The 480,707-nt window shown below is 40.1% G+C and overlaps 5 protein-coding genes and 1 long non-coding RNA gene across 21 annotated transcripts; 3 read left to right on the top strand and 3 right to left on the bottom strand.

The window, feature by feature from the left end:
• Positions 1-9,711: 9,711 nt before the first annotated feature.
• Positions 9,712-11,151, bottom strand: LOC119648497 (piggyBac transposable element-derived protein 4-like). Its single transcript, XM_038050263.1, has one exon. The coding sequence runs from the start codon at positions 11,149-11,151 to the stop codon at positions 9,712-9,714; it is 1,440 nt and encodes a 479-aa protein (XP_037906191.1).
• Positions 11,152-28,123: 16,972 nt separating this feature from the next.
• Positions 28,124-178,432, bottom strand: LOC119649629 (proton-coupled amino acid transporter-like protein pathetic). 4 transcript variants are annotated; one of them, XM_038051868.1, is made up of 6 exons: positions 178,218-178,432; positions 45,765-45,844; positions 45,421-45,555; positions 39,849-40,661; positions 39,628-39,787; positions 28,124-29,675 (listed from the first exon to the last, which is right to left on the bottom strand). In XM_038051868.1, the coding sequence occupies exons 3-6, from the start codon at positions 45,540-45,542 to the stop codon at positions 29,421-29,423; spliced, it is 1,350 nt and encodes a 449-aa protein (XP_037907796.1). In that variant the 5' UTR covers positions 45,543-45,555; positions 45,765-45,844; positions 178,218-178,432; the 3' UTR covers positions 28,124-29,420. The 4 variants fall into 4 exon arrangements, with proteins under 4 accessions (XP_037907796.1, XP_037907792.1, XP_037907794.1 ...); XM_038051864.1 differs by lacking the exon at positions 178,218-178,432 and adding an exon at positions 96,432-96,866; XM_038051866.1 differs by lacking the exon at positions 178,218-178,432 and adding an exon at positions 46,360-46,554.
• On the top strand, positions 136,158-382,199 carry LOC119649630 (proton-coupled amino acid transporter-like protein CG1139). Of its 6 annotated transcripts, none has more exons than XM_038051871.1 (11): positions 136,158-136,590; positions 316,869-316,890; positions 358,358-358,453; positions 358,561-358,674; positions 369,756-369,942; positions 370,150-370,235; positions 375,792-375,960; positions 376,183-376,374; positions 380,799-380,977; positions 381,042-381,217; positions 381,323-382,199. In XM_038051871.1, the coding sequence occupies exons 3-11, from the start codon at positions 358,392-358,394 to the stop codon at positions 381,568-381,570; spliced, it is 1,413 nt and encodes a 470-aa protein (XP_037907799.1). In that variant the 5' UTR covers positions 136,158-136,590; positions 316,869-316,890; positions 358,358-358,391; the 3' UTR covers positions 381,571-382,199. The 6 variants fall into 6 exon arrangements, with proteins under 6 accessions (XP_037907799.1, XP_037907797.1, XP_037907801.1 ...); XM_038051869.1 differs by lacking the exon at positions 136,158-136,590 and adding an exon at positions 242,135-242,655; XM_038051872.1 differs by lacking the exon at positions 136,158-136,590 and adding an exon at positions 267,513-267,528.
• Positions 178,552-194,532, top strand: LOC119649631. 3 transcript variants are annotated; one of them, XM_038051878.1, is made up of 3 exons: positions 178,552-178,700; positions 194,035-194,194; positions 194,255-194,532. In XM_038051878.1, the coding sequence occupies exons 1-3, from the start codon at positions 178,696-178,698 to the stop codon at positions 194,351-194,353; spliced, it is 264 nt and encodes an 87-aa protein (XP_037907806.1). In that variant the 5' UTR covers positions 178,552-178,695; the 3' UTR covers positions 194,354-194,532. The 3 variants fall into 3 exon arrangements, with proteins under 3 accessions (XP_037907806.1, XP_037907805.1, XP_037907804.1); XM_038051877.1 differs by lacking the exon at positions 178,552-178,700 and having other exon boundaries at positions 193,270-194,194; positions 194,255-194,317; positions 194,376-194,532; XM_038051876.1 differs by lacking the exon at positions 178,552-178,700 and having other exon boundaries at positions 193,270-194,194.
• Positions 328,935-329,558, bottom strand: LOC119649632. The gene is made up of 2 exons (XR_005249164.1): positions 329,268-329,558; positions 328,935-329,203 (listed from the first exon to the last, which is right to left on the bottom strand). It is a non-coding gene; the product is annotated as an uncharacterized LOC119649632 (long non-coding RNA).
• Positions 382,200-397,036: 14,837 nt separating the features above from the next.
• On the top strand, positions 397,037-462,137 carry LOC119648770 (proton-coupled amino acid transporter-like protein CG1139). 6 transcript variants are annotated; one of them, XM_038050602.1, is made up of 10 exons: positions 397,037-397,247; positions 441,153-441,216; positions 441,285-441,362; positions 441,426-441,576; positions 441,755-441,876; positions 441,965-442,191; positions 449,177-449,307; positions 449,380-449,558; positions 449,636-449,811; positions 461,421-461,662. In XM_038050602.1, exons 2-10 carry the CDS (start codon positions 441,170-441,172, stop codon positions 461,660-461,662), a joined length of 1,353 nt encoding a protein of 450 aa, XP_037906530.1. In that variant the 5' UTR covers positions 397,037-397,247; positions 441,153-441,169. The 6 variants fall into 6 exon arrangements, with proteins under 6 accessions (XP_037906530.1, XP_037906528.1, XP_037906529.1 ...); XM_038050600.1 differs by lacking the exon at positions 397,037-397,247 and adding an exon at positions 419,926-420,056; XM_038050601.1 differs by lacking the exon at positions 397,037-397,247 and adding an exon at positions 434,201-434,608.
• The last annotated feature ends 18,570 nt before the right edge of the window (positions 462,138-480,707 follow it).

The raw sequence follows: 480,707 nt of genomic DNA, 5'->3' as shown, positions 1-480,707 counted from the left end.
TTGTCAGTTCTTTGCGAATTCAAGACTTTGAATATCAATATCACTTGGAAGTAGATATTCTCACATAATATATGCATGCATTTCGTGCTACGTACTAATGGGAAAAATGCACCCTCAAATGTATTTATAAAAGAAATACACAAAACATTTCATTCATGAAGCGTCCAGCTTCCGGTTTCCTGACTTGTTTTAGGAATGACTTGCCATAGACGCGATCACTGTGCATGCGAAATGATAATTACAAAGACTTTTCGTTCCTATATCTTACTGTCTAGTCGCTGAATGAAGAATTTGTGAATATGCAAGCTTTTCAACAAGTCGGGAAACGAGAGTCCGGTCGCTTCAATTGAGTGGAAATTTATATATATTATGTCAGAATATTCACTTTCGCACGCTACTAAAATTCAAAGTTTTAGAATTTGCACTGAAGTAACAAATTTGGCCAATTATAACTTTGTTAGTAATAGTACGATTTCCACCAAGATAGGTAGGATCATACATTATTAATATAATTCATACGCTATGCTAGCACTACGCTATACGCTATAATTAGCGTATGTTACTTTCATGATTGCAGGTTGAACTTAAGGAGGGGTTTTCAGTCAATTGCTAACAATTATAGTAATGGAATTTTGCTAACTAAATGTGAATAGATAGCGGTATAAGGTCGGAGCCTTACCGCCACATAGTCCCATCTTCATGATTTTTTTGTAATATTAGAATATTTCTTTTTCGATCTAAGCATGTAGTCCTCAAAGGGCTGTTAGACAAAGGGAACTATCACAACGACGGTAAGTATATTTATAACTGTTTCCACTTTGACCGATGCTATCTCCTAACTTAATTAGATCACTTCTTTTCGAAAGTATTATTTATTCCAGTTGTGTTTCTGCTGCATTTCACGCCCGCCATCGATTGCAGCGATCAATAGAGCCTTTAATCCCTTCTCTCCATCGATTGGCTTCCACGATTCCCCGGTCAGCCAGATCTTATGACGATACTTCTGGACGTAGCCTCAGTGTATCTGCTATCCAGTCAGCAAGCTAGCTGAACCTGGGGGGTCGCAGCTCTCCAACCCTGCAAGAAGTAGCAGATGCGACACGCAAGCGAACGTAAGGGACCATCAGATGTTGATCCCTTTCGAGGCGGACGTCAACGCCTCTCCTATTACGCACATCCAGGAAACAACTTTTAAATCACCAGCTGATCGCAAAGTAGTCAACCAGGGAATTACGAATACTACTTTTTCGGTGCAGATTTTTATATAATTGATTGGGTATTGGATAGTATTATAAATATCTTTCTTTGCTGTTAATTTAATCTTTACACAGAAAGTGTTTTAGCATTTTCTTTGGAAATCATTCGATTGTCATTTTCGTCGCTACTTCAACAATAGTATTATTACAATTTAGATAAATAATTATACTCGAAGATCTCCACTTATTTCAGATTTCGTTAACTTTAATGTATTCTCTTCATGACTGCAAAATCGGCTGAGAGAGAGAGAGAGAGAGAGAGAGAGAGAGATTTTGCGAGGTCCGTTGACAAACAGTTTGATTTGCGCCCAAATAAACAACAATTGTTGTTAAGAATAGTGGTTAGTAGTTGTCCCCCTATTGGCGAGGTTAAACGTGGGCCCTAGAGGGTGCAGAGACCCAGAAATTTCGGGAAATTTTCAAATTATTTTTATTTTATGTTTGGATAACCTTGGTTTTGCTTATAATCTTTATATTTATTTTTGTATAGTAAAAATATGAAGTTTGCTGGCAAACAATAGAATAGTAAAAAGCGAAAACGGCTTCACAGTTTCGTGCCAAGCCAGAGGCAACTCATCAGACGCTGCCTCACCTCCGTCTTGGGAGCAACGTGATCGAGCGGGTCACAACTACCCCCATTTGGTCTAGTCTGACATCAAGTGGATGAGGACTTAGGATCCCTCAATCCTCAAACAAAATGTTTTCAGCTCTTGCCAAGTTTTGGCCCGAATATTGACGGATTTACACGCATTTCATGTCATGTTCCGCGAATTCTATAGAATGAGCTTGTTACGGTTACGCTGCTCGCAGGGCGGAGCATCTGACGAGTTGCCTGGTACGAAACTATGAAGCCGTCTTCGCTATTTATTTTTGAAGCTTGGACTGCTAAACAAAAGCGAAAGGGGTCCGTCGACCGAAAAAAGAGAAAGTAAATTGCTTCCCATTTGATCCGATCCGACATTAAGTGGATGCAAACTTAGGATCTCTCATTCCTCAAACAAAATACGATAGTGTTACTGTACTATTTGCGATGAGTATAGGAGAATCAGCAAAGGGCTTGCTTTCCAGTGAATTTCTTCATAATAAATAGGCGTCTTAGATATGAGGTGTATTCCACATACTGCTTGAATATTAATTCATTCATTCATTAAAAAAAGCAGGAAAAAACGACCTGCACAGGTAATGATCCCCTTAAGTTAGTCAACGAAAGGGCTCAATTAATAGTTTTCGGAATTGATTCAGAGCCAACTGGTGCCGAATTTGGAGAGGAGGTAAGAAAAATTAAACTAAGACTCGCAATCTAGCTGCTCATCACTCCCTTCCCATTTGCGATAACGTTATTTTCATGTGATCCCAGTCGATGGCTTTCGTCTTTGATGATTCCCCTCACCAACTGTTCTTTCAAGTCCCTATTTAGATCCTGATTACGAATAAAACAGGAAACTTTATTCGAAGCACTTTATTTTAGAACGTTTGTATGATCCTCAGGTTTGACTTTTTGGCACAGCTCCAGAGCTGGATGCCGTACGTCCATATGGGCCTTAAGATCTGCTTATAAATTAGCAACTTATTATCGACGGTCAGCTGGAAATTCCTCCCTCATAGCCAGTACATCTGTGTATATCTGGCATTAAGCTCGTCCTTCTCTCTTGGGGAGTGTCTTCTCAGCTGAGCTTAACTAAATATTTGGCCTCACTCGCCTGTGGTACATTTTGTTCCTTTATGATGACTTTAGCTTTTTTGGTTGTGAAGTAAATGTACGTTGATTTGCCTTCATTTAATTTTATTTTCCAATGTACAATATACAATGTTGGCAATAGCTGTTTGTAGCTTTAGTTTTGCTTCTTCCGTATTTTTCCCATGGTAAGAATAGCAGTGTCGGCCCCAAATGTCGCTATTCTGGCTTCTTCACAGCAAGGTACATCATTGGTATACAAAAGAAACAATGTTGGGTCTAAGATACTGCCCTGTGGTACCCCAACTGCATTTTTTTCAGTTCAGAGTAAGTTCCTTCGAATTTCACTCAGAATAGGCGCTCTGATATATGTGATTCTAATAATTTTTCTGGGAGGTCCCTATACAAATTACACAACAGACCTTATCAAATACCTGGGCGACATGGAGAAAAGTGGCTGAGCACACCTGCTTTTTTCCATTGCATTTTTTATCGGATTCGTGATCCTGTGCATCTGTTGGATGATGGAATGCTTTTCGCAAGAACTCAATTGGTGAGGTGGTATTAGGATTCGATCCGTAATGATTTACTGCAATCTCTTAAGGAGAAGACTTTCAAATAGCTTGGCTGTAGTAGGGGTTTGGGGTTTGGGTTTGGTTTGGGGACCACTATAACTTCGACCACTTTTTATTTTCAAGGGATGTATATTAATCTGAACACTCCATTAATTATTGGTAATAATTTGATTAGACCCTTTTCTGGCAATTCTTTCAGTATTCTCCCTGTAATAAGTTAATAGCCAGGAGCTTTATTAGGAGGCACATTTGTGGTAAATTCTGTCCTCAGCTCATTTAGTTGTACTCGCCGCATTGGATAATGGTCCACTTTTCTCACTGGGGTTGAGCATGTATACGCTTATGGTGGAAGGTATCTTCTAGATGCTTTGCCAAGAGATCTGCCTTATCCTGTGCAGAGTGAACCCATTGCTCGTTTTCCATACCGGTTAAAAGACTTTATATTTGCTAATTAAGACAGTTAGCTTGTTTGTCAGAAATTGTAGGGGTTTTTTCCTTTCCGCTATTCGGTTTCTTTACCTACGTTGTTTCTCTGCATTAGTTTGTTAACCGCAACACGACTATCAGTAAATTTTATATTCAGTCCATGATGAGCAGGAATGCATTTCCAAGCCGCCTCTGCATCTTCATCGTTAGCAGATCGATCTCCTCCTCGAGTTGATTAAAAGTGTTCATGATTATTTATGCAAATGTTTTCAGGGATGCTTTTTTCGAATACTACCCATTTTGCTTTTCTATTAGTCAACCTATGAGGATAGTCTTTTCTCCCGACTTTTTTGCTAGCCAGCATCATAACAAACGAATGGTCGGATGATACTATCAAGATATATATCAAGATATAGAATAAAATTCGGACTATTATTGACAAAGTTATAATAAGCTAAGTTTGTAATTTTTTGTAAATTTCTTGCATTTTAAGATTTTGAATGTCAGTGTCATACTGAAGTGAATGGTCTGATATACTAAATTCATAAACATTACAAGCGAATTACAAATGGGACTAATGACAAATCAAATGTGCTTATATAAGCAATACACAAAACCTTTCATACATAAAGCATTCAGCTTCCGGTTTCCCGGCTTGTTCTTGCTGTGCCAATACTTTTGTTAGATTCGATTGTGTTCATTTTTAAGGTTTTGTGTAAAACAAAACCTTATTAAAATCGATTCAATGTCTGTCTGTCTGTCTGTCACACGCATTTTTCTCCAAAACGGCTAAACCGCTCCGAACGAAATTTGGTGGACAGATGGGAACTATGAAATCCCACGCAAACAGTGGGTGGCATAAATTTAGGTGGAGTTTAAAGAGGGGCTCCCCATACATGCAAAGGGGGGATTCAAAAATTTTTTTCACCGGATATAGTTGTGTAGGGTATCAAATAAAAGGTCTCGATTTGTACTTTCCGAAACTGACATTAGTTTTGGCATAAATTGCAAAGTGCGTGATTAATGAGTCAAAATGTACGCACTTGAAGTGAGACAGGACTCATTTTCGGAAACTACCCAACCTAAAAATCCGGAAAAAATCGGAGTGGTGCGCCTAGATGAAATCTAGGCCTCAAAATATATCCCATTCCGATATCTGCTCAAATAAACTTACTAACAGTATTTTACTACCTTTTAGAAATTTACTGAAAAACCCCCCTTAAATTCATCCTAGGACTTCCGAACCGTACCAGCATAGGGGATAATATTTCGTATATATGTGCTAAATTTCATGGAAGTCAGGCAATTAACACCAAAGTTATAGCAGTTCAAACTCAGCAATTTCGCACGAGTTTACTGCTTCCAAAGACATGCAAATCAGATGCTGACGTCATAATTACCCGGAATAATTGACATTCGCGTGGAATATTAAAGTCACATTTATGAAGAATCTGCAGCCCTTTTTAAGATTTTGTGTAAAACACTTATGTGAAATCTAATCTTCGAGACATGTCCTATTCCGGTATCTGCTCAAAAAATTTACTAATAGTATATTATCAACTTTTAGAAATAGACTAAAAAACTCCCCTCAAGTTCATCCTAAGTGTACTAAGTGTACTATTTTGCACCGACATAGAGGACAGCCTCGTGCATACACATGCCAAGTTTCATGAAAATCCAACTATTAGTGTTAAAGTTATAACAATTCAAACTTATCAATTTCGTGCTAATTAACAGCATTCTAAGCCATACAAATAAGATGCTGACGTCATAATTAACGATAATAAGAAGAATCTAATATTTTTTATATTGGATGTTGGTTAAATTGTTTTCATTCGCTAATAATATTAACCTGAGGGCGTGAAGCGTATAAGGTTGACCATTATCAACACAGGGCTTTCCATCAAGTGATTTATTTAAATCGCTTTCTAGAAAATAGAGGGCAATGGAGTTTTTACATATATTACACGGAGCTGTCGTGCACTCGTCGCTCCTCACATCTTTTTCTTTTTCTTCAGCCTTCAGTTCACAAGCGGGGTCGGCTCGTGGTGATCGGTTTCGTCATTTTATTTTATCAAATGCCTGATCAGGATGTAATCGCGAGACCTTTAAATCCCCATCCAGCGTATCAAGTCACCATTGTTTTGGCCGACTATTTGGTTGCTTACCATTGCCGTCGATGTTCTGATCAATACTGGTTGTTGAATTCTCGTTCGCGTGAATTACGTGACCACACCATCGAAAACGCCTCTCTTGCAGTACTCATTTCAGACGTGATCAAAACGTGTCACGCCACCAGTGCAATGCAACATCTTCGTCCCCATCGTCACCATCGACTTCGATGTTCAGACCAATCTTGGAAAGTGAATTCTCGTTAGCGCGAATTACGTGACTACACCATCGAAAACGTGTCTCTCGCAATTTTTCCACGATCATGTCGATCATGGATATCCTCATTTCGAATGTGATCAAAACGTGTCACGCCACTAGTCCAACGCAACATCTTCGTCTCCGTTACCGCAAGACGCCGTTCATTGTCTTTTATAGTCGGATAACACTCAAGTTCAAGTTCATTGTCTTTTATAGTCGGCTAACACTCAGAACTATAGAGAGCGGCAGACGGACGACATTGCAGTAAATTTTACATTTGGGACGTGCGCTGATACGTCGATCACAAAGAACACCAGTTGGGGAATGCCACTTCATCCAGGTTGCATTAATGCGTGAAACAATTTCATTACGCAGTTCTCCATTGGCTGATAGCGTTGACTCGAGATTTTTAAATCGCTGAGTTCTGACAATGGCAGTAACCTGCCCAGAACTGAGCGATTTCAATATCTCGGGTCAAGGCTATAAACCAATGGAGAACTACATTATGCTCCTCACATAGGGAAACACAAAACCTTTTATACCTGAAGCGTCAAGCTTCCAGTTTCCCGACCTGTTTTTGCTTTCCCTATATCTGTATTACATGGGAATAAATGTTCTAGTCTTTCTATTGTATCGGCTTAGGTGTTTAGATGTGCTTTTTTTAACTTTTTTTTCTTTCCTAGAATAATTTTCCGCATCTTAACAAAAATATTGGTAGTCACATTGCACGGTATACATAAGTATGATACAAAGTTCTAAGTGTGCTCATATAAAGGTACCATTATTACTTTTCTGTGACATTTTCGGATAACATAATTTTTCGCTTCCCACAACACTATCAATAATTTATGCGGATCGACCCACCTTGCCAACTAATAGAATTTCAAGCTGAAGGTGTAACATTCAGCGATCAGTTAAAAAATGTCGGTGTCAATACATGCAATTGACAGAACTATTGGATGTTACCTACTGTCCATACTAGTAAATGTATAGAAGTGTCCCATACCGTTTCCATTAGTAGTTCACCTTGTTAAAAAGAGTGGATACTACCCCCACCGATTAATCACCTGATTTACACCGTACGCCAGCGGGCAGTCCATACTGGGAAACTTTTTATGCTACAAATTTTGCACGCGTTCCGCATTCTCGTCTTAATCGGTTCCACCATTTTGATCTATCAAACGCCTGATCTGCATGCAGTGGCGAGGCTCCCAAATCCCAATCCAGTGTATCTAGTCACCGTTGTTTCGGCTGGTTTTGGTCGTTTCCCAACGACAACCAATAATCTTGGCACTGGGCATGCAGGTTGACAGCCCGAACTGTACTACAATACGCAAATGACTGTAGTTATAGTATCGACATATCAGCACACAGCCGAGACACAAATTCTCAGAGTTGCTAGAGACGCATAGAACCTGCGAATACCTGGTCGCTGGAAACGCTCTAAGAATCTGGGGTGCAAGAAGATGTTAGACCCACACCCATAATACAGATAATCCCACTTCATCCGCTGCTTCCTATAATGATCGCTACAGATTGTGCGAAACAGCTACAGCAGGCGGAGCCTTGCTTGTAATCATCGTGACGCTTAGACGTAGAACCGCTCCACGATTAGCAGGTTCGCCATCCTGCTGTCCATTACGGTACCTGACGCAAATTCAGCAATTCAGATGACTTCCACCGGTTACCGGGCTTCCTTACATTTCTTTTTCTCCTCAGATAATCGATTTGCTGGACTCCTACGAAAGCTTATTCATTAGTAAACATCCGGTGGACACTATATTGAATTCAGATCTAGGCAATTGCTATTCATTATTTAAAAAACTTATGAAAAACTAATTAAAAACCTCTTCTTCTTTCAGGATATACAAATAAGTCCTTAAAATGTCTTCGCTTAGACCTAGAATTTTCGCTTCATTTGGAGAAAGTAAGTATTCTGAGGACATCGATGTCAACCATTATCCGCGCTAAAGGTCGCACCCGTAAAGCCAGACCCTATTCGAGGCGATCTTGACATTTCAGTAGCAGTAAAATTTCGAAATTTGCAAGATGCTACCTCGTACATTTATATCTGTCTATCTTTTATGCCACAGGTAGGGAGTACTTTGAATGTACTCTTAAACCCCAACATCAACCAAAGCTCATCCACAAAAAACGGCTGTGGTTTGCTTACCAAAACCCGAAATACCATCTCACTAGTGCTCTTGTGCTCCTTCTAGGACTTAAGAGTACTGAACCTATTCCTATCAACAGATTTCTTGGCATATCATGTCGCTGAAAGTCTACCGAATAAAGTTATGTATAATAAAATACTAAAACCCATTCAATTGTAAACAAAATTATTTAAATAAGGACTGAAAATGTAAGTCTTTCGCAAAGTTTAATGAATGCATGTTATCGTTCCCAATGGTGTTCACGTTTCCGTTGCCAATTTTGCTTTCATGGTGAATTTCCTACAGCAGCTCCATGATCTTAAAAGCTTGCAAAACGAAACAAAGATGTTTCATCTTCATAATCATCATAGCTAATCGAGTATTTGAACAATGTGTAGTTAAATGCATAATTCCCATAATTTTTTCTTATGTTGCCGTTTTTTTTGCAATTTCAAACAAAAGTTTTCATCCTCGAAATTTCGCAAGCACTTGCGAAAGGTATTCATTCTACGCATCAGTGATAACGATATTAATTTAATTTTTTCCGTATTTTCATAAAAATTCAGGGCGGTAAATGGACCACTAATTTCCCATATTATAAGTGTGGAGTGTGGAGTGTACTTTAATTTAAAGTTCCTGAGTTATTGAAATAAAAACCACAAACGAATTAATCTACATAAAAACATAATAGCCAATTGAAAACGAGCGCATTGAATGAATGAATCGAATGGAAAATATTACATAAGTTAGGATCTAACATGAAGTCCTGAAAATGTGACAACAAAGCCCTCAAATTATGAGAAGCAGCTTTCAGCGCTTGGAAACCTCGTAAGCTGATCCCGGCCTAAAGGATCTGAGCGGAAGTGTGAGCAGAAAGTTGATCTCATGTTCGAGTTGAAAATATCCAGCACAGCATTGGAGAAGGGATCAACTGGCTCCCGAAATATCGATATATACAATTAAATATACTAGGATTGTACCTACTTAAAAAAACAATTTGCTCTTCTTATTCATATTTCGCAAACTCACATAGGGAGAATGCCGCAGTGCGTGCGCAACAACAATGTAAAGATCTCGATAAAGTAACATCGAAAGGGGAAATTTGTGCTTCCTTTAACCTTCATACGACCCTCTTTTCAACTAGCGTTGAAGGTCCTATGGTCATTTTTGACCACATGAAGAAAATGTAAAGAAATCATGAAAAAAATTCAAGAAACGACAATAATTTTTATTAGTATTCAAAACATTATATTGTTTTAACAGTCTTTGCACTTTACAATAAAGTGTCGCTTGCACACATACCTTTTACAATTGTTACAAGTAAATGAGGTTTTTATGTCTTTAGGGCAAAATTTGCATCGTCCTCTTTTGGCAGATTCCTCTTTTGTTGTTGTAGTGTTATTGGTGTCATCAGTTAAATTTCTGCTTTTCAATACAATGTCTGCAGACGCTAAGGCTCTAGGAAGAGACTTCCTCATCTGCATATATGGATTCACCAGCGCGCGACCGAGCTGCTCCAAAAAAAGTCGCCGCCTGTAGAGTTTACTTTTGTTCCAATCCGGTTCTACCTTAGTAAACAATATAAATGCATTATAACACGATATATCAATAATGTTGCAAAAAACTGCTACTGGCCATCTTTTAGTTTTTCTTTTCGTTGAGTAGCAAGCGACAAGTTTATCCAAAGTATCTACCGCACCTTTCGACGCATTATAATCTTCGATGATAAGCGGTTTTTTATTCTCCTTATTATTTATAGAATTAGTAGTATGTAGTGTGCTCTGTAAAATAACGCTTCGATTTTTCTTTGGTACATACGTAACCAACGTCGTATCTTTGGTAAATGCGAATTTCGAACTTTGTGCAGGCCACTTCTTTGATTCCAAAAGAACTCTCGGAATCGAAGGTTTATTTTTTCGAATTGTTCCAACTGATGTAATCCCTCGTTTCAAGAGCTTTTGTGCAAGTTCATAGGATGTAAAAAAATTATCTACCGTAATGTTGTAACCTTTCAATCCAGCAGTCAGGTCTTGAACGACTCGCATTCCTTGATTTCTTTCTGGTGTATTGTTTATTCTTCCGGTGTAAGGTTGTATATTCCAGACGTAGCTTGTACCGCTGTCGCAAGCTACCCAATTCTTCATTCCATATTTAGCAGGTTTCATTGGCATATATTGCCTGAAAGGACATCTGCCCCTAAAGGGAACCAGCTGCTCGTCAATGGTAATATTCTTTTGCGGATTGTAGAGTTTTGGTAAAATATCTACCCACGAGTCCCACAGCTCGCGGATGGGTGCAAACTTGTCTGTTTCCCGGCGGCTACTCCTCGTGGACCGATCATCAAAACGAATGAATCGTGAGATCTTCTTGAACGTTTTGTTCGACATGACGGCTCGAAAAATTGGACGTCCTATTTCAGCATCCCACAAACTTTCAGTTGCTTCATTGTTAGATCGGTACACTCCTGCAAGAATCAAAAGTCCGATGTAAGCTCGCAAAGTTGGCGTATCGATATCTTCAAAAGTGGCTCCTAAGACTCTACGTCCTTCCCGATTCGTATTTCGCAAAATTATCGTTTCCAACTGCGGTGGTAGAAATAGATCGAATGATGACTGAATATCAGAGATCCTTGAAGCGGCGTAGCGTGTTATTCCGGGTTGTAGTGATGGGTTTGTACTTCTTCGTGAATGTACCATTGTATAGTTTTGTCTCTAGATAAATATTCGGGTAGGTCTTCCAGAATAATTTCTTCAAGGTCGTCGTCCGAAACTTCAATTTCTTCATCGCCCGATTCATAATCTTCAATTTCGGATACTTCCTCGTCCTCGTCACTAAAACTCTCCGCTACTTCGATAAAGTCCATGCTTTTATGCAACTAAACTATACGGCAACGATTTACCAAATGATACACTTGTTCAATGACCTCGCGCTTTTATAGCCCTTCGAGGATGATGCAATACATTGCACGCTATGTGCAATAAGATGATGAAATACATTGCAACACATATAGGATGCTATGCAATACAAGAAAACAATTTTCCTATTGGAATTTATCCCCAGAATTCGCAAAATTCATTCGATTGGTCGTTTTTGACCCAAGGAACTTAAACGTAACATTTTTTACTGTGCAAGAACGGAGCATTTTTTAAAAATACTCTGGTGTCTAACATGTTTAGGAAGAAAATAAATTATCAGTTACCATATTTAAAGTTCATTGAATAACAAACAGCTAATACAGAGTCAACGAAAAATCAATTTTGGTCAGAAATGACCAGAAGAACGTATGAAGGTTAAAGAACAATTCAAGTTAGAAGAACTTGCCGAGGAGTCACAACGGTCAAACGGCCACAATACTATTACCAGTTTAAGAGAACAGACTTCCCTAAAGAAATATTGTAAATGCCTCATGCCTGGACACTGCGCAAACCGTGGCAATGATCAATGCATAAAGTACAAGCGAATGCACTTCACCTCAGATACCTGTTCTCGACGCAAGGGGATGAAGTCTAACGATGATTCAATACTTATGTGGGGTAACAGAGAAGCAAATACAAGGGGCCGCAGTCTATTAGAGGCTTTTATGCAGTTGGATATAGTTGTGCCCAACGCAGCCAATCCCAGCCTTTCGGAAATAGAGGTTGGCCTAAATCGTAGACCTTTGTCAGTCCTGTAGTGGCGCGTGGGATGACTTGGTGCATCAGTAAGAGCTGCACCCAGAACGATCACCAGGCAATTTACTTTGAACTGTGGAGGAACCGCAGTGCAGAGAACCATCATGCCCGAAACTGAGAAATATGTCAGGCTAGTCCTCAAAAGCTTTAGATGAGCAGACCTTAATAGAGTTGTGGTTAGACCAACCTAATGAAGAAGGCGCCTCCACAGAAAAACCCCTCTAGCTCGCACAATGCATCGCCAAAGCATATGCCGTGTCCATACGCAGGAGATGCACATTCACCAGTAAAAAACCAAATTACAAATTAAAGCTAGTGCCTGCCACCGAGCCAGACGAAAGGCTCAGAAGGCGATGGGTTGGAGTGATCAGAGGTGAATAGAGTGCGGAGGCGCTGCAATGACATGTGAAACCGTTTAACGAAGATACACCCGAACTCCGCACTAAAATAAGGCAGCAAAACCCACCCCGACTGAGCTACTCGAAACTAACCCGCTTTAGCAGCTCGCCTACCTGCCGGTAGCAAGGTGATAGCCATGGGACCGGCGCAGGAACCGGGTCAATTCAGTCCAAAAATAAACCAACTACCGATTGCATCCAATAAAAGAATATAATAAAAAATTAAGAGTTGATAATTTTTTTAGTATTTGAAACGAAAAGTTGAATCGTTATAATAACTTAAATTATTATAATATCTTAATATCAAGTTGGTTTTTTAAATAAATGTTTTAATATAATAATAAACTATAAGAGCTTGCTTATAAAGAAGTCCGCAAAATCTTGAAACTGGCCATCCAACTGAGCAAGACCGAATGTTTTAAGGTGCTCTGCTCGGAGACAGGGGAAAACCCATGGGTTAAGCCCGTGCCCTATAGAATTATTATAGGACGATTCAAAGGCCGTTCATCTTCGCAAATAACCTGTACTACCCTCTTGTTGAACATTATTTAAGAGTTACTCTGCCACGAAGCTAGAAGCTCCGAAAGCTTCCGCTGACTTCTGAATGTGATGACGATATTAGCAATCAGCTGCTGGAGATCTGCAATATCTGCAACATGGAAGCGATAGAAATTGGTACTGCTGTCTAACGCTGGTAAACTTCTAAACTTCCACGTGGGCCATTTTCTTACAGAGCTATTGTCTTCTGAATATTGTGGCGAAAATACAATAGATTGCTACCGGCTGTAGAGAATCAATGAGGCATTTCAAGTCGAAAGTGTGGGTTCTGTAGAGCCAGATCAACTCTTGATGCCATCAAATAGTGGCTTAGCCGAAGATGCAATTTGTGGAAAGGGTAGTAGCAGCAAACATTGTGTGATGGTGACCCTGGATGTTTTCGGACAATTAGAACTAATACGGAAATTCCTAGCAAAGATTGGTATCCCGCCAATCTTACTGTTATGGTCGCTAGCCATTTACAAGAACAGATGCTCTGGTATGACACCGATGACAGGCCTAGGAGTACATTGTCTCCGCAGTTGTTCCACAGGGCTCCCTACTGAGTCCACTTCTGTGGAACATCATGTATAATGATGTGCTTGACCTTCCAGAAAGCCACGGTGGTGGGTTCAAGCCGCAACGCATCTCGAAGATGTTGCGTTATACTCATGCGAAGCTGGTCTAACACTTACCGGGGAAAAAAGAGAAGCAATCCTCATCATTGAGCGCCTTAAAAACATTATGCCCCCATCTAAATTGAGGATTTTCCCATCACCTCCAAACCGACTATTAAAAGCTTTGGAGTGGTGGCAGATGCAAAGCTCAATTATAAGCAAAACGTGCAGTATATTTGCGACAAAGAATTCACTGTAAATATGACCCTGGCAAGGTTGATGCCTAACGTGGGAGGGCCATGACATTATTCTAGGTTGCTTTTAGCTAGGGTGGCGAGCAAGATCTTGCTCTATCGTCATCATCATCAAAGGCGCAAAAACCCATATCCGGCAAGCCTAGCAGTATCATGATATCGCTCATAGATTTCGTAGTTATGCAGACTACGGAATCGCCTATCCTCATGTAAGGGGCCAAAAATTCTTCGGATGATTCTTCTCTCGAACGCGGCCAAGAGTACGCAATTTTTCTTGCTAAGAACCCAGGTCTCCGAGGAATACATGAGAACTGGCAAGATCATAGTCTTGTACAGTAAGAGCTGTGATCCTATGGTGAGACGTTTCGGGGGGAACAGTTTTTGTAAGCTGAAATAGGCTATGTTGACTGCCAACAACAGCGCGGATTTCGTGATCGTAGCTCTTATCGGTTGTGATTTTCGATACTGGATAGGAGAAATTTTCAACGGTCATAAACTAGTAGTCTCCTATCTTTATCCCTCCCTCCCGACTAGTGCGATTTGATGTTGTTGGTTAGTTGGTGTTTGGTGCTGAAGTTGCCACCATATATTTTGTCTTGCCTTCATTGACGTGCAGCCCAAAATCTCGCGCCGCCTGCTCGATCTGGATGAAGGCAGTTTGTCCGTCTCGAGTGGTTCTTCCCATGATGTCAATATCGTCAGCATAGGCCAGTAGTTGGGTGGACTTAAAGAGGATCGTACCCCTTGTATTTACGTCAACATCACGGATCAATTTTTCAGGGCCAGGTGAAAGAGGGCGCATGATAGGGCATCCCCTTCTCACAGACCGTTATTGATGTTGAAAGGTCTTGATAGAAATCCTACTGCTTTTACCTGGTCTCGCATATTGGTCAGGGTCTGCTTAGTCAGTCTTATTAATTTCGTTAGGATACAGAATTTTCTCATGACTGTGTACAGTTTTACCCTGGCTATGCTATCATAGCCAGCTTTAAAGTCGATGAAAAGATGATGCAACTGATGTCCATATTCCAACAGTTTTTCCATCACTTGCCGCACAGCGAAAATCTGAACTGTTGCTGATTTGCCTGGAGTGATACCTGTTTGGTATGGACCAATGATGCTCTGAGCGTACGGAGCTAACCAACCTAGCAAGATAGCGGAGATTGTCTTATAGATGGTAATCAGCAACGTGATACCTCTATAATCGTTGCACGACGTGATATCTTCCTTTTTATCTATGGGACAGATAATACTTCGTTGCAAGTTGTCAGGCATTAATTCGCTCTCCCACATCTTGAGCATAAGTTGACGAACCGCTTGGTGTAATTGATCGCCTCTATATTTAACCAATTCGGTTGTAATTTCCTCGGCTCCTTTCGACTTATGATTTTTAAGCCGATGAATTGTGAGATTTCCACATTGTCGCGAACGAGGATAGTTCTGAGCGCATTCCTCATAAGAAGTGCGTTAGATACCTGGGTGTGCGTCTTGATGAGCGTCTCCAATTTAACGAGCACGTTAAAGTCGCGCCAGAAAGCGCTCGCAGGGCATTCATGTCTCTTCGAAGACTTTTTTATGCTCCACATCTTAGCCGAAAGGTTAAGATTATTTGCTATCTTACTTTGGTTAGACCGGTGCTCACCTACGGGTGTGCTATCTGGTTTAATTTGAGTGCTAGCCAAATGGAGAAAATAAGGATCTTTGAAAGGAAATGTCTGCGTGCTTGCACGGGGCTTAATAGGACTGCTTCGTCAAACTATGAGCACTAAATAACTAATGAAGTGATGTATGCAGCTGCTGCTGTGCCAAGTATCGACACAGTTATCGTCAGATTGATTCGGAATCATATAGTGCGATCTTCTTCGCATGGTGAGAACCCTTGGGTTTCGCAGCCGTTCTACCCAAACGATGGGTAATTTGAGAAAACTCTCACGACAGGCTTCATTCCTCCCGAAGCGTTGGTGTATCTTGACAGAAATGGTCTAATTCTTGATTCTGCTGGTAATCCGGTTATGTATCATATACATAGACGGCCCACGGACAAAAGAATAGAATACCCCCGAATTTGACACTGGGAGCTCCGGGATTCGACTGGAGATACTCCAGAGCGAGAGCAACTGATATTAAGCGGGATGAAAAAGAGAAATTCTGGTACTGATGGCTGCGGGATGCCGGTTAGCGGTGGCCGTACTCAGTTCTGCCATTTGTTTCTTGGTGGGGCTTTGTAAATATGTACATATTGAACGGGTGCTGATTTTGCCTCTAGTTGGAACTTATACATACATACGTTGTTACTCTTTGTTTCTTTGTAAATATTATAACTGTTATTATTACCTTTTCTCCTTTGGATGTTATTGTAAAAAAAAAAAAAATATATAATATAAAATATATAATTATGATAGTTTTAAGAACAATAATTTAATTTAAAAGTATCTTTTGAAGCGATCAAACATTTATTATTACTTTTATATTTCTTTATTTGCCACTAAGGCCAAGTGAATTCTGTCGGGTTTTTGACCATTTTCCGACAACTTATTGTAAAATTAGATTTTTGTTTCTTAATGTTTCTCTTCTCTGTCTGTAAATCGTTATTCGAAAACTTTAAGAGCCCACAGTGGCCATTAGATTTAAGTTATTTTTGTTATTTTAAAAGATTGTTTTTTATTGTTCATTTTTCCAATCTATATATTATTGTTACCTATTTCTTAAAAATAAAAATGATTTTATATACTAAAAAAAAAAAACTAGTCCAATGGAACATCTCCGTCTCCATTACCACAAGACCTCTTTCATTCCAACTCTTTACTTTTCGGATCGTGGTAAAGCAATTGAACCCAGCGCACAAGTTCTTCTGGCACTAAGTGTTGTCGAAAAGCATACCAGATGAATTCGTGTGGTACACGGTTAAACGCTTTCTCTAGATCCAAAAAGGCAATGTAAAGAGGGCGATTCTTCTCTTACCCCATGGGTAACCGCGCAGCGTGTATTGCGTCAGTAGTTCCGCAGTTTTTGACAAATTCGGCTTGATTCACGGTTATTTCAACGATTTCGCGAATGCGGTTGTCAAGAATGCGTTCAAAACGAAAATAACCGAAGCGAACGGTAATTTGAACATTCTCTTGGACTACCTCTCTTTTTCCATATTGGAACAGTGGTACTTTCTTGGCACTCAGATGACGTTCTTCCTTCCTGAATAACCCGATTAAAGAATTCACTGAGCCACAGTGTTGGATCCCAGCTCTTCACTTTCCAGAGCTCAGATGTTATGTCGTCAGGTCCTGTGACTTTCCCCGATTTCATTCGACTTCAGTTGCGCTGACAGTGAGTCCTTGAGTGTTTTACGTAGGTACCTGTCGTGGAGAATTAATCCTACGGTCTTCTTAAAACACGGATTGATTTTGTGACCACAATCAAAGCCCCGCTGTGGCAAGCAACAACGGTACCAGTCTACACCAATTGCATGGCTTAGCATTCATGCTGCTGGATGCAAGACATACCTAAATCTCTACCGAACTAAGGGGTACGGCACCTGTGTTGAAACGCAACACCACGCCGAGGGCCGAAGGTCTCTTCTCGCTTGAGCATAACAAACAACCCCCATGAAGCTCCCACTAGAGGCCAACCGCAAACAACCGAGCTGTACTCACATACAACGGTAGTTCACCCGAAGTATGATAGTCCAGGGGCTATCCCGGTTCCCATGGTACCAGTATACCCCTGGTGAGGTTTCGTGACCAATTTGCCACTTCAGATGAGTTCCCGTTAAGACTCGGGTCTGATCGCCCTGAATAGGCCTGTGGAGCAACCCCCTACTGCATCTCGGCCGGCAAGCCAAAGGGAGTACAGCCTCTCCCGGTGCCACCACTATGGAGGTTTTCCTCGGCCACTTGGTTTTGGTTTGGCCGATAGGGTTGCCGCCCCATCTTCCTCGCCACCACCTCTGAGCACCCGGTTGCGTTGACAGGTGGAACTGGTCCAAATGTCGGCAATGCTTGTGGAAGCCTAGGATGAGCAAATTCTTCAGTTGAAATATGCTTGAAGTATTCTCGCCATCAATCTGTTGCGGCTCGACGGTGGGTAAGCAATGTACCGTTCTTGTCATTAACGCAACAGAAGTTTTCCATATATTGCGTACTTTTGTTACGGCTTTTAGCAAGTCGATATAGATCTCTCTCCCCATCCCGAGTGTCCAGTTTATCGTAAGAATGGTTCGCTGTGGTGACACCGACCGCTTTCTTTGCTTCTCGGTTGGCGTTCTTATAAATTTGCCAATTAGCAGGGGTTTTATCGACGAGAAATTTGTGGTAGAGGTGTTTTTTTTCACGGACCTTTATTTCAACATCATCATTCCAAAGCCAAGTATCTCGGTTGACGTACCACTTACCCGGCTTGGTGACCCCGAGAGTTGCAGAGGTCGCTTTGTGGATCGTGTCTTTCATTTGGTTCCATGATTCTTCCAATTCATAATAGTCGGCAATCGTATGAGTGAGATCGTTTCTTCTTTCTTCTCACCAAATCGCCGCCATTTGATACGCCGCGAGCCAGTGCGTTCCTCACGCTGTTTTAGCGGTGGCTTAATTCGCAGGACGGCAATCAACGACCGATGTTAAGTCTCATAGGGAACGACTTTGCAATGAGTGACGGTGGTAAAATATTGGCGTCTTATGAGAATATAGTCAATTTGCGTTTTACTGTTCCCACTATAAAATGTAGGAAGATGAGACAATTGTTGGATGAACCATGTATTCATAAGTACAAGATCATGGGTGTCCGCAAAATCGATTATACGCTCGCCACCCTCATTGCGCTCTCCGAACCCCTTTCCCCCATGGCACCTGTTACCGTCTGCCTTTTCACCCACATGACCATTAAGGTCGCCGGCAATAACAATATTGTCGTCAGCAGGCACGTGACAAGGCTTTTCATCGAGAAATAGCCAGAAGACATTTTTCTCGGCATCAGGTCGACCTGTCTGTGGTGCGTACGCGGTGAAGAAGTGAATATTGCGATCAGCTGATATAATGGTGAGCTTCATCAGCCGATCATCAAATCGTTCGACTTCTTTAATGGCATCGCGGAAACCCTCTGAGATGGTAATGCCAACACCATATTGAGTGAGTTACTAAAATAGAGAAGTTTCTAGCCATTTTTACTGCGTTCGCGTTCAATGTCGCAGCTATTGGCACCAGACTATCGGGTTTCTTGCAGAGCGCAGATATCAATGCGCTGTTTCCGAAGGGCTCTTGCGAGTTCCTCAGTCTTTCCAGTTAGTGTGCCAACATTTAGCGTGCAGACACGTATTTGTTTTGTTCGTTTTGTTCGGACTAACTTGCTTACGTCCTGATGCCGTCCATGCGTCAAGAACCCTTGCCCATTTCTCGACAGGACCGGGACCCGTCCTGCCGCGTCGACTGAGGTGGACGCCCTGGCATTTCTCCGAGGCTTGTGACTCAATCCGATCATCATGTTCGTAACGACATTGTATGCATATGCTTAGTCGGCCTGTCGCGGAACCTGTTACCGAGAGAGGTCAGGTAGGATATAGCATAGGGGAATAACTCCAACTACCTCCTTTCCCGGATCTCAGAATTTTATTTTTGTTTTACTGAGGATGGTAAAATTATTAGATTATCATTTATAGGATCCCACAAAGACTATCTGAGCGAATAATTCCCTGCAAAATCCACAAAATCTCAATCACTGGAATTTGTTCGTTTCATCCGAATTATGAGTAAATAAATTTTGTGTCAGACTATTATATTCCATGTCAAATATTCATTCTATTCAGGTGGCGCCTGTAAATAGGCAATTACAGGATGAAATGTAGGTTTGTTCACACACCATGATAAATTAAATACCGGAATAATATGCACGTGATTATCAATTGGGCCGCCAGTTCTAACTGATCAGTTCAAACTGAAACGATAAACGGATGGTGTGTGGCAAAATTATCGTTCAGTTTAGACTGACCAGTCCGACTGAAGAACTAGCACAATTTTTATCGATTTGTCTGTCCAGTGAACTGAACGGAAGTGTGTGTTAAATTGGAGGTAAATCGGAGCGTTTTAGTTAAGTTTATTCTTTTGGAATTTATTGAACTGGTTTGCGCACAAGAAACTATATGGAAAGTAAAGTGTAAGGACTATTATAATAAATGGAAAATAACTGAATGCTATGACATTCTTGTTGTAAAAGTAAAGGAAATTGACGCTTCAGCAAACCTGTAATATTATATCAAGCACGCTTGGAAAGGAACAAAAAAGATCGTGGAGTCGAAGTCAAGTGGAGCTCGCACTGAAGACTTGTATGTACAAACTTTATGGTACTATGACTATTTGTTGTTTTTGGTTGATCCGGAAACCCCGGTCCAGTCTCTTTCAAATATAATGAAAGGTGACCCAGAGGTTAATAAAAATGATTATATATTTTTATAGTTATAAAAATTTATTTTGCCACGCTATTTTACCACTTGTATTAAAATATTGTAAGTAAAGTTCACGGGTCTTTATAACTGCATCTACCTGAATTAGATGCTACCCGCAAACTTCATTAGCACGTATATACTATATACCTACATACAAATATGTCTGTTTGGAATAATTGGTGTTCATATACAAATGACTAAAAAATTAGAACAAAATAATTCTTCCCGACCCCATTCATACGAACTCCGTTGTGGTATTGACGAATTGCTATGTGATGATGACATCATACACGTTGTAGAATGCACGAAATTCACAAAAAAATGGCAGTTTCACCCCCTATAAATTTATTAAAAATAGCTGGATTTTCTTCAAGCTTAACCAAATTGTGCCTTATGTTATCGCTTATCCATGCCAAATTTTGTACTTCAGCAATGGACATAAGAGGGTTACGGGATCAATTTCTAAAATTTTGAAATACACTATTATTAACTTTATTTGTGTAGATATCGAAACCGGATGTATTTTGGCACCTAGATTTCGTAGATGCATTACTGTGTTTTTTTTTCAGATTCTTCGGTTAGATAGGTTCTGAGAACGAGACCTGTTACAGTTTTTGGGGGTCATATTTTGAGCCATCACTTCCCTATGCTTCACCCGATATCAATATGGAACCAGTTTCGAAAAGTACTAATTGAACCCTTTAATTTGATACCGCATATTACCACATTTTATGAAAAAAAAATGTTGCATCCTCCATTCACATGTATGGGGAGCCCTCTTAAAGTCAACAACAGACCACACGCTCTCACCAATTTTCATGACAATCGGTCTAGCCGATTCCGAATAAATCGTGTGTGACAGACAGATATCGAATCGATTCTACCTTAAAAAAGACAAATTTTATTTTTTAAATGCGGAGTAGTGAGTTTTTTATTCCTCATATACCGGTATTTCAAGGACCAATTGTTCTCTTCCTCAAGACAAAAACTCACTTAGGAAGAGGACAATTATATTAATAATAATCGTTGGCGCAAAAATTAATCGCATTAATTGTCAAAGCATTGAGAGTGTCCATTAGTTTGCCTTGGCAGCGTTGCTTTTGTCGATAGTTGTGTCGAACTTGACGTTACTCAATGAATTAATAGCGTCTTCGTGGTTTTAGCTAGCATCAGAAAATGGGCCAATTCAAAGATGAAGTGGATCCATGATAACGTTTTTCTGTGCTGCCGTTTGGGGGCAGCTCAAATAATGTACCAACCACTTCATTGACACTTGCCTTCATTACGTCTTCGACTCGCATTGATCCGATAGAACCTCGGTCGAAGAACTACTTCAGCGTAAGAGCCAGGTATCAGTAGATGTGTTAATTAGAAGAAAATGACAGTGGATAAGTCACAATTTAAGAAAAGACTTCAACTTCAGTACTGGCTATGTCATGAGGCAATCCACTATCTTAAAATGTCCGATGAGGTAAAAGAGGTTTGTCTTAATGCGCTGAAGGACATTTATGCAAATCGGCAGAGATCGGTGTCATTGACGCACTATACTTTATTTCTGAAATGTATTGGCTAAGCCATGCAGACCGCAGTAATTTTGTCAGAAGCGAGCTCCCATAAAATCTGCATAAAATTTCTGACGAAAATCATCCCATTTTCCACAAGAAAAAATGGTGTGTTCGGCGTCGTCCGCCACTCCATTGCGGAGCAAACAGCCAGGAGATCGTTTTTCTAATCTTTTGCAGGTAAGACTGAACACTTCCATGCCCACTTAGAAGTATTAGAGTTGGTGTTCTTCACGGGCAACCACCTCTCTTAAATACTACGTAGAGTTTAAAAATGGACAATGATCCGCACATGCAAAAAGGAAGGAAAGGAAGTAAATCTACCTTATGTCCGCCCTTGGAACGTATAATTTTTAAGTAAATAAGCCATAATGTGGAATACAAAAAAAGTAAAAATTCTACTAATAAAGTTATAGTAAGTCAAAGTTTTCTCTTTTGTATAAAATTACTGCAATTGAAGGAAGAATGTTAATATCACAGAAAGTGCAACAAGCTTCCAGATGCATGTAGGATTGACTCTAAACCTCAAGGTTTTCTTTCGTCTAATCATCGCCCGCGAAATTGTCACAGAGCATTATTTTGCGAGTAGTGGTTAACCTCAAGTGAACAAGTCTAACATTTTTGCATCTTCCTTTTGCACTTAGCCTTTCGAAATTTCGCTTGAATCGTCCTTATGCAAAGTTTATTGAACACCAGTTTTCCTTTTTTCTCTGTGGAACCACCAATTGGAATGCCACTTCATCTAGGTTGTGCTAATGCATGAAAGAATTTCATAGAGCAGTTCTTCATTGGCTGAGAGCATTGACCCAAGATATTTAATTCTGGGCACTGTCACTGAAAGTGATAGTGCCATTCTTTTAGTGACATTCTTTTTAATTTGCTAATTGGCCCGCATTTTATCGTCGAGTAACTCGGTAAAAGGGTTTCTTTTCACTAACCTTCATTTAAACATCGCCCTTCCAAAGCCTTTCAATCCCGGGAGCTTAATTCGCAACCTGTCCGGATAGCTGAGATGTTAGAGCACAAAGCTATCGTGCAGAAAATCGCGGTTCAAATCTCACTGGTGGCAGTGGGATTTGTATCGTAATTTGACGTCGGATACCAGTCAAATCAGGGTAATAATCTCGAGCTAGCGCAATGCTGACCACATTGCCTCCTATAGGTTACTATAATCCTGTAATGTACCGTTATGGTCTTAAATGAAGTGCTCTAACACACTTCAAGGCCCTGATTTAATTGGATTGCTGCGCTAACGATTATTATTATTATTATTGACGCGCAATGAGCTTTCAGCATTCCCAAATCAATGTATTGTAGAAGCAGTGAAGAACTGAAATGTATTTAGGGCCCCTCCAGAATTTTTAAAGATTAAAAGAGTGGGAAAGATAAGAGTACCAATGGTAGTAAGAATTTCTTATCTAGGTAGTAGGAAGGATAATCGAATAATTTTCCTGAACAAAATCAATGCATATCGAGTTGTTGTTGTTGTGATTTATGAGAAAGAACTTTTACTTGTGGCACATCAACATGAACCGACGGAACAATTAATTCAAAACAATATTTTCACAAAGTTCGTCAACTTTTTTTTCTGTTTCTTCCCCGCCCTCCAGGTCGGCTCCGACCAAATATGACAACCCCAAGCTCGCGTTTATATGGACTGTGTTCACTTTCAGAAGGGAAATCTTCTTTTCTTCTCTATCGACGATCTCGGTTCACACGCATTCCCTCTCCTTTCAGAACTTTGTAGGTTATTAGGGCAGCCCTTGCAATTGTTTTTAGCCCTTTCCCGATATAGGAGATACTCGCTCTCACTTTTTGTAATTTAATGTATTAGAGAAGATCATGTTAGATAAACAGATAAGGAAACCATAGTTCTAATTCGTCAGGCCTCATTACCTGAATATAAAACAACTGCCAATAAGTGAATTGAGCCAAATCAATAACAAAGGAAGACGTTAGAACACCGATTCGGACCACCATATTTCCCTTTTTAATGGACAACAAAAATATTGCCAAGGCAGCCTTCGGTTCCTTCTCGAGAATTTTCACTTGCCCGCAGTAACTCAAATTCCGAGATCACTAATAGTGAAACTTTTAGAATCTCGTCCTTCGGGAAAGTCGGTGATGATATTGCCATTATGGAAGCAGAACCTATGCGAACCCGTATTCTTTCCATATAAGCTGATTTTACATGGTGTTAGCCAAACGCAACTTGTCCACACACATACAATCTGGTTGCAACCGCAACTTGCCGAAAAACGTACAATCTCCCTGCAACCAACTACCTACTTGACAATTTGCTTGCACGTATGAGGCTAGTATTAAGCCTGCTCAACAGTTTCGACGCTTGTCACAACCTAGCGGAAACCAAAGGCAGCTTCCTTTAGTTAGGATTAATGACAATTGATCGTAATGGAATCTCTCAGTGAATGATATTTCAAAACTCCTCTTTAAGAAGCCTGGTGGAAGTACATTTTTAAGGTTTTGTGTAAAAAACAAAACCTTATTAAAATCGTATATTACGTGCTAGGTTCTAAAGGGGCAAATGTCCACTCAAATATTTTTGTATAAGAAATACACAAAACGTTTCATAGCTGAAGCGCCCAAATTTCGGTTTTATGACTTGTTATTCTTTTGTTTCTGAGTTCGAATTGAACTTTTTGGAAAATTATTAATTGATCTAAGCGTCACCCTTTGATTTTTTCCAAAAAAAACCGACATTCCATCGGATCAGAGGCAAGTGCTACCGAACGAACACATACCACGCAAAACACCCTGCCCACAAGTTTGATTTACGACTGTTTTTTGATAGTTGGAGAGCGGGGACGGGTCAGATCGCCAAAAAGCGCTAGCAACCACACCAAATACCCTGTCCGCGCGCTTGGGCTTGATTTTTCATAAGGCTTGGCAAAACATGTAGACGGCACTTTATAGTAGGCAAATTGAATTGCCGACAGGGACAAACTCTTTGTTTGAACAAGAGATCCACAATGCGGGGTACTATTACCGCTAAAGTGAAGTATGGTAATTGACGAACTCCTAGGAGAGCTAACAAACACTGGAATACCGGTCCAGGATTTTCTGATGACATTATTTTAATCTGTAGGAGCAAGTATGCAGATACTCCATGTGGCAGGATCCAAACTAGACTAGAAATCACTAGTACCTGAAATTAGAAAACCAATAAAGTATTATTCACTAGGAGGCTTCATCACCTGAGAGCCATTAGATTACAGAACATGGGATGAAACGAAAAACAGAACTGAAATGATCGCATCACATTACACTCTCATGACTAATTTAGAACCCCTTTCCGATATAACGCAGGAAGTAATTAAAAAAAGCCGAATTTCAAGTGATAAGACACTATGGAAAAAACATTCTCTAGTTATTCGGATTTAAATGAAGACAATTATTTTTCAATTTTCCAGACCGATTTCCAATTAATTTTGTGTATCGAATTCATGATAATGGGGAGAGCAAAGCAGTGGACTGCCAAAGAATTGAACATTAAAAAAAATTAACATGGCATAAAAAACGCATAACCGGAATTGCTGTGATTGTATTGTGGAGCAGCTGTGACCAGGGCTTCCAAATTACCGCAACAAAAGGTCTAAACGACGGAAAAGATTAAAATGACGGCTGTTAGTCATCGGTCCACTATTAATCATAGGACAAATTGCGAATATGGCCGGCACTAAATGAACTAAACATTACCGCACGAGCAAAAAAATCGTAAATCCCATAAACTGCAGCGAACATCGTCTCTTACACAAAAAACCTAAAATAGCCAGAATGACCTTTCCTGAAAGTCCCTTGCATTGGAGGAAAAAACGGTTTCGTATCGGTTTCAGTTACCCTTTCCATGGTTTAAAGAAAGAACCAATAAATGCCAGCGAGAGACAGCATGGTGGCTTATGTCTAAAGGCTTGGACTGCTACAACGGACAATCAAACATGAACAGCTTCCGATATGTGGCAATGCTTCATGAAGAGTTTAAAGATCATTTGGCAACCGACCCGTCTTTTCAGCAAGCCAATGCTGGAATTCACATCACAAAAATTGTTAAGCAATACTTTCTACAGAAACAAATTGAAGTTCTCGATTTCCTAGCAAGCTCTATAAAACCAAATATTATTGAAAATTGACTGAATTCTTCTAGCAGAAATCATTTATGCTAAATCCAAATAATATTAAGAAGCAAAGAAACAGGTACTATCTCTGCACTGGACCAGATTCCGAGAAAATATATTAGAAAATTGTGTGAAGGTTTGCAAGAAGAAACGAAATTATAAACAAGTCGAAACACTGGAAGCTCGTCGCTTCAGGTAAAATATTTTGTGTTAATCTTGTGTGAGCACGATTTTCCATTCGTATTATACATAACTAAGAATACTAAATATACACATATCTACATACATATCAACGACATGAATACTGTGTTCATCCTAAATAAACATTGTTTATTACCGCATTAATAAATTGATTTAACGAATCTTCACGTTTTTCCACTTTACTCCGTGCACAAAAGCACGTACATAAATTAAAAACGCTGGTAACCAGGTACACACATGTCTATTATATTGGTTACTACTCGCAAGCTTTATTACACATACATATACATTCACATGTCTACCTCGAGTAATTGACACTGATAAGCAAATAACTAAAAGCAGCGATAAAAGGAAAACCAAAACGTCCCCATGGACCACCCAAATTTTGACTCCGTATAACTTTGTTAATAATAGTTGGATTGCCTTCAAACTTTTCAGAATTATGTCCTATATTATGGCCTGTAATGCTGCCAAATTTTGTATTTCTGGGATAAACTTAATGGGGGTTTTCCGGTAAATTTCTAAAACATAGTAATCTACTATTATTAACTTTATTTGTGCAGATGTCGGGACGGGATGTATTTTGAGGGCTAGATTTCGTATACACACATCACTGTGATTTTTTTTTCAGATTTTTCAGTTGGATAGGTTCTGAGAACGAGACCTTTTTAGAGTCGACATTCTGAGCCCTATCTCCCCTACGTATTATCCAATATCAAACCGGTTTTGGAAAGTACTATTCGAGCCCATTCATCTGATATCCCACATGAATATATTTTGTGGAAAAAAAATGTACACCATTCTTTCGTATCTATGGGGAGCCTTCAAACTTAAAACTTAAACATAAAATGGAGCCACTCGGTGCACACGGACCACATATTCTCACCAAATTCCGTGACAACCCGTTTAGCGATTTTCGAATAAATCGGGTGTGACTGACTGACAGACAGACAGACGGACAAACGCCTCCAGTTATTTGTTTCACACAAAACATTAAAAGTAAATACTGAAATACCATAAGTATTTGGGTTTGATTGCTTAAATTCCATTCTACAATGGAAAAATTAAGGGGTTAACCCCGCTTATAGCACATATAGATAGATAGAAAACTACGAAACCTTTTCAAACGATCATTGTATTTTCTGAAAAAAACGTGTTTAAAGTCTCAAGTTTGTGTTTTTCATTTAAAAAATTAATTTATTTATTTACCATACATGGAGTCGTCGATTCCAGGGCGGTACACTATTCTTCTTGCAGACTCCAAAACATCGATTTGATAAAATAGAAAGAAAAATGACTAACGGTTTCGTCCAAGGTAAAGGCAACTCATAAGTTCACCAATTTTTATCATTTTTTTGTGAGAATATTCCTGAGCCAACGTACTGAAAGAATGTGCAATAAATTTTCTTCCGATTTTCCTGACCATTACAACTATATTACCCCTTAAACCTCACCAAGAGCGGCCTCCGGATCATAGTAGGAATACTAACTGCAGGCAAAATTATCGCCTGGGGAAATAGAGCCAGGACAGGAATAGGCAGAGTCAGGACACAATAATCAACGGCCCAATTTAGACCGATGCCTTTAAAGTGCAATAGAAGGCAATATGGTCAGCATTTGTCTCACAGCGGAGTCGACTGACGTCCAATATTCATTTTCGATAAAAATCGCTCTGCCACTAGTAAGATTTGAACCGCTACCTTCCGTTGGAAAACTTATTGTTCTAGCTACTAAGCCACCAATGGAAATCCTGTAAAGTGTATGCTGAGATAAACTGTGATATTTGGAGTAGTAGGGCAGATAAATAAGCTACTTAATGAATCTTGAAAAAAAATTAACCGCAGCATCTTTAATTGTTAATAAAACAACAATTTCTTTCTAAAGTTTTTAATCATAATACTCGAGTACTGAAATTAATGCTGGGGGAATCACAAACACAGAGCCTGCTGAATCTGAGAGGTCGCTTTAATAATACCGACATACGGTAGATCTAAGTCAACTTAGGTTTTTCACGTTTGCAACTCCCCCGATTCGATTCGATTACCTTAATGAAACTAAAACAGATTCAAATGAATACAGTTAAAATGTTATTGAGAAAGGCGTTACCCAGATACAAGCTTAGTTCGGTTTAAATATAGATACTGGAAATGGAGATATCTAAGCTCATATTTTAGCTATGAGTTCTAGTAAAGTATTGTCAACATAATCATAACGTAAGCATTTTTAATACCCTTTCAGCTACAGCAAAAAATAAAAACAAATAGATGCGTCTAAAAATATTGTGCGACTTGTATCTAGCAACATCCACACTGATACTCTATCAAAATTAAAAGCGAAATATCCAGAATATTATAAAAACAAATTATTGCTTTACTAGGAACATACTGAGTAAATTTGAATTCCAAAAACAACATAAATTCCCTCAAATAAAATAAAGCAGTCATTGACTTTCCCTAGACTAAGAACTAACTAGTTTGTTTCATGTTCCGCACAAGCCTTGTTCTGTATTGTTTTTTTTTTGTTTCCATCAGTGAGAAAACTTCTCATTCCCAATACTGTTCATACAATGAACGTCACATATTAAGAATATTGAATTTTTTCACTAAAAATTCTCTAATCTAGATATACTTTTCTGTTTCAAATGTACATTTGAAAATATTTGTTTTTTTCGTAACAACTAAGTCCTGAACGTATACAGCCAATGGTAATCTTTAATTTGTTAATTTGGTCACAGATTTTTCATAAGATTTTCCTGATCGTCCTTGTATTTCATTCTTTTTAATGCCGTGAACTTAAAAAATAACAACAAAACAAGTTTACATAAATATAAGTTAACTCGCGAAACAAAAATAGGATTATAACAAAAATATATTTTTTATGTTTTCTCATTTAAAATATAATATTTATTACAATAATTATTAAAGCTTTTGTTGTTCACCTGCTGGGGTAAACCAGAATAGGAATCTAATCTGTTCATTACATTAAAAAATTCGAAACAAAAAAGATAAAAAATAAAGAGAAGCCGATACTATAATTCTACTTATAATCTAAAGTTCCCACTTAAGCCTAACTTAATTCTAACTTTCGTCTAAAATTCTAGGTTTAGAATATGTAATAAAATTATTAATATTGTATATATGAGGGCTTATGAGGTCACTAATTATGTCTTTATGGAACTTCTCCTAGAATCTCTTTGACACTGACGTAGGTGCCAGTGAAGAATCCAATAACGCCAAATACCATTAGGAAGATATTCTTCCACAGCCTCCAGTTATACCGTCCGAGACCGGGCCTTTCCCAATATACAACAAGTTCAATGAGGGCTGGGAAAATGAGGCCTAATGTGCTCAGACAAACAGCACCAATCAACGAGATGAATGGTCCCAAATTTGGTATTGCTGCAGCAATAGCAACGGTGGCAATCTGAAATGAAAAGAAAATGATATTAATTCAATTGATAAACCAAATGCTCAAAGTGGACATTTGAAACTGAAAGTCTATGGATAACAAATATAATTGTTACTAAACTGATCACAGAATCTAGATTTGTTTTCGAACTTTTCAGGCTGGTAATTGAGCCCTAAATTGATCCGAAGTTCTCAGCCTTTCAATTTCATAGCTGGGACTTTTTCAACCAGAATGGAGAGGAATTATGCAAATACTGAGCTACTGAGTTGAAACACATTACTCTACTCCTACTAAAAACTTGGCATAACCATCAATTATTCAGCTAAATAAACAATAGCAGACCACCAATATTGAGATCAGAAACATAATAATGATGATGGAAACGAAATATAACTAATATGTATATATATACAACCAACAGAAAAATCCGACCGTTCGAACCAGAAATTACAGCATCTTCAATTTAAAAATTTAATCCTGACTAAATTCCAGGACTAAAAGAGGCTTCTACTCCTCGTACCTCTAAGGGAAAAGTGATTCTAGCATCACATACAGAAGAGTGTCTAAAGAACTTTGAATGGACTTTTTAGGTAGCTATATCAACAGCGCGCCGAAAACCAAGTAACCCAAGAGGTATTCTCTATGCAACCCAATTGGATCAGAGTCTTGAAGTGTGTTAGAGCACTTCATTCAAGACCGTAACGACACATTACAGGATTGTAGTACTCTATAGGAGGCAATGTGGTCAGCATTGCGCACGCCCGAGATGATTACCCTGATTTGATTCAGGTACTCATTCACAGCTGAGTCGACTGGTATCCGACGTCAAATCACGATACAAATTCCACTGCCACCAGTGAGATTTGAACCATGACCTTCCGTGCGATAGCCTTGTGCTCTAACCACTCAGCTATACGACTATTTTATGGTGAAATAGAGTTGACATTATCCTTCGTGTGTTTGGAGACAGTGTTAAACTGAGGATAGGGTCAAAGTCGAGTTTTCTTCGTAAGATTTTAGACCTAAAGAAGAACAAATTTCTTACGCAGAAAAATACTTGTTACATTCAATGGTGTGTTACTTATTCCTTAATAATTCCTTTCGGGCTCCTAGCAAGGAACACCATCCTCAAATACTCACTTCGGTAAACCAACAGCGCTGTGAACTCTTCTCAGTGGTTAATGCCGGGATACCAGGTTGCCTTCATGCAGATTACATCCATCGGTTGTGGTTATCACGTACTTAAATATCATACAGACAGGTACAGCGATGAAACTAGTCAAACTAAGTCTAGTACCCAAACTCTTGTTACAAATAGTAAATGGATTAGGTTCCTCTGTTTAGTTAATGAACGGCGCCTAGCCGTCATGGAGAGAAAAATGTTTCGTTGGATCAGTGGTGCAACATGCTACGATCAGATTCAAAATTAGGACAACCGCGATCGATGTGGCGCTGCATCCATCAGCGAAAAATTCGATGGCATGGTCATGTTATTAGTACAAACTTATTAGCTAACACCTACCGAAATTACGCTGTCTTCATACGGTATGTAATGATTTAACAGCCTTTTGACTCCACAAGGACTATACCCAGAGCAGCCTATGACCAAGAGAAATAGACTAACTGTTTGTGGAAATGTTTTCAACAATATCTGGATGTTTAGCCTCAAAATTACACTTCTTTCTTCTTTTTCTTCAGCCTTTGTCCCGTTCACAAGCGGGGTCGGCTCGTCGTGATCGGCTTCGCCATTTGGCTCTATCGAATGCCTGATCTGGGTGCAATCTCGAGGCTTTCAAATCCCCATCCAGCGTATCAAGCCACCGTTGCTTAGGTCTGCCTTTTGGTCGTTTACCATCGACTTCGATGTTCAGATCAATCTTTGCAAGTGAATTCTCGTTTGCACGAATTGCGTGACCATACCATCGAAGACGCCTCTCTCGCAACTTTTCCACGATCGGTGCAACCCCATAACGATTGCGGATATCCTCATTTCGGACGTGATCTAAACGTGTGAAGCCACTAGCCCAACGTAGCATCTTCGTCTCCATTACCGCAAGACGTCGTTCATTGTCTTTTATGGTCGGCCAACACTCAGAACCATAGAGAGCGACTGGACGGACGACATTGCGGTAAATTTTAGATTTGAGACGTTCGTTGATACGTCGATCACAAAATTAGACTTGCGTCTACCGAATGTACTAACTAAACAAAATATTCGAAAACAGAACCTGCGGGTTCAGATATGAAAGGTTTTGCATTTTCCTTATGTACAGGCATACCGTGAGCCTGTACAAATTCAACAAGATAAATACAAATCACATTAAAGAAAGCCAATATTTTCAGATAATGTTGCATACACAAATATACATCAATATTGGCAGGTGAACGACTACAAACCAAACATACAGTGATATGAATTTTTATTCGTCCTATAGTTAATAGCCATAAATTGCATTATTAAATGGATATACCGGCTTTTTGTGCATTCATAAACCAAGGAGTTATGTTTCATCAAACGTAAATTCGTAATGTGGTTTTCTCAAAGTAAGTCGAATCCTTTAAGAATCTACTGTATTTAACCCCTTGCAATAAATTCTGAAAATCTGGGTGGATATAGAGTGCATAGTTTCAGAGAAAAGTGTGAGATACCCCAAAGAAAATGTTATTTTTAAACGAAAAAAAACATATTCTTATATTATATTATTAATTTAATTTGAGAAAAGGGTGTGTGACAGACAGACAATGAACCGATTTTAATAAGGTTTTGCTTTACGGATGGAAAAAATATTACTCTAATATTGATGCAATGGTTTTAGGCAATCGAAGGGAATAGTTGACCCCCTCTTAATATACTGAACTTTTGGTCAAGTACAAATAGATGACCTCTTTTGAGGGTTATCTGTTGTTTTCTTTTACTAAACGCTGGAATAAGCCATATTTTTAAGTCGACAGCTGGACGTTACAAAGGGAACTGTGGGGAGCTTGACAATTCCGCCCTTGTTCCCCCCAATGTGCCCGCTGTACGATACCGGGAAATACCAGAAACAACTTAGGCAAAACTACTCCTACCTCGTCTTTTCCTGCTGCCGCTTAACTTTCTCCCAAATCACATATCAGTTCAATTTCAGTCAACTTTATGTCGAAACTAGCTTCTGTTTTTAAGTCATAAATTGAAGTCATTTTAGTTCATTTTGGTTTTATATGGTTGATGAGAAATACAAAGGAGAAGTGGTTTTATCTATTCAAAAGAAAATCGAATTTATAAAAAAAATGAAAATTGCACATAGAAATAGAAAATAAACTTGCAGTATTGATTAGGTGCATTCAATATTTTAGGAATTTTTAACTAAATTAATGCGACTTTAATCCAAAAGAACTCATCGACTCGTAAAAAAGTAAAACTATAGAAGTATTCCTTATGAAGAATCCGGGAGTCAATTGAGAAATGAGGGAAATTTTAAATGCGAAAATAAGATAGCTATTTGAAATGCTAGATTTGAAAGGACTACTTCTACAGGGTGATTGATAGAGTTCAACAACAACGCTTATTTCAGAAATTTTCTTAAACAAGTCGGGAAACCAGAAGCTTGACGCTTCAGGTGTAAAAGGTTTTGTGTTTCCCTATGTGAGGAGCATAACGTAGTTCTCCATTGGCTTATAGCAGTTCTGGGCAGGTTACTGCCATTGCCAGAACTGAGCGATTTAAGCATCTCGAAGGGCAGGTTACTGTTACTGTAATTCACGCTAACGAGAATTCAACAACCAGTATTGGTCAGAACATCGAAAGCAATGGTAAGCAACCAAAAAGCCGGCCAAAACAATGGTCGCTTGATACGCTGGATGGGGATTTAAAGGTCTCGAGATTACATCCTAATGAGGCATTTGATAAAGTAAAATGACGAAACCGATCACCACGAGCCGACCCCGCTTGTGAACTGAAGGCTGAAGAAGAAGAAAAAAAATGTAAGGAGCGACGAGTGCACGACAGCTCCGTGTAATATAGCTAAAAATTCCATTCCATTCCACTATTTGCTACAAAGCGATTTAAATAAATCATCTGATGGAAAGCCCTGTGTTGATAATGGTCAACGCCATACGCTTCACACTCTGAGTTTAATATTATTAGCAAATGCTAACAATTTAACCAACATGAAATATAAACAAGTCGGGAAACCGGAAGCTGGACGCTTCAGGTAAGAAAGGTTTTGTGTATTTCTTAGTACGTAGCACGTAATATATCCATACATTATGTGAGAGTATCCACTCAGCTATCTGGACACACTATTATTAACTTTATTTAAACAGATATCGGCATGGAAGGTATTTCGGAGCCCAGGCACCATATAGTGGCAGCCTGCTGATTTTTTTCAGATTTTTCGGTTTGGTAGTTTCTGAGAATGGCCCCCTTAAAGAAGTGATCACTTTCAACCCCCCGCACTCCCCACCCTTCCAACAAATGTCAAAACTAAGATCGGTTTTGAAAAGTACTAATCGATACCTTTAATTTGATACCCCACATGACTATATTTGATGAAAAAAAATGTTACACCCCCCCTTTTGCATGTATGGGGACCCCCCCTTAAATTTGACGTACAAGGATGTAATTCACTGTATGCGTGAGCGTTCACAGTTCCCACCTTTCTACCAAATTTGGTGTCAATCGCAACCGTCTCCGAGAAAAATGCGTGTGACGGACAGACAGACAGTAAACCGATTTTAATAAGGTTTTGTGTTTACACAAAACCTTAAAAAGGGCTAGGGAGAATTAGATTCTTCTTGAATGGAATTTTCATATGTCAGTTGAATTTCAATTATTCTCGTTAATTATGACGTCAGTATCTTATAGGCTTAGGATGCTGTTAATTAGCACGAAATTGATAAGTTTGAGCTTCTATAATTTTGACACTAATAGTTGGATTTTCATGGAGCTTGGCATGTGTATGCACGAGACTGTCCTCTATACCGGTGCAGGATGAAGTTAAGGGGAGTTTTTTAGTCAATTTCTAAAAGTTGATAATATACTATTAGTAAATTTATTTGAGCAGATACCGGAATGAGACATCTCTCGAAGATTAGATTTCACATAAGTGTTTTACACAAAACCTTAAAAAAGGCTCCAGATAAATAGATTCTTCGTAAATGCGACGTAAATATTTCAGGCGAATGTCAATTATTCCGGGTAATTATGACGTCAGCATCTGAATTGCATGGCTTTGGAAGCAGTAAATTCACGCGAAATTGTTAAGTTTGAACTGCTATAACTTTGGCGTTAATTGCCAGATTAGTCCTAGAATGAATTTAAGGGGTTTTTTTAGTAAATTTCTAAAAAGTAGTAATATACTATAAGCTTATTTGAGCAGATATCGGAATGGGACATGTTTTGAGGCCTAGATTTCGTGTAGGCGCACCACCCTGATTTTTTTCGGATTTTTAGGTTGGATAGTTTCCGAAAATGAGTCCTGTCTCACTTCAAGTGCGTACATTTTGACTCCTTGCTCACGCACTTTGCAATTTATGCCAAAACTGATGTCAGTTTCGGAAAGTACAAATCGAGACTTTCCATTTGATACCCTACACAACTATATCCGGTGAAAAAAATTTTTGAATCCCCCCTTTGCATGTATGGAGAGCCCCGCTTTATACTCCACCTAAATATATGCCACTCGCTGTATGCATGGGATTTCATAGCTCCCATCTGTCCACCAAATTTCGTTCGGATCGGTTTAGCCATTTTGGAGAAAAATGCGTGTGACAGACAGACAGACAGACATTGAATCGATTTTAATAAAGTTTTGTTTTACGCAAAATCTTAAACAGGATACATGGCAATTTCATATATCAGAAGTTGCCTCGCCTCTGTCGTAGATCTAAAGAGAGTACAAGTGTTGGCCGCTTGTTTATATACATATATTCACAAACGTGACGCGGATATAGGAATATAAATATCGCGAAAACCGCCCTGTTCAGATGTTAGCTTGGCCAAAGTAAATGTTTGGTCTCAGGGCTCTGGGTAAACCGGTCAGTCGTGGTTTTTTAGAAAACTTGCGTAGCTCAAAAAGAGGAGTTTATGAACCAAAAAAGTGGAAGAAAGCTTCTCTCTAGTTGATCCAGTCCATCACCAAGTAGATCCACACTCAGGATTCCCCAATCGTTAATGAAAAATTCGACAAATAGGAAGTTGATTGCAAGACCATTTTCCAGCGGCTAATTCAGTTACGATAGCTATCGAAAGGGTCGTTAATAGGGCAAGCTCCAGGAAATAAGTCCAATAAAGGGCGCTCTATTATGATGTACGGTAAGGAACCGAGATCTAAACTGAACGTAATGGCTGGAAAATGAAAAAAAAAACTGAAGCATTTTAAAGTAACAGTAACAAAACCTCCTAGTATTGTAATACACCCAAATACCAAACCCCAAATAATTCCACCAAAAAAACGCCGTTTGCTAATATTTTGGGGGTATTTTTGGGGTCAATTCTTTTAAATATTATTGAATTAGTCCTTTGTCAGACGTGAAATACTTTTTAGCGATTTCGACCAACAGTAACTCTTTTATTCCGCAAGTTACAGAGAATGTAAATGTAAAAGTATTTTGAATCCTTTTAATATTTTATAAAATTGAAAGTGTAACTCAAAAGACCCAACCACCGCTGTGTTTTTCGACTGCGGCGCAGATATTAAAAAGCATTCTAAGGGAATTTTATTTATTTTATCAACACGCTCATGCAGGTGGAAACGGAAAACATTTTTGACCCTGGATGTCGCTGTTCCTATTCAGCCTATTTACCAATACGGAGGATGAAGTTTCTGCTCCTGCTTTAGCTAGTTTAGCGGAATTGATTACTGAAAGAAGGTACTTCGATGATAGAAACTGAACATTTTGCTGATCACCAATTTAAAGCAAAGTATCAGATCTGATTTTGGAGGAGAGTGTGGAAAAAGAGAAGGACACGTTGAAAAATCAACCAATGCCTGACGGAACTCAACCCTACATTAAAGGGCAAATTCAATATATCGAATATTATCTGGAAAGCATATTATCTGCTCCCATTAGAGCCGAGATCTCTCCTTTCCACATATTGCTGCTCTTCGACATCCTTAGCACTTTTTTACAAAAAAATGGAGGCAAATAGCGAGAATATGTTTTCGTTTTTATCACGGCAAAATGAATGACGTGATCTACTTTGAAAAATGATGTGTCCTGATGAAAGAATTTTCTGTTTGAATCTCGTCAGATCGTCAAATCTATTTAAAATTAAATTATGCCGAAAAAATAGAAAAAATAGAAATACACAAATTTGAAAGAAAAATATTCAAATAACTGAGATTTTCGTGACATGAAAAGCTTTTGCTAAGAGTGTAATAAAAAAAAAATAATCGCTTTTAACCCAAAATAGTGTCCAATAGGTCCAATCAGATTTGGATGACACAAATAATAATTTGCTCAGAAAGATAGAAATATTTCTTAGAAAATATAAAAACACCAACTCATTCTCCTAAGATCGATCAAACATTTTGAGCATGTTCCCAAGTTACATATAAAATTTCGCCTAATTTTCGCTTGAATTTTGAAATATATATACGTAGCGAAAAAAATGTATATCTGTGGTCCCTTCTATAAAAAGATTCCCGTCACCTGACTTAGATATACACCCCCACATCATAATAGAGAATCCGCCGTAGTTCACAGTAGTTTGATTATTTATGTTTTTGTTTTCTGCCCTAGGATTTTCCATATTTTTCGCAAATAATTAGGAAATTAATTAATGTCGGGCGGTCACATGTATGAATTTTCGGAAGTGTCATTGTCTACTTCCTTTTATGCCCATTTATTGTGAAACAGTTGTACCTATTGACGTGTAAGTAAATGGGGCTAGTGGAACTATGATTGCGAACGAATACGATAAATGCATATTTGGCATTAAATTTAAAGGGGTTCCCCATACAAGTAAAACGTGGAAACATTTACATAACTTCTTCTGGTTACTCTATTGAATATAACAGTAAATTTTCCATTTTTCGAACTCTGCTAATTACTCGATTCTCCTGAACTGGATTTCGCCCTTAGATGTTTTTCTACAACAATTTCTTACCATATTTAATCACTTGAAATAAGTTAAACCCTCGAAGCTACCTACCTACGCAGAAGAAATACTGAGACTATCAAACACTACTCTTGATTAGAAACACTACTCTTGCAGGAAATGCAGTTTTTTGAATTCTGAATCTTGAAAAATATCACGAAATACTACAAAATTATTTTTCTATAAGATATTCCAATAAATTCAATATTGTGTTTCATTCATAATGTTAAGCGAGGTACTTTAAGGGGTTATTCTAGTATTAAAGATTCGTTCATTCATTCTTTAATACGTCCAAAAAAAACTGTGTGAAATATTATGTTATGTTTCGGTTTGATTATATAAGCATTTTTCGCAACGCTTGTCGGACGTTGCCATACAGTTAAAATGTTAAAACCACTGATAAAAGCCTTTTCTCGAGAAAGTTCTTTTGGTGCTCGGGATTGCAGAAAAAAAATCCACTGAAACGATTTAATTCAAACTTTTTTTAAAAAACATTTTGGAAATTTAGGAACACTTTTTCCAATAAGAAAACGAACAAAATCGAGTACGTTATTGTTAAGTTTGTCAATTATAAAAATTAAAAATATATACCTAAATCTGGGTGCGTGCGGTATATTTTTATTGTTAATTTGGTTACCGGTCACTTGAAAAACCTGAGTACTACCCCATGCGATTCACGAGCATGTCATCCATATGTTATTAAATATTCGCAATGATATAAGCAAACTCAAATGATGGTTTAAGATCAAAAACCATAATTAATTGCATAATATGTTTGTATGCAGAATTCCGTATGCAAGCCTTTAGCTAATATTTGTAGAAGACCCCCCCCTCCAGCCACTAAAATTGGTAACAATTGGGAAATAATTTACAACATTTGGATTTCATTGAGGCATGACATATTACATATGAATTACTGTTAGATATTGCTCACAAATACAAACATAATTTGTACCTCCCAAGAAAATATATTTCCGTATTTATTTTTAATTTATTGCCGTAGTCGTTTGCGCACATCAAACGTCTTCACCCGCTTGTACGTATACAACACAAATGTATTCTTGCAAGCACCTTTGCCAACAGGGAGACCTTGTATCGCTAAATGTAATTCTTTTCGCATGAATGGTTGCCGTTTAGAAATATCCAATGCTCACAATTTTTGGCATTTTCTCCGCTTGGTTAGCAATTTTCTTTCTGATTTTTCCGAATAGAAATAGTAGATGACGAATAAAGCGCACATGTCTAGACAAAACGTTAAATGGATTGTTTGGAATATTTACAAAATTTTTCCCCAAATAGAGTAGTTTATGTGTATGGAGATGTTTTGAAATGATTTTTCCTTTGTTATGTACATTCTAGCACTGGTAAACAAGGATTCGATTAATAATACAATTTATGTATGTATAACATTGGTGGGAAAACCTATTCGACGCTGCCAAATTCGATCGACCGTTTACAGAAAAGTTTCCAGTATTAACCATCTTTGGAAGGAATAAAGTTGCCTCCCTTTTATATTTTCTTAATGAGGACCTCTCCTACTTCACAATGATCATATTCCTTGAAAGTTTTTTTGAAAACAAGTAACTGTGACTAGATGAAGTATTGATGTGACTAGAAACTTGGCCTTTCAACCGAAATGAACAACCGTATATCAAATGAAAACAGTAAAAGAGGTCAGCTCGGTCCCCTACAACGAACAAAATTAGTCCTTTCTCATAGCATAGCTTTCCAGATTCCTTTCTTTTGAAATTCCTAATCTCTACATTCTATATCCACATCTCGTTTGATTGATATTTCCAATATTTTCTTTTTTAAAAGAACAATATTGACTCTGTGATTTCATTGCTGATTTGTTATTATTTAAATTAAAAATATAAAACTTACCACCAGGAAAATTCGAAGTGAATACTCAATAATATTTTTGTACTGATCTTGGAAGTTGCCTTTGATGTTTTTCCAGATAATTTCCATTGGCACATAAAACTGGAGGGCATATGTGAAGAAAATGGCAATAGCGATCATAAGTTTGACCGACTGAGCGAGCCTTTAGGAAAAGGGAAATATTAGACCCGATTTTAAATGTGAATCTTCTAATTTTTACTTACATCTCATGAACAGGGAGATTCAGTGTAATGCTTCCCTTTGTGTCCTCGCCGAACTTAAGATATCCCAGGAATCCAACGGAAGTGTACAATGCGATAACCACGGTCATTCCGAAATTCAACACGCCTGGGCATCCGATGAAATGTGTTGGGTGCTTCATATTGTTTTCCAAAGACATAACAACTCCAATACCCTCCAATGCAAAGATCACAGTCCCAAAGAACATTGGCATTTGTGTAATACTGGCTATGGCAGGACGTTCCGATACCGCTGGAAGATCCATCAGGATATAATACAGCGTGATTACCAGACTGGCTGCGATCAAAATATTTGCAATCATGGAGAATGGTGTTAGAAACTTGAGATTTCGGATCAAGTTAATGATGATTAGCGGCAGTAACAGTGAAGCCATGTACAGCCGTACATCCATGTCAATTTCCAGGTAGAAATCCACTACCTGTTTTAGATTTGTGCCAACGAACACAATATAGACGCAGCAGCATCCAATCAGATCCACTACTAGGAACGTATTGATAATGAAGCGTATCATACGAGAATATTTGTGCAAAGCTTCTGGCCCATCCAAGAAGGCTGTTTCAGCAACATCCGCGAATCCCAGTGCAGGTATTTGTCTTCGCCTACACAAGATATGAGCACATTTAACCAAGATGTGAACACAATATGTACAAATCGCACCGACTGCAAATGTCGCTATCAACCCGAACCATAATCCCGCGTTGAGGAAAGCCAATGGCATTGCCAAAATACCGGAGCCAAGAGATCCTTTCAATAGATGTACTAATGTTTCTACATCGCTGTGGAAGATAAAAATTGAGAATAAATGTTATAAAAATACTGTTTAATGTACGATGAAAACATTTACTTTAATATTTACTTAATAAAGTGATGCAAACAAGGAGTTAAGAGACACGCAGAACTCTACAGTTAGTACTAAATCTCAGACAGGTCCTAATTGATAAGTGACGATTTTCAAGCAAAACTGGTTAGATTTGCTTGACGTGACTCCCCTGCTTGATCGAGACGATATTCTTCCAAATATTGGTTCTCCTTGCCTTTATAAATCTAAAAGATCTTTTTTCTTCATATGCAAAATTTAATTTAGTCTGTATTCAACCAAATAAGAGATTTCAAGAATTACTTAAAAAAGTTTTCTGGTGAGAATAGCTCATGGAATCCCAAGAACTAATGAATATGCCAGCATGACATTTTCTGTGACATTAAAAACTCTGCACCATTTGCGGAATTATAACTAGAAAATTTTAAATAAGTTGGAATACCGGAAGCTGTACGTTTTGTGTTCGTCTAGTGTGAGAAAATTTCTATATATGCTTTTCCACATGCCTACATTCAGTGAAAAAAATCTACATCCCCCCCTCCCCCCTTTGGTGTATGAAAGTTCCAAATTGTCTAGCAAATCTCGTGATAATAGATGTGACCGTTTCTGAAAAAAATACGTATGATAGACAGACTGTGAATCGAATTGAAGTACGATATTAATAACGATAATCGTTGGCGCAACAATCCATATCGGAATAGGGCCTTGAAGTGTGTTAGAGCACTTCATTCAAGACCGTAGCGGTACACTAAAGTACACTATAGGAGGGAATGTGGTTAGCATTGCGCTGGCCTGAGAATATTACCCTGATTTGACTCAGGTACTCATTCACAGTTGAGTCGACTAGTATCCAATATCCAGTCACGATAACAAATCCGCCTGCCACCATTGAGCCATTCGGACACGTACGATATTAGTTTGCGAATACAGTCCTGCTCAAAAGACAATGCTCGTCGACAATGTATTTCTCTCCATGTAAAGGACAGACTGTTTAGATAATTCCAGGAGCACCGAATTTGTATAGTTTATGTGTAGATATACCAGTTATTATAAGTGCAGCGACAATGTAATTGGAATTCTAAGAAACTCACAGCGTTTGAGATTGATTTTCTTGAATATTTTATAAATTAGTACGCAACGGATTATCTTAATATATATAATTTTTATAGAATAATATAGATATGGTTTTGTGTGAAACAAAACCTTATTAAAATCAACTGTCTGTCTGTCCGTCCATCTGTCTGCCTGTCTGCCGATTTGTAACACCTCTTATCTCATAAAATATTATTCCTATTGATACGGAATTTGATAGAAAGGTAGGACCCGTGAATCTCAATCATAGTGCATGCAGTAACTTAGTTCCACGTTGAGCCTAAGCGGGGGTCCTCATATATGCAAAAGGGGTCTTGAGGGTATCAAACTAAAGGTCTCAATTGGTACTTTCCGAAACCGATATTAATTTTAACATTGGTTGCAAAGAGAAGTGGCGTGAGGATCCAAAATGGGTCTGTTACTTCAAGGATCACATGGTCTCTAAATACTCTCCATGCCAATACCTGTTAAATGAAATTAATAATAGTATATATAAGTATAAACCCCCCACCCCCTTTAAGTTTATATTAGAATCATCAACTTTTACCGTAATATAGTCTACATCATAGAACATATTACCAGGTTGATGGAAAGAGCACTATTGCTAACAGAGTTGCAATAGGTCAAAGTTGTCACTTTTGTGGAAATTTCTGGCATTCTAAAAGTTTGAGTATCAGAATCATACTAAAGTGAATGGTTTAACAAACTAAATGCATAAACATTATGAGCTAGGTACAAATTAGACAAATGTCGACTTAAATATGCTTACATTAGCATTAACCATATAAGCAATGCCTTTGAAAACGTTTAGCTTCCGGTTTCCCGACTTGTTATTGTCTTCAATGCGGCACTGCCTCTTTCTATAAAAACTGAACATTCATAAAAAATACACCACAGATCAGAAAGCTACGCCTTGAAAATAAAAATTAAATAAAAAATCTCACCTGGAGAAAACAAGGATAAAATTAATTTAATTTTGAAAGTTTGGCTCACTACCCCTTATTCTCACAGCATCATCTGCACAGCGAAATGGAAGACTTTCTAGAAGATAACTTTCAAGCAATTGCGTTCAAGCCTAATTAGAAATTACCGCTGATTCACACACATAGGAGAAATCCAAAATATGTTACAAGTCAGCTGAACCAGTAAGATCCAATGATCTGATAAACTGGTGCACCCTCAGCCTCCCTCAATTTGAACATGAAGGTTTTCCGATTTCTGATGTATATTTATAGATTTTTCAATTTATAGAAAAACCTCCCTATGTTGTACATAGGTCTATGTCAAACATATTCATTTTTTCAAAGCGCTCTGACAATTTTCTAATTCGCTCGAAATGTGATTGCTTTGAGGGATTAGATATTCTGATTGATATTCCCCGTGATATCGACTTCCATTAGCCATGGCCTTTATTATCAGGCGAACTTACTCATGGTTTACGTTATAACAATTAAGCTATACTTTAATTTTCTGGCGGTATCCTTCTGATACCAATTCCATTTGATGGCTTCCCTGCCCTGTGTGGATATTATATCCAAATACTCGGAAATTGGATTAAATTTTTAATATCGATTCCGATTTATTGGGATATATTCTGAACTCGTGAACTTACTTGCCTATCCACTTTCACCGTTGGTAGAATGAGGGATAAATCATCGACACATTTGGCTAGTGCTTCTGCACCACTGCGTACTTGGACGTACAAGGACTATTCTAGTCGATTTTCCATCACAATTAATTACAGTGGATTTTCCATTGAAAATTTCAACACCTGTTTCTAAATATTATTGTCGAAGTAAAAATTTTATTATCCACTAACAAAAAGGTTGAGATTTCTATGGATTTTAATGGAACCTGCCTATACTCAATATAATTGGCCATGTCTGACAGTTTGGTTTGCGGATTTTTTCGAAGGTCTACAAATTCAAAACATCGTATCTGTATGAGACGTTAGATTTCCCGTACGATTCTCGTTGATATTTCATGTAAAAGTTCGTTTTGATTTATTGAAAAAAAGATACGTAGATGAAATAAAAATGTTTGAATGTCGGACCTTGGTTTGAAATAATTTGTTAAAATTGAGTGTGATATTCAGGAAGAAGTCAAGTCTTTCAATTGACATAAACGGCAATGCATATTAAGATGGAAACCTGGAATGCTCTATATGTTTATTATTAATGTTTATTAATGCACTATAAATTTGTTTGTGACGTTTAGCTTAAAAGCAAGGATTTTTTTTCTTTTTCTTTTGTTTTTTTTATATGTTAATGCTGAATTGTAATGTAGGTTACCCCCTAAGCTAAAAGCACCTGTTCCTATTGTTAATTGTAGAAGAGTCTTCATCTTGTTATCCGAGGTGGAATTGCTTTAAGAAGGAAGTCTTCGAATTTGAATGATTGTTGCGATTGTATAGGTAGCTAGTTAACTTGAGTTTGTCAGGCCACTAGAGTCTAGCTATTGGGCTTCTAACTAGTCTAAGATGCGAAAATACAAGAAAAATATCAACATATATGAGAACAATTTTTATAGAAACAGGCACATTGTGCGTCCCTTCAACTGGCCGCCTATATATAATAGCTACCGCACAAATGTCTTGACTTCCAACAATTCCAATTTCTTAAATGATTTAAAATCAGGGGATGCACTCATAAGATGCCAAGAATTTGTTTTGTTGATATTATTTGCATATCACATATTGCATATAGATGAGCTAAATTTCATTTTATTTTCAAGTGATTCCTGAAATTTGAAGGTGGATCGCCGTCGGTTGAATATTCTTTCAATTTGATTAGATTATTATTACTTGCGGGGTCCACTTCAATGCCATTTTATAGTTTCGCGTTTGATTCGTATTAAAATCATATATTTAGTACTTTACTTTAGTAGTCAATAGAATCAAGTTTTTCTACCTATTTAATTTTTATTTAAAAAAATAATCAAAATTCTAATGTTTTTACAAAGCCAGAGTTCAACAGATTGAAATGTACCTATTGGTCGTGTATGTTCTATATTTGTCTGCTAATATACTTTTGCTTAAAAATTCAAACTTATAAACGCAGAATGTTCACTTCCGGTTTCGTTGCGATTTGACCTTGTAAACACTGAAAATGTTATCCCCTCACTATTCATTACAGTAACTTAACGTCCCAAAAGCTCTTGAAAATCCATTTTTTTTTACAATCTAAAATTATTCACCTTGCTAACTTCCCTCCTATTCTGTGTACATTCAGTCAAAACAGGTTCACTGAAATAAGGTCGCTAGGAGTAATTTAGGTTAAACGTTTGTCAAAAAGGAAAAAGAAAATCTTTAGTTTTGGGGAGCTCTCAACAAGGTGAAGCAAAATCTATCGAAAAATATTGAGGGGAATTTACCAAACAGATCAGTTTATCTAAGAATTGATCATCGTGGAAAGTTCTCAGTATTGGGAATTTTATTTCCAAAAAAGCATTTGTTTGTTCAGTTAATCGAAAATATTTACATTTTCAACCCCGTTTGCATCACATATATCTATATCAATAGCGGGGAGGAAAATATTCTACGTGTGTCCAATTTTAATTTTAATTAATAAAGAACTAATTTCCGGATTATTGATTGACCATAAAAGGAAGGCAAAACAGGTACTTACGATGTTGGATGTGTCAGCTTCCGATGCTCAAAGGGGTTATAGTCGTTCGCCTCCTCATCCCGTGGAATTTCCACCAAGGGCAGTGTGGATCCTGCCACCTGTTGTGCCGGAACATCGTTCATTTCGGCCTTGTATCTGGTCGAAGGGTACATTTCAAACATTATTAACCACTTTGTCTTTTCCAACGATTCTCTAATAGTTCCAACAATTTTTTTTAACTTTAACTGATTTCAAACAATTTCAATAACTTCGAACTTTAACTGTTATTTACTCGAACTTATTTTGATTTTATTTACTAGCGATAAATGATATACGATAGAAGTAATAAAATAAAATTCACATACTTTGCGTAGATAGAATTCGCGCTATCCTGAGATGCGTACTGCTTCTTCGGATCATAGTTTGTGATCACTGGCGGAATTTTCTGTAAAAAAAAATTTTGAGGAAGAAAAGAGAAAATTTCGGTTAGTGAGCGTTAAATTTTTCCTTCGGCATCAAAACGATTCTACACATGCAAAGTTCGTGCTGAAAATCGGTTCATATTCGCAGTATCGAAATTTGTTTAAATTTCAGCAAATTCGTCAATGAACGGCCGCTTTTTCAAAGTGGATGTGATTTAATTTTAGATTTTTTGAATATAGATGAGTTCTCATCTCTCGAGCAGTGGGAGATTGCCAACGGGCGCACCAATTTTCGTGGTCGTGACATCACAGAAAACAATTCAGGCTGGCGTCAGTTATAGACCGAGTTCGTGCGATTTAATGAAAATTAAAGGAAAAACACGACGCCGTTAAAGATCACGTTCACGATTTTCTGATTCATGTGCGTCAATAAAGCGCCACGAATGCGCGGGAGTTGATATCAAAATAAAAATATACGAAACAAGAACTTTTAGCGTCCTTGCCACTGACATTGTAAGCGTTTTCCGATAATATTCACCTTTTCATTGAAATTAGGAACGGAAGAGGACATGGTTCACTTCCTTATTGCGTCTGATTGTGATATTCAGTTTTAGGATACCGTGGCGATGATACTTAACTGGGTTTTCCACCGAATCCCAAGAGGTTTGGAGTCTTTCCTATTCGCGACCAATGTGGTCAGCATTGAGTGTTTGACCTGAACTAAACTGAAATGAATTCTATAAACGGTACAGGTTGCCCCGGCGTGGATCACTTTGCATGATGGCCATGTGCCGTCATATCCTCCCCCGTGAGTTCACATGCAAGCTTGTATTCAATTTTCGCTTGTGAAGAAGAACATCCTAAAGCAAAATGATCGTGAACCACGCATTTTATGCCACTAATATGTATGTATGAAGGAAATTCCAACGAATTGGAGCTTTGTTTTGAGTTGAATTGATTCAGCTGGAACGTCCATTGAAGAGTAAATTGATCATAGAAACTATTTCAGTCAATGTTTATATAGTTCATATTTAGGCTTTTTAATCAGATTGTCGGACGGAAAGTAACCGAAGAAGTTTGTGCTATAAAATCCGACAAATTTTATTTATGTACAGTAGAATTCGTTTACAGAGAATTCAAGCAAAATGGAGGTGAATGTAAAAATGAAATTCTAACAAATTTTTCATAGTGTTCTTGTATACTTCAAAAGAAACAATAATAAGAGTAAATTCAAAGAGAAGAAATGTAAAAGTGACCAGTAGAATTATATACACTTGATTACTTTCTTTGTTGTTCCCTCGATTTGTTTTGCCAAATAGCCAAGCAAATAAAGGAGTTTATCGATTTAAAGTTTTTAGAATCTCCTCATTTCCTCAAAAGACATTGACAACGCAAGACTCCTTCCAATCCATATATTTCTTGCATCTGTTTACAGGGACTTAAATTCTTTATTATGTTTTAATCTACGCTACGATTAATAAAGTATTTGTAGCTAGTTCACAATAAATGACAAAAATCTCTTAACAAAGCCCCCCGCCCCGTACGAATTTCTGAACCTCTTTAAGGAAGTGGAATTTCCTATGTGGTTTCCACCAAATTTCTCGAAAATAGTTCAAATGCTATGAGTGCAAATAACGTATGATAAACATTTCGGTAGAAAGCTTCCTGAAGCGGAAAAAATAGTATTCACACTCTTGATTTGATTTTACTGGAAAGTCTTAGCAGAAACTGGTATGGTGTAATATAAAGGCGACACAAAGCACGGCTAATAGGGAACGCTGATAAAGTTTCCTTAGCATTATCAAGTAACCAAAAATATTGTTTGTCAAATGGCACCAATCCTTCTGCTTGCTGATGGCGAAAAACAAAATAACTTCAAATCCGGACAGTGCCAAAAAATAACATTAAAAACTCAAAAAATGACTAGTTAAAACTCCGTATGGAGAATCATATATATACATCCTCCACTGGGCAGTAGCACAGAATTGACCGAACGCTGCATATACGGCTGAATTTTTTCTCCATTATTCGAAAAGACGATTCAATATTTTTTGCCCGAAATGGGGCTTTCGCGAAGCGTACCGTCGACATAATCCTGCAAGTTCTTAATAATATTGCACTTCGAGAATTGTGAAGAGGTTTTGAGTAGCTTTGGGCAATTGAACATTACCAAATGTGTGTTTTTCACGCCTAATGTTAATGTCAACACCCCGTAGAGTATTAACTAGTCACTTTTTGAGATTTTCATGTCATTATAATGATTTTTTAGCACTGTCCGGATTTCAATTTTGATTATTTAAATAGGGTTTCTTTTATTTCTCGCTCTCAGCAAGGGTTTCATTTTATCCTTTTTTATTTATTTACTCCCTTTCTGAACACTTTTGTTTTTCGTACAACGGTGTCAGGAATTCCGTCAGTGGAATTGAATGGTGTTGAATGAAACCCCAGCAAAAGACGTACGCCAACGTAGTCTTTCATATTTTTTTCGGGCCAAATATATTTATACTTATCTTCAGTACCGGAAGTATAAGTTGAACTTACCTTTTCTCAATCAGTAATAACGAATTTTATTGCCACAATACCAATATTCTGATTAGTATGACTTTCTTGGAATATTGCGTGATTCTAGTATTTTTTACGATGTAATTTCGCAATTATTGCAAATTTTTTTTGGACCTGAAAAACCTTTTTTCCGATCTAAATCAAACTAGAATCTGAAATTCATTGTAGTAGGAATGTATTCTAACGCTGAGTGTATGATGCGAATCAGTGCCAAATTACTTAAGTGCCAATGCCGTGGCTCTCTGGGTTGATGTCAACGTCGATGGTAGGGTATCATTCTATTTAGATGTGATTAGGATTAACTATAGGTACATTTTGTTAATTCGTCGCAATTGTCAACTTTATTGCATTTCATCTTGGTGTATCCCACCAACGGTTCATGCGCGGCTTACTGGCACTATACATATATATGCGGATTCGTGTGGATTTATTAACTTCAAATTGTTTCTTGAGGAAGATACACTATAATTTGGATGGTGGCGATTTTGGTCGCCTGTTGTAGATAAGTATAAACGTGCGGATGATGCAAACATAGATGTATATGAAGATAGTCTAGCAAATGTGGCGTAAAATGGTAATAACTCACAATTTAATCATGTGACACTTATTTTATTGGTTATTTTATAAGTGGTTTGTTCAAATTACTGGCATACCATTGTTATATTAATTTTTTTGCTGAATTTTTCTGTTTCTCAACAACAATATTCATGTGTGAAGGACAAATAGGTTTAATAAACTTAAAATAATATTATCATATTCCAGTTTTGACTATTCTTCCTTAAGAACCCCTTTTAGGCAAAACTGGAATTCATGTGAAATGCTTGAATTATACTGTATGCAACAGCATCAAACGTATTGTTCTGCCCGCGAAAACCCATAAAAAAAAGTACAGGGTTTGTAGGAGGAGCTCACAAAATTCATTATGATCTTAAGATGGCCATAACTGATGGCAAACTTATTATTATTATTATTTTGATCTGCGGACCACCCTGTTTTGAACTCGCACCCAATTTTAAAAAAAAATTGACCACTTATGATTTTGTCCAGGACAGAGGAAATCCTTCAAATGCTACCTAGCCTCTACCCTAGGAGCAATATGACCGAAATTGTTACAAGACGTTATTTGCCACCTTATATACCATACATAAGCAGCACAAATATAGCCAACTAAATTCAAGCCCATGTCGACGAAGTAGACCTACATATTGTTGTTTGAAGATTGAGGGAGTCCTAAGTCTGCCATTCCCAATTGATTCGGTCCACCATCAAGTTGATGACGGTTTCGGGATTCCCTCATTCCAAAACAGTAGATTTGTTCCTGTCATGTCTACCATGCTCTTAGAAATTGTTCGGTTCCACTGCGACCCAAACGAAATTCATCATTTTACAAGAAGGGTTTCCACTAGGGAATGTGCATCAGCTTAACACAGAATCACATTTTTTTCTGTAGAGAATACACATTTCTGCGGAAGTTTGCTAGGCTACTGCTTTCACTAATCAGCTTGGTTCTCCTCTTTCTCCCATTTTATACTTTATAGTTTTACAGGTACCCATCCCTGCTGATGGTCGCGTCACCCATTATCTTGATTGGAAGTGGTGTCGCACTTATTGAAAATGTTCCCTTTATCTCGACAACTTTTGGATTGAACGGCCGAATTAATACCCGTTTGAATGATTCTGCGGAATACTCATACATGAGCATGTTCATAGATAGAAAACCCGTTCCTTTCTATATTACCAAAATATATATTTAATTCTATTTGTCTCTATCCCAAGCTACCGAAAAAACTACGGACCCAATTTTTGTCTATAGTATATGATCGGGGAATTTTAACCCAAGAAGCCACGAGTTCATTATCCGCACTATGTTTCCCCGTCACTAAACATGATTATTGACGGGTTCAACTTCGAAAATTTTAATTTTCAAATCAGCAGACAAGTGACTTTTTGGTTATCCCTCTGATTCTCAATTCTCAGTCGCAAAATTCTGCCTTGTAACAAGCTCGCACGGATATATATATAATATATGCATGGTACATATGATTGCATGATGCAAAATTTATAGTGTTATCCGCTTTAACACTTCAAGTTGTATTTTCGTTCGCCGATATTGAATCAGTACACCATTGAGACCTTCTCTATGAAATGTCATTAATTACCTTTAAATAATGTTCAAAATTATGTTTTGTTTTTGCCGTTAAACAAAACAGAATGTCTGAACTTTGGATTCTAATTTATGACGCTAGCACTTGAAATTTTGATTAACTTGTATTGAGTGGCTAAATGGTAGGTTCCAGTACTAAAAATAGTCATAGTTAACCAAAATAGCAATCATTTTCCTAAGAAATTCTCTCATTTTTGCGTTTCATTAATCTATACTAGAGAGTTGAGGTAATATGCCAAATGCTTTAAATGTTTCGTGACGGAATGCTATCCACTATTCATGTTTACTAAATGTCAAAGATTGAAATTAGAAATTTAATTTGAAAGTAAAATGCTTAGCAAATTTGTATTCCCTGGCGCCTCCTATTTTGAGAAAATTATTAAAACTCGGACGGGAATAGTTTCTTTCTGATTTGAATATTTGATAATAAGGCTAACACCTCTGAATTGTTTGCTTTATAACCGCAATAATATTGCTTTCTACTAAATATGGACATTTTCTTTACATAACCCGGACTTAAATATAATCAAAAGTCGGGAAGCTCTCTCTTCCCTAAAAGTGAAAAATTTGATATCCTAGACCATGTAAAGTTTCCACATGAGAGACCTCACTTATATCGTATGTTGATAACTACACTTGTGATCAATACCCTCGACCTTAGGATCTTTTTCTCTAGTAAATGTCTTTAGCCATGTCAAAATCAAAAGATCGTTGCCTCATCCCCTATGAATAGAAGTGCTCACGAAATGCCCTCGACTTTCGACACATTCATTATGTTTGAATGCATGCATTTATGTAAGTGATGACTTTATCTTGTCTAGAGGCATACATGCATTTACACTCATACATATGTATACAGCATGTAAATAGATGCTAGATGAATTAGAAATTCTGCAATCGAGCAACTTGACCATGCCTTTGAAAAAATTTAAGTTTCCTAATTTCAGGCAAAATGCCAATTGTCAGAGAACAAGTGAAGCACCAAACTACACGTACATATATATGTATGTAGGTATAGATTTTGAATTTTGTCCCCTCTATACTTTGTACGTTGATAGCTTTTAATTTAAGATAAAAAAGAATTGAGGTGTCATGCGGTTAAATAATGTGTGGTGTCAGGGAATTTGTAGCCTGTGTGAACTTTCTCTGCATGACTAATATCTTGAGGCGGGGGATGCTTTTTGATACTATATATGGATATGACGGTATTTGAAATGAACTACAATTTAAACGCTCAATGACTTTTTTTTTTACAATTTTTAACAATCAAAACATTTCGTCTGGTTGACTTGATAGATTTGCTTACATATTTGTCATATCAACAACCCAATAAACCTCTAGTTACCAAATATGGTCATAGTCTGATCACTTTTTGGATCTTCTAGCCAGATTTTTAACACTGCTGGTCTACAGTGACTTTCGACAACCACTTAATCGGAACTTTCGGTCCTACAGACTAAAATGGATGTCAACTAACAAAGACAAATTCATTGACCCTAAAATGAGATTACTGATGATGCAATTTCCATAATCAGTGGCTGATCAAAGCGCTAAATGTGCCGAAACCGAAACCATTTACAGGGAACACTGCAGATGAACTGCCACCTCACATTATGCACACATATGGTAGTTACACTTGTAGTCAACATGGATTGTATAACGACTGGCTGAAAAGTTTGGGTTTTAGAATTTATATCATAGACTGGATACTGGAGAATATTGCTTTTATAGTACGGCCTGGAAATTAAGTGCTCTAACACACTTCAGAACCGAGGTTATTATTGGAGTATAGTACCACCATGTTATTCTAGAAGATGTTGCTTACAAACCAAGTACATATATTCTTCTTCTCTCTTACTCACTCCTTTTTTAACACCAATACTTTTCTGAATTGCTTGCCTTTGCGATTTTCATTCACTATTTGAGTCCTACCCAAATTTAAAATATTGAAGGATAAAAAAGGATCATAATTTGACTTTGATCTTCACATATCGATGAAATTACACACATTACTAGCCTAAGGTGTAAGTGCATTTTCAGCAGTCAAGGAAAATTAGAGAACTAGCATATTCCCATGGAATGGACGAATGGTCCAAAAATTAACATTTTCGCAAAGATATCAACTGATTAGTGAACCACTGAACAGAATCGATCAAAAAATCTCTTCCTATTTCAATTTCAAAGTACGATTTCTTCAGGGAAATGTATCACTTCAACCATGTATAGTATCAGCAAAAAGACAAATATGTTAGCCCAGTCAATTAAGCTATCAAGCTCCAAATTCGTTCAGTCAAGACGATTTACATGGAATTTGGGATGGGAGTACAAGATGACATAAGAAACAAAGGATCTACGGCGCGATGCGCGCTTGCTCCCGGCGGGTTATGGCACCCCCTCTTGGGAATGCAATTTTTTATTCAAAATAACCACAAAAATCGATTTGATGATCATTTCCAAACAATTTTCAATAAAAAAATAAAACTAGGTAGCTTGCTCCTACTACAATATATTTTAATAGTTAGTAAATCCGTATTTCGAAAGCTACTTACTCTCTTCCTCAGTACTTAAGCTACTTAAGCTAGCGTACGTATTTACTAACTATTAAAATATATTGTAGTAGGAGCAAGCTACCTAGTTTTATTTTTTTTAGAAGAACTACAAGCATCGGAACGATAACTATTTCAATTTTCAATGTTGCGCAGTACATATAACGTAAATAAGAGGGAATCTTTTTAACAAATAATAATAAATCGGAAGATAGTGTAGAGCGAAATGTAGTATTAATAATAGTTAGGTATCTAAAACCAACCACATTACAATAAACTTGCTTGCTAGTTCAAAACCTCGACAACTCGACAACAGACCTAAAGAAACTCATTATTCCATATGACAATATGGACTCACTTTAAGCCATCTGAATACCTGAACTTCCATCTGCACCTCCGCTAATCCTCAGCTTACCGCTGATTTTCCTAAACCGAGCCCTAATCAAAATTTCATTAACTTTCTGCAATACGTGAATGTCCTGCTCACCAAAACATTTCCCTTAACGAAGCTCATCTGAATTTCTATTTGAGCGAGCTTTACCGATACTTTGCTCGTTGGGTACTATCCCTTAATTCCCAAAAATGTGAAACAAGTCGGTGCAACAAAAAACGAAAAAATTAAATGCAAACTTAGTACGCCTTGATCGTACCATCGTGGTAGAATTTCGTCTGTTAGAGCGGCATTTTGTTTCTGATATATTTTCTTCTAGTTATTGTTGAAGGAGTTAAAAGGACCGTGCCATCTTGCTTCTCGACTTCACTGATAATATCGGCTTGTTTGTCCAACATGTGATAGCCCTTGGCCAAGTGGATTTGAAGGAGGAAGCAAGCGCAGTCGGAGAAAAGATAAATACTAACAAAACTGACACCTTCGCGGTCCTACCTTAAATTTGAAAATTCATCTCTGTCAAAAGCAGCATCAAGTAGAGACTGTTCCATGCCAGTATCAGTGTATAAGAATTTTGATTTATGGAATGTGCCCCCCAAACTCACATCCAATTAAGCAAATTATCGTACATCATGTAACCATGAAAGTATCTCCATATATTGAGGAGCTCTGCAAGAATCGAACCTATCCCAAAATTCATTGCTATACAATTTCATCAATAGAAATGAACTTTGAAATCAGAAGCTTCGTCACTGCTGAGTCGCACGTTCAAAAGTCCGTCGTAGCATTACTGACATCATGTGGAGTCCCTCAATTCAATTATGATCCTCAATTTTAACCACATCACTATAATTTAGAGCAATGCTCACTAAAAACCATCCATCATCATACGTATTTGTGATTGGGTCAGATCTTATTTTAGTAGTTGTCTATTTTTATCAATTTGGACTTTTATAGTGACTACGAGTTTAAGGCACAGAAGACTGGGCATTCCAGTCACACGTGATATTCCCCATTCTGGCGCATCAATAAAACTTTACAATTAATCGAATATCTGCACGCAAAAAGAGAATTTGATCAATTAAATATTGGACGATGTTTTATTTCTTATGTCGCAGTTTTATTCCAAAGTTAATTTTTTCAGTTCAGACAGGTCTCGATGGACAATTATTCAATTAAATTGTTACAATTTGTGATGAAAAGGTGCCAATATGGTCAAATGGAAATTGATCTGAATCATGAGATAGTGTCCCATTCAAAGATATTAAATTATTGGAAATTAAACATAATTTTAGGAAAAAAGATGCGCAGTAGAAATCCTAAGCGTGACGCTTTTAAGCGTTAATTCATTTTTTTAACTGCGACGCTGACAGTGAAATTGAAAATCGCCTGACAATGTGACGAAAATGGCATCTACGTACATTTCTGTTTACTTATTTCAAATGAGTCTAATGTTTTTGAAACGTGTGCACGAGTTTGATTACGCACTTGGCTAGAACACCCAGCCTCCAAGGCAGTTTATTTTTCAATAGAGTAATGACAAAAATTTCAAATCTGTTCAAGGCCAAAAATATTTTCACTTTTTTAAGAAAAAGAAATTGTTTCAAAACTAGCAGAGTGCTTTTCCAAAAATAAGGCGAACATACCCTCAAGATGCATACACACCCTCTATTGTATTGACAACTGTAGTATAAATAACTACCAAACTACCAAACCAAAGCTTATTCAAGCCCGTCTGTCACATATTTTCTTCACAAACGGTTATACCTATTGGCAAGGAAATTGACAGATTTTTATGTCGAGTTTAAGGGAAGATTATAATATGTACATGCGAATGGAAAGTGTAATATTTTTTCACTGAATATTGCTTCACATGGCAATATCAAATGCAAGGTCTCGATTAGTACTTTTCGGAAGTTTGGATGTGAGGAGAAAAGTGCAGCGGTTAGAAATCAATCAGTTTTTTCAAGGATTAATTTTCAAAAAATATACGGAAAAAATAAAAATTCGGGAAAATAATCTTCATCCCGATATTTACTGAAATAAAGTTAATAAAAGCATTTTCCCCCATTTTGTAAATTCCCTGACTGAACTATGCCACCCTAATATAGGTCGTAATGTGGAGCTTTATAATGGAAAGTTTGGTTGAAATCGTATTCTTGTTAACAAATTTATAACACATCGGAGTTTCTTCCACGTGAAATAGGTGCTGCACTGTGCCTTTTCTCTAAGTGGAGTATCAAATGAACTGTCTTTGAGTGCTCAGTTAAAACAAGTGAAGTCACTTATGGAAATATTTTATTGAGTGAATTGGCCATTGTGGCCTCGACATTATCAAACAGAAATGGATTGCTGTAGGAATATCGAGTAAGCCGGTGGTTATTCCCAGTTTTTCTCTCTTCAAATGAGCAAATAAATTGAGTCTAGTAGTAGCTAGTTCCCTCATCCGTCCCTGGAATAATATCATATTTATATGGATATATATCCCTTCATCATTTCTTCTACTCCACCCAGGAGGTTAACATAATATCACCATCGATAACTGAAGGACAAACTTCTATTCAGGCCTCAACAAATAAAACCGTAGGAAGGTTGGCGAGAAGCTACTGAAATACGCTTTTGAATATACTAGCCACAAAAACCTTCCTGTCGTCCTGGCCTACGCCATCGCCCCATCTCACATAGTGTCTCAGGGACTTTTCGGGCTAGACCATCCTCACCTATACACTAAATAATTTTTGATAACCGCGAAGTGAAATTGAACGAGACAGCTGAGGTTTTAAATATATCAAAGGAACGTGTTGGACATATAGTGCATGAAGTTTGGATATGCAAAAACTCTATTCAAATTGGGTACCGCACGGGCTGATAATCGACAAAAACGAGTTGACGATTTTAAGCTGTGTTCAAACCTCTTTCTCCATAAAAAATGACAATGGACGAAACATGGCTTCATTATTTTACAATCAAAACGATCGTCATCTGAGTGGACTGCATGTGCTGAAACAACTCTAAAGCGCGCAAAGATCATCAACTAGGGATCAACAAGGGAAAAACCATCAACAGGGACTATTACATAGCGTTATTTGGAGCATTTGAAAGATTAAATCGCGGAAAAACAGGCCGATTTGAAGGGGACAATGCACCGCGTCACAAATAAATGAAAACGATAGCATCAATTGGATTTCGAATTTGTCTGTTCTAAGATCTCAAGAGAATGCTCACTGAAAAGAAATTTAACGCCGATGAAGAAGTAATCGCCGAGCCTGGGGCCTTTCTGAGGCTAAAGACAAATCGTACTATAAAAATGGTATCGAAAAATTGCATAACGATTATAATCGTTGTATTGTCATCGAAGGCAACTATATTGAATAATAAAGTCAAATTTGATCAAAAAAATGTTTTTTCTATGTTAGCCTACGAACTTTTCAGCCCATGCTACATATGTAGGCATTAATATATAGTGATTGAATTTCAGTTCGAAATTTAACCAATAGGTTTCCTTGGAAAGAGAAATGCTTATGTAATTCCTCCGCAGAACTCACCTGCTACCTGAAGCAATTGAATTATAACATTTGCAATAACTTTGAAAGCAACCAAAAACCTGGAAGTCATGTGGAATAATTTTTTGAATAATTCTGAGAATTTCTTTTCTTATTTCATTTAATGCTCATTTAAACCCAAAGGTCCATTTGCAAATAATTTAAAAGGAATTAAGCGTATGGAGTGCCCACGTAGCTGAGCCCAAGAGTTGCACGTCGTAAGCTTATCTTTAGGGGTCGATTTCGCAAGACAAGTACATTAAGAAAAATAGCCAACTTCGCATTTTTCATAATAAGATGGAAGTCGATATGAATTTGTCTTGTCATAAGTATCTTCCAGTTCGCACTCCTCAAACTCACTTTATAATATTTTTTCGGTTGAGAGAATTTCACTTTCTTAGAATATATCTGCTTTTTAAGAATCTACACCTAAATGGGTATCCAATATAACGTGAACAGCTTTAAATTCCAACAAAATTCTGTGATTTTCCACAATCTCTTCACAGCTGCCACGCTATTTCAAAATTCCCAGAGTGTGATGTATTTGGCGTCTTTCTAGGATCACAATAATGACGAAAATCGGATGGAATTTTCTGATAATTTATAGAATGAGTTGGTGATCACAGTTCAAAGGAAAAAACAAAAATTTTCGGGCAATAGGCCAGGGACCAAAAGTGAAATGATTTTAAAAATACACTACAAGGACATTCATGTTTTTGCAAATAATAAACAAGGAATGGAGAATAATGTGCAAAAACTATTTTCAATATGGTGAACATAGAATAAATGATTTGTAAACAAAAATATATGATCGCCCCGGGCAAATTAATACAGAACATTTTTACGAAATAATTTATGCTTCCATAAACGTTAATAAACGGGGAGTGTTTTAGCAATTTAATAAATCATGCATATCAAATTAACTTTTTTGTAGAAAACTGCAGTTAAATGCATTCCTGAATGGCAATTACATCACCCTTGTTAATCCATATGTTAAATTCCGGGGCTGGAGTTATTCACTAAACAAGTAATTGCATGTAAGACGAGATCCTCTCTAAATTGAAGTGATCAGTTGCACCATCGGTTTCACTTTCTATATCCATCCTTTTCAAGTGTTTCGATGTATTTAATTACAGTGAAATCAGTCGCGTGATCTGCCAGTCTAATTCTAAGACCGATTTTAATTCAAATACTTCGTTTTTGAAAGGGGAGGGAGGCTGGGATGGATAATTTTAATTTAGGGTTCTTCAAACTTGAATGAAACATAACACTAACAACTCACCTTTTGCTGAAATAACCCTTTCCGAAAGTTGTTATTCGAAAGTTTTTTTTTATTTTCAAAATATTATGTTTTGGTAGAAAAAGTTCGAACACTCTTTCTAGGAAGTTAGTGGCTCTGAACTTACACTAAATCATAGGAATTAATATTTTCCGAATGAAGGAACTGCAACTTTCAACTAATTGAACCAGAAAATTCAGAACCCAATTTCATTTTAGCACAATTTCACGCATGAATAGATAATTTTTGTAGAGACCCAAAGACCTAAAACTGATGATGTAATCGTATACCGGTTTTTAGGGACATCCCTGACATGCATAAAACAAGTATATCTGCATACATACATATATGCATGTAATAAGTGCACTTTAGAACTAAGTCGTAATAACGAATACTGAACTGTGTTCAAATTTGTGCATCCTTCAATGACCATGAAAACTCCATTCAGATAGTTAAGTGCTGGTGGTCGACTCGCCATGAATGGAATCAAGGGCACGCTCGTTCTGGAATATTTATGATGCAACGAAGCGTATGTTATGTTATTGGATGTTTGTCCTTGCGAAAACAATGCAGGAAACAGGTTCCTAATTGAAAAATTTAAGCAGAAACCATTCAGGCGGAACTAAACCATGTCAACTTCTTACTTTTATTTTCAACCACAATCATTTTGGAAGGCGCCATTTGCGGTAAGTGAGAAAACCGACACTTCCTTTCACTACACTTTACATTTCCAAATAATTTTAAATTCTGTATTAACAAAAATTGTTTACTCGTAAAACACACCGACCAATAATCGCCGATACTTTAAAAGTCTGGAAATTTTCAGGCTTGCATAAGACTATTTTATATGCACTTCGATCTTAGTCCAATCTCCGCAGAGAATAAAGTGTAATTTTCCAAATAATAATATTATTAACGTGTCATCTGCATAAACATTTAACAAGGCGTGTTTGATGTGATCGAGATTGTTGCAAATATTTTCACCAATTAATTGCATAAGATCAGGTTTGGAAGATATAAAATTGCGCCTTTCATATATTTACTCAATCCCCAATTTTTTTTGTAAATTATTACTTTTATATGATTATGTTACTACGCGTGTTGTGTTATATCTTATAATTGTGCCTTGAAACACTTGATATTAATCAATTACATAACTATATGTAATTAGGTTCGAATAACGTCTATCGCCCTGGATTAAATCGTATAGAAACTATCAATGGAAAATAATGAATCAATGGTGTTGGGAACGTGAAAAAATGAGACGCCTTTTCCATCGCTTTCCAGCAGCATTTGTAGGGAATATATATGCATATATTATATAAAGTAAATTTTCCAATTTGAGTTTCTTAGGGGTATCCTCCCTTGCTTGTATGTACATATATAAGTTTTTTTTAGATTACATTTGTGGGCTGTTGTAATGGAACAAAATATTCCCCAGTGTATAGAAATGTTGCTGGAAGTATGATTTAAGCGCTTGTAATTGATATTAAGCGTTCTTCCTTTACTTTGTGAAGAATGACCTTTTTCAAGAAATGTTATGCATATTTTCGGCCTTTTGCCATCAGTCTTTGTACAATCCACAAAACTGGGAATACTATAACCTATTATATAACAAATCAGAAACCGGAAGCTTGGCGCTTCAGGTATGAAAGGTTTTGTTGATTTTTTATGTAGTAATATTTGGCTATGGTTCCATTTATATATGGATCATAGTATATATACGTTGACTATAAACGGTATTCTATTTGATGTAGCACTAAAATTTAACATGAAAAGAGCAATGAATGTTGTTGGCATATATTTCTGTTTGTGATTGATTCCGAAACCACCGATCGCCGGTATATCTGTTGTTTTTTTAATGGAACATATTTTGATGCACTCCACGTTGTTGTAACTTTCGCCTAGATGGTGCTCCAATGAGTCAGCTTATACAACTTTCAATCAGTCGTCATGATAAATAATGACTGTGATTGGTGGGGCATTAAATTCTGAAAAATTATTGAAAATGCCATCAAAAAACCTTACAGGGCAATCAAACATGTACGGCAAATGTCAGCCAGAAGAGCTGCTGAAAAACGAAAACGAAAAACGAATCAGAGGGTCTATTTCAACAGCCACTGAAATATGAGAGAAATAAGACCCGCGTCGAAAATATAACCGAATCAGATCTTCTACTTCAAAAGCTGCTGAAACATCAGAAAAGCGAGATGCACAATTTGACAACCTACTAGTTTGAGCTTCCACTTCAAGATCTGCCGAAATATCTAAACAACATGGTGTACGAAATTTAAACTTTCGATCAAAAACGTCTACTTTTAGAGCTGCTGCTGCTTTCAAAGAGTAAGACACACGACGTGAAGTTGAACGCTTACAACAGGCTCAATCAAGATTGAGAGTCGATCCCAATAAAGCAGTGTTGTGCTTCCATAGTCGCACTTTGAAGTTCCACCGGCAAGGTTAATTAGCCAACACCAAAATCACTTCTAGCTCATGTTGCTGGAGCTGAAGCCATCTAGATTCGGAGTAAGGCAAGGAGATGTCTTCTCACCGTTCATCCTTATCATTCAGGGACATATAATTTTCATTCAGGGCCCTGATTTTCTCTCTACGGCCGTGATTACCAAATATAAGCGAAATTTTTATTAATAAGATTTAAATAAAATAAAATTGATGAAAACTTTTAGCAAATACCAAAATATAGCGGGCGGAGATTACTAATTTGGCACATTCGAAAATTTCAAATGTATGTATAGGAGCGATGGAAGTATTTGTAATCAAGCAATCAAGCTACTATCACAAAACTAATGGAAATATGTTATGTATAACGGGCCTATTTAAAACACAAAATATATTATATCTACCGATAATAAGGCCCTCACTAACTTTTGAATGGCAAAAAATTCGAACCTATAAAAATGAGTAGATAAAATGCTATGAAGGCACAACGAAACCACAGCAATGAAAGAGGAAGAATTCAAAAAGTCCTCTAGTGTATCTAAACTACACATCTATAGACTTTAAAAGTGATCCCCGGTATAAACTACTACATATGGAATATTATTTAATCTGGTACGTATTGTACAAATATAAAGTTATTCACTGTTCCGCTTCGTTACATTCTAGGGGACGTTTACAATATGAGCGGTCCGTCCGCATACTTTACAAGTCCCAGAGCGTCATTTCCAGAGGCCAAAACTTATAGATTCTGCGGTCTTTCTAATCGAATCAATTCATTATATGTCAAATAATTTTTTAAAATTATTTTCACCAATGGAATATCTCGATATTAATGATGAGGGTTTATGAAATAGGAAATCAAAGCTACCAGCTCTTTCACGTAAATCGCCAATTTACAGTTCCACCTTCGCAAAGTCTGTTCAAGTTCAAATTGTTAACCTTCGCTTAACAGCAATTATGGTCTTCTATCTAGACTTCTATGTAGACTGACAAGTCTGCGCCATGTTGTGTGACGTCGCTGCTCATAAAAATATAAAACCGTCAATATTAATTTCCCGCGGGAAATGCTGAGGACGATGAAATATCTTTTCGTGCTTTGCTGTACAAATAACTCAATAAAAACCCCGCAGAAAGCTTTTTCAGCTGTTACAAAAGGAGATTTTCGGAAGAAATAGATCGCCATCGTCCGACGAAATCTAGTTTGTTTGGAGTCAGATTTAAATTTTGAGGATCATTTCCAATCTTAATTGACAATATGCGATTGCGTTAGAATTATTCAAATTCAAATCAAAGGACAAGAGAAGAGGTACCCCAGAATATTCAACGTGCCAAAAGTTCGAATCCCGCTCAGTGCAAATCCATTTTTTGCAGCCTATGAATCTTTCAAAAACGTCCTTTTTATTGCCATTCACGTCAAAATTTCAGAATTTGCTACATAGCTTGTTACCGTTACTGCCGAAACGTAAAGTAACTTGAAGAACTGTCCATTCATGCATCAATCTCCCACTTTTCTGTTAAATACTGATTAATTACTGGAAAAGTAACAAACACTAAACCGGATGCCTTCACGTAGATAAAATTCAAATTGCTCGCTCGATGACTTCATCCACCGCGTTTCCTTTTTCGCTTTGTGAGAATTCAATCTTTAATTCACAAACGAGCGTTCCGAATTAATTTTTTTAACGGATATGGCAATTTGGCAGAGTGAAACTACTATTTCGGTGTAAAAAAACATCTAGTCATTTTCTAACATGGGGAGTCTATTAACGAAAAAGGATCAAACTCTCAAATGGTTGGTGGATGGGAATTTTTGTTTGTTTTGAAAGTAATTAATACATTGAAACTTCCTAAAAATCCATACTTCCAAAACTCGGTGTTTGCGTATAATATTTTAAAAACAAAAGACACCTTGAAGCCAGAGTAGTTTGCGATAGATACTTTAACTTTCGAGTGGTTTGCACCCGCAACCAATATCCCATTTCCAGATCGTCAATTGGAGATATGGTAAGCTATGAAAATTGCTAAATCTTTAACTCAAGTCAATTTAAAAGCATCTTCTAGTTAGCTAGACAAGTCTAAACTGATCCATTCCATAAAATACAAAACTGTAAGTGGAGAAGAAGCATCTGACTGCAGACAACGATGATTGGATGTTCTAAAACAAACATTCGTGTGCTGGTTTTTTCCTTGTTTAATCAAACTAAGTTATTGGGAAAAGAAACATGTAAAGATAGAAATTTCTAAATAACCGAGTTCCTTTTTATTGCGTGTCAAAAATTGTTAAGACACTAGGTATATTCCCAATGTATTAGTCTAATTTAGCATTGTAGTTTTATATTAGTGGGACCGCCAACCTCAGTCTTATTCGACCCACGCTACAAAACAGTCGTGATTTATAATTGTGGTAAGAAAACTATGGTGAATTTTGATAAAGTATTAGAGACAAAAAATGTCGGTCGATTAATTTATTTACCCATTAAAGTCACTAAATAACATGGAAGGCGAGTTTATGATTCATTCAATTATCAGTAGAGCCCAAACCACTGGATCGGTTTTATTCCACGTAGAATGGTACTCTAACAAAAGAGCGTGGATGACTCGTACAATAATGTAACCTTGGTTAATTATTTATATATATAACAAAAAACAAAGGTCAAGCTCAAAGGGTGGTTTTATTTATAGGTAAGCTAAACTCGTCCCCCCCCCCCCCCCCCTTTACTCCAACATTGCAATCGGAACGTCAGCCAGCAATTTGGCAAAACAGATATCAGTCTTAGGCGCCATTCACAGATAATATCAACGATCAAGCTATGGCTGCAAAAAGCTTACCTTCCTGTTGAAAACAATTTGATTACGAAGATAGAGATATCACTACGGAGTTCACCTGCATCAAGACAACAGATGAAGCAAACAAATCCACTACCAAATCAACCGTCTTTTGAAAAATATATTTTTCTACCCAGGGAAGTCCTTCTCGTCTGAAGACTGCCTTTTTCTTCCCTGCTAGAATTTGCTAGTCGACTGCTGAGGGCATCTGGGATAAAACCCTTCTTTAAAAAAAAGGTCCAAAGGCAAAAACTTTGAGGTTAATCTTCTAGTTCACATGACAGAGATTTCCGCTTGGCTTATCTTATTAAGTCACAAATAAGCGCTAGCTAGATTAAGGTAGCAGCAAGCATCTGCTCCTGTTTCGAATGGTTTCATTTTCCGCTGCTGGCTTCACAACAATGTGAACTGTGTTGCCACCAGTTGCTAGTACCTGCGAGCAACAGTACGAACAAATATCATCGTCAACTGCAAACTACGACATATAGATTTAAGATGGATTAGAAGTTTCCATTAAAAATAATAAAAGTTAATTCGAAATACTCAAGTAGCACAAGATTTTTCTTATTTTTTTTTAAAGAACATTTATAGAAATGCTAATTAATTTTGCATTACAGAGGAGATAAAATTGTCGTAGTTATAGGAAAGATATCAACCCAAATTACTGGAACGAATTTAGAAAACAAATTGCGACGCCTCTTCTCTGGAAGACAATCCCTATACCGTTCGAATTAACTGTGAATAGCATTAGACTAACAACAAAGAACAAATCATCTATGCCTCATCCTCTAGAGGACATTTCAAACCATTGCTAATTCTTATTCTCATTCTCATCCTCCGTCAGGCATTTTATAAGTGGCTTCACTTATAAAATACGCCGTCCACTGCTATGTATATTAGCAATAAATTGAGAACTTTCCAAGGAGCATGAACAATCATCATATTTGCGAGAAAGAAGCTGCTCTCACTCGAGCTAAATTGCAAAATAACTTTCAATCAAAACGTGATGGAGTCTTCCTTCATATCGAAGGAAGAAGACATGCGTAAATAATAAAGTTATAAACCAACTAATCAGAATAAGCTTATTCGCGGAGCAGATTAAATAATTTCTGTGACATTGTGTGTACCATACATTGTGTACCTTCTGTACATATGCATAACAAACCCTAATTCAATGGCGTTGCATGTCTCCATTTCAATTGCGTTCTGCTCGCTTCAATTAAATATGTTGTTGGCCTTCCCTGATACATTAGTTGATGGATATTGCAAATCAGGAAGGAAGGTGAAGCTTATCATTTGAATTAGCCATCGCCTAAAACAGATAAAGTTAATGCTAAGTACGAGTAAAGTGATAAGAACGTGCGCAAACATTAAAGCCATAGTGGTCATTGCGGTTTAACCACACAATTGTAATGAAATGACAAAACTTTCCAAGCAATAAGTGACAAAGTGGCTTATAATTTAATTTATTACCAAGATGAATTCTACATCAGACTTATTGACTTACTGAATGAATCAGAACATTCTCGAGAAATAACCTCAAAGAATTTCAAGTTATGCATGTCAAAAGTATGGTTACCCTTATCTTTGACTTCTCTGATCAAGTGATTTCACGAATCCATCTATTATGTAGAAATGTGTAAACTGACCATAATCTTACATTACCTGTGATATGAATTGACAGTCTTGCAATTAGAAGCGGAATAGATAATTCAATCATATGGTTACTGAAAACTTCCGGGTGGGGCATTGACGTAGTACTGCGATGGGCTCATAAATGGAATTAGCGACAAATGAAAGAAAGATTAAAACTGAGTGACGAAAGCCAACATAAAAGAGTAATACACCACCAAAGGGCGTAGTTAATATAATTTGTCACAAAGTGCAGATTTGCAAGAACATATGTAATTGAGCGTCCTGCTTATATCCTCACAATGAAAATTTGAATTGGAGCCCCTGCGAAATGTTTTCTTCAGCGTACTATATACAAATATCACAATTTAGTGAAGACCTTATTATTTGATTACATTAAATTATGGTAGGAACTTTAATACCCTCAAAAAGGGGGGCGGGGATGATCCATTTATAGGTTTCGACCGTTGAACAACAATAGAAGCTTGTCCTTTTCTTGTCAGTGATGAAGAGATTGATAATAAATTCAAGTAGCCTTTTCATTCTGTTTAAAGATAAGAATCCTCTTTCTGCATCTCTTAATCACCTTATTCGAAAAGTATTCCTGTTTTGATTACCCACCTATAATCGCAAATCATATAATATCAACGTTAATTTTGATCAAATACAATTGAGAAGGTATTCTTTAAAAGTACTGGCGGTAAATGAAACCGCCTGAGGTAAGGACATTTGTCCGCTATGAGCATACTTTCTAACATTTAACTTGCTTAGTAGGATAATATAAACTAGAACGTTATCCACTGAGAATTTCTGTCGAGAGTTGGAAAAAATATCCCTTGAATAGGGATCAGTGGAAAATACATACCAAATGAATAATGATGTTCGCTAAAGTAAAGGCGACTAACATTTGAGGTCATCATTTATGAAAACGACAGGAATTTAAACCAGATAAATTAGACATGTGCCTCATTATCTGACGCTAAATGCTCTGGTTGCGAACAATAACTTGCGCGTGTCACCATCGGTTCATCAACTTGTGCTCAAGGAATGGGACAGCGAATCAATGCCTGACGATTGGCAACGAGGCATAATCTGTCTCATACATAAAAAGGGAAATATCACACAGTGCAGCAATTATAGAGGTATCACGTTGCTGAGTACCATCTATAAGATATTCTCCACTATCTTGCTGGGCCGGATAGCCCCATACGCCCAGAACATCATTGGCCCATACCAAAGAGGCTTCACTCCAGGCAAATTGGCAACAGATCAGATTTTCTCTCTGCGGCAGGCGATGGAAAAACTGTTGGAATATGGACAACAGTTGCACCATCTGTTCATCGACTTTAAAGCCGCCTATGATAGCATAGCCAGAGTAAAACTGTACACGGTCATGAGAGAATTCAGTATCCCGACGAAATTAATAAGACTGACTAGGCTGACCAATGTGCGAGGCCAGATAAAAGCAGCAGGATCACTCTCAAGACCATTCGACATCAACAACGGTCTACGACAAGGGGATGCGCTATCATGCGTCCTCTTTAACCTGGCCCTCGAGAAAGTGATCCGTGATGCTGAGGTGAATGCAAGAGGTACGATCCTCTTCAAGTCCACCCAACTACTGGCCTATGCTGACGATATCGACATCATGGGAAGAACCACCCGAGACGTACAAACTGCCTTCATCCAGATCGAGCAGGCGGCGCGAGATCTTGGGCTGCACATCAATGAAGGCAAGACAAAATATATGGTGGCAACGTCAGCACCGAAGATGAATCAACCAACAACATCAAACCGCACTGGTCAAACACAAGCACGAACAAGAATAAGGATAGGAGAATACAACTTTGAGACCGTTGACAATTTCTCCTATCTAGGGTCGAAAATCACAACCGATAACAACTACGATGATCAAATCCGCGCACGGTTGTTGTCAGCCAACAGAGCCTATTTCAGCTTACAAAGACTGTTCCGCTCGAAACGTCTCACCATAGGGTCAAAGCTCTTACTGTACAAGACTATGATCTTGCCAGTCCTCATGTATTCCTCGGAAACTTGGGTTCTTAGCAAGAAAAATTGCGAACTCTTGGCCGCGTTCGAGAGAAGAATCCTCCGAAGAATTTTTGGCCCCCTACATGAGGATGGACGATTCCGTAGCTTACACAATGACGAAATCTATGAGCGATACCATGACCGTCCGGTTGTGGATAAAATCCGGTTCAATAGGTTACGGTGGGCGGGTCACTTAATCCGTATGGATGAAGATGATCCCACCCGGAAAGTCTATAAGGGCAATATCTATGGTAGGAAAAAAAGACGAGGCAGACCCTGCCTAAGATGGAGCGATGGCGTGGACCAGGACGCCAGACAGCTTTTAGGGATATCGAATTGGTGGACCTCGGCGCAAAACCGGGATGTCTGGAGTTCCTTATTAAGGCAGGCCTAGACCGGATACTGATTGTTGCGCCGTTGATGATGAAATGCTCTGGTTGCGAACAATAACTTGCGCGTGTCATCATTAAGTAAGACTAAAATTATTTAGTTGCGAATATACGGAGTTCAAATAAATTGAATTTGAGATCAGCGCCTCAAGGCAGATTTGACATAACCTGAGAAGGGATGTCAGGAAGAAATTTTACTGGTAGTATTTGCTCATATAAATGTTATTAGTAATGGAAACAATTGGTTACCTACAAAAAGAGATAAAATGATCTAGATGCAGACATGTTGATGGTTATTCCTTTAATGCTCTTAAAGAGTAACAGATAAGGTACACTTAACAGTATATTTTTTAATATTAATTTCAATTATTAATTATTATTAAACCTAGTAATGTAATTCATAGCAAATAAGAACGAGTTAACGGCAACTTGTATAAAGCTCCACTTGCGCGCAAGTAGACTTCAATAAAACACAACTTTTCGCCAGCTTTCCCATTTTAGGTAAGTGGGAGACCAATCCAAACCGTTCCTGGATCATGACTTTTTTTTTACTTTTCCTTGAAATTCTCCCCGTGCAAGGCACGTCTCACAGTGATAAAAAATCTGATACTAGTGAAATACAACAAAATTTACATCCTTTTTATTTTTTTCGTTAACGCATTTTTAAAGAATTTCTTCATCTTTACTGCACGTTTAGTGGAACAAACCAAGAAGTTGGTTTTGGTATTGTACTGCATTTTGAAATGTGCAGTGGTGGCAACCTCTTATCATCTGGTGTAGGCAGAGAGGATCTAAGGCAAATGATTACCCGATAGCTTTCAATTTGAAAATTACGATAGGCAATTTCGTTTGTAGAATAACGTCAAACCTAATAATGATAATAATAGAAGAAACGATGATGCAACAAGTGTCTGGTCTATCCCTGCCTTAGTAACGAACTCCAGACATCCGGGTTTTGTGCCCAGGTACCCCCAAACTTTGATCAACTAAGAAGAAAACAAAGAAACCCGAGCAACGAGAAAGAAAAATAGAACAATCTTCTGATGATTGTCAAAAGCGAAAATATATATATATATTGGTATAACGTAAACGCGGCTTCATTCTTAAAGAAAGTTCATATTCGTCGAAATCCGTGAAGGATCACGGAAAGATCTCTTATTATTAAGGAGAATTCACAACCCGGCACAGTGAGCACCATGACCACATTTCGTGGTCCCCCTTCTTCTTTCAAGACGGTTACAAATTCCGGAACCAGCAGATAAGTATTTTCTAGAAGACAATACTTCTTTTGCAGATTAAACTCACAAAGAACAAAAACTACATTGAAAGCTACTAGCAAAGGGTCAATTTACAAAAAACGTTGTGAGCCCGTTCAAATAATGGAAAATGTGGTAGCAAAAGTGAAAATTTGACAACCATACACCCCACACCAACAAATCAACTAGTAAAATCAGTAATATCACGTCCTTTGAGGTGATCGCCCGTATGGTGATCATAGTATTGTTTACAAGGCTGCGAGGGTGATTCTACATTTAGAACTAAACCAAATCTGTTACACCATAGTCAGATCCTTTTATTTACTGCTGAAGGGGCCCTTGGCTATAAGTCATATGCGTAACTACGCATCCGTTATGCTATTGCATGATATGTTGGTCTCAAATCCTCCCTTACGCTTCTCTTAGCCATCCAATCTGAAAATCCTCTTAAGTACTGACCAATGCCCTCAATCTTTCCAAGGCACCATTTTCCCTCAATCGATAAATCCTGCAGTGATAAGAAAGCTGGCGCAAGATTTTCAATAACCGGAAATACAAGGGCTTTCATTTCCAGCATAATTGTTCCCTCTTATCTAACTTATCCAATTTGAAGAAGGACGTTCACAGTCTAACTGGTCATCAAACTGTTCATATTTGGATTGATGAACAGAAACTTGATTAATGTATTGACAGCGCTAAATCCGCTCAAATCTGGAAATGTAACCATCTCAATTCTAACATCAAATTAAAACTGATCTGAACAATGTTTTCTCTCTGTTGCTATCTGGGAGAATTACATGGAAAATCAATCGCATTCGAATGCTCTAAGCTTTTATCCATTCATGTCTCCATCTTATGATCGAGGCCACAACAAATGAAAAACTTCGTAGGCGTAGGAGCCAGATGAGTGAGTTTCCCTAAAGATTTGTGCCGTACAACAACTGAAAGGCAATTCAAACTTCTTGGAAAATCATGGTGGGAGTTGACGCACATTGTCAAGAATAGAGTTAAGGGTACATATCTGTGGAATGTACCGTGCAACGAATGATGTTCATTACGAAGCGTAGGGCAACTACAATGTAAAATAACTGTAACAAGGGGCGCTAAGCAAGAGCTAAAACAGATGATGTCAAGGATGGGGTCACAAGTAAAGACGTGCGGTGTGAACCTTACCACAAAAAAAACAAGTCGGAATACCGGAAGCTCGCGCTTCGGGTATAAAGGTTTTGTGTTCATCTTATGTGAGAAACTTCAACGCACATTTTTCTGCCCGTATATAGCTACAAATCCAACATAATCCTTCATATTTTTCCAAACTACGAGACATACGTACATATTACAGCCATAGATATCACGCTCACCCTAAACAAACAAACTGCCTATTACCGAATACTGTACACATATATGCACGTATATAAATTGATCCTACCGATATTTCCGATTTACTTCTTATATCTATTTGAATTAGGCTCTACCCGCAAAGTTCATTAGCACGCATCTATTATATACCTACATACACACATGTCTGGCTGACAAATAACTAAAAAACTAAAACAAAATAATTCTCTGCGACCCAATTCATAAGAACTCATTTCGTTGTGGTATTGACGAATTGATATGTGATGATGACGTCATGCAGGTTGCAGAATGCACGAAATTCACAAAAAATTGTAAAGTTTCACCCCCCATAACTTTGTTAATAATAGTTGGATTTTCTTCAAACTTGACCAAACTGTGCATTATGTTCTTCATTACACGCATGCCAAATTTTGTACTTCTGGGATGATCATAAGGGGGGTGCCGGGTAAATTTCTAAAATGTGGAAATATACTATTATTAACTTTATTTGTACAGATATCGGAACCGGATATATTTTGAGGCCTAGATTTCGTAGAGATGCACCACTGTGAGTTTCTTCAGATTTTTCGGTTGGATAGGTTCTGAGAACGAGACATGTTACACTTTTTGTGAGTCATATTTTGAACCCTCACTCCCTTATGTTTCATCTAATATCAAATATTGAACCAGATTCGAAAAGTACTAATTGAGACCTTTCATTTGATACCCGACATGGCTACATTCTGTGAAAAAAAAATTTGCACCCTCCATTCACATGTATGGGGAGCCCCCCCTTAAACTTAACACAAGATGGCGCCACTTACTGCATGTAAAGGGATCACCAGATTACATATTCTCACCAATTTTCGTGACAATCGGTCTAGTCGTTTCCGAATAAATCGGGTGTGACAGACAGACAGACAGACAGACAGACAGACAGACAGACAGACAGACAGACAGACAGACAGACAGACAGACAGACAGACGGACAGACGGACAGACAGACACCGTCTCGATTCTAATAAGGTTTTGTTTCACACAAAACCTTAACAAGGAACTTATACTTCCAAGGAAACAGCCCATACCGTTCGAGCTGGTATACACGTTTTGCGCAACATATTATTGACAAAAAAGAAGCTTAAATATATATCTAGGCGTAACTCCAGGATAAATTTTTTCCGCTTAAGTGAAATATGCAGCAATCAAATGAAACAAAATGCTGAGGAAATTGTAGGTAAATGTCGTTCAACATATTGTACAGTATCCGACCTGACAGTTTGATTTCAGCGGCATTATCGCGAGTGATCTACTCGCCAAACCGCAATATTTGGGACAACTGACAGGGAATATCGCAGACAGATAACAAAAACAGATGGGAAATAGATACTACCTAGCGCAATTCACGAACATGGATATTTTTTCCAATTATATTCAATGAATGGGCGAAGCAAAAGACCTAGGCTGCTTTTTTGGTTATACAGAAATAGATGATGTTAAGCATGCTTTCTTTACATAGTTCAAAATTCGCCCAAAACAAAGAGCACTGGAACATGATAGCAAAATTTATTGAAGACGATCTTCGGAAAAAGAATCTCGATGAAGTATCTTGAAGACTAAGTCAGTAAAGTCAGAAAAGTCTCGAATCAGAGTTCAATGAAGCCCAGAATATCATAGTACCGAAAGGAGACCGCGACATGGGTTAGTTGAGGAAGTAAAGGGAAAACCTGCTTAAAAGAATCAATTGCCCCAAAACAAAAGTAAAGAGTTCAATCGGAGAAAGATGTGCTTAGTTGGTAGTCTTATGAAAGCAAGCACAAATTGTCCACAAGAAGTGGATCATCTCAAAATCTTTACTTTACCAAGAGAAAATATATTTTGAAAACAACGGTGAGTTGCAAAGCAGAACTAGATATCTCGTTCCTACTGAAATGAATAATCTGCGAGATTGCAGATATTTTTTATCCTAATTAATCTCTGAAATTTTTCGTAGGGTAGACACATCAATGAAATGGGTTCACCTATGTAAAGAGATAAAGAAGTTACTAAAGAACATTGAAGTTTACATTAATAAAAATTAATATCTGATAAGGCTGGGCCTAAACTTCAAAACGGTGGTTCTCAGGAATAATTGCATGGAAGCGACTCATGTAGGTGCCGTAGGCTGAATGTTAGGCAATAGTACAAAAAAGGCAATATTTCCAGTGAGAAGGTCACATCAGGTCTTGTGTCAACCTCGTTAATTTCAATATAAAATTTCCACAGAGAAGCGCCACATTTTCACAGAGAAGTGCTTGTAAATATACAGATATTGAAAGGATATCATCTTATGTAAGTAAAAAAATAAAGTTAGGTTCAACATATGCATATTCGTTTCCCCAGCTTAATTATTACTCTAATTGCAGATGCCGTTAATATTGATAGTAACCAGACTCGCGAACTTGTAATTACAACTGACTTCTCCCAACATACAAACATACATACTTCGCATTTAATAATTTCCGTGCCGTAATGCAAGTACGGCGCATTACTCTAAAAAATGGAAGTGGAAAAAGATCCAATTCTGGAAATGTGAATGTATTAAGTGATATGGGAACATAAAAATGTAATATGCATACGGCACTGCAATTTATGCATTGAATAACAAAAACTCCTCGCTCGCCGTCGGTTCGATCTGGTTATACAAATTTTCTGCAAGAAAAGCACATTCTACCGAATATCTTTGAGGTGCAAACGTAGTATGTCGATGGGTGAAGCGGGAATTATTTACATTACAGTAAACAGCTGTCATACCTGGCGTTCGCTCCATGCGCCAGTAAATTTGCAATCAAATGCTGTTTACACAGTGCTATGCAAAATTTGTGGAATGACATTGTATATGGCTAGGTGCGAGGACGTGGTTGCGTTTACATATATGCATACATATGGATGTATATGTGTTTTTACAGGTGAGATTTTGAATACAGACTGTGTTCAAAATTTTTGTTAAAACGATATTTCAAGTGTACAAAACCACTTCAGAGCATGTTTACAGATATTAATAATTATTTAGGTCGGAGAAAAAAATAGGTGAAAATTATACGAGCGTAGCAAATTTTATTGTGTGTCTTTATTGTGGGCCCCCGAGAAATTTCCAGGGACCTCTCATCAAACACGCTAATTATCAGAAGTTACCAGCAAGTACCCAATAGGAAATTCTATGACTCAGGACTTCATTAAAGCTAGAGTTTCTCCCTGCTTAGGATAAAAGTGATATTTGCCGGATCAGCGGTCAAGCAAACATTAAAAAATCTTCTTAAGCGGCTTAAACTATTGTACTTGCAGAAATGGTTCTAAAGTTTCAGTTTTTAAAATTCGCAAGGAATATTTTCTATTGGACGCAAACTGTACCGTTTGTGTTCACCAACGTGTGCAATATGAACTGCAATTCTTAATGCTTGTTGTTTTTTGTATTGGCGTGTAAATATAGAAATGCTCGCGTTTGAATGGAATTTTCCATCATAAACCGAAAAGGGTTCAGGTAAAGTTTCCGCTTTGAAGTAATCAATGCACATACGTTTTGTAAACGAATTTGCACATACACATCCCCAAATGTTCGCCTATTCAGTAATAGAAGTTTACTATTCCGTAAGATTGAACAGAACTTAAACAGATTAGAATTCAGCTCCTCAACTAAATTCCCTCTACATAAGGACGAATATGTAACAAGCAGATCAAACGGCAAGAGCACGTGCTTAATTCCACAAGTAATGTAAGTACTGAAGGTGAAATTTACATACATATGTTATGTATCTATAACAGTCAATTTTTTCCCATATAGAACTATTGAAATCCACTTCTGTGTATACGTAAGTATGCACCAAGTCAAGTTATATTATCACTAAGATTATTAGTTATATTATTTTCATTTTGGGCATTTTCTTGATAAAACTCGTGCTCTTGGAAAGAATAACTAGTTCCCGAAATGCATAAAACATTTCTAAATTAGAAGAACTACTTTTTAAAATTGAGTATAAAGCAAAGCCTTTTGAAAATCCGATCAATGTCTGTCTGGCTGTTTGTCAGTTTATTTAGCTGTCTGTCATATGCACTTTTCTCAGAAACGGCTCTATTGATTGGCACAAAATTTAGTGGCAATGTTTTAAAGGGGAGGAATGCAGGAGGTCGAAAATGATCATGTCTTTCACACACATAACCTTCAAACTTCAAAAGCAATTATTAACCGATATTTCAAGGGTCAGAGGATGGAAGAAAAGAATAAACTGTAGCTCATTCCAACCAGTACGTTCTAGAAAATTTAAGCTTAAGATAATTGAAATATATACATACGTGCAGATAGAGCATATAGGTAAGTATATGGCCAGAATTTGTAAAAGGGAAAGAAATACATATTTCATCTTATTCTAACTGTAAGGATGAACAATTTTTAATCCATAAATTTACCGCATTAGAATTGTATTCACCCTGATGATGGTGGCTCAATTAATAACGTCAACATTCAATCAGTCGACATGTTCACTAGAATCGTTTATGCTAAAGAGACAACGTAATACAATACATACTAAGTTAGTTCTGTACTATTTCAAAAAATCCCGTTCGAGTCGGAAAAGGGCAAAAATTGTGTGTTATAGCGATTCTATAGAGTATAGTGTCTCGCTTGGTGCATGAGAATACAGTTAGTTCATAATAAAAATAGGGCAGCTTCAATTGAACGAACGAGCGATACCAGTCCAACAAACTATCGGAAACGAAACTGGCCAATGAAATTAAAGATGAATTGCACATTTTTTTCTAGTGCAGAAATTATTCTCCGAGTCCTTCGGAAGCATCACTTTAATGGTAGAATAGCAAGAAAAAAGAAACTTTATAGTTAAAAAGAACCAGTTAAGTCGTCCTTTATTTGCCATTGATACCATCTTTTGGGCCAAATCATATTCGCTCAGGACCAGTTTTATATTTGCAGCAATCCAAATATTTAGCTGCAAAATAAGGATCTAAAACTGACAGTTGATAACGGCGTTATTGTTTAAGCCTGCATGTGTAGCCGACATTGGAAATTTGGTGTTTGTAGAAAGTACTACTATTGAAAACAAATTTGGAATAGCCCTAATATTCGATTTTATATAGAGCCTAACCCTAACAAGCCTATGCGAAACGACCTTTGCAAAATAAAGTTGTCACTTTAGGGAAAAAAATTCCAGAGAACTGAAAAAATTGTAAAAAAAATTCAAGATAATTAACAGGTTTTTATACACTGCAAACTAAAGATAAGTCCACTACCTTATTCGACATATTACAGATAAGTTTTCAGGAACCACGTTTATTTTTTATTCTATAATTTGAGATAGTTTAATAAAGTACTCGCTTATAAGTCTTATAGGGAAAAGCAGGACTTCTATCATCGGAAGATGAGGTTTCTAATAAAAAAGGAGTTTTGCAAACATGATACCAATCGAAAATCTGCAAGCATATTCTCCTTCGTTTTCATTCATTACATATCACCCCCTTATTTTAAGGCAAATGCGAGATATTGAGCTAGTCAGTTATGATAGGCAATTTCGGTATTTACGTTTTAGCCAACAATGTTGGGACCCAGGGTATTTACACTGAGGGAACTGCTAAACGCTTAAACCTTATTTTAACATTTTACCAAAACGGAGTCATTTAGAGGCAATTTGAACTTTATTAATAATTATATACAACATATTTGGAAGCGCTGGAATCTATTGCTGATAAGAGTTTTCAAAGCAATCAGTCGTTTTGGAGCATGAACGTAGTGAGAGAATTTATTTTAATTTTGGCTGAATTAAACTATTTCAGAAATCCCAAAATTCAGTTTATCGAGGAAAACTATTCAAATAACGTAAAGTACTTGATATCTGCTCTAATAAATTCAATAAAAATGCATTACGACATTCCAGAGATTTACTAGAAAAGCTTCAATTAAGTTCATATTAAAACTACAATTTTGAAACAACAAACAATTTCGTTTTTTAGTGTAAATTTCTATAGCCCCAGACATATCGAATATTAGTATCATAAATAGCAAGAATATCCTTCCCACCTGTAAACTATTGGACAATTTCTTTCTATTTAAGTAGAGGCCATTTATTAAATAGTGTCAAAATTGAAAATTATATACACACATTTGGTATGATTAAAAGGTTTTAACAATTATTAAGAATATTCTAATTAGCTGACCTTGAAGAGTGACTAGAACAAAAAACTGGTTTTCGTTTAATCATAGAAGAACTTTTGTTGACGGCAAACAGGACTTAGATAGGGGACCAAAAAGGAGCAGTTGATTATAAAAATGATCTACGCATGTATGTACTATATAGTTACTCTAGAATAAATAACGCTGGTCACATCAGTGGGGTTATTAAGATAGGTTCCCTTTCTTTGGCTATTTTACTTGTGAACTCTATACTTTATAAATAATTATCAACTCACGTCGTGAATGCATATATGGTAACAAAACAGGAGGATTATTTCCGTTACGATACTCCCAAGGTGGAACTCGTCGTTTAACTGGGGTTTGCACACAATTAGTTTTTTAGCTGTACACATACAAATAGAACAGTTGGGAGAGAGGACTTAATCATAACTTTTATTTCCGACCTTTTTATTGAGATTTTGTTATTTTCCTGAATGATTTTCCAAATTTGGATAAATACCTTACAATGGTTTGATATACATAGCTTTCCCTATAACTACATAATTCATCGCTATCTCTTTATCACAAATTTCAGTGCATGTAAAAGTAATATGATAATAGTACTAATTTCCAAGCTGCATAAAATGAAACATTCAAGGGAAAACACATTAATATGTACATAAGCAAGAGAACTGATATATTCAAAAATGCAAGGGAAAAACTGTTTCCTTATGCCCCATACCGCATCATAAAGTAAAGCTTTTCATTTGCGGTTTTACGCCCGTTTTATTTGCAGCCACAATTTCAGAACGTGGCAGCACATCAATGGGAAGCGTACTATTCTCACGTAATATTTCCAACTATCATATATTGACTTTTCGTGCTTGCATGTATTCTGTAGGTTTGTCTACGTGTACGTATTACTTTACAAAAAGTGCTCGTGATTCACTTAGGGCGAAGTAAGCTCCCGTTATAACTGAACAACTACATTGGCGCCAACAGCTACACATACATACGTCCCGTGCGGCTTCGAAAAGACCTATTGCCAGCTGATTGCATGTGACCCGTTGCGTGACTAAGGGTAATCAATGTGGGGGTGGCATGGTTCGATTGTAAACTTTTTGTTGTGTGGATGCATTCAAACTTTTAAATATATATTATATATATTTCTATTGGATATTATCAGCAAAAGTAAATGGCTGGCGCAATACCCTTATCGGGCATAAGTTTTTTTTTAAAAATACGACCCCAGAAATGTTAGAAATTCATATTTAGTGGCGTCTGCTGTTCGGCGATGCTAATTTGCAATTTCAGACTTAAGTATCATAAACAAATTCAATGGTAAACTTTAGCAAAAGTTTACCTTCGAGGCTGTTCTACTATTTTAATAATAACAAAATAATTGTTAAAAATGCAGACTCCATTTTAAGCTAGCTTAGAACAAATCTACCTCACTGTGACCACTTCTCCTAATAATGTTTCATTAAAATTGTGATAAATAAATACCGCTTTTTCTTGATTATAACACGAGCTAACTTTCTTCTTGTTCAAAGGATTTTAATAATATTTCAAGTCATTCCTAAATTTTATTATGATGATGATTTAGTAGCCATCCTAATGACTGTAGTCACTCGTGAGGGCAAAGCTATGGCAAATATTGGCAAAATACCACCATGCAGGCCGGCCAGCAACTAAATGAAACTTAGATCTTGTCTATCCTGACATCCTGTCCTCATGCGCTGGCATAGCTGATATCTGGGAATGTGTAATATATCTATATGCTACAGTGTGTTAAGTGAGTACTATCAAAACGCGCACGGTTGTTGTCTGCCAACAGAGTCTATTTCAACTTATAAAAACTGTTCCGCACGAAACGTCTCACCATAGGGTCAAAGCTCTTACTGTACAAGACTATCATCTTGCCGGTCCTCATGTATTCCTCGGAAACTTCCTCCATGAGGATGGAGGATTCCGTAGCCTACACAATGACGAAATCTATGAGCGATACCATGACCGTCCGGTTGTGGATAAAATCCGGCTCAATAGATTACAGTGGACGGGTCACTTAATTCCTATGGATGAGGATGATCCCACCCGGAAAGTCTATAAGGGCAATATCTATGGTAGAAAAAGCAGACGAGGTAGACCCTGCCTAAGATAGAGCGATGGCGTTGGCCAGGACGCCAGACAACTTTTGGGGATATGGGTGGACCTCGGCGCAAAACCGGGATGTCTGGAGTTCCTTATTAAAGCAGGCCTAGACCGGATACCGGTTGTTGCGCCGTTGATGATGATGATCAAAATAGATAATATGTAACAGTCGGAAATCAAAACTGGCAAAAATAACGACTTGACTGCGCTGTATATCATCATCGTGTTTATACAAGCTTTTAATGCGTTTTGCTTTAAATTTAAATTGTTAAGGTTCTGCAAATGGTATCGATTATGGAAATGCATGAATGGATGAAATTGGAATGACAGTTACAAATACAAGTATGTGCAGGATCAGTGCGGTGCTCTGTCGAAGAGCTAGTGTATCCAATTACAAATGTAGAAATATGCAAAATTTGTTTGTGCCCGACTGTGTCTTTATAATGTAATGATATTTTAAGATACAGTAAATTGGCATGACACTATGGCGTTTTTAATTAGCAGAAATAACAAAATTAATGGTATTTCTATTAAACCAGAGCCAAGAAATCTGTTACTGACTACATTTTTATTTGCATTACTTGAGAATATACCGGTATGAGAAGTATTTTTACGCATAGATTTTACATAGGGGCAGCCTACCTAGAAATATTAAAAAGAATGTGTACAAGTTCGCAATAGGAATTCCCCCATTTCTCACACGCAGACGATATTATATTGAAAGCGTTATTAAAATAACAGAAACTTTAACAGGAAAAATGTCATGTAAAGTTAAATTGATGAAGATAATAGATGTAGTCAAGATTGAAATTGAAAGTGTTCTTTTTGGGTAATATATATATATATTGGTCGTGAGGCTGGTGATCTATATAGAAAACTACTTTCCTGATTGAAAGAAAGAAACTGATGCACATTTCGGCGAATCGATAGCGTTGGCGTTGAGCTGCTATTCTCTACAACACACACGCTCCATAACTTTGAGTCTTTTGACAAACATTAAAGGGTTTTTGCCGTTTTCTATATGAATCCTTTTACAATACGAACTAAGAAGCAAGTCTGCCTACATTCAGTAACTCAGTGGTGCACGACCTCAACAGGAATAGCACGTAAATATTTGTAGGAACATATTTTTCAATCTGCGTCGGAATTATTTGAGGCGAGAGTATTGGACGTAAATTTTTATTGATATAAATGCGGCCTTAGATGCACGACCGATAAGAGGTTGATATTTACCAATTTCTCCCACTGCCAAAACAGTACAACAGAATTGGGAATTTACAAACGGCACAATATAATTAACCAAGAAAGCTGGTGAAAGTACTGATACCAAAATCAATTAGCGTGACTCTAACGTTAGATTCTTCTTTTTATCTAGTCTTTGCCCAGCCCAGCTACCGCTGTTTTTGTCGGCCTTTGGTAAAGGTAATATCCCGTATGAAACATAATTTGGTTTTCCTCTGTGTTCCTGTTTTCTATTATAAAAGTAACCCCAAAACGTTCATTGCTGATAAACACGTACAAATCGATACCCTCCAATTATTTTATAATATTATTTTAAAAGTTCAAGACTAATCGAACAAGCTTAAATCCATGTGGTACCTACAAGTGATATGAGTTAAGAAAGTAGAATCTGTTGTTGAATTTTTCTCGGCTCTTCAAGAAAAGCAGACAACAAACAGTACCCAGCCAATTGCGCTCACAACATGGACTTGAACTACTTGCAACAGATTATATTTTTCCCACTGGAATACGTTTTATATTCTGAACGCAAGATCCAATCATATGAATCAGAAATTTATTCTCTCAACTGAAAATATTATGCAATTTTCCATATAAACAACATTCATTCTGTCTATACATGCACATATATAATCGATAAATAATAACCCCTTTTTTCTTGTGTAATTCAACCGAATCCGAATTGAACTTTTCCGTTCTAGTATGTCCATATCAAGCCCAAATGACGTAGAGCACATGATGCTAGATATAAGACATGACATTAGAAGAGTCCGTATGTATCGCGTGAGTAATAAAGCATTTAATTGTATCTTATAGGAATGGCATATATCATTATCGCAGAAGCAGAAAAGATGTGCAACATTTTTTATCTTCAAGTTCACGGTTGGAAAAAACATTTGATCTCAAGATAATTTCAGAAGTTCAAAGCTCAATGTTAATTAGATAAACCGTAGCTTCCACTTGAATAATATTCTGTATAGTCGGTTTTATTCATTTGCTTCAGGAAATATAATATTTGAAATTACTTTATCCGTTCCAGAAACTGATGGTACTTATTGTAAAAGTCTGAAAATTCGTAAGCTACAAGAGCATTAATTAATTATTTTTTGTTCTTTTCAGAGTAGTTTCCAGATTAAGCCAAAAGATTTAGCCGCAAATTGGGTCTAAGGACACAGTAATCCGTTGCATTAGGTTAAAGTGAACAAAATTAAAGGTTCTAAACGTAATAATGAAATTAATATCATGCAGATTAAAACAGGAACTTTGAAACAAAAATTAAAAATAAAAAGCAAATAAAAATAAATCTCTAGGAACTAAATTTGAAGAAGTTAAATGCTATATAGTTATATAAGAAGTAGAAACTAAACATTGTTAATCAAAATTCACCATCTTTCAGCACTTTTTCCTCTGGGCGGATTTCTACAGATATTTACTCCAGAAGAAGACAATTGCAGTTTTTTACTGACAATAGCCAATATTTATTTATCAAAGGGTCGGATACTAAACAGCCAATAACTACAGATAAAAATTTAAATAGTTTCTCGGCATTTGAACGGAAGAGCGCTATAATAAATTGTTCACAAAATTATCATTGACTAACATAACATGGATTAATATTTAATTAAAGTAAACGTTTGAATCGGTCTTCAATGCTTTCTTTTTCATACTCTATTTTAAATTCTAATCCTACTGGCCAAGTGTCATTTCAATCGACGCGTTTAGTTTTTATCTAAGTTTGCAATAAAGATATGCCGCGTGATATATTTTCAATTGAAACGTTGAGTGGCGCTCTATATCATCTTTATTGAGTTGGATAGGTTTAGGATGTAGACTAGTTTTTATACCGCGAGAATTTTGTAAACCTTTACGTTTGCTATAATTTTTAATAAATTGAAACTTTTTTTAATATTGCACAATATTTTTTGGTTCAGCTTTTACTATCGACCGGCAGTAACGGGTTGACAATTGCCGTGAATTAAAGCGAAGAATAATGTCACTCCCATGAGTTCATTTGTTAACTATTAAATGTCAGTCTCTTTTGACACCATGATATAAAACAGCTTTAATTTGATTGAAATAATTCTAAATGCCTTCTAAGGTCTACTGATTTGTCAAAAAAGATTATGTTCTTCTGTTCTTGATAACAATGAATGGAAAAAGGAATATTGAAGAAATTAAATTTCTTAACTATATATTCTTAAAGTTTATTATTCCGAAAGGTGTGAAATACTTTTGGATATTCCAAAACTACATAGGATTCCCTCTTAGATAGTTACAAAAGTAGCATTCTACAAAAGATACTCAGATTATTTTTAAACATGCAAGAAAGAACGTTAATATTGCATCTTCATGAGTACTATTGGCGTGAATTCAACGCCAAATACAAACAAGTCGGAATACCGGAAGCTCGCGCTTCGGGTATAAAGGTTTTGTATTCATCTTATGTAAACTTCAACCCACATTTTTCTATCCGTATATATTTTTCCAACATATTCGTTCATCATTCATTCATTCATTCATTCTTTTCCAAACTACAAAACATAGGTACATATTACAGCTATAGATTTTATTCTCACCCTAAACAAAAATGGAGGCTGTACATATATATGCACATATATAAATTGACCGTACCCATTTTTCCATTTTACTTCGTGCACAAGAGCATACATATGTAGATATATAGTACACATATTAAATACGACTGGTTTAATGTACAAATATATCTATTTGAATTAGACACTACCTGCAAACTTCATTAGCACGCATATACTATATACCTACATACACACATCTTTTTTTGGAGTAATTGATATTCATATACAAATGACTAAAAAACTAAAACAAGATAATTCTTTACGACCCCATTCATATGAACTTACTTCGTTGTGGTATTGACGAATTGATATGGGATGATGACGTCATGCACGTTGTAGAATGCACGAAATTCAAAAAAATGGCAAAGTTTCACCCTCTATAACTTTGTTAATAATAATTGGGTTTTCTTCAAACTTGGTCAAATTGTGCATTATGTTGTCCCTTACACCCATGCCAAAATAGAATGGACATAAAAGGGTTGCCGGGTAAATTTCTAAAATGTGGGAATATATTCTTATTATTACAGATATCGGAACCGGATGTATTTTGAGGCCTAAATTTCGTAGAAATGCATCACTGTGATTTTTCCGGATTTTTCGATGGGATAGGTTCTGAGAGCGAGACCTGTTACATTTTTTTATCGTCATATGTAAGCCCTCACTCAAAATGTTTCACCCGATATCAAATATGGAACTAGTTTCAAAAAGTGCTAATTGAGCCCTTTGATTTGATACCCCGCATGACCACATTTTATGAAAAAAAATTTTGGACACTCCATTCACAGATATGGGTAGCCCCCCCCCCCCCCCCGGCCCTTAAACTTAAAAAAAATGGCGACAATGTAAAGGTAATAATAGATCACACACTCTTACCAATTTTCGTAATAATCGGTCTAGCCGTTTCCGAATAAATCGGGTGACAGAGAGACAGACAGACGGACATACATCGACTCCATTCTAATAAGGTTATGTTTCACACAAAACCTTAAAAAAGATAAAATTTGGTAAAGGTGTCTGTGATGGTCGCTAGCCATATTCCAAGTTTAACTAATTAGGCCATTGCAGGTTACCAACATAAAAATTTCAAAAATGTGTTGTAATATCTAAATTAACCATTTCCTGCATTATTTTCACGATAGAACTGCCCATATTATGACAGTAATTACCAACTAATCTGCTTTCATTAGTAATAAAACGCATCCAAACAATTACCTATATTCACTTCTTACCCAGTTATTATTATGCCGACTCGCATCTTTAAAGAAGATATTCTCATTGACGAGATAACTTATTCGAAGATGTAAATATTTATTAGTGAATTTGCCCCGAACTAAAACGAAGATAAGGAAATGAAGAGCTAAGTCAATTTGCCGACATCCAGGCAGACTCGAATCTGCATTAGTCGCTCACATTTCTTAAAAGGATGGATGGAGATGATTTATAGACATTTAGATATTTCTAGGTCATTCAGGGACACATTTCAATTCAAGGTCGACACACTTAGAATAGAGAAAACATACAGAGAAGCATTTATTTTGCGTGGGTTTCGTCTTGATGGCTCCTGAATGAAAACGTGACGTTGTAGCAGTCAATACGCCATGTCGACTTTTATTCAAAAGTACCATAGAATTCCCCAACCGTTCAAAGTTGACCTAATGTCTGGCTACGTATGAGCGAAGCAGAGACAGACAAGATAGAATTTAGAGAAAAGAGAAAAAAGAAATTAAATGCCGACATTGAAAGTCATGAAAAGAAATTGTAGGTTACCTATAATATATATTTCGTCCTTTCATTTCAAATTCATCTGGTAACGGTGGCACGTTCTGCATGAAAGACAGTTATTTATTAATATTATTATACTTGAAGAAGAAATTCCGCTTTGAGAATATAATCGAAAAAGTGCAGAAAAAGACAGATCAACATTTGTGGCTTCATTGAAAAGAAACATTTAATTTGGTTTGTAGTTTTTCCCTCAACTTCTTTGCTCAATTTATGAAATAGAATATATTTTTATCAAGCGGCAAACACAATTATATTTTATTCTGCAAATATATTATTTTTTATTTAGGGGCCCTGATGCTTCCTCCTTTGGTGGATACTTCTCCCTTACAATTGGATCGTAAAATGAAGAGGATTTGCGCCTGAACTACCCATATGTGTAAAATATAAAATAATGCTGTCTGGCATTTAATATAAAACTAGCTTGGAAACCGAAAAATGGGAATTTCCAAGGAAGATTAAAGTCAAAGAGTCTCAAATTTTAAAATGCCTATCTTCATACAACGGTGGCTTTACTCGCTGGATGGCGATTTGGAAGCTTCGCGACTGTATCCAGATCAGACCTTTTGCAGATCAAAATGGCGCAAGCAATCAAGACGAGCTGACCTCGCTACTGAACAGGAAGAAAGCTAAACAACAAGAAGAACTGAACATAATGCAACCACTTTAATTGCTAGTGAATATTCAAAAATATAGCCGCAAAAGAGTGCATTATACTGGTTTCGAAGGCGACAACTTCTACAAGAAGATCAAGGTCGCGGTGGAAGTGGAATATCCAAGATGCACGTAGGGGAAAATAACTTGAGTCTGGCAGATAGACAGACAGACAGAAAACACATAAAAAATAGCTATATAGCAAATATACAAGTAACGAATACATGTTCGTACTATGCCTTCAGCTAACGACTCCGGTCAAGCATTATTGTTAGTATCTAAAGGAACTAGTAGAATAGAGTAGTAGTACAGTGACAGTATCTACTAAAAGAACCGAATGCTAGAACTATAGCTATAAGTAAATAAACAACTGTTAACCTTTATCTAAATATGCCGCAAGAACTCCTGTAACTAAAATATTATAATTTATTCTTTATTGCTTAACTCACACTTAGAATATTGAGGAGATGCTAGCTGTGAATTCAAATAGAATAAATACATTTCAATTCCTTTTTGAATACCATGCATAGGCAATTGCAGATATTCACGTGTTTGGTCTTAATTTCTCCATTTGAGAGCTATACAACTTACGGCCTTTTGAAGGACCCTACGGTGGATATTATGTTTATCTCATCAATGACGTGAAAACCGTTTCGATTAGTCTTTTTACTTTTTTTCTAAAAAGATTTTACATACGTGCATGCATATATTTTTAAATATCCCAGCCGTCGCAATACATAGTATACTATATTTAATGGAATTCAGGATTCATATTCAGTAGTCTTTGAATATGGATACTTTTCAACTTTTTCCTTCAGTGGACAAAGTGGTAGCGTGACTGGTTGCCCCTGTTCAAATTATGAGGGTTTGTTCATAACAAGTACCCACGAGTGTTATTACATTATATGTCTAGTCGCCGGTCTGCTGGTCACTAACCGCCCTGTGAACGAGACTTGGAAATTTCGCAATATTCTCGTTTTTACATATGTAAATGTATTGAGTTGTACGAGTATATTAACTTTGATAAATTGAGCCACTTGGAAGCCAAAATTTGATTACGAAAAATAACTATTCTTACTTTCAAAAACGGTGTCTCAAGAGTTAATGATAATTTCTGCACTGGGTCATCTCATCGAGACAGACCAATTAACTTCCACGTGGACAAAGTATCTACATATATAAGAAACATCCTCCTGGCAGTTCATTCAAGAATATTCTAACATCGCGAACAGGCATTCTATAGACCTTTAAAAATTGCAATCACTTCTTCCAGTTGACTGAAATATGCAAAGTGAAACATTACATTATTCAAATCGTTCCAAGATAATACAGTGAATAGAAGGATATTGCGTAAAATAGGCTTTGCCAGTTGTCCTGCACAGCTAAGCTTTTTTCTATGGTAAGAAGGAAATATATTTAAATACGCATTGCAAACAAGATTAACTCGCAGTTGTTTGTTCGGAATGTACGTAATGAATGTATGAATGGGATTTCTCAGATACATATGTGCGAATAGATGTGGTATCGTATTTATTCCCACAAATGAGGTCCATGAAGCCGAAAAGTTTGTTTTCGATACTTCTCGCCTGGGCATCTTGACATTATTAGCGTTAGATTCTGTGAGACGAAAATCGAATTAGTTGAGCGCCAGGCTCTCAATCTGTTACCCCGCGTTCGAGTCCCGGTGTATAATCTGAATTGCAACTATCTCAATCAGAGTTTAGCAATAAATAAAATCCGTATATTTAAATCACAAAAAATGAACTTTATTTAACTTTATCACAAGATGCGCGTACAGTACTTGATCACTTTCTGAATTTGGGCATTCCAACTGGATCTTTGCAATTCGTGTGAACGCCGCCGCGGTTGGAAACAGAAGAGACCGGCTTATTTCCATGCGGTCCTTACTGTCCCAACCAACGGCATTTTTCCACCGCTAATTCTCCACTCCCTTGGCGCGTTCTAAAATGAGTGAGTGGAGAGTTCCGCGCCATCTATCCGTCCGCATCCGCAACATTCGAAATAAATTTCGAATGCTGCCGATCCTGCCGCGCCACAAGAGAGACGCTACAAAAATAAAGCGAAAGTATTTTATTTTGAATTAATAATTTATATTACATTCTTCTGCCTTTGTCCGGTTCACAAGCGGGGTCGGCTCGTCGTGATCGGTAAAAAAATAACATTATTTTTCCCTTATTTCAAACTAACTAAACCTTAGGTGCATAACACAGCAATTGAAAATAGAAAGTTTGATGAAATTCCTGTCATGAACAGTCCTACTAATTCGACATCTTTTGAAAGACCAAGAAAGTGTTAATTTTTTAATTATATATAATACATACTCAAAATAGTCTCTCGAAGTTTCCTAAAAAAATTGGAAAGGCTTATATTTTGGTTGGTTTAATTTGATTCGAAGTTTAAAAAAAAAAATTTTAAGGATTGCGGACCGAATCAAATGAGGAGAAATTTATTCCCTCTTTTTTTGGTCCACAGACCCCTCGTTTAGAGCTTAGCACCAAAACTTTAAAAATATTAGGCGAAGACGACTTTACGGTTTGGTCCGGTCCGACATCAAGTAGATGCGGACTTAGGACCCCGCAATCCTTAAAAATATATGTTCAGCTCTGGCCAAGCTTTGGTCCAAAGTATGGACGTTTTCCCATGCAGTTTATTCTGTTGTAAGGTCAACAGTTCTGTTTTTCGGAAATTGCTTTATCAGCCTCACATAACTGCTTTATTTATTCCTGATAAATTTTGTCTTGTGTTACTCAGAGTTTTCTATGAGAGCACGTAGATTATCTAGCCCTTCGAAATCTGATTCAAATATTTCTGCGCCCTTCAATAAAACAAGTCAGAAACCGGAAGTTCAGCACTCCAGAAATGAAAATTGTTATGGATTGTTTATGTAAGAATATTTGGGTGCACGTTGATTCCATTTGTAAACCGCTCATGGAGTATGCGCATTTTGATGCCTACATATTATTTCTTACGGTGCAGTAATTTCACGAGAAATAAGCAACTTGGACCTATTACAATATTATAAATAACAATAGAATTTCTACTAAACTTTCCAATATGATGCATATTACTGTAAAATTCCATGGTACTAGGATGAGCTAAAGTGAGAATAATAACGGAATGAAGAATATTAAGAAGGCTAGATGGCATATGCAAGAATCTCCGTGGCTTTTTTGAGTTTTCTCGGTGGGTTAGTTTCTGAGAATGCTAAAACTAAGACATGTATGGGAAAGTAGTAATCTATACCTTTCATTTGATACCCCCATATTCTCTAAAGGAAATTTTACACCCTCCTTTTCGGCTCCTTTTCCTTTTGGCGCAACGTAGAAGGATGTCACATACTGTATATATGCGCCTTCCTAATAAATTCATGACAATAGGTATAACCGTTTCTTAAGAAAGTGTGTATGACCGACAAACAGGCGAAAAGATAGATAAGCGGATATACTTAGAATGCACCGATTTTAATAAAGTTGTGCTTCCTCGAAAACCTTATAAAGTAGTTGGTTATTCGTTATTCGTCTTTATAAAGCAGTACTCTTCGATAAAACCACAGGTTTTCCTCATGTCAACGTCTAGTGGACAAAGTGTGGAAATAAAAATACAGAAAATTAATAAATAGAATCATTCATTATCATTATTGACGGGGTGGCCAAAGGGCCACAAATCACGATATGCAAAAACTGAAAGAAGCTTTATTCCCACCTAAATGCTGCAAGACAGAAAACAACGTGGGCATCACCTGATGATCAACATACAACCAAATTAAATACGTTCTAAGTTAGAAAAGGGTCTCCACGTACAATAATAATAATAATCGTTGACGCAATAATCCATATTGGATCAGGGCCTTGAAGTGCTTTAGAGCACTTCATTCAAGACCGTAACGGTACACTACGGTACACTGTAGGAGACATGGTGATCAGCATTGCGCTCGCCCGAGATTATTACCGTGATTTGACTCAGATACTCATTCACAGCTGAGTCGGCTGGTGTCCGACGTCAAATCACGATTCAAATCCCACCGCCACCAATGAGATTTGATCCACGAGGAAGCTCCTGTAAAATTCGATTCCTTTGACCATGATAAATAGAAAAATCGTGAATTTTAAGATGCTGAATTTAAGAGCTCAAAGAAAACTTACTGAAGTAATTAGCTAGGCAAGGTAAGAGCCCGTTAGTAGAAACACGCAGGAAATTACTGATTTAATGCGAAATGCTGCCAAGTGATAACGAAAAAGAGTGGAGTTTTCAAAAAACAAATGCAACCTGCAAAGACGATATTCAGAAGATCAACGAAAGCATGGCATAAACAAGTAGGAGGGACATAAACCCTTCATTAATAATACAACTGTTTATCTCAGTTGAAAATTCGGTGTTTCTAAAAATTTGGGAATGGGGGAAACAATAGAGACACAGTTCAAATTGATTCTAAAATCGCCCCGAAAGTCGCTCAAATGGTTCAAGTTGCTAACGACCATACGGAATTTCAAGTGACCAACAGCTTCAGAACTGACTCACTTCAACGATATGTATTTTAACTGAAACTAAGAGCGAAAAGGACGAAATATTGAAACTAACAGATCAAATTCAGAAATGTACATAGAAACCACAAGTTTCATATTTATAAAACTTGCTATGCTCACATTTAAATAATTGGAAGGCTCGAAAAGGGCTTCTCGTGCAATATATTAATTGGTTAACAATGGCCGACCTTGAGATATATAGTAATTGTATCTTTTTCAACCGCTGAAATACGAACAATAATAGGAGTCATATGGAATCTTTCACCCTCCGTTCGCGCCTAAATATACTCTTTTTGATTTTGAGGTAGAACACCAACCACACCACAAACTGTTTTTAGTCTATGCCCCTGGGTATTTTTTTAGTATTCTGATGGCTAATACTGACTGGCTATACTGATTCCATATGCATTCAGTTATATTTTATTACTTCTTTTCATTCCTTGGGATTAATTTTAACTTTATTTGCTTTTGATTCACTCATAAATTTTATTTCTGGGTGCGTTTTATTATCCAATATAAAAATATTATTTTGCTGCATTAAAATCAGCTGGTGTTCGCATTTTTTTCTTTGTACTAACGTTAGATTTAGCAGAACAGAATATTATTATATCAGTCAATTCTAACTGTTAAGGAGGATATTGGATTGTCATGAAATTGAATGAATTCTAGAAAATACGGATTTTTGTTGGAATTTCTTCGATGACTCTGGTCAGAAATAGGTTCCTGATCCTTGTAGTAGGCAGGTTATTTTTTATTTTGGTAATTTCAACGTTCAGGGTTCAGTGCAATTCTGTTGAATGCGTTCTCTTCGTTTGATAATAGCAGCATCGGTACTCCTCTTTGGTGTAATATATCTGCTCCCCCAAATTACACCTGCTCGTACGGCCCCCATAATTAGTGCCGATTTGGATGCTGATCAATTAGAATTATGACAAATTATTTCCAAAGTCCTTATCCTTGCGCATTGCTGGTTGCGCAAATAAAAGACTTCAAATGTTATCCCATAATGGATGAAAAAGGTTCCGGAAGTTGAAAAATTTCAAATAGTAGTGATCATAGCTTATATTAGAGTGATGTTTTACAAAAGTCTCGCAAACATTCATATACTATACATTACGACAATATCAGCTGGAGGAGCTGAAAAATTTTCAAAACTGAGCTCCAGCAAGTTCAAAATACAAACAGGCATTGTCGTTTCCAAACACAATTGCGAGATATCATTTTATAAGCATTAACCAACATTTAGACGAACTATAGCAAAATTTAAGGATAGGCATTTGTCCTCAATTTGCATCGTAAACCTTATTTCTATTAGACTGCTTGTTGACACGATTCAAGGGTTTTCCTAAAGCTTCTTCTCCATATTATCAAATTACGGCGTATCATCGACGTCGACGTAACAAAACTATTTTGGGGAGAGGCGTCTTTCTTGGCAGCTATTACAGAAGGAGTATGTAAAGCTGTTACTAATCAACTCCGCTAGGTTAAGAGGAATTAACGTTCAGATGATTTACATGACATCTTTAATGAAGATGCTTCTGAATAGACTTTCTCTGTTCAGAAGCATCAAATTTGTTTTTTGGAGGTTCGCTTGAATTTTCAGAGAGACCCTCCTACAAATAGTCGAAATTTCGCTGCTATGTTTTCGGAGTTTAAAGTTTTTGGAGGCGTGGTCCAAATAGTAACTTTTGCTTGCAGGCTTTAGTAAGGCCATGCATTTTGGAGATTTTAAGGTCTGGAGAAACTGGCCTCTTGATAATAATAATAGATCCGTGGCCTTCAAGTACCATAGTATTTCGAGATATGTTAGAAGACAATGTCTTTACTTCCACCGTGAACTAACTTGAATCAAGTGCATTCATAGCAACCTACGATAAAAATCCCTTCGCTATCAGTGAATTTAGACCGTGATTCTCTTTATCAAATACCCAAGGCTCTAATCACTAAGCCATCCATAAAGCCAGCAGGTGTGCTACAATCTGAAAGCTCCTTTCTAAATAAATCAGCATCATCTGAAATAATTGACAAAAGGATTCATAATTGACGCGAGAATACTGGTAATAGTAGATTTCACAAGTCTGACAACTTTTATTTCTAAGCTCCCAAAGAACACAGACACGTCAAAATTTAACGAGCTTATGTCCACTTTGGGAGCCTTATGGAAAGTAGAAATGTTGAGAAGAATGTATCTCAATTATAAGATATTATTCTGGTAATTAAAAATAAATTACACAAGATTAATTTGTTATGTTCTTTTAAGGATTTTTTAATTTGTTCCTATTTTCAGCACTTTGACAGTGCCTCTATTCCTGAAAATATTTCATCTGCTGAATATCTTTTCAAACTGAACCTTCCCTGGCAGTTGTCAGTTATCTCCCTGGTATTATTCCAAATGGAAACCCACGTTGGGCGCCAATGCTTCTAAGAACAAACGTGGGAACATGGAATCAAATCCAGTAAAGCGATTTTCGAAGCATTCGATCGCGCCAGCCTGATCAAGTTCAGAGTAACTGGATAGCATATTGTCATTCATGGAAACGGTAAGGATCTTGCAACTGGAAACTGGAAAGAATGGGTCAAGACAATATGATTTTTGACCTGAAATAAGGCCCGCTTAACTGCTAGAAATATATCTGCATAAAAAAAGCAATCGATAGAACGCAACAATGTGATAGACTCGATCCACTGAGATATAATTCAAAGAGTCAATTGTAAGTCAAGTGAGAAGTGTTTGATAATTGCCATGATAGTTACTATGTTGATAAATATATATGTTCTGTGCTGAATACGTTATAAAGACCTGAATTCGAGTTTCATCCCTATGGGCAGGATGTTATCTCGCAATTCAGAAATACGGCTAAATTTTACGAATATCAAGCATTAAAGAAAACGTGCTCTTGATAAGGAGCAAATTCAATTTGACGGCATTTGAAAGCTAACGGTATGAGGCAAATTTTGATAACTTTGCAGGTCTGTAGCTTTACAATACCGTTACAATATTGCATTTTGAAATTTGGATGAAAAATCGATTTTGAAACTTTTCTAAAGTTTAGACAATTATATCTTCGAAGTGATGATGACCTTTGCAATGGAAGAAATATCCATTTATAAGAAATTTTCGGAAGTTTCCGAAAATGATATCCAGTCTGCAAATAAGTGATTGAGGGAGTGGAAAATTGAGATTTTGTTGGGAAGGTCGTCTTTCGATACTGTTCAAGAAAAAGGCTATATCTACGTAACGGCGAAAGGTAGACTGCGATTGCATAGACCAATTTTCCTCAAACAAATGGTTCTATCCCCCATTGAAATTTCTACCATCATGGACGAGACACCCTGTATAGAAAGGATGATTGAAGTAGCTGCTGTCGGCTAATTTTCATTTCAATGCCTACTGCGGCATAATCCATTCTTTGTGCCATAACTTTAGAAATATTTCGAATTTCAAGCTGAGATTTTGACTGTACATTTTTAATATGCTATACTTTCGAAATATGTAAAAGAAAACAAGTCGAGAAACCGGATGGACGCTTCAGGCATGAAGGGTCTTGTGTATTTCTTATATATTTGAGTTAACATTTGTCGCATTTACATCTAACTCGCAATATTTATGCATTTAGTATTACAGACTATTCACTTTCGTGTGATCTTGACTTCCACATGCTTAGATTGCAATAAATCTGCATCAGGGCAACCACTTTGACCTATTAAAACCTTGTTAGTAATAGTGTGATTCCCATAAAAGTTGGTACTATCATGCTTTACATTTTAGCCCATGTTACTGCATTTTATGATTCTAGAACAAACCTAAGGGGGGTCTCCACTCAATTTCCGAAGAATATAGTTATACGTTATTAGATGGTATGGGTATGGAAAGTATTTTGCGCCCTAGTTGGCATATAGTTGCAGCTTCATGATTATTTTCAGAATTCGACAGGAGAGTTTCAGAGAATGGTACCTTTAAATAAATGCTCATTTTCCAGTTCCCACACTCCCTCCGCTTACAGCTAATACCAAAACAAGTAGCAGCTTTGGAGAGTATTAGTCGAGGCCTTTTGTTTGATACCCCACATGACTATATTTGACGAAAAAAAATGTAGATCCCTTTTTTGCGTATAACATCCCTTCAACTTAGAACGGTGTTACTTACTATATGGCTGGGCGTTCACAGTTCCCATCTCTTCATTAAGTTTGTGTCAATGAATGCAGCCGTTTCTAAGGAAAGTGTGCGTGACAGACAGACACACACTGAACAAATATTAATAAGGTTTTGTTTTATACAAAATTGTAAAAAACGACTTTTTAATAATACCTCTTCTACCTTTTTTTTAATACCTCTGAAAATATGTTTGTGATCAATTTGTGATGCGCAGTGTTTCTAGCTAACAGGTTTAAGGAAATTAAAACGTAACACGGTCTCCGTCGCTAGTAGTGTATACACCCGGGCACTGAAGAAGGGAACAAGTTGTTCCTGAAGTATCGATATTTGCATAGTAAAATCACTACTTGCGACGGAGACGGTGTTAGGTTTTAATTTCCTGAAAATATGTTTCTAATAATGTAAAAGACGAATTCAGTTTTGAAAATGAGTGGATAATTTATATACGCCAATCGCCTTGAAATTCGAATATGTCATTATATACCTGCAATAGAATGACCTATGACATGGTTGATTAGTGCTAAATATTTTGAAAAAAAACCGGCAAATTAAAAACGGGGGCAAACGCAGGTCATTCTATGAAGAATTTCATATTGTTCGAAACTCCGTCTACATTTTTTTAAATCTTCCTGTGACCCAAAATAGCACACCCCATCAACTTTTGATGTTCTATTAAAATGTAATGTATAGAAAATTCCGAAAATTGCATTGGAAAAACTTCATGGTTGCAATAACATAAATATAAAAAGTTTTATCAAAATCTTTCCTTTTTCCTAGAAAAAACATTTGAAAAGTTGAACCCGCAGGACGAAATTACAACAACAGTAGCGCAAAGAATGGTATGACGTGCAAATCTTATCATAAGTAACAAAGTTATAACAGATCAAAGCTATTAAGTTTGTGCAAATTAATCCTTATTAAGCCGTAGACACGTCACGCTGACATCTTAATTAACGAAAATAGTTGATATATAGACTTTTTATGTTTTATTATATTTTATATTTATATAAGTTAACGTCTGCACATTTGTTAGATAGTACTCAACTCTCCCTGTGAAGGAGGATACTAACAGAAGTGAGCTACTATCAGCACAGCACTTTCTAGAACAAATTAGTTGTATAAATGGTTCTTGCAAAATAGAGGACAACTGAATTTTTCTTCGATAAAGGCATAAAGCTTTGGAAGATCATTTAAAATGAAATTGGTTGGTGCAAAGGGTTGGATTGGTCTAGGAGCTCTCCGGATTTAAATGTAATCGAGAGTGTGGGAAATTATTGTACGCGACATTTACGGCCACAGTTGTCAGTTTGCTTATTACTTTGCTTACAATTATTATATATTGGGGATGAATTAAAATAAGTTATTTGGTTCATTGTGATCATCAATTCCAAAAATCGATAATTTTTAAATTTGGATCGTTTCTCTTGACTTCCCCACTCAGTCACGCAAAGCTGTTAAACTATTAAACTAAACGATTAACAATTAAAATGCAACGTTTGTACAGACGAATGAAATCATCGCAAACTATTCAGTCTTAATTCAGTTGCGTCATGGTAATTATTAATGACACAAACTTGTGTGCATAATTTTCAATATAAACAAGAAGGATTACATGTAAGAGGGTTCTGTCTTTTCATAAGCCAATTTTCTTGACCCACCTACTAGACTTCTCAAAAACTTCGCGTGATGAAAAAACTGCCGCGTATGCTGTCTGAGCCATTCTTGAAAATTGATACTTCAGAACCTTCCCAACAAACTTGGAGTGCCACTAAATAGCCCATTGCGGGCAGTCTCCGCCACTAGCATTTAAGAAAAAAGTAAAGTAAAATGAAATTGATTCCAACTCGTCAGCACCGTATACAGTTTCAGTGTAGGATAACTTATGTAAGCTTAAATCACAACATTAATAATTGCTGCTGTTTCGCTTATGAGTGGCATGAAATTTTCCATTGTTTGAAAATTAGCGCAGCTTGATTCCTTTTTTGGAACCGTTCTTAGTTTGAGCCGATTGTGATATTATGAATCGATAAAATTTCATCATATGGTTAAAGCCGCAAAGTTCTGTCGTGCTGAGTGATAGTAGGTCCCATTAGCGGCAATTAGTAGAAATGCGAAACGTCCCTGAGGGGGTGCTTTCGCGTACCTATCCCCACTGTTCGTTTGGGTGATAGGAGCTATTAATCGGCAAAGAGACACTTCACACTCTAATCAGGCATTGTAAACATTGCGTAAGCGCCTGCAGAAAGTAGTAGTGCGTCAATTGCACTGAACGGAAAAATCATAGTTTCTATTTAATTAACCACGTCACACCCTTCCATGCTAATCTCTGATAACAAATATCCATTATCGATGTAAACCTAACGACCACGGTTGGACGGAGTTCTCGTGACTGAACAGTGCGAATTGGTGCACTGCATGGTTTTTTAATTAAGCCTTGTTCCCTTCAAGGCTCAAAGGGAAAATTGGAAGAAGCATTAGCAGCAAATTGTATTTGCAGATTAAGCCCATAATTCTCTCGACCATAATAGTTCCAATTTGGATATTTCCCCGAATGATATTGGAATCAGCAAGAAAGAATGTTCGCACTATGAGTAACTACCATGCGTAGTGCAATATATCAGCTTGAACTTCCCGCGAAGTTCTAGGCTAATGACTTGCCATGTGCGAGATTTGATCGATTAACGTCGGCATGACGAACTGCAAAAAACAGTAATCCAACCGTTGGTTACATCATAGACCGCTGCACTAGTATGTTAACTTGCGCCGACAGTTCGGGAACTCTGGAAATCCCAATGCACTCCGCTTCCGAGAGGGTTCTCTGTTAGAATCGTTAGCACTAGCCGGTATCCACTTTCTAAGCGCGTTCCCAATTTAAATTAAATATGTAAATAGTGAGGGTACTTACAGGATATCGTATCGATGGCGGTTTATGCGGCGACAAGGGTGTCTTTGAATTGCTCTTGTGGAAGCTCATGTTGACTGGTTACTTTCCTCCAGACGGTCTAAAAATACTACTTATCCTCCAAAAACAAGGAACAACTATTCACTTTTAAATACAATTACAAAATATTACCCGTAATTAATCAAAAAACAACTTTTTGGCAAGTTCCGCATTCGGTACTCAATGCAATTCCCTAACGATTTTTTTTACTAATGCTACTTGATTATTCGCAGTAAATTAGAAATTAGATTTTGGAAATTTCCGTGAAAGTTTCGGTGATTCTGGTGAGATTTCCGAGGTATTCAAAATATATATGTATAGTATACAAACGATTTTAGCGCCACTCTTTTTTCACATCCGAACAGTTAGCGGTTCGAAGCAAGAATGCCAACTTCAGCGGTTTTAGAGTTGAAGTCGGTTGTGCGTTTGCGGGTCAATTTGTTCGGCTTTGTTGGCTGCCTCACACATATCACAGTGTGCGTGTGAATATCTAGCAAAAGTATCTGAAATACGGCCGAATATGCATTGCAATCTATTTTACTCATAGAATAGTTTGAGTGGTTGTGGCGATACCCACACCGTGTCATTACCGGCGTAAACAAGGAATACGTACACGGTCTGCAGTCTGCCACAAGCACAGGTAAAGCAACCTGAGTCCAGGTGCGATGGGAAATACCTTTCAAGATAGTCGCAGCGCAGCGTTCACTCCAGCATATCAGCTCTACCTCATTCAGTTTTCTTTGAATAGTCTGACTAGTTTCTTTCATCCCTCGCTCCCCGCGCCCTGACTCAAATTGGATTTGGCCTATTGTGCCGTAGCGTAGAGTGATTCTCCGCGGACCCTCTGAAGGCACGATTGAGGCGGGTTGGCCCTTGAAGAGTGTTGCACTTCGTTTGGTGTTCGGAAATTTCCAGAAACTCTTGGAAAGATTTTAGCGGTGTCTTTGGCTAATAATTTTCGCACGCCGCTGAGGCATTGTTTTTTAATTTGGCGCCCAGCATGGGCTTGACGTACACACGAACGTTTGTATATATCGTCGAGGACTACCCTCTTCCAAGGACTGTGAAAAATGTTCGTGAGAAAGTGGACATTACTTGGATACGCAGCGCACCTTGATTAGTTTTCTTGGCGAAATAAGAATAATATTTCATGAGTGCGAAAAAAGGCCACTTGTATTGCTTGGTTCTTAGTGTTTAGGCTTGAAGCACGGGTCAACTTAAACTTTATAGTTCCACCATATGCCCGTCTAGATACGGTTTTTTATGATTTTTCATAAACATCAACTGCTAGTTCTGTATGAAACAATGTCTAATTTGCTTTGCATTTCATGAATGTCCCTTGTTCGTATGCTCTCCTATAGCAACGGTTATCGAATTCATCGTCCAATCACTCATTTATAGTTTATGAATCCTAGCATACTCCATTCGGTTTAGCACAGTTAGTTGGTTTTTAAAGTTTTATATGGTCTTCATACAGGCAAAAAGGAGGTGTATTTTTTTCTCCGATTGTAGTCATGCGAGTTATCAAATGTTTTTCACGTGTGTAAAATGAGGAGGTGGAAGGGGAGAACTGCTTATATTCATAAAGGATCCATCTTCATCATATAATCACTCAGTACTTTACCTCTTTGTATAAACTTACTACAATTCAAGACATTAAAAGCTAATATCACGCTTTCGGTTTCCGAGTTGTTCTAACGTGTCTATATCAAGACCACAGTTTTTACAATTCTCAGCCCTCCTTCCGTAATATACTATTATTAACTTTATTTAAAAAGGTATCGGTATGAAAGGTATTTCGGAACCCAGGCACCATATAGTGGAAGCCTTCTGATTTTTTTCAGATTTGTCGGTTGGGTATTATGTGAGAATATCCACTTTCGGATGATATTGACATTCATAGTCTTGAATTTGCAAAGAAGCGAAAACTTTAACGTATTATAACTGTGTTAGGAATAGTGCGATTTCCACCAAACTTGGTGACATCATGCTCTATGTTTTACCCTTGCGTGGTGCTAGCATGGACTTCGGGTGGGGGACATGGGTGGTTTGCAGCCAATTACTAAAAATTATAGTAACATACTATTATTAACTTTATTTGTACAGATATCAGTATGAAAGGTATTTGGAGCCCAGGCACCATATAGTGGCAGCCTTCCGATTTTTTTTTGAGATATTTCGGTTGTGCAGTTTCTGAGAATGGCCCCCTTAAAATAATGATCACTTTCAACCCCCCGCACTCCCCGCCTTTCCATCAAATGTCAAAACTAAGAGTGCTTCGAAAAGTACTAACCGAGACCTTTAATCCGATACCCCACATGACTATATTTGATGAAAAAAAAAATTTACACCCTATTCCATGTATGGGGGTCCCAACTTAAATTCGTCATAAAAGGATGTAACTCACTATATGCACGAGCGTTCACAATTCCCAGCTTCCTCCCAAATTTGGTGTCAATCTCTGTAACCATCTCCGAGAAAAATGCGTGTGACGGACAGACAGACAGTAAACCGATTTTAATAAGGTTTTGTGTTTACATAAAACCTTAAAAATAGGCTAAACATGGAAAATGTATGCATATTGAAATAAGAGAAATAATGGGCAACAGATGGAAGACAAGCCCAGTTGTAAAAGGAGGAGGGATGGATAGCTTCCGTCTGAATGGACGTACGCTATCGCAGCGCCTCATGGGGCAGGTGAGAAAAGTGCAGAAACTTTACAGTCCTGCAGATGCTCACTGGGGAAGCTATTACCACGCCTAGCAGTTAGATATAAAATGTACTACCACAAATGAGGAGACGAAGAATTTCAAGGTCCGGTATGGATAATTGGAGGCTGGAGATGTCTGACTTAGTGACTGAGTTGGGCTCCGGTAATGGACAACACGGCAACGAAATCGCTAATCTTGGGGCGATTCAGCGTCTAGACGCCGCGATCAACAGGAGCATTGCTTTAGCTCTTTCGCCACAATCTGTGGTGGCCACTTCGGCAGATTGAGCGAGTTGCAGATCGGTACTCGCCAAAACACTTTTTTTCACCATTCAGCTAAAGTCTTCGCTGAGGTTCGGGACGAATTCCAAAGAGCGTGTATACGATTCGCGGAAATGGATCGTTTGCATAGACCAAGTATTAGCAGGCTCTATACATCTCCAGCAACTACAATCACTTGTGTATTCAGGTGCAGAACGTCGGCGTGGCCCACTAAGGCATGGAAGGGTGGAATACCACTTTCTCGTTGCGATCATCTGAAGGTGCCAATACCTCAGAGACTATCAACATATGGAGAGCCATCTTCCAGGGAAATTCGATAGTCCCCTTTGGTTTTTCATGGCTACTGAATGATGCTAGAGGGCATGGTTTTGCACCTACATGATAAGTGCGAACGAACACACTTGATGTACTTAGATGACATCATGAAAACTATGTCCAAATTCCGAATGCATCCAAACTCTGCCGTGGAGCGGATAAACCAGCCTCGTGATATCGGAGGTAGGGGCGTGGTTGACGTCACTCGAGCCTATAAAAAGCGGGTGGAGAACAACCAGTGCAGAATGTGCGTTTCGGCGTTAGAAACGTTGGACTATCTCATTTTTGACTGCACTGCCATGACAATTCACAAACCTCTGCCTATATTATTGATATTGCTATCCCCCACAATAGCAACATTTAACGGAAATATGTGGAGAAGAAGGTGCACCGTCAGCCACTGGCCCGGAAAATCAAAGAAATTTGGCATTTCGAGAAGGTGGTTGTAGTATCGTCAGTATCATCAGCTACAGGTATTGGACCTAAATCCTTTACGGCTTTTCTTGATATCCTGCGACTCTTCAAATCATGCAAAAATATACTATTCTGTATACGTGTTCGATGTTGCAGAGAGTTCTCGACGGATTCTCCCATTAACCTATCACCATCACCAGCGCCCATTTAGCTTTTAAGTAGGTAGGATCGCACGAGCCTAAATGTTTGGCACTTAGTGCTAATATTAAGTAAAATCTGACATGTGCCGAGATTGTAACAGCTCGGTAAAAATGTACTTTAGCCGGGTTAAGCTCGGTTGGGAAAGCAGAAGCGCTAGACACCTTCAATCTGAAAAGGTAAAGGCACCACAGCATGGGGCAAGTGAGAAAAGTGTGGTTAGTTTGCAGTTCTGCAAATTACGTTGACTTGGCAAATGGGAAAGGCTCCCTTAGCGGATTGCACGGCGTCGAAACCGCTAACTGAGAGGCAGCTGCAGCTACGTCGCTGCGATTTATGATGACCACTACACTAGGCTTGCGTAAGCGGCGGATAAAATTGACAGAATGGATGAACCCTTATATGATCGCCCCCAATACAATACAATACGGTAGGAGAAAATCGAATATCATAACTTTGTGGCGCGGCAGGATTCGCGGCATTCGAAATTTATTTGAAATGATAAATGTTGCCATTCTGACCAATAAAAGTGAATAGGATCTCCCGGAAAAGAAAATGAACTCAGCGTATTCGATCATTCGGGAATTCTTGCTGTATCTTCTCTTCCCCCAAAACTGTCACTAAGCGCATCACTCTCTGTTTTTCCTAATAGTAGAATCGTCCGTACTTATCTACTTGATACTTAAAACATCGATAGAAATTACTTCAACTCTTAAAAACAATTTCGCCTAATAAAATAATAGAAAATATGTACAGAATACCAACAAGTATTGCTGGTACTAATTTCCAAACAAAACTCAAAAGTAACGAAAATGAAAATTTGACTTTCTCCTTTGGAGTTCTTAAAAGTTGCATTTGAATATGCTAGCCAGTAACTTAGCACCTGCTATATATGATAACTGCAGCCCACTTCACAATAGGGCGTAAATAGTAGCCTGGACTATGGAGGAGTATGGCAAATATAAGATGTAATAACGAATGCAAGACACTGAGGCAAATCTGTAAAAACATTCAATTCCCTACACTTCACCACTACTTTGATACGAACAAAAGTATTACAACTTTTGTTCACGGAAGAGCATCGAACGATGAGCGAGTAAATCACATAGCCGCCAATTTTTTGAATGGGGTTCGACAAACTGTTGAACGATGGCTTGATATATCAATCTAATCAGTGACCACAATACAAAAGTTAAAAATCCTATCTGTCAGAAGAGTCATTGTCAAACACAATGGCTGATACTAAAGTCCAGCTTGAGTACCTTAAATTAGTGTGCTTGATCTTTTAATGTACCAACTATACGTTGCAGATCATCCAACTGATGGAAACCTGTATATTTTTATCTTCGTTAATAACGCAAGCGATGCTAAGTTCACCTTCCTAGCCTAAAGTTTAAGAATGGCTCGGGGGATAGAACATCAAAGCCAACTACGTCCATATAGTTATTTTCGTGCTGCAACTCAACTGCTATATCGGTCTACTTCTTATTAAGGCCAAATATCTTAGACCTCACTTAAGTAAAATGTTTATTCGGAGGAAACGTCAAGAGGAAACAGTTTTAAAATAATTTAAACTTCACAAGCAGAGGGTTGTGCAAGAAGCGTTCTAAAATACAAATGAAATGTAGTATTGATATTGGCGAAGCTAGAGACTCAGCCCTGAATCTAACACGTCATGTCAATAACCTTCTATCACCGATGCGGAGTATTGTTCAGGGTAGGTGTATTTCGTATTCTCTTGTTCGCTCCTAAGAAAAGGGCAGAAAGCAACTGGGGGCAAATAAAACGGCTTCGAAAATTGTCAAAAAAAAAGAAATGCTGACTATCAAAGCTATTCGAGAAGCTTCTACTACAGTCACAACAACACTTGGACAAAAAAGAAATTATTCCTTTTCACCACATTTCGTTTAAGGATTCAGGGCTCCTAAGTCCGCATCTACTTGATGTCGGACCGGACCAAATGGGGAGCAATTTACTGCCTCTTTTTTTTGGCTCACGGGCCCCTCGGTTAGGGTTTAGCACACAAACTTCAAAAATTATTAGGTGGAAACGGGTTTACAGTTTCTTATCAGGGCAGAGGCAAATCGGCAGATGCTGCCTCACCTCTGTTTGGGAGCAGTGTAACCGAAGCGGCTCGTAGATGTTAAATGCTCTTTTATATAATTCGCAGAACTCGACATGACTCGAATTATATTGAGCGTAAATCCGTCTATACCTTGGGACAAACCGTGGCCAGAGCGGAACATATTTTACACTCAATATAATTCGGAGTCATGTACTATACTTTGATGATTGTGTACCTATGTATATCCAGATTTTGTATTATTTGCTATGTACGCTTGGAAAACCGTGCATAACAAGTTCCTCACATAAGCTGGAAACCTTTTATAGAAGTGCCTTCTGGTATCCCGACTTGTTTAGATTTAAAATTTAATGACTTTTTGTTATTTACTATATAGTAGGAAGATCAAAAAAAGAATGTAGCGCAATATAAAAAAAAAAGTTAAGTAAACGTCATAAATCACGGCAAAGTGACGTCAAAAGATGTCTGTAATATGTCTAAAACCGAATATCCACAGCGGGGGAGTTCCTGACCGGTGAAAGGCTATTAAAGATGCAAATGAAACATTCGGTAAAGAATATGCATTTCGAGAAATTCAACTGCTACTTGGTTTTAACGTAAGCACGATGCCAAGAGTAAATGACTTTCACTGATGAAGATTAACTGATGTGTATGGTTGGGAGAAACTACAGCTTCTGAGCACTCAGGCCGTGTTGGCCCATTGTACTCGCGAAGATTAACTGATAGTATCAATTGCAACTTGAAGTCGAAAAAATATTTATCTGTTGTGAAGTCGAACAAATGGGGAGTCAAATTCACAGAATACCCCTTCTCAATGGCGTGCATAGGTACAGATGATCGCACCGTGTTGTTTCCTCGTCTTTCCCCCTTGTCTACTTCCTTCATGTGTTCTTGGAATCTCATCTTGATGACCCGTTTTATTTGGCCAATGTATATAGAACATTTCGCAATCATTGTACATCCTTTCTTTATGGAAACCTACCTTGGTTAAGGGGTATGTTCGGAGCCGCTGAACCATTGAATTGTAAGCAGCCATTTTTTGTGTTACGTTATGAGCCGAAGTTGCTACATATTCTCTGAGTCGCCGTTGGTTTTCTATATATATCGAATTGGAGCGTCCCACTGTTGTTCATTATACATGGGTCCTTGAATATTCGAATGAAGCCTGTTAATTCCTGTTAGCGTTTTGTCGATCTTATCCTTTTTTCGCGAAGGCAAATACACCATCGAGATATCTGAACCATATTCTCGGCATTATCCCTTTTCTTCAATAACATTTCCGTCACATGTGGTGACATTGGATTACCCATCGCGACTACTGTTGTTGTTTTGTAGAATTTCCCGCGAATTTTGTGTATGTTTTCTGAGTTAAGCTCCTTCAGCCAAACTTCTAGTTGGTAAATAGTTTGTTTAACCGATGTATTTGGATGTTGATGGAATCACGCATCGGGTCATTGCAAAGTTCAAAAAAGGTTCCGTTTGTGAGTTTTAACAACACAGCATCGTCGTTATCGGTTTTATCCATTATAACCACATTGTTATCTTTGTCCGTTTTCCGATAATACACTGGCTTTTCTCTTAATTGACGAGCAATTTTTAGATCCTTCTGGTGTCATCTGCCTTCAAGATAATTTTTGCTATCCCTTTTCGAATCTCATCTTTTGTATCGTTCCTGCTTCAATATCGACCATGATTCCTTCGAATCGAGTTGTGGCTGATAACGCAAGGAGTTTTCCTGCTGTATCATGCTTTGTTTCAGCCAACTCCATTTACTTTTACGCACTTTTCGTTTCAGAAAACTTTTGTAGGAAGAAAATGTGAATCATGGATACAGCCGATAAAAACGGATGTGATAGCAAAATGATAGAGTCCATAATGAAAAAGAAAGCTCGAACAATGAAAAGAGAGAACCTAACTACATTGTACTCACAACAAATACCAAAAAAACTTACTCCCCTGTAGCATATAAACTACGACGTATTTTCAAACAATTGGATATTCCTATCATTTGATCTAGCAGGTCATTCCAATTAAAAACAAACCGGTCATATGAGAAAGATCCAAAACAAACATGGAAAATGAGTGGAATAAACAAGATATATTGTTCTGAATGTCCAAAAGCTTATGTCGGACAAACTAACAGATTGGCGAGATAAAAAGGCTACCAAATCTATGATGGCCAATAATAAGTTTGAGAGAGGACACCATATACAAAAAAAACAGTCTGTTGCATGCGCACGAAATCCTGAAGAACGAGACTCTCCCATTGAAACAGAACGAACAAAGTCTCTAATTTAAAAGCTGCTAAAACATGAGAAGGATTTATGATTACAAACAGATCTCTAAAACTTTTCAGTTGTTCAAAAACATTTCTCCTCATTGAGGATGCAGGAGAAGCAACTTACTTCCTCACTTGTGGTCTACGGACTCCTATTTTTTGGGTTAAACACCCAAGTTTATCAAAAACGCTGACTGACGGTTTCGTCCAGGGCAGAGGCAATACATCAGACACTGCCACACCTCTGCCCTAAGAGCAGCGTGACCGAAAGTAGTAAAGTGGTAATCGCTCGATTTATATATAATCGCAAACACGACATGAATGCAAATTATATTGAAGCGAAATCCGTCGTAAGTTCAGACCTAAACTAGGCCGAAGTGCAATTTTTATTGAGGGTGCAGGCAGTCCATAGTCTACATCCTTCATTGTTTTAAATTTTGTCCCAATAATAACCCCAAACCGATGATTTTTGATTATTAAATTTTTGGTAGCATTTACTTTGTTTACATACACGATTTTGAACTTAAAAATCGTTTACATTAATAATTGACACAAGGAGTGGAGTGGGGATGAAACATTGTAATAGATAATAAATTAAGCAATGAATGTTATTGAATGTTTTGTTTCATATAAAGTAATGATTCAATCACCATCCAGACCATCTTTGTTTATTATATGCTACTGAATAATGAATAATTTAATCTACGGTTTCCGAAAAGTGTCAGTTACTTGAAGGACTCGTTTTCGGAAATTAACCAACCGAAATATCTATGATGGTCCGTACGCATGGCTTGAAAATACCCTCCATACAGATACCTATTTAAATAAAGTTAATAATAGTATATCACATTCATTGTAGGTATATTTTTTTAGAAATTGCCTGTGCACCTGGCTGAAGTTTATCATAGAAACTTCGCAGTAATAAAGGCGATACTGTAGAGCGCGATAATACTAAGTTTAGTGGAAATAGGTCAAATTTGTCACTCCTAATTTGAAAATCCCATTAGCTTTATGTAGAGTTATTTTCAAAAGGAATCATTTTGTCAATCAAAGACATAATGTGAAGATACATAGCATCAAATTCTAACTGAATCTGATTGAGGCATATTTCATAACCTCATACACATACATAAATAGTACGGCAATTTCCAATATCTTTCCACGTTTGGAGCAGCTTGTCCGAAAGCACATATCGCACAGTGGATTATGATTTTCTTTATTTTTCTTGTACAACTTTTTATTCTCTTCATATTATATTTTTATAAATGATATGTCGCCTTAGAAATTGAACAGTGAAACCAACCCGAGAAATATGGATGACCAGCAAATATTATGTGATGATACACAGAGTGACAGCTCACACGAAGAAGCACCACAGACTCGTCAAAAACATCATCTGCTGAAGCATTTTCAATTTTCGAATAAAGCACCTGAATGAACGAAATGTGGTGGTGCAGTAAATAATGAAGTTACAGCTTTTCGAAATTTACGACAGAAATCTGCAATTTAGCAATCTTGAAAACCAAAACTAATATCCTTCTTTCTCAAATAATGTACATATTGTCGCGTAGAGTGGTTTTATAATAATAAAGAATAAAAGTAAAAGTTACAGAATATATTTTTCTCTATAAGGTGAGGGTGCACCAGTTTTAACAAACTTAAATTTTGGCAATGATGCGTGGGAGGTGTGTGGCAAAGAGCCTGGCCCGCGTTCTTGAACTAGTAATGCCGACGAATGATGGTACTGCGGTGGAACTACACTTAAATTTTAGGAACCAGAACGGTCGAAATTCGCAACAATATTTGCGGAAGCCAACTTATTTATGAGTTATACGGTAGACCAACAAAAGTATGTATTCTTAGTATAAATAAGTGCAAATAACTAAACAAGACTCTAGTATTGCAAAATCTGGCAATTCAAGCAAGGAATGCAAATATTTAGAGGAAGTATTAGAGGAGTTCGGCGAGAGACCTAATAATTTTGTATTGGTGCAGTGCAGAAAGCAAAAATTTCAAACAGATGGAGATTTTGCAGGCCTGTTAAGATGAAATTCAAAAGAGAAAGCAAGGCTATCGCCAATGAAGAAGCTAAATATAGAGAAGCCCAGCCGAATTTGCAGGTAACAATTTTCAACTCAATGACGGACGGAAAACTGTGACGTCAAACAGTTTGATTTGACATTATGAAGCGCGGAAGATTCAGAAACATTCAAATTTGGATTATCCACTCTACATGTGGGAGTTAGTTACATTTATCTTACAAGATAAAGGCAGGCATACGTTGCTACACCCAAAATTCCCAAAAAATCAAATTGGCCGAAAAAGAAATTAAAAGCAAATAATCTAAAGCTGGTTGTTGTAATAATAATAATGCCAATATATCACGCAGATTTTTCAATGTCATTGATAAAGCAGCTGCTATCACAGGAATTTATAATCGTGCAAAATTTAGTACGTCCACATACCTGGCAACGAATGGTGCCCAGAGTCCCTAACATATATAGTAATTTATAATTCCGTCAACTCCCTAAGTGTAATGAGAATATACTAAACAGGCCGTTGCTAACTTTGGATTCATTTTCGAGTTGAGTTGGACGCTATGTTAAAATAACAGACAGCCGATTTCAGCGCAAGTTTTACAATTTTTAGAATCATCTGATTCTTTGGGCAGTAATGAAAAATGAATCTTCCAGGAGTAAGCGTCCTTTTTGTGTTTTTATTTGTAAATATTTTGTTAATGTTCGGATTTTGTGTTTTGCTTCTAAATAAATACGTAAATATTATTATCTAACTACTTTTGTATGCACCCACTTATACAGGGTGCGGCAGCATAACTTCCTTTTTTCAAAACTCAATAAAAACTATTGTATGCATCGGAAAATATTTATTTATTTTTTATAATGTAGGTACATGTCTAAAGTTTTTATTTACATTGTTTTAAAGATCAATTCAGTTAGGTGACGTCCCCCATTCTCCATACATTGCGTAAACCGATTTCTGGGGTTTGTCATGACTCTTGTTAGCATAGCAGGTGTTATGTTGGCAATTTCTTCTTGGATGTTGGTCTTCAAATCTTGTAGGGTTTTTGGACGGCTCACATAAACACGGGATTTCAAAAAACCCCATAGAAAAAAATCACAAGGGGACAGATCGGGAGAGCGTGCCGGCCATTCCTCTAATTGAGATAAGGCGCTCTGGAAAGTGTTCCCTCAAAACAGCCATCGATGCTCTTGAAGTGTGTGCTGTTGCACCGTCTTGTTGCAACCAAGTGTCCCCCAAATCCAAATTTTCTAGCCGTGGGAAAAAAAAAATCTGTAACATGTTTACATACCGGTCCGAATTCACTGTCACTGTAACCTCATTTTCCTCAAAAAACCAGGGACCAATAATTCCAGCTGGGGAAATTGCACACCACACTGTGACTTTGGGTGAATGCAAAGGCTTTTGATGCAATTCTCGAGGGTTGGTGTCAGCCCAGTAGCGCATGTTTTGTTTGTTAACCGACCCACACAAATGAAAATGGGCTTCATCGCTAAAAAAAACAATAGCACCCTCGGGAATGACATCAAGAAGAAGCTCACACGCGTTCATCCGAGAATTGAAGTCACGTTCTGAAAGTTCCTGCACTATCGTCATCTTATAGGGATGAACATGAAGATCATCACGAAGAATTCTTCTCACAGAACGATCGGATAGTCCAAGGGCAGATGCGTGTTTGCGCGCAGAACGCCGTGGCGATGGCAACATTGACGCTCTCACTGCTTCATTGTTCTCAGGTGATCTAACGGGCCGAGGGACTCCAGTTCTTCCTTTTGTCGCACTTGCAGTTTGTCTGTATGTAGGGACCCATGTAACAATTAATTTGCGGTCTGGGACGGGAGCCAACGGGGCTAAATTAAAGCGATTCCGAAATGCACGCTGTGTTGCAATAACCGAACATCCGCTTGAAAAGTAAACCTCAACGGCAAAGGCACGCTCCTCACTGTTCCAACGCATGATGGCGACCGAACCATGTCGGGACAAAACTTTACAGTATCTCCTCTTGAACGAGACCACTAGCGCTCCACTATGACATCAACTAACTGAGTGGCGCGCATTTTAAAAAAGGAAGTTATGCTGACGCACCCTGTAGATAATGTCGTGAGTAAAAAGCTTCCAGTATGGAAAGTGAATATATTATGTACACTACTATTACAATTGAGTTGGTCGCTTATCTGTTGACAACCAGGTAGAAGAAATAGTCTGGGTTTGTCAAGAAAAATAGATTTCGTCACATTTGTTTTTGCTTGCTTGCTTGCTATAATGTCTAACTTAATTGAGAAAAGTTAAATAATACTTACGTCAGTTAAATAAATTGTTTTAAAAAATTAAAATTAACCAAAGCATTATATTGGAAAAACGGAAATTCAACTCTTCAAGTAGGATAAATTTTGAACTATTTTTCTGTCAAGAACTTTGCCCGCACGACTATTTTACTCTAGTTTTATACTGATAAATTTGGATGTTGATGTTGACAAGCGCGAATTTACTACAAAAAATTATTTATCTTCAATAATAAATAGATAAATAAATTTTTCTTCTAGAGTAAATTTGAGGGGATTTTTCCAGAATCAGAATATCTACTAATATACTATTATCAATTCTATCTGAGAAAATATCGACATGGCATATATTTTCAGAGCTAGATCTTATACAGGCGTAGCTCACTTCGTCTGACTTCCCGGTTTAATAAATTTTAAGAAGCCAGAATTTACGCCGCATATGATAGCCATAATTCGACTATTACAATTTCAAAAAGTACTAATTGAACCTTTTCATTTGATACCCCATATGGCTATATTCTGCAAAACAAAAATTCACCCTCTTTCGCATGTATGGGGTGCCTCCTTAAATTCAACTGAAAATTATTCCATTGATTACATGCAGAAAAAAATCCTTTGAATTTCGTGACGGTAACGTTGCATGTTTTCAAACAAATTGGATGGATGGAGGCAGACATTGAATGGATTTTAATAAACTTTTATTTTATACAAATTCCTAAAACTCATAAAAATTTGGAAGTAAAATCATCAAAACACTTTTGGCCAGATTTGAGAGTCGATTTGCGGCGTTATCTAAAAATTTCTCCTCACTTTTCCCCCATGTACTGCGAACCTACTCGCTCTACTTCTCCCCTAAGTCCATTAGAGTACTCCGCCAAAGATCCAGTTTCTTGTCGTTTGATTCAGAACTAAGAAGCAATCCTATCCCTGTTTTATTTAGTACACATCTAACTGAATGGAAAATTTTCTTGTAGTCATGGTGGTTATTTTTATTCCACACAGCGGTTTCTTTTGAAGCTCCTATGTCCACAATGGATGGAGAATACCAATGAACTTCAATGGAATTGTTTCATGTGCACATTGGTATAATGGGTTGTTTCATGGAAAACGAATGTATTACGTAGGCATGAGCGTATCTTACAGCTTATGATATACTAGTATGTATGCGCATGTCTTCCCATAGAATTTCATTTCTTATTAGTCTGGAAATTTTTGGCTTGGCACTAAGAGTTCTGCGGTTTACTACTTCTTCGAGAGGGGTATTCCCCTGCAGAATTCAATGGCTTTTTGTACGTATGTGCATAACTTTAAGATTGGATGAAAGCATGTAGAAATGTGACGGCACATACATACATATGTGTGATATATGGGCAAATGTCATTATGAATGAAGTCATATAGTGATGAACATTCAATTGGGATGCACCAATTGTTGATGCTTTCCTAGTTTACAAGGTTATAGCAATTTAACATACGTACATAGGTGCATCCTTATGAACATTCATATACTGCATATATCCATGCTAAGTATTTACATTTATGCTTAAACATAAACAAGTCGGGAAACCGGAAGCTGGACGCTTCAGGTACGACAGGTTTTGTGTATTTCTTAGTACGTAGCACGTAATATATTCATATATTATGTGAGAGTATCCACTTTCGGGTGATATTGACATTCATAGTCTTCAATTTTCGAAGAAGCAGCAAATTTGAGGTATTATAACTTTGTTAGTAATAGTGCGATTTCCACCAAACTTGGTGAGATAATGCTCTATATTATAGCCTATACGACTGTAGAATTTCATGATACTAGAATGAACTTAAGTGGTGGTTTCTAACCAATTATAAAAAATTGTAGTAATATACTATTATTAACTTTATTTAAACAGATATCGGCGGGGAAGGTATTTCGGAGCCCAGGCACTATATAGTGGCAGCCTTCTGATTTTTTTCAGATTTTTCGGTTTGGTAGTTTCTGAGAATGGCCCTCTTAAAGAAGTGATCACTTTCAACCCCCCGCGCTCCCCACTCTTCCAACGAATGTCAAAACTAAGATCGGCTTTGAAAAGTACTAATCGAGACCTTTAATTTGATACCCCACATGATTATATTTGATGAAAAAAAATGTTACACTCCCCTTTTGCATGTATGGGGACCCCCCCTTAAATTCGACGTAAAAGAATGTAATTCACTGTATGCGTGAGCGTTCACAGTTCCCACCTTTCTACCAAATTTGGTGTTAATCGCTATAACCGTCTCCGAGAAAAATGCGTGTGACGGACAGACAGACAGTAAACCGATTTTAATAAGGTTTTGTGTTTACACAAAACCTTAAAAAAGGGAAAATATTTGTGATAAAATTATACCCAGGAATTTTGAAGCCTTCATTTAAGCAGACACAATTTTGTACAGTTGCACTTGGCTCTAACTTTTTGATAGCTTGAACCAATTCTTCATCTTCATCCGAATCATTAATAATTAAAAAACTAAGTTACACCTGGTCGAATTTCCAGAATACTTTGTAAAATGCCTGTATAGATTAAACTCTCAGGGGTGCTCACATCATTGCCAACATTAGTCGGTATCCCCATCGTTATTCAAAGAAGCTTTCAGCGCATTCCTCAACTTTGTGTGTGTGTGATAACAATAGAATGTATGAACCGCAAATATGCGAGTAGAATCTGTAATGACAAAATGGGATTGAGCGATGGTCAAAGACCATCCAGAGTGACCGGAGACGACCAAGAGGAGAGACCTATTCAAAAACCTAAAAAGGTGGCGAAATTGACCGTGAATCTTCGCCCGTAAATACCGTAAGTGCCATCGAATTGTTCTGCCGACGCCTGTGTGTTAGTCAGGTTCGGGAATGTGGGAGGGATCGCGCGACCCTACCACCTTGCTTGGCATCCTAAGGCCATTCTTTTGGTGGATGAACCTTTGTAAAGAGAGTTTTGCTAGGTCAAAGAGGAGGAGGGAAAGAGGATGGAATCCTCTAAGTCCGCACCTTGCCTTATATCTAAGTTAGGAGGAATATTGATCGAGGATGTGATCCGCCTAGAATCGTCCTTATCGATCACAGCACTCTGGTGCGGATTTTTACGGTTTTTTTTAGTTTTCAGTTTAGCTCACGTGTTGTTTGTGGAATATCAAGATTCGATGCGAACCCACGCACCGGTTAAAAGGACACGTGAATTTTGGTATAATGATACGTGAGGGATCGAAATGCTCTTACATTCCTGAGCCTTGCTAACAGAGAGGCATACAAACACATGTCGACGGAACACTTTCATGTAGCTTCAGTATTTGGATCTTCACGATTCTTTTTTAGATTTTTGGGATAGCCCTTTGCACTTGGTCGTCCCTGGTCACCTAAGATGGTGTTTGATCATCGCCAATCTCATTTAATCATTACAAATCCACGATATCATCTCTCCCAAGTCGTCATTCTGGAAATAGTTCATAGTTGCTCCTGGCCTTACATGAAAGATCCATAGTTTGTTTAAAATTAAAATAGTATTTTGTAGATGGCTAGGTAAGATTGATGGTAGCCAGCAAAAGTTGAATGAAAGTTTTTTACAAACAAAACCTTATTAAAATCGATTCAATGCCTGTCTGTCCATTTGTCTGTCACACGCACTTTTATCAGAAACGGCTAAACCGATTGACATGAAATTTGGTGAGAAGGCGGGGACTGTGTACGCCCAGACATGCATTTCTTCGTTGAGATTAAGGAGGAGGGTCCTAATATATGCAAAAGGAGGGTGGAAGTTTTCTGTAAACCGAATATAGTCATGTTGAGTATAAAATGATTAGTACTTTTCGATGCTCGTCTAAGTTTTGTCATTTTTTGGAACTTCTATTAACAGACCCATTCTTAGAAACTACCCAACCGAAAAATCTGAAAAAAAAAACATGAAACTGCCTCTATACGGTGTTAAAATATAGGCGGTACCCACACTCATTGATTCCAGATTTGCAAATGTTGTAGGGAAACTTATCTGTACACATCACAGGCCCTAATATCCGGCAGTATCTGTGTACATGTGGGCTAGTGAATGTCATGTGTACGGATAAACATCTCATTCGCAAGTCCGTTCCATTAAGTATAGCTACCACTTACTAGATGCACTGTTCTGTTCTCTGCCGATCACACTTTCTGGATGTTCTTTGATGCATTTCAGGATTGTTTTACCCTTCCAATTATCGTAATGAACGCATTACTGGCAAAATCATTTTATTCTGTTTGGAGTAGCAGTTCATGTTCGCATGTTATCGTGGCTTACCATAAAAGGCTATACAAATTTTCTTCGGTGGGCGAACATCAGATATACACCTGCTTAAACCGCCAATGATTGGGATTTGATAATCCGCCCTCAATTTAAAGAAAAAGCATTGAGAAATTCGATCGTCAACTTTAAGTCATTTATGTAGTCCTTCGTGATGCGGGGAAGGTTGATTTTTCGAGTTTTTGATTGTCTGTCGCTCCTAATGGGAGCTATCAATGGGGAAAGATGTAAAGAATTATTGTTGAGTACTCACAAAGGAATCATTTTCGATGAGGTACTATTTCTGTAGATATTCTGAATAATATATAATCCTGATTAATTTTCGTATTTACAGGTAACGCATTGAAAAGGTTAAATATGGTTCTATGGGCAGATAAAAGTTTAAATCTATGCCTTATTAAAATTTTAGAGGCAAAAAATCAAATTGAAACAATACCTAAATGGGGTTCTATACAATTGCAGTGTGGCAATATGTTTCATCATCATCAACGGCGCAACAACCCGTATCCGGTCTAGGCCTGCCTTAAAAAGAAACTCCTGACATCCCGGTTTTGCGCCGAGGTCCACCAATTCGATGTCCCTAAAAGCTGTCTGGCGTTCTGACCTACGCCATCGCTCCATCTTAGGCAGGGTCTGCCTCGTCTTCTTTTTCTTTTTCATCATCCTCAACCATACGGATTAAGTGACCCGCCCAGCGTAACCTATTAAGCTGGATTTTATCCACAACCTGACGGTCATCGCTCATAGATTTCGTCGTTATGTAGACTACGAAATCGTCCATCCTATATGCTTGACGGGCACTATACATACACATAGCAAAGAAACTGCGCGTAGCTTTCAATATTCAAAAAGCGAAACGAATCAAATATTTTTTAGATTTTGCTTCGGCTATCAAAAGGGCAGACTGATTTTCATTAATTTCATCCCAGCATTTTCTGAGATAACCGTAATTTTTTCAAGAAATATACAAAATTAAAGCGGAAAAAGTCTGCGCACACTCATCGAATTAGAAGATTCTCCGAAATATGCCATATCAAGTGCAATTGTCCTGCATCTGTTATTAATTGGTTTTCATTTATGCACGTGATTAGAAAGTTTGTGTAAAGTTTATATTTCTGAATAAGTGTTTTTACTGCAATGGTAAGTAAGGGAAAAGAAATTTCTGTTAGCGGGAGAAAAATCATTATTAAATTATGGAAGGAGAGAACGAGTTACAACAGTTGAGTTCTGTTCGAAAAGCCGTTGTGGTCGTCCATCAATATTGTCCTGGAGAGAAAAGCGCAGTATAGTAGCAATGGTAAAAAAAAACTCCACTAACTCCAAGGGAGATGACAGTGGAAATCAAGCAAAAGTTCGTTAAGCAAATTTGTCCGGATACCATCAGGAAAATTCTTAAAAAAGCCAGATATGGTGGACTAGTCGCGTGGCGAAAACATTTCGTTTCACTGATTAATCGAAAAGACGCTTCGCCTTTGCTAAACATGAGATATTTTGTTTCAAAAGAAACCAAATTTTACATTTTCGGAATAATGGGACGAAAAATAGAACGGAGAAAATCAGGGACAACATTCCAAGAAGTAAATTGACTGAAACACGGTGGAGGTGAGGTAATGGTCTGGGGTTGTATATCGGCTAACGACGTGCGTATCCTTGAGTATATTGTATCAGCATTGGATAAATTAGCTTACCTTAATATTTTCAGGAATAATTTGGAGCAAAGTGCTTGAAATCTCGGCTTGGGTAAGAAATATTATTTTCAACATAATATTGATGATCCCAAGCATACAGCCCAAATTATGAGGCTCTGGTTACTATATAATGCCCCAAAACAGCTTCATACACTTCCGCAACCTCCAGACATTTATGGGACTCACTTCAGAGAAGGATTCGCCAACACAATATAACAGGCCAGAAAATTTTGAGAAATAGGTAGGTAGTACTTTGAGTAAATAATAAATGTATTCAAGGTAATCTGGAAATATTTTATTCCGTGTTGGTTTTTTAACAGTACGATTTTATTGAAAGTAGGTGTACGCAGACTTTTTCTATTAAGTGTATGTTCATCTACAATAAAGTTCCAAAGTTTAATGGACTAGAAACTTCTTCCACGAAAACTAGTTGTGGGGTTCCTTTGGACGAACATTCCAGAATAGCCATATTAAAGAAATGAAAACTATTCAGATTTGTATATTTTGGAAAAATACCTGATTATAGAAAAACGGATTTGGATTTGAAGTTGTTTAACTTTTGATACAAAATTCCGTACTTTCAAGAATACTCGTGCTAAGATGGCCACCTACGTACATGTATATTTCAATTGGATCATTTCCTCAAAATTTTTGGTAGCAACCTGACTAGTACTCTGTTGTCTCGCATCGAATCCACCACCTTAAAGCAAAGTCATGGAAGAATTTTTGCGGCTGAATTTCTAAAGGCAAATCCTTTACAGAATCCATAATTTGTCACATTTTTACATGCAATCAGGAAGTATAAGAAATTATAAAAATCCTCCCCAATACATCTACATATGCTCGCGTACCCAATGCGGCTCAAGTGCCCCACTTTGGAAAACAAATATTTATCTTATCGCGTCATATTCCGCGAAACAAAACTCATGATTCAACATGAGATTACTAATTAATTTTATTTTGATTGCTTGGAATGCAATTCATTCATAAAATAAACACTCAACTGTGGATGGTAGCAACAATGGAAGACCACCGCCTACGTTCGCATCTTCCAAATAAGCCCAATATCTGAGTCCACCAGATGATCCATTCTTATCTTCAAAATTTTCCACACGTGATGATAAGATACTATCCGGCATCCGCCAAAAGCAATCTCGTGTTCACGCTTTCTCGATTCCCGCTAAATTTAGCAATGCGTATGTATGTGTGTTTTAGAATGAATGGAATTTTACAGGTAATACATCTAACCCAGTCATTCAGGTGAGTCAGCAAAAGTAATCAAAATTTCGAGGGGAAGGCGGCACTTTCTTGTTTATTTCCTCTATGAGTGGTGTTACCACTTTTGTCAAGTGATTAAAAGTTGAATGTTTTGACTATTTCTTTGGAAATCGCTGCTCTATGGTCTTGATATAAATTTTATTTGTGGTTCTAATTTGGCTCAGTTTAAATATTTACCCCAAATATTTCTGGGACAATTTTCCATGATGCCATTTGTGCGAGAACGAATACTTGTGTTACTGTCCTATTCTTTAAAATTAGATTATTTTTGGTATGCATATAATTAGCGAATTGTTTTTTAATAAAAAGGTAATTAACAATTCAATCCCTTGCAATGCTATAGCTTCTTTGTAACTTTGAGACCGGCACTGTATGTAGCAATTCAAAATAATCCGCCAAGCTTTTTGAAACTCCGAGATACACATACGGGTATGTACGAGTAAATACATTTAAGGACATGGTTTGGGGGTTCTAGCAGCCAGTAGATTTTTTCGTTGTGCTTTTTCTGAAGGTTTAATGATTATTCATCAAAATAAGAGCCTGTTAGAACAAATTTTACACTCTTGTAGGGAAATGTTTCTGGAGGATATTGAATTCTCCAAGAAGACGATGATCTGAAGCACGCTGCACACATTGTGATGGGCTGCCTACTCTATTATGCGGCAAGACAGCTTTGCATGCGTCCGCAATGCTCTGATCTTATTCTAATTGATCAGTGCAAAGAATGCTAAAAAATAAACAAATTCCAATTTCCTTTAAGCCAATGAGTCTTCTTATTCAACGGATTCGTGCCTGTCGAAATCACTTGCTGCCTTCTTTAGCGGAATAAACCAGAAATATAATATATTGATATGAGTGTGCATTATCCATATCTGTACTCAAACGGTGCTCCTGAAGTTCTATTCAAATGCAGAAACTCTCGTAGGGACCAATTTGTTGTATTTTACTCTTTGAGCACCGTTACCCTCTCCATTGTATGGTCATGCCTACAATGTACTGTGCGACTGCAGAATTGATATGTTTTTCTGACCCATTTTAGCCGAGCTATCCTTTCGATTTTACTTGACTCGACTGACTAGCCGTTTAGTTTACCCAATGTAGAAAGGCATTCTGTAGATGCTTCATCACAAGGCTGGGAACATATCTGTCGAGTTATGCCATGTTGACTCGTTGTGCGTCCTTCTTCATCCTCTCTTGTTCGAACAAAGTTGTTAAGCGATTCCGTTCCTTCGAACCCTGCATCTCCTTTAACAAGCTATGGATTAGAGTTGGCCAAAATTTATTTTTATTGGCTGTATTTACAATATTAGGCGATGACGGCTTTACGGTTTCTTATCAGGGCAGAAGCAAATCGTCAGACGCTGCCTCACCTTTGCGTGACCGAAGCGACGCTAAATGCTTCTTTATATAATTCGCAGAACACAACATGACTACGAATTATATTGAGCGTAAATCCGTCCTATTGACCAGAGCTTGGCCAGAGCTGGAAATATTTTTTTTGAGAATTGTGGGATCATAAGTCCGCATCAACATGATCCACAATATATGATTTTTCTTTTTCAAATCTTTTTATCAATGCTGCAACGGTTACACACGCTCATTGATGCGAACGGAAGAGCAGAGGAATATTGACATATTTTTTTTGCAAAATTTTCCCACATTTTTGGGTATACTACGTATGTGCGAACACGTTTGTTCTGAATAAAATATCGTTATTTCATTCATCATCAGAATTGATGAAAAAGGAGTTCTGTTTTATACTTTTCTAATATAAATATATTCGAATTTTCTGGCTTGCATTATTAACTTCTTAAATTTTCCAAAGAAATGGGTTTATGAACACATCGCATCTACAACGCTCCATCTGAATATTCAATTTTGTTTTGCTAGGATGAATTCAAAGCGACTTTTTTGATTATTTCTATATTGAATATTTCTTACAATAATTATTAGAATTATTCGAAAGAAAATACAGTGGTTTTATCATTTATGAACGCATTGTAATTGTGATTAGAGAGCCGGTCTATGTATGTATAACAGCATTCAAATCGCCTCTTAAAATTACTTAAAATGGAGAAGAGGATGAAATTTTCCAATAATTTTATTTAAAATTTTATTTAGAAATAATAAATTAGCTAGCAACGGAGTAAAAGCTGTTCTATTTAAAAAAAACTACGCTTCTAACAATAAAAGATACTAACTTACGTTTTTTTCTAAGTATGATCTTGCGGTGTTTCTGGCGATTAAATTATTTGAAATAATTAGATGGTTTTTGCTTTTTCACTAGTATTGTTTGTGACCGGATGGCTCAAATGGTTGCAGCGCTAAGGTATCGTAGCGGAAGGTCGCGGTTCAAATCTCACTGGTAGCAGAAGGATTTGTCATCATGACAGCATGGCAAATACCAGTCGACTCAGTTCTGAATAAGCTCCTGAGTCAAATCAGCGTAATAATCTCGGGCGAGCACAATGCCTCACATTGCCTCCTATAGTGTACTGTAGTGTACCGTTACAGTCTTGAATGAAGTGCTCTAAGATACTTCAAGGTCCTAATCCAATATGGACTGTTGGGTTGTTTGTTATTTTTTTATTATTATTTTTTATACCGATATTCTGGGAAAGCATTGTTGTGTAGCATTGACGAAGGAATGAAAGTTTTTTCCTATAATATGTAATGAATTTTATTATTAATCACACGGCATTTAACATAAAAAGGCATCCCTTTGGTTCCCGCTGGGTTTCTATATATCAACTAGTTATATTGATGCAGTGATACTGCTCATTTGATAAAAAACTTATGCAATACCCGCCTCTTTTCGGGTATATTTAGTTGTTTGGAAACTTTAGAAGTAAAATAGCATGGATGATTAATCTACTGTAATTACACGTGACCGGCATTTTTATGCCGTGCTTATCATCAATTTTCAAATTAAAAATTTCACGTCTGGGAACACTGGTTGGAGGAGGCATTCTTAGGCAGGCATTCGCACCATTGTACTCCAAACAAGTTAAAGCTTTTCAAAATGAATTGGTGAAATATTAGCGTTGAAGTTTCATCCAATGGGCTTGTACGTCAGGTTGTGGGTGCTGTGTTTAGCTAGCTGCGATTTCCGAGGAAGTTAAGTATATAGTATGATTTTTTTGTATTTGGTGGTATTTTTACCTCTCATGCACATAAATGCTGCAAATAAGAAAATAGCACAAGGCCCCGAAATCTACGGTCATGTTGATTCATGCGTTCAAAGCTTCATCGACCTTGGTGTATACATGGAATATCGAATCTCTTCTAATGGACTTGCAGCTGACTGTGCACATACATACTAAATCTGGAAGATTTGAGTTTACACAGGGCAGTAGTTGCATACGTATATTCGTACACAGATGACTCTTAAATGTTATAGATTTGATCCTAGTTTATATATGGTATATATACAATATAATGTACGTATGTAATGAAAAAAACCACACAGCAAAAAAACAAAATTTAACTATGGTTTCCTCTTCATAAAAAACTAATAATATCCGGAATATAATATTGCTGAAAACAAAACACAGGAGACAAAAACATTCCTTCACTGTAAATAGCACATTTAAGCTCTTGTTACGGATTTCAAGCGGATAAATGAACGAACGAATGGAAGGAAATGATATTTATTTGATAAAAATATTTGTACAATAAGCTGTTGCGGACCACTTAGAAGTGAAAAAGGATCGCACTGGAATTCGTCTGTTTTTCTAAAAACTGGGTGTCTAGCTTGAAGAGAAGAATTCGTAGATAGAAAAATAGAAATTTTCTCTCCAATTGATCTGGTTCAATATTAGTTAGATGGCGGATTAATAAATTAATGCTGGGGTTAAGGCTTGCACTAGGGGGTACTTCGTCTGAATGGATCTATAAGGGCAGAGTTCGGCAAAATCGTATCATGAATATGATTTAAATTATGATTATGATTATAATTATAATCACGAAGTAGGTTTATAACGGTAATTACAGGCCATGATTACGACTGCAAGCATGTAATTGTGCAATCACAATCACTATAATCATATTCATGGCACAATATGAAATCATAACCAACACCCTTTGCGCTCTACGCAGCAGCTTACTTCTTGGCTAGTTAATTGTTTAACTAAATACAAATTTGTGGATTGGTTGCAATGAGCAGAAGAAACTGGTTTGGTTGCTAGTTGAAATTTTGTCTGTACTCATTCCGGACATCAGACATATAAATGTTGGTACCTAGGTAGGTGTCTGCCTTCGGTAAATGTTTGTTCCAGACACACTTTTCTGCGAGAGAAAATTTCCACTTGTGTCGAAAAAATGTCTGTGTCTATATAGGACATCAAACAGATGAATGCTCGCCTTAGTAAAATTTCAGTTTCATGCATATTTTCGGCCCGTGCCAGAAAGATGACTGGCTGGCTCAAACAATAGACAAAAAGGTGTCTGTGTTTGACTCTTTTGGATACAATGCGAAAAAAATAAAGAAAAGGATAAATTAAAATCCTTGCTAAGGTCGAAGTATAAAAAAACTTTCACAGGCAAAATTGAAACCGGGAGAAAGCCGAAAAGTCGTAATAATGATAACAAAAACTCAAAACAAGTCGGGAAACCAGAAGCTGGACGCTTCAGGTACGAGAGGTTTTGTGTATTTCTTAGTACGTAGCACGTAATATATCCATATATTATGTGAGAGTATCCACTTTCCGGTGATATTGACATTCATATTCTTCAATTTTCAAAGAAGCAACAAATTTGAGGTATTATAACTTTGTTAGTAATAGTGCGATTTCCACCAAACTTGGTAAGATCATGCTCTATATTACAGCCTATATCACTGCATTTCATGGTACTAGAATGAACTTAAAGGGGGTTTCCAACCAATTACAAAAAAATGTAGTAATATACTATTATTAACTTCATTTAAACAGATATCGGCATGGAAGGTATTTTGGAGCCCAGGCACCATATAGCGGCAGCCTCCTGATTTTTTTCAGATTTTTCGGTTTGGTAGTTTCTGAGAATGGCCCCCTTAAAGAAGTGATCACTTTCAACCCCCCGCGCTCCCCACCCTTCCAGCAAATGTCAAAACTAAGATCGGTTTTGAAAAGTACTAATCGAGACCTTTAATTTGATACCCCACATGACTATATTTCATGAAAAAAAATTTTACACCCCCCTTTTGCATGTATGGGGACCCCCCCTTAAATTCGACGTAAAGGGATGTAATTCACTGTATGCGCGAGCGTTCACAGTTCCCATCTTTCTACCAAATTTGGTGTCAAACGCTATAACCGTCTCCGAGAAAAATGCGTGTGACGGACAGACAGACAGACAGACAGACAGACAAACAGACAGACGGACCGACAGACAGACAGACAGACAGACAGACAGCCAGACAGTAAACCGATTTTAATAAGGTTTTGTGTTTACACAAAACCTTAAAAATGACTAGTTATTCTTCTTCAATGCTCGCTTTTGATTAGTTGTTACTCCGTATGAAGACTTTTAGCAACATACACAGCCTTCATTCTTCGTGGCACGAATTCAACCAAACGCTGGACATATTCGGCTGGAATTTTTTCCTTTATTCAAGAATAAATGTCTTCTCTATTTTTTGCTCAAAATGGGACGTTCACGAAGTCAATCGTTGAAGTAATCCTACAGGCTCCTAATAATATTGGAATTCGAGGATTCTGGAGGGGTTTCGTCTACCTTTGGACAATTGAGCCATAACCGGGGAGTCATTGTCTTTGTCCATCTTGAATGTTTGACGAATATCCAACTTTTTTATCAAAGTATCGATGTTCATATTCGCTCTATTTGAGGGACCTCCTTGAAACGCATCAGATATTAAATTTTTGGTGCTGAAGTGCTTCAGTAGCGGAAATAGGATATTCCATTGTATGCGGGTGTCGGGTAAAATAGACCGCTAGGGTCTAAGTGCTTACATTCATACACACGCATAAACACATACATACTTGCACACATTTTATTAAAAACAATATGAAATATAATTTAAAACTTAATTTAAACTAGCTTACTTTTGATATGTTATCTAAGATATTTTTTTCCTGGAAAAATTTTGTGAAAAAATTCGTTTTTTAGCTTGTGTGTTGTTGATGGGAATGGGTGGCCCCCACCACCCACCCGTAACGAGGAGGATCTAGGCCTCAAAAAAGCCAAAGTAAGGATAGCCAACCTTGAAAGAAGAAATGGCGAAGACACTCGAAGATTTTAAAAATCAAATGTCATTACTGATAAAGCAAAATGGAAAGCTTACTGAGCACCTAATGGCTGATGAGGCGGCCCGCCGTCTCCAAAGGTAGCCAGGAAAAAAGTGAAGCTATCTTCGAATACTTCTGTAGCCATGGAGGAGCCGGGCTGGCTTGAGGGCGAACAAGTTTGCGGCAGCGAATCTGTCCGTATGGAGAACATAGAAAACAATCAAACTGACGATACGAGAGACAGTGACAACGGTGGCGGTGGAAATGTTCCTGAAGAGGGTGCTAACCAGGCTGGTTGTAGTAGTGAAGAGGGAAAACAGGGTGAGATTTTGCCCTATGTTTCAAAAAAATTAAAAAATAAAAACAAAATTTAAGAAAAAATGTTAACTAATGTAAAGAATAACACTGTCAATGTCGCGCTTTAGTACGAGGAGATCCGTTTTGGAAAAACGAATCCTGCCGCATTTCCTCGTGCAGATAAGCCCGGAGAGCCGGGGAAGCGATTTGATCGGCATCAGGTCAGTAACATTATAACAGAATGTTTACATACACAGCATGCCCGCTGCTAAGTCTGCAGTCACAGCCGTACCACTGGATGGTCTCCGGATCATCGCGATTAATGTGAATTCCATCGTGGGAATCCACCGAAGAGCGGAACTCCTTCATTTCGTTGCCAGCCAACCGCCTGATATTGTCTTCATTTCAGAAACCCACGTCAGTCCGAGGCATTCGATAACAGTCAAGGATTCTGAATTCCTAAGGAACGATAGCGAAATTGTGATGGGGGAGGTGGTACCGGAATATTATCTATTATTATCGTTTCAGGCATATTAATAGGTCTGAATTTGAAACCTTTGACTGTATCGAAGTCTCTTGTATTCTGTTTTTACTGCCTAAAGGAGGAAATTTATATATTCTGTCAGTTTATGCAATGGGAAACAATCGAGCAAAGTTCAAGCAGGAATTCCATTCTCTGTTTACGATACTCAAACTGAACAGGCTGCATAATTACTATGTTATAGCTGGCGACTTGAATGCTAAGCATACCTCGTGGCTAAACGCCACAAACAATCCCAGAGGGTACCGTACAGCCGTCATCGCCTGACATTTTTTAAAGTTTGGGTTCTAAGCCCTAAACGAGGGGTCCGTGGACCAAAAAAAGTGGGAGTAAATTGCTCCCCATTTGGTCCGGTCCAGCATTAAAAGATATTTTCCGCTCTGGCCAAGCTCTGGTCAATAAGGCGGATTTTCGCTCAATATAATTCATAGTCATGTCGTGTTCTGCGAATTATATAAAGGAGCACTCGACATCTGCGAGCTGCTTCGGTCACGCTGCTCCCAGGGCAGAGGTGAGGCAGAGTCTGACGATTTGCCTCTGTCCTGGTAAGAAACCGTAAAGCCGTCATCGCCTGACAAATCCCAGAGGGGTATTCCTCAAATCTTGGATAGAACAATAGCATATATAGTATAAATGCAAATTATATGGGTCTGAGAGTCCAACCTGCCCCAGGACAAATTTTTATCTGGATTTGTGCATTGCTGACGCGCACCTGAACTTTAATTTTAAGAATCCTCAACGGAAACTATAGACTCTTCCTTACGATAACGACCATAACGCTATTCTTATTGAAGTTCTGTTTGATGGACGAAGACTTCGCCTTCTTCTGATGGGCAGTGGCGTCCACAGGCTGAGCTTTAAACAAACAGATTGGAAGAAATTCCAAGAGAGGTTTATTCAGGGATATCGAGAGGAATGCCCACCTCTTGATGGGGAAAACGATAATACCGATGCGTCAGGTGACAGGAACTTGAGCAACGAGGAAATACTTCGGTATCTTCTCAAGCTCGAGAACTTGACACTGGATACAATTGAACAAGTCGTCCCTAAGATTAAACCTCGCAATAATATGGAAGGATATGGAACTGCAGCTATAAAGCGGCTGAAAAAAGTGAAAAGCCGTCTGGTTGGATGGACTGATTTTCAGGCTCCTGAAGAACGAGTTTCCCAGCCACCTTGCGCTACAAGGTTTTTTAATGTGTAGTATGCTGTATGGCAAGTGCTTTGTTATTACGGACGGAAATCTCAGTACTAGTAGAGAATTTTATGTTCTGAATGAATTACAGCAAGGGACAGTGACTGCGCCTACACTTTTCGCAGTATTTGCCGGCGAATTACTCAACCCGTTCGAGCTTATAAAATGTCCTAAAAGGTCGTTGGTTGCCTTTGCTGACGATCTGATAGCCTACACGGCACACAGAAGGTAACTGAAGTGCAAGTTGAACTTTAGAAGATGTTCAATGATATTAAGTTCTTCACGAACAGCTGGTGGATGAAAATCAATGTGGAAAAGTGTGAAACGGTTCTGTTTCAAAATTCCTTGGCGTACGCCAGTAGGAACTTGAAAAGGAATTGGAGAGATTACCACATTTTTGCGAGCGAGGATAGTTCTGAGCGCATTCCTCATAAGAAGTGCGTTAGATACCCGGGTGTGCGTCTTGACGAGCGTCCCCAATTTAACGAACACGCTAAAGTCGCGCTAGAAAGTACTCGCGTTATTATCAAATTGATTCGGACTCATATAGTCGGATCTGTTTCGCATGGCGAGAACCCTTGGGTTTCGCAGCCATTCTACCCAAATGTTGGGTATTTCGAGAAAAGTCTCACGACAGGCTTCATTCCTCTCGAAGCGTTCGTGTATCTTGACAGGAATGGTCTAACTCTTGATTGTGCCGGTGATCTGGTTACATAGGCAGGCCACGGGCAAAAGGATAGAATTGAACTTGACTGTGGGGCTCGAGAATTCGACTGGAGATACCCCGGAGCGAGAGCAATTGATATTAAGCGGGATGAAAAAGAGAAATCCTAGTACTGGTGGCTGCGGGATGCCGGTTAGCGGCGGCCGTGCTCAGTTCTGCCATTTGGTTGGTGGTGGGGATTTGTAAATATCATCATCATCATCATCTTCGGCGCAACAACCCGTATCCGGTCTAGGCCTGCCTTAATAACGAACTCCAGACATCCCGGTTTTGCGCCGAGGTCCACCAATTCGATATCCCTAAAAGCTGTCTGGCGTCCTGACCTACGCCATCGCTCCATCTTAGGCAGGGTCTGCCTCGTCTTCTTTTTCTTTTTCTACCATAGATATTGTCCTTATAGACTTTCCGGGTGGGATCATTCTCATCCATACGGATTAAGTGACCCGCCCACCGTAACCTATTGAGCCGGACTTTATCTACAACCGGACAGTCATGGTATCGCTCATAGATTTCGTCATTGTGTAGGCTACGGAATCGTCCATCCTCATATAGGGGGCCAAAAATTCTTCGGAGGATTCTTCTTTCGAACGCGGCCAAGAGTTCGCAATTTTTCTTGCTAAGAACCCAAGTTTCCGAGGAATATATGAGGACTGGCAAGATCATAGTCTTGTACACTAAGAGCTTTGACCCTATGGTGAGACGTTTCGAGCGGAACAGTCTTTGTAAGCTGAAATAGGCTCTGTTGGCTGACAACAACCGTGCGCGGATTTCATCATCGTAGCTGTTATCGGTTGTGATTTTCGACCCTAGATAGGAGAAATTGTCAACGGTCTCAAAGTTGTATTCTCCTATCCTTATTCTTCATCGTGTTTGACCAGTGCGGTTTGATGTCATATCATAGGCGGCTTTAAAGTCGATGAACAGATGGTGCAACTGTTGTCCATATTCCAACAGTTTTTCCATCGCTTGCCGCAGAAAGAAAATCTGATCTGTTGCTGATTTGCCTGGAGTGAAGCCTCTTTGGTATGGGCCAATAATGTTCTGCGCGTATGGGGCTATCCGGCCTAGCAAGATAGTGGAGAATATCTTATAGATGGTACTCAGCAACGTGATACCTCTATAATTGCTGCACTGTGTGATATCTCCCTTTTTATGTATGAAACAGATTATGCCTCGTTACCAATCGTCAGGCATTGATTCGCTGTCCCATACCTTGAGCACAAGTTGATGAACCACTTGGTATAACTGGTCGCCTCCATATTTAACCAATTCGGTTGTAATTCCATCGGCTCCTGGCGACTTATGATTTCTTAGCCAATGAATTGCACGGACTGTTTCTCCTAAACTTGGTGGTGGCAGTATTTGTCCGTCGTCTTCAGTTGGTGGGACCTCCAATTCGCCGATGTTCTGGTTGTTCAGTAGCTCATCAAAGTACTCAACCCATCGCTCTAATATGCCCATTCTGTCGGAAATCAGATTTCCCTCTTTGTCTCGGCAGGATGAGCATCGAGGTGTATAAGGCTTCATCCAGCTGACTTGTTGGTAAAACTTCCGCGCCTGGTGCGGTTGCTCCCTGTACTTTTCTAGTTCACAGAGTTGTTGGTTCTCCCAGGCTTCCTTTTTCCGTCTGTGAAGTCGCTTCTCCACTCGACGGAGTTCGTGATAAGTCTCTGCGCGTGCCCGCGTTCTCTGAGAATGCAACATTACTCGGTATGCGGCATTCTTCCGTTCCGTTGCTAGCTTACATTCATCGTCAAACCATCCGCTCCGACTCCTTTTGCGGCTGGGGCCAAGTATGTTTGTGGCCATATCCATGATAACGTTCATCAGGTGATTGTGAAGATCATTTGTTGATGCTTCATCTCCAGGTCCTCTGTTGACTGCGATTATTGCGGCATCCATTTCCCTCTTATAGGTGTTGCGGATGGTTGTGTTGTGGATGGCTTCAGTGTTCACTCTCACCTGATTGTCAGAGGGGATTCTAGGTGGTATTGTTATTCGAGCTCGGAGCACCATCCCGACGAGATAGTGATCCAAGTCTATATTGGCCCCTCTATATGTTTTGACATTCATCAAGGCTATGGGAGCCAACGTATCGCCTGAATACGGGCTCCTTACCTACTTGGCTGTTAAAATCCCCAAATATGATTTTGATATCATATCTGGGACAGGCTTCGAGGGTTCGTTCTACTGCCTCATAGAAGGTATCCTTCTCCGACTCTGCAGTCTCCTCTGTAGGTGCGTGAACGTTAATGAGGCTTATATTTCTTAACTTGCCTCGCAAGCGCAGAGTGTATAGCCGTTCGCTTATGTTTTCAAAGCCGATAACAGCAGGTTTCATTTTTTGGCTGACTAAGAAACCTACTCCGAGCACATGGTTTACTGGATGACCGCTATAATATATGGTGTAGTGGCTCTTCTCCAGGAAACCGGTCCCTGTCCATCGCATCTCTTGCAACGCTGTTATATCAGCCCTATATTGGAACAGGGTATCGCCCTGGGCCTATACTACCCTTTGACCACACACCACACATGTACATATTAAACGGGTGCTGCTTTTGCCTCCAGTTTTAATTTATTCATACATATGTTATTATTTTTTGTCTGTTTGTTAATATTACAACTATTATTATTACTTTTAATTCCTATGGATGTTATTGTTAAAAAAAAGAAAAAAATAAATAAAGCGAAAAGCAAATAGTTAAACTATCATAATAGTTTTAAGAACAATAATTTAAGTTAGAAGTATAATTTGAAGCGATTAAACATTTGTTATTATTTCTTTATTTTCTTTTTAATTATATTTCTTTTTTTGCCACTAAAGCCAAGTGAATTCTGTCGGTTTTTTAGACCATTTCCCGACAACTTATTGTAATTTCTTATTTCTTACCGTTTCTTTTCTCTGTCTATAAATGGTTACCAACAATTTTGAGAGCCCACAGTGGCCATTAGATTTAAGTTATTTTTGTTAGTTTAAAAGATTGTTTTTTTTTCTTAATTTTTCCAATCTATAATATATATTATTGTTACCTATTTATTAAAAATAAAAAATCATTTTAAAAAGCCAACAACAAAACATTTTTTTGAACAGCGAGATTGGGCGATTACGCACCCAAAAACCTAACTTAAAAATTCCTCAATAAACTTATGGCATAAATAAGACATATAAAAAGGTAAAGTTGCAGGAGAAAAGCAATTAAAAGCACCACTCAGTTTTGTACTAGAAAATCCCAATGACCGCCATCTGAAAATGTGGTAGTTATACTTCCCTGACCAGTGTCCGAGGTTTGTTACTTTAATATTCGATAGATTTTTTAAGTTCTTCTAAGATAGAAATAGTAATAAATAGAAACATTCAAGACTCCATATTATACAAGATAAATGGAGTTCATACATATCTGATCGGAGTCGAATTTATCTTTGTAGCTCCAGAGGATGATGTGCCATCCATTCTTAGATTCATATTGTTCGATGACTTACTTTTTCAATTTGAGCATAGGTCAAGATCATGGACTGTGGTTTGAAGACAAGAGGATATTTTTGGCAAGTTGTAGGACAAACTATGATAAAGAACAGAAAGACATTTAAAAATAGATCTTCACCTATTTTTGTCATATCTTGCAAATTAATTTGAAAGAGAAGTGATATTATAGCCTTATTTGATATTTTCAATTAAGGCTCAAATATAAACCTATCACAATATACACCAGATAAGCTACAGCTAAAAATAAAAGATTCGTTTCGCTAATCTTCTCCAAAGAAATGAAATAATGTCCTGAGTCGAAGCTATGACGTATTTAATAAATCTCGATATACTTTCAGGCGAAAATTATACAACTATTTTTTTGCGATGCGTAATCACATTAGCACATAGGCTATGACTACCTACTGAATACATTTTTGGATCGTTTCACAAGGCAATAAATACAGATAAACAACCGTGGACAGCTGATTTGCACATTCATTTTCCAGTATTTAGTTTTGCTAATTTTAAAAATTATCGAACTCTAAATACTTAAACATATTTAAGTTGGTATTTCCGGAACTGACCTCAGTTCAACAAGCTTTTTACTGACTTCAGTATTTGGTAAAATACACAAAATAAAAACAAGTTGAAAAAGATATAAATGTAAATATTTACATTACATACTATGATTCATATTTTTTTGTATACAAACAAAAAAGAATGTTTTTCGGTGAAGTGCCAGGAAATTATGGAAAATTTATGGGTTTTTGCTTTTGTAATTAATCTGGAAATTTACTGGAGGGATTACTCGATTTACTCGAAGATGGAAGCAAAAATCGTGTCCATATTGTCAGATATGCGTAGTAACCGTAATTTTGGCGATAATTTCTCCTTGTCACGTGCGATCATCTTAGTAAAAATGTTGATATTATTGGCGTCCTCAACGGATTTTCATGATTTTCGCATACAGTGTGCAAAAGTGAAATCAGGGCACCGTCGTACGAAGTACATAAGTGCTCAGGGAGGAAGTAAAAGGAGTTGTAAGTATTTTGTTTTTTTGCAGGAACGTAACGTACAGCCTGTTGAGTACAATGCAAAGAAAATCAACGAAAAAGTAAAAATCAAAACCCTAACTGGGGATGAATAATATAATAAAAGGAACATTAAACATTAAAAATTCAAACAAGTCGGGAAACCGGAAGCTAGATGCTTTAGGTACAGGGTGCGGCCGCATAACTTCCTTTTTTCAAAACTCAATAAAAACTATTGTATGCATTGGAAAATATTTACTTATTTTTTATAATGTAGGTACATGTCAATAGTTTTTATTTGCATTGTTTTGAAGATCAAATCTGTTAGGTGAAGTCCCCCATTCTCCATACATTGCGTAAACCGATTTCTGGCATCTGTCATGACTCTTGTTAGCATAGCAGGTGTTATGTTGGCAATTTCTTCTCGGATGTTGGTCTTCAAATCTTGTAGGGTTCTTGGACGGTTCACATAAATACGGGACTTCAAAAAACCCCATAGAAAAAAATCACAAGGGGACAAATCGGGAGAGCGTGCCGGTCATTCCAAATCGCCTCTAATTGAGATAAGGCGCTCTGGAAAGTGTTTCTTCAAAACGGCCATCGATGCTCTTGAAGTGTGTGCTGCTCCAATAAGACGGTGCGTCTTATTGGAACCAAGTGTCCCCCAAATCCAAATTTTCTAGCCGTGGGAAAAAAAAATTCTGTAGCATGTTTACATACCGGTCCGAATTCACTGTCACTGTAACCTCATTTTCCTCAAAAAACCAGGGACCAATAATTCCACACTGGGACTTTGGGTGAATGCAAAGGCTTTTGATGCAATTCTCGAGGGTTGGTGTCAGCCCAGTAGCGCATGTTTTGTTTGTTAACCGACCCACACAAATGAAAATGGTCTTCATCGACAAAAAAAAGAAATAGCACCCTCGGGAACGACATCAAGAAGAAGCTTACAGGGGTTCATCCGAGAATTGAAGTCACGTTCTAAAAGTTCCTGCACTATCGCCATCTTATAGGGATGAAAATGAAGATCATCACGAAGAATTCTTCTCACAGAACGATCGGATAGTCCAAGGGCAGATGCGTGTTTGCGCGCAGAACGCCGTGGCGATAGCAACATTGACGCTCTCACTGCTTCAATATTCTCAGGTGATCTAACGGGCCGAGGGATTCCAGTTCTTCCTTTTGTCGCACTTGCAGTTTGTCTGAATGTAGTGACCCATCTAACAATTGATTTGCGGTCTGGGACGGGAGCCAACGGGGCTAAATTAAAGCGATTCCGAAATGCACGCTGTGTTGCAATAACCGAACATCCGCTTGAAAAGTAAACCTCAACGGCAAAGGCACGCTCCTCACTATTCCAACGCATGATGGTGACTGAACCGTGTCGGGACAAAACTTTACAGTATCAACTCTTGAACGAGACCACTAGCGCTCCGCTATGACATCAACTAACTGAGTGGCGCGCATTTTAAAAAGGAAGTTATGCTGCCGCACCCTGTATAAAAGATTTTGGGTTTCCCTATGGGAGGAATGATGAATACATGACAGTTCCGTGTGTACATAGTTGAAAATTCAATTGCCCTCTACTTTTTAAAAAGTCATCTACACAAATAATTTGATCTGGAAAGCACTGTTCTGATGGCAGTCAAACTCATACTCTTCACACTAGGAGTTCAATATTATTAAATGTGAGAAAACAACCTACAATAGATACAAACAAGTCGGAATACCGGAAGCTCGCGCGAGGCCAGATCGATCGCCGTAATAAAGCTCGTATTTATCGGACCGAATGACTTCGCTAAAATGACAAGAATTGAAGCCAAGGCTGTACATGTGTTTCTTCAAGAAACCTAAGGTTTATGGATTAGTATAGAAGATTAATGGTAGTTAAGGTTTTATGGCTATAAATCGCATTGTACTTTTTAAATGCGTTTTTCTCGAAACTGCATGTTGAAAATCGGCTGCCGTCATAGCCCAAAATCTACCCAATGAAATTCTTTGAAATTTTCAGGGCTTATTCAGAACATATTTTTACGGTCCGCAAACTAGGATAATTGCGATTCATTGAGTAGCTTTTTTTTATTCGTTGAAGAAGCCGTGAAAAACACCAAAATTCACAAAAAAAAGTTTAACACAGCACCAAAAATGTAGCTTTTAATATTTTTTAATAATCCTAGTTTGCGGACTGTAGTTAAGTCTGTACATTAAAATTCCGTTTATTTTCTTCCTTTAAGATGATCGCACCGCACTCTAGTGTGGCAGCAGAAAAACACCTTTTTTTGGAGATGGGTGTATAAATTGCTCTGTATTTTAATAATCCATGCGATCAGGCTGGAAAAATTGTTAAGCACGCTCAAGGTATTAATAAATCAATGGTGAAAAATTCGTATTTGTATCTTCATCCAGTTCTTGACAAAAAATTTCTGAAAAAGCCGCAAGAAAAGGCCTTCACTCGGGTTGACCCCCTTAATCGGATGCGACCTCCGAATTCTTCCAGTTAAGACCGATTGAAAGGGTGGAAATAAAAGTCACTTAACGTCAATGTGTGGCACTCCTTTTCCGTGGTAGACGTTTTTTTTTTAAAATAATCACAGAAATGGGTTGAATGGTCTTTTTAAGGTTTTGTGTAAAACAAAACCTTATTAAAATCGATTCAATGTCTGCCTGTCTGTCTGTCTGTCACACGCATTTTTCTCCAAAACGGCTAGACCGATCCGAACGAAATTTGGTGGACAGATGGGAACTATGAAATCCCACGCATACAGCGAGTGGCATAAGCTGAGGTGGAGTTTAAAGGGGGGCTCCCCATACATGCAAAAGGGGGATTCAAAAATTTTTTTCAGCGGATATAGTTGTGTAGGGTATCAAATGAAAGGTCTCAATTTGTACTTTCGGAAACTGATATTAGTTTTGGCATAAATTGCAAAGTGCGTGAGTAAGGAGTCAAAATGTACGCACTTGAAGTGAGACAGGACTCATTTTCGGAAACTACCCAACCTAAAAATCTGAAAAAAATCAGGGTGGTGCGCCTAGATGAAATCTAGGCCTCAAAATATGTCCCATTCCGATATCTGCGCAAATAAACTTACTAATAGTATATTACTACTTTTTAGAAATTTACTGAAAAACCCCCCTTAAATTCATCCTAGGACTTCCGAATTTTGTTCCAGCATAGGGGACAATCTTCGTCCCCATTACCGCAAGACGCCGTTCATTGACCTTTATAATCGGCCAATACTCAGAACTATAGAGAGCGGCAGACGGACGACATTGCAGTAAATTTTAGATTTGGGACGTGCGCTGATACGTCGATCACAAAGAACACCAGCTGGGGAATGCCATTTCATCCAGGTTGCGTTAATGTGTGAAATAATTTCATTACGCAGTTCTCCATTGGCAGATTGCATTGACTCGAGATATTTAAATCGCTGAGTTCTGGCAATGGCAGTAACCTGTCCCTCGAGATATTTATATCGCTGAGTTTTGTCAATGGCGGTAACCTGCCCTTCGAGATATTTAAATCGCTCAGTTCTGGCAATGGCAGTAACCTGCCCAGAACTGAACGATTTCAATATCTCGGGTCAATGCTATAAGCCAATGGAGAACTACGTTATGCTCCTCACATAGGGAAACACAAAACCTTTTATACCTGAAGCGTCAAGCTTCCGGTTTCCCGACTTGTTTTTTATTTTTTTAAAAAAAAAGCGGTTTTTTTAATTATTTCAGAAAATAGTTTTCTTACTAAAAGAGCAAGTAAGCAGTTTTTCACTATCATCTTCAGCATTCGAAATTTAAACTCCGCCAAAATCTTCGAGCGAGCCATCAAATTAATTATCCTAATCACCCCCTTTTCTCTCCATGTATCAGTCCTGTTGGAATTTCACAAGAATGCGCCTTTTTGTAACCCTTTTCTCGCTCTTCATAGCGGATATTTCCAACCACGTTCTCAAACACAGTCCCATCAACATAATTTATAATTTAAACCTTCAAGCCCGTCTGAAGTCATATTTGGACAAGCCTTATTCATTACTTACTCAAAAATGTGACACGATTTTCTTCCGCGGGAATAGAATGATGATAACTCCAGAAATGTCTTCTGCATCAGGGCGATGAGGTACATAACATAGGTATGCGAAAATCAAAAACAAAGCCTTATTAAAATCGGTTTACTGACTGTCCCTCTGTCTGTTCGTTTCACACACTTTTCCGGGAAACAGCTATGCAGACTAGTTATAAAATCAATATCCAACCGTTATATAATTGTTTGGAGTGCACCCTAGGATCAAACAGTAATATAGGTTATAATCTAGATAGTATTATGACGTAGTTTCTTCTATTACCAACAAAGTTATAATCGGTACAATTAGTCTCTTTTCCGCAACCTACTGCATTGAATATCAGTATTGTATTAAATAGCTTGACATCCTAAATGTGTATATAGTTAAGCCACTTAAATTTTCAACCTCCGAATTCTATCGGTAAAGAGCGATTGAAATGAAATTTAGGATGGGCGTAGAAGGTGGCATATAATTTATACATCGCCGATGCGCCCTTCGCCCCAGGCGGAAGACTCCCTACCCCCCCCCTCTTCGGGGATGGAAAATTTTATATTCGAAGGAACCACAGAAATCGATTAAATGCTCAATTCTGAGCAAAAATGTTTTATGAAAATTTTTCCTACAAGTTGTAGTTTTCGAGTTATTCATGTTCAAACAATTTTTTCATGGAAAAAACGAAAAAAAAAATATTTTTTTTTTGTTTTTTGTTTAGGTGTGGCTCGGCAAAGGTAAACTCGTCATCGCTTAACAGAAATTAGTACTTTCGACGTCAAATTACATAAAACCAGCAGTCACTTTTTTCCTGGAGATCGTATAAAACTTTTTCGAAGTGCATAGTAAGCCCTTTGAAACAAGGTATGATAGGAGCCGGTCGGATAAATAATAACGGAGCTTTAATTAAAATAATATAATTATCTGTACCTTTGACATAAAAATTCATAATAAAACCCTTTTCTCCTATAAATTAAAAGTAAGCCGAATCCCTTGAGAATCTAAGTTCTCAGAATAAATTCTGAAAATTGGGTTTAAAGTGCATAGCTCCGGCGAAAGGTGTGATTTGTCCAAGAAAGAAAATTATTAATTTTTTCAAAAAGTCATTTTTTAGATATCTAAAAAAATAAAAAGTATAGCGAAAAAATGCTCATGCAAAAAATGCGGCTTTTTTCTCGCTGGAAAATTTGGTATAGTTTGCAAAATAAAAATTTATTGAAATATCGTCATTAAATATCGCAGGAAAAGAGTTTTTAATATTGGAAAATCCCAAAATCCCAAAAAGTTTATGGAACTTAAAACCCATACAGTTTGAGATTAAAAGAAATTTTAAGCGATTTGATAGTTGCAAAATTAACAAAGTTATGTTTTGAAAACGAAACGCATTACTATGTATGTAATTTTCCAACATTTTCAAATATACTCGAACAGAATACACATATCTATTTATGCCTAATGAGTGTATTTTCACATATACTTATATATATATCTACATATATATATTATATAATTATACGACTGTGCACATACTATAGAAGGAAAGTGCGCGGCAAAGGAGAGAGATGAGTAGAACCTCCACCAATGAAATGGTGAAATTGTTTAATATTTATGGAAACCTATTTATATTATAGAAAATTATTATTTTTTTTAATTAGAATTGGAATTTTATATGAAATTCGAACTTAGTCACTTTCTCTTTTTGGCGAAATAAGAACGAAGAAGACGATGAAGGCTTCAATATAGTTGACACGGCCGTTTGGGATCATTCCACAGTACAAAAAATTAATTATATAAGAGAAGATGTGGAAATAATAATTATTCTAACTGTTAGAGCTACTGCCTCGGAAGAAATTTACTGTCTGAAATTAGGCAAATTGAATGTCCCTTCTGTTGTCTATTCATCATTCCTTGGAAAAGTGTCCGACCCAACAGAAAAATCTGAAAAAAATCATCAAGTTGCCTCTATATAGATAGTGTCCAGGCCCCAAAATATCTTCATATCCATATCTGCTTAAATTAAGTTAATAATAGTATATAGCTAGTGGTTTCTTAACTGTATCCTTCATACATAGTATGTATGTGTCAAGCGGCCGAGAGCGTATGTAAAATTTTTCCAATATTTACGATTGTAGTGCTTTTTACGTTGCATCAATTGAAACTTTAATTGATGTAATATAAGGAAATGCAGACACCGAGTATATTTTGACGTACATACATATGTGTACATATTGAAGTCAGAATGGAGATTTCGCTATCGGTAAAATATTTCTAGCGCAGTTATCAAACTAGTTTCACATTTAACGCTTCAGTAAAACAACTAAATATAAATTTTAGTGTTTTCTACTTTGCTTGCGACCGTAACCCTTTCTCTATTAATAATTCTCTCTCTGTTCAACACAACTTACTTCGATTCGGGTTAAGAAGTCATCGCGATGCGAGTGGGTCATTACTTGTAAAAAATTAATTATAATTCTTCTTGTGTATGTGCGCTGCAAAAAGTTATACTTTTATTCTACCATATTAGAAAGTTCATTCCTGTACCGCCATATTTGTGCCGATGCTTTGTGGAGAGATGAGCAAAAAACCGATTTGTTGATGTTGTGCTTTTGTGAAACAAGAAGGAAGAAATGAAAACAAGAAAAATTCGCTATTACTGACGAGCGTGAGCGGCTCGGTTGGATAACATGTGCTGGTAGCCGAAAAAATTGCAATAAAGTAAGACGGTTCAACGGCCTTTCAAGTGAGTAGCAACCACTTTTTATCAATTTGGTTCTCTTGACTTTGACCTAGGTTTTACTGAGAAACCCTCATCAAGGTTGTGGCTGGAGCAAGGCAATTGCAGTTCTTCAAATATGTTGGAATATTTTCTTCGTAGTACCAACACTTTCCTGCTTTCTTCTCCATATAGTGCGTTTGGAATTCAGACTTGAAAGTTAAACATGCCACAATAAAAATATTGTGGCGATTGGAGTCAAAACGAGAAAAATACTGAAGCGATCACATCCGAATTTCTACACTTAAAAAGGAAATATATGTTCGAGTAGAAAGAATAAAAAGTATCAGGAATCATCTTAACAAACTTCGAGCAAGGTTATCTTCAGGAAATTAGTTGGGCCCTATAAAGTGATAAACTACTTTCAACATTGTTCGCAAATATGAAACAGATAAAAACTTTCATATTGCAATTATACCTTTTCCAAGTTTATAGCACTTCTCGTTACGTGAACAATAAAAAACATTGTGCGTACTAGTATCAGCTAGTTCACAAATTGAATTTAATTAGCCGTAACTGGCGAGACGGCGTGGGAAGAGAGAGATTCCCCCTTGGTCCGGATTTTCTCCCTAAGGCCCTGCATTTACTATTATCTATTTTTTTTGATAAAAACAATAAAAATTAACGTTTTCCACTTTCGATTCAAGATGAATTATACAGTATACGAGTATACGTCATGCCTCACTTCTTTAGATTTGGCTTCCATAATGCTGGCCTACGCAATATTTCAATTAGAGAACTCTTTTGTATTTTGTGTTCCATGATTGAATAGCTTTGAACCCTGCTGCACTTGGGAATCCGTCCCTTTTTCTCAAACAATTTCTTGATTTATTTTAGAGGTTTTCTAGAAAGGGATTAGTTTCTTCTCTTTTTCAGAAGGATTTAATATACTGGACATTTTTGGTATTGTGTCCAATTCTGAACTCATTGTATTGAGGGTTTAGGATATGTTCACACTCTAAGGGAGGTTCTTCTATGAACCAGATTCATCGCACACGAAATGTGGCATGCAGCACAGTTCCTCTAACTCGCGCGACGTAGTGCGATATAGAGCCCACTACACTAGCTACAAGCAGCCTACGGGTGCATGGCGGGCCCTCAACATCTGGCATCATCATTTTCAGGGTTTCAATAGACGCATGTTGTAAATGATGCTAAAAGTTCTACCTAGCACCTTTCATCCCTCCAATGTATTTCATATTGGTTGATGAGTGATGATGTTTTTCCCAATTTTGATGCAAGCAGTCGTTTTCCTATGGCGTTTTGTGATAAACATCTCGGTTTTGTCCTTTATAGCAGTGATGGCCGTGGTTGAATACAACTCCACATCCATATAAGCAGAACTATGTCATTGGCGTAACCTACTACTGTAGCTTCGCTAGCAACTGAAACGTTGCTGACATCGTTACATATGATGTTTTACAAAAGTGTTCCCAGAGCACTGTGGAACATCCGCAAAGACAATGTATTCCCTGGGATTTTTCTTAGGGTTAAATCTGTAATGAGTATCAATCAGTTCTTGCTTTTGGACATTACTAATTTAGATATAAACAGCCTTATGAAAATTATTTAAATCCGAAAATAGCAGATATGGCTCACAAAGGAATTTGTTTGAAATAATTAGATGGTTTTTGCTTTTTCGCTTATATATAATAGTTTATTTTATTCGTATAATATATACCGATCTTTCAGGAACCATTTGTTCTCTTCATCAGTGCTACACGGTCGTGCAGCATTGAAAGAATTTAATCGCTAGAAACATCGCAAGATTATACTTAGATACCTTCATTTTCTAGTGATTCAATAAAGACATCACTTTCAGTTCAAAAACTACTCACAACGTTATTACTACTATCCAGCAATACTTATATCACATCCAACCACTTGAAAATTTACAACTCCACTATTCAATAAACTACAAATCACATGCTATCCCAGATCAGATTGGAAACTTAGGCATTCGCTGTTCATTTCGATTGTAATCCAGTTGGCAATTAAGCATTCATTCGATCGAACCAATACATCAATGAAATGGATTTTTCAATGGACCATTATACAGGCAGATTTTAAAATGCCGATCAAGGGATATTTGTGTATCGCAAAGACCATTTTCTGGTGCTATTGCGCTATTGTCCTGTTTAACTTCAGAAGTTTAAGCTGTTTTACATTTCCTTAGAATAGTTTTTCTGTTATCATATTTTATTGACATGGTTAGGCAAGAAAAGCAATGCTTTCGTTGCTTTCAAAGACGCCACACCACTGCTCAGGAAGATCCAATCTAGCAAGTATATCTCAAACAACTCCACGAACATGTCTGACCACGGCTTAACAGCCAGCTTAAAGGCTTTGTTTGGTATACCATGGGGAACAAGTGCTTCGTTACCTTCCAGCTACAAATCTATAGTATCTCATGGGTCATTACTGGTCATATCACAACTACATCTATAAGTTTCTGAAGAACAATTTTCGGTAGAAGATCGGGACATGTAATTTGCGGAGCTTTCTGATCTTGTCTTTTCGACGCTTTCCCATGTTTTTATTTCTGATTAGAGTTCTTTTAAGCACTTCTTTTGTTTCGCTGTAAAGCCAGCTTGAGATTCCTTCGGGCTCCCTTCTTGACACACTATATCACCTGCTGGTCAGCCCCATCTATTGCTCCCTGAGCTGCTCGTACGGTCCGAGACACGCCGACCGAAGATCAGATAGTTCACTGTTCTACCACCAGTTAGGCCTTCTAATGGGAAAAGTATATGGTGTTGGCATCGATGAGTCGCATGCTTTTGGCCATCTCCGAGGGTGTGCCTCGTGTATTGTCCTGCTCCGTTTGCTGTTTTTGCAAACCAGCCTGGCGTTTCCCTAATTCCTAGATGCGCAGGTTCCCTACCGCCTGGCTTGTTCTTCAGATCAAAGTCCAGTGCCTGGTGATCACTGTGGTGTAGTGTTTAATGACGTTCCACGAGATATCACGACAACAGTCAGATTCAGAACTGAACCGGCCCATTCGTCCTGGTAAGTATTAACCTGACCATCGTTAGCCAATATGATGTTAGGCGTGAGTGAAGACCTCCAAGAGACCAAGTGATCTTCTTGCATTCTTGGATAAATTCCCATATTCTGTGGCCCATGCAAAACTCACCGGCAACGATTTTTAATCTTTGTTTTTTTTTGTGTCCAATCCCAATCTATCCAATATGCCCTCGAATTCAGCCAATGGAGAAGTAGAGCAATTATAAATTTTTATGTGCCATCTATTTTTACTCATATGAACTCAGTTGTAGATTGCCTTATACACTCCTGTATGGCTTGGTCACTACATGCCAAAAGCTCCACCTGTAAAATCATCTACTCATCCATTATTGTTAGGGTTTCTATGGGATTCTCTTCTTATAGTCACTTGCGTCTCCGATTATAAGGTGGTCTGGAAGAGTAGACCCTACAGTGTTTGAGGGTGATTTGAATGGTTATTAGGGGTTACAATCTAATAAGTCGGGAAAGCAGAGGCTGAAAGCATCAGGTGCGAAAGGTTTCTGCCTTTTTGTTATGCAAGAATTTTACAATGTACCCAATTTACCCATTCGTGCATAGCTAAACATTCAAGGCATTCTTTCATGTACATTGTATTGTGTATTTCCAAACTTCACGTTATAAATCCATATACATGTACATATTGAAGACATCATTACTACGATTACTGGTACATATATATACATATGTACATACGTATGCATTTATGTTGACATTAGGCAACCGGATATCTGTTTTACTTTCTTTACAAAAACCAATGTAAAACATACATACACATATATTTGCCCGAATTGGACACTACAAGCAAGCTTTCTATGCATATGTATGTATGGCGCGCCTCGAAAAACTGAGACTAATATACAAATACCTAAGAAAAGCCATAAAAAACATTCCCAAATGTGTACATACACGAGTTTTTCGTATCTCAGCGTTGACTTTATTGTGGAATTGATGTATATCGCTATATATATATAGAAGATATCTTATGTATGATGTCTTTCGAGCGAAATCAAGAATGTTAACCTTTTATTCTGTTAAGGGAAAGTCGCACCGCGTCCTTAGAAGTTATAGTGTACCTAATGATCATAGTATCTCAAGTAAGCCTCCGTCAGGAACTTTAGTATGTTCCCTAATTTCATATCTTTCAACTTTGCATCTGGTATTAAGTGTTCTCCCAGATGCCTCGACCTACTTTGCACAAGTGCCGGACACTGTCCCAGGATGTGTATAGTGGTTTCGCCACACTCCCTAGCTTCCCTAGGTGATAATTCAGCCGACAATGACCAGTGAGAATTCCCACTATGATTCGGAGGTTCTTTTTGGTGAGGTTTAAGCAATCCTTTGTGCGTATGGGTTCGTATCCCCCAATAAGCATCGTGGACTGCTCCATCCCTGATAGGCCCGCCCAGTATAATTCCCTCAACCGTTCATCTTCATTTCTTAGATTCATAGCCATGAAACCGTTTCCGATTCCACAGAAGGGTTCTGGCCCGTGTAAAGGCATCCCTGCTCCCTTCTTGGCTAGTTCATGTGCTGCTTCGTAGCCTTCCAACCCAGCATGGCCTGGAACCCAAAGTATCGAGATTTTGTTGGATGAGCCGAGTGTATTCAGTCTCTCAAGGCTTTCCCATACCAGTTTAGATTTCACCTGGTTGGACCTAAGTGCCTTGATCGCTGCTTGGCTATCAGTGAGAAAAGCTATGTTCTGCCCCCTGTAGTTCCTTTGCTGATTAAAGGAGGTACATTTGTCTATGGCGTATATTTCGGCCTGGAATATGCTAGTGTACCTACCCGGTGGCTCAAAGTATATTTTCTTTGGACCAATGACACCGGCACCCTCTCCCCCTCCTGTGAGGGATCCCTCAGTGTACCAAGTGATCAGTAGCTGGTTTAAGCCGTATGTCGCAGCCACGCTTTCCCAGTTTGCCTTGTTACTCCAACGTGTTTCAAACTTCTTATCGAAGTGAAACCTCGTTGTCCTGTTATCTCTTGGTATCAGTAATTCGGGATTCCACCTAGAAAGAATATCAATTTTCCTTCGATTTAAGCAGCTCCCCGCATCACTGATACTCCCGGCCATCCTGAATATTGCCCTCCTTGCCTGTATCTGTATGTGCAGATAGAGAGGGGTTAATCCCAGAAGGACCTCCAGGGATGTCGTTGGGCATTTCCTCATTGCCCCACTGATACACATGCAGGTTAACCTAATATAACTTTTTTTTAACAATTATAGGATTTTCTTGAAGCTATTTCGTACTTCCAGAATGAATTTAAGGCGGTCTGTCGATAAATTTCCAAAATATATATAATGTAATGTAATTATGCAGCAGGCATTTATTAGCATGAAGGATACTTTAGCAGATCTACACTTACGCACATGGGAACTTGCAAGGTCAACCTTCGTCAATTCTTTTGTTTTTGAGATAGCTTTGTTCCCGTGATTGATCATAGCCTATCACCGATCATGAATCGCTAGAAAACAACGCTATCCAAGACACCTATTGATCAACCTTTTTAAACAGTGAAATCTCGATAATTCGTATCCCGATTATTCATATTTTCGGCTAGTTCGTACCAATTTCCTGGTCACCAGAGTTAATTTTTCTATTTTGTACTCCCGATAATTGGTAATCCATATAATTCGGACCAAACCATCAGCTCTTTCACTATACGAATTATTAGGATTCTACTGTATTTTATCCATCAATACATAAGGAAACTCGTCCATCCGTCAGATTAAGAACCTTGGTTTTAATCTTTTCCCTTACCTCTTTTTTCAGATCGAGATATAGTGGGCCACGCCTCTTCATTTGAAAGGAAGTGTCACTATTGTAGTGGTTTGAGAAACATGTATGATCCATTTTATTTGTCCATCTCTATGAGGCAAATCAGCTTGAAGAGCGTTTATTGGTGGCAAGAAGAAATGATATCGTTGACGAACGTTACTTGGATTTAAGTTCTGTCTATTCTTCACGCGACATTTTTCACCATTTTTCACCATCTTCTTGTCTATATACATACAACAGTCAGATTTTGTTTCTTCTAGAATGTTTTTCAGAAAATTTGAGCATCACACGAAATGTTTGCCAAATGGGTGCAAAGAGAAATAAGACCAGCATGGGATAAAGGGAAATTTTAGTTAAGCGGTGAAAGAAAGGTAAAAGTTTTCCAGAAATTAGGCAATTGGCGACTAGATCTCATCCTTCCGTTCAGAGAGTGATTGAAAACTGCATATCGTGCAATTCGACCGCATCACGTACTTTCTGAACGCCCACATGACTTGAGTGAAAGTGAAAGGCGTCACGTTTTCAAAAAAGTGCAACAAAACTCTAGAGCAAGGGCTTTAGAAATTGCTACAGATATCAAGGATAGCTTTCAGGAGACTGTTTGCAGTGATCCTGTCTGCAAAATTTTAAAGAAAGGTGGTTATCGTTGCCTAGTCGCACGAAGAAGTCCCTTTATATCTCATGTTAACAGAAAAAGACGAATTGACTTTGTTAAGGAGGCCTGAAAAAACGTAATTTGTTCTGAAAAGAGCAAATTTCGTATATTTGGGATCGCTCCTTTGGGGGAAACGAGGTACAGCGCTAAAAAAGAAAACACGGCGGTGGTGTTATGTTGTGGGGGCTCATAGTAAGTAGTGATTTACGTTGTATAATTTTATGGAGCCAACAATAGGCAAAAGAATATAATCGGGTATACTTTGAAGCAGTGCTGCAAAACTGGATCTGGAACTGAAAATGGTTAAGCTTTGGCTGTTATACAGGGTGCGGCAGCATAACTTCCTTTTTTCAAAACTCAATAAAAACTATTGTATGCATCGGAATATATTTATTTATTTTTTATAATGTAGGTGCATGTCAAAAGTTTTTATTTACATTGTTTTGAAGATCAAATCTGTTAGGTGACGTCCCCCATTCTCCATACATTGCGTAAATCGATTTCGGGCGTTTGTCATGACTCTTGTTAGCATAGCAGGTGTTATGTTGGCAATTTCTTCTTGGATGTTGGTCTTCAAATCTTGTAGGGTTCTTGGACGGTTCACATAAACACGGGGTTTCAAAAAACCCCATAGAAAAAAATCACAAGGGGACAGATCGGGAGAGCGTGCCGGCCATTCGAAATCGCCTCTAATTGAGATAAGGCGCTCTGGAAAGTGTTTCCTCAAAACAGCCACCGATGCTCTTGAAGTGTGTGCTGTTGCACCGTCTTGTTGGAACCAAGTGTCCCCCAAATCCAAATTTTCTAGCCGTGGGAAAAAAAAATTCTGTAGCATGTTTACATACCGGTCCGAATTCACTGTCACTGTAACCTCATTTTCCTCAAAAAAACCAGGGACCAATAATTCCAGCTGAGGAAATTGCACACCACATTGTGACTTTGGGTGAATGCAAAGGCTTTTAATGCAATTCTCGAGGGTTGGTGTCAGCCCAGTAGCGCATGTTTTGTTTGTTAACCGACCCACACAAATGAAAATGGGCTTCATCGCTAAAAAAAAACAATAGCACCCTCGGGAACGACATCAAGAAGAAGCTTACAGGGGTTCATCCGAGAATTGAAGTCACGTTCTGAAAGTTCCTGCACTATCGTCATCTTAAAGGGATGAAGATAAAGATTATCACGAAGAATTCTTCTCACAGAACGATCGGATAGTCCAAGGGCAGATGCGTGTTTGCGCGCAGAACGCCGTGGCGATCGCAACATTGACGCTCTCACTGCTTCAATGTTCTCAGGTGATCTAATGGGCCGAGGGACTTCAGTTCTTCCTTTTGTCACACTTGCAATTTGTCTGAATGTAGTGACCCATGTAACAATTGATTTGCGGTCTGGGACGTGAGCCAACAGGGCTAAATTAAAGCCATTCCGAAATGCACGCTGTGTTGCAATAACCGAACATCCGCTTGAAAAGTAAACCTCAACGGCAAAGGCACGCTCCTCACTATTCCAACGCATGATGGTGACTGAACCATGTCGGGACAAAACTTTACAGTATCCCTTCTTGAACGAGACCACTAGCGCTCCGCTATGACATCAACTAACTGAGTGGCGCGCATTTTAAAAAAGGAAGTTTTGCTGCCGCACCCTGTATAATGTTCCGCGTCAGCTTCATACACCCCTATAATCTGAAGATCTGAATCCTATTGAGCATATTTGGGACTTGTTAAAGGCTAGGACTCGATATCACAATACAAATGAGAGACAACAAAATTGATAAATTCCATTCCTACTTACTTACTGTATCCTTTATTTTCCCTTTAATGCTTCTATATTGTTTATGCTAACGAAGACTGAATTCCATTTAATGATTACAATATAATTTTACGTTTGTGTTTGCGTTTTACACAAAACCTTATTAAAATCGGTTTATTGTCTGTCTGTCCATCACACCCATTTTTCGGAGACAGTTGTAGCAATTGACACTAAATTTGGTGGAAATTTGGAAAGTGTGAATGCTCACCCATATAGTGAGTTACATCCTTTTGAATAGTGGGGAATACGGCGGTTGAAAGTGATAATTTCTTTAACGGACCCATTCTCAGAAACTGCACAATCGAAAAATCTGAAAAAACACAAGAAGCTGCCACTATAGGGTGCCTAGGCTCGGAAATACCTCACATACCATTTTTAAGGACGTTTATGTTTTCTTAAACATATGTAGCGAACATTCAAATCAACCTCAACCATTGCGAGAGTGGACGTAAACACAAGAAACAATGGCATTCCTGGGAGCCGGGGTTGTAAGGACTTAAGTCAACGGCGTCCATATCTGCAGATGTTCCTGCTGGACAGTTTGGTGGGTTTGGGTTATTTCCAGCGATTTCAACAAGTAGACCTTCGAGTGGGGGAGCCGAATGACGAACCCAGTGGCCAAATCCCGTTTGTATTCATCGCGGAGCTGGATATGGTACTAGCCAATGTTGGGTGTGTGTCCACCTTCTGAGGTAGGGGGCTAGGCTCAATCGTCGATCCGACTTACTTAAGTACCTCGTTGATGAGATTGATCATCTGGTGGATGAGTGAATACTACACCCACAGTAATTACCAGACCATTTTTTTTCGAGATTAGAAGCGGAGGGCAGTTGAATATGTAACAGAAGTGCAAAAGCCTGGATAGTTGGCTGCTCTACTGGAGCTTTCAGGGAATAGATATTCCTGGCGGCTTTAGAAGTAGGGAACAGTGCTGAAAAAGGTGAGTCAGCTGACTGTACAAAACCGCAATGGCGTTTTCACCGCAGTAGGGAACCAAACTACTGGTGGAAACAGGAAAGATTGCCGTTGAGATCATCATGTCTGCAAGAGAGAAGGAGAAGGAATACCACGATCTTTGAAGTAGCCTTAAGAGGCTTTGAGGCAAATACGAACCGGTGGGCGCTGCTTACCCTGTTGTAATGAGCAAGATTCGTTGGCAAAAATTACCCTAATTGGCATGCCCGGGACTCTTGTTCAGCATTATTGAAATTCTTTGCTCACAACAGGAAGAAAGTGGACCTCAGCCAACGGTTCAACAGGACATCTTCTCAATCCTCGGGTTGACCGAGGAGGAACAACGAGAGATCTTTTATAAACAAGTTTGAATTAAGCGTGTTGAAAGGAGCATTCCTCGTCAAATGAGAGAGACCGAGGTTGACTCTGCTGCCGGAGCACCTCATATCGCCCTATCTAGCTTTTGGACACTACGGGGTAGATGTTGGTGAGGATGATATACAACAGGCTGATTCCGTTCATCGAGATAGCGGCGGTATGGGTTTCGGCGAGCGTGTTCTGCGGTCAATGAAATAGCAACCGTAAACCTCAAAACCTGAGAATGGTGCACGGGGCATATAGAACAGTACTCGGTGAGGTAGTGTTATCGCGAGAATGATTCCCTTGGATTTTTTACCGCAGGGCGCTTCCCGCCGATGTGACTGTGCACTTCCGGAAAGTCACTAGCTGTACAAAAGATCGCAGTAACAATGGGATATGGCATATGGTTTCCAGATTCGTCTTTGAAAAGACATACACTGTCGTAATCACCGAAAGAGAAGAATGGTCGACAAGTGGCCATGAGTCTTTTCAGATTACAGACCTAATAATCTTTACCGACGGGTCAGTCATGGAGGATGGATCAGGTGCAGGGGTGTTCTCGGAGAATCCGATTATAGAACTGGCCCGACCTCTCGGAAAAATGACGACCATATTCCAGGCGAAGATATATGCCATTTCATTGGCAGCAGAAGAATGTCTGCGACAGAAATGGAGGGGTCGCACCATTCGAATCTGTTCCGACAGTCGGGCGGCATTATCAGCGCTAAATGGCAACAACATATCAAGCAAGTTGGTGTGGAGTTGTCATCAGGTGCTGCTGAAACTTGGCCGACTGAACGAAACATTCCTGTTGTGGGTGCCGGGGCACTCTAACATCGCCTGCAATGAGGAGGCTGACAGACTAGCTCGCCGAGGGTCTGGATCCACAATGGTGGACCATACTGTCAAGTCTACTCTGAAGAGTGAAATTGCAAGGATTCACGCAACCGAGTGGAAAAATTTGGACTCTTGCCGGCAAGCGAAAATCCTTCTGAAGGAGCCTAGGGCCACTAGAGCGGCATTTTTGTTGTTTCTTAAGAAGTCGGACATGAAAACCCTAGTAGGGCTTTTGACGGGACACTGCTCCTTAAACTACCATATGAAAAAGATTGGGGTAGTGGTTTTGGCTGTGTGCAGCCAATGTGAGGAGGAGGAGGAGACGGCCCTGCGCTTTCTATGCAGCTGCTCGGCATCCTCAGATCTCAGACGAAGACACCTTGGCAAGGTTTTCTTCAATGAAGAATCTGCACACTCTCTGCCTCTGGAGAATGTTCTCAGATTCGCTAAAGCCTGCGAACACCGTAGGCGGGAAGCCATTGAATAGGCAACTACGGGGATAGTACAATGGGCCTAATAATGGCCTGAGTGCTCGGAGCTGCGGCTCCCCCCAGTTAACTAAACTAACTAACAATGGGATCATTCTGGAAAAGGCCGCTGGGCCCATACAGTGACCCGTGTGTTGAGAGATGGGTCGAGCCAAAATTGAATTACCACCTACATATTTCCTTACGGGATACGATGGATACTGGAAGTACTTGTATCGTTTCGAGTGTACCACTGCACGCGGGGACCAGGAGTATGTTATGTTCCATTGACTGAGATTCGCGATAGAAAGAGTGAAGTGAGATGACATCCTCAACGTAGTTATCGGACCTCATAATCTCGAGGAGGAAATGCTAAAGTCGGAAGCAAATTGGAAGGCAGTAAACACAACAATGAATGCGATATGCAAAAAGCTGCAAAAGTTGGATTGAGCCCAGCCAGGAATGCGCAACGGACCCGTGACTTAATTGTGCCGGTGTAAATCAGAGTCCTCCCCTTGAAGTAATACTTCACGGTGGACACGCGGGGATATGGGTGGCGAAGTGGGGGTGGTTTTAGTGTTTAAGTAAACTGATTCCCTCCACAATCTTTTTTTTCATTGTCTTCAGCCTTTGGCCCGTTCACAAGCGGGCTCGTCGTGATCGGTTTCATCATTTAGTTGTATCAAATTTCCTGATCTGGATGCAATCGCGAGGCTCCCCATCCAGCGTATCAAGCGACCGTTGTTTCCGCCTATTCCAACGCAACATCTTCGCCTCCTTTACCGCAAGACGCCATTCATTGTCTTTTATAGTCGACAGGATGGACGACATTGTGGTAAATTCTTTGATTTGAGACGTTCGTTGAAACGTCGATCACAAAGAACACCAGTTGTGGAACGTAGTTCCCCATTGACGGATAGCATTGACCCGTGATATTTAAATCGTTCAGTTCTGGGCAGATCACTGCTGCTGACAGTGATTATGCCTGTTTCGCCGTATTTCATGAGGCCATCATTCCGTTTTTTAACAAGAAGAAAAAATCATCTACATAAAGCTGTGTATAGGGCGCTGGACGCTGGATGTGTGACGGTGCCCTTAACAAGAACAAAACGGAGTGGTCGAAGGGCGCTCTCTTGATGAACACCAACAGAGACACGAAGCGGTTTTGACACACCTGCCAGTCAGTATTTCCACAGTTTTTGACAATTCCGTCTTGATTCACGGTTATTTCAACGATTTCGCGAATATGTTTGTCAAGAATGCGTTAAAAAATCTTCATCGTATTGATCGGATCGGATATCGGATCGGACGGTAATTTGAACATTCTGCTGGACTACCTTTCTTTTTCCATATTGGAACTGTGCTACTTTTTTGTCAGTCAGATGGTGTTCTACCTTCCTGAATAACCTGATTAAAGAATTAACTGAACCACAGTGTTAGGTCCCAGCTCTTAGCTTTCCAAAGCTCAGATGCGATGTCGTCAGGTCCAGTGGCTTCCCCCGATTTCATTCGTTTTATTGCTTCCTCGATTTCAGTTGCGCTGATAGTCCCTGAGGGTTTTACGTGAGAACCTGTCTGGAAGACTTAATCCCACGGTCTTCTTAGGGCACGGATTTATTTTGTGACCACAATCAAAGCCCCGCTGAGACAAGCACCAACGGTACCAGTCTATACCAAGTGCATGGCTTAGCATTAATACTGGTGGATGCAAGACCAACCTAAATCTCTATTGAACTAAGTAGTACGGCACCCGTGTTGAAACGGAACACCACGCCAAGGCCCGAAGGTCTCTTCTAGCTTGAGCATAACCACAACCCCCGTGAAACTCCCACTAGGGGCCTCACCGCAAATAACCCAGCTGTACGCACATACAACGGGAGTTCACCCGAAGTATGAGAGACCAGGAACTATCCCGGTTCCCATGGTACCAGTATACCCCTGGTAAGGTTTCGTGACCAATTTGCCATTTCAGATGAGTCCCCGTGCAGACTGGGGTTTGATCGCGCTGATTAGGCCTTTGGAGCTTTCGTCTACTGCATCGCGGCCGGCAAGCCAAAGTGAGTACAGCGTCTCCCGGTGCCGCCACTATGGAGGTGCTCCTCGGCCACTTGATTTTGGTTTGGCCGATAGGGTTGCCGCCCCGTCTTCCTCACCGCCACCTCTGAGCACCAGTTGCGCTGACAGGTGGAACTGGTCCAAATGTCGACCCTGATTGTCGAAGTGGAGGATGAACAAATTCTTCAGTTGAAATCTGTTTTCTATCCGTTGTGGCTTGACGATTGGTAAGCAAAATACCGTTCTTGTCATTAAGGCAACAGAATCGTTCGATATTCTGTGTGCGTTCGTTGGCAAGTCGATACAGGTCTCTCTCCCCATCTCGAGTGTTCAGTTTATGGTAAAGATTTTTGTAATGGACCGCTCGGGTGACAGTGATCGCTTTCTTTACTTCCCAGTTGGCATTCTTATAAATTTGCTAATTGGCGAGCGTTTTATCGCCGAGAAACTTATGGTAGAGGCGTTTCTTTTCGCGACCTTCATTTCAATATCGTCATTCCAAACCCAAGTAGCTTGGATAATGTATCGCTTACTTGCCTGGGTAACGCTGAGGGTTGCAGAGGCCGCTTTGTTGATCGCGTCTTTCATTTGGTTTCCCGATTTTTCCATATTCGTAATGACCGGTAATCGCGTAAGTCACATCATTTCTTCTTTCTTCTAACGAATTCGCTACCATTTAATGGGCGACAGGCCAGTGAGTTCCTCACGCTGTTTTATCGGTGGTTTGATTCGCAAGACGGCAATCAACGGTCGATGTTTAGGTGCAATGGTTTCATAGGAAACGGCTTTACAACTAGTAACGGTGGTAAAATATCGGAATCTCATAGAGAATATAGTCGATTTGCGTGTCGACTAAACGCTCGCTACCCTCATTACGCCCGCCAAACCCCTTTTCCCATGGCACTTGTTACAGTCTGCCTTTTCACGCACATGACCGCCTTTTCCGAGGGGCTCCTGCGAGTTCCTCGGTCTTTCCAGTTAGGGTGCCAACATTTAGAGTGCAGATACGTATTTGTATTGGCTTACTTACAGGCATACTGCTAGCGATAGAACCAAATATCAAAAGTTTAAGATATTTATGGCATGCTTTATTAAAGCAGCAGGTTAGCTCCTCAGTTATTTTCGGAGCTGAACGGTCTTATTCTGTCCGGATGGCTTGGAAACTTCCCTACGACAATACCTTGTGTATGCGTACATATCACGGCATCTTTCTTCTGTGGCGATTTTGAGTGGACTTTGCAGTGAATTTCGAATAGCGTTGGTTTCCAATTGGTTGGTTTGGTTTTTATGGTGGATTGAATTCACTGACCCCGCAAGTTTGTTCTTGCAGCTTTGCGAAAATTTACACTATTTCACGAAGTGACCACAGGCAGCTTAACTTTGCCACTTCAAATTTTTAGTCCTCATGTGATTCAGCAAAATTATATTGTCAAATATTATCTTCGGTTCGTTTTAGTAGTAGTAGAACTGAAAAACGACAAACCTTTGGCCTTTGACAACAAAAGGACAACACTGGTCCCAGCCATATCAGCGGGGTGAAGAACTTCGTCGACGTACTAGTCAGGTATCGGTAGACGTATTGATTAAAAAGGGGAAGGGGCAGTGCATAGGCAACATTTCAAGAAAGGAACATATGGCTCAAAACTGTAGCAGGCGAATGTAAGCTTCTCGGGAAGACCTGGAGAGAACTGAAGACCATTTCGGCGAACCAACAAAGACGGTGTGTGGGTGTGGTTAACGCGTTATGCCCAATTTGAAGGATAATGACCACCATATGCAACTGAGAATGATTGAAAGAAAATAATGTTTAACTACAATATTGACACTGATGTTGTCAATACCAATGGTTTATCTGTAAGAACGAGCAAGCTTCATGATTAAGGCATCCGTTTATGCTTGTAAGTGGTACTAGAATCTGAAGAGTCCTGTTCGGTAAAAGCTTAATTTGTATTGTTTAAAATATGCCATCCATGTACCTGACCAATACGTTACAGTTACGACTTGGAAGAAAATACATTATTATTACGACACTGGCCCTTGGATAGTATCTTTAGCCCATCCTATGATTAATTGCTTCTCAGTCCGATTGGACGTGAGGAGTAAGTGTCGGTTTGTGAAGCATAGAGCCCTACACTGATCTTCGCTTGGTTTTGAATTATTTCTTTTCATTCTCCAAGAGAGTGTTTTAGTTTCTTTTTTATTACATTTAATGGTGTGTATATAATAGGTCTACAGTAAGCATAAAGCCAGGCACAGATATCCCTAATGTACCAGGATCCCAAACAGGCCACGAGACTAAAGAAGCTGGTTCCGTATCTATGATCCAGTCCTTTGCAGCAATAATCGAGTTTTATGCAGTTTTTCCGGATTTTGTATATTTATGGGCTTGAAGCCAACTCAATGCAAAAACTATTTATAAACATTTAACAATTTGTTGACATTTCTCACATCAAGTTATGTGTGTACATTTTCCACTCAAGCATGCTTGCACTACCCCTTACAGAATAAGCTGCGACAAATCGCAAATCATGCTAAACGTATTCCAGGCAATTGTGACATTCTACCTAATTGTATCTGTCGTATCTGAACAATCAGTCGGAATCAATCTTATGCCGCCAATTAGCCAAGAACATTTAATACCTCGCCGTTCACATTACCGATCAGATAGAATTGAGTCCAGCGTAATCTAGATGGCGGCGCATCGCAGCTCGCAGCCTTGCGAGGCAATAAATATTTATCAACAGAATTTATATTTGACATACGCTCTCACGTTAAATCAATTACAGACTATCTGATAACTATTCAATTAAAGCGAGTGGAGAAATGCGTTTCACATTCACTCTAATTAATGCTTTTTCCGCAGCTTGTTCATGAATCCACTGACGCAGGGATCTGATAGATACACATACGCAATATGTATGCATGTGATTCTTTCAGGGAATTTTTCCGTCTTCAACTGGTGGGGTTTAACCGTTTGTATGATAAGGTCAATGGTCTATTTACTATTCTTTGTTTTGGTTCGCTTCTAGTGCATTCATTGACAAAATGAAACTACGCCGATCCATAAACGAAATGCGGCAGTCCAACGCCGTCTCCTTGATTAATTATTGACCTCAATTCCCCTGACCATGATTTAAATTTCGTTCGTTTCTGGGAAAAATGTCGGTTTTCGAAATGTGATTCTACTTTTTCATTTGTGATTCAATAACGTGCTTTCGGGAAATGTTTGATATTACATAATATGGTCTACAGTATCTACAGTAGATTATCGTGATTGTATTCGTTCATTAAACACGGAGGAAACCGGAAGCGGAAGAATCCATTTTTCTAAAAAATGTTAAGTTTAGACTTGGAGCCAGAAATGAACTTCTACACTATTTTTCAGAGCAGGTAACCACTTGTTTACTATATACATATACATAGGTAAACTAGAGATGCTCCTTAACCTGGACCAAAATCTCTTAGTCCACATTCTGTCAGAAACCGGCTCCCTGGTCGGGAGAGCTCGCCTTCCGGTAGTCGTCAGCAGCAGTCCGATACTGGATTCGCATATGCTATCGAAGACGAAGTCCTGCAAAGGGTAGGAGCACTCTCCAGAGTCCCAACATCTCATCTCGCTTAAGGGGGGAGGATGAAGGCCGTTTTTTGGCTTTTTTTAGAGATTTTTTGTGAAGAACCCGATAAAAATACAAATACGAATTTTTCACCATAGATTTATTAATATCTTGAGCGTTCATAGTAATTTCCAGCCCGATTGTATGGTTCGTTATTGAAATGCAGAGCAATTTATACACCCATATCCAAAAAAAGGTGTTTTTCTGCTGCCAGGCTAGAGGGCGCTGCGACCATCTTAAAGATAAAAGTAAACGGCATTTTAACCTACACACTTAACTACAGTCCACAAACTAGGATTATTAAAAAATATTAAAAGCTGATGCCTTGTTAAACTTTTTTTCGTGAATTTTGGTGAGAGCCGATTTTGAACATGCAAGTTCTGAGAAAAACGCATTTAAAAAGTAGAATGCGATTTTTACCCTTAAAATCTTAACTGACCATTAATCTCCTATACCTAGGCCACAACCCTTAGGTTTCTTGAAGAAACATATGTCCAGTTTTGGCTTCAATTCTTGTCCTTTTAGCGAAGTAATTCGAACGTCATTGAAACCGATAAATACGAGCTTTATTACAGCACTCGACATAAATCTGGCATGCGACTTATCATGTGTTTAACACTATAATTTCCGAACGACTCCGAATATAAAAAAATCACTTTGCTCATATATTCTACATTATATATAGACACAATTGATTCACAAAAAAAATTCGATTCCGCGGATCTGACACACGGGATGACCTCCTAAAGTCGAGGATATCTAGCTTAAATCGCTGGGACTCTCGCTTGATACCATTGCCGAGGAGCATGCGCACATTTCAAACACCAATCATAGACGGTTTTCGATTGCCTGAAATTATAGCCGTAATGTAAGTTCCCATTCAAGGCGTTGTTAACGATTCAGTAGCGATAGAGTCTCGAAATCAGCATGTTGCTAGCCCACAAAATTTGTATCACGTTTAGTCATCTTTTACGATGCGAAGTTACGAAGTGTACTGAATCCTTGCTGAGAGAAGCATCCGGAAACATGGACCGTTGCTGGATGTTTAAATGTCCATTGGAAAATCGTTTCTCCTTTTTTTTGACCAAATTCCATTCCGGCAATTGCAATTGTAAAAGTTGATTCGTCTGTAAATATTACATCGCCCCAATCATAGTGGATGTTTTCCTTGGACCAACTTATACGTTTTTCAATACGCTTCCCTGACAGTGCAGGTTTCCTCGTCGTACTCTTGTGAAAATTCTCGAAGTCTTTGCCTGGTTGTGTGTAATGACACCTCAATGTTGATATTTTAGGCCCTATTTATGACTGACCAGAAATACCGTTTCGAAGCGTTTCTTGTGCTTGGGGTTCACTTTCTTTAAATAGCTACCTACTTCCGAATTGAACACGGACTGAAATGAAAATGTAGTTGCGATCTTGCTTTTATACTAGAGTATTTAAATCCTGATTACCTCCACTCTATCTTTATAAAATAAGGAAATTAAGGTGTACTCGATCTTAATGAACACACTGTAGAATCAATGGAAAATGCGTCTTCGCACAATGCTCCAATGCAATACAAAGCCCCTCTTCGTTAACATCTGTTATAAACAGCTCGTAGCACTGAAGGGCCCTGGCTTAGATTGGGTGCAGAATTACTGGGACGAAAATTCATGAGTTTACACGGTCGGTTGGCATTTAATATAAAACAGGTCATTAATTGGTCGGAGGACTTCCATTCTTCCTTACTGCGTGGATTACCTATCTTCTTCCTAAAAACGACACGGTGCTGAACCCTGCAGAGAGTAGTGTATGTCTATTATTAGTAGAAGGGTCAACATTCTGTGCCAGGGGGCCAGAAGCGTTGCAAACAGTAACTCAATAGTTGTATGACAGGTCGAAGAAATCTGTTTAGTTGCTACCTTGCATAAAACATTTTCGCTGGGTCCTGTATGAACCAGGCCGAATGCCGGACGTAGCGTTGTTGAACTCCACCTCCAAGCTATTATTGAAACGAACATCAAGTAACTGGGATTTCTACCGAGAAATCATGGTTGAATTCCACGACGTGTGAAGCTGGTGCTAAAATCGCAATTTTCGGGGAAGAATAAGACACTAAGTTTGTTTGCTACCCCTCCGCTAACATATGAAATTGGGTCGATTTTGAAAACGTTCTACTGCTGCTCGGGATGAAATTTTACTAAATTTATGAATGGAAGCCGAAATACGTAAATAGCCTCTGGAAACTCTGTGCCGATATTTATTTGTCGAACAAATAATTCTGTGCTGATTCAAGAACGGATTGCCGCTATTCGTACATAGAGAGCTAAGAAAGCGGGTGGAGAACACTTTGTGCAGGATGTGTGATTCGGCTTCAGATAGTTGGGACACCTTGTTTCTAATGCTGTATGTAAGGTTTGCCACCAGAAGCCTGCATAAAAATATGCCCTGCTTACGAAAACACGTCCGGTTTACCGATAAGATCCGTTAGGAACATTTGATAGTTTTGCTTCCGGTATTTATCGGAACCTACAAGTTTCAATTGATACATTCCATACAAAAAGCGAGATGTCCTGTAATTTACGGGTGACGCTTCACGGACCTTCCTAATAATCTAACGTTGACCACACTTTTTATGCAGAAGGGATCTTCCCAGCCTAACTGGTTGGCACTTAGTGTTAGTGTTAGATGAAATACCGTATCAGTCAGGGACACCGGATGCTGAACGCTTCAGGTATGAAAGGTTTTTGTTCTATAAAAATATTTGAGGAGACATTTGTCCAATTAGTATCTACAACGTAATATATGCGTATATTATGTGAGAATATCCACTTTCCCAAGTTACTGCTATTCAAAGTCTTGAATTTGCACGGAAGCGACAACTTTGACTTATTATAACTTTGTTAGTAATAGTGCGATCTGCACTAATCTTGGTAGGATCATGGTCTATATTATAGTCTGCATTGCTCCTGGATGATGAACCTGAGGAAAGTATTAACTGACACTTCTCATTTGATAACCCACATGATACCCCCCCCCCCCCCTTCAATTCTACGTAGAATGATGTAACTCACTGTACAAGAATTGGTGACAATCGTTACAACCGTTTCAAAGAAAAATGCGTGTGACAGACCGAAAACAAAAACATAAAATTGAACATGTCGGGAAACCGGAAGCTGGACGCTTCAGGTACGAAAAGTTTTTTGTATTTCTTAGTACGTCGCATGTAATATATCCATATATTATGTGAGAGTATTCACTTTCGGGTGATATTGACATTCATAGCTTTCAATTTTCCAAGAAGCAACAAGTTTGACGTATTATAACTTTGTTAGTAATAGTGCGATTTACACCAAACTTGGTAAGATCATACTCTACATTATAGTCTACATCACTGCCAAATTCGTGGTGCTAGGATAAACTTAAGGGGGTTTCGTAGCGAATTAATAAAAATTATAGTAATATATTATTATTAACTTTATTTGAACATATATCGGTATGGAAGGTATTTCGGAGCCCAGACACCATATAGTGGCAGCCTTCTGATTTTTGCTAGATTTTTGGGTTGGGTAGTTTCTGAGAATGGCCCCCTTAAAGAAATGATCACTTTCAACCCCCCGCACTCCCCACCTTCCCACCAATGTCAAAACTAAGACCGGCTTTGAAAAGTACTAACCGAGACCTTTAATTTGACTATATTGGATGAAAAAAAATTTTGCACCCCCCTTTTGCATGTTTGTGTGTTTTCACAAAACCGTGAAAATGAACACAGAGAATAATGTTTTCAAACTAAGTTCACCCCATAAGATAGGATCATTTGTGAATCAGCGCACGAAACGAACCTGCTTGGTTTGGGCAACGAATTCAAAAAATTTGAGATTTTTCCAAAAACGTTCCTAAAGGTAATTCTCAATTCTATTATGTCAAAATTGAGTCTAACGTCGCGAAGATAATGGTTGATATCATGTTGTCTATTTATATAGAGGAAAAATGCAAGCTTCTCGGCAATAATAGGAAGAAACTGATCCACATTTCAGCGAACCGAGAAAGCAGCGTTCTGGAAAGTTTAGTGAAAATCCTGCTATCAGTAAAAAAATTATATTTGGTGAAAATTCGTCTCATTCATGTCAAACTATCATATTACTCAATAAGAGTTCAAATGTCAGTACCGTGTCGAGTTGCATATCCGTATATACACTATGAATTACACATAAATTGAACCATCATCATTACCATCATCGGCGCAACAACCGATATCCGGTATCAACCTGTGTTAATGAGGAACTCCAGATATTACAGTTTTGCGCCGAGGTCCACGAATTGAATATCCCCAAACGCTGTCTGATGTCTTGGTCTACTCCATCGCTCCGTTTCAGTTTTCTTTTCTACTATGAATATTTCCCTCATAGATTTTCCGGCCTGGATTTTCCTCATCCATATGGATTAAGTGACCCGCCCACAGCAACCTATTCAGCCAGATTTTATTCATACGTATTTAGTATGTCAAACTATTTACTTTAGTGTCAGTCTTAGGTTACAGTAAATTTGCACAAAAGACTAAAGCGGGTTCTAAGTCTATTTCCAAAATATTTTTAGTATATTATATTATTATTAACTTTATTTAAATAGATATCGGTATGGAGGTTAGTTTCGTGATTTTTGCAGATTATTCCATTGAAAAGGTTCTGAGAAAGAAATTATTACTTTCCAGTCAAGGCTTTCCCCTCTCCCGCGTCAGCCAGCTTTGGAAAGTACTAATCGAGACCTTCCATTTGATACTCTGCCGACATTTCGCGAAAAGAATCTTACACCCCCTTTGCATTTATGGATACTCCCTTCAAACTCAACGTAGAACGATATTACACACTGCATGCGAGGGGATTCATTCTCCCCACCTTCAAACCAAATTTCGCATCAATAAGAGTAATCGTTTCTGAGAAATGGGTGTGGCAGACAGGCGGACGGGCAGTCACATATTCGATGAAATCACCTTGACATGTTCCCATCATCTGTCCGTCATGGCCCATCGGTTGGTAAGGGCCATTCTCTTCATTAACACAACAGAAGTGTTCGATCTGTTGTGTGCGTCGTCGTCAGCTTTTGACTAATTGACACAGATTCCTCTCACCATTTCAAGTGCCCCATTTATCCTAGAAATCTGTTTAGTGGGCTAGTGGGAGACAGCGATTGCTATCCTCTCTTTTAGTCCTTTGGAGACGTAATTAGATGTAATAGTGACGTTTACATCCGCTTGTTCCATTTTAATTTACAACTGTTGAACATTTATCCAAAGCATGTGTGATGCCTTCGAGCAAACGGGGTTTGGAGCACCAACAAATGTAAGAAAATGTCCGCTTAGGCATCAGGATTTGGCTTCAGATTTAGCATGATAAATATATTAAGTGCAAAAGAATCGTCAGCCATATTGAAAAATGCATTTTCAGATTATACGCAAAGTGCGAAAAATGTAATCTACATTTATGAGTAGCGTCCGCGGCATTACGACATATACAATAGTTCCTTGGCCTTGCCCAGGGACAATCTGAGAATGCATTTATTCCTACGTTTTCTCCTGTTCTAAGACCCTTTAACTTACCCCCTTTACTCCTACCAATTTCTCAGTTCCCATCCCTACATTCATTTACCTCCAGTAATTAACACTTAAAATGATTAACTTTATTTATTTTACAAAAAATTCAAAAACTGGTCGCTTTCCCCTAAACTCAAGAATGCATTTACATTTGAACAATTTAAAATTTTATTTATTAGCAATTTCCAAATAGTGGAAGCGAATATTCAACGGGGAAAATGTGCGTTCACCTTCTTTGCTTGCTTAGAACGTTTTTGTTGGTTCTGCGTGTTACTGGGTACATGCTCTAGCCATTGTTTGTTTCTGAACGAGGCGTGGTGATTGTTTTTGTAGTTTTTACTTTTACTGTGCCTCCGTTGAATTTGGAAGTTCAAGGCCGGAGTCGACGGATCTAGGAAATAGCGGGACCGAGATCGGTTGATTGGATGGGCAGCTGATCAGCTGGACTTCGGAAAAAAGTGGAGTTTTTGGATTCGGAGTGGGTCATACAGTTTTGTTCCGAATAGAAGTCGTTAAAATCCTGCGTTGCCGAATCCGAGCGAGGGACTCAATTCATTATTGAGCTGCACTACGTTACAAACAATAACATCGAATCCAAAAAAATTCATCTTTAATGGAGAGATCGGAAACACCAATTCGTAAACCAAAACTTGAGTACCAGAATCCCTCTCGCAGATTCAATTCTATAATAATCGTTGGCGCAACAATCCTATGAAGTGTGCTAGAGTACTTCATCCAAGACCGTAACGGTACATTACAGGATGATAATAGCCTAGAGGACGCAATGTCGTCAGCATTGCACTCGCCCGAGATTATTACCCTGATTTGACACTTCAGTTCAGTTCTATATTGAAATAAAATGCTCAGTAATTTTATTCTGAATTATCGGTTCTAAACTATCCAGAGAAGTTATTTTGGACCGGAAGGCAGGAATCCGCCGTCGAAGAAAATGAAGCCATCAAGTAAGTGAAAGAAGGGTGACAACGACGAGGAGTTCTGCTGTGGTGGTATGTATCATAGCTTGCCTCCTTGGATATAATTGCTTCTCGTTAGTCATTCGAAAAAGATTTGCGTCGATCAAGTCGTGAAGATCCGTCATTGATATTCTGCGAACTTCCCAAGAATGTGCATAATTTTTTCTTTCTCGAATTAAAACAGCAAAGAAAGCATAGGACCGATTGTATCCCTTCCAACAGTAAATTTAGTAGTTTTCTTTGAAAAAGGTTTCGTATTATATACATCTAAGCAACAGGCGACAGTGAACAGAGTCTTTAGTTTCCTTGAGGAAGGATAGTAAAAGTCTATGATATGTTTTTGCCCTTATTCGTTCATTCAACACATATTGCTTCGGTGCGGTGGGTTCTCATGGGAACGGGAAAGGGAAACATTCTTAACAAGAAGCGTAACAAAGAATTAAACAAACAGTAAACACTAACGCATTTTTTCCTTAAATTTTAATTGTTACTTGATATAATAAATGATAATGATAATAAAAGAAAAAGCAACTTTGTGTTTAGTTATAAAAGGAAGAAAGAACGGTGTGAAATACAAGTTCCCTCTATTTTAAATCGTCAAATCACAATTTCTTTTATCATTTACCTTTCTCATGCATTTTATATATACATCCTGCGAGTTGGGGCTTAAGAATACACTAAACGCCTTCCCTGCTTGTCGTAAGAGGCAACTAAAAGGGATAGAAATTTTTGGGCTTGCAATCTGCAAATTTTGAATCTCTTTTGCTACCGAAATGTCAACAACGTCTCCGATAGGGATCGACTTCACAAGAACGACCTTTGACTATCGAAAACGGGCTATGATTGGTTTCTCGAATGTGCGTACGCTCCTCGACAACGGTAGTGAGGGCCCTCACAATGCTCGCTTTCTTCAACTTGACCGGGAATTCCAGCGATATAAACTGGACATTTTGGGCCTAAGCGAAGTAAGATTATAGGGCTCTGGAGAGCACTCCCCTCCCTCTTGTGTCAATGTGAGTTTGTACTCTGGAAAGCCTAGTGGTAGCCGAAGTGAATCGAGTGTTGGATTGCTTTTGACGGCAACTACAAAACGCGCTTTCTTGACCTGGGACCGGTTTCTCACAGACTTCTAACTGTTATCACAATTGTACAATGCTGCGCACCAACGGAGACTTCCGATGTAGTGGAAAAGGATGCTTTTTACGAACGATTAAACGCGGTTCTGGGGAAGCTGCCTAAGGGTGACATTATGATGTTGATGGGTGATCTGAATGCCAGAGGGAATCTGTTAAAACTTTGCTGGGGCATGTGATGGGGAAGCATGGCCTTAGCGACCGTAATGGCTATGGTGGGAGGTTTGAAGATTTGTGCAGCTTTCACCGCCTCGTCATTATTGGCACACTGTTCGAGCACAGAGCCTGCCATAAGGTCGGTTGGGTTTCAATTGACCGACGCTCTACGAGTAATCAGATCGACCACTTGGCGATCAGCAGTAGATTTAGGAGTTACCTCTTGGATGTGCGTAACAAGAGAGGTGCTGACATCGGCCTCGAAAGGAGTCACCATCTGATAGTGGCTTACGATCGCTTGCTTATTGTGTCCGCCATTTCTCGTAGAGTTGGAGAGTTGTGACCATTTAAGTTCAACCTTGACCGTTTGTTCGACCCAGCTTTCCTTCGACATTGGGGGAGTTACCTTGCTGATCGAACGGCAGACCAACTAACACTGACGCACCTGAGAATATCGATAAGCATTGGGCCGTCGTCGGTCACGTCCCGAAAGGGCGCCATAAAATCTGGCTGACTGCGCAGTCTTGGAAACGGATGGATGAACGGAAGGGGTTGAAAGCTCTATTGATCGCTGCGAGTGGTGGCGGCCATGACGCGCTCGAACTCCGACACCGAACTGAATCCCGGTATTATACGCCGAGACAAGAGAGAATTTGTTATCGTGCTTGTCAGGGAAGCGGAAAATGCCACAGGTCGCAATGATTGTGAAACTATATAACGCGTCACGAATGAGCTTGCATGTGTTCGCAACCCTTTCGATGGTCCTGTGATGGACGACAACGGTCGACTTCTCATTCACGATTATGAACAACTGAAGAGGTGGAAAGTACACTTTACCAGGGTGCTTAAGCGTATTACATCCGGCGCGGTTCCTCCTCTTGTAGATGAAATAGCTAGTCACGGTAGCATGTGGTTACGAAATGTTTTCTCAAAGAAGGAGAGAAATTATTTCGGCCATCAGTGTACTCAAATGGAGTAGAGCCGCTAAGCTTCACTGTTTCCCTGCAGAGTGTATTACTGCAGATCTGCTGCTTCCACTCGTCTGGAAGTCTTGGAAATCTGAGGTTTTTCCCAAAGAGTGAAGAAGGGGGTGATCGTTAAAATCCCAACAAAGGGCACCCCTTTTGAGTGTGAGATTTGTAGGGGTATCTGCATGCTCCCTGCCGTCGCAAAGATAATAGCTAACATGACGCATCAAAGAACATATCTAAAGCTTGATCGAGAAAGAGCAGGCTGGCTTCCTGTCCCGATTGTCCGACAACATCAACACTCTACGGATCATTTTGGAACAGTGCGCGGAATCTTTGCTGCTATTGCTCCTCATCGATTTCGAGAAAGCTTTCGATAATGTGAACTGGGAGTGTATCTGGAGTGTTCTACGTAGGAACGGCATTCCGGAGAAACTAATGGCTATTATCAGTGCAACATATGATGTCACGTGCTGCACTGAGGTAAAATCTCGGGGGCAGATTCCGCCAGTGTTGCGTCCTGTCACCGATATTACTTCTTCGTGTTATCGGTTATATTCTTTATGCTGCCCTGTCCGGAGGACATGGAGGAATTCAATGGAAAATGGATCTTTTCTCAAATACCTCGACTACGTTGATGACATCTGTTTGTTCTCTCACCCGGTCATATACTTGGGCAAATTGCTCTGGATTGGGAAAGCGAGGCAAGCAGATTTGAATTGAAGATAAACACTAACAAAACTAAGGTTCTCAGTCTGACGGATCATTGCTCTACCTCTATCTGCATTAATGTCTAAAACCTGGAAACGCAGTTATCTCAACAGTAAGATCATGTTGAGGCTCCCCTGTGCTAGTGTTCTTTCTGTGTTGCTATATGGGAGTAGCACGTGGAATGTGATCTCCACTGCTACAGAAAAGCTAAAAGCATTTTTCAATACCTGCCTGCGTGGTATCATCAATGTATATTGCCCCACTGACGCCGGACAGTAGAGGAAGGGTGGGAGCGTGTCGAGAAGTCGTGGGGGGGAGCTGAAGCGCATTTCCCGTAACCGCGAGCGATTGCGCGTAAGTGTGGCAGACGCGCTATACCTCACCAAGGGGTGAAAAACGACCTCTTTATATATATAAATATGATTATTTCCTTTTATTTTATTTATGTTATTTTATTTTTATTTTAAGATTCTCCTTTTACTATATCAGTCTATTTTACTTTTCATTTATTCCCTTTCTTATAACTTCTGCGAATTTTATTTTGTTCTTCTTGTTTTTATGATTGAATTGAATGCAATACCTTTTATTATTTATTTAGTTGATGAGAAAACGAATACATTTTTTGGAATGAATTTCAGCTAAATTCTTTTTAATTTGAGGACTTCTTCTTTGTCCTTTCCTTTCTAGCCCCACAGGCGGGAGGAAAATTAATTGAGAATGTGATCCATCGTGGATTCTCCTTTTCTATCGTGGTATTTGGGTTCGGAGTTATACGGCTCCACGTGCACGGTTGAGCCGTTATTAAGGCTTTGTTTGCAAAACAAAAATCGGTTCAATGTTTGTCTGTCTGTCTGTCTGTCACACAAACTTTTCTCAGAAACGGCTATACCGATTTTGTGAGAAGGTGGAAACTGTGAACGCCCAGACATGTAGTGAGTGACAAGGGGGAGGTCCTCATACAAGCAAAAGGGGGGTGTAAAATGTTTTTCTCACCGAATGTTGTCATGTTGGGTATCCAATGGAAGGCCTTAATTAGTACTTTTCGATGCCGATCTTATTCTTGACATTTGTTGGAAAGCCGGGGAGTGGGAGGGGTCGAAAGTGATGATTTCTTTAACGGACCCATTTTCAGGAACTATCGAACTCAATTTGAAAAAAATCATGAAGCTGCCTCTGTACGGTGTCCAGGGCTAAAAATACTTTCCATATCTGCTCAAATTAAGTTAATAAAAGTATATTACTATATTGTTGGGAAAGTTGAGTAGAGTAGAGAAGTTTATCCTAGAGTTATAAAAATGCAGTAATATAGATTTTAGTATGAAACATGTTTGGTCAAAATAATACTATTAATAACAAAGTTACAGTAGCTCAAAATTGACTTTACCGTTTAAATTTACTGCACCTAAATATCAATATCATACTAAAGTGAGTACTCTGACATTGTAAATGCATACACATAACGAGCTGCGTACAAATGGGGTAGTTCTGCACTCAACTATACTCACAGAAGAAACAAACACAACCTTTCATACCTGAAATATATATATTACAACAAGTCGGGAAACCGGAAGCTAGACGCTTCAAGTATGAAAGGTTTTGTGTATTTCTTTTATAAAGGGATTTGAGTCTTAATGTGTCCCATTAGCATGTAGCACGTATAATATGCATATATTATGTGAAAATATCCACTTTCAAGTGATATTCACATTCATAGTCTTGAGTTTGCAGAGGAGCGACAATTTTGACCTAGTATAACTTTGTTAGTAATAGTGCGATTTCCACCAAATTTGGCCGGATCATGCTCTATGCTGTAGCCTACATTGTTGCAAATTTTGTGAGTCTAGAGTGAACTTAAGGGGGTTTTCCTGTCAATTACTAAAAATTATAGTAATGTACAATTATTAACTTTATTTGAACAGGTATCGGTTGGTGGGTATTTCGGAGCCTAGGCCTAATTTTTTTCATATTTTTCGGTTAAATTCGACGTAAAAGGATGTAACTCACTATATGCGTGAGCGTTCACAGTTCCCACCTTTTTAGCAAATTTGGTGCCAATCGCTATCACCGTTTCCGAGAAAAACGCGTGTGACGGACAGACAGACAGTAAACCGATTTTAATAAGGTTTAAGGTTTTGTGTAAAAAACAAATTGTTTTACCAAATTTCATAGCATTTACGTTTAGTATGTGTTATCATATGCAAAGGCATATATAAACATCTATTTTATCCCTTTTTAGTTCGATTTTAAACATCAATTTCAATTTTGTCGCTTTTATCTACATTTTCTACTAGAAGGTTTAGCGTGAGTAGAACTTCCCAGAGTACAATCTTTGCAGATACAAGAACGATTTCCAGATTAAATTTTTCGAAATTTAAAAAGGGTATGTGAAATAATAAAAACTTGTTGTTTCTTTTTCGTTGGTGTGAATATTTATTCTTGCAAATACTGATATTTCGGGAACCACTTGTTCCCTTCATCAGTTTGCTCATCTGTCGAAATATCGGTATTTGCAAGAATAAATATTCACACCAACGAAAAAGAAACAGCAAGTTTTCATTATTTCAGATAATTAATGTCAATCAGGAGATCTGAGCCGTATTTCACGTTTTTCGGGGCTAACTGAGAGCCTACTTAGGTACACTCTCGGCCTATTTCTTCTTTAAAATTAATTTACACAATTTTCTTGTTTTGTTGTGGAAAGCTCTAAGTTTTCATTCAGTCGAACCACTCTAAATCGAAATTCCTTTATGCCACGGTGCATATCACAGATTTTATATGTTCTTGTATAAAGTGTATACTCACAAACGATGGTGAAACATAGGAATTTTAATGAAAAAAAGGATAATAGTGGAGCTCGCGCAATTTTCGGAGTACGGCATACGGAATTTTTGCACAAAATGTCTCTGTAGAGTGGTTTTATCCAGAAAATCTCCAAACATTTTAATTTTTTAGGATTTAAGCTTTAGCTCTTTCATATTTGATAAAGGTGTTTTCGAATGGTTCAGTTGAACGGTTAACTACAGCTATTCCAAAATAGACATGGAACTATGAAAAAGTTATGTCTGGAGAAAGAATAGCAATCAAGAAGCGGTGGACTTGAAAACACTTAAAAGACTGCTGAAAATATAAACGGTAACAGTCGTTTCTACAAGTGTTTACCAAAGGACACTTTGGCGTTAAAAGGAAATAAATGCTTTAACAGAAAGCATATCAAAGAAAGGATGACTTCGCTAATTGTACCTAACATGGCTGAGTCAAAAAAGTTGAAATTTTCACTAGAAGCGATAAGGCAACGTCAATTATCTGGCGAGCCGGCGGGAATGAATAGCAAGTTTACAAGTTGGTTTGATCGGTGAGGACAAGAATATGCTGGCTAAAGTTCATTCATGGCAATCATTCAGAACTTCAAAATGCACGCAGTTTAAAGGAAGTTTTGGGAAATCAAAAGGTGTCTGTTCGTACTCATATTAGGGGAAAATTTTCCAGTCTGTTAGAAACTACTGATACCTGATATTGATGACGAACATCGAATTCTAGAAAACATTCACGAAATTGCAAGAAACGAGAGCGACGTTGAGATTGATGAGGATGATGATAATGACCCTGGGACGAAAACAACAGAATACCCTTTTGGAGATTTTCTTATATTTTTTTGCTACTAGTAAATATATTGTGTGCTTTCATTTAACTATTCGAGTAAGAATGGCCTCAAATTACAGATTCAATTTTTGTATTAGCCTTTTGGATTAAATAGATGTGCATATACATGTGTACACGGAGTACGTACATCATTCCTCAAGTTCAGGCCTCTATAATGCGAACAATTCTGCTTGGCAAAGGCGAATTCGACTTAGAGGTTTTACTGTATTACGGTTCGGGGAGTTTCTGCGATTCATCGTACTCAATGAAATTCAAAAATATCAACATAGGAATTCTTCATGAAATCATCCACAGTATAAATTTATTCAACTTAATATACATACATACCATTGTTAATATACTCTAACGAAAGTCTGACGGGAAGTTGGTTTGCGCATATGCTTAACGACACTGAAGCTTCAAATCTCTGGGAGCTATACTTATCTCAAACTACCACCGTGGCCTATTGCTTCGTTAAATATTGGATTTTTTTACTGGGAAATGGAGAATATAGTTGAACGAATGATCGACGAAGTACGGTATGACGTATGAACCTCTCCTGTAAAGCGACGCTTAGAATTCTCCAAATGAGACTAATATGGAATCAGGCAGCAATTCTTGCAGCGCTTGCAGTTAGTTTTGTTTATGAATAAAAAAATGTTGGTAGTAATTATATTTTATTTATTTTCGGTAGAAAGTCATTACAGCGTCGAGGATGCCTTAGCTGAAGAAATAATGTTCAAAACTTTCTGATTGATAAAACTTATCAAATAATTTTGTATGTGATAGAGTAGAATATGCATAGAGCACCCAAGTAGTGATCTTGTTGAGATATCGCCCCAAAGTTTTCTCATGATTTTTCTAATGATAATGAATAAACTTGAAGCCATTTAATAACAAAGAAAATACGTAGCGTCTGAGCATTCGAACATAGAGTTACATGCTATGGTGGCGGCTCTGAAATATTGATTCCATTTGTAAGAAAACAATTGGTGCCCCTTTGATTCTGTGTTTTACCACGTCAAAGATCACCTTTTTATGTGCTTAGGTTTATCTTGCATCGTGCATAGTAGAAACTATTAAATACGACGTAATGTAATGTTCCACTAATGAAATTTTCAGAACTAACAACCTGCAACTGTCGAAAATAGCTTGAAGTAGATTCCTATTTATGCAGATTGGGCACTATATTATATTATAGTATTATTATACTCCGTCGTAGCCGGCCCTAAGCCCGGTTGTGAAAGGCGGACAGATGGATAGCTTCAGTCTGAATGGCGTTGCGCCACCGCAGCACCTCAGGAGAAGGAAAGTGCAAGAACATTGCAGTCTAGCAGATTACTCACTGAGGAAGCTATCCCAACACCTGGCAGTTAGGTATAAAATGCAAATCCATCCAATGAGAAGAAAGCGAAATTTGAATATCCGGTACGGATAACCGGCGGGAGTCGTCTGACTTGGTGACTGGGTCGGGCTCGGTAATGGACAGCACGGCGTCGAAACCGCTAATTCGGTTCGACGTCTAGGCGCCACGACAACCAGGAGCATAGCTCCACCTGCTGCAGCTGTTTCGCCACAATCTGTGGCGACCACTTCAGCAGGTTCGCGTAGGCATCGTATGATATGGACTGAAGAAATGAACCTACTACGAAATAACGGCGAGCACTGTGACTGTGCAGGGAGTCGCAGACCGCTACCGCTTTATTACGCGCAGCGACACAATCCCGGCCACCATCAGAAACTGGTGACTGAGAGTCGATGGGGGCAGAGACGGTGGAATCAACAACACCACCCCGCACTGCAGGCAACAGTTTCAGAATTCGCCGAAGCACTCTTCTCCACCGTCCAGCTAAGGTTTCCGCTGAGGTTCCGGACGAATTCCAAAGAGCGTGTATAGAATTCTCGGATATGGATACGCATCTCCAGCAACTTCGGGAATTCTATCTCAAATCAATGATGGGATTGCATCTCGGCTGTGTGCTGATATGTCGCTGCTGCAACTACAATCACTTGTGTATTGTGGTGCAGTTGCGGCTATCAGATTGCACGGTCAGAAGATTCGCTTTCGTGTTATTGGTTTGAGTGACCAAGCAGATCCACCATTGAAAATTCGTCTGGAACGCCGGCGGGACTCACTAAGGTAGGACATTGCTAGACATTTAAATCAGCAGTGGCAATACCAGCAGACGGGTGAGAAACAAAGTGCAGAGGGTTTACCGGAACTATGCCATCCCCAGTGAGACATCCGTAGTTGGAATTCTGGACACGCTACAAAAGAAACTTTCTGTCATATGGAGTCGGTTACGACGGTATGGCGAAAGCCATTCCAGACGTGTCCAGAATGCAACATATGCGAGCAAGCAGCGGAGCTTTTTCAGATCTCTCAACGGATCCCAACAGAGCGTCCAAACAGTGTAGTTTTCGGTGATAGAAGCGAAAGGGTATTGGGGCGGATTTTGGGGGTTACCCACCCAGCATGTTGAGCATGCTCAGTGAATCACCGTCGAAGACGACCGCCATGCCAATACCGCCTGGCATGAATTTTGCGGATGTTACCGAAGAGGAAGTTCGACGAGCCAAACAGCTCGAAGAACTGGAGGGGCCCAGGTCTGGATCGGGCGCAGAATTTCTGGTATAAGAAAGCGTACACAGTCGGTTGGCACGCACTATAAATGAGATCATGAGTCGGCCAGAGGAATTTCCACCCTTCCTCACTCCGGGGATTACCTACCTGATCCCTAAAAAGGACACGGTGCAGTACCCCACAGACACAAGACCGATTACTTCCTTACCAACGCTCTACAAATTCATCACGTCCATTATTAGTGCAAAGATCAATGCGCACCTCGAGACTAACAACATTCTGTTCGAGGAGCAGAAAGGCTGCCGAGTTGGGTCAAGGGGTTGCAAAGAGCAACTCATTATCCACTCGGTAGTTGTAGGAGAAGCAACTAGAGTGATTATGCCAAGGCTTTTGATAGCGTTCCGCATACCTGGCTAATCGATATTCTACATCTGTATCGCATTGATCCCAAACTAATAAATTTTTTGGCGACAGTCATGGAAGGGTTGCATACCACTTTATCAGTGTGTACATATGAGGGTGCTAATACCTAAGAGCCCATCCGTATACGGGGGGAGGGGCACTTCCAGGGGGATTCGTTGAGTCCCCTTTGGTTTTGTCTGGCACTGTATTCTCCCATTAACCTACCACCGGCCACCACCACCAGCGCTCCTTTAGTTTTTAAGTAGGTAGGATCGTCCGCGCCTAAATGCCTGCCACTTCGTGCTAGTGTTAGGTTAAGTCCGGCATCTGCCGAGATTGTGATAGCTCGAAAATAATAAAAACTCCGCCGAAGCCGGTCCCAAGCCCGGTTGTGAAAGAAGGAGGGATGGGTAGCTTTAGTCTGAATGGCTGTACGCCACTGCAGCGTCTCAGGGGGTAGGTGAGGAAAGTGCATCAACTTTGCAGTCTTGCAGATTACTCACTGAGGAAGCTATCCCAACACCTGGCAGCTAAGATAAAATGCACCACCAAAAATGAGAAGAAGAAGAAATTTGACTTGGTGACTGGGTCGGGCTCTCGTAATGGACAGCACGGTGTCGAAACCGCTAATTGTGGGGCGGTTCGACGTCTAGGCGCCACGAGGACTAGGAGCATAGCTCCGCCTGTTGCAGCTGTTTCGCCACAATCTGTGGCGACCACTTCAGCAGGTTTGCGTAGTGGAATTCCGATAATTCGTACATGGATTGTTCGCATTTTCGCGTAATTCGTACAAATTTGCCGGTCCCAAGAGTTAATTTTCTCTAGTTTGTAATCCCAATAATCGTCAGCCCCTTGACCATAGGAATTATCGGATTTTATTGTATTATCTGAAAATATTCACTTCCGGGTGCAGCTGACATTGAAAGTCTTACAATTTGCACTGAAGCGTCGGATTTGACCTATTATAACTTTGTTAGTGCTTACGATTCCACCAAACTTGCTAGGATTATGCTTATAACCTATATTACTGCAAAATTTCATGATTTTAAGATTTACAGTTAATTACTAAAAACTGTAGTAATATACACGAACAGATATCGGTATAGAGGGTATTTCGGAGTCTAGGCACGGTATAGTGGCAACTAAGTGATTTTTTCAGATTTTTCGGTTGAGTAGGTTCTGTGAACGAAATTACCATTTTCCACCCTTCGCCTTCTCCCGTTGTGCATTAGGTGTCAGAATCGAGGCCAGCTTTGAAAAGTACTATTCCAGACCTTTCATTTGATACCACACATGATCATATTCGGTGAACAAAAATTCTTCACCTCTTCTTTGTATATATGCAGACTCCTCCTTAAATTCCACGTAGAACGATGTAGCTTACTGTATGCATGACTGCTCACAGTTCTGACCTTCCCATTAAATTTGGTGTCGATCGACAGACAGACAGTAAACCGATTTTAACAGGGCTTTGTTTTACACAAAAATTGCTTCAGCTATGTTGGTGGACATATGGTCACTGTAAAATACAGTGAATGGCATGATTCAGCGGGGAATTAAGGGGGGATTCCGGTACAAACGAAAAGGGGTATGCATTTTTTATTGTAGTGGAGCCATGCCGGGTTTTAATTAGCATCTCACGAAACATCTGTTGCGAAATAAATAGATAGTCTAGAAGTACAAAATTAAAGCGAAATAGTGTTCATTTTCAGCAATTACCCAAACGAAAAACTTGAGAAAGAAGTGATACTGGTTTTCCTAGCATTGATTTCCGATACTTGTGTTAATAGAGCCGATAATATAATCACTCTTGCGTTCATCCTAGCCGTAGCAATTTAGCAGTAATATAAATCATACTTACTGGAAAGTTTGTTGGAAATCCTAGCGTTATTAACACCAGTTTACATGGTTTATATATAATACTTTCACCAAAAATGTGTACTGACTGTAAGATTTCGGTCCGAGTTAAGAAGCGCCACAATTGTGCAGTGCTATTCACCACCAAAAACTGTCGATATAGTGGACAAGGATACTTCCTACGAGTGTTTGCATGCGGTTCAGGAGAGGCTTCCTGAAGGTGACATTGTGATCATGATGGGTGATCTGTCTGTTAGTGTCTGTCCTTGCTCGGACATGTGATGAGGAAGCATGGTTTTGGTGACCGTAATGATAATGATGGGAGGTTTGTACATTTATGCAACTTCCACTCGTCGTTGGTGGCACATTTTTCAAGCAAAGAACTTACCATAAGGTGAGTTGGATTTCAATTAATTGACACCAAACGAGCAATCGATCGACCACTTAGTAACCAGCAGTAGATTTAGGAGTTGTTTTTTTGGATGTTCAAAACAGGAGATGCACTGACATCGGGCTCGAAAGAAATTACCATCTGATGGTGGCTTACCTTCGTTTGTGTGTTGCGCCCGCCACTTCCTGCATGGAAGGAGAGCTCTAGCCGCCAAGTTCAACACCGATCGCTTTTATGATCCTGTTATCGCTCGACATTGGGAGAGATATCGTGCTGATCTTATGGCAGGTAACGTGAGTAATAAGGGATTGAATGTTCTATTGACTGCCGCGAGAGATGGTAGGCGTGGTGCGCTCGAAATCCGGTACCGTGCCTAATCCTGGGAAATTCAGCGTAGTTTGCCCCGTGACAAAAGGTAATTTGTTATTGCGTTGGTCAGGGAATTCGAAGATGCCGCAGAACGCAATGATTTTAGAAAAGTATATCGTATCACGAAAAAACTTTGATGTAGTCGCAAACTTTTCGATGGTCCTGAGATAGACGTCAATGGCCGATTCCTTATCTCAAGGGGTGGAAGGTACACATCACGGTTATTAACCGTGTTATATCCGGTGAATTTCCACGTCTCGTGGATACAACGGCCAGTTAGAGTAATATGCGGATACGGATAAGCAGAAGGGAAATCATCCCGGTCCAAACGGAGTAAAGCCGCTGGGCTCCACGGCTTCTCCGAAGAGTTATTTATCATTGTGCCTATACTTCCTGCAGATGTTTTACTTCCACTAGTACGTAAATAGCGGGAATGCGAGACCTTTTCAAGAGAATGGCAGAAGATTCCAAAGAAGGGCATCCGTCCGTTCACCTGAATTGACCACATCGACACCCTACTGATTATTTCGGAATTGTGCTCTTCATTGATTTGTAAAAGCTTTTGATAGCATAAACACGGAATGTATCTGGCGTGCTCTACGCTGAAGGGGAATTACGGAGAAACGAATAGCTATTATCAGCCATTATCATATGAAAGATCCCGTCGCATCGAGGTAAAATCTCAGAGGATTTTAAGATACAAAACGAATTCCGCCAGGGTTGCATTCTCTCGCCGATGTGTAATCGGTGGCGTTCTTAATGCTATCTCGGCCGGAGGACGTGGAGGAGTTCAATGGACTATACCATCTTTCCCCAAATACCTCGATTATGCAGATGACATCTGTTTTCTTTCTCACCGCCTCATGAACTTTGGCCAAATTGCTCTGGATTTGCAAAGAGAGGCAAGTAGATTTGGATTGAAGTTAAACACCAGCAAAACCAAAGTTCTCCTCTTCTTTTCTCTTCCTATATCTCCTTCTTCCTATCTGCATTAATGGGCAGAACATCGAAGACTCGATCATTTTATATATTCAGGGAGTGTGGTTTCTATCGACGTGTCACCGACCTGAATATCGCCTTACGCATAGCAGCGCTGGATTCGTTTTCGCTGCCTTATCTAAAATCTGAACTCAAAATGTCTAAGCCTTTATGAACATCTATCTGCGACGTGTTATTGAAGTACGCGAACCTGATACTATTTCAAATGAAACCCTATTAAATTTTGCTTAATTGAGTTTTCACTACCCTATCTAAAATCAGGAAATACAGTTATCTCAACTCTAGAATCAAGGTGAGACTGTTCTGTGGAAGCGTTTTTTCTGTGTTGCTATATAAGAGTAGCAATGGAAAGTGACACCACTGTCACTTGAAAGCCCGAAGCCCCAACGCTGACCTGAAACTATTCCATCCGAAGAGACGTATTCGACAGGGAGGAAGCTGATTTCCGTTTTGGGTTATTGTAGAGAATTGTGTGGACTTTAGAACCCTGCTCCACTTGCTTTTCATCGGTTTGGAGAAAACATCAAGCAAGAATATGCATATACTATATGAGCTGCTTTATTGAGGAAAAGGATTCTGGCTAAGCCAATTGCAATATATGATAGCACAAAATGTTACACATTGCCACGAGATAAATTGTCTGAGAAATGCGGCTTCAAAACGGAATCCGCCAAGTTTACATTTGATCGATACTTTTTCTAATTGGTATCAGTGGCGTTCTTCATGTTGCTTTCGTTGAAGGCGGTAGAGGGGTTGAATGGATTATGACTATACTATGCGGATGACACCTGCTATCCTGCATTTTTCCTCACCGAGTCAGGAACCTCGGCCAAATGGCTCGGGTTTGGGAAAAAGAAACAAAAAGAGTGGAACTGAAGATAAATACCAGAAAAACCCAAGGCTCTTAATCTTCCTGTTTGCATTACTGGGCGAAACATTGAAAGTTTTTATCAACTCATATGCCTAAGAAGATTTATTTCAGCTGAAGGCGGCATAGAATCAGATTTCGCTCGATTTATTAATAGCGCTAAATCCGCCCCCGCAGATTTGTTCAAAATCTGGTAAAGTCGACACCAACCTCAAGTTGAGATGCTGTACTGCTCTATGAGAGCAACATATTGAAAGTGATGAGTGCCACCCAAAAGTAACAAACCTTTGTTAAATTTTTTCTGCATTGTTTCGCTGGGGTACTCTTGGCTGACGAAATTTCAAATCACGAACTTTGTAGGCGTACGGGCCAAATACCCGCGGGCGTTTTGATAAGAATGTCGAAGCGGTCGTGAGCAATCAAATTTTTTGCAATTTTCCCAATGCAGCGTGGTATTAAGAGCGAAATACCATGACCTGGGGTACCTACATGGTGGTCAAAGGGTAGTTTAGGTCCCAGGTCCCAGGACGGAACGTGGATTGGTACCCACGATGGAGCATAAAGCCTGGGAAATGCCTGCTGAACCAACATCAACAGCTCTACTACCAAATCCTATCTCCACCTCCACGTGGTGACCGCTGGGAGCTCTTTCTTAACGAAAAGCTGCAAACGGAGAACGATGAAGGCGAGTCTCTCACGCCTAAAAACGGGACAACTGGTCCTCCAGGTTGGGGATTGGGTAGGGCTGACAACCCTACACGGAAAACAACTTGTTACGATCCACAACAGGAGCCTCGGACTGGACGGATTACATGACGACGAACCCGGCAACGACAAAGGAATAACGATTTGCGCATTTGCTCATGGAACGTGCACTCCCTGTACAAAGATGAAGCTGCTGAGCAGCTAGCCGATACCCTGTCCCAATATAGGGCTGATGTAACAGCATTACAGGAGATGCGTTGGACAGGGACCGGTTTCCTGGAGAAGAGCCACTACACCATATATTATAGTGGCTATCCAGTAAACCATGTTTCGGAGTAGGTTTCTTAGCCAGCCAAAAAATGAAACCTGCTGCTATCGGCTTTGAAAATATAAGCGAATATAAGCTATGCACTCTGCGCTTGCGAGGCAAATTTAGAAATATAAGCCGCATTAAGGTTCACGCTTCTACAGAGGAGACTGCAGAGTCGGAGAAGGATACCTTCTACGAGGAAGTAGAACGAACCCTCGAAGCCTGTCCCAGATATGATAACAAAATCATACTTGGGGATTTTAACAGTCAAGTCCAGGCAATACGCTGGCTCCCATAGCTTACACCAAAATAAAAATGATAACGGACTGCGTATTATCCAATTAGCAGTGTCACACGAAATGGTTGTTGGAAGTACCTGGTTTGCGCGGGAAGCGGTCCACAAACATACATGGGCCTCTCCAGACGGGACCACTTTCAACCAAATTGACCACATGTTGATTGAACGTCGCCACCTCGCAGCCTTGATGAATGTCAGAGCATATAGGGGGGCCCATATAGACTCGGATCACTATCTCGTTGGCATGGTGCTCCGAGCTCGAATAACAACATCATCCAGAATCCCCTCTGACAATCAGGTGAGAGTTAACACTAAAGCCATCCATAACACAGCCCTTTGCGACACCTACAAGGGGAAAATGCCGCAATTACTGCAGTCAATAGAGGATTTAGAGATGAAGCATCACCAAATGATCTTCACAACCACCTGAAGAACGTTATTATTGATACGGCCACAAACATACTGCTGGTTTGACGATGAAAGTACGCTAGCAACGGAACGGAAGAATGCCGCATACCGAGTAATGTTGCATTCTCAAAGAACGCGGGCACGCGCAGAGACTTATCACAAACTCCGTCGAGCGGAGAAGCGACTTCACAGACGGAAAAAGGAAGCCTGGGAGAACCAACAAGTCTGTGAACTCGAAAAGTACAGAGAGCAACCGCACCAGGCGCGCAAGTTTGACCAACAAGTCAGCAGGATGAAGTCTTATACACCTCGATGCTCATTCTGCCGAGACAAAGAGGGAAATCTGATTTCCGACAGAATGGGCATATTGAAGCGATGGGTTGAGTACTTTGATGAGCGACTGAACAACCAGAAGATCGGCGAAGAGGAGGAGAAATAGTCCGTGCAATTCATCGGCTAAAAAATCATAAGTCGCCAGGAGCCGATGGAATTATAGCCGAATTGGTTAAATATGGAGGCGACCAGTTACACCAAGTGGTTCATCAACTGATGCTCAAGGTATGGGACAGCGAATCAATGCCTGACGATTGGCAACGAGGCATTACCTGTCTCATACATAAAAAGGGTGATATCGCATAGTGCAGCGATTGTAAAGGTATCAAGTTGCTGAGTTCCATCCATAAGATATTCTCCGCTATCTTGCCATACGCCCATACCAAAGAGGCTTCACTCCAGCCCAATCAGCAACAGATCAGATTTTCCCTGTGCGGCCAGCGATGGAAAAACTGTTCGAATATGGACATCAGTTGCACCATCTATTCATCGACTTTAAAGCCGCATATGATAGCAGTCGGTATCCCGACGCAATTGATAAGACTGATTAGGCTGACCCTGACCAATGTGCGAGGTCAGATAAAAGCAGCAGGATCACTCTCAAGACCATTCGACATCAACAACGATCTACGACAAGGGGAAGCCTTACCATGCGTCCTCTTTAACTTGGCTCTGGAGAAAGTGATCCGTCATGCTGAGGTAAATGCAAGAGGTACGATCCTCTTTAAGTCCACCCAACTACTGGCCTATGCTGACGATATTGACATCATGGGAAGAACGACCCGAGACGTATAAACTGCCTTCATCCAGATCGAATAGTTGGTGCGAGATCTTAGGCTGCACATCAATGAAGGCAAGACAAAATATATGGTGGCAACGCCAGCACCAAAAACCAACCAATCAACAACATCAAACCGCACTGGTCAAACGGGAAGAATAAGGACAGGAGAATACAACTTTGAGACCGATGATAATTTCACAACCGATAACGGGTACGACGATGAAATCCGCGCACGGTTGTTGTCAGCCAACAGAGCCTAGTTCAGCTTACAAAAACTGTTCCGCTCGAAAGGTCTCACCATAGTGTCAACGCTCTTACTGTACAAGACAATGATCTTGCCATCAGGTTGTGGATAAAATCCGGCTTAATAGGATACTGTGGGCGGATCACTTAATCCGTATGGATGACGATGATCAGCCCGGAAAGTCTTTGGTAGAAAAAGAAGACGAGGCAGACCCTGCCTAAGATGGAGCGATGGTGTAGGTCAGGACGCCAGACAGCTTTTAGGGATATCGAATTGGTGGACCTCGGCGCAAAACCGGGATGTCTGGAGTTCATTATTAAGACAGGCGTAGACCGGGTACCGGTTATTGCGCCGTTGATGATGATGATGAGGTACCTACATAGTTAACCATGGAAAATACTTCTATGGGTTCGGGACGTGTGTATAAGTAGAATCAATAAAATGGACGGAACCGCCAGGTAGAATATCAAGAAAAATTCAATATCTTCGGGGCTACTCAAATATATGTATGCGCATGTAAATATTGGGCTGATTTTCCCTGCTTAACAATGTTTAAATTGTTTATGGTCATATGGAGTTTAATATGTTTATCACCAATTGCCGGGACTTCCACATTATGCCACCAAAGGTGCATAGACAATGCATTGTGGTTGAAAATGGTATTTCTACTGTGTGTATGTTGTGTGTGTGGTGATTCATATCAATGCTTTGCTGTCTGTAAATGGATAAAAAAAGTAGCTCTCCATTCCAAATAAGGATATGTCAGTCACCACATAACTAACATTTGCAAAGAAAGTATGAAAGGTGAAGTCAATTGGCTTGCAAACTCAGGCACTAGCAATTCCAATGCTAATTCATATTTTTCAGATAGAAAAAATTCAAAAGATAAAACTCTTTCCAATTCACTAATATGTCACCAATTCTGGACTATATACTTAAAGCTTTTCATGTTATGATTTGTTTGTCAAAAAACTAGAAATCAGTTAGTTGCACCCATCACTTTTGAAAGTGTGCGCTCGTGACATTTTGTGGAACTCTTGAAAAATATATTTCATTTTCATGGGAGAAATTGGGGTAAGTCACTTGCACTTTTCTATATTGCACTTAAGTCTAATTACTCGTATATTTCACTGGCATTCAAAACGGAACAAATCGAATATGACCCGGAGCTATAACATTTTTCAATAACTCAGGGCCAGTCGTCATGATGGATGCAACATCTCATCAAAATAAACGGAAAGCTCTGAAACTGGTCCGTGTTGTCCGAATAGTTCTAAATCTAGCGCAATAGTAGTTTGGCTGCAAATCATAAATTGTCCGAACTGACTTACCTGCTAGTGGCCCATCATATCGAGTGATGAACGTTGCATTTCGGAAGTGAACCGCAGCAGATCTGCTTTCGCCAGTGAAATAGCCTCAGTCCCGTCTCGTGGTCCTGGTAGTCCTTGATCCGTGGTCTTCTCAGACGATCCTGTGATATACTCGTATTTAACTTGAGTTGCACTTGGCGAATGGACAAGCTTCCTCGTGAACGCAATGGTGGTTACTGTAATGTGTCGGAATTTGAAAAATAGTAAACACTAGAATCGTAGGCTTTACGTGCTGGCTTTGAAAATTAAATATCATTCACTTGAGCTATATAACCGATCGGTGTAAGGTCGACCAATGAAAATTGAATAAATGTACGTCTGAAAGGTTGCCCCGTATATAATAAAATGTACGGACAATGGTAGTTGAGCTTTCGGACCTATACCACTAGCTACCATGTTGAGAGTTTTGCTTCACGGCTCTATGTAGTAGAGGTGGCATATGGGGTAAGTAGTCAAAATTAACATTTGGAAAAAAATAAACTTGAATTAAGCGGCTAAAAAGTCGATCTTTGCAAGTTTGTCAAAACGTAGAGAGCGTTTCTTGTGAAACTGAGTTGGTATTCCAGAGAGCTCGGTGCTTCAGGCATTAAAGGTTTTGTGCATTTTTTAAGTAAGAATATTTGAATGCACGACTGTTCTCTTTGTACGTAGCTTGAAATGTACATTTGTACATGCATTTAGTGTATCATAGGAGGTTTTTGGATGAAGTTAAGGATTTTCCAGAAATAGTAATAAACTAACATAAACTGGTGTGCATTATAACTGCACTTTCTCACCCCCACTCTCTTGTCTTTACAACCGATTGCAAAACCTGCATCGTAAAGTATTAATAGTGACCTTTCATTTGATACTCTGCACTCTGCTTAGATTAGATTAGGCTTTAATAGAGTAATCAGAACTCCTTAAAAATTGCAAAATATTTGGTGTGGTTTTCCATTCCTTTCTTCAAAGAACATTTGAGAACCTTGAAGAGTGGGACGATTCTCTTGGCTTGTTTGGCCAGTCGATTTCCCTCACATTAGACAGCACTATACATGGCGTAAGGTAGCTAGAATGTACTGCTTGTAGTGTAGCGGGTCATGCTAATTGCCTCGTGAAGGGCGGTTTCTGCGAATTTGCCTTTGCGTCTTGGAGAAGGGCGTCCTCTTCGTAATCGTCTGTAAGAGGGAACACGAAAGAGACCAGACTCATTTGTAGATAGTCATGGCCACCATACGCACGCGCGTCTCCAAGAGTGTGGTACGTACCTAAAAGAAATGCAGCTCTGGTTAATCACTAGAAGCCCAGACAATAACCCTTTGTTGTTGTTTCTGTAGCATGATTGGCTCTATGCCACCAGGAACTGGAAATTTATTTGCGAAAAAACTGTTTAAAACCCAGCTAATTCCGACCTCGGTAATTACTAGTTTGATAGTCCTACACGATTGGGCTACATAACCTCCAAGCAAAGCTCTTAGTCAAAGTCTTCTTTGTTAGCTGAGAAGTGCGTATGCACTAGCATCTTCAGCTTCTCACCGGAAAATTGCGTCCATGGGCCTTCCGACTTTTTAAGAAAAGATGGGCTTCTATGTTCCTTGGCCAGGATCTTACTGAATTGCGCAGTTCTACCGGGACCCCTGTCTAACAGTTTTGATGGCTGACTTTTCCTCCTTCAGGCAGTCCTTGGATGGTTGCGAGTATTTGATGGAAATAGAGTGCGTAGTCTCGGAAAAAAGGTGATTAATATGCTTTGTTTCTGCTTGACACGATTTCTACATGAAATCATGGTTTTCCAGTTATTTAAAAAAAAACGGTTTACCTGAGGCGCACTTCGAGTGCTGCAGAATTATCTGCACAATCGCCAGTACGATCTGCTTGCTGTCAATCCCCACTGGACCATCGATCTTCATCTTTTCCAATAGCTTGTTGGCAGCGTCGACTGCATCCATGTATTCGTCTGATTTTGCGCAGTGGAGCACTTTATAATCCGCTTTTTTCAATACCTTAAGGCACTGTCCATTTATATGGAATAAAAGGGGCGAGCTGTTTACCAGGGGTTCCCGCTACTTGAATATTAATCAGTGGCCCTCGATCGGATCCGGAGATTTGGAAGACACAAGAATTGGACGAGCTTGTCCTTATTCACGCAGTTCTTCGGCAACCAAATTCCAGCGACTGGTCTCCTGGCAATCTCGTTATATGGGACTACACCTTTCTAGGCGCCGGTAATGTTAGCGACACACTTTGAAAGGAATTAAAGCAGGGAATGTGGCTCCCCTGTTCACCTCGCGTTCAGAATATGTTTGGTGATCATCTCCGGCAGCCTGGCCTTAAAACTGATCCACACCTCTGGCGTCAGTTTACCGCTGGTGGAATTACCATCTAACGACATCGTACGTAAGTGACTTCTAGCCACGTCGCTGAAGAAGTCGTTCCTGTTTCACTGTTTGCAGAGGTTACTTGGTGTCCGAGTCTTTGCGCATTCTGCTCCCTTTGTTTTGTTCAGGTCTTGAGTCGGCTGCGATTGAAAGCAGTGGGTTTCACCTTCTGCTCGTTTCCAGGCGCTTGTTATTGTATTCTTCGATAATAGGTATTTAGCGAGGTCCTTTTGATCGCACTCCTCGACAGTCCTGGGGTCCTCTCTTAGGGGTCTTACTCAGATTATGCACCTTCTGATACTGATTTTTGAGAAGGGCTCCAGTGGACCTGCGTTTCTCTGCTGCCTCCGGTACATGATATTATTGTCGGGCCTGGTTTTTTTGGGTTACCCCCGACGTTGACAGCTCTTACTTGCTATGCCCAGCTCGAAGACAGTGATTTCATAGCTGGAAACCACTGTTTCGTCTGCACCTCACTCTCGGAGGTCCATGTTTTTCGTTTCATTACATTGGTACTACGGCCGACTGAGCTGCCTCGAAACCTGGCTGAATGACAGCAGCCCATCCTCCGATAATGCGCCTGACATCAACGTCACTTCCTCAATTACAGTCAGTTTATTGGTTTTTAAACCCACGAGTACTCCGGAAAAAATAGTCACACTAGCTAGTCCGGCCACTAGGGTAAAAGTCTTATTGAAAACAAAAGATACCAAGGTATTCAGAGTACATATCCTAGGGAAGAAAGCAAAACCTTAAAGTCAGCACTTAATAATACTTATTGCCACGGAACTTGGAGGTATGAATACTCACGCTTACAGTGACACATCATTCTACATTGAATTGAAGTGAGGCTCCCGCACAGACAGAGGGGAGTTTTTAGTGTGGCATTTTGGCCTCCTATTACTTAGCTCTCTTTATTGAGTATCAAGCGGATGAGAAATTCACGTCCTTGTTAGCGGCATATTTCGGTTTTGCCTAACTCCATTCAACACGTTCAGGTCCCGGTGCGGACCGATGCATCATTATAAGGAGAGATGAACTTTTATAGAATGACGTGCGAGGAACGGAAGTGTTTAAAGGACCCCTTCCACATTCCCAAGCCCGGATAGCAAAGAGTCAAACAAGCATGTGGAGCTTCAGTATTTGCGGCGGGCCCTTCACGGTCATATCAATCAACTTTTTAGGTTTGTGGAATAACTCTCCCTTCTTGGTCATCTCTGGCCACTCAAGATGATCTTTTTACTATCGAAAAATCGTATGTGATTGCAAGTTGTAAATTCTTTTTCACCGAATATTGCCATACGAAGTATCGAATGAAAGCTCTCGATTAGCAGCAGGTCTCAGTTTTGGCATTAATTGTTAAGGAATTTACAACAAAAGAAGTCACTTAAGTTAAGGAGCATTCCGCGAAACTTCCTAACCGCAAAATCTGAATAAACATAGTGAGACCTCCAGTCTAGTAACTGCTCAAGTTAAGTTCATAATAGGATATTAATCTATTCATGTAAGTTTCCTCAACAATCATAAAAGTTTAGTGGAAATTCTGCTATTATTATCGAAGTTATAGAGTGCACGAAAAAAAGACAGTACACCTGAAAATGCTTCATTATTTCCGAATTTTATAATTTTTAGGTTAGACAACAATAGAGAATAATGAATAAAAAACCAAAGATAAGGTAATTTTGTCTGTTTTTCAGCCCTAACACTTTATTGCACTTCTTCTAACAGTACCACTCATTCCTTAAGAAGGACTTTTATATAATTGCTTAATATATTTTCGGGAAATTTCTCCCCAATCACTAATTATTGCAGTTTTCAACTTCTTCGCTGTTGCATACTGTTTCCCTTCATCGTAAACAATTCGAGCCATCTGTCCTCAACAACCCTCCCATTATATTAGAATCGGGTGATCGTGCTGGCTAATCGAGAATTTTAATTTCTTCCTTTGAGATTGTCCTGTTAAAAATATCAGAAGTCATCAGACTGTCAGATATCTGTTGTTCAAATAACTGCATACACCTTTTAGCGTTCATTTTCCCACTAATAAATGCTAATTCGGCCCGGAAAATCACTAAATTCGACCTGAAGGTTGAATTTTTGTAAAAACCTAATTATTTCAGATAGATAGATAGTTTTGTCCACCTGTCTACTTTGCAGAACAGCTTACCTGACCCAAGAAACAACAATTTCCGAGAAACAACAATTTTTATTTAACCTATAAACATATAATGCTAAATTAACCTAACTTAAGTACTACCTTAACAGCCTAGCTTAATCTAAGGTAAAATCTATGGCTTAAACTAACTTATCGCTAAAGAATGAGTGAAAAATATTTGAAACGTTGTCTGGAGGAAAAGTCGAAAAAAACCTCCATTAGTTGACTTTTTTATAAAAGCGGGCGGGCGGGGAAGGAATTAGGATGTGGGTTGGGATGGGGGGCATGCGGGAGGGGTTTGGGAACGGAAGCTAGGAGTGGCGCTAAGGATGGGTAGGTTTAGTAAACTGGGATGAGGAGTAGTTACCGTTGTAGAAGATTACTCTACCGCCGGGGTCGAAGAGAGATGTGAGGATTTGTGGGAACAGATGAGTTCGTAGAAGATTCTCTTCGACGATCTCGATCTGCATGGCCTGGGAGATGAGTGGATTTGGGTGGGATCTGGATTTTTCCAGGAATTTGAGGGCATGACGGGCTAGGACTGCGTCGATGCGGGGCGTTTGAGAGGAGTCGTAGAGGATCTGGTTGGAGATGTATTTGGAGCGGTCTTCGTTCTTATAGATGTTTGTACAATGGCGGAGGATTCTGCGCTCTTTGAGGCGGATTCGTTCCATTTGGTGAGGGGAAGTGTCGGACCAGAAGATGAAGCCGAAAACGAGGAGGGGACGGATAAGCTGTTTATAGCAAAACAGCTTGACTTTCTGAGGAGTTGGACTGGTGTATTTTAGGATTGGGTAGAGGGATTTAAAGGCACCTGTTGCACGGTTCAGTGCCTTCGTGATATGTGGGATGTGGGAAAGGCGGGAGTTAATTGTCACCCCAAGGTAGGTGACTTCCTTGACGGTTGGGATGGTGTCGTTGTGGATTTTCAGGGATAGGGATGAAATGTCGTTTCTCATTTTCGGCGTCATCTTAGCGGTACCATGGAATACGATGGCTTCGCATTTTTGTGGGTTCAGGGACAGTTTCCAGCGGGTGAAGTACCGGTAGAGCTCGTCCAAATAGGAATTCAGGCGGGCTTCACCGGCAGGGATGTTTCTGGTGGAGGTGTAGAGGATATCATCCGCGTATTGAAGGATTCGGATTGGATTTGGGTGTGGAGTTGGTTTGGGAAGGTCTGCGGTAAACAGGGAAAAGAGGGTAGCGGAGAGGACTGACCCCTGAGGGATGCCAGCCGGGCTAGAATATGGGGAGGAGAGGTGTTCACGGAGTTGGACTTGGGATTTCCGCCCATCAAGAAAGCTAAGAATTAGCTTACAGAGGTGCGGATGGAACTGGAGGACTTCGGAAAGCTTGTATGCGAGACCGTATTGCCATACGGAGTCGAAAGCCTTCTTTATGTCGAGGAGACAGGCTATGGTCGGAGCGTTCCGGTTGAGACCGAGGAGGACGTCCGATTTGAGTACGAGCAGCGCATGCTCGACTGAATGTTTGGGACGGTTAGCGAATTGGAATTGTGGGATGGAATGATTGGAGTCACAGTGCTCGTCGATAGAGACTTTGATGATCCGCTCGAAAATCTTGGCGGAGGAAGAGAGGATTGAGATAGGCCTGTAGCTATCGGGATTTAATGGATTTTGGTTTTTCTTGGGGATAGGAACAATTCGAGCACTCTTCCAATCTGTTGGGAAGTGGGCGTTGATAAGGCAGTGGTTGATGATGGAGGACATAATGGGGGCGATGCTTGGGGCGCATTTCTTAAGGACGATGGAGGGGATTTTGTCAAGCCCGACTGATTTCTTGTTTTTGGAGGCGGCGATGGCCGCCTTGACCGAGTCTGGACTGACAAAGTGGATGGGGGGGATATTCTCTCGCTGACTTGGGTCGGCGAGAGCATGATTGAAGGGGTTTTGTGTGGGTTGGGGAATGAGGTAGGAAGGATTGGATAGGAGTTGGGAGATCTTTCCGTTTACCTCGTTATCAAAACTTGGTTCACGGAAGTGGAGGGTGCAGTGGTGGGCTTGCAGGAAGTGGTCGGCGAGGACTTTGACTTTTTCTGTGGGCGGGATGTTTTGGGGAAGGATCGCGTTTTGTTGGACAGATTTGCCCAAACGCGGGCAGGTTTTTCTGAGTTCCCTGTATGTGCCAGGGTTTAGCTCAGTGTTGGAGAGGCGGTTGTGGAGGTATTGGGTGTACAGGGTGAGGATTCGTTCGCGAATGGACTTGTCCAATTCGCGGATTTCTGTGAGGAGGTGAGAGGATTGCGGAGAGTATCTATTTCTAAATAATCTCCGTCTGAGGGTTTTTTTGTATTTGATGTCGGATAGGATATCATCGGGAAGGGTGATTAGGTTGCGGTAATTTAAGGGACGGGAAGGGATCAGTTCGTCGCATACTTGCCGAACTGCTTCGTTGTATTGACGAACTGTCAGGTCTATGGAGTCGTTAGGAACTGTACAGTTGGATGGGAGTAGTAGAGGTTGAAGTTTGGACTTGAGGGCAAGGTTGATGTGTTTCCAGTTTGCACGCTGGAAGTCAGGAACTGAGGGTGGGACCTGACCCAATAGTGAAGGAAATGAAATTTGTGTCCATAGTATATATAATAGGCAGCACCTACACTCAATGGTCTCGGACTTACGAATGTATGGCTGTTGCTTATGTAAGTCAGATGAAGTTCTACCTTACTGAACAGCTCGATTGAAGAATTCACTGAGCCATGATGGTGCCTGTTCTTCGTTTTCAGATCGAACTTCGAAGTCAGATGCGATGTCGTCAGGTCCTGTTGCTTTCCTCGATTTCATTCGCTTCATTGCTCGACTTCAGTCGCGTTGACCCGTGGAATTGCTTCAATTGTCGGCCACGCTTGTAGAAGTGGGAGATGAATAAATTTTTTCGTTGAAATCTACTCGAAATATTCTTGCCATCTATTCGTCGCGGCTCATCATTCGGTAAGATAAGTACAGTTCTTGTCATTAACGCAACAGGAGTGTTCGATATCCTGTGTGGGCTTTTGACAAATCGATACAGATCTCTCTCGCCATCCCGAGTGCCCAGTTTGTCATATAAATCTTCGGGTGACTGCGGTCGCCTTCTTTGCTTCCCCGTTGGCATTCTTTTAATAACTGACAGCATTTTATTGTCCAGAAACTTATGGTAAAGGCGTTTCTTTTCAGACCATTATTTCAATATCGTCATTCCAAAGCCAGGTATTTCATTTTATGAACCATTCACTTGGCCTGGTGACCCCGAGGGCTACATAGGCCGCTTTGGGGATCGTGCCCTTAACTTGGCTTCTCGATTCCTCCACATTTGCAAGCTCCATAAGTGAAATGATTTCTTCTTTCTTCCCACGAGATCGACTGCATTTAATGCGCGGTGGGCCAGTGCGTTCCTTACCCTGTTTTATCAAGGTGCCGCCTTGATTCGCAAGACGGCAATCAACGGTCGATGTTGGGGTGCGATGTTATCAAAGGAACGGCTTTGCAGTCAGTGACAGTGATAAAAAGTCGGCTTCTTATGAGTATATAGCCGGTCTCCGTTTTACTGTTCCCACTATAAAATGTGGGAAAATGAGACAATCGTTTGATGACCCATGTACTCTTAATTACAAGGTTTGGGTTTCCGCAAAATTGACGCTGGCAACCTAATTCCGCGCTCCAAATATTTTTCCCACATGGCACCTGCTTCCTTTTCATCCACATGTCCATTAAGGCCGCCTGTAATGATGTTATAGTCATCAGGGCACATTACAGGTTTTCGCATCGAGAAGTTAGCAGAAGGCATCCTTCTCGACATCAGGTCGACTTGTCAGTGGTGCGTACGCGGCGAAGAAATGTATAGTGCGCTTCATCAGCTGATCATCAAATCGTTCGACTTTTTTAATGGCAACACGGAAACCTTCTGAGATGGCAATGCCAATACCATATTCAGTGTGTGGACAATCAAAATAGAGAAGTTTATAGCCACTTTTATGTCATGGCTGTTGACACCAGACCATCGGATTTCTTGTAGAGCGCAGATGTCAATGAGCCTTTTCTGCAGGGTTATAATGAAATATTGGCTTTAAGGACAGAGTTATCTTTGATACTCCGAAAGAAATATGGATTATAACTATTTACTGAATATGCCAACTTGCCATAAACAAAAGTACATGCATATGCAAAGAAAAGAAATACTTAATAATAATGACTTAAAAGCTCAAGCGTGACTAATTAAGTATGTAACGCTAACCTAAGGAAATGTGTGGAATGTGTGTACTGGAAAATGGGAAAAAGGGAGTTTTTAGGCACCGGTGGACAGGATTGATCGACGGGTTTGGAGTAAAGCGCAGTCCTTTCTCAATGGTGGTAGCAATCTGAGAAAGGGCTACTTTTTACTCAATTTGGACCTGTGCAAGGACAGTGACCCAAGGCGGGAGGGATGAAGAGGACTGTGGAATTGCGGGGCATGCTTTGCGGAGCCTAATTGGTAGAAGGAGGGACCTTAATTTAGGGAAGTTAATGCTTCCAGATATCACATATTGTATATGCTAATTAATGTCTATTATCTTAATCTGGACTAAGTAAAGAAGAATAATGAAAGGTAATCTACACCTGCGCGGGGATTGACTTTCGGGACATTGGACTTATGCGGTTAGCCGCTGTGAAAGTCTAGGGAGGAGCTTTGATAAAAGGAGGGGATGAAGGAGGGAGGGGAGGCGTGACGCTTGAGAGGAGAATTACTTTCCGAGAGGACGTAACAATGCATTGCGTTTAACGAGATTTTTTATATCGTGGTTAAGGTGGGACAGCCACTTTTTCAGTCTGACGCGCGACAACTTGATCATGTGCGAAACTATGGGGCAAACCCCGGAAAGGTCGTACAGGGGAGAGTTTTGGTGAAATTTTAGGTTTGGCCTTTTGTATTTGGCCGTGTATTTCCTGAGTATCGTCCTTTCCAAGCGTTCGAGGGCTTCTGCTACGTTCGGTGACATCGTAGCCCATGCTGGGAAACCGTAGGTCAGGATTGGATGAATAAGAGTTTTGTATAAAAGGGTTTTGGTGGCAGGGGACTGGGCCCGGGATGACAGGAGGTTTTTTAAGGCAACTAAGGCCTTAGTCGCATTGGCAATAGCAGATCTGTTGTGAGGGTTGGATTTAAGTTTGTTGTTGAGGAATATTCCCAGATATTTAATGTTTGCTTTCGGCTTGAGTGTGTGGTCCATCGAAGCGCACGTGGCAAGTTCTGTTGGAGATGAAGTCTGCGAGGATTCTGAATAACGAGAGGGGGCAATTGGACTGAATTAGTTTGTAGAGCAATCCCTCTTTCCAAACTGAATCAAATGCCTTTTCGAGATCTAAGGCGCAGGCTACGGTGCAATGCCTGTTTTCCAGTTGATAGAGGATATGGTCTTGCAGGTACAGGATTGCCTGCTCGGTGGATCTGAGGTTTTCGAAGCCGAATTGATTAAGTGGAATGATAGTGGAGTAGTGTCTATTGAGGTGACTTAGTAGGATACGTTCGAAGATTTCTTCAATATTAGAAAGAAGAGAGATAGGCCTCATGTCTTTGAGATCGCCAAAGCACCCCTTCTTAGGGATAGGTATGGGGAGGGTTGATTTCCATGATACCGGGAAGTGGCCGTTGTTCAGGCAGTTGTTGAAGAGGATGGCGAGACGTTCAATGATGGTAGGCGAACACTTTCGCAGAACAAAGTTAGAGATGCCATCGGGGGCCGAAGATTTTTTATTGTTGCACCGGGAGATTGCCAGTTTGACTTCTTCTAGGGAGATAAAGAAGGAGGCGAACGGGCCTGTTCTGACTATATCAGCGGGCATCTGGGAGAAAAGGGGCAAAGGTAAGACTCTTTCGAGCTCAACCCTTTATCGCTGAGAGTATTGGCGTTCACTGAGTTCCAGATGGGGTCCGCTGGCGATTTGGTTCTGAATAAGTGGCTGAAATAGTCTACGCATGCGGATATTTTTTCCTCAGGGGAGTGACACTGAAGGTTACCTATTTTTATCGGGATTTGGCTGAAGTTAATAGAAGATTTTTTCTTCCAGTCAATCGATTATTTATTGAGAAAACTTGTGGGCTAGGTTTGACCGAGTAGCTCCATTGATTTTGTTGGACAGATGTTCGATGATCTCGGAGAAGAGATGGTAGTCAGCGTTGCATCTGTTCCGTAACCGGTGAAATAATCGTTTCTTGTGCTGCAGTAGTCTGTTTCTATCGCGGACTAAGAGCAGGGTTGAGGAAAAAAGGTACCCATATTTGTAGTAACCAGGTTCTTTAACTGGAGCGTGTTTGTCAATTGTAGTTTCGAAGGCAGAGTTCACTTTCCCGATGCATGTATCTAGCTCAACATTAGAGTGGATGCGTCATTTGTCCAGGGGAGGGTTCAGCGCACTGGCTAAGTCGCGTTGGAAATCGTCCCAGTTTGTCAGATTGAAGGATCTATATTTATGTGGGTGGTGGAGTGAAGGGAGAATTTGCTGTAGACATAGAGAGAGGCTGAGGGCATGATGGTCCGAGTGGGCTGTTAAAGAGGAGCAGCTAGTGACACATGCTGAGAGATTGGACGAGATTATAAAACCGTCTAGGAAAGAAGACTCACGAGGAAAGGATGGCACTCCCGCGTTAATGATGTCCATGCTAAGGAATGGACCTGAGTGGAACTAATCGAAGAGCACTTTGTCGTTTTCGTTCTTAACTGAGTCGCCCCAAGATACGTGCCTCACGTTGTGGTCACCGCCGAGGATGAGGGCATCGAAACTGGTCGCGATTTCCCAGAGTTCGACCAGAATGGGAGTGAGGTGACGACCTGTGCCGTCTGGGATGTAGAGAGAGCCGGTTAGGACTCGGAGGACGCCACCACCCCTGACAGGAAGTTTGAATACTGCCAACAGGCTTTGACTTTGACTAGTATGGCTGTGCCTCTGCCCGCGTCGTTGCGGAAAGCACTGTAACCGGGAGCATATAACGAGGAACGAGGTTAGGATTGGAATCCTCGAGGAGCTTGTGGAGAGCGAAACGTTTCTCGTTAGAAATGAACGAATTAGTGTTGAGTGTGAGCACCTTCATTTTGGTTGTCTAGCCATTTGAAGAGGAATTGTAAGTACGTTTCGGGTTTGTCTTCAGGGCGTAGATGGAGATAGTTGTGATAGAAGTCGGAGATTGTATTCCACAGCGAGGAGAAAGACATATTGAATAGGGACCTGGCTTCCATGAAGAAGCCCCTGGAAATGGAAGAATGTGGGGCCGATAAAGGGGTAAGGGTTTCGCGTCTTGCTCGACCCCTGGCCACTGCCGTGAAAGACGGGGTCAGTGAGGGAGGGGCGGTCCAGTTGGCATGAGGCAGAGTGCTAGGCTGCGAGACACAAACAGACGAGGGTCTGTCAAGTTGGGGGAAGAACGAATCAGATCGGGAGTGCGGGACGCTTTTGGCTCTTTCTTTGCGCTGGATAGATGCCAGCCTACGGGGCATTTAGAGAAGTTGGCAGAGTGACCCAGTTGGCCACAGTTTGCACATTTGATAGGTGCTGCCGACTCCTTTTCGGCGTTGTCTTCTACATTCGAACGGGGGCAGTTCCGGGAGGCGTGTGTGCCCGCGCACTTCACGCATCTGGGGTCGTATTTGCAGTTTGCGGATCGTGGCCAAATTGTTGGCAATTGAAACATTGGGTGACTTCCCCTTTACGGGGTTTCGCCCAGCTAATCCGTTGATAACGTAGGGTATTTTTTGTGACTATATGGACCTCTAAGAGTTGAAAGTCACACGGAAGAGGTTCAGATTGGTGTCATTGGTTCATGATCACTGGGTGGAAAGCCTAGTTACGCTTAATTTCCGAAGCCACGTCTTCGGGAGTGAACTCATGAAGGGAGATTTCTCTGAGGATGAGGGTTGGCTTCCTCTCCTCTTTCAGCGTGAAGGAATGGCCTTCCAGTTTGGTGATCTCAATTAGATGCATTAGTTTCTTATGGATATTGGAACATGTGAGCCGGACTTTGAGCCTGTCGGCCGGTAGGTTGGTAATTTCAAATTTGGCGGTTTTGTCTATGTTCTTGATTGCAAGGCCCAGTGCCCTGGCTGTCAATCCATACAAGAAAATCAGGGGGAGAAAGCTAATTCTATTCTTATCTTTAACTAACGGTGGGTTGGCCGTGTCAGTATATTTCGAGGTTCCAGGACGTGCGGGTTTCGCTTCGAGGCGATGCTCGTTGTCAGAAAGAAGATAAAAGCGGTTTTTGTTCGCTGGGGCCTCGTTATCCGAGATGCCCGAATCCGTTTGTTTTTGTTTAAAGACAGACTTACCTGAAGCAAGTTTGAATTCGTCTTGGAAACTTTGGATGTAATTGACACAGTAATTTGCTTCACCGATCCGAGCGTCGGGCCGGCCCCAAGGAGGGAAGCTCTGGTCGTCGTCGACGGTTATGACAGGGCAGTCGTAACTAATCATTTCTTCGACAGTAACGATCTTATCGGTCGAATGGAGGAGTTTTATGGTGATATTAGAATTACTATAGGCAGTACCCTTACAAAAATGACCCCACTTGCAAATGTGCTTGCAGAAGCTTATCTGTACACATCAGAGACGCTAAACAAGGAAAAGACATAATCTTCGTCAAATCGTATTGGTAAGAGAGAGATCGGTGAGCTTTTGCTATTCTGGTACTACGGCGTGCTCACCCATATAGCAAAAAGTTGTTTCACGTATTCACTTATACCTAAGCAAAAACTTGCTAATCTCACCAATACATTGGCAAGTCCGGGCGGTATGTCAAACACAGCTGATCGGGTTTTCGGTACATCTCGCTCATGCTCAAGGGCAAAACAATTTGAAATCGTGTGTACTCGCACTGATTTCCCCCCTTGAGGGGCAAGGGGGAGTGAGGTAGCTGTCTAGTATCTAACTGTGGACTGAACTATTTAAATGCACACCACTGCGAGGTAACATTTTAATCAACAAGCGAAATTGTAATTAGTTGCATTCGAACCATGAATAAAAACATTCGGGAAACCGGAAGCTGGGCGCTTCAGCTATGAAAGGTTTTATGTATTTCAGTGGACATTTGTCCCATTAGTATTGAGCACGTAATAGATGTATATATTATGAGAATTTACACTTTGGGGTAATATTGACATTGAAAGTCTTGAATTTGCACAGAAATGACAAATTTGATCTATTATAACTTTGTTACTATAATAATCGTGCGATTTCCATCAAACTTAGGTATTAGGTAGGATCATGCTCAATATTATAACCTACATTTCTGCTGATTTTCGTCATTCTAGGAACCCCCCTTCAAGTTTGCAGTCAATTAACAAAAATTATAATAATATACTATTATTAACTTTATTTAAATATATATCGGTATAGAGGGTATTTCAGAATCTAGGTTCCATATAGTGGCAGCCTCCTAATTTTTTAGGTTTTCGGTTGGGTAATTTCTGAAAATGGATCCGTGAAAGAAACGATAGTTTTCGACCCGCCGCACTCCCTACCTTTCCAACAAATGTCAAAACTAACACCGGCTTCAAAAAGTACTAATGGAGACCTTTCATTTGATACCCTACATGACTATATTTCATGAAAAAAAATTACACCCCACTTTTGCATGTATAGGGACCCCCAACCCTTTAAATTCAACGTAGAATGATGCAACTCAATGTGTGCGTGAGCGTTCACAATTTCCTCCGTTCTCCCGAATTTGGTGTCAATAGCTATAAATGTTTCCGAGGAAAATGCGTGTGACAGACAGACAGTCAATCGATTTTAGTAAGGTTTTGTTTTGTAGATATTAAATTTAGTACTTTTGGTACTAAAAAGTCAAAACTGAGTCATTTCATATGATTTCCATTTACTCGTATTAGGGGTTTCCCCAGATTTTTATTTCCCATCTTGGATATGAAGATTTCCCTTTGCGAATTAACCATTATCTGGGTTGTTCTGTTTGGCATTTTGACTGTGGCTTGTTCACATTTTTACGCAGTAGCACTTCCACGCTTAGTATAGTTCGGTGTTGTGGTGGTCGAAGCTGGTGTAATCTAAGGTTTTCTATATTAGTGCTTCTGCGTAAACCTGAGATTGAGAAATTGCTGCGCTTGCTTTGTTTTTTTGTTATCGGAGTCGAGGTCGGAGGTTCGAGGCATTCTTCGCAAAGAGTAGCAATTTCCAATAGTTGACCCATCGAGTAAGGAACCCCAAAGTTTATTCTTGTATGAGCATGACCTTGATTATCCCTCTTCCGCAGAGAGTTGTGGATCACCCACCATGGAGTTACTCCACTTGAACGATGACTGTTTACGCCATCTCTTTACCAATTTACCGCTTGCCGATAAATTTCGCGTCGGCTGCGTTTGTCATCGTTTTGCTGGAGTCATAAGGGAACTGATTGGAAAGGAAAAAATCCAGCTTGGAATAGTCGGAAAACAATTATCGTTGGAAGAACTAACCCAGTTTCTCTTCGCGTGTGGAGACGCTGTACGACATGTCACAGCTTATCGCAATTGTGATTTCGTATACTTTGCTATTTTCGCTAAACATTGTTCCAACTTGGAAAAGGTGGAAATCACGCAGGCCACGTTTTCTGGTTACTGGCGCACACTGCAAAAATTATTTTTTTCCTGTAAAAGTTTACGGTGCGTTAAATTGATAGATTGTCGACTAAAGGAGAACATTTTCATTAGTCCAGAACAGCACTTGGAGTCTTTACATATTAGGAAAAGTAGTACTGAAGGCATGTGCTTACTGGATTTCCGCAATCTTGTTGATTTAAATTTGGAGTTCTGTCTCCATATTGATCCAGAACGCTTTCAAAACATGTTGGAGTCTAATGAAATGCTGAAAACACTCAATATACGCGGATGCCGTTCCTTAACAAATGATCGTATTGGACATGCACTGGCGAAACATAAGAATATTGAAGAAATAACCCTTGACAATCAGTTCTTCTACAAAACCGATGTCTTGCCTGAATTCTCCAACCTTAAACGCATCAGAATTTTCGGTAGAAATGTTCATTTTCATCACGATTTCCTATTCAAGCAATTGTGTGACAAGCATTCGGGCAATCTAGAGTCGCTGGAACTTTTTTCATGGGAATTTTCGGACAATACGGAGTGGCTGCCTTTTCAAAGCTTAACTAAGCTAACATTAGTCGGTGCTTTATACTTTAATGATGGCTTCTTGGAGAAAATATCCACAGCCTGCAAGCTCTTGGAGAAAGCAGATTTCAGGGGCTCTATGGCAGACATAACTGATAAGGGTCTATTGGATTTTATTAGGTCCTCAAAAAATCTGAATTACCTAGACATCAGGGATAGTAACGAGTACGATGAGGAGACATTCATTACAATCGGTAAAATTAGATGCGGCATGGGCAGTACGAAGCAATTAATTATTGCGTCTAATAATTCTAAGTGGACGAAACTCACAAGAAGCAGGGTAAGTTGAACCAATCAACTGCATCGTCAATAGTCCAATATAAATTTGTTTGCGTTGCAGATAACTCAGCATGATGAAATGTTCAAGTTTCTGAAGCTGATCTCGTCCCACGGACGGAAGAGGGTACCTACTCCCAATGCCCAGTGTACCATAGATTAAATTTCCTTTTGTAATATTTCAGCCAGAATAAACGTCGATTAATTTCACTAAGATTGTGGGAACGGTGTTTTCTAATTTCAAAACATGTTTTTTTGATTCGTTGGATAGGACAGAAAACCATCGAATGAACCGATTTTATGTAAATTTTACATATAATTATGACATTGTTCTCTCTTATAATTGTCAAAACAAAAAGTGCCAGATTACTGTCGACTAAAAAATAAATTTTATTTCTAACTGTTAACTGAATTAATTAACGGATGAACTTTTCCTCAAAATCGAAATTAACAACTGCAGCCAGATAAACTTTTCTGCTGCGAGAGAGAACCATTCTTCTTGTTTTGCACTCCTTAAACAATTTGCAACGACAATAAAATGATACATTTATATACTTTTCTGACTTATATAGGAGTTGCGAACGATACAGAATATATGCGGTCTGTCTATTCAGGATTGTTATTTTTACTAAGTTGCCGTTGAAAGTACAGCGCTGACTGTGCGGTGAAGGCTGGAGCCGAAGAGACCGGTTGTTCTCTATGCGGTCCCTCTGCCTGCAACCAACGGCACTTTTTCACCGCTGGCTCTTCGCTCCTGTGGCGAGTTCTAAAACGTGCGGAGAGCGCCGGGGGCGTCATCTATCCGCTCGCATTCGCAACATTCGAGGTAAATTTCGAATGTTGCCAATCTTGCTGCGCCACAACATCATTAACTACTGCACGCATCTAAAATTAGATAAGTACATATTAGAAAATTTTCGAAATTTGGGAGCAGTTTTCCAACGAAAAGCACGACGAATGTCGATTACATTATATTCAAAAGCTTGCCAAACTGCCAAAATTCAAAATATGTGGCCAAATTAAGGTGTGTGCAGTAAATTTCCATTAGAACGATTCGCTTGGAATGCCTGGGTACTACCTGGTGCGTTTTTATTTCTATTCTATTCTCACGTTGTTATTGAAGATATATTGCGAGCGCCATGTAATTTAGAATCGATTCAATGTCTGTCTGTCTGTCACACCCGGTGCTCAGAGTCGGCGAAACCAAAACCAAGTGGCCGAGGAGAACCTCCATAGAGGTGGCACCGGGAGACGCTGTACTCACTTTGGCTTGCCGGCCGTGATGCAGTAGGCGAATGGTCCAAAGGCCTAATCAGGGCGAACAGACCCGAGTCTGCACGGGGACTCATCTGAAGTGGCAAATTGGTCACGAAACCTCACCAGGGGTATACTGGTACCATGGGAACCGAGATAGCCGTTGGACTCTCATACTTCGGATGAACTCCTGTTGTATGTGAGTATAGCTCGGTTATTTGCGGTTGGCCCCCTAGTGGGAGCTTCATGAGGGTTGTTGGTTTTGCTCAAGTGAGAAGCGACCTTATTGGCGTGGTGTTGCGTTCAAACACGGGTGCCGTACTCCTTAGTTCGGTAGAGAGTTAGGTAGGTCTTGCATCTACCAGTATGAATGCTAAGCCAAGCACTTGGTATAGACTGGTACCGTTGTTGCTTGTCCCAGCGGGGCTCTGATTGTGGTCACAAAAAAAATCCGTGCCTTAAGAAGACCGTGGGATTAAGTCGTCCAGACAGGTGCTCACGTTAAACCCTCAAGCACTCACTGTCTGTCACACCCGATTTATTCGGAAATGGTTATACCGATTGTCACGAAAATTGGTGAGATCGTGTGGTCTGTTGTTCCCTTTACAGCATGTGGCACCATTTTGTAATAAGTTTGATAATGGGGGGACAGCTCCCCATACATGTGAATGCAGCCTTGTGGGGTATCAAATGAAAGGGCTCAATTAGTACTTTCCGAAACTAGCCCATATTTGATATGGGGTGGAAGGTAGGGGAGTGAGGGCTCAAATCATGACCCTCAAAAAGTGTAACAGGTCTCGTTCTCAGAACCTCTCCAACCGAAAAATCTGAAAAAAATCACAGTGGTGCATGTGAACGAAATCTAGGCGTCAAAATACATCCCGTTGCGATTTTTGCACAACGTTAATAATAGTATATTAGCTTATTTTAGAAATTTAGCCGGAAGTTGATGCTTGAACTACATAACTACTTGCATAAAAGATAACATAAGGCATAACATTGGCAAGTTTGAAGGAAATCCAAATATTATTAGCAAATTTATAGAAGGTGAAACTTTTACATTCTGTGTGATTTTCGTCATTTTAAAACGTTTATGACGTCATCATAACATATCAATTCGTCAATACCACAAGAAAGTGAGCTCACGTGAGTGTCAGGTAGCAGGGAAACATTTCGTTTTAGTTTTTCAATTATTTAATGTCAATATCAATTACTCTAGACAGACATGTATGTATTTATATGTATATGTAAATGAAGCTTCGAGGTAGTGCCTAATTCAGTTAGATATATTTGTACACTAAACAAGCGATATTCAATATACGTGCCTTAGATGTATATATGTATTCTTTTATGAACGAAGTAAATCGGAAATATGTGTACGATCAATTTATATAGATGCATATATAAGTACAGTATTCGGTAATAGACAATGTTTGTTTGTTTAGGGTGAGCATAATATCGACGTCTAAAATATGTACTTATATCTTGTAGTTTGGGTTTTTAGCCACATACGAATGGAAAACTGTGCGTAGAAAGTTTCTTATATATGATGAACACGATACCTTTACATCCGAAAGGTGGAAAGGTAGGAATTGGGAACGCTCACGCATACAGTGAGCTACATCCTTTTACGTCGAAATGAATGGGGAGGGCGGGGTGGGGATAGGGTGGTCCTCATACATGCAAAAGGGGGTCATTTTTTGTTTGCCAAATATAGCCATGTAGGCTATCAAATGAAAGGTTTTGATTAGTACTTCGCGGAGCTGGTCTTAATTTGTTGTTGTTGTTGGAAAGGTGGGGGAGTGCGGGGGTCGAAAGTAATCATTTCTTTAACGGACCCATTCTGAGAAACTACCCAAACCAAAAATCTGAAAAAAAATTAAAGGCTGCCACTATATGGGGCTTAAGCTCCGAAACAACCTCCATGCTGATATCTGGTCAAATAGGGTCAAATAGTATATTACTATAACTTTCAGTAATTGGCTACAGAACTCAACACAGAACAATGTAGACTATAGCATAGAACATGATCGTACCAAGTTTGATGGAAACCACACTATTACTAACAAAGTTATAATAGGTCAAAATTGTCAATTCTTTGCAAATTCCATGCACTGACAAAATTATTTGCGAATTAGCGACTGGTTGGCTGATTACTTCCTTCCCTATTGGATATTTTTATTATAGCGTCATTATCATTCTCACCGTCGCTCTCGTTTCTTGCAATTTGGCAAACGTGTTCTAGAATTTGAAGTTCATCCAGAATATCATCTATCAGGGATCGTCTTCAATCTAGGCACAGTACAGTTCCCTTGGCAGTCACCTCACTCAAATTGCCCAAAAACTTCGCAACAATTCGTAATTATTGTAGACGGGTTGAATTTTCTTTTAATTTTCAAAAAGTTACAGTAATGCATTTAGCAGTTCTGATGATCACCACAAGTCCTTGATTGAATTTTATCCATAATGTTCTTGTCCTTACCAATCTTGGTTTATTGTCTTGTAAAAATATTCCCCGCCCACCTATGATCGCTTGTTTCCCATACAACCGACAGACAGGTAATTTATTCCTTGAAAACAACAATGTTTATTACTTCTCCCTATTATTGAAGACTTCAACTTATCTCACTTTTAGCACTTAACATTTTAGCGTTTGGTAAGCATTGTAAAAGGCCTGTTTCCATCTATATCTTCAGCAGTCGAATTATAAGATAATATTGAAGGAAACCCTTTAAGATTGCTATTTACCGCTGCTTGATTCTTTCGCTTTCTCCAGATGTATTTTTTTTATAGATCCCTCGCTGTAGCCAACCGTTGCATGCTTCGAAAGCAGGACAATTCAAGCTTTTGGGAATTCTAGAGCCTTTTCTTTCAATATTGGTTCACCTGTTGGGTGATCACTACCTCTCACTGAACTGAATTAATGAGCTTTATTAACTGTTTGGTATATGCATGGTGTGTTCATTTTAACTTTTCCGCTAGAACTAGCATTTCTAAACCTGAAACTGAAATCCGGCCCCGGGGTGAAAATCTTGCACTTGGAAAGTTCAAGTTACAGAATAATTTGGCTTTGACGAATTTTGATTTAGAGAGGCTCCACTGTAATTCATACAATATTATTAATATTTTGTTAGTCCACCTTTCGCGTTATTACAGTAGCACTCTTTTGCACTATACTCCTATATCAGTTTTGCCTATTGCTCGGGCTACGGCGTTCTTTTCTTCGATTAAGGCATTTTAAGCGCTTTTCTGGATGAAGTGCTACGCTTTCTTTGCGCTTTGGCGTATTCCAAATGTGTTTTATGGGGTTTAAACCTGGGTATTGCGCCGGCTTGTTCCAAATCAACGTATTGTGCTCGCTGATTTGCGAAAGAATGCGTTGTTTTCTTACAATTTAATATCGTAGTCGTTGTAATTGAAAATGCTCATTGGCATCAATGAAGTTTCCAACACATTTTTACATTCTCCACTGCTCCACTTGCGACCATGCGAAAAAAGCGAAAATCATTCATAATACCTGTATTTGGTCGTCACTTTCATAACTGTAGATTGCACTTTTCCGGGAGCCTTACTATTTTGTAAGTGCTCGTAACATATACAAACTTCCTTGAAAGGTCAATTCGTCGAACCTCAACTTTCATTGTATTTCGCTCTGTGCAATGTTGATCCCGTCGATTCCAAACTATTCCTTTTTGTCTGGCCATAAAACCTAACACCGCAGCTTCAGCTGTCCCTAGCTTGCCTTAGTAAGGAACTCCACACATCGCGGTTTTGCGTAGAGGTGCACCAATTAGATATCCCTAAAAGCTGTCTGGCGTTCTGAACTTCGCCATCGCTCGATTTGAGGCAGGGTCTAGCTAGTATTCTTTTTCTAACATTGATATTGCCCTTATAGACTTTCCGCGCTGGATCATCCTCATCCATACGGATTAGTTGACCCATCCACCGCAACGTGTTGAACCTGATTTTATCCACAACCAGACGGTCATGGGTCATGGTATCGCTCATTTCGTCGTTATGAACGCGGCGAACAAGAGTTCGAAAGGTTGTCAAAGGGTAGTATAGGTCCCAGGGTGAATCGTGAAGTGAAGTGAACTTAGGAAACGCATACTGAACCAAACCAACAGCTCTATTACCAATCTGTACCTTCACATGGTAGTCGCTGTGAGCTCTTTCTTAATGAAAAATTGCACACGGAGAAGGCGAGCCTTCCGCTCCTAAAAACGGGACAAATTGTTCCAACTGGTCCCCCAGGTTGGGTAGGACTGACAATCCTATACGGAAAACCGAAGTTACGAAGCCATGGAAGGAGCTTCGGACAGGATGCATTTTACAGCGACGAACCCGGCAACGAAAATAGAAAAACGATTTGCGCATTTTCTTATGGAACGTTCGATCCCTGTACAGACCGAATACCCTATCCCAATATAAGGCTTTTGGTCTGATACGACCAGATTGTTCTAGATTCACTTTACGCGGTAATTAATGAATGCACTTTCGAATACTGAATTACCGCGAGAGTGTTAGAAGAAAGCAAAAAGACATCGCACTGGAAACACACTTTTATTTTTAACATTGCATCAAAATTCGAACGATTTTATTGAAAAATCTTATGTCAAATCTAATTTCCTAATTTCCATTATTTTTGCGACCAAATCCAGACCTACTCCGCCACGGAGAACAGCGGTGGTGGCAACTGTCAATCGAATTACCCCGCTGCGCCACATAACTCCGCCCCCAGATGAAGCCTAGGGGTTTCAGCGACTGAACTCGGAACTGACTTCCCTTCTTTCGGCGAAGCGAACGTGACGTTGATTTGGGGCGCAAACGAGCTTCAGCCTGGATAAGGAGACAGCCTTTTTATGTCCCCCGATCTCGAGCTGGAAGAGATGCTCTCCCCGCTCGAGAACACGGTACGGGCCTTCGTATGGAGGCTGCAGCGGCTTCCGGACAGCATCCGTCCTAACCAGGACGTGCGTGCACGTGTCCAGCTCCTTGGGAGCGCAGGCAGGTGCGGACGAGTGTGGAGTGGGAGGTATGGCTTTAACGCGGCGAAGGTTGTTTTTCAGCAGGCGCAGCAATCCCGAATCTGTGAAACCCAATCTCTTGTCGCAGACCGGATCACTTGGGAGCTTTTTGTTCTCCCCGTATACCAGCTCCGCGGGGCTGGCAGCAAATTCTTCTCATTGGGTTGTTCGTGGTCCGAGTAGGTGACGGACCGTCGCAAGCCATAATGGCGGCTTTCAGTGTCCGGTGCTAACGCTCCAGCATGGATTGCGGGTGGTAACCCGTAGTTCGCTGGCGTTTGAAACCCAGGAGTTAGCCTAACTCTGAGAAAAGGGTGGACTCAAATTGCATTCCTTGGTCAGTGATGACCACTGAAGGGACGCCAAAGCGAGGGATCCACTCTTAACAGAGGGCTTCGGCACAAGGTTGCGCCGTAATGTTCTTCAGATGTATTGCCTCAGGCCACCGCGTAAACATGTCGATGATTGTGAGGCAATACTTGAAACAGTGCGAGTCTCGCAAAGGGCCTATGATGTCGAGGTGTATGTTGTGGAACCGCTCGGTAGTGCGGGGAAATGAGCCCACTGCTTTTCTTACATGCCTGGTGACCTTACACGTGGACCGCGTGGAACACTTCCTTGCGAAAGGTGGCTGGAATGTAGGCCGGGATCCCTTTTCCGAGCATTCGTAGCAAAGTGAGAGGTTCAAACCGAAGATGGGCAACTCCCGAAATGCGTACTGCGTCATTTACCTGCGCCTTAGCGATAGCCGAGAAGTCGAGTGAGGCGGGGATGTTAACCTCGGAGGCACGTGACAAAGCGTCAACAACTATGTTGTCCGTTGACACGCTGTTGACACGTACTGTATGTCGGACGTAAACTGGCTTATAAAGCTCAGGTTTCGAAGTTGACGAGGGGACGCTTTGTCGGGCTTTTGTTTCAAAGCATATGTGAGAGGCTTATGGTCCGTGAATACTGTGAACGGCCTGCCTTCTAGGGTGAAGTGGAAGCACTTAATGCTCAAGTACGCGGCGACCAGTTCTCGATCGTAGCTGCTGTATTTCCGTTGAGCGGGGTTTAACTGTCTAGAGGAGAAGCTCAACGGCTGCCAGACTTGGTTCACCTTTTGGTGAAGAGCAGCACCTATTGCGATGTCAGAGGCATCAACAAAAACGGCTAGGGGTGCATATTGCCGAGGAAATGCCAAAAGTGTAGCATCAGCCAGTTGTTGCCGGGATTTATCAAACGCGCGGACAGCCTCTTCAGACCACACAATCTCTCGTGAGTCCTTTGTTTTGGGGCCAGATAAGTACGCGTTCAAAACAGACTGGCTATGGGCTATAAGTTATATATATATATATATATATATATATATATAAGTTATATATTATATAAGTTTAGCATACCCAACAACATCCGCAACTCCTTCACAGTTTTCGGACGTGGAAAGGTTGTAATTGTTTGCACCTTGTCTGGGTCGGGCGGAATACAGCCAGGGGAACGAAGTGGCCGAGGAATCTCACCTGTGTTTGGAGAAACTCGCATTTATCAACGTTTAGGACTAAACCGGCCTCAAGGAGACGTTGACAAATGCATTCGAGATGGGCTAAATGCTCAGAGGAGGAAGAAGCGACCGAAACATCACCCAAATATATGAAACAGAAGTCGAGATTTCGCAGGACCGAGTAAATGAACCGTTGAAAGGTTTGCGCCACATTGCACCACCTGAAAGTCATCCGTGTGAACTCGAAGAGTCCAAAGGATGTGCATATTGCCGTCACCGGAATGTCTTCTGGAGCTACAGGGATTTGGTGATACGCCTTGGTTAAATCCAAGGTCGAAAAAATGGGGCAGTTTGCGAGATGATACGCAAAGTCGTGGATGAGTGGAATAGGATCTCGGTCTGGAACAGTCTGTGCGTTTAGCATTCTGCAATCTCCACAGGGCCGCCATTCGCTGTTTGGCTTAGAGACCATATGCAGTGAGAAAGACCAACAGCTGTCCGAAGGTCTGCAGATACCCTGTTGCATAAGTTGTTCAATAGCCAGCTTCTGGTGTGGTAGGGAACACACCTTCGAGAAAATAGGGGAACCAGTAGTGTTAATGTGATGCTGCACATTGTGCTTCACTGGTTTAGTAGTAACCTGCCTGAATTTTTGGATTAATGCCCGAACACGAGAGTCAATAATGTCCTCCAAGAGTACGGAAAGATTGTTGTTGGGAAGAGATGAAATTTGGCCTGACGAATTAAGGTTGGTTATGGAGTCTATAAGGGACCTGTTTTGCAAAGCCGATGATGCTGGAGTACGGGAAGAACCGAAACCTCCGCACCATTATCTACAAGGTAACTGCGCCTGCTGAGAGGGTCATAAATTGTTAGGTGACGCGTCGCCAGGAACCCTCGCGGACCTAGTTTTATGAGGTAGGCGGGAATTTACAAGGGATCGTACATTTGGAGGCTTCTGTAGTTTGTCCTGACAACCTGCCACCCGATCGCCCTTTTCGAGCGTGCAGGGTCGCCCTCATCTCAGCCATACTGGCCACAAGCGCGGCCATCTCGCGCTTCAGTTCGTTAACTTCGTCAGAGAGCTGCTGAACGGCTGCTATAGTTGGACGCGCGTGCACCTCATGCACCTCCAAAGAACCGGAGACGCACGCAAGGACCGTCTGGGTGCGACTTCAGCAAATCGTTGTCGATCTTGTTCCTGCCCAATTAGCTCATTTCGCGAAGGAATTGGCTGGGGGTTCGATCGCCCACCGTCAAACCTGCCAGCAAGTGATCCAGCTTAGCTGACTCATTTACCGACAGGCGCTTGATCAACTCTGTTTTCAGTACCGTGTAGGAGGCCGATTTTACTATGTCGGCCACCAGCAGGATGGACTCCTCATCCAGGCCCACAATCGCGCAATTAGACTTTGTCGCGTCTGCCGTGATCCGAGACATCTGGAATACTAACTAAGGCTAAGTTTACGACGCGAGTGTTGTCGTAGACGCGGCTGTACCGAATTCTAAAACGGCAGACCGCACCCAATAAATGCCCCGTTCGATAGAAAAAGCGACACCACCGTCGCACCCCGAAGCGGACGCGTGATCCGCAGACCAAAATGAAAAGAAACTCGCCACAAAAGCGGAACTCCACCGACGAATTTCCCAAAAGAGTATCGATGCCGTCTCTTGCGGCGGTTTAATATTTATTGTATGAAAAATAAAGTAATAAATAATAACTCGGAGAACGAATGCATCATCCAAAGTCTGCCGTGGAGCGAATGAACCTGCCTCGTGGCATCGGAGGTAGGGGCGTGGTTGACGTGGCGGCATATCATTATCGCCAAGTCGAATCGCTGCGCGCTTATTTTTACAGCAAAGAACAGGCGAGTCCCTTGCATGTGGCTGTCTGTAAGGCAGACTGTGGGCTGACTCCACTTAACTTAAAGGATCGATCTTTCAATCCTCTGAGTGGGGTGAAGTCGGATCAGGAGCGGATCGATGAATGGAAGTCGAAGGCAATGCACGGTAAACACGTGAATTGTTTTTGGCAGCCATTTGTCGATTTGCATTTGTCGAACAGATGGCTGTGTGCTGGGGAGCTCTTTGCTGAGACGGAGGGTTTCATGTGTGCCATTCAGGATGGCGTGGTCGCCACCCGAGCTTATAAAAAGCTGATCATGAAAGAACGGGTGGAGAACGACCAGTGCAGAATGTGTGGTTCGGCGTTACAAACGTTGGACCATCTCATTTCTGGCTGTACTGTTATGGTGCCGGTGCAATACATAACCAGGCATGATGCTGTATGTAAGATTATCCATCGAAAAACCTTGCAGTAATATTGTATTCTCAAAGGACGCGGGCACGCTCGGAAAATTATTACGAAATCCGTCGAGCGGAGAAGTGACTTTACATACGGAAAAAGGAAGCCTTGTAGAACGAACAAGTCCTTGAACTAGAAAAGTACAGAGAGTAACCACACCAGGCACGGAATTTTTACAAACAAATTAGCAGAACGAAGCCTTATACACCTCGATGTTCATCATGCCGAGATAAAGAGGGAAATTTTGATTTCCGACAGAATGGGTATATTGGAGCGGGGTTGAGTATTTTGATGAACTACTGAACAACCAGAACATCGGCGAGTTGGAAGTCCCGCCAATTGAAGACGACGGACAAATGCCGCTACCACCAAGCACGGAAGAAACAGTCAGCGCAATTCATCGGTTCAAAAATCAGAGGCCAAATAAAAGCAGCAGGATTACTTTCGAGACCATTCAGCGTAACAACGGTCGCAAGGCAGATGTCAATGCAAGAGGCACCATCCTCTTCAAGTTCACCCAACTACTGGGCTACGTTGACGATACTGAGGCTATGTGAAGAGCAACGCGAGATCAACAGTTTACCTTTAACCAGATCGAGCTGCATATTAAAGAAGGCAAGGTGAAGTACATGATGGCAACGTTAGTGCTAAAGAACAAAAAACGAACAGCATCGAATTGCACTGATCGAACGAACACAATAAATATAGGAGACTACAACGTTGAGACCGCTAAAAATGTCTCCTATGTAGGGTCGAAAACCACAACCCATAACAGCTACGACGATGAAATCTGTGCACGGTTGTTGGGTGCCAACAGAGTCTATTTCAGCTACAAAAACTGTTCGCTCGAAACGTTTGTCTCACCACAGGGTCAAAGCTATTACTGTACAAGACTATGATCTTGCAAATCCTGATATATTCCTCGGAGTCCTGGGTTGTTAGCAAGAAAATTGCGAAACCAGCATTACCTACATGCGTTAAATTTCGCCTTATCTGGAAATAAACACTGGAAATACATTTCCAAAGTTTGCATATTGAAATAAAAAATATGAAATCATTCATCCAACCAATTTTGCGTTTCTTCGAAATTAGTCAAGTGGTAATCAGGAGGGACCAGATATGGTGAATACACTGGGTGCGGTAGGATATTCCATTTCAGCATTTTGTTGGTATCCTGATTGATGGAAGTGCGATGGCACGGAGCGTTGTCGTGCTTGTTAGTATTTCGTACCCCATTCTGGCCGTTTTCGAACAATGCATGGTTCAAATTAATGAGTAGCTATCGATCGCGAAACCCATTGATTGTTTCGCACGGTTTCAGCTGCTCATGGTACTCGATTCCAGTGTATTGCCTCCAAAATGTATCCATTTCTCATTACTAGTAACAATTCGATGGAGAAAGATTTTCTTTCATACGACAAAAGTAAAACTTAGGAAGTGATTCTTCAATTCTCTGACCCCAAGTTAATTTTTTCTTTGTATAGTCTTCATCCTATACTACTTGGAAGTTGGCGTCTTCAAACGTTTTTGGTCTTCCAGAGCGCTTTTTGACTTCGATGTAGAAATCACCAAGCATTTAAACCACTTTTTGTAGGAAGTTTTCGACGGTGATGGTTCGCCATATACCTCCTGAAGAGAATGACGTGCATTAGCCGCATTTTAAAGCTTTTGTTGAAAACAAAACCCTATTAAAATCGATGTACTGTCTATCTGTCTGTCCGTCTACCCGTCTTTCTGTCTGTCATACATACTTTTCTCTGGCATGGTTATAGCTGGCATGAATTTTGGTGGAAAGGTGGTAATTGTGAATGTTCACGCATGAATTACATCATTGTACGTTGAATTAAAGGTGGGGGTGGGGGGTCCCCAAACATACGAAAGGGGGGTGTAAAATTATTTTTCACCGACTATGGTCGACTATCAGTTGAAAGGTCTCGATACTTTCCGAATCAAGTGTTAGTTTTGAATTCAGTTGTGAAATGGGGTAGTGAGGGGGTCATAAAGAGGTCACTTAAATAAAGTGGTTACTGTCAGAAAATACCTAGCAGAAAAATCTGAAATGAATCATGATGATGCCCCTGTACGAAAACTTGGCCTCGTAATACCCTCAAATAAAGCTAATGATTGTAAATTAATATATTTTTAAAATTCTCTCGGCAGCCCATTACTGAAAATTATAGTAATATCCTATTATTAACTTTCGGAGGCTAGACACCATATAGTGGCAGCCCCTTGATTTTTTCCAGATTTTTTAGTTGGGTAGTTTCTGAGGATGGGTCCGTTAAAGAAATTATCATTTTCGACCCTCCGCACTCCCCACCTTTCCAACAAATATCAACAACAACAAATTAAGGCCGGCTTCAAGAAGTACTTATGGTGACTTCTCATTTGATACCCCACATGACTATATTTGATGAAAAGGAATAGACACCTCTCTTTTGCATGTATGGGACCACCGCTTAAATTCGACGTAAGAGGATGTAACTCACCGCATGCACGAGCGCTCACAGTTTCCATTTTTCCACCAAATTTGCTGTCAATCCTACAAAAATGCGTGTGACAGACTGATAGACAGACATACCAAACTGATTTTAATAAGGTTTTCTTTTAAATAAAACTTTAAAAATGTAATATTGAGTCAATTTAATATCATTATTAATGACTTGTATTAGAAGGTAAAACCTACTGTTAGTCAAATTACTTGTTTTATAGACGGTAAGAGAATTACCTACAAAATTTCTATTACTGAGAAACCTCTAGTTTTTTTCTCAGATCCCTATTGTAATAATTACCGTTTATCAGAATGAAACCTTTTTTCATTGATGACAGTGATGCTTTAATCCTTAAATCTCTCTATAAACAAGTAAATATTTTTTGCATTACTGTTGGACCCATTGAAATCGTACCAAATTCCGAACGGTTACCATAAACTCTTATCTTAGGCATAGCGTTTCTACCACGCCTAAGGGCCATTTTTGACGGTTTCTGAAAATGTGCTTCAGCCCGACTTTCAGTGAAGTTTGCACTCTTCCCGCCCTCTTCTACATCAAGGGACTCTACTGTATTCTCCATTTCGCCTATACTGGGATAGTAGGTTCCGTTGCCTGGCATAATGACATAGCCCAAGCTTTTCCCAAGGTGTGATCTATCCACTGTCACTTTCGCCCTCTGATCAATATGGCTATGGCCATTTAGCTTGAAGCAGCGGCGATGAGGTGCTCTATTTGATGGTGCCTTAAGCTAAAGGAGCCGATGACACGGCGCAGACGCAAGTTATTGAAAGCTTCAAGGTTTCTAGTAACAGTGGCGGTCACTTTCAAACGTAATGCAACCTTTCATTTACCATACCATGTATAGTGTTAGGAAAATGAATGAAAAAGTCTGAATCGGAAATGGAAAATTCTGAAATCGATTTTGAAAAGTCTGCAATTTGTTTGGAAAATTCTGAAGCAGACTTGCAGAACCTGTATACGAATTCCGATCTACACCATCGAGCATTGTTAAAGTTTATTATTCGACTGAGATGCGGTATTGGTACTCAAATTTGCTTCTGCGTTATAACCAATTCCTTCCAAGAAATACCTTTGTGAAAACATGTTTCCGCAATCATCTATGTATAATATGCATATTACTTTATGAAGCGCTCGTTAGTTTATTAATGTATGTATTTACTAGAGTTTTGATTGGTGATTCAATTCACGTTTGAATGATTCATGACGAAAAACGAGGAATAAATAGCGCGAGTAAAAACTGATGTTAGTTATAAAAACTGGTTCGGAATTTTCTCATTGGGTCAATTATCGTTGGTAACTTTTGTAGAGTTGATGTGAATATTTTAAAATAAATGCGTAAGTTGAAGGTCATGCAGGTAATTATTGTAAAAAGTTGACGTACGAAAAAGTTGAAGTCGTTTCCGTTACGGATCTAGCGATGTTTGTTCTGGTAGAAAGGTAATTGATCAGCAGAATGATGCTTTTAAAATTATTTATTTACATTCTGAGCGGACCCCTCAGGCTGGAATATTTGTGAAAACATGTAGTCTATATATAGTCATTTGTCGGACTAGACACCCATTCATTGTCAATGATGATATAGTAATTTCGTTTTAGATATTAAATATTAGGATCTTGAATTCAGTTGGAAAAATAAAGGGGATGAACAATGGTGAAATTCACATTAACTTTCACCTCCAATTCACTAACATTAGTGGTTAGTAATTGAATTAGCATAAGCTTTGTAAAATTAATAATTTGTAAGTTCGGTGGAAAAAAAAACAGTTTACGCGGTCGAGAGAACACAAACTGACTCAGCTGGTACGTGAGTTTAGAGCTGATATTTTCCAGATAGGGATTAAATATTCACCCACAGAATTCTTTGCTTGCTGTGAAGGTTGACTAAGAGGAACACAGTGTCTTTTATATGGAGAAAGTAAAGTCTCTTCGCATATATTTCGGAAATCAGTCGTCGCTTTAATTTTCAATAATTTGCGAAAAACTAAAGGTCTTCTTTTATGCAAGCTTATATTTTGGCAAACAAAGTCAACTCCTTAGATCAACTACGAAAATTTGGAAATTTTAATACTACGATATCGAGTAGCATCAGAATTTTCTTTTCCTACATATTAAGAAGGAGGTCCAAAATGTCTGCAAACTAAATGTATGTACATATGTATATCTCCCGTTTACTTCTGTATATGCCAAGCTATCTCTTGCGGATATTGAGGAATTATCTGAAAGACCGCTCCCTGCTCTATGAGGTGCTAAAGGGCCAGAAGAGGATCCATCCTAGGGCCGGACCTCTGGAACGCTTCCTACGATAGTCTGGTCGGTTATACAGACGACGTTGCGGCACTTGTTGCCGGAAGCACTGTTGAACAGGCGCAAAGCAGACTTGGTATATTGATGGGACGGGTAAGCGGATTGATGACTGCTCACGGTTTTAACCTTGCGCTGGAAAAAAACCGAAGTCGTCATCCTGACCAGAAGGCAAGTTGACTACAGAGTCAAAACCAGCGATTAAATACCTTAGTTTAATGTTCGACTCGAAGATAAGCTTCTTCGAGCAAATCAAAGCAGCAGCGGACAGGGCTGCAACTGGAGTCGCAGCCTTGAGTCGGTTAATGGCAAATGTCGGGGGCCCTATATCAACTAGGAGACGTCTCCTCATGGGAGCAACGCAGTCGGTTCTTCTCTATGGTGCGGAGGTATGGGCTGATGCCCTTGACAAGGAGGTGCATCGTAAACGCTTCGCTCAAGTGCATAGGCAGGGAACATTACGAGTAGCGTCTGCTTATCGCATCCTCTCCGAACCGGCTGTGATGGTGATCGCGGGAGTGATCCCCGTTGCCCTCCTTGCCAAGGAGCGCGAAGCTATCTATCGCCGCAAGGGTGAAGACTTAAGAGAAGTGATTGCCCGTGAAGAACGTCAACGCACCCTTAGCGAGTGGCAACTTTCTTGGCAAAATGAGCCAAGGGACAAGTGGACTGCGCGGCTCATCGAAAAATTAGACCTTACTTCCTTACCCAACTTCTAAGTGGGCATGGAGGTTTTCAGTTTTACCTGCACAGGATTGGGAAGGTGCGAACTCCTGATTGTGGGTTCTGCAATGGAGTGGGAGACGATGCTGAACACACCCTTTTCTCTTGGGAGAGGTGGGACGGCCTCCGCCAGCAGCTTCATGCAAACGCAGGGGTGCTCTCTCCAGACAACATTGTCAGAGAGATGCTGAAGAGCGCTGGCAGCTGAAATCTTATTGCGCATTATGGTCGGGCTCTTCTTATTACGAAGAAGATTGAACTCGACCGGCAGAGGGATCGGACGGTAAGGGGTTCCCTGAACTAACAACAACTCCCTTCCTCCCCCCTTCCGTTGGTGAAAGGAATTCCCTGACTTGAAGGCTCCCAAAGCCGGGAGAGCGGGAGGGCTAGCCCGAAGTAATGTGTCAAACGGTTCCAGGCTAGCTCTCTGATGACAGGGTGGTGTTTAGTTGGTAGTCCGCCAGCGTGCTCTTGCAGGAGTCCAACACTCTGTGCGTAAACGCATTCACCTACCTTACTCCCAAACAAAAAAGTTTACTTCTGTATATAGTATAGAGTGCAGCCCACTTAAATGCAACACGCATAAACGCAATTTCTCTGATTCGCGATGCCGATGTAAATGCGAGAGGCACCATCATCTCCAAGTCCACCCAACTATTGGCCTACGCTGACGATATCGACATCATGGGAAGAACAACCCGAGATGTACAGTCTACCTTCATCCAGATTGATTAGGCGGCGCGAGATCTTGGGCTGCACATTATTGAAGGCAAGACTAAGTACATGGTGGCAATGTCAGCGCCAAAACCAAAAGAACTAACAACATTGAATCGCACTGGTCAAACGAAAACAATGAAGATAGGAGGCTACAATTTTGAGCCCGTTGAAAATTTCTCCTATCTAGAAAATCACAACCGATAACAGTTATGACGATGAAATCTGCGCACGGTTATTGGGTGCCAACAGAGCCTATTTCAGCTTATAAAAACTGTTTTGCTCGAAACGTCTCACTGTAGGGTCAAAGCTCTTACTGTACTGTAAGGCTGCAGGTGACCGCAATGGTCATGTGGGTGAAAAGGCAGATGGCAACAGGTACCCTGGGCGAAAAGTATTGGAAAATGCAATGAGGGTGGCTAGCGTATAGTCGAACACCTATGATCTAGTAATTGTGAATACATGGTTCATCAAACGAATGTCTCATCTTCCAACATTTTAAGGAGGTCATTCCGTGTGTCGGGTTGGAGAAATGATTTTTTTTACATGAATTGTATCTATATATAGTGGAGAATAGGTGGGGCAAGGGGATTTTCCGATATTCCGAGTCGTTCAGAAATTACAGTGTTAAACAAGTAACGAGTTTGCAGCCGCGACTAGAGTACTCGATGAGAAAGAGCATCCAATCTTTTTTTACCTGTTTTTTTTTACCTGAGCCTTATAAATTCGAACACAGGCATAAATATAAAAAGATGGAAAACCAATCAATTGTCTAAACTTATTTGCTGTTTGGAATAAAAAGGATAATCCAGTCTAGAGTGAGCACTGAAAAACTTTCAAGCTATACTCAGTTATATTTTGTCATAAGTATTGTGCTGTTTGTGTGTTCAGTGATTTTTTTAAATGGATCGTACGAAGGGCGATCGCTTTAACGTTCAACGTCATGCTCGCACTAACAAACGAGTATTTCATGGAAATCGATACTTATCAGAGAAGAAAAAGGACTTCGCATCAACATCAGCAAAGAAACTTTTAGCAAGCATGAACATGGATATTCCAATTGCGACAAGTTTGTATATTGTATATTGGATTTTGCTGGAGTTTTCCCCGGTATTTCTGCAAATAATAAAATATACGTGGTAGTAGGAAAGGAATGCGTAGGACATGTCGAGAAAAGAATGGGAACGCGGCTTAGAAATGCAAAGAAGAAGCACAAAGGCATTGGTGAAAAAGGGGCTGGAAAACTTACTGATAAGGTTATTAATGACCTCACTACATTTTTTGGGCTAGCTATTCGTCGACACGCAAATTCGATAGAAGAAATGAAGCAAGAAATTTGGGCAACTTTCTTCCATAAATGTTCTACAGACGAAAATTCTCAGCATCAAAATTGTCCAGCAGGCGAGGATAATTGGTGCAAATGGCGCAAAGCTAAAGGAGAACTGGATAGTTTCCACCACGAGGAGGCACCTTTGACTGAAGAAGTTCAAACAGTCACCAAACCAATCTACGAAGATTTGTCACGAGATGATCTCTTGAACAGATGTTTAGGAGCAGAAACCCAGAATAACAATGAATCGTTAAATGCATTGATATGGACTTTCGCTCCTAAACACCTTCATTCTGGGGCCAAGGTCGTAGAAACAGCCACTTTTCTGTAATTATTTTCAATGAAGTATTCAATGGCATTCTCAAAATCCTAGTGACAATGGGATGTCATGTCGGTCACATATGTCAGGTTTATGCCGACCGCCGTGATGAAGCGCGAATTTGGCGGTCCGAAGGACGATCGACTGACCTCGCTAAAAGAGCCAGAATTGAAACCAGAGAGCAACAATCGGCCTTAGAAGACTTTTTTGAAGAAACGGAGGGTGCTCTCTATGGACCAGGTATAGCAGATTAATGGCGAGTTAAAATTTTACTGTTGATAATCACATTTAAATTTTCAAATGCGTTTTTCTCGAAACTGCATCTTGAAAATCGGCTGCCACCATAGTTCAAAATCTATCCAACCAAATTCGTCGAAATTTTCAAACTAGGATAATTGCAATCGGACCCCCTTAAAGTGGGAACAGAAAAACGCAATTGAACTATATTCTCATAATACGCCGACATTTTGCCACTGTCTGCTAAGCCGTGCTCTATGAGACCATTGCATTTTAATATCGGCTGTTGATTGCTGGCCTGCGAATCTAGCCACCAATAAAACAACATTAGGAACGCGCTGGGCCGCCGCCTATTAAATGGTTGTGATTTAATGAGAAAAGAGAAGAAATGATATCACTTACGCGATTACCAACCGTTATGAATGTGGAAGAATTGTGGAACAAAGTTAAAGTCTCGATACAATCCTCGGGGTCCTTAAACCAGGTAAACGGTTCATCAACCGAGATAATTGGCTTGGAATTACAGTGTTTGAATGAAGGTCCGTGACAAGAAGTTTCTCGAAGATAAAACGCTCACCAGTTGGCAAATTTATAAGAATGCCAACCGGGAAGCAAAGAAAGCGATCGCCGTCACCAGAGCAGTCCATTACAAAGACCTTTACGATGAACTGGAGACTCGGGATGGCGAGAGGGATCTGTATCGACTTATCAAAAGCCAACATTAATGCACACAGGATATTGAATACTTATGTCGTGTTAATGGGAAGAGCTATTCCAATTCCACTTAACAGCATCGCTCAAGTCGGGGAAGCAAAGAAACGAATGAAATCGGGGAAATCAGGAAACCGGACTTGATGACATCGCGTCTGAGCATTTGAAAGCGGAGAGCTTGGATCCAACACAGTGGCTCAGTGAATTATTCAATTGGGTCATTGAGAAAGATAGAACACCATTTGACTGGCAAGGAAGCACCACCGTTCCAATATAGAAAATGAAAGATAGTCAAGTAGAATGTCCAAATTACCATACAATCCGGTTGCTGTCCCATACCATGAAGATTTTTGAACGCATTCTTGACAAGCGTGATGCTGTGATGCAAGCCGGGTTCATCAAGAACTACAATGTACGCTGCCTGGTTACTCATTGAGAGACACTGTAACAAGCATCGCCTCTTTGCATAGCATTTTTGGATGTGGAGCATTTGACTTATGCCAAACAATCTCATTTGGTATGCTCTACGACAGCAACTAGCGCCAGAAGCACTCGTGTGCTGGGTCCAATTGCTCTAATACGCTCTAAAAACTAAAGTGTCAAGTGTGGTGAGAATATGAAAACCGCTTCGTGTCTCTGTTGGTGTTCATCGGTGGTTTTTTCACCACTTCTCTTTGTTGTTGTTATGAACGCTGTGGCATAAGACATACAACGCCCAGATGCCCCATACACTGCTTTATGCAGATGATGTTTCCCTAGTGTTTGTTAGCAAATGATCTCAAACCATTTGTACAAAAATGGAATGATCGCCTTATATAACACGGTATCAAATTGAATCTGACTAAAACTGAATTTTCGACGACGGATCTCCATGTGACAGGCACTATCATTGTCATTGGTAGTGACCTGCGCAGAACCGTACGATTTAAATATCTCGGGTTAACGCTATCAGCCAATAGAGAACTGCGTTATGAAGTTGCTCCTTACATTAAAGCAACCTGAATGAAATGGTTGTTCACAACGTCTCAAATCTAAAATTTGTAGCTATGTCGTCTGTCCAGAAGCCCTCTATGGTTCTGAGCGTTGGCCGACTATAAAAAACAATGAACGGCATCACGCGGTAGTGGAGAGAAAGATGTTGCGTTAGACTAGTGGCACAAAACGCCTTAATAACATTCGAAATGAGGATATCCATGATCGATATCGAGTTGCACCGATCTTGGAAAGAGAGGGAGACGTCTTTGAACGTATGGTCACGTAATTCGTGTTATCGAGAATTCATTTGGCAAGATTGGTCTGAATACCGACGTTGATGGTAAGCGACCAAAAGGCTAGTCGAAATAATGGCGCTTGATACGCTGAATGGGGATTTGAATGCCTGGCGACTGTATCCAGACTAGGCCTTTGATAGATGAAAATGGCGCAACTAATTACGACGAGCGTCGAGATTGCATCCTGATCAGGCATTTGATAGATCTAAATGGCGAAACCTATCACGACGAGCTGATCCCGCTTGTAAACGGGACAAAGGCCGAAGAAAAAAGAAAAATCACGACGATCCGAACCTGCATGTAAACGAGACAAAAGCTAAAAAATAGAAGAAACCTGATGGTCTGGTGCCAAAAGCTGCGACATTGAACGCGGACGCGTTAAAAATGACTGTAAGCTTCTCTATTTTGGTAGCCCAAACACTCAATAGGATCTTGGCATTGCCATCTCAGAGGGTTTCCGTGATGTCATTAAAGAACGATTTGATGATCGGCTGATGGAGCTCACCATTATTTCAGCTGATTGCACTATTCAATTCTTCATCGCGTACACCACAGACAGGTCAGCCTGATGCCGAGTAAGATGTCTTCTGGAAACTTCTCAATGAAAAGACGAAAAGATGACGACTATATTCTCATTGCCGGCGACCTTAATGGTCATCCGGGTGAAAAGGCAGACCGTAACAGGTGCCATGGGGAAAGGGGTTCGGAGCCTACAATGAGGGTGGCCTTGTACTTACGAATACATGGTTCATCAAACGATTATGTCATCTTCCTACATTTTATAGTGGGCATAGTAAAACGCAAATCGACTATATTCTCATAAGACGCCGACATTTTACCACTGTCACCATTGTAAAGCCGTTCCCTATAAGACCTCAACATCGGCCAATGATTAAAAGAAGAAATTATTACGAATATGGAAGAATCGTTGAACCAAATGAAAGACACGATCCACAAAGCGGCCTCTGCAACCCTGGGGTCACCAAGGCAGGTAAGCGGTATATCAACCGAGATACTTAGCTTTGGAATGATGATGTTGAAATGAAGATCCGTGAAAAGAAACGCCTCTACCACAAATTTCTCGACGATAAAACACTGGTCAATTGCCTCCATAAAAAAGCCAGAATTTATGTGTTCATACCAGAATCAAAATGGTTCTCATCTGAGCGGACTGCATATGGGGAATCAACTCAAAAGCGTGCAAAGGCGCAACAGTCGGCTGGCAAGGCTGTGGCAATGAGTATTTTGGGATACACAGGGTATCGACTATCTTGAGAAGGAAAAACCATCAATAGCAACTATCACGTAGCGTTATTAGAGCATTTAAAATATGAAATCGCGGAAAAGCGACCACATTTAAAGAAAAAGAAAGGACTGTTTTATCAAGACAATTCACCGTTTCACAAATCAATGAAAACGATGGCCAAATTGCAGAAATTGGGCTTCTTATTGCCTCAGCATTCACCGTATTCTCGAGATCTGGCCCCAGCGATTTTGTCCAATTTTCATACTTGAAGAGAATGCTCTCTAGGACGCCGGTAAAGAGGTAATTACCGAAGCCGAGGCCTATTTGCAGGCTGAATGTTATAAAAATGCATCACCGCTATAATTGTTATATCGCCCCTGAAGTCAACTATATTGAATAATAATATCAAATTTTAACAAAGAAAAATTGGTTTTCTATGTCGGCCTACGAACTTTCCAGCCCACCTGGTATTTCCCTGCGCAAAAATAGCAAATGGCGGTTTCGAATGGAGGGTAAAAAAAATGTTTTTCTAGCCATGAGCACATACAGTAAGAGTAAAAATCATTCGATATTTACATGGAGAACCGTTTTTCTATAGAACTGGAATGTTAAGTACCTTTCTGGTTCACCGATAAAATAAACAAATTTTGATGGATATCTGAGTTGGAAAGCTGTTTGGGATTCGGGATAGAAAAGATAGATGAAGATTTATATACATTAATTCACTTAATTCGGCTTTTTTATTTGAATCGCTTTTTAATAAATCATTCAGATTAATTTTCAGGAATTTTTGCCATTTCATTGACTGTTACTCGTATTAGTATAAACTTAAATCCAAATATGAATGAATTATTTCGAAGTGTTTTCTGGAAATGCTATGCAAAAGCCTATGGTGAATAGATGAATGCTAAGCTTGGTATTGATTTACATAAAATATATATTTTTATAATTTTAACAAAAATAGTTTGTACAAACAGTAAATTATTATCATGATTACCTCGCCAGCGGTTCAACCCGAAAAACTTTAAAAAATGGCGTGCACCACAAAATTAAAATACAATAAATTTATTACAAAATATTTTCCAAGGGGATTTAGATATAATCAAAACAAGTCGGGAAACCGGCAGCTAGACGTTTTAGGTATGAAAGGATTTGTGCATTTCTTTTATAAAGAAATTAAGTATGCATTTGTCCCATTAGTATGTAGCACATAGTATATGCATATATTATGTGAAAATATCCCCTTTCAAGTGATATTGACATTCCAAGTTTTGAATTTGCACAGAAGCAACAGCTTTGACCTTGTATAGCTTTGTTAGTAATAGTGTGATTTTGTACAAATTTGGCAGGATCATGCTCTATGCTTTAGCTTGTATTGCTGCAATATTTCGTGACTCTATGAGGAACTCAAGAGGGGTTTTCCTGTGAATTAATAAAAATTATAGTAATGTACTATTATCAACTTTTTTTGAACAGATTTCGGTATGGAGGCTTCTTCGGAGTCTAGATATCATATAGTGGCAGCCTTTTAATTTTCAGATTTTTGGGTTGGGTAGTTTGAGAATTGGGTTCTTCAAAGAAATGATCACTTTCAGCCCCCCGCACTCCCCACTGTTCCAACAAATATCAAAACTAAGGCCACCTTCGAAAAGTACTAACCGAGACATTTAATTGACTATATTTGATGGAAAAAAAATTACACCCCCTTTTGCATGTATGGGGACCCCCCATAAATTCGATATAAAAGAATGTAACTCACTATACGCGTGAGCGTTCACAGTTTCCACCTTTTTACCAAATTTGGTGTCAATCGCTACAACCGTCTCCGAGAAAAATACGTGTGACGTGCAGACAGGCAGACAGACAGTAAACCGATTTTAAACAATAAGTAAAACGGTTGGTTGCGCTAAAAAGTGCTTCTTCGGCAGAGTAAATACAGATTCGCCGTCTCGCCATGTGAAAACTGGTCGGAATACCGGAAGATAGACACACGGATATAAAGTTTTTGTGTTCATCTTGTGGGAGAAGTTTCCTATGCACACTCTTCCATTCGTACATAATTAAAAATTCAAAATATTCGTTTATTTTATTTATTATTTAACTTTGTCGGTCATATGGATTCACCTTATATATTGATATCGTCATACACATCTTAAAATAGTAATCGTTGGTGCGACAATCCAATAGGATCAGGCCCTTTAAGTGTGTTCGACTACTTCATTCAAGGCCGTAACGGTACACTACAGGATTACAGTACCTTGTGGGAGGCAGTGTGGTATCCGCCGTCAAGTCACGATACACTGCCACTGCCACCAGTGAGATTTGAACCGTGACCTTCCGGAAGTGCTCTAACCACTCAGCTATCCGGACACGTCATAGATTGCATTAAGGGAAATACAAAATTTTATTTTAAAATTTATTTTTTGTTTTTATTTAATTTTAATTTTAAACTTTTTAGAGCTTAGCTAATAATAGCTGCATTTCCTTCAAACTTTCCGAAATTCTATATTATACTTGATTTATAGTGGTTTCAATTTTGTACTACTAGGATGGACTTAACGGTGGTTTTCGAGTAAATTCCTAAAATATGGTAATACGCTATTATCAACATAATTTGTCTAGATATAGGAATGGGATATATTTTGAGCCCTAGATTTTGTATTGGTGATTTTTCTGTGGGATATGATCTGAGGACGAGACCTGTTACATTTCTTGGGCCATACATTTGAATCATCACACTATGTTTCACCCAATATTATGAATAGTACCAGCTTCGAAATGTAATAATCGAGCAATTCCATTTGATTTCCATGTATGGGAGCCTCCCTTTGAAACCCAACAGAAAATTACGCCCTTTGCTATATATGTATAAAGGATTTAGAAGACCACATGCTCTCGTCAAATTTGTAACAATAGCTTCAGCCGTTATCGAATTAGCCGGTAGTGACAGACAGGCAGACAGGAGCCCTGCTCAGAAACGGACATTAATCCGTGGTGGAGTGTCTATAAAATCGTGATGGAACGATTCAGAGGCCCTTCAACTCTGCAGATCACGCGCCTCACCCTCTTACTGAAAATAATGTAGGGCTTATTTCTTCGGCAAGAGAGGTATATGGGCAGCTTCTAGCGACCACTGAGTGTGACAGCAATTCCTCTAGTCACCAGAGACAAGCTACCGGAAATCTGCGGCAGAATAGGCGGCAGTGAAGCCTCGGGCCCGGATGGAGTACCGAAGAAGGCCCTTAAGCTCGTCGTAAAATCCAGACTGGACTTATTGGCTGAGTTATTTGAAGCATCCATGTTCGAGGGGTATATTCTAGGGCGGAAACTGGTACCGCTACCAAAGTCTGGTAAACCTCTAGGAAAATCATCTTCATACATATGTTTTTATGTCTTCTAGACATTGGGGAAAATGTTAGGTTGTTGAGGGTCTCGCAGATCAACAGTATGGGTCCGTAAAGCCAGATCAACCATTGATGCCTTCAAATTGGTTACTGGCTTGGTCGAAGATGCATGACCAGCAAATATTGCGTGTAGTATGCGTAGTAGTATTCTGAGTGGTTAGAGCACAAGGCTGTCATACGTAGTAGTATTCCGAGTGGTTAGAGCACAAGTTGTCGTACGGAAGGTCACGATTCAAATCTCCCTGGCGGCATTGGAATTTGTATCGTGATTTGACATTGGATACCAGTGAACTCAGCTGTGAATGAGTATCTGAGTCAAATCAGGGTAATAATCGCCGCAATGCTGACCACATTGTCTCCTACAGTGTACTTTAGTGTACCATTACAGTCTTGAATGTAGTGCTTTGACACACGTTAAGGCCCTGATCCAATTGGATTTTTGCACCAACGATTATTATTAGTATTCCTGGACCTTAAGGATGCATTGATTACTGGGGACTTATGATTCTTACTGGTAATCTGGGCAAACAGAACTGAACTCAACACAACAGTCAAAGAGTTATGCAAAGAAAGGAGCAATGATTACATGAACATCTGCACATACAGATGCAGGCAAGGAAGGCTATGTTCAGAATGTTCGGGAGTATCAGCGAAGAAAGGAACTGCCTAAATCCAAGGATGATTGATATTCTTTTTAGACGATACCCTGAAGTACTGATATCAAGGGATAGCCAGGCAACGAGGTTTCATTCGATAAGAAGTTTGGAACACGTTAGGGCAACAGGAGAAACAGGGATATGGCGGCGATAACCTATGGCTTAACCCTTCAATTGATTACCTATTACACTGACAAGTATTTAAAAACAAAGGAGCGGACGCTGGGGCAATTGGTCTAAGGAAAACGCACTTTGAACCAATGTATGAGCAGGAATATACTAGTCCAGGCGCAGATATACGGAATATGTGTCTTCTTCCGCTTCGAAAGAACAACAGGCGAGAGAACATCGCTATTCTAGCCAGCGACTATTAAGGCAGTTTAGGCACTTATAACAAGTAGGTTGAGGCAGCTAGGAAATTAATTAATACCAGACACCAGTTTGAAACACTTCGAAGTAGGGAACACAACAAAGTTCGTGTCGGTACTAGACTTAACCTGCTAATATAGTTAATAACTATACTACAACCTGTAAAGGAGTACAATAGCTCTTCTAGTAGGCGGTGCGACTTATTTTCACTACTACGACACAGGTTGGATTTTACCTAGCGTTAGCACCAAGTGCTAAGCATTTTGGTTTCTCCATGTATTTCTGTTCAACATTGTATTATGGGGGATACCAATATCAATAATATACGTGGAGCGACAACTCTTCTGAACTAATAGCACGTCAGGCTTATCGTGTGGTGTACGGTGATCAGTTAGACTAGTCTGCTCTTTGCTGTAAAAATAAGGGGGTAGCGAGTCGACTTGGCGACCACACATCTGCCTCTGACGTTACGAGGCAAGTTCATCCTCTCCACGGTTCCACGGTAACCCTCGAAGTCCATCCACTGTCTGTCTACTCACTCTTTTGGGATTCGTTGAGTGATCTGCGTTGGTTCTTCGCGTACGTTGCATTCTGAACAAAAGTGCTGTAATGACTTTCGCTATACCGTCCTAATCAACTGCATACGACAGAAAGTTTCTGTTTTAGTATGCCCAGAATTTCAACTATGGGAGTTTCACTGATATTATTATGATTTTTATACCGACGAACTGCATGGACCGTTTCCCACATAGGTTTGACAGACAGCGGTCAACGTCGTCTTCCATTGACGGAACTTCTAATTCGTTGACATTTTGATTGTTGAGCAGTCTCGCTGGTCTTGTATAAAACGGAACCTTGTTAAAATCAGCATATTTTCGTTCTGTATGCTCGTATGACTGTTTGCTACATGTATTTTTTCAAATTTGGAGGAAAAGTGGGAACCTTGAATTCTCTCACATACTGTGAGTAGGGAGATCTTTATACATGCAAACTGGGGATGTAAAATATTTACCGAGTATAGTCATGTCGAGTATCAAATGAAAGAGATAGGCTAGTACTTTTCAAAGCTCATTTTTTACATTCTATGCAATAGTAGGGAGTGTAGGCAAAGGAAAGTCATAATTTCACGCTCTCTCTTTCAGAAACTAACCAACTAAAAAATCTGTAAAAACAGGAAACTGCCATTATACCCTACATATCGATACTTGTTTAAATAAGGTTAATAATGATATATCACTATATTTTTTAGAAATTGACTGCAAAATATTGAATAACAATATCATACTAAAGTGAATAGTTTGATAGGCGCAAATGGGGCAAATGTGCACTACGAATATTCTGCCATAGGAACTACTACTTTCAAGTTTCAGGCTCTCGACTTGTTCTTTCTTTCCTTTTTTTTTAATTCGCTCTCCACTTAATGGAGTTGGTGATAGGCTTGTGGGCGTGCTGACTTTTTTTGCGATTGGGGTATTTGCCGTTATCTATGATAACGTTCTTCAAGGGGTTGTGAAGTTTATCCACCGATATACTATCTCTTGGACATCTGGTAGTTACAATTATTGTGCATCTATTCCCGCCTCAATAGTCTTGGCGAGGTCTTTGTTGTGTATAGCTCTAGTTTTCACCCTCACCTGACTGACAGAGGGGATTAGAAGTGGCGTTAGTCTAAGAGCTGCTTACATGATTTGTTGCACGAAAAATTTAACCTGGAAATGGTTAGATTGTTGTCGGCCAGTCAGAAGGCCTATTGGAAGACTAAAGCGCTGGGGGACTATCAAACCTGTCAAATTTTCGCCAAAAACAAACTGACTCTTGCAGGGCAAGGATATCCAGCAAAGACCCACAAACACAAGACAAATATTGTCAGAAAGCTAGGTGGAAGATAAAAGGCCGTCAAAAGACTTAAAGTTGCAAAAAACACGTAAAATTTCCATATTAAAAAGTACCTTGACAATTCGCATTTATATCCTTCGCGTATAGGGGGTGTTTCAAAATTACCGGATAAACTGTATACCAGACGATTCCTCATGCAATTCTAATCAAAAAATATTCAGTATTTTTTCGATTTCTTAACCCTTTCGTTGCCGTAGATATTTTAATTTATAAAAAAATAGCGACACTCAAAACTTACGATAGCTAAAGCATTGGAATAAACGGGGAATCGAAGACTTTACTTTAGAACATAAACGTTTGTTTGTGAAAGTAGAGTAATTTATATAGAAATAACCGCTTTCCAGTTGTGTTTTTCTCCCTCAAAATGTTGCTGTTTAACTCAATTTTTCTCGAATTTTAGCACACACAATGTACTAATTTTCTTAAAAAAGTTAAAATTAAAAATTAAAAAAAAATTTATCGTAATCAAATTTTGTTAACATCATTTCATCCTAATTACCCAATTTATGGCAGTTAAGGGCCTGGAAATATAAACTACAAAAAGCAAAAAGCCAATGAATTTCACTAGAACAAAGAAATTTATTTTCAACGGTTAAATTGATGTAACGGACTTTTTGATGAATGAAAATTAAAACACATCTTACTCCAAGTGTTTTCATTAGATTTTTTATGGAAATGTTCCAATTAACTGACCTCCATTGTTAATCAAAAGTAGACTTTTTTACTAAAATCACCTATTGCTTGTGATAACATTCTGGTTAACATCTTCGCAACAGCGTACTATAACTTATTTTAGAAGGAATTGCTTTTGAGGCCTTATGGTGTCCCTAGAAACCACGCCTTTCAAATACCCTCACAGAAAGTGATCCAGTACGATTTCGGAGGACATTGTACCGGCCCATTACAGCCTTTGCACCGTTCATGATATTTTTGGTTAAGAAATGATGTAATGCCCTTGCAATTAACTGGAAGGTGAAACCACAACTTGCTCCTTGCGTTAAGTGGCACATTTTGTAATAAACCAGCCGCATATATCCTTTATACCCTTTACGGTTCAATTGGTTTGGGAGAATATAAGACTCTTATCCTGGCTTCAAATCATTTCTGCCCAAGTTTTTAAATTCCATTGGTTTTGATAATATGCTTCACGATTCAATTCAACGATTTTTCGATTCTAAGTCGGCGGCAAAAATTTAATAACGTCGTCGGCGCATTATCAAATGCATTTACATTTAACCAAGCTAAAGGCCCGACCTTAGGCTTGTACTCAATAACAGCACCAACATTTCTTTTGTTCGATCACGTTCAGCTTGCAATATAATATATAATATATTAGGGAATTAGTATTATGTAAACACGAAAATGTTTAAAAAGAAAAAGTTTTTAGGCTTTAAGGGAAAGGCACCAATTGTTAGTTCTAGCGTCGAAAATCACAACCGATAACAACTATGATGATGAAATCCGCGCACGGTTTTTGTCAGCCAACAGAGCCTATTTCAGCTCCAAAAACTGTTCCGCCCGAAATGTCTCACCATACTGTACTAGACAATGATTTCGCTAGTCCTCATGTATCCCTCGGAGACTTGGGGTCTTAGCAAGAAGAATTGCGAAGTCTTGGCCGCATTCGAGAGAAGAATCCTCCGACGAATTTTTGGCCCCCTACATGAGGATGGACGATTCCGTAGTCTACATAACGACGAAATATATGAGCGATACCATGATCATCAGTTTGTGGATAAAATCCGGCTCAATTGGTTACGGTAGGCGGGTCACTTAATCCGTATGGATGAGGATGATCCCACCCGGAAAGTCTATAAGGGCAATATCTATGGTAGAAAAAGAAGACGAAGGAGACCCTGCCTGAGATGGAGCGATGGCGTAGGTCAGGATGCCAGACAACTTTTAGGGATATCGAATTGGTGGACCTCGCGCAAAACCGGTATGTCTGGAGTTCCATATTAAGGTAGACCTAGACCGGATACCGGTTGTTGCGCCGTTGATGATGATGATGATTAAATTTGTTATATCAGTGAAAGTAGGGATGGCAATTATGAAATTGAAAGGAGTAAATTAGCAAAGATAAGGGGCGTTAAAACGTAAAAAAATGAAGGAGTGTTGCATATTACTAAATACATTTTCTAGTCAGATTGTCCCTGGATGAGGCGAGTGAAATAATACACATGCCGCAAAGAAGCGGACACCAGGTGTTTATTTTTAATTTAACTTATTATAACTATCGTAAATTGAGCACTAGGATAGGATGTTGTGAACAAAATTTTATCATGATAAAACGGAAATTCGTTCGTAGGAATCGAATGGCATAGAGTTTGTCTGTTAATTTTGAAACGATATAAATGCGAATAAAAATAAATGCGAATTGTCAAAGTACTTTTTTATTAAGGAAATTTTACATGTTCTTTGCAACTTCAAGCCTCCTCACAGCCCTTTATTTTCTACCTAGCTTTCTGACAATATTTGTCCTGTATTTGTGGGTCTTTGCAAAAGTCAGCTTCATTTTGACGAAAAATTTCGCAAGTTTGAAAGGCTACCCATGCCTTACTCTTCGAGTAGGTCTTCTGACTGTCCGGTTGTTGCTTCACCGGCACCGACTTTTCATTATAAATTAGTTAATATAATAAATGGAAATATAATGAAAAAAAATCTCAAAATAGAGGTTCTAAACCTCTATTTTGGCTCCGAGAAAATCCGAGCTCGACGAAATCGCCCTTTTCGTGCCCATTCCTCGTTTGCTTCATGCTCGACCAGCCGCTGGTAGAAATTAATGAATCCAGGAAATCCACTAGTTATTCTAAACAAATCGAATTACCGGAAGCTTTTGTGTTCATCTTGTATGAGAAATTACCTATGCACGTTTTTCCATTCGTACATACGAAAAAATTCTAAATATTCCTTGATATATCTAACTCCGCCGTTTGATCTTCTAGAATTTTGTTAATAATGGTTGCATTTTTTTCAAATTTTTTAAAATTGGTAACGAATTGTGTGTCACTGGGATGAACCTAAGTGGAGGGGAGGCGTTTGAAGTGCACTTCTAAAATATGGTGATATTTTTTTCAGCATGTTCTCGGAATGGAATGTATTTGAGACCTTGATTTTATATAGATGCACCCTTGTGATTTTTCGGTTGGCTAGGATGGGAGAAAGAGAGTTGTTACACTTTTCGGGGCATAAATTATGAGCCCTCAATCCGATATATTTTACCCAATATCAGAAAGGAGATCGGTTTCTTCGAAAAGTACTAATTAAGCCCTTTGATATGCCACATGACCATATTCTGTGAAAAAGTTCACATTCCCTTTCACATGTGTGGGAAGCCCCTTTAAAATCAACACAAAATGCCGCCACTTACGATATGTCAAGGGATTTACCGACCATATCTTCACACCAAATTTCGTGGCAATCGGTTCAGCCGTTTTCAAGTAAAACTGGTATGCGGGGTGGACAGACAGGCAGTGACTTGATTCTTATAAAGTTCTTTTTAAACAAAACCTTAAAAATTACCAAGCGGAGCTTTTATTGTTAATCTCAAACATTAGGTTATTCTACGATATTAAAATTTATTGAGATCAGTGTTAATTCAATTGTGCGAAATCGCTAATAATATCTGAAACGACAATGCCCACTCTTCCGGCAATCATAATGTGGATATCAATTGCGCGAAAGTAAATAACTTAGGGTCGACGTCAATTTAACAAAGTTGTCCCAATCAAGTTGGGGGCTATTGGCCATTACACCATGTAGGGAATTGACGAAAACTCGGGTGTTTGTTGGCACTTGTCCATGAAAATAATAAGAATAATCGCGAAGGTGTAGACAAACTCCAAATTGAATGATTAGATTCAAAAATTGAGCGGGTGGTTATGAAAACGTTCAGTTGAAAATATTTTTGTATGCTTAAAAGCTAAGGGTCAACGCAACATGTTGACATACGTTTCAAAAAATTCTATTTGGAGCCTCTCGATTGGTAAAAGTAGAACATTTCTATAAAAAATGTGGGTTTGACTATAAGGACTCGTAGTGTAAAGTGGACAGATTTTCAGATATAGGGAATTTCAATATATTGCTTTTGTAGGGGGAAAAATGGAAAAAGAACTGTGAAAGGACCGGGAGGACGACGTGCATTTCTCCATGTCCGAGCACTTTGAGGTAAGATTTCTGTAGAAATCGATGCTCATGCACTCCTAGTACATCCCTGCCTCGTACATTTCGGGAAAATTACGCAATATTCGTAGTGGTACTCAGATCTCACATAACGCCGAACTGTTGGCTGGGCCCATAATACGAGTAAATAATCACCGGCAGATTACCCGCTTAATTGAGATTCTTTTGTAATTCATGTCATAACATTTGATCGTGATCTGCTCAGTAGGAGTGGGCTTCCGTAACGCATGCTCTTGATATCACTTCATGAATGAATTAAACATTCTCGACCGAAACATGCAACTGCAATTTCGACATTTTGTATACTAATTAGTGAATTGCAGCTGCCGACATTGACTTTGGAAGATTTAATTTCAAGGTTAGTTGAAATTGCTTTGAACGTGCGAAGACGTGCGTAGTTTGTTCTTCTACTTCAATTTTCAAATTTTTGATGGTTTTTTTTGCATGAAGTTGGGTGGAATGCTTGATGCACCATCAACCTGGTCATTACCTGCAACTGGACTTTCCCAAACCACTTTCGTATTACTTAGAGACGACTGCACTTTTTAGGCCTACGTGGCTTTCTAATCTAATCTACGTCTTAGCATATGCTTGTTTTCAATGCTTTTAAAGCTTTGTTGTTTCTGATTTGAATCTTCTTCGTTGAAGTCTTTGTTTGGTTGACTTAGCTGATTTTATTTTCGTGAAGTTTCATGGAGACTTCGTTTCTTTTTGCAAAGATAATCCTCAATGAATCTTGAAATAATGTTTCAATCCCCTTCCAATTGGGTCATTTTTTGAACCATGTAGCTAACGTTGCATGCTCGAATCGCTATCTTCTTTCGCCATCTTTCACAACTAAAGAAAGTATGTTTAGCATCATCTATTTCCGCGTAATCAAGAGTATGCATAGAATAGATGTCCTGCTTTGTCCATGCGTTGAAACAATTTTAGAAAACATCCATATTCGGATAAGAATTCCGTTAGGTAAAAGTTGGGGATGAATTGGGCCGACGCTGCTAATAACACCATCAACTTCCTAAGCATGTTGGTAACTTCCCTTGCTTGCCATATATTTCGCATGTTTTCAATAGCTTTGCCTGGGGTCAAGTGTTATGGCCATATATTGAAGCTCCTTGTTTGTTACCAATATGTTATTCAGTATTTTAGTCTCATGCGTCTCTGTGCGCTGCGGCGAGCGTAGTATAGTGAAGGTAGCAGCTAATGTTGAAATACGACGAGACTCGGGATACGCGAGTAAAGAAGAAGACTTGCAAAGTGATGTGGCACCTGGGACGAAGGTGGCAACCCAGACAGTACGACGCAATGCTGTTGTTGCAGAAAGAGGCACTGTGGAAACTGCTGAAATTAAACAGATGGCTTCGAATATGAGCCTAGCGGGAACGCAGTCGACTGTTCTTGCGAAAGCTGAAGAGGAAAGGCTTATTAGGACAGTTGTAAAGCGCATGCGGGGTGGTGAATACCGCGAGATTTGTTGAAACTCTTGGAGTAGGTGATGCCGTCATCCAAGTTGTAGAAGGCGTTCGTTGAGTGGAGGCACACTGTCACCTGGTTCGACGTGTACTGGTCCTCGTAACACTTGATGTCAGAAATGCTCTAATTCCGTAAGATGGACTGACATTCTAGGCACACTAGACAATACTTTCCACATGCCGAGCTATCTCCTATGAATATTGAGGGATTATCTGAGTAGCCGCTTCTTGTTCTGTGAGACTCTAGAAACTCAGAGGAGAATGCAGGTCACGTTGGGAGTAACACTGGGGTTCACCCTAGGGCCAGTCGATTATGTAGACGATGTTGTAGCGCATGTTGTCGGACGCACTGTCGAACAGGCGCAAAGTAGGCTTGGCATATTGATGCGACGGGTAAGCGGCTGGATGACTGCTTATTGTTCCAACTTTGATTGGAAGAAACCTAAGTAGTGATCCTGTCGAAGAAAGCGTTCAGATCCTGCATCTTATATCGATCGATGAGTCAATAATTGAGACAAAATCGACGGTCAAGTACCTTGGGCTGACTCTTCATTCAAAGATGAGTTTTTACGAGCAAATCAAAGCAGCAGCGGACAAAGCTGCAGCTAGAATTTCGGCCTTAAGTCGGCTAATGGCAATCATTGGAGGTCCTACTTCTAGCAGGTGATACCTCCTGATAAGTTCAACGTAGTCTGTTCTGCTCTACAGAGGACAGATATGGGATGATGCTCTTCACAAGAAAGTATATCGTAAGGGCCTTGCGCAGAGACGGGGAGTTTTGTGGGTGACGTCTGCGTAGCGCACTATCTCTGAACTGGTCGTGATTGTGATTGCGGGAGTGATTTCTGTTGCCGTTCTTGCTAAGGAGCGTAAAGCAATATATAAGCGCAGGAAAGAGGATTGTTGTGGTGGTTGCCCGTGAAGAACGGCAACGTACACTAGAAGAGTTTCAACTTTCTTGGCACAATGAGACAAGAGGCAGATGCAATGCGTGATTCATTGACAACTTAGGTGCGTGGCTGAATAGAAAACAGGTTCCTTGAATTAACAGTTTGCTTCCTTCCCTCTTATTATCAACGGCGCAACAACCGATATCCGGTCTAGGTCCACTGATACAATATTCCTAAAAGCTGTGTGGGGTCCTACGCCATAGTTCCATCTCAGTCAGGGTCTGTCTTGTCTTCTTTTTCTACTATGGATATTGCCCTTATAGACTTTCGGGCTGGATCATCCTCATCCATACGGATTCAGTGATCCGCACAACGCAACAAAATGAGCCGGATTTTATCCACAACCTGACGGTCATGGTGTCGTTCATAGATTTCGTCGTTATTTAGGCTATGGAATAATCCATCCTTATGTAGGGGCCAACAATTCTTCGGAGGATTCTTCTCTCGGACGCGGCTAATAGTTCGCAATTTTACTTGCTAAAAACCCAAGTCGAGGAATACATGAGAACTGGCAACATCATTGTCTGTACAGTAAGACCTTTGACTCTATGGTGAGACATTTCGAGCGGAACAGTTTTTGTAAGCTGAAATAGGCTCTGTTGGTTGCCAGTAACTTTGCGCGGATTTCATCATCGTAGCTGTTATCGGCTGTAATTTTTGACCCTAGATAAGAGATTAGATTAAGAAAATTAACTGCCTCAAAAATTGTGTTTTCTCCCCCAAAATATTGCTGTTTATTCCAATTTTTCTCGAATTTTAGCACACGCAATGTACTAATTTTCATAAAAAGGATAAAATTAAAAATTTAACAAGTCGGGAAACCGGAAGCTGGACGCTTCAGGTACGAAAGGTTTTGTGTATTTCTTAGTACGTAGCACGTAATATATCCATATATTATGTGAGAGTTTCCACTTTCGGGTGATATTGACATTCATAGTCTTCAATTTTCAAAGAAGCAACAAATTTGAGGTATTATAACTTTGTTGGTAATAGTGCGATTTACACCAAACTTGGTCAGATCATGCTCTATATTATAGCCTATATCACCGCATTTTATGGTACTAGGATGAACTTAAGGGGGGTTTCTAACCAATTACAAAAAATTGTAGTAATATACTATTATTAACTTTATTTAAACAGATATCGGCATGGAAGGTATTTCGGAGCCCAGGCACCATATAGTGGCAGCCTCCCGATTTTTTTCAGATTTTTCGGTTTTTTAGTTTCTGAGAATGGCCCCCTTAAAGAAGTGATCACTTTCAACCCCCCGCGCTCCCCACCCTTTCAACGAATGTCAAAACTAAGATCGGCTTTGAAAAGTACTAATCGAGACCTTCAATTTGATACCCAATACGACTATATTTGATGAAAAAAAATTTTACACCCCCCTTTTGCATGTATGGGGACCCCCCCTTAAATTCGACGTAAAAGGATGTAATTCACTGTATGCGTGAGCGTTCACAGTTTCCACCTTTCTAACAAATTTGGTGTCAATCGCTATAACCGTCTCCGAGAAAAATGCGTGTGACGGACAGACAGACAGACAGACAGACAGACGGACAGACCATGGCATATAATGCTACAAGTGATTTGGATCTGGAGAAGGAAGTATTCAAGCAAAGTACGACCTTACCGAGAACACCAATAAAAAGACCAAACAAAGATGAACTGAAGGCAGATCCTTGGACGATAAAAACCGTGACAACACCCACCGCATATGTTCAAGATGCTCGACAGCAGGAGGTACTCCAGGAACAAGGAAGAGACCCATTCAAAAGAAGCTCATCAACCTTGAGATCTCCACCAATGCCAAAGACGATGAAGGACAAGGTACAGGCAAGGTGAATAAACGCCAAAAGTGAAGGACCGTGCAAAAGGGGTAACCCTGCCGGGACTTATAGAGAACAGAGTCCCGATCTGGAGGAATTGCCCTTCACCCAGCTCGGGGCAAAAATAGTTGAGTTGTCCGAGTTTATCAAGGACAAGCACAACGTGCACCAAGCCATAAAGAATATGGTGAGGGCTATTAGAGTGCTCTACAATAGATCACAGGAGGAAAAGAATAATAAGGACACGCCAAACCCCGCTGTGCCAACAGTATCACAAGCGACCCAAGTGACGCCTAACCGTATTGCCATCGAATTCCAGCGAAATAAGTGAGTACGTGAAAAAGAAGGGGATCCTGTAAATAATCAGCAGGCGCCTAAGAGAAAAAAAGGCGGACAGGACATCCTGAAAACCAACACCAACAGGTCAGAAGGAGGAAACCGTACAGCGAATCTAGGAAACTCGACCAGCGTTGCGAAGCCCAAGACCAGCGAAAACGATGGATGGACTAAAGTTACCAACGAAAAAGCGGAACGAAAAGCAAAAGTGCGAACTCGTCCAGATGTAATTGTTATCTCCAGTAAGGGCAACCTGTCCTACGCGGAGATACTCAAAAAGGTCAAAGCGGATCCCGACCTAAAAGATCTGAGCGGAAATGTAAACCGAATCCGAAGAACCCAGAAAGGGGATCTCATGTTCGAGCTGAAAAGATCCAGCGTGGGCAAAACTGATGACTCCACTTCCACTCAAGTGAAAAACTCATTGGGGAGAATGCCGCAGTGCGTGCCCAAAAACATGAGATCTATATACAATGTAAGGATCTCGATGAAGTAACATCGAAAGAAGAAATTTGTACTGCTCCGAAGGAGCAATTCAAGTTGAAAGAACTCACCGAGGAGTCAGTTGTGGGCTTGCGAAAAGCCTATGGTGGTACTCAAACAGCCACAATATGAGTACCAGCGGAGGCAGCACAGATGTTGTTGGCTGCCGGAAGGGTTCGGATTGGATGGGTTGTCTGCCGTTTAAGGGAACCAATTTCACTGAAGAGGTGCTTTAAATGCCTTATGTTTGGGCACTTCGCGAAGGCATGCACCACCAGAATTGATCGATCCGATCGATGCAGAAGGTGTGGGGAGAAAGGTCATATTGCCAGAGAGTGCAATAGGGACCCCAAATGCCTATTGTGCGAAGTAAAAGAGGGACAGGATAACCGGCATATTGCCGGAAGTGGTAAATGTCCGGAATTTAGGAAGGCGCTCACTGCAATGAGAAAATGAGGTTTATCCAAATAAACCTCAATCATTGCAGGGTCGCTCAGGATTTACTTGAGCAGACCACGTTCGAATCTAACATGGAAGTTGCCATCATAAGCGAACCGTATAGACACCGTCACGGTGGCATATGGGTCAAAGATTCGACTGGTGGAGCGGCGATATGGGCTTGCGGTCGACAGGCCATACAATGTTCTGCAAGTCAAGGAGGCAGTGGCTTCGTGTGGGCGAAAATAAGTGGTGTATATGTATACAGTTGCTACGCCCCGCCAAGTTTGACACTGTCTGAATTCGAGCAAATGCTTGATAATCTTGTTCTCGACGCGAGGGGACGTAGTCCAAAGGGGATTGCTGGTGATTTCAATGCTTGGGCCCTAGAGTGGGGTAGTAGGGAATCAAATGCTAGGGGGCGCAGTTTATTAGAAGCTTTTGCGCAGATGGACATGGTTTTGGCTAACGAAGGTGCTGTAAACACCTTCCAGAAAGGGGGGTCAGGCTCGGTTGTAGACCTGACCTTTGTCAGCCCTTCGCTGGTGCGTGGTATGTCCTGGTGCGTCAGTGAACGCTACACCCACAGCGATCACCAGGCAATCTTCTTTGAGACATGTGTCGAGCCACAGGCCAAAGAGCTATCATGCCCGAAACCGAGAAAGATTTCAGGCTGGTCTGCAAAATCTTTGGATGAGGAGACCTTCATAGAGGTGTGGTTAGATCAGCCTGATAAAGCAGGCACCTCTACGGAAAGAGCCATCCGTCTGCTCACTGCATTGCCAAAGCGTGTGACGCGTCCATGCCTAGAAGGTGTTCATTCCCCAGTAGAAGACCAAACTACTGGTGGAATGATGAACTGACCGGCCTTCGATCAGCCTGCCACCGAGCCAGAAGAGTGGCTCAGAGGGCGATAGGTAGAGTCGAAGAGGGACAAAAAGAGCTCGCCTATAAGGCAGCCCGCAAAAACCTCAAGCTCGCCATCCAGCGAAGCAAGAGGGAGTGCTTTAAGGAGCTCTGCTCAGAAGCGAACATAAACCCGTGGGGGAATGCCTACAGAATCGTGATGGGACGATTCAGAGGCCGTTCATCTCCGCCGCTCACGTGCCCCGCCCTCTTGCTAAAAATCATCCAGGGGTTATTCCCCCAGCAAGAGGAGAGCACCGACACATTCCAACCACCTCTGAATGGCGGCAATTCCACCAGTCACCAGAGACGAGCTGTTGGATATCTGCGGTAGAATAGGAGACACCAAAGCGCCGGGCCTGGACGAAGTACCGAATAAGGCCCTTAAGCTTGCCGTGAAATCCAGACCGGACATGTTCGCTGAGTTGTTCGAAGCGTGCATGTCCGCGGGGATGTTTCCAGTGGCATGGAAGCGGCAAAAGTTGGTACTTTTGCCTAAACCAGGTAAACCTCCAGGTGAACCATCCTCATATCGACCCATATGTCTCCTGGACACGGTGGGGAAAATGCTAGAGTGGGTAATCTATAATAGATTACTCCCGGTTGTTGAGAGCCAAGGCGGCCTTTCGGATCGGCAGTGTGGGTTCCGTAAAGCCAGATCAACCATTGATGCCATCAAATTGGTTACTGGCTTGACCGAAGATGCAATTCACGGAAAGGGTAGTACCAGCAAATATTGCGTGGTAGTAACCCTGGATGTGAAAAATGCATTCAATTCGGCCAATTGGAATCTAATACGGAAATCTTTAGCGAAGGTTGGTATTCCCGCCTATCTCGCTGCTATCGTCGATAGTTATTTAACTGAAAGGAGGCTCTGGTATGACACCGATGACGGATCGCAGAAGTACGTTGTTTCCACGGGTGTCCCGCAGGGCTCCTTATTGGGCCCACTACTGTGGAACATCATGTACAACGATGTATTTAATCTTCCCCTTCCGGGGGAAGCCACAGTGGTGGATTACGCTGACGACATAGCGCTGGTTGTTGTCGCAAAGCATCTCGAAGATGCTGTGTTATACTCAAGTGAGGCAATCGGTGCTGTTAAAAGTTGGCTAAAGAGCTCAGGTCTGACACTTGCGGAGGAAAAAACGGAAGCGGTCCTCATCACTAAACGCCGAGAGAGAAATTACGCCTGTATTAGAATCGGGAATCATATCGTCACTTCCAAGCCGACCATCAAATACTTGGGAGTGGTGATAGACAGGAAGCTTAGCTATAAGCAACATGTGCGGTATGTTTGCGACAAATCATCCACTGCAAGTATGGCCCTGGCAAGGATGATGCCGAACGTGGGAGGGCCACGGCATACCTCTAGGTTGCTTATAGCCAGGGTGGTGACCTCGATCATGCTCTATGCAACCCCAGTTTGGAGGGAGGCGTTGTGGATGTCAGGGAACGCTACCAAACTGAGTTCAGTCTACAGAAGGACAGCCCTGAGGGTATGCTCTGCCTTCAGGACTGTCTCAGATGATGCAGCATTCGTCATCTCTGGAATGATGCCGATTAACATCTTGGCAGATGAGATGGCGAACATATACAATGCAAAGCCAACCTCTTCCTCATCGCGGACGAGGAAGACTGAAAGGGAGAGATCCATAAATAGATGGCAAGAGCGGTGGGAACGCTCGGGAAAGGGCCGGTGGACGCACAGGCTCATTCCTGCCATCAAGGAGTGGTTGGAGAGACGACACGGTGAGATTAATTATAATCTCACCCAGTTTCTCACGGGGCACGGAGGATATCTCCAATACCTTCACAGGTTTAAATTGGAGACCTCACCCGATTGCCCAAATTGCAATGGAGTCCCAGAGGACCCAGAGCATGTATTCTTCCACTGTCCGAGATTTGTGGAAGAAAGGAGGAATCTAGAGGAGACTCTAGGGGAGGTGCTGGTACCAGAAAATCTGGTGCCGAAAATGCTCAACATCAAGAGAATTGGGATGCGGTAAACTCCATGATCGCATCTATCCAAAATAAACTGCGAAAAGCAGAGGAGAGGAGAAAAACGCGGTCACGTGCGCCGCGTATAGAAGAAAGGTGACAAAGCTAGAGTGAGGTGACTCCGCCCCGTGATGTAATACCTTATGGTGGTTCCGCGGGGCAGGGAGGGAGTCGGGGGTGGGTAAAAATCCCACACGCTGGTGTGTCCAGACCAGTGTCTTTTTGAAGATTTCCACCTCCTCAACAAAAAAAAAAAAAAAGACGGACAGACAGACAGACAGACAGACAGTAAACCGATTTTAATGAGGTTTTGTGTTTACACGTGATCAAATTTTGTTAACATCATTTCATCCTACTTACCCAATTTGTGGCAGTTAAGGACCTGGACATATAAACTATAAAAATGAAAACAAAAACACTGAATTTCACTATAACAAAGAAATTTATTTTCAACGGTTAAATTGATGTAACGGACTCTTTCATGAATGAAAATTAAAAGACGTTATATTCCAAGTATTTTCATTTCATTTTTTTATGGAAATGTTCCAATTAACTGCCCTCCACTGTTAATCAAAAGGAAATTTTTTTACTAAAATTACCTATTGCTTCTGATAACATTCTGGTTGACATCTTCACAACAGCGTACTATAACTTATTTAAGAAGGAACTGCTGCTGTCCCTAGAAACCTGCCTTTCAAATACCTTCACAGAAAGTGATCCAGTAGATTTTAATTGGACGATTTCGTAGGACATTGTACCGGCCCATTACAGTCTTTCCAACGTTACTGATATTTTTGGTTAAGAAATGATGTAATGCCCTTGCAATTAACTGGAAGGTGAAACCACACCTTGTTCATTGCGTTAAGTGGCACATTTATACCCTTCACGAATAGGAGAAATAATTAGCCTCCTCAAAGTTGCCGCCTCCTATCTTTATTGTTCTAATTTGACCACTGCCATTTGATATTGAAGCCTCTCTATTATGTATTTCATCTTGCCTTCATCCTCAGATCTCGCCCGAATTGCCATCTGGTCGAACTCGGATGAAGGCAATTTATACACTTCATGTTGTTCTTTCCATTATGTCGATATCGTCAGCATAGGCTAGTAGTTGGATGAACTTGAACGGGATAGTGTCCCTTGCAATAACATCTGCATCGCGGATCACTTTTTCCAGGCCCAGCTTAACAAGGACAGGACATTCCCTTCCCTTAGACCGTTGCTGGTGTAGAATGGTCCCAAGAGTAATGCTCATCTTACCTCGCATATTGCTCAGGGTGATTCTGGTCAGTCTTATCAATTTTGCTGGGATACCGAATTCTCTCTTGGCCGTGAACAATTTTGCCCTAGCTATGAAATCATAGACGTTTTAAAACCGGTGAAACGATGGTGCAACTGATGGCCATTTTCCAACAGTTTTTCCATCGCTTGCCATAAAGAGAAAATCTAATCTATTGCTGATTTGGCTGAAGTGAAACTTCTTTTTTATGGTCCAGTGATGTTGTGGCCGTATGGGGCCATCTGGTCTAGCAAGGCAGCAGAGAATATCTTATAGATGGTACTCAGTAACCTGATACCGCTACAATTGGTACATTTCGTGGTACTCCCCTTCTTATATAGGGCACAGATGATTCCTTGTTGCCACTCATCAGACATTGATTCGCTGCCCCATACCTTCGGCGTAAATTGATGTACCGTTTGGTATAATTGGTCGCCTCCATATTTAACCAGTTCGAAGGCAATTCCATCGGCTTCTGGCGACCTATGATTCTTGATATGATGAATTAGACTTCTTCTATACTTGGTGGTGGCCCTATTTGTCAGTCGTCTTCAGTTGGCGGGACCTCCCATTTGCCGATGTTCTGGTTGTTCAGCAGTTAATCAAAGCCATCAACTCATTGCTCCAATAGGCCCATTCTGTCGAAAATCAGATTTCTCTCTTTGTCTCGGTAGGATGAGCATCGAGGTGTATAAGGCTTCATCCTTCTGATTTGTTGGTAAAACTTCCGCGCATGGTGCGGCTGCTCCCTGTACTTTTCGAGTTCACAGACCTGTTGGTTCCCCAGGGTTTTTTTTTGGTCTGTGAAGCCGCTTCTGCACTCGATGAAGTTCGTTATAAATCTCTGCGAGTGCGTTCCCTATGTTTTTATGTAAGCTTCAATATCATAAAATAGTTATCGTTCCGATGCTTGTAGTTCTTCTAAATAAAAATAAAACTAGGTAGCTTGCTCCTACTACAATATATTTTAATAGTTAGTAAATACGTATTTCGAAAGCTACTTAAGCTAGTAGCTTAAGTACTGAGGAAGAGAGTAAGTAGCTTTCGAAATACGTATTTACTAACTATTAAAATATATTGTAGTAGGAGCAAGCTACCTAGTTTTATTTTTACTTCAATATCATACCTGGCACAGGCTTTGAGCGTTCATTCTACTGCCTCTGAGAAGGTATTCTTTTCCGAGTCTGTAGTCTCCTCTGCAGGGGCGTGAACGATGACGGGGCTTTTTCTTTAAGAAAGAACTCCCATTGGTCACCACGTGGAGGAGGAGGTGAAGTTTTTTTGGTAGTATAACTGGAGTTGCAGATACTAACGATGCTCTAGAGGACATCAATGTCCAATTTTCTCAAAGTTTGCGGATTTTGCACAAAAAAAGGAGGTCGGACATTTTCTCTCCTATTGGTTCAGTTGGAGTCAAGTAGATGCGAACTCACGGTTTAATCATTTTTTGATTAATACAAAGTACATATGATTAATTAACCCTACAAATAACACAGGTTGGTCTAGGTTTGTTGGACCTAGTCGGAATGATCTCTTTGAAACAGCTTGAAACTGCCGTGAAATAAGCCAGGTTTAACATGAACTGCGGAAGTCTTCTTCTTTCTTTTCAAGCTTTGTCCCATTTAATGGCGAAGCGAATTCGTCAAAAACTGCGGACACACTGATGCAATGCACGCTGCACACGTACATAGTTATGGGAAAACAACGCCTTCTCTACATTGTATTCTTCGATCCACAGAAAGGGTTTATCGTTGTGCTACACAAACTCACCTGGTACACATTACACTTACATTCAACACAACTGATACTTTCTTCTTGTTTGAGATTATACATACTACATATAAAAGAGCGATTATAACCTCCACGTTCGATGAGTCTTGCCTTGCGTAAGGCCTTTCCATCGAGCTTCATTTTAGCTGACATCAGTGTCCTCATATTAGGACTACACTTTCTGTGTGACTATGTGCAACTGATGGATGTGCAGCATCAGCATAACAGTTGGTCATATGCACTCCATCCAAAGGCGAACTGTGATTTATGAAGATTATTCGTCCAAGACTTCGCGTATTTCTTGACCTTGAATCTCACCAAGGTTTACGGTGAAGTGCCTATAGCTCCCAAATATATTCGAAAGGCTGCGATTTTGACACCTTTCGAACTCTTAGAATTCACATGGCTTACTTTTGGCCTGTGAAATGTGGGATAAACCTTTCAGAGATTCATCATTCTGTTCTACGGAACCTGGCCTTCAGTTTGGCCTACCTAGATGACATTCAGGTCGCATTTTTTACCGAGTGCAAGCATTTGACACATCGCCAGTGATTTTTTTCACGTTTCCTTGACAATGGCGTAATTGTTAACGTTCCTAAGGCATTCCCTCGCATACAAAAGAAGCGTACGGGTCAGATACTTGTGGACATGCTAATTATATAGCGAAGAGTGACCATTTCCCCAATACCGCTCCTTCAAAAAAAGAAGAACGAAGGAGAGTTACGATTTGGTGCAGTGCAGGAGCAACTCCTCAAGTATTTCCTCATCTCTGCCCTCAACGGAAAGTATTCATCGCTGCCGACAGTGTGGCCACATTGACTGTAAACGTCGTCATTCTCAATTTCGCCACGTTGGCCGAAACCTCCGCGGCTGCAGGGCGCGTGTGCACCTCGTGGATGTTGGCCGTGACTTTGGGCAGAGAACTAGAGAACTTCTGCCGGTACACGCTAGTATCGCCTGCGTGCCCTCCAATAGTGGTTGATGCACCAAGAGCTTCAGTAGCTTAGATCCAACCTAGTCTCCACACAGCTGCTTCATCTGCCCAAGTGGTTCGCTGGGGGTGCGATAGATCTGATGTCAGCAAATAATTCATTTTGGCTGTCTCACTTACTGACTGGCACTGGATGAGCTGATCCTTCAGCTTTGCGTAGGAGTCTTCGTTCAGCACGTTGGCGACGAGTGCGATGGCCAAAACCGTGGTACCTTAACTGAAACGGTGAATAGGGTGACAGAAGATCCCACGACCTTCCTATTTTCATGCGACATATCTTTCGATAAAGTCGAACTTGAGAGGAGCGCCGCAGCGGAACAAAACCATGCGGGTAACTGAAACTGAACGTTACGCTGACTTAAAACGAATTCAAATGGGACACACCCGTTTTCGAGTAAACTAAAAATTAGATAAAATGGCAATGAACATTTCAACTACATTGCAATTATTTACGGAGTGTAGTTTCGAAGCTTTTATGTGAAAGAAAACCTTATTAGAATCGATTCAATGTCATTTTATATTGAGTTTAAGGGGGTTCCCCATAGATCTGAAACGGGGGTGTACATTTCTTTTTATAGAATATGGGCATATCAAATGAAAGGGCATTAGAAGTTTTCGAAGATGATCATTTTCTAATATCGGGTGAAATATAGGCGGGTGAGGGCTCAAAATTTGTGCCTCGAAAAGTGTAACAGGTCTCGTTCTCAGAACCTATCCTCCCGAAAAATCTAAAAAGAATTCACAATACAATATCTAGGCCTCAAAATACATCCCATATGATATTATACCTGATAAACTATTATTATTATTACCATACTTTAGAAATTTATTATACAAGAAAATCCTCTTAGGTTCATCTTAGAAGTACAGGTTTTTGGTACCATTAAAACTTCTTGTGGATTATATGGAGAAAAACAACTTAACAAAAGTACCGAGAACAATACAACATCACACGTGTTCACGACTCTTGATGCTCTTAGCCAGCTGCTTCTCTATAAATAACTGCTTTTTCTTTATCGGAAATACGTTTTTCTTTTTTTTTTGACTTGGACCTTTTTGAGAGAAATCCTGACTGGTTCATTCCCTTAACAATACATACAAAAATGAACCCCAGGCTGCTCATTAATCGGCCTTAGTGGCCCTTGTGTAGATAACTTGCGAATGATATTCGACTACTTGGTAAATTTAACTTGTCCCGCGGAGTCCTTCAAGTGCCGGATCGGATCTTCCGACATTCTGAAATGATGAACTTGTGGATTCAACAATGTTGTTTAAATGTACTTAGATTATATTTAACAAATACGAGCTTTTGTTTACTATTTAATACTTAGTATTTTTATTTTAATCGCAATCAGTTCATGTTAATAAATTATTTTAAGTCAAATGCGAATGCAGAGGTAGGTCGTAGTCGTAAGGCCAGTCTTTGTGCGACCCGTTATTGAAGGTTCGGTAGCAAATTTCCGTCCAGTTTTGTCACCTTTTATGACAAGCAGGAAATACTATGAGTGTATTTTTCGTCCCCAACTCAAAAATGGACCACAGAACTTGCCGTAAATTCTGGTGCTGGGTTCAATTCCTATGGCTAGGTAAGGTCTACTTGCAGATCTAACAGGTTTTTAGTGCTCTTTTCACCTTTGCTTTTTTGTGCTTGTTCTAAAGAAGATTTTCATTAAAAAGAAGAGATATTTCAGTTCTTCGGAAAGTTGTTCATTTGTTGAGACCCCTTTTTGTAAATGATACCATTGCAGTCTCATTTGGGTTTGTTCTGACATCATCAACAAATACCTATGCCTGGGTGTGTATTTTCCAGTTCCCACAACAGTGTCTCGACCAGCATAGAAATTTCGACAGCTTGGACAACCTTCCATCGCTGTTGCGAGCAGGTAGCATTACCACTAATTGCAGCATACAACAGTCTCTGCGTTACCAAAATGTGAATCAAAGTTCACAAAGTTTCCGCAAAGCCGATCTTTGGTGTTCATGAACAACCCCCACTCCGACTCGCATTTCATAGTTGCGTCCTTAATCTTGGAAGTCATCTCTATGTACTGAGTACTTTAAAATCCTCAAAGGATTGGGAAGCAGTTCTTTCAACTTCATTGGTAACCGCCACTTTGACAGTATTCTGGTTCCTCTTGCAACATTTTCGATTGTTAAAGTTTGCGGAACCTGTAAATCTCTTCCAGTCAATTCTATATCCTGCTCTTGTGAATGATAGGTGCTGCAGTGGCTCAACTTTGGAGTCTGCGAAGGCGTTACATTGAGGGGACTGCATAATTTTAAGTCTTTCTTTTGCCAGCAGTTTTACAACGTCCCTATATATTGGGAGTTGCTGTAGTCAGTTTTCACTTCTTTTGCTTTGGGAAGCGTGAGAAGTCGCTTGACTGACTTTCTGGGTCCTTTTTGTTTCCACAATGGAACTGTATTATCGCATTTTTACGTGCATATTACTAGCAATAGAGCAGAGTCAATTCGCTAAGTATTTTAAATTTGATCCAACTCGTTTTCCGCATATTACAGATTGTAGTTAAGGTTCTTCGAAAAGCGAAACCTTTTTAAAATTGTTTGTGTGTCTGTCTGCCCCTCTGCCAGTTGCTAACTACATTTTCTTCCATTTTTTTTACGATACGTCATCCGGTTACTCTAGTAGAATCCAATTTGAATGAATCAAAACGTGCGGGTCACAGAGTAAGTTCAAGGTGATTTGGGAATAAATTAGTCGCACTTCACTAAGGTCGATGATTGTGTAGATTACGCACCCAATTTCTCGCCAAGGCCGACAATTGGATAGCCAATGTGATGCACAATATATATATAAATCCACTGAAAAGTAATAGAATAAGCCATATAGCGTTTTCTACAAAATCGCTACTATTCTTGCTTCATTGGTTTGTTACTTGTTCTACTTACAAATTCTTGTTTAGTCTTTGTTTGCCGAATCGAATGGCAGCCAACCAATATCAAGAAGTTTGTTCTGTGAAACTATGTCACATTTATAACCTCGATTCAATATACCAGTTACTTCACAAATTGGCAAACATTTATTAGCTACTATAGTAGAGCAGCACACATCAACAACCATTTTAAATTTGCCTCCGTAACTGGTTTTCTGATATTCAATAGTGCTGAACGTAGGGCAGTTCTGTGGAGGAGGCAAATACTTTATTGCAAGATCAGCATCTATTGATTAATTTCATATGATTTCCACTTTGGTCTAGTGATCTGACATGATCGTAACCAACAGAAGTGCATTCGGCATAAGAATGCAAACAAAGATCACCGAAAACAATTTTTTTCAAACGTAATTCTATTTTCGCAGAACCGTAGAACCGGTATACCTCAGATACTCTAACACACGCAAGTACTCGTTGGATTGAACAATCCACGGGATTATAATAAGCCGAATAGTGTGAATTAAATTGATACCAACCTAAACTAACCTCCGACACTCGTCTCGTGATTCTCCGACTCTACTTCCAAACGAATCGCATTTATTAATGTTCACATGTGAAAAAGTTCATACTATACTTAATGCAAGAGTCGTTGAATAAAAGTTTTAGTCGCTGGCAACCAGCGAAACGTTGAATTCATATTTTACTATATTAGTTGATACGTATCTGAATAATCAGACATTCTAACCTGCAACGAACCGTTCGAAACGAATACAATTGGCACCATTCGGAGCCCACACATACCCATATCAGTAGAAAAGTCAAGGACCGGCATTTTTCCATCATTATATTTTCACGTTTCCAGTCAATACCGAACATTTTAATTACTAACGTTTTTGGTCTTCCAAGTTGTAAATTTGTGAAGTTCGATGAGTTTACTAATATGTATGTATTTTGAATTTTTTTAATGTCCTCGATGAAAACGCCGAAAAGGATATCGGATTTTTTATTAACAAATGGGCTTAAAGTGTAAATAAAATAAGTGTATGATCCCAAAAGACGACTGAAAACTTTTGATAGTGTGCATTTTCCGTTTTTCCGAAACAGTGTCCTTTGAACTAGGTGGCGATATCGACATATAATCGGTCTTTTGGAGGCTGCAGACTTCTTCTACTTTGGTAAGCTCTTTAGTACTAGCTTCGGAATATTGAAGGCACCTGAACAGATATTCAATGTTTTTAAGTTTCCTCCCCCTAAATGAAGAGGACTTTTCCACTATTTGCTCTCTATTTGAGGGTTTTGTGGACAGAAATCGAACATAAAAGATTTTATATTTCAATATAATTTGCAAGGAAAGTCTCAGAATACAAATAGTGTAAATTCTACCATTAGTCAATAGTATATATATAGTCAACTAAGTCGAAAATCGGGTGCTGGGCGTTTTAGGTATGAAAGGTTTTGTGTATTTTCTATGAAAGAATATTTGAGTTTGACATTTGTACTTTGCACGTAATGTTTATCCAGTTAGAATATATGTCACACTATTAATCTTAGTATGATGCTGAAGTTCAAATTTTTAGATTGCAGTGAATTTTCATGACAACAACAACTTCGACCGATTAAAAGTTCGTGGCATTATGCTCTCTATATTAATGAAGACTACAATTTTACGATAAAAATGTGTCTATGTTGAACTTGCGGGGGGGTTTTGAAGTCAATTTCTCAAGAATATAATAATAATCTATTACTAATCTTATTTGAGCATGCCTGGAGGGTATTTCGGAGCCTAACCATTTGATTTTTTTCCAGTTTTTGGGATGGGTAGCTTCTGAGCATGGGATCGAGAAAAAAAATACGATTTTCCAGTCCCCATAGACGCTCCTTTTACATCAAATATCAGAATCCTTTTATTCGATACCCCACACGACTGTATTCGGTGAACAAAAATTTACACCTGCCGTAGCAGCATGTGGACCACCTTAAAAGGAAAGTGAATTCCAATGTAATTGTATCATTGCAAAGAAAGGTACAAAATAATAGCCCAAAAACTTCACTGAGAATCCAACTCTTCCCATTACGAAAATGACCGCAATTTATTGCAAAAATTTACATTGTCCATACGCTCTCCGCAAAGGCTCAGTAGTGAGACTGATGAATTGGTGCCAGGGGAATACGTAAAATCATTTTAAACGTTGGCTAGCAAACACCTAAGTCCAACTCCACAGAAGTTTACGATGATTCCGTTTTTCTGGAGTATATATAGCAACTCCCAAAATGGGAGGAAGTGGAGCCCAACTATAGCCAGTCCGTCGATGACATTTTCGCCTAAATCTCCCTGAATACGAACGAGGAAGTCAGGCAGAAGGAAACTTCAGTCAGAAAATAGAGGCGACAGGTTACATTTGGCTTGTCAGATCGTTCTCTCCTGCTTGGAAAAGCGGAAGAAAAGGAAGCTGATGTATACAGTTGTAACTAATCTGATAATGGTATCTGGGAATAAGTTCATACGGCCCAGATACCTTGAATTTGGGAAGATCTTCGACGACAAGCAGAAGAAGATATTGCAAAAGAAAGCTAGAGGACCTAGGCTTTGAATTAAAAAACAGGTAAGACTCAGGGTAGTCGGACGGACGGAAATGGAATTCCCGGCGGAAGGTTGGGACAGTCTGACTACTTGGGTAACACCCACCCTTCATCATCATCATCAACGGCGCAACAACCGGTATCCGGTCTAGGCCTGCCTTAATAAGGAACTCCAGACATCCCGGTTTTGCGCCGAGGTCCACCAATTCGATATCCCTAAAAGCTGTCTGGCGTCCTGGCCCACGCCATCGCTCCATCTTAGGCAGGGTCTGCCTCGTCTTCTTTTCCTACCATAGATATTGCCCTTATAGACTTTCCGGGTGGGATCATCTTCATCCATACGGATTAAGTGACCCGCCCACCGTAACCTATTGAGCCGGATTTTATCCACAACCGGACGGTCATGGTATCGCTCATAGATTTCGTCATTGTGTAGGCTACGGAATCGTCCATCCTCATGTAGGGGCCAAAAATTCTTCGGAGGATTCTTCTCTCGAACGCGGCCAAGAGTTCGCAATTTTTCTTGCTAAGAACCCAAGTTTCCGAGGAATACATGAGGACTGGCAAGATCATAGTCTTGTACAGTAAGAGCTTTGACCCTATGGTGAGACGTTTCGAGCGGAACAGTCTTTGTAAGCTGAAATAGGCTCTGTTGGCTGACAACAACCGTGCGCGGATTTCATCATCGTAGTTGTTATCGGTTGTGATTTTCGACCCTAGATAGGAGAAATTGTCAACGGTCTCAAAGTTGTATTCCCCTATCCTTATTCTTGTTCGTGCTTGTGTTTGACCAGTGCGGTTTGATGTTGTTGGTTGATTCGTCTTCGGTGCTGACGTTGCCACCATGTATTTTGTCTTGCCTTCATTGATGTGCAGCCCAAGATCTCGCGTCGCCTGCTCGATCTGGATGAAGGCAGTTTGAACGTCTCGGGTGGTTCTTCCCATGATGTCGATATCGTCAGCATAGGCCAGTAGTTGGGTGGACTTGAAGAGGATCGTACCTCTTGCATTCACCTCAGCATCACGGATCACTTTCTCGAGGGCCAGGTTAAAGAGGACGCATGATAGCGCATCCCCTTGTCGTAGACCGTTGTTGATGTCGAATGGTCTTGAGAGTGATCCTGCTGCTTTTATCTGGCCTCGCACATTGGTCAGGGTCAGCCTAGTCAGTCTTATTAATTTCGTCGGGATACCGAATTCTCTCATGGCCGTGTACAGTTTTACCCTGGCTATGCTATCATAGGCGGCTTTAAAGTCGATGAACAGATGGTGCAACTGTTGTCCATATTCCAACAGTTTTTCCATCGCCTGCCGCAGAGAGAAAATCTGATCTGTTGCTGATTTGCCTGGAGTGAAGCCTCTTTGGTATGGGCCAATGATGTTCTGAGCGTATGGGGCTATCCGGCCTAGCAAGATAGTGGAGAATATCTTATAGATGGTACTCAGCAACGTGATACCTCTATAATTGCTGCACTGTGTGATATCTCCCTTTTTATGTATGAGACAGATTATGCCTCGCTGCCAATCGTCAGGCATTGATTCGCTGTCCCATACCTTGAGCACAAGTTGATGAACCACTTGGTGTAACTGGTCGCCTCCATATTTAACCAATTCGGCTGTAATTCCATCGGCTCCTGGCGACTTATGATTTTTTAGCCGATGAATTGCACGGACTGTTTCTCCTAAACTTGGTGGTGGCAGTATTTGTCCGTCGTCTTCAGTTGGCGGGACCTCCAACTCGCCGATGTTCTGGTTGTTCAGTAGCTCATCAAAGTACTCAACCCATCGCTCTAATATGCCCATTCTGTCGAAAATCAGATTTCCCTCTTTGTCTCGGCAGGATGAGCATCGAGGTGTATAAGGCTTCATCCTGCTGACTTGTTGGTAAAACTTCCGCGCCTGGTGCGGTTGCTCCCTGTACTTTTCTAGTTCACAGACTTGTTGGTTCTCCCAGGCTTCCTTTTTCCGTCTGTGAAGTCGCTTCTCCGCTCGACGGAGTTCGTGATAAGTCTCTGCGCGTGCCCGCGTTCTTTGAGAATGCAACATTACTCGGTATGCGGCATTCTTCCGTTCCGTTGCTAGCTTACATTCATCGTCAAACCAGCCGTTCCGACTCCTTTTGCGGCTGGGGCCAAGTATATTTGTGGCCGTATCCATGATAACGTTCTTCAGGTGGTTGTGAAGATCATTAGTTGATGCTTCATCTCCAGGTCCTCTATTGACTGCGGTTATTGCGGCATCCATTTCCCTCTTATAGGTGTCGCGGAGGGTTGTGTTGTGGATGGCTTCAGTGTTCACTCTCACCTGATTGTCAGAGGGGATTCTAGGTGGTATTGTTATTCGAGCTCGACCCACCCTTGACACAGTAAATTCTATAAACTGTCTAAAAATCCTTAAACGAGAATATTAAATTAAAGGACTTAAGGCTCAGCAGAAATTATCAACATATCTTCAACAGATCTCATACTAAATGAAGTCTTATATAATTTCAGACCTAACGTTGAATTCAGTAACGCCATAAGGCTTGATCTGCAAGACTTTGACAAGTAAATGTTATAATTTTCATTACATTTGCTTTTCTGACTCTATAGGATCTGAGGAAGCTGTTTTTTATACTGCTGAATATCGAGCTTGTTCAGTGATTTTTCGAGATGCAAGTTTTCTTTCTATGATCAACGGAACATAACTCTAGAGTGACTCGTTCGTCGGCGATCTAACGACAATGAATACTCGAAGTGGAGTTGGTGTCGCTCCTTAATATGTGACCTACTCATTACCACTTTCGCTTTCTCACCAGCATGCTGCGTGTGACGGACAGGCAGACACGATTTGAATAAGCTTTTGTGTTTACAGAAAACCTTAAAAAGGTCTTCAAATTTCTCTGCGACTTTATCTCTATCTAGCGCTTGGTATTTTGCGTTATCATATGCTGCCCTTATAACAGCTACTAGTTTTTCCAGAATTTCCCTTCTACGTAGAACATTCCAGATATTCTTTCTTTTCAAAATATCGAAAACGTTTTTGAAATCGATGGCGAACGAATAGGGCGCTGATCAAACTGTTCACACTGCCCCACAATGAACAAAAGTATGTTAACGTGATCGTTACAGGTCAATCCAGTGCAGAGGGCGAGAATATAGCAAATGCACCTCTAGTTTTTGCAGTCAAAATGAGTGGACTTTTTCTGAATCGTCATGATTATCCCTTTCAGACACTCTCTGGGATTTACGCCTGAGTGGCCGTAGTAACACTGTGTAGATTGCCTCTTTGTAGGGCGGATTTACTTCGCTTCGGCATGTTGATGGCAAAGATAATTTCGTTTTTTTTGGGGAAACAATCCGTATCCGCACGTTAGTATCGCTTACGCTATTATCCACAAGTGGAACTGCAATCGAGGTTATATGTTTCAGAGTTGTGGTGAAGAAAGGAGCACCTACCTCTTCGGCTACTCTGCTCATTATCGTGGATGAGAACCCTACCGTTAACATCGCCTACAGAATCATTAAATGCTTACGATCGCTTGCAAACTTTTCCGTTTGTGCTTCTCTCATCATCAAACTGGTAGAATTCCTTTTGCCACATTATTTGCCAGGCTGCACTTCTCGCAGCCATCAACAGAATAATCACCTCCTTACGTTCATCCACCTCCATGTTTCCTCCTTCAGCCAGGTCTTGTGACACCCTTTCGATATGGAGCTGACAACTTCTTCCCCACCAGAGATAAAGGCACTTTTAATAGCGACCTAGTGTTCATCAATATTCCCGGGCGTGTTGTTTAGAGTTTAAACCGTTTGCATAGGAATGAAGTTTTCCACCGATGGACGTCAACCGGGTCAGGTAGTGGACGTATGCAAGTAGATGCAGAAGCGGCACGGAAGGTAAGGGACCATCATATGAGGTATTTCTTCAGGCCGATGTCAATTCTCAAAGCCGCCTATGATAGCATAGCCAGGGTAAAACTGTACACGGCCATGAGAGAATTCGGTATCCCGACGAAATTAATAAGACTGACTAGGCTGACCCTGACCAATGTGCGAGGTCAGATAAAAGCAGCAGGATCACTCTCAAGACCATTCGACATTAACAATGGTCCACGACAAGGGGATGCGCTATCATGCGTCCTCTTTAACCTGGCCCTCGAGAAAGTGATCCGTGATGCTGAGGTGAATGCAAGAGGTGCGATCCTCTTCAAGTCCACCCAACTACTGGCCTATGCTGACGATATCGACATCATGGGAAGAACCACCCGAGACGTACAAACTGCCTTCACCCTGATCGAGCAAGCGGCGATCTTGGGCTGCATATCAATGAAGACAAGACAAAATATATGGTGGCAACGTCAACACCAAAAACCAACCAACCAACAACTTCAAACCGCACTGGTCAAACGGGAAGAATAAAGATAGGAGAATACAACTTTGAGACCGTTGATAATTTCTCCTATCTAGGGTCGAAAATCACAACCGATAACAGCTACGATGATGAAATCCGCGCACAGTTATTGTCAGCCAACAGAGCCTATTTCAGCTTACAAAGACTGTTCCGCTCGAAACGTCTCACCATAGGGTCAAAGCTCTTACTGTACAAGACTATGATCTTGCCAGTCCTCATGTATTCCTCGGAAACCTGGGTTCTTGGCAAGAAAAATTGCGAACTCTTGGCCGCGTTCGAGAGAAGAATCCTCCGAAGAATTTTTGGTCCCCTACATGAGGATGGACGATTCCGTAGTCTACACAATGACGAAATCTATGAGCGATACCATGACCGTCCGGTTGTGGATAAAATCCGGCTCAATAGGTTACGGTGGGCGGGTCACTTAATCCGTATGGATGAAGATGATCCCACCCGGAAAGTCTATAAGGGCAATATCTATGGTAGGAAGAGAAGACGAGGCAGACCCTGCCTAAGATGGAGCGATGGCGTTGGCCAGGACGCCAGACAGCTTTTAGGGATATCGAATTGGTGGACCTCGGCGCAAAACCGGGATGTCTGGAGTTCCTTATTAAGGCAGGCCTAGACCCGATACCGGTTGTTGCGCCGTTGATGATGATGATGATGATGATGATGTCAATTCTCCCTTTGTTACGCATATTCAGAGCACAATGCTTAAATCTGCCGTTGAGCAACATATGGTTGATATGATTAGATATTCGGTGTCCGTCAGTCGACACCCAGCCGACCTCTTGGCAGGTCATATGTTTGAACAGTGTGGTGATAATACCGAGACGATGGCTGTTACAGAAATTTACAATCCATAACCATGTTTTCCCATCACAAATTCGAGCCTACTTCATGTAAATTAACTTTAATGGAGCAGGTCTCTCGACAACCTGATAACTTTTGCCTTGCTTTTGCTAATAAACCCACAAGAAATGAATAAGTTTGATAGAGAATAATTTTACTAGTAATAGTAAAATTTCCACAAAACTTCCCATGTTATGATTTATATTCATCCCAAATGTTTTTACATCCAAGCTGAACTTAAGGATAGCGTTCTAATAAAGTTCAAAAAGATGGTAATACACCATTAATGACTTTATTTCAACAGATTTCGAAATGGGATGCATTCTAAAAAATAGTTTTCATGTATATAGGGGCTTCGTCGCGGTCTTTTTCAGATTTATTCTTTCGCTTATGAGCCCTATCGAAATCTCCCACCTCGTCAACTTAACACAAAATTGCGTCATTTGCATAGACACACAATGTGAAACAAATGCCTACACTCCTTCTAAATAAATTGGATATGACGAACAAACAGAAGGACATCATCATAATCAACGGCGCAACAACCGGTATCCGGTCTAGGCCTGTCTTAATAAGGAACTCCACACATCCCGGTCTTGCGCTGAGGTTCACCAATTCGATATTGAGTCGGATTTTATCCACAATCTGACAGTCATGGTATCGCTTATAGATTTCGTCGTTATGTAGGCTGCGGAATCGTCCATCCTCATGTAGGGGACCAAAAATTGTTCGGAGGATTCTTCTCTCGAACGTGGCCAATAGTTTGCAACTTTTCTTGCTAAGAATCCAAGTCTCCGAGGAATACATGAGAACTGGCAAGATCATTCTCTTGTACAGTAAGAGCTTTGACCCTATGGTGAGACGTTTCGAGCGGAAAACTTTTCGTAAGCTGAAATAGGCTCTATTGTCTGCCAACAACCGTGCGCAGATTTCATCATCATAGCTGTTATCGGTTGTGATTTTCGACCCTAGATAGGAGAAATTATCATCGGTCTCAAAGTTGTATTCTCCTATCTTTATTCTTCCCGTTTGACCAGTGTGGTTTGATGTTGTTGGTTGGATGGTTTTTGGTGTTGATGTTGCCACCATATACTTTATCTTGCCTTCATTGATATACAGCCCGAGATCTCGCGCCGTCTGCTCAATCTGGATGAAGGCAGTTTGTACGTCTCGGATCGTTTTTCCCATGATGTCGATATCGTCAGCATAGACCAATAGTTGGGTGGACTTAAAGAGGATCATACCTTTTGCATTTACCTCAGCATCACGGATCACTTTTTCGAGGGCCAGGTTAAAGCGGGCGCATGATAGGGCCCTTGTCGTAGACCGTTGTTGATGTCGAATGGTCTTGAGAGTGATCCTGTTGCTTTTATCTGGCCTCGCACATTGGTCAGGGTCAGCCTAGTCAGTTTTATCAATTTCATCGGGATACCGAGCTCTCTCATGGCCGTGTACAGTCTTACCCTGGCTATGCTATCATAGGCGGCTTTAAAGTCGATGAACAGATGGTGCAACTGATGTCCATATTCATATTGTATGGTATGATCTTTATTATATTTTATTCATTAAATTTTGCCGGTTCATTAGTCAAGTTCATTAACAGGCAACGGACCTCGTATTCTCACCTCGGTTTTGCTATTTGACCTATTATTAGAAGCTCCTGTCTAGAGCCCAGATTTTTGAGTATGCGTCGCAGGTATAGCCAATGAATCCAAGATATGCATACATATTTATTATAAACCATATAATAATAATAATTATCGTTGGCGCAACAATCCGTATTGGATCAGGGACTTGAAGTGTGTTAGAGCACTTCATTCAGGACCGTAACACAGTACCCTGGAGGAAGCAATGTGGTCAGCATTGCGCTCGCCTGAGATTATTACCCTGATTTGATTGAGGTGCTCATTCACAGCTAAGTCGGCTGGTATCAAATCACGATACAAATTCCACTGTCACCAGTGAGATTTGAACCTTGACCTTCCGTACGCCAGCCTAGGGGTCAAACACTGAACTATCCGGACATAAACCATATAATGATCATGGATAATGGTAACTCCGACACAGGTGGAAGGTGAATTGGCAGCAACGTCAAACTTATTATGGCCAACTGGAATAGGATTTTGTTGGTGACTGTAGAAAGCGTGAAAATTGCAAGGACGTCTGAACGAGTGGGAGGGGGGAAACGGAGACAAGTTTGTGGAATAGGGGCTGAGGTTAAGAACGACTTACGATCTTAAAAAATCGAAGAACAGCTCAGCCGAGCGATCGTCATTTTCTGGTCAAATGACTCAGCTGTATTCTTACCTCGGACTAAAAACTGTGAAAAGAAATATTGAAATGAATTTCCAGAATGTAAATTTCAATGCATTGTAATAATTCAATGTAAAGCTTGCTGTTAATTGTTATTATTTCTTTATTGAACAGTCCCCAGTATTCTTAAGATTATTATTCAAATCTATATTGTAGGGATTAAGTGTAATTGCAATAGCTTGCAGATTATCCTAGGAAATCGATCCGCTGTTATCTCGTTGAATCTACACCGAAATTTCAATTTATCCTGGATAAACTTAGCCAAACACAGTCCATTGTAGTAAATTTTTTTCTGTTCCTTCCGCTACTATAATTTGAAACCGAACGTGCCTAATAAGAGTAAATAAAGTGATGACGTACCAACCAAAATGGAGGTATTTCATCATCTGTAATTAACACACCAACAACAGTTGATGATAACAACCTAATACGGGATATGAAATAAACTTCACATACTACGCTAATCCGCTCTGAATATTGCCTTCATGGATTAACGAGCGTCGATAGATAAACTTGCCAAGATTCGGCTCGGAGTCCAATAGCTCCTCTCCGTAAATTTAACAATACACTATCAATTATAAACCATGAGCGATTATCCATAGGGCTCAGCTATAATTTATCTTTTCAGTCCGTATGCAGGTAATTATGCCAAAGCTTCTGGGCAGACTGAAGTGTTTTATTGTGGGTGTGAATCGCTTTGCATGCATGAATTCATCACTATATGCTGTAGCATGAATAATGTGTAGACTTGGAAATTCTTTTGACCCCGTAGCCATGTCCCAAACGTTGGTGACCTGCGCAAATGATGAACCTCAGTTACTCGATATATTTTAAATCGCAGATTTGGGCATATTTTTGGGGTATACACTATGGATGATCACTTATAGTGTTACTACTGGATCCTGTTTCTTATTCTACTTAACATAGCTTGCGAAATCCCTATAGATTTGCGTTTCATTATACTTAATTTGACATCATTGTGGGTTTGAGCTACCTTTATTTACCTCTAAACAACAAAAAATAAATGTAATTATATTCCATTCGTGGGCATTATGATTCCGGATGTTGTTCTATGCACAACAGGGCTAGGAAAAATTCGACCTTTACTTGTTGAAGACTTTAGTTTTACTATGGATAAGACTATGTTTTGATTTCATTATCTTCCCAAAACAAGCTTTGTAAGAGATCAGATTGCTGGCCTAGTCAAGGACGCGATGATGATTCCTCGGCCATTCATCTCAATGGGTTATGAGCGTTCATTGGGCTTAGTTTTTATCTAGAATGTGTAAATCAATATTTGCTGTGCACTCTTATAGACTCACGATGCAATATCGTTTATCAAGTAGCTTGTTTTATGGCGGCTTTTCTAGAACGGCATTCCAATTGTTAAATTAACCTGTAATGTGGTTGCAACTTCCGAGATTCTTAGTACCCTCGGTTCGTAATAGAATTGGCAAAAAATAGGACTAGGTGGATAACGGTTGGATAATGGCTTTATGAAACATTTTTCAAATTTCAAAATTCAAATTTTCCGAGAGCAACGTTCTTATGTATGTCAAAACCTTTCTGAAAACACAAACAATTCACTCGAAAGCGCCTAAACCACTTTTCACGAAATTTAGTAGTGGGTATCCCACACATGCGGCGAAGAGCCTCCCCACGGTTCACCAAGCACCGGCTATAAAGTGTAACAGATTTTCTTTTTCGAGCCCATTGATGAGAAAATTCGAAAGAAAATTACAATGTTAAAAAATCTTTGTTGAGTTAAACTTAGTATTATAATACATCGGGTTTGTCTATTTGCAAGTGTTTTTATTTAGATTTGCATATACCAATACTTCAGGGATGGAATCTTTTTGAATACAACATGCCGCCTATGTGTGCCAGCATAGCATCCTTAGCTCCCCTCTAAACGTCATTTCAATACCCAAGTAACTTTTCATGTCTAGGCATTATTGATAATAATCAAAACCCGCTTAATTCCAGCGCTTTTCTCTCATGTGTAAAGCTGATGAAAAATGGGAACTTCGAAAGTGTGACAGGTTCTTTCCAAGACCGTGTAGGAGATCTACGAACCAGACTGTTATGCCTCATTTTTCACCTCTGAATCATCTGTATCTCAGATGCGTTACTAGATGCGAAAATTTTGAATTCAGAGCTTTTTGAAGGGTGGTTTTCACTGTGGAGGAGATCACACGGTTTGACCAGGACAAAGCTGGTAGGGTTCCGTTTCGTACTGAACTGGTTCTACCTTCCCCATACGAATGTATTACCATAATTACACGGATGTGTTACCGAAAATTCTTGCTCTCTATTCCATTTTTATTTCCCGGTTATATTTTCCTTGCTCCTTCCACTCTCACCTGTACGGCCAATTTTCCAACAGATTACCAGAGGTTCTAATCGTAGTTTCTCCTCTTTCCCTCCATTGGACATTCCCGACTCCTCACCCCTTCCTAAAACTCCTTCCTACATATCGCTTTATGAATATTCCGGTTCCAGTTTAATCTTATTAATAGTTATCCTCTCTCACTAACCTATGGACGCACTTGATGCTTATCATCATACACTTAAATTCGATACTCAGACCGATCGTCCAAATTCCCATGTTACGCGAAAGGCTTCTAAGCCCAACCTTCAAAAGGCGAATTTCAAAAGTTTCACTCTCTTAAGATGAGATCAAACTCTTAATAATCTTAGTACCATGGGATCCAACCTGTTTACTTGTTATGTCAAATCGGCTCACCACAGAGATGCCTAAAAAAATTCGTTTCGTCTACAACAACGCCTAATCCTCTGCCATTTTTATCAGGTTCTTGTGCTTCTCTGCTTGTTGTTTAAGGTTTTGTTTAAAACGCGAATAGGAGTTAACAATAATAAATAATAATAATCGTTGCTGCAACAATCCATATTGGATCGGGGCCTTAAAGTGTGTTAGAGCACTTCATTCAAGACCGTAATGTACACTACAGTACATTGTAGGAGGCAATGTGGTCAGCATTGCGCTCGCCCGAGATCATTACCCTGATTTGACTCAGGTATGCATTCCCAGCCAAGTCGACCAATCCGACATCCGAATAAGAATTCCTACCATAAGTGAACATCTGAATCGACTATTGTTAATCGCGAAAGCGGATCTATACAATAATCCAAAAAATTGGCAAATTTTGGCAGGTTTGGTCTACTTATTTGCTTGGCACAACGTATTCAAACTGTCTAACAATTATTTTATGAATGCCAAATAAAGTCTCCTTAATTTTAAGATCTCTTTTTCCTTATCCTCATAGTGATGGAGAGGCAGGGAGGGAATCTCATAGGAAATTAGCTTGCTTCTTATCGAACAAGATGATGTTTTTCTATGCGTTCCAGTTATTTCAGCATTTTTTAAGGTTTTGTGTGAAACAAAACCTTATTAGAATCGAGACGGTGTCTGTCTGTCCGTCTGTCTGTCTGTCTGTCTGTCTGTCTGTCACACCCGATTTATTCGGAAACGGCTGGACCGATTGTCACGAAAATTGGTGAGAGTATGTAATCTGGTGATCCCTTTACATGCAGTAAGTGGCGGTCTTGTGTTAAGTTTAAGGGGGGCTCCCCATGCATGTGAATGGAGGGTGCAAATTTTTTTTCACAGAATGTAGCCATGTGGGGTATCAAATGAAAGGTCTCAATTAGTACTTTTCGAAACTGGTGCAATATTTGATATTGGGTGAAACATGGAGGAGTGAGCGCTCAAAATATGACCCCCAAAAAGTGTAACAGGTCTCGTTCTCAGAACCTATCCAACCGAAAAATCTGAAAAAAATTACAGTGGCGCATCTTTACGAAATTTAGGCCCCAAAATATATCCGGTTCCGATATCTGCACAAATAAAGTTAATAATAGTATATTTCCACATTTTAGAAATTTACCCGGCACCCCCCTTATGATCATCCCAGAAGTACAAAATTTGGCATGCGTGTAATGAAGAACATAATGCAGAATTCGGTCAAGTTTGAAGAAAATCCAATTATTATTAACAAAGTTATAGGAGGTGAAACTTTACAATTTTTTGTGAATTTCCTGGACTCTACAACCTGATGACGTCATCATCACATATCAATTCGTCAATACCACAACGAAATAAGTTCTTATGAATTGGGTCGCAGAGAATTATTTGTTTTAGTTTTTTTAGTTATTTGCCGGCCAGACATGTGTGCATGTAGGTATATATTATAATATATGCGTGCTAATGAACTTTGCGGGTAGTGCCTAATTCAAATAGATATAAGAAGTAAATCGGAAATATGGGTATTATCAATTTATATACGTGCATATATGTGTACAGTATTCGGAAATAGGCAGTTTGTTTGTTTAGGGTGAGCGTAATATCTATGGCTGTAATATGTACGTATGTCTCGTAGTTTGGAAAAATATGAAGGATTATGTTGGATTTGTAGCTAAATACGGATAGCAAAATATGCGTTGGAATTTCTTACATAAGATGAACACAAAACCTTTATATCCGAAGCGCGAGCTTCCGGTATTCCGACTTGTTTAAAGAGGGCGGTTAGTAAATACACGTTGTTGCCAGCTGCGATCGCTATTCTTTATGCACAGATCTTCTGAAGGACGGAACTAACATGTCTGTAGAAACTGTATCAAGACTAATTCCGAAGGTTTTACTCCACCGGTAAGAAGATTCCTTTCTGTTAAGTGACAATCAGGGAAGATTAAACCTGCCTCCTTACAGGGTAACAGGATAACATGCGGCGGATGGTGGAACATCAAGGGATCAATATTTTAAATTGCTCATCCGTCTAACCTGCCCCCTTATGAATAAGTTTTCGGATAAGTTTGCTTTTACTCCCTGCTGTATGCTATTAAGATACTTTGGTTTTTGGATATCAACAGACAAGACCCCTCTTACTCATCCTCTAAACCCGCCGCACAGGGATTCCGAAGTCCTGTATCGTAAAAAGCTTCTCTCGCTTCCCCTGGTGGTTTACTTTTGGGGTCACTTTCCAAGAAAACCATGCTGTATATGGTATTCGAAAAAGAGCTGTTGAGTGTGTCACTTAACTTGATGTTTAGGTTAACTTAGGCGTAGGTGGCGACCCCTACCAATATTTTCCCTAGGTCGACATTCAATCATTGAAGGCGCAATTTCTATTGCCCCGATTCAAACTTTTTCTATCAACAATGGTTAAGGAAACTGTAACTATATAACCAACAGTGAAATAGAAATAGAACTAATTTCTATCTTGAACTGCTCACTTAAATGCAAATTAAATTGAATACACGTCGTAAAGTGAATCAAATTTACATGACTTCCACATAGCAATTATCTTCTATAATGGATGCAAGTTGGTTTATTATATAATCAGCTTCTAGCAAAGCAAATATCCAGAATCCCACGTCTGAATTCTATTCTTGAATGTTTATTCAGAATATTACAATAGCAGTTGATGACAATGGTTGAAATTTTCATCAACGATAGGTAGTGGAACGGTATCAGCTGTTCAGTTCATTCAAAAGTTGGAAAATGGAAAATTTCAACAAATGAAGGAAAATAAAGCTGAATGAACACAAACGTGGTTCCGGTATGGTAGGAAATTTCCAATTTACTGAATTTAAAAGATCATAAATGAAACAAAGCAATAACTGTAAAATCATCAACGAAGCTTGTATAGATACAACAACTTCAACATTTTTGATAACATTTTTATATACGTAATAATGCATATAAACTTTAATATGAGTCCTCCAAAATTTAATTAGTTGTATTTCTGTTGACTTGTAAATCTTCCACAGTAACTCTTAAATTACCGTATTCAACGGTTATAACCACAACATTGATTATTAGTTATCAAAGTCTCTTTAAACGACCATTTGGTCATTAAACTTAAGACTGGAAAAATATCAGGTTGCAAGCGAATAAATTTTTGGTGCAGCGCAGGTGGCAAAATGTCATCCATCAGGGACCTCTCTACGAGTTATCACAACATTGTTGCTACTTTTCCAGCGACTCCCGCCTTGTCGTCTTTCGGCATTCTGTATCCTTTTCAGGTAGATTCATTCTCCATTTCTTGTATAGACAATGTGCTTCACTTACCAGAAACTCCATCACGACCATTCCTGCATTGAGATGGGCTGCCTCGCCCGGGATTGTATTCAAGGCGCTGGACACCCTTAGTGCCATTAAGCTGTAAGTTATGTTTACTCTCCTCCAACTGTTCTCACACGCTAGTGCTTCCTTCCAGACCGGTGTCACTCCGGTCACAAGTAATCTTCGGCTATACCTTGAACCTCCAATGTTAGGTATCATTCGTGCTGACGATACGGTGGTATTTGCCGCTTTCTCGCAGGCATAGACAAGGTGTCTTTTGAAATTGACCTTTACGTCAATTATCGCCCCCAGGCATTTGATAACCGGCTTTCAAGTGATGATGTGATCACCAATACGAATACTAATTGTATTCCTTTTTCTATGGTTGGCAATCAAAACGGACTCTGTCTTTTGTTCTGCAAAGTCAAGTTGAACCACTTCCAGCCATACACAAAGCTGATGGTTTCGCTAGCTTTCACTTCAACATAGTGGATAGATCATAGATCACCTGCAAAACCCATTATCGTGGCTTCCTTTGGTACGGGAAGGACAAAGACCTGGTTGTACATCACACTCCACAAGAGAGGACCCAATACTGAGCCTGTGATACTCCCACTGTGACCGTGTATTCCTTAGGTCCCTCATCCGTCTCGTATCCAAGAGGTAAATTTATTTCGGCGAGCTTAGTCAAATAATTAGGGATACCCGTTTTAGTCTATCCATTCCCAGCTGGCTGAATTAAACGTAGCCTTAGGCTGTCGTTGCGGAAGGTCGCGGTTAAAATTTCACTGGTGACGGAGTGATTTGATATGATGACTGGATGTCGGATACGAGTCAACTCAGCTGTCAATGCGCACCTGTGTCAAATCAGGGTACAAATTTCGGGCGAACGCAATGTTGTCCACATTGCCCCGTGCAGTGTACTGTAGTGTACCTTCACGGCCTTGAATGAAGTTTCTCTAATAAACTTCAAGGCCCTAATTCAATACTAGAGGCCATCGCATCTCGAGCCAGCTTCGAAATCAAGTCTCCGGTGTTGACCGTCGAATGCACTTGACGAAAACCAAACTCTTAAACTGATTATAAAACAAATTGGGCGATATAATTATGGATGTCCTGATTGTTTATTGGGATTCGGTAGCAAAACTAGTTTTTGCTGCTTCCTGCAATCGGGCCAAACTCCTTCTTTATGCCTCAAATATGCAGATAAGTCAGTAGGGTCTGATTCTAACAGCTAGTTTAAGGGCTCTGTTGGGAACAACATCCAAACCAGTCCGGATAGCTGAGTGGTTAGAACACGAGGCTGTCGTATGGAAGGTCGCGGTTCAAATCTCACTGTTGGCAGTGAGATTTGTATCGTGATTTGACTTCGGGTACCAGTTGACTCAGCTATGAATGGGTACCTGAGTCAAATCAGGGTATAATAATCTTGGGCGAACGCAATGCTGACCACATTGCCTCCTACAGTGTACTGTTGTGTACTGTAACGGTCTTATATGAAGTGCTCTAACAAACTTCAAGGCCTTGATTCAATATGGATTTTTCCACCAACGGTTATTATTATTTAAACCAGGGGCTTTATTGGCACCGATTCGCTTATAAATCTCGGCAAGTTCCTCCTGCTAAGTAAAGACATTCAATGCTTGTTTATGTTTCTTGTGCTTTCCTTTATGCGGAGGGAAGAGCACCATAATTTTATCTAGAAGGAGATGCGGGCAGGTCAGTTATGGTGTTCGCCCTAATATGCTCTTCGCAACACCTGCAACCTGTCTGTCTGTCTGTCAAACGCACTTTTCTCAGAAACGATTGTATCGACTGACACCAAATTTTGTGGGAAGGTGGGAACTATGATCGCCCGCACAGGAGAGTCTCGAAACAGCTAAAAGGGGGTGTGTAATTTTTTTCACTAAAGGTCTCGGGTGGTACTTTCCAATGCTGATCTTATATATCTGATATTTAATGCAAAATGGGGAAGGGTGGGGTTTGAAATGTGGTCGCTCCTTTCTCGGACCTATTCTCAAAACCTACCGAACCTAAAAATCTGAAAAAAAAATCATGAGGCTGCCAATGTACGGTGCCTAGACCCCGATATACCGTCCACACCGATATCTGTAAAATAAAGTTAATAGTAGCATATTGCTGTAATTTCTATTAATTGACTATAAGACTCCCTTAAGTTCATCCTAGGATCGCGTAGAAAATAGGCTTTGATATAAAGCATAATCTAACCAAGTTTGGTGGAAATCGCACTATTATTAACAAAGCAATAGTAGGGCAGTAGGTCTCTTCAGGCTCAATTCTAAGACTATGAATGTCAGTATCACGCTAAAGTGAATATTCTGAGATAATATACATACGCGCATACATTATGTGATAGGTACAAATGGAACAGACGAACACTCAAATATTTTCGTATAAGAAATACACAGAAGTCTTTCACAACGATTTCCTGACTTGTTTGCAATGTCTGCCGAGAAACGTTGCTACACTGAGATTGATCAGACGCCGACTTGCCGAGTCATAAATTAGTTATAAAATAAAAGCTCACCCATCGGAGTTCATTGATGGCATTTTCAGTCATTTTGTGAAGTCTAGGTTCATGACGAGGTTAAATCTGATATCTGATTCAATGAATCATCAAAAACTAGGACAGCGGTTCCAGGATTATAGCTGTTTGGGCCTCCAATGGAGTCCAGGGCTCTCATAAGGTGATGCATTTGGACCTTTCTCTAAAGTAAGGTTTTTTAAGTAGATCGCACGTGACTCGTGCTAAACTGTCATGTAACTTTTATTCAGTATTCTTTGGCAACTCATCATAGAAAAACTGAGGCCATATCAACATCCTCAAATCATTCAGCGGTATTACGGAAATCAGCGTTCAGTTAATATTGTCTTTCATCTATTTAGAGGCATTTAGGGTGCCCAGGATCGGTGAGTTTCTGGCTGAATGGATCCGTTAGTAATGAAAATTGCAGTTTTTCGCTGATGAATAATTTGAAGAGTATCAAGAGCTACAGCTTTAACAGTAAAAACAACGGTTTAGTTTTACTTGTGGGACGGCGGAATTATCGGTCCATACTTATTCAAAAGTCAGGTTTAATGGGACGTGATTGTTAATCGAACCATGATAACGGATTGCTCACTATTCTCAACTGGAGCTCGCAATTTTGATAGGTTTCGATTTGAACAAGATGGCGCTACTTGTCATGCAACGTGAGAAGCAATGAACTGGTTGGGAAATAATTTGGATGGTGCTTGATTTTACGATTTAGTTCGGCTGTTTAGATCGTACGACTTCATAGCTTTTCGCCAAATTTCTTTGGTGTTACGTGAAGCCTGTGGTCTTCAGTGATAAGATATCTTTTCAAATACTTCGCATAAATAAATCGCATTTTTTAAAATCATGGAATATTTCTATATTAATAAAACTTCCGCCTTCAAACGTGTAAAAGTGATTCCAAAAAACTAATAATTAATTTAACATATGCACAGTGCTCGTATGTGTATGAGTGTCTATTACTAAAAATTAATTTACCTCGTCTGTCCAAGCTCTTAAGAAATCTGGTTAACATTTGAATTGAATATGAAGGCCAATCGGTTTACCGATGGTTTCAACAGAAGAATGGCAAAGCAGAGGTGATTGCGGAATGTACATGATGAATGTATGTATGTACATCTTAAAACATTAGTCTGGGCTCCAATGAATTCAGCTTTGAGAACTAGCCGGGGGTCTTCTAGGTCGAACGAATTATATAGGAACCAAGTTTCCATGTGCTTTTTTGAATATTTTTTCCTTCGTGGAACAGCACAGCATTCGGTTTAAACGATTAGAAAACGACTCTGAATGAAATCTTATAACAATATCTTAATTCGACGAACCAATCAAAGATACACATAATACGGCTATTTGGGAAATAAATAAATCTAATATCCGACTCTTGTTTTAGCCATTTTCAAAAACTTTTTAGTCGTGTACTGATTCTTTCTCTCTTCAAACGGTTTTTCAAGTTTTATGTAAAGTAAAACCTTATTAAAATGGGTTCGATATTTGTCTCTGCGTCTGTCTGTCACAGTCATTTACTCGAGAGGAGCTAAAGCTATTGCGATTAAATTTTGGTCGTGTAGTCTCTGGTACCCTTCGTGCGCAATGATTAGCATGACTGCATTGAGTTTAAGGGAGAAGGACTCCCATACATTGAAGAAGATGTGGTTGTATGGGGTGAATTTAAAGGGGGGTATAAAGGCTTTGTGAGAAACAAAGCATAAATATGTACATATATAGTACCTATATTGGATACCACTGGTATCAATTTGCAAATATACCTATCTGGATTAGACACTACCATTACTTCATTAGAATATTCATATAATAAAGTGGCGGAAAAAAAGTGCTTGAAGTTTTTAAAGATATTTGCCGTTGAAAAACAAATGTATCTTTAATCTTTATGTCATATGATTTTGTGGCATATTTTATATAGAATAAGATGTGTAATTTCAATTTTTGAAAATTTTTCATAAAGTAACCACTTTCCTTCATTTTTCTGGCGGAGGAAAACGTCCTCAAAGTAATTTTCTTAATTTATTGTTGATTTATTCTGTTGTTGGATAACACTTGTCCGAGAAGGTGAAGCCCTTTATTGTTAAAGTGCTGTAAAAAGATCCCAGTCTGAGAGTCCTGTTCCTTAACACGAACCCGGTTGCAAGAAAGAAGGGTAGTGGACATCCGAGAAAATCAACTGAGGCGCATCGTCCGTATTATGTGAAAAGATCCGTTTAAAATGGTGTCCTCATGTCGCAGATTAGGCCGAAAACTCGTGCAAGTTTAGAATCGCGACAAGTATATTTTGCGGTGGTCAATGAAAATTTTTTTTATGTTGCATTATGTTGTTATAGGTCTAGGCATGTAAAACAAATTAATATTCGTCAAACTCCGAAGCCATTAACATTGGGAAAGACTGTTATGCAAGATAATGCTTCGCGAAGGAGCACGTTAAATGGAGTGCCAAAGGCTGGACCGCTGCATCTTCGGCTAATCAAAATTTATCATTATTTTTCAAAAGAAAGTATTCATCGTGTTCGACTGTCTTCTGGAAAACGTTACGGTGTTAAACACCAAGGTCCCGCGGTCAAACTTGGAGGCGGACGTAAGAGTTTAATGGTACTTTCTTGTTTTTGGTTGGAGCCAAATACTGTAATTTATTATCGGAATTATGCTAACTTATTCTCGTGACAAACTGGGCAACGATTGGATTTTTATATACGTCAATAATCCGAAACTTTTAACTCGAATGCTGAAGAGTTGACCAGACGACAATCCTATAAACGCCCTTCAATGCACAAACCCCTCACTTGTATCCGATCGAACATCTGTGGGAAATCATGGATAAAAAGGTCAGGGAACGTAATTTCACAAAAGAAAGTGACTTCCACACCGCCAGTGAGTAAGAGTGCAGGACGCTTCCAATGAATCTGATTTTTGGCTTGTTGACTCCTTGTTTCAGCGGTGCAGTGCAGTTTTTGCTGCACTCCTAACTCCTATACTTGCCCATTTTTCCATTTTTATTGTGTTATCGGTGAAAAATTCGTGAGCACTTTTATTTCCGCCCAAAATATTGACGAAAACAGCAAGAATGAAAATTATACATCTTATTCGATATAAAATATGCTACAAAATCATATATAAACAATAGTATAATATAAAGATTAAAAATATATTCCTTCTGGAACGAAAAACGTCTTTGATAGCTTTGAGCACGTTTGTCTTATGTTATTTATTTATGTCTTATGTTAACCCTAGCATGAACTTAAGAGGGGGTTAGCGTTCATCGTATGTTCATCGCTGTTGTTGTATTTTGAGTCATAACCACGTATTGTATATCGTGTAACCAACTGTCAATATTGTTGGTAAATTGCAAAAAAAAAATGAGGTTGAAGAACGCATATCTAAGCACATATGAAACGATACATTGGCAAGACCAAAATATTTATTCCGACGTAATACAGATCACACAAGGAAAGCCAAGAAAATGAAATTCACCTGGTACTGCGAAAGTATGGGCAGAACAGGAGAAATGAACGAATTTTAATTAATAGCCAACCAAATTCGAACTTCCATTTTAGTTTTAATATTCACTTAACTGCAGACATACTGCTTTCTGTCAAACCCATTGTATTTACTTTTGGCAGAGTACAGAACTACTCAGCGTAAAATTACCGTTTCATCTTTTCGGTGATTTACCAAATATTACATTTTCTTCAGTTTCTGTTGAAAAGTACCTATTTAATAAAATATACAAAAATGATAAAAAGTACTAAAGTACTGACAAACTTCAAAAGGTACTAAATGTGTTACCTTTGGTACATAAAACGCTTCTTCCAATTTCCTAATTCCGGTCCCGATTATTTTAAAAATTTAATTTTCACAGTGACTAATTTTATCTAATTTACAAAAACGTTGCAACCTTGTACCTTTTCCCAAAACGCTCAAACCCATTTTCATTTAAATATTTCAAATTCTACCTTATGCTTGTACATAGGCTTGCTAAAGCTGCATATGATTATGTACAATCCTAACGTTTGTTTGTGGCTAATGCGAGATGCAAAGGAAACGAGGTCATACAATTTGGAAATAATTCGAACCAGTTTTTGCTACGGTCCCAATCAGTTTTTGTTATGATTGATGTTCTACCCAACTACTGGCCTATGCTGACGATATCGACATCATGGGAAGAACCACCCGAGACATACAAACTGCCTTCCTCCAGATCGAGCAGGCGGCGCGAGATCTTGGGATGCACATCATTGAAGGCAAGACAAAATATATGGTGGCAACGTCAGCACCAAAGATGAATCAACCAACAACATCAAACCGCACTGGTCAAACACAAACACGAAGAAGAATAAGGATAGGAGAATACAACTTTGAGACCGTTGACAATTTCTCCTATCTAGGGTCGAAAATCACAACCGATAAGCTACGATGATGAAATCCGTTGTTGTCAGCCAACAGAGCCTATTTCAGCTTACAAAGACTGTTCCGCTCGAAACGTCTCACCATAGGGTCAAAGCTCTTACTGTACAAGACAATGATCTTGCCAGTCCTCATGTATTCCTCGGAAACTTGGGTTCTTAGCAAGAAAAATTGTGAACTCTTGGCCGCGTTCGAGAGAAGAATCCTCCGAAGAATTTTTGGCCCCTTACATGAGGATGGACGATTCCGTAGCCTACACAATGACACGGTTGTGGATGAAATCCGGCTCAATAGGTTACGGTGGGCTGGTCACTTAATCCATATGGATGAGGATGATCTCACCCAGAAAGTCTATAAGGGCAATATCTATGGTAGAAAAAGAAGACGAGGGAGACCCTGCCTAAGATGGAGCGATGGCGTTGGTCAGGACAACAGACAGCTTTTAGGGATATCAAATTGGTGGACCTCGGCCCAAAACCGGGATGTCTGGAGTTCCTTATTAAGGCATGCCTAGACCGGATACCGGTTGATGCGCCGTTGATGATGATGATGATGATGATGTTTAAGGTCGGGGTCAATAGCCGTGAAGGTTGTCGGTGCAAGTGACTCATGCGGTCTGCTCGAATTCCAGCATCGCTGACGGTGCTGAGTATTGTTATAAAATTCGGTTTCCAACATAATTCTAATTATCCAGAAAGTGAAGTGGCATTCAAACGGTTCAAAACTTTACCAACCCACCCTCCGTCAAATAGTGTGTGTGAAACACAGAAGGGCAGACAGACAAGCAGTGAAACGATTTTAATAAGGTTTTGTATTCTTTGTCCGGATAGTTGAGTGGTTAGAGCACTGGGTTGTCATACGGAAGGCCACGGTTCAAATCTCGCTGGTGGCAGTGGGATTTGTATCGTGACTTGAGGTTGGATACCAGTCGATCAGCTGTGAATGAGTACCTGAGTCAAATCAGGGTAACAATCTCGGGCGAGCGCAATGCTGACCAAATTGCTTCCTCCAGGGTACTGTGTTACGGTCCTGAATGAAGTGCTCTAACACACTTCAAGTCCCTGATCCAATATGGATTGTTGCGCCAACGATTATTATTATTATTTGCTTTCAACAACTTTGAAAATATGTAAGGGCTCTGGTGGTGGTCGCCACTGGTACCTCGAGGGTAGAATCCGTTAAGAACTTCCCGCAACAACGAACATGTTTGAGATATGCTTATTATTCTGTTAAGGGAAAGTCGCACCGCTTCCTTAAAGAATTATTGTGCCCTATTAATAATAGTATCTCGAGCAAGTCTATAGCCGTCAGGAGCTTGAGTATATTCCCAACTTTGAGATCTTTCAACCTTGCATCTGGTATTAAGTATTCCAGATTAGTCTTCATTCACGGCATTTATCAGATTCTGTTAGGACCTTTAGTACAAGTCTAAAATTGCACATACTGAGCAACGGTGTTGCTGTATGTTTGCATTGGCCACGGTCTACGTGAATGTTACGCTTATTTTGAGAACGTGCAAATGTGAATAATAATAATAATAAACGTTGCTGCCACAACCCATATTGGATCAGGACCTTAAAGTGTGGTAGAGCACTTCATTCATGACTGTCACGATACACTACAGCACATTATAGGAGCCAAGCATTGCGCTCGCCCGAGATTATTACTCTGATTTGATTCAGGTATCACTAACAGCTGAGTCGACTTGTACCGCTTGAAACGCTTGAAATTCAATCGTTCACAAATTCCACAAATTCCTGGTCCTCACTATTTTTAAAATAAAAATTAGACTTAGTTCAGTAAGATTATACATAGCTGCCATTTACCCTATGGTTGGGTATGGTGATTCTACCGCGGTCCACTGAAACGCGGTTCAGCTTCTTGAGATGCTCGTCCTCCTTCTACCGGTTTGGGCAAGTGCTCTTGCGATGACTCCCTCGTCGGCCATCTTGGAGGAGTGTGGGTTCTACTGTAATGCGTAGTCAGTAATGCAATTACTGCTCTCCTTTTCGTGTGACCTATTCACTGCTCCTTCCACTTACTGAACACTTCGAGTGCGGGTGCCAGGCCTGTGCGCCGACCAAGTTCTTCGTTTGAAATAGTATCAGGCCAGCATACTTCAATGATACAGGCAAGTGTTCAGTAAGCCTTGCACGTTTCGAATGACAGACTTTCCATGTAATACATCTATATAGTAACACAGAAAGAACGCTGGCAAAGAACAGTTTCAAATAGCTTTTAATGTTGAGATAACTGCATATCTAGATTTTATTCAAGGCGACGAAAGTAGTTTTAGCGTTACTACTTCGTCGGGTGGCGTTCAGTTCCGTGCGATTGTCGGAAGAAAGCTCACTTCTTGGATATACAAGTTGATTAACGGCTTCTAGGCTCTGCCCATTGATGCAGATAGGGAGAGTTCGATGACCCGTTAAACTGAGAATCTTGGTTTTGTTGGTATTTATCTACAGTCTAACTTTATTTCCATACCCTTTCCACCCCGCTATGAACCTCTAATTCCTCTGAGATTTTACCACGATGCAGCTCGTGGCATCTAACGTAATCATGTGTATTACTGAAGAATTGCTATTCAGATACAGGGTAATGTCAGATACACTTCATGTTCACGCTGTCGAATGCTTTTCCGAAATCGATGCTTCACCTGCCCTTCTTCGATTTTGCGAAAGGTTTAGTTAAACCAGTTTTTCACAAAAAAGAACAAAAACAATAAATTGAATGATCACCTGAATTCTCGTAGAGAACATTGAATTCAATTGGAATTTCTAGTTATTTCTCTATTTTCATTTCAGGTATGTACAGTCAGCCTTGCTTTGGATTTATTTCTTTAGAGCCGCAGTGGTAAGTTTATGTGTTAAATAATTTCTCGTAACCACATTTTTTCCCTTACACTTCGCTGGACTTTTTTGACGATGACCGATCAGATCACTCTTCAAAAATTATCGCATTTTAGAATAAGCAATAGGTATGATGGTAAGGTTATTATATATCTACATCGGTACATACACATATGTAACCTAGTCCTTTCTATATCATGCATATATGACCTATGTGGGTGAATGGAAATAGAGTTCGAGCTCCGCGGAAGGCACTTGGAAAATGTCTGCGCTGCGCGTATTATAAGACCCAGGACGGCAGGTGAAGTCATTAGCACCGGAGCCGCACATCAGACCCAATGAAAGTATTGTTGCCTTACCCGATTTTATTCGTTTGATTACCTCTTCAACTGCTTTAGTGCTGACAGCTGGAGTTGTTTCAAGTGCCGACAGTGCTTGTTTGTAAGGGCCGACAATCGCGTAAAAGACATGATATCTTCTTCTTTCTCCCGAAATCGTTTATTTTACCTTGGGGCAGTGCGTTCCTCATGTTATCCACAGGCAATGTTGAGGTACCATAGTCTCAGAAGGAATGACTTTGCTAGGAGGAACTACCAGAAAGCATACTATAAAAAACGGAAGTTTATACACTCTTTTAATAAGCCGTGTATTGACAAATACATGGTCGTGAGTGTCGGCAAAATCGACAGTACGATCGCAACCTTGATTGCTTGTTCCAACCGTTTTTTGCCAATGGCACCTTTTGCCGATTGCCTTTTCTTTCGCATGTCCATTCTATTAACGTGATTCACAATAGCCACCTGCCTTCTAAATACAGTAACTTTATTGCAGCTATATTTAATAATTATTATTTCATTTGAGGATAAAGTGGTCCATCTACTCAACGAGAGGCCGTTCTAATTATGCCCAATCTACATCCACCAAATTTTCACAATTTATTGCGAGGGCTTAAATACAGTAGATTCTCAAGCGATTCAATTTATATGAGAAAACCACGTTTTGTTTTTATTGATTTTTATATAAAAAATTTAGGCAATTATTAGGTTGTCGCATATGAAATGGCCGTTTTGGCAATCAAGTGAAGTTAGTTGCGATTTGTGTATCAAACACCACCAGTTGGCGCTGTTGGTGTTGAATATTGAAGTATAAATACTCCTACATTTAATACAGGAATCATTCTAGTTTTGAACATCGTTGGGATAACAGGGAACAGAAAGAAACAAGTCGAGAAACCGGAAGCTGAGCGCTTCAGGTATGGAAGGTTTTGTTTGGTTCTTGTATGAGTATATTAGAGTGTAGAACTATCCCATTTGTACGTAGCCCCTTAAGAATATGCATTTAGCATGTCAGATTTAGTACTACGGGTTATAAATTTACATGGTAAAGATAAATTTGAGCTACTGTAACTTTGTTAATAATAGTATGATTTTGATCAAACTTGGAGATAATATGCCTCATATTATATTTTATACTACTGCCAACTTTTATAACTCTGAGATAAACTTAAGGGGGGTTTTACTAAATTTTCCTAAAAATATGGTAATATACTATTATTAACTTAATTTGAACAGACATCGATATTGGGAGTATTTTGAGGCCTGGGCACCATATAGAGGCAGCTTCATGACTTTTTTCAAATTTTTCGGTTGAGAATGGGTCCGTAAAAGAAATCTTCATTTTCCACCCCTCCCACTCCCTGCCTTTTTAACAAATCTCAAAACTAAGACTGGCTTCGAAAATTACTAATTAAACCTTTCATTTGATACCCCACATGACTATATTTGGTGAAACAAATTTTACTCCCCCCTTTTATAATACATGTATGGGGACCCCCCCAACGTAGGAGAATATCACTCACTGCATATCTGGGGGTCCACAAGTCCCGCCATCTCACCAAATTTCGTGTCAATGGGTAAAGCCGTTTCTGAGAAAAGTGCCTGTGTTTTGCAAACAAAACCTTAAAAAAAGGCTTGAAAAGAGCCAAGAACGTATACTTTTTTTGTATGAGTTCAAACTCGGTTATAAAGCGGCGGAGGCGACCAAGAACATTAACAGCGCATTTTGTACTGATACGGTAACCGAGTTAACCACACGCCGGTGGTTCGAACAATTCCGGTTAGGCGATGTAAACCTTCGAAGTGAGCCACGTGGACATCTAAGACCATCGATTGACAACGACGAGCTGCGTTTGCTAGTCACACGTCAGTCTCTGAGGGACATTGCAGAGAAACTGGGCGTACACTAGTCCACGGTTTTCCGGCACTTGCAACAAAGGTGAAAAAGCTCGACAAATGGGTTCCGCATGCCCTTACGAAGCAAAACATAGCGCTTCGAATGGATATTTGCAGTTCTCTACTCACCCGCAAGTGACATGTGATAAAAGGTGGATATTATACGACAATCGTCGCCAATCAGCACAATGGCTAGATGCTGATGTGCCACCGAAGCATATGCCGAAAACGAGCCTCAATCCGAAGAAGGTATTGGTGGCTGTTTGGTGGTCTACAGCTGGAGTTATCCACTATTCTTTCTTAGCACCTTGAGAAACGATAAATGCACAGCCCAACTCGAGGAAACGCACCAAAAATTGAGTATTCAACGGCCGAGATTGCTCAACAGAAATGGTGTGATACTCCTTCACGACAATTCACGAACTCATGTATCCAGAACAGCGGTTCAAAAGTTGAACGAATTTTGCAGTATGAGACTCTGCATCATCCACCATATTCACCGGACCTTTCGCCAACCGACTACCTTTTTTTTTAAGCATTTGGATTATTTTTTGGCGGAAAAACAATTTAGGAACGAAAAGGCTGTCAAAATTGCCTTCGACGAATTTATCAACAGACAGTTGGACTTCTACGAAACTGACATAAATGCTCTTGAATCTCGCTGGGAGAAGTGTTTTGAATCGACTGCCACCTATTTTGATTAAATAAATAAGTTTTTGTAAACTTTACAGTCGTTTCAAATTTTAGTACAAAAACGGTCATTTCATTTGCAACAACCTAATACATTATGTTGATCATAGCTCCGTTATTATTTATTGCACTGACTCCTACCTCATATCTCATTTTAAAGGTCTTTTCAAGCACTGAAAGAGGTTCAGATCAATTTCCACTAGAAGATACTGGTTATTTGACCTTGAAAGGATTTTTTTTTAACATCACGAATTTACGTTTGATGAACTACAACTCAGAGCATTTTGCACCTACAAAGAAATAAAAACATTCATAATATGCGTTGTTTCTGGTTAATATCATGTCTACATAAAATGTATGGTTTTCAAGTTACTTGCGAAAAGCCGTTAAAAAACATGCATTTTCGATGCTTAGAATTGACCATTTAATCGATTTCTGTGGTTATTTCGGAAGGAGGGGTCCCACCCCTCCGGGGGGAGGCACACATAATATAATTTTTGTATCTGATGCCATGCTCTACCGCCACCACAAATTTCATGTCAATCAGTCTTGGTTGAAAGAATTCGGAGGACTGGACGGACTACTGCTGCTATCCTAAAGTGCATATTATCGATTTAGCCTTCAGTAAACAAAAGAAAACTGATAACTTAATGGAGGAGACGGTCTCGACCAGACTTTTCCCCCAGCCTTGTTTACCTATCAAAGATACTTCCAATAATAATAAATTTAGACTTCTGCAAGAGCAACCATTTACAAGAAGATCCACTTCCAAGTCTATAAATTTTGGTATATTGGGAGAACGTTGTAAAACCCCGTAAACCGTTCAACTCAGCCTCTATTTTTACCACTTGCTAACAAAAGTAAACAATATTACCCGCAAAACAAATTATACAATGGCACAAAAAATGGCTAAAACTTTACGCACGGTTTTTACCCAAAATCTGTGGTTTAGTACCAAGAAGACTGGCGACCGGTTAGGCATACTAAACCTTCGCTGGCCTCGTTAAAAATGCAAAACGCATTCAAAATGTGATTTTTACAAGCCAATACAAGCAATAATTGCTGCATACTAACTACCCAACAATTGGGCTGAATCGAAGGCGGTTATTCCCCTTGATGCATTTGGGAAAGAACATGGTCCTCGACCAACTCGGCGTAATGGACGTACTGGACGCGATAACGTGTCGGCCGGTACTTTGAAAGGCAATTGCCAATTTTCTGAATAAATTACTTTTTCTTCAACGACGGAGAACGTGAACTTCATAAATGGTCATTAAATCCAAAACTGGTTAGTTCAGATACAAATCGTACGATTTTCCAATAGATTTATTCACGGACTATCAAACTGAAATGAAAATTAGACATTGGTGGTTATTTTACGATTTAGTTTGCTTGCAGCGGCTTTCAACCGTCTCTATGAGGTTTGGTTCAGGGACTTAATCTTTCGTATTGTACATATATACATACTCTATGTGTTTCTTCAAATGTTGGTTGATATACATTAGTTAGACTAGGATAATAAATCTATCGAATCTGCAGTTGGTGGAGATGCGTCCTGTGTTGTCCTGTGAGCTGAAGAATACACTCAAAGGCTTCCCTGCTTGTCGTAAGAGGTGACTGAAAGGGATAGAAATTGATGTGCTAGCAACCGGCAAATTTTGAAACTTTACTGCTACCGAAACGTCAACAACGCCTTGGGTAAGAACTGACTTGGCTATCGAAAACTGACTATGATTTGTTTCTGGAATGTGCGCACGTCCTTAGAATGCTCACTTTTTCAACTTGAGCGGGAATTTCAGCGGGTGGGACTCTACTCTACTCTACACTGCAAAGCCATATGGTAGCAGATGCGAATTCGGTGTTGGGTTGCTTCTGACCTCTACCGCAAGGCGAGCTCTCTTGACCTGGGAGCCGGTTTCTGACAAACTTCTAACTGCAGGATTCCGGTCCAGGTTAAGGAGCATCATAATTGTACATTGCGCACCAACGGAGACTTCCGATATAGTGAAGTAGGATGCTTATCTTCGAGCAATTAAACGCAGGCTTCCCAAAGGTGATATTGTGATCGTAATGGGTGATCTGTCTGGCTCTGGGCAAGATGGGATCTGAAAACATCTTGCTTAGACATGTGGTAGTACATTATATTAAACGAAGAACTCGATTGGGGCACAGGCCTGGCACTCGTACGCACTATGATCGGAAAACGAAAGTGGCGGTGGATGGGTGTCATTTTAAGGAGCTGCGACAATTAGTCCACTCTTCCATGATGGCCGACGAGTGGGTCGCCCTATGAGCACATGGCGCTGAACAGAAGGGAGGTGTGCCAGCGGCTACAAAGTTGTGGGGAGTGAAACGCATTTCAGGTAGCCGGGAGCGATGGCGCGTACGTGTGGTTGACGCGCTGTACCCCACACCAAGGGGTGAATGGCAACCATATATATATATAAATACTTCAGTGAATTAGCGATTTCCTGGAATTAATAATTGGCTTTTGCATATTTTAACAAAAAGCAAAAAAAACCAACGCTGTGCAAGTGATAAGCTCACAGCAGCGGGGCAAACACAAGGCGAACCCCGACACCCATGACGGTTGAGAGTCAAACCCAGGGCGGCGAGATTAGGAGACTGACTCTCTATCCCCTCAATCATCGCGCTGTCAGGCGACCGTGACAATCTTATTTCACCGAATATTGTCTTGTGGAATAGTCTCAATAAGTAGTTTTCCAAATAGATATTACTTTTGACGTTGGTTGCAAAGGGGAGGAGTGCGGGGATCCGAAAAGGGTCAATTACTTGAAGGATCTGATGTCATAAATATCCAACCAAGAAATCTGAGAAAAAATTGGGATGGCACATGTTCATGGTATCTAGTCCTCAAAACACTCTCTGTTACGGTAGCTAGTCAAATAGAGTCGATAATAGTATATTGTAATATACTGTACACCGTGAACCCGCATTAAATTCATCCTAGATAGACTAAATGTCGCCTTAATGTAGGTTTTAATGTCCTGCTAGTGCTAACAAAATTATATTGAGTGAAATTTGGCCCTTTTGCATCAGATTACTGCCTAAGGGATAAAATGTCACTACCACGTCGAATCGAATATCGGGCATATTCGTCGGATATATATGTAGACACTGCTACGTATAAATGGAACCATAGTTACCCAATTATTTTTGAATAAAAATCCACAAAACCTTTCATACGTGAAGTGCTGAGGTTCCGGCTTCCGACTTGAATAAAAAGTTTTCCACATAAGATAACACGAAACTTTTATATCGACGTCGAGCGTCGAGCTTCCGTTGCTCCGACTTGATTATACTCTAACAGAAGAATGTGGAATAAAGAAATTTATCATTCGATTGCTCCTCTCTGGCCGAAAATTATGTTTACGTACTAGATTTGTTACGATTGTATGCTAAATATTGGTTCTTATTTCTTACAAAAATACTCTAGGAACAGTCTAAGGATGTGCGTTGAACAAAATGCTCGCACAACTACTGAAGAAAATTGTCAACATCGAAACACCAACCTCGAAACCATCCGATTTGCTGTCTCTAATGCAATTCTTGCTGGGCTAGAGAACAAATATGGGTTGAAAAAGCAAGGGGTAGTTGCTAGAGGTTTAAAATGGGCTGCATGTCTAATTGAAAATGGCGTCCAACGTGGTAGATGGACCCTATACATTCGACACATAGGACCGAAGCTGCAAACGGTTCGGTAGAAAGTCGTCTTTAACAGAGGCACTTGAATTTCACGGAAGAAGGACCACTTCATGTACATGTGTCTCTAATATATCATATTATACGTTTACTAATAACAAATAAAAACTCCGACCTTATTTTGTTTTAAGTGGACTTTCTGTTTTAAAATTTGATAATAACACACTTTTTTCGGATTTTTCATCATATTATGTAAAAGGTTGTTTTTGCCATGTTTAAGTCGTCTTTACCGCTGTAGAGAGCGCTCAGGAAATGTTACGGTGCAAAGTTTTATGGAGTGCTTGTAATAGATACATTAAAAATTCAAAAAGAACTCTATTCATTTGACTCAATGTAAAATTTTTTCGCCAGATGTAAATGCGAGATGCCGGAAAATTTTCTTCTGTTCTGTCCTAAGCATTTTTGGGGCTACCCATTCATTGGCCATCTTAAGAGGGTGGGTCTCACTGCATGGCGTAGCTGGCAATGCAATTGTCGCCCTCCTTAATTTGTGACCTATCCACTGCCATTTCCGCCTCTCGATCTAACCGTAGGTGAGGCCCTTGCGCCGAACAGAACACCCTCAACATGACTTTAGTGTTGATTTTACTGCATTTCAAGATAATAGGCAAAGAGCGAAATTCAATCTAGCGCTGTTAATACGTCGCGTGACATCGAATTCGGCGCCACCCTCCGCAGAAACTACTCTTCCTGAATATATCAGTTGATCAACGTCTTCGATTATCTGCCCATTAATGCAGATAATGAGATTGTGACGCCCCGTCAGACTGAGAACTTTGCTTTTGTTGGTATCTACCTTCATTGAAACTCTACTTGCCTCTCTTTCTAAATCCAGAGCTATTTAGTCAAGGTCCATGACCCGGTGTGCAAGCAGATGAGAAAGTCACCGTTAACAAGAAGACATTATATCGGTGGCAAAATGGAAACTTGGCAGATTTCGCTTTGGACCTCAAAATCCTCCGAAATTTTGATTCGGTGCAGCACGTGACATTTTGCGCAGTCATATGTCGCTCTGATAATCATCATCATTAATGGCGCAACAACCGGTATTCGGTCTAGGTCTCCCTTAATAAAGAACTCCAGGCATCCCGGTTTTGCGTAGAGGTGCATTCGATATCCTCAAAAGCTGTCTGGCGTCCTGGCCTACGCCATCGCTCTATCTGAGACAGGGTCTGCCTCGTCTTCTTTTTCCAGTCACCGTAACCTATTGAGCCGGATTTTATCCATAACCAGGCGTTATGTAGACTACGGAATCGTCCATCCTCATGTAGGGGGCCAAAAATTCATCGGAGGATTCTTCTTTCGAACGCGGCCAAGACTTCGCAATTCTTCTTGTTAAGACCCCGAGTCTCCGAGGGGTACATGAGGACTAGCAAGATCATTGTCTAGTACAGTAAGAGCTATGATCCTATGGTGAGACGTTTCGAACGAAACTGTTTTTGTAAGCTGTAATAGGCTCTGTCGGCTGCCAACAACCGTGCGCGGATTTCATCGTCATAGCCGTTATCGGTTGTGATTTTCGACCCTAGATAGGAGAAATTATCAACGGTCTGAAAGTTGTTGTCTTCTATCTTTATTCTTCCCGTTTGAACAGTGCGGTTTGATGTTGTTGGTTGGTTGGTTTTCGCTGCTGACCTTGCCACCATATATTTTGTCTTGCCTTCAATGATGTGCATCCCAAGATCTCGCGCCGCCTGCTCGATCTGGATAAAGGCAGTTTGTACGTCTCCGATTTGGATGAAGGCAGTTTTTACGACTCATGATAGCTACGCCAGATACATTTCCTGTTTACGTTATCGAAAACTTTCTCGAAATCGATGAAGAGCAGATGCAGCGAAGATTTAAACTCTGTGCGTTGTTCCAAAATTGTAGGGTGTGTACGTGGTCAGTGTAGGTTCATCTGGAACGGAAGCAAGCTAGCTTCTTATCGATCAAACTTTCGAGATGTTCTTTGATACATTCCAGGATTAATTTAGCGATAACCTTTGCGACGGCAGGGCGCACGCAGATATTCCACATAATGTTACAACCAAAACGGGTGCTCATCTTTGAAATCTAGGCGATCATCCCCTTATTTCATTTTCTGGGAAAGCTCTTGTATTCCCAGAATGTTCGTACGGGTGGAAGAAACAGATCTCCGAGAACTGCAGGTTGCTACACATAGAAAACCTTCTTCTCTACCATATCGCGTGGTTCCCTTTGTGAATAGCACCCTGCAATTGTGATGCTCCTTAACCTGGATCGGAATCTTCCAGTCAGAAACATTAATCAATGCATATTTTTATGGCTTTCTGTGGTGGTCCAAATTTAAAGAAATAAATTTCATTCTACTCTACATACTTGTCAAAATATGCGGAATCTTAAATATACAAATATTATTTAAAAATTGTTAAAAAAATTCTCAAAGTTGTTGCATTTTTTTAATTAAAAAATTATTTTTAAAATGTCTGTCTGTCTGTCTGTCTTTCACAGGCACTTTCTTGGATACGGCTATACCGATTGACATAAAATTCGGTGAGAAGCTGGGAAGTCCCACACATGCAGTAAATTACTTTTTCCTGAGTTAAGTTTAGGGTAGTTCTCATACATCCAAAAGGGGGTTGTACATTTGTTTCTCCGAATATTCTTTGCTTGGTATTAAATAAAAAGTCTCGGTTAGAACTTTCCGAAACCAATTTTAATTTTGATATGTGTTGGAGTGTGGGGGTCCAAAGTGATGATTTTGTTTACAAACCCAATCGCTAATCTGAAGAAAAAAACATGAAGCTGCGATACGATGTCCAGACCCCCATAATCATGTCTACTCAAATTAAGTTAATAATAGTATATTACTATGTTTTTGGAAGATTCACTAAAAACTCCCCTTGAGTTTATGCGATAGTTATAAATAGTATATAGTAAATACTTATAATAATATAGAGTATATTACGTTTGATTAAAATGATACAAATTCCTACAACTATTGGTAAAGTTACAGTATCTCAAAGCTGTCTCCTTTCTTGTCAATTTACTACAACCCAAAATACTGAACGTCAATGTCACGCTAAAGTGAGTAGTTTAACATGCTAAATATACATATGCATTATGGGCTAGGTACAAATGGGATGGTTCTGCACTCAAATATATTAGCGTAAACAACAAACAAAACCTTTCATACCTGAAACGTCGAGCTTCCGGTTTCCGACTTATTAATTCTTCTCGTTAATGAATCTTTAAAGACGTTATTCATCCTTGCCGCACGATTTAAGTGAAACAAATCAAAAGTCCATTTTGGGATTGTACTGCATTTAAAAATAGGCAATGATGCAAGCCTCTTATCATCTAGTGAAGACAGAGACAATCTGTGGTAAATAACCAGCCGAGAGTTTTCAATTTGAAAATGAACATAGACAATTCCGTTTCTAAAAGAACTTCAAACCCAATAATGATTGAAATAGAGCAGATGATGATATTCATCCTGTTTTGAAACTTTCATAATTTTCAACGGCACAAAACCGGTATCTGGCCTACTTTTATAAAGTACTTCGGAGATCCCGGTTTTACTCCCAAGTCCACCAATTATATGCTTGCAAGCTGTTTGGGATTCCACTATCTTTCCATCTGAATGGTCTACCATCCCTTTTTAAGGTTCTATACAAAACAAAACCTTATCAAAATCGACTTCCTGTCTACCTGTTCGTCTATCTGTTTGTCTGTCTGTCCGCCACATGCATTTTTCTCGTAGATGGTTATAGCGATTGACACCAAATTTGGCGAAAGATTGGGAACTGTGAACACTCACGCATACAGTGAAATGCATCTTATTATGTCGAATTTAAGGGGGGGGGGGGGGCTCCCCGTACATGCAAGAGGGGTGTGTAAATTTTGTTTCACTTAATATAGTCATGTGAGGTATCAAATGAAAGGTCTCAATTAGTGCTTTCCGAAACCGCTATTAGTTTTGACATTTTTCGGAAAGGTGGGGAGTGCGGGGGGACAAAATTGATCATATATTCAATTGGCCCATTCTGAGAAACTGCCCAACCGTAAAATCTGAAAAAAAAGAACAGGCTGCCACTATATGGTACCTAGGTTTCTAAATGCCTTCTATACCGATATCTTTTCAAATAAAGTTAATAATAGTATAGTATATAGTATAAAACCCCCTTAAGTTCATCCTAGTACCGCGAAGATAGTAAGATGAGTAAGTAAGACAGGTTATAACATAGAGCATGATTGTACCAAGTTTGATGGAAATCGCACTATTACTAACAAAGTTATATTAGGTCAAAGTTGTCGTTTCTTCACAAATTCAAGGCTAGGAATGTCAATATCACCCGAAAATGGATACTCTCACATCATATATGCATATATTACCTGCTACTTACTAATGGGGAAAATGCACACTCAAATGTCTTTATATAAGAAATACACAAAACCTTTGATACCTGAAGAGTGCAGCTTCCGGTTTGCCGACTTGTTTCCTTTTCTACCGTAGATATAGCCCCTATAGATTTTTCGGACTGGATTATCGTCACCCATACGGATATGACCCATACTCTTGTTGAGTGGGATGTTACTTACAACCAGACCCGTTCTGCTCAGAAAGTTCGTCATTATAATGCAATGGAACGGTTGAAACGTTTTGATCAGTGAAAATCAGCTCGAAAGAAAAGAAAAAAGTCGGATCAACGAGAAAATAATGGGACAGTTTTCTAACGGTTGTTCAAAGTGAAAATAACACATATCGGTTGGTATAATGTAAAAGTGACCTCATTTGACTGTCTGTTTGTCTGTCTCAGAAACGGTTGTACAAATTGACACCAAATTTGGTGGAAATTGTGAATGTCCTGGTATGCAGTGTGTTATATCGGTCTATGTGGAACTTAAGGGGGGTATATATGTAAAAAGGGGCTGTAATTTCTTTTTCATCGAATATAGTCATATGGTATATGAAATAAAAGGTCTCGATTAGTAATTTTCAATGCTGGCTTCAGCCATGACATTTAATGCAAACTAGGAGAAGGGGGCTGCAAAGTGGTCACTTCTTTTCCGGACCCATTCTCAGAACCTACCCAACCGAACATGTGAAAAACACACAAAGTTTCCACTATATCATGTCTGGGCTCCGTAATAGCGATATCTACTGAAATAACTTAACAATAATATATCACCATAATTTTTAAGTAATTGACTATAAAACCCCCCTCAAGTACATCCTAGAATTAGAATAAGCTAGGTTATAATATAAAGGGTGATTCTTCCAAGTTTGGTTTTAATAACGAAGTTATAGTAGGCCAAATTCGCCGCTTCAGTGCAAATGGAACAAATGTCCGCACAATATTTTTATATAAAAAATATACAAAACCTTTCATATCTGAAGTGTCCAGCTTCCGGTTTTTTGGGGTTCCGCATATCAGCATTCAAATTTCAACTAAATCGTAGTTTTTTCTGAGTGCTTTCCCGAAACTTTGAAGACGTGGTTTCGAGTAAAACGCGTTTAAAATTTTGACAATAGATTTTGTGTAATAAAACTTACTAATGAGATGTTCCGAAATTCTTTCTCGTAGGCTATGTCGAGTTCTAATTTTCGTGTAGTGCAAATTTTTACATAATGCCTATACCTTAGTTAGTTGAAAATAACATTATCGTCGCGGTTTTATATATAAGGGACGATTCTACACCTACTGGAGCGCCCTCCTTTCTTTGTGCGTGCGACTTGTGTTTCTGTGGCTAGCATTAAGCCGGCTCAACACGTATACCCCTTAGCGTAACATAGTGGGAACCAAAGGCAAAGCTTCCTTAAAGATTCATTTAGGATTAATAGCAATTGCTCTTAATGGAGTCTGTGAGCGAAGCTTGCTGGAAGTACACAGAGATATACATTTCCAATGCTTTGTGTAAAGCAAAACCTGTCACAGGCATTTCCTTCATTTCAAGAGCAAATAAGTAGATGCATCCAAGATCAATCTTTCGGAATCAAAGATTTTGAATGCTTCCCCACAATGATATGCAGTGTTAAAATGAAATGAGGTGTTATTGGAAAGGGAATGCATCCATCCATACCTTTCGAGGCTTGAAATATCAAAATCGTAACTAACTAAATGCGACATTTCATCTGCGACGACCAACACTGCTGCTTACATATAAGTAAGCAGTTCTCTCCCTACGGCACTCTGACTTTATAAAGATCATATACACATACGCATAGTGGGCAACCACTGCTCAGGTCATTCGAACCATTGATCAATTTGATGCGAATTTTTGCCAGTCGATTCGCTAGTCATCATACAATTCAATTGCCAGAAAACATGATCTTCAAAATCGCCGCCAGACTTGCCGCAAGCATTAATTAAATATTTATGTGGATACCAGGGATTTGCTGAAGCTTCCAGCCAACATTCATTTTTGCTCTTTTGTAGATAATTATGTATGCATGTAGGTGCGATCGTAAATTGAGGAATCATTTATTATCATGCGAATATTATAATTTATTGTGGTGCTTTCTGACCTTATTTCGTGTTGTGGGTTTAGTGTTTACCTTGAATGGTGAATGATTAGCATTTGTGGATACCGAACCCGATCCAACCTGAACTGGTTAGAGATGGAGTCGTTTATTTACATAATTTTGTATTGGACTAGACAATACTATGTTGTTTTGGAAAGAAGTGCTTTGACACTGCGATAGAAGTTTAACTGGGTGTTTACGCGGGGCGTGTTTCAGTTGCAAAGAGTATAAGGAACTGGTTTAATTGAGATATTCTTCGTTAAAGAAATGAATAGGAAAGGGAACGAACATACATTCAAAATCAAACTTGAAGTCTGCTATTCCTGTTTCTGACGTCATGTTAACTATGTAACTTGTTACAGGATGACTTAAATGCAACCCGTTATCATAGTCAACAGGACACCGAATAGCGATACACATGAAGGTGAAACATAGCATAACCAGGATAACCTTAATAACCTGGAATGTCGCGACCGACTAGGAAAAGTCAAATTCATCTCGTAATTAAGGCGATGCCCTTAGCTTGTTATTTTAACCATTAACTAGTTTCGTGGAATCTAAGTGGACGCCATCGTACACCTTTTTTACTCCAATATTCATAATTTATAATTTACACCCTCCCCCTTTTTTAACTCCATTTAAAACGGTGTAGCTCACTGCATGCGTGGACATTCCCAGTTCCCACTTTAACGGCTTAACAAATTCCGAGAAAAATGCGTGCGACAGTCAGACGTCTGTCTGACAGTACGAATTTAATAGGGTTTTGCTTTACACAAAACCTTAGAAAGAGACTGAAAATGAAGTTAACAAAAGTTTAATTCACATTTAAAAGTGTTTTTTGTCTTTAAATGCAAATTTTCTTCGCAATTTCTGTACTTTACCTGCTTTTAAAAGAAAAACCTTATTGAAATCGGGTTACTGTCTGTCTGTCCACTTCCTCAGAAATGGTTAACCCTACTGGCGAGGAAACCACTCAATCCAAAAATTTGAAAAAAATCATGGTGTTCCACCCACATATAGTATCTAGTACTCAAAATATTCTCCGTTACGATATCTGCTTAAATAAAGTTAATAATAGTGTATTATTATCCTTTAAAACTTTGCTGCGATCCTAGATCCATAAAATTATTACTGGAAAATTTAATGGGAATCCTACTAAGAAGTTATGGTGGCCTAAACTGTCAAATTGTTACTACCTAAAAGGCAACATTTTAGTACCACATCGAATTGAATGCAAATATATTGAAGGTGTTCGAATAGTTGAGTGGTTAGAGCACGAGGCTGTCGTTCTGAAGGTCGCGGTTCAAATCTCACTGGTGGCAGTGGAATTTGTATTCTGATTTGACGTCAGATACCAGTCGACTCAGCTGTGAATGAGTACCTGAGTCAAATCACAGTAATAATCTCGGATGGGCGCAATGCTGACCACACTGCCTCCTATGGGGCATTGTAATCCTGTAGTGTACCGTTTCGGTCTTGCATGAAGTGCTTGATTGTTGCGCCAACGATTATTATTATTAGTATATTGAAGGTATATACACTACGAGCCATGTTTAAATGGAATCGTCATATTTAAATGGAATTGTCATGTACCCAAATATTCTTACATAAAAAATCAACAAAACCTTTCATACCTGAAGGGCTGAGCTTCCGGTTTTTCAACTTTTCAAATTGCGGCCGTTTTAAAGTCTCGGTACCAGTAACGTAATTAAAAGTATCACATCCAGTTATGAGTTGACTTGTAGTAGTTTTTGTCTGTGAAAAACGACTAACCCATTGTCAGGAGATTTTGTAGGTTTAAAGACTCTTCAAATTTCTAGATTGATTTCACCTATCAACTTATTCAAGATGGAAGAAGAATTCGTTTCAAGCATTAATCAAAAATTTCCGAAAATCGGAAAACAGTGAGACTCTAAAACTTAATAGTAGATTATTATTCCTTATAAATTTACTGTAACGCTCCTCCATTATGAATGTGAGATAGGAAACAATATTGAGAAATTATTAACAAAACAAGTGTACCTCAATTGTCCTTTTTGACTTTGTGCTCTTGGAATTTAAAAAAAACTGTTTTTGTCCGACCATTATTGTAAAATGTTACTATAAACGCATGAATATTCTTATCGTCTTATTTGTGAATCATCCCTTGGAATGGGGGTCTTAACTGCGTTTTTCATGCACCAGGCCCACAAAACTGTATTTTTTCTTGTAGGAGTACCTAAAGAGTAAAATATATTACGGTAACAAATAAACAATTGAAGCACTGAAAGAACAGGTCAGGCAAAAGATGGTTCAAACCAAACTGGCAATGCTGAAGTATGTAATGATAATTTCAATGTTCTTCTCGAAGAATGTCTGCAACCCATCGGACATCCTGTTAGTATAGTTATTTTTATACCTGAAATACGTTTGGCCGAATATTTCTTTTAATGTAATTTAAGTTGGTAAAAGAGAAATTTAACTGTTGTGAATGTTTTGTCAAGTTTTTACTAAAATGTAAATTTTCCGATATAAGGTATCAAATAAAAAGTCTCCATTGGTACTTTGCGAACGAGGTCTTAGTTTCGACATCAGTCGATCCCGAACCCAGATTTGCTTCAAGATATCGTTAGTTAATTCCAAGAGCATCGAACCTACCCATTGCTCAGGTAGATCCCGATGAAATGAAGGTAACCACAGAAGAAGTTATTGCCGCGAAGAAGATTACCGAAAATAAAATTTCAGGCTTAGATCTTGAATTAGGCGCTGTTGGTGGTAGTCAAAACAGTCCCAATTTGACTCGCATAAATATTCACGGCATGTTTCAAGGAAGAGATTTTCCTTGAAAAGTGGAAGCAATAGAAACTAGTGCTAAGTTTGAAAAAAAACTTTTTGGTGATCCTTCGAATTAAAACCCATGTCAAACTTTTCGAACGAATCTACAATAACCTTGTACCGATCACAGAAAGTAAGGGTAGCCTTTCGGGCAGGTAGCTAGGATTCCGATGATCACTGCAGGCACACCAAAGCGAGGGATCCACTCTCGACAGAGGGCTTCGGCACAAGATTGCTCGGTAATGTCCTTAAGAGGTATTACCTCAGACCACCGCGTAAACCTGTCGATGATTGTAAAGCAATACTTGAAACCATGCGAGTCTCTAAAAGGTCCTACTATGTCGAGGTGTAAGGTGTGGAACCACTTGGTAGTGCGGGGAAATGAGCCCACTTCTTTCCTTATATGACTGGTAACCTTACATTTCTGGCATGCGATGCATTGATGTCCTTATTCATGGAGGTCAAAAGGTAGTATAGGTCCCGGGGCGAAACGTGGATTGGTACCCACGATGGAGCATAAAACCTGGGAAATGCCAGCTGAACCAACACCAACAGCTCTACTACCAAACCCTATCTCCACCTCCACGTGGTGACCGCTGGGAGCTCTTTCTTGACGAAAAGCTGCAGACGGAGAAGGATGAAGGCGAGTCTCCCGCGCCTAAAAACGGGACAAATTGTACCAACTGGTCCTCCAGGTTGGGGGTTGGGTAGGGCTGACAACCCTACATGGAAAACAACTTGTTACGAAGCCACAACAGGAGCCTCGGATAGGACGGATTTTAAAACGACGAACCCGGCAACGACAAAGGAACAACGATTTGCGCATTTTCTCATGGAACGTGCGCTCCCTGTACAGAGATGAAGCTGATAAGCAGCTAGCCGATACCCTGTCCCAATATAGGGCTGATATAACAGCGTTGCAAGAGATGCGATGGACAGGGACCGGTTTCCTGGAGAAGAGCCACTACACCATATATTATAGCGGTCATCCAGTAAACCATGTGCTCGGAGTAGGTTTCTTAGTCAGCCAAAAAATGAAACCTGCTGTTATCGGCTTTGAAAACATAAACGAACGGCTATGCACTCTGCGCTTCCGAGTCAAGTTTAGAAATATAAGCCTCATAAACGTTTACGCCCCTACAGAGGAGACTGCAGAGTCGGAGAAGGATACCTTCTACGAGGCAGTAGAACGAACCCTCGAAGCCTGTCCCAGATATGATATCAAAATCATACTTGGGGATTTTAACAGCCAAGTAGGGAAGGAGCCCGTATTCAGGCGATACGTTGGCTCCCATCGCTTACACGAAAAAACAAATGATAACGGACTGCGGACTATTCAATTAGCAGGGTCACACGAAATGGTTGTTGGAAGTACCTGGTTTGCGCGGAAAGCGGTCCACAAACATACTTGGGCCTTTCCAGACGGGACCACTTTCAACCAAATTGACCACGTGTTGATCGAACGCCGCCACCTCTCAGCCTTGATGAATGTCAGAACATATAGGGGGGCCAATATAGACTCCACTATCTCGTTGGCATAGTGCTCCGAGCTCGAATAACAATACCACCTAGAATCCCCTCTGACAATCAGGTGAGAGTGAACACTGAAGCCATCCACAACAGAACCCTCCGCGACACCTATAAGAGGGAAATGGATGCCGTAATAACCGCAGTCAACAGAGGACCTGGAGATGAAGCATCAACAAATGATCTTCACAACCACCTGAAGAACGTTATCATGGATATGGCCACAAATTTACTTGGCGCCAGCCGCAAAAGGAGTCGGAACGGCTGGTTTGACGATGAATGTAAGCTAGCAACGGAACGGAAGAATGCCGCATACCGAGTAATGTTGCATTCTCAAAGAACGCGGGCACGCGCAGAGACTTATCACGAACTCCGTCGAGCGGAGAAGCGACTTCACAGACGGAAAAAGGAAGCCTGGGGGAACCAACAAGTCTGTGAACTAGAAAAGTACAGGGAGCAACCGCACCAGGCGCGCACCTTTTACCAACAAGTCAGCAGGATGAAGCCTTATACACCTCGATGCTCATCCTGCCGAGACAAAGAGGTTGAGTACTTTGATGAGCTACTGTACAACCAGAACATCGGCGAGTTGGAGGTCCCGCCAACTGAAGACGACGGACAAATACTGCCACCACCAAGTTTAGTAGAAACAGTCCGTGCAATTCATCGGCTAAAAAATCATAAGTCGCCAGGAACCGATGGAATTACAGCCGAATTGGTTAAATATGGAGGCGGCCAGTTACACCAAGTGGTTCACCAACTTGTGCTCAAGGTATGGGACAGCGAATCAATGCCTGACGATTGGCAACGAGGCATAATCTGTCTCATACATAAAGAGGGAGATATCGCACAGTGCAGCAATTATAGAGGTATCACGTTGCTGAGTATCATCTATAAGATATTCTCCACTATCTTGATAGGCCGGATAACCCCACACGCCCAGAACATCATTGGCCCATACCAAAGAAGCTTTACTCCAGGAAAATCAGCAACAGATCAGATTTTCTCTTTGCGGTAGGCGATGGAAAAACTGTTGGAATATGGACAACAGTTGCACCATCTGTTCATCGACTTTAAAGCCGCCTATGATAGCATAGCCAGGGTAAAACTGTACACGGCCATGAGGGAATTCGGTATCCTGACGAAATTAATAAGACTGACTAGGCTGACCGTGACCAATGTGCGAGGCCAGATAAAAACAGCAGAATCACTCTCAAGACCATTCGACATCAACAACGGTCTACGACAAGGGGATGTGCTATCATGCGTCCTCTTTAACCTGGCCCTCGAGAAAGTGATCCGTGATGCTGAGGTAAATACAAGAGGTACGATCCTCTTCAAGTCCACCCAACTACTGGCCTATGCTGACGATATGGACATCATGGGACGAACGATCCGAGACGTACAAACTGCCTTCATCCAGATCGAGCAGGCGATGTTTGGCGCGAGATCTTGGGCTGCACATCAATGAAGGCAAGACAAAATATATGGTAGCAACGTCAGCACCGAAGACGAATCAACCAACAACATCAAACCGCACTGGTCAAACACAAACACGAAGAAGAATAAGGATAGGAGAATACAACTTTGAGACCGTTGACAATTTCTCCTATCTAGGGTCGAAAATCACAACCGATAACAACTACGATGATGAAAGCCGCGCACGGTTGTTGTCAGCCAACAGAGCCTATTTCAGCTTACAAAGACTGTTCCGCTCGAAACGTCTCACCATAGGGTCAAAGCTCTTACTGTACAAGAGAATGATCTTGCCAGTCCTCATGTATTCCTCGGAAACTTGGGTTCTTACCAAGAAAAATTGCGAACTCTTGGCCGCGTTCGAGAGAAGAATCCTCCGAAGAATTTTTGGCCCCCTACATGAGGATGGACGATTCCGTAGCCTACACAATGACGAAATCTATGAGCGATACCATGACCGTCCGGTTGTGGATAAAATCCGGCTCAATAGGTTACGGTGGGCGGGTCACTTAATCCGTATGGATGAAGATGATCCCACCCGGAAAGTCCTATGACGAGGCAGACCCTGCCTAAGATGGAGCGATGGCGTAGGTCGGGATGCCAGACAGCTTTTAGGGATATCGAATTGGTGGACCTCGGTGCAAAACCGGAATGTCTGGAGTTCCTTATTAAGGCAGGCCTAGACCGGATACCGGTTGTTGCGCCGTTGATGATGATTCATGGAGGGCCAGAAGTATTTCTCGGTAACTAAGCGATTTGTCGACCGGATGCGCTAAGTCGTGAACCGCGTGGAATACTTCCATGCGAAAGATGGCCAAGTATTCGCAGCAAATTTGTATTTGGGGTTGAATTTGAGGCTCTGAAGTACTACGTCATCCTGCTGCGCATTGGCAATAGCCGAGAAGTCGAGTGAGGCGGGGATGTTAACCTCGGAGATACGTGACAAAGCGTCAGCAATTATGTTGTCCTTACCGGAGACGTGCTGTATGTCGGATGTGAACTGGCTTGTAAAGCTCAGGTGTGACGAGGGGACGCTTTGTCGGGGTTTTGTTTCAAAGCATACGTTAGAGGCTTGTGGTGCGTGAACACTGTGGGGGGAGAAGCGAAAGTACTTAATGCTCAAAAATTCTGCCAGCAGTTCGATCGTAGGCGCTGAGAAGAAGCTCAACGACTGCCAGGCCTGATTCACCTTTAGATGAAAAGCAGCACCTACTGCGATGTTAAAAGCATCAACAAAAACGGCTAGGGGTGCATCTTGTAGAGGAAATGCCAAGAGTGTAGCATCAGCCAGTTGTTGTCGCGATTTATCAAACGCGCGGACAGCGCCGAAGTGGCCGAGAAATTTCACCTGTGTTTGGCGAAACTTGCATTTATCAACGTTTAGGACTAAACCAACCTCAAGAAGACGTTGAAAAATGCACTCGAGATGGGCTAAGTGCTCAGACTCTGAGGAAGAAGCGACCAAAACATCATCCAAATAAACGAAACAGAAGTCGAGGTTTCCCACGACCGAGTGAATGAACCTTTAAAAGGTTTGCGCCGCATTGCACAACCCGAAAGTCAACCGTGTGAACTCGAAGAGTCCAAAAGGCATGCATATTCCCGTCTTTGGAATGTCTCCTGGAGCTGCAGGGATTTGGTGATAAGCCTTGGTTAAATCCAACGTCGAAAAGATACGGCAGTTTGCGAGATGATACGCAAAGTCGTGGATGAGGAGAATAAGATCTCGGTGTGGAACAGTCTGTGCGTTTAGCCTTCTACAATCCCCACAAGGGCCATTTGGCTTATGGATCATATGGAGTGGGGAAGGCCAACAGCTATCCGAAGTTCTGCAGAAACCCTGTTGCTTAAGATGTTCTAATTCTTTCCGTGCAATAACCAATTTCTGGGGTGGTAGGGGACGCATCTTTGAGAAGATAGGGGAAGCAGTTGTGTTAATGTGGTGCTGCACATTGTGCTTCACTGGTTTAGAGAGACTACATTCGGTAGTAATCTGGCTGAACTTTTGGAGGAGTGCCCGAACACGAGAGCTAGTAATGTCCTCGAAAAGTACGGAAAGATTGTTGTTAGGAAGAGATGAGATTTGGCCTGACGAATTAAGGTTGGTTATGTAGTCTATAAGGGACCTGACCTAAATTTCGAAGGCTGCTAATCCCGTTGCGCCGCAGTGTCATGCTGTACAGTACACTGTATATGTTGATGATTCTAGGATAAACACAAGGATGTTCCCAGGTAATTTTCAAAAAATTCACTTGTAATAAATATTAGAATATAATATTATTCGCTTTATTTAAACAGTAACGGTATGGAGAGTATTTTGAGTTCATGATGCCATGTGCGTGGACCACCATATTTTTTTCAGATATTTGGGTTGGGTAGTTTCTGAGATCAGGTCCTTGAAGTAACTGGCCATTTTCGGAACCCGCACTCCTCGCCTTTGCAATTAATGTCAAAACTAACACCGCCTTCGGAAAGTACAAATGAAGATCTTTCACTTGATGGCTAACATGACTATATTCGGGAAAGAACATTTTCTACACCCTTTTTGCGTGTATGCGGAACCTCGCCCTTCCGTAAACTCAATGGGGAAGTATGTTACTGACTGCATGCAATGAGATCCACAGGTCGCGCCTTTCTCTCAAATTTTGTATCAATAGAAGTAATCGTTTCTGAGATGGAAGGTATGACAGAGAGACAGACAGACCGACGGACAGTAAACCGATTTCGACAAGGTTTGATTTTACAGAAACCCTTAAAAAAGAAAGACTGTCGGATAGAGAAACAGTAAACCAATTTTCAACAAAACTTAAAAGAAGGACTAATCATGCGCCCAATGTTCCTGATGTGAGAAAACCACCAAACTTTTCATATCGTATCTAGCTTACAGTTTCTGACCTGTTTAATTTTTCATTGGTGTTCTTGAAGTTTTCTAAGTCCATGCTAGGCAATTTTTATCGCAAGTAACCTTAAATCATGTAATCATAAATAACTTATCTTCGCGTTCGGCATAGCAAACTGTGTTTTATTATAATTATTGGAAGATTACCTTGCGCGTTCAACTACAATGCAAATAAACGAAATTTATGCTCAAATTATCTACCGCCACATAAACGACGTTACCCTCAGAATAATCAAAACAGCTTAAATATGAAATGTAAATATTTGCATCGTGTAAAATCTGGAAATTCTCTTCAAGCATAATTTGCATTTCGATTGCATCTAATTTGGGTCAATTAGACAAATGTTTTGGACTATTCCAAACGTTAGTTGGAAAAATAACGTCTGCAGCTCGATAAATTAGCATAAGTGTAGGTGTGGTTGTTTAAGCAATCATTTGCGCAGCACATGATAGGGTAATTTTATCATTGCAATTGTGCAATGGAGGCAAGTGGAAACTGTATGTTATCTGATAAGTGCTCATCTGTACGTATGCTGTGTGAACAGTTTCCAAGGCATGAAGTGTGTTCAGGGACTGTTGCGCCATCATTAGTTGGCTTCGCGATAGTCTTAAGAAAAGAATATGAATGGGAAAATATATTAAAGAAAACACATTTCATATTTCATTATTTGGGATATTCCACAAAAAAGTATTTCACGAATTGTTGTGCATATAGAGCTTGCAAATCCCAAATATTCGAACAAAACATGTAACCTATATAGAACATAATGTGGTGGTATTTATATAGATGCAAATTAATTAAATAGGAACTTGAATTTGAGAAAAAACCTTTAAACCCGTGGCGGACCTTTTCTGCTAGTTTTTACGCCAGGGGTATATCTGGTCACCGATGCTTTTTCTTCTCGTCATCGGTGATGTTCTTCATGTTACATTTACCTGGAGGGCGAGGAAAAATTCAATGTTAAGTCATCTTTTCTCAAATATTTCGTCTATGCGAATGACAACTGCTTCCTCTTTCATGGACTTATGGAGCTTGGCAAGCAGGGTCAGACTGAAGATAAACACCAGAAAAATCAAGGCTATTAGTGTGACTGATCATGACATCGTACTCTTCTTATTTGCATTAATGGATAGAATATCGAAGGCGTTGATCTGTTTGCGGATGGCGAGACCGAACTAGATGTCATCCGACGAATTAATTATTCAAATTCACCTTGGCTTTTTTGTCCAGAAATTAAAAATGGGACTATTACAACACAGCTGTTCCAGGCTAGTGTTTTCTCTATGCTATCATATCGGAGTAGTACATGGAAAGTGGCCACTACTGTTACACAAAAGTTTCAACCTTTCATTATTTCATATCCCCGTGGTGTCAGTAGGGTATTCTGCTCTAAGATAGTGAGATAACCATCATTACAATTTGTTGTCCTCTAATATTTAAACTGATTTCTCAAATATTCAAAGAATTTTTTAACACACTGGAGAACAGATTTCTTGTCTGGGAACTTTAATGTTAAGCGCATTCATTGGGAATTCAGATTGATCACTCCCAAAGGAATTATTTGACGTTGATCTTACCAAAAACCTGCCCGTAAGTTGGGGCTTCGAAAAACAGTCAGCCTTTCCTGCTTGTCGTAAGAGCGATAGAAATTTGTGGGTTAACAACCTGCAAATTTCGAAATTTTATTGTTACCGAAACGACAACAACATCTCTGATAAGGAACTCACCTCACGGATGCTGACTTTGGCTATCGACAACGGCCTATGATGGGCTTCTGGAATTTGCGCACACTCTTTGACAACGGTAGCGAGGGTGCTCAGAATGCTCGCTTTCTTCATCCCGAGCGAGAATTCCAATGATATAAGCTGGATGTTCTGGGCCTGGGCGAAATAAGACGGTGGAAAGTACTTTTCTCTCTAGGCAATGTGCTTCTGTACTCTGGGACCCTCCCATGACCAGTCTATATTATATTGATTTTTAATGTGATGGCAATTGATGATTGGGATTTTAAGTTTTAATAGTCAATGATATGCGATCTATCAAAAGACCAAAGACTCAACTCGTCTCACCGAGAAGTGAGGAAGCCTATATTGGAGAATGCTGTCCGCCGTCTATCTATCTGTCGCACGCATTTTTCTCGGAAGCAGTTTAATACCAATTTTTTAGGGGGAAGGGGGTTCCAGACATGTGCACCAAATGTAGTCATGTGGGCGGTCGAAAGTGATAATTATTTTCACGGACCCATTCTCAGAAACTACCCAACCAAAATTCTGAAAAAAAGTCAAGAGGCTGCTACTATAGGGTGCCTAGGCTCCGAAATACCCTCCATACTGATATCTGTTCAAATGAAGTTAATAATAATATAATTTTTAGTTATTAAGTTAATCCTAAAATCACAAAATGCAGCAATGTAGGCTATAACATACAGCATGATCCTGCTGAGTATGGTGGAAATCGCAATATTACTAACTTAGTTATAATAGGTTAAATATGATGCTTCTGTGCGAAATTAAGACTTTAAATGTCAATATCACGTGAAAGTGGATATTCCCACATAATATATGCATATATTAAGTGCTTGGCACCAATGGGGCAAATGTCCACTTAAATAAATGAAATACACAAAACCTTTCAACTTGAAGCGTCCAGTTTCCGGTTTCTCAATTTGTTTTTAATGCTCTCGAAGTTGGCAATAGTTGGCAAACCACTGGATCGTTATGAACATTATAATGCGTTGATAAAACGTTTCTTAATTTGGCAAAAGGCAAAAATGGTTCGCTTGAAGCCTCAAGGTAACTAATGAAAACAATCTTCTTGTCGTTATGCTTCTACTCATTGATCAAGAAAAATTAAATATTGAATATTTGTATCTCATTCATATTTTAGGTACAAATGTTTAATGGATGACGCTGAATCAACATATGTCTGGGGTATTATTTCTCCTTCATGTTTTACCAGAACTGTTTATTGCTATTGCTAGTCTTTACTCCTAACTTCCTGTCAAGTGAGCTATCTTATAACATTAGAAGAACTGAGCAATATATTATATTCAGCTGCCGCTGCAAAAAATCAACTTTTTTTTTCGAGAGAAGAGTACTTACATCTAGAAAGAAAAATAAAGAAGAGAATAAAATCCCTAATAAAAAAGGAATTTATGAAGAATTAACTTATGAATTACATAATTTATTTTGTGTTGCATTTGGTAGAACTTTCCACTGTTGCTCTGATATCGCTTCTTAATTAATTTACTGAGGTTTGACGTTAACGGCGAATTTAATAGTTGTAAATACTAATTGTTTTTGGATGATCACGGAAATCAAGATTGTTACTCTTATCGCGAAATCACTTATCCACTAGTCGGGTGAGCGAACCATCTCCAATTAACTCGAGCGCCGCTCTACACTTTTGAAGTGTCTCAAGTATTCATAATAAAATATTTATTAGAGTTGATCAACTGTGAACTTGGTTTTTGTCGGTGTGCAATATCTTAAGCCGTTGTAAAACCATTAACAACCTCTTCAGATTCTTCTACACACAATAATGTTTGCTGACTTCTTTCTGGAGCAGTAAAAGAATTATAGACCACAGCAAGGGCATTCATAAAAAGTAATATATCTTATCTTGAAAAGGAAAAACGAAATAGCAGTTGCGTTTGTTGTGTATCACCAGGTGTGGATTCCATCAATGTTCCATATAGTCTTCTTTAGGGGAAAGTATTTATCCATTTTAAATGTTGATTGAAAATGCATAATAAAAACGCAGAATTGATCTTCATTTTATCTTTTTTTTTAAAATTCAGTTCATAATGTACGTAGGGAGTATACCGTGAAATGCTCTCTTGACATTACTATTAGACTTCATGTAAATTTAATTGTATTAACCTTTTGATAGCAGTGTTATCTAATGCCGCTGACACTTGAACTGCTGTTTCTGGTACCGGCATGGTCGAAGTTCAATCTTTAGCTGTTCGAGATTTCATTTCTCTCTGTACCACAATGAGTCGGTATGACGCGAAGGCACTTTTCGTGGCTATTGTGAATGTTCATTCTGGGGTTGTGAAAAGTCCTTCTGCTATCATTAAGGCTCCGAGAAAAGATAATTTTTGCTCTTCATTACATAATGAAAATCAAGAGAAGTGTAAACCAAGTGAACAAAAAATTGGAAATTTTACTTGAATTGAAGCTATAATAGTTTAAGGGGGAAACCACATTAGGAGGTTTTTAGAATTAAATTCCTCTTATTGCATAGATCGTTAATTTAGATCATCATCATCATCAACGGCGCAACAACCGGTATCCGGTCTAGGCTTGCCTTAATAAGGAACTCCAGACATCCCGGTTTGGCGCCGAGGTCCACCAATTCGATATCCCTAAAAGCTGTCTGTGTCCTGGCCTACGCCATCGCTCCAGCTCAGGCAGGGGCTGCCTCGTCTTCTTTTTCTACCATAGATATTGCCCTTATAGACTTTCCGAGTGGGATGATCCTCATACATACGTATTAAGCGACCCGCCCACCGTAGCCTATTGAGCCAGATTTTATCCACAACCGGACGGTCATGGTATCGCTCATAGATTTCGTCATTGTGTAGGCTACGGAATCGTCCATTCATGTAGGAGGGCAAAAATTCTTCGGAGGATTCTTCTCTCGAACGCACCCAGAGGTCGCAATTTTTCTTGGTAAGAACCCAAGTTTCCGAGGAATACATGAGGACTGGCAAGATCATAGTCTTGTACAGTAAGAGCTTTGGACCTATGGTGAGACGTTTCGGGCGGAACAGTTTTTGTAAGCTGAAATAGGCTCTGTTGGCTGACAACAACCGTGCGCGGATTTCATCATCGTAGCTATTATCGGTTGTGATTTTCGACCCTAGATAGGAGAAACTGTCAACGATCTCAAAGTTGTATTCTCCTATCTTTATTCTTCCCGTTTGACCAGTGCGGTTTGATGTTGTTGAATATGTTGTTAAAATTTCCAAGCGAAATTCACATTCATTTCAATTTTATGAGCACAGAACCACTTAATGCCCACTGGGCACGTGCCAAGCCTCTATACTAATAATAACTCCTCTCCTCTCTTTACTAATAATAACTTTTATGAAATCTTTATCAAATAAATATCATGTTGTTGGTTCCTTTGTTTTTGGCGCTGACGTTGCCACCATGTACTTCGTCTTGCCTCCATCAATGAGCAGCCCGAGATCTCGCGCCGCCTGCTCGATCTCGAGATAGACCGTACATCTCGGGTTGTTTGTCCCATAATGTCAATATCGTCAGCGTAGGCCAATAGTTGAGGGGACTTGAAGAGGATGGTGCCTCCCACATTTATGTCTTCATCGCCCAGGCCCACGTTAAAGAGGACGCATGGGAAGGGATCCCCTTGTCTTAGACCGTTGCTAACGTTGAATTTGAATGATCCTTTGGCATTTATCTGGTCTGCACATTGGTCAGGGCCAGGCTAATCAGTCTTATAAATTTCATTTGGATACGTACAATTTTCTCTGGCTATCCTATCATAGACGGCTTTAAAATCGATGAAAATATTGAGTAACTGGTGGTATTCCAACAGTTTTAAGATCGCTTGCTGCAGAGAGGAAATCTGATCTGTTCCTGATATGTCCGGAGTGAAACCTGTTTCGTATGGGCCAATGATATTCCGGACATATGAGGCTATCCAGCATAGCAAGATAGCGAAAAATATCTTACAGATGGCACTCAGCAACGTGATACCTCTATAATTGCTGCACTGCGTGATTTCTCCTTTTTTATGTGTGGGACAGATAATGCCTCGTCGCAAGTCGTCAGGCATTAATTCGCTGTCCCACACCTTGAGCACAAGTTGATGAACCCCTTGGTGTAGTCGGTCGCGGGAACTCCAACTCGCCCATATTTTGGTTGTCGAGCAGTTCATTAAAGTAGTCAACCCATTGCTCCAATAGGCCTATTCTGTCGGCAGGGTGAGCATCAAGGTGTATAAGGCTTCACTCTGCTCACTTGTTGGCAAAACTTGCGCACCTGGTGCGGTTGTGTTTCTTGAGTTCACTGACTTATTGGTTCTCCCAGGCTTCCATTTTGATATGCAAAATTGAAATCCGGACAGTGCCATAAAAACATAATAATAACTTTAAAAACTCAAAAAATGACTAGATTATACTTCGTATGGAGACTTTTAGCATGAGATGCATCCTTCAATGGCAATGACATGGATTTCATCAAACGTTGGATATATTCGGCTCGAATTTTTCTCCATTATTCGAAAAGACGTTCCATCAAGATGTTTTCCTTCGAAATGGGAGCTTCGCGAAGCTTATCGTCCATATAATCCTGGAGGTTCTCAACAATATTGCACTACGAGGAATGTGGAGAGATTTTGAATAGCCGGGTCACGGTTTCGACATATCTTGAATGTTTGACAAATACCCCATACCCCAAATATCCATGCCCTTGTCCATTGTATCCAACAGGCTGTACGTAACGTTCTTGTAAAGCAACAAAACACAGCCCCTTCGTACGACGGTGCCGGATTTCTCTTTTGCTCACTGTATGTGTTCACTGCGAGCTGGATTATTCTGCATTTAGAAACTTAAATATTTATAAATGCTTATTTCGTAAGTGGCATTTATTTACGTGCAGTACTCTGTGAGTCAATTGCCCAACCACTTGTTTGCTTCAAACACAGAAATCTGTTTGCCTATTATCTAACGTCTGAATCAGACTTAGATACTTGTCTGATACGGAAACAGACATTCAGCTGAAGCAGGTTTAAAAATTTGCCTGATACAGAAGCAGACTTTGTCTGAAACGAATATTTGTCTGACAAGGACATTTGTCTGTCTGATACAGGCACAGACATTTGCCTGGCACAAGCGCAGAAGAACAAGAATATGTCTTTGCTTTCAAGTGCTTTTTCTAGACAAAACAATTCTTCAGGCTTGAAAATACCTTTCAAGTTTAAATGTATATACTTTTTGTTCTCATCTGCAACGCTATTTAAGGTTTTGTATGTTGGAAATTTGAAGGAAATCGAACTATTATTAACAACGTTATAGAAGGTGAAACTTTTACATTTTGTGGGAATTTCGTGCATTCTAAAACGTGTATGACGTCATCATAACATATCAATTCGTCAACACCACAAGAAAGTGTGTTCACGTGAATCGGAGGTGGCAGGAAAACATCTCGTTTTAGTTGTTTAATCATTTATATATCACCATCAATTACTCGATACAGACATATGTATGTATTTAAATGTATGTATATGTAAAGAAGTTTTGGGGTAGTGCCTAATTCGGATAGATGAACAAGCAGTATTCAATATCTGTACTTTATATGTATACTTTTATGGATGAAGTAAATCGAAAATAGGTGTACGATTGTTTGTTTATCGTGAGCATCGTGTAATATGTACGAATTTCTGTAATTTGAAAAATATGAAGGAATATTTTAGGTTGGTTTGGGGTGGAAAAATGTTCGTAGAAAGTTTCTCACATAAGATGATCACAAAACTTTTTACTCGAACCGTCAGCTTCCGGTATTCCGACTTGTTAATTTTCCTATTGGCTATTAAGTCCAACTTCATCATTAATACGTGAAACATTATGAGATCATTAAGACGCTTGCTATCCAGGCGACTACTAACATTTCAGAAAAAAAAAATCGTTCCTATTCGTATTCATAGAAAACCATCATGTATTCGTATTTATGTACCAATAGAAATATACCCAACACTGATGGAAACTCATCTAATATCTGGTCAATTCGAAACTTTTCATTAGTCCGCTTGATTTCGAATTAACCAAGTTGGACTGTATTAACAAAGCTATATAGCGTGAAAATTTTCTATTTAATATGAATTGATTGAAGTAGGCTCATCTGATCAGCAGGAAGCATGTGAATATCGTATTTTACCTTTTTAAAATCGGTTTACTGTCTGCTGACCGTCACACGCATTTTACTCGGAGACTGTAGTAGCGATTGACACTAAATTTGATGGAAAGGTGGGAACTGTGAAGGCTCACGCATACAGTGAATTACATCCTTTTACATCGAATTTAAGGGGAGGCCCCCATACATGCAAAAGGGGGCTGTAAATTTGTTTTTCACCGAATATAGTCATGTGGGGTATCAAATGAAAGATCTCGGTTAGTACTTTCCAAAGCTGGTCTTAGTTTTGACATTTATTGGAAAGGTGGGGGGTCGAAAGTGATCATTTATTTAAGGGGGCCATTCTCAGAAACTGTGCAACCGAAAAATCTGAAAAAAATCAAGAGTCTGCCACTGTATGGCGGCTGGGCTCCGAAATGCCTTCCATACCGACATCCCTTTAAATAAAGTTAATAATAGTATATTACTATAAGTTTCAGTAATTGGCTGCAGAACCCCCCTTAAATTCATCCTAGCACCGCGAAATTTGGCAGTAATATAGGCTATAATATAAAGCTTGATCCAACCAAGTTTGCTGGAAATCGCACTATTACTAACAAAGTGAATATTCTTACATAATATACGCGTATATTACGTATTACGTTCTAATGGGACAAATTCGCGCTCAAATGTCTTTATAAAAGAAGTACACAAAACCTTTCATACCTGAAGCGTCCAGCTTCCGGTTTCCCAACTTGTTTGTCATTTGAGACTGGGAGTTTGCTAAGAGAGTTTCGGGTATTGCCCGAATTAAATAGACATACATGCATATGTATAGCATCAGGCTATATTTATGACTTTAATATGTACATGTATATATTTTGCAGTTTGGAAATATATGAGGGATTTTTTTTGAATTTGCAACTATATACGATGAGTAAAGCGTGCTTAGAAAGTTTCTCACATAAGATGAACATAAAACCCGAAGCGTCCAGCTTCCGGTATTCCGACTTGTTTTAGCAAACAAAGGATTGGTCTTTCAGAGGCTCGGGCCGACACGGAATAACCATGCGACCCTCGTAGACCAAATTTAGCGGAGAAAGTAACCTACAATGGAAAAAAATCGTATGCACGCTTGAAATTTGAAGTTTGCCGAAATCCAAAATGGGTTTGACCTCTTTCACCATGCCTTCCGAAGATATGGGTAGGGTGGTGTGGTGTGGTGAGTGATGTGGTTGAAAGATGTCACTTGCTGATGACCGTCGTCTGAAGTGCTACTGATGACTAGTAGTATTCGTTGGTTTCCTGTAGAACTCTAGATGCAATGTCCTCTATTTAATCTTCAATACTGGTCTTAAAACGATAGTTGTCTTTTCTCTTCGACCACCAGAATGGGTCTGATATTTGGTCATAATCTAACATATTGATAGAGTTGAGTGTGTTTTTACCGTTGACTATTCCGATGATGGCACAGATATCATTTGCAAATGTTTTCCTAAATCTTGGTACCAATCACAGTTTGACCATGAAGAAGGTGATTTCCAATCGGGGCTTCTTTTAGCTGCTTATAATCATCGCCCCTTAACGTGAAGTAGTTTTCCTCAATGCATATTTTGAAGAGCTTCATGTTTTGTTGTTGTACCTTACCTTTCCGTAGTGGGCCATCTCATTTTTTATATAACCAATGTTCTATTAGAGTCATCGCTTCTTTGACTGGGATACTAGGAAAAACAGCTTTAACATCAAAGGACACCTAGGTTTCGTCTTCCTCCAGATTCCCAGTCAATTGAAAAGCCCGGAAAGATTCGATCGAATTCTTGGCCGATTCAGTCTCTAACTGTTTTCCCAATTCTGGATTTCCTTCGTTAACTATTTGGCTATTTGATATGTTGATGACTTCTCCTCGGTTTGGTTTATAAATTTTGTGAGTCCTTTGATATTAGGATGCCATTCTTTGATAACTTTGTTTATCCACTTCACGAGCTGCCGTCGAGGATTGGCCCTAAGTTTTCTATAATGCCCATTCTTCAATTTGTCCTTCTTCCTATCCACGCAATCCTCTCTGTGGAATATAACCAGTGCGTTCCCATTGCCCTTTTTAATGTAGTAGAGGTCTTCTTTCTGAGCTCCTTGATTATGTTTCTCGTCTGTATGGGACCCCCTTTAAATTACCCCCAGAATATTTTGCAATAATATAGGCAATGTAAGGAAGATCGAAAATTTGCTATTGATACAAAGGTATTAGAGATAAAAGTTGTCTCCACCGTTTAGAATCATTTTTAGAATGACATTGAATTGAATTGTCTGACATACTGAATACACTACGCAGGAGCAAATGCAATCATTGTGCACCAGAATACGCATATGTTTATCCATCCCCATGTTTTGAAGATAAATAAGTGCAGGACCGTCTGTTCTTCCTCCTCACATTGGCTGCATTTGGCCGAGACCAAAAACCCGTTTTTTTCTATATGGTAGCTCAAGGAACACTGTTCCGTTAAAAGCCCAACCCAAAGCCCAGGATTCCTTGATAAAGATTTCCGTCATAAACACTGGGATGCCAATTTCTTGACCTTTTCATTCCAAGTTGTATAACTCAGAGTAACGTTACGAATAATTCATATACAAATAAAAGTAACTTTCCTCAGAAATTTGAGATGTTTTATTCCAAAGTCCTTAAAGAATACTTCTTTTATGCTTTAATGATCATCGTTAGTGATAAAACATTCAACATTAAAACGTGTCCATACATTTTTGAGGAATCGTCGATCCCAAGAACAAATTTATCAGCGTGCTTTAATTTCCATTGGGAAGGATATTTCCATAAAAATGTAAAGAGAGAATTATTTTTTGGTAAAATAATTAAGAAATTTTTCCATAAATACTGGTGCGCACGCATAAGATACAAATAAGTAATACAGCGGAATCATCGTAATTTGTACATCGATAATTCGTATTTTCGACTAATTTATCCTAATTTTAATTTAATTTTTCTTTATTTTGCACTCCCGATAATTGGTGATCTCGATATTTGGCACAAAATCGTCAGTCCTTTGACGATACGAATTATTGGGATTCCACTGTGTTTAATTAATTATTCACTGGCCATAATTTAAATTTTTTGTTGCTTCTGTATAGGTGAAAACATTTTATTTTTGTGTGTTCCTGATTTCTTATATAAGCCTTATTATTATATTATATATATATTATTATATCAACTAGGCTTTGAGATGACTGCTTGACTAAGAAAAATTCCCATTGCATGTCCCTGGCTCAAATACAGATATTGTTTCCAAAATATTGTATTTAAATATAATCGTACTAGTGGCGTCACTAATTCCATTTTTCCTGAATACCTAGATCCTTACCAACATGAATATATTTTTAATGACAAGGTAGGAGGAGGGGTAACTGAACGCTTATCGTAACATTGGTAAATATAAAGTTTCAATGACATGAGATGAGTTAAACATAAAGTACTGGATGACAAAGGCAAATAGCACCTTAGTCCTTGGGCTCAAACAAATTCTTCAAAAATCAAATGAATAATATTCAGGGGAATAGGATAAATTTGTATCAGAAAACCGGCGTTTAATAAAATTTTCGAGTCATTCAGACACCCAGAAACGGCACAAAGGAGAAACTGTAATTAGACAAGTTCGGCGCTTGTTATAGCCAATTTAATATTTTTGCTGTGGGGAAAATTGAAATTATTTCCAAGGTCGACATTCAAAAATTTAAAAATATAATTTTTCTAATTCTCATAGTGTCATAGTCTTAAACAAGTAAAAATAATCTGAACGAACTGTTGAGTCAAATAAAGCTTTATTGACGTGGTTTATTGTTTGTATATTTGCCAGCTCGTCTGTCTCTTTGTGTGTCATATACTGGGTTGTAACACTTAGAAGGAGGGAAAGCGATTTCATGCGGGACCAAGAGAAGTAGCTAGAAGGTATGTCAAGAATCTGCTACTAACAGAGACTCGAAATAATGATTATAATGGCAACAAATGATGAGCTTATCCAACAAGCTAAAATATTTCGTGTAGTAACTTCACCTAGCAAGGTTTCAGAACTTAAAGTTACGGTTTAAAAACGTATTACAAAAATAGGGATGAACTATAATACTATTATCTAAAAATATATAAGCCTTGAAGATTTGCAGTAGAGAAAACCCATAGACTTCTAGGATAGGGTTCTAGAGTTAAGCTGCTTCATCTGAGAATGAACTTATCGCTAAGAAGGGTCAAGACCATTGTAATAGTTGGCAGCATGTATGTATGTATACTTTGTCGTTACAGAAAACCGGGAAAGTTACACGAAGAAGGTTGTTCAAAAGTAAGATTACGACAAAAACTTATTTGTATTTTCTCCTAGATAACCACACAGTTACATACCTGACATAAACAGAATAATACTTCGGCTGTCATTAGCCAGAAACCAGGATCGAAAACATAAAAAAAAAACAATTTTGTCACATGCCTCAATGGCACAGATTATTTACAAAGGTAAACCAAATTTTACGGGGCTATTGTTCTCATCTTTATGATTTTCACCACCACTTGCGTTTTCTTAATATTCACTCTCTTTGCACTTTTGTGATTCAACTTGATTTCATTTCGTCGTTGATGCCCCCACAGTTCTGTCTCAGTTATTCACTTATGAAACCACTAACTTTCATCACCATGGCCTTTCGATTAATTCGATATTTTATTCAGAAAATGTAGAACTGGGAGAAAACTATTATACAGTAGTCTTTCCTGATTTTAATTATACATTATCATATACTCCGTTTATCTGATATCTGCATAGAAATTCAGTTATCATTTTAAATAAGATAATAAGATAATTAGATAGTGCTTTATTTCCTAAAATGAAGATAAAACAAAATTAAGATATGTACATATATTCAATTAAGTTTTATAGGCTAGCTACTGATATTTCCATTGTTTCACTTCATGTGGCAAAATAGCAATTACTCCGAATACTTTAGCAGCTTTGGAATTTACAGGACGTCAACAATTCATAAAATTTTATCTAGTCGCGAGATGAATTCCATTTATAAAAATCTAATTGCTTTCTGTCAATCTGTACTGCTATAATCTCTTGCCCAATTTTTCTCGTAAAATCCATTATAAAAGAGCCGCCTGTATCTAAGATTATCCGTGAGCTTTTTGGTATTGTGCTCCAAATTAAAGCCTATATTTTTGCAATTGTATGGTCCTAAGGTGAAGGAGGTTGCAAAAAATTTATCAAATATTATAATATGTATACCTTACTAGGGTGGATATAATATACACCACCATGATCCATCTTTGGTTAGTATGGGGACCCTCCGCTGTCTTTCACTGTTAATGCAAGCGAACAAAGAAGTTCCCAGAAAAGTGCAATACCGAACTTCTGCATGCGGAGGAAAAACGAAAAGAATTCTAGGTTCAACTCACGCCCAACTACAAGAAAATAGATGCATTCTAACGATAGGGCAGGTGGGGTAAAATCGGAAAAAAGTCCTGCTAAATGCTACTGCTAAAACATTATTAGTTGCCAATGAAAAAAATTGTCAATGAAAATATTAGAAGGGTAGATACTGTGGGGAAGATTTATCTAGATTTGTCATGACGCCTCATTTGAGCATTGTAGGATTTGGAATACCTTATCCACGGTTTTTCTGAAAAAACTGTACTCTGCAGAAATATGTACGGGAATTTGCCTACCTTCTCAATATTTGCCGGGATGGTGTCGGCGTTGAGTAAAATACTTTCCCTTTCGTTTCTCTACAGGTTTTCCTATTTTGTTGGCTACGCACAGAAGTGGTTGACCATCATCTTTGGAATCTAATTGTGTTAGCTGATTCGCGGTGATAAATTAGTTGATGGATAGCATCTTCCTCCCAAATGGATGATTATCATCTGCACAAGATACAAGATATCTTGAAGGCTGGCCCTTTGCTATTCTTATATGAAGAGTGTGAATTGTTGAAAGAGAGAAGAAGTAATTTTTCGCTATTGCTTGAAAAGTCGCGGTATTTAGAGCACCTTATTTGATTTGTTTTCGCGGCCTTCCCAGCATATATGCTACTTTATCTGCGGGAAGTGCTCTGCCTCTTAATGCCATAGACATAATGTGAAAAAAATCCTGAAGTTGCCTCTATATGGTTTCCAGGCCTGAAAATACTCTCCATATCGACATCTTCTCAAATTAAGTTAATAATAGCACATTAGCCTCCCTTAAGTTCACCGTAGAGTTATAAGAATTTATAGTAGTATGCAATATGATATGAATTAATTTAACCTTTTACGGCGAATCGTTTGACCATTTTTAGAAGATCCTTCGCCAAGCTGTTCGGATGATCTATCAGTTTGCACATATATTTGCTGGTACGAGAAAGTACGAGTATATGCTATAATGGTGCATAAAAGTGTGATTATCTGAAAATTCCTGAGTAGCTGATTATTTTTCACAAACCTATTATTTTTCACAGAATTTTGAATGTTTTTTTGGTTTTAAATTGGCCATTTTCTTCCACTTCCATGTTAAGCACGAAATGCTTAGTTATTAGCCAGCGCAGACTTCTGACTTTAGTATTCATGTGTGTTACCTTTGGTGTCAGTAAGCGATTGATTTGAAACAATTAGACTGCGGAATTTGAATCCTATCCAAGTTTATTCCTGCGTCTTTTTGAAGCCGTTTTCCCCTGCAGCTCCGTGCGCTAGATCTATCACTGTATAACTAGAGCTTCTAGGTAGGACGAATTCCCAATGATATTAGGAAAAGCACCTTTTGAGTTTAGGTTAGGAATGACGATAAGCAATCATCATCACCATTAGCGGAGCAACAACCGGTATCCGGCCTAGGCCTGCCTAAATAAGGAACTCCAAACATCTCGGTTTTGCGCAGAGGTTCACCAATTCCATATCTCTAAAAGCTGTCTGGCGTCCTGATCTACGCCATCGCTCCGTAACCTATTGAGCCGGATTTTACCCACAATCGGACGGCCATGGTATCGCTCATAGATTTCGTTGTTATGTAGGCTAGAGAATCGTCCATCTTTATGGAGGGGTTCAAAAATTCTTCGGAGGATTCTTCTCTCGAACGTGGCCAAGAGTTTGCATTTTTTCTTGTTAAAAACCCAAGTCTCCGAGGAATACATGAGGACTGGCAAGATCATAGTCTTCTACGGTAAGAGCTTTGACCCTATGGAGAGACTTTCGAGCAAAACAGTTTTTGTAAGCTGAAATAGGCTCTGTTGATTGCCAACAACCCTGCGCGGATTTCATCATCGTACCTGTTATTGGTTGTGAATTTCGACCCTAGATAGAAGAAATTTTCAACGGTCTCAAAGTTGTAGTCTTCTATCTTTATTCTTCTCGTTTGACCAGTGCGATTCGATGTTATTCGTTCTTTCGGTTTTGGTTTTGGCGCTGACGTTGCCATAATGTACTTTGTCTTGCCTTCATTAATGTGCAGTCCAAGATCCGCCTGCTCGATTTGGTTGAAGGTAGACTGTACATCAGTTGTTCCTCCCATAATATCAATATCGTCAGCGCTAGTCAGCTCCCAGGTGAAGAGAGTGCGCCACAAGAGAAAGAAGAGTTCCAGAGTCCCACCATTTCAGTAGCAGTTAAGTTTCGAAATTTGCGAGTTGGTAGCCTACAGAATTCTGTTCCTTTTAGTCACCTTTTACGAGAAGCATGGAAGACTTCAAGACTTTTCTCAAGTCCTAGCTCACAAGCCTCGCATTGCTGCAACTTCACCACTTGCACGGCCTTAAGTGTCATAATAATGAAATTGATGTACAGCCTCATTGAAAATGAGATAGGCAAAAGATAACTGCACAAAAAGAGACTGCGCGGATGCGCTATATATACAAGATGAATGAAAAGTATTATTTCAACGACAATCTGAAAGAGGAAATCATTTTGAGCAAGTGGAAAGATTATGGATAATTTGTGATAATATGGGGTACTATTAGATTTGGCGGTCGTTCAGTCCTTGATACATACCGCCAGAAAGGTGACACTTTCAAAAAGAAAGCGATCAAACTTCTCGATTTTCCGGCATAACAACCAAAGGGAGGGGTAAAACTACGTTGATTCATCATTTCTATTGGTTGTTGCTGATACGCCGCAACTCCCTCCACAATTTTCCGAGAAGCTTGCACTCCTCTTCCGCTGCTCTAGTTCTAGATTAACGGCCATTCTGGGGTAGTGGATTGGGATGGAATATAACGCGTAATGGAGTTTCCACCCTTTTTGTAATGTGTCACCCATCCACTGCCAACTCCGCTTTCTTATCAACGCCTCTTCGTAACTGACTCCCACACCATCGAAGTCTTTCATTTGTTATTGTGTCAAACCTAATGACACGACTCAGATATGAGTTGATGAAAGCTTGGAACTTCTGAGGCTATCACTACTTTCCATTTACGACTCTCATATTGCATCAGACAGAGATCACTGGTGCAGTGCGCCCTAACTTAATGCTAGTTGAAATTTGTGTCCATATTTTTATTTTTTACAGTCATTATAGATTAAGGAAAGAACTAGGTTTTTTTTTTATTGTGCAATTTTTTTATTTTCTTTAGCATACAACTGTTTCGGGAACCACGTGGATTAGGTATTAACATTGATGAAGGAGGCACGTGGTCCCCGAAACAATTGTATACTAAAAAAAATAAAAAAATTACAGAATAAACAAAACAAGTCGAGAAAGGTATGAAAGGTTTTGTTTGCTTCTTGTGTGAGTATCCCATTTGTACGTAACCCGTTAAGAATAGGCATTTAGCATATCCGATTTAGTACTTCGGGTTGTAAATTTACACAGCGAGCGAGCTGGCGAAAGTGAGCTACGGTCACTTTGTTGCTAATAGTATGATTTTGATTTTATACTACTGCCAACTTTTATAACTATGAGATAAACTTAAGGGTGTTTTACTCAATTCTCCCAAAAATATGGTAATATACTATTATTAACTTAATTTGAACAGATATCGATATGAAGAGTAGTTCGAGACCTGGGCACCGTATAGAGGCAGCTTCATGATTTTTTCAGGTTTTTCGGTTGTGTAGTTTCTGAGAATGGGTCCGTTAAAGAAATCATCACTTTGCGCCCCTCCCACTCCCCGCCTTTTTAACAAATCTCAAAATTAAGACCGCGTTCGAAAAGTACTAATTGAGACCTTTCATTTGATACCGCACATGACTATATTTGGTGAAAAAAATTTTACACGCCCCTTTTACATGTATGGGGACCCCCCTAAATCTCAATGTACGAGGATATCACTCACTTCGTGTCTGGCGGTTCACAGTCCCCACTTTCTCACCAAATTTCGTGTCAATCGGTATAGCGGTTCCTGAGAAAAGTGCCTGTGACCGACAGACAAACAGACATTGAATCGATTTTACAAACAAAGCCTTAAAAACCTAGTTCTTTTCTTAATGCTAGTGTTGAAATACCTCTATTACTGGATATGGGAATAGGGCAATTGCCAGTCAGACTAAGAACAAAAGAAAACAAGTCCTGAATGGATTGCTAATCGCCATATTGTTGATCTGATTCGATAATCGAAATCTAACTGACGGTGTGCCAGGCCCTGTGCTCCAGTTGTCTTCTGTTAATTACGAGGCGATGAAACTTGCAGAAACCGATAAACTAGTGTTGACGGAAACGGAAAAATTATAGTATTAAAAAATGTGACAGAAAGGTACTAAATAGTACTTTTATATAAGCGAACTTAGGTTCAAGCAAGAAGAAAAAATGTGTTGTACTTTGCGTCATGCCCATGTACTCGTATATCGTGTAATGTGAATGCCAATATTGCTAGTATCTGCGAAAAATTGTTTTAAGAAAGAGGAAATTGAAGAACGTTGATCTGAACACGTATGAGACTATTCAATGAGAAAACCAAAACATTTGTTTCCACATAATACAGATAACACAAGGAAGACGAAGAAGGTGAACAAAATTAGGTGAAACAAAAGTATTGGCGCAACAGGAAAAATAAATCGATTCTAAATAAAAACCAACCAAATTGAGCCTTAATTTTAATGCAAGAAAACAATGCACCGAAAGGTATTGAACCACACAGGGAATAATTTTGTTCCTAGCTTTCTACTATTCCTTCCGAAAATCATTTTTCGGGGAGATGTGCCATGTATATATGGACCCGGAGTTCGAGCGAATGCTACAGGTTAAGATTTACCGGTTGGGTAGTCATATAGAGTCGCATTAGCATTAGCCATTATACAACAACCTTCTCGTACCGAGAAGGAAGTGTGCTAAGAGCTGTCCTACTAGAAAACAAGGGGTGTTCTATGTCTAGGGTGGAGTTTCGCAACAAATTAAATTTAGCACATTATACCAAACTTCCGTTTCAGTTTCTAGCCAATAAACGCCAATCTACTCATCCTGAGTTGAACTGATTCTCGCTACCAAGTTTGCCGGTTGCATGTGTGTCGTGAATTTTAAGTGTAATAGTGGCACGGCCTAATGAAGCTTTCCACCCGTGCATGACATAACATCTTCTTCCAATTTCGTGGCGCTTTTGAACAGAATTTTATGTGCAGTGCGAATGACGTCGCATTGTTTTCGAAAGCACTTTATGTCGTACTTTATATCTTTTACGATATGGTTTTTACGATTTCACGCGAATCCTTACAAAAGTGACGAAAGGCAGCGTAACGTTACCAGTTCAACTTTCCGGTTAATTTGCAATTCAGCAACACGTGATATTGCCAAAAATTAAATTCGTGACGGTTTTTGTTGAGAAGTACATAGTTAACTAAAAAAGAACTAAACTATTGTTGAACTTCAAAAGGTACTAAATTTAGTACCAAAGGTATTAAAAAGTCGACACTGCTATAGATCTTTCGTTGTTGTTACGCTCACCAAGCCCATGACTCAACGTCATATGCCAGGGAAAAATGTGGTCAGAAGCCTTCTTGACATTCGGGTTATCCATCATAATCTAATGTGAGCCCCTCCTAAACTACGGTAAGGTAAGGTAGGACCTCTGAATCCACTGCATGCAGGGAGTAACATAGTCCCACGTTAAGGGAGGGGGAGGGTTCCCATACATGTAAAGGGGGGGGTGTGTTTTTTCACCGTGTGGGGTATCATATGAAAGGTTTCGATTAGAGTATCCTTTTCCACGGTGTGCAATGCGACGGCTAAGCTAATATGTTGTCTTCTCTGCCTTTTTTTTTATTCAACTTCCTTGAAGTGTCCTTTGCGAGTGCTAACTAAGTGTTTCGTCTACCCTATGCGCGCACATGTCCAATCCTCCTTTTTTGTCCTGTTTTTTGGTACCTTCTGTTGATGTTACGACGGTAAACATGGTGGATGTGGAATAAATCGAAGTTCTTCCGGACGCTTGTTATTAACTAGAACTACCATAATAATTTGGACCATATCTAAATTAATTTGTTAAACACCATGTCCACGTTTTCTTGCATTTAATGCGTAACCTTCGTAAATTTCCCATATTTAACCCCATTATTTTTACATGTCATTCGAACGCTAACATAATGGGGCAACTTTTGTAAACTTTGCAGGTTTATAAGTTTAAAGTACCGTTACATGCAAGTTTCTTTAAAGTTTGTACAATGACGAAGTGACGGTCACCTTTGCAATTGGCAAACAAATTTATATGTATCAAATTTCATGTAGTTTCCAAGAATGCTGTCAAATCTTGGATTAAATGACTGGATGAGTGGAGAATTGTGATTTTGTCGGCAAGTCAAGCTTTTTGACGTTCTTTATGAAAAATGCTATAACTCTGTGACGGTAAATGTTATAGTGGCTACTCCATAAACAAGTGGTACTATCCACCATTAAAATGTCGAATTTAATGTAATTGTTTTTTTTCAAAATTTTGATGTCCGCAAATGGGATTTCGCCAGTTATTTCCATTTCCATTGGGCTTTCTACGTTAGTGTTCAAATTGATTATTTCTTTGTCTCTTTCCATCACAATTTTCAGCACGTCATCCAAATATTATGACCGTATTCTAGGTTTGACACCAGCGTTGAACCAGCTTAATAGTGAGGATGGTAGATTTCTCATCATTGTCCTTTTGGTTGTTTTATAGTATCTGTCCCTGAATTTTAAGTAATTATTTGCCATACAGATTGCCGCTAGTTTTCAATAGAGCTTGGCTTTCCTTTTACCCCCTGTAATTTTTCTTTCATTGGGATGCTAGGAAATAGTGCCTTTACATCATATAGAATTAAGATTTCGACATCTCCTTTTCAACATTCTTTTAATTTCACAATAACTTCTGAGGTATTTCGTACCTTGTTGCTGCAGATATTCGCCCTTATCTAGACTTCGCATATCAACCATTTGGCTATGTTGCCTTCACCTCATCTCCTTTCTGAATCTTTGTTTGACACCTGCGCTATGTAAGTTTTAACTGATTTTCACTTCACTTCCTTGATGGAATCGAGTAGTTTCATCCGATTGTCACACATTTTCATGAGAAATCTCAAATGGAAAAAATCAACTAGAAAAAATACCAAATAATTAAAAATAGAAAATGACATAACTGTGTACCATTCTTGGTTTGGACACACCTCCAACGAGAGGAATTCACGTGCATGCAGAGCATATTTGAAAGTATGTTGTCGAGTAAAATAAAAACAACAATTGGTTTTTTAATTCAAGGCCTTTCTCCCTTACGTCAGCCTGGATTGTGACGTTCAAGAGAAAAATGCAAATATTGATGAAAGCAGCCTTGAAAGATTGACGACTATGCAAATGTTTATAAATAGATCTAAAAACAATGAGCTGAATATATTTACGTTAAAAGCCGAAGCAAATATACCGTTAAGAGATGTTTTTGATTCTCAATTTGAACATTTTAGGGTTTTTTGGTGATTCAGCCAAAAACGTGTTTCCTTTTCCGTTGACGGAAATTATACGTGAGTTTATATTGGCAATAAATAGTGGTGCATCACGAAGTTCAGTTTCTGCTCAATGACCTGTATGATGCTGAGTATGAAGACAAACAACCTAGAAATCCTCTGAATTGATGTGTGGATATGGAAAATCTATTTTAAGAAAATGTTTGCTGTATGAAGTAAAGTGCTTTGCACGAATGAAATGGAAAGGTCGCATTTTCTCGTGACCAGGCCCGCGTGGAGAAAATTATGCTGAAAACGGCGGTCGGGGGTGAAATTTATACGGGCCAGGGAACATCATGCAGGCCCTCTATTATCGCTTCCTTTCGGCTGACCTGGCCATGACTAAAATATAAAACGAATTCTGCCATGACAGGAACAATCCGCGATTAGAAATGTGCTAAGGGTACCCACATCCAGTTTACTAAGTTGCTCCATTTGAAGTCTTACCAATGACACAGTGACCATACATAAATATACGCATGTATGTATGTACTAACAGATAGCTTTGCGAAAGTCATATTTGCATCTCAAATTGTGCAAATTCAAGGCAGAGGACTAACTGTGTAAGAGGTCAGTCACAGTTTAACGAGCATCAAATATCAATAATTGTATGCAAATGAAATTCACTTTTTTCGGGTGCTCATTACATCATATCAACGATTTACCGGTAGGCGACTTTGATATCGAAGTGAAAGGAATCCCAATATTGCAAATTTACCCATTCGTTTTTACCTGTATGCCCGCTTGGCGAGTTGTATGTTTACTAATAGTAAGTTCATTGACTCACGAAGAAAAAACCAAGTTTTGCATTTTCGTTTCTTTGTTTTGACTACCTCATCTCGCAAGACTGTGTTTACTATTTATATTCAAGACCAAAGCCGGTCGAAGTAGGTTATCGAAAATTTTTGACTAACGCGTTTACTGCTGCGGAATACATTAAGTCTTCCAATAAGCTGAGGTTGCTTTAAGAGTTAAAATTTGCTATGTATGGGGCGCAAAAACTTCGTGGCGAAATGCTTCCAGGGAGCAACTATAAGCAGTATTCAGATACGAATAAACGTATTATATAGGCTTTCAACGAAAGTGTGAGCTCGAAAATTTCACCAGCCAATCCGTTCGGTTTGTTTAAAGTGAGGCTCTTCCGTAACTGAATCTTGGATAACGATGTTGCATTGGTGACTTTAAGTCCTCCTTCGAAGACATTTGTAAGGGTTTTGTTGCAAGTAACATCGAGTTTAAGCGATAAATTAGACTGAATTCAAGCAATGCATGACAAAGTATAAGACCTTAGTGGTTTACCCTGAATTAACGCAACGTTTCTCTTGATAAGTGCATCGCATTATTTTGTTTGGAATTCGCCTTCAGGCACTCATAATTCATGTATTTTCACAAGTACCTTTATCAGACATTCTCACCAAAACATTAATCACTATTTGCTTATATGTATCATGAAGGCCTGCCCGAATCTGATTGCAGTTGCAGTTTCTACACTAACCAGTTTCGGAAGGTGGGCAGGTCTCTCGACGCTTCTGGCAGTCATTGAACAGAAATTCACATAACTCACGCATTGTCTCTGATATCTGTAATGGAATGGACCTTGCATTTTAGAATTATTAAAACAAAAGAGATTTATTTTCAAATAATATGCTGTAGCGTGTTTTATTTTGATAAATTTTCTCTTATTAAATTACTCTACTCTCTACTGAACTTTAGAACCAATCTATGTACTTAACTATATTTCCTCACAAAAGATTCAGACATTCGCAGAAATAATAAGATATCCCTCTGGCAACAGTTATAACCCAAAAAAGTATCAGATTCTATGTACATATTCTAAGAATGTTAGCGGACAGTATGTTGTACATATTCCACACCTGCTGATGAAAGGTCTAGAGGCTGGACGCCTACCATCTGCTATTCAATTGATTACTACGACAACATAACATGGCTAACGGCTACAAATTGCAACTGATTTGGTTGGCATAGTTCAGTTCGACGCCGAAAACCGCGGAAACGCGCCAAAACCGCGTCTTCCCAGCAACAGAGACATGGTATTTTTGTTTGGGATATGAAGCATCCTAAGTCCACATCCGCTTGATATTGGACGGGATCAATTGGACAGCAACTTGCTTTCGCGTTTTATAACCCATGGACCCCTTGTTTGGGGCATAGAATATAAGTATACAAAAAGAAAGACTAACGGCTTCGTCGATTAGATAAAGGGTAGCTCCTAATGAGTGGCCTCTGCTCTGGACGAAACCGTGAGTTTTTCTTTTTAGAGATATGGTAGTTTAGCAATTGTTAAGCAATTTTGCACAAATGCGAATGTGAATTTATTCGGACGTAAACGTCAGCACTCTCAGCCCCGATCACGCTCATAGTCGGAAATTCTTCGCTCCTGACGTTATATGGTGGTGTTACTTTAATGAAGATGCAACTCCAAAGACACCAAATGCTCGAAAAAGTGTAATTGAAATTCTGGAAACTCCACCAGAACTCATTACAGGCAGCAATCAAGCCCGCTTCCGCTGCTGCCTGTTTATGTTTGTGAAAAATACGAAGATAGGATTCGTCATATGTAAATGCGCCGATATCCAACAACTACGTAAAAATACACAGTTCAAGCTAATTTTCACATGTCAACCTCACATCTTACCGCGGTATTCAATGAAATTTCCTTTGGAGAGCTATGATAACCGACATTTCTAAACCAGCAGAACAGACTACTAAGCACACTACGAACTTCTTCCAGATCTTCAGTGCGGTTGCCTCCGAAATTCAACAATTCAGTTTACCTACCAAGGAGAGGTGCCAGATTGCTGGGATAATTATTGAAGGGATCGCATTTCGTGATATCCTGCTGGAGTTTCGGGAAATAAATCATCCAGACAAAGTTGAAAGAATGGCCTGCCACCAAATTATGCCTCATATATGCCCGGTTGCCTTAAAATCCACAGGATTTGTTGCAGCCGCGAAAAATGTTTGATTAACATGATTAAAAGGGTTTAAAAGCATTGAATCACATCCTGGTGGCTGAAGAAGACATACCAAAAACTGCTACCACCGTACAGGTTCCCATTTTTGACTTTTGGCGATTGCAACCCGAACGTTCCAGTGATTTATCGGCAATATATCGTCTTAACTTGAAGAGTTCACCAGCCACTTAGCAACGCTGTTCTAATGGTTAAAAACACATAGTGGTGCATTTCTGGTCAGCGAGAAGTCAGTTTTCAACGATACCTGACCTCAAAGGAGGTAAGAGGTCCCTTGCTATCCGAGGTCACAGCAAGGCAAGCATAAACGTAATCATCTGCTAGGAATCAGGATTTTTGAGTGTGTTAAATTATTTTAAGTGATTCAGATCGAGCGCAGTAGTGCCGGTAAATCAACGAGATTATTCACGGCAAAGTCAAGGTAAATTCACCAGTCAATTGAATAGGCGGATCCACCACATTAATGGGCCGAACCCCGAGGGTGTTGACCAATTTATATTCATTCTGGCTTAATACAACAACTAATTAAGAATTTGGTCGACGTGTGGATTAGATACCGCTGGACATGTTAATAAGTTGGAAAAGTGGTACGTTGAAGAAGGCTGATTTTTTATGTAAGAATATTTGAGTGGTTGGTTCCGTCTGAATATGGCTCCTAATGAATTCATTGAATATGTCTCACTATTCACTTTAATGTGATATGTACTCACATTTTAGAGTGTAGTAATTTCATATCGAGCTGGCAAGTGTATTCTACTTCGGCGTTGTTAATAATGATAGTATTTCCATTATATTTTCTTGTCTGGTGTTCGATGTTGTGGTCTACATTCCCCTCCCTCTTTAGCTTGACGAGAATGTCGATAAAATTATGGAAATATTATTGTCTGATCATCATGTAAGCACTGTTTCCATTGCTCAGATCAAAACAGTGCTCAAAAAATCGAGTGGAACCATTTCAACTACGCTAAGTTCAGCAAGAAGTTTGCACAACTCACGTCAAAAAAAAACCTCATGGACAGTTTCTTTCCGACAGTGATTGGTTATGAAAATTAGATCTCTTGCTACAACGTAGAACGACAACAATCGTTGATCTAAGCACGGTGAGCCGGTACAAACGGAAATTAGGATTGACGGCCAAGAAAGTTTTACTGTGTGCTTAACGGGATCGGCAAATAATCATTTATTATGAATTATCCACTTACGGTGAAATACTTAATACATACCTGTACTGTCAAAAAATGGAGTATGTAGACGGAGCAATCGCCCAGAATGGGAGGAAAATTGTATGTCAGCAGGATAACGCTAGGCCACGGACATCGATAGTATTTTGGCAGAAATTCCTCCGTTCACAGGTGACAAATCCAAACGTTTCATCAACAGCTTTAGCTTTTTCTCCGGAAAGTTCCAGCGGAAGATAGATGGGCAAACAGAAAGGCTGTGTATCGATTTTAATTCACACCAATAACTGGTTTCCAATTTAATTTGCAATTAAAGTTAGTGAAAAAATTAAAAAAATTACGTTTGGCGTCATTCGTAAAACCGAAAATGTTATATCATGCGCCAACAGGACCGTAGAACACTCCACCGTTTACTACCGCCAAACAGGTGAAAATTTGTTTAAAAGAATACATAAGCTCCTTAGTGCCCTTGGCTGCTGCTGAAGGCATTTTGCATATTTTCAAATTCTCCTGCAATTAAAATAACCCCAGGTGGCATGGGATGCTCCCAGAAATGCTCTAACGACTAGCTGCAATGACAATAAATGGAAATGCTTGACTGAGGAAGTGGTAATTAACTTTCAAACATTTTTTCACATAATCTTCACTCACTGAATCATTTAGAAGGCTCAAATACTGCTCTGAGAAATGCGCGTAACAGGATCCCTCTGCAGTTTTCGGATGAATTCGCTCGCCACTACCAGGAGGACCTTGCATGTAGTTGAAAAATTGTTCACTATTTTTCAGAGCTTGATTATTTATTTATTTCTGGAAATTGCTGTATAAATAATAGCTGACTTGCGGACTTCAAGATGCGAAAAGAACATGGTCAAATACAGCCACTTGTGGAGTTCTTGCTTGCAGTATCATCAACTTTAGAAATTCTTAATATACATTTTAGACCCCATTTACTATTTTTGTGAGGCTGTAAATATATGATACAATATGAAGCTGGAATACATGCTCATTGCTTTTCAGAACTCTTGCAAGGATCAAGATCGATATAAACGGCTATATAAACGTATTAAAATTAAGAAAACTTCATTGAAAATTGTGTCAAATTTTGTATTCCAACACGGGTTTTAGAAATGAGTCACATAAAAAAAACTTGGAATTAAGTATATGTGAAAGTGGATGTTCAATTTCGTAGCCTACATAACGTCTAAATCTATGAGCGATACCATGACCGCCTGGTTGTGAATAAAATGCGGCTCAACAGGTTGCGGTGGTCGGGTCATTTAATCCGTATGGAAGCGGATGATCTAGCCCGGAAAATCTATAAGGGCAATATCTATGATAGCAAAAGAAGACGATGATGAAGAAAAGGGGATAATGCAGCCCGTGGATGTTCCCGTTTCGGACGTAGTTAAAGTGAAATATGCTACTGATTCAGTCCATTGTTCATAGTGGCGGCGTCTTCAACTCAGAGCTATGTAAGACAACAAATCAACCTTGCCAGCGATTTTATTCAGAAAATCCCATTTGCCAGGACTTATAGTGCTCAGTTTTGGTAGGGTTATTATTGATGGCGATCATCATGATGCTCAGCTGAGTCGACCGTCAGAAACTCTGTTCTTTCCTGATTCAACTTGAGATCATGTTGCAGAATGGACTTATTTAAACTGAGTAACCTAAAATTAGTTTCATTTTGGCACACCAGGAAAACACCATTTGTATAGAGTGTGAATAAGATTTTTGGGTTTTAGTTCCTTGTTATATGGAAAACAGGAAAATTGTTCAAAATTGACACCTAAACGCAGGTCTACTGAAGTATCCCGTCGGCACGCTCGTACCTCTGTGGTCCATGTACGAATATCTTATACCACATATAGCAAAATCTCAAATTAGAAAAGGTCAACATTCTGTGTTTTTCTTGTTTTTGTAATCTCGCTCTCGCAATTGACTACAGCCGATTCGGATGGTCATTTGTCTATCTTCTATATTTAAGTTGATTATACATTAATTGAGGATATCATTCTTACAATTAGCCTGAGCAATTGGATCGAGTAGCTGGTATAGAAGCACTTCTTCCAATGAACCTTTAGTAAACATCGTCATTCGCGAATCAAAAGCACAAATATCAATGCGCCTTTTCCAAAGGGCTCTTGCAAGTTCCTCTGCGCTGACGATATTTAGTTTGCTCCATGTGCGTGATTTTGGTATTTGAGCCCTCAAACTTTTACAGTTTTTTCCCTAAAGGACAACACACTGTTAGGCCTAAGGAAAATAGGAGAACTTTTGGGGGTAGCATCACTGTACTGGTTATTTGAACTCTTAAGACACTATTAAAAGACACATTCGAGAATGGTGGTTTACGGTGGAAATAAAATTACTATTACCCTCCGGAGTGCATTTTACTCAGAATTTTTCTTTAATCAAGTCAACATCTGGCATGTATTTGTGAAACATTGTCTCCACGTATTCGATTGGTAAGCTAAGGAATGTGCATTTTTAGCTTTCTTGATTTATCCAAATTTTTCTAGGTAGAAATGTCTAATAACAATTGCTATTTTTTGCTCGTTTCAGAAACGTAGTACATTTGCCCAAGGTAAGAATAATTTGTGCTTATGTCTCCCTCAGCTTTCAACTTTCAGTTTGGTATTATTTTTATTATTAAATACAGTGGTTTTTGTCGTTTATGAGTTTTGCCTCAAGGTGCTTCATATTATATAATTTTATTGTAAAAGTAAGGCCTTGTTGCGCATTTTCCGGAAAAGGTTTGACATGTATCTCGCCAGAAAATCGTAGTTGTTCCCCAGAAGAGTACACATCAATCTTGTTTTTAAGGTTGTCATAGTTCTCATAAGGAAGCAATTAAGGTATGTCTGACATAATGTAATGACAAGTGTAGTAAAATCATTTACAAAAAATAGTATAAAACGCCACCTTTAGAAGCAGCTCAAGAACGAAGATGGCCAATCTACTACTGGGGACTTCAAAATTTCGTCTAATTTATAAAAGTGAGACTAAGAACATTTTTTGCAGAAACTGATTGTAGATGTTATGCGGCTCATTAATAAATAGCTCGGAAAGCAGAAGTCGGGTGCTTCAGTTGTTTAAGGTTTTGTGCTGCTCTTATATGAAAAGTTTCAACTATACGACTGTTGAGTGAAACATAGAGGAGTGAGAGGTCAAAATGTGTGTCCTGAGAACCTATCCAACCAAAAATCTGAAAAAATAACAGTGGTTCATCTCTAGAAATCTAGGCCTCACAATATATCCAGTTCAGCTATATGGAGAAATAAAGCTAATAATAGTATATTTCCATATTTTAGAAATTTACCCAGCAAGTTTATCTTAGAAGTACGAAATTTGGCTGCGGTATAAGCAATAACTTGAGGCATAATTTGGTCAAAAAGAAGGAAAACCAACAATTACTAACAAAGTTATAGAGGGTGAAACTGTGCAATTATTTGTGAATTTCATGCATTCTACAACGTGTATGACGTCATCGTCACATATCAATTAGTCAATACAACAAAGTGAACTGATATGAATTTTTGGTCGTAGGAAAACATTTTCTTTTAGTTTTTTAGTCATTTGTATAGCAATATCAATAATTCCAGACCGACATTTGTGTGTGTGTGTAGGTGCTTACGTGCTTACGCGGGTAGTGTCTAATTCAGATAGACATAATTGTACATTTCTCCGAATAGCTGAGTGGTTAGAGCGCGAGGCTGTCGTACGGAAGGTCGCGGTTCAAATCTCACTGGTGGCAGTGGAATTTGTATCGTGACTTAACGTCGGACACCAGTCGACTCAGCTGTGAATGAGTACCTGAGTCAAATCAGGGTAATAATCTCGGGCGAGCGCAATGCTGACCACATTGCCTCCTAGTGTACCGTTACGGTCTTGAATGAAGTGCTCTAACACACTTCAAGGCCCTGATCCAACATGGATTGTTGCGCCAACGATTATTATTATTATTATTATAATTGTACATTAAATATACGTACTACATATGTACGTACGTATGCTTTGGTGCATGAAGTAAGTCGGAAATATGGGTACGATCAATTTATGTACATCCATGTATATCTATAGTATTCGGTAATAGACAGCTTGTTTGTTTAGGGTGAGGCATAAGATGAACACAAAACCTTCATACCCGAAGCGCGACTTGTTTATATTTTGTGATACTTCAGTTGTTTAATATACTGCATGTATATAAAAATATGTTCTTTTGTGACTATACATTTTTGTGGCAAGATTTAAAAAGAGAACAGTGGATGCGATATAATTGTGTATTTTTTAGTTAAGAACTTAAAAGTGAGTGCAAGATATTATAGCTTTCTAGTTTTCTATCTAATTGACAACGTGTTCTTACCGCGGAGACACAATATTGGAATATACGATAGAGGTACTTTTGAGTAAATATACATATTCCAATTTTTTGTCTTAACTAAAAAATGTACTTAAAAATTAAGTTTAGTCCGTTATGGAATCATCTCTCAGAGGTAGAAACCAAACGCATGAAATGCGCATATTATTCAAAAATAATTACCCTTTCTGCTTCCTCAAGAGGGAGCTGACAAAAGCACATCAAATGTAAGCATCATACGATCAGTATCAACGCGCAGTAGTTGAACTAGAGGAGCTTTCGGATTCTTCTTCTTTTTCGGCAGCTAGTCCTTATGATTGCTACAGGTTATCATCCTTTGCGACTAGTAGAGGAGAAAGAATTTAGAAAGCTCGTTGAAATGCTATGTCCTGAGTACTATCATACTATTGCTTTCAGAAAGTTTTCTACTTAAGGTCTATAACAGGATGCTATAAATTGTCAGAGAACAAATTTCCAAAGCATTAGCTGTGCATATTACATGAATATTCATAAGTAACGATAGATATATAGAAGGCTCATTATGTAAATGGGAGAACAAGTAAATTATAACCCATGATATTAGAACACAAAAGTTTTCTATGTGATATTGCACATACTATTACAGCGGTAATTAGGGGTAACGGAGTTAATGTGGTAGGAGCTGTTCGTATAGGAGGGTGACGTTCTATCAGTTGTTTGGCACACACCTTGAATTTGGTAGTTGAGGCCAGTATTGCTAAAATCTTTTCAACAGTTGGCAAAGTTAAAAGTATAGCAGAATACTTCCATAGGAGCGTTCAAGGCGCCAAAAGTTGACGGAAATGCAGAGAAATGAATTTTCAGCAAATAAAACTGAAGCATAGCGTAACAACGCATTGGAACTCATTTTATAAGATGTTGGAGAGAATTCTGTGGATGAAAGATGCGGTCATTGAGGCAATTGCCCTAGTAAGGCCTGACTAAGGTCTCTCAGCTATCGACTGGGTTATTATCGAAAAGGCTGTATTTATCCTTAAAGTATTTTATAAATTATCTGAAACTAAAGTCATAATTTATTACGGTATTCTGGAGAAACACACTGAAAAACTCATCGTTGAAAGAACTTGCGTTAAGTGTATAAACGACTTAAATCTCGGTATATTTTATTGTGCGTTGCGGCGACATTGAAAATAATACTCTCTTGGCTGAAGTCAATTTTAGATACAAGGTTTAAAAAAGGGATTTAGTAACTCCCAGAGCTTAGGAGAGAGTTTGTTTGGCTTTACAAGAAAAAATTGGCAAATGATAGTTACTCACACCACTCACTCACCATAATAAATAACCGCAATAAGTGATTTCTTAGCTTTTACTTGGCATCAATCAAAGGCTCACGGTTATGCTATTCATAATTTAAGGCCGTTCTATTTACACAATGGATAGCAATGCAATAGAAACTGTATATTACTTTTGCGATAAGTTATATAAGGTAATGTCGTCTGTTTTTTTTTGTAATGAGAAGTGATGTTTTTGATATAACATTCTAATATCACTTTTTTCACTGGATTTCAGTTTTGGAAACGAAAATAGAGTTTCTTTTGTTTTTCCCTCTCGGCAAGCGTAAAATAAAACGATTTTTCCTCAATTTTCGTTTCATTGTATCCAACAACACTGCAGCTCCTTTTACCCTCTTATGTATTTCGTATGCTTTCGCTCACTCCATGTGTACACGGAGCTGTTGTGAATTCACCATTCCTCACACAGAGAAGCACAAAACATTTGATAGCTGAAGCGTCTAGCTTCCGGTTTCCCGACTTATTATCTTTTGAACAAAAATGAACCTCCCATTAGTAGTTTGTTTCATTTCCCAGAAATCACAGTTATACAAACGCTCTACTAATTGTACTTTGAGTGTGAAAAAGACCTTTAAAGGTTCTGTCAGGTGAATTTTTGACATGATTTACGCTTATTATAACCTAATTGAAACGTAAACTAGGGAATGTCAACTGCAGGTTCAGCTCATGTCTATGGTGGAAAATTCCCAAACCTCGAGTTCTCAATCGTTTGTACATGTAAGGTGTTACATTACCAGAAACAAATATGGAGAAAACTCCAAAAATGCTTAACCTTGTTTCACAAATACAAGGCTCAAATTGGTAAGTTGAACAAATACGAGTCCCGTCACCCTTCTTCTACTTAAGCATGTATGTATGTACATTACTATTAAACTAGATCATATTTTCCACTGCGATCATACTATGGTTTGACATAATGATGCACATACTTGTGCATACAAATGTACAGTATATCTATGTATATATATTATGTGGTTTGACCAAGCTTAGAATGATCTAGGGTGAACTTATCTATATACTTACGTATGGATGTGTGATAATGGGATTTGCGCATATACTATAAACACATATTTATGTATACAAAAAAATTTGGGAAATCAAATGACAACTCATTTTTTCCACGATCAATTAGCTGCTATTAGCGAGTATTTTGTGAGATTTGGCGCCTTGGCTAAGCTCTGATGCGGTGCTTACTTCCGCGGAAACGTGGCGAAATAGCAAAAGACGTCACTTTATGTAAGCAGTGAACTGAGAAGAAGGCAAAGTCAAAAACGATCCTGCTCTATTGTGTATCTCCTCCTCTCCACGGAATAGATTGCAAGTTAATGTGCATAACATGTAGATGTATATTTAAAATTAAATTAATTATCAATGACCTCAGAGCAGTTACAAAACGATGGCGTCACAAATTCGATCAGATTCTTGTTTCTATTGTGCTTGCACACACAATAACAACACGAATGGGAAAATACCAGACTCGTTAGAATGAAGGAATTGTTGATGCAAGAATGAATTACTAACAAGCTCATGGCTAGCATAATATCTACCCAAGCTTTGAGATACAACCTCTCTAGGTGTTAAATTTATTCAAGATCCCCAGGTCAGGAATTAATCAGCTCCAGGCTGTTTGAAAGCTAAGGTACCATGGCTGCATGGAAGCGGTAAACACGGAATGTAGACGTACAAACGTATATCTGTGCGTAATGTGTATTAAAGGAAATGTTTACGGATCGGCATAGCATTCACCTTTAAGCCAAGTTATTGGGAACTATTCTACACTAATTACAAACATATAGATACATAGAATTATTTGTTTCTTCTATAGGCACTCAAGAAAAGCTTCAGAATTAATTTCTTTCCTGGTGGAGAAACCAATTAATCCTGAACTGTACACGGGGAATTCCCTGTTATTTCATTAGTGTTTTCATTAAATAGCGAAGATATAGAGTGGAAACGGTTACACTCAAGTAGTTCGGAATTTACATATTGAATCTAGACTGAGATAATGTGATTTTTGAGATGTATACAGATATGTGTGTATATGCGAGTACGTTTATCAAGATCAATTTCTAGAAAGGAAAATATTTGCGGAATTACTGAGTTTGGTGACGCATTAAAACCAGATTTACACGTAATAATAACTTGTTTTCTCTGGCTTAGTGTAGATTACTCAGGATTAGTCTGGTTTAATCTGGTTTAGCTTGTTCTATATGTATCATATATTGTGAAGAGGATCCGAAGAATAATGATCACCAAAAATATACCATAGATAGATAGACTGCCAATAAGTGTCCAACTCTCCCACAAGCATTTGAGAAGTTGTTCCTGGGGTAAATATTACTCGTTTCTTCTCGCTATCGGAATTCGTTGATAGTTTCAATCGACGACGTCATCTTTTCTCGATCACCTCGACTACGTTGATTACATCTGTTTGTTATCTAATCGCCGATCTTGAGAAAAGATAACATCAGTGACAGGATACAACGCTGACGGACTCTGCTTTAAATTTCATATTCATCGGACATGAGCTGAGAAGACGTTCGGGCCAGATGCCGGAATTGCGTTAATTAGAGGGCGAAAGTGGCAGTGAATAGGTTACACTTCAAGTAAATAGACTTCGCTATCTGAGAGTGGTTGACGATTGGATGGCGCTTGAAACAAATAGCGCAGACCAGTAGCCGAGAAGCATACTTTATTGGGAAAAACTGGAGAAAGCTGAAAATCATCATCAATATGGAAATATTTATATTTTATGCATATCGGCAATATTACCCGCAAATATAAATTCTAATATGTTATATCTCTTAGAATGTCACTTACGGGTGAACATCTTGTAACACTGTCGCGACCAGGGTAGATAATACAATAAAACGAATCTCAAGAAAAAATCCAAAAGGAAGAGCAACAATAAAAGAAGAAATTAGCCAGCAGTGTAATGCATACCTGGACGTAAGTTATTTGACGACGGACTCAGGGGAAAGAAGAAACTTCCCATTTCCAAAAAAAGCTGTGGAAATTGAAAACTAGAGTAACGTCTTCTGGAGTGATGAAAGCAAGCTCCACATTTGTTATTCCACCGGCAGATTGCACAGTCGTATCGCCGTGAGTATGAGTTCCTCTAAGCCGAATTATTATTTAACTCGAAGTTTACGGGCTTTCTTTCGAGTTTCCGTCAATTTCCTATATAAAATTCAAACTCTAAGTCGAAAATTCCTCTTGATCGATTGGTTTCTTAACTTCTAGGCAATTATTCAATACATCAGAATACCTTTAAGGGGGTCATCCCGAGTGAAGGCCGTTTTTTGGCTTTTTTTAGAAATTTTTTGTGAAGAACCAGATAAAGCTACAAATAGATTTATTAATATCTTGAGCGTGCATAGGAATTTTTTCACCCCGATCGCATGGTTCGTTATTGAAATACAGAGCAATTTATACACCCATCTCCAAAAAAGGTTTTTTTTCTGTCGCCACGCTAGAGGGCGCCACGATCCCTTTGAATAAGTCGTGAAAATTTCAAAGGGTTTCGTTGGATAGATTCTGGGCTATGGTGGCAGCCGATTTTCAACATGCAGTTTCGAAAAAAAGTATTATATTTAAAAAGTAGAATGCGATTTTTAGCCATAAAACCTTAACTGACCATTAATCTGCTATACATAGTCCATAAACCTTAGGTTTCTTCAAGAAATACATGTACAGCCTTGGCTTTAATTCTTGTCCTTTTAGCGAAGTCATTTGTGCACATGTACAGCCTTTGCTTCAATTGTTGTCCTTTTCATTCCTTTTCCTTTTCATTCAAACGTCATTCGGACCGATAAATAGTTTTATTACGCCGATCGACATAAATCTGGCACGTGTTTAACACTACAATTTCTGAATGGCTCCGAATATCAAAAAATTACTTTGCCCATATATTCTACACTATATCTAAACACAATTGAAAAAAAATCGATTCCGCGGATCCGACACACGGGATAACCCCCTTAAGTTGAAATCCAAGTATCGATTCCGCGGTGTAAATCACAAATTTTTCTGAATTTACGTATGTTTTGTGAATACTCACAAAGTAACGCGGGACATGGAAATGCCAATGAAAAAAGGGATAATAGTAGGTCCTGTACAAGTTTCACTTCGAGTCCAGTTTCTGTGCATGATTTTCACTGCCGGCGGAATTTCGGTATCTGAAACTTATGCATAAAGTGTCTACTTAGAGTGGTTCGCAATTAAAAAACTTTGGCTCTTTCAACAAAAATATGCCCAGTTGGGAAGGGTGTAGAAAAACCCAAAGCAACTCTATTTAGTACTTTATCTTTTGGGCAAATAAGGACAGAAGGTTAGAAAATGCTAATTCTAGAAGAAGTGTTAAAGGAACAGAGCATAAAAAGTCCGCGCCACATATTTCTCGATAAATTTCTAAAACATGGTAGTATACTATTAGTAACTTTATTTGTGCAGGTATCAGAACGAGATGTATTTTGAGGTCTAGATTTTGTATAGATGCTCTGTGATTTCAGGCTTGGATAAGTTCTGAGAGCGAGACCTGTTTCCCGCACATTTTGAGCCTTATCTCCGTTACGTACCACCTAATATCAGAAATAAGATCAGTGTCGAAAAGTACTCATTGAGTTTGATACCCCACATGACCATATATCCTTCAAACTCAACACAAAATGGCGTCATTCGCTGCATGTAAAGGGACGCATAGACCACATTTTGTGACAATTCGGTCGGCCATTTCCGAGTTATAATAAGGTTTCGTTTGGAATGTGTTGGAATTTTGGAAACTTTTAAAAATTAAATTTTAAAATCGCTCTCATTTGTTTTATTTAAAGTACCAAAAAGAGACTTAATGTCAATGTATCTCGGAAATTTTAGTTCACACCATAATGACGATTTTTACGATCATTTTGATAAAAAGTTATTTACATTCAACCATTCAAAACGCTGAATCTTGTTCAGTTTAAAGGCAGTTTTTTAAAGAAGTCTGGAGAATAATACAAAAGAAGAATCAAGCAAATTGAATAATAAATGGCTGAGCAATCTCAAAAATTATCCGGAAAAACGTGATGCCACAAATACAATTCATATGACATTGTGCTGTTTTGTGTCTTCTTGTTAGTTAGTGACTTGCATAGAGTTTCTTGACTTGCCTTCATGAAAAAAAACTATTACGAGTTTTGTTTTAAAACTTTGAGGGATGGTTGTAAAAAAAAATTGCAAAACAAGATGCTGACTCTGAAAAATCCCTCTAAAATTTCCATGAGCATTTTTAGTAAAGGACTTTGCCTTTGCCTTGCAGTAGTTTACGTAAAACCTGGGACTTCCATTGTCCCTTTTACTTAAAACCCCGAAACTGTCATAATCGAAATTCTGGTACGTGATTCCCAACTCCAAAAATGTGGATCCACATCATTGGATTGCGTAGCGCTCAACGAAAACCTTTAATGAAAACGTTTTATTTCACAAACAATATTGTTTCACAATTAATTATAGAATATTTGATTCAACCCGCGGCGTTTTTATAACCGACGTGTGCCGTTCTACTTCCGGAACTGCACTTATTCTGAGGGTGCAACCTCATGTTCTTTTATACCCCGCGGAACATTCCAGAAAGGTATGCAAATTCTTTACTAGAAAACTATTTTTGAACGGATATTCTTGCTGACCAACGAGTCGTCTGTTATCAAGAATTCCAACTAAGTATTCACCTTACAATTTGATAAGAGTTTGGTGTTCTGGCTGAATGTCATTACTACAATTTAAATTGATGTCACTCCTTTGGGTGTTTTGGGCAGTGATTTTCACGTGTCACGCTTTTTAATATTACTTTATAAGTTTGAACAGATTTCGGAACCAATACTTGACTGGTGACATTCAAAAATTCGTCATTATTTTGAGTGTATATGTATAAAGGTGATACTTATTACAAAATAAAAGCTAAGAATCAATTTAATATCACTGACAGAATAGAACACATGCTCTACTTCATGATAGCAACTGTGATTCCCAAATTGCACTCATATGGACCAACGAAGAAACCGCACAATTCAAGCTTTCACCAATTTTTCCAGCTCATTAACTGAAGTTAATTTACTAAACTATTCCCAAATCATCGTGTCTATCTAACACTTTATCGAAGACAATTCTATTCTACAATAGCGGAACTCTTTAAAACATTTGCACTTCAGAAACGTACCCTTTTTTAAGTTTTTCCAAAAATCTTTAAAGTTTACAATAACAAAGGCTATAATATGGATCATGACTTTGGCAACTTAGGTGGAAATCCTATAATTTTTAACAAAGTCAAATAAATTTCTGCCCTGCGAGTTGAGGCTTAAGAATACCCTCAAAGATCGACGAATTCGCGATCAGTAGTAGATTTAGGAGTTGCTTTCTGGGTGTGCGTCCCTTATTTCTCGCACGGTTGGTGAGTTCCGATCCTCCAAGTCCAACATCGATCGTTTATATGATCCAGCTATCGCTTCACAATGGGAGAGCTATCTTCCTTATCGGACCGCAGACATACTGAGTGACCCCTTTGAGAAAATTGATTGGCAATGTTCTTTTCTCGGATGCTATATAGGTCCTCGGCCACATCCCGAAAGGGTTTCTTACGATCTGGTCGCTGCGGAATCCTGAAAGCGGATCGATGAATAGAAGGGGTTGAAGGCTCTATTGACCGCTGCGAGTGGTGGCTTGGGTGACCCGCTCGAACTTCGATTCCGAGCGAAATCTTGAGAAATTCAACGCAGTGTGCGCTGGACAATAGATAATTTGCTGTTGCAATGGTCACGGAAGCGGGAGATGCCGCGTCACCAAGTAGCATGTGCACAATGTAGTCACAAAACTTTTGATGATTCTGTGAAGAACGTTAACAGTCGACTTCTCATCCATGATGATGAACAACTGCCGAAGTTGAAAGAACACTTCACCACGGTTCTTAACCGTATCGCATCCGGTGAAGTTCCTCGTCCTGTAGATGAAATGACTAGTGACCGTAACAGGCGTTAACGAACTACCTCTTGAAGCAGAAGAGAAACTAATGCGCCATTTATGGCCTCAAATGGGGTAAAGCTGGGCTTGACGGTCTTCCCGCGGACCACTGTGGGAATCCGAGACCTTTCCCAAAGAGTGGAAGAAGGGGATGACTGTTAAGATTCCAAAAAACGGCACTCGTTTTGAGTGTGACAGTTTGAGAACGCATCAAAAACACCTCGAAATCTCGATCAACAGAGAGGAGGCTGGTTTGCTCTCCGGATACTCCTGTATTGTATCATATCAATATCCTACTGATCATTTTGGAACAGTGTGTGGAGTTCAGCTCTTCACTGCACCTGCTCTTCATCTATTTCCAGAAAGTTTTCGATAGTAAGAAAAGGAGTGTATCTGGAGTGCTCTATGCAGGAGGGGCATTCTAAAGAAACTAATAGCTATTATCAGAGCAACATATGATGGCACAAAATGTTACGTGTTGCAACGAGGTGAAGTCTTGGAGGATTTTGGGGCGAAAACAGAGTCCGACAAGGTTACATCATGTCACCGATATTATTTCTCCTTGTTGTCGGTAACGTTCTTCATGCTGCCTTGTCCGGAGCACGTGGAGGAGTTCAAAAGACGGTGCCATCTTTCCTCAAACACCTCGACTACTCTGTGTGCTTTCTCACCGGGTCATGATCCTTGGGTAAATAGCTCTGGATTAGGAAAGATAGACAAGTAGAGTTGGACTGAAGATAAATACCAACAAAACAGAGGTTCTCAGTTTCACGGGTCATCGCACTCTCCCTACCTACGTTAATGTGCAAAGCATCGCGTGATTGATTTGTATATCTAAGAAGCGTAGTTTCTACCGACAACGGTGGCATTGAACTGAATGTCGCTCGACGCATTAACAGCGCTAGATCCGCTTTCAATGCCAATCTTGAAATGCAGTTAGCTCACCAAGATGAAGTTGAGTCTATTCTGTGCTAATGTTTTTTCTGTGATCCTATATAGGAGTAGCACATTGGAAGTGAACTCCACTGTTACTTAAAAGCTCCAGCTTTCATGGACACCTATCCGGGTCGTATCATCAGAGTACGCGGACCTGATACTATCTTAAACGAAGAACTTGGTTGGCGCACCGGCGTAGTACTCGAACGCGCTGTATTCGAAAGGCGAACTTGGCTGCGAGTAGGTCATACACCAAGGAGGGGCGACAATTGCATTGCTGGCTAAAACTTACATAAAAAATCGACAATTTTGTTACTACTGCGCTCCTAGTTTCCCACTTATTTGAATCTATGTATCTTAATAACGATTTCTTGTATCATGGTTGTTTGATTATGTTAAAACCATTGTGATGTTAAAAACTAAAATTTTGTTTAAGAATCGAGCGATTCCTAAGTCCGCCATTTACTTAATGGCGGACCGGACTAGTTGAAAAGCAACATACTTTCACGGTCACGTCATTGTAAAGTCAGTTTTTAGCTTGGTGAAAATGGAACAGTCATTCGTAATCTGAAACTTCCTTCAAATAAAGAACAACGATAATTGTTTGATTTAGGAAACTATCATACTAATAGTAGTGACTCAGTAGGCTTGGAATCACCATGCAATGTTTTGATAGCATATTTTATCATGTCAGCTTACCGTTTTGATTCGTGCTTATGTAATTTCAATCGTATTCCAAAAGCTGATTTTGAGGGAATGTTTCAAAACCGTCAGTTCTAGATCAAAAGAACACCCTCGTTTGTTTAGGTCCTTGTTTCTGATTTGTTTCCGAAAACATTGGCTGGCAAGAAAACGGCATTATCATGCAGTTGATACTCCGTGTCCTCAATTTTTCTTTTCTTCATTATTCTGTGTCATTTGGATTTGAGTGTGCTCTTTCAGTTTGTTGAGCACAAATTCAACTTTACGCTTTGGGTAATCAGCTAGAACCGTTGAAATTTTCAAAAAAGCGTATCTAGGTATCAATTCTATATTGAATAACATTTGAGCGCGATCTACATTGCCACTTGTACTTTTTACTGAATGCACTTTACTACGAACTTAATTATGCATAACATAAAGATATAGTGACCGCACATGCGCTTTTGCATCTGACTCAAACCTGGTACAAAGGTAGATAGCCAAGTCAGGTGCATAGTACGTAGCTGCATTCAAACCAAACCACCTTCTCTGATAGAGAGATTGGTAGAGTTTCCAACTTGTAGTCATTACAAAGTTTAGGCCTAGAAGCGATGGAAAATGGTAAATTTCCACTCTATTCACCATTCAATCACGATAGCGGCTCACCTGTCTTCGTCGATCTGCCATATATGTCGTGAGAATTTCTTTATGCTGGGATGTTGAGCGGTTTAGAGAAAGCTTTAGCGGAATTTTCCTTGGTTCAGTCTTATGAAATGCACTGCACGCTTATTTTCATCTTTCCAATCTACCGAAAAGTGCAGGGAACCAGCCCCAGAACGTATCTGAAATTGTGCGGCTTTTAATATATCCACATACTTCGCGTGGATGAAAAGTTGAACGAAGGTGTCGCACCGTGTCGTCTAGATACAAATCCACTACTTATCTCTGAACAATGCGCGTCATGAATTCTGCAGAATTGCCCGAAATTGCCTCAATAAGAAACCACTTAGCACCTACTTGCGTAGAGGATTTCGGTTGCATAAAACTCGTTCGCAGCTTCGCCATCTATCGCATTTCACGTCCAACTTTGTCACCGCAAGGTACAGTACTCGGTCCGATAGCGTATTTCGATCCGGTATGGTCGTTGGCCGTGAAAAGTGTCGCTCAGTTTTTATGTCCAAATCTATAAAAGTGAAGTTACAGATTAATTGCAAATTTTAGTTATTTAACAATTGAGTGGATTCCAGTTATTTACACTTTGCAGCTCGGTGTTTACCATCGCATTTGCTTCAGTTATTCCAGTCGCTGTCGGAGCACACTTACAGAAGTACGTACTCGTATTTGCTACTAGTTTCCCGCTAGACTAAGAAAATTGAAGTAGTTACTAGATACGTTGAGGAGCCCCTGATGAATCCAAAATAGTAGCAATTGTATTACCCTCTACTAACTAAGATCGTCGGTTACATCTCATTCGGGGCCACTGAGAAGATGAATTGCGGTTGGATTGGATGCGGAAATAATACTTTTTAATGTCGGTGCAATGCTCTTTCCAAGTGATTTTTGTGCAGAGTATTCATGCAACTCCGATTTGTGGCATTTTGGTTTCCTTTAATTGTTCCGTGATTTGAACTGTCCAGCGAAATTAACGACTTTCTGTGCTCTCGTACTACTATGGATTAGTTAATTGATCAGAGTGCCTAAGTAGTAAAGAATTGAAACAGAAAAGGTCCCTGCCAGCTAGTGCACAAACTATGCCTGTGTGACCCAGTGGCGAAGTGCGTCCTTAATTGAGCCAAATATTTGACAAGCAATAACAAACTGATTAGAGAGGTTAGTGTTAATTGGAGATTTTGCCAACAGAATTAGTTGCTAGTGGGGTAGGCAGTCACCTCAGATTAGGCCAAGTGCAGCACCCGTGCCTCCAGGGTGACTGAAAGTGTTTTGATCGTCATGGTTTACTGATCGTACGGTTGAAGCGAGGTTTAACGAGTTGAGCGCAAATAGATGCTGCCAGTGCATGGAAATGAATATTGACGTTGATTTTCTACAAGGTGCCACTTATGTGTGTTAATCATATATCCAAAAATTGTTCGACCGTCGGTGTTTTTAGTCTGGCTTTTCGGTGTATATGGAAGCTTTTGTAGACGAGCGTTTACGAAGACTGTTGTGTATATGACGTTCTCCTGAAATCAGCTATTGTTTTTGTCCCTTATCTGGAATGCGACGGTGTTGGTGCAGTTATTGTGTGAGACCTCGCGTGATCTTGATTTCTTAACGACAGTTAAGAGATATCTCAGTTAATGAAGGCTTTGCGTCTTGTTTAATGGTCCTATAAAAGTAGTTTCATTGAAGATAACATTTGTGTAATATATTAATCCCCTTTTGGTCTTCGATTAGTAGTTTTCATCTCATCACCCGCTATCGGGGTTAATGTCCCCAAATATTATAGTAAAAAGTAACTACATATTTGGAAAGAACCTCCAGGTGTGACTGTGTGTACGTAGTAAAACTTCAACGCGTAGCTACTGGAGATCAAATGGACGAAACAGAAATTAATTGTTTTGAAACTATCTTTTATTTGCTGTAGTAACATATCTAAAAATATGCTATTTTGATTTTCGATACTATGGTAGGCAACGTTTCTGGTTTCTAACCTTAGTGATGATGATGATATGATTCAGAACGACTTACTTGAATTGTAATGTTTAGACATAGATAATCTCCAGCTACTTATTTCTAAACCGATAATCAAAATCTGAAGGGCGATCTTTCTAATTACAATAATCATAAATGGCGCAGCAAGTGGCGTATGGTGTGGTCCAAACCTGTTTTGGTAAGAAATTCTGAACATCCGGGTTTTTCGCCCAGGTTCACAGTTCCCAATTTCTTTACTGTCGATTTCGCCACACGAAAATGCGAAACTTGATACCTTCAAATTTAAGCCGAGTGGGAGCGCAGTCGATTGTCCTTCCAAAAGGAAGTGGAAGGACTGCGGAGCAGAAGTGACTTTCATTCCGAAAACGAAGGGTGGCGGGGTCCTCGGTGAATTACGTCCGAAGAGAAACAAATGTACGTTCTGTGCGGCGGTCAAGTAGCTACTGGGAGAGAAAGTTCTGGTTTCTAGTTTAGAGTTCACATGCTCTCTAGAAACCCGAAACCTTCACTGCCTCACAAAACGGCCAAAGTGGAAGAGTCCAGCAAGCGCAAAAGTCCAGAGGTAACCAATGCCCGGATTGGTATCACCTCTGCGAATCCTCGAACACGAGGAAATTTCTCAACAAATCAACAAATCAATTTTGATTGGGTAGTAAGTAGGATGTGAGTCTGTGGAGCCAACAGGAAAGCAGCATTCTGCAAATTCCGCCAGATGTGCCATAAACTGAATACTTGTAACGAAAAGGAGAGTTTTGTTTTCTGTAATGATCGTGACATGTCTAATAAGAGCATTGCATGTACTGCGGGCTCGAGGTGTTGTCCAGTTTTCAGAGCAGGGTTGGAAAGAGCTAGGATGCAGTTATCAACACCTACATCCTATTAATCAATATGCACTGCGGAGGCAAATGCCGATTTATTGCTTATTAGTGAACAGTAGTAGTACTTGCAGTAGGGATCTTACCCAAGGTCGAGGGATTGACTTTGTTTGGATTTGCTCTTCAGGGATAACGTTTTCAGTGTCTACCTAGCAGCGAATGAGACGATGCCGGACTTGCAGCACAGGGACGATACTCTGTGGTACTCACTTAAGTGATGATCTGAAAAGCTGCTCCCTGCTCTTTGAGGCGCTAGATGGTTAGAAGGTGATGGAGGTCACGTCGGGGTAGCGCACGGATCCCAGGGCCGGAACTTTGGAACGCTTTTTACAATAGTCTGGTAAGACTCGACACGATAGAAGAGTCGCGCCTAGTCGGTGAAGCAGATGATGTTGCAGCACTTGTTCTCGGGCGTACTGTTGGATAGGTACAAATCAAGTTGGCATATTAATACTTCAGGGAAGCAAATAGATGACTACTTATTTTTTTCAGCCTTGCGCTAAAAAAAATCGGCGTGTCAAAACCAAAGATTTGGTACCTTGGATTGACGCTCGACTCAATGATGAATCTTCGCGAGCAAATCAGCCCCTTTGTCTAATTGCAAAATTTACAATTGTGTTAGTTAATATGTTGTTGTTAAAGAATATGGTATTAAAACCAGATATGATCTTGTACATTGTTTCTAGATATTCTCACTATAAGGACAGCATTTTATATTTTGAACATAACAGTTATATAGACTCTGATTTAAACTTAGTTTTGAAGATAATATTTGCTCCTTCCATATCGTGCTTGGGAATTTACATGGTTACGACTCTTAGTCGTGTTGAATGCCTTGAGTTGGTCTCGCTGCTGTGAGCTTATCACTTGCACAGCATTAAAAGTGAGTCTGACTATATGGATGCCTTATACTCCAAAGGAGTAGACAGGAGATAAACAAACTTAATATGTGACCCATCCACTGCAACTTGCGTATTCTAATCAACACGTTCACGTGTTGGGTACCTACCCAAGTTAGTTCTTCCTTTGATATGGTCTCAAATATCCCGAAGACAATTACTTAAACTATCTTTTATCATGATATAATCAATGGCACCTTTTATACTTTTTTTGTTATGTTCGCCTGGACTGTGCCTTTTCGTTACAAGTTCGACTAAATTGTGCAGTGTCGTCATCATACTTTCTGGAACCAGTTCACATTTCGTGAGAGTGTGTCTTGTAGTGTTAGCAGTATTCCAATATCGGATTCGTATCTACTACGGCTTATCACAATATAAAAGTAGAATACCATAGAACGGAGGCGAGTGCTCTCTAGACCCCTATAATTTCAATTCGCTCTAATCCAGTCGTTTCTAGTCGCACTTTACGACAAGCAGGGAAGAGTTTGAATGTATTCTTTCACCTGAACTTAAAGGGACAGGAGTGAATGTTATCGGCACAAGCGATATTTACCTAAATACATCCTGAATCACATAAGTGTACACAGAAGTATATACAGTACAGTACAACCCATGCTTATTAACGTTATGACAACTATAATTTTGAACTGCTTGATATTCATATTTTCAATGCATTATTTCAAACTTGCTAAATGTCGGGAATAGTTTTTTTCCAAGCAGATTTTCTTTCTTTCTTTTAGCATGTAGCGCTGCGCTCGACCATCCATCTTAGCAGCATTTCCTAATTTGTATAATCTCACAAATTAAGTTAATTATCAGGTTCGTTTGCCTTACCGCAATAATGATTTGAGTGAGCAGTCATGGGCTCAATTCTTTTCAGTTTTGTCTGATATAATATATATATATATGATACATGCAAATGCATATGTATATTTTGTGAGTTGTCACCATAATCAGTCTTTTTATTACTAGTCCAGACATACATAACTTGTCATGTTTTCAAGAGGTTTTCGATTCTTTGCGGGGTTATTTTGGTACTCAACAATAGCATGATAGTGCTTTCTAAGGTTTTGTTTGCAATATCTACCATGCCTCGTGAGAAACTGAGTAAGATTATAACTAATCTCACGGTGCGTCTCTCCAACCACTCCTTGATGGCAGGGATGAATCTGTGTGTCCATCGACCCTCTCCCGAGCGTTCCCAACGCTCTTGCCATCTATTTAGAGATCTCTCTCTTTCGCCGTTCTTCATCTGCGATAAAGGAGAGATAGACTGCGCATTATATATATTCGTCATCTCATCTGCCAAGATGTTAATGGGCATCATTCCAGAGATGACGAATGCTGCATCATCTGAGACAGTCCTGTTCTTCTATAGACTGAACTCAGTTTGTTAGTGTTAAATGCAACCTGCAATGCCTTTCTCCAAACTGGAGCTGCATAGATAGGATAGGATCGAACACACTACCCTAGCTATAAGCAACCTGGAAACATGCCGTGGCCCTTCCATGTCCGGCATCATCCTTGCCAGGGCTACACTCGCAGTGGATGCTTTATCATAAACATACTGCACGTGTTGCTTATAGCTAAGCATCCAGTCTATCACCTCCCAAGTATTTGATGGGAGGCTTAGAAGTGATGATATGATTCCCAATTTGAATACGTCTGTCTGTCTGTCTGTCTGTCACACGCGCTTTTCTCAGAAACGGCTATACCGATAGACACGAAATTTGGTGAGAAGGTGGGAACTGTGGACGCCCAGACATACAAGTGATATCCTTCTACGTTGAGATTTGGGGGGGGGGTCCCCATAAAAAGGAGGTGTAAACATTTTGTTCATCAAATATGGTCATGTGGGGTATCAAATGAAAGGTCTCGATTAGTACTTTTCGAAGCCGGACTTAGTTTTGAGATCTGTTAAAAAGGCGGGGAGTGGGAGGCATGGAAAGTGATGATTTCTTTAATAGACCCATTCTCAGAAACTACCCAATCGAAAAAAGCTGCCCTTATATGGTGTCCAGGACTGAAAATACTCTCCATATCGATATCTGTTCAAATTAAGTTAATAATAATATATAGTATAATATATAGTATATTCCCATATTTTTGCGGAAATTGAGTAAAACCTCCCTTAAGTCTATCCCAGAGTTATAAAAGTTGGTAGTAGTATACAATATAATATGAAGCATATTATCCCTAAGTTTGATCAAAATCATACTATTAGTAACAAAGTTACCGTAGCTCAAAGTTGTCTTTACCGTGTAAATTTACAACCCGAAGTACTAATTCTGACCTGTTAAATGCATATACATAACGGGCTACGTACAAATGGGATAGTTCTACACTTAAATATACTCACAGGAGAAGCGAACAAAACCTTTCATACCTGAAGCGCCCAGCTTCCGGTTTCCCGACTTGTTTATCACTAGCTGGATTCAGAACATTCAGCAGTATTCACTCGAACTAAAATAAATATGGAATACAAGGCAACCACGGTTCACTATCAGCGGAGAAGAGAAAATGAATGAAACACAGCGCGGGGAAATCGGCTTTCACTAAGACGAATTACTAATTTATAAAGATTTTTTTCGTATATCCTTCCCCGCTTAGAGTTTGATTGTAATCCTGCGCGTAGGTGACTGTTTACCTCCATATTTGTCGCGCATCATTTTACAACTTGGCCTTCCTTGTCAAGGTATCATTTTTTCATTAACAGATAATTTCTTATTAACAAAAACCTGCATTTAGAACCTTTAAGTAAAGTTATGTTAATATAAATAAAAAATCTAAAACCGTTTCCCTTAACTTTATTGGAAAAATTAATTTTTTCCAAATATGCATACTATTGCGACTATTTGTCGCCTTCCTGGCTAGGGTTTGGATGAGGTAAGAAATCCAAAATCGCTCTTGGGCAACGGTCATTACACCCTAATTTACTCGTTCATTCTGATTAGCCGTCTCGCCGATAGTACGGATATTTTAATTTTGTCTACGAGTGAGTCTCCTGGTAAATGTGAAGAGCCAGCAGTAACCCTTGCCCAGTTCCCTGGAAGAGACTTCACTCCAAGCAAATCAGCAATAGGGCAGAATTTCCTCTCTGCGGCAAGCAGTAAAAAAACTATTGGCATATGGTCATCAGTTACACCACCTTTTTATCGATTTCAAGGCCGCCTAACGCAGGCAAGGTAAAACTGTTCGCTGCCATGAAGAAAGTTGATATCCCAATGAAATTGATAAGACTGACTATGCTGACTCTGAAGGTGAAGTGTGAAACTAGATAAAAACAGCAGGGTCACTCTCGAGATCTTTCAACATCAACAACGATCTAAGGCAAGGGGATGCTCTATCGGGCGTCCTCTTTGACCCGGCTTTGGAACACGTAGATCCGTAGTGCTGATGTTTATGCGAGAGGCACCATATTTTTTAGTCCAGATTGGCGTGAGATCTTTGGCTGCACTATAATGAAGGCAATGGAAGTACACGGTGGCAACATCAGCATTAAAAAAACAACAACTTCAATTAATAAAGATAGGGTACTACAACTTTGAGACCGAGGGTTAAAAATCGCAACCGATAATAGTTACGACAATGAAATTCGCGCACGATTGCAACCAACAGAGCCTATTTCAGCTTACAAAAACTGTTCAGGTCGAAACCTCTCACCATAGGGTCAGCTCTTACTGGACAAGACAATGATCTTGCCAGCCCTCATGTATTCTTAGCAAGGAAAATTGCAAATTTTTGGCTGCGTTCGATAAAAGAATCCTCCGAAGAATTTTTGGCTCCCTACACGAGGCTGGATGATACCGTAGCCTATATAACGAGAAAATCTATGAGCAACACCATGGATAAGGATGATCCAGCCCGGAAAGTATGCAATGGCAATCCGTTGATGATAATTTGTGTGCATATCCATATTCGTATAGTGGAGGAAAAAAACGTGCTTAAAGTGTGAAGGATGTTTTCTGTTGAAAAACGAATATATTTTGAATCTTTATGCTATAAGTTGTATACGATTTTGTTGTGTATCTATATAGAATTAGATATGTAATCTCCATGAAAAAAGTTGTCATAAAGTAACCAATTTCATTATTGCCATTTTCGTCCATTTTCGTCCATTTTCTGGCCGGAAGAAAAGAAAAGCGTACTGAAAATAATTTTCTTAGTTTATTGTTGACTTACTGTGTTGTTACAAAACAATGGGCCGAGAAGCTGAAGCCCTTTATTTTTAAAGTGGTACAAAAATGCTCTAGTTAGAGAGTAGTTGCTAAGAAACTCAATATCTCGCAGTCCGAATCTGTAACACGAACCCCGTTGCAAGAAAGAATGGTAGCGGGCATCGAGTTGTGGTCCTAATCTGAGACATGTGCACAGAATTTTAAACGGATCTTTTCAAAAAATACGGACACGCCGACGGTTATGGACCTCAGTTCATTTCCTCGGATGTCCGTAACCCTCCTTTCGTGCAGCGGGCTTTGTGTTTTGGAATCGGACTGCGATATGTTGTGTTCCTTACCAACTGCTCTCTGATTAGAAACTTTTTGCAGTACTTTAAAGCAGAAGGAACAACGCTTCTTAGATATACAAAGTGATCAACGATTGCCATCTTCTACCCATTAATAATAATAATAATCATTGGCGCAACAATCTAATTGAGTCAGGGCCTTGAAGTGTGTTAGAGCACTTCCTTGAAGACCGTAACGATATACTTTAAAATTGTAGTACCCTATAGGAGGCAATGTGATCAGCATTGCGTTCGCCCGAGATTATTACCCTGAATTGACTCAGGTACTCATTCACAGCTGAGCCGACTGGTATCCGACATCAAATCACGATACAAATCCCACTGCCACCAGTGAGATTTGAACCACGACCTTTCGTACCCTGTATCTACGCCTTGTGTTCTAACCACTCAGCTATTTGGACACACACTCATTATTGCAAACTGGAAAAATACGATGCTCAGTCATACCAAGAATCCTAGTTTTTTAGTGCTTATCACCCTCTCCAGCCAAACTAGCATGGATAATATCTTAGATAACCAAATCAAAAAGCTTTGATGAAAGAAGGCAATTTTGGCAAACTCCGTTTTGGACTTCAAATTCTTCTGAGAGAAACATAAGACATTTAGTGCTATTTTATATCGCTTCGATATGCTCTCTGTCGGCCAGGCTTTCGGGGTTTTCCTTGATACGCTCCAGGATAATTTTAGCTAATATCTTCGATTCAAAGAATCTAGGTGATTATCCCTTTCTTCAATTCGCTGGGACGGATCCCTGATTTACAAATGGGGCGAAGCAACAATTCTGCGGAAGCTGCACCGTGCAGTCCCGCAGGAAGGTCGTCAAGACCGACGGCTTTACTTCGTTTGAATACATTGATAACAATAATAATTTGCCTTGTGTTTGTTCCTTCCCTTTTATATCTGAAATCTCTGTTTTTGCGTTGTACTGCACGATTTGGATGCTCCTCAATTCCGAAAGGAATCTCGCAGTCAACATCTCTTCAAATTAGCTCTCAGATCTTGAGGCCGTGAGTAAAAGTTGCTTACCACTAAGCTTTTCAGAGTCGAAAAGCACAGTGCTGCAAGAGGGGGAGGGGTTCTGTCTATCTCAATTCGTTTAGACTCAGAGTGTCAAGTTTTGTCGAGAAATGTTTGCACATTTTAGAAACGTCTTAGAAGGGAGGTTGGTCCCTATTCTGAGTGTTACTGACGCCTCGATAGCAATATATTTAAAAATTTTGAGGTTATTAGCCCACATCTTCTGACATGAAGGGAATGCTGTGGTATTCCTAAATCCCAACTCACAGGGCCGGAAGGTTGCAGTGTAGAGTAGATTTATGAATTATTTTAAACCAATCTAGCTGTAATTACTCAAAAATGCTATGGAAATATAAATTTTATTAATTTAATGAACTATATCTAACTGTTCTCAATAAACCATCTATTAAAAAATATTGATATGGAATATGGTCTTGTTCCCTTTTCGACTTTAAAGTTATGGAGCCGTTTTTAAGGTGTTGTTGAAAACAACGAATTAGTATTGACGTATGTAACCATTCCCGCTTGACGTTTTAGTAGGGAATTCACTTTTCGTTATCAGCCACCATCCGCTTCAGAAGTGGATTGGCTGTGTTGAAATTCAGTTGTAATTTGAAGTTAGAAACTCGGCCCATGATATTTTGTGCTGGTAACTCATGCGCCTCCCATACGAGGAGCTTCTTTTTGAATCCAGCTTTATTGAAATGGTTCCAAATATATTTGGACAACCGTAATAGTGCTTATATCACAGTCGGAGTCAACGATTTCCATTATTTGGTTAACATTTTTGATAATCGGGCTTTAACATCTTTAACATGGAAATCGCCGCAACGAAATAGAAAGAAACCAAAATTGCGGGCCATTGGATGCTCCAGTATCAGCACCATTAACAACATTCTCATTTTTAGCCGCCTCCTCATTCGTGTCCATTTTTGGAGTACAGTCAACAAAGCCAATTAACCAATTACAAAACTGTCCCAGTAGTTTAACCCGACCGGACTTCTAAAACGCGACATACAAATTAATAATAATCGGCGATAAAGAAACCAATTGACCGGGTGCCCTTAGAAAATTCTGACCAAACGTCGTCGTATCCAGGCAGGAAATGCTTCCATTTACCGTTATAAGGACTGCCTTTCGCGCCGTTCGAGAAAGCGTGAATTTCCCTCTATGAAAAGCCAGAAAGAAGAAAGGTCACTGTCCACCGTTCGGATACGTTCCTTTATAATGTTGTGGCGCGGCAGGATTCGCGGCATTCGAAATTTATTTCGAATGTTGCGAGTGCCAACGAATAGATGGCGCGGATCTATCCACTTTGCGGATCACGACACGGGAGTGGAGGACCGGCGAGTGTGCCATGAGTTAGGGGCAGAAAAGAAACAAATGAAGGGAGACGTCTTTTTCTGCCTCTAACGTTTGAGAAGCAAGAAGTAATTCAGTTCTCAACCATCAACCGGAATGGTCGTTTTGGTTTTGTATTTCATCTTAAATTAAAGAATAATTGTAAATAATATAAAAAAAGATAAGTTCTATGATTATGTCAATTCAAACGATTCGCTTTTCAAATATTTTTCTTTTGAATTAAATTAAATATTTTTGTATATAAAAGACAATTTAGTGACAATAATGCAATAGCTTTAATAAAACTGAATAAATACTTAATTGGTGACCCCGATTTTAAAAAAAAAGTTCGTGCCCTTCAAAAGTTACAACTGATAACAACACATCTTGATGCCGAATTTCATCGTAAGGTCTATGAATTGGAACGCAGCTTGGAAGAAAGACATCGTGATATTTTCAAGAAACGTTTTGAGATCATAAATGGAGACTATGAGCCAACTGAAGAAGAATGCAATTATTCGGATGCTGAATATACTCTGGACTATACTCGCGCCATAGATGATTTCCCATTGTCAAGTAATAGAAATCCATCCACATCCCGTGTCGGAGCACAAGCAAGAAAGAAAAACGCCCTCCTGCACAACAACAACCACCACAAATTCAACAGCAGCAGCAACAGCCACCACAGCAGTATCAACAACAACAACATCAGTGCCACAACAATCAACAACAGCAACAAACGGACGTCCCCAGCACCGCCAACGCCGCAGCTACAGCCGACAAACTCGACCAGCGCCACCGACGAGGAGCTATACTTAAGAGAAATTATTATTCATTTATATATAATATTTATTTATTTATTCAGTTAAAAAAAATAGTAATAAAAAATTTTGAAATCGCTGCAAGAGACGGCGTGGAGGTGTTTGGCATCGCGAGTCCTCCATTTTTGGTGGTGTTTTTGGTCTGCGCTGGATAGCGTCCGCTTCGTTTTTTTTTTCTCGTTTCGTGCGTGCATTTGTGGGTGCGGCCTGCCGTGTCAGTATAAACTCACCGCGGTTGCATCTCAATCTCGTACTTTTAGGGAAACAAGATGTCTTTTGACAATAAAGACGCAGCAGGCCCATCGGACCCGCAAGTGACCGCCCTCGCCGTACGCGTCCCTCCGTTTTGGCGGCGGAACCCCGAACTGTGGTTCGTGCATTTGGAAGCACAGTTCCAAATGTCCGGCATCACATCGGACGCGACACGTTTCAACTACGCGGTGGTCGGCCTGGACGAAGAGTCCATACTTCTGGTGTCCGACGTGGTGAAGTCGACATCGTACGTGCAGCTCAAGAGCGAGTTGATCAGGCGCCTGTCGGCAAGCGAGTCGGCAAAATTAGACCACTTGCTGGCGGGTTTAACGTTGGGTGATCGAACTCCCAGCCAATTGCTTCGTGAAATGAGGCAATTGGGTGGGAGCAAGATCGGCGACGACCTGATCAAGTCGCTCTGGCTGCGTCGGCTCCCGGAGGGCACCCAGGCGATCCTCGCTTGCGTCTCCGGTTCCTTGGAGGAACTGGCAGCGACGGCCGACCAGGTCCAGGAGGTGTACGTACGCCCAACCTTGGCGGCCGTTCAACCACCGTCGGATGAGGTGGGTGAGTTGAGGCGCGAGATTGCTGCTTTAACAGCCAGTATGGCCGAGATGCGGGCGATGTTGGACGCTCAGCGTTCGGGCGCCAGATCGCGAGCACGCTCACGGTCTGCCACCCGAAAAGGGCGATCAGGTAGCAGGTCGTCAGGACAGTCCACGGACCAAGGGATTTGCTGGTACCACCGCAGATTCGGGGATAAAGCGACAAGATGTACGCTACCGTGTAGATTCTCTCCTACCGCAAAAAACTAGGTCCGCGGGGGGTCTTGGCGGCGGCCACCCAGAACACAGCGCCACGTCGCCTAACTATTTTCGACCCCCTCAGCGGGCGCAACTACCTCGTCGACACGGGTGCGGAAGTTTCGGTTCTTCCCGTACCCCAGCATCATCAACTTTTCCCTCAACCGCTCAAACTTGCGGCAGCAAATTCCTCCCGCATAAACACGTACGGGTATAGGCAAGTGGACGTGAGTCTTGGCTTGCGTAGGACGTTTTCGTGGCGTTTCATCCTGGCGGATGTCAGCTTCCCCATACTAGGCGCAGACTTCCTGTGTCACTATGGATTGCTGGTGGACTTGCAAAACAAGTCTCTTATAGATTCCACGACCAACCTTAATTCGTCGGGACATATGGTATCTCACCCAGGCAATAATCTTTCCGTTCTTTTAGAAGACATTACCGACTCTCGTGTTCGGGCACTTCTCCAAAAGTTCAGCCAGATTACTACCAACTGTGGTCTCTCCAAACCAGTGAAGCACAATGTGCAGCACCACATTATCACTACTGGTTCCCCGATCTTCTCGAAGGTGCGTCCTCTACCATCTCAGAAACTGGCAATTGCACGGAAAGAGTTTGAACAACTCGTTCAACAGGGTATCTGCAGGCCCTCAAACAGCTGTTGGTCTTCCCCACTGCATATGGTCCCTAAGCCAAACGGCGAATGGCGCCCATGTGGGGATTACAGAAGGCTAAATGCACAGACTGTTCCTGACCGATATCCAATTCCACTCATCCACGACTTTGCGCATCACCTCGCGAATTGCCGCATCTTTTCGACCTTGGACTTAACCAAGGCTTATCACCAAATCCCAGTAGCTCCTGAAGACATTCCAAAGACGGCAATATGCACACCCTTTGGACTCTTCGAGTTCACCCGGATGACTTTCGGATTGTGCAACGCGGCGCAAACCTTTCAAAGGTTCATTCACTCTGTCCTGCGAAACCTCGAATTCTGTTTCGTATATTTGGATGATGTTTTGGTCGCTTCTTCCACTGAGTCTGAGCACTTAGCCCATCTCGAGTGCATTTTTCAACGTCTCCTTGAGGCCGGTTTAGTCCTAAACGTTGAGAAATGCAAATTCCTTCAACAACAGGTGAGATTCCTCGGCCATTTCATTTCCCCTGAAGGGATACAGCCCGACCCAGACAAGGTGCAAGCGATAACAAGCTTCCCGCGTCCAAAGACAGTGAGGGAGTTGAGGAGGTTCTTGGGCATGCTAAACTTCTACCGTCGTTTCCTGCCCAAGGCCGCCCATCTCCAGTCCATTTTGAACGCGTACTTGTCTGGCCCCAAAACTAAGGACACACGAGAGATCGTGTGGTCTGAAGAGGCTGTCTGCGCGTTTGACAAATCCCGTCAACAACTGGCTGACGCTACACTCTTGGCATTCCCTCTTCAAGATGCACCCCTAGCCGTTTTTGTTGATGCCTCTGACATCGCAGTAGGTGCTGCCCTTCACCAAAAGGTGGACCAAGTTTGGCAGCCGTTGAGCTTCTTCTCGAAGCAGTTGAATCCCGCTCAACGGAACTACAGCACCTACGATCGCGAACTGCTCGCCGCATACCTGTCCATCAAATACTTCCGTTTCTCCCTAGAAGGCAGGCCGTTCACAGTGTTCACGGACCATAAGCCTCTCACGTTCGCTTTGAAACAGAAGCCCGACAAAGCGTCCCCTCGTCAGCTTCGACACCTGAGCTTCATAAGCCAGTTTACGTCGGACATCCAGCACGTGTCCGGGAAGGACAACATTGTTGCTGACGCTTTGTCTCGTGTCTCCGAAGTTAACATCCCCGCCTCACTCGATTTCTCGGCTATTGCCAAGGCGCAAGTGGATGACGCAGCACTTCAGAGCCTCATGTCCAACCCCAAATACAAATTTCGGGAGTTGCCCATCTTCGGCTCAAACCTCTCGCTCTTTTGCGAAGACTCGGAAAAGGGACCTCGGCCATACATTCCGGCCACATTTCGCAAGGAAGTGTTCCACGCAGTTCATGACTTGGCGCACCCCGGCATCAGGACAACAAACCGGTTAGTCACCGGAAAATATTTCTGGCCCTCCATGAACAAGGATATCAATTCCTGGGCCAGAGAGTGCATCGCATGCCAAAAGTGTAAAGTCTCCAGGCATGTTAGGAAAGAAGTGGCCTTTGCGAGACTCGCACGGTTATAAGTATTGCCTCACAATCATCGACAGGTTCACGCGGTGGCCTGAGGCAATACCTCTGAAAGACATTACGGCGCAATCATGTGCTGAAGCCCTCTGTCGAGAGTGGATTCCTCGCTTTGGCGTCCCTGCAGTGGTCATCACTGACCAGGGAATGCAATTTGAGTCCACCCTTTTCTCCGAGTTAGGCAAACTCCTTGGTTTTAAACGCCAGCGGACTACGGCATACCACCCACAATCCAATGGGATGTTGGAACGTTGGCACCGGACGCTGAAAGCCGCCATTATGGCACGCGACGATCCGTCCTGGACGCAAGTCTTGCCTCTCGTCCTACTCGGCCTTCGTACAACCCGCCGAGAGGAATTTGCTGCCAGCCCCGCGGAGCTGGTTTACGGGGAGAACCCGAGACTCCCAAGCGATCCGGTCTTCGACAAGAGATCGGGTCTCACGGAGTCGGGGTTGGTGCGTCTGCTGAGGGACAATCTCCGACGTATCAAGGCGCCACCACCCTCTCGACACTCGTCCATACCTGCTTGTTCGCCCAAGGAACTGGACACATGCACGCATGTGCTAATCAGAACGGATGCCGTCCGGAAGCCGCTGCAGCCTCCATATGAGGGCCCGTACCGCGTTCTCGAGCGGGGAGAACATTTCTTCCAGCTCGAGATCGGTGGTCACAAAAAGGCGGTCTCTTTGTCCAGGCTGAAACCCGTGTGCGCCCCGAAGCAACGTCGTGTCCGCTTTGTGGATTAACGGCGAACGAAGTTCGGGGATCAGTCGTCGAAACCCCTAGGTTTCAACTGGGGGCGGAGTGATGTGGCGCGGCAGGATTCGCGGCATTCGAAATTTATTTCGAATGTTGCGAGTGCCAACGAATAGATGGCGCGGATCTATCCACTTTGCGGATCACGACACGGGAGTGGAGGACCGGCGAGTGTGCCATGAGTTAGGGGCAGAAAAGAAACAAATGAAGGGAGACGTCTTTTTCTGCCTCTAACGTTTGAGAAGCAAGAAGTAATTCAGTTCTCAACCATCAACCGGAATGGTCGTTTTGGTTTTGTATTTCATCTTAAATTAAAGAATAATTGTAAATAATATAAAAAAAGATAAGTTCTATGATTATGTCAATTCAAACGATTCGCTTTTCAAATATTTTTCTTTTGAATTAAATTAAATATTTTTGTATATAAAAGACAATTTAGTGACAATAATGCAATAGCTTTAATAAAACTGAATAAATACTTAAATGTCACTATCTTAACAGAAATCGGCTTCATACGCGTCAATAATAACTGTGCTGAGGTCTTCTACCATTGTTGGCAGCTCACCACGTTCCTGATATTTGTACTCTTCTCGCTTCCACAGCATCCGTATCATTTCGTTCCTCTATCCAGTAACAAGCGGAAGACAAAATTCATAGCTCTTTTTCCGACAGCGTCCCCTCGACGTCCACACTTCACTTCCTTTTATTGCCTATTTCTCATCCCAACATCATTAAGCAAGATTATTCAGATGTGGCTAGCGGCTAAGATAAGTGTCACACAATTGATAATTTGAGAAAATGGGAATTGTTATGGAAGGAACATCGAACAATTTTTTAAAACGGAATTCTAGCGAGAGGAGGGCCGAGGGAAGAGGAGAAACGGAACGCATAGTTGAATTAAATTAGACCGGCAAAAGTTCGCGAGATTCCCACTTAGATTTCGCTCGAACAACCGTGCCAGTAGAACACATGTAACCATTGGCGTAGCAATCAAAGCCTGGCGCTGTAAGCACTCAAACTCTATTCATACTTACCAACAGCTAACGCCCTGGCTGGTGGGGTAGGCTTTCGGTTCCTGAAGGTGAAGGTTTAAATGCAGTAGAGCAGATCTTTGTTAGACAAAAAAATAAGAAACGGGTAAAATAGTCGTTGACCATCAATACATTATTTTGTGAGATAACTATTGTTCTTATTAGTGCACATTTTCAAACTGATACAACATCAGTTTGAAAATTTTAAGGTAGGCAGGCTTATGGGAGTTTTTCTTAGGACATAGATAAATTACTACGCTAAATTATTATGAATTTCACACACTTCTGTTCAATAATGAACAGTGGCTCACGAATAAATTGAGTTTACAACTTCAAGGGAATACGTAATTTTTAAGCCTGGTCTGCAATCATTTTTTTGGGCTAGTGGAACTTTACCATGTACTCAGCTAAGACAAAGAACGAGTAAGCTCCATAGAGAGAAGTTTTTGCAAGAAGGATAATCTAAGCATTTGCAGTCATGGAAACACCCAACTCCAACAGAAATAACAAAAATGCAAAATTATTCGGAAAAAGATTTATACATTTGATAACTCCAACAAGTCGGGATACCGGGAGCTGGACGCTTCGGGTATAAAGGTTTTTAATTTTATGTGAGGAACTCTCTATGCACAGTTTTCCATTCCTACATAGCTAAAAATGCATAATATTCCTTCGTTAATTGCTAAACTTCAGATATATATATGTACATACATATCAAAGCCGTGAATGATGTCCTAATGCTAAATAAAGAAACGTCGTCCATTCTAAATTGATCTAACGCATCTTCATGCATTTCTACTTTACTCCGTGCACAAAAGCATATATATATGTACCTGAAGTAAACACAAGTTCCGTTCATACCGATATACAAATAACTAAGAAAAGCTATAAAATGTCCCCATTTACCAAATTCATAAGAAATAGCAAACTTTAAGCATTTCTAACTTTGTTAATAATACTTAGATTTACTTCAAACTTTTCAGAATGGTACTGTTCAAGCGATTTCACCGGATTTTCTCCAGCAGCCGCATCTTTGGAGCTAGCCCCATGAAACCCAGTCTGCCTGCGCATTTAACCTCTTCCGTCCTTACATCACATGCTATGCAAATGGCCTGTTTGGACATCACGAGATTCTTTTCCGCCTTTGCATCAGCATGTTCCATACCAAATGGTATATTTGGCCTCGACATGACTTTCTTCCGTGTCAGCAGTTCGCAGCGCAACAGCAGGTGTCGATTTGTCGCCGACAACCAAATTTACAATAATAAACAAGTGTTATTGTGTTGTGTACAAGAACACTTTCAAAGCAATGTGTAAACACGGAAGGGTCAAACATAGGTGATTTTAAGAATAACGTTACTTTTAATTTTGAGTTGTGAACAAGCCTCTGAACAGAGCTAAAGGGTTCTATCCGAGAACACTTTACGCGCGGGAATTACTTTAAAATCGCTTTTAATTAATTAATTATTAATTAAGTAAAAATTATTAATAAGAGTGAAATAGAATATTGTGATTAGAAAATAAAGGTATGTTGAAGTGGAGTCGCGAGTGTTCTCATTTACTTAAGCCATACAAATCAAGTAAGTATTCTTTCTAACCCCTTTAGTGTTTTTTGTTTCAGTGGTGTTTGATAACCCCATCGTTCCGAAGTTAGGTTTCGGCAACCCGGAACGAGAGCAACCACGGTCCTCTAGTAAAACATCCAGGAGCTAGTGCGCGAGCTTGGCCAACGCCGAGCAGGGTAGTTCACTGGAAGAGGCCGTTTAGGAGAATGCTGAAACAGCTGGTCCGTCGAGCCGGATAACGATCCAAAGTAAGTTTTTAAATAAAAATTACTATTATAAAAATAATTTCTCTTGTGAAAAAAATATATATAAAGTGCGGGAAATTATAGTGATTGTGTTTCGTTTACACAACATAAAACACTACTTGAACGTCAACGTTGGTGTGCTTTATTTTTTGTGTTGTTGATCCGTGGGCGCGTTCAAACCCAAGGCAAAGTTCCTTATAGCGTTGCGCCTCCCACGTTTCTCTAACGACATTCTATCATCGTTGGTGTGAATTTTTGTGGTGTTGTTGATCCGTGGGCGCGTTCAAACCCAAGGCAAAGTCCTTTTAGTGTTGCGCCTCCCACGTTTCTCTAACGACACTCCATCATCGTTGGTGTGATTTTTTGTAGTGTTGTTGATCCGTGGGCGCGTTCAAACCCAAGGCAAAGTCCTTTTAGTGTTGCGCCTCCCACGTTTCTCTAACGACACTCTATCATCGTTGGTGAATTTTTGTGGTGTTGTTGATCCGTGGGCGCGTTCAAACCCAAGGCAAAGTCCTTTTAGTGTTGCGCCTCCCACGTTTCTCTAACGACACTCTATCATCGTTGGTGTGAATTTTTGTGGTGTTGTTGATCCGTGGGCGCGTTCAAACCCAAGGCAAAGTCCTTATAGTGTTGCGCCTCCCACGTTTCTCAAACGACACTCTAACATCGTTGGTGTGTATTTTTATTATTGTTGTTGTTACGTGGGCGCGTTCAGACCAAAGGAAAGATCCTTATAGTGTTGCGCCTCCCACGTATTTTGTGTGTCGTACATATACACTGTCCGTGCCAAACGGAAATTTTTAATTCAATTAATTGATAACCAGTTGAAATAGAACCAAAAATGGAGATCCAGGAGATCATTGAAGCTCAGCAAAAGCGGGTTTTGAAAATTGAAGAGGTTCGCAAGACGCTATGCAAACTGCGGCAGGAAAAGCGAACTAAGGAACGCTTTGAAACCGCGTGGAGTGAGGTCCGGCAGATCTATTTAGAGTTCATTGCAGAACATAAACGGCTTCTATTATTGAATCCCTCGGCAGATTTAATATATTTTCGAGAGAATAAGCTGGGACTCATGCAATCAGTTTATTTGAAAACAAAGGAGTTCGTTGAGAGAGTTCATCCCTCTCTTATCCCTGAGGAGAGACAAACAGAAGTCGACCCGTTATCTTTGGGGTCAGTTAGGGAACAAGTCCCTAAGCTCCCGCCAGTGACTCAAAATTATGTAGATCCCGGTGAAGGAAGTTCGAGTAGGGGGGCCGTCCCAAGACAAGTTGAAACAGGGTTATTAGAACGAGACTTGGGCATAGACGTCAACGACAGACTCCAAGGTGAAGCGACAGCTAGGGATCTGCCCAGGAGTTCAAGCAGGTGTGAAGTTGCATTTGGAGGGGCATGGGGGGCCTGTGATAAGGATAGACAAAATTATCCAACGTGGAGAGACGAACCGCGTACATCTAATCTTGGGCCCTTCCCCACCCATCTACGACCGGACTATTTATTAGACCCTAGTCAGCCCCGCCCAGAATATTTGCGGACTCCTGGACCAAACCGCTCAGAATCCTTCTTGGATCCCAGCCAGACCCGGCCAAACCATTTTGGTCCTTCGAGCCATTTTTCCCCTTGGAACTCAGGATATCGTTTTAGACCCGCCCCACCAATCCCAGATATTCCAATATTCAGTGGGGACATCAGTCAATACGAACCATTCAAAAGCCTCTTTAACTCTGTATACGATGGTTCTGAAATCGGTTTTGCGGAGCGCTTAATGATGCTTCAGAGCAAGTTAAGAGGCGATGCAAAACGTGTAATCGACCATTTAGGGATATACGGAGAGAATTACCAACAAGCATGGGTTCTTCTTGACCGAAGGTACAGTAATCGTCGGGCCTTAATAGAAAAGGAAATTCAGGCGTTAGTTGACTTACCTCAGATAAACCAAAGGGAGGCTAGAACGCTGGGAAGAGCATTGGATACCATGCGTTCCGCAGTTCAGAACCTACGGAAAGCAGGATTCAATGCAGATGAAGGTATTCCATTCATTCCGTTCGTCCTGACGAGGAAAATGGATATGACAACTCGGAGGGAGTTCGACTTAACGTTACGAGATCCAAAAATGCCCGTTACGATAAACGACATAGACCAATTTCTAGAAAATAGATATGTGGTCATGTCCCCCGGTTGGGATGGTCTAAGTGGGATATCCAAGGCGGAGGATCTTGGGAATAAGAGAAAAACCCAGAAGGAGATAGCCTTGGTCTCCAAGTCGGATGGTGAAAAGAGAAACTGGATTAAATGCTTCTTATGTATGGGGAAGCACTTCACAGCCCAGTGTCCTCAATTCATTGAAAGTACCGACAAGGAGAAACTGCTCCGCCGTTATCATGTTTGCATTTACTGTCTCTCCCACAAATATATCAGGGGGGAAGCGTGCAATAAACGCAAGAATCTCCAATGCGAAATATGCAAAGGGCAACATCTTACTGCCATGCATCCGTGCAAAGGGGATAATCCGTCTTCTGCTGTTCATCATGCCAAAAATTCGACAGCATTGTCATGGTCCGGAACCGTTCTTCCAACAGCTGTCGTTAAGCTAGAGGCAAGAGAAGGACATGCCGTTCCAGTTCGGTGCTTGATCGATCAAGGCAGTCAAAGCAGCTATATAACCGAAGATCTAGTACAGAAACTTCGGTTAAAAAAGAAAAAGACCAACATCGAAATTTCAGGGGTAGGTGGTGTGTCAGCAGGGAAAGTGTCAGCGGTTGTGTGTCTCACCCTTAAATTGGACGATGGTTCCGAGGTCAGCACTAAAGCGTTAGTAGTCAGACGGGTAACTAAAGGTTCCCTTCCACAAGTACCGCCGCAAGTAAAGGCATTGTTTCAAGGGAAGAAGTTGGCGGATCCCGTAACAGAACATGCATCTCACGTTCCAGTTTTATTAGGGTCTAGTATCCTTCCACAACTTTTCGTGAATGGAGTAGAAACCGTAGATAGTTTCCTGCTCCAGAACACGAAATTGGGATGGATTGTGTCTGGTCCGGCGGAATCCTCGGTATCGAAGTTCACCTCAACACATGTCACTATCAAGGAATGGGAACAGGACTTAAGGGCTTTTTGGGATATGCCCCTAAGTAGAGATGAATCTAGTCGGATAGATGACGAAATTTGTGAGGACCTATTCGTAAAGGGTCATTACCGAAAGAACGATGGCCGATACGTGGTACCGACCCCGTGGCGACAAGATAATATTAAACTAGGAAACTCGTACCACAAGGCTGTGCAGCACTATCTCGGTCAGGAGAAAAGGTGGTTGAAAAACAAAGACCACAAGCTCAAATCGGATGAGTTTATGGAAGAATATTTTAATTTGGACCACATGGCTGAAGTTCCAAAGGATCATCAATCTGACACTAGCGGCGAAGTATATTATATCCCGTATTTAAGCGTGGTTCGCCAAGAGGCCACGTCGACGAAATTGCGGAATGTCTTCAATGCTTCCAGTCCGACATCAAATGGTGTGAGCCTTAACGAGATGATCCATCCCGGTCCAAAGTTGCAAAACCATATTTTCGACATTGTCACTAGGATACGCAGGTTTGCGTATGTATACTCTAGTGACATTACTAAGATGTATCGGCAGATACTTTTAAGACCGGAGGATCAGATCAAGCTTAGGATTCTCTGGCGGGCGAAGCCTCAAGAACCGATAAGAGAGTTTTACTTGAAAACAGTGACCTACGGGTTAGACTGTGCACCCTGGCAAGCAATTCGAACGCTTCACCAGGTGGCGGACGACAATGCTCCTGATGAGGAGGTCAACTGGATCATCAAGAACGCGTTCTATATGGATGATCTGTTGTTCGGGGCGTCCAGTATAAAAGAAACTCAAGAGGTCATCCGGAAAATCACAGAAACTCTAGGGAAAGGCAAACTTCCGCTAACGGAGTGGGCAATCGTCAGGTATCAACAAAAACTACTCTTCGGGAGGCAATTTTTCAGAATTCAGAAGGGATTGAATATCGAGAAAAACCATTGGCTGTCCACGCTAAACCCTTTTGTCGATCAGGTATCTGGGGTTCTCCGAGTGGGAGGAAGATTAGAGCAGGCGCTCATCCCGATTGAGCAGAAACACCCTATAATTCTCGGGAAGTGTCACCTAGCTGACCTCATAATTCAACATGTTCATAAGTTTCACCAACATTGTGGAACGGGACTCACAATGGCTATCATCCGAGCAAGATATTACATTCCAGCGTTGCAGCAGAGAGTGAAGAAGTGGATTAGGGGATGCGTTAGGTGCGTTCGAATGCGAGGAGCCACTATAATCCCGAAAATGGCAGACCTTCCTCCCGAGCGAATCAGGTCATCCGCTGTTTTTGAAAATGTGGGAACCGATCTGTGCGGACCATTTCAAATAAAAGCATCAAATTTACGGACCACAAAATCTATGAAGGTCTACATAGTGGTCTTCGTATGTATGTCTACTAAAGCGATACATTTAGAGCTCTGTACGGATCTTACCACAAATGCATTTTTGGCTGCGTTTCAAAGGTTCGTAAGCCGGCGAGGCCAGCCGAAAATGGTTCGCTCCGACAACGGCACAAACTTAGTAGGGGCTTCCAAAGTTCTCAGGGAAGCCTGGGGAAAGATGACCAGTGAATGCGAGGAGAGGTTGGCTCAGCGTCAGATCGTATGGCACCATAATCCCCCAAGAGCCAGCCACTACGGGCTGTTTGAGGCAGCAGAGGGGAGTCTAAAACGCTACATAAAGCGGATGCCTTCAATTTCCAACCTGACATATGAAAATTTTCAAACTGCCGTCTGCACATGGGAAGCAATATTAAACAGCCGACCATTGTATCCGCTGGCTGATAATAGTCATGACCTACAGGTACTAACTCCTGCACATTTCATCATTCAAAGAAGCCTATTGTCACCTCCGGCTGGGGAAGGTCTAAATGAAAGTCTCCCAGCAACCAAAAAATGGCTTCAGATCCAGGAACTGCAGAAGCATTTCTGGGTCAAATTCGAGACTGACTATTTGGGGTATCTACAGAAGCGGTATAAATGGAAGGCCCCCGGTAGGCAACTGAGGCCAGGTGAACTTGTTCTAATCAAAGAAAGTGGTCACAGGCCATTAGATTGGAAGACCGGGCGAGTGTTAGAAGTTTTTCCAGATCTACAGGGCACCATCCGTCAAGTAAAACTAAAAACTGCTGGTAGGGACAATATACATCGTGCCGTGCATCAGCTCGTTCCCCTTCTTCCAGAAGAGGAAGCTGAGCCCTCTCAAGCGCAGGAAGCAGATGATAATGCGTTAGAACCGGACAAGGTTCCACCTAACATTCCCTCCCGAACGCGAACCGGAAAAGGATGGAAGCCGTGGTCTCTAGCGCAAGTGGCTACTCTGCAGTGTATATGCCGAATGCCCGCCACAGTGGTGTCCTGGGCAGTGGACCCGGTCTTGGAAACCAGAATTTTGGAATTGGGATTAGTGCAGGTAAAGGCATTTGACCTAAAATATACTATTGCAACCTCAGTAAACCTCACGCGTGATCTCGACACAATGTCGCAACAGTTGGAAAAGTTCCATAGGATATGTGAGCGGCAGATGGTGGAGGAAATCCAAGAACATTGCAACGAGCTGAAACTTGCAAGCGAACTCCAAGTCGCTGATGTTAATCGACGGTTGACCGCTTCCTATAAGGTCAACCGAGTTAGGCGGGCCTTTGGTATAGTCCCCATTATATCAAGTAGTTTATTGAAAACAGGTGCTAAGTATATCCCAGGTCTCTTAGCGGCGGGGACAGTAGCTTACCTTAGTTATCGAGACATAGCTATTCGCGAGGAAGTGAAAGCTCTTAGACATCAACAGACAAAAATCGCAGCGTTATCGTTAAACATCACGGACCTAGAGTACCATCAGGTGGAGAACCAGATAAATCAGCTAATGGACCAGCAGGGGAAAGAAATGTTAAGGCAGGAGCTGTCGGAGTTTTCCCTAGGAATTAAAACATTAATTAGCGAAATCGTTGCCAAACATGAGCAATTACGAAACATTCGACCTACCAAGGAACTGGCGGCTTTTATAAGCCAGGTTAATAGGGAGGTCCCTGGGGTAGTCCTGCCGAAACAAGATGAGCCAGAAAGAGTGTTCGAGGTTAATCCAGTGTCTGCATGGCTTCAGAATGATCTCGTTACGATCGAATATACAATTCCTCTTGCGTATAAAGAGGAATTTAGACAGGTAGCAGTTATCACCCCTCCAGATTCTAAAAATAACACTTGGGACTTGGGGACAACGATACCATTCCGCATCCTATTCGTTGGGCCCAATGCGGACAAGTTTTTCTTCGAGGAAGAGTCTACAGAGATTCTCCCTCGCCTATATGAGACAAAATTGTTACGCTCTGGACCATCATGTATTAAGGAAATTATACGGGGAGGCCAACAATTAAAGGATTGGTGTTCGACCACGCGGTGGAGCAATGAGACCTACATCGGTCGCATTAGCCCCCATGTTGGAGTGATATTCAAAGGGCAAGTTGATAAAATACCAATCACGTGTAATGACACTCAGTTAGAAATTCGGTTTCCTGTTTCTCTAGTAGAGCTCGACTATTGTACCATGGGCGAGGTCCCCTTCCAGATAAAAGAGATTCCACGAGCCATTACAGTAAACTGGACAAAGGTGTATGAAACAGTCACTCCTCGGTTTAATCTTCCATCAACCGAGATCAGCCTCGTCCGGGACAACAAGCACTTTATAGCCACATTAAAGAGAGAACTCGATGGAGTAATTAATGACGATAATGTGTTCAAACAATACATTCCCCACGGTTGTACTTTGGCAGGGTTATTAGTAGGGGCCGTTATCGTAGGTATTTGGGTACGGTTAGCCAGAAAGAAGCGAAAGGGGGATGACGATCACCCTACCTTTATAAGCCATCTAGCAACAGCGGATCGGCAGCACGGGAGATGGGGTCAAGAATCGACAAACCCTATAGGTATCATGTCACCCGCAAATTCCTCAGTCTAGAATTCCTGTGTATACATTCCCATGTAAAAAAAAACAAACCCGTAGTTGGATCCGAAATTGTAATGTAAATAAATGAAATTAAATAATAATCACTAACCTACGTAAAATTCTTGTGTATAAATGGATTGTAAATAAGTGACTAATACAAATTAACAACAGACCGGCGGCAAAAAAAGTCACGGTCAAGAACAGTAGCATGGTGTCAAGGTATCAGATTTGTTTTGATTGTTTTTTTGTTTTTTGTTATGTTGGGTGACAGTCGCTGGATATGTGTTGTTTTGGTAGCATGAGTGCAAGCAAAAATGAATGCAGACGCCTGCAAAAGTGATTCAATGTCTGGGGCAGCCGGCGCTCTGATTTCAAATGTGCAAAGTCATCGCTTGATGGATCACATTTCTTTACCGTGGTACGTCATCGTGAAACTGAGCTGATGAGGTATTCCCTAGGCATTGAATCGCTTTCGAGTAATTTTGATTACTACGCGTGTAGTATAATTACTACCAATAGGTAGCACACTTAAGTGCACAATGAAAAAAAAACGAAATATAAGTAATCTGAGAACAATTAACTGAGAGTAAAAATATTGCAGAAATAGTAAGCAAAAAACGAATGTGGTGATCTTGTGAAGTATGAATATTTTCTAAATCAACACTAGAATTAACTATAAACACAAAATGCATATGAACATAATGATAACTACATCATATACAAGCAAAATAGCATCCAAATAAACGATTCAAGTTTTCCAGGCGTTTATAAAAAACGACCCCAAGTATTTATATTTGTGTAATTATTACATTCTTCATTTTCATCCTCTTGTAACAAAGTCCTAGGGTTAAATAGCCTTTTTTATTATGATTTTTAAAGAGCAGATTCGATTATAAAAGAATAATGAACACAATGAAGAAAATAAGAACGATACATTTAAGAACAAACAAAATTGTGGACCCTTCCGCAAAAAGAAAGTTAGGCATAAGCTTTGATATGTATAATACTAACAAGACAATCGACTTCATCGGAAAGAAAACAACACATCAACACCCGGAAGACAATTCTGCATCAATCGGAGATCTACCAGGGGACTGGCTATTGATGGAAGGGGTTATTAAGGCGCTACGCACTACTTAGGGGTTTCCGTTTTGGGCGCCATCATTTCGATCGTTAGAGGTAGAAGGATGGCCTTACACCCTTAGAATGCAAGCTGGCAACGAGTGACACCAATACAAGAGTTTCCATATCCAGAAACTTGGGACCGTTTGCCAATAGATAACAGTCCAGGTCCAGGCAATTGGACTTTCTTTGCGCGGGAGGATGTTCAAGCGATTTCACCGGATTTTCTCCAGCAGCCGCATCTTTGGAGCTAGCCCCATGAAACCCAGTCTGCCTGCGCATTTAACCTCTTCCGTCCTTACATCACATGCTATGCAAATGGCCTGTTTGGACATCACGAGATTCTTTTCCGCCTTTGCATCAGCATGTTCCATACCAAATGGTATATTTGGCCTCGACATGACTTTCTTCCGTGTCAGCAGTTCGCAGCGCAACAGCAGGTGTCGATTTGTCGCCGACAACCAAATTTACAATAATAAACAAGTGTTATTGTGTTGTGTACAAGAACACTTTCAAAGCAATGTGTAAACACGGAAGGGTCAAACATAGGTGATTTTAAGAATAACGTTACTTTTAATTTTGAGTTGTGAACAAGCCTCTGAACAGAGCTAAAGGGTTCTATCCGAGAACACTTTACGCGCGGGAATTACTTTAAAATCGCTTTTAATTAATTAATTATTAATTAAGTAAAAATTATTAATAAGAGTGAAATAGAATATTGTGATTAGAAAATAAAGGTATGTTGAAGTGGAGTCGCGAGTGTTCTCATTTACTTAAGCCATACAAATCAAGTAAGTATTCTTTCTAACCCCTTTAGTGTTTTTTGTTTCAGTGGTGTTTGATAACCCCATCGTTCCGAAGTTAGGTTTCGGCAACCCGGAACGAGAGCAACCACGGTCCTCTAGTAAAACATCCAGGAGCTAGTGCGCGAGCTTGGCCAACGCCGAGCAGGGTAGTTCACTGGAAGAGGCCGTTTAGGAGAATGCTGAAACAGGTACCTTATCACTTGTATGATGTATGCACTTTTAGCATAAACCTAAGGGGGCTTTCCGCGTAAACTTTTAAAATATGGCAATATGTACTATTAACTTTATTTGAGCAGATATCGAAGTCGGCCAAGATTTGTATGAATTTTTGTCAGATTTTTCGGCTGGCTAGATTCTGAGAATGAGGCCTCTTCCACTTTTCAGGACTCGTATCTTGAGCCTTTACTTCCCGATAATAATAATAATCGTTGGCACAACAACCCATATAGGATCAGGGCCTTGAAGTGTGTTAGAGCACTTCATTCAAGACCGTAACGGTACACTACAGTACACTGTACGAGGCAATGTGGTCAGCATTGCATTACTTCTCCATGTTCCACCCAATATCACAAATGATATCAATTTCGAAAAGTACTAGTAATTTGCCCCACATGGGCACATTTTGTAAAAAAAAATTACACCTTCCTTTCCACGTATGGGTCCCCCTCAAACTCAACAAAAAATGCAGTCATTGGTTATATGTAAAAGGGATCCAAGATCACATTTCCCACCAAATTTCGTTACAATAGCCCCAGCCGTTTCAAAATAAATGTGACAGAAAGAAGGGCATTGAATCGATTTGAATAGGTTTCACACAAAACCTTAAATGTTCTGGGAGATTACACAAATGTTATATCAGATTCAATTGATCACGTCCTTGTTACAGAGAGTGAAAAGTTGATCTTTGTTTAACAGAAGACGACATAACACCGGGGCCATAGAGAGAAAATCAGTGGTCAGGGTAAGCAAGTTATAAATACATAGATATATTGCAATTATTGGATAAGCTGGATGTTGAGCAGGTAAAATTCTCCAAGAAAAAAACTCCATATGTACTTTAAATGTTGAATATGATGAAAGTCACTACTAAACAGCTGTGTATCTTTTTATACGATTCTCTATCGATTTTCTGAAAGATTTAGTATAGTTAAACTCCACCGGGGCAAGAAAGGACACCCTTGTATGGATGGTTAAGTTTTATATTGATTTTTTTAAAAATCTTATTTGCATATTTTGCTTTATAAACTTTATACGTGGCCATTATTTCTCCCAGCCACTTATCAAAACGATGTGGTTATTTACCAGTATGAATCCATTAATCTTCGATAAATACCAAACAGAAGCTAATTTTCCTCCGCACATGTACTAAATGGATTTCCGAATGAGCGTCTGCATCGTTGGTCAAGCCTTTCAAACATAATTCATAAATAAACTTCAATGCTTAAAATAAATTAGATACATGCCGTAATCTGCGAGTGCCAAGTTCAAGATCTTGTAGATAAATTGGCATCTCGCTCGTAATTGCATAACTGGTGCGAATTGATTAAGTTCCGACGTCTGGTATGAACGATTCATGAAAGGTGTTAAATGCACATTTTCAAAGCTTATATTCATATTTTGTATGCTGTAGGTTGCATATGGTGACCGTGTAATGAAAATTGATAAGGCGAAGCCTTACACACTCAATATGATCCGACTCCCACACGTGACATTCTTATATTACTTACATTTATAATTTTTTTAAAAATTATTATAGACCGCCGCTATGCCAAGCAAGATCTAAAACTTCCATTTTTTCTTACAGATTCTTCTCCACAACATCCTAAAATTCAATCAACATGAGCAAAGCCTATCATAATGCCGCCTTTGTTGGTGATGAAGGCGAAAAAGCGGAAAAGGGGTAAGTTTATGTTTTCCATTTTCCCACACCTTCATTATCGCGATTCACCCATATGAACTCACTTTATATGGAAGTTGCTAAGCGAACTGAATATTATATTTGTGCAGGAGAAATGTTTCGGAAAAATCCCAGTATGTCCTGGAGCTCACGGAAAAAGGAAAAATTATTGCAGAAGTCGATTACGACCCGTATTATCACCGGAAAGTTGAACATCCTACTACGTAAGTACTGGACTTATTTACTCATGAATACTAGTCACGCGTCTACTAACTGGTGAATAGCGTTATTGGCATATTTATTGGCAAACAACTGACAATTGGTTCCATCATTCCACATAAGAAAGCAATAAAGAGTCATCCGCTGTTGAATGAAGATTCTTTTACCATATGTTAATCAGTTTGTAAACATTGGTTCGTAGATGATATAATTATTTTTAAAGTTATACCGCCAAAGGTAATTCACACACCCACAGGTGATGTTTTGAAGATTTTATGTATGTAGATTAACCTGACCAGCTGATCTTGCTATTAACTACTTAAATCAAGTTGGTCAGCTGTTGTTGTTTGGCAAGTAATTTTCATTTGTTTAGGAACTGGATTGTAGGAAATGCAGAGGCATTGTAGGAACAGACCGACGCGATAGTATCTTTAAAGGATAAGAGCTAAAAAACTAGATTGCCGGATTTGACTTGCAATGAACCAGAACAATTGAGGCGTGCGAAAGATCATTTCGAAGTTTACTTTTGCTAACCACGAGAGCCAAGCTAAACTTCACATTGCACATGTGCATAGAGTTTAATTTCCTTAACCCCTTCGGACCTGATTCCTTAAAAAAGGAACGGAAAAATGTTTGCTAGATTTTGTTTCCTAGGTCATACTATAACTTACTTCTTAGTTTCGTTTAGTACTTTTTCGAAAAGGTGCCTTTGTTAGAAACTGTGGTGTAATTATGCACACAACTGTTCAAGCGTTGTGAAAGTCAAAATAAAAAAACTATCCAAAAAGAAAAATTTGACCAAATTAAGCTTTATTTATTGAAAAATATTGGTTCTACTTTATTTATTATTATTTTCACTTTGTGTGGAAAAGTAGAAAACAATTTATATCTTTCTTCATGCATAAATGTACGTTGCATTGGTTGCAATTAATGTGAGTCATTTATTGCAGCTTTTGCATTGTTTCCATCTAGATATGGAATCAGATATTGACCGAACTTCCTTTTTCCTCTTTAAGATTTTGTTGGTTGTAAGCTCGCCAGATGTATAGATGGGACGCCCCTTATTTCTGCTGCTCGATTCCTTTTCAACTTTACGGAGACGGTCTGCAATATTTTATCGCAGTTTGTCGCATGGAAGATCATCCGTAATTTCCGTTTACGACATCTTACGTGTCCTCTATAAAGTCACACACAAATCAAATACAGTACCTGCCCATTGAATTAATTAATTACGACCGCGAAGAAAATAGGCATTTTCAATTTTAGGCTACAAAAACCAAAGTTTCCAGTTTAGACAGAACATGGCCTTATTATTTGAGTGATATAAGTGCGCAACATTGTTGAAGCATAATACTTTGTAACCCCGCCCCTTTTTTCAATGCATCTCCCCTGCGATCAGGTATACTGCGATTACAATTTCTAATTATCGTTTTTAAATCAACGCCATTATGCCGTATATTCCCTTTTTTTTTTTTAATTTCTGAACATAGTGTTTCTGTGTTGATATACCTTGGGTTTCAGATCAGCACAATAATTCTCTATTGGGGTTAGATTGGACGAATTGCCGGGGCAAGGAATTTAGGTAATTCATGCTTGCTAACGGCCTATGGTAAGGTGCGACACCCTGTATGAGGGTATATTCTGTATGCAGAATCTGTAGTTGATATATGGCACAAAGACCCTTTGTATTATGTTAATATCCTGCCTAGATCGTATTGTATCTTTAATAAATTGTATTGAATAAGGTCCTTCTTCGGAAATCATCATCATCATCAACGGCGCAACAACGGGTATGCGGTCTAGGCATGCCTTAATAAGGAAATCCAGACATCCCGGTTTTGCGCCGAGGTCTACCAAATCGATATTCCTAAAAGCTGTCTGGCGTCCTGACCTACGCCATCGCTCCATCTTAAGCAGGGTCTTCTTTTTCTACCATAGATATTGCCCTTATAGACCTTCCGGGTGGGATCATCCTCATCCATACGGATTAAGTGACCCGCCCACCGTAACCTATTGAGTCGGATTTTATCCACAACCGGACGGTCATGGTATCGCTCATAGATTTCGTCATTGTGTAGGCTACGGAATCGTCCATCCTCATGTAGGGGGCCAAAAATTCTTCGGAGGATACTTCTCTCGAATGCGGCCAAGAGTTCGCAATTTTTCTTGCTAAGAACCCAAGTTTCCGAGGAATACATGAGGACTGGCAAGATCATAGTCTTGTACAGTAAGAGCTTTGACCCTATGGTGAGACGTTTCGAGCGGAACAGTCTTTGTAAGCTGAAATAGGGTCTGTTGGCTGACAACAACCGTGCGCGGATTTCATCATCATAGCTGTTACCGGTTGTGATTTTCGAACCTAGATAGGAGAAATTGTCAACGGTCTCAAAGTTGTGTTCTCCTATCTTTATTCTTCTTCGTGTTTGACCAGTGCGGTTTCATGTTGTTGGTTGATTCGTCTTCGGTACTGATGTTGCCACCATATATTTTGTCTTGCTTTCATTGATGTGCAGCCCAAGATCTCGCGCCGCCTGCTCGATTTGGATGAAGGCAGTTTGTACGTCTCGGGTGGTTCTTCCCATGATGTCGATATCGTCAGCATAGGCCAGTAGTTAGGTGGACTTGAAGAGGATCGTACCTGTTGCATTTACCTCAGCATCACGGATCACTTTCTCGAGGGCCAGGTTAAAGAGGACGCATGACAGGGCATCCCCTTGTTGTAGACCGTTGTTGATGTCGAAAGGTCTTGAGAGTGATCCTGCTGTTTTTTGGCCTCGCACATTGGTCAGGGTCAGCCTAGTCAGACTTATTAATTTCTTCGGGATACCAAATTCTCTCATGGCCGTGTACAGTTTTACCCTGGCTATGCTATCATAGGCGGCTTTAAAGTCGATGAGCAAATGGTGCAACTATTGTCCATATTCCAACAGTTTTTCCATCGCATGCCGCAGAGAGAAAATCTGATCTGTTGCTGATTTGCCTGGAGTGAAGCCTCTTTGGTATGGGCCAATGATGTTCTGGGCGTATGGGGCTATCGGGGCTAGCAAGATAGAGGAGAATATCTTAAAGATGGCACTCAGCAACGTAATACCTCTATAATTGCTGCACTGTGTGATATCTCCCTTTTTATGTATGAGACAGATAATGCCTCGTTGCCAATCGTCAGGCATTGATTCGCTGTCCCATACCTTGAGCACAAGTTGATGAACCACTTGGTGTAACTGGTTGCCTCCATATTCAACCAATTCGGCTGTAATTTCATCGGCTCCTGGCGACTTATGATTTTTTAGCCGATGAATTGCACGGATTGTTTCTCCTAAACTTGGTGGTGGCAGTATTTGTCCGTCGTCTTCAGTTGGCGGGACCTCCAACTCGCGGATGTTCTGGTTGTACAGTAGCTCATCAAAGTACTTAACCCATCGCTCCAATATGCCCATTCTGTCGGAATTCAGATTTCCCTCTTTGTCTCGGCAGGATGAGCATCCAGGTGTATAAGGTTTCATCCTGCTGACTTGTTGGTAATAGGTGCGCGCCTGGTGCGGTTGCTCCTTGTACTTTTCTAATTCACAGACTTGTTGGTTCTCCCAGCCTTCCTTTTTCCGTCTGTGAAGTTGCTTCTCCGCTCGATGGAGTTCGTGATAAGTCTCTGCGGCATTCTTCCGTTCCGTTGCTAGCTTACATTCATCGTCAAACCAGCCGTTCCGACTCCTTTTGCGACTGGGGCCAAGTATGTTTGTGGCCGTATCCACGATAACGTTTTTCAGGTGATTGTGAAGATCATTTGTTGATGGTTCATCTCCAGGTCCTCTGTTGACTCCTCTCCATGCGGCATCCATTTCCCTCTTATAGGTGTCGCGGAGGGTTGTGTTGTGGATGGCTTCAGTGTTCACTTTCACCTGATTGTCAGAGGGGATTCTAGGTGGTATTGTTATTCGAGCTCGGAACACCATGCCAACGAGATAGTGATTCGAATCTATATTGGCCCCCCTATATGTTCTGACATGCATCAAGGCTGAGAGGTGGCGGCGTTCGATCAACACGTAGTCAATTTGGTTGAAAGTGGTCCCGTCTGGAGAGGCCCACGTATGTTTCCGGACCGCTTCTGCGCAAACCAGGTGTGACCCTGCTAATTGAATAATCCACAGTCCGTTATCATTTGCTTTTTCGTGTAAGCTATGGGAGCCAACGTATCGCCTGAATACGAGCTCCTTCCCTACTTGGCTGTTAAAATCCCCAAGTATGATTTTAATATCATATCTGGGACAGGCTTCGAGAGTCCGCTCAACTGCCTCGTAGAAGGTATCCTTCTCCGACTCTGCAGTCTCCTCTGTAGGAGCGTGAATGTTAATGAGGTTTATATTTCTAAACTTGCCTCGCAAGCGCAGAGTGCATAGCCGTTCGCTTATGTTTTCAAAGCCGATAACAGCAGGTTTCATTTTTTGGCTGACTAAGAAACCTACTCCGAGTACATGGTTTACTAGATGACCGCTATAATATATGGTGTAGCGGCTCTTCTCCAGGAAACCGGTCCCTGTTCATCGTATCTCTTGTAACGCTGTTATATCAGCCCTATATTGGGACAGGGCATCGGCTAGCTGCTCATCAGCTTTATCTCTGTACAGCGAGCGCAGGTTCCATGAGAAAATGCGCAAATCGTTAGTCCATTGTCGTTGCTGGGTTCGTCGTTGTAAAGTTCAGTCTGTCCGAGGCTCTTTTCGTGGCTCCGTAACATCGGTTTTCCATGTAGGGTTGTCAGCCCTACCCAACCTCCAACCTGGAGAGTCAGTTGGTACAGTTTGTCTCGTTTTTAGGCGCGGGAGATTCGCCTTCATCCTTCTCCGTCTGCAGCTTTTCGTTACGAAAGAGCTCCCAGCGGTCACCACGTGGAGGTGGAGATAGGGTTTGGTAGTAGAGCTGTTGGTGTTGGTTCAGCAGGCATTTCTCAGGTTTTATGCTCCATCGTGGGTACCAATCCACGTTTCGCCCTTGGACCTATACTACCCTTTAACCACCGGAAATGCAGCTATAAATCATTATTGCCGTTGAATTTCCAATCTTTTTAACCATTAAAATATCGGACAAGTATCCACCCTTTCTTATCCGAACATAATTTTCCAACCACCTCTAGACGACATTCGTCACTAAAGATGACCAACAAAAAATTAAAAATTTTAAATTGGAAATGGCCGAGATAAAATTATTTTTAAGCAATTTTTTTAACCAATTTACCCTAGTTCGAATTGCAATACTCGTTCATAACAATGACAATAACCCCCGACCAATTTGAAAAACCTCTGGTTTATCACAACAATATTGCATTTTCTTGCTATTTCAGCCACTAGTGGTTTAGAAACACCGACAATTAAGGAAATTGCTACATAGGTCGACTTTCCTCTTTCAAAAGGGACACAACTTGAAACTTCTTTTTGACCTTAATATATCCTTTTTTTGCCCATTTCATATTAAAAAACCGTTATTAAAAAACTTTGGTGTATATGCAAAGTAAAATCAATGTTTTAGCTCACGTGTATCGTTAAGTACACTACACGCCTCGAAAATAACTATTTTAAGCTTAACTTCCCGAGTTCTCCAAGAAACACCACAAATAAGCACAAAAATATTGAAAAATTGTTCATAATTCGCTGGACAGGTGCTGTATCTTAACATTATTATTATTCTGTTAAGGGAAAGTCGCACCGCGTCCTTGAAGAACTATTGTGCCCCTTTTACTGGTTATAGTGTACCTGTTGATCATAGTATCTCAAGCAGACCAGTAACCGTTAGGAACTTTAGTATGTTCCCCACTTCCAGAAGTTTCAGCTTTGCATCTGGTATTAAGTGTTCTCCCAGATGTATCGACCTACTTTGCACAAGTGCTGGACACTGTCCCAGGACGTGCATAGAGGTTTCGTCCTCCTCCTCACAGAACCTGCAGGCAGTGTCCGTAGACTTCTTATCTTAACATACTTTATGTATTCCTCCGTCAGGTTGTGGATAAAATCCGGCTCAATAGGGCTGGTCACCTAATCCGTATGGATGAGGATGATCCAGCCCGAAAAGTCTATACCGGCAATATCTATGCTGGAAAAAGAAGACGAGGGACGCCCTACCTGAGATGGAGCCATAGCGTAGGCCAAGAAGCCAGATAGCTCTTAGGGATATCGAATTGGTGGACCTCGGCACAAAAGATGTTTGGAGTTTTTTATTAAGGCAGGCTTAGACTGGATACCGATTATTGCGCCGTTGATGATTTCACCAGCATATTTTCCAAAATAACTAAGTGGATAAAGGAATTTCAAATGTTCGGGTTTGTCTGAGTATTTAATAGCACCCCAAATTATTTTTGGTGCGACAAATTTTTCACGATACCCTCTCCATCGTTTTCTTTCAAAAGCAGCAATGGTAAGTCGGTCTCCGCATCGGAATCATCTACATCTGGTCCAATTATTCCGTGATCCAGTGGTCTAGCCTTGAAAGCACCAATTCGTACTTTTCCTGACGTTGCAGGCTCAGCAGTATCTTCTTTCTTGTCATGGCTGAGTTCAGTGTTGGAATTCGCCACTAAATTCAGCACATCTGCCAAATTGCGAGTTGATGTCAGATTATATCGCTTTTTGCATGTTATAAAAAGAAATACAAAAATAATAACTAGTAGCATTTTTACAAGAAGAAATATATGACGGTTCTGATTAATTGGGCATAATTATGCACATAACCTTCTAATTTATTGTTATATCAAAATGCAAAATCACAATGAAGCGCAATGGTACTAAAACAATTCAATGTACCCATATTTTATGAATTCACTACTTTATTTATTACAAACATGCTAATTACTATTAAATTTTTATCAGCAACTCAATACCCTTATTCGATTGCAACGTACTGTTAAACTCCATTGTATTCCACCGTAAATAAAAAAATTTTAGAAGCAATTGCAAGTAATTGTTACAGATGGGATGTAATCAGCTAAATCGGGTTTGCGTGCATAATTATGCACAAAGGGACTAAAGGGGTTAAAACTTAGATGTTTTGTAATTACATGCTCACTAGATGAAACGAGACACGTCGGCATCTTTCGCCCTTACCTCAAGAGTTCATCTTTTAGTGAAATGTCCTGTCAATAGGGTGATGGTACATATCTGAGGTGACTGAGTGCCAGTTTTTCCATCTCGTATTCGGGATTTGAATCCAGGGGGAGGGGCAGGCGTGCTCATTTATGCTAATCGTTACGTAACACCAGTGACGATTTCGACAGTAGGTGCATTGACTCATGGTCTATGTTCAGTTTGGACTGTTGAATTATTGGATGGGTTGGCACTTCTTATAGCCTATCTGGAATGTAGTGGGGGGATGAAGGGGTCACTTAAATTAAGGGGTCATGCAGAAGTTTCTAAGCATGACGCCTTCATTTAAATGGTGGAATATAGATAATTAGACGATTTTTCTTTTTGGCTAGTATTTATTTTCCCGAAAAATTTGTTTTCTTTTTCAGTGCTATCATTTCATAATATGATTTGTCTTTAGCCACAAAACAGGCGTACCCCAAAATACTGATTCCATAACTTTGCCAGCCGACTGTTGCATTTTTGCACGCTTTGGAGTCGGTTCGCCACGTGCAGTAATGGAATAGTGTCCCATATAGGCTCATAAATTCAGTTTTTTTATGGAAAAAGAGCCTAAAATCCTGTTTAGAATCATCAACTCGCTGCTGTTTTTGGTCAATTGTGAGCTCGAACAGAGCTTTCACCCAAATATTCATGCACGATATGTCATATGTTATATGTTTCTTTGATATTTTTAGAGCCTCAGCTATTTGAATCAACTTCACTTTGCGGTGATCCAAAATTATTTTCTAACTTTTCTGATATTTTCTTCGGTAATAACCTCTTTGGTGCATCCGCTGAGTGCATAGTCCTCGGTGCTGTTAATGTTTATCAAGCCAAGTCTTGGCTTGAACAGTATTTTTTTCCTCAAAAAGCAAGGCTTTATTAACACGCGAAATTCCTTTTTTACATTTTCTCCAAATGAACAAAATTTGCTTGATTCAAAGTGCTCTATCCCAAAGATAAATAATCCGCCAGCCGTCAAATTTGTACACGTGTCTTTTGAAGGAAAGAGTTAACTCCAAATCATATTGATTGAATACTACTTGGGGACTTTTCAGCCGTCCCAGTGAAAACGAGCAAGCGGAGAAGCCGGAAGCTGAACGCTTCATGAAAGAAAGGTTCTGTGTATTTTTCATATAAGAATATTTTTGTGGGCATTTGTCCCATTTGTACCTAGCTCGTAATGTTTATGCATAAAGTTTGTCAGACTATGGAAGTTGACGTCGAAAGTCTTAGACTGCAATAAACTTGCGCAAAACTGACAACTTTGACCTGTTATAACTTTGTGGGTAATAGTACGATTTTCAGCAAACTTGACAGTATTATGCTCTATGAAATAGTCAATGCTACGAAATTTTACGATTCTAGGATAAAAATTAGGGAGTTTCTAGTCAATTTCCGAAAAATATAGTAATATACTATTATTAACATTACTTAAACAGACATCGGTATGGAGAGTATTTTTAGACCTAGGACCATGTGCGGGGACTGCTATATTTTTTTAGATTTTCAGGTTGGGTAGTATCTGAGAACGTGTCTTGGAGTATTTGATACTTTCGGACTTCGCATTCTTCTCCTTTGAAGCCAACTTCAAAACTAATATCGGTTTCGGACTAAATGATTGGTAACAATCGAGGTCTTTCATTTGATATGATGACCATGTCCGATAAAAAAAAAATTACACTCCTTTTGTATGTATGGGGACCCCCTTAAACTCAACAATGCAACTCACTGCATGCGGAGAATCTGGGGGATTTGTTTTACACAAAACCTTAAAAAGTTGTCTAATTATTCTTCCAAATCCAATAGGAAATAGGATCCAATAGGAAATTGAGGAAAATTTATTTTTTGTCTTCTTGTAACAGAGAAATCTGAAAACTCTCCGTTCCGATATCTGCTTAGATAAATTAAACAATAGTATATTGCCATATGTTGGAAATTTTCTTGGGAACCCCGTTTTACACAATCGTCGTTTCGTTTGATTTGAGAATAAAGGATTTTGTTTTCTTTTGCTAGTTTTTGTGTATTGCTACAGAAATTGCAGAAATGTGCTATATCAAATATCAACGAGTTGGAATACCGGAAGCTGGACGCTTCGGGTATAAAGGTTTTGTTCATCTTATGTGAGAAACTTCTACGCACATTTTTCCATTCGTATATAGCTAGAAATCCAACATATTCCTTCATATGTTTCCAAACTATAAGATATGCACACATATTACGGAAATAAATATTATTCTCACTCTCTTCTCAAACAAACTGCCTATTACCGAGTACTTTACATATCCGTGCATATATAAATTGATCGTACTTATATTTAAGGGTTTACTTCATGCACAAAAGTATACATATGTACATACATAGTGCCTATATTGAATACCGCTGGCTTAATGTACTAATATATCTACCCGGAAAATTAAATACACACATATGTCTGTCCGGAGTAATTGATATTTCTATACAAACGATTCAAAAACTTAAAATAAAATGTTTTTTTGTGAACCCTCATTCATGCGAGCTCACTTTGTTGCGGTATTAACGAATTGATATGGGATGATGACGTCGTACACGTTGTAGAATGCACGAAATTCACAACAAATTGCACAGTTTAACCCTCTATAATTTTGTTAATAATGGCTGGATTTCCTTCAAACTTGACCAAATTATGTCTTATGTAATCCTTTATACAAATGAAGGGGGCTTTCCGACTAAATTTTTAAATTTTATTATGCTAATATACTATTATTAACTTTATTTGTGCAGATATTGGAACGGGCCTAGATTTCGTTTAGATACACGACTATGATTTTTTTCAGATTTTTCGGTTGGAGACCTGTTACACTTTTTGGTGCTCATATTTTGAGTCCTTATTCCCCTATTTTTCACCCGAAATCACATCTGCGGCCAGTTTCGAAAAGTACTAATTGAACCCTTTCATTTGAAAGCCCACATGATTACATTTTGTGAAAAAAAATTGCACCCTCCATTCACATGTATGGGGAGCCCCACCCTTAAATTTAACACAAAATGGCGACTCTTGCTATATGTAAAGCGGACATCAGACCACACGCTCTCATAAACTTTCGTGATAATCTGTTCAGCCGTTTTTGAATAAATCGGGTGTGACAAACAGACAGACACACAAAACCTTAAAAATCGTATTCGCACTTGGAAATATTAATTCAACAGAATACGTATTCGTACTCGTAAATACGAATACGTTTTATACTCACTTTCGAACATGAGAATACAGCCGCATTCGTACTAGCTTGTGTAAATATCAAAATATAAACTTTTTCGAATACGAATATATTCGCATTCATAGAATCTATTCGTGTTCGTATTTACGGTTACCAATATGACCAACACAGCCTCTTATGACATTGGTTCCCGTATTGCCTCCTATAATATAGGTAGCGCCGATATTTCCAATGTACCCTTAGGGTGTTCTACCGGGAGGCTATGAGAAGTAAGTGCGGCCATTACATCTGAGGTTGGATGTGAGCTGAGGAAGGCATTCCTGAACATTCGTCGACTTGTTGGAATTTCATTCAGCTTTGTTGCACGTGCATGGTTCAACTGTTTTTATTTATCATTTAGCACTCCTACCGCTTCATGGAGAGTCCTGAAGGGAGCTGAAACACATTTCACCGAACCGTCAATGATGGCGCGTAGATGTGGTTATCGCGCTATGCCCCATACTAGATTTAACTCTCGCTTCATGGCTGACAAAAATCAACACAAGTTGGCCTTTTATGATCAACTTCGACATCAACATTCTTACGTAATCATTTTGCATACCAAACTGAAGATCCAAATTTGAAATTATGCAAAAGTTTTTATTGGAATAAAAAATTTCACTTTAGAGCTTGAGAACACTAGATTAACTCAGATATATATAAATATTTCAAATTTGTGGTTCACTTCCTTCGGATTTTTGACCGCCATATGACTTTCCTATTTTTCTTTAATTACAGAAACTCTGAGACTATGTTCCATTTGCTCAAGGGATCGCTCGGCACAGGAATTCTTGCGATGCCAAATGCTTTCAGGAATGCTGGATACATTCCTGGTGCCGTTGGAACCATTATTATTGGCGTCATCTGCACGTATTGTATACATTTGCTAGTAAAGGCTGAGTACGAGTTGTGTAAACGTAAAAAGGTGATTAACATATTTGTTTAGAAACGTATTTCACCCAAAAATTAGCTCCGAAATATTCTGGCGCTACTTAATAACCTGATTGAATAAAGTGAATTAAAATGACGATAAATATTTGCCAATTTTGAATATGGAACTAGTTAGTTTAGTTCTGCAGGTGATCACAGTTGCATTTCTTTTATTACACTCATACTTTCAAAATTCTTCTAGATTCCTAGTATGAATTATCCTGGTGTGGCTGAAGCAGCTCTAAGCGAGGGACCAGAGTGGTGCAAAGCGTGTGCCCCATATATTACGTAAGTATTTTAAAATCTTCAATTCAAATTAAAAGAATAGAATAAGTCTTAAACTTGGTGGACTACTTTTTATGGTTAGAATGCTACCTGCACAGATAGCTATCAAACTGTCGAATTTCTTCTGAAAATTAACCTTTCCTTTCAACCTGATTAGTTTATGAGTTGGGAAAAGTTTGAATATAATTGAAAATATTTACCACCGAACAATACTACAATCATATCAAAAAATTTTTGTAGTGAATAGGTTGAAACAGTTCTTACTCACCTTTTGGTAGTTCGTCTTCTGAACAAAATTCTTTTTCGGATGCTAATTGGTTTATAACACCAATCGATAATGGCTGCTGCATTGTCAATTGATACGCACGTATTTCACTGAATACGTACATTGTATCTCTGAAATTGCTCGGTTCGGTGGTGACCAGAGCGACAGTAAGATGGTTTGCTATTCCACCAATAGTTGTGTTTTAACCTGGGCAATTGGCATCATCTCAACATTAGGTCATATTTTGTTCTGTAGAATACGAGTACTCCCTCTGATCAGGTACCTGATTTAACCATACCTCTATATAATTTGCTTGTTGATTGTCTCCAAATTTTGCAACTTACAGATTTTCCATAGGCTTAGGCTTTCTTAGCTTGACAAAATTACTTGATGAATGCTGTGAGGATAGTCCGCATTAAGGCCCACAACGCTAATGAATGTCAGTCTGATAACTGAATTCTCTTTGTTACCTAGTATCATGTCCGACTATCATCATCGTCAATGGCGAAACAACCGGTATCCGGTCTAGGCCTGCCTTAATAAGGAACTCCAAACATCCCGGTTTTGCGCCGAGGTATGTCAATTCGATATCCCTGAATGGTGTCTGGCCTACGCCGTCGCTTCACCTCAGGCCGGGGCTGCCAAGTCTTTTTTTTACATAGACACTGCCCTTATAGATTTTCCGGGCTGGATCATCCTTATCCATACGGATTAGATAACCCCCTCATTGTAATCTGTTGAGCCGGATTTTATCCAGAATTAGGCGATCATAAATTTCGTCGTTATGTAGACTACGGAATCGGCCATCCCCTACATGTGGCTAAACATTCTTCGGAGGATTCTTCTCTGGAACGCAGCCAAAAGTTTGCAATTTTTCTTGCTAAGAACCCAAGTCTTCGAGGTCATTGTTCCCATAATGTCAATATTGTCAGCATAGAGCAGCCACTGGCTGGACTTGAAGAAAATGGCACCTCTTGCATTAACATCTGCATCGCGAATTACTTTTTCCAGGGCTAGGCAAAAGAAGACACACGATAGGGCATCCCGTTATCTTAGACCGTTGTTAATGTTGAATGCTCTGAAGTGATCCTTCTGCTTTCATCTGGCCTCGCACATTAGTCAGTACCAGCGTAGTCAGTGTTATCAATTTCGTCGAGATGCCGAATTCTTTCATCGCCGTGTACAATTTTACCTTGGCTATGCTAGGCGGCCTTAAAATCGATGAATAGATGGTGAAACTGGTGGCCATATTCCAACAGTTTTTTCATCGCTTGTCGCTTAGAGAAAATCTGTTGTTGATTTGCCTGGAGTGAAGCCTAGCAAGATAACGGAGAATATTTTATAGATGGTAGTCAGTAACGTGATACCTCTATAATTGCTGAACTGCGTGATGTCTCCCTTTTCATGTGTAGAACAGTTAATGCTTCGCTGCCAATCGTCAGACATTGATTCGCTGTTCCACATCTTGAGTATAAGTTGATGAACGGCTTGCTGTAATTGGTCACCTCCATATTTATCCAATTAGCCTATAATTCCATCGGCTCCTGGCGACTTATGGTTGTCAAGCCAATGGATTGGTTGGTTATTGAACAGTTCATCAAAAGACCCAACCCATCGCCCCAATATGCCCATTCTGTCGGAAATAAGATTTCCTTCTTTGTCTCGGCAGGATGGGCATCGAGGTGTATAAGGCTTCGTCCTGCTGACTTGTTGGTAAAACTTCCGCGCCTGGTGCGGTTGCTTCCTGTACTACACATAATTGTTTGTTCTGCCAGGCTTCCTTTTCTTTCTGTGAAGTCGCGTCTCTCCTCGACGAAATTCGTGATAAGTCTCTGCGCGTACCCGCTTCCTTTGGGAATGCAGCATTGCCCGGTATCCGACACTCTTCCGTTTCGTTGCTAGCTTACATTCATCGTCGAACCAGTCGCTCTGACTTTTTTCGGGATTTGGGCCAAGTATATTTGTGGCCGTGCCAACAATAACGTTCTTCGGATGACTGCGAAGATCATTTGCCGATGCATCCACGTCCTCCTTATAGGTGTTACTGAGGACTCTGTTTTGGATGGCTTCAGTGTTCATTCTCACTTTATTGTTAGAGGGCATTCGAGGTGGTATTGTTATTCGAGCTTGGGGCACCATGCCAACAAGATAGTGATCCGAGTCTATATTGGTCCTCTTATATGTGCTGACTTTCATCAAGGCTAACAGCTGGTGGCCTTCGATTAGCACGTGGTCAATTTAGTGAAAAGTGGTCCCGCCTGGAGAGGCCCACCTATATTTGTGGATCGCTTTTCTTACGAACCAGGTACTCCTAATAACCACTTCTAGCGACACTGGCTGTTGGATAGTCCGCAGTCCGTGTAGGGTTGTCAGCCCTACCCAATCCCTAGCCTGGAGAATCAGTTGGTACAATTTGTCCCGGTGTTGAATTACTCCCGGTTTTAGGAGACTTGCCTTCATTCTTCTCCGTCTGCAGTTTTTCATTAATAAAGAATTCCCAGTGATCACCATGTGGAGGTGGAAATAAAGTTTGGTAGTAGAGATGTAGGTGTTGGTTCAGCAGGTATTCCCCTAGTTTTATGCTCCATCGTGTGTGCCAATTCACGTTTCGTCCTGGGACATATACTACCCTTTCACCGTAATGTCCGACTATACAAAACCTAATATTGACTGGCACTTCCTTGGAATTTCGCTGGTCATCAACGATCACGAATATTGGAGAGCAGGCTGCTCGAGCTCTCTTCAAATAAGATTTGGAATATTGTAACAGCTATACAAATCAAAATATTGCTTCTTATAATCCCGAATACTTTGACCAGCGGATGCTCAAGTTGTGGCTCCACAAGTCCAATCCATGATGCGTTGGTTATTGCAAAGATTTCTGTAGGGTTCAAGTGCAAAAACAAATTTTGATCGACTTTTCAGTGGTCGAATTAATTTTATTTCTCCGTTCAAGTTGAAGTTAGGTATTTGGTTCGCGCAACATGGATTTGAGTTCGTGCCTTAAACAGTATGTCTCTTATTTGCACAAATTCTGCACAGAACGGACAAATTAATACCATTTGCCTTGCCTACGCAGAGCATTCATATTGTAGAGAAAAAATCCGGGCGCAATCTTCTATATTACCGAAATATGTATCTAATTTTCTTCTTTTCTTTTTTTCTTACATCCCGGGCTTCCAAGAAAACTCCTGGTCCGGAGCGTATCACCCCTTCTCACTCCCCACCCGCCAGGCTTTTGAATGCTGGTTCAACATCTAGAAACATGGTACACGGAGGGAAAATAATTTTGCTTATTATGTTATATTAAAGCTTTCATCCTTAGAGCTGTCAGCCACCAAGGAAGGGCTTTGTCTGTACGGTTAATTTTTTTCAATCTAGCTGGAAGCTTATATTGAGAATCCTCTTTTAAACAGGCTCCTAAATCCAACAGGGTGTGTTGTTGATTTCGTCAATAGGAATGATATATTAATGACAATGACAATATTATAGTGCTGGGCAAGTAATAAGTAAGACTTGTTAGCACTAATGAAGGGAAAACGTTTTTCCCGAAATATCGGTATTTTTCAAAATAAAAATATCAACACCAGCGAATAAGGAAAAATCAAGTTTTTTATTATTTCAAGTAATTAATCGCTGAAAACACCGCATAATTACATTCAAATAAGTATATTTTCCATGATCCTTTTATCTGATAACTGATTTTCATCCTAAATAGTATGGGTGAATTTTCGATCCGTTCACAGACTGAACTATTATACTTTCTCAAACTTTGTGCTTATCCCTAGATGCATATACTGCAAGTGTCGAACATTAATTGCACCGAAAATTTCATCTTCATTGAAACTCTTCTTCATAAGACGTGTAGGTGTTTCTAGACTTATGCGATTGTAGCGATTTTCTCTTCCCTTTCATCATCATCATCAACAGCTTAACAACTGGTGTCCGGTCTAGGACTACCTTTATAAGGAACTGCAGACATCCCGGTTTTGCGCCGAGGTCCACCAATTCGATATCCCTAAAAGCTGTTTGGCTCCTGACCTACGCCATCGCTCCTCTCTTCCCTTTAAATGGAATTATCTGGATACGGTTTTTATTATCTAACCATTTTCTGCAAACGATTTTCCATTTCATACCACACCAACTCTTAAGGTCCTTGAATTATCCATCGTTTGATTTGACAAGCGTCCATTTGCAGCACTGTTTTCAGTCTAGCTTTTTCTTGAAACTAAGTCGGCATTCTTTCAAATTTCGCTCATTTTTCTCCTCTGACGGAAGTTTGAGTCTGAACAGAAACTTTAAATTTGGTGTTTGAATGCTCCATATTTTTCCATGATTTTTTCCATGCTACCTTAAAAATAGAAGAAATGCTTTTAATTAATAATGATAATGATCGTTGCCGTGACAATCCAATTGGATTAGGGCTTTGAAGCGTGGTAGAGCATTTCTTTTAAGATCGTAATGGTGCACTACAGGATTACAGCACACTGTTGGACATAATGTAGACAGTGTTGCCCCCCGCCATTATTACCATGATTTGACTCAGGGGTCAACTTGTATCCGACATCCGATCACGATACAAATCCCTCTGCCACCAGTGAGAGTGCTGCAATGCTGCTGATATTCATTGCGGCGTTAAGTGAGGAATTCCTGCCCGAGTGTCTTGATCACTTCGTGAAGGTTCTCATTATCACTGACTTCAGGGTCTGAAGTTCGTTTTCATTAAATAAATATATTCACATTATAAACGTATAGTTCACAAGTAACGAAGGTTGAGCTAATCAAATTCGTCTTTGTATCTACTGTGATTCATCTTTTGAAAAAAAATACAATTAAATAGATTTTCCAGCCGAAGATATATTTAAAGCGGTCGAGATGAATACTATTGCTTTCGGAAGGACGCCTCATTGTCTCATAAAATTAGGGAATTAAGAATATTCTGTATATTTATATGGTTGCATAGTATCTAATTGAGATCATAATGGTGCTTGTTTTCAATAGTTTTTTGGAATCTAAGTTCAGATGAAAGTTGTATGCATGTCAAAGTAGATGAACATGTAGAAACAATTGGCAACAACCCGACTTCCTTGAGGTCACACTAATGTTTATCGAAATGTGTGCTTTGTCACAGGCCACCTACCAGATTGGTTGATTGATATACTGAAGGGAAAGTCTCGATCTCATTAGGTATCATGGCAAGTGTAATTGAGTGCACTTCTGTAGATTAGTAGCAGACGACCTTCTGCCTCCAGTCATTGCTGCCCTCAACAAATGTTTCGTTGTCTCAATTGCAGGAACGTGGTTAATACATTTCTGCTAATATACCAACTGGGAACGTGCTGTGTCTATGTGGTGTTCGTCGCGTCGAATATTAAATCCATCGCAGACTTCTACATGGAAGACAAGCCGGATGTCCGCATCTATATGCTCATCATATTGTTGCCTTTGATTCTAATTAATTGGGTAAGTAAATTGAGTCATCATGCACGAGATACAAATGAAACTGACAATGAAATCGGGATACCTCAGTGAGTAAACGAGCGTACTCGGTTTCGTCTTTTGATATGGCTTTGCCGCATCAGATTCTGTTTAATAAATTAACAGATTCAGTTTGTTCTTAAAAAGATGGCTGAAGTTATCCCCAGTAATAGGTTTAATGTAAACTTTTCTTCTATTCCCCTAAAGGTACGAAACCTGAAGTATTTGGCACCTTTCTCGACTATCGCTAATGCAGTCACACTCATTTCATTTGCAATTATTTTGTATTACATTTTCCGCGAACCAATCAGTTTGGAAGGGAAGGACGCATTCGCAGAGCTCAAAACTTTCCCATTATTTTTCGGAACAGTATTATTTGCATTGGAGGCTATTGGAGTGGTAAGTACCTTTTTTTCTGTGAATATAATCTGAAATGATATTGATGTTGACTTGGACTGTCATCATCTAAATGGATCAACATCATTGTTGTCGGAAGTGGGAAAACAGGGTATCAAAAAATGTAACGAAAAGTACTAAATGGTACTTTCATATGAGGGTGCTCACGCTCAAGCAAAAAGAAAAGATTTTCATTTGTATTATAGTTTTATGACTACCAATATTTTTCATACATATGAAAAATTGCTCTAGAAAAGAGGAGCTTGAAGACGGCACACCTAAACACGTATGAGACGACACAAAGAAGAGACCAAAACGTTTATTCTCACATAACATAAAACAAAAACATAACCGAGCGCAACAAAAGTGTTGGTACCACAAAAAAGAAATTAATGGAGTTTAATTAAAAACCAACCATTTAATTCGAATGTTATGTATGCAATTTACAATTTGTGATTCCCGCCTGAAGCTTGACAGTTGCAAGTATGTCGCGAGTTTATACTGCTTTCTATTAAACCCAAACAGGTTGTATTTACTTTTGCCAGAACAGAACTGAATACCAAAAATCTAAATCCGACTCCAGACGTTTGCTGTAAACTCCACACCTCCGCAAACGTGCGAGGTTAGCGGGAACTCGCTTGCAGCTGCAATGTGTAATGAACCTTCCACGTCGCCAAAGTTCGTCCCAAGTCGACAAGGTTCCTTCACAAACTTCATTTCACATTGCTTCTTCATTTCGCATACACACATGCACACACATTCCTGGGAGTTTAGTACATCCTCACCAGATCAGTCACACATTTTACTACTAAAAAGAAGTGTGTGATCGCCGCCATGCACAAACGAGACAGAATGCTCTCAAACATGTGAATGCAGTGCATGCACTGGTGGCAAGGTCCTTTTGATTTGGGTCAAAAACCTACATTCGATCAGATCGGTGGCAAACACTAGCGAAGCTACGCAAACCAAACCAAACCTCCTGCCCTCACGTTTGCGTTACGATGGTTTGTGAGGTTTGGCACACAAAGTTACACGAACGAAGCCAAATACCCTATTCACACGTTTGCCAGTGTTTGTTTAGATTTGCAAACATGTGCATGCGCCCTAACATTTTTAAAGCTCACTCCTTTACAAAGGCTAGCTATCTTCCTGTTTATTTTCGTAGATAAACTGTTTTGTTCTGGTTGGGCGACTATGAAACCTCGCTACCCAAAATACTCTGCTCTAAAGAAAACCTCAATATCACAACGTATTTATCTAATGTCGTAGCGCTTTTGAACGGACTTTTATATGAATTGCGAGTGATGTCGCGTTATGATGACAGGCAATGTAGCGTTACCAGTTCAACTTTTCGGTAATTTTTTCATTCACATAACGTGAGTCAAATATTAATCTCCTTTCTGACGAAAATTACTCAAAATGAGGAAAAGCATTGATAAGGTTAAGAATGTATTAAATTTGATACCTCTGGTAAGAAAAAGTCAATATAGAAACATGCTTCATATGAATTTCATCGATTAGTACGACCTATTGGAACTTTGCTAATTAAGGTAGGATTTCAACCAAGCTTTGCAGGATTTTAGCTAATAAAACTTTATTTTACACATTACAGCTAATATTAATACTATAAAAATGTAAAATTAAAAGAACTAACATCACAACTTCTACCTGTCGTAAAATTCGTGAACCTCCTTCTCCTTTTTGTCTAAACTCCTCTCTTACGGCTGACGGAAAATCTGAACAGCCTAGTTCCTACGCCAGTTCCGTAGCTGTCAACCTGTTACCAACAGGTAAATGAACTACTCAGGCGGGTAAGTTTCGAGTAGTGGTGAGCTGCGCTGCTTTGGCGTGAAGCTCGGAGGAATTTCCACACTGCAGCGCCTCTAAAGTATGATGCCAATTATTGAAGTTTATCTTTTTAAGGTTTTGTGTAAACAAAACCTTATTAAAATCGGTTTACTGTCTGTCTGCCCGTCTGTTTGTTTGTCTCTCTGTTACCCACATTTTTCTTGGGGACGGTTGTAGCGATTGACACCAAATCGAATTTAAGGGGGGTCCCTATACATGCAAAAGGGGGGTGTAATTTTTTTTTCATCAAGTATAGTTATCCGTCAAATGAAAGGTCACGATTAGTACTTTTCGAAGCCGGTCTTAGTTTTGACATTTATTGGAGAGGTGGGGAGTACGGGGGGTTGAAATTGATCATTTCTTTCACGGACCTATTCGCAGAAACTACCCAGCCGAAAAATCAGGAGGGTGCCACCATATGGTGCTTGGACTCCGAAATACCCTTCATACCGATACCTGTTCAAATAAAGTTAATAAAAGTATATTACTATAATTTTTAGTAATTGCCACCTATCCGTCAGCAGGCACGTGACAAGACTTTTCATCGAGAAGTTGCCAGAAGGCATCTTTCTCGGCATCAGGTCGGTCTCTCTGTGGTGCGTACGTGGTGAAGAAGTGAATAGTGCGATCAGCTGATATAATGGTGAGCTTCATCAGACGATCATCAAATCGTTCGACTTCTTTAATGACATCACGGAAACCCTCTGAGATGGCAATGCCAACACCATATTGTCAAGAACCGTTGCCCATTTCTCTTTTCCACTTTTATGTGCAACGACTAACTAACTGCACTAATTAGAGATACTAAAGGGGAAGTAACTTGGCATCCGATTAAAATATTCGAAAGGAAGTAATTAGCTCCTTTCCCACAACGTGTTCTCTACAATTTCGTCAGAAACATCTTACATACATACATCCTGTATGTATGTCCGGATAGCTGAGTGGTTAGAGCGCAAGACTGTCGTACGGAAGGTCGCGGTTCAAGTCTCACTGGTGGCAATGGAATTTGTATCGTGATTTGACGTCGGATACCAGTCGACTCAGCTGTGAATTAGTACCTGAGCTAAATCAGGGTAATAATCTCGGGCGAGCGCAATGCTGACCACATTGCCTCCTAGTGTACCCTTACGGTCTTGAATGAAGTGCTCTAACACACTTCAAGGCCCTGATCCAACATGGATTGTTGCGCCAACGATTATTTCCGAGTTATCACAATCTCGGCAGATGCCGGATTTTACCTAATACTAGCACTAAGTGCCAAGCATTTAGGCTCGGACGATCCTACCTACTTAAAAACTAAAGGGGCACTGGTGGTGGTGGCCGGTGGTAGGTCAGTGGGAGAATCCGTCGAGTACTCCCCGCAACATCGAGCACGTATGCAGAATGGTGTACTTCTGCATGGTTTGAACCAGACTGTGCGAAAGTCCCAGGACATCAAGGGAAGCCGTAAGGGATTTAGGTACAATACCTGTAGCTGACAATATTATGGGAACTACAACCACCCGCTCGAGACGCCAAATTTCTTTGATTTCCCGAGCCAATGGCTCATAGTTCACCTTCTTCTCCACGTATTTCCGTTCAATGTTGCTATTATGGGGGATAGCAACATCAATAATATACGCGGAGCGACCCGTCTTGTCAACTAGCAGTACGTCAGGCTTGTTGTGTGCGGTATGGCGATCAGTCAGAACTTGCCGGTCCCAATACATGCTGTAAGCAGAACTATCAAGTACCGCTTGCGGCTCATATCGGTAAACCGGACATGTTCCCGTGATCAGCCCATGCTTATATGCAAGGTTTTGATGGATAACCTTACATACAGCATTATGCCTGGTGATGTATTGCACCGGTGCCATAACAGTACAGCCAGAAATGAGATGGTCCAACGTCTCTAATGCTGAACCACACATTCTGCACTGGTCGTTCTCCACCCGTTCTTTCATGATGAGCTTTTTATAAGCTCGGGTGGCGACCACGCCATCCTGAATGGCACACATGAACCCCTCCGTCTCAGCAAAGAGCTCCCCAGCACACAGCCACCTGTTCGACAGATAACGGAAATAATCGTTGGCGCTGCCAAAGACAATTCACGTGTTTACCGTGCATTGCCTTCCACTTCCATTCCTCGATCCGCTCCTGGTCCGACTTCACCCCACTCAGAGGATTGAAAGATCGATCCTTCAAGTTAAGTGGAGTCAGTCCACAGTCTGCCTTACAGACAGCCGCATGCAAGGGGCTCGCCTGCTCTTTACTGTAAAAATAAGCGCGCAGCGAGTCGACTTGGCGATGATGTTGTGCCGCCACGTCAACCACGCCCCTACCTCCGATGTCACGAGGCAGGTGATATTATTATTATTATATTATTATTATTATTATACATACATCCTACAGTGTAAGGATACATTTAGCAGCTTACGAAAAATTCGATTGGAATTATATTCTTGATCAAATTAACAATATGTATTTTGAGATACTGAGATACTCGCATTTATATACGTTTACTTTACATTTACATTAGAATAAATACGAATAACATAGTAAAACGCATCGCATTCACTCATGGAAATTTATCATTTCAGATACTTCCTCTCGAGAACGAAATGAAGACACCAAGGCGTTTCATCAGTCCATGCGGAGTATTGAATAGTTCAATGACAATTATTGTCCTACTTTACGTTGGAATGGGTTTATTTGGTTACCTGAATTACGGTCATGATGTCGAAGGATCAATCACCCTAAACTTACCACCAGGAGATATGTAAGTGTCTGCTTTTCAAATGTAGCTTTGGTCCACCTTAATACTTTATTTCTTTTCTTTGCAGCATGGCCCAATGCGTGAAGGGAACGCTAGCTTTTGCCATTTTCGTAACACATGGTCTTGCCTGTTATGTTGCCATTGACATCACCTGGAACGATTATATTACAAAAAAGTTAACTATAACTTCACATAAAATGGTGTGGGAATACGTTTGCCGGACTTTATTGGTTCTTGTTACCTGTAAGTAAGCAAACTTCCCCGTCCTTGGTCAGTCCCCTAATCGTCACAGTAGTAGCTGTTAGAAATTGTTGGCGATCTTCTCATTTTGATTTTCTTAATTTTCAGTTCTCCTAGCCGTGGCCATCCCGAACCTGGAGTTGTTTATTTCTCTGTTTGGAGCGCTTTGCCTATCCGCTCTGGGCTTGGCATTCCCGGCGTTAATCCAAATCTGCACATTCTGGTATTACGTGAGTGGAGTGAAGCGCGTGTGGCTCGTAGTAAGCAACACGATAATTGTCGTAGTTGGTGTCGCTGGTCTAGTCATCGGAACGTACACAAGTTTATCAGAAATCATAGAGAAATTCTTCGGTTAATGTTCCTGCATCCTCCAGAAAGCAGTCTAATCAATAGTTTCCACGCTCATGTTCATAGGCTTTGATGGCACATCAAAAATCAAAGGAAATCACTCCAGCCTTGTGATTCTCTCGATGAACATTCCTTATGCAGTATGTGATATAGCAAAAAGAGGTCCTGTGACATATAATCTAGGGATAATATAACAAATTAATATGTACGCAATGTAGAAGCAAAGTAACTATACGATTTTAGTTGTAAATGATGCAACATAACGGATATGATGATGAGGGGAGGATAATTTTGAACTGGAATTGCTGTGAAAACCTTGAAGCCTTCAAAGCTTTAAGATTCGAGAACTGTAAGGTAAAGTCTTTATGCAGAACTGTTCCCTCATTGTCACGATATCTGTGCACACAAAACAGGAAACCGGAACACAACACACTAGTATTATATTAGTATTCTTCTAATTTAACGTAGACTTCCTAGTTTAAGTAGAGAATTTGTTCCCCTATTTATAGGCACTCGTTAGCGAAGTAAGCACTAAGATGTAATAAATGATGATAAAGATTTTATTATGTAAGAATGTACCCGCTACCAAAATACATATTTTACGCGATGGAAAATATTTTTCTCATTATAGAGAGAACATTTCAAACCGTGTTTTCATTTTAAAGCTTTAGATTCTACAAATATGGTGAAATTAAAACGAGCATGACCGCAAATTTATCTCCACTCCAACGAAACAAAAGGCACAGTTCTTTCGAAAATCAAAGCAGGTGCACACCTATTTTACCTAGTTCGCCAATGGCCATTACTTTTGGCAAGAAGTAAAACATTTAATTCGGTTCCAGCTAGTTGTCGTGATTCCAAAATAATGAGTGGAATATCCTCGCTGAAAGGTACGTATGAATGCCCTCGCATAAGAAAGTTCTATTCTTCTATTCAAAGGCTATCTGGCTTTGGTTATATGTTTCCATTCTCTCCTGGACCTGTCGACCTTCTGTTCTAAATACACTGCCGCTTCAAACAGGTTTATCCGCAAGGATCTACATAGGTAGGTGTAGTGCTTTGTTTTAAATTATGTCTGGCCAGAACATTACAATGACGCATCGTAAGCAAAAATTGATTATTTATGCGCCAAGTGATGGTAGCTAGCTAGGCATTGGAATCAGAATCCAAAGGCACTAGATCTTCAGAGCCAGTTCATAGTATTTACGAAGGATAACAGCTCCCACTCTGTAGCCATGGATCCCTTTGAGGTCCCCCAAAAATTGTTTATCTAGTACCCGCAATCTGGCTCTAGCTAGAGTTGGGCCTTAATCTCGAAATTTCGATACTGCGAATTTTAGGATATGACGAGTTTGGCGACCTGTTCGTACTTTCACCTGTCTAATCCAAAATCTCTCGCAATCGCGTTGTCACAGGAGGGTCGAAGTCCACCTCGACTTGGCCCAGGTAGTGGGACTTGGCCATCTGCAGTCAGCGGGTGTTGAATAGTGTTCCAAAGTCACCAATGACATAACTGCTAAAAGCATAGGCCCGTCTAGCCAATTCGTCAGCCCGCTCATTCTCTATGTTCCTATAACGCGGAACCCAGAGGAAGTTGACCTTGAGCGTAACACCCAGCCTGCGTAGCTGCATCAATGCATTGCACTCATGTATTAACTCACCGGCCTTCCAATCTTCCCTGGTTGGAAAGCCCCAGAAAAATTCTTCTTAAAACTCGGTTTGCATATGGCGTAATTCGTTGAAAATCCCCAGCGTTTCCGAGGTACTTTGGTTAGGGTGTTACTATGGCTGCAAGGCTCCGCTGTCTAACATTAGGGCTCACGTAGTCTTATGGCACTGCACGCTGAAACGTATTAAGTGTGGTAGTCTAGAGCGAGCAGGTGTAACAGCACGTTGGGGTCATATACCGGACAAGATTGTAGGGTCCTAGTGCCAAATGATGTAAATGATAAGAATAGTTGGCGCAGCAATCCAATTTGGATCTGGGCTTGAAAGCATGCTGGAGCACTTCATCAAGACCGTAACGGTACGTTAGGACGTTTGATCAGTATTGCGCCAGTCCGTGATGATTACCCTGTTTTGACTCAGTAACTCATTTACAGCTGAGTCGATGGGTATTAAGTGCGAGATAAATCCCTCTGACCGTATCAACAACGTACATATAGACCGTCCTACCAGCGTTGTCTGATATAAACTGATAAATAACATCAGCCTTAAGAGGGTTTTTCCATGTGACCGTTTTCAGAAATCTGTGTTTTCTTTTGTATACATTTTCTAAGCAGAATATGTTGAAATTTGAAATATTTAGCAAGTTTTAGACTCGTTTTTTAGAAACTTAATTTTCTCAACTGGTTGGAAGCATAACTAAAGTTCTGCTGAACCGACCGACCTGAAATGTATACATATTATTCTACACATCAGTGGTTCAGTAATAATTTCTTACTTTTATTCTGGATTTTCAATGAGAAATAGACTCAATTTGTTTAGTAAGGTAACTTTATAATAATGGTTCGGACGATAGAGGCAAGTGTATAGAATAAGAAAATGTTTGATTTTGTTGATTTCACATTACTAAAAATGGAGATGTGCTTCTCACCAGCAACAGTCTCTTAAGAGATTAAGATGGAAGCGGTCCTTTGATATAATCAACGGTGACATGATAAACAATAAATGGGCAACCTTCTTTTTGCACGACAGTGTAATGGTCGCGCTAGTTAAGCATCAGTCTCTCGATGCTGTTACCCTTGGTTTGGTGCTGGTTCATAATGAATGTTTGTATTCGTCCTTCTTGGCGGCCGAGGGTTAAAGGTGGGCTCTCCTTCAATGCAGCCGCTTCTTTCCAGTCTTGCGTTCGCCACTTCTGCGGACGAGGTACTGGATTACATAAAAAGCAAGGCCAACGCACTTTCGCCAATGTCTTGTTCCAAAATGACAAAATACAGCATCCCTGGCCGAGTGATAGCTTCTTTTAAAGTCACCTATCCTTACAAATGTGACACAATCGGCAATTTTTCTTTCTGTCCTGAAAATATGTTTATTAAGCCGTAGATGCGTAGCAACTAAATCTCAGGGCACCCCGCCTGCCTCGCCGATCAATGTAATTAGTTTGTTGTTCACTATCCATCTGTTTTATTAAAATATAAGGGGTCTAAGAAACGAACCGGGGGCCTTCAATCTATCCGCGCGGGTCAACAACATCATCTAGTTTATATATCTGCAACCTGGTTTGATGGAAATATACTGAACTCTGAGCTCCCCGAAGGTTATTTCATTTTCCGTCATGTGAGTCCACTGGTGGTGGAACCCTGGTTGTAATTAAAGATCGAATCCGCGCCGAAATCCTTCTCACCACCCTCCACTTGAATTTGATTCAGATCCCCCCGCTCCTACCCCAAAACTGTGCGTAATTCTGTTAAGTTCAGCTTCCGAAAAGTTAACTTTGACGGTCTCAATTTAGCCTTTGCATTAACCAACTAGAATTACATGTGACAAACTATACATGTGATTAAACTCTTGGCACCTTTTATAATATCCTGTCCGGAGAGAAGCTCCTGTTATGTCCCTTCTTCTCTTGCTTGTCTTCGTTCTTACACAGCTTGGTTCACCACGGAGATCATTAATAACATCTGCCTGAAACATACATTCCGGAAGAAGTTTCGGATTTTAAAGAATGACACTAACCTTGCCCATTTGAAGGATACGCGTTCCACTGTGAAGTCGCTAATTGAAATAATGCATAAGAGATACTTGCTGAGCATCGGGGGTTCTCTCGTTTGCTGTAAATTGAGACCGTTTCGATCCCATACTCGTCGCTTCCGTAACTCCACCCAATCTTCCCCTTCTTCTATCAACTTTGTGGGTTCCACTACCAACTCCCCACACCAATCCTGCGAACTTCTTATCTCTCTTCCATGTTCAGTCCCGGAACTGCTCCGAATCTCACGCCATTCCCCTCCTCATGCCTTCCTTAATTGAGTTCCTCCTTTATTGTGAAAAACAACTTGGTTTCCTGAAATACCAGATAGCTGCTTCAAACATTTTGGTCTTTACCAACTTCATTGCTAAATGCTCTAATTCACGGCAGGAGGTATTTATATCGATTTCAATTCCTGCCTTTGATTCCGTTGACCATAATGTCCTCCTCTCCAAATTCTCTCTACTAAACTTCCCCTCCCCCTCAATCAATTCTTGGGTTTCCTTGTACTTCTCATATCATTCCTGCAGGGTTTCTTTTCATGGTCACTCATCCAGTTCCTTCTCTCCCTCCTCTGGTTTGATCTCCCCTCCATCTTCATCTGTCCGTGTTTGCCGCACGCTGATGACCTTAAATTATTTGCCTTTGTTCGGTCTCTGCTAGACTGTGCTTGCTTGCAGTTCAACCTTGATGCTTTAGTCCGTTGGTGCACGGGTAACATGCTAACCCTGAATGTCAGCAAATGCCTGCCACTGGAATTATTATTCACTTAAACCCACCTCAAGATCCTTTCCGTACTCTCCTGACGGACAACCCCTTCCACTACTGACCTCCTTTCAAATCCTGGGTGCAATCTTCGGCAAACTTCTTTTCAATTCCCACTTCATAGACATCAATCGAGCTTTCAACTCCCTTGTCAGAAACATCCTTGAATATTGCTGTTCGAGAGAAGAAACCTCCGAAGAATTTTTGGCTTTTTACATGAGGATGGACGATTCCTTCCGAATAGCTCAGCGGTTAGAGCACTGGGTTGTCATACGGAAGGCCGCGGTTCAAATCTCGCTGGTGACAGTGGGATTTGTATCATGATTTGACGTCGGATAGCAGTCGACTCAGCTGTGAATGAGTACCTGAGTCAAATCAGGGTAATAATCTCGGGCGAGCGCAATGCTGACCACATTGCCTCCTACAGTGTACTGTAGTGTACCGTTACTGTTTTGAATGAAGTGCTCTAACACACTTCAAGGCCCTGATCCAATATGGATTGTTTCGTCAATGACTATCATATGATCATCTAGTTGCCGGGAATTTCTGCTATCCTAATCGCCGTTTCGGTTAAAGTGCCACCGTTTTGGCCTCGGAATCCAGAGAATTCTAGAAAGAACAGATAATCAGGCGCTTAACAGTAAGTAAGAAAGCTAAGCTGAGCCACTTGCTGATGGATTTAATGCTGGGCGACCGCACCTCCTGCCAGCTACTTCGGGACATGAAGCAGCTAGGTGGGGACAAGGTTAGTTCCGAGCGTCTGAAGTGGCTTCAGCGGCTACTAGAGGGAATGCATGGCCATAGCAGCGTGTGCCGACGGCGGTTTTACGAGATGCGCCCCCGTGGTCACGGATGTGTAATGCGAGGGCGCCGACGTGCGACATTTAAGAGGCAAATGGCCGCGCTTGCGGCAAATGTGGCGACACTAACGGCCCCGATAAATGCTTTGCTTTCAAGTAAGCGGTCGCGAACAAGTTCTTCATCTATCTCAAAAAATGAGCGTTCAAAAAGCCCCGCGCCGCGCATCGTACTCTGGCTTGTGTTGGTACCACCGTAGGTTTGTGTAGCAGGCTACTAAATGAATCAGTCCATGTATTTTTCTCGCGAATTCAAAAAACAGAGCTCACTGGGGGACGTCTATCTTAAGTGCAACAACATGTCGCCTAACAACCAACGACGACAGATGAACCAAGTTTTCCCTCAGCAGCTGAATATAGTGGCAGCAAACAACACATCGCCTTACAGGGTATGACTTCCTTAGAAAACGCCACACACGGGGGTCTCGAGCGCAGTCTTTTTGAACCAGCCAAGCATGTTGTTCAGCACCACATCCTCGCCGATGCGAGCTTTTGAACAGCTACTTAAACAGGGTATAAACAGACCCTCCAACAGCAATTGGTTGTCTCCACTCCATCTGGTCCCAAAGCCCAACGGCGAATAACGACCCGGCCCGGTACTCCATTCCACTTATCCAAAATTTTGCGAATTATTTGGCAAACTGTCGTGTTTTCTCGACATTGGATTTCGTCAAGGTTTACCATCAAATCCCTACAGTTCTCGAAGGTATTCCAAGGATAGCGATTTGCACACCTTTCCGACTCTTCACGGTTGACTTTTGGCCTGTGTACTGCGGCGCGAACATTCAATGAACATTAGAGTTTTCTTTCGTCTATTTGGATGATATTCTTGTCGCATCTTCCACTGAGTTTGAGAATTTGCACATCTCGAGTGCATTTTTCAACGTCTCTTTGACAAAGGCCTTATCTTTGAGAAGTGCAAATTTTTCCAGCAGCAGGAGAAATTTCTAGGCCATTCCGTTACGCCTGGCGGCTTACAACACGACCCAGGCAAGGTACAAGTGATTGCGAGCTTACGGTCGGACTAGTCGTAAGATCAAAGATTCGCGAAAGATTGTCTGGTCTTCGGAAACTGTCCTAGCTTTTGAAACCAGTAAGCAACAACGGGGAGACGTCACAATTTTGACATTCCCTCAATAATTAGTCGTGTCTGTCGATCTCTTCGACATTGCAGTGGGTGCTGTTATTGACCGGAGGTTGAACTACAGCAGGCAACCGTTGGGTTTCTTCTCAAAACCGTTGAATCCCGCCAGCGAAAATACTGCGCCGCTGATCGTAAATTACCAACTGCGTGTCTGAGTGTCAAGTACTTCTGTTCTCCCTTTGAAGGCACCACGTTCCCGGACCATAAGCCTCTAACTTTTGCCTGAAGGCAGAAGTTTGACATAGTGTCCCCTCGCCAATTTCGGCACTTAGACCACATCTTCCAATTTATATCGGACATTCAACATGTGTCCGATAACGACACTAAGTCAACATTGCAGCCGTAGTTGATTTTTCGTCAATCGCTGTGGCTCAGAAGTAGGACGTAGTTCTTCAGAACCTGCAGTCGGACTCCAAACACAAGCTTAAGGAGTTTTCCATCTTCGACTCACTTTCCTCTATCTACTGCGAGATCTTCAAAAAAGGGCCTTGGGCATATATTCCGGTAGTTCTACATAAGGAAGTGTTTCGTGCGGTGCACGATCTTGCGCATCCCGACATTCGGGCAACGAACCGGCTAGTCTCTAGCAAACATTTCTGGCCCTCCATGAACAAGGACGTGAATTCTTGGGCTTGCGAAAAAGGTCATTAGGCTTAAAAAAAAAATCAACAAAGCGCTTTCGCACCATACATCTGGACATTGCAGTCTCTTGAGATTCGGATGGCTACAAGTATTGTCCGATGGTAATTGATCAGTTTGCGCGGTGGCTTGGGGCAATACCTTTCAAGGACACCACAGCACAATTACATGGTGAGGGCCTCTATCGGGAATGGATTCCGCGTGTTGGTGTGCCCGTCGTAATCATCACAGATCAGGAAATGCAATTCAAATCCATTCTTTTCTCAGACTTTGGAAAGCTTCTTGGATTCAAGCGGCACCGACTGCCCTGGTTGCGGGTCTTGCCTTTCGTTCTACTTGACTACTTCCATATAGCCGTCCGCGAAAAGTTTGCTGCCAGCCCTGCTGATCTAGTGTACGGGAAGAATCTACGATCACTTGGCGGCCTGGTCCTCGGCCGGCTTGCCATGGGAAGCCGTTCTCACATTGAAACCGTCATCTCGTCACGCTGCTGGCGTTTAACAACCCTGGGGGCTTGAAGCCTGCATCCATGTTCTGGTGAGGACTGATGCCACTCGAAAACCGCTGCAATCATCATACGAGGGTCTCTATAAAGTCCTCGAGCGTGGGGAGTACGCGTTCGGTTTGGAAGTCAGTTGCAAGCCCAAGACGGTCTTCGTAAACAAACTCAGGAGCTGGGAGGACATTTTCTATTACGATTGATGATAGATGCCTAATTAAAATCTGAGGCAGAAGAGGCATCAGATAAGAATATGATCCGTCCTGAATCTTCTCTCCTCGGTTGCGACACGTTTCCCGGCTCTTCCCTTCCAATTTAGTTTCCAACGCCACCAGTACAAGACATCTAAAAGTTTGTACATGAATTGCGACGGACTAAAGTGTTCGAATGATTCATCACGTTTCCAGTTCCGGCTAATATAAAGGCGTTCAAGCGGGTGTTGACATGACACTGCAGTGGAGTTGCTCTTATTTTTTTCTGTCTTTAATGTTTTTTTGTGGCAACAGAATTAGCTAGAATATACTTTTCGTTTTCCTCTAACGTTCTAATGGCAAAGATCCATTTTTTCTAGTCAAAATTACTTTTATGCGATGAAAAGGAGCAGTCAAGCCTAACATCTATTAGCTTAAGGAACAACTCCATCGACGTGCCCTCCATTTGCAAGTAGGTAATGGGAAGTTTCAGTGTGCTATATGAACCGTAAGATCAAGCCTGAGGGAGGACTCTGTTAACATGCATATACACATAAATCTATTTTACGTCGGTGTTGCTTTCCGTTTAAGTGGCATCTAAAAACTAAACGCTAATTCGATTCATGGATTCATCTAGATTCAAATTCTCTCCGAGTACAAATAGGTTCTCGACTGTCTGATGAATAAAATTGATCAAGCTTTTTATTTAAGATATATACGGGTCCATCTGTCCTGTCAGTGTCCGATATCGTAGATATTCTTTCGACAGTCTATCAATGAAGGCGTTAGGAAAACAAGTTGGAAACGGGACGCTTCAGATATCAAGGGTTTTGTGAATCTCTTATATATTTGAATGGATACTGGTCCTATTTTTACCTAACTGATAATGTTTATGCTTTTATTATGCCAGATTATTCACCTTAGTGTGATTCTGACATTTAAAGTTTCTGTTTGTCTGTCACATGCACTTGTGTCAGTAACCTTTATACCTCTGACAAGAAATTTGATAGGAAAGTGGGAACCCCCATATATGACGTGAGTAACATTATTCTACACTGAGTTAAAGGAGGGGGTTGTCGGGGGGGGGGACGTCGCCGCTGCTCTCCGCGGCTTTTCTAGAACTCGCCACGAGAGTGGAGAGCCAGCGGTGAAGGAGTCCGCATCTCTCTTCTGCTCCAACCACCGGAGTGATCACACGCACTCTCGCGTAGTGAAGTTGAAAACATGTGATATGAAATGAATTTGCGAATGAGTCGCCTCTGCGTTGAGAGTCAGAAAACTATTGTATAATTATTTTAATGAATTTGTTGCATTTTTCTAGAAAAGCTAGTTTGATAAGAATTTTCATAATTGAAAATGACTGCACTATTGTAATAATTGGATTCATGCTTAATCTTGATATGGACAAACAATTTTAAAAGAAAGAGTTCACCTAGAAAAGGAATTTCCATTAAATTTTCCCCAAAAAGGGATTTACTTTAAAAGTTTAAAGTGTCCATTAAAATACTACCAAGTTTGATGAATCCCACTATTACCGACAAAGTTATAGTAACGGAAAATGATCCCTTTTGTATAAATTTACTGCAACCTAAAATACTGAATGCCAATATCACAATAAAACGAGTAGTCTGACATGCTAAATTCCAATATATTACAAGATACGAGTAAATGGTACAGTTGTACACTCAAATGTTCTTACACAAGAAATATACCAAACTTTTCATAGCTGACGCGTCGACCTTCCGGGTTTCGACTTGTTTATTATTATTAAGGGTATTTACTAGTTAGTATAGTAAAACAAGTTGGAAACCGGAAGCTTGATGCTTAAGGTATGAAGGGGTTTTGTAGATTTTTCTGTAGGAATGTTAGGGTCTGCAATGATTTATATATATACTTGTATTAAATATCTCCGGATTTGCATATACATCCTCCTTTGAGCAGTTCCATTCCTCGCGTGCGATCATACAAACATTCATGTGTCTTTTTAAACGATGCGTGGGTCCATACTGGATCCTGACCTACTACAGATCAAAAGGGAAGATCCACGACGGATCACAACCTCAATCGATACTTTGTCTTGTGCAGCTTTCTAGGTTTTCTCCCCGCCTTGGCATCCTCAGGACATTCTATTGGAGGATGCCTCTTTATAAGGTGGGTTTTGCGGGGTTAAGGAGGGGGAGGGAGAAAACAGAGTCCTTAATTCAAAAGGATTTTATCTATTATTCTCTAATCAAAAAATGAAGAATAGAAGTAATGAATATATAATAATATTAGACAAAAAGTCGAAATAATATGAAGTATTTAAAATAACATTAAATATCATATAAGGTATATACATTTTAAAATACTTTATCTAAAGTTCTTTTTGATGTCTATTTGCGATCATTTCAGTTTACACATAAGTTTCTTCACCTTTTAAATAAATCCAAAGTTTAATTTTCTTTTGTTAGGACTTTCATTGTACCACTCAGCGAACACCATCCTTCCCTTGAATCGCTCCTTCCTTGTTTGCTGGGTGATTTATTCCTTGATAACTTCTTGTCAGAAATGTTTCTCTGTATTTTTGCCGAAATTTTAAGACTTAGAAATGAAAAGTTTTCAATGAACGAACAAATACAACAATAGAGCTAAGGGTTCTATTCAATTTGGAGTAAGTATATGTTTGTCGTTGATTGCAGCATCTAGAAAACGCAAATTTCTATATTTACTGTTAATAGTAACACGATTGGCAGTATGTCGTTTTTGTGGTTATACTCTGAAAAGAAAGTTAATCACATTAATGGGGACTCTGATGAATATCATCAAAGGATCCAAATTTTCCCCCCATCGAGACAATTGTGAATGAAAACTCATCACTTGGCTAACAAGCAACAATTCCTATGAAGAAGAAGAAGTTTCCAGTCAAGCCACGATAACAGAACTGTTCTTTATTCTAAAATCCAAGTCCACTATCCTCGCCAAAATTAATCTCCTCTGCCGCGTCCAGTTGATCCTCTGACAACCTCATCAGCGGGCTCCGATTCCACAAATCCTCCCTTATCCTGACGCTGTGCTTGAAGTTCAAAATTCACAGTAAAAACTATATCGAATTGCTTTGCTTTCATTCAATCAATCTTTGCAGGTTTATATCAGTTCTCGCTTGCATTATTAGAAAATTATTAATAAATACAGATTGGAAATTGCTCAAATGAAAATGGATTCTTGGGTTTGGGTTTTCAAATAAGTAAAATTAGTCCAACAGTTAAGGGTACAAATGAATGTCGGGATGGGAGTTATGAAATTGAATAATTGAGGGGCTACGGGGTGTTAAAATGAAAAGAAAAATCGAAAAGGTGAATGAAATATTGTCCAAGTCACAAGGTCACGGACACGGACAAGGTAGTTCGGGTCAATTCTGTAGTTCTCGCTGATATAACCTGCCGTTCCGCACCTCCTGCATTGCTTCGAACTGCTCTTTGGTAGTGACCTCATTTATAGCATTTGAAATATTATAATTAAGACTTGCTTTTTCTTTTCGCTGGTAATATTTGTTAACTTTGCAGCAAAGTATTATTAATAATATTATAAATAATTTAACCACCAGAATCACCACCAAATTACACTTGGATCGTCTATATTGTTGCAGCCTATGGCATTTTCTGGCCTACTCGCCCTTATGTTGGTTTCCTACTCTATGCATTTTGCCTCAAAAACTTTTCCGCGGTTACTGTTTTAAATATCTGAATGGTTTCGCTTCGCTTCATACCCCTTCACTTGTCAAGGAAGCTGTTGATGATCCGACTTTACACCAATACACCCAAAAAAATATCCCCTGGTAAGTATTGGCCAGTGTTGTGCCAATAGCCAAAGTAATCCAAGCCCAAGTGGGATTCTGGATAAATCAAGAAAAGATCGAGGCATAGCAAGGGGAAACATTTCGAAGCCGACAAGACGCACTGGTAATAACAAAAGAGGAATGTCTGGTGCCGGTATTCTAGGCAAGGTCCAAGGCGATGCTACGCTACAAGAACTCAGCGACAATGTTACGAGAATTAGGCAAACACAAAAGAGGAACTACTGTTCGAACTATTAAAGAAAAAGTTGGGACCCCGGAAGCTGGGCGCTTCAAGTATGAAAGGTTTTGTGTATTTTTTGTATAAACACATTTGAGCGGACATCTGTTCCATTAATACCTAGCACGTAATATATGCATATGTTTTGTGAAAATATTCACATACGCGTGACTGAACAGAACGACAACTTTGGCCTATTATAACTTTGTTAGTAATAGTGCGATTTTCACCAAACTTGATAATATCATGCTTTATGCTATCGCCTACATTTCTGCATTTCGTGACTCTAGGATGCACTTAATTACTAAAAATTATAGTAATATACTATAACTGACTTTATTTAAACAAATACCGGTATGGAGGGTATTTCGGAGCCTAGGCAATATAAAGGCAGCCTCTTTCGATTTTTTGGATTTTTCGGTTGGTTGGTTTCCGAGAATGGGTCCGTGAAGGAAATGATCAATTTCAACCCCTCGCACCTCCACCTTTCGTACAAATTTCAAAACCGGCTTCAGAAACTACTGAATGAAACTCTTCATTTGAAACTATATTTGTTGAAAAAAAATTACAACCTCCTTTTTTTGTATGGGGACCCCCACCCCCCTTAAATTCGACGTAGAATAATGTAACTCATTGTTTGCATGAGCGTTTACGGTTGTCACCTTTCCACAGAATTTCGTGTCAACAAAGCGATTTTAATAATATTTTGTTTTACACAAAACCTTAAAAGGGATGGGCTCAGCGATTCCCAGGAAAACATCGAGGCTTCTCTCTGCGTGCAAGTCACCGTGTATGTAAGTCGACCGTTGTGTGTCTGAAGCGCAAAGATCCTGAGTATATCACCACCAAGGAGGAATTTGCAGCGTTCACAGATCAATTGTAACTAGAGGGTGTGCTGAAAGTGAATGTAAAAAGCCTAAGGAGAGCATATAGCGGAGGGCAGACAGTGACATTAACTATACCTGTGTCATCAGAAAACAATATCTGTGGGTAATAATAATAATAATCGTTGGCGCATCGGATTGCAGTACCCTGTAGGAGGATACATCTTAAGAAGTGGCTTGGAAGCCTTGGGTTCGGACACATGGCGAAGGATTGAACTAGCACCACCGATGCATCGAAACTGGGTCGAAGATATGGAGGATAAAATTATGTGGCAGAAGATTGCGCTAAAGATCTCTAGTGGCTTCTATTTAGAGAAGTCAAGGTTCGCGATTGCAACCATATAACGGGTTGCGCCAGGTGTCCAACAGCGTTGATTTAAATATCATAAATAAATGAAAGTCATCAAGCTAAACTTAAAACAATGCTGCCCATTATCTGATATTACAGAAAATATATGAAAAGGAAATCGATGTTGTTATTGCCTGTGAACAGCACAAAAGTCTCCATCAAGGCTTTTGGGAAGCGGATATAAATGAAAAGCCTGTAGTGTGGACTGAAATCGAGCTTTGCAGCAGGTAATGAAGCACTACGAATACGACTTTGAAAGATCCATGACTTCTAGATTTACAGTTGTTCTGCTGGGTCATTGTGAAAAGTAAAAACGATTTAGACGGCTGCTGCTTAGTTCGAGGCAGAGCTACTAATTAAATGCTGCCCTACCTTTGCCACGGAGCAACAATTGTTTTTGGATGTTCTCTTCCTTGCAGCTCGGTATTTGCTTTGCGCCAGACGTCAGCCATTCTATCGGAGCCAATAATGTTAAGTTTTGATTTGATCGCAAGAGTTACAGTGTTTCAAAACGTAAAATCTTTATTCACCTGCTCTCTGTTCAAGTGAATCAGCTTTCCGCGTTTGTTTTTGAAATAAAACGCTTTGTGGCGCAGCAGGGTTAACAACATTCGAAATTTATTTCGATTTATTGTAAATATTGTAAATAAAAATAAAATGTTTTGATTTAGTAAAATCTTCTTTCCAGCTACTCGGCCATTTGAAGCATCGTTGTACAGCACACATCGTCTCAGCACTCCGTGACTTTGAAGCAGACAGTTTGGGGTTTGCTTTGATTTTTCGAATAATGGATCGCTTGTCTGACTCGCTAAAGATTCTATTTGACGCTTCTTAGCTCCATTTCAAGTCTATTTTCGTGTACAAAGCATTCTGTTATGCGCTTGATGGTGGAGACATTTAAGTTGACAGTCTCAGCAGTTTTTCGAAATCTTCGCCCTTTTTTAAAACGTTAATTTTCCAGTTCCTACTGCTTCATGGTGGTACGATGACTCGTTGTATGCATTAAAAAAACACAATAATGCTTTTCTAGCATAGAGTTGCACTGAGATGTGTGCGGACCTCCACGGCCATTTTTATCCTTTTCTATGAGTGTTTGGATAGTTCAACTCACGTGGTTGATTTTGGTAAACGCGGATGGTCATTTTGACCATGTCTTAATTCTTATGTCGTTACAATTTGTGATCGAAAGCTTAAGTTGATAGGCAAATTTCAGAATACGTCAAATTCCCGAATGAACTTTCAATATTTTGCAGTTGCCTCGTGTTTAGGTCTATCTATATTTTTTCTGAGAGTGAAATTTAATTAATGGTTTGATGAGATATTTTTCTATTTAAAGGGAAAAGAAAGAAAAATTCTTAAGAGGTCCTGTTAAGATTAAATTTCTGATTTTTCTCCCATTTTTGTAAACTAATCTTGGCAACAGATACCATGTCGCATAATCAAGGAGTCAACAGCGGCACTAACGTTTCTCGTACAAAGATTTCAATCCGAGATTATTGTTTTTCATGTGGTTAATTATAATGTCCTGCAAAAAAACAAAACTGAATGTTTCCTTCACTTTATGAGTGAATTCCTGTAAAGTTTAGGTTAAGAAGAACAAATATGACACAGAAAAAAATTTAATAGCTCTAGTTTTAGTTAAATTAAAGATTTTCATTACGCAAATATTAATTATATATGGAAATTCTTTTTAATTTTAGATTCTAAATTGTTACAAAAAAAAACATAACAAGTAGTTGAATTGACGAAAAATCAGTGGCAGGCTCAAGAAATCGTTGTCTTTTGAGCTCTCTCTTGTAAGTGACCTCAGAAGTAATTCGCAAGCATTGCTTCATTCCAGCGATCCTGATATCTCCGTTCCATCATGGAAATGCCTTGATGTATTAATCATCATAAAAATACTATGAAATTCACCGTGGCAGTTACAAAATCATTTATAAAAACCTTCAAACAGCTACACTTATTTGTGTGTTGACGGTTACCAGGTGTGCAATATCAAAAATCTACTACAAACTGAATATACAGAATATAGAATGTCGCTGGTATCTTTAAAAGTAAAGCTAATCGGAACTTTTTATAGCGATTTTTGAATTTACCCAATGAAAATATATAAAACTAGGCTATTTTTCCGTCCGTTCATTGTTGGACAATTTGGGTAGGTTAAATAGTCATACAATAAAAATTTAAACTTAGGCTAATCGCTGGTGCCTAAATTCCATGGCAATGGGGAGCAAACCTTATTTGAATTAATTTAAGCGGGGATTTCCCTGTTTATCCCATGCAATTTATCGGTTATGCTAGTTACCACAAGGTGTCACTGCAAGTTGGAATAAATATTTGACTGAGAAAGCTGAAAGTATGCGCAAGCTTCGAATATGTCAGAAAGTAATGCCACCCCCGCGCCAATAGATATGCTCTCGGGATGAATTTGTGGAAATAAGACCAGGTGTATTACGTCAACGTGGTGTACAGTGATACAAACAAATATTCCATATTCAAAGATGAAATGAAAAGCGAAAATGCCGGGAGGTAGCCGAATATTATCGCAGTTTCTAACGGTTGTGAATAGTGCAATTCTATAATTATAGACCCTTTTTCTCTAGGAAATTACGTAAGTATGGGGACCTTTGACTACTTTCACATTAAATGTTAGGAAATATTTTCTTTTTTTTGGGTCCATTGTCGAAATTATCTAAACATAATTTGGCGTCTTAAGAATATGCAATTCGTTTCCGAAAACTAGCCCCAGTCAGAAGGGATAATGATTCAGACAACCCCACATCGACCAAGACCATTTGTCTTCAATACCGAAAGACAAATTTGATTGAGTGCTCAGTGATTGATTGCGTCGATTTTGGATTTCGTTTCGGCAATTTATATTTGTGTAACACCATCCCTGCCCCTTCTCGCACCGAAGTGATAAGTTTAGATTTAGTATCCAGCGTTAACTGTGCCATTTTCCTTAAGAATCTTAGCTTTATAAGCGACGTCGCCTCATAGGAAGAAGGTACATTCATTCTTGCCCTCTCTAACTTACCTGCTATCCTTTGTTAGAGAGAACGCTAAGGAGCTGTCTCGCTTAGGATTGGTGTGAGCTAACTATATTATGGTGCATGGTTGCTTCGTTAGCGTTATAACTGCACAAGATTGGATCTCAGGACAGTGGATAAGGGACTAAAAATGAATGTTCCCTGTTATGATGATAGTTTATATACATGTAACTCATGGCTCATATTTGTGACTTAATCCTTCAAGAAAGGTATTAACGTTGAGTTGCTTTCAACACTATGTTTAGTAGATTGCATCTTGGTTAGCGCTTGATTTCTCCTGGTCCGGTATTCACTAAAAAGGGGTTTCTAGGATGACCGAAGATAGTCTTATGTAAGGTAAATAATGGATAACCTATTTGGGTTATTTATTTTATTTTAACAAAAACTTGACAAGCCCGATATTAGAACTTAGAGAATATAGAATTAGAACTAACTTAATTTCTAGTTACATGGCTCTTTTATCACTTTCAATTGTTTATTTCCGAGTTATCACAATCTCGGCAGATGCCGGATTTTACTAATACTAGCACTAAGTGCCAAGCATTTAGGCTCGGACGATCCTACCTACTTAAAAACTAAAGGGGCGCTGGTGGTGGTGGCCGGTGGTAGGTCAGTGGCAGAATCCGTCGAGTACTCCCTGCAACATCGAGCACGTATGCAGAATGGTGTACTTCTGCATGGTTTGAAGCAGACTGTGCGAAAGTCCAAGGACATCAAGGGATTTAGGTACAATACCTGTAGCTGACAATCTTATGAGAACTACAACCACCCGCTCGAGACGTCAAATTTCTTTGATTTCCCGAGCCAATGGCTCATAGTTCACCTTCTTCTCTTCCGTTCAATGTTGCTATTGTGGGGGATAGCAACATCAATAATATACGCGGAGCGACCCGTCTTGCCAACTGACAGTACGTCAAGCTTGTTGTGTGCGGTATGGCAATCAGTCAGAACTTGCCGGTCCCAATACATGCTGTAAGCAGAACTATCAAGTACTGCTTGTGGCTCATATCGGTAAATCGGACATGTTTCCGTGATCAGCCCATGCTTGAATGCAAGGTTTTGATGGATAACCTTACATACAGCATTATGTTATGCCTGGTGATGTATTGCACCGGTGCCATAACAGTACAGCAAGAAATGAGATGGTCCAACGTCTCTAACGCAGAACCACACATTCTGCACTGGTCGTTCTCCCCCCTTTTTTCATGATGAACTTTTTATAAGCTCGGGTGGCGACCACGCTGTCCTGAATGGCACACATGAATTCTTCCGTCTCAGCAAAGAGCTCCCCAGCACACAGCTTTCTGTTCGACAAATACAAATCGACAAATGGCTGCCAAAGACAATTCACGTGTTTACCGTGCATTGCCTTCGACTTCCATCTATCGATCCGCCATGCTATGTCCGGTATGCGGCTCGTGAAAACCTTTGCGGACGGCTTGGATTCGACACTTGTCTAATCCAAACTCCATCCGAATATCACGGCTGAACATGTCTATTTTTCGCAACAGACTTCTAAGATGGTTGTCAGTACCAGCATACAGCTTGATGTCATCTAAGTACATCAAGTGTGTCACTTCGCAATTAGTACGTAGACCATACTTTATTGCAAAACCATGCCCTCTAGCATCATTCAGTAGCCGTGAAAGGGGGTTCAGTGCCATACAAAACCAAAGGGGACTCAGCGAATCCCCCTGGAAGATGCCCCTCCGTATACGGATGGGCTCTGAGGTATTAGCACCCTCGGATGTACGCACTGATAAGGTGGTATGCCACTCTTCCATGACTGTCGCCAAACATTTTATTAGTTTCGGATCAATTGTCAAAGTCCACCCCAATACTCTTTCGCTTCCGTCACCGAGAACTGTATTGTCTGAACGCTCTGTTGGGATTCGTTGAGAGATCTGCAAAAACTTCGCTGGTTCCTCGTGTATGTTGCATTCTGGACACGTCTGGAATGACTTTCGCCATACCGTCGTAACCGACTGCATATGACAGAAAGTTTCTGTTTTAGTGTGTCCAGAATTTCAACTACGTGTGTCTCACTGGGGATAGCATAGTTCCGGTAAACCCTCTGCACTTTATTTCTCACCCGTTTGCTAGCAGGAGTTGCTGGAGATACATAGAGCCTGGGAATACCTGGTCTATGCAAAGGATCCATATCCGAGAATTCTATACATGCTCTTTGGAATTTGTCCCGAACCTCAGCGGAAACCTCAGCTGGGCGGTGGAGAAGAGTGCTTCGGCGAGTACTGAACCTGCCTGCAGTGTGGCGTGGTGTTGTTGATGCCGCCGCACCTGCCCCCATCAACTCTCGGTCACCAGTTTCCCCGATGACCTCAAGTCGAACACGTTCCCTGATGGGGGCCGGGCTTGTATCGCTGCGAGTAATAAAGCGGTACTGGTCTGCGACTTGTTGCACAGTCACATGCGCGAATTGCGGGAAACGCTCGACGAATCTCTGGTGCCATAAGGGGCGGTAAGATGTTGTTTATTATTTATGTTGTTATTATTATGTATGTTCCACTGCAGATTGTGCTTTGGTCATGGGAATGTTTACTTTCCCGTGGACCGAAGATGTTCTTGATGCACCTGACAAAACAATGTCTGGTCCAATTACTAAGAATTATAAACAAGCAATAGATAGTTAATGTGGGAATGTTTTGAATAAGTGCGTCTCACCTTGGATGGTTGAAGATGGACACATTAGGATAACGAACCTGATACGTAACCCGTAAAGATAGTGGTTCGAATATGTATGCGGATTAACTTTGTCTGAATTAGATTTTCCGAGATTTCTAAGACTTCTACATTATTCGGAACTATCATAATTCTGTCATAGTCCCTGTGGTTCATAATATTAACACCATTCCCACCAAGGCGCCAAATTTGTTTGGTCGTTTTCTTCTCTTTAATTTTTCGTTTAGAAGTCTATTCTGCTCGGCTTATTGTGGGTTGCTCTGTAGTTTTATGTGTTGGAATATAAAAGAATTCAATAGAAGACAAATTAAGTAAGTAATTCTAGAGCATTTCATTTCGAAATCTCCACAGTATGCTAGGATATAATGTGGCCAACCGACATTGCACTCGTCAGTAGTTACTATTTTGGTTTGATGCGGGATGTTTACTCAATACCTGAGTACTATCCGACGATGAAAATTCTTTGTCACCAGTGGGATTTCAAACGTCACCTTAAATATTTGTAACCACAAAGCTATTCTGCATTAATATTTGAAACGAATTATTAATTTAAGGGGGTCATCCCGTGTGTCGGATCCGCAGAACCGAATTTTTTTTTCTGCCATCAATTGTATCTAGATATAGTGTAGAATATATATGCAAAGTGATTTTTTCATATTCGGAGTCATTCGGAAATTATAGTGCTAAATACGTGATAAGTCACATGCCAGCTTTATGTCGATCGCCGTAATAAAGCTCGTATTTATCGGTCCGAATGACGTTCGAACGACTTCGTTAAAAGGACAAGAACTGAAGCCAAGCCCGTACATGTGTTTCTTCAAGAAACCTTAAGTTTACGGACTAGGTATAGCAGATTAATGGTCAGTTAAGGTTTTATGGCTAAAAATCGCATTCTACTTTTTAAATGCGTTTTTCTCGAAACCGCAGGTTCAAAGTCAGCTGCCACCATAGTCCAAAATCTATCCATTCATGACTTATTCAGAACATATTTCTACGGTCCATAAACTAGGATAATTAGGATTCATTCAGTAGTTTTTTTCAAAAACAAAGTTTAACACGGCGCCAAAAATTTAGTTTTTAATATTTTTTAATAATCCTAGTTTGCGGACTGTGGTTAATTCTGCACATTAAAATGCCGTTTATTTTTCTCTAGGATGATCGCAGCCCCTCTAGCGTGGCAGCAGAAAAACACCTTTTTTTGGAGTTGGGTGTATAAATTGCTCTGTATTTCAAGAACCAACTATGTGATCGGGCTGGAAAAATTACTATGCACGCTCAAGATATTAATAAATATATGGTGGAAAATTCGTATTTGCATCTTCCTCCACTTCTTCACAAAAAATTTCTAAAAAAAGCCAAAAAAACGGCCTTCGCACGGGATGACCCCCTTAATAATATTATTAATATATTATTGTTCTGTTTGCTGGTTATAGTGCACCTATTAATCTTAGTATCCCAAGGAAGCTTATATTCCCGACTTTCAGATTTTTCAACTTTGCATCTGGTATTAAATGTTCTCCCAGATGCCTCGACTTACTTTGCACAAGTGCCGGATCCTCTCCCAGAATGTCTCATCATCATTTCATCACACTCTGCACAGAACCCGTAGGGAGTGTCCGTAGATATTCCTAGCTTCCTAGGTGATAGTTTAGCCGGCAGTGACCAGTGAGAATCCCCACTATGATCCGGAGGTTATTTTTAGTGCGGTTTAAGCAATCCTTTGTGTGTTTGGGTTAGTATTCCCCAATAAGCGCCCTGGACTGCTCCATTCTTGATAGGCCCGCCCAGTATAGTGCCCTCAACCGTTCCTCTTTATTTTTAATATCATAGCCATGAATCCGTTTCCGATTCCACAGAAGGGTTCTGGCTCGTATCATGGTGTCCCCGCTCCCTTTTTGGCTAGTTCGCCCGCTGCGCCATTGTCTTCCAACCCAACATGGCCTGGATCCCAGAGTATCCAGTCCTTGTTGTCCGAGCCGAGCGTATTGAGTCGCTTAAATCATTCCATACCAGTTTAGAGTTTACCTCGTTGGACCTAAGTGCCTTGATTGCTGCTTGGTTGTCGGTGAGAATTGCAATGTTCTGCCCTCTGTAGTTCCTTTGGAAATTAAAGGCGTATATTTCCGTCTGGAATATGCTAGTGTACCCACCCATTGGCTCTAAGTACATTTTCCTTGGTCTAATGACACCGGCGTCCGCTCCCTCTGCTGTGAGGGATCCGTCAGTGTACCAAGCAATCAGCTGCTGGTTTAAGCCGTATGTCCCAGCCACGCTCTCCCAGTTTCCCTTGTTACTACAACGTGTTTCAAACTTCTTATCAAAGTGAAACCTCGTTGTCATGTTATCCCTTGGTATCAATAATTCGGGATACCGCCTGGAAAAGATATCAATCTTTCTTCGATTTAGGCAGCTCCCCGCCTCACTGATGCTCCCGGCCATTGTGAAAATTGCATTCCCCGCCTGAGTCTGTACGTGCAGATGGAGAGGGGTTAATCCCAGGAGGACCTCCAGGGATGTCGCTGGGCATGTCCTCATTGCCTCACTGAACACACAAGCCAGTTTTTGGAGTTTGCGTAATTCCTGGCTTGTGTGCTGAGTTCAGTTCTTTCTGCCCAGATAACCGTCCCATAGGTAATCATTGGCCTTACTATTGCAGTGAGTAGTATCTTCGGGCTGTAACCCCATATTTTTCCAGCTATGGAGTTACTAGTCATCAGAGCCTTCGTGGCTTTCCGACAAGTGTGCGTCCTCCAGAGTAATTTTTGTTCTAGCGTAATTCTCAAATATTTGAACTCTGTTCCTTCTTCCACCTCCATTTCATGTAACCTTATGGCTCTACGGTGATCAAGCTTACGTCTCCTAGTGAATGGCACTATGGGGGTTTTGGCTGGATTGATCCGCAGTCCCATCTTCCTACACCACGCACTAGTAACCCTTAGCCTAGTTTGGATTCTAGCGCATAGGGTATCCTTATATTTGCCCCTATAGATTAAAACAATATCGTCCGCATAACCCTGGACCTAAATTCCAGTAATTTTTAGCACGTCCACTACCATACTTCACATAAGCGGCGATTAAACCCCCGTCCTGTGTCAACCTTGAGTAGTAATCATGACAATAGAATTCGTACCTGTCGATACTTCGATTTGCTTACTCTCTAGCATTTTGCCCGACCAGAAAGCCAGAGTGTTTCGCACTACCTTGCGGTTCAGGGCATCTTGTATCTCTGTGTGTGATGTGTTGTCGAATGCTCCTTCGAAATCACAAAACGTACACAGTACTATTTCTTTTGTTTCTATGGCATCCCTTAGCACATCCGTCAGTTAATACAGAGCAGTTCAGTTGACAGTACTGCCCGGTAAGCGTGTTGACACTGATGCAGGGGATTACGCTTTAGGTCGTTAGCTCTAATATGGTTGTCTATGACCTTCTCCACCGTTTTAAGTACGAACGATGCTAGGCAAATTGGTCTGAAAGATTTAGGGTGAAAAGGATCCTTTTTACCCGCTTTCGGAATAAAGACCACTTTTACCCGTCTCCATGCCTTTGGTATATATCCGAGGGCTATGCTGCCCCTTACCACCCTGAGAAGAGACTCTAAGATGATTCCTAGGCCACTCTGGATTGGTGCTGGGAAAATATCTTCTACTCCCGGTGATTTCAGTGGTTTAGTGGTCTCTTTTGCTAGTTCCCAATTCTCCCCTCTTCCCCTTTTATGCGTTGTTGTGGTGTGGATTATCCTCTGATCAGGCATAGAGGGCTCATCTCACATCCTCCAATTTATGACCAGTATGTCAAATGGTAGTATAGGTCCCAGGGCGAAACGTGGATTGGTACCCACGATGAAGCATAAAACCTGGGAAATGCCTGCTGAGCCAACACCAACAACTCTACTACCAAACCCTACCTCCACGTCCACGTGGTGAACGCTGCGAGCTCTTTCTTAACGAAAAGCTGCAGACGGGGAAGGAATAAGGCGAGCCTCCCGCGCCTAAAAACGGGACAAATTGTGCTGACAACCCTACAAGGAAAACAACTTATTACGAAGCCACACGAGGATTACACAAGGACGACCCCGGCAACGACAACGACACGAAGGTGCGTCCCCTGTACAAAGATGAACCTGCTGAGCAGCTAGCCGATACCCTGTCCCAATATAGGGCTGATGTAACAGCGTTACAGGAGATGCGTTAGATAGGGACCGGTTACCTGGAGAAGAGCAGCTGCACCGTATATTATAATGGCCATCCAGAAGACCATGTGCTTGGAGTAGGTTTTTTAGCCAGCTTAAAAATGAGACCTGCTGTTATCGGCTTTGAAAACATAAGCGAGTGGCTATGCACTCTGCGCTTTCGAGGCAAGTTTAGAAATATAGGTGTCATTAACGTTCACGCCCGTACAGAGGATCCTGCAGAGTCGGAGAAGGATACCTTCTATGAGGCAGTAGAACGAACCCTCGAAGCGTGTCCCAGATATGATATCAAAATCATACTTGGGGATTTTAACAGCTAAGGAGGGAAGGAGGCCGTATTCAGGCGATATGTTGGCTCCCATAGCTTACACCAAAATACAAATGATAACGGACTGCAGATTATCCAATTAGCAGTCACACGAAATGGTTGCTGGAAGTACCTGGTTTGCGCGCAAAACGGTCCACAAACATACTTGGGCCTCTCCAGACGGGACCACTTTTAACGAAATTGACCACGTGTTGATTGAACGCCGCCACTTCTCAGCCTTTATGAATGTCAGAACATATAGGGGGATGGTGCTCCGAGCTCGAATAACAGTACTACCCAGAATCCCGTCTGACAGTTAGGTGAGAGTTAACACTGAAGCCATCTACAACACAGTCTTCCACGACACCTATAAGAGGGAAATCGATGCCGCAATAACCGCTGGCAACAGAGCATCAACAAATGGTTTTCACAACCACCTGAAGAACGTTATTATTGATACGGCCACAAACATACTTGACTCCAGCCGGAACAGGAGACGGAACGGCTGGTTTGACGATGAATGTAAGCTAGCAACGGAGCGGAAGAATACCGCATACCGAGTAATATTGCATTCTCAAAGAACGGGGGCACACGCAGAGACCTATCATAAACTCTGTCGAGTGGAGAAGCAACAGATCAGATTTTCGCTCTGCGGCAAGCGATGGAAAAACTGTTGGAATATGGACAACAGTTGCACCATCTATTCATCGACTTTAAAGCCGCCTATGATAGCATAATCAGGGTAAAACTGTACACGGCCATGAGAGAATTCGGTATTCCGAAATTGATAAGACTAACTAGGTTGACCCTGACCAATGTGCGAGGCCAGATAAAAGCAGCAGGATCACTCTCAAGACCATTCGACATCAACAACGGTCTACGACAAGGGGATGCCCTATCATGCGTCCTCTTTCACCTGGCCCTCGAGAAAGTGATCCGTGATGCTGAGGTAAACGCAAGAAGTACGATCCTCTTTAAGTCCACCCAACTACTGGCCTATGCTGACGACATCGATATCGACATCATGGGAGATAACGACCCGAGACGTACAAACTGCCTTCATCCAGATCGAGCAGGCGGCCATTTGGGCGAGATCTTGGGCACATCAATGAAGGCAAGATAAAATATATGGTGGCAACGTCAGCACCAAAAACCAACCAACCTACAACTTCAAACCGAGAGGAGAATACAACTTTGAAACCGTTGACAATTTATCCTATCTAGGGTCGAAAATCACCACCGATAACAGCTACGATGATGAAATCCGCGCACAGTTATTGTCAGCCAACAGAGCCTATTTCAGCTTAGAAAAATTGTTTCGTTCGCAACGTCTCACCAGAGGGTCAAAGCTCTTACTGTACAAGACAATGATCTTGTCAGTCCTCATGTATTCCTTGGAGACTTGACTTCTTAGGAAGAAGAATTGCGAACTCTTGGCCGCGTTCGAGAGAAGAATCCTCCTAAGAATTTTTGGCTCCCTACATGAGGATGGACGATTCCGTATCGTACATAACGACGAAATCTATGAGCGATACCATGACCGACAGGATGTGGATCCGGCTCAATAAGTTACACTAATAGTTGGATCATCAAACTGGGCATCGATCGATTTTAATAAGGTTTCGTTTTACACAAAACCTTAAAAACTAAAGATTGCACAGAACTCACCGTCATTTTCTTTTCTTTTGAAATTTACTGTGTGCGGCTAAGCAAATTTCGCGTTCTGTACAGGGTAGAAGTATGAACTAAATAATCTATGTTGTGTCGTAGGTAGGTTTTCATTTCAATAAATGTTAAAATATTAAGTAGATAAAAATACAAATACATGAAAAATACAAATTTCTGGGTTCCTTATAGTCCTCCTCTAGGCCTCGAGCGCGTACAGGGGGCGTTATCGCCCATTTTAAAATAGACTGGGGTATATTCCTGATGGTGCTATTCCCCATAATAGAAATATTGAACGGACATTTTTGGTGAAGGTGAACTACGAGCCACTCGTTCAGGAAACTAAGAAATTTGGCGTTTCGAGAGGGTGGTTCTACTTCTTATAATATTGGCGCGTATAGGTATATAATATCGAAAAGAGATGCTGCATTGCGTCTTACAAGAATTATTGTGTTCCTTTACCGCTTTTACATAATATATCTATGAATTATAGTAGACCGTGTAAGCTTATAACCGACAGCCGACTTATAACCGACAGCCGACTTATAACCGACAACCGACCGAAACATAATAAAATGTTCCCTACTTCCAAGGGTTTCAACCTGGCATCTGGTATTAACTATTCTGACAGGTGCCTGAACCTACTTTGCATAAGCGCCGGACACTGTCCCAGCATATGTGTAGAGGTTTCATCACTCTCCTCACAGAATCTACAGGCATCATCCCTACCTTCCTCAGGTGATAGTTTAGTCTGCTGTAACCAGTGAGTATTCCCACAATAATCCGGAGGCTCTTCATGGTGGGGTTTAAACAATCTTTTGAGTGTTTGGGTTCGTATACCCACATGAGCACCCTGGACTCTTCCATTCCTGGGAAGTTCACCCAGTATCCTTCCGTCTTGTTCAATGTCGTAGCTATGAAACGATTTCAATGTCGTAGCTATGAAATGGCTCTGGCCTCTATAGCGGCGCTGCGGCTCCTTTCTTGGTTAGCTAATTTTGGCCCGAATTCCGAGCGGAGGCAAAAAAAGGCCCTTTTCCACTGCACTTGAACAAAAACGAGAACACGTTAGTATTTTATGAAAATTATTTACTACATTTCACGTGCGTTATATGAATTATCTAAAATGTAATCGTTACACAATTCGCGGCAACTTATATTAATTATGTTATTCACGGCAACTAATTGCGTTACTCAAACTGGATATTCACGGCAACTGGTGGAGATCTTATTTGTTACATTTGACTTTCTGTTAGATTCCAGAAAAGTTGAAAACTGTTTCCAGAAGGTGTCAGATTTCTCAGAGTTTTGAATTTCTGCATTCTGCGAAAATGATGCAGGCGTGTGCAAATGTTATTTATAGTTAATGCTTGCTGACGCATGCATAACTAGCTCGTCGTTTGCTTCATTGCTTCTAACCCAAGGTGGCCTGGAGCGCAGAGTATCTAGACCTTATTGAAGGAGCCGAGCGTGTTCAGTCTGTTAAGGTGCTCTCATACCAGTTTAGAATTTACCTAGTAGGAGGTAGAGTAGCAGGTTGGAATAGTAATCTTTTGCCCCTTATAGTTCCTTCCGAACTTGAAGGAGACACATTTGTCTGTGGTGTGTGTATATTTCTGCTTGATATATTTACCCATTGATTCAAAATGCTTTTTACTTGGACTAACGACCCCAGCGTCTGCTGACCTAAACCTCTTACGACTTCCCTTAATATCCTGGCACTTTGACACAATCACACCATTCTGCACGTCTGCTTGTCCGTTGCGGGAAGTTCTGGACGGATTTTCCCACTGACCTCCAACCGGCCACCAGGGAGTTTTTGACGAATTTTCCCACTGTCCTACTACCGGCCACCACCACCAGAGACCCTATATATTTTTCAAAATAATAATAATCGTTGGTGCAACGATCCAGTTGGATCAGGGCCTTAAAGTGTGTTAGAGTACTTCGTTCAAAACCGGGACGGTGCACTACAGGATTACAGTATTCTGTAGGAGGCAATGTGGTGAGCATTGTGCTCATCCGAGATTATTACCCCGATTTGCCTCAAGTTCTTATTGACAACTGAGTCAATTGGTATTCGACGTCAAGTCACGATGCAAATCCCACCTCGACTAGTGAGATTCGAAGCTCGTGATAACGTTTTGTAAGTAAAATTACGAGAAAAGTAAAAATGCTGCATATTAGCAAATTAATTTTCTCGTCTGCTTGTCACCGAACAAAGCAAATGAAGAGTTGCATATGGCGCGAAGCAGCATGATTCGATATTCCATTTTCTCGTGCATTTGTGAATTGAAATGGTTTTATTTTTGACAATATGTTTCATTCAACATCTAGAGTTCTGACTATTTTTATTACTCTTGCTTCTATATTTTACAATAATCATATTAAAAAACACCGCAAGGGGAAGGGCAAAATCAATAATTTAATTTGTTTCTATTTCGTATTTCGTATGTATTGTTTTTTTAAGGTTTTGTTTGTTTGTTTGTAAAACAAAACCTTATTTGTAAAACAAAACCTTATTAAAATCGGTTCAATGTCTGTCTGTCTGTCGTTTTTTTTTGAGGAGGTGGAAATCTTCAAAAGACACTGATCTGGACACACCAGCGTGTGGGATTTTTACCCACTAAAACCACCCCCGACTTCCTCCCTGCCCCGCGCAACTACCATAAGGTATTACATCACGGAGCGGAGTCAGCTCACTCTAGCGTAATCCCATTTCTTCTATACACGGCGCACGTGACCACGCTTTTCTCCTATCCTCTGCCTTTCGCAATTTATCTTGAAAAGATGCGATCATGGAGTTGACCGCATCCCAATTCTCTTGATGTGCTAGCATTTTCGGCACCAGATTTTCTGGTACCAGCACCTCTCCTAGAGTCTCCTCTAGATTCCTCCTTTCTTCCACAAATCTCGGACAGTGGAAGAATACATGCTCTGGGTCCTCTGCGACTCCCCCACAATTTGGACAGTCGGGTGAGGTATCCAATTTAAACCTGTGAAGGTATTGGAGATATCCTCCAGGTCCCTTGAGAAACTGAGTGAGATTATAATTAGTCTCACCGTGTCGTTTCTTCGACCACTCCTTGATGGCAGGAATGAGCCTGTGAGTCTACCGACCCTTTCCCGAGCGTTCCCACTGCTCTTGCCATCTATTTATGGATCTCTCCCTCTCAGCGTTCTTCGTCTGCGATAAGGGAGAGATTGGCTTTGCATGGTATATATTCGCCATCTCATCTGCCAAGATGTCAATCGGCATTATTCCAGAGATGACGAATGCTGCGTCATCTGAGACAGTCTTGAAGGCAGAGCATACCCTCAGAGCTGTCCTCCTGTAGACTGCATTCAGTTTGCTAGTGTTAACTCGCATCCGCAATGCCTTGCTCCAAACTGGGGTCGCATAGAGCATGATTGAGGTCACCACTCTGCCTATAAGCAACCTAGAGGTATGCCGTGGCCCTCCCACGTTCGGCATCATCCTCGCCAGGGCCATACTGGCAGTGGATGATTTATCACAAACATACTGTACGTGTTGCTTATAGCTGAGCTTCCCCTCTATCACCACACCCAAGTATTTGATGGTTGGCTTGGAAGTGTCTGTCTGCCTGTCTGTCACAGTCACACACTCTCAGAAACGGCTATACCGATTGACACGAAATTTAGTGAGAAGGTGGGAACTGTGGACCTCCAGACATGCAGTGAGTAATATCCTCCTACATTGAGATTTAGGAGGGATCCTCATACATGTAAAAGGGGGGTGTAAAATTTTTTTTCACCAAATATATTCGTGTGGGGTATCATATGAAAGGTCTCGATTAGTACTTTTCGAAGCCGGTCTTAGTTTTGAGATTTGTTAAAAAGGCGGGGAGTGGAAGGGGTGCAAAGTGATGATTTCTTTAACGGAGCCATTCTCAGAAACTACCCAACCGAAAAATCTGAAAAAAATCATGAAGCTGCCTCTATATGGTGCCCAGGCCTCAAAATATTCTCCATATCGATATCTGCTTAAATTAAGTTAATAATAGTACATTACCATATTTTCGGAAAAATTGAGTAAAACCCCCCTTAAGTTTATGTCAGAGTTATAAAAGTTGGTAGTAGTATAAATTATAATATGAAGCATATTATCTCCAAGTTTGATGAAAATCATACTATGAGTAACAAAGTTACAGTAGCTCAAAGTTGTCTTTACCGTGTAAATTTACAACCCGAAGTATTATACTAAATCTGATATGCTAAATGCATATTCTTAACGGGCTACGTACAAATGGGATAGTTCTACACTCAAATATACTCACACAAGAAACAAACAAACCGTTCCATACCTGAAGCGCCCAGCTTCCGGTTTCCCGACTTGTTTACTGTTTTTTTCCATACTCAGTGGATTAGAATTTACAAAAAATACAAACTTTGACGAAAGTATGTAAACCATGCAAAGTAATCTTATCAGTAGTAGACAGAAAAATAAAACTAAATGAGAAAAGTCTACTAAGAATCGGCAAGCAGAGATATTATATTTTCATGCATGTGGCTGAGTCCGCTTTCTTCGAGCCGACTCTAATTAATTAGTCAGAGTCAATTCCTAATTAAATGATTTTTGATTGAGCGGATCTTTGTACATGTTTGCTTCTTATAATTTTTCCGTGAACCACATTCTCCTGGCTTTAATCTTTGCCTTGTGCTCTATCAAGTGGATTTATAGAGTCGGCATCCTAGCAAACACCCAATAACTCATGTTTATATGAAGGTTGTTTGCTTCGCCAATGCTTTCAATTCAATTTAAGTTGAAGTAAAACTTTGAACTTTCAATTTCATTTGGATTGATTTGCTCTAATATGTTTTTGTGTATTTATTGTCCGTCGAAATGTGTTTTGAGATAGTGTCGAGTTTGAAATTGGAATCAAGACATATTATGTCAAACCGTCAATACTTGGTTTTTGTTAACAGTATGTCCGTTCCGTGATACTCTTTCTCACTAAAAAGACCGCCTTCGTTTCGTTTGCTATGCGCTTAGGCTGCAGGACAATTGTGTATTGGTGGTTCTATATCATTCAATTATTTTGGTTTTAATTTATTTTTTTTTATTTTAATCACAAAACCCTCTTTTAATTGCAGTAGAAAAATTTGCTGATATCAATATTATCATTAACCTTTCCTACGGTTGTGTGAAACAAAAAGGTCATTAAAATCGATTGAGTGTCTGTGTGTCTGTCTGATTTATTTGGAAAATCTAGGAAATTCTTCAAGCATGTAACGTGTGGTATTATTCCTTTAAGGGGGTCATCCCGTGTGTCGGGTTGGAGAAATCGATTTTTTTTTGCATGAATTATGTCTATATATAGTGGAGAATATGTGGGCAAAGGGATTTTCCGATATTCCGAGTCGTTCAGAAATTACAGTGTTAAACAAGTAAGGAGTTCGCAGCCGCGGCTAGAGTACTCGTTGAGAAAGAGCATCCAATCTTTTTCTACCTGTTAGTTTTTTACCTGAGCCTTATAAATTCGAACATAGGTATAAATATTTTTTATATTGGATGGAAAACCAATCAATTGTCTAAACTTATTTGCTGTTTGGAATAAAAAGGATAATCCAGTCTAGAGTGAGCACTGAAAGGCTTTCAAGCTATATTAAGTTATATTTTGTTGTAAGTATTATGCTGTTTGTGTGTTCAGTGATTTTTTTAAATGGATCGTACGAAGGGAGATCGCTTTAACGTTCAACGTCATGCTCGCATTAAAAATTTCATGGGAATCGATACTTATCAGAGAAGAAAAAGGACTTCGCATTAATATCAGCAAAGAAACTTTTAGCAAGCCTGAACGTGGATGTTCCAATTGCGAAAAGTTTTGTATATTGTATATTGGATTTTGCTGGAGTTTTCTCCTGTATTTCTGCAAATTTCTGCAAATAATAAAATATACGTAGTAGTAAAAAAGGAATGCGTAGGACATGCCAAGGAAAGAATGGGAACACGGCTTAGAAATGCAAAGAAGAATCACGAAGGCATCGGTGGAAAAGAGGCTGGAAAACTTACTGATAAGGTTATTAACGACCTCACTACATTTTTTGGGCTAGCTTTTCGTCGACACGCAAATTCAATAGAAGGAATGAAGCAAGAAATTTGGGCAACTTTCTTCCATAAATGTTCTACAGACGAAAATCATCAGCATCAAAATTGTCCAGCAGTCGAGGACAGTTGGTGCAAATGGCGCAAAGTGGAAGCTAAAGGAGAACTGGATAGTTTCCACCACGAGAAGGCACCTTTGACTGAAGAAGTTCAAATAGTCATCAAACCAATCTACGAAGATTTGTCACGGGATGATCTCCTGAACAGATGTTTAGGAGCAGAGACCCAGAATACCAATGAGTCGTTAAAGGCATTGATCTGGACTTTCGCTCCTAAACACCTTTATCCAATGAAGGATTCAATGGCATTCTCAAAATCCTAGTGACAATGGGATGTCAAGTTGGTCACATATGTCGGGTTTATGTCGATCGCCGTAATGAAGCGCGAATTTGGCGGTTTGAACGACAATCGACTGACCTCGCTAAAAGAGCCAGAGTTGAAACCAGAGAGCAAAAATCGGCCTTACAAGACTTTTTTGAAGAAACGGAGAGTGCTCTCTATGGACTAGGCATAGCAGATTAATGGCGAGTTAAAATTTTACTGTTGATAATCACATTTAAATTTTCAAATGCGTTTTTCTCGAAACTGCATCTTGAAAATCGGCTGCCACCATACCTCAAAATCTATCCAACCAAATTCTTTGAAATTTTCCGATACTATGAAGATTTTTTAACACAATCTTAACAACCGCATTCGCCATATCGTTCAAGAAACCGTGAATAACCAATAGACGCTACGCGGCTAATCATGGGGATACTTCGTGAGAAGTTTCCCCCTCTTTGCCGAACATTTGTGAATTCAGAGGCAGCGTTTGATCGTATCCTACATGAACTCATCCGGTATGCTCGGTGGCAACGCATAGTACCAGAAGAACTGGTGCGGTAGCTTAAATTACTCTACCACGATCCGAAAAGTAAAGTGTGGTGGGTATATCAAAACGGTTTCGTGTCTCTATCGGTGTCCGTCAGGGAAGCGTCCCCCCAGGATACACATATGGGATTGCACCGATCGTGAAAAAGTTGCGAGAGAGGTGACCATACCATCTTCGATGGTATGGTCACGCAATTCGTGCTAATGAGAATTCACTTGCCAAGATTGGTCTGAACATCGAAGTCGATGGTAAACGACCAAAAGGCAGACCTAAACAACGGTGGCTTGATACGCTGGATGGGGATTTAAAAGCCTCGAGATTGCACCCAGATTAGGCATTCGATAGAGCCAAATGGCGAAACCGATCACGACGAGCCGACCCCGCTTGTGAACGGGACAAAGGCTGAAGAAAAAGAAGAAGAAGACAGACAAATCAACGACATAAATACTCTGTTCGTCCTCAATAAATAAACATTTTCTATTACCGCTTGACGAAGCATGCATATATATGTGCGCATCTAAATTGATGTAAAGCATTTTCAGGCATTTCCGCTTTGCTCCGTGCACGAAAGCAAACATATATATGTTTGGTACGTAAATTAAAAACCGCTGGTAACAGAATACACATGTCTATTATATTGGTTACTACCCGCAAGCTTTATTAGCATATACATATACATACACATGTCCACTTGGAATAATTGACACTGAAATGCAAATAACTAAAAACAATCAAAAAAGAAAACTAAAACGTTCTCATCGACCCCGCCATACATGTCTTACCTGAAATGCCAAACTTTAACCTTCCATAACTTTGTTAATAATAGTCGCATTGCTTTCAAACTTTTCAGGATTATGTCTTATATTATCGTCAATGCTGTCAAATTGTACTCCTGGGATGAATTTCGTAATAATCGGTTCAGCCGTTTCTGACTAAATCGGTGTGACATACAGACAAATAGACAGAGGTTTTGTGTCTGCGACTTAAAAATGGCTGGGGAGAAGTGGATTCTTCATGAATGTCACTTATTGTCACTCGAATGTCAATTATTATCGTTAATTATGACGTCAGCATCTTATTTGCATGGATTAGCATGCAGTAAATTCGCACAAAGTTTGAACTGCTATAACTTTCACACTAATAGCCGAATTTCCATGGCATGCATATGGGCGACATGGCAGTGCACAATTTGGTGCTCCTAGGATGAACTTAAGGGGGCTTTATCAGTCAATTTCTAAAAGTTGGTAATGTATTATTGGTAAGTATATTTGAGCAGATATCGGAATGGGACATATTTTGAGGCCTATATTTCATATAAGCCCACCACCCTGATTTTTTTTCAAATTTTTGGGTTGGGTTGTTTCCGAAAATGATTCCTGTCTCACTTTAAGTGCGCACATTTCGACTTCTTCATTGTATGGTTTACAATTCACGGCAAAACTAATATGTCTTTCGCAGTACTAATGGAGTAAATTTATGTCACTCACTATATGCGTGGGATTTCATAGTTCCCATACGTTCAACAAATTACGTTCGGATTCCTTTAGCTGTTTTGGGGAAAAGTGCGTGTAACCGGCAGACAGACAGACAGGTAATCGATTCTGGTAAAGGTTTGTTTTACACCTGAAAAATCATTTCTTTGCCGGCCATTTGTAACATAACTGTAAAAAAATTTTCAAGAAGAAAAATTCCGTATATCACTTTAAGATGATATAATGATCGTTCAAAAAAGTTTTGTAGATTTTTTTAAAAAAATTTACAGCTTAGACTTCCATCTCAGGACAAGGTGAATGAAGTAGAATGTTGATTTAATATTTTTTGAATAGGAAATATTAATATTGATGTTTTTTGAAATTGGATTGATTGTTATAAAAATTTAAAAGATTTTCAAGTTTAAAGTTTTTAATTAATTGTAAAAGGATTAACTTCAATAATGGTGGTTAATAAATGAGAAAGGATTGATATGAATAGTGATGTGTTATTTTGCCAAACTAGGTAGGACCACAATCGGTGACCCCGGACGGCAAAACCAATTCAACGGTACAGATTCCAGATACTACAAATCTGGATGGGTGGATACTTGAAGAAGGATCAAGGTGAACGCCCACTGCGAAAAACACGACACGACAGATTCGGCTAACGCCCGCTGGGGAGAATACAATAGAATACTATCTGGTATTGCAAGATGTACCTATTGAAAACACTTTTACTAACTTCTGGCTGGCTTCACAAACATATCTGCCTGATTCAGACAAAAAAACAGACAAACGTCAGTATCTGTGTCGGACAAAGTTCTGTCTCCCACAAACATCTGCGGTTGAGTCAGACAAATGTGTGTGTGTGTTTCAGGCATCGAACAAAACGAAGCCTTTGACTAAATTAGACAGATGTTTCCACCAGAATTGGACTTCTCCAGCCATACAGAACGTACATATGATATGGATAAATACGTATGTTTTTAAAGTGGCAATGTTGCACACTACAGGGGAAGAAATCTCTACAGGATAGAAGCGTGTACCCTATATAACGCTGAAATTTATGGGCGGTATACTATCGTCTATTTGTGGATAAAATCCGGTTCAATAGGTTGAAGTGTCGGAGGTGTCGGGATACTTAATCCGTATGGATGAGGAAGATCCAACAGTTATACGCGATAGCGGAGGCCAGGGCGCCAGACATCTTTCAGGTATATCGAATTGATGAATCTCGGTACAAAACCATGTCTGAAGTCCCTTACTAAGGCAGGCCTAGGCAGGAAACCGACTGATGCGCTGTGATAATTTTCATTCTAAGGGGGCAGAGAAAATGGCAACATATGTAAGCATTTGCCATTTTGAGTAACGCTTCCTGCACGGTACCAAAGGCTTGCATCTCACACTTTGCAAATTTGGTTTCAATCATTTGAATTTTAGACTACACAACGCCTCTCGCTTCAATAAATCCTTAGAAAATCCATGAGATGGCGGTCATTGTATAAGAACGGTTTTGTTTTTAGTAAGTGTTTTTTATCAGATATCTGCCAACGTCTCAGTAATATGCGTCCTTGTGATTTCTAATCAAATTTTTATAATTGACCTTTTGCTTATTTTGAAAAATGGGGAAAATTGATTTTTAGGTTGTAACTAAACAGTAGTGTTACGTATTGGGCTTGGTTGGTTTAAAAAAGCCTTACTCTAAAAGGAAATAAATTGAAGGAATATTCATTTTACCGCATACTTGTACATTGTTGGCACCGCTACAATAAAATGGACATCGGCTAGCGTCGATCCATAACCTCACAAGGAGGGCACAGAAAATAGTTGAAAGTCACCTGACAACCCTGTTTGAACAGAAGAATCAACAAGGGCACAGAACCAGTTAGTGTAATGTGCTCGATAGAAATGTTTCCCCTTTTATGACGCAGAATCGCTAATGAAATCAATGAGGTGGTAACACCATGTAGGGACCATACGCTTATTGAGAAGGACTCTAAGAAACAGGTCGAACAAAAGGCATTTACAAGATGTCTTACGAGGATTGCCGTGTACCTGCATAGGACAAATGGAACGTTTAGTTAGTACCCCTGTTAAACAGCATTTGAAGGAAGCTGAGTTAGTAAAATGGGTCAAATTAGTTCTTCATGGCTTTTCGTAAAAAATAACAATCGGTGGGACAGGTAAAGTAACGTTGATCAAAGAGCTTAAATAAGTAAATTGAACACCTAACATCTATTTTATCGGAAAAGAGGGTGAGGAACATATATATATACAAATCTGGATGGACACCGAAAAGAAGATAATGACACCAAAAAGAAGATAATGAAATTAGCGATACTATTAAGACTAAGATTCTAAGAATAAGGAGAATGAGAACATATTATCGTTAAGAGGATAGCTGTGTTCATTCTGCTGAAGAAGGCAACTGACTGACTGACGTATACCGGAAAAATGAATATTCACTTTCTCTAACGAACCTGGGAATTTCCACTTTTAGCGGATTAAGTATTATACTTCAAAAACTTGACAATGAAAAATATGTATACGAAGTTCTTGGCACAGGGGTGGCTGCGATGGCCGATATGCGTGATCGACGAACCAAAGTGCGCAAGTAGTTGAGTTCGCAGGCATATTTTCAATTTTAAACAAAACAAATTTGAATACTGGAAGCTTGATACTTCATGTGTAAAGGTTTTGTGTTCATCTTATGTAAGAAAAAGGTCCTATCCAGGTTTTCCCATTCGTACATACCTCCAATTCAAAATATTCCTTGATATGAGTATTTTTAAACCCCAAGTTCGTCGTACATGTGAGCTCGCTATATGATGATGACGTGGTACGTGTGTAAGAGTGCGATAATTTCACGTAAAATTTTATAACTCTGTTAATGATAGTCCGATTTCCTTCAACCTTACCGAAATTGTGCGTTATATTATTACTTATAGCAGTACTATTTTGTGCTTTAAGGATGAACTTAAGGGGATTTCTAAACTATGATAATATGCTATTATTAACTTTATTTGAGCAGATATCGGAATGGGATGTGTTGTGAGGCCTAAATTTTGTGTAGATGCACAAATATGACACAGATTTTTTGGTTGGATAGGCTGAGAACGAGATTTGCTACACTTTCCGAGAACGAGATTTGCTACACTTTTGAGCCCTCATGATTGCACCAGTCGTAGGGGCTCAGAGAGAGAGAGCGAAAAACCAATAATTGGGCAGAATTATTATTAAGCCGATTGAGTGGAAAAATCCTGAATAAATATTCTCATTTACAAAGAAATGAGTTGTAAACTGGAAGCTCGGCACTATAGGTAGAAAAGGTTTTGTTAATTGGTGGTGGTATGTATATACGTTGATGATATCGGATATTCAATTCGATGTGGTACTCAAATTGTATCTCTTAGGAAGTAATGATTTGACGCGAAAAAGGCTATTTGGACTTGTTATCACTTTGTTAATAATAGTACGATTTCTAAGTTTCAGGAATGCTGCCTCAGATTAAAAGCTATATTACTGCAAAATTTCGTAACTGTAGTTGAGTAGATATCTTAACGGAAAGTGTTTGGTGGCCTAGATGTCATATGCACGAATCACTGTAATTCAGATTCAGATTTTCCGGCTGGGTGGTTTTTGAGAGAGAAGTAATCGACTCATTTTGGATTTTTGCACTCCACTTCTTTGTAACCAATGGCAAAACTAATGCCTGTTTCGAAAAGCCTAAATCTTAATTTGATACCCCATATCCGATGAAAAACAAATAACGATAGAAAATTGATGACTTGCACAGTTTTTTTTCCAAAGAACACCAGCTCCATCCTTATCCAGTGGTAAAATACTGAAATTGACTTGCAAAAGTCTGAAGTTAGTTTGAAAAGTCTTGGTTTGAAAAATGTTGGATCAGATTTGCAAAACTTATCGAGTTCAAAGCACATTATCTATATCGAAAAATAAATAAAAAGAGTTCATGAAATATTTTTTTTTTCTTAAAATTTTTTAGGGATTTGTTGAACTACCCTCGTTCTACGAGTCACGCACTGGAAGTTGCTCACATATGGAAACACAAAACCTTCAATATCTCAAGCGATATAGTTCCGGTTTTCCGACTTGTTTGTATCTTGAATTGCGAAATTCTGCATGCTGAACTCTCATCGTGAAATAAGATGCAATAGCAAGTGCATTTTCAGACTATTCCTGAAGTAGTACTCTTTAGGCTAGTATACGAGTACTCTATACTCCTATGGGAGATGAAACGGGTTGAACATGCTGCTACTGTTCTGCGTGGTGTTCCATCTAGTTTTTCATTTTACGTTACGATTTTTAAAAAATTCCTCTTCAATTGATTTTCTTCTTCGCAGAAGAAAACGATTAAGGCCGACTGGCGCCATTTTAATTCGTGTGTTGCGACCCATGTAATGAATTGAAATGATATTGTGGTACAATTAATTGCACCATCTGTACTGTGGGAATACTTGTACCTTACACAAACAAACCTCGAAGCTCGTTATTCATTGATTAACTTTCCAATTCAATATGTCCTTTTGGGAATTTGTATGATCGAGAGACCCAATTTACAATTGATCTTAATTGTCTCCACGATGGGCAATTGGTAGTCCGGCAGAAGTGAATGATGCCCCAGCGCAATCTCTTCATGGTTAAGATTGGAAAGTGTAGCATCCGTTTGGAATGACGACTACCTAGTAATTCAGAACTCGGCCTGCAACAGTCCATTACGTCATTCCATTTGATCGTACTCTTATTCAGTTGCGCACAGATCCCCGCATAGCATGCGCTGTTTAAATTTATAAAGTGGGCACATCCGTGACACACCCTCCTTTCTGTCGAAGATTTTGCGCATTGCTTCTGGGATTTATAAATATAAAGAGTGCCTGTTGAGGTATCATATATGCGTACGCACAAAAGTATGCATGATTAGATTTTACTGGAATGTGAAGAAAAGTTTAGAGTGGAAGTCAAAAGTTTAGTGTTGATTTATGCTATCCCCTGTAATAACACATAAGAATCTCGCAGTAAGTGTATGTAGTTTAATTTTATAAAAATTCATTTAGCGGGCAAAATCATAAGGTCTCGTTCTAAAGATTTCCAAGTCGCATCTACCACAAAATTTGGCAATGAATTGTGTATAATAAATATTCTAAATGATTTCTTTACATCAGTAATTATAGCATTCCTAAGTGGTTGATGGCTTGTGTGTGTTGAGTGGCTTAACTTGAACAGTTTATGCAGATACCATAATATTATTTTTGTTAAACAAGTCGGAAACCGGAACCTGCGCTCTGCAAATATGAATATTTTCTGTTTTTTCTAAGGATGATTTTTGTGATTTCCATCTATGCCACTTCTGACCTATGTCGTCGTTGTTTATAGACCGCCTCCCTTTTCGCTTGCTGTAAGCAAAGTCTTCCCTTTTTTCGGTCCATCAACCACAGCCTTCAATTGCAAAATTCAAGCAGCTACAAACTTCCTTGGCAGACTTGGATTAGGGCATCCTGGGTTTTCTCACTGGTTTTCGTTCTCAGTCTTTTTCAAAGCATGTGTTTAAGTACTCGATCCTCGTGCAATCGTTATACGTAGCTTGCCCATTGTTGCTTCCAGAGTCTTATAACCGAAGAGAGGCTTTCACCCCGTTAAATAGTTTGCACGGTCGTAGGTCATATTCGCCATGAATCTTCTTCTTGCTTTGCTCTTGTAATTCCCTTGAGAAATCGCCATTTGAAAACATTTAACAAGTTTACAGAGGCTTGAGGGCCCATCGTTCACATCCGTAGCATAGCATAGATCTTATTAATGATTTATATACTTCGAGGTGAGTTTTCCTATGTACAGGTCTGCAACTGAGTAAAAACTCTTAAGAAGTGGGCTGTACTCTTCAGGGTATAGGCAGGTTTATTATCGCCTTTTGACAATTTTACATCTGCATTGTTACAATTTGTCTAATAAGGTCTTTTTCCCATTTGTGCGGAATTTTCGGTTTCATTGTTGCTTTGCTTCCTGGTTCCGGTTTAGTGGAACTTCTTTAGTGAATGTGTAAGCGAGCAAGATAGATGCAAGCGATGGCTACAATTTGTTTAGACTTATGCAGTAAAACACCTTTTGTGTGAACCAGTATCTTTCTTATTACGTACTAGCGAGCAAAACGAGACAACTATGGAAGAAGTCCACCTAGTTTCTTCAGTCCGATTTTCGTATCAAAGGCTGCCGGTTATCAATCTTGACTTGTAATCTTATTGCTACCATTGTGATTTTCTTTGAGGTACTTAAGAGATGTGCTGTATTATTTTGTGGATGGTTTGTTGAAGGCTGCTATCAACTTATAGATTAAGCTCAATTCGACAGCCATGCCCTGCTTTACGCTATATCTAATACGCAGTACCTACACTAAACGGCCCGGAGTTGCGAATGTATTAGAAAAGCTTATTCGTACACATCATAGGTCCTCAACATCTAGAAGAATCCACATGTGGTTTAGTGCTTATGATGTGTAGGGATAAGCTTCCCCAATACATTCGAAAGTCCTGTTAATTTAGTGTGGATTCTACTTATTTGATGTACTGTGCCCTGGTTTTAATTTCGTCTAAAATCGGAGGTTTCCACAGAGATTCATTCTAAATAGGAATTTTAGATAAGTAGATCGACATTTCATTTTTGAATCCTTGACGTGCATCTGCCCAGATAATAATGAGTATGAGCTGGTTGTAGTGCTACTATGGAAGAAGCACCTAAACTACTGCAATTTGCATCTGATAATCAACGATAAAAGCATCAGCACCAATCCAATTGTATTTCTGAATCCACTTTTTGTCTGTAAAGTCACACTATTCATCCAAACGTAAGCTTTTCAAAATATGTAACTTTATTGTAAGATCCGTAAACAATTGATGAATAATCGTGGCCAATACTCTACCGCAGATCGTCCGATCCAAACTCCTTCTTTTCTCCTCTTTTTGCTCCGTGAACTAGATGAACGCTAGATCATAAAAATGGTTTCTTTATTGATCATATTCAAAAGAATGGTATCGTCACATATATAGGAATTTTCTTTAACAGTACAACGCGTTACTAATTTTAGGTGTATCTCGAGTTACCTAAAACGGCTGAGTTGATAGTTCGGCCACGCTGCTAAGATGCATCTTCGTCGCATGCTTATCTCTCTTTCTTACCATTCTGTGAAATACCTTCGTCGTTCCCGTATGAAAGTTCTCTCGTTGTCTGATTCGGGGTGACATTCAGGCTCCAGCGAATAGAACTTATGGTTCGCTTCCCATTTAATTTCATCTTCTTTGATGCAGTCTTCAGGATTGTGGGATTATAACGTTCTCTCTGTTCAGCAAAATGTTCACTCGTCAAGTAACTATTTCTGTCGCTAACTATGCAATCTAGTACACCAAACCAAACTGTTTTTAGATAGACAAGTTTCATGAATCGAACTAAGGTTATTTTATGTATATATTTCGTTAATGAAATGCACATGGAAGGTATGCGCAGGATCATCATCATCATCAACGGCGCAACAACCGGTACCCGGTCTAGGCCTGCCTTAATAAGGAACTCCAGACATCCCGAGATTCACCAATTCGATACCCCTAAAAGCTGTCCGGCGTCCTGACCTACGCCATCGCTCCATCTTAGGCAGGTTCTGCCTCGTCTTCTTTTTCTACCATAGATATTGCCCTTATAGACTTTTCGGCTGGGATCATCTTCATCCATACGGATTAAGGGACCCGCCGACCATAACCTATTGAGCCGGATTTTATCCAGAACCGGACGGTCATGGTATCGCTCATAGATTTCGTCATTGTGTAGGCTACGGAATCGTCCATCCTCATGTAGGGGACCAAAAATTCTTCGGAGGATTTTTCTCTCGAACGCTGCCAAGAGTTCACAATTTTGCTTGCTAAGAACCCAAGTCTCCGAGGAATACATGAGGACTGCAAGATCATAGTCTTGTACAGTAAGAGCTTTGACCCTATGGTGAGACGTTTCGAGCGGAACAGTTTTTGTAAGCTGAAATAGGTTCTGTTGGCTGACAACAACCGTGCGCGAATTTCATCATCGCAGGATCACCCATTTTTTTGTATATGACGTTTAAGGGGGTCATCCCGTGTCAAGGTCGTTTTTTCGCTTTTTTAAGGTTTTGTGTAAAATCGATTCAATGTCTGTCTGTCTGTCTGTCTGTCACACGTATTTTTCTCCAAAACGGCTAAACCGATCCGAACGAAATTTGGTGGACAGATGGGAGCTATGAAATCCCACGCATACAGCGAGTGGCATCAATTTAGGTGGAGTTCAAAGGAGGGCTCCCCAGATATGCAAAGGGGGGATTCAAAATTTTTTTTCACCGGATATAGTTGTGTAGGGTATCAAATGAAAGGTCTCAATTTGTACTTTCCGAAACTAACATTAGTTTTGGCATAAATTGTAAAGTGCGTGAGTAATGAGTCAAAATGTACGCACTTGAAGTGAGGCAGGACTCATTTTCGGAAACTACCAAACCTAAAAATCCGAAAAAGTCAGGGTGGTGCGCCTAGATGAAATCTAGGCCTCAAAGTATGTCCCATTCCGATATCTGCTCAAATAAACTTACTAATATTATATTACTACTTTTTAGAAATTCATTGAAAAACCCTCCTTAAATTCGTCCTAGGATTTTCGAATTTTGTACCAGCATAGAGGACAATATTTCGTATATATGCGCTAAATTTCGTGGAAATCTGGAAATCATTAACGCCAAAGTTATAGCAGTTCAAACTTAGCAATTTCGCGCAAATTTACCGCTTCCAAAGCCATGCAAATCAGATGCTGTCGTCATAATTACCCGGAATAATTGACATTCGCGTGAAATATTAAGAATCTATTTATCTGCAACCCTTTTTAAGGTTTTGTGTAAAACACTTATGTGAAATCTAATCTTCGAGAGATGTCCCATTCCAGTATCTACTCAAATAAACTTACTAATAATATATTATCAACTTTTAGAAATTGACTAAAAAACTACTGCACCGGTATAGGAGGCAGTCTCGTGCATACACATGCCAAGTTCCATGAAAATCCAACTATTAGTGTCAAAGTTATAGAAGTTCAAACTTTCGTGCTAATTAACAGCATCCTAAGCCATACAAATAAGATGCTGACGTCATAATTAACGAGAATAATTGAAATTCGAGTGAAATATTAAAATTCCATTCAAGAAGAATCTAATTCTCCCCAGCCCTTTTTAAGGTTTTGTGTGAAACAAAACCTTATTAGAATCGAGACGGTGTCTGTCTGTCCGTCTGTCCGTCTGTCCGTCTGTCTGTCTGTCTGTCTGTCTGTCTGTCTGTCTGTCTGTCATTCTGTCACAGCCGATTTATTCGGAAACGGCTAAACCGATTGTCGCGAAAATTGGTGAGAGTATGTAATCTGGTGTTCCCTTTACATGCAGGAAGTGGCGCCATCTTGTGTTAAATTTAAGGGGGGGCTCCCCATACATGTGAATGGAGGGTGCAAATTTTTTTTTCACAGAATGTAGCCATGTAGGGTATCAAATGAAAGGTCTCAATTAGTACTTTTCGAAACTGGTTCAATATTTGATACTGGGTGAAACATAGGGGAGTGAGGGCTCAAAATATGACCCCAAAAAAGTGTAACAGGTCTCGTTCTCAGAACCTATTCAACCGAAAAATCTGAAAAAAATCACAGTGATGCATCTCTACGAAATCTAGGCCTCAAAATATATCCGGTTCCGATATCTGCACACATAAAGTTAATAATAGTATATTTCCACATTTTAGAAATTTACCCGGCACCCCCCTTATGTTCATTCCAGAAGTACAAAATTCGGCATGCGTATAATGAAGAGTATAATTCACAGTTTGGTCAAGTTTGAAGAAAATCCAGCTATTAGTAACAAAGTTATGGGGGGTGAAACTTTACATTTTTTTGTGAATTTCGTGTACTCTACAACCTGCACGACGTCATTATCACATCTCAATTCGTCAATACCACAATGAAATGAGTTCTTATGAATTGGGTTCCAGAGAATTATTTTGTTTTAGTTTTTTAGTTATTTGTCAACCAGACATGTGTGTATGTAGGTATATAGTATATGCGTGCTAATGAACTTTGCGGGTAGTGCCTAATTCAAATAGATATAAGAAGTAAATCGGAAATGTGGGTGCGATCAATTTATATACGTGCATATATGTGTACAGTATTCGGAATTAGGGAGTTCGTTTGTTTAGGGGAGGGTAATATCTATGGCTGTAATATGTACGTATGTCTCGAGTTTGGAAAAATATGAAGGGATATGTTGGATTTGTAGCTATATACGGATAGAAAAATGTGCGTTGAAATTTCTTACATAAGATGAACACAAAACCTTTATACCCGAAGCGTGAGCTTCCGGTATTCCGACTTGTTTATATTTGATGTTGGTTATATATTTTCTAATAATATTAAACTCAGAGTGTGAAGCGTATGAGGTTGACCATTGTCAACACAGGGCTTTCCAGCAAGTGATTTATTTAAATCGCTTTCTAGAAAATAGAGGGCAATGGAATTTTTAGCTATATTACACGGAGCTGTCGTGCACTCGTCGCTCCTCACATCTTTTTCTTTTTCTTCAATCTTCAGTTCACAAGCGGGGTCCGCTAGTGGTTCGTCGGTTTCGTCATTTTATTTTATCAATCAGGATGTAATCGCGAGACGTTTAAATCCCTATGCAGCGTATCAAGCCATCATTGTTTCGGCCGGCTGTTTGGTTGCTTACCATTACTTTCGATGTTCTCACCAATACTGGTTGTTGAATTCTCGTTAGCGTGAATTACGTGACCACACCATCGAAAACGCCTCTCTTGCAGTTTTTCCTCGATCGGTGCAAACCCATATCGACCGCGGATATTCTCATTTCAGACGTAAGCAAAACGTGTCACGCCGCTAGTGCAATGCAACATCTTCGCCCCCATTACCGCAAGACGCCGTTCATTGTCCTGTATAGTCGGTCAACACTCAGAACTATAGAGAGCGGCAGACGGACGACATTGCAGTAAATTTTAGATGTGGGACTTGCGCTGATACGTCGATCACAAAGAACACCAGTTGGAAAATGCCACTTCATCCAGGTTGTATAAATGCGTGAAACAATTTCATTACGCAGTTCTCCATTGGCTGATAGCATTGACTCGAGATATTTAAATCGCTGAGTTCTGGAAATGACAGTAACCTGCCCTTCGAGATATTTAAATCGCTCAGTTCTGGCGATGGCAGTAACCTGCCCAGAACTGAGCGATTTCAATATCTCGGGTCGATGCTATAAGCCAACGGAGAACGCTATGCTCCTCACATAGGGAAACACAAAACCTTTTATACCTGAAGCGTCAAGCTTCCGGTTTCCCGACTTGCTTAGAAATAAAGATACAGATACGAATTTTTCACCATATATTTACTAATATCTTGAGCATGCGTAGCCCGATAGCATAGTTCATTATCGAAATACAGAGCAATTTATACACCCATCTTTAAAAACAGTCGTGAAAATTTCAAAGAATTTCGTTGGATAGATTTTGGGCTATGATGGTAGCAGATTTTTATATGCAGTTTCGAGAAAAACGGATTTGAAAAGTTGTATGTAATTTTTAGCTATAAATTCTCAACTGATCATTAATCTGTTATACTCAGTCCATAAACCTTAGGTTTCTTCACGAAACACATGTACAACCTCGGCTTCAATTCTTCTCCTTTTAGCGAAGTCATTCGAACCGATAAATACGCGTTTTATCACGGCGATCGATATAAATCTGGCATGTGACTTATTACGTTTTTGAACCTATAATTTCCGAACGACTCCGAATATTAAAAAATCACTTTCTCCACATATTCTACACTATATCTAGATAAAATTGATGCTAAAAAAAATCGATTCCGCGGATTACAAACACGGGATGACCCCCTTAAATATCCGCATGATTTTTCTCCTGGAAACTTATTGGACAGACATTCCAAACATCTGCCAACATAATTTTTAATAAATTTTGTTGTCGTAATAAACCAGTTCGACAGTTTTATGTAGTGACACGATGACACATGCTGATTTCTTTCCTCGCATTTTTAAGAACCACCTACTTTTTTCTCTTTTCACCAATATGAGAATGGTTCAAACATAAACAATATCTCCTTTTCTACATTTTTAAGGTTTTGTGTAAACACAAAACCTTATTAAAATCGGTTGACTGTCTGTCTGTCTGTCTGTTTGTCCGTCACACGCATTTTTCTCGGAGACAGTTATAGCGATTAACGCCAAATTTGGTAGAAAGGTGGGAACTGTGAACGCTCACGCATACAGTGAATTACATCTTTTTACGCCGAATTTAAGGGGGGGTCCCCATACATGCAAAAGGGGGGTGTAAAATTTTTTTTCATCAAATATAGTCATGTCGGGTATCAAATTAAAGGTGTCGATTAGTACTTTTCAAAACCGATCTTAGTTTTGATATTCGTTGGAAGGGTGGGCAGCGCGGGGGGTTGAAAGTGATCACTTCTTTAAGGAGGCCATTCTCAGAAACTACCAAACCAAAAAATCTGAAAAAAATCAGGAGGCTGCCACTATATGGTGCCTAGGCTCCGAAATATCTTCCATGCCGATATCTGTTTAAGTAAAGTTAATAATAGTATATTACTACAATTTTTTGTAATTGGTTAGAAATCCCCACTAAGTTCATCCTAGTACCATAAAATTTAGCAGTGATATAGGCTATAATATAGAGCAAGTTTGGTGGAAATCGCACTATTACTAACAAAGTTATAATACCTCAAATTTGCTGCTTCTTCGAAAATTGAAGACTATGAATGCCAATATCACCCGAAAGTGGATACTCTCACATAATATATGGATATATTACATGCTACGTACTAAGAAATACACAAAACCTTTCGTACCTGAAGCGTCCAGCTTCCGGTTTCCCGACTTGTTTAATAGATAATATGCACAAGCTAAATCATCAATTTTTTTTTAACTTGGCCTCCTCCACTTCAGTTAATAATGTGGAAGCTTGAACAGCAGGCAAGTTCCTTGTTTGCGGCTTTTTGTAAGGCAGATTGTGGGCTGACTCCACTTAACTTGAAGGATCGACAGTTGTTAGTTGACAAGACGGATGGCATCGCGTATATTTATGTTGCGAGCCCCCATAATAGCGATATTGAAGAAGGTGAAATATGAGCCGCTGCATGGGGAAATCAAAGAAATTTGGCGTCTCGAGCAGATGATTGTAGTTCCCATGATATTATCAGCTACATGTATTGTACCTAAATCCCTCACGGCTCCCCTTGATGTCCTGGGACTCTCACACAGTCTGGTTCAAACCATGCAGAAATATACTATTCTGCATACGGGTTCGATGTTCCGGGGTGTTCTCGACGGATTCTTCCATTGATATATCACAGGCCACCACCACCAGCGCCCTTTCATAATTTAAGTAGGTAGGATCTTCCGCGCTTAAATCCTTGGCACTTAGTGCTACTATTAGGTAAAATTCCATATCTGTCGAGATTGTAACAACTCGAAAAAAAAACGAAAAAAATAGGAACATGAAATTAAGAAAATAAAAATGAAACAGAAAACAATATAAAAATAAGAAAATAAAATAATAAATGAAACAAAACAAAATAATAAAATAATAAGAAAAAAAATAAGAAAATAAATAAAAAAATAAAACTCCGCCGAAGCCGGTCCCAAGCCCGGTTGTGAAAGGAGGAGGGATGGATAGCTTCAGTCTGAATGGCTGTACGCCACCGCAGCGTCTCAGGGGGTAGGTGAGGAAAGTGCAGGAACTTTGCAGTCTTGCAGATTACTCACTAAGGAAGCTATCTACACACCTGGCAGCTAGGGATAAAATGCACCACCAAAAAATGAGAAGAAGGAGAAATTTAAGGTCCGGCACGGATAACCGGCGGGAGGCGTCTGACTTGGTGACTGGGTCGGGCTCTCGTAATGGACAGCACGGCGTCGAAACCGCTAGTCGTGGGGCGGTTCGACGTCTAGGCGCCACGACGACCAGGAGCACAGCTCCGCCTGCTGCAGCTGTTTCGCCACAATCTGTGGCGACCACTTCAGCAGGTTCGCGTAGGAAGCGGATGAAATGGACTGAAGAAATGAACCTCTTCATCATCCGCTCCTACTACGAAATAACGGCGGGGGCGGGTACAACATCTTACCGCCCCTTGTCGCACCAGAGATTCGTCGAGCGTTTCCCGCAATTCGCGCACGTGACTGTGCAGCGAGTCGCAGACCGGTACCGCTTCATCACTCGCAGTGACACAATCCCGGCCATCATCAGGGAACGTGTTCGACTTGAAGTCATCGGGGAAACTGGTGACCGAGAGTCGATGGGGGCAGAGGCGGCGGCATCAACAACACCACGCCGCACTGCAGGCAACAGGTTCAGTACTCGCCGAAGCACTCTTCTCCACCGTCCAGCTGAGGTTTCCGCTGAAGTTCGGGACGAATTCCAAAGAGCGTGTATAGAATTCTCGAATATGGATCCTTTGCATAGACCAGGTATTCCCAGGCTCTATGCATCTCCAGCAACTCCGGGAATTCTATCTCAAATCAATGATGAGATTGCGTCTCGACTGTGTGCTGATATGTCGCTGCTGCAACTACAATCACTTGTGTATTGTGGTGCAGTTGCGGCTATCAGATTGCACGGTCAGAAGATTCGCTTTCGCGTTATTGGTTTGAGTGACAAAAGAGATCCACCATGGAAAATTCGTCTGGAACGTCGGCGGGACTCACTAAGGCAGGACATTGCTAGACTGATTCAGATCAGCACTGGCAATGCCAGCCGACGGGTGAGAAATAAAGTGCAGAGGGTTTACCGGAACTATGCCATCCCCTGTGAGACACCCGTTGTTGAAATTCTGGACACACTAAAACAGAAACTTTCTGTCATATGCAGTCGGTTACGACGGTATGGCGAAAGTTGTTCCAGACGTGTCCAGAATGCAACATACGCGAGGAACCAGCGGAGCTTTTTCAGATCTCTCAACGAATCCCAACAGAGCGCCCAGACAATACAGTTCTCGGTGACGGAAGCGAAAGTGTATTGGGGTGGACTTTGGGGGTTACCTGCCCAGCATGCTGAGCATGCTGAGTGGATCACCGCCGAAGGCACCCGCCATGCCAATACACCTGGCATGAATTTCGCGGATGTTACCGAAGAGGAAGTTCGACGAGCCATAAACATCTCGAAGAACTGGAGGGGCCCAGGTCTGGATCGGGTGCAGAATTTCTGGTATAAGAAATTTACCAGCGTACACAGTCGGTTGGCACGCAGTATAAATGAGGTCATGAGTCGGCCGGAGGAATTTCCACCTTTCCTCACTGCGGGAATTACCTACCTTATCCCTAAGAAGGACACGGTGCAGGACCCCGCAGACACAAGACCGATCACTTGCTTACCAACCCTCTACAAATTCATCACGTCCATTATTAGTGGAAGGATCAATGCGCACCTCGAGACCAACAACATTCTGTCCGAGGAGCAGAAGGGCTGCCGAGTTGGGTCAAGGGGTTGCAAAGAGCAACTCATTATCGACTCGGTAGTTGTAGGACAAGCAACTAGAGGCCAAAGAAACCTCTTCAGTTGCTATATCGATTATGCCAAGGCTTTTGATAGCGTTCCGCATACCTGGCTAATCGACATCCTACATCTGTATCGCATTGATCCGAAACTAATAAAGTTTTTGGCGACAGTCATGGAAGGGTGGCATACCACCTTGTCAGTCCGTACATCTCAGGGTGCTAATACCTCATCCGTATTCGGAGGGGCATCTTCCAGGGGGATTCATTGAGTCCTCTTTGGTTTTGTATGGCACTGAACCCCCTTTCATGGCTACTGAATGATGCTAGAGGGCATGGTTTTGCAATAAAATATGGCCTACGTGCTAAGTGCGAACTGACACACTTGATGTACCTAGATGACATCAAGCTGTATGCTGGTACTGACAACCATCTTAGAAGTCTGTTGCGAATAATTGACATGTTCAGCCGTGATATTCGGATGGAGTTTGGATTAGACAAATGTCGAATCCAAGCCATTCGCAAAGGTCATCACGAGCCGCATGCCGGACATAGTATTGGTGACCTCCACATCGAAGCTATGACCGAGACAGACTTCTACAAGTACCGAGGAATTCTGCAAGGAACCCATGCTCGAGTTGGTGATCTGAAGGAAGCTCTGCTGTTCGAATTCCTGCGACGTGTAAAGCTGGTGCTGAAATCGCATCTCTCGGGGAAGAATAAAATAAGCGCGTTGAATGTATTCGCTATCCCTTCACTGGCTTATGCATTCGGAATATTGGCGTGGACGAAGACCGATCTGGAAAACGTCCAGCGACGAATACGGACAACTATGTCCAAATCCCGAATGCATCATCCAAAGTCTGCCGTGGAGCGGATGAACCTGCCTCGTGACATCGGAGGTAGGGGCGTGGTTGACGTGGCGGCACAACATCATCGCCAAGTCGACTCGCTGCACGTTTATTTTCACAGTAAATAGCAGGCGAGTACCTTGCATGCGGCTGTCTGTAAGGCAGACTTAACTTGAAGGATCGATCTTTCAATCCTCTGAGCGGGGTGAAATGGAACCAAGAGCGGATCGATGAATGGAAGTCGAAGGCAATGCACGGTAAACACGTGAATTGTCTTTGGCAGCCATTTGTCGATTTGCGTTTGTCGAACAGATAGCTCTGTGCTGGGGAGCTCTTTGCTGAGACGGAGGGATTCATTTGTGCCATTCAGGACGACGTGGTCGCCAACCGAGCTTATTTCTGGCTGTACTGTTATGGCACCGGTGCAATACATCACCAGGCATAATGCTGTATGTAAGGTTATCCATCAAAACCTTGCATATAAGCATGGGCTGATCACGGGAACATGTCCGGGTTACCGATATGAGCCGCAAGCAGTACTTGATAGTTCTGCTTACAGCATGTATTGGGACCGGTAAGTTCTGACTGATCGCCATACCGCACACGACAAGCCTGACGCAATCACAGAAATACAGGCCGACTTCCCTTGATAGTTCCTCAGGGGAGTTCACATGAATACTGAACTGCATCGAATTCCAAGGACAAACATGACCCTGCTAAAGTTTTTTTTCGGACGATTAAGGTGCAAACGAGAGTGACAATAATGTAACTTTTTCCTTGCATTGTTGCGGCGCTTCCTCAGGTCAGTACTTTGAATGTGTTCTCAAGTCCGCAAAGCTGTGAATGCAGTTGTTCTCCCAATAGCAATGGTTATTTAATCAGCGGGATTCGGTACTGTCCAGCTATTAACGATAAAATACAGTTTTAATTTACGGTAGATCCCCTTTTTTTTAGTACGCTTCGACAAAAAAAAAACAAAACAAAACCATCAGATGTTTGTGTATTTGTGCGGACCCACGTACCGGATAAGACAAGTGAAATGACACGGGAGTGTTCAAAGGACCCCTCTTACTTTCCCGAGCCTGGCTAGTATAGAGGCGTACACGTATCGAAGAATTACTCTGATGGAGGTTCAATATTTGCGGGTGGCCTTCACATAAATTTCGCCTTCCTTTTAGCTTCTTGGGTTAGCTCTACCCTCTTGGTCGTCTCCGGCTATTTAGGTTAGTCGTTGGGCCATTTACAAATCAATTCTGTCATTATGGTCTTCGCTGGGGGACCAGAATCTTGCAGTCAGAATCCCGTCAGAAACGGGTTACAAGGTCAAGACAGGGCGCTTTGCGGTAGCCATTTGCAATAATTTGACACCAGGTGAGGTCAGTCTCTACCCGAGGCGTTATTGACATTTCAGTAGCAGTGAAGTTTCGATTGCCGGCCTACAAACTACTATCCCGTTTGGTGCTTTTTATGGCAAGCGGAACTTTGAGTATAATTTTAAGCCCCGACTCGTAGGACGAAAGAAAAACTTAGGTAGCTGAATGGGAACTTCAACAATAAATGGCTGCGTAGTAATGAGTAATGAGAATAGAAGACAGAAATGGGGCATGAAACATAATCAAAATTGTTCCAGAATTAATAAAACCTCTTCAACAGGAAGACGTCCCGTTACAGTAGCAAATGCTGAGTCTTGATGCGCAGTTTACCAAAACATGAAGACTCTGTTTTACAAAGAATTGTAGCAACGCGTTTTTTGCCGTTAATGATCTATTTATAAGGCTTTTCGTAGTCCAGGTCGTTTTCACGGAATATTGAATATTCTCGCATTAGACTAAAGAGTCCAAAAATAAAGTCTATCTCTACCACTGAGAGGATTATTATTCCTAAAAAAGCGATCGTTTGACTGCTCAGACTACAAAAGTCGCACTGTAATATATCTGGTATCTCAAATGCCTTGAAAACTGCCATTCATATGCAATAAAGGTCCGTATTGATCAGTGTTGACAAGGGCATCCGTTTTTGATTAATTAGTCTTCTACTTGGTGCTGGTGGTCGTTATTGTGTGTTAAATTGATTCGGATGTCCTAAGGTAGCAGGAGACATCTCCATCTAGTTTATTTCAAATGTCGATTGCAGTCAGATTTTAATAGATCGTTGACGGAATAGTAGCGGCCGATTTTTGTACATGTAGCGATACTCTGCTTACCACAACTTGGCTTTAACCTCTAGTTTTGAATGCCATTCACCCCCCGGGCAGCGACACATGTTGCTTATTTGGGATCAGTCCATGAGCACAATTTTAAACACTCACATCACTCATTCATACATATTTTCTAAATGCCTTTGTCACCAACAGTCAATTAAATTTGGCTGCTCATTGAGGAATTCGTCGTATCCCTGCTGACGGATGGTCAAAGTACAGAACGCATGTGATCGCTTTCTAATTCAATCACTTCCGTGGAAACGTGTAGAAGTATCTGAGAAAGTGCTGGCTTGCAACAGAATATTGGGCGCGTATGTTGCTACAAAGTAATCTGAATCGACCCGCAGTTTTGTAATGGGTCCAATTTCTTGGACGAATCAACAAATGGAATGCAAGTGCACAGCGTAAAGTGTCTCCGTACACACATTCGCCCCGTTTATAGTGCAATTTAATTGTGTTCATTTAATAACAAATCTTTCCCATTAAGTGAACAAACTTCCAAACCATAACAAATGCCTTTCGCGGACGTTTTAATATTCCGACGTAGTGTTCTGGGTCGTGTTTGCTCTAGTTTAGTAGCGAAAGAATCTTTGGGGAACCAAGTCGAGGCAGTGGTCGGATCGATTCGCTTTCACTTCAGAACACAAACCTCAAACCAAGAGTTTCCCGGAGTTCTCCTACTCAGAAGACGCCTCCGCCAATATCGTATTTTCGTGGGTTCTAAAAATAGTCCTACGTAGGATTTCCTTCGGGAAGAATTCAAAATTCGTACGTGAGAAGCACATGCAGACGTTTACCGTGAACGCGTGTGCAACAATTAACAATTCAACCAAAAAAGCCAGTTGATAAAGAGTTTAAGCTGTGAAAAGCGGGGTTGAAGTACAAATTCTTGTGAAAACAGACTTAGTGAAGTTATTTCATGTGCAGTGGAAACTTGTGAAGTTTCATAACAAGTAGGTAACAATTCACCACATGTTGATTTTACTTTTCTAATAATTTTCTCCGGTTGATTTACATGTGGTTATGTTGTTGTCCAAGGGATCCGAGGGGTCTTAGTGGCTTCCGAATTGAGCGGGGCCTTCAATTTAAACTAATTGCCGCTTAACCTCATTCGTTACCTACAAGTGAAGATCCATTTTAAATGCCCCCATCATATACCGCATTCCTCTGTTTGGAATACTCTGTTTTGGACTTTTTTATAGACATGAAAAGTATTTTTGTGTTGTTGCATATATGTTCTGAACAAAGAAGATGGGAAGTTGATTGTATCTCTGATTGTAGTGTAATCATTTAATCTGTAAAATATTCCGCATTAATCGGAGGGTACTATCGGAATCTGTGAACTGTGATTATTACAAAGCTTGTGTTACTGTCTGTATTTAAAGTTTTTTAATAATCTAAAATATGTTGCACCGAATTGATTGGCTATTGTATGTATTTGACCTATTTTACTAAAGAAAATAATGTTCAACGCACTATTTAGATGTCACTATCTGAGACAACCCATTTGTCTATGGATACTTTGACGAACTATAATATAGAGGAAAATCACTCAAATGTAATGCTTGCCATATTATACAGTGAGTGACATTTATCTCTGCACGCCGCAGCGCACAAGGAAAATAACTCGTAGTGTATGCAGGTTAAATGTAACTGACATTATGACTCGTAGGAAGTAATAATTTGTCACGAAAGAGGCTTCGACCTACTATAACTTTGTTAATAATAGTGGAATTTCCAGCAAACTTGCCATGGTGATGGTGTGTCCTATTAAATCCCATTTGGCTGCATTTTTTTTGGATCTAGTATGAATTTAAGGGGGGGGGGTAAATTTTTAAAATATAATATATTATTATTTACTTTATTTTAGTAGATATTATAACGGACAGTATTTTGAGGCGGAGGCTATCATGATTTTTTTTTCAGATTTTTGGGGTTGGGTAATTTCTGAGAATGGGTCCTTCAAGTAATTAACCCCTTTCGGACCCCGGCATTTGTCCGATTTGCAACCAACGTTTAAACTAATACCTGCCTTAAAAAATACTCTTCAATACCTTTCATTTGATATCACACATATATTCTATATTCGCTGTATTCGGCTATATTCGAATGAAATGTTCCACCCTTCCTTTACTTGTATATACAGTGCCGGAAAAAAACGTGCTCCATTTTTCGTTCAAGAACGAATGTATTTTCAATCTTTGTATTATATGTTTACATATGATTTTCTAGAATATTTTATATAGAATAAAGTACGTAATTTCTATTTTTGAAAAAAAATTGTCATAAGATATCCACATTCGTTCTTTTCCCTTTTGTCGATATTCTGGGCACAAAAAAAAAGTGCTCACTCATTCAAAATAAGAATTTTTTACCGAAAACTAATAAAAATTCTTAAGTATGTGAATTAAAAGTTCAATAATTGGTCGCATATTGTTTCGCAGTGATAAATGCGCGCGTATGACAGCTCTCAGGCATGGAGTCAACAAGCCAAAAAGTTAGATCCATTGAAAGTCCCGGCACACTTTCCCATTAGCGGTGTATAGATCAGTTGTTTTTGTGAAACTAAGTTCCCTGATCTTTTATCAACGATTTTCCAATGATGTTCGTTGCGATTTAAGACAGGGGTTTGTGCGGGCCATTACAGCACATTTACATGGTTGTCGGCCAACCAACTCTTTCCCATTCGAGCTGAGTGCTTCAGATTATTATCGTGTATAAAAATCCCATCGTTGCCCAATTTGTCGCTTTGCAGAAGGTAGTCGAACATGTCGAATCTTTTCTTCTGAAAAGGCATACATTTTAATTAGCCGAACCATAAAATACGGCAGTCCAGCAATTGACACTATTCAATGTGCATTTTCGCGAATCATAATCTTGCATAAGGCTTTGTCCGCTGGTAATGGCTTCTGAGTGGGTCGGAACAACAACACACACAGACATAAAAGAACAAATTTCATTGTTCACCACCAAATATTTCTAGTCGTGCCTGTCGTGACTCCCAACTTTCACCAGGTGTCGGCCTAATATGCGACATGAAGACGTCATTTTAAAGGAATCTTTTTACACAATACGAACAAGCAGACGGTCTTGCACTTCAGTCGATTTCTTCGAATGTCCCCCACCCGTCTTGCGGACTGCGAGATACTCAATTCTATAGCAACTACCGTCTGACTAGGGGCTTTTTGTACCACTTTAAAGATAAAGGGCTTCAGTTTATATGGGGATTGTTTTCTACAAACACAATAAATCAACAACAAACTAGGAAAATTACTTTTTCTGCCAAAAAAATGACCAAAAATAACAATAATGAAAATGGTTTCTTGATGACAATTTTTTCAAAAATCCACATTACACATCTTATTCTATGTAAGATATGCTACAAAATCATATGTAATGTATAATATAAAGAATAAAAATACATTCATTTTTCAACGGAAATAATCTTTGAAAAATTTGAGAACGTTTTTTTCCGGCGCTGTATGTGTGTCCTTAAGTTTAACGTGGAGCAATGGAATTCACCGCAGGCATATGAGTTTACAGTTCCTTCCTTTCCATCTGGTACATGTACGTGTACGTATGATAGACAAATAAATAGACAATAAAACCTTAAGGAAAGGAAGCAAAAAGGGTGTGTCTTCTAGTTTTTATTAGGAATTTAAAAAAGGGGAATCCCCTCCACATACATACAAAATGGAAAATCATGAGAAAGCTGGGCAGACTGGAAAATAGAGAACACAAGCACTCCAAATTCACATGTTATATTAATCTTTGAACACTTCTCATTTTGCTGTGTCAAATCCTTGTTCTGGATGCAGTCGCGAAGCTTTCAAATCACCATTCAGCGTATCAAGTCACTTTTGTTTTGGGCTGCCTCGTGGCTTCCCAACCATTTCAGACCAATCTTAGCAAATGAATTCTCGTTATAGCAACTTACGTAGCCATACTGTTGCCAAACTAAAGTACTCAGCTTGAAATAAAATATTGAAAAATTAAAGTGTAATGATGATTACAACACCATCGAGGTCGCCTCTCTCGCAATTTTACCACGATTGATACAATCCCATGTGGATCGCGGGTATCCTCATTTCGAATGTGATCATGTCGGGTTACGTTATTAGTCCAACGCAACATTTTGTCTCCGATACTGCAAGGCGCCGTTCATTGTCTTTTGTAGTTGGCTAGAGAGCGATAGACTGGACGACACTGCGGTAAATTTTGGATTTGAATCATTCGCTAAAATATCGGTCAAAGAATACCATTTAATGGCTAATAAAATGTTGTGGATTATCGGTGTTTATTAATCTTTTGAAATAGGGTACTATATATCTTCAGTACTTGAATTATCATCTTAGAATTAAAGCTCATGCCAAAAAGTCCGTTAGCGTGAATGCAAAATAGAATCTGTCGTACCTCGTTTCTGTCAATTAAATTGATGTCATCAGCCTGTTATATTCTAATATTTACATTATTACAAGTGGGAATACCAGAAGCATGATTTCGGATATAAAGGTTTTGTATTCATCTTGTTTGAGAAATTCCCTACGCATATTTGTGTACAGGTAAAAATTCAAAATATTCTTTGATACATCCAACTCCATCGTTCATATGAGTTCACTCTATAACGTCTTAGTTCTCTATAAATTCACGTCAAATACAAAATTTTTACTTTCAATAACTTTATTAATAATCCCAAAATTGTGCATTTTAATATTACAAATAATGGTGTACTTCTAGGGTGAACTTAAGGGGTTTTTCGGGTAAATTTATGAAATATGGTAATTTGCTATTATGACCTTTATTTAAGCAGGTATCGGAACTGGATGTATTTTGAGGCTTTTAGTTCAATGTCCCGAAGGACTTAATGGAAAGCTTGTATATTTTTGCCAATTTTCAATGCAAAGGATGTGTGGTCTAGGTTAGAAAGAAGAAAGAAGTAGTTTTTGCACACGAGAAGTCTGTGGATAATGGACTTTAAAGTTCAATTTGCTTCACTTTTGTACAAGAAACTGATGCACAAAAATCTTTTGCAAATTTCTGAAATTGTCCACGGTGTCGACAACCATCGTCTTGGATGCCTGGATGCCTTCTTTATAGTTGTTTACAGCGAGACATTAGTAGTATCAAGTTTCTGGAGTAGCTTCCAGGGAGTCGATTTCTACAATATCGGTGTCTTTTGTAGACTCCGTGCTCATAGTGACATGTTAGTTATAGTCTGTATCGGTCATTGTGTTCGAGATCACTGCTGTTTTCGACATTGCCGCCTTCTTGGACTTCACCTCTGTTGAACCACAATACTGCTTGTTAAGGATGCTTTTCCATTACAACCATCTCAAAAGAGACCCCTAGATTTGAATTATAACGGTACTTTTATCTGGTTACAAATTATTTCAAAAACTTTGAAAAAACATCGAATATTCAAAGCCGCTCACGTGATATTTCAAGTCGTTGAAGAAAGACATCTAACTTTGGATGATAACCTAGCAAATTTTTAATTTAACTTTACTCCATCCATCCTATATCATAGCAGTTCACCCGCTCTATAAGAAGGTAGTAACTCACAGATCAAAAGCTAGTTTCTTCTTCTTCTTTTTCTTCAGCATTCGTCTCATTCACCAGCGGTGTCGACTCGTCGTCATCAGTTCCACCATTTAGTTCTATCAAAAGCCTGATCTGGATGCAATCGCGAGGATTTCAAATCCACATCCAGCGTATCAAGCCACCCTTGTTTCGGCCTGCCTTTTGGTCGCTTACCATCGACTTCAATGTTCAGACCAACCTTGGCAAGTGAATTCCCGTTAGCGCAAATTACGTGATCATACCATCGAACACGGCTTCATTCACTGTTATTTCAACAGTTTCGCGAATACGGTTGCAAACATCTTCATGGTATGGGAAAGTAACCGGATCGAACGGTAATTTGAACATTCTGCTGGACTACTTTTCTTTTTCCATATTGGAATGGTGCTACTTCTTGGCAGTTGGTGTTCTACCTTCCTGAGTAACACGATTAAAGAATTTACTGAGCCACAGTGTTGGATCCTAGCTCTTCGCTTTCTTCGATTTCATTCGTTTTGTTTCTTCCTCGACTTCAGTTGCACTGACAAGTGGAACCGCTCCAAATGTCGGCAATGCTTATGGAGGATGAACAAATTTTTCAGTTGAAATTTGCTCGAAATATTCTCGTCATCTATCCGTCGCGGCTCGACGGTTGGTTAGCAAAGTACCGTTCTTGTCATCAACGTAAGGGAAGTGTTCCATATCCTGCCTGTGTTCGTGCCGGCTTTTGGCAAGTTAATACAGATCTCTCTCCGCTCAGGTGACAGCGATCGCTTTCTTCGCTTCCCGGTCGACATTTTTATAAATTTGCGTAGAGGTGTGGTATGGTAGAGGGGTTTGTTTTCACGGACCTTCACTAGGATGAATTTCAGTAAATTTTTAAAAGTTTGTAATATACTATTAGTAAGTTTATTTGGGGAGATGGGGGGGGGGGCATATTTTGAGGCTCATCGCATTTTGATTTTTTTCGGATTTTTGGGTTGGGTAGTTTCCGAAAATGAGTCCTGTCCCACTTTAAGTGCGTACATTTTGACTCCTTAATCGCGCACTTTGAAATTCAGGCCAAAACTAATATCAGTTTCGGAAAGTACTAATTGACACTTTTCATATGATACCCTACATGACTATATCCGGTAAAATTTCATATATGGGGAGTCTCCCTTTAAACTTCACTTAAATTTATGAATTTCACAACTTTCTATTTAACTCAAGGGTATTCCACAAATATGCATCAAATCATTTTCAAAACTTAAAATCGAAAACGAAAAATAGTTAAATTTGAAAATTAAAAGATATTCATTTTGTAATTAGACGACATGGTTAATTTGGTTTTAATTGGCAAATCACTTATACTATTTGTTGTGGAAATTACTGCGGCCATGTCAAATTTTTAAACTGATTGAAGTAAATTGACAAACGTCCCTACTCGTTAAAGAAAGCCACATCACGTCAAAATCCTGCTAGAACTTCAATTTTCACCCTTCAGAATTTTCCAAAATATATTTTTCAAATTGCACTGAATTTGGGGATATCTAGTGATTGAAATAACACCGTGGTCTCCATGAAGTAGATTAAAATTAAGCAGTTTGTAGGCACATTGAAACCTTCAAATTGATTGGTGAAGTTGAATTAGTTTTACTGATTTATGATGGTAAAAACTTTAGTGCCGCGATGATAAGAGGAAACCAAATTATTCATCGACTAAAAGCGGTTGAAATGCATGAAAAGAAAAATAGGAACAGCGAATAATAATGCGTCCATTAGGAGGCGGTTAAGAGACAGTTGGTGGCCTTTTCCGCTTAGAGTTATGCTTCCGCTTTGATTATCTTAGTTGGCAGTTTGAGTCCCCAATTCGGGGGCGAAAGTGGAACCATTCATTTGACTTCATGTATTGCCTTGAATGATTACAATTAATGATTCAATTATACTTTTTGCCTTTTAGGTGAGAATCGTGACAATATGGATGATAAAGACGGTATAAAACTTGAAGAAAAACCGAAATATAAGTAAGTATAAATCTAGTAGTGCAAAATGAGAATTTTCGGGTTAAGGGAGTTGTTTTGTTACCCCGCAGTGCCGTACCTATTAATGACCAGGAGTACGATGACGACTATGATCCGCATCAACATAGACAAGTTGATAAACCCACCACGTGAGACTATATCCCCACAAATGATGCTTCAGATATACATATACATTTTACTCTGTTTTACAGAAACATGGAAACTTTAGTCCATATTTTAAAAGGTGCTCTTGGAACAGGTATCTTGGCGATGCCAGAAGCTTTTAAAAATTCTGGATATGTGAACGGCATTATAAGTACCCTCCTAATTGGTGCTTTGTGCGTCTATTGCCTGCAGATACTGGTAAGTGTATTAAAAAAACACAACGTCGGTAACTTCTTATCGTAAAGTCGTGGTTTAAAGTGATTTCATACAGGAAATTGTCACTGAGCCTAATTTGAACACTCAAAGGATTTTGGAGTATAAACCTGTTTATAATTCCTTCAACAGAGGATCTCATTGCTGCTTTTTTAACTTCCAGATTCGTTCCCAATATATCCTCTGCAAACGACACAGAGTGCCGATCCTTACGTACCCCGAGTCAATGAAACTTGCATTGCAAGAAGGTCCTCATTTTCTACGTTGGCTTGCAAATCCATCTACGTAATATTTAGATAAATAACTACTTTTTCAAACATACCTTCACCTGACGACCAGAAGAGCCTCTAAATTGTACAATTTCATTTTTTAGGTGGATAGTAGACGGTTTTCTCATACTTTATCAATTTGGTATTTGTTGCGTGTACATTGTGTTCGTTGCGACCAACGTGAAGCAAATTGTCGATGCTTATCTTGTGACATTAGACGTTAAAGTGCATATTGTCATACTCATCCTTCCATTCACGCTCATCTTTCTCATCAGAAATTTAAAGCTTTTAGCGCCATTTTCGCAGTTCGGGAACATCATTACATTCGTAGGTAAGTTGAAATTGTAAAAGAGTAAATATTTGGCGATTGAGTTAAAGTAGTGAAATCACAGAATAAAGTAACACAAATGAATATGATTTGAATACACTTCAGTTGGATGGATTTAGTTGTACATATGTAATTGATATTGCTCTACAGTTGTCATGCATATCCCTGAGATCGAGTAGAGGAGGAAGGCTGTGTTTTCACGTGAAACCATTGCTACTTTGGGGTTTGTTGCATATCTCCTAAAACTTACAATTTAGACATGGCAACTTTTGTCCGGTGACAGAAACCCACAGGTTTAAACCGTGGAAGTAGAGAAATAATAGATACGAATACATCACCATCTACAAAGATGGTGATGTATGAGAAATCACATAAAATTGACCCATCGTATACTGCCATGCTTACCATTTGGAGGAAGACTTATTAAAAAATAGTTTCCGTTTTTATTTGGACAAAGAGCGACTTCATCTGTTTCTCATTTCCAATTAGATTAACAAACGGACTTGTCTGCGCTGCAATAGATTCCCGGTCTTATTTTCATCAATGACGGAAATCACTTCTATAGTCCAACCTATCAAAACTCTCAACGATCGTTTGTTAAAAAAAACTGTTTGTTTGCCGAATGAAATTGACTGAGATATGAGCATTGGAAAAGAAGAATCCGTACCATAAACCACCTGAAGTTGAAACGCGTTTTTCTACAAATGACATGTTTGAAACCGATGACCAAAATTACTCGGAAACCGTTGGTAACTTAACGGTGAAATATTTTTCTATAAAAAAATTGCTGAAAGTTTTTAAATATATGAACTTTTCTTAAAAAAGTCGCGAAAATGACCTATTTTTTACGCAATAAGTGGGGTAGATAGTACCCCTTCTTATCTTCTTCTTGATCCATTGAATAGGCACTTATAGTCTTTTTCGTGAATAGGGTCACAAAAATCACAATTTCTTATACCCTCGTTCATTTCATCCCAAATTTGATACCATTTGCGAAAAGTACATAAAATTTTTTGTAAATGGATATTTTTTCAATTGCAAAGGTCATCATCACTTCGAAAATATAGCTGTTGAAATTATTAAAAAGAATCTAAATCGATTTTTTACCTGAACCTGTATGCAAGAATATTTAGATGGACATTTGTCCCATTTGTACGTAGCTTATAACGTTTGCGCATTTAGTATGCTAAATTATTCACTTTAGTGTGATATTGCAATTCAAATTCTCAGAATGCAGTAAATTTGCACAAAAGCAGCAACTTTGACCCATTATAACTTTGTTGGTAATAACGCGATTTCCATCAAACTTGGTAGTTCTAAGGCGGAGCGATACTAGTCGGAAAAAGAGCGGTCGGCCACAAGACCGTGAAAAGTACATTTTGTTTTTACAATCAATCAGCACGGAAACATATTCCAATTAATTTTCTCACTTGCACATACTGAAATAGTTCTGATTTAACAAATAGCATCTGAGAAGTTCATCAAAACGTTATTAACACGTGATTCTAGCCTTTTTGTGAAAATTTCCATTTGCGTGTGATTTTATTCGTTAAAATTACCATACTTAATATTATAGCCTAACCTACTGCAAACCTTAATGCTTCTAGGATGAGCTTAAGGGGGGGGGGGGGGGTGGATTGCAGTTAATTTCTGAAAAATATTATAACAATAAATATAATAATATACTACACTGTACTATTATTAACTTAATTTGAGTAGATATTGTAATGTAGGGTATTTTGATGTCGTTGAACCACCATATTTTTTTTCTTTTTTTCCAGTTGAGTAGTTTCTGGCAGCGGGTCCTGGATGTAATTCACCCATTTCGAACTCCCCCACTCCTCGCCTTTGTAACCAATAACAAAACAAATATCTGCTTCGAAAAATACTAATAGAGACACCCTTCATTTGATACCCCACATGACTATATTCGGTGAACAAAATTTCACTCACCCTTTTCCTTTGACTCAACGTGGAAAGATGTCACTGCATGCACCATTTGCACCTTTCCATCAAAATTTCGTATCAATAGCAGTTACCATTCTTAAGGATGTGGGTGTGACAATCAAATCTGGAACAGGTAGCTAAACTAACTCCGCCCCGTGATGTAATATCTGAAGGATAGTTTTGGTGGGTAAAAATCCTACATACTGACGTGCCCAAGCCAGTTTTTGAAGATTTGATGAGGCCTTAAAAATAGCACTTGGAGCGTCTATCATTACTGGAATATTTGGACCACTTGCTTTTACGAAGACTAATCCAGATTAAATAAGGGGCATCCCATTAGTTCCTTTCCTTACTTCCTCTTGTTTTATTTCACTAAACGGCGAATCGCCTTTGCTGGCCCAGATCCTTCTCATCATGGTTCTGGGCATCCGGAACTAATATCGACTATTACTAATATCTAACAGTTCATAAAGGTTCTCTTCATCCATAAGATTTTCAATATTTTCAAGCTCTAAACTCAATTCGAGATCAGCCTATGTTTTTAAGTTCCTTCAGAATCCATTCAATCTTTAAGTTTAGAGAACATATTAGTGCTCACTCCTTTGCGAAACCAATTATCTTTTAAGTTATCAAACAAGGAGCTGTACTTGTATTGTATCTGAGTGTAATTACGCGGTATTTCTAGCGATTAAATTGTTTGAAATAATAAAAACCTGTTTTTCCTATTCACTAGTGTTAATTTATTGGTCTTGCAAATACCGAGATTTCGGGAACCACTTGTTCCCTTCATCAGCGCTAACAAGTTCAGACGGAATATCAATATTTGCAAATAAATTATCACTAGCGAATATGAAAAACAAGTTGTTATTTTTTCTTGTATTGTTGTTGTAAATGGTGAGATTCTCGAGGCTCATCATACAGTAGCTCAAAGATAACACGGAACAAGCCAAAATGAAACTTACCTTGGAGAATAATATATCGTACATGCATTTGAACCACATTTTCTCATTTTTTTTTTTTTTTTTTAGAAAAGCTCTATTAGCTAACATAACGAAAATATAACAGCTCAATTTTTATCATCAAAAATTAACAAAGCAATGGTAGAAAGTAAAAATCAGGCAGAAAGATATTATGGAACACAATCACAAGTTCAAGAGGAAGGTTAAACTAACAAATATATTTCCCTAAATTAATATTTGGTTGCAGCCAGGCGATTCCGCGTTGACTCAACTAATTTCCGGCAGAAGGAACGTTCTATTTTACTTCACTCTTCTACCAACGTTGTTTGCTGTTTTTAGTTGATTTCGCTTAGATATGAAATGAAATGTGATAGCTCTATAAATGAACAATATCATTTTCATCTGGAGATTGAGGTGTTGCCTCTAAAACATGAAGACAGTCATATAGAAGCTAACATCTAACATAATAGACCTTATGCTTGGCATCGTTATCTTGATAGAAGTAAAAATTACTTTCTATTCCAAATTTTCGTGCACTATTTTTTGCATTAGACCTTGTGCGTTAGTGTCAGTGGTAATTCATTTACGGACTTCAAGGTTCACATAAAGGATATGCGGAGGTCTATTTCTGCAGAAGTCAACGAGAAAATTGTAGGATCAATGAAAAGAAGACCTCTGGCAATTTTAAAAGTTAATTGTCACCACACAACATATTAACCTACTCAATTGTTGGCATAAATATATTTATTTGAAGTGTCCAATTTCTTTTGGCTGCACAAAACGCTCATTTTTAAGGTTTTGTGTAAAACAAAACCTTGTTACAAATTTGGTAGAAAAGTTGGAACTGTGAACGCCCACGCATACAGTGAGTTACATAATTCTACGTGGAATTTAAGGGGGATTCCCATACATGTACAAGAGGGGTGTGAATTTTTTTCCCATCAAATATAGTCAGGTGGGTTATCAAATAAAAGGTCTCGATTAGTTTTATAATTTCTGAAACCGCTCTTAGTTTTGACATTTGTTATAATAGGTCAAAGTTGTCGCTTCTTTGCAAGAGTTTGAATGTCAGTATCACTTGAAAGTGGATTTTATTTTCACATAATATATGCATATATTACGTGCTACGTACCAATGGGAGAAATGCACACTCAAAACACATTCACACAAAACCTTCCATACCTGAAGTGCCCAGCTTTCGGTTTCCTGACTCGTCTCGTTTAATAGCTATTTTTCTGTTAAAAAATACACATACATATGCATTGTTTTTTCTCCAATGGATCATCTAGAAGCCCAAACTGACTTCAAAGGGTATTGTGGTAACTGTCTATTTTTTTAATTGGTTGACTGTATGTATATAATACAAGCCCTCTTAAACAGCCTTGCCGGGACCGAGACCTTAGTTGGCTCGGCCAGTTGACACAAAGGTCCCGTAAGTAATAGATTTTTATTCAAAATGAACCTTTTTCATCAGGTATTGTAAATCAATAAGCAAATAAATAGTTATTGTATTGTAAATTGTGTGTGGCGTCGCGCACCTTACAACATATAGTACACGTGTTTGACCATGTATCGTGAACCTGAGAAGCACTAGGATGACTAAGACGATAGGAGAAAGCGATCTATTGCTAGCTATATGCAACTCCGATAGTTACTGACATTGTGAACTATTTGGTAGAAAGCTCTGAACTTGCCTGAAAATGTCGTACCAAATTGGTACCATTCCTCAATGTCTTAAATCTACATATCGTCCCCTCCAGGTACCGACTCCAGATCATGCAGAATGACAAGATTTTCTATTCACTTGTATTCTCTGCATGGTCATGATTTAAAAAAGGGAGAGTTAGGAAGTACGCGAAAATCTCCAACTTTCTGCACCTTCTTTTAAAGGAATTCGACTGCCTAATGTCCACTAGTTACTTTGCGAAATCTCTGAATATAACAAGAAGGTGCCCAGTTGTATGGCTTTCCATATATATTATTCTCTCTCCTCATTGCTCTTCGGTTTTATTCCTTATAAATTACTTTCTTTATTTACTTGGTTTACTTCGCTTTCATATTCGTCCAATTTGAAAGTAGTTTTTATTGTGGATTTGCTTGTTGAATCCTCCTGGATCTGGAAAATTATGGTATTAAAAAATGTGACTAAAAGGTACTAAATAGTATTTTTATATGAGCGTTCTTATGTTTAAGCAAAAAGAAAAGATTGGCGTCTCTGCTGTTGCTGTATTTTGTGGCGTACCCATGTATACCGTGTAATGTGAAGCAATATTGTTGGTACACTGTGAAAAATTTATCTTAGGGAAGAGATGGTTTATTTTAGCGTAATACAGATAACATAAGAAAAGCAAATAAAATAATAAGCAATAAAAATGAACATAACCAAGTGAAACAAAAGTATTGGCACAGCAATAAAAATGGACTTCCAATTTTTAAGCTTGAACTTCCTTTTCCATTTTTATGTTATGTAAGCAATTACAGCTGTAAAGTAACGATGAATAGGTTGATAATGGCAGACAAATGTTCTGTATCTAAGGTGACGTTTTGTGTCAAATTAAAACACAGCACATTAGAAAATATTTACTTTTCGTATTCTAGTTAAAAAAAAATACCAGTCTTTTCACTCTGGTCACCTTGAAGGCCCAATTTAACTGACTCCCAGCACCATGATTGTCATAAGTTTTAGCGGGGTCATCCCGCGTGAAGGTCGTTTTTTTCTCGCTTTTTTAAAAATCTTTTGTGAAGAACTGGATAAAGGTACAAATGCGAATTTTTCACCATATATTTATATCTTGAGTATATGTAGTAATTTCTCCAGCCCGATAGGTGTTTTTCTGCTGCCACGCTAGAGGGCGTTGTGATCATGTTAAAAAAAATGTAAACGGCATTTCAACGTGCGGACTTAACCACAGTCCGCAAACTAGGATTATTAAAAAATGTTGAAAGCTCAATTTGTTAAACTTCTTTTTTTGTAAATTTTGGCGTTTTTTCAAGGCTTCTTTAATGAATAAAATAAAAACTACCGAATGTTTCGAGAAAATCGCATTTAATAAGTGGAATGCGATTTTCAACCATAAAATCTTAACTGACCATTAATCTGCTGTACCTAGTCCATAAACCTTAGATTTCTTGAAGAAACACATGGAAAGCCTTGGCTTCAGTTCTCATGATTTTAGCAAAGTGATTCCAATGTCATTCAAACCGATAAATATGCGCTTTTACGACGATCGACATAACACTGTAATTTCCGAACGACTCCGAATATCTAAAAATCACTTTGCCCATATATTCTACACTATATCTAGATACAATTGATGCTAGAAAAATCGATTCCTCGAATCCGACACACGGGATGACCCCCTTAAACTCCGCATTGGCTTATACACAAAATCCAAAGATCCGAGATTTTTATAGCACGCTTTTTCACGAAGTTATACTGTTTTCTCGGTTATTTTCGGAGAAAAACTCTTTTTTTCTGGTCGAGCTGGTCGACTAAAACCAAACCTGCCCACCTATGTCGAATGTTGCAAAATCTTCTTTCAATTTCGTGGTGTTTTTGAACGGACTTTTATGTGAATAATATCGCATTGTTTTCAAACTGCATCTTTTTGCAGTGGGTCATCTCATTTTATGTCCAACCTTGTTTGTTATTTTATACCTTTTATGATGCCGTGGACTGCTGCTTCCACTTTTTTTACAGGAATTTCGAACTATTTCGCCAAATGACCACAGGCAGCGCAAGGGTTCAAATTTTTGGTCATTTAGTCATTCAGCATAATGTGATATTGTCAAATATTAACTTGGTTTGGGTTTCGGTTAAAAAAGTACTCCGGAATGAGGAATAAACTTCGGTACTTTTGGTTCTAAAAAGCCAACACTGCTCAACTCCATCTGTCTTGAATAATACGTTTTTACAATCGCTTGTAGCTTGCTAATTGCACTTGATCCTTTTGTACTATAAAAGATAATATAATTTGAATCATTTCTCCATTTATTTTATACTTGATAAATAAATTAGTAAAGTTATGGTTGAGAGTAACTTATTTTGCAAATAAGTAACCGTTTTCTTTCCCACAATCTAGCTCTTGGGATGATTTGCTACTACCTTTTCCAAGACATGCCATCAATTGATGAAAGAACAATGGTTGCTAGTGCAGGAACGTACCCGCTTTACTTCGGCACAGTGCTTTTTGCACTACAGGCTGTCGGTGTGGTAAGTATACCTGCGGAGGTGATAGTTCTCAACTAAAAGTCTTTCAAATTTCGAATATTTAACTGCTTTTAGATGATTTCACTAGAAAATAACATGCAGAACCCAAAGAAATTCAATGGCTGGCTCGGCGTGCTGAGCATAGGTATAGCTATAGTTACAATTCTTTACGTAATTATTGGATTTTTCGGTTATCTCAAATATGGCGACGCCGCACTTGGGAGCGTTACACTAAATATTCCACAGGACCAGGTGTAAGTAATAGATTAATAGCTATCTTGTGAATGTGTGAATGATCGTGTAATCTTTCGTATCTCTTTTCATCAACTAGGCTTGCAGTTATTATAAAAGCATTGTTTTCTGTGGCAGTGTATTTTTCATATGCATTGCAAGGATATGTCCCTGTCGAAATTATATGGAAAAACTACATCCAGAAAAAGCATCCTGACATCAAACACCCAGTGGTCTGTGAATATGGAGTAAGGGTAGTGGTGGTCATAGTAACATGTAAGTAAAGTTCACCGATCTACTAGAAACTTTGGGCTGGCTTAGATTTTTTTCCAGTTTTGAATACAATCAGTTTGAAAGTGTACACGACACGTGTGTACGACTCTATAAAATATTTTTTAATTGATTATTTGGTTAGCATCCTCCGTTTGCCTTGATGCCCCCACCCCATCGTAGATTCAATTTGGTGCTCTGTATCGGTGCTCTCATCACGTGACTTTTCTCTCAGCCTTGTATCTGGTTCAGGTCTAGTTTCAAAAGTGTTACAATTGGCAGGTACTGTCGATAGCATGCATTTTAATTTTAATAGCAAAAAGAAAATGAATGCTCTCTTGGAAAGATTTTCCATTTGGAAGCTTGTAGCAACTACAAGAATGGAGAAAGCAATATCGATTTTTAATTTGGTGTATTATCATTTATGGTGTATTGTTGAGATATACCCCTTCCACTACTCTGGGTCGTCCTGCGATTTTCTGTACCTATTAATACTGACTAAAAATATTGTGAAATGTACTGTGTTCTTGCGTAGACACATGGAAGTGGTTATTTTGCCATCTCTCAAGCAATTCCTCGACGAATCGCCCAGGATTCGTGTGATGGTGGACTTGCGGTGATACACCAAAGTACTATATTACGAATGGAAGACAAGTCAGAATACCGGAAGTTGGAGCTTCGGGTATAAAGCTTTTGTGCTCATCTTATGTGAGAAACTTTCTAAGCACATTTTTCTATTCGTGTATGGCTAAAACCCAAAATATTCCTTCATATTTTTTTCAAACTAGAAGAAATATGTACATATTAAAGAGGTAGATATTATGCTCACGATAAACAAACAAACATTGCCTATTTCCGAATACTATACTTATACATACATGCGCGTATATAAATTGATCGTACGCATATTTCCGATTTACTTCTTGCATAAAAGTATACATATGTACATATAAAGTACGTATATTGAATGCCGCTAGTTCAAGGTACAAATGTATCTATCTGACTTAGGCAGTACCTCAACGCTTCATTTACATTACATACCATATAAATAATCTATCTCGAGTAATTGATATTCATATATAAATAATTAAAAATTAAAACCAAATGTTCCTCTTCCCCCTCCCTCACGTGAGCTCACTTTGTTGTGGTATCGACAAATTGTTGTTATGATGACAACGTTTAGAAGCACGAAATTCACACAAGATGTAAAAGTTTCACTTTCTATAACTTTTTTCATAATATTTGGATTTCCTTCCAAACTTCCTAAAGTAATGCCTTATGTTATCCCTAAGTGCCAAATTTTGTACATCTAACATGAATTTAAGGGAGGTTTTCGCCTAAATTTCTAAAATATAAATAGTATTATTAAGTTTATCTGTACAGATATCGAAACGGGATGTATTTTGAGGCCTACATTTTGTTTAGGTATACCACTATGTTTTTTTTTCAGATTTTTCGGTGGGATAGGTTCTGAGAACGAGACCTGTTACACTTTTTGGTGGTCACATTTTGAGCCCTCACTCCCCTACGTTTCACTCGATACCAAATATGGGACCAGTTTCGAAAAGTACCAGAAAGTATCATCGCTACATTCTGTGAACAAAAATTTGCACCCTCCATTCACATGTATGAGGAGCAGCCCGTAAACTTAACACAAAATGGCGCAAATGCTATATGTAAAGGGAACAACAGATCACATGTTCTCACCAATTTGCGTGACAATCACTCCAGCCGTTTCCGAATAAATCGGGTGTGACAGAAAGTCCGTGCAATTCATCGGCTAAAAAATCATAAGTCGCCAGGAGCCGATGGAATTGCGGCCGAATTGGTTAAATATGGAGGCGACCAGTTACACCAAGTGGTTCATCACCTTGTGGTCAAGGTATGGAACAACGAATCAATGCCTGCCGATTGGTAACGAGACATAATCTGTCTCATACATAAAAAGGGAGATATCACACAGTGCAGCAATTATAGAGGTATCACGTTGCTGAGTACCATCTATAAGATATTCTCCTCTATCTTGCTAGGCCGGATACCCCCATACGCCCAGAACATCATTGGCCCATACCAAAGAGGCTTCACTCCAGGCAAATCAGCAATAGATCAGATTTTCTCTGTGCGGCAAGCGATGGAAAAACTGTTGGAATATGGACAATAGTTGCACCATATGCTCATCGACTTTAAAGCCGCCTATGATAGTATAGCCAGGGTAAAACTGTACACGGCCATGAGAGAATTCGGTATCCCGAAGAAATTAATAAGTCTGACTAGGCTGACCCTGACCAATGTGCGAGGCAAGATTAAAGCAGCAGGATCACTCTCAAGACCATTCGACATCAACAACGGTCTACGACAAGGGGATCATGCGTCCTCTTTAACCAGGCCCTCGAGAAAGTGATCCGTGATGTTGGGGTAAATGCAAGAAGTACGATCCTCTTCAAGTCCAATTACTGGCCTATGCTGACGATATCGACATCATCGGAAGAATGACCCGAGACGTACAAACTGCCTTCATCCAGATCGAGCAGGCGGCGATCGGCGCGAGATCTTGGGCTGCACATCAATGAAGGCAAGACAAAATATATGGTGGCAACGTCAGCACCGAAGGCGAACCAACCAACAACATCAAACCGCACTGGTCAAAAAGGAAGAATAAGGATAGGAGAATACAACTTTGAGATCGTTGATAATTTCTCCTATCTAGGGTCGAAAATCCCAACAGATACCAGCTACGATGATGAAATCCGCGCACGGTTGTTGTCAGCCAACAGAGCTTATTTCAGCTTACAAAAACTGTTCCGCTCGAAACGTCTCACCATAGGGTCAAAGCTCTTACTGTAGAAGACTATGATCTTGCCAGTTCTCATGTATTACTCGGAGACTTGGGTTCTTAGCAAGAAAAATTGCGAACTCTTGGCCGCGTTCGAGAGAAGAATCCTCCGAAGATATTTTGGCCCCCTACATGAGGATGGATGATTCCTTAGCCTACATAATGACGAAATCTATGAGCGATACCAAGACCGTCCGGTTGTGGATAAAATCCGGCGCAATAGGTTACGGTGGGCGGGTCACTTAATCTGTATGGATGAGGATGATCCCACCCGGAAAGTCTCTAAGGGCAATATCAATGTAGAACAAGAAGACGAGGCAGACTCTGCCTAAGATGGAGCGATGGCGTAGGTCAGGACGCCAGACAACTTTTAGGGATATCGAATTGGTGGACCTCGGCGCAAAATCGGGATGTCTGGAGTTCCTTATTAAGGCAGGCCTAGACCGGCTACCGGTTGTTGCGCCGTTGATGATGATGATGATACAATACCCTTCCGTAAATTGCATTTTCAGTCAAGCCAGTAACCATTTTGATGGCATCAATGTTTGATCTGGTTTTACGGAACATATATTGCCAATCTGAAAGGCCCCTTTCACTCTCGACATATGGGTCTATAGGAGGACGGTTCCTCTGGAGGTTTGCCAGCCTTAGGCAGCAGCACCAGCTTCTCTCGTTTCCATGGTGCAGGAAAGATACTCTCGGACATGCACGTTTCGAACAGCTCCGCGAACATATTCGGTTTACATTTGACGGCAAGTTTGAGGGCCTTGTTCGGCATGCGTCCAGACCCGGGGGTTTGCCGTCAGACACCGACTCGATTCGCAGTTTTGAATTTAATTGCCTTAATACAACAAGTCGATAAACCGGAAGCTGGACGCTTCAGGAATGTATCTAGCTCACAACGTTAATGCATTTAGTATGTCAGTTTAGTGTGGTCCTGACATTCAAAGTCGTAGATTGCAGTAATTTTGCACAAGAGCAACAACTTGGACCTATAATAACTTTGTTATTGATAATGCGGTCTCTAGCAAACTTGGCAGTATGCATTATATCATAGCCTATATTATTATAGGCTTCCAAAAATATTGTAATATGCTACTCGTGTTATTAACTTTATTTGAATAGATATCTATTTTGAGCCCTACACAAAACCTTAAAAATGAATATTACATTTATACCTTCTAATTTCACAAAATACTGCAAAAAACTGATTCCCGAATTTCAGTTTCTCACAGAAAACGAGATCAAGTTCCGGTGAAAGAGCTAGGAACCGCGTCGCAACGATAGACAAGTGCATTTACATATCCAGTGCACAGATCTTATTCGCGTATGCGGAATTTGCAACTGTTTACGAAAGGAGCTGCAATGTAAAATTTGAATTACGTGTAAAACGAAAGATTTTCTAAGAACATTTGCTTTCATTTTTTCGTTTTCATACGTGAGAAATGCAATTTGATTTTTTAACATGAAACATATGTTATGAGAATGTTACCGATATTTTCATATAAAGTCGTTTCTGCATGTATCTTGCTTGTCCAAAACGGAAGGTCTCAATTGATTCGCTTATCATTCAGCAATGATCGTGAACAAGGTCAGTTTCATTAGTACAATAATTTGACCATCGCAGGTTGTTCCATCGGTGGTATACTTAGTCATCCACGGATGCTTGATTTGCTCGCGCCGTTCCACGATCTTCATTGTCAATGTTTTGATGTTCTTTAGAATCTCCAAATTCCTGCGGCAACAAGCTGGTCTAGGAGGTTAACAAAAGAAGTTTCAAATAAGAAACCTAACCTAATTCAAGTGCTGGATATTTTACGTAACGAAGCGGTAAGGCCACAGATAGGATCGTACCATTTCAGCTATCGTTGAAAAATAACATTTACAGTGGTTGCTAAAGTGGATAAATATCAATCAATAACTCGCAAAACATCTAATAAATTCCTTTTCCGCGATAATATGGACATGGTATTACCCGCTGCAACTGGAGCGCATCATCTGATGCGTCCCTAGGCGGGGCATTCACATAGAAAATGTACCGTGGGTTCCGCTTCCTCATTACTGGATGAAGAAGTATCATCGTTAGGGAATTATGGCCAGTCATGTCCACAATGCTTTTGAAAGTCTTCTTGGTTTTCGACAGGATAAACTTTACCATATGTTTACTAGGTTCTGACAGGAGTTTGTTGTGTCTACCAGCATTTAGACTCCGCGACTTGGCATTATGGGAAACTTGTTCTCAGTTTTTGAAAGCAACCTTAACCATTTGAAATAATAAAAATTTGTTTTGCCTATTCGCTAGTGTTAATTTATTGGTCTTGCAAATACCGATGTTTCGGCAACTACTTCCTCCCTTAATCAATGCTAACAAGACGCATTCACTCTCATTTGCTGACGCTCCAGAGATTTCGTTTCGCTCTACATCTTAGTTCTAATTACCCAGTTATCCGGTTTCTAAATTTCGGAACGATTTTCGTGGTAATCAAAGGAGTCTTCAACGTCGTCAATGCAGCCTGGCTACCGCGCAGATTTTGATGCGCCTGTCCTTCAACCGCTCGGTAATCACCCGCGTTGCTTCCCCTAAACTTGTATATATACAGCCGTTGCATATTATCCCAAAGAAAAATCGCACTTCTCGTTTTTATTCGAGAGGTAGATTCCAGCCCTAAAACCCTGTTCTGTTCTTTAGCCATCGATGTAGAAGACTTCAGTATATTCCACCTCGCATTCTTCTAATTCATACCAGTCTTCTCGATGTTTGAAGATAACCTCGTGTCTTCTACCAAACAGATTTATGGGAACTCGAGAATCGGAAGACATTGTAAAAACTGGATTTAGCTCTCCGATAACTCCTGCTCTCATTGCAGTGCTTTATCCAAGAGCTGCAAATTGAGAAGTGCATCTAGAATTGCATCGGATGTTGTTCTCATGGCACCGTTGATATTTTCTCCCACAATCCCTCTAGCCCTTGATGCCTCTTCGTTACGCACAATAAGGGAAGCCTGCGTCTTTTCTATGTCCTAAATCTGATTAAGGCAAGTTAGTAGTTTGTGAACTTTTACGTTTGAATTCCTACGCACAATTTTTTAAATTATAAAATCTATTGTCCGCGTCCGGTTAAAAGGGGTATTCACCCAAGAGAGGCAAATTGTTCTAACATATACAAAAAAAGTCATAATCAGAGAAAAATTGTCCGACAAAGAGAAGTGCATCTAAAATTGCACCGGATATTGTTACCATAGCACCGATAATACGCAGACCTACACTTCTTTGCACTGCGCCTAGTTTGCAGTGAAAACTTTCCTGTCTCATCTTGACCCACCACGCTAATGATAGCAAGTAATGAGCCCCAAGTCCCCAGGTCGAGTCTATACATTTCTACACATCGTTCCAAGATCCCGACCAACAGCTAGCACAGCCAAGTCATCCATATAAGATTGGGCATATATTGGCAAATGAATCGATTGAAATGCTTCACAAAAATGGCAATAGCACGCTTTGTTGGGGGTGGCCTTTTGTTGCTTCTGTTACTAGGTAGCTATCGACACCTATTTCAGCACACCTCTTCAGTGTCCATAAACACTCCATCGCGTAATCGCCTTTTAGATTTGCAGCCTCTATTTTTCAAACCAAAGGATGAAGAGTAGACTCACAAGACTCTACATTCTGGTAAGCATTTTGGCCTTCATATAGTGGGTTCTCCCTTAGCACCCTGCCACGAATGTGATGCTCAGATAACCTCCCCAAGCATTTTTGCAAGAATAATGTTAAGCTTATCTGTTTGAAGTATAAAATTTGACATCAGCGTAGTTGATAATATAGGACATAGTAAAGTTTGAAGGCAGCTTATAAAAGTTCAAAGCTTTGCATTTCGGGTATTTATTGCACCCTAAGATATCATCATATAAAGTAAGGTTGTCTGAAATACGACGTTCATGGGGATATCGTAGGTTTTCTTTTTTTTCTTTTTTTATTTATTTGTGTATCAGTGTCAATTACTCGAGGTAGACATGTGTTTGTATATGTATGTCTTTACCTGGTTACCAGTGTTTTTAATTTATGTATATAACATATATATGTATGCTGTTGCGCACGGAGTAAAGTGGAAATGCGTGGAGATGCGTTAGATCAATTTAAATTCGCACATATATATGTATGTACGCGTCGCCATGCGGTTATAGACAACGTTCGTTTATTTAGAATGAACACGGTATGTATACCGTTGATAAGTACGTACATATATATGGGTATCTTGGAGTTTATATTTGTATTCTTAGCTATGTACTAGTGGAAAATCGTGTATAGAGTTTCTCATATAAGATAAACACCAAACTTTTTGCCTCGGCAAATAGGACAAGATTTTTGTAAGTACTCTGGGAGTGTGTGGAGTGTGGGACTAGCACTCGACTGTTTCTCATAAACTCTAACAACTTCGAAGTGCAGATTATTAGTCAATTCTTCACTTATTCTTGGCCCCACTTTCGCAGTCATTGGACCGGCTGGCTTCTCTACTCTAGGATTCGCATCACATTAAAAGTTCAAGGCCATTTGTTTTTTCGTACTGTACCATATCCCTGTGTTGTGAGTGGTGGTAATTATAAAGTTTCTTCTCCTGCCAATAACATGATATTTAAGATGATCGCAAATAGCCTTGAAACAGAATTGTCTCAGGTTGGTTGTTTCTAACAATTTTGACATCAGAACTCAGGTTCTCGGTCTCAAGGATTTCTAGTCACTTTGCCGCAGTTCTCACCTCCATTAAGGCAATAAACCACACTTTGGTTCGCTTTGAGCGAATGATGGATAAACAGATTCGGCAGTGCAAAAACTGCTAGCGGGTCTATCATGCGGTAAAGAACCATCTTCAATATCGTTGCGTCAAATGCGGCAGTACACATGGGCCCGATGAGTCTCCTACAATTATGACAGGGAGGAACGAAAAAAAGACGCTCTTCCATCTAGGAATAGCCAGATCAAGCCAACCAAACCTTGTGTGATAACAACGCTCTCTTCCACCCTGCCATCCGTGTCCTTTGCTGATGCACTCCTCCCCTTCCCCTTTCTGATAGTCACAGGCCTATATCCACCTTTAATCATCGACGAGCACTGTGATAGGAGCAATACTATCTCAGATTTTCAGTCCGCCAATCGAAAAGATCATTTGGTTGAACGTGCCCTGTTAATCCATAAAACCGACATCTTGCTCGGAATTCATGGCAAGTCACCTATAGTAGCCTATCTCCTTGACTTAAGGAAAGTTTTTGACTCAATTACATCCTAAATTTTCATCCGCACCTCTGCAAGCTAATCTTTAGGTTCCTAGATCGGCAATCCCATGTAAAAGTTCAATAAAAGCTATACTAGCCCTGCTGGAATCTCACAAGGGTCCGTTCATTCTGGAACTCTCTTTCCACTCTTCAAAACAAGCATCCCCAACCCTCCTTTCCTAATTGCAGTCCTATCAAGAATACGCCGACAACGTCGTAATTTACACCTCCACCAAGGATGTAGTAATCGGGCAAGTCCGTCTAAATTCATACCTAGATGAGCTTTATCCATACTTTACCAAGTGGAAACTCGCCCTAAATCCTCAAAAGCGTCAATAATCGTTTGATGCTTCCGCGGTAATAGGATGTGGATAAATCCGAAAATGTCTTCTGACGCAAAAATCTATCCCTTACCATCAATTCGATTCCCACCCATAATGTTAAATAAGTTTTAGACCTAGGCGTTATCATCACCTCCAACTTATCCAACATTTCTCATGTTAAGAAGGCGCTAGACCGTGTAAATGGCATCTTCAAATCACTGTATCCTATCATTCGGTTCAATAAACCCTCTCCACACGAAGTCAACATTTTGTGTTGTAAACGGTTAATTACCTTTGATCATTTTCGAATTCATCTTCTGGACAAATATCTCTCTTATACACATGGAGAGACTTCTTCCCAAGGAACGACAAATCTCTGCCACTGTATCGGCATATTTAAAAAATACAAGGATGTGAGGTACATATCCAACCAGATCCTCTACGATTCTTCCCAAATACCACGCAATGATGGCGTGATGTGCAGATATGCGGTGAAATTTCTAGAAAGATATCAGTGACACTCCAACCCTCTAGTTGCTGAGTGTGTCGATTAAGATCGATGAGGAATATTTCATGTACAAGAATTAATTCCCGCAGCTCCTTATTCTCTATCACAATGATAACCGCCTTTTCGACAAAGAAGGTTGAGTAGACCTCTATACCGGTCGCTACGTCCATTCTCAATACGTGCATCCATCCATTCAAAATGGCACAAGTTGTTCCTAATCCCCTGTCCTTCCCATCATCAACCTCTACCCCAACTGTCTCCGCCCTCCCCCCCTCAACACTCTACTCCAATAAACCACCTATAGCGTTTTGAGGTTTTTTTATAATCTTTCCTCTATGGGCAGCCTATCAATTTTTATCAACATATTAACCTTTTATAATTTGGATTCTATAGTTATAACCTTTGATTAAGTTAACTGCTAATATCCCTTAGGCTAAGTGTGTTTTAAACTGTAGTGTCCATTATGTGTGTGCGTGCGTGTGTTTGAGGAGGGGGGAGGCAAAACCTCTGAGCACTCAAACCGTAGTGGCCCATTGTACTCGATTCCCACGTCTAACGGAATAACCCTGATTCGTTTATGTATCGCACGATTTTCGATAGTGGATGTAATGCTACCCATTGCATTTGAAGCACATTAGCATAAAAAATCTGAAGACTGATTTGTTCATAGGCGGAGCACTCACATAGAAAATGTTCCGTAGATTCCGTTCCCTCATTACAGGAGGGACACATCTTGGACAATTCCTATTCTGAACATATGCCCAGCTTCTGCAAGTCTTCTTGCTTTTCGGCAGGATAAACTTTGCAGTATGTTTGCTTGGTTCTGGCAGGAAAAGCTTGGTGTGTCTAGCAGAATTAAGGCTCAGCGACCTGTCATTATGGAACTGAGTTCCCAGTTTTTGATAGTAGCATCAGGCAATGCTACCGACATGCCAATTGGTGGTTCCGGTCCGGGTATGGGGAAAATTGAACCTCTTTTGCTATAACATCCGAAATTTCCCGGAGTAATTTCACTATATTGAATCTAGAAAAGGAGCTCAATCGGTTTCTACATTCCTGAACAATTTTTGAAGTGATAAAAGGACTGCCCACGTCCTCAATGCAGGTTGACTATCGCCACAGATTGCAATGCGCCTAGGCTTCAACCGTTCGTCAATCATCCAGATTGATGCCATTAGGATCGCATACGCTTCAGCCTGAAAGACCGCTATGTATTGTCTCATGGGAAAAGCCCACTTCTCGTTTTTATGCGGGAGGTAGACTCCTGCTCCAGAACCCTGTTCTGTTTTCGAGCGATCGGTGTAGAAGACGTCAATAGATTCTGACCCGCATTCTTTTGGTTTGTCCCAGTTTTCTCTTCGTTTGAAGATGACAGAATCAGAAGGCATTGCGAAAACTGAATTCAGTTCTCTCAATGACTCTTCCAACGCTCTGCGCCACGTCATCCGCATAAGCTTGAACGTGTACTGGCAGATTTTCGCATAATATTGAGCTGGTCAGCATACTCCCCAGAAGTGGCGATAGCACACCTCTTTGAGGGCAGCCTTTCGTCGCTTCCGCTGTTAGGTAGCGATCAACACCCACTTCAGCAAACAGCAAACTCTGCTTTCCATTATTTATTAATTTATTAATAATTAATATTGTTTTCAAATAATCATCAGATAATCCCTTTCGATGTTGATATCAACATTCCGTTCGTTAGTCACATTTAGAAGATCAGTCCTAAATCTACCCCTAATCGAGACCTACATGAGGATGGACGATTCCGTAGCCTCCATAACGACGAAATCTATGAGCCATATCACGACCGTCTGGTTGTGGATAAAATTCCGCTTAACTGATGATCCAGCCCGGAAAGTCAGCAAGGGAAATATCTATGGTAGAAAAAGGAAATGTGGCTGACCTCGTGTCGTCTTTTAAGGATGCCGAATCGCTGAACCGGCTGTGACGCGGTTGAAGATGGTGATGGATTAGATCACTGGCTCCTTTAGGAGGCCTCTCCTGAACTGTGTAATTTCTCATCCTTCTCCTCTATATCGGAAACTTCCATTGACACTTAGCAATGCACAACTCCTCCACTTGGACCAACTGTAATGATTCTTCCCAGCTAGTGAAAATGTTGTGGGAAAACGTCTCGTCAGACGTTGGAGCGTTCCTGGCGGCCGTTAGCAACAGCCCGATAGTGAATTCGCGTACCACTAGTCTTTCCAGAGTACAAAAGCAAAAGAGCGCGTAGGTCAGGGGTGTTTCCGTGTATATCGCTGAAAACCTCGTTCAAGTTAAAATAATCCCCATACCATGCCGAGAAGGGTGCTCACATTGCAGATATAAACATTTACTAACCAAACAATACTTTGTCGTTGTCAGTTGATATCATTGGTTCTGTCTGTTAACCGAATCTTTGGTGCCGTATGGTTCCCACTTGGTTAGCTCCTTGATTCGTACAATTGAAAGGGCGATTTATAATGTATACGCTCCCAGCAGATTTTATCCTATCTAAGCTCATTCAAAAGTTTCCTAAATTCCCCTTGATACTTAGTATTTGCTGATTCAATTTTTCAGAGTTGTTAGGGCTAATTTATGACATTTAACATTTCTACATCATAAACCACCCTAAATTTTTCTATTTATGTACATACACCGTAAATATTGCCCGTGATTAACGTTTTATTTTTTGATTTCAGTTTTGCTTGCAGTTCTGATACCACGACTTGGGCTTTTCATATCGCTGTTCGGAGCTCTGTGTCTGTCCATGTTGGGTTTACTTTTCCCGGCAGTCATGGAAATCTGCGTGCTGTATCCAAACAACTACGGCAAATTCAATTACGTTATCATCAAGTGCGTTGTAATAATGATAATAGGAGTTATTGGGTTCTGTTCGGGAACGTACACCAGTGTCCGGGACATTATTTTGTCATTTCAGTAACTAATGCCAGTGAAGAGGACAACGCATAAGTTAATTGTAGCAATAATAGGAGAATGCTCAGAGATGCACGTAGCAGATTTCTTGTGTTCGAAAACTTTTCGAACAATACTCACCGAACATTTAGATTTCAGTCTAAACTTGCTGTAGATCCAGGCAGAAAGATTCAACGAAATCAAGGCTTATTCTAAACTAATTCTAAGCAATGCGGAGATGTTAGTTACCAAAAACGCTACGAAGTATTCACTAGTGATGACTGAACTATAAACGATTTGCACAGACGATCTATGACCTTTATAACAGTTTTGAAATCTCGGATTAAGAACTCTAGAGCTAGCGTAAAATAAAATGGAAAAACAGCAGAGATTAGCCGATTTTATCCTTCACTGCCAAGTAATGGAGTTAAAGTTGCCGTCTCTGCTTGTAACTTAGAACTGTACGAGTGAGGAATGTATGTATTAATAAATAATGAACCAAATTTGAGTTTTTTTTAAAGAAAAGTATTGAAAAAACGAGAAAAACATCGCATCCAAACTGAAAACGTTATTGATGATAGAAAACAATGCATTAATGGAGACAGTCCACAAGTGTATTAAGGGCGCCGTCTGGTATCTTTTTTGCAAAACATAATGTGCGATCACTCACCTGCTATTATGCTGACCAGTGAAGAAAGGACGAGAAAAAAATACCCTCCCAGGTTGACCAATAGACAAACAAAGTATTCAAAAAGTAAACAAGATGAAGACATTAATTAACAAGTACCTTCGCACTTTTCATATGCCCTATGTTATCTTTTATATATGTGCCAAATTGTGTACTTCTAGACTGTACTTAAGGAGGGATTTCCGGGTAAATTTCTAAAATATTTTAGTATACAATTGTTACATTGATTTGAGCAGATATCGAAATGGGATGTATTTTGAGAACTAAATTTTTTGCATGCATACCTTTGTGATGGTGCATACCTTTGAGGTGGTCAAAGGGTAGTATAGGTCCCGGGGCGAAACGTGGATTGGTACCCACGATGGAGCATAAAACCTGGGAAATGCCTGCTGAACCAACACCAACAGCTCTACTACCAAACCCTATCTCCACCTCCACGTGGTGACCGCTGGGAGCTCTTTCTTGACGAAAAGCTGCAGACGGAGAAGGATGAAGGCGAGTCTCCCGCGCCTAAAAACGGGACAAATTGTACCAACTGGTCCTCCAGGTTGGGGGTTGGGTAGGGCTGACAACCCTACACGGAAAACAACCGTTACGAAGCCACAACAGGAGCCTCGGATAGGACGGATATTAAAACGACGGACCCGGCAACGACAAAGGAACAACGATTTGCGCATTTTCTCATGGAACGTGCGCTCCCTGTACAGAGATGAAGCTGATAAGCAGCTAGCCGATACCCTGTCCCAATACAGGGCTGATGTAACTGCGTTGCAAGAGATGCGATGGACAGGGACCGGTTTCCTGGAGAAGAGCCACTACACCATATATTATAGCGGCCATCCAGTAAACCATGTGCTCGGAGTAGGTTTCTTAGTCAGCCAAAAAATGAAACCTGCTGTTATCGGCTTTGAAAGTATAAGCGAACGGCTATGCACTCTGCGCTTGCGAGGCAAGTTTAGAAATATAAGCCTCATAAACGTTCACGCCCCTACAGAGGAGACTGCAGAGTCGGAGAAGGATACCTTCTACGAGGCAGTAGAAAGAACCCTCGAAGCCTGTCCCAGATATGATATCAAAATCATACTTGGGGATTTTAACAGCCAAGTAGGGAAGGAGCCCGTATTCAGGCGATACGTTGGCTCCCATAGCTTACACGAAAAAACAAATGATAACGGACTGCGGACTATTCAATTAGCAGGGTCACACGAAATGGTTGTTGGAAGTACCTGGTTTGCGCGGAAAGCGGTCCACAAACATACGTGGGCCTCTCCAGACGGGACCACTTTCAACCAAATTGACCACGTGTTGATCGAACGCCGCCACCTCTCAGCCTTGATGAATGTCAGAACATATAGGGGGGCCAATATAGACTCGGATCACTATCTCGTTGGCATGGTGCTCCGAGCTCGAATAACAATACCACCTAGAATCCCCTCTGATAATCAGGTGAGAGTGAACACTGAAGCCATCCACAACACAACCCTCCGCGACACCTATAAGAGGGAAATGGATGCCGCAATAACCGCAGTCAATAGAAGACCTGGAGATGAAGCATCAACTAATGATCTTCACAACCACCTGAAGAACGTTATCATGGATACGGCCACAAATATACTTGGCCCCAGCCGTAAAAGGAGTCGGAACGGCTGGTTCGACGATGAATGTAAGCTAGCAACGAAACAGAAGAATGCCGCATACCAAGTAATGTTGCATTCTCAAAGAACGCGGGCACGTGCAGAGACTTATCACGAACTCCGTCGAGCGGAGAAGCGACTTCACAGACGGAAAAAGGAAGCCTGGGAGAACCAACAAGTCCGTGAACTAGAAAAGTACAGGGAGCAACCGCACCAGGCGCGCAAGTTTTACCAACAAGTCAGCAGGATGAAGCCTTATACACCTCGATGCTCATCCTGCCGAGACAAAGAGGGAAATCTGATTTCCGACAGAATGGGGATATTAGAGCGATGGGTTGAGTACTTTGATGAGCTACTGAACAACCAGAACATCGGCGAGTTGGAGGTCCCGCCAACTGAAGACGACGGACAAATACTGCCACCACCAAGTTTAGGAGAAACAGTCCGTGCAATTCATCGGCTAAAAAATCATAAGTCGCCAGGAGCCGATGGAATTACAGCCGAATTGGTTAAATATGGAGGCGACCAGTTACACCAAGTGGTTCATCAACTTGTGCTCAAGGTATGGGACAGCGAATCAATGCCTGACGATTGGCAGCGAGGCATAATCTGTCTCATACATAAAAAGGGAGATATCACACAGTGCAGCAATTATAGAGGTATCACGTTGCTGAGTACCATCTATAAGATATTCTCCACTATCTTGCTAGGCCGGATAGCCCCATACGCCCAGAACATCATTGGCCCATACCAAAGAGGCTTCACTCCAGGCAAATCAGCAACAGATCAGATTTTCTCTCTGCGGCAGGCGATGGAAAAACTGTTGGAATATGGACAACAGTTGCACCATCTGTTCATCGACTTTAAAGCCGCCTATGACAGCATAGCCAGGGTAAAACTGTACACGGCCATGAGGGAATTCGGTATCCCGACGAAATTAATAAGACTGACTAGGCTGACCCTGACCAATGTGCGAGGCCAGATAAAAGCAGCAGGATCACTCTCAAGACCATTCGACATCAACAACGGTCTACGACAAGGGGATGCGCTATCATGCGTCCTCTTTAACCTGGCCCTCGAGAAGGTGATCCGTGATGCTGAAGTGAATGCAAGAGGTACGATCCTCTTCAAGTCCACCCAACTACTGGCCTATGCTGACGATATCGACATCATGGGAAGAACCACCCGAGACGTTCAAACTGCCTTCATCCAGATCGAGCAGGCGGCGCGAGATCTTGGGCTGCACATCAATGAAGGCAAGACAAAATACATGGTGGCAACGTCAGCACCGAAGACGAATCAACCAACAACATCAAACCGCACTGGTCAAACACAAACACGAACAAGAATAAGGATAGGAAAATACAACTTTGAGACCGTTGACAATTTCTCCTATCTAGGGTCGAAAATCACAACCGATAACAACTACGATGATGAAATCCGCGCACGGTTGTTGTCAGCCAACAGAGCCTACTTCAGCTTACAAAGACTGTTCCGCTCGAAACGTCTCACCATAGGGTCAAAGCTCTTACTGTACAAGACTATGATCTTGCCAGTCCTCATGTATTCCTCGGAAACTTGGGTTCTTAGCAAGAAAAATTGCGAACTCTTGGCCGCGTTCGAGAGAAGAATCCTCCGAAGAATTTTTGGCCCCCTACATGAGGATGGACGATTCCGTAGCCTACACAATGACGAAATCTATGAGCGATACCATGACCGTCCGGTTGTGGATAAAATCCGGCTCAATAGGTTACGGTGGGCGGGTCACTTAATCCGTATGGATGAAGATGATCCCACCCGGAAAGTCTATAAGGGCAATATCTATGGTAGGAAAAGAAGACGAGGCAGACCCTGCCTAAGATGGAGCGATGGCGTGGGCCAGGACGCCAGACAGCTTTTAGGGATATCGAATTGGTGGACTTCGGCGCAAAACCGGGATGTCTGGAGTTCCTTATTAAGGCAGGCCTAGACCGGATACCGGTTGTTGCGCCGTTGATGATGATGATGATGATACCTTTGTGATATTTTTCCGTTGGATAGGTTCTGAGAAAGAGACCTGTTTCACTTCATGGGGCTCACATTTTGAATTCTTACTCTACTATATTTCACCCAGTATCAAAAAGGAAGGCTTGAAAAATACTAATCGAGCCTCGATATGTGAAAAAAATTACCCTCCTTGTATTAAACTCAACACAAAATGTTGTCACTTACTTCATGTAAAGGAATTCAAAGACTACAGATTCTCGCCGATTTCGTGACAATAGGTTCAGTTGTTTCCGAATAAATTGGATGTGATAGACCAATAGATGGGCAGACAAACAGATGACTCGTGAGAAATACCGAAAGAGAGGAATTGTTAAGTAGCTGGCAACAATGATGGGACCCTCAGATTGATTCCCAGCATCAATATGTGGACGCAGAAGACGCATGGTGAAGATAAATTATGATCTCACGCAGTTTCTCACGGGATATTGCAGATACCGTAATAACTATATAGGTTTAAACTGTAGAGCTCACACAATTCTGGAAGACCCGGAGCATGTTTTTAAGGTTTTGTGTGAAACAAAACCTTATTAGAATCGAGACGGTGTCTGTCTGTCCGTCTGTCTGGCTGTCACACCCGATTTATTCGGAAACGGCTAGACCGATTATCACAAAAATTGGTGAGAGTATGTAATCTGGTGGTAGAAACATGAAAAAAGTACGTTTTTAGTTTCTATCCATTTATTCAAATTCGAGAAAAAAAATTAAGTTACAAACACCGAAAAGGTCGAGAGAAAGAGTGTTTTAAAAGAGTCGGATGGCGTCGAATTTATATCCTTGCCGATCCATATAGTAACGTTACTTTGTTGAGCATATCAGCTGTTGAAAGGCGTTGCCATGTTGGTGCTGTCATGTCATTACCATGTCGCTACACTGCTCCCTCCTGAGTAGTTTTGACGGTTAACGGCTGGAAAACTACGTATCGAATATTACTCGCCTCTCACTCGCTGGTTTCGCTGTTGGTCCTACATACGTTTTGGGAGCCAAACTTATTGGTCGTTGGGCTGCTTCCGTTGGATCAGATGTTACTTCGAAATAGGCAGGTTTTAGTCGCTCGACGCTGATATTTGTTGCTTTACCCTGAATTTCCATTTTAAAAACGTTGTCGGAAAGTCTTTTTAACACCTTATATGGTCCTTCGTACGGATGCTCTAGCGGCTTCTTCACGCGATCAATCCGCACGAACACGTGTGAGCATGTAGAAAGATCCTTGTGGACGAACACCTTCCTTCTATCATGTTGAGAGATTGGCGTTGCACGAACTTGCGTCATATGGTGACGAAATTTCTCAACGAAAAATTTCGGATCGGGAGGCATTTCCACGTCAAGAAAGAACTCTCCAGGAATGCGAATCGTTGTTCCATAGACTAGCTCAGCAGCGGTTGCGCCAATATCCTCCTTAACGCTTGTACGAAGACCGAGCAAAACCGTTGGCAACACTTCGACCCATTCACGGTTGTTGTGGCACATAATAGCTGCTTTCATCGATCGGTGCCATCGCTCAATCAATCCGTTAGAAGCAGGATGGTATGCAGTGGTTCGAATCTATTTGCAACCCACTAAGTGCGTCAGCGACTGGAAGATCAAGGATTCGAACTGGGATCCTTGGTCCGATGTTAATATAGTAGGTGCACCAAATCGTGAAATCCAGTTGGTGTAGAATGCGTCTGCGATAACATCTGCCGTAATTGATCGTATCGGAACCGCTTCAGGCCATCTCGTAAATCTATCGATCATAGTCAATACATACGAGTGACCTTGTGATTGCGTTAGCGGTCCGACAATATCGATATGTACGTGACTGAATCTTGTGTCCGGCATATCGATTTGGCCATGCGATGGTTTTGCATGTCGTCCAATCTTACTTCGTTGACACGTTAGACATGTTCGTGCCCACTCGAGAATGTCCTTGGACATACTAGGCCAGACATATTTTCGGCAAATCAGCTTCTTCGTGACGCGTCCGCTTGGATGAGATAGTCGGTGAGTAATCTCAAATATTCTCCTCCTGAGAAGTATTGGGATATACGACCGTATTTGGGAAGTTGACACGTCGCAGTACAACATTGTATCCTTGTCGTCAACTCGCAACTTTTTCAAATCCAAGGTCGTTTCAGAACGCAGTAGATGTTGGAGTTCCTTATCATTTCGTTGCGCTGTAGCTAATTCTTCGGGCGTTATGGCAACCAGCAATGTAAAAGCACTAATTCGGGACAAGGCGTCTGCTGTAACGTTTTCCTCGCCAGTGACGTATATGATATTGGTCGAGAATTGGCCGATATAGTCCAGTTGCCTTAATTACCGTGGACTAGCTTTATCGACTTTCTGTTGGAAGGCAAACGTTATCGGCTTATGATCGGTTTTGATTAATAACGGACGACCTTCGACCATGTAGCGAAAAAACTTGGCTGCACTGTAGATTGCTTGGAGTTCTCGATCGTAAGTGCTGTACCTAGGTTGTGTATCGGAGAACTTCTTCGAAAAGAAACCGAGCGGTTCCCAAACATTTGTTCCACTGCTCGAGAACTGCTTCCATAGCCGTGTCCGATGCGTCTGATTTGATGGCCAATGGTGCACTCTCAATGGGATGTCGTAGTAACGCAGGGTTGGCAATTTGCTGTTTGCACTTTTCAAATGAGACATCTGCTCGTGGATTCCATTCGATTTTGCGTTTATCCCGTTTCCTTGCACTAATGAGATACTCCTGGAGAGGTGCTTGAATTTCGGCTGCATTCTGCAACGATTTTCTATAAAAATTAACAGCTTTTTGAAATCGTCGCAAATCGGCAATTGTTGACGGTTTTCCGAAATTCAAAATGGTTTCCACTCGACCTGGAAGGGACTTGATGCCATTCTCGCTCACCAAATATCCTAAATATTCGGCAGAAGATGTTCCGAGGCTGCATTTATCGACATTGATGGATAATCCGTATTCACGGAGTCGATTAAATATCATCAATAAGTGCTTCCGATGCTCCTCGTTCGATTTAAAAGCGATAAGAATGTCATCAATGTATGCATAGCAAAAGTCCAACCCGCGGAGTGCATGATCAATATACCGCTGGAAAGTTTGTGCGGCATTACGTAGACCGAACGTCATTACTCGGAACTCAAAAAGCCCAAAAGGAATAATGACAGCTGTTTTGGGAATGTCCTCGGGTGCTACAGGAATCTGGTGGTATGCTCTTGTCAGATCAATCGTGGAAAATACCTTGCATCCACTCAGTTTGTGCGCAAAGTCACTAATGTGAGCGATGGGGTACTTGTCTGGGACGGTGATAGCGTTCAAACGCCGATAATCTCCACATGGTCTCCATTGTCCGTTTTTCTTCCGTACCAAGTGTAACGGGCTCGCCCATGGGCTACTCGATGGTTGGCAAACTCCCTGTTGTAGCATGTAGTCAAATTCGGCCTTTGCTTCGCGCAGTTTTTCGGGCGTTAATCGTCTGGGACGGTCAAAAACAGGCGGTCCTTTAGTCAGGATATGGTGGTAGATATCATGAGCCATCACTTTCGCTCCGTCAAATGGAATTGTGATGTCGACAAAATCTCTCAGAATGTCATGATAACTTTCGCTAAACTTCAGTGTTGTCATACCACAAGTTATGGTGCCAGTGAGCTTTGCGATGCAGGATAAGTTGGTCTTTTCGTCGATTATCGTCCTCCTGCGTAGGTCCACTAATAAGCCATAATGGTGCAGTAAATCGACACCGATTATTGGTTGTCGAACATCCGTTAAAACGAACCTCCAGGTAAACGGTCGTCGTAAGCCGAGGTCGAGCGTTATGATGCGATGTCCATATGTTTTGATGGGCGTATTGTTGGCGGCATAAAGCTGAAATTGCATTGGCGTGTGCTGATTTTTGTCTTCAGGCAAAACTGAAATATCAGCACCGGTATCCACCAATAAATGCATGCAGCTTTTCCGATCGAGTACTAATAATCGGCTGGGTTTACTGCGAGAGGGGTCGTCCTCGACCGCCGAAATTCAGGACGACGAATTTCCGAAGTCGCGGAATTATTTTGCCACTTACATGGCGGTCGGAAATTACGCGCTTGTTTCCCAAACCGTTGATGAAAGAGGCAAAAACCCCGATTCCGTGAACCTGATCTTTGCCTTCTGGTGCTCCGTTGTTTGGATCGGGACCGGTTGCGTGTCGTGATTTCCAGTCGGTCAATTCGGTTCAATATTTGCTCCAAGACATCATTTTCCGTGGGTGCCTTCTGGACGGTGGAAATGCAAGGCAGTTGTTGCATCTCGATCATTAAATCCGCCATTTTCGCCAATTTATCGACGTCTGCCTCGTTAGAAATTGCTAACACCATTCGAATATTTTCGGGCAATTGTTCAAGTAGCAACGATCTTAGCATGGCGTCAGTTACCTGCTCCCCGCCAGCATGCGTATAATCAAGAATATAATGCACAGTTTGGTCAGGTTTGAAGAAAATCCAATTATTAGTAACAAAGTTATAGGGGGTGAAACTTTACAATTTTTTGTGAATTTCCTGCACTCTACAACCCGCAAGACATCATCATTACATATTAATTCGTCAATACCACAACGAAATGAGTTCTTATGAATGGGGTCACAGAGAATTATTTTGTTTTAGTTTTTTAGTTATTTGTCAACCAGACATGTGTGTATGTAGGTATATAATATATGCGTGCTAATGAACTTTGCGGGTAGTGCCTAATTCAAATAGATATAAGAAGTAAGTGGGAAATATGGGTACGATCAATTTATATACGTGCGTATATGTGTACATTATTCGGAAATAGGCAGTTGGTTTGTTTAGGGTGAGCGTAATATCTATGGCTGTAATATGTACGTATGTCTTGTAGTTTGCAAAAATATGAAGGAATATGTTGGGTTTGTAGCTGGATAGAAAAATATATGTATATGTATATGGATAGAAAAATGTGCGTTGAAATTTCTTAGATAAGATAAACACAAAACCTTTATACCAGAAGCGCGAGCTTCCGGTATTCCCACTTGTTTTCGTTATCATTGGGAAGCATAGTGGCAACAGAAAGTCTTTTTGGGAAAATTCTTGCGTGCCAGGAGAACTGAAATGGAGTTAACGACGTAGTCGGGCGGACTTGCAGGTTGAGAGAGGCATAAGAGGCGAGAAAGGCGCGATTCCGAATGCAATTGGTGGGGAAAGGGGGAGACTAAAACCATGTCAATTGGCCGCATAATCTTTTGCAATGGTTCCGTAGGGAAGAGGAGTTACTGGGTGTTTTTAATGTATAAAATACTACCCGCTGGAATATGTGTACCAGTGTCTTTGGAAGATCTCCATCTTCCAAAAAAAAAAAAACAAAAAAGGCAAACAGACATTAAACCGATTTTAGTAAGATTTTGTTTAACAAAAAACCTTAAAAGGGCTGGGGAGAAGAAGCTTCTTCATATGTGGAATGCCTATGTTTCACTTAAAAGTCAATTATTCTCATTAATTTTGACATCAGCATCTTATTATTAAGCTTTGAACTGCTACAACTTTGACACTAATGGATGGATTTCCACGAAACTCAGAAGCATAGTAGACGCGCCCTCGTAATGAGAATTTGCATAGGGACGTGTAAATATAGTTTGTTAGTGAAGTCATCGAAGAGCATGGAATTAAGCATAACCAACGGTTACGGTCACATGAAAATAACGAAGTCCGAAAATTGACATATATTTCAAATATGACGATTGAAAACAGTAAAGATAAATGACTTTCTAATATGAAGGATGACCTGCCTGATGCATAACCTCCTGACAAACAGCTAGTTCCTTAGAGAAACCAACCAAAATGCTAGGGTTAACCACAGGGTTTTCTCCCAATTAAAGCGAAACGGTATGGGAAAATGGTTTTGGGAGGGAATCCCACGCTCGCAGGGCACGTGAACCCTGGGGTTAAAAAGAGTTTTGGGAGCTGAGATATTGTGTTATCCAGTTAAAAATATTTGTTATTTTGAGGCAGTCATACCGTTACGTTTTATTGGAGTAAAAAAATACAATCTCAATAAGTATACTTTGTGGAGTGAAAAGAATAAAGTGTCTAAATAAACCTTTCTATGAACAAAGTTTTTAAAAATTTGTTAAAAGATTCCACGCGCCCGCCCTTAATGTGCGAATTGGCAAACAGTTCTCAAATCAAAAAGCGTATCTCTAATACGTTATGTAGGTAGAAGAAGACGGATAAGAAGGAAGCTCCTGACTTAGTAAATCACCACTCCAACAATACTATAATTAGGGAGGGAGGGATGCACATCATGTATGTAAAATAGGATAGCGACAATGAAAATCAAAAACTAATGTGACAGTCAAAGTGTCCAGTCCATCCACCTTTCGAATACATCTGGCGACAGCGAAACCGATGCAGTCAAATCTCGAACATTTCTGGAACACGGAATAAAAAGCACCTTGGCAGAGCGAGTTATTACGTCTTATAGCAAAAATGATCTGGAGCAACTTGCCCAAAAATGCAATGATCATGAATCAGGCGCTATCATTGTCAATGGCAGTGACCTGCCCAGAACTGAGCGGTTTAAGTATCTCGGGTCAATGTTATCAGACAATGGAGATCTGCATTGTGAAATTGTTTCACGCATTAGCGAAACCTGGATGAAGTGGATTTGTGATCGACGTATCAACGATCGCCTCAAATCTAAAATTTAGCACATTGTCGTCCGCTTAGTTCCTTTCTATGGTTCTGAGTCTTGGCCAATTATAAAAGACAATGAATGGCGTCTTGCTGTGTGAAGACGAAAATGTTGCGTTAGACTAGTGGCGGAATGAGGATATCCGCGCCCGATATGGGGTTGCAACGATCGTGGAAAAATTGCTTGCGATGAGTCTTCGATGGTATAGTCGTGTAATTCGCGATAAGGAGAATTCACATTCCAAGATTGGTCTGAGCATGGAAGTCGATGGCAAGGGATCAAAATGCCGGCTGAGACAACGGTGGTTTGATTCGTTGGATGAGGATTTGAAAGCTTAACATATGCAGGGACTCCCATGATCTTTTTCAGATTTGTTGTAATAATAATTTACTCCCTTAGGACCCCAATGATATATCCAATATCAGTTTCGTGCTAATAGAGACCATTAACTTGGTAGCCCTCATGGTGATAATCAGTTAAAAAAAATTTGCACCCTCCTTTGCACGTATGGGGCCCCTTTAAACTCAACGTTGAACAATGTTTCTCCCTGCACTGGGATTCTCCCACAAGTATCTGATGATGATCTGATGTGATTGACAGACAGACAGATGTAGAGTAAAAGCGGATTTTTCTCTTAAAGCCTAGACGAGGACGTGATGCATATCAGACAAGTGCAGAAAGGCGAATTATTGCTGGTGCTTAAACGCAATGATTTCTACAAAAAAATGAACGAAAACACAGAAATTTTTACACGATCGAATGTAAAGATTTGGACGAGATCATTACCAATGATGAGTTGTGTGAAGTTCTATGATTGCAACTGTGTTTACAATGTGTTACGGAGGCAAATATTACAAGGATAAAAAAAAGCGTTTGGAGATACTCAAATTACAACGATACCGTTTGAAGATCCCTGTAGGTATGAGTCGGTTGGATTAGCTGTCAACTCTGCAAGCAAATCTCGCTAAGAAAAAGCTTCAAATGTCTGGAGTTCGGACACGTAGCGAAAAAATGCACGAACTTACATGATAGATCTGACTTATGTCGAAAGTGCGGAGGGGTAGGACATTTTTACAAAGAAGCTCGAATAGTAATGGCTGTGCTCTTGTCACAGAGAGTGCCAAGTGTCCGGTGTTTAGAAAGACGCTATATGCAATGCGGAAATGAAGTTCATACACCTTGACCTCAACCATTATCAATCCGAACAGGATTTTCTTAGACAGAGCAACTCTGAAAAAATGATCGACGTTGCGGTTGTTTGTGAACAATATAAGGTTCTTGAATTCAATTTATATACAAGCAACAAGAGAGGAAAATGCGCAATTTGGGCTTGTGGAAAGTGTTCTACAGGGGAAAGAAATGGGAATGCGGACAATGGATTTACTCGAGCTAAGATAGCAGATGGCTCAAGTGGTTACAGCGCTGGGCTGTCGTAGCTGAAGGTCGCGGTATAAATTTCAGTGGTGGCAGACGAGTTTGCTATTATACCTGGATGTCGGCTACCAGTCGATATAACTGTGAATGAGTACCTGAGTCAAATCAGGGTAATAATCTGGGCGAGCGTAATGTTGGCCACATTACCTCCTACAGTCTACGGCAGTATATCGTTATGGTCTTGAATGAAGTGCTCTAACACACTTCAAGGCCCTGATCTATAATACTATGGAACGATTATTATTATTATTGACATAGTAGGATATTTATCTATAGTTGCTACATTGCGCTAATTCTAACACGAGATAAGTTGTCCTGAGATCTTTCCGAAGAGGAGAAATGGGTTCAATAATAGACAACATTTTTCAGTGATATCCTAATTAAGGATCTCTAGTGTCATGTTAGCGAAAATTACACGTATAGTGACCATCTAGCGAATTATCAGTCAAATAAGGCGCACCATTAGAACAAAAAGGCGTAGGACTCCAGACATAGGATAGGTCTCAAAAAGGCCGACGAAGAAGGCTTTTCGGACATATTGCTTCGAGGTACAAATCTGTCAGGGAATGCAATTGGTATGGTTACACTGATTCTGAAACGGATGAAATTAATATTCGCAAAGAGCGAAATCATGCATCTCAAGCAGCTCTGTAAAGGAGCTAATTCTGACCCTTGGGGGGGGGTGCATACAAGACAGCTATGGTATCAATCAAGGGAAAGCGTTCGGCACCGATTACTTGTTTTAAAGTGCTGAACACGTTAACTAACGTCCTATTCTTCAGAAAATTAACGATGAACTTCCGAGCTTTCAAATTAATCCCGATGAAGTACCAGAGATAAGCAACGAAGAAGTATTGGAAGTGGCCAAGAAGATCAAAGTCAACAAGGTTCTTGGCTTAGATGCCATACCGAATATAGTTGTCAATCTGCAAAACATTTTATTTCCATGTGCAGTGAAAGAGATACAAATTGATACTCATTCCAAAGCCGAACTAGCCACTAGATGAACCTTCGTCGTATAGGTCAATATACCTCTTAAATACCATCAACTATCAAATATCAACTTGGCGAGGTAGAAGGCTCATTGAAGCATTTGTCAGATGTACCTTAAACGAATTGTTCTCGAGTTTCTGATAGAAAAGTGGCTTTTTTCTGCGACTCAGACGAGGGCCCTGTGGTGGTCCAAAAGGATCAGTCCTCGGTCTTTTATTGTGGAACATAATGTAAAAGTGCATGCTAACATTGCGTGGTCACCTCCGTTGTATTTGCAGATGATATCGGAATTATAATCGTAGTAAGCCACGTTGACGATGTCGAAATATTCGCCAACGAAGCAATCCGGCAGATAAGAGATAAGTTATTCAACAAGTGGTGACTTCAGTGTTATTGTACGTGGGATTTGTGTGGGCAACCGTACTATAAAATAAAAATAGCAGCGGTGCATTAACTTAGGGTCCCCCGAACATGCTGTGTTGGCTGAACGATATCTGAGGACGTAGCATGTATAATAGCGGTGATGATAACTATCGATATCTTAGCGATTGAAGCCCTACGGATTCACGAGCAAACTTTTAAAACCAGTGAACCGCACAGTCGGCAAGGAACCTATCATGGAAGATACAATGAGACGCGAGCAATGAAGGACGCTGGAATTATAAGTTTATTCCTCAATGTTTGCATCATATAGAAGGGAAATGGAAGCGGTAGCCAATATCCATGTATTAGCGGAAAGCATTTTGGAGGATATGTTGAGTTTGATCGAGGTGTGAATGATGAATGAATATTCAGGGAGCACTGCGTTGGAGGAGATTAGAAGGAAGAAAGAGAAGGAGAGGACCGCCATTACGAATAATAGTTAAATACGGACGCAGCCATGTAGAGTGAGTGGATGGAGAAGGAGATTTTTTTTGTGGGTAAAAGCCCCACGTAACCGACTAACAGAAGGCAGCGTTAGCCTTTCAAGCTTCTTACCTGCCATATAAAAAAAGACAGACGGACAGTATACCGATTTTAATTAGGTTTTGTTTTCAACAAAAACTTAAAAAACGAAAATGAAAGCAAATGTGAAAATTCGCCCAAATGCATTAACAAGGGGAATCGAACTTACGCAGGGATGTGTGTGTGATGTGTGTGTGTGGTGGGGAGAAGCTAAAGCTTCTGAGCACTCAGGCCGTGTTGGCCCATTGTACTCGCGTCCCCTGTCTAACGGAATATTCCGGATTCGTTAACGTATCGTAGGATTTCCGTTAGTGGATGTGATGCTACCCGTCGTAATTGGAGAACATCGGCACCAATGATTTGATGCCTGATGCGTCCATAGGCGGGGCATTCACATAGGAAATGCTCCGTGGATTCCGCTTCCTCATTACAGGAGGGGCACGTATCATCTTCGGTAATTCCTATTCTGAACATATGCCCAGCTAGTGAATTATGGCCTGTCAGAATGCCCACAATACACCTGCAAGTCCTCCTGCTTTTCGACAGGATCAACTTTGCGGTACGTATGTTGGGTTCTGGCAGGAAAAGTTTGGTGTGTCGAGCAGCATTTAGGCTCTGCCACCTGTCATTATGGGAAACTTGTTCCCAGTTTTTGAAAACAGATTTAGCCAATGCTACTGATACCCCAATTGCTGGCTCCGGTCCCGGCATAGGGGAGATTGACCCCTCTTTCGCTAAAGCGTCCGAGATTTCATTTCCTTCTATGCCACAGTGACCAGGTACCCAGAGTAGTTCCACCGTATTGAATCTAGACATAGAATTCAAACGGTTTCTGCATTCCTAAACGATTTTCGAGGTGATCAAAGGACTGCTCAATGCCCTCAGTGCAGCTTGACTGTCACTGCAGATTGCGATGCGGCTGCCCTTCAACCGCTCGTCAATCATCCAGTTTGCCACCCCTAGGATCGCATAAACTTCGGCTTGAAAAACCGTTGCATATTGTCCCAAAGGAAAAGCCCACTTCTCGTTTTTATTCGAGAGGTAGGCTCCGGCTCCAGAACCCTCTTCTGTTTTTGAGCCATCCGTATATCCCTCCACGCATTCCTCTGGGTCTTCCCAGTCCTCTCTACGCTTCAGGGTAACTACATATCTTCTACCAAACAGATGTATGGGGACACGAGAATCGGAAGGCATTGTAAGAACTGGATTCAGTCCTCCCAGTAACTCTTCCAATGCTCTGTGCCCCCCACATCCGTTGTTTTCCCATAGATCTAATCGAATTAACCTACGAGCTGCTCTCATTGCAGTGCTTTGAATAAATATATCCAGGGGCTGCAAACTGAGTAGTGCATTCAGAGCTGCGCCGGATGTCGTGCTCATGGCACTAGTGATACCCAGACAAACAGTTCTTTGCAGTGCAGCTAGTTTACGGTGAAAACCTTTTTGTCTCACTTTAACCCACCACACTACGGATGCATATACGAACATCGGCCTAATGATGGCAACGTATACCCCACATTACCACATGAGGCCTGAGTCCCCATGTCGAGGCAAAGGTCCGTCTGTACAGCCCATAAGCTGTGAGAGCTCGTTTCATCTTTACCTCTACATGTTTGTTCCAAAGAAGTTTTTTATCTAGAGTAACCCCCAGGTATTTCACTTCTTCGGAGAGTTGAAGGGTAGTACCCCTCATCTCAGGGAGGCAAAGTCCATCCAGTTTTCTCCTTTTTGTGAATAAAACCATTGTGGTTATATTTGGATTAACTGACAAACCATGTCTAAGGCACCAGCTGTCTATCAAATCAGCGGCACGCTGTATATTCCTACACACCGTTCCAAGATCCCGATCAACAGCAAGTACAGCCACGTCATCAGCATAAGCTTGAGCGTGTATTGGCAAATTTTGCAGTTCGCATAGCAGTGAGTCGATCGGCATACTCCACAGAAGCGGCGAAAGTACACCTTTTGGGGGCAGCCCTTCGTTGCCTCCGTAGTCAGGTAGCGATCGACCCCTACCTCAGCGCACAGCAATCTTTGCGTTAGCATAGCATGGATCCACTTAATTAAAGCATCATCAACACCATGCGCTCTGGCGGCATCACAAAGTTTTTGAAAAGGCGCACAGTCAAAAGCCCCTTCAATGTCCACAAACACCCCCATCGCGTACTCATCATTCAAAGTTGCATCCTCTATCTTTGTGACCAAAGAATGAAGAGCAGACTCACAGGACTTTCCACGTTGGTAAGCATGTTAGTTTTCACTAAGTGGGTGTGACCTAAGTGCCTTTCCACGAATGTGACGCTCCACCAGTCTCTCCAAACCTTTCAGCAAGAATGAAGTCAAGCTGGTCTGTCTGAAATTCTTTGGATTAGAATAGTCATCTTTCCCAGGTTTCGGTATGAAAACTACTTTAACCTGTTGCCGAGAAGAAGGCACGTAGCCCAGAGCAAGACATCCTCGAAAAATATTTGTTAGAGGTCGCTCTAAATGCTCCATACCCTCCTTTAGCATTGCCGGATAGATGCCATCCATGCCAGGTGCTTTGAAATGTTCGAAGGACAGTATGGCAGCTCTCACCTTTTCATGGGTAACAACCGCAGTGTTCCAGTTCCCCTTGCAACACTTGCGTGTTGAAGGGGTTGCAAGAACCGTCAACTCTCCCCCTACCACTTCTCTTACCCGTTCCCCCGGGTGGTGTACTTCCAGGAGGGTCTGTACTGAGTCCAGTCTGGAGTTCGTGAAAGTACCGTCGGGTTTTCTAAGAGAATCCAACTTGGCGACTCATCCCTTTTGAGGACCCTGCACAGCCTTGAAGTCTCCCTTTCGCCTTCCAGTTCCTCACAGTACGCTCTAAAGGAGTCTCATTTCGAGCACCTCACGAGCCTCTTATATTCACGTTGTGAGTTCCTGAAATTTAACCAGTCTTCGTTCTTGTTACTTTTGCAAGCACGATTTAGAAGTCGCCTGGTTGATTTCCTGAGTTTTTGCAGTTCTCGGTTCTACCAAGGAACTGTTTTACCGCTTTGGCCTCGGGAAATAGGACAAGCCTCTTCATAACACTCTAAAAGTGTGTAGTTCAGAGTTTTCAGTTCATCTTCCAGCACCAAAGGAGTCCTTAGTCGCCTAGGGAACTGTACTTTATTGCCAAGAAGTTCATTGAACTTTGCCCAATCCGTTTTCCTAGGGTTCCGTCTTTGTACTGCAGACTGTTCGCCCGCAATAGTCAGATTGAATTCTAGATATCGGTGATCTGACAGTGAGACCTTGTCTAGCACTCGCCAGGGTGAAATCAACTCTAACAATTTTGGGGTACAGATTGTTAGGTCAATTACTTCGCTTCTTCTCGGTCCCACGAACGTAGGGGCGCACCCCACGTTTGCAGTCATAAGACCAGCTGAAGTGATGAAATCAAATAGCTTCTCTCCTCTTGGATTGCATTTGCTACTGCCCCGACAAATATGTTGAGCATTCGCATCGCAACCTATTAAGAGTTCGAGACCACTTGATTCTGCATACGCCACCAGATCCCTAAGTTCTTGCGTCGGTAGAGGATACAAAGAATCATAGGGTAAATAAGCGGAGGCAACTATGATGTTTTTCCTCTCGCCATTTATCTGGTATTGTATGATGACCGTAGCTAAGTCCTGGGAACAATATTGCCTCAGCATAGTTGCCTTTAACCGTCTTGACATCAGGACGCAAGCTCTCGGTCTTATGGATCTTTCGTCGTAGAAGATCCTAGCCCCCTTTACTGATCCAATACCACAGATTCTGTTAAATCGAACCCACGGTTCTTGCACCAGAAAGATATAAGGGAAATCCTGTAGCTTTGTCATTCTCGCTGCTAACAGGTAGGAGGGAGCTTTGGCATGCTGCAGGTTGATTTGACCAATCTTTATGTTTTTCGAAATAAACTTAGTCTATTGTCTTATGGAAAACAGTTAGAAGCGTATGCGGCAGTCCGCGTATGACGGGGTTTCCCCACACCGTACCGCCAGAGACTCGCTCCCCTCGTGATTGATTTCTCTGAGAAAAGCCGTACTTGGGAGTACCGCAATTCCCATGTTCTCATCCACGAAAGATCTCACCTCATCCCGCAGAGCATTCGTCTGTTTTCTACTTAGCACCTTACTTGGTTTGCGGTGTCCGGGTTGCATAGATTCGATCACTCGAACTGGCATCAAGTCAGTTTGGTTCACGTCTCTGGCTTCCCTTCCTTCCGCCTGTTCCTTGGAAGGTGTAGGAGAAGTTACTAGCAGGTAGGATTCACTCTGTAGTCCCTTCCCCAGTGCGAGCCCCCGTACGGGGGTTCCGCCCCTGTATGCACTATCCTCCGCGCACGTCTCCATTGTGGGAGAGCGCACCGAAGATGCTGCAATTTGCTCTATGTTGTGTAAGTCGAAGACCATCATTGTTCTTCGCTCTCAAAATGGAGATGATGCCCTACAGTCCCCTGATATGACTGAATTTCAGTCTATATAGGAAAAAGTGGAGCACCATATGGTGACTTCCCCTGAGCACATTCAGACTCTGTTGGTCCAGTTCGAATACCAAGTTGAAGCCCTCTAGGTTTGTAGATTTGTCCTTCCTGGCATTCATGAACTTTACCCTCCAGTGCCCAAAGTCCATGCCCGGGTTCTGTTCACCCAGCAAGCGGATGATGCCCTCTGCCTTCCTTCGAGGG

This window comes from Hermetia illucens, chromosome 2 (assembly GCF_905115235.1).
Source record: "Hermetia illucens chromosome 2, iHerIll2.2.curated.20191125, whole genome shotgun sequence".
NCBI lineage: Eukaryota > Metazoa > Arthropoda > Insecta > Diptera > Stratiomyidae > Hermetia > Hermetia illucens.
Note: the sequence above shows the minus strand (reverse complement) of the source record. Positions and strands in the feature narration are given on the sequence as shown.

Bases quoted from the DNA above. Each gene is read 5' to 3' on its own strand.
- LOC119648497 (XM_038050263.1), bottom strand. From the start codon at position 11,151: ATGGTACATTCACGAAGAAGTACAAACCCATCACTACAACCCGGAATA.
- LOC119649629 (XM_038051864.1), bottom strand. From the start codon at position 96,500: ATGAGCTTCCACAAGAGCAATTCAAAGACACCCTTGTCGCCGCATAAA. The intron at 45,845-96,431 runs GTAAGTACCCTC...TTTTTTTTACAG, and splicing joins CGCCATCGATACGATATCCT to AAAATTCCGCCAGTGATCAC. The intron at 40,662-45,420 runs GTAAGTACCTGT...TATCTTCCACAG, and splicing joins AAGCTGACACATCCAACATC to CGATGTAGAAACATTAGTAC.
- LOC119649631 (XM_038051876.1), top strand. From the start codon at position 193,490: ATGTGCTTACTGGATTTCCGCAATCTTGTTGATTTAAATTTGGAGTTC. The intron at 194,195-194,254 runs GTAAGTTGAACC...TTTGCGTTGCAG, and splicing joins CGAAACTCACAAGAAGCAGG to ATAACTCAGCATGATGAAAT.
- LOC119649630 (XM_038051871.1), top strand. From the start codon at position 358,392: ATGAGCAAAGCCTATCATAATGCCGCCTTTGTTGGTGATGAAGGCGAA. The intron at 358,675-369,755 runs GTAAGTACTGGA...CTTTAATTACAG, and splicing joins AAAGTTGAACATCCTACTAC to AAACTCTGAGACTATGTTCC. The intron at 370,236-375,791 runs GTAAGTATTTTA...TCTCAATTGCAG, and splicing joins GCGTGTGCCCCATATATTAC to GAACGTGGTTAATACATTTC.
- LOC119648770 (XM_038050597.1), top strand. From the start codon at position 440,931: ATGAAAAGAAAAATAGGAACAGCGAATAATAATGCGTCCATTAGGAGG. The intron at 440,992-441,152 runs GTTGGTGGCCTT...TTTGCCTTTTAG, and splicing joins TAGGAGGCGGTTAAGAGACA to GTGAGAATCGTGACAATATG. The intron at 441,877-441,964 runs GTAATATTTAGA...TTCATTTTTTAG, and splicing joins TGGCTTGCAAATCCATCTAC to GTGGATAGTAGACGGTTTTC.